The following is a 570,972-nucleotide window of genomic DNA, read 5'->3' on the forward strand; positions in this document are numbered from 1 at the left end:
ACCCACCCACAGGATTTGGCACGGGTGTTGACCTCTGGAGGTGAGATTTTGCAAGCACCAGAGCCCCGGAAGCCTGCAGGAATAAAACAGGGTAAATCCCACATTCAAACAGCACGAGGAAAGCGATGAGCCCGAGGACTTGGGAGACCATATGGGTTGTTTGTTTGTTGTTTGGTTTATTTCTTCCTAGCTGGTTTATTAACTCGGAGCACTCTGGGGCTTGCTGAGGTCTGAGCCAAAGTGCTGGGCTTGCCCATGGCTCATTGCACACTGGCTTGCTCTTCAATCAGTATTTTATTTGCAGGAGGACAGCATCCCTGCCTCCACCAGCAGTGCTGGGATGGCTGATGAGGGTTTGAGGCTTTTGAGCTTTCCACTTGAGCCTTTTCCCACAGCAACAATATTAATTGCAAATGCTGGTGTGCTTTCCCCCATTAATTCTTCTCAGGAGCAGCTTTCCAATATCCAGCCTGCTGTAATTATAAGCACCAGGAGAAAGCCTCATCAACAACATTATTTTATTTAGGTTTTCCAAGAGTGAAAGATGCTTCTAGCAGGGTGCTACCTAAAAAGATGGGATTTCATTTTGGTGGCAATATCCTCCTCCCCACCTTTTGCCCCCTGCCCTCTTGAGAAGCTGTTCCCTGCTAGCTGAGTATTGACCTTGGGGCTCAGGTTTAATTCCCATTTTTCTGCACTGTAATGAGTGCCCACATGCTCAGCATGGGTTTGCTAATGAATTATTGGCCTCCCTGCTGCCCTGGGCCTTTGCTCACAGCCTGTCTTGCCCCACCTCTGCCAAACACTCCCTGGAAACCTTTAAACTCTGCCTAGAAAGCATGACTTGAGGTGAGCACTTCCAGCTCCTCTTGAAATAGAAGTAAATATCTAGGTGTGTAATCCAAAGGGCTGGAGGAGAAGGGAATAGGAGAGAGAGGTTGGGGCAGGTCTGGCAGCCCAGGGTCTGCTGGATGTGTCCATCCATGGTCCCTGTCCTCTCCTGGAGCTGCCAGCACCAACCTGCTGTAGCAGCCCCCGTGGGAAGGACACCACAGGCTCATCCTAAACACCTCTCTGCTCACCCAGCCAAAACAAAAAAAACCCCGGCTTGGATGTTTTGTGGCATGAAGAGGTGGTGCTGCCCCAAAGCCCTGCCGGGGCTGCTCCTCTGCCCTCCCTGGGGACCTACCCCACCCTGGGGACTTCCTTCCTCCCGCTTTCCTGCCTTCCTAAGCTCCCTTTTCCAGCTCCTCCGGGCTGCATTAACCCCAGTTTTGCCATTTGAAGGCTTTTAAGCCCATGTGGGGATGCTGCAAATGGTCCTGGGAAGAGGCTGGTGAACCCAGAGAGGGATGCCCTGGCTGTGGTCCACGAGGTGACTCTTCCACCAAGACCTGCTGGTGCTCCCAAGGGGCTGGGCTGCACAAGGTCCTTATTTTAAAGCCTTCTTTCCCCTTTTTTCCCCCTCTCCTGCTGTCTCTTTTCAGTGTGGAAGGAGAGGGAAACACAAGGAGCAGGGGCTGAGAGCAGAGGTTCGGCCCGATCTGAGCAGTGGAGCTCAGAGGAGCTGCTGCAGCAGGTGTCTTTGATCTTGCAAGGAAAAGCAAATCATGACTGAAGTGTGAAACGTGCTGAGCTTTGGCGGGGGGGGGGGGAACATGGTGGGTAAATCCTTCTGGAAGGGCAGCGTTGAAGAGAAGGAAGGGAAAGCCCATCCCTGCAGGGAAAACCCAGCCAGAAGTGAGGGCTGAGGTGGAGGGTTGCTCAGGGACGTGGCTCCACAAACGACGTTGCTGGGGGAGAAGCTGCCAACAAGGCTTCAGCATCCGAGGGAAGGTGAAGCAGGGCTTGGGGAAGGCAGCTGGGGATGGAAGGAGGGTCCTGCTGTGGTGTGGGGGGTGCCCGAATCACCCCCATCCCCCTCCCCACCCCGTCACCTGCCTGTGCTTCCCTCTGTATTTTGAGGTGGCCACCAAGGGTGGTAAAAAAGCAGCTGGGTCTCTCAGCCCACCTTCTTCCTGGTGATGCTGGTGACTCCTCAGCCTCACCACGGCTGTCTCACCACTGGTGACCCTCCTGAGCACCCTCCTCTCCTCAGCACCCAGGAGGAGGTGCGTCCCCACTCCTCCACCGCAGCCAGGGCTCGGGCTCCTCAACTCCATCAAAAACCAACCCAAACCCCAAAATCACCCCCCAAGCCCCCCCCTCTGCAGCTGCTGTATGCCCAGGGACTCCGTTGCAGTCCCAGCCATCGCAGCCGTTTGGGAGCCGCTGGTGCCTTCACATTTTTTCCTAAAGCTCCGTTTCCTCATCCAGCAACCCCGGGGCCACTTCCAGGCGGTTTCCCTTCCAGGATCTTCCTTCCCAGGAATTAGAAAGGAGCAGCGGGCACTGTTGTAACAGACCCCGGGATGAAGGGAAAAGACTTTTTTTTTTTTAAGAAAAAAAAAAAACAACAATCATGCAATCCCATCTCCCCTCACCCCCTCCCCTATCTCCCCCCTCCCCCATCTCACCCCTCCCCTATCTCACCCCCCCGTTTACCCCCTCTCCTATTTCCCCCCTCCCCTATCTCCCCCTCTCCCCCATTTCACCCCCTCCCCTATCTCCCCCTCCCCTTTTCCTCTTCTCCCCCTTTCCCCCTCTCCCCCATCTCCCCCCTCCCCATCTCACCCCCCCCTTTTACCCCCTCCCCCTTTCCCCCACTCCCCCATCTCCCCCCTCCCCCATCTCCCCCCTCCCCTATCTCCCCCCTCCCCTATCTCACCCCCTCCCCTATCTCACCGCCCCTTTTACCCCCTCCCGTATCTCCCCCCTCCCCTATCTTCCCCGTCCCCCATTTCACCCCCTCCCCTATCTCCCCCCCCTCCCCTTTCACCCCCTCCCTTGTCTCCCCCCCCTCCCTTGTCTATCTCCCCCTTCCCCTATCTCCCCCTATCCCCTATTTCACCCCCCACCCCATCTCCCCCCTCCTCTATCTCCCCTCCTCCCCCATCTCCCCCCTTCCCTATATCCCCCCTCCCCCATCTCCCCCCTCCCCCATTTCACCCCCTCCCCCATCTCCTCCCTCCTCTATCTCCCCTCCTCCCCCATCTCCCCCCTCCCCTATATCCCCCCTCCCCCATTTCACCCCCTCCCCTTTCACCCCCTCCCCCATCCCTCCCCCCATCTCCCCCCTCCCCCATCTCACCCCCCCATTTACCCCCTCCCCCCCCCTCGCCGCCCCCTCCCTGGCCCCACCCCCCTGCCCGCAGGCCCCGCCCCCTGCCCACAGGCCCCGCCCCCATCATCAGGCCCCGCCCCCGCCCTCAGGCCCCGCCCCCAGCCCCGCCCCCCGGCGCCCCCGCTGAGGAGTTTCCCTGCCCTCTAGGCCGAGCGTAGCCCCGCCCACCGCCGGCAGGGGCGGGCAGGCAGCGACCAATCCCCTCTCGGGACAAGGCACATCCTCGTGTCTGATTGGTCATTTCCCCCTCTTTGTCCCTCCCCGTTCCGGGAAAGCCGCGCTGCCATTGGCCGGCTGCTCCGGGCGGGCCCCGCCCCGCGCCGCTCCCCGTCGCTCCTCACCTCAGCGCTCCGGGCGGCAGCGGCGGCCGCAGCAGCAGCAGCGTCAGCGGCCCCGGCGGTGCGATGGCGGGCAGAGCCCTGCCGCTCCTCCTCTGCCGCCGCCCCGCCTGCTTCCCGCCGCTGGCCCGGCGCCGCCAGCACCAGCACCGGACGGTGAGAGATGTGCGGCGGGAGCCCTGCCCTTCAGGCGGGCGGGGAAGGCGGGGTGGTGGTTGGGCTGAGCGGGGGGGGGAACAGCCCGTTCTCTCTTTCTCTCCTTCTTCTCTCTCCCCCCCACCCCGGGATCCGGCGGCTCGGCCCCGGCAGCAGCAGCTGCGCGTTATTCTTAGCGCCGCCGCCGAGCGAAACTTGAGCGGGGCGGAGCGGCGGTGGCAGCAGCAGCAGCAGCAGCAGCCGCCGAGCCCGGGGGCTCCTCGGCCCTCCCGCCCCGGGGGAACGACCGGCCCTTCAGGGCCTCCAGGGCCGGGCTGGCTCCTTCCTTCTTCCCCCCCCACCCCCCAACCCCGCGGTCCCGGGGCGGGGGTCCTGCCCGCTTCCCGTGTGGCCACCAGGTGGCGCCACCGGAGCCGGTTGTTAGCGGAGGGGGGGGGGGTCCGGTAGGGCCGGTTGTTGGGGGGGGGGGGCCCGGGACCCCCGCCCTGGGGGGGTATAGGGGGGTCTGGGGGGGAGGGGGGGCAGCGCCGTCCCGAGGGGATGACCTCGATTCTGGTTTCTTTCTCCTCCTCGTGGCGCCCCCTCCTCAAGGTCAGGGAGGGTTGGGGGGGTGGGGATGGGTGTGGGGGGGTCCCCAGATCGGCTCCCCGTTGTGTGGGGAGGTTGGGGGGGGGGAAAGGGGTCAGAAGCAGCCGGGTTGTGTTCGCTTCCCCCCCGGGCAGAAGCGGGGAGAGCGGCTCTCGCTCCGCCTCTCCGGGCTGGGAAGTCCCTGCCAAAGGTTTGTGTGTGTCCTGGGGCTGGAGAGGGGTTTCCTAAAGATACCGGCAGCTGTTCGGGTTTTTCCCCCCTTTTTTTTCCAACTCGGGAGGAGCAGTTTGCCACCGTGGGGTGTTTTTTTTTTCTTGGAGCGTCTTGCCACAAGCTGCTTCATTGCTGCCTGTGTGTATATATATATACATATATATACACATATATACGTGTGTGTATAAAAGCAAAGCAGGTGCGCACCTGTCGCTCCTTTCCCTTGTTGAAGCAACTAAATGCAAAGCTCCCTGAAGCCACCAAAACTGGGTGTCCACCGGGGGATGGAGCAGCTGCATCAGTCCCGTGTTTGTAGTTGATCGCTCGTGTAGTTGTGACTTCTGCAGACTTGGTAAAAAGCAGCCTGAGCAGGGAGGCCACCAGCGCCCTGCAGGGGTGGGACAGCTTTTTCAGCTTTCCTTACTGTCACTGGAGTTGTCTCTTCGAGAGCAGAAAATAGTCAGTTACTTATCTGAATGTGAGTTGACCTTTTTGTGATTCGTTTAACTGAGGTGCAGGTTGGTGCTTGGTTCAGCTGATTGTTGTGGCAGTAAAAGTGCAAGAAGGTGAAAAACAACCATGAAAAATACCCCAAATCTCTTCTGTTTGACTGGAATACTTGGCTGCAGATACAGCTGAAGTGGGGGGCATACTCAGGAGCACCCTAAAATCCTACTCTCCAAGATATCCTCTTCAGGTGCCCAGGGAAGAAGGATTTTTATTTTTTGTCCCGTGGGCTGATGATGAGAAAGTTCTTCTGCCTTTAGGGCCGTTTGGGTTATGCTGTTTGGTTTTCTTGGGCAGCTTTGGCTGTGCTGTTGCAGTGATGAGTTTGGGGAGGTTTTCTTCTTTCTCCTCGGGGAGGTTGTGCCCAGGTCAGCAGGTGTCAAATGGTGAAGTGTCCCTGTGAAGCTGGTGATGAAGTGCAAGTTTGCTGTGAGCAGGTGGGCACCCAGCATCCTAACTCTTCCTTCTGACAGCACCTGGGATGTGCCTCTTCATCTCCTCACAGGAAAAATGAGTTATCCTTTCCACCATGCTGCAGGTGAGAAGCAATGTGGAACAGCAGGGCAGAGCAGAGACCCAAAAATCCTAGAATAAATGATCTGCAAGGAGAAATTACAGGAACTGAAGCTCTTAATACTAAAAAGAAAATGGGAAGCAGGAAAGCACAAAATCTCTCTTGGGTAGGAGAAGGAGTAATTGGCTTACAGTGGGAGAAGAGGGGCTTGGTGTGGGGCTGTCAATCTTTTTATTGACAGTCATGAAATGCTGAGTGATTTCTTGGGAAAACTCTTCCATCTTCATTATTGGAGATTGTTAGGACAGGTGAGACTCACATCCATCAGTTATGGCTGATGAAGAATTGATCCTGCTCTGTGATAGAACTGGACAGCATGAGCTTCCTGAGTCAATAGATGGTATGAGAAAATAGGAAGTGTTTGTGTAATGTAGGTGCAATTAATAGAGTGATTATGTTAGGTATGTCTGTGTGGTGGTGTTTTTAGTACAACAAATTCTGTTTTGTTACTTCTCAGGATGGCTGGTTTCTAGCAGAGGTGATAAATTAAATGGGCTTTCTTGAAGAAGACTGGAAATGCTAAATGGTCTTATGGATGAGGTCTTTCCAAAGGATATAAAATACACTGGAAGAGCCTGGACCGATTGACCAGACTGCTTTAAAACAAACAAAAAGGCCATTCCAGATGGGTGAAGGGTAAAGAATGAGGTAGCATCAAACAACGGAGAGGGCAAGAAGGTCTGAACTCCTGAATAAATACTTGGCTTATCAAGGTTGAGGTGGAAATAAAGTAACACTGGGAGGTGTTGGGGCTCGAATGAAGCGTTTGTAGCTTTCTACAGAGTTTTGAAGCTGAGAGAGCTGGGAAATGTCAGTGGGTTCTACATGTAGAGGTGGAGCTATGGAGGACCCAGCAGGCCTTTGTGTTCTGTCCTAGCTGCACTGTAGTGAGAGGTCTTGGGAGGAGGATGCAGAACAGTCCATAGGATCACAGAATGCCATGTTGGAAGGGACCTCAAGTACCATCTGGTCCAACCTCTCTAGGTACTACTACAGTTGATATGAGGTGGCTCAGCACCCTGTCAAGCTGACACTTAAAACTGTCCAATGTGGGGTGAATCCACCACTTCCCTTGGGAGACTATTCTAATGTTGGACTGTCCTCATGGGGAAAAACATACCTCTTGTGTCCAATTGGAATCACCACAGGAGCAACTTGTGCCCATCACCCCATGTCTTTTCCATGTGACTCCTTGTAAACAGGGAGTCTCCAGCTTCTTGGTAGCCACCCTTGAAGTACTGGAACACAGTGATAAGGTCTCCCCGAAGCCTTCTCTTCTCAAGGCTGAACAAACCCAGTTTTGAAAGAGAAATTCACTTACTGGACTTGGAACAGGCAGAAGCAGGCAAGAGGAAGTGTTTACTTGTCCATTTCCCCTATGCAAGTGATGGTATTGTGCCTCTCAGGGTGATGGTGAGGGGCTAGGAGACAGATGCCTGGCATAAACCATGTAGACAGTGGGGCTGGAGCATCCATGGCATGGGAGGAATGTGACAACTGAATAAATAGCCCAGTGCAGAAGCACCTGAGGTTGCATCTCTCTCCACTCTCAAAGTCTTGTTTAAACATACGTGAGAGGAGAAACCTTGTGGAAGAAGAGAGTGTCAACAAGGACCTCTGCAGTGGAGGGACTGCAGGAGCTGCTGAAGGGATGTGATGTCAGGGGGGTGGCTACAGCTTTGGAGAGGAGTGTGGCTGAACAGCTCGTAGAGCAAAACACACCAATCTTTTATTCTGGTGTTGGGAGTGCTCTCCCGTTGGGAGGGAGCTGTGGAGATCTGGTGCATTGCTGGGAGCCCAGGGCTTGGAGGGTGATGAGGTGGCATTTCTCACTTCTGTGGTGTTTGCTGGGTTATAAACTGATGGGAAGCACAGCAGCCATAAATCATTACACTACCTGCTAATGAAGGCCCTTGCTCTGCAGTAATTTTGTTGCTTAATACCAAATTTGCTGCTCTTTTCCCATTAAATGGCTTCACCTCAGACGAGTGTGGAGGGAGATACAAAAGTGGATTTTCCTGAGAGGAAAACTTCCTTATGAAGAAAGGGAAAAACCCCCTCCTTTGACTCCTGCTTTTCTGAGTGTTGAGGGTGAGCTGCTCACAACACGAGCTCTGCACTGCTGAGGTGTGGTGGGGTTTGGAAGCAGTCCTTTGTGAAACAGGTTCACAAGGAAGTAAAGCTATCAACATGTTTCAGATACATGGTGGTAGACAAAAGACTTAAATAAAACCCTCTGCTTTTGCACCTTGAATGTCCCATGTCTGTGGCTTTCTTCCTGCAAAGATGACAGTCTCTTGTTGCTGTGTTTCTTGGTGCATGTGGCAGGTGGTTGTGTTGGACCTGTGTGTCATGAGCTGGTTCAGATCTGGAAAAAGTCCCTGTAGGAATTGGAGGGCTCAGCTGTGTGTGGTGTCCTTGTGGTAGTTAATCCTGGCAGTTCTGGGCAGGTCAGGAGTAATGACTCCTAGTGACATCTTCTAAGCATAGAGAGCAAAGACTGAACCTAAGGGAACTGCAGCCAAATTTAAAGTAGGTACTGGGCAACGTGTAGGTTTTTTGCTCTCCTCCAGGTGAGGACCAGGATTACTTGTGTCCAGCCCTCCAAGCAAGGCAGGATTTTGGTGTGGGTAGCTCCCTAATGAGGATGCAGTAGGCAGCATATCCCACCAAGACAAGAGGGCTCTGTGCCAAGGAAAAGTGTCCTGGGATGTGAGAAGCCTCGGGAGTAAGTTTGAATGGACATTGTATGGAGCCTGCCCTTTACTCAGCAGAGATAATATGTCTCTTTGGTGATTATTTGTTTAATTCTTTCCCCCCCGCCACACTATGGCTGAAACTGTTGCAGCATCAACTTCCAGAGAAGCTGTTGCTCAGCAGTGTGGTAGCACTTTCCCTGGTGGGTGCCTGTAGCTGCCTCAGGCACTTGCTGTCACTAGCAGCAGTTTATTGTCCTGCTGTTGCCCATCTCTTGGAAGGAATGTGTTTAACAGGTGAAGCCTGGGTCACAGAACTCACAGTGACTGGCTGCAAGGATGGTGAGATGTGGGAGAAGATTTTGGTGTGAGGTCTGTATTTTTGCTCAGGATGGAAACTGCCAGGCTGCTTTACTGAACTGGACTCCTGTTTGCCTGACCTTGCAAACTGCTGCTTGTAATTTTCAGATGAATGAAAAGCCAAAGAACTGGTGGCTGTCCAGTGGTTTGAAGGGACAAAACCCAGTTATTCTCACTGAGTCTTTGGTTGGACTTGTTGCCTACCCTGATCTCAAATGTCTCTCATGCTGGGAGATCCATAGAAGCAGTGACATGTGTCCTGCAGACCAGGAAAAGATGCATCTGGTGTCTCTTTGGAAGTCAAGATGAGATGTGGCTTGAACTGCCAACCCAGCAGAACATTTATAGTGTCACAGAAACCCTAGAAAGAGTTGGTTTGACTGCCAAGATGGGTCACTCCACCAAACCTCCTTTATCTCCTGCTGCTTCCCACGCCACATGCCTGCTGTCCCACCTCACCCTGGCAGAGGGTGGTGACAACATAACCATATTTTTGTAGCTGTCATTGCCATTTGCCCAATGCAGTGCTGCCTAAATAGATCAAAATGCAGGGCAAAACGGGGTCTATTCCTAACTTACTGCCAGGGGGAAGGCTGTAGTTTCATGCTATTTGGAAAAGTTCAGAAGGAAACCAAATTCTTTCCATGTTTTTCCTTCAAATGAGAGGAGGGAATCTGCCCTTAGCTAATACAGAGCAATGGAATACCAGTACTAAGCTGAAAATGTGCTTTTTAGGTTTGTTTGGGTCTTGTTGTTGTTGTTGTTGGATTGTGTTGGGATTTTTTTTTTCTTTGCACAAATTAAAATGTGAAAATGACTAGCAAGTAATTTTTGGCGTGTGGAAGTAGCTGAAACATTCTCTTGATTGTGTTCATTCTTAAAAGAGCAAAATAGGTTTTGAAGGGAGGCTGATTTGAAGGAAGAACAACTTTTCATAGTTTTTGATATGCCTGTTCATTCAGTGAATGAAAAGCTTTACTTGGCATGGGCTTTTTTATGAGAAAGAGGAGAGCTATAGAGCAGTATATCTTGGGTTTTATTGGCCATTACTTGATAATACTACTTTTTATTTATTTATAACTCATCTTGTGGGAATAATCAAGACTTTCTGTGTAGAGTCTGGGATGGGAAAGGAAGTTATGGTCATGGTAAAGCTGATCCAGTCATTAGTACAAACATTTCAGGGAGTCTTTCTCAGCTGTGTTCTCACAGGATGGGTCGAGCTCTCCTTACCAGAGTCAAACCTGAAAAAGAAAAAAAACCCAACAAATTAAAATAGGTCATTGTTGTTCATTTTTTGAAGCTGTTTTTTAGACAAACCTTCAAGATGAAATTTTCTGTGTGATTAGGTCGTGAGGGTGAAACCTACCTTCTATGATTTCATTTCAGATTTGTGCTATGAGTCACTTGTTTTCTGTTCTAGAAAATAGCATACAGATGACACAAATCTGTAATTTAAATTATTTGTAGGTCCGTGGAAGTGTAGAACTGGTTCTAAGAGTTTGGCTGGCTTTATCATTTCATTTCCTTATTGATTGTAGTGTCAGCAGGTGGTGGCCCTTCCTGAGATCCCAACTGCTGCTTTCTGCTCCCGTGGCCCCTGGTAGCCTTGTGTGGGCTGAGGGATTGTCCTTGACAATTTTGCTAGATGCTGCTGACCCTGGAGAAATAATTTCTAATCTCTGAAGTGCTCTCTGGGTGAGAGACCACCTGTGATGTTGCTGATGTGCTGTTGGTCATATTGCAGTACTTGCTTTTTGAGGCTGAACTAGAGGGATCTGGATTTCAGGAAAGTTTTGTCCTTGAGTATTTAATGATGAAAAGAAAACACCTTGTCCCTTTTCTATTAAAGTTTTGGCAAAGGGTTTTCTTCCTGTTATTAAAGTCTCAATAGGTCATCAAAATGAGCTGTCAATTTAATGAAGATGAAAGTGTGCTGCACTTGAATGTGACATGGAATTATTTTCCAGGAGGGGAAGCCTATGGGGTATTGCTTTATGTCTCACGTCCAATCTGAAGCACGTCTGCTATCTTGTTCTGCATTCTTGGCAGCTCTTAAGGAATTGGGAAATTTAGAACAACTTGCATAAGCAGGAGAGGAAAAATGAAGGGGCAATCAAGCTTGTTTCAGCAGTTTGCTTTTGTTGGCTTCCCCAGGAGGAAGGGACTGCTGTGTGGTGAGGAAACTCAAATCTCTGGAACTGCTTATTAGAATAATTTAAAACTATTTTCACTTGGATAGATAACTTAGGAAGGATCTACCAGGGGACAACCACCAGAAAATACACTCTAGATGATTGTCAGTCCTGTGTTCTGTCCTGCAGCTTGGAATAAAACAGTTCACTCTGAGGTCACAGCCTAAAAAGTTTTATAGGGTTTAAGAAAAGCGTTGTGAAATCTATTTCTGTTTTGAGAGGGTTTTGGAATAACGATATGGTAACAAATTTCACTTGTTTACATCGTGCGGGTCCCGAGATGTGTATATAGCATGTGGCTCCTTCTGTTATCCAAAGACTCAAAGTGGAGTGAGGTTGTAGACATGGATTGAGGGAGAATGGATGGTGGATACAAGTTGTAAGCCTTGGCTTTGCACTGTGCCTTGGAGCAGCATCTGTTCCTCTCTCTGTGTGGAGTTGGGTGAGGGCACCTTTGCTAGTGGTTTTAGCTTTACCTAGTCAACATAGATGGTTTGGAAGGAGAAATGCAAAGAGGCTGGATTTCCTGGCTCAATGTGCATGCCATTTCAGGTGGTAGTTCCTGAGTGAGGTGACCACAGGGTTGGTGGCTGGCAAACAGCTTCCTGCCCTTCCCCACTGTGAGGGCACTTTCCAGCTCAACCTCTGCTTTCCTAGGCCAGTTGCTGAAAAAGTGTCTGCTTCATATTCTGCATCACTGTTTAACCTTGAGGAGCACCAGGCTAGGCCAAGCTTTCCTTGTTTTATTTTCTTAGGAAGAATGTCAGGTTTTCCTAAGCTGCACAGTGAGCTCATTTGGATGAGCTCACGCCAATTATTACCATACCTTGGAGCTGCTAAGGAAAAATGTGTTCTCTCCATTTATTAGTGGAGCTGGCTCATTTCTGCATTTGAAACTTGGATGTTTTGGAAATGGCTGGAAGAGCAGCTTTAAGTACCATTCAGTTAGAACCTGACATGTGGTCCTTGTAAATCTGTGGCTTTGTCAATGATATGTTTAAAGGTGCAGCTCCCCAGGAGCAGGAGGTGCTCCCTTGGCATATGGGCTTGCTCACTCTCAGCTGAACCATGACTTTTTATTCCTCACTGGCTGCTTTTCTACGTGCTACCCCTCGTCCCTGTGCCTACATGGCACTTGACAGCACTGTAGACCCCCTCTTTAAGGGAAGGTGATGATTGTCTGAAGCCCTCATCTGCCTGCTGCTGTGCTCTGTGTGATTTGCAGCTGAAAGCTGTCGGATCGATAGCCCGTGGATTCTCCTCAGCCAGAAGGCAGGGTGTGAAATGTCATCAGAATCGTGGGCTCTGAGATAGGTCTTGAAATTAAATAAATGAGTTGGGACAGATTATTGTAAAAGCAGATGGAGCTACTCTCTCCACTTCAACCATTTGTTAAAAATACAGCTTCTTAATTTACCCATGTCATTTTTCTGAGATGTTTGGACTCCAGTGACAGTGGGTATTCTGCCTGTCAAAGTAACTCCAACAGTGCCAATTTTAAATACCCCTCTGACAAATGAAGATTTTAGGAGATAATGAGCTGTCCAAGATAGCTCAGTAGTGACAGAGGAATTACTCAAGTTGGGTGTGAGAAAGCAATAGCTGGGGTCTGGGTGGCAGTTTTTGTGTCCAGCTTTTCCTATAGGATTACTCTATTGGCTCTATGTATGGAATGCTCACCACTGAAAGCAGTGGGATGCACCACATCCCGTTCATGTTTTCTGGTTCTAGACAAAGCTCAGACACAATCGATAGGCGAAGCAGCAACAACCTTTTAAAAGTAATTTAAATTAATTGGGAACCTGTCTGAAACGTGGCAGAGATTGTTGTGTGGGGGATAAGTAGGGAGGGAAAGCTGGCAGAGCAAGTAATTCCTCCCTGAAATAACAAGGCACTGAAGAAAAAAAAAAAATGTGCAGAGATTTCCTGGGGAGGAGTGGGGAGGGAATGTGATTCCTTTTTTGGAATGAAAATGCTGTAATTTATCGTGTGACTTGGGAAATCCTCTTGGCTTCCTGCAGAGGGGGAGAGGAGGAGTTGAATCTTGGATGATGGAGCCTGTGTGATGCAGAGCACGGCCTGCTGCACCAAGGGCTCCCTGGGGAGGCTGCTCCTTGCTGCAAGGCTCCTCCCGTTATCAAGGGACCTGTTTCTCGGGCAGTGATAACAGAAATGCCATTGTCTCAATATTTAGTAGGTTTGATAATGACACTGTTACGGCGCTGTGTGGCTTCCTGTGAGTTTGGGGATGTTGTGTTTAAGAGGAGAGTAGGGTTCTTCACTTGGGTGTAGGGTTCTTTACTTGGGTGTAGGGCATTCAAGAGAACCCACTCTCGCCTCTGTCTTAAGAAAGAAGAGTTGTATGACGAGCAATCTGTGTTGCCAGGAACGAAACGAGTTCCAAATACTCCCCTCTGAATCGCAGGAATATATTAAACAGTGTTCCCTTCCTGTTACAAGTTCCAGATAAACTACTTTAGTACTTTATGAACTACCTGGAAAGCTTACCACCCAGTGCTCTTTGGCTTTCACTCAGCCTGTGGTCAGTGCCACGCAGGAGGACAGGGGAAGCAGAGGGCACATTGCTTAAGACTATTTTCAGGCAAGTGAAGGCAGTGGGAGGAAGTGTCAGGTGAATATCCAGGCTCCATTTTGGCTGCAGAATCACATGAGATTGAACATATTGGCTGACTTGCAGCCTGCCTGCTGCAAAGCACCAGGTTGCTTAATCTGAGGTGTCTTTGCTGCTTGGAGGCAGCAATTTTTTTTTTTTCCTGAAAAGCTTTTTTTTCATGATTTTAAAGGATTGTTGCTAGAATTTCTTGTGCTGTTCAGAAGAGTGTTACAATGTCATATTATTCACAGAATTTCCTGGCTGGATAGGTGAGGTGAGGCTCTGAAAGAGCCTTGGAAACTTTTCCAGTCAGAGTCTCACTGTAAACCTGTTCCAGGGGTTTTTGGGGATTTGTTTTGGTGTGGGGTTTTTTTGTGACACCTGGTAAAAGTGCTGTTGAAAGGAGAAACCATCACAGGTGTTGAAAAGTCCATTCCTGGTTGCTTGGCAGGGTGATGGAAGTCTGATTGCTAAGTAACAAGAAGCTGATGGTCCAAAGCAGAGTTTTGGTTTGAAGCCAAAAAAACCATGGATTTGTCTGACCACCAAGTTGAACAGAAGGATAAAATTAATCTTAAGAATGATTTTGTCCAAAGATAAAGAACATGACTCAGATTTGCACACGCACTCATTAAAAACAAATGACAATTTTGCATCATCTAGTCACTCGTGTGTGGGGGAGTGACCCTTTCCATATTTCCTTTTGGCATTTAATGCTCAAGAGGGTAGTTTTAAACAGCTTTACAAAGTACTCACCTTCATTATTTAGCTAGGTGGAGTGGGGCAGGATGTGAGACTATGCAGAGAGAGCCTTCTGAGCTGGCAAGGATGCTGTAAGGAAGGATTTGGAGAGAAGCATTAACACCACGCTTGGGAAATGAATTGTTTTGTAAACAGCATTTTGAGCAGATGTTGTTTTTTATCTTTCTCCAAAGGTGGGTTGTTTCTGTTGACTGATCCTGTAAGCCATTCAGTCTCTCTATACATAGCAGCTCCATTTCTTGTGCTGAATGTCTGCTTGTAATTATAGCAACCTTCTTTTTTCCTGCTTATAGTCAATGATACATGAATTCTCTCTGTTGCAGAACATCCTTCTCTCTCCTGTCCCAGGCAGGCTGGTGACACACAGCTCCAGTTAGAGTACAGCACTGGTGGGGTATGGATCTAGGGCAGTGAGTTTGGTGGAGATGCTGTTTTCATGACCCGTTTCTCGGGCTGGCACAGAAGCAAAAACTGCTTTTGGTGGCTCAGACAAGAGATTTGCTGTTTTTTTGTCTTGGGCTGAAAAAGACTCCAGCTTGATGCAGTCTCACTCCTCAAGGTTAACACCTGGGTGTTCCCTGATTTACTCAAGTGTCAATGAAGAGGAAAAGAATACACAAGAGCACCTAAGCATAGAACAGGGTTGTCTTCAGGATTTATCACAAACTCCCAAGGAATTGTTGGTGATTGTGGTCAGTCAGATGTAATTAATTCCTTAGTTTGCCCTTCAAAGAGAGGTAGGTGTGTAATTGACTCATCTTAAACACTTCTATCCCCATCTTTACTTTCATTGAGGAGGCTGGGCAACACTCAAAGCCAAATTGCTATGATTAGCCTGACATTTTATACAACAGAGTGCACCACAGAGGGCTGTATGTTCTTGGAATGATGATGGCAAAGCACAGTTAGGGCAGTATTGACATAATTGGTGTGGATTTCTGCGTTGCTGTGTAACAAACAAATCATAGGTGTATCCTCAGGTTCACTGTGTGCCCAAACTAGTCAGCAGAGAGGTTTGGTGGCACCACAAAGCTCTGTTTGCCTCCTTTGGGATGGGATTTTTCACATTAGAGCTGCTGATGCTTGAAGAAGGGTTCTGACTCAGGAAAACTTCCAAGTTTTCTTGGGAATGTGGAAATAGAAGGTTTGCAGGCACACAAAGAAAGCTGAATTGCTGTCCTTGTGCTGTGAGACACCCTGGGGTACGTGGGGACCCTGCTAAATGGGTGTCCAAGCAAGCTGATGGTGGAAACCCACCCCTCACTAGGGATGGGTCTTGTTCCTCACATCTATCATTACTGAGTTATCTTGGCTGAGGAGTAAAATAAGTCCTTGTCACCTTTCCACTGAAAACGCACACACAAAAAGCTCTGATTGTTGTCTGCTCATTTGTTTTGATGCACCCCAGCTCTGTCACTCTGCATCCTTCAAGCTTTTCTAAGGAAAACAAAGCAAAACTAATAAATAAGACTTTCAGTCTTTTATTGGTGTACTTTCCAAGTTCAGGATGCTTTCAGTTTTGATAGTACTAACTAGTATCCTGTGAATCTTGTTTTTAGGTTAGGATTATTTAGTTCTCGAAAGTATTTCACCTTATTTCCATTTGTGAGCGTGAGGTAGGTTTAAACACTTGTGAGTTATTTTGGCTGCAATTTGCCTTGATGAAAGCTCCAAAACACTTCATTTGAGGACAGTTAAACATACCTGCTAGTCATCAGCTTGCTTTGCCAGCACTGGAAATAAGATGAATAAAACTTTAGATGAAATAAGTTATTCGAATTTGCATTTTACGAGTTGTGTTTACAGCTTCAGCTCTCCAGCTCTGGTTTTATCTCTGCTGGGATGGAGCTTGCACCTTAATATTAATTGCCAGTCATGCCTATCACTGAGTGATGAGTCTTTCCTCATCCTCCTTGGCAGTCTCTGCAAGCTTTCCTGCCTGATGGCTGCACCAGTGAACAGCTCTAGCTTGTCTGTTGTCTGAAGAAACAGAACTAGTCAAAATAGAAGCAAAGCTGTATTTTTGTTGTTGTTACTGTTTCTTCTCTTCTCCTGCAATGTTTTGCTGAGTCCCTCCGCTTCTATGCAGGCTGGTTGAGGTGTGTGAAGAGCTGGTACCTAAACATGAGAGAAGCAGAGGAAATCTGTGTGACTTGTTGGTGGAGGAATTCTGATTTATTGCATGCTACCTGAATGTAAAATCCTTCCAGCTCTCACCCTGAAAAATATCAACATAATTCATTGCAGAACTGAAAAAAATATTACACGTGTTGAAAGGACATCAGAAGTATAATAACTGCATCCTTTTGAAACCCATTAATGAAGCTCAAGTTGAACAATATTGAAAGGCAACTTGGTAACTTGCTGATCTGTGTAATAAATCTGACTCACTGGGAAGCCTGTTTTCCAAGCTAGAGGAGAAAGAGAGTTCCAGGCAGAACATAAAAAAATGATGGAGGGAAAAAAGTAGATGAAAAATAGGATGCAGTTGAACTGTTATCATCTCTTCAGATTCCCCTTTGCCATCTATCATTATTACTGTGATAAGTGCAGGAACTTGATGGCACATCAAAATACTTTCTGACTTCTTTTATACTCCTGATTTATATTCAGGGAACCCTGGTGCAAAGATGCTGTTCTTACCCACCACTTGGTCTTTCTGGTGCTCTTGCTGCAATATAACCCTTTCCTCCTTGCTTAATAGTGTACTTATATTTATAAATATTTCTTTTTTCCTGTTCTAAGGCTTTTATCTAGCAACAGGGGTTTTTTTTCCCCTCATCCTTGCTGTGAGAATAAGACTACCAAGGTATTGTGGGGTTATTACTTGCACTTAAAAAAAAAATCCTGAAGGAGCACAACCCTACAATTGACTCAATATAAAATGCCTTAAGTTTTAACAGCAGTAATTGCTATTTGCAGGCTTGATTATGAAGTGGCTTTTGCAGGTAAAGCATCTAAGATGAGAAAAAGAATCAGTCTCTGACTAGACACTTGCTTTTTTTCTACTCAGAGCTCTGATCAGCTATTATCTCTCCCCCTACACAGTAATTAGGATTGAGCCATGAAGCACCAAGGTTGAAGATGGGATCTTAACCTTTGTGTTCTGAAGAGAGAGATGAGAAGGTTACACCTTCATGAAGCCTTCCTGTGACCTGAGTGACAGAGCAAACAATCTGCTTTTTTTGTCAGCTTCAGCTGGTGTTTATCACAATATTTGCTTTGTAGAAGAGCTTTGAGGTAATAGGTGGAATTTAGGATAATAACCTTGAATAAAACGTGTGACAAGGTGATGTGAAGCTTTCCTTCCCTACTGAAAGCTGATTGTTTCTTTTTATTAGCTGCACAGGAAACATCATGAGTTATTCAGCTATAAATATTGGTAGTAGGGCAAGAGTTTTTATTGCTTCTAGACTGCAGTGTGGTTTCTATGAGTGTTAGCATTAATTTTTGTAGTGATAATCTACCGTGCAGTGCTTTCTGTGGAGTGCAGGACCTCCTCCCTTTGGAGTAACTTCCTCTCTCAGCAGACAGGGAATCTCCCTGGATCCTGTGGAACAAAATGAACTATTGCACATGTTTTTTTTTGTCTTCTTATGACAATGAAAATTGCTTCTGGATCTCTAAAAGAGGCCCCTCAAGGCTTCTTGTGACCTATTCAGTTGACTGAGCAGCATTTATTTGGATTGCTAGGAGCTCCTTCCTGCCCCTGGGATGCTGGAGGTACCTTTGCTGCTGCCCTTTTGGGTGTGCCCTCTATTGTATCTTCAAATGGGTGCACATCTAATGAAGTACCATCTCATTTTGTACATCAGACCTCCTTCCTAGCACTGCTTCTGGTGTTTCTGGGATTCTGAGCTGCTCTGTAGAGCTCCTGGCTGTGACAAACACCTCCCTTGCAGGCATGATCATTTTATAGTATGTGTTGACTGGCTCCAGAGCCTCTGCCCCATCTCTGTTTGTACAGGAGGGAGTTTAGGTGCAAGGTTCTTTACCCTTTGCCGATTCCACAATCAAGCAAGTGGGAAACTACTTTTATTTTTGGAGTTTTAGGGGCCACCGGGAATTTTTTGGGCCTTCTCTTGGTTTCTTGGAAAGCATTTTTTGGCAGAGGACTGCTTCAAAAGGCATCCCTCATGAAGCTGGAGCTGTTGGACTGCACACAACCTCACCAGCTTTGTGGTTACAGTTATGGCATGCTCTGATTTGTATGGCTGTACTGTGGGAAAAGCTAATATTGGGGTTGGAGGACAGCTCTGATGGCTCTTCAGAGGTTTGGAGAGGCTGCTGTGACTCATTTCATGCTGGCTCCATGGCCTCTGCCAGCAGAGAGGCCTCCAAGGAAGCAATGCCTGCAGTTCCTCTGCTAGCAGATGATTTACCTTTATGAATCCTTCCTTGTCTGGATGCAAAAAGAGCTTTTCAGAGGCAGCTGTGGGGGTTCTCTTAGGGTTTTCTGGAGGTAAATATTTAGTTTCTAAGAATCTCTGCCCTTTGAATGGTGACCTTTGAGTCATTACTGAAGTAAATGGCACGCTGCTTGGACCTCTGGAAGGATATTTGGCCTGTGATGTTGAACTGGCTATTTGTTCTGAGTTTAAAACTGCCTCTGGGATTGTGGTGTAGTTGGTGTTGCAGATGTGAGCTGGAGAGAAGGAAGTTGGGCATGAATCGGGCTGGTGTCACTGAGCATCCATGGTGATGGGAGCATGGACACAGGCTGACACCAGAGTGCTTGGGTACAGGGTTTCTTCACACTGTTCTTGGGGCTTGCCAGGGAGCAGTAGAAAGAGGTGGTTACTTCGTGCCACTAAATGAGACAAATGTGATAAGCATTAGGTTTAGTAAGATGTAGATTTACACTACATAATACACAACTGTTATTTCAGAGTTGGTATCAGCAGTTGATTTTCCTTGAACTGATGACACGTCTTCTGATGCAGCAATAAGAAAAAGAGTCACCTCTCCAAATACAGTCTTGGCATCGTTGGGCTTTAGGAGGTAACTTTGGGGGGTGGAATCTGTCCACCTGGCTGTGATAGCACAGGGGTTGGAGCTGTATGCAGCAGGGTTCTTCTGGGGTGAGTGCTGTTGCAGGAAGTGCTTCCTCAGGGAACTGTCTGAAGCTTGAAGGGCAGAGCTGCTTATCAGCTGAGGAAGCTATCCCTCTTTTCCAGCACCTACAATGGAGGGAGTTTATAGTGCTTCCAGAATTCATAAGATCACAGAATGCCAAGTTGGAAGGGATCTCAAGAGTGGTCTGGTCCAGCCTTTTAAGGTAGGAACATGGTTCAGATGTGATGGCCCAGCACCTTGTCAAGCTGAGTCTTAGCAGTGTCTACTGTTGGGGAATCCACCACTTCCCTGAGGAGATGATTCCAAAGTCCAGCTGTTCTCACAGTGAGTTTGTATGTGTCTTGGCATTATTTAACTGAGGGTTTTCTCCATGCCATTTCTAGTCAACCTTTTCTTGCTAAGTTTCGGTGTTTTACAGCAAAAATCTGCAAGCTGTGAGGACAGATTAAACCAGTTAAGAACCTTGCTAATACATTGAGGGAATTAGTTTTAAAAAAGAAATAAAAATATCACGGGATTTTTCTGTCCTCCTAGCAGCTGTGCTCAGAGCAAAACCAGCTGGGCAGGGAGTGGCAGTTTGACCTTAGTGGGTTTGGAGCAACAAGTCCCACCTGGCCTGGAGGGCTCCTGTGGGGGCAGAGGGTCTTGGTGCTCATTAGGTACATGTGGAACAGCTGTGTGGGCACCAGGAGAGGAGGAGCAACCCTGGAAAGGGTCCTGGCTCTCAGATGAGGCTGGGGGGTGGCTGAGCAAAGAGGCTGCAAGAACATCCTCACCTTCCTTGGTGCTGTGTTGGCTTTTCCCTTCCTTGGTATGGAGTGTGCAGTGAGTAATACCTGTTATTTCTGCCTGGAGGGTTTTGGGCTTTTGCTTGAATTAGCCTTCCATGTTACTTAATGTGGTGTGTTGTAATTATCTGGCATTGTACATCCTCTCATCTTCTGGGAGTGTTGGGCCAGTGCTCGGGGTGCTATGAATGCTTGGGGAGAAGGAAAGAAATCTTTGTGGAGAAAGAAAGTGCTATTTACCATCAGGACACTTGCCTGGAGGAAACAATGTTTTTGCCTTTCCAGCCTTGTTTTCTTTTCCAGCCTTCCCTAGAGCTCAAAAGCAGTACCTAACAGACTTAAACTATGGCATAGGTATTTTCATTGCTGCTTATCCATGTTTATACTTCAGTAGAAACTTCATAAAAATCTTTAATTCAGGGGAAAACATTTGCAGTCTTCACAGCTGACACTTGATGGCTTGGTGGTTATGAGTGCACTTAGATCAGAATAAGCCTTTAGATATTTGCAGGGTGCAAAGAACAGGTTTTTCAAGCATGCAAGTGGTTTGGTAAATGAAGGAGATGGTCCACAGGTTTCTATCTGCCAGTTGGATTGTGTGTGATAGTGTCCTGGGTATGGTGTTAAAAAAATTAAAAGGTAAAGCCTGTCTGTATCGTGAAAGAGAGAATTATATTTAACTTTTAGTCAAGAGAAGCTGATTGTTAAGACTATGTGGAGTGTGAGAAGGCAGAGGGCTCTTGGGCAGGTGCTGTGGGGCTGCTCTCTGATGTGTCTGCTCTCTGATGTTTGTCTACTGAGCAGTTCTGGGTTCAGGTTTGAGTCAAAGCTGGTGTCTTCTTCTGTTACTTACCTTGGGAATGGTACTTCCTAGTGAAAGGACAAGGAGTTGAATATACATATACTTGAGTCCACAGAGATGGAAAGTTTTGGGTTTTGTTCTGCTGGAGCTTGCCATGGCTGAAGTTGTGTCTCATCCCCCAGAGGCAGCTGCTCTGTGGCTTACTGACATGGTGGTCACATTTTCATTCTTGTTTACCAGCTGGGTGAATCCTCTGCTTCTGTTGCTCCTCTATAAGGAGCATATATCTAGTAATTCTGGCTAAAGAACCTTGTCCAGGTTGAGCCTATGTGTGTGGAGGGGCTGTGGGAAGAAGAATTTTCCCTCTTTCCCTTTTTTCTTCCTGCATTTGATGAATGCTTCGTGAATGTGTCGTAGGAAATATCATCTATACTCTTGAGAAGTACAAAGCCCTCCACTTAGAAACAGGTAAACACTTGTTGTTCGGTATTCTTGTTCCAAAACACTCAGTATCTGATCTAAAATCATAAATTCCCTCTTCTTGTTTACCAAGTCAGTTTTATTTTTGGGTTTAAAGTTAACAAAGAGGTCTGTGTTAGAAATTCTGCAGTCACCTCTTCAACACGATTGTCTAGGCACGATTAGCTGGGTTTTCCTAGAGACAGATGTCTAAACAAACATTGCTGGAGAATGTTTTCAGTAAGTCTATTAAAAGTTTCTAGGAGTTTTTCTCATGCCAAAATTCAGCTAAATAACCTGAAGTTGTGTCTTGTTTTTTCCAAAGGGAACGAGTCTGTGCTGGGCCTTAAAGTATACACCATCCAGACATTAACAGGAGTGCAAAGGAATGCTTCTGCTGCAGGAATAGGTACTAGTAGAACACTTAAATCCAGTTCCTCCATGAACTTGCCTTATACTGAACATTAATTTTGTGTAGAGTCAAGGAATTCACACACAGACTTAATTTGCATAACAAGACCTAACGAGGAGCCCTCCCTATTGTTGGAAGTAGTGGCAGTGTTGCCTGTTGTAGAATTACTTTGTAAAATTAAGTCCTTTACCAGGTGTCTGTGTGGGGGGATTTCTTGCAAGTTTCTAAGCAGGTAATTCCAACCAAAGTCTAGAGTTTAAGAGCTGCAGGAGTGAACCCTTGGGGCTGAGTTGGCAAGAGATAGTGTTGATGGCTTATTGCAGCTGTACTTCTGAAGTGATTTAAGTTAGTATTAAGTAGGAACTCCCTCTTCAAAATGGGCTTATGAAGTTGGGTTTAGTTTTTCTTCTTTTTCTGCCCAGCAGAGCATGGAAGCTGTGGCTGTTGAGCACAGCATCTGATGTTGGGACAGTTGGGTAGCAGTGTGGCTGTTTGGATGTTGGGAGGAGATGAATACTGATGTAAAATGAACAGGCAGGTTATTAAAAGTTGAGAAGGTGCTGGGATAAATGCCAGTATCAGTGGGGTGGTGATAAGAAGTGTGGTTTTAAAAGTTACCACAGGCAATTTCTTAGCTGAAATGGCATCCAGGCAGGACCATCAGGTGGGGCTAATTTTCCTCCTAGGCCAAGAAATGATTAACCACACCTGTTAGGTAAAAAGGATTGTTTATAGATGGTGCTGATTTTGCTTGCCATGTGTAGGTGTCTGAGTGCAAAGGTGTAGGGTTTTTTTACATTAGGAACTCTTAGAATGGAGAATTTTATCATCTTGAAAGATGTGAAGGTTATTTAAATGATACTTATCGTAGCTTTAGCAGTGTTCAAGTTGGAAGAAGGTCAGATTTTGCAAGGTTCCCCTCAATGTTAATCAGCAGTAACCCTAAACACCTGTTGAAACTGATGGGGTAGTTTTGTTTGCAAACCTCTTCAGATGGTAGGAGACTCACTGGATCATGTAGTAGTCTCTTCTCCAAGCTGTGCAGCTTCTAGTGTCTCTCTATGTATTTCTACTGTAATGTCTTGTATATTCAATACTATATACAGACCCTTGGCCATCTGGTGGGCCTTCTCCTGGACTCTTTCTGGTTTGACTTCTCTGTTGTGCCATGGATTTGCCCAGATGAGCTATGCCAGGTGTGGCCTCATGAGGCAATTAACCTGCAGGCAGAGAGAAGCAGTTTTGCTTTTATTACTGCAGCATTTGTGATTATAACCCCCTTTGGATTTCAACCTCCTGAGCTGTTGCTTGCCCATTAGTCTGACATACTGAGATGCCCAAGGTGATAGCCCTGCTCTTGAATGTACCAGCCTTTCTCCCCATCTCGTGTGGTTTTAAAATGTGCTCAGGGTGAATTCTCTGCCCTTTGCCCAGGAGGGTGAGGAAGGCACTGGTGTTGCCCTGATATTACCTGTCTTTGGCCTCACAACTTCAACCAAAACAAATTCCCATGTACAGCTCTGCTTCTTCTTTCCTATTTTAATGCCACTGAACTGAATCTTCAGTTGTCCTGGGCTGCCTGTGTTCTGGGGCTGTGTAATTCCAGTTAAAAAATCATTTAGTTTTGGGATTTGGCAGTACTGTTCTTTCCACATTTTAATTAAAAACTCTTGCCTGACTAAATGAGGTTCTTCACCACTTCCCTTCTGCCCCCACCATGTTACTTGTTCTCTGCTGCTCTTTCGGTTCATCTCTTCAGCTTTTTTTACCATTTTGATCTCCACCCTCTTGTCTACCAGCAAGAAAGTAAAAACCTGAAAGTCTTGAATACTAAAAGTTCTTAGAGGTATGTTAAGAGGTGTTGAATATCATAACTGATTCAAGTTTGTGTCAATGGCAGTGAACTTCTGAGGCTTATTAGATAACGTATAAAAGGCAAAAAGAGAATCTTTGTTCTCTGTGCTAGTCTTAAACTTTCATCTAAGATGTGAACTTTTAATATGCTTTGAGAATAACTTGAAAAATTGCATTGCATATTTGGAATCCCAGCAGGGTTTTGACTCTCCTCCTGTTTATTGGGAAGACTGAGAAATAATTAGGAAGGAACTGGATGGGGTTTGTTCAGAAAGTGATGTTGGTTTGTGTTTAAGGTTGGCAATGACTGATGAATTTCTGAGTAGTAATACAGAATGGTTATGAATTATTATGGGTAGGATGTGATTTCATAGGATTTCAATATCTGGAAGTGTTTCTGAATGATGTTGATCTGATGACCAGTCTATTCATTTCATCTAATGCCTCTGAGTTTTCCGGGGAGAGTTTAACTGTATATGAAAGTGTCTAATACAGCCTCTTTAGCATTGAAATGTGTCCTAGAGCTCTGAGAGGGCAGTCAAGTCAGTCAAAAGTGTAGCATGAGAGAGTTTCTGTATGGTGCAGTATTTTGAGACCCACTGAAGTCAGTTATTAATAGGATGATGAATAACTAAGTCAACACTTATTAATTCAGTGACTGAATCGATAATCCCATTTTCTTGTGAATGTAGCTGTGCAGAAGTTCACTGGCAGCTTCAAGCTACGAGTGAGATGGTGAATGCTTCTGACTCAGGAACTGGTGGGTGCAGCGGTCGGAGCTGTCATTCTTGGTGGTTACTGTATTGCCAGGCTGTCGTTGCAGAAATGAGCTTACAGTGAATAACTGCATCCATTTAGAAACCACTCACTGCATCTTGAGTTGGGGAACTGAATGGATGTTGGACCAATTGCAAGCTTTTACTTAGAGCCTTCACTTTTACCTCTTTTCCTATTTTTACAGGTATTTAGCCATGTTTAAGGGAATTGTTGTTATCAGAATTGTCTTTCTCCAGGCTGTAATACTGCCTTAGATGGCTGTTAAGCTTCTGAATGCTGAAAGGATGCAGTTGGCTGTTCCTCTTGAGGACTGTCAAAAACACCACGTTTTTTCCAGTACAGGCAACCAAACAGAATTCTTCAGGTTTCTTCTGAGTGAGGATTGCTTGCTGAGGACAACAATGCCTTGGGTTACAGTGTGGTGGGACTTGACAATTGTCTATCAAGTCAAGTCCCACCACAGTGTAACCCAAGGCATCTCAGCAAGCAATCCTCACTCAGAAGAAACTTGAATGTCCATGTTTTTCAATGAAGAATAATGAATGGCAGATAAAAGTGGGTTTTCTATTTGAGCTGGAGCTGTGCCTGACTTGCTTCCTTCCTCTGGCTTGAGTTGGGGCACAGTTGCATGCTGTGGGGCAAGAAGCTGGTTAGATGAATGTCACACACATCAGTGAGAGCCCATTTGGCAACGTGCGCTTCCTTGGGGGGTGGTTTTTTTCCTCTTTTGAAAATAGGCACTGCACTGAAGACTGAGCTTGTGGGAACGAGAGAGTTTTTATAGCTTCATCACTTCTGCTGGAGTCTATAAACAGCAAGAACAGGAGGACCAATGCTGGAGGATGAATTTATATTCTTGGCGTTATTTGATGTCTATTTATCTGGCAGACTTGTAGAACTTTTGAATATTGTGAAGATAAACTCAGTATCCCCTACATACACCCTCCAGCACTGCCTTACAGCAGCCCTTGTGTTGGGACATCTGTTCCTTGCTTATCACAAATGATTAAAGCACAAGGAGTGTGTGGATGCTGTGTTGATAGCCTGAAATGGTGGGTTGAGCCTGTATTTGTAGACCAGTTGTGTATTTTGGATCATGCTTTTTCTCCTGCTGTGTTCCATGCTATGTGGCTGAGCAGAAACATGCAAAATCATTTGTGTGTTAGGGGAAACACACAAAATCTTTAATGTGAACCAGCAACCTCTCTTCTCTCTAACTGGTTCAAATGTTAGGGATGGAATTAATGAATGAGCCTTTCAGGTGACTGTGTCTCTGGTTTATGTCCATTCCTGTCTTAGATTTCAAGAAATATTCTCAAATATCTGGGGAACTTCATGCTTTTGTCTCATACAAAGTAGGCTTATTTTTTGCAGGCTTCTTCTGCTCCCAGGTTGGATGAGGCTTGTGCAGCCTGGTCTAGTGGGAGGTGACCCTGCTCATAGCAGGGAGGTTGGATCCTGATGATCTTGTAGGTCCCTTCCAACCTTCACCATTCTATGATGGGGTTAGCAGGCTGTAACTGTTAACAAGTGTGTTGGCTGATACTCTGCAGCAGGACAAGTATCTGGGGCAACTGTTCACTGAACTTGTTTCCAATGATCTTTCAAAAAAAACCCAAGCAAACATGTTTTAAGAGAACAGTCTGTTCTCTACCTTGTTTTTGTGGTAGATTTTGGCAGTAGATGGGAATATGAAAGCATGAGTTTGATCAAAAGTAATGCTCTTGATACCAAACTGGAAGGTGCCTGTACTAGTGCTAGACTGGATTTTGGTGTTATAGGTGTGTTAAAACCTGACAAATGAAAAAGAAAATGGTCTTACAAGTAACACGTCTGTATTTCACATGGATAATGCTTAGTGGACAGATATCCCAGGTTTTCTTTCAAAGCAAATCCCCACTTTTGTGTTACCTTTCCTTAGAGAGGTGCTTTAGAATCCACAATACAGTTGGTGGGGCTGGGGGAGGCAGTGGGATAAGTGCAGGCAAGAAACTTTTGCTTTTTCAGCTGGAATTCATTTGTGCTTTATTCAAGCACCATGCTCAGTTTGACAGTTTCTATTGGGTGGTTTGTTTTTTGGTCCCCAGTTGTACCAGTCCTATTGAAAACTGAAGCAAAACTTGCTGTGACTTCTGAGGTGATAAACGTGGTTCACATACCAGTGGCTTGGGAGGGACATTTTTGGAGCAGGAAGCAGATGGAGTGTTTTTTGAGTAAGTTCACTTAGTTCTTCTAGGCTCCACTAAATTAATTTCCTCCAAGGCTTATCTTGCAAGAACCTGATCTATAACTTCCTGTGCAAAGGGCCAGTTTAGCATTGCTGTGAGATTTTAATGCTAAATACATTCATGAACTTGGCAGCTGTGCTCTGGAAAACAGATTCTAAATACCTGTTGTGTAGCTGATGTAACTAACCTCCCTCCATCCTTTTCCTCCAGGCCAAACTAAACGTAAGGAGGAAGGTGGTGGTAAACACTTGTGGTTGTGCACTCATTATGACTACACCAGAGTCAATTATTCTTTGGGAGGGGAGAACTGGTAGTATCTGTAAATCTTGCAAACCTTGGTCAGGATGTTAGTTCCTGGAAGGCATTGTCTGGTTGTCTCTTTTTTTTCCTGCCCCTGGAAGTGTGTGTGAAAATAAGTGTAATAGGAATTGATTTCTTAGTAGTTTTTTAATGAGGATCAAGATGAGACATGTAGTAGCAGCAGCAGTTGTCTCCTTGGGGCTGCTGGCTGGGGTAGGATAAGCAGGCAGTTTGAATCCTGCCTTACCCCACCACAGCTCTATTCTACTGCTGATTCACCAAAAGCAAACAGACCTTTCTCAGTGGGTGGAGACGTGTCTGTGTGTAAATGGTGAGGCTGTTTAGACTGGGTGGGTTTGGTTTTTCCTTTTCCCAGATTGGTGTTAGCTCCTGGTGCTTTCCCCTCTGTGCTTGAGACAGATGATGGGATTGTAGGTGTTGAGAATGTCAGTGGAGAGAAGCTTTTCATAGGCTCTTGTCCCCAGCTTCTGTTGGCCATTCTAGCAGAGTCTGAGAGCTACAGTAGATGGGCTCCTGAAATATAAGACAAGACCAAAAACGTACTTGTGGAATTGTCCTCCTCAGGTAAGAGTGATAACTTGACCAGAGCCATCTTGAACTCCTAGTGCACAGCTTAGTTGGCAGGCTGTGAGAGAAGCATTAGGCATCTGGCTCTGCTCATACAAATCTGTCTGTCAACAATGCAAAGCCAGATGATGTTTGACACAGGATTGTACATGGAATATGAATTCTGCAGCTTTATGCTTTATTGAGGAACTAGAGGTTATTTAGAGCTTAAAAAAGCCATGAAGAATCAGAGTCAGCAGAGCTATGGATGCCCTGGCTGTGATAGGTTATGACCAGCTAAGCTGGTGCTTCTGGGTGGGTTACTTGCCTGCTTATGTTTTCTGTACCAAGGAGACCTGTCCTCTCCCAGATGTTTGTTTTCCTTCCCTCTTCAGATGTCTTCAGGTTTATGGAAGTGGCTAGTAGCAGGGTAGGATGTCTGAGGTTGTTGTGATGGGAGGTAGGAATGGGAAGTCATGGAGTTGTTGGGCAGAGTGGAGGCAAGCTGTCAGTCTGGTGGATGCTCTGAGAGGGGTTCAGGAAGTAGACAGACCTGCTTGCTGGAGAGCACTTGGAGAGCTGATGCAGCAGCCTGGGAGCAGCACAGGACTTGTCAGTGCTCCACAGCTGCCTGCACTTTGCAGCCTCATTCAAGTTTAGCATGATTCTGCAGTAGCCAGAAGAAGTGCATGGGAGAGGGATGTTGTAATGTATTTATTTATTTTTGCAGCACTTAAAATCCAAAAGCTGTTTCCCACACTTATGCTTTCTGTAATTTTCCTAGATTTTCATGTGGACTAAGTGGGAAGGCTAGAGCTGCCAGCTGGGAAGTGCTTTTCTTTGTGTCTATCTATATTATTGCTGGTGTTGCAGGGGCACATTGCTGTGCTGGGGCAATGAGGGGAGCTGAGCAGAGGAAGAACAGATGTGCATTGCAATAAAGGACTGTAGGGGGGTCACACCAAGCCATTTTCCACTCCAAAAGGAACAGATGGATCCAGATTTGAGTAGTGATCTATGGGACAGTAAAGTTCCACTGCCATGGTAGTACTCCATAATACCTGAACCATGCCTGCTTACACCCCCTCCCTTTTGTTCCCAGATTATTGATGGAACAGGCTCCTCACAACGTTAGCTGCCTTTTGGTGTTTCTGAAGTAGAAATGTTGGTATTTCTGTTGTCTCTGTCCAGACTCCCTGCAGTGGTTGTAAATAAAAGGTCTGGCACATTCAAGAACATTGCAGATGCTTGCAGCCTTGAGGATCCTGGTGACATTAACCTTGTAGATCAGCTCCTCTCCCTCCTCCTCCTTCTCCACTGTTCCTAAAAGCTCCTCAACTGATGTGGTGTTCAGGTTTGGGGATAGCAAAAGGCAAGTGTTCTTCTTCAAGATACTTTTGGGGAGAGAATGAAGTCTTTTGCAGCATTAGGTTGCCATATGTTAAAAAATACTCTCCTAAAGCACAGGATTTTTTCAGATGTTATTCCTCACCTGGTACTCAGACAACTTGAGGCAAAACATCTACCTATTGGAGATAGTTTTGAAATGTTTAACATTTTCACAGAAAATCCTGTGAAGATTGGTTTTCTCTGTGAAACCCCGTGGCTATAATCATGATGTTACTTTTGGCAAAAGTGACATAATTTAATCCTGCTTAATGCTTCCTCTCTAAAATAACAGGTAACAAAGGAAATGAAAATGGCAACATTTCTCATTTTAGCAAGATAGGAGATGTCGAAATGTAATTGTTGACAAATAAAATGAACTTTTACATGCCTTGCTCTAGCACTGAATGGAGTGTTGCACAGAAATGTAATGGAAATCTAGAAAAGCTTGTCAGTCTGAGTACAGGTTTTTTGATATCTAGTTTTGACCGTTTCATGATTTGTGTCCTTAAGTGCTTAAAATCATTATGAAAGCTTATTCTTGGTTTAAAATAAAAACTGCAGCTTTTTATTTCTAAGCCAGTTTGAGGCCCTTCTCAGGAGTCTGTCCAAGTATTTCACAAGTGCCTCTCCTACTCTCCCTTGCTGTTTCTAGCCCAGCGTTTGGTAGCAAACCTTAGTGACATCTGGACACTAGTGTCTCCTACAAGCAAGCTGTGGTGACTGTGTCTGCATCCCATGCCACCTTGTTTAGTGATGGTTTAGTTTGTGATTGCTTCTTCAGTGTTGTCTTTTCTTAGCCTTCCACTGAAAGTTCAGGTAATGTCCTTTTTGAGGAAAGGAGCAGGTGAGATGTGTGGGTAGTCTTGTTTATTCGTAAGAATACCTCAAAGTTGACCACCTCAACTGCATTTTTCAAGCAACGAAGTGTCACTCTAGTGAAACTAGACTTTTTTTGGTGGGCTTCAGCTATTCCTGCTGGGCTGTGATGACTTCATGGGGAAACTCTGGTGGTGATGGTCTATAGCCCTGTAGTGGGCCACCCTTCTCCCCTCCCAGATCAGCAGTGCCCCAATGATTATAGAGTAACAGTGCTCTAATATCACAGAATCATTCTGGCTGGAAAAGATCTTTAAAATCACCAAGTCCAGCCATTACTTTAACTCTACCAGGTCCAGTGCTTAAACTACATCTCTCTGCACCACATCTGCACATCTTTTAAACACCTCTAGGGATGGGGGCACAACCACCTCCCTGGGCAGCCTGGGCCAGTGTTTAATTAGCCTTTCAGTCAAGAAGTTTCTTCTAATATCTAATCTAAACCTCCCCTGGTGCAACTTGAGACCATGTATTCCTGCTAGCTTGTCTTAAGAGCCTGCCAAAACATACACTGAGATTTCATTTTCCCTTGGTATTCCTCACAGGAACCCTTTGCTGGATAGTTGGATCACAGGATGCCTGACATGGGAGCTGTTTTATTTCCCTTCACAAGGCCTGTCAGGGGTGCACAAGTGGCAGCAGTACGTAACAGTCTAGGCACATTGGATGTTTTCAGTCCCTCTGCTCTTCCCTTCTCCAGCCAATTTTCTCCTTAGAGGTTTGGGAAGCACAACTGTTAAGCAATAAATACACCAAGTCTTGGGTTGATGTTTCCCTTATAAAGCTGCAGAGAAATGGAAATGTTAGGGATGCTAGGGTTTGTTGCCAGAAGCATGATTCTCCTTAGCACTCTACACAGCATGTGTGTGCTGGTTTAGCCACACAGAGGGATGGGGAGGACACATCTTGCCTGGGGTGGGTGTGAGGCTTCAGCAGAAAGGAAGGGTTAGGTGCAGATGGACATGCTGAGTGGCTCTGAGAGGTGAAGAGTTGGAGCTCCCTGTCAATCTGTCAGGGAACAGTGCAGTCTGGTTGACTCTGTGCTAAGTGTTCCTGTTGATGTAGTGCTCTGTTCACATTAATGTCACTTCTTGGAAATGATACTTCTTTATCTTGTGTCCATTACAAATACTTGGGAAACATGCAGTCTACGTCTCTGGAGGTTGGTGTCTTGCTTTTGAAAAACAGCAGAGGCTTTTCATCTTGGTCCCTCCTTGCTGGTCTCCCAGGCTCTGGGTGCATCCCCAGTGGGAGTTCCTTTGGCATGGAGCTCATTCTTGTGAAAACTGTCTGTGTTTTAAATAAAAACAAAAGCTCTGCTGAGTTCCCTTGGTATCTCTGGTACGAAGCTTGAAAGTCAGCACTCCCAAGGCTCCCTGAATCTTTTAGTTCTGTCCTCCATTTGTTGATCATGATCTCAGTGACTGGTGTTACAATTACTACTCTAGGAAGTGTTTTGTGTGGTTTGAATCCATATAAGGATCTTGCTGTCAAAACCACAGTCATCACTGGAGGCTTTTTTCTGAAGGAGAGCTTCCATAAGAATGCTTTGGAGTTTATGCAAGTTGGTTATTTTTGAAATATTGGCTCCAGAGCTACTTGCTCTGAATGCCTTTTTCCCCTTCACAGTGGGGCTGTAATTAGCTCTGATTCTAAAACCAAAAGAAAAGCTGCCTCCCCCTCAAATTACTCACTAGGGACAGCTTGGAAAAACAATGACATCTCTAAACATCTTGGACGGGGAACCTTATTTGAATTATGGAATCATCCTGGTTGGAAGGGACCATAACCTGATCTACCTGTGCAGAGCATAAATGATGTCCCTAAACACTATATCTATATTTCTTAACACTTCCAGGGATGGTGACTCCACCACCTTTCCGGGCAGCCTGTTCCAGTGTCCAGCCACTCCTTTGGAAAAGAAATTCTTCCTAATATCTGACCTAAACCTCCCCTGGTGCAGCTTCAGGCCATTTCCTCAGGTCCTGTCAGTATTTACTTGAGAGAAGAGGCCAACTCTCACCTGCCTACACCTTCCTTTCAGGTACCTGTAGAGAGCAATGAGGTCTCCCCTCAGCCTCCTCCTGTTCAAACTAAACAATCCCAGTTCCCTCAGCCTCTTCTCATAGGGCTTATTCTCCAGACCTTTCACCAGCTTGGTAGCTCCTCTGGACATGCTGCAGCAACTCGACATCCTTCTTGTAGTGAGGGGCAAATATATATTTTGAGTCCCCATCTTGAAAAAAAAACAAAAAATGTGTAGTGTCAGAATTTTGCTTGAAGTTTGTCCCAGCGATGGTATCAAATGTGGACTAACAAGATGTTGTTGGCCATGCTGGGTCTAGCAGTTGAGTCAGCTGGAGTAGTTTGGATAGCCCAAACTACTGGGGGGCTTTGAGTTTTGAACTTGGTCACACTGCTCTGGGGAGATAAAAGCTGTGGTCAACATCAGCTTTTCACATCCTCAGATAAGGACAACTGTTTTTCCTTTGTCTGCTTTATGTACTTGGAGATGTTATGCTCTATGTTCGTGCTGGAGTAAGACAATAAAACAACCTTTGGGGGCTCGGAGGTCCCCTCTGCCCTGGGCTGTGCTGTGGTTCTTGCCCTGCCATGTCCTTGGTGGCCCTTGCCTAGCCAAACTGTAGTTGGTGCATTGCAAAATTGTTGGTACAGAAGAGAAGGTCACATTGCTCATTGTGGCCCCAAATCCTCCCGGCAGCTTCTATTTTTCCAAGCAGTTGGTAGGATTGGAAAACCAATAGAGTTGAGAGAAGGGCAACATAGACTTATCCTACTGAAATGGACTGTTCAGCTGCTCTTGTAGCTTTTGAGATGTAGCCAGTTGATGCCAAATAATTATATGCTCTCAGCTGGAAAGAAGCTGCTTCATTCCCTCTAGCAGAATATAACATTAATTTCCTGTGATTGGCTGCTCAGCCCTACTTGAATATCCTGTTTGGGAGGTTTTTTTGATCTGTCAAAAAGTTGAAGTCAAGGCCAGTGATGAGGTTCTCTGCTTTGAGAGCAAGTCGAGTTGGGAATTTTCTGGCTGAGTCATGATGGGAGTCTGCAGTCCTGGAGCTTGCTTGGCAAAAACAGGCTGCCCAGGGAGGTGGTTGAGTCACCATCCCTGGGTGTCTTTAAAAGGTGTCTAGATGTGGTGCTGGGAGACATGGCTCAGTGCTGGACTTGGGATTGTATGGTTAATGGTTGGTTGATGATCTTGAAGGTCTTTTCCAACCAAAGTGATTCTGTGATTCTATAAAAGGGGACTGCTGTGGGTGTCTTGTGTCCTGGATTTCTGCTGTGCATCTCTTGTTCTCTTGCTATGTCTGAGCTGGCCCTTGTGCCCCATTCTCTTGCTGTTAGGCCAGAAACCCCTCTCCAAGCATTTGACAAGCTCCAAAATATAATGGTGACTCATGTGCATCTCTGAAACCAGTGCTGAAGTTCTTAGGAAATTGAGCCTTTCTTTTGGGAAGCTAACTTAAGGAAGCTAACTTAAAAGTAACTGATATATTTATCTATATATATATATATATATAATGGAATCCTAGAATGGCTTAGGTTAGAAGGAACCTTAAAGCTTATCTAGTTCCAACCCCCCTGCATGGGCAGGGACACCTCCCACCAGCCCAGGTTGCTCCAAGCCCCATCCAACCTGCCCTTCAACACTGCCAGGGATGGGGCAGCCACAGCTTCCCTGGGCAGCCTGGGCCAGGGTCTCACCACCCTCACAGGGAAGAATTTCTTCCCAATATTTGAAACTCTCCCCTCTTCCAGTTTAAAGCCGTTCCCCTTTGTCCTCTCGCTCTGTGCCACTGTAAATGTCTCTCCCTGGCTTTTCTGTAGGCTCTTCAGTACTGGAAGGCTGCTATAAGATAAACATAGATATATTTTTATTCTCCCCAGAGCCTGGCAAATGTTTTGCCCAGGTCAGCCTTGCAGAAAGTACCAGCCTGGGCTGTAGGATGGAAATGTCACCAACTGGAGTTGTTGCTAGTGGCATCTCTGCTTCAGGTCACACACGATGGCTGTGTCTGAAAGGGGGTCAAAGCATTTGTCCTTTTCGAGTCAAGGTTTGTGTTCCTGGCAAAGTAAGGTAATTACTGATTGTGATAGTTCACTGGTTTTAAACCAGTGTAAACTCTGCCTCCTGTAGGGAAGGGTCTTCCCAGGGTTGACAACTGTCAGCCTGAGCTCCACCCCAACAGAAATAGCCTTGAAACTGGAATGTGAGGGCCTTGATAAGTCTCCTGTTACCCCCTGTGTTCAGAAAAGACTGTGCAGATCCCAAGCTGTAAAGACAAGACCACTGGGGTAGAAGGATGGAGCTGCCAAAATACACCTGCTGCAGGAGATCTAGAGAGATGGTGTTAGTGTTACCTGTAGGTTTAATGAATTAGGTTAATGGGAAGTGAACTACACCTACTTAGAAAAATGTGAACTGCAGATGAGCCAGCAGTGTGCCCTGGCAGCCAGGAGGGCCAACCCTGTCCTGGGGTGCATCAAGCAGAGTGTTACCAGCCAGTCCAAGGAGGTGATTGTCCCACTCTGCTCTGAACTGGTGTGGCCTCACCTTGAGTGTTGCCCGCAGGTTTGGGCACCACAAAGTAAAAAGGACACCAAGCTATTGGAGAGAATCCAAAGGAGAGCCACGGGTATGGTGAAGGGTCTGGATGCGATGTCTTGTGAGGAAAAGCTGAGGTCACTTGGATTATTCAGCTTGGAGAAGAGGAGGCTGAAGGGTGACCTCATTGCAGTCTGTGGCTTCCTCAGGAGGGGAAGAGATGGGGCAGGTCCAGATCTCTTCACTTCTGTGACCAGTGACAGGACTGGGGGAAATGGCAGGAAGCTGAATCAGGGGAGGTTTAGGTTGGATATCAGGAAAAGGTTTTTCACCCAGAGGGTGGCTGAGCACTGGAACAAACTCCCAGGGCAGTAGTCAAAGCACCAAGCCTGCCTGAGATCAAGAAATGTTTGGATGATGCTCTCAGGTACATGGTGTGATTCTTGGGGTGCCCTCCCCCCCAAGGGTGTAGGAGTTGGACTTGATGATCCTGATGGGTCCCTTCCAACTCAGCGTATTCTGTGATTCTGTTCTATGATTCCTAATATTACTTCCCCCACCTCACCTCGACTGGGAGATGACTTATCTGAGAGGATGCTGGTGTGGAAGGTATCTGAATATCGTTAGGAGCTCTGACATGTCCAGTCATCCTTGCTTTGGAGTAATTAATTTCTCTTTCCTTTGAGGTAGCAGTGAGGCAGAAGAGAAGCCAGGCAGTGGGAGAGCTGAAGCTTGATGGACTAGCAGCATAGATGTGGTCAGTGGTTGCTTGAGGTGTTGGAGCTTGAAGTAATTCTCAATTTGTTGTGCCTTCTTTCTTCCCAGTGTAGCCTGAGGGCTGCAACACTCGAATGAATGCAGTGCCTGTTCCACAAAGCCTCGGAAACACTCGGGTGATTAAGAAAGCAAATATTAGAAAACCTGCCTTAACATACTCATAGCTTCCCCTGGGACAAATTCACCTTCAAGTAAGCTCCTAGTAATGGGAGTTCTCTTTCCTGAGCTGATAACTGTGGTGACAGAGGTGCTTGCAGGCTTACAGCCTTATTTCAAAATAGGAAGCTTATGTATCTCTGCACACACAGAGAGGCCATTCTGAATGGTCATTTGCCTGGAGTTTGGGAGCTTCTTGTAGAACAGGAATGTCTGCCAAAAAAAAAAAAAAAAGATAAAAACCTGTTGATTGAAATGGTATCTGATAAGAGGAAATGACATTATGAATGGTTCAGGTGTATCCAAAGGGTTTTAAAAATCCAATTTTTACCTCTTCACTGAGCAGGAGGCTTTTTCCTCTCTAGGAGAGCCTGGTGCACTGTTCCTGTGCAGCTTGGGCTTTCCTCTTCAGCAGTGTGGATTTGTCCCTCTGCTTTTGGAGGCATGATTAGTTTTGCAGCTGGAGCCTATGTTTCCTGCTGGAAGAACTTCTTAGGGGATTCAATTCAGTTCTGCAGCATCCAGTTCCTGTGTTGTGTAGCAAGGTGGTGTTTATGTCTAGTGACAGCTGGTCATCTAAATACATGTCTCTAATGAGCTGCTTGGTGAAAGGTAACTTTGAATTAATTTTGAATGAGGATTAAACTGTGGTGTCAGAACAGGAATGTAAGCCTCTGGAATTTTCAGTGATACTAATCCTGATGTAATTCTTCAGTTAAGAAGCTCTAAACCAAAATGACCCTAATTTAGTTTAGCTTTCATGCTTGTGTCCCTGTGTAGAAAAAACTTGATTGATTTTTATTTTCCCCCCCCCCAATAATCCTAATCTGATTTTCAGGGCTTTTACCAGCTGGAATATGCTTGCTAGGGCATTGTGGAGCTAAATGCTAGCTTACTCTGCTAACTTGGAGAATGGAGATTTTACTGAGAGACTGCATTGTCTATTAGAATCTTAATTGATGGCTGAGCTTTGAATCCAAGAGACATTTGCATGTATATCTTTCTTGCTGTGGGGAGGCTTTTGCCAGATGTTATGAATAGCCTGAAATGACACAGATGTTTTAGGTAGTACTCCAGCAGATCGGGTTGGTAGGACACACCTTTGTGGGCTGCCCCCTCTGGCTTTATGCATGTTCCATCCACCTGCTTCTGAGCTTTTTATCCCTCTGCATGTCAGTGTGCCACGGAGGGAGGTGGGGAGCTCAGGAGGCTTTGTACTCCAGGAGGTTGAATGTCTGGTCTGCACTGACTTCTGGAACTACTTCTCTTTCTTTTTTTGGAGAAAAAGTCTAACTTGATGCACTTATTTCTGTTATTCCTTAGGCCCTTAATGAAGCAGCAATGAGCAAATAATAGCCACAACACCACCCTGCTGCTTTCTTTCCTTTTGGTTCTCACTATGTTTTGTGGGCTAAAGATGTGTTAGCAATGGCTTCCACTTCATTTCTTCAGAAGTAAGTTGCCCTGGGCTGGTGTTGAAGTCCTTTGAAGTGGTTTATTCCATGTAAATTATAGCAGAAGTTAGTGCTGCACATGCTTAGGTAGGAGGGCAGGAGCCAAAGCCAGTTTCATCTCAAAGTAATAGTTGTTTGGAAAATCCTGTAGGGCTATTTATATGGGAATACTTTGGCAAGTGGAACACATTGTTAGGTTATTGAAATGTGCATATTGGAGATAATTACCTCTAAATCCTTTAAATCTGTTTACCATAACAGCATGAACAGAAGCCTCTCATTGTTGGAGCTGTCCTAGTGTGACTTAGTTTTATTAGTGATCTTTGTTTCTCCAGAGCTGTGCCAAACAATAACTGCTGCATTGAAGTAAATCTTGGACTCTTTGGTCTTTGTACTGCAGCAAGGGTTGTCTTTGCTCTATGGAGAACAGGGATTAGTCATCTTCAAGGGTTGAGACTGGCTTGCTTAGCTCTTATATGGTCTCTTCATAAGGAAAATCTTGCCAAGGAATAACTCTTTCAGCTAAGTAGGATGAAGTGAAACTTGCTAGCCAGTTGCTGTGATGAGTCCCTCTGAGGAACTGCCTGTCTCTTAGGAACTGCTTGACTGGAGAAGGGTTGCAGTTCTGGGAAGAGGCTTCTGTGGGGGACACGTGCTGTTCTCCCTGTCCCAATCATTGATGTCCCTCAGCAATGCTTCCACCTGACCTGCATTCCTTTGTGTTGGATGTGACAATAGTGATGCCTTCCTTCCTTCCTCCTTCCAAGTCATTACTGCTGTTCTGATGTGATGCCTTCTGTTTTTTGTTGGCACCCTCACCTAGCCCATTCTCACTGAAAAAACTTAATGTTTCTCTGCTTCCACCTTTCTAATCAGGATAGAAATATTGTATAACCTGATGATGCCCAGATCACTTGATAATCTGTTGTTACATCAGATATAAGTCTTCGTGTATGGTCACTTGTGCAGACAGAGTTCCTGTCAGCACTGAAAACTGGAGCCATTTCTAGTTCCGTGCCAGTCCTGAACTGAAATAGGTGGTTCTGCTGAGGAAAGGTTTTAAGAAGAGAAACGGGTCAATATTTCCAGTAGAACTCTTAAGAGTTGTTGTCAATTTTGGCATCTTAAATGTTAGTGAGTCATGCAGCACTCCCCTAATTTTGAAGTGCTGAAGGATCCTTGAGTGTCATCTATCTGAGGGGAGAGTTGTCATGACCCACAAGCTTTTAGTTGGCCTTTGTCCTTCCCATCCCAGAGTGTGTGTGTGTGTGAGGAGGCTGAGTGAGCAGCCATGTGGCTGGCTCTTTGTTGTCGTGTTAGGCCCAAACCACCACAGGCCACTCTGCTATCAACAGTTAGATATCTCTGATCTTTAAAGGAGGACTCATGAGTTGAGGCTTTGAACTACCCTGAAACTGCACCTTCTGCTGGCTGCCTTGGGAGCCTTGGTGTAAGACCGCAGGGGAGGCTATTTCCAGGAGCACACAGAAATAGCTGTGTGATGACATCTCTGTGTTCTTCCTTGGGCAGATGTGAACCTGGCAGGGCACAGTGGGACATGGGAGTCAGAGGGGTGTTGGCAGCAGCAGGCAGCCTTCAGGGAGTCCCAAAGCAAGATGGCTTGGGTTGGGTATCACAGCATGGGGGCAGGTGTTGAAGGAACCTCTCATCTGGGAGTAGCCCTGACCCTTTCTCTGCCCTCTTAATCTTTGGGTGTTATACCTATTGTGCTAGGCTGTAAATTCCTGTTCAGTCAGTAACTGTTTCTGTTCTTCTGCTTCCCTGTGTGATTACTCCCTCCACTAGAGAAGAAGGATGTGTTGCTTTTTTTGGTGAAAGTGTTTATCTTTGCAAGAGATAACACTACTGTTTCCTTCCTCTGTGTAATTGCTGGTGTGTCGTGTTGGTCAGAAGCAGCATCTTTTGAAAAAGATGCTCTGTGTTGCTTTTGTCCTTCATTCCTCCCCTCATATCATAATAAGCCCCAGCGCAGACTTAAATAATTTCCAAGCTTGGCACACTGAGGTAGGTGATGAAGAGTTGGACAGGATCTCCCAAAAAGTAGAGTGTTCTTCTGTGTTGTGAGTGAATTGAGTAACTTTGTTCTAAAGAGAGGGAGGAATTTTGTTCAGCTGATAAGATATTTTTCTTAATAGAATGTATATAATCCATACTCAAGGAGATGTCTTCATTTTTTAGTTTTGTGACCTAACAGGATTCTGAAGTCATTTTGGTCTTCCATGAACAGAGGAGAAGGGTGGACAAGACACTTCTGCATTCCTTGAGCTTTGCCCAGTGGTTCTGCTGTGTAGTGTCTTTGCTCAGTGGACTGATGAGCTGTACTTCAGAGATCCTTCAGTCTCTAGACTTTGCTTCTGGCTGGGGCAGGAGGCCTCTGAACCTTCGGAAGCTTGTCTTTGTGCTGCAGGAAAAGGGTGAGGATGAGAAGCAGTATTGCCAAGATCTTGTTTATTACTGGGTTATCAGTGGAATGACAGAGGTTCTGCAGAGGACTTGAGTCAGCAAGCCTCTATATTTTAAAAAAGCATGCAGAACTTACTGGAATAGCAGTGGGGACCTGTTTCTTCACCTGTGCATCTTTGGTGTACATCTAGAGAATGTTTCTGTTTCATCTCTTCAGCTACTGTTTTTTTGTGAATGCTGCACTTGAAGTTCTTAGATAAAACTGCATTTTTTAATCAAGCTTCATGATTGTGTAAGTCTTGGCTTGAGGTCATGTAGCAAATGATGGAGGCAGAAGAGTTGAGTGCAAGGAGTTTTGTTGTTCAGATAATATAATCTCTAAAAATATGTCTTGGTGAGGAACCGTGCACTGTGCTGCCAGGAGTTTTAGAGGCTTATCATGGCTTTGGGAGGGACATGGATTGTCTTAGGACTAGTAGATGGTATTGCTGGGGCCCCTCACCTGTTGCTGCATCAGCAGATGTGAACAAAAATGAAGATATTGTGGCTCTGCTGAGTGTGCAGTGGCTAATTTTGAGCACTGCTTTCTGAAATAAAGCCTGCAACAATCTAACTCTGTGAAAAAATGTCTGCAGCTGTTGAAACATAAGAAGTGTCCTTCCAAAAATGAGGCAAAATACTGGAGGAAACAAATGTTTCACTGGCATCAAGCAGGTTGTCTACAAACTTACTCCCCATTTGCCTAAAAAAAAAAAAAGGTAGTCCAGGTTTGCAACAAACCATGAGGCTTTGATTGCTTTGGATAACTACTAATAAATTCTACTCTGAAAGCCATAGTTGTGAAGGAGAATGCTGAGGAGCAAATAGTAGTATACTGCTAGTTAATATTGTGCTAAAGGTCTGTTATGACATGGAGCTGGGTAGCAAATTAAGGCCTCAGTGCATGTGGTTCCTTTGCAGGGCTCTGCATGCTATGAGATAATGGTCAGGCTGCAGAAAAGCTTTCAGCATATCAGCTTTTTTCTCTAATGCTTTCAGAGTTGCTTATTAAGAAGCCAGTTGACAAACCAGAGTGGAAAAGGTATAAAAACATTTCAGCTTCAGGCACTGCATCCAAACTTCAAATCCAGGTTAGCAGCTCTTGGCATTTTCTCCAAGCTGCAGTTTTGGTTGTCTTGAGCTCCTGAACTGTGATGTACCAGGTGAGAAATGCAGGAGAGGTTAATCTTTGGTGTCCAGTTGTGATAGCACTTGGGTTTTCTGTCACACCTCTTGCTATTTCATCATCTCTGCTGCTTTCAAACAAGCGTGTCCTGGAAGAAGACTCCTGGGGACAAATCTAAATGTGATCTGTTATTCCTGAGAGATAAGAAAAGCCTTTTTCTGTGTAAGGGAAGGAAAAAAAAAATCAATCTCATTAGCTGGGATCTGGGATGCCTGAATTGTTTTGGAATAAATTTGTTGCACTTGAAAATGCAGGTCAGTTGAGGTACAAAGACTGCCTGAAACTGAGATCTAAAACTGCTAGAATTTGAGTGGAAAAGGGAGGTGACTTGTTTCTCATGGTGTCATCCTGAAAATTCAGTGTTAGCAAATTTTATCTTTGCCATGATCCTGTTTTTCTTTAACATTTTAGTCTATATGCTGCTACTCAGAACAGCTGAGGCTGCAAAGAACCATTTAAAAGACAGAGGGAAGACTTGGGGATTCAACTGTGAAATGAGGAGGAAAACAAGTACCTTGAGCATTACAAAAGCTTGAGTTAAAACAAGGCATCACTGAATTTCTTAAGTTTGCACAGTATTAGATGATGGTTAACCAAAATGAAAACTGCTTTCTTGCCTTCTCCTTGCCATGGTGGTAGGACCTGATGTCTTGTTTCCCTCTTCAACTATTGCACGCAGCGTGCTGGGGGGAGCTTTTTAGCTGTGAGCCATAGATGCTGCTGAGATGGCTTCATGCATCATGTTCTTGGCTCCGTGTGACTTGAGGATCCCTAGCAAGAAGTCTCTGGTCACTGACGTGGAGCTGCTGGTATCCTGCCCACTCTCAGTGTTGGCCTTTTTCTTCTAGATGGCAGAGTAGGAAAGTGCTGTGTTGCACGTGGAGTTCATAAAGGAGAGGTTGAGAATAGAAATGGAAGCCTTGCTGTAGTGATCTAGTATTTTGGTTGTCATGCCCATCAGCACAGCAGTGACAAGATGTCCCTCTTCCCCTGAAAAAACCTTTTGCTTTCTCTTCCTACAGCCAAAATTTAGAATTTTCTGCAGCTTGTTGAGTGGGCCAAGATTTATTTTCACTTAACTACCTAAAACTGTGCATAGTAAAAAGCAAGATGTGAGCAGTTCTGCTAACAGTGGAACTGATGTGCTCTGCTTTCCAAGTTGTTTGGTTTTTTTCCATAATGACTTGCATAGTAAGTTCTTTGTGCATGTCATTAATTATAAATGCTGCTGGTAATGAGGATAAGGTCAAGTTAAGATGTATTGGGTCATGCTTCTGCAGAGCAGGTATGGCTGTTGGTTGGAAGAGCTGCTTTACAGTGTGATGTGTAGTAAGTGGGATACTTACCCAAGTGCCCTGGGTTGGACCCTCCCTTCACAGAGCTGTGTAGGCATTTTGCATTATTTATTGATAAAAAGAAGCATCAGGCCTGTGGTTTTTTTTGTTTCTGTCTTAAAGCAACAAAACCACCCCAGCAAGGGTCACCTTTCCAAGCTCCAACTGCAAATTAAATGTTAGCACTGTTTCCAAATCTATTTCTTCTAAGTTTTGTTACATGCAGCTTATTTCTCCAAATGCCAGAGTTCACAAATCACATGGGGAAAATTGTCTCTTAAGAATATAGTTTGCTACTGCAGTGAAAATGGTTAAAGCAGGGCAGGACTTGAAGCCATACCAAGTGAGGAAGGCACTGACGCTGCTTGTCATCTGATGGACAGATTCCTTAATTGATGGGGTTAACAGGAACAGCTTACCTGAAGGGAGCTCCATCAAGTGTATTTAGAATAAATAACCCTGGTCCATATTTTAGAAGCTCTGTTGGAATTGTGACTATAGCTATAACCTGTAGGCTCTTCAGGGCAGGGCTTTTTTGATCTTGTACAGCCCAGAATGCAGTGGATCTCATCACCTGTCCTAGTTGCTGCGTGAGAGGAGATGAAAAGACTGGCTTCTTTATTAAGCTGCTTAGGTAAAAGACAAAGCTGATGGTCTAATTGCCTTCTTTATGTTTTGCCATAAGCTGCTAGTGCTATTAGCTATTGGCACTGATCATATAGGACTTGAAAAAGACTTGCTTGACAAGACTCTCTGGGGAAGCATCTTCATCCTCAGGAGGAGGTGGCTAGCTGAGACAAACAGCTTCATATGAAGCCTTGCAGAGAGAGAAGGGGACTGTAATAGAAGCTGGTGCACAGGATGGTAAAAGAAAAACCATTATTTGACTGGGCAGGCAGCTGCCCAGCATAGGAATTTGGCTTCTGGTGTCTTTGACCCAACAGGAGTTTGTCTTGGACCATGGCCGGTGTTCCGTGCTTGGAGAGTGATGGGTGAGTCATTCTGGAAACTGGGAATGCCTTCTGATGGGAGCTTCTAAATGGCACTAGAGAGTTTTCAGCTTGGCTCTGCATTCAGATGAGCCAGCAGGGAGCCAAAGAGTATCACGTGGGCAGGACTTGGATGGCTTTCTAAGCTTTGAAGAGAAAACTAAAATGGCAGTTTTGCTGACTCTGCCTCATAACATGAGACCATCAGAGTGATCAATCCAAGAAAACAAGCTGGAGAAAGAGCCACTGCTCCCACAATGACACATCTTGTCCAGGGGCACACTGTGGTGTAGGGTGTGTGATGTACAGGTGTACATGTTGCTGTGCATGTCAAGGCATGGATCCCAGCTCCCGTGGCTGGTGTGAAGAAGGGGAGGGTGCAGCCAAAGCAGGGAGTAACCTTTGCCTGGCCTAATGCAAGATAGCAGGACCTGCACACACAGCCTGCATCTCCTCTCCTGGCTATCTTAGGTACTATGGAAACAGGGAAACAAGTTCACAAAAGATGATTTTTAACCTGCTTGTGCCATCTTGGACAGAGACTGGAGACACACAATGCTTGGAGTGATTGAAAATGCAGTCAAGCTCTCTTGAGATGCATCAGTTCAAAAGCTGGCATCAGGGTGGTGGTGTTTTTTTCAACATCTAGAGAGTCCTTCAGTTATTGAACTGGGGAAGAGTGAGGCTGGTCACCCTGGCTATAGTCATGCAAATGGAGAACAAAACTTCAGAGGAGAGTGTGACCTCTGCTCCATTTGCTTAACAAAACAGTCCTGGCCCAAGATATTGCTTCTCAATTGTTTATCTTAGCAACTTAATGCTGTAAATGAGTTTTCCCTGTCCTTTCAGAGGTTTTTGTCCATGGCAGTTGGAAATCAGATAGTGACTAGATGCTTCCTGGCAGGTTTAACTGCTCAAATAGACATTACCTCCCCCCAAAATAATATCCAAGTAAGATGAGCAATCTAAAAATCTCTTGGCTTTAGGGCACATCAAGCAACGTGTGGGTGTTATTTTCCATGTATTGAAATAAGCATTGAGAAAACTGTTCTCCAGGGTTGAAATTTATCTCCACCAAAGTCAAGACCATCTTTTTAAGCTTTCCAGAAGTCGTTTGGCTCTGGACATTTGTCCTCTTGGTTGGACAGCCTCAAAAAGGGATAGCTTTCTCTTGAAAGGAAGCGATAGCTGCTGATGGCCCAGGATATAACTACCTAATTTGTGAGAGCTGTAGTAATAAGGAACAAGTAGATGGCATGAGAATTACTGGCCTGGTTGAGTTTTTTCTTTGTGCTAGGATGAAAACAGAAAACTGTTGCTTTAGGATTTGATCTGAAAGCAAACGTTCCTGTACAAATTAGAGAAAATTACCTGGAGATCTTGGTCTTGGTAGAAGAACTGAAGGTGCTGACTTCTCTGTTGCCAGCATATCAGGATTATTTTCACGTATTGTGAATTGACTCTCTAAATGCTTGAAAAGAGAATTTTAATTCCTGGAAGTCATCCCTTGGGTGTCAAAAAAAAATGGCAGAAATAAGTGGAGATGGTTTGAAGCTGAGCGTACCATGTTAGTCAAGCATGCTGCTGAAAATGGCCTGCAGACCCACACCAGGTTGATTCACGGTACATTCTTCTTCCCCATTCTATGGAGCTCATTTTATTATCTCAAAAGCAGTTGTTGGGTGTTGCTGTGTGGGGTGTGTGTCTGTCCCTGGGGTTGATGGGCAGAGGAGCAGGTCCTGGGGCAGTTGCCAGCGGGGTGGTGGGAAGCATGTTGGCACGGTCTGCAGCTTGCACAGAGCAGGGCTGATGGAAACCACTGCTGGTGCCTGTGAAAGTCACTTGGAGCATGTCAACGGGGTGGGCTGTCTCTTATAGAAGGATCAAGGCAGTATGGTGTGAACCAACTGCAAGAGGAAAGCTGTTGAACAGTGTTTTTTTTTCCTTCCCTGGAGCCATTTCTTCAAACTTTTTTTCTTATTGATTATATCATCATCTTTTAGCTGCATTTCTGTGAGGCCATCTTGAAGTGAAAGCAGGATCTTGCGTGTGTGGGTCTGGTTACTTATTCCAAGTCACTAGCATGAAACTTAACCCTTTCTGTAGAGGGCTAGAAATATCTATAAGGTGATGTGTAAGGCCTTGGAAATGAATTATAGAATCATTAAAGTCGGAAAAGACCTTCAAGATCATCAAGTCCAACCATCAGCCCTATACCCCCATGACCACTAAACCATCTCCTGAAACACCACACCTACCTGTTTTTTGGACATCTCCATGGGTGGTGCAGGCATCACCTCCCTGGGCACCCTGTTCTGATGCCTCCCCACGCTTCCTATGACTAAATTGTTCCTAATACCCCACCTGAACCTCCCCTGGTGCAACTTGACCCCATTTCCTCTTGTCTTTTTGCTAGTCACCTGGGAGAAGAGGCCAACACCCACCTCACTACAACCTCCTTTCAAGTATTTGTAGAGAGCAATGAGGTGTCCCTGTAGCCTCCTCCTCCAGGGAGAACTGCCCTGGCTCCCCTAACCAGCTTCGTTGCCCTTCTCTGCACCCTCTCCAGCACCTCAGTGTCCTTCCTATCCTGTGGTGCCCAATCCTGCACACACTGCTCGAGGTACAGCCTCACCAAGGATGAGTAGAGAGGTAGGACCACCTCCCTGGTCCTACCTGTCACACTATTCCTGATGCAGGCCAGGATGCCATTGGCCTTGGCCACCTGGGCACACTGCTGGCTTGTGTTCATCTGGCTGTCAGTCAGCACCCCAAGGTCCCTCTCCAGCCACTCCTCCCCAGGCCTGTAGCACTGCTGGGGGTTGTGGCTGAAGTGCAGGGCCTGACATTTGGCCTTCTTGAAACTCCTTTTGGGCTTGGCCAATCAGTCAAGCCTGTCCAGATCCCTCTGCAGAGCCTCCTGCCCTCAAGCAGATGGACACTTCCACCCAACTCAGTGTCATCTGCAAGTTTACCGAGGGTGCACTCTCTTCCCTCATCCAGGTCACCCATAAAGATGTTAAACAGGAGCAGCCCCAGCACAGAGCCCTGGGGAACACCATTTGTGACTGGCCACCAAGTGGATTTAATTCCATTGAACACAGCTCTTTGGACCTGGCTGTCCAACCAGTTTTTTTTTTTATCCAGCAAAGTGTGTGCACATCCAAGCCATGAGCAGCCAGTTCTCTAGGAGAATGCTGGGGGCAACTTTGTCAAAGGCTTTGCTAAAGTCAAGGTAGACAACATCCACAGCCCTTCCCTCATCCCATAAGCATGTCACCCTGTCATAGAAGATGGGGTTAGCCAAACAGGACCTGCCCTTCGTGAACCCCTGCTAACTGGGCCTGATCACCTGGTTGTCCTGAATGTACTGCATGATGGTACTCAGGATGATCTGTTCCATCAGCTTCCCCAGTACCCAAGTTGGACTAACAGGCTTGTAATTTCCTAAGTCATCCTTCTGTCCCTGGTTTAATTTCTAAGGTCTGGCATTAATTCCTGTGAAATGCCTCTGGTTTGACTTGGCTGCTCATTGGGAAGTCAAAGGGAAGAGCTTCCTGCAGAAGACACTTCAGGTTTAGATGGCTTTTCTGTTATGATGGATACAAAAGCAGTTCAGCTGAGCATTGTAGCAGTGTTGTCCAGGTTAACTTAGCTTCTGATTTGGTTAACAAGAAGGTTTAATTGCCTGGAATGCTTGCCCATTTGAACACATTTCTCTTGTAAATAATTTCCAAGAAATGAATGCTTTTGTTCCTCCCTTCCAGCTGTGTTGCAGAATGTTGTTCTTTTTCACAGCTATTGATTGAAATATTTTGGTATCTTCGATATTCCATTTAAAGCAGTAGTAAAAAGATGCTAGAAATCATGCCAGAAAAAGGTAGCTTGTTCCTTGGTTTTTTTTTTCTCAGCTGCCAACCCAAGAAGATTTGACATCAGGGCTTTAGCTGGCTTGGGTTTGATTGAAAGAACAGTGGCAGCTCCAGGTGACAGTCACTGTCTAAGGAGTTATGAAAAACCTGTCACTTGATCATCCTCAGAGGTAGCCCCTAGTCATCTTGTTCCTGTTACCCTGCTTGCCTGACCTGTGACCCAATGGTTCTTTTGGGGTTATTTTAAAGACAGGAAAAAAATTGCCTTTTTTTTTTTCAGTGTGACTGAGTTGTGAATTTTGTTGGTATGGAGCTAAAAAACATTGTGGTTGAGATGGCAGTGGTTGCACAGGGAGGTGATGAAACTGCTGCTGTGTATGGGAGGGTGCTGGGGGGAGTCCCTAATGACAACCCCAATCTCCTTGTGAGCAGCAAAGCTGTATAAACACTACAGGGTGACCAGGTGGCATTTAAATATACTGCCTGGGGTAAATGAAGCCCCCTAAGGTGGCTCTGAGTGTTCTGAAAATCAATACCTGCCTTCCCCCATCCCTCCCCATGAAGGTGTTTGTGTTGCATTTTAGATGTGTTCCTGGTGAAGATGAAACAACTTTCCATTAGTGAAATGGCTCAAGAAGCTTTTGTAAGTCTAATACCTGACAGCTCAGTTGGCTTCATTAGAGATCAGCCCTGGCTGACATGATAGTAGGGCTGTCCCTGTTCATTGGTAGGGACAGATGATGTCTAGGATCTCAAGCATCCTGGAAAGGAACTGGTGAGAATTCACTGGGACTTTCTCTTTAGAACCTTTGTTGTCAAAGCAGGTGCCTGTTGCAATGGAAGGCATCACTTAAAGTGAAAAAAGTGCCTACCCCTCACTTCCTTACAGAAAAAAATAGCTTTAATATTAGAAGTGATGCTTTCATGCATCTTCTGTCTGACGTTAGGGAACTGAGGTTGTTTAAGTCTCACAACAAGGAATGAGATAAATTCAGCAACTGCTTTTGTCTGAAATACAGATGCCCTGATGGGATAATAAAACAGTGCAAGCTTCTGGCACAGCAAAGCTGGGAAGTCATGTAAGATAAAAATAGTCACAGGAGATGGGAACAAAGAGGAGATGTCTTCCTGCCTGTTATCAGAGTTGGGAGTCAAGCAAAAAAACCCGGAACAGCTCACAGAAAACAGCATGGTCACTAATAAATATGTTGGCTGGGCTTTTGGGATATTTTTAGCCCTTTGGTGTGTTCAAAATCTTCCTCCAATGACACTCTCAGTTGAGCTCTGCTCTGTAAGGGAAAATGCTTTTCCTCTAATGCTGGTGGAGCCCACTGATCTCCTCTTGGTATGTCTGTGGGAGAAGGAGCAGTGTAGCCTAGAAGTATGTTACCAAGTGCATGAGAGTCCCTGCTCAGGTAGGGTAGGTGTCATGGGCTCTCTTTACCTTTTTCTCCATTATACTTCTGTCTCCCTGAAAATCTAACCTGAGGATAAAAAGCAGTTCACCACAGTGACATGTCAGCTTCAGAGGCAATTAAAGCAAGAGTGGTATAGACCTGGAGTAAAGAATGTTGTTTTCTTCTCTCTGAGATTGGATGGGTGGCTTCTGCCTGGTGGATTGTTGAAGCACGTCTGGGGGTGGAAGAGAAGTGTCTCAGGGTGGGCTCTGCTAAGGTAAGAAAGAGCATGGTGTGTCAGGTTGTGCTGAGCAAAAGGCTGGTGGTGGTTGAGGTTTGTCCAGCACTGGCATGGGTTTGCTCCATGCACATCAGGATTGGTAGGTGAGGAGCAAGTGATTCTTTCCATCCGCTTCTGCTTCATGAATGGTTTTGAAGAAAACCCTAGATGCCATGAGAGGCTGTAGCTTGTGTTTCCCACTGTTCCACATCTGCAAACTGAAATGTCATGCCCCGAGGCTCAGGAATCTCAGGTTCCTTACTATTGCCATTCTTTAGCAGGGAAGAGAAGGGCCCTGTTTTCATTCATAGCCCGTGTGGGCCTGAATGTTTTGAAAGCAGCTTCAATAAGACTTTTGCATTGCTGGTTGCTATGAGCTCGTGAATAGGAGTTTATTTCTGTCTGTGCTTAGGAGCCCTGCCACCTCCATAAACGAAAAACATCCAAAATGGGAGTGAACTAGTGGAGGCAGGGAGAGCAGCAGGACTATGCTCTCCATGAGTGGTGGGAACAGCTTGTGAGCAAGGCTGCAGAGCTGGGGGATGTCACAGAGTCCCTCAGATGTTTGCTGCATGTCATGCAGCCTGCAGACCAGACTAGATGAGGTTTTCCCTCGACTTGCATGACATGAATAGCACTCTGACATACATGTTTTGTCACAAATGTGCTCCCACGGCTATGTACTAGCCTGCAAGGTGCTGTCTTGAGGGAAATCACATAGCAGGGCCTTGGAGAAGGACTGAACTGAAGGCATGAATGTTTATTTTAACTCTAGTTTATAATATAGACAAACTCTCTTATATGCATTTTCCTTACTCATAGATACTCTGAATATAAATCTTCCACTCTTCATGGTGGTACCACAGCTAAATTAAGTGACATTCTTTTTCCTGAAGAATGTTTAGAAGTATTTTACTTTTTTCTTGCCTCCCAAGCTGTTTGTTGCACATGTGGTATCCAAGCTCTGGCTGATGTTCACCCATTCATCAGTGTCAGGCTGCCATTCTCCCTGGGTATTCATAAAGCCAAGCATATAACAGGATATTGGATAAATGCACCAAGCAGAATGTGCCTGAATCCAATCAACAGCCAAGTTTAAGTTGTAAAATGGAGTTTTGTGTTTGGTCTGCAGCTTTGTCTTGTGTTCTAATGCTCTCCTTATCTCTGGCTGTGCATCCCTGTAGAGAGATGCTGCTTAATGCTTGACAGGTAGAAGCTTTGTGCATCACAACACACTGTTTTATTGCTTACTTTTTTTCTTGGTTTGTACAGGGAGAGGTGTGTTAACTGTAGTAAATGGTTTAAATCTTGGCATCAGTGCTTGTTGTTCAGGAAATTGTACTCGAGTTAAATGAGTGGAGGATTTGAGAGGAGAACAAATATTAGATCTACAGAATTTAATGGTCCATGAATTATATTTGGTTTTCCAGGTAAGTTGATTGAAATAAGGCAGTCCAAATGGCTGATGTTGCATCTTCATTTAAGATCTGCTCTCCCCTCTGCCCTTGCTCTTAGTGCTCTGCTGTGGCTGGAATATGGGTGAGAGGTTGCTCTCTAAGTTTCCTTCCCTTTAACCACTCAAGTTCCCCATCACAGAACAGAGAGAAGTACTGAACTATGTGGTTTGGGTGTGAACACCCTTGGGTATGTCTGCAACAAGTGCTTAATCACTGTGAAATGAAGTGAGCAAGCTCAGGTTCCAGGTGGGATGTTGCTGCTTGATGGGGCAGGACATGAAGTTCCTCTGAGCTGGAGAAGTGGAAACAAACTCCTTATATTAAGAATATCCATCTGCTTTCTAAAGAAATTTACAGAAGCAGGTAGCGTGCAGGGGTGGGAAATCATCTCAGTTTGTGTTTCCTGTATAAGTTATCCTGGAAACTGAAGCCCTTACCTACTGTGTATGTTGAGCATCTTCACTAAGTTGAAACAGATACCTATCTCAAATACAGCATGATTAACAGTAGTAATGTAGTAATGTAATTAATTGCAGAGTGCAGTAAGGTACTGCACAGGAAACCAGCCATTGCTGCCATCCCATGGACTTCTGTTGCCATGTCTTACCTGGTGCTGAGCACACTGTCTGGGGCAGGACTCCTTCCCTGGCCAGGGAATGCTGCTGTAGGTGTCAGGCACTTCTGTGGCTGCTGGAACAGCAACTGTAGAAAAAGTCCTGTTTGCTCAGCTCTGAGAAATGGGCTTCCAAGGGGAATGTGAATGTTCAGGAGAAGGTTAAATCTCCAGGAACTTTTAGTGTAAAGACTGGGGTGTCTAAGTTGATTTTTTTTTTTTTTTTTTAGTTAAAATCCCTGATGGCATCTCAGAACTGAAGAGTTCTTCCCACCAATCCCCACTTCTAGATGTACTTAAAAGCATTCTCATCTCTCAAGGTGGATAATTTCCTTTTTTTGAAGGAAAAAGACATCTTGGAAGAGGGGGAAAAAAAACACCTTGTGTTGGTTCTTTCACAGTCTCTGTAACAAGTTCTGCTGTTTAGTGTTACGTGTGGATAGAAGATGTTACACTGAAAAGAATTAGTTGTTTCAGAAAATACTGTAGCATATAAGATAGACTTGGTTCTGCAGCAATAGCTACAGTAGAATCATTTGCCTGCAGTAGAAGAGCAAAATGACTTCTGCAGGAGTAATTGGTAGTTTGAATGCAGCTCAGGAGTGTGCTTGTACCCGGGTAAACGCGTGTCCTTCACAGGGAGAAATCATTCTGTGTTTACTGAGATGGGTGAATGCCAAGAGCATCGAATGGTTAATATTTTTTAGGCTGATTTTACCAAGTCTATTTATTCCCCATAAATACACAAACTACTCCCATGTGAAGAATTTCTGGATGGTTTTGGGTGGGGAATGTGTTGGCAGTCTCGAGCCACGCGGCTGCTTTTTCAGCACAATCTCTTCTGCTGGTGCCCTGACATTCTCTGGGTTTCCTTACTCTTCTTTTTTTGCTCTTGGAGCCATGTAATTATTTGTGGGAGCGAATTTCCAAACAGAAACTGGATGAGATGGGAGTGAAAAAAAAAAAAAAAAAAAAAACCACCACAACCAAACCCACCATAAACACAAGGAAACGTTTGAATATGAGCTGCTGGTGTTTTGTGCTGGGAGCTGCTGGCACCGGTGTTCTGCTCTGCTGTGGTAGAACCGTCCCCAGGTCGCTTCGGGCTGTGGATGCGATGCAGGGATAAAGGCTCTGATTTCCCAGCTCCAGGGGAAGCCCCGACACCACCGGGAAGAGCCTCGGAAAGGAGGCTGCGGAACTTGCTTCCCTGCTTCCTGGGGGAGTTCCCTGCAGCCAGGGTAATTCCCCAAAGCTGCAAGCGTCGGGAGGGAGGGAGAGAGAAGAGGGTGGAGTTGAACTGAATTTCAAAGCCGCCTTCTATTACGCCTGGTTGCAATCCGTTCAGGAAAAGCCTCTCGTTGCCAGGGGAGCCGGGATTCCTCGTACCACATGGCTCTTCCCCCACCTTCTTTCTTAGTATGCAGCGAGAACTGCAATCCTCCGGGGAGGGTATCGCTGCATCCTCCGGGAAGGGCACCTCCCGTCTCCCACCTCCCTCTGGAGCTGCAGGGGACACGGGCAGCCCTGCTGTTGGGGCTCAGCTCGTCACCTTCAAGCTCCTGCAGCCAGGTTGTTGGCTCTGTCAGCTCACAGCTACCTCTTCATTTCCCATGTCGGGTTCTCTGGGGTGCCCTTTGTCTGTAAAGCAACTTCCCTTCTCAATAAAAAAGGATTACACTTAGCTTTTCGAGCACTCTATTGAAAGTGTAGCTGCTGGAGTGGCAAAATGGATACCAGAAAACCTGCTGCTAACAAGTAGCTTTCCCTTCCTAAAAGGGGGAAATCCATTCCTGAGAAGGAGGCTGGAACATGGGGCTGGGGCTGTTTTGATCAGGGAATGGAGGAGCAGTGTGATTGGAGTGCTCTTGTCCCAGGGCATTCATCCTCCTGCGGGTCTGTGGAGCAGGGAGGAATTTATTTGATCATGAAGACTCTTCTGTGCAGTGCAGGTTAAATGGAAACCCTTTTATATTCATTGCGCCACTGAAGTATTCTTCATTTTGACATGTGAACCTTGCAGTGTGCCTGGGCTGGTTAAAGCAATTATTCTATGTGGGGATTTCCCAGAGCAGTTGCTTTTTTTGCTATGATTTCACTTTTCAAGGCCACTCAAGTATTTTGACCTGTAGGCAGTACAAGAAGGGGGGGGGGGGAAGGTCCCTGTTAATTAGATTATTGCCCATCTGCATGTTGACATCCCTGTCCTGCTGTTGTCCTGTTTGTTACTGATGACGTGTAGCAAAGATTTGATCATCTTTCAGTAGCCCTCTGCTTAGCTAGACTGCAGTTCTATTCTCTGCAGACAAAATGTGGTTGTATATGACTTCAAACTACCCGAAACACACAAATCAAAGTGTCAAAAAAGTTGCAGGAATGAACCAGTATCACTTGATGCAGCTACTAAACGACAGCATCTGCACTGAAAATTTACTCTAGAAATCTCAGAATGAGTGGGAGGCTGTTTTCAAACCAGCCTTATGGTATAGAATATATTGAAATCTGAGTGCATTTTTTTTTGCATGTGGATTTTCATATGTTCTCAATATCAGCCCAGGTCATGGTGGCTCTGCCAAGCCTTGCTGCATTCAGATTTGGCCCTTGATGGTTCCTGTGTAAACCAGCAATACCTCTGTGGTTTCACACAGCCTTTGAAGGCATTGGTGTACCAAAAAAAAAAAATAAATGTGTATTTTTACCTAGTTGAGAGTGAGTTCAGTATGAAAAGCAAGCTCAGTGTACTTGTCAGGCCCTGAAATAAAATGAGGAGAATTGATTTTTAAAGAAAAAAATGCTCAGCTTGTGTAGGAAAGGATCTAGTTGTGTTTTCAGATGGACCATGTATAAAAATTATGTTGGAAGTTTGTGTGTTTGGGGATTTGAAATATGAATTTGTTGCAAGTCCTGTGCACTTGGGGGTATTAGCTTCTCTGAAATGTGCTCTATATTTTTCTACACCATGGCCACATGTTCTTGGATAAGAGATGTGGGTTAATAAGTAAAGTTCCTGTTATGTTTCTCCTTGCCTCTTTTTCCAAGTCTTTTGTGTTTATTCCTTCAAACTCAAGGCTGTGTGGAGGTTGTTTATGTACCAAAGTTGGGACTAGTCCCCTGGGCTGTGAGATATCAAGCCAAGTGACTGTGGCATGGATCATCTCCCAAGCATCCTCCCAGAGCCCAGGAGCGCAAACTGCAAAGGAATGATGCCCTGGGACAGGAGTCAAGTTGATTCCCCTTCCCAAGGAAGAAGGGAGCCCTGGCTGCTGTGGTCAAGCAAAGCTACTGGCAGCCAAGGGACAGTCCTGGGCAGGAGGGGATCCTCTGGAGATCCTGGAGGTGGGATCTCCATGTGTCAGCTGTGTTGGGATTGCTGTGCTGAGCGGAGGAACAGCTATTGGAGGTAGGGGGATGTTGGTTGAACGTGGTAAGGATGGTGTAGAAGAAAAGATTGGTTTGTGTGTTCTTAAAGCCTGTGAAATTGTCTGGTAAAATAAGCCAGCAGTGTGGTTGCACAGCAGGCACACCAAGTGAGCTCGTGTGGCATTGGTCCTCTGTTAGGTACTGGTGGGAGTGAGAGACTCAACACCAGTTTGAACTTCAGTTCTCTGCAGCCAGAAATCTCAGAAAGGCCCTGCCAAGGGACTTGGAGCTTTATTTTCCAAACAAGGCACTATTTTTGAGATAAATGCTGCCTAAAACATGTTCCAAAAAACAAGGGTCCTTGCTGCTGCTGGATGGGATCAGGTAAACAGGGAGGCAGAATGGTTTGCTGCTCTTTTGCCCTTAGGACTGCAACTTTAGCTATATGGTCTGTTCCTTCAGCCCATGCAGACTGAAGAGAAACTTTCATGTTTTGCCAGAAGTTGCACTGCTCTGCCTCCTGCCTCCAGCAGGTCCTTAGAGTCTGTGTGGCACCGAAGTTGGGCAAGTGGGCGTGGGGCTTGGGTGGCTTATTGCATGGCCTAAGTACAAGCTGCACTTAACATTTTCCTTTGTGTATACCAGAAGAAGCATTATTTGTCTTCACCAAACCTGCCTTTTGAAAGCAATATACTCCATTTTTATAAAAAGAGACTTTGGCCTTACTTCTCAAATGGCTGATGGAGGTTTGGGTTACATGTTCTACGTGGTTCCCTAGCCAGAAGGAAATGGAGGTCAGGTGTCCTACACCTCTCCTCAGGTCTTACTGGGCAAAACCCATCCAATCTACCAAATGATTGCAAGTGAAAGGAGGTCTGCTCTTAGCCTGAGGATCCCAAGGCCAAGCTGTTGCTTTACTGTGGGGCACAGTGTAATAGTTGTTGGACTTGATTCTTTTCTCAGGGTTACTTCTCAAAAAGCTGTGAACAGATGAGGAGAGGAAAGGCTGCTAGCCAGAGGTTTGCCTCTCTTTGCAGTGATGTTTCAGATGTCTATCAGCATTTCTTGACTTGTTTGCCTTTAATGGTGTTTCTCAGCTTGTGGCCTGCTTGAGGAAATGAGGCAGAAGAAACCTGCCCTTGGCTCATCCTACAAGCAAGCCACTTGGAGGCCTCCTGAAAGTGTTCTTTAAGTACAACAAGAATTTGAGTCCTTCAAACATGGCTCCTCTAGAGATCTGGCTTCCAAAAGCACAAGCCTGTTCCCTGGGGGCACCTGGCATGCTGCCATGCTCTTTTTCCCCACAGTAAGTCCCTCCATGTGTGAGTTGAAGGGCTGGTTGGGTGATGGGTGTGCTGGCTGGAGCAGCCCTGCTTGGGTGGAAGGAAGGGCAGAGCCACAGCCTGGAGCTTAAAGCCAGGGTGACGTGCAAATGGCTTTCTGCTCTGTAAGCTGAGAAGGATGAAAAGGTGTGATATGTGTGCCCTGGTCCTTGCTCTCCTTCCTCTGTACCAGAGGGTTTCAAGAAAACACGTGCTTTAGAGAGGAATGTTTGCTATGAAGCAGGAGGACTTGAGTAAATCTTGCAGCTGTTGGTGTGAAATAGCTGTAACTATTAGGCATGGGTTGGCAGCACGGAGACATGTGCCTGGTGCTGAAAGACAAGCTGTCAGGGAAGAAGAATGGCCTGGCTGATTAGAAGGATTTGGCTGGAGCTCAGGGAGAAAAGGGGAGTTTATGGCCTTCTGGAAGAGAGGGGGACAGGCCTTCTGGAAGAGAGTGCAGACCAAGTGCAGGGTCCTGCACTGGGGCCACAACAACCCCAGGTAATGGTACAGGCTTGGGGAAAGGTGGCTGGAGAGTTGCCCAGGGAGGGACTTGGGGGCCCTGATTGATAGGCTGCTGAACATGAGCCAGCAGTGTGCCCGGGTGGCCAAGGAGGCCAATGGCATTCTGGCCTGTATCAGGAATAGTGTGGCCAGCAGGAGCAGGGAGGTGAGCATCCCTCTGTACTCAGCACTGGTGAGGCCCCACCTTGAATACTGTGTCCAGTTCTGGGCACCTCAATACAAGGAGGACATGGAGGTGCTGAAGCATGTCCAGAGAAGGCCAGCAAAGCTGGTGAAGGGCCTGGAGAACAAGACTTATGAGGAGGGGCTGAGGGAACTGGGGCTGTTTAGTCTGAAGAAAAGGAGGCAACCCAAAGCAGAATTGGGTGTGATTGCACAATCCGAGGTTATGGGCTCTCCTGTTTGGAAGGTACATAAAACCTCACCATGCAAGGTGACTGCTGCTGGCCTTAACTGCCCCCCACCAGCAGGCTCAGGAAAGCTTTGTCATTTCTCCTGAAAAATCCAAGTTGCCAGCCTGCCGACAGAGGTGGCTTGGTTCAGGAAACACTGGCAAGGAATGCTTCACTGCAGCACTTGCCATGCAGCACTTTGAGCCTTTTGCAGGCAATGAGGCAATCTTGCCCCTTGGATTTTTCCAGCAGAGCAGTTGGATTAATTTTCCAGAATGTAAGACTCCTGTGTTTCAAAACAAACAAAACCCTGAGGACTGTCTGCTTGTTCGTAGGTGGGATCCAAATACATTTGAGTTCAGGTGAATGTCTGAACTGTCACTGTGCAGGGTTTGTTCTGTCTCTGCTGTCAGATACAGCTGTACTCAAGTGTGATGCTCACTGGACTGGGCAGGAACATGTTTCTCCTTGTTACTGGGGTCCTTGCTATTCTGGTGTAAGGACTGGGTAGTTAATTTTTGCGTGGTGCTGCTGCTGTTTAAGCTTGCTCTTTTAGAAATGTTAGTATCTCTGAGATTTTTTGATATTGAGACAAAAATGTCTCTATTAGATAATGAGTATTTAAAAAACCCAAAGCCTAAGCCTAGCTTGTTCAAAAGCTTGTGTTTCTCAGCCCATTTCCCAAGATCTCTATACCCACTGAGCACTCCACAGTCATGCTTTTCAAGTGGCATCTCCTGCCAGCATCCAAAGCTATGCTGATAGATTTGTCTTTTCAGTGCCAAGGTTGTGGGGAGAGCAGGTTATGTGAGCAGCTTTAGCCTCGGGTCAGGGTTGCCTGGGTGAGCAGGGCTGCTGGGCTGGCTCCTTGTGCTTCCCTCGATGCTGCTGGCACAGGCAGAAGCTTTCCCTGAGCAATTTGGACAACATCTCCCCAGGGTACAGCTCAGGATGAGGGAAGCCTCTGCTTTGTGTGTGCCCTGCTTGTCCTCTACGAAATACAATCAGTGGAGGGGCGTTGAGTATGAATGAAATCTGAGCAGTGAGTTATTTCTCTGAGTAAAACCTTGCTCAAAACCTTCATGCAGCAATGAAGTGTCTTCCTTTGGGCCTGCTCCTGCTTGCACCCCACCGTGTGCTGGTGGCAGGGAGGAGGTAGCCTGGAGTCTCAAAGGTTTGTTTTGCTTAGCAGCCTCGCTGGCAGAAAAGGCAATCACAGCCTGAAGGGTTTCTGGGATTCCCTGCTCTTCGTTTATTTATTAGAGGTCTCCAGCACTGCTGAAAGCAACCAAAGGGAGATGGAGCTCAGCAGGGATGGGGAGTGCTTGGCTTTGAGGTCATTCTTGATGCTGGTGCAGTGAGCATAACACCCTCTAAATCGTTCCTTTTTTGCATAGGAATTATGGACAGATGAAATTTCAAGTCTTATTTAGTACATCTCTTAGGTTGAATTGTATCTGAAAGCATAGGAAGCTGCTTCCGTGCAGTGTGTTTCTTGAAATTACTTGCTTAGTGCTAAACTGGGAGCAATGATGACACCATGATAGATGCACCTGAGTGTAGGTAAACCTCATCTCACTGGATGTGAGTGGCTTTTCAGGAAAAGAAAGTAGAAATGGTGAATATATTTAGGGTTTGACTATTTTAAGTTACTTTCACTGCTTGTGACTTGATTGATTGAAGCTAGAGATTCTTGAAATTGTGTGGTTTTACAGCCATGTATCCCAAAACTCATTGTTGTGTTGCACTATCATTAAAGAATAGGCTTGATCAAATCCTGTAGCACTTTTTCCTTAGTTAAAAATCAATATAATTCACATTTCTGCCCTAGTGTGCTTGTTCTTTAAGAACTCCAGCTAAACTTTGACCCAAGCATCAATTGCTGCTTCCAGGCTCCTAGATTGAAGCTTTATCCCTTTTCTGTGCTTTTCACACTTCAACATGTCTTTCCTTTTGTCATGGTGGTGCCTTTGAAGGTAACTGGGGTCCTGTAGATTGGAGGTTTTTTCCATTTCCATAAGTATCTTTGCTGCTCTTAAGTATCAGGGGCTGGGAGGAAAGATTGAGGCTAAGAAGTCATGATTTGAAAGTTTAATTTTTGTTAGAGCAAAGATGACCTTTGGGGAACGTGTTTCTCTTCCCTTCCCTAATACAGGTTGAGAGTTGCTGGAAAGCTCCTCACAGGTTTAGATCTTTCAGGAAAAATACCTGAAGCCTTGATGGTACCATCATGACATCCTGGGCAGTGCATAGAGGCACTGGCAGGGATCTCCTGAGGATCCAGGCTAGGTTCAGTCTCTGCACAAGTTCTCTTTTTCTGCTGTGGGTGCTGAGAAAAACCTCCCTCGTACTCCAAGTGGCAGTTAGGAGCGTTTTTCCAGATGTTTACATGGCTTGGCTAATGACATGCCCTCCTCTGAAACTAGTTGCATGGAAATAACACAGATCATAACTGGTTTAAGTGATTTACCTTGGCATTATCAGGTTGCAATTCTGTTGAGGTGCTCCCTGTAGCACCTGGATGGTGCTGTGAGGAGGTTCAACGAGGAGGGCACATGCAGGGATCTGTGATCTCTGTTCTCTGGGCCCTAATTTTCTTCAGCAGCTAAAAAAGGGTGGGGGAGAGGAGAGTGATGCTTTCCCAAAGCAGAACCTGAAATCATACTTTACGAGCAGAATTATTTAGGTTTTAAGGAGAAGAACAGCAAGAACATGCTTCTCCAACCCCCAAGAAATCACCTTGCGTTCTGATTGTAACAAGGCTCTTTGTAAGGCTGTGTTGGTGGACACAGCAAGATGAGCTGACACCACAGTTGAAGGCCAGGCCACAGGGTGGCAGTTGCTGGGGACGGTTCTGGCCTCAGCAAAGAGCAAACTCACCAGGGGAAGAGAGCAGAAAATTCCCCGGAGTTGTGAGGACGTGTCTCTCAGCTCTGACTGTGGGGAAGAGGGGGCTGTGGGCACAGCAGTGAAATGCAGCCTGTGGCTCCCAGGGGCAGCAAAATAGCTGCTGGAGTCGCTGCTCTGCAAAAACCTGAACTCTTGTTGTGTTGGGTTTTTTCGTGGGGTGGGACTGGGGGTTGCTCTTGCTTTTTCTCAAACCAGTAGCCTCCCAGCAGCTGTTAGAAGCGTGACCAGCAGCCAGGCCGGTATGTCCTGTAAGATGCTCATCCCTCTTCTTGTGCACCCTCTGCTGCTTCTGAAAAGACATCTCTTCTTCTACAGGTCTCTGCTCAAAACATCCGGGGAGCCTGAGCCTTTCTCTAATGCCAGCACAGGCTTCCAGCCTGCTGCCCTCCCCTGCTGTCCTTGAGTGAAATGCAGCTTAGTAGAAGAATTCCCAGTGTTTAACAGAAAAAATTGCTTTAAAATATTTATTCAGTAATTGGGTTGAACAGCTTTTGCTCTCCAATTTAATCAACTATTTTATACCCACTTCAGGCTGTAGGTAATAGGCTGAACTGAATGTTTTGTGTCTTGCCTCTTTTGCATTATTCATAGCCTATTGTCTCTCATTTTGTGAGATGAATGACCTCTGGTTTCAATAGTTAAGCTTGATTTATTCTTTCTTCAGCCTGTGTAATATTTCAGTGATTCCCAGGCAGACTTGGAAGATCACTTTTCAAAGATACCAAGTTTAGAATTGCATCGATCCAGCATCAGCAGACCAAGAACAACTTTTCTTTGAAGATTGTAAGTTGCCTTTTCCAGAAACTGGTTTATTTTTGAATGGCAGTATTAGAAAACCAGTTCCTTTTAATCTGATGCTGATGACTCATCTGATCTCTGATACTCCAAGGCTGTCTGATGGCAGAACTTACATGCTCTGCTGAAAGCTGTTCTGTTGCCAGAAAGAAGTTTACCTGTGGGGCTTATCCTGCTTGGCACAGTGCTTGGACTCCTGTGCGATGGCCTGAGGGGCTGTGCTCTGAGGAGTGCTTTTGGATAGAGGTTAAACTGAAATCATATAGAACTGTACACACAAATATTGGAGGGTTTAATTTAAGTACTAGTGGTGTCCTGGCAGCATATCCTCATCCAGGGGGTAGTAGAGAGGTTAAGTGTGAATTGAGGAGCTTGGGGAATAAAACAAGAGCTGGTTAGCACTGAGGGTTCCCCTGCAGTGTAAAATGGAAGTTTATTTTACAAGGAATGAGGCAAAACTAAAAACGGTGATTAGGAGTGTTACAGGGTATTATGACCTTTCTACTTCCCACTTAAAGAGTTGGACAATCTGTGCTTTGATGTGTGTTAAATCCTCCCTAAGGAGGAGTAAAGTTTATTGCAGGGAGGAAGAACACTTCAGTGTGCAAGTACCCCGATAAATCACATGCTGAATCACCTCTTTTGGTGCTTTCCTACATGAAATCTTTCATTTGCAAGAACCTGATGAGTGGTTGAAGTGCTGTACAAACAGAAGGCTGTAGAAAGTGAGGCCATGACCCCCTGAGAAGTGCCACGGCTTGTTTACCCTCCTATTTACATGAAATAGGAAGAAAACACTTCGAATTCAGAGATGACTCTAGAATGGCTCCTTGTGCAGGAGGATGGGGAGAGTGTGTTCACATGTGTGCATGGTTTAGAGAACTGTTCTGCAGTGTCTGTTCTATCATTTCTCCATTTCTGGGAAGTCCTTGAGAATAGTTTGGTGAAGAATACAACTGTTAATGTACCTCACAGAACAGTCATCCCATGGATTAAGTTGCTTAGGAAGTACTTTTTCAACTCTTGTAGCAAATCTAGCCAAGCATTGGAACACTTCAATTTTTTTTTTCTTGTTGCTGTGCCAGAGATTTTACAGCATGAAATATCCTTGAGTATCTTTGTACAAGCCAGTGATAACTTTTCTGAAGCCCATGAGCCAAGAAGCTAATGAAAGTTGCACAGTTCAGTACAATATTTTCCTTGGCCTTGCTGCTGTCAGGAAATAGTTGTGGAAGTTTCCCTGGATTGTCATGAAGAGCAGTGGGTGGTAGAACAAGGAGAGGCAAGGACACCTGAAGAAGGTGGATGGCAGGAAAGCCTGTCAAGGGCATTGCCCTGTGCATAATTCTGGGGCTTGGTGATTTGCTGAGGAATGTACAGGGCTGGGAATGACAGTGGACAGTCCAAAAGGCTGGGAATTTGTGATAGTGGAAGGAAAGTATTGGTTTCCTTCCTCGGGTAAATTTGACTTGCAGTTTGAAGATGGTAAAGTACTGTGTGGCTGGTATCTGGGAAGAGGAGAAGCTTGACATGAATACTTGAACTGGGCAGGCTGTCAGAAGGCAGCCTGCTGGAGGGGCTCAGCACGTGTGAATGTGCTAGTGGAAAAGAAATGCTGAAGCTGCTTGTTCATGATCTGTTTTCTGCTCCCAAAGGGTGGGTGCCAGCTTCAGCTGCTGCACTCTTTCAGGCCTTCAAACACTGTGCTCTGTGCAAGAGGACGGGTGTGACATTGGCATTTCTTTCTGTGACCTGTTGAGAAGCCCTGAAATGAGATGTGCTAAGGGTCAAACGAATAGTTTCAGCTGAGAAACAGGCTTCAGGTTTGTACTTGACATTCAGGAACTGATGCAATTTTTAGTGCAGTTTTGATCCTTGTCTCTCCCCCTCACTTCATACTCAGGTCTGGTGATGTGGATCTGCTTCCCACCAGCACGCTTCACCACCACGAGTGTGCTCCTGGAGAACTGCTGCTGAGCTAGCATTTCTGATGTAGCACTAGGGAATTTTTTCCCCCTACTGTTTTATTTCTCCCAACAGCTTAAAAACAGCAAACCCCGACAAATTCCCCCAAGCCCAAAATGAAGCACCTGAGCCTTTTGCTCCAAGGCAGCTTGAGTATTTCTGCATATAAATAACCCTCCTTCCTTTTATGTCTTTTTCCTCTTCCACAAATGCAGGGTTTGTTTTCTATCTGCAGTGTGACTTGAGCTCTTAAATATGTTATTCTGTAGACTGTTGACTAGCAGAGTCATGTCCCACAGAAATTTGAAGCCAAAACTTGTAGCCTTTAACAAAATGAGATAGATTTTCACTTTAGACACTAACCTTGTGACCAGTCACGCAGCTATGAAGAGCAAGCTTTAGATTGTTTAGATTGCCTCTCTGTGCATAAAGTGTTGGTCAGTAGGGTCTGTAGATGGTGTCATGAAGTGTGTTTAGAAGATGCTTGGGTCAGAAGTGTGGGGGGGGAGCTGGTAAACAGGGCAAGGGCAGCTTCTCTTGTGAGTGAGCAGTGCTGGATGACTGACAGCTGGTGAAACAGCTTTAAGTGTCATGTATGAGGTTGCCTGATATGTGGCCTAGTCCCACCATGTATCACTTCTTGCCTTTTAGGTTTGCTCTGGAAAGATATCATGAATCAATTCAGACCACTGTGCTCTACTATTCACATTCAAGAGGTGCTCTCTCACAGCCTTTTGAAGATGATGTCTTTAGGTTTAAGGGCTTGGTGGGGGGTTTGTGATGCCATGGAAATGCTCTGGAAAAGTCTTGTGCTTTCAGCTGCCTTGGGCTATGGAGAGCTTGTGAAATGTTCAGGGTGACAACAGAGCTGGCACTTATAGTAGCCAACCCTCTTCCACTCTGCTGCCTGTACCTGACAGACATGTCTGGGTGCTTCAAAGGTGCCTGTCCCAGTTTTATTTTGCACAGAAATGTGTTACTGCTCTGGAAGTCTGGTTATTCCCACTTGATGTTGGTCATTAGTGTGCCTGTTTTTCAGAAGTGCAGCATGACTACAGCTTCAGCTGCCTTTGTGTCAGGTGTGGATGCCACGTGGACTGTAAAGAGTTGTTTCTTTGTACTGAAGCCCTTGCTGCTTGTTTGCAAGTTGTGTTTTAAAAAAAAGTCTGGCTGTGTTTTTGGGTTGGTTTTCTTTAAAAAAGTAGTGGAAAATATATGAACTGGTTGCATAAAATCACCCTTGTCCTGTACAGGTGCTTGCCTTGGGTCAGTTGCTTGCTAAGTATATTAAACTGAATGGTGGTGGTCTTAAAGGAAAAAAAATGCTGATAGAAATACAAATTTACAGTAAAATAGCCCTCTTGCTCACCTTTGGATTTTTTTATTTGATGTCTTAATGTTTATAATGCTTTGGGGTTACCCGAGACCCCTAACTACTACTTGATAAACAAGAACAACCACCTTCTCTGCTCTTTGATCCTTGTGTAGGGTTCTACAAAACTGTTCCTGTGTTACAGTGGCAGGGGTGCCTGTGAGCTGCCCTCGTGGTTCTGTGTGTGTGTTAGTTCATGCATTTGCTACTCATCTGGTTCCTGCTGATAGCCTTTGGAGCTGCTACCAGATAATGGCTGCAGAAATGATGGTGGCAGGAGCTTGAAATGCTGCCACTCTGCTGCAAAATATTGTTGGAGCTACCCATGTCACGTGCTGTCAGCAACAGCTTCAAGAGAAGCCAGTTGACTTGCTGGGCTTTCTCCTCTTCCTGCAGTTTGGTCCATGGCTGTAGTGGTCACTTCTCAGATGGCAGTGGTGGCTTCTAACTCCCTGCCCTGAGAAGCACCAGCAAACTGTACTTGGAAAAGAGCTGCTGCCATGATCAGCAAAGCACTGAGGGTCTGAGGTGTATTTTAAAGTCAGGTCAGGAAAGGAGACCTTCCAAAGCCCATCTGGAATTTGATTTGGTTCCCCAGCTGTGCCAGGTTAGCTGCTTCTCCATGTCTTGGGACTGTGAACTCTGCTATTGGGGGAAAAACTGGGAGGGGGGGAGGGAAGGATTCCCAGGATTGATTTGCAAGAGGTGTTTTCTGTTCTTGCATGTGGTAAAATAGTATGAGAAGCGTTAATTGTGCTTAATACTGGAGTGATTATTGTCATGAGATGCCTTTGAAGGGCTATGCAATATCTTGGCTTGGTGTCTGTGTCAGACTCCTCTTGTTCCCAGGTGCTGGAGCACATAGGAGAGGAAAAGAGAAAAGGTGCCAGTCACCCAAATGGTTGTTGTGAAATCTGCTTTCTGTGAAGAGCAAACGCTGTCACTAGTTGAAAGCCTCCATTATTATCTCAGCCTTCACTACCAACAAGCTCTTTGCTTTTCCTTACAGTACCCGAAGACCTGGCAAAGCCAGTTAGTGCACAGAAGGCAGCTACTCAGGGGCACTTGTCTGCTGGAGTCAACTGATGATTCCCTTCTTCTCGTGGTTAAAGAGAAACTTCATGTCACTCTGGCAGTTGGTAAAGTCAGGAAGCTGGTCAGCCCTGCTGCTGTACAGACCCCATGCAGCTGTACATGTTCAGGTGTATGTGTTTGTGAAACTTTGTTTTCCACTATCAGCCAAGAACTTCACAGGTCCATCTTTCTTTGAAATGAAGGCTTGCACATCTGCTCCTCCTGTATAGCATGATGGAGTTAGAGAATTGCCAGAGTTGCAAGGGACCTCTAGAGACCATCTAGTCCAACTCCCCTGCTAAAGCAGGATTGCCTGCAGCACATTGCCCAAGACTGCATCCAGGGGGGGTTTGAATATCTCTGAAGGAGACTCCACAGCCTCTCTGGGCAGCCTGTCCCAGGGCTCTGTCACCCTCAACATAAAGCAGTTCTTCCTCATATTTAAATGGAATTTCCCAGGTTCCAGCTTGTGCCTGTTGCTCCTCATCCTGTCACTGGCAACTACTGAAAAGTGTCTGGCTCCACTCTCCTTGCACCCACCCTTTAGATACTTGCAGGCATTAACAAGGTCTCCTCTCAGCCTTCTCCAGGCTGAAGAGTCCCACCTCTCTCAGCCTTTCCTCATCAGGGAGATGCTCCAGTTCCAGTGAGAATCAAACCAAGTAACTAGGTGAACTTTTTTACAGAGCAAAGTAGACGTGAGTTTTAAGGAAGCTCAGCTGAGGGAGCAAGATCTGAATGAAAGAAGATACAGCTCAGAAATAACATTGTCCGGTGCTTTTTGGTCATGGGCTGGACTGCAAAGTGTCTGCTGTTGTCAAAATGTCTGCTGTTGTGGTTATAAATCCACTGCTACAAAATCTGGACCTTGTAACTGCCTTTGATTCTTGCAGCAGCAAGGAAGAAAGACTTAGTGGTGAAGAGGCAAGGTGGGGGGAATGGGTTGTGGAAGCAGCTGGCAAGCAGGTAGCTGGGCAGAGCCATTAGTTGTGGCTCCTGCAGCAGTAGGCCTTGGTGTCACAGATGCAGGATGGTTCCTCAGTGCAAGTTAGTATTTGGACAGAAGGTTTTCCTAGAATGAGAAAACAGCTGTTCCAAACTCATTTGTTTATGACTCCTTGGCAGTTGATTTGGGCAAATTGACTTGTTGAAGAATTTCTTACTGTTTACTTAATTTACTTAATTCCTCCTGCTTGGAGGAATCAGCAGGTGGAACAGGTGGAAAAACCCTCCCTTTGTAGAACTTAGCCAGCTGTCATGTGATTCCTGGAATAAGCTTCTCACTAAACACTGTGCTGTCAAACTTGGTCTTCATTTGAATTAGTTTGCTTCCAGAGAGATGTGAGGCACAGGAGCCTTTCCAGGTAGCTGCAAATGACCGAACATGTGCTCTATTTTCTCCTAATGCCATCATCACCTAGAGCAGCATTTCAAAAGTTGGAACTGATGGGCTCTAAGAGCCTTTGGTAGAACATGCCATAGATAAGTCTCAGACTTCAGGGCTGTAAAAGTGAGGTAGGAAAGGTCTGTGTACAGTTGCTGCTCAAGTCCAGAAAACTGATGGTGGTTGTTTTGACTGTTACAACAGGTGTGTGTAGCAGTGCTGCTGCTACCCAGTGATGGTTCCAACATCTAGCTGTTGTGCTGTCCTTCACAGGTTACCTTGGATGCACGATGCCAAGTAGGTTGGACTGAAGTCATGGCCTCTTGTCTTGCCTCTGTTAATGATCGTGTGTCTATGGCTCCCCAAGCAGCTCTTTACCAGCTGTAGCCAAGTGCCTGTGCAGCCTAAGGATCAGAGGAGGTTGTTTCTCTGGGGTCCTCCCTGCCCTCCCCACTAAAACGGAGCACAGCTGTGTCAGCTGGAAAAGATAATGTCAGCTAATTATTTGCTTAATAGTGCAGTTAAGCACCAGTGCAATCAATCTAGTGGCAGAGTTGAAATTATCTCCTAATTACATTGAGAATCAAAGAAATCTTGGCTGGTGGAAGAAGGAGGGAAGCAGGGAAAGAAATTGCATTTAAATGCTCTTCTGGTAAGGTTTGGGACCTGTAAGAAGTTTCATGTCACCCCATTAAGCCTGACAGTTGCATGAGTTACCTCTAGCCAGATCAGAGTGAGCATTGTAAAGCCTCTTGCTGGGCTGAAAATGGGGTGGCAAAATCTATGAAGGCTTTATTTCTGTTCATCTTGGTGCCTGCCTTTTACTTCAAGTCCGTGAGTATTTGTTTTTCTCGCTCAGGAATAAGCCAGGAATAGTGAGGGTAATTCAGAGGTGTTGGTTCTCCTGCTCAGTCCTTTGAAGTGGGGATGCTGGGGGGACAGTCAGTCCTACAGCACCTCACTGTCAGTCTGCCAGTACCCAAAAAGGGTACCAGGTGGACCTCTACAAAGCTGCAGGGGGCTTGTTTGTGACTTGGCAGCGTGAAGGTGGTTGGGAAAGAAACATCCACAGGGGCTTCTGCAGCTCATACCAACTTCCTGGTACGGGGCAAGGGAGGGTGATGACAAGGACATCAGGAATGCAGATGGGTGAAGGAGCAGCACCACGGTGGGTGAAGGAGCAGCACCACAGTGTGAGGCTGGCTTGGCTTTGCATGCTTCTGGCTGTCAGCCAGCAGGGGCCAGTTGTGATTCCTGCTGTGATTTCTTGGCTGGGGGGGAGTGGAGTGTGTGTTAAACATTATCGGAGCTGCCTCTGATCAGGGAAATTACATATAGATCTAAGAGGTGGGTAAAAGGACTGATTTGGACAGGGATCTTTGCTTCTTTGGTGAAACCAAGTATTTCATCTGGTTCTGTCTGGAAGATGCAGAATTGCAAAACAGGAGTTTCGCATTGGCTGAGGTAAGAATGGGCACAGAATCACAATGTTTGGGGTTGGAAGTAACCTCTAGAGATCATGGAATCCAAACACCCTGCCACAGCAGGGTAGTAAATGTCTGTAGAAAAACTCCTTCTCCCAGAACTCCCTTCCACTGCCCACATGCTTTCCTACTAATTTGTTTCTAAAGGACAGGAGTAGCCCTTCAGTTTCACACAAACTATTTTTGTCTTAACAGGTTAAAAAAAAACCCAGACTAAGTTACATAGAACAAAGAAACAACCCCTGCCTGGAGAACATTACAGATAAGATACTGGTAGTTCTTAGAACCATTCCACTCAATCTGCCTTCCAAAAGGCTTTTCATTAAGTAACATGGAATTTACAAATAACTTAGAAGAGGAAAAAACCAAACAGTGCTAAGAAGAGCAGACTAAGGCTGCTTAATAAATAGAACCCAAAATGCTGATGTCTAACTGCAAACAGGTTTGGACCAGACTTTAGGCCATTAAGCAGCCACTATGAGCCTAAATGCTTTCTGTATTTACACAGGGATTTGAGAAACACACAACGTTAAAAAGGCTTCTTAAGATCCGACTTCACTATGTTTTGTGAAGTCAGTGATAGTCACAGCCCCCCCAGTGTGTGTGTGACAGCTTGTACCTGGTGGTGGCCTCATTCAAAAAGGCAAGAGTCAGGCTAGTGTTTTCCTGATCTTTCCAGTGCAGCTTAACTTCATAAGTATCCTCTTAGCTGTTGCATGCTGTGAACCTCTTGGTGCTACCAAAAAATCTGGTGAATTTAAATTAATTCAGTTGCTCTTGTCTGTAGGCATAGTGGGGTGAATGTTCCTTGGTTTCTGATGGGGAAAAGAACTTTGTCCTGAGAGGAGCAGGGTGTGCCTGTCACCCACCACCCAAGTGTGATTTCACAGGCTGTATTCAAACTCTTGCAGCCCTGCCTTGGTCTTTGATCCTTCCCATGCATTTTTTTTTTTCCCCTCAAGATAATAGTTATGTTGTTGAATTACAGGAGTGCAATGTAGGCATGACTGTTTTGCCTTTTTAAATTGAACTACACTTTGATGTAGGAGGGGAGAGGGCAAGATGTGAAAGGGTTTTGGTTTGCTTTACAACCTCGTTGATACAGCACAAAGTTATTCCAGAGGCGACCACACAAATCATGCTTGTCTGTGGACTAAACCATCTCCTCTTGACATCCATGCAAGATGTACACTGCCCAAGTGGACTTGCTGTGCTTCAATACTCCTGAAACAATGGTGTGTGTTGGTGCAGTGTCCTGCTCTGCCATGCAGCATCATGGCAAGGCCATGACTTGTGTTGTTTGGCTACTGCTTTTCAATTCATGTTCTCTGCATGTTTTTGGTTTCCATCATGACTGTTTTCCCTCAGAAATCAGTCATCTTGGGTATTTCATCTGGACTTGATGTCATACTGATGTACGTGTATAAAACAGTGGTCTGCTTCCCACTTTGGTTTTTTTGGCATCTAAGAGCTCTTTTATGGAACTGCCTGGTATTCAGCTGGACAGCCACTTACCCTGCTCCCAGCCAGCTATTTTAGTACTTCTCTTCATGCTTTCTCAATGGCTAATGTGTTTTCACTGCTGTGCTGGGGAAGCTGACACTGTGTGTGCTATCTCAGTCAGTTGGAGAGTGCTGTCAGGGGACTTGGTCTCTCCAAATATTAACAGTTTGGCTGGAAATGTCTGGGCCGTGTACCTGAACTCTTCACTAGTAATGCCTTGCTGCTTTCTGTCTTGGTTTGGTACTAAGCTTTGTCTATACTGAAGTAAAGATGTCATAAGAGGAATCTGCTTTCAATATTTCATGAGAGTATTTCTGGACATGAAAGGTTTTGGCAGATAAGGGGTGGAAATCATCATGACTAGCAGCTGTGGCAGCTACTTGTGGTTCACTTACAAGTTCTTTTGACCCAGTTCACACATTAGCTAAGCAGCAGAAGCAGGCAGGGGTGAAAGAAACTGGTTGTAATAGGCTGATAAAGCTAACTCATTCTCCATTCTAAGTTTGTGGGGAGGCATTCTGGAGATGACTGCAAGCTGTGCTTCAGTGCCAGTATGAGACTGCAGGAATGTCAACCCAGCCAACTTGACAAGCTTTGAAGGCAAAGCAGTGCTGTCAGTACACCAGCTGTGGAAACTTGCTTTGCATCACTTGTTCTTGCCAAAATAAGGCTGCAGCAGGACTCAAATGGAAACTCCAACCTGCTGACTGATGGCATCTTCAAGTGGGAAGTGGCTTTGGTTTATAGGACTTCATCTTCTCTCATTAAGGAATGACCCAAACTGACTTGACTGGTCCTGGTGAAGGTCTTGATAAATCTTCTGGTCTGTTGAGTCTGTTCTCACTTGGACACGTGAAGCTCCTGTGACACAGACAGCACAACCAAGTGCAAGTGTAACTTGCGTCCAGGGCTCTGGCTGTTCTGTAATAAGTTGCTTTCAAGGCCCAGGTGGTTTCAGGGGGAAGGTTTCAGCTCCTTGCTCACCTTCTGATGCTGAGGCAGGGGGTGAAGCTGTCAGAAGGAGGTGTATGTGTCTGGGAAGTTCAGGGGGCTGCATTAGCAGAGGCTGCAAGTGTGTGTGTGGTTGGGTGGACAGGTGTGTAGTGGTGGGTGTGTGTGGTTGGGTGGACAGGTGTGTAGTGGTGGGTGTGTGTGGTTGGGTGGACAGGTGTGTAGTGGCAGGCACTGCTTTCTGGCTTTGTAAGGCTGTCCCTGTACAGAAGAAACCTGGGATTCAAGGTTAGAAGAACTTTGATAATTAGCATTGGATAGAAGGGAAAGTCCTGGCTCCCAGGTCTGTTTCCTGTAGTGAAAAATGATTAACAAGGTTTCTGGGAAGAGAAGTGTGGAGAGCATACTAATCTGCCCAAGCAAGGCCAGCCTGCTTGCTTGGATGAAAAGCATATGTTTTGAAGTCCTTACATGGATGCCTGTCTCTTGGGTTTTTTTTCCACAGAGGCTTTTTCGCTCTGTTTCATGTGTATGTTTAATTTTCCTGAGAAGAAAGATTCAGTTTTCAATTAACTGGCTGAGACTGTCAATGAAAATACAAACTGTAGAGGTGTGTCTGACAGCTTGTATAATTCAGAGCCAAATTGTAAATTGCCTTCTTCTAGGCCACTGAACACCTATCATAAGATATTAAACCCAGTTTAATTGATTTGGAAAAGCTTTAAGGAAGTGATCTAGCCAAAGATCTCCCATTACTTTCCGTTCCAAACCCCCCTCTACCAGAATAATCTCTTTTCCCAGGGCCCTTGGTTCTTAAATGGTCTTAATGACTTGAAAAATGGTCGTTTTTCTGGTGTATTGTTTCTAAATCTTCTCAATCTCTTAATACGAATTAAGCCTCAGTGTTTAAACTGCAAAGAAATGTGAACTGCAAACCCTTGGTAGCAGGAATATCTCTGTGGTTTACAGGCTGTAATTTGGCAAGAAGTTCAAATTGGCTTTTCAGGACTGGCTGAAAACCGACTTGTGTTGGATCTTCCTTGTCTTAATCTTTGGATGAAACTGCAACAGTTTCTGTGGAGAAATACTTTAAATGATTACAGGGATAAAGACAGTAAATGTTCTGGATTTTTAAAACAAAGAAAAAATGCTTGAGCTGAAACAATCCCAATAATGAAAATTAAAATCCTCCTTAAGCAATCCTTTTGATTTGGATGATACTGAATTAGTAGAAAACTGTATTTTTAAACCAAAAACCAGAATGGAGGCAGAAACTCCATTTGTCATCCTCTTCTGTAATCCTAGTTTATCCAGTGTGCTGGTAGTGGGTAGCTTGATAACCACTGAAAACGTGTGGGAAAGTTTTGGGTCTGTTTTTCTTTAAAATTCTTTAATGATTTAACTTGAATGCACTGACTTAATCATTACATAAACCAAAAGTGTGGTTGTGCATACTGCAGATGTCCAGAAACCCAGTTTCAACTAGTTTCCCTAAGATAGAGGAGGGAGGTCCAGGAAGTGGCAGAATTGGTGCTGACAAGGGCAGTGGCACCTGATGGGGAGAAGCAGCCCTTCCTTGGGGCTTTCAGCCCCTTGTCCCACCACGCTCAGCTTGAAGAATGTGCCTGAGCTTGCTCTGAGGACAGCAGTGGCTGTCAGATGAGATGATTCACTCCAGTCATTAGCTGCCCTGAAACTTGGTTTAGCTGTTAGTGCCTCTGTCGTGCTTTCATGCATTGAAGTGTAATTAGGTTGTTCAGATTTGTTGCACAGCGATTCCGTGCAGGAGCTGCTGAAATGAATAGCTTGGAGCTAGTGAGTGCTGTTGAGAGATGTTGTTACAGTCATTTCCTTTATCAATGGTCAATTAAATACAAACCTTTTGATCTCTGGGTCCCCTCCTTATCTTCCTGGACTGATGATGAAGGGGTCAGTGCAGGCGTTACAGTTCCAGTCAGACACATTTGCTGCCAGGGTGGGGAATAGGAGACTTTGGGGAGCAGTCCCAGGGATGAGAACTGTTTGCCTTTTCCCAGAGGAGCAGTTCCCAAGTTGCTCTCCTGTGCATTGCCCAGCCAAGCTGGAGCTGTAACACCACAGTGCTGAGGTGTGCATTTCTGAAGCCATCCACAGGGTGCCACAGGGGACTGTGTGGCTGCCTCTTCTGCTGGACACGAGGAGGGTTCAACCCCAGTTCCCTATTTAAACGTCAGGTTCAAAATAAGCATGTTTGTGTTCTTACCAAGCTTCATTCCAAGATGTGCCTCAGCAGAGCACTGCCTTTTACTTAGGTTGGACTTCTGTTGGCACATCCCTGGGGCACGTGGTGGATGAGCATTGTGCCATTTCCTCTCTTGGGGTGGAGGTGGGAGCCCATCCTGTAAGACAATCAAGGTACAAGGTGCATCCTTAACTGCAGCATATTAAACATGACCATGTAGGGATATTAAGTTGGTAGGTAAGTTTCCTTGATCTGTGGTCTGGTAGCACAAAGAAACAATGGTCTTTAATGGCTTTAAAACATGACCAGATCTTAGTTGGAATTGTTTCTGTTGTTTTGTTTTTCTTCTGTTGTTATATGATAACTTACCAGGGAGAAGAAGTGATTTAGAACTCAGAGCTGTGCAGAACAATCCTTATGGCAGACAGTTCATCTAGAGGAAAAATGTCAGGCATCCATCCTTGAGGCATATGGAAGATTTTGCCAGGGCTTCATGAAAAGACGTGTGTGGCATTAGTAAGAGGCTTCATTTTTTTACTGTCCTATCAAACCTAGTAGTGAGCCAGTGCAGACTGACAGTAGAAAGTAAAGAAGCACACCGAGATGAGTGTCCTAAGCTTTGGTGTTCCTTGCAGAAGAAAACTGACCAGTGTTAATTGGCCACATGTAATTGTAGCTGTTGATCACATTTATGCTTTGTGTCTTAGGACCTGAACTGAAGGTGAGAGCATCTGTGAAAATTTGTCTGGCACTTTTAGGTGTTGAAATACTATAAAACTCTAAGTGCCTCATGATGGATTCAGTCCTAAAGCTAATTCAGTCTCCATGCTTACCCTCTAAGGGTTATCATTTGGGAGAAGGAACTACTTTGTCTTGAAAGCATGGCATAAGTTGATGTGACTTTGGTATGAAGGACCTGGCACTTACTGTCTGAGGCATTCCTCTGCAAAGCTTACTTAGCTTTCTGCTCCATCAGTTCCTTTTTTGGACCAAACCTCAGGTAAGATAGAGGAATGAGATTCTTTTTTTTGGTGTGGTGTTCTTTCCTGCTGGAGAACAAGCAGGGAATTGATGATGCAGGACTTCCCCAATACTGGAAGGTACTGGAGTGCTGTGACTTGCAGAATATTGTACTTGTCTGTATTTCAGGGTGTGCAGCTTCCCTGATGCTGGCACTGGCTCCAAAGATGACTGGGGCCTGCTGTTTCTTTTCAAGAGCTAAAAGCAAGGCTCCCTGGTTCCTGAGTTTATTTCCTTGGAAAACCAGTGTGAGTTGGCTGCTCCCCAGCACACAGCGAGGCAGAAGGAATTTCCTTGCATTTGTGGAAACCTCACTTCATAACTTGGCTTGTTGTTTCATTCTTGATGCTGTGAGCACCAGCCATGTGTCAGCTGCTGTTTCCTCAGCAGGAAGCTCTTGCCATTCATGGTGCAGTGTGGGAGAAGAGGGGTATGACCTCCTCTTTTAAATTGGCTGTAACAAAGACAAAAGGAATTGCCTCATGGGGTCAGTAAGTGCTAGAGGCAGAAAAACAAACACAACAAAATAACAGTAAGTTGCCCTGGAGAAATAGCTGAGGAGAAGAAAGTCAGGAGAAGGCCACAAAGATGGTCTGAGGAGGCCTTAGGGCACCTTCCAGTGCCTGAAGGGGCTCCAGGAAAGCTGGGGAGGGGCTTGGGGTAAGGGCAGGGAGTGAGAGGACAAGGGGAAATGGATTAAACCTGGAGGATGGGAGATTTAGGTTAGACTTGAAGAGGAAATTCTTCAGTGTGAGGGTTGTGAGACCCTGGAACAGGTTTCCCAGAGCAGCTGTGGCTGCCCCATCCCTGCAGTTGTTCGAGGCCAGGTTGGATGGGGCTTGGAGCAACCTGGGCTGGTGGGAGGTGTCCCTGCCCACAGAAGGGGGTTGGAACTAGGTGATCTTTAACCCAAACGTGTCTGTTTCCTTCTCTCTAGTTATTAGATATTCAGCTGATTGTAGCTGGTAGAGACAAAACCATACACCCTGAAATCAGTGAGATCAAAACTCCCTAAATTCTTCAAACTCCTTTTTAAACCAGGGGTTGGAAGCCCTTTCTATTTGAGAAGAGAGGTACTGTCCTTTTCAATACAGAAAGATTCAAATAATGAATCTGAAAATCAGGGAAAGGAATTCAGCTCTGCCTTGCCTTTGTGCTCAGGTTTCAAAGCTGAGACAGGCTAAAAAGTGTCACAGTATTTTGTTTGGTTTCTGTGTTTCAAACCTTTGGGATGCAAGGGAATGAAAATTTCCAGCTTTTTTCCAGTGAGTGTGAGAGCTGTATTAAAAGAAAGGGAATTCAAACCATCCCACTCCAGTAAAGCAGAAAGTATTTTAATAGTGAAAACGTGGTCTGGCATCAGAAACTGCAAGGGGAACATTCTCTGCTAGAGACAGGAAAGACTGTTCAAGTCTGTATCAAAGAGGGAGTGTGGTGGTCTGGTGTAGCATGGCTATCATCTGTTTCAAGTAAATTAGAAAGGGTGTAATCTTCTACAAGTTGTTGATCCTTGCAATAAAAGTAAGAATATAGGCTTAGAAAAGGTTTTGGGTTGGTTTTTGTTCAATTTTGGGGTTTTTTGGGTGGGTGAAAGTGCTGTTGGAGGGTGGCCAAGGAAGCACCTGCTACAAGCAGTATAGGCTGTTTGATTGATGTGCTTAATGCATCTGTTAAACTTTTTTTCCTTTAATCACCTCCTTTTCCCTCTCTTACTCCCAAGGGTCTCTATCAAAGTCATCAAAAGCAGCAGTGTTCTTGTGTTCAAGACAGGCTGTTGCAACATCTCCACAGCATCAATAACACATGAGAGAAACATACAGTGAAGAACAAGAGGCTTCAACCTTTTTTTTTTCCCTTTTCTGCAGAGAATGAACCTCCTACCTCTACCTCTTCCTGGACACTGTGAATTACCTGTTTCTTTTTAGGCAGATGGGCAAAGGAAGCAGGATGGGAAGGGAATATTTATAGCTCACCTCCTGTTTGTTCCTTTCCTAGCAGATGTGATGGAGCTCTGTGCTTATGTTGAAAGAAGAGAAAATTCAGGCAGGAATGAGAAGTGAGGCAAATGAAGACCATTTGCTGAAGTGTAGGTCATATGAAGTGCTTCCAAATGTAAAGATTAACACTTCCCACATCTTGCTGGCATTGCCTTTTTTGTCCATCTTCTCAGCCTGATTTTAAAAAAACAACAAACAAACAACAACAAAAAACAACCCTACAAGAAAAAAGCCACTGCAATTCTGATGGGTTCTTGTTTGCTTGACCTTCATCTGTAGAAACGTTGCCCTATGGAAGCAGTGGGTGCAAAATGTTCTTTTCAGGGCAAAATTTGACCCTTTGAGTGGGATGTGGGCAAAGAGAACAAGAAATTAGTTCAAGCCAGTGAATTGTAATCAGGCAAGAGCTTCAGTCCTGGGAGACAATCTGTATGGTTTAAAAAGGCAGCAGTTTGGACTTGTTGGAAGCTGAGGGTAAAATTGTGCTCAAGGGTGAGGGGTTCTGTGCTGCCTGAGCATGGATCCCAGGTACAAGGGCTTTCTCTGCCATCTTCCCCTCTCGGGCCAGATGTTTGGGGTTTTTGCTTGCCAGCTTGCTGCAGGACAGCAGAGCAATGTAGCTTCAGTGTTACCCTTGCAAGAGCAAGTGCTGTTTTGTGGCAGACCAGGCTCTTCAAGAGAAGCACGGGGTGTGTGCCGTGAAGGAAAGGCTTTGTGTAATATTACTTATGGAAATGTTCCCAGAGACAGCAGCAAAAAGTTGGAGAAGGTCTTCCATAGAGCAGCAGGGATTTGTTGAACAAATCCTTGGTCGAGTTGGGGTCAGTTTCAGAGGGGAATTGAGGTGGGTTAGTTTGTTGTGTTGTTTGTTTTTTTCCAAGGGAGATCCTGGAAGGTGGCTGAGATATCCAAAGGAGCAGAGGTGGCAAATAAGGGGAGGAGAGATGCAGACAGGGATCTCTGATGCCAGACTGGCCTGTCCTTTTATCTCTTTGGAGGTGAAGAAGCCACCTAAACTTCTCAGGGCTGCACCTGAGTGCAGACAGCAGCAAGATTTCCCTTTGCTGCTATTGCAGGAGTTAGGGCCGCCATCAGGTCTTCTCCCTGCCCCTGGCTGTCCTCAGCCCCGTGTGAGGGGCTGCTGCAGGAGCCTTCCTTGTCTGAGGACCAGAAAGGTCTCTTCTGTGCTCAGAGCCTTGCATTGGTTCAGACGTGAAGGTCTTTATTTGCAGGCTTTGGCGGCTGAGGGGTCTCTGTGAGGAGAGGCCAGTCCCGCCCTGAGCTGCTTCCCGCTAATTCCGGCAGCGCCTGGTGAGGCCCAGCCCAGCTGGTGGCACCTCAGGGAAACTGAGGTAACAAAGGGGGAAAACGCTGGGGAAAAAGTAGGGGAATGAGGGCAAAAATTGTGAGGAATAGCTCCGCAAGCACTGAGGTAGGAGGGGGGCAGGCAGGGAGTCTCCTTCCACCTGTGGGGAGGCCACGGTTGGGCAGGGATCCAGATGGGTCTCTTTGTGAGGTGTTTCCAGATGGAATTCCTGTCTCTCCTGTGCCTCTTGAGGGGGTGAAGAAGTGGGAATGAAGGGCTAAGAGATGGGTTGCGGAAAAAGCTGTGAGGTGAAGTTGGAATGAAGGGCTAAAGTGGACTGTGGAAAAAGCTGCGAGGTGAAGTTGGAATGAAGGGCTGAGGTGGATTGTGGAGGAAGGTGTGAGGGGGTGAGAAGGTGTGTTAGTCTGTCTGTTTCTTGCTGTTATCTACTTCAATTGGCAATAAATTAAGTTTCCTCGCGTCCAGTCTGTTATGTGTATGACAGTGATTGAGTGATCTCCCTGCCTTTACCCTGCCTCCTGAGGTTTTTCTTGTTGTTTCTCCTGCCTGGACATGTTGTTGAGGAGGAGGATGAGGGGAGCGGCTAGGGGGGGCAGCTGGCCGTGGTCAACCCACCACAGTGTTCTATGGACTTAAATCCAGTAGTAGTTTATATACCAGCATAAAAAAATATTATCCATTTTTATAAGTTATTAGCTGTTGAGTTTGGACAGCAGGTTTCTGGTCAGAACATGCTTTTTTCTCTGCGTCTCCTCTGCTTTGCACACACAGCTGGTGTGTGAGGGGTAAAGGAAACGAGGTAGCAAAAGGGAACCCTGTGTCTCAGAGTGAAAGTACTGTTTTAGAGAGACCAAAATGTAACAGAGTATAAGAGTAGAAATGCTTGGAGCTTGGAAGTGAAGGAAAGATCAATAAATGGAGGTCTTCGGCATTTCTGAGGTGGATGGCTTGTATTTCTGTGCTTGCTTGGGGAAGCTCACAGCGTATTTGGTCACTGAGATGCTAGCCAAGAAGTCTTAAGAGACAGCCATTCTTAGGGCCAGGGAAGAGAGATTCAGTTTTTCATGCTGTGAAAGTGGGGATAGAGAGGAAAATAGCTGTTGATTGTTGAAAAAGGTGAGCTGCTTCATGTCTGACTGAAGGCAGCCTCATTTAAGTGAGGCCCTTCACAAATTGTGAAGATGTTGCAACTGGCACTTTGCAAATGTAACTCTTAAAGATTTCACTCATGGTAAGACATTTTTACACAGAATGTGCTGTCTTTCACAGAAGCTCTACAGCATGTCTGCAACTGGTACTCCAGGTAATGAGTTAGCATGTTTTACTTGTGTTCTAGATTAAGGTATTCATGTTTCTCATGCTTGCTTGTGTTTTTCTGGACAGTTTTCCCTGATTTTTAATTAGGGTTTGGAAACATGGTACCCCCAAGTTATCATTTGGTAATTACATAAAATACAAAAGGTGAGCTCTGCCAGATTGCTCCCTCTTTTTGCATCAGAGAACACTTGCTGGTAGCTAAGAGGCTGTTTTTTCTAGCAGGGCTTTGATTAACCTTGTCACCTGTGTAGAATCAAGGACTCTTGAGTTGGTGTTATTTTACCTTTATATGTTGTCTACATAGATCTTGACAAAGCTGAAGGAAGTTTTAGTTTTAGACCAAGGACTGGGATTTTTACTCTTGCTCCCTTAATTATTCTGGGAGCAAAGCTGCTGTGTAACCCAGAGCCTCTTAACATGCATCTTACTGCAGATCAGAAAGGAAACAAAGGATCAAGTGGATGTGAAAAGTGAATTCCTGCAGCTGTTCTCTTGAGACCCAGAAAGTTATTCTGGTGCTTAAAGCTTATTTCAGTGGTCTGGCTTTGGTGCTTTTCACACTCCAAATCTCACCGACTTCAGAAGTGATGGAAAAGTCTGTCTCACCTGCAACCTTTGTGTAGTTATTCAGCACTTCTTTGCTGAGGCGGTGAGTTGTTGACTGTCTGCAGGCAAACGACCATCATGAATCTGGTGAACAAACCTAGAAACAAGTTCCTCTCCTCCAATCCACAATGCTTTAGTCCCATGTTTCAGCTCTTCTGGTTCATTTCTGCACGAAGCTGTTGAATTGCAGACATGGGATAAAGGATACAGGCACTTCTCTCCACTTCAGTTTTAAAACAACAGCCACCCTTCAAGACTAAAAATGATGGATGATTTCTTAAGCTCTCAGTAACCTTTGATGACAGGAGATGGCATTCAGGTCTCTGCTGACTTTGAGTTCATTTGTTCCTTTTTTTTTTTCCTGTACCTAACCAGTGGAGACTGTTTTCTTAAATAAAATTCCTAACAGCAGCAAGGTGCAGTTCAGAACTGCAGGAGTAAAAGATAGGTATAGTTTCACCAGCATCTCATTCTGTAAAAAATCATGGCAGCGTCTTGCTCTGGGGTTAATGAAATATAAGAGTTGGTTCAGACCTGGACCAAGGTGAAAGAATTGTCAGAGGTTAAATCTGGAGGCACCTCAGCTTTTTGAGTCACCCAATGTGTTCTGGTTTTCGACCCGTTTTTGCTTTTCATGTGTCCCTGCCTGTATTGTGTGAGGGCAGGAGAATTCTGGAGCTAGCTTGTACCTGTCAAATGCTCATGGCTTTAAGGTGAAGTCTTTGCAGATGCTGGCTGATAATCTTTCATTTATATATAACTGGTCTGTAATGGCATAAGGCTGGGTTTTTAGTGGCTTTTAGGATTTTCTGAAAAACTGCTACTGTATTTTCAGGCAAATCTTGTAGCAAGGCAGGCTCGTGGTGTGCAGTATTTCAAAATTAGGTGATAATGCCATGTAAAAGGGAAGATTAAAGCAGTGAAAAGCACATGTCTGAAAGTGCCAGCTCTGCCACAGGATTGGATAAAATGAGTATGTAAACAGTGCTTTGTGGTAGTGCTCCCTGACAGGAGGCTTTGTGTCTCACTGTATAAATTCTGACCACTTGCTATTGTATCTGCTCTGACACTATTTTTAGAAGGATTAAAATTGAAATTGCTTCAAATAGGAAAAGGTCTTTTTTTAAGCTTCCTCTAGAGGCTTCTCTTCCTTAAGTGCAATTTGGTTTTGAAAACTAGCTTGCATGCTTCTGATCACTGAACCTTCTGACTGTTTCCATTGTATTATAGTGATGCCAAGAGAGTGGAGCCTGATTTGTCCAGGGAGTGAGGCTCTCTGTGGTGTTCTTGGGGTGTTTTTTTGGGTTTTAAACCTGTGTTTCTTTAGGTGGAGGGGGTGGGGGGAGGCATTTCTGGTTGTTCAGTAGTAGAACATGCATGTTTGTCCATCCAGAAGACTTGCTGTTTTTCAAAAGTAAAAAGACAAATTTGCCCTTTGGCTCCCAACACTGAAGGGTTTTCTTTTTTTTTTAAAGAACGTTACTTTTCCCAAGCCATGCAACTTCCCAAGGAAGTTGAGTTAGAGCTGTTTTAATGTCCAGTTCTTTCTTTTTTTTACTGTAAGCTGCTATGTGACTCAACTCTGGGAACCTGAAAATGCAGGTGCAAGGAAGAAAATTGTAAGTGACATGACTGATTTTTTCATTGTCAAGGCTGAGAGAAATGGAGTGTAAATACAGCACAAATGAGGGTGATTTCCAGAGCTGTCAGTGCACTGACCACATGGGCCATAGGTCCTGCTTTCAATAAAGACTAGTGTAGTTGAAACCATCATCTCCTTGCATAGCAGGCTTCAGAAGTAGCAGATAAAGCTATTTTAAGTAGCTTATTGAAAACAAAACACGGAGGTCTGGACAATTTGGCAGAGAAATAATCAACAGCCTGGGTTTTGTTTGCAAACTTCCACTAGAAATTTAAAAAAAGCCCTACCTGTGAGATACCTTTACAGAAATGCAGGGTTGGCAGTTGTCTTTTGGAAACCAACAAAATCCCAGACCACAGGGATGCCCATATTGGTTTGCAGCTGCTGAAAAATCTGAGTGCTGGTGGCTCAAATACATACACCATAGACAGATGAGACCTGGTTTTGTGCCTTAGACTTTTTTTTAAATCGGGCTTTTCTCTGCCAAGATTGTCATCTCAGTATTGAAGGAGGGTTAGTATGTAACTGGTGTGACTTAGCCTGGAAGACAGACTTTAAATCAGCCTCATTTTAGGTTTTCATAACGAATTAGTCCCTTGCCAAGGTTGCAGAACATTCAAACCTTCTGTGTGTTTTCTTATTGGGCATTTTTTTTAATGGGTCAGTATCACTATTTTTATATTGCTGTATATATTTTTCTATCACCTGGCATGTTTACTACTTGTATCACCAAGTTTGACTTCTCTCTCTGCAAGGATAAGACGAAGAAAACATGTCAGCACAGGAAAGGGAATGAACCTCTTAATCTCCACTTAACCCTCCCTTGCTGTCATGCTCAAATGTTGTTATTTAACCCCAAAAGACTGATGATGTGTGATTTTTACTTTGCATGTCTGAGTAGCAAGCTGAATTGATTTCTTAGAACTGATCGACTACAACGTGGCTTTTAAAAATGCGTTTTATATTAAAAAAAGACAGCTGTTCTGTTATACATTCTCCCTTTAAACCGTGTGCGTTGAGGTGTGGAGAGGTGAACTTGGCTGAGGGGGGGAACCCTCCTGGGTGACAGATGGTCAGAGAAGAGGGTTCTCAGCAGGGGCTCCTGATTTGTGGCTGCCCCTGCGGTGGATGGGAGGAAATGCCTCGCACAGGCATTTGGGGCAGGGGATGGCGGGAGGGGGGCAGGAGGTGGCACCGGGCTGTGATTCTGCCAGACGAGCGGCACTGAATATTTGTCCTTTTTGCTGCGCTTGTGTTTTCTTAGGTGCACCAGAGGCTTTCTCCTTGGCAGAGCGTGAGGGTGGTCTATTGCAGTACAGTAGTGCCCTCTGATGGTGAGTACTGACGTGGAGAAACTCTTGGCTCACTTCTGACTTCCTTAACCCCCTGTTCCCTGTCCCCCTTTTTCTGGTGGAGGCTTTTGGGGCGAGTAGCTAATCCAGTTTTGAGCTAAGGAAGTGACAGAGAACAAAGTCAAGAAGAATTCAGGAAATGTTCAACTTTTCTGGTGGCTGTCCTTACAAAACCCAGCTGGCTTTGTAAGGAAAGATGTAACTGCGTGCAACTGTCCACATTTTTTTGCCAGATTTGTTCCTGATGTGGCTGTGAGGTCTGTGTGATGCCTGCTTTTCAGGGCACTCTGTGTGCCCTGTCAACTTCCTGGATGTCATGGAAGTGCAACTACTTGCACTGTTTTGCTGAAGTGATGAAGTTGTAAAGCAACTTTCCCCCCTTGATTTCGATTCTGGGGCAGCTCAGACATTAAGCTTTTTTGATAAGGTGGTCATAACATCAAGGCAAAAGAATGTGCTGGTGGAACTTGAACAACCTCTGTCTGCCAGAATGCAAAGAGGAAACAGCCAGCTTTGAGATCTCTGCCTGCTTAATGTCTGCATGCTGTGGGCAAGGACTAGAGCACTTATGCTGACTGACACAAGTGGTTAGTGGAGCCTCTCCCCATTAAGGCTTGTTAATAAAGCCTGAAGGCCAATAAAAGGCTCTGTCAGCATTGCTTCCCTTGCCAGGCTAGTGACTGCATGTAAACACAAAGAGAACATGACTGCTGTGGGGAGCTCAAAATAAAAACCTGAAGGCTTAAGTAGGTACAAGTATAGAGGATGAATGAAAGGGTGAGAGGATAATGTGTGTAGCTACTTGCCTGCTTTGATTGTACTTCTCATATTGTGCTTGAATATTTCTCCTGTTATTCTTCCAATAACTTCACCTTTACCAGTAGTAAATGTTCAACACTGACTTCTTTGGCCACGTTATAGTTTTTTACTGTACCTTGTTTTGGCCAAATGTGTTGCTTAAAGCTGTTCTTACATCAGAACAGAAATCTTTAACAAATATTAATGACCTGTTACTGCTGCACATACTGGTTGAGTGAAAACCTTGTGGTGCTTTGATCAATTCATATCTCAATTCATATCATATAGCATGTAAAGCTTTTAAAATCCTCTCTGGTGTTATTTAGCAGCATTCCTGGCCAGGTTGTAGGTTTCTGTACATGTAAGTGAACTATACTTCTATCCAGTTACTTTCTTTCACTTGTCCTGTATGTTTAAATTCTGTCTTAAAATTTAATTGGTTAAGATTGGCCAAAATGTTAGCTCTATAATTAGTGAAATGCCAGAATGCTTTGTCCACTTAGTAACTTGTAGTTGCCCTCATGCAGGCAATCCACAGGGCTGTCAGAGCAGTGGAGAGCAAGGCAGCCAGCCATATCACAGTGTCTTGTTAATAACTTTTACTGGAGCTGTCTGTTGCTGTCTGTTAGGTTTGTGTTATTGACATGTCCTTTGGATTTTTTCCTCTTTTTTTTTTTTATTTGCCTCTGAGCTCTTTCCTCTCTGATGCAGTAAAAATATGACCAGACATCACTTGTGTGGGAGGTGATGAGAAGATCAAACTGGAATTATGGACTTTCTTCTCCAGTGAATTGGGCTAGAAAATTACAAGTTTTTTGTAAGGAAAGCTTAAGCCAGTTGTAATTCCAGACCTACTGAGACAGTCCTCTGAGGGGAAAGAATTTGGTCTTTAACACTTGGCCTAGGCTGGAAATCCCGTGGAGTGCTTTTGTGTGTGTTACCTGCTGACTGCAGTGGGTCAGACTGCACCAAAGTTGATCACTGTGGTCTCCATCAGGTCTGGGGAGGGTTAAAATACAACAGGGCTGGTGCTGGCAGTCCTGGAGCTGCCCTTGTTGTGCTGTGCCAACGGGGATACCCCGAACAGTGCTGGTGCAAATGCTGTTCTCTCTTCTGCTGCACAATAAGCTGGCTCAGTGCCTCTATCATCAAGGTAGCATTTTAAATAATGTTTTTCATGTCTTGTGGTTATGTAAGCAGTGCATAAGTTAATGTTGTATATGCTGCTCACAGCACCAGTTCATTCCATACTTAAGTGGTTGTTTTAAGCTCCTAACATATTGATCATTTCTTTGGAGACTGGTATCACAAGTGTAGTTAATGTTGGTCTATTTCTTACCAGATTCTTGATGAAATACTTGAGTGAAAGAATGAAAAATCTAATAGCTGGTGTCCTCATAGCTGCTGATAAGGAGCTTGAAAACCCGTCTAACTGTCCAAACTGACAGTTGGTTCAATTTTTTTTTTTCCCAGTAAATATCTGACTGTCTCTCTGAGTTTGAGGCTTCAAAACACTAAACCTACCAAAATCTTGTCATGTGTCTGAGTCTCGAGAACAGGCATTTCTAGGCTTCCAAACCCTGGGGCCTCTTGAGATGCTTTAGTCATTTTTTAGATGTTGATACTTGGTCACTTTCACCTGGTCTTTAAAGATGACATAAGGATGAAGAGGACATAAGAAAAAGCCTTGGGATGCTTGGTTCAGTTCATGAACTGAACATGTATGTTTTAGTACATTTTACTAAATACTGCTAAATAGAGTATATTTTGCTGCATGTGACAGTCAACTCAGAAGCTCAAGAGAACTCTTCTGGCATTATAGAAGGGCACTGGGTGCCACCTTTCTCAGCATCCCTGAGCCTCACTTTTCAGAAAGGCTTGTTGCCCCAAGACTCACCCTAATAAGCAAATGATCCTGAGATAAAGAAGTTCATCATCTGGCAGCAGATCACTGACAGGGCAACTATAAAGACTATTGGTGACCAAACTTCCTGAGCAGTAGCATGCTGAGAAACAACTCCCTTTGGTAGCTAAAGTTATATTATTTGCTTCCATTTCTACTTGCGTTGACTGCTTTGACCAACTAATTTTTGATGTGAGCTGCTTAAACTGACTTGGCATGTCAATGCAGGAGTTGGATGAATTTTAAGCATGGTTCGTGTAGCTGGCCAAAGCTACAAGACGTGGGAATACAAAGCCAGGTGTAGTGTGGGTGGCTTGAGACATGGCAAATGCTCTCTGCAATAAAAAAGACCTGGAACTTTTACGTAAGAAAAATAGGCAGCAATCTAAAGTGAATAATTTTTAGGTGTGCTGCTATATCTTAGCAACTACTGCACTGGGAGAAAATTTCAACTGTTTGTGACTCAGTAGAGGGCTTAGGGAATGTGAACTCTTCAATCCTGTTTTCTATGTATGGATGTCCTGAAGCACACAGTGGGTTGTCTCCCTGGCAGTGAAATAATAAATAGCTTACAGTTCATACAGGTCACTACCAAGAATTTTAGAAAGGTGCACTGAAATCCTGAGGAACACTCTTGACAAAGCACAAAAGAAAGAGAAAATGTTTTATCTACACCTGAGAAGTGCTGTCTGACTTCTGAAGTACACACTATATCGATCCCATGAATTTTAGATGAAGTGACCTTGGAGCTTAAACTCTGAGCCTTTTTCCTACAACCTCCTGCTCCTGACAGTTCTCTTAAATATTTTTTGCCTTAGGACAAAGAGGAGGAAACCAGAACTAAGCAAGAATAAAAAAAGTTTGAAGTAGCTTTTCCCTTGAAGTTTCCTAATATACAGTCTGCCTTTATCTTCTGGGCTATACATCCTGATAAATTGCAGTGTTTTGTCTTCCATAGTCTAAAAAACTCATCAAAACATACTGTGCTGCCATGTTGTGGCTTTTAGATATCGTGCTGCCTTTAGTGTAAATGTTTTTGTGATGAGGGTCAATGTCTTCTGCTTTTCCACAAAGCACAGGAGGTTTAACAGACATTGCCACGTTAATGAGAGTGAAAATCTCTGACATCCTGTATTTTCTCCCTGATGGACACGTCTCTTCATAACAGATGAACCAAAAATTTAAACTCTTTCACGTTCATCTTGTCATCGTGGGACCGATACAGCCCCGTTCTGAGAAGGTCTGTTATTTGAACTTGTATTTGTCTCTTCTTTGTAGAAGTGACAGTGGTTTACCACAATGGGTTACCTGTGATTTCTGTGAGCCTTCCATCCCGGCGTGAACGTTGCCAGTTCACACTTAAGCCCATCTCAGACTCTGTTGGTGTGTTCTTACAACAGCTGCGAGCAGAGGACCGAGGCATCGATCGGGTGGCAATCTACTCAGCAGGTACTGTTGTTCACAAGCTAATTGATTTACATGCTTGCCAGCTATTTACACCCAGCCTTTTGCTTTGTAAGTGAAAGCTGGTGAGGGTGCAAGTTGAAAAAGCAGAAGGTAGAAATGCCATTCCTGGAGTAAGACTATTGTTAGCTATCCTTGCGTGGTTAGGTCTGCCAAGGAGATCAGACTGTAGAGTGGAGGAGGAGAAAAACATTCCTAATGCTTAGCTGATAGACATCAGTCTTAATGGAGGTGGTTTTCATTGAGTTTCCTACTATTCAGTAGGAAAGATGTAACCCGTGTAGAAGTTCTCATCAATTTGTCAGGAATTGAGTATAAAGGTGTAAAAGGCAAACAGTATCTTGCTTAGCTATGAAAACTCGGTCGTGTTTCACTCAATGTAATTTTTTTTTTGCTCAATTGCTGTGTGTCTGCTGGCCACCAAAGCTCTGAAACATCATGAAGGTGTCTTACAAGTGTCATCAAAGCAGATATTTCCTTAAAAGTCTTGGCTGGGAGGGAGGTGGCTGCTAGGTGAGTGATGTCAAAGCTGCCTGACATCAGAGGTAGAAATTACTATTTAAATGCTGGTGTGGAGAGGTGAAGGTCCCTTAAGTGGATTGTGTTGCAAAACATAGTAAAACACTCAAAGAATATGGGATGAAGGGAACTGCTTTTTACAAGATGACCCAAAATATCACAAGTTTAGAAAAGCATAGGTAGCTCAGCTAGTATTTGCCACCTAAGGCCTCCCAGTCTGTGTATCTGTCTGGACAAAGAGTATTGTGTGTGGGAACGTGTGGAAGTCCAACGACTGGATTTGGGATGGCATTGGAACTTGCTTAGCCACATTTGGGTGGTTTTTCTGCTGCTGAATGAGTTGTCTGTTTGCCTTGCAGATGGCACACGTGTCGCCTCCTCCACAGGCATAGATTTGCTCCTGCTGGATGACTTCAAACTGAGCATTAATGATGTCACATACCATGTTAGACCACCAAAGAGAGGTAAACCAGCCACCTTCTGGTAAACATCAGCAATACCTTTCAATGTTCAGTTCCCTGGGTGATTGCAGCATGCTTTATTAACTTGTTTGAGAACATCAAATGTTCTTTCTAAAGGAAGCCTTGCAGTTTCTAATCATGCTCTTGTGGTCTAATTTAGTGATATCCAAGTAATCAGAGCAGTCAGTGAGGGAAGACAAATATTCATTCTGCTCAAAGCCAGTCCTCCCCCTCAAAAGTGTTAAATTAAAAAAATGTGATTTCTTGCAACTTGTGATTTTTCTTTCTGAATTTTCTTCTAATTACTGAGAAGTAATTTAATTTAACTCATTCTGAATTGGTACAATGCAAAATGGGAATTAGATTGAGAATTACATTATCTGATTTGGAAGAATAAATCGTTCCCTTACCTGACAACATGGTTTCCTTATAAGTGTGGCACTTTGAATATTGCAATTAAACATTGAAACCTAATTAGGTAACAAACAATGAAATAGATGGCAGTGGTTTTGCAAGGTTACATTACAAAGAATTAAACAGGAAGGGAAACCAAACTATTTTGCATCAATAAGAAAATCCTTTCAAGTAATAGGCTTTGGATGTGAGAACTTGAAAGGAGATTTTAACACTCTCCAAGGTTCCTGATGGAGGCAGGAACTGGGCATTTTCAACTACCATCTAGTCATTCTCCACTTGTCCTTAGTATGTGGGAGACTCTGGAATTGGGAGTGCAGCATTGGTGAGATGTTGTGTTTGTTTTTTTTCTCCCCTATCAGTGGGTTAGACTGACCTCCACTAGAGGGGTCTTTTTCCAGACTTCTTAAAAGAACCTTAACAGAGAATTGTCCATTAAGGCTGGAAATCTAAATTGCTGGGTATCACACAAGTTACTCTCTGCTCTCACCCCTGTGCTCTAGGTCATGAATGTGGTGTGTTCACACACTTAAAAGACACTGTAAGCCAGAGAAGATTTTAAAAAGGTGTCTTTCCCAGCTCTTAGTCCCTGAGAGCAGGTGATTGTGTCAAGCCTAGCTGGTCTAGTCTCTGATTTTTAATACAGCTAAATGAGAATGCAAACATGGTGTCTGTTTCTGCACTGGAGAAACTGCTTGGTAAGGCAATTCATACATCCCCTTGTTGAGAGAGGCAAGTCTTTGTCAGTGGGTCAGTGTGGTTAGCTCTTTGGTTAGCTCTCTTGCATGATACCTCTGCTGTGCACTGGTAGGTGAGCTCTGGGATCACCTAGGTTACATGAAATTGCTGCCTCTGATTCATTTGCCAAAGACATTTCTATAGTTAGCTTGTATTAAAATGAATGTGCCCATAAATAGGCACTGAGATTAGTGCTGTTAAATTTTTCAGCTCTTGTGTTTCCATTTTTACCACGTTGCCCTGTTTATTTTGAAATGAAAATGCCACAACACTAATGCTAAATACAAATGTACTTTTGGCTGGTCAGTTCAGGAGGAACACTTGGGTGTTTTTTTTTCTCTTCCTGGGGGAACAGGAGCCCTTTGTGGGGGGGGGGTGTTGTGCTTTCTGCGTGCCTTGGCACAGGAAACTGAGTCACTTCTTTCCCTCCAGCTGCTCGTGTTAAAACTGAAGCAGTCCATAGCTTTTTGTGCACTGGTAACATTATATTTTGAGAAGATCACCTAAGGCACAAGACTGAGCATGCTAGGAAAGTGATTTTTAAAAGTATTACTTTATTTGGCTAATGTCAAGGTTTTTTTTCCTGTAATTTGAGACTTGTTTTTATTTCTGTATGGAGTGTGTAATATAATGCCACTAGTCACAAGTCTTTTACAGATTGATTTCCTTTAGGAATCCTCTTTGTGTTGAAATGCAGGGATAGAGGCATTTTGGTTAGTGGCCCTATTACTGTCTCTATTTCAATATATACTTTGAGAGAGAATTTCATTGCCCTGTAGGCAGCACAGCAGGGGGCTGCTCACAGAGTGTTAGGAAACAATTCCTACTTGATGAAATTCAACCAGGGCAAGTGTAGAGTCTTGCATCTGGGGAAGAACAACCCCAGGTACCAGTACAGGTTGGGAGCTGAGCTGCTGGAGAGCAGGGCAGGAGAAAAGGACCTGGGGGTCCTGGTGGACAGGAGGGTGACCATGAGCCAGCAATGTGCCCTGGTGGCCAAGAAGGCCAGTGGCATCCTGGGGTGTGCTAGAAAGGGGGTGGTTAGTAGGTCAAGGGAGGTTCTTCTCCCTCTCTATTCTGCCTTGGGGAGGCCACATCTGGAATATTGTGTCCAGTTCTGGGCCCCTCAGTTCCAGAAGGACAGGGAACTGCTGGAAAGAGTCCAGGGCAGAGCCAGAGAGATGCTGAAGGGAGTGGAACATCTCCCTGATGAGGAAAGGCTGAGGGAGCTGGGTCTCTTGAGCTTGGAGAAGAGGAGGCTGAGGGGCGACCTCATCAGTGTTTACAAATATGTTCAGGGTGAGTGTCAGGAGGACAGAGCCAGGCTTTGTTCAGTGATGTCCAGGGACAGGACAAGGGGCAGTGGGTGCAACCTGGAGCAGAGGAGGTTCCATGTGAATATCAGGAAGAACTTCTTTCCTGTGAGAGTGCCAGAGCCCTGGGACAGGCTGCCCAGAGAGGCTGTGGAGTCTCCTTCTCTGGAGACATTCAAACCCCCCTGGACACGTTCCTGTGTGATGTGCTCTGTGTGCCCCTGCTCTGGCAGGGGGGTTGGACTAGATGATCTTTCCAGGTCCCTTCCAACCCCTAAGGTTCTGTGATTCTGTGATTGGTCCTCAAAATAATGATCAGAAGACTGCATGTTCTGGGGCCACTAACCCCAAATCTTCAGTTGCTGTTACCAATATTTATGGTTGCTGATGGTCTGTAGTCTGTGACAGCTGGTGTGATGGATCCATACTAGGTTAGTTGCTCATTTGTCTTTGAGGCTTGTATATAAATCTGCATCAGAAGTAGCTGTTGGTATCAGGCAAGTTAATAGCATGTATCTCTTTTCCTTATTCTTATTAAATTTTAGGAATATCCAGTGATAGAGCCTTGCCTTTTTTCTTTAAGAAATTGCCTTGTCTTAAATGTGTTGGAGCTCTTCCAAAGGCTGCTTTGCTGAGAAGATAATTTCATGTGTTTCCTGTGCAGATTAATAGCAGGTTTTGAAGAGTACATCAGAAGTTCTGTGGATAAATGCATATAAAGCAGTGTCTTTGTTGTTGTTGGTTTTTTTTCCTAGAGCTCTTAAGCCATGAAAATGCAACGACGCTGAATGATGTCAAGACATTGGTTCAGCAGTTGTATACTGCCCTGTGCATTGAGGAGCACCAGCTGAACAAAGAGAAGGAGCTGATAGGGAGACTAGAGGAGCTGAAGGAGCAGCTAGCACCACTAGAAAAAGTGAGAAGTTTCTGATTGTATTTTACTTAACCTCCAAATGCAGCCTGAATTTATTTCAAGGTTTTCATTAGCTCCCTGGCATGTTTCAAATAGTTTTAAGATCACTGAAGCAGAAGGTTCCCTAGGTGTGCACCAAGCCATGTTTGTTTCTGTAGAAGTATTTTGTTTCTTTGCTTCATATAATTGGACATGAGCTTGGTAGTAAAGAAAGACTGGGGCTGATCCAACAGAGCATCTCTGAACACAGAAAGAAGCAGCTTTGCAAGCTATCCAGAGCATGCTGTGAAATATGGAGACAGCAGGATATGGATGGAAAAGTCTGGATTTGTCTGCATGACCTAGACTCACATCATATGTCTCAAACCACTTAGATTTTAATATAAATGCAAGATGTTGTTTTTACTTTCTCTCTTGATTATATTAACATCATTGAGAATACAAGGCATGTGCTTCTCTCTCCTGCAGGTAAGGATGGAGCTCAGCAGGAAAGCAGAGAAAAGGACAACCTTGGTGTTGTGGGGAGGCTTGGCCTACATGGCCACTCAGTTTGGGATTCTGGCCCGCCTGACCTGGTGGGAATACTCTTGGGACATTATGGAACCAGTCACCTATTTCATCACCTATGGTAGTGCCATGGCCATGTATGCTTATTTCGTAATGACTCGCCAGGTAGGACCCGTTGTGCTGCCCTTGATGCTTCCATAGAAGAATTGCTTGGAGCTCTGCTCCCTTGATAAGCAGCACCATTCTGCCTGATAAAAGTTCCTTTGCCCCTTCTTCATTCTGTCACAACCTAGATGCCACTTGATTTAATACTTGTGGTCCAGGATGGTGGTGTGTGGTGGTGGGGTTTTCTGGTGGCCAGTGCTGATTTCCTGCTTGTCTAACCATAAATTCTTCTTTATCTTCTGTGATTGACTGCTTGAGCTCTACAGGTTCATCTGTTGCCAGGTAATGGTTTCTGCACATACATGTAGCCTCACACACATGGACTTGCACCCAAAGCCTCCAAGTGCTGTGACTTAGCAGCCCAAACAAACTATGTGTATGTGAGGTACCTATTGAGTTCCAGGGAAGCACACCTCTCTGACATGAGATGCTGGCCTTTTTAAAGAGACAAGAAAGGTTCAGGGATCATATTGGAAAGAGTTTTGTTTAGGTGTTTTGTAGGTCTGGACTCTGTTCCAGATCTATTTGCATCCTTGCCCCATGGTGCAGTTCCAGGTCTGTTTGCTCCCAGTCTTTTAAAAACTAGACCTGTTCCAGTGTTGGAACATCTTTGCACAAAGTGGAGCTGTGCTTCCCTGGGTTCTTGTAGTTGTGGTAGAGTCTGTGTGGATTTCTAGTATGTGGTTTGTCTCTGCATTCCTGTTCAGACATCAGAATCCCATCTAATTAATGAGGGAGGGAGGACTCGGAGCTTGTGCTGTGACAAGCTCTCCAGAAGAGATGATGTGGGTATCCCAGTGCTCTGGCAGCTGCAGCATTTCAGGGGCTTGAGGACACACGTGCCCCTGTCAGGGCTCCTGCTGTATTTCTTGCCAAGTGCAGTTGGAACTTCTGCCATGTCTCAACTCTGATTTGATATTTTATTCTAGTCACCCATAGCAACTAGTCCTTCTTCCAGACTTAAAATCCATGTTTCAGGCATGGCTTGACTCTGGATACAGCTTTTCTCCTCCTGACAGCCCTGATCATTGGGTGCACACCAGCCACAAAGGCTGTGTGATGTTCCAGGGCAAGGGAGAGTTAATTTCAGCAGGCAGACCTGTGCTTTGTACAAGCCATGTGGGATCTGGTGTGAACAGCTCAGCTGCTCCAAGTTATCTGCAGGCTCCAAAAAGCTGTGACATTTTGCAGCAGAGTATCCCTGGCAAAAGCTCTGTGATTGGATTCTTGTTCTTGCCTGTGCAGCTTGATTGAGAGGTGAACTCATAAGCAACTATTGTTGCTTTAATTAGCCACTGCATGTTTATGACCTTAAGAAAAAAGAGTAAGGGCCATCTTACTAAGGTTTTCTTCCCGTATTCATAGTTTTTTTTCCTTTTCCCTTTCACCCCTCAAACTTCTCAGTATTAAAAACCTGAAATGTGTTACTTTATTTTCTTTCTGTAAGGAAGGATTCACACATTTGGGGACAGGAGGGAGGGGATGGGAACTTGCTGCTGGGCTGTAACATACCAGTAGGGAAGCAAATGTCTGACTGTACTGGTTCTGGCTGGGATGGAGTTCATGTTCTTCACAGCAGCTGGTATGGTGCTGTGTTTTGGATTTGTGACCAAAACAGTTCTGATAACACACCAGTGTTTTTGCTGTTTCTAAACAGTGCTTGTACATCATCGAGGTTGGTTTTGTCTCTACTCCCCTCCCCAGGAATACACTGGGGGTGGGTGAGGTGTTGTGAGGGGACACAGCCAGGACAGCTGACCTGAACTGGGGTATTCCATTCCATATCACCATGTTCAGCAATAAACTGGGGGGGGGAGGTTCTCCACAATAGCTGTTGCCCAGAGACTGGCTGGGCATTGGTCTGCTGGTGGGAGGTGGTGAGTGATTGCTTTTGTCATCACTCTTACGGGCTTTTTTTCCTTCACTGATTAAACTGTCTTTCCTCTTGTTCTTGGTTTTTGCCCTTTTGATCATCATCTTCCATCTGGCTGTGGGGGAGTGGGTGAGTGACTGGGTGGAGGCTTAGCTGCTGGCTGGGGTCAGCCCACCAACCACATGGGCTGAGCTTAGACAGTGCTGCCTGGTCTTGTGGTTTCACTGACAGAAACTACTCATCCTCCCAAAACACACCTGCTACAGACTGTGCTGATGGTGTTCTGTGTTGTCCTGTTCATGCTTTATTCCTGTCTTCTCTCCTGTTTTAGGAATATGTTTATCCAGATGCCAGAGACAGACAGTACTTATTATTTTTCCATAAAGGAGCCAAAAAGACACGATTTGATCTAGAGAAATACAATCAACTCAAGGATGCAATTGCTCAGGTAACAAGAATTTTTCCAGAAATAATACAAAGAAATCACTGCTCACTAGTTCTTAGCTGCTATTGTTAGATGCACCTCAAACAAGAATGGATGTATCTTAAGCTTTCAGCCCATTTTCTTGTCACAGCCCTGGTGCAGTCACTGAATTGACTTTAATGTGCCCAGGAATAGAACTGTTGAATGTATAAATCAACATGAAATGGTTGCCTGTATCTATCTGTAAGGGCCTTTTAGAAACTGCTGGCAAACCTTGAGTTGCTTCAGGCACTTCATGCCTCAGAGGAGCCTAATTCAAGATTTCCTTTCTTCTCAGCTCCTACACACCAGATGGGTTTAGTGAGGAATGAAGACTTGCATCCATTCAGTTTGTGTCTTCCTGACATAGTACTTCAGTGGACTGGGTTTCAGTCCTGGAAAATAATGTTCAAAAAATTGACTTGTGTTGTTAGAAGCAGCAGGGACACATTTCTCATGTTCTAGAGACAGACCCTTTTGGCAGACTGCCTGCACTGTAGGATCTGTTCAGTAAAGGAGTCTGGTAGAGAGATCTTTCCTTGTCTTTCTGAGAGCCCTTCTGCAGAAGGTTGGCATGAGCAGAAAAAGCAGAGTTACCATGTTATTTTTCACTGCTCCCTATCATTCTGTTTATTTCTAGGCTCTGGAAGTGACTGTGTTAGGATCTCAAGGGCAAGATGTCTTCTCCCTCTGCCTTGGAGAAGGAGCTGCACAAGCAGTAGAGGGGAGCTCAGGGCTAGGCTCTCCTGGTGGCATGAAAAAAACCCAGGAAGACCTCTGGGTTTTCCCATGCTGTGTTGATATAGATACCCTTGGGTGGCTGTGTTTTCAAGGAGCTTTTCTTCTAGTATCAACCATTCCCATTCATCTACGTGGTTTGTTGTTTGTTTGTTTTTAAAAAAAGTTCCATTGAGTTTAAGAGGATCACATCTTCCCTACCATGTTCCTGCATGTAGACAGGTTTAGAGAAGTAGAGAGCAAAGGTCTTTCAGTAAGTGCTGAGAATCATTTTCCCAACTATGAGCCTGTGACAGTTGCACTTAATTCAACTCTTCCCTTCTGGACAGGAAAAACAAGGAAAGATGGAAAAGCTCTCCATTCTGTAAAGGTGAATGGTATTGGGGAAAGGTGTGTTTGAGAGCTTGTTCTTTATCATGTGTCTTTTACTTTTAGGCAGAATTGGACCTTAAGAGGCTTCGAGACCCACTGCAGGTTCACCTGCCCATCCAGCAAATTGATGAGAAGGACTGATCAGCAAAGAAGCTCTGAACCCCGGCAACAAACCTGTTCATAGCTCTTGCCTTTTTAATTAAAGCATTGCAGGTGGAAGCTGGGAGGTGGTGTGGGGGTGGAGGGTTTTTACCTTTAATCAAGACAAAAGGACTGGAGGGGGGGGGATCTCTTAAATCTGAAGATGGGACATTGTGGATTGTTAGTTCTGAAAAGGGCTTAGCCTAAACGGTCGTATTTAAAGATGAATGGCAACTGTGTACAAATACAGGATTGGGGGGGGTTAAGGAAGAGAATTGTAATGCTGGGATGTAGGGGTTGTCTTCTTCCAGCTTTGCAGGGTCTGCCTCTTGATAAGACACCAGCAGCCTGCTCAGCTTTTTAAATTTTCCTTTACCTGATTCAGATTTCTCTTTTTCTCTCTCAAAACGAAACGCGAGAGGGGGGGGGAAAAAAACCCACCACAAAAACAGAACAAAGAATCCAAGCCACCTGGAGCTATGCCTGGTGACCAGAACCTGTGCTCCACGGCCACTAACACGCACACTTCTGATCAGACCTGGTCTCTTTTATAAAGTTCCTACAAGACTGCTTTCTACTGGAAAACCGTGAGCTTCCCCTTCCCAGCCCACCCCGTGTGCTCCACTGACTTCCTCCTTTGCTTATTTGTAGCACAGATGGGTTGTAGCCCAGTGAGAGAAGGAATGAGTTGTCTTCTGGACATCTGATAATTGATCTTTTGGATTATTCCATAATAACTATATAAACTCTGCGTCCCAATGCCCTTGAGCTCCTTCTAGAAATCAATGGCAGCATTGCATGAGAAGTTTTTTAATATTCAGTCTTAAGAGAGGGAGATTCCCCTCTTCCTACCCCAAGTCTGATAGCCACCTGGACTATGAAATTATGAAGGCTTCAAGGATTTTGAAACTGTTGCAGAATCATGTTTTCCTGCTTTTAAATGAACAGTTTTGGAACAAGGAGTAATTAAATGTGATCGTTGGCTGCTTGTGTCACGAGATGAAAGGTCTCAGATATGGTCAAAGCATTTTCTTTGCCCAGAGGCTTTATGAAAGCCTGAGGCTCTCACAGTGCAAGACACAGAACTACTTCAGTTCTCCAGCACTTACTTACCCCCTACTTAAGTAGCTTTAAGTGAACTTTGTGCCCACAGGTCAGAATTTCTTGGGAGTGGCTAATGACATCTTTTAATCTTAGCTAAAAGAAATAGAGGAAGGAAAGTCAACCCATTGCCCTCTCTTCTAGCCGAGGCTGGCTGATTTCTAAGCAGATAAAACATCTCTTCATGCAGAGCAGGTCAGTCTGTTTTAGCATCCTGCTGATAAATACTGTGGAGACAGGATGAAGGTGGGAGAAGGGCACAGCTTTATATATGGAAAATCTGGCTGCTTTTTTCATGTTTCACTACTGCTCCTGTGTCATGGAAAGAGGCTTCTCTTTTTTTTTTCCTTTGGAGAACCATGTTTTAAAAAAATAGGAAAGAAATAAAACAAATCAGTGTTAACTAGATGCCAGGTGCCTTGCAGATGTGGAAACACAGCTGGAATTGCTGCCTCTTCTCACTCAATGGCATGTTGGACCGACTGGGTGCATGTTTCTAGGTTGTTTTTTTTCCCTTCCCCTTTTCCTCTGTCTTTCAATTACCTTGTGTGATTTTTTTTTTTAAATCTGTTTTATCCTGTTTGTGTGGTGAGTTTTAAAGGGAAAAAAAATGAACACGATCCTGTAGCTGAATCCTTGGTGTGTGTTTGGGATGAGGGAGGGAGCATGGAGAAAAGTCCTTCTTTAAAAAAAAAACAAACAAAACCAAACACAAAAAAAAACCCTGAACATGTGTAAAATCCTGTATCATTTATGAAATATGTATAAAAGAGCAATGTACTTCTGGAACAATAAATAACTATTCAATTTTTGAATCGGTGCTCTTGAATAACATTATTTTCCCCAGCTGAAGTAAGAAGATTGTCCATGTGGCTACTCTGTCCTGAGTTTCCTCCATTTCTTTTTGTTTAGGTGGTTTCTTCTTGACCTTACCTCACTGAGGCCGTGGTGATGCAGATAATAGCTTTCCTGAAGAAGCTTGGATGGAGATCCTGCTGCCATGCCTAGCTGCCTAACACAGGGATCTCAGGAGCAGTTGAGGTGGTGAGGTAGAGGTAGAGATGTTTGGTCTAACAAAGATCTGCCTTTGTTTGACCAGCATAGTAGCCCCATGTGGATGCTGACAAAATCTAGATAAGAATATATATTGTAGGATAAGAATATATATGGGCACGTAATGCCCAGCCACCTGAAATGTGCCAAGTGGTGTCAGTGTATTTCTACATGACATTCAAGTGCTGTTTTGGAGGAAAACTGAAGTTTTGAAAAAGCTTCTGTTACTTCCTTTCTGAGCCCTTGAATGGTAGTGGTCTGATGTGTCTTGGTGACCTGTTGTGTGTTCATGAACTTTGGGAACCAGCAGGCTGGACTTTGCCCTACCTTTGGGATGTTAGGGTGAGACACTTGGTGCCAGAAGATTTTTATCATGTCTATTGACTGTTTAAAAAAAAAATAATAATACTCCATGATTTACCAGTTCTTAAAACAGTCACCACTGCCCTGTGTTTTTTGAAGTCAGGAGGGGCTGGAAGTTGCTGTGGTCTGCCTTTAATCACTGTTAAAACTGAGTTCAGCAGTGCTGACAAACCCTCTTTCTCCAAGCACCCTGTGCTCTGCTGCTGTGTACAGGTGCTGCCCTCTCTCTAGACAAATTGCTTGGAACAGTTGCATAAGGATCTCATCCTTTTTAGCACCCAGAAGAACAGAAGACATTGACATCCAGCACCTCACTCCCTATTTTCAAAGCAAGAAAATGCTGTGACAAAATTGTTCCTGCACATGCTTTTATGTTCTAGAGATGATGTGGGAAAAGGAGTAAAATAAAAGCCTACCATGGTACCCTGAGGTACAGGCTGTCTGGTGGGTCTTGTTAGTCTGTACCCCAGAATATTGCTCCCTCCCTCCTCTCTGCACCACCAGTGCATGTGTGGTCTCTGCTGGGGGTGGGTGCCATGCCACAAACCTCAAACCTTGGTGCTTCTCCTTGTGCTGCCCTTGAATGCTGACAGTGAAGGGGAGGCTGATGCTTGTTGGCTCTCCTGATGGGCACTCTTGTACATGGGCACTGACAAACTCTGGCAGTAGGGTTTTTCCTGCTGAGGAGCCAGGCAGGTACCAGGGTCCTGTCCCACTGGCAGCACTTGAAGAGCCAGCAGTGCTGCCTGAATCTTCATGTGCCACTGTGTGCTGTGGATCCTGTGAAGAGTGAGCAGCTGTGTGCACTGCAGTGTTCTGATGCAGCTTTTTCTACCCATGTTGTTATTCATTTGCTGAACCTCTCTTCCCTCTCTTTCTGGGAGGAAGCTTCCAAATAAGCACGCTCCAATTCCAAAATTGCCTGGAGAAATGCATTAGGTTCTCTCTTTGCCCTACCTGCAAGGCTCTATCTCTGGAGAGGTGTTTGTGGCTCCTCTTTCCTGAAAAGCAAAGGAGAGACCTTTTTTCTTTTCCCCTGTAACCCTTCTGACCTGGCAGGCACTGCTGATGATCACCTTTCTGCAAGTTCTTATGCTTTACTGTTGGTTCGAGGAGGATTTGCATGATGCTCTGAAGCTGCTGTTGGCTACCAGACCTTGGCACTCTCAGTCAAGTGAAGCTGGCCAAGTTACCCTGTCTTGGAGCCAGTGAAGCAATTTTCATCTCAGCTGTGTTTTTTGTGGGGAGCTGTATCTCTGCAAACTGCATTCCTCTGTGCCACGTTGTATGACTTCATTTTCACACAGGAAGGTTTGTGTCTGAACTATTTTTCTACCTCTTGCAAGAGATTTCAATTATTCCCTTTAAAAAATAAATTAATTATATACTGACATCAAAGGGACAAAAAGCAAAGTACAGGAATGGAAATAAAACTTTCAGTGTATCTAAGCCCTGAAGTATGTGAGAAGCTGGTCTTATGCTGTACCCTTGTGGCTCTGTGGACTTGGAAAAGCTGGGTCCTACTCCCTGCCTCATTTTGCAACTGAGTCTGTGCCCTAGATCCTCCATCTGCAAGTGGAGGATCATGGAAAATACACTGGGTTCTGTGGAGAAACACTCTCAAAACACCAACTTCTGCATCGCAGGGCTCCACTGAGGGAAAGGAAGTAACTGCTGCTCTTCACTAGGAGTTCTGTACTTGTCTGATTTTAATGGGGTCTTGGTATGGCACGTTCTTGTGTCGAGTTTGCTCGTGCTTCATCAACCTTGTGTTCACTCCCTGATCTCAACAGCCTTACCCATTGGCCCTGGGACACCTTGTTTACAGCAGCAAGGCCTATCTTAAGTCCTTGACATCCGTGTAATCCATCTCTGCAGCCTGTCAGGGCTTATTGTGAACGTACATCCTCAAAGCAATTGCAGACAGGGATCCTGTCCTGCAGGTCGAGTTGTCCTCTCTCTCAGGGGCAGGAAGTGCTGATTAGCTCTTCCGCATGCTCCTTCCAGGCTGCAGGAGCTACTTCTGCCCCAAGAGCTGTTCTTCATACACCCTGCTTCCATTAAGCACTGATGTGTCTTGAGAGCTGGCTCTGACAGAGACAAGGCTAGCTTCAGCCAACACCAAAGTGTCTTTATTCCTAAGTCCAGTACAAACTGTGTGTGGCTTTCCAGCCTAGACAATGTTTGGAGGATTTTAATTCCTTGAGTAAGGATGGTAAAGCCCTCTAAATCTTTGGGAGGGGCAAGAAGCATGATTTCCCCCTGCAAAACTTACCATCCTTCCTTGAATTGACAGTAAACATAACCAGGCTGGCACAGCAGAATGTTTGGCAGAGCCCAGCTCTTGGTTACCAAAATGAAATTCCGGCCCTCTGTTTAAATATTGCCTTCCCTCTTCATCTATTTGAACACATCCCAATGGTTACTTTTAAGAAATACTAGCTTGATCACGTTTCTTTTTGCTTCTTGGGACGTCAGGCTCACTCATCTTTGGGGTAGGGAAGTGGAGGTCAGGAACAACAGTTTTACCAGATCTGCCTTGAGAGTGCAGGCCCCGCAGCATAGAGTACTCAATTGGGTTTGTGTCCTCTCTCCTGTTTGCAGGAGGGATTTTTGTTTGGGTTTTTTCCCCCTCCTTCCCCTCTCAGGAATAATTCCTGAGAGGAATAGTTGTTCCAGCTCCCTGAGGCATATATTTGCAGTACCCTATTCAAATGCAGGCTGCTGCTGCTGGGGGGGGGGGGGCGGGAGTGGAGCTGGAGCTGTGTACATCTCCTGAAATAACTTGCCAAGCAAAGAGACAGGGCTGATAGAAGAGTTGCTTCTGCTGGTGTTTCTTCCAGAAGACTGAGGTGGTCTTGGTCTTTCCTGTGGGTCCCAAAAGCATTCAGAGGCTGTACACTGAATCTTCTCCAGTCTTAGACTAGTTTTCTTGAGCTAGATGTTATGGTGATTTAGGATAGTGTCATCTCTGGGAATGCTGAGGCACGTCCTGCCTCAATCCATTTTGGAGAACTTGATAAGGGTCTCTTTGTGACACTCTTGAGGCTCAAAACTGCTAAGATGTAGTTAATTTCCTGATTTTAATTGTCAGCTGCCAGTCACATAAAACTGTCAAAACCTTGCTAGTGGCAGACCTAATCTACCACCTACAAAGATAAAAGCAACTGGTAATGAAATGGTTCAGAGAAATACACACGTCTCTATAACACAAATTCAATTCAACGTTGTCAGTTTTATTTACCCAGGATCTTAAGTATGAATCAACCCCTGAATGAAAATGGCAAAATATAACTTCCTGTGGCTGGTTGGATTATTCTCTGTTCAATTTTAGTTTCTCTTCTGGGAATTCACATAATCACCTTCTGAGGGTTATCTGCCTTGCTAGCTGTGCTCTGTGAATTTGTTCTCCTTTCTTGTTGTTGAAAAAAAACAACACCCCACTTCTGGGATGGCAGAGCTGTCAGCACAATCTAGCCACAGAAGTGATGAGGTTTTAGTGATGGTGGGAGCAATGATAGTCATTTATAAAGCCTCTAGAGTCATTCACTCTGGAAGAGGCTCCTCTGCTGGGGTGGAGCAGAGCAGCATCTTGCACTTCACTGCCAGGGAAACAGGCAGACAGAGAAGGGCCACTGGGAACAATCTCTACAAAGCAGGGAGTTGGCCAACCCCCTGTCTCATACAGGCTCAGTATGAAAATAACTGTGGGTTTTCTTCCTTCTGGGATTGGACTGTTATTCCTGATACCAGCCTGCTGTAGAAATGCAGGGTGTGAGAGAAATGCCTATGCTTGCATGGTGGTGCAGTTACTATGAGCTTAGCTGGACTCTCTGCTGATGGAGAGCTTTCTGCCTGGGGTGATTTCCTGGAGGAGAACTCCATGACCAAAACTGTCCCACAGCTGATGAGGATGAGAGGGAAGATCCCTTTTTGCTTCTCCGTGTTGGCCTGGGTACCTTTTGCTGCCAGCCACAGTTTGCCTTGGTAGATCACAGATTTTGGTGTGCTACATCTCTTCTATAGCCAGAACACGTGGTTAGGACCTGCAACTCACTCCAGTTTGTTTTGGACTGGTAAGGCAGAAGTTCTCCATGACTCAATTTTGCATGGGAGTTAAGCCAACAATGTTGGGTTTATTGGTTGTTGATTTGTTTCTTAATGCTACAGCAGAAAAATGTCGCGATTTGCCTTGTTTGATAATCTTAATGCAACCACCAGGTTGTGTGACCAGGAGTGGAAAGGGTCTTTGTGCAGCATAGGAACAGCTTATTTCCCTGCAGGACACCAGTCCTTCACTTTGACTGATGTTCCCATTGTAGCTCTGCTCTGAGCACTCGGCTGCAATCGCTGCTCGGAAGGATCAGTTCTCCTCCTTTGGCCACTGTTTCCTGCAGTGAAGGCCCTTTAGCCAGTTTTCTGCCTGTGGGGAGCCATGAAGTCATATGACTTGTGGAAAGAGCAGAGATAACAACAAGCACCCATCTGTTCTTCTTTTCCATCCCTTCGGGATGTCCTGGTTAGAGTTCTTCTCCGGATAAGATAGTGAAGGTGTCACCGTGGGGCAGTCAGGCCAGAAAACAATAGCGGGCTGAGGCCAAAAAACAAGATTGATCAGTGAGTACATCTCTGTTGTCAATAAGGGGCAGAGCTGCTCTGTGGAGGTCAAGGCTGGAGCTGTACCCCACATCCCTTCAGCTTCTTCCTCTGATAAACTTCCAGGAGAGCTATCACACTTGCTCTTCGGAAAGCTTGAGGACAGAAGCTCCACTGAGAGGAAGGCTGCAAGAACCACAGTGTGTGCAAGGGCTCTGAGGCCTCTGTCACTTCAGTGGTAACTGTTCCTTGGCTGAGTGGGATGTTCCAGTACTTGTTTTTCTGTATCTGCTTCATCATCCAGTTGCAGCCAGTGTCTTCGATGGGTGAGTGAAGAGGCTTTGCCTTCAAGCTTATTTCTCTTTGCCATCGTTATGCTATTCCCCCCCCTGCTTCCTTGACAAATCTTAGCTGAATTTAGTGTCATAATGCAGTGTTGCTCATTTGGCTGCTTAGTCCTGCTGGAGCAGAGACCTCCAGTTCCACCATGCACACAGGGTTAATCCCTGCAGAGTGATGGGCTTATGAATGCTTGTTGGAGCCTGATTTGTCATCCCCTAGATATGCTAGCGTGTCATCTACAGAACTAATGATATCATCAAGATTACAAATCAAAAAGCTTTGCTTCACAGCTAATGCTCAGGCCACACAAGAAGCGTTGGGGAGGAAAAAACTGAGCCAAGAAAAATGAGAATCAGAGGGAGCTGGAGTAAGTTACATTTTCTGCAAAAACCTCCATGCTTTTGTTGCCTGGGGAGATGAGAGGTTGATTGGTTGCTTCTATATTTTTGTGAAGTTTTTTTCTTAAAAACTCAAATTAGTTTTTAGCAAACTGTGCTGCCAAAGTCTGGTTGGTGTCTAGGTTGGCATGGGGCAGCCCTGGCAGTCCAAGGGTGGCCCTTCAGGGTCTGCAGTGTTTGAAAGAGCACTGTCTGCTTTTGGGGCCTGTCTGCCTCCCCTTGGCTCCTGCCTGAAGCTCTCAGAGGAACGAGAGGTGTCCTGCCCTGTTCCTCTGAAACACCTTCTTCCAGCTGTTTCTGAGAATGCTGCACCTTCATCTCTGTAAGTGGTGTCTTTAAATTGTCTTCTGGGTGTCTAGGAGACAATGTGATCTCTCTAGACAAGTGTTTTCAGAGTCTGAGTGTAAAGAATATCTCATAAAGTTAATTATGCTATATGGAAGCTAATGAGAGTGTATTTTTGGTGCTGCCCAGCTGGAAGACTGACAGGGCATTCCTCCCTTTGCCTCCTTTGGCTTTGAACAACACAACAACCTTTTAATCTTAGTCAGTGACTCACCCTGAGGCAATACCAAATAATCTTGTAGAAACCAAGTGAGTTGAACTGAGGGAAGCCCTGAGGAGGCTCTTTGCAGCTGTGTGCAAAGGCAGGACCCATTTTTCCTGTCACAAGAAGCCAAGCAAGCTTTTGGAGGATGGGATTTAACAGTGCTGCTGTGGGTAAGGAGAGGCAGGTGAAACTGAGGGCTCACAAGGGGTGACCTGGTGAGTCTCATCAGAGATTCCTGCTGCCATTCCCTCTCTGTTGCTCAGGACCAAGGGCTGCTTGTGCTGGGAGTGAGTCTGCTCCTCTGTGTGCCTCATGAATGGTGGCACTAGAGATTTCCTTTGTAAGCCACAGTTCTGCTTCCCCTGCCAGCTTGCAGCTCTGCAGCACTCTTGTGACTGCAGCAGCAGCTCCTGCCTTTTGTGCTGGATTTGAGGCCAAACAAAATCTATCTGTGGCTGGGGAAGGCGTAAGGATCTTCCTCAAGAGAGTGATAACATTTGTGAGAAGGTACAAGTTAGCATGTCAGTGAGACAGATGCTTGAGAGGTTGCAGCTAAATAAGGGTGAGTGGAAGTCCATTCCCTGGAGCACTTGTAGTTCCCACAATCAAGTCAGTGAAGCAAGTCAAAATAATGAACCAAGGTTTGTCTGTGTCTGGAGCAATCTAATAGAAACAACATAATGTCTCCCCCCACCCTGAAATTGCAACACCCCATCGTTTAAACAAAACAGCAATTCTAGAAGTTAAAAAGAAAAAAAGATCCTGTGTGGAAAGTCGAGAGTATTCCAGTCTGAGATGTATTTAATAGAATGATCTGTTTTATTAGCCTAATTCTAGCAAGTGGTATCAATTTTCCTTACTCAAGACAGTATTAGCATTAATTTTGCTTAATAGGGACTAGGTAAGCGTGGATAAGTGGTGCTTAATCAGGAGTTAAATGTAAGTGAAAATGAAAACTCTGGACTTTTAGTGAGGAAGCTGCCAAATCACAGCTAATTAGGAGAAAACTGAAAATGGAATGAACCCTTCCATTCTTTGTACTTTTTTCTCCCTATGGTATTCTTATGTTTTAATTGCTTGCAGAAGGTTCAGAAAGGCCTCTGATGAGGGACAGGCTCCTTGAGCACTGCAGGAACCGACATGCACAAACCAGGAGGTCCATGTGTTTGGATCTTGCCCTCACACTCACTTCCCTCACTCACATCTGATCTCCTGAGATCAGGAGGGCTTGTGGGCTTGCAAGGAACATGGTTGTGTAAAGAACTGAACATTTTCCTCCCCAGAAGGTCCTGATTCAGACCTTAAGGCTCTCTGGGTTTAAAGTTAATAAATAAAAAGTTTTCAGGAAGCCATTTCAGGTGCAACATCACGTGTGGACTGTAGAGGTGGTTAGCATTTGGCAGAGAGGAAACTGGGGTCTGTGAAGGATGCCAAGGAGAGACAGAGGAGAACAAAATCCCAGGTAAATGAGAGGTTTTGTTGAAAACAAAAAGAGGTCTCCTCTCTTAAAAAGAGGTCTCCTACCTCACCTCTCTAAGCACACGCTCCTGGTTAGAGACAGCCTGCTGGGCTGTATATATCAACTTCTTGTATTTAGCTGTTTAAAATTGTACCCTGAAGCGAGTGGGAACTGATACATTATGCTTAGAGATCTCTTACAATTATATAGAGGCCTAATAATTGAAAGGGAACATTTTCTTTCTGTGCACCTTAACCATGGCATTCCTGTTGCATATCTTGCAGCTGGTGTTTTAACTGGTTCCCTGCAGCTTGTGGTTCTGGCAACCCAGGTGTGAGGGCTGACATGGGCTGGTGATGGATCTTTAGAGAGGCTGCATAACTTGCTTGAAGTCTGGTCCTCTTCTCCAAAGCTTGTGGGAGAGTTACCAGTGACCTCAGGAGGGGCCTGCAGGTGCTCAGGTAGCACTTGCTGAAAAGGTTGGATGTCCTTGGCTTGATCCAGTGCTCCCAGGACATATTTCCTAGGGCAAAATGATTCCCTGAACCTGAGGTTTGCTTATGATTTATTAATTTTTTTTAACCCTGTCAATACAGGAGTTAAACAGCAAGTCAGACTGTTGCCTAACATAAAGAGCTCTGCTAATTTCCTTTTTCTTCCAAGACATTGAAGCCAAGCTGTCAGAATTTTCCATAAGGCAATTATGCAGCTGGTGTCACTGCTGCTCCCTGAGGGGTCTCCATCTATCCCAGTGATTCCCTTCAGCCAGGAACGGGAACATTCGTTCTTTTGCCTTCCTTGCAATTCTCCACCAACAACTCGATACCTACCAGATGTTCTCTCCTGTCTCTCACTGCATCATGTCTCAGCCCTGGACCCCTGCTCTGCCTACATCAGCCTGAACGAGCCCTGGAGGAACACGGATCACCAGATCAACGGATCCCACGGCCAGCCCACCTGCGACAGCCACATCGACGGCGAGTGGTACCGCTTCACCGGCATGGCTGGAGATGCCATGCCCACCTTCTGCATCCCAGAGAACCACTGTGGCACCCATGCTCCCATCTGGATGAATGGCAGCCACCCACGCGAGTCGGATGGCATCGTCCCACGCCAAGCCTGTGCCAGCTTCAATGGGAACTGCTGCCTTTGGAATACCACGATTGACGTCAAGGCGTGTCCGGGCGGGTACTACGTGTACCACTTAAGCAAGCCCAGTGTTTGTTTCCATGCATACTGTGGGCGTAAGTGACTGCTGAGATGGCTTTTCTGAAAACCCTGTGGGACAGGAGAGATGTAGTGAGGCTCCAGGGACACCTTATGACAGCCTTCCAGTATCTGAAGGGCATACAAGAAAGCTGGAAAGGGAGTTTTTGCAAGGGCATGGAGTGATAGGACAAGTGGTGATGGCTTTAAACTGGAAGAGAGGAGAGCTTTAGGTTAGACATCAGGAAGCAATTCTTTAGTGTGAGGTGGTGGGACACTGCAACGGGTTTCCCTGAGAAGCTGTGGCTGCCCCATCCCTGGAAGTGTTCAATGCCAGGTTGGATGGGGCTCAGAGCAACCCAGTCTGGTGGGAGGTGTCCCTGCCCATGGCAGGGGGTGGGACTAGATGATCTTGGAGGTCCCTTCCAACCCAAACCATTCCATGATTCTATGATATGATGTACCTGAGAGAGCTGGTGACTGCTTTCTGGCTTTCTCACCCAGAACCATGTCAGGTGATGTGGTGCAGATGGTGGCCTCTCTGTCAGAGATTGCTTAGACTGTTTCATAGAATCATAGAACTATCCTGGTTGGAAGGGACCTTCATCTCCATGAATTCTAGCCTTTGTTCAGCTAGTGGAACAAAGCTTCCATAGCTTACCTGGCCACAGTGATTTATTGCTCCCTGTGGGTCCTGTGGTTTGTCCTGGCATGCTCCCAAAGCCAAAATTTGCAGCTCTGACTTAAAGGAGTTAAACTGGATTGTTTGTCATCAGCTTCAGTGGTTCAGCTTTCCTAATGTGGACTAGGTCTGTAACTGAGGGACCAGGCACACGGTGTGAACTGACAGTACAAATACAGTATTTTTGGTGGATGCTCAGGGGTTTGTGCTCACACCATTCTTTTCATGCCCTAGATTTTTATGACATCTGTGATGTGGTGGATTGCCAGGGCTCCTGCATGGACACCAGTGACTGCACATGTTCCTTAGGGACAACTCTGGGACCTGATGGACAAACATGTCTCGGTAAGGTTGGAAATAACTTGTGTCAGTTACTGATGCTTTCTTTCCCCTTTGTTTCTCAATCCATTGTCTTACAAAGCAGTAAAAAAAAAAAAGGAAAAGCCCTCTGAGAGGAGTTTTTCCCCCTTGCTGCCTAGAATAGATCTTTGATTCTGTAAATGGTTCCTGATCTCTCCCTGCAGGGAGGGATACAACATCCCATGACTGACTACGTTGTGGTGCCACCAGAGCCACACAGGCACAGAGGTCACCTTTGCTTCCTGCACGGTCCAGTTGCTGAAGGCAGCAGCTTCACTGCCAGCAGCAGAGTGTCATTGCAAGCTCACAGTGCAGCCTCATTGGTATTCACTGCAGTCTGTCATTGGAGATTTCCTCTCCCTCACTCTGTTGAACGCCTCTTTCCTCCAAGAAAAGTTTTGCTGGCTGGTGTAGGGTTATGCACTCATCTTCACTATACTTACTGCCCTTGTAGGGCATTGTCCAGGGCCTGGGGTTTGAGGGAAGGCAAAGGATTGTGAGTGACAGTGCAGCCTCAGTGGTTCTAGGCAGCATGACAAGGTGATGTTCAGGGGGCTGGCACCTGGTGACTCCACTGGCAGAGACCAGGAAGGAGGTGGAGGGCAGGGGATGTGGGCTTCAGGGACTTATGAAGGGATCTCCGTGAGCCCCTGAGGAGAGGATGGCTGTGGTTGTGTGTGGTGTTGGGAAGTGAGCACCTGGGCTTATGAGGTCTTAAGAAGATGGTCTCTGGGGCAGTGCAAGGGGCTGGGAAGGGGTGGCTGTTGGGGAGCTGCAAAACCTCACTGATGAATAGCAAGAGGTGACATGGAGGGAGGAAGAGGTGCTAGTGTTCAGGGAAGTGGGATCTCACCTTTGTCCTTGAGGCTTGATTTGGTGGAGAAGTTGAGATCAGAGTAGGACCAGCAGGCTGTGTGGCGGAGGAGTTTCTTCCATAAGGACTCTAGCTGACAAAGCAACCCTGGAAGGTTTCTTTCTTCACACTCCTCATGTCTGTGGGTATCGGGGTAGGGGTTGTATCTGTGGAGGGAGCAACCCTGCCCCGCTGCTGATTTACACTTCCTCACGCTGATTCTACAGAACCATTCTGCTTAATCCACTGCACAAGTGGCTGCCTTAGCCCTTTCTGCTAATTTTAAGCATCTATTGGCTGCTTCTCTGCAAAACTTCCAGGCACAGAAGTGCCCTTGACAAGCTCCAGCACTCATAAATGTGTGGCAGGAAAGGATTCCCTGCAGCCAGGAGGCACGTGGGAGTCCCGAGCCTGTCTTTGTGTGCCAGAGCTGCCTTCACCCCCCCCCACCACAGCCAGGCTGGGCAGGAATTGAGCACTGCTGCTTCTCTTCAGGATAACCAGATGGCACAACACCTCAGCTGTAATCATTGCACTGCTTTAGCTACCTGTGGCCTCTCTTGGGTGGCTCACTCATCCTTCTGAGGACTTTCTGTTGTGCTGAGTAATTGTGCAGTCACTTACCTGACAGCAACTGTGCCGGCCTTCCAGAGAAACCAAACATCTGTATGGGCCTCCACTATGCCTTTCCTACATGGAGAGTATTCTTCCTTTCCCAGCTCAGCCTAAGAGGGGGGCTGAAGAAGCTGTAGTTGTCTGTGAACCTCCCTGTGCTAGGTTGACTTCTCCCCAGTACATGACATGCTTTGAACGCCAGAGCAGAACTGCTGATCCGAACTTTTTATTCTGATTTGCAGACTTACTTAGGGGTTAGATTAGGTCTTTGACCTAATTGCTTTTGACCTGTTGAATAAATGGATCCATGTTGGACTAAGCCATGGTTAAATCAGTTTAGCACTCTCCCAACCAAGGCTCAGGAGGTCTTCCCTGTGTCCCAGAAGTGCTGGTTGTCACTGGTGCGGAAGAGCAGGGACAGATCTGCTGTGTGTTGCACAGCAGCTGGTTCCTCTTTGCCCAGCTCTCCAGCCTGTCCAAATCTCCCTGAATGGCTGCACAGCCTTCAGGTGGATCAGCCAGTCCTCTGAAGGGCTGAATAACTTAAAACTGCTGTAGGATACTTGGCCACACACGCAGCAGTAGCAAGTGGGATGTAAAAATAAATAGCGTTTAATTTTGACCAATTCGGGTATTTACCCAGTTTTACCATTGCAGTGGAGTCATGTTAACTCCCTTTTCATGTCCTTGTGAGTAGATAGTGGCCTTCAGCATTTTGGGGGGGTTACTCATCTCTCTTTCTCATGAGGCCAAGAAAGCCAGTCCCCAGCACTCCCAGGTAGCAGCCCCTTTTTGCCAGCCAGGGACTGACCAAAGTGCACGATCTGACCGTGAGTTTTGGGGTGGGCTTGGGGTTTTTAGTTGCTTTTTTTTTCTTTTTTTGGGGGCAGATGAAAATGAATGTGAGCAGAACAACGGAGGCTGCAGTGAGTTTTGTGTCAACCTGAAGAACTCCTTCCGCTGCGAGTGCGGGGTCGGGCGCACGCTGGGGAGCGACGGAAAGACCTGTGAAGGTGAGAATTCAGCTGTCACAGTCTGCTGGAAGGGAGAGAAGTCATTCCTCTTCCCTTGCAGAACTAGTTCTCTCTTGGCTCCTTGCAGCTGGGATTAAATGTCACTCCTATCACTTCTGTGCTTGACAGTGGGGTTGGTACTGAAATACCCTTCTAATCAAGCGGAGAGGAGGCTCGTTGGTATTCTCCCTCACTTCTTTTTCAGTCTCCAACTTGGGGGAGAGGAAGCAGCAGATCTGGAAGACTGGTTGTCCAGACAGAGCTAATTATTGCTGGAGATGCTGGGAATTGGCTCTGGAGATTTGCACACTAGTTGTGAGGGGGCGGATTTGGCAGTGTTGTTTTTTGACAGCTAGAATTAGGGATGGGGTGATGTGAGGATGGCTTAGCCTTCTGGGACAGAGCTTGAGGAGAGGGGGTGCCAGTCTACAAACAGAAGCTAGGTTTGAGATGAAGGCTGCATCTTGACTGTTTTTTATAAGTAGGTAGTTGTGGGCTCTGCTGTGTGCAGCTGCTGCAGTGACTTCCCAGTGGTGGCACAGCCAGGCTGAAAGCCCTTGGTGAGTTTAGACCGATAACTTAGCAGGGGCTTAAAGACAAATTGTAGGTTTGATCTGTGGTCACAAACAACGCACAAACATCTTTGAGCAGAAATTTGAAAACCCAGCAAAAATGGACTTGTGCCTGAAGTTTTCTCTGGTCAGCTTTGAAGAGCACTGTGGCCCCTCACAGGCAAAGCTGCTGTGTGGTGTGTTCACAAGATACTGTGAGGCCTCAGACAAGAATAAGAGCTACAGTTGTGCCTCACTTCTGAGCTACCCCACTGTCAGAACTGAACATGTTCTGCAGCCTGTGTGCAACTTTATATGAGCTGCTATGTGGTAGCCATCTGTGGTGCAGGGAGAGAAGAGAGGTTGCCATTGTACTTTTGGGCTGCACTCCACCCTTCTTTTATGGTTCCCTGACAGATGGCTCCAAGCTGCAGTTTTTGTCCCTGCTTTCCCCCTCTATGAAACCAAAGCACATTTCATCTCACCTCTCTGAGAATCTCCCCTCTGAGCTCTGTTAATAACCAGAGAACACTTCCCTGGGGAAAGCTGCTGTGCTCCCTAAGTCCTTGTTAAGATGTGTGGGGGCAAAAGTGATCTGCAGGCTTTGCCCTTTCAACATCCAGCACTGAGCTGGTGGGGTGTCACCACCTGTGCTGCAGGACACTCTTTATCCCTGAGCACTGCACTGTCTGACAGGCTGGGATAGTCTGTGCTGGGAAACCCCTTTGTTTCTGCTGCTCCCAAGGTTGGATTTTGGGACCTTTTAGGACCCAAGGCCATTTAACATCCTCTGCTGTAAGAAGGATGGTGTTTTTCACCAGTCTAACACTGCTGCTGGGGATTTTTACAACCTTGTTAGTGAGTTTTATTTCTAAAGATGTGCCCTCAGCTTTGTGAGCCATTAGAGTACGTGATTTACTTGTGAACCACCTCACAGCTGTTGCTAAAAAGAACAAATGCAGGAGATTTAGTGTGGTTACATGAGGCTGAGAGGGGCTAAGATTATCTCAGCACTTCCCTTGTCACACTTTACCCATTTTATTGAGTCGTGTTCAGGCTGTTATTTTCCAAGCAATGTGTAGGATTGAGTACAGGATTTCCATTCTTCTCTTTACATTTCAGTGAAAACTACACAGTCATTTCTGATGGCAGAATTTGTATTTATGATTTCTTGATGTTATATGTACCATTGTTTTACTCAGAACATCTAGCTGTATTCATCCTAAAGGAAAAACAAAACAAAACAAATAGTTAGGCTGTTATTTTTTTTTAATCATTATACTATTCTGTTCTGGGTAACAGAAAGCCCACAACAACTGGAAATGGCCTTCCTTGCCTTAGATTTTCAAATCCTCAGAATGTATTTGGATGATCTTTCAGGCTCTTTCCTGCAGCTGTGGTCACTAGGAATTTGTTTTACACAAAACCTTGGCTCCTCAGAGAACTGGCTCACCTGAACAGAAAAGATGTAAGAAAAGAGATGACAAATCCCCCAGTTAGCTGGGCTGCCCCTTCTCCTCTGCAGTTTAAAATGGGGGGGAAATTAGGAGGGGAATCAGCCTTACACTGTGAACTTGTGTTGGTGATAATGCATGTCAGGGTAGCCAATCTCTAAGCCTAAAACTCACAAACTAGCAAAATTGCTGCTGAGCAAACTCCAGGAGCAGAGTTTCATCTTCAGCCTACAAAGGGGATGTAGGAATCCTCTACCCCACCTCCAGCACAGCTGGGAAACCCACAGGCACAGAGCTCACCATCTTCTCTGGTGTTCCCTGGTGGGAAGAGGGGGCTGGCATCTTCCCTGCCCATCTCAGGCTTTAATTCTGGTGATGCCTCAAGGAGTGAGTATGGGTCCACATGGTAGAATTTCCCCCACCTTTTTGAAGTCAGAAACATAATAAAAATTTACTTGATGAGGACATCTCAGAAGTTAGAAGGGGCCAAGCTGGAGATGACCTCTTCAGCCTTCTTGGCATGCCAGTTCTAGCATGTGATTTAACTTGGTAAGCTTTTTCACTGAATTCCTAGTTAACTTTATGGTGAAATGACAAACACAGGAAGTTGTACAATTAAAAACAGGTTTGCACCTCATGTTCTTGGAAGCAAGCTCTCACCATGCAGTTGCCTTCAAGCTCTGTGTTGGTCATACTGTTTGTTTGTCAGCCAGAAGTATATGTTGGGGCCTGTGTAGCTGCCACCCAATTGCCTGAGGTGCAGGGTGTGCTGATTTTCCTTTCTTTTGCAGAAATTGAAGGCTGTCACAACAACAATGGAGGCTGCAGCCATACCTGTATTGAAGTGGAAGATTCCTACCAATGTGAATGTCCAAGAGGACTTGTTCTCTCAGAAGACAGCCACACTTGCCAAGGTAGGTCAACAAAATCTCCTTGACAGCCTCTGTCCCCTGGAAGTCAAAAAGTATGTCTGAAGAAGCTTTTCTTCTTGTTTTTGTTGTCTTCTCTTAAGTCTGTCCTTTCCACTTTGTTTAATGGAGCTTAGTCATTAATGACAGATCATCCAAAACTGAGAGCCTGGAGACATTGCTCTTTTTACCAGGCAGGAGAACAGAGACACAGGACCCAGCTGGGTGCATCTTGCATCACAGGTGGTTTTGGCAGTGTTCACTTACAATTAAGATTGCTTAATGTCTCCCATTCTACTGCTCTGCTTCAGCTCTGTATGCCTTGAGCAAATTTCTGATCTTAGAACTGAAATTTTCCATGCTTCAAACTGGGCTTTTAAAGTTTCAGCTGAAGTGGTTCACTCCCTTCCAAGAAGGGGTTTAAACAGAAAAGCCTTTTTTTTTTGCCCAAGAATCTTGGTAGCCATCCCAGTAATCATTCCTATGGCTTGAAGCAGGGCACTAGTTCTGATCTGAGGTGTTTCTGCTGCCTCTTGGAGAAGTGCCCAAGATAGCATCTGAAAATTGACTGCTCCTTCTGCTGCATAAAGGCAAGGGCAGTGTTATCCTTGGAAGACGTCCCAGCTGAACTTTGCTCCAAACCTTTATGCAGGGAGCCCTTCTTCTTGACTCACCTGCCCCTGTTGTATGGAATAAACATGTTCCCTGTTTTGGGTTGAAAGAGCTGAGTGAGTTTAGTTTGGAAATACATCCCATACGAGGTCAAATTAACTCTATAGCAGCTGGTGGAGGGAGCAGAGGATCAGGGAGAAGTTCCTGAGGGCACTGAGAGTTAAGTAGAGGGTCTGTAGCTTCTTGATTTCATAAGTTCAGGGACCCACCCAGGATTCTTGTGGGTCTCATAATCCCACAGCTGGCTGAGCTCACGAGGTCCTGAAAGCAACATGCAGCCTGTGTCTTACAGAGATGCCTACTAAGATCAGCTGCTGAAGGGACATTCAGTCAAAGCTGCATGTTGAGGAGAGCTGTGTGGGCATGGGAAAGGCAGAGGTAAAGTTCTCTGGTGGGCCTCATCTGATGTGCCTGGCCAAGGCTCAGCTCTGTCAGGCTCAGCACAAATCTGCAGAAGGCACAGTACTGCCCTGGTGGAGACAGACCTCAGCTTTCTGCTTGTGTTCTGCCTTAGTGGGCCCATGAGGAGCCCGTCTGGTTGCTTTGGGATATTTCCATAGGAATTTGCTAATGGTCTGGACTCAGGCCATAGCTAAAATGCAATAAAAAGGAGTCTCTCACAGGGTAATTCACTTGGGCTCTAGATAATACCCCTGAGCTGGTGTTACCAGGTGTGCTCAGAATCTCCTGTAGTCTGATGTGTTTCCCAGTGCCCAGACCTCAATGAGAGGAACAGACCCAGACGTTGTGGTGGCCAACAGGGCAGGTATGCCTCAGAGAGGAAGTTGGAATGGTTCTACTTGATGAATTTTTTGCCTTTGCAGCTTTTTAGAAAGGCAGGGCACTGTTTCCAGGGGCGAGCGCTGCATGCTTGGGATTCAGCAGTCCTCACTGCTCCAGCAGAGCCAGGTGGAGAGGAGGGGAAAGCTTCCAAGATATGGTACTTACTGATTAAAGGTCTGATTGATGGATACAGGCCAGAAAAAAGCAGTGTTCTTCATCCCTGGCCCCCTCAGGCAATCCCAGCAGGGTTAGGAGGCCATGCATTTCCCAGACAGTGTTTCTCCTTCTGAGGCTGCTAATGAGAGCAGCAGCACTGCCAGGTGCCAGGCTGGGGCTCAGGGTGCAGCAGCTCATAAAAGCAGGATTGCTTGTGCTTTTGCATTTCATGAATTTATGTCCCCAAGCAGTGGTCTGCAGTTTTGAGCAGACATGACAGAATCTATCTGGAACTGCACCATACAGGTTTTATGGCATCTAGTCAGGCTCATAGTGGTGCAATTAATGGTTCAGGGCAGACACTGTTGTCTGAAACAATTGGTTCTGCAGCCTGTCAACCCTCCTCTGCACTGTCTCTACATTCAGAACATTAATAATCTTCCACAGAAGTCACAGCCTTGGCTACAATTGCCCCACAAAGATACCAGCCAACAAAATGCCTGGAATTTTGCAGACCATCCTGGTACCTCACCTCTTTCCAAAATGTGATGAGGAAATACTTTTGTCCCCTCTCCCACGCTCAAGCCTTGTGTGCAGTTGAGCAGAGTACAGTGGTGTTCTCTGTGTTTGCAGCAGTGGTTCAGAGCTCTAGAAACCCTGTTCTGCTGAGCAGTCTGTGCAAAAAGATAACCCTTGCTCCAGGCAGGGTACTTGGAAAAGCTGGGGAAGGAATCACAGAACCCTTCTGGTTAGAAAAGACCTGCAAAATCATCAAGTCCAACCATAACATAACTCTACCCATTCCAGTGCTTAAACCATATCCCTCAGCTACACAGCTTTTCAACACCTCCAGGGATGGTGGTTTAACCACCTCCCTGGGCAGCCTGTTCCAGTGTTTAATTACCCTTTCAGTGAAGAAGCTGCTTCTAATGTCAAATCTAAACCTCCCTGGCACAACTTAAGACAATTTCCTCTTATCCTGTTGCTTGTTACTAGGAAGAAGAGACCAGCCCCCACCTCACTACAACGTCCTTTCAGGTAGTTGTTGAGAGTGATATGGTCTCCCTTCAGCTAAACAGCTTTTCTCCAGGCTAAAAAGCCCCAGTTCCCTCATGTGCTCCTCACAAGGCTTGTTCTCCAGACCCTTCACCAGCCTTGTTGCCCTGAACAAGGGCTCACAAGGAACATGGTGCCAACAGTTCTTCCCCTGTACACAGCACTGGGGAGGCCTCGCCTCGAGTCCTGGGTGCAGTTCTGGGCCCCTCACTTCAAGAAGTGCTGGAGCAGGTCCAGAGGAGAGCAACAAGGCTGGTGAAGGGACTAGAGGGAAAGTCTTATAGGGATGGGCTGAGGGAGCTGGGGTTGTTTGGCCTGGAGAAGAGAAGGCTCAGGGGGGACCTTCTCACTCTCTTCAACCACCTGAAGGGAGGTTTAGTCAAGTAGGGGCTGGGCTCTTTCTCCAGGCAACCAGCAACAAGACAAGAGGGCCTGGCCTGAAGCTGCTCCAGGGGAGGTTTAGGTTGGATATCAGGAAGCACTTCCCATGGAAAGGGTGATCAGACATTGGAATGGACTTCCTAGGGAATTGGTGGAGGCACCATCCCTGGAGGTGTTCAAGGAAAGGCTGGATGTGGCACTTGGTGCCATGGTCTGGAGATGTGGTGGTGTTGGTCATGGGTTGGATTTGATGATCTCAGAGGTCTTTTCCAGCCTTGGTGGTTCTGTGGTTCTGTAATGCAGGCAGCACAGGGAGTGTTGGATTTGCCACAGAAGCTTCCTACTTGCAGGTGTTGGTGCAAAGGAGAGTTTAAAACAGTAATGAGAAGGCTTCCCCAGTACTTAGAGATGCTCTGAGGTGTAGGAGGGTGGAGAACTGAAATGTTTGACAGGCAAAGGCTGGGGTGAGCCCAGGGCAGGGGTGCAAGAGGTGGATGCTGAGAGCAAGTCAGGAGACTGCAGCTCTCTGAACACATGGGAGAAGTTGTGAATAAAAGAGGATTCAGTGGCACCCAGGATATCTCATTTCTGCTGGGCATCTCAGTCCTGGCAGTCAGGACCTTGGTTAACATGTCTACAGAGAGTCACAGCTACCTTGCCAGCTCCTGTTCAGCTCCCCCTGCCATGCTGTGCTGGCAGGCAGAGTCAGGCCTGCTCAGAGCTGATGCACACAGTGTCTCTGCTTGCAGCACTGCTGCTGAGTTGGTAGAACTGAAACCCTGGCCTCTCTATTGATTACTCTACCGTGTATACATGTCTAGGGTGGTTTGAATTACCAGTTACTAGGAGGTGGTTAGTGTAAGGAGAGTCCCAGGGTGCTTTCCTAAATAGTGATGAGTTGGCTGGAATCAAAAGTGGATCTGCTCACAGGTTTCATTCACTTGTTTCTGTGCCCAGCTGGTGGAGTGCTTGCAGGTAGCTCCTGCAGTGCCAGAGCAGAGGTTAAATGGGGTCTCCTCTTTCTTCCCCTTTGTGTCCATCAAAGACGTTTAGAAACAGAGATAACCTGAACCAAATTGGTGAGACCCTGGCCCAGGTTGCCCAGAGAAGCTGTGGCTGCCCCATCCCTGGAAGTGTTGAAGGGCAGGTTGGATGGGGCTGGGAGCAACCTGGGCTGGTGGGAGGTGTCCCTGCCCATGGCAGGACTGTTGGAGCTAGATGATCTTTAAGGTCCCTTCCAACCCAAACCATTCTATGATTCTGTGATTCTATGAAATGGGTCCTGAACTTTGGAGAACTGTAGCTGGGATTCAAACTCTCTTGCCCTGAATTACACCTTTATAAAAGCATTACATTTTCTTATTCATCAAGGAGTCACTGAAACAATGAAGCTTTAAATCCAAATCTAGCCAATCAATCCTCCAAAGGATACTAATCTCAGCATTGCCCCATGTTCTCCAAGTCCCTTTATCTCCTTGGGAGCTTTGCCATTTGACATGCTCAGTTATTCCCCCTTGTCTTCTGCTGCAGATGGAGGAAGAGTTAAGGTAATTCTTAGTTCTTTAATTCTGTATTCTAACCCACCAAAGTCATTATGAGAGCACATTGCTTTGGGCAGACTGCATACATTTTAGCATATCACCTTGAAAAGATCAACTTTTAATAAAAAATCCTCCCTGCAGGTGCACAGGAGCTGTTACAAATACCTTAGCTGGGATATGAGAATTTTTTAAAGGGGGTAAAAGGCACGTTTAGCAGTGTGCCTTGTATCCAAGATCCAGAACCCTGGTTTATGTGATTTACTTGACTGAATGATCCTATGAATGTCAAAGATTGGGACTGTAATTAATTTCAGGAAATAGCTTGGGGAACTAGTATATTTGCAAAATGTTTTGTTGTGTGGTTTTAAAACATGAGAAATGGAAGTTCTGGAGAGGGTTTGTTTTTCTGGCTGAGAAGAGACCAGAACATATGCACCAGTATTCCTGCTCTGTATCTAACCAGATAGGAATACACCCAAGGAATATATATACCAATTACTTCTTCTATTGAAGACTATTCCCTCTCCTTTCCTTTTTCCTTTTTGTCCAATCTCTGTTTTCTCCCACTTCTTAGATAATGGAATAACATTTTTAAGTTCACAAGGAGATCTGTATTAAACTTCAAAGGTTGGATGGAGGTCGAATGAGTGAGCTAATCAGGTTTGTTTGTCAGAGCTGGGTTTATTGCTTATAAAAATGTTATGATGGCATGTTGAGGTGCTTCCATTTTAGCTCAGTATCTATATGGAATTACTCTGCTTTGTTTTGACACATTCTGGGTTTGATGTAAAACCTGATTAAAGGTCTTAAATAATGGCTTTGCCTGGGGTGTTGTGAATTTAGTATCCAAAGGCACTTCCCAGAGAATCTCTCTCAGACCTGTGCTGAGTAGAAAGTATAACTGGGAATACTGCACAGCTGAGTTTCTGCTGCAAGTGTCCCTGTCATCCTTGTCCTGTGTGGCATTGCTGGGCAGGGAAGAGTTTGGGGCAGCGGTGGCTCGGGAGGTTCTCCTTGCAGAGATGAAGTTTGAGACAGGTGGTTACATTACTATGGTTAGATAGTGTCATCAATGTAGCATAAGATTCCCCTTTTTTTTCCCCCAGTAATAACTGATGTAGCCCTTCCCCACCTCCCTGACACTGATACTCCCTAGTAGCTTTGTGGTGCAGCCTGTTATTCTGGGGACTTTTCTTCTAGTTCCAGTGCTGTGCAAGTCCAGCTCGATTGAGGTGAGCATCCCGAAGGACCTGGTTGGAGGCCTGGACCTTTCCCTCATCAACAACTCCTGCAAAGGAGTGTCCAATGGCACTCATGTCAACATCCATTTCTCCCTCAAGTCCTGTGGCACTGTTGTAGACGTACGTACACCCACTGCTCTCCTAAGGTCTCTCAGATCTGGGGGCTTGACTGTGGCTTAGTTGGGAAATAAAGCTGGTGTAGATGTCCCATCAGAGCAGCTCCCTGTGTTGCCGTGCAGCTGGCCCCAGACTAGACCCGAGGTAGAATCCCAAAATAGGAGAGCTTGTTCCTCTCCAGTGGTGTGTGTCCACCAGCATGGACACTGCTTCTGCTCCCCTAGTGTTTCAGCAGCTTCGCCATCATTCCGGTGCGGAAAGCGGTGCCGCTCTTCACCCTCCTGCTGGGACAGAATCTGGTCCCCTGGTAATGTTTCAAAGGTTATACTGGCAACTGGTCAGGAACCAGAGAGCTCACCTTGGCAGACGAGTACACTTGGAAGCAAATTCCCCTGCTTCATGCAGGAGTAGAGCACATCAGAGCTTAGTTCCTAGGCAAGGATGAACATCCTGCTGGTTGCAACACCAAGATCCACGAGCTGCACTTGCAGTGGCTAATCTGACACTCCTGAACAAGGTAAACTTGGGCAGAGTCTGAACTCAGAGAGGTCTCCCCTTTCCCTGAAACTCCTCTCTTTGCTGCAGGTAATAAATGATAAGATCATTGCCACCAACCTGGTGACTGGCTTGCCAAAGCAGACTCCGGGGAGCAACGGGGACATCATTGTCCGCACCAGCAAGTTGCTGATCCCGGTCACCTGCGAGTTCCCACGTCGCTACACCATCTCTGAGGGCTACGTGCCCAACCTCAAGAACTCCCCCTTGGAGATCATGAGCCGCAGCCAGGGCGTCTTTCCCTTCACTCTGGAGATCTTCAAAGACAAAGACTTTGATGAACCCTACAGGGGTGCTCTTCCCACCCTCAAGCTTCGGGACTCTCTGTATTTTGGGATTGAACCTGTGGTACATGTCAATGGACTAGAGACACTGGTAGAGAGCTGCTTTGCCACTCCCACCTCAAAAATCGACGAGATCCTGAAGTACTACCTGATTCAAGATGGGTGAGTTCACTGTTCCTTCCTTGGCTGGCTAGTCCATGGGTATTGGCAGGGGGGCTGAGATGCATTGCCTGTGTGACATGGGAAACACTGTGACTTCTCCACAGCAGCCTGCCTGCTGTGTTCCTTACAATCACCAGCAACCAGGCCTGAAACCACATGTCCCATCAGAAACATCTGGGAGCAACAGTGGGAGGCAGTGGAAGAGGTTGCTCCAAGCCTTTACAGGACATATTTCTCTGTCACTAGCCTTGTAGGTAATTGAGCTAGCTCCTGTAGAAAAGATAATCCTTCCTGATAACCTCTCTGCCTGCCTGCAGAGTGCCAAACCAATCAGCACAGCCCCCCGATGGCTTGCGTGCCATAGCCTTGCAGCAACTGGAGAAAGTGTCTTCATTTTCCCACAGTGACCTTCTTATAGCATGGTTGGTCCTTGCTGGAGCTCCAGGAGCTCCCCTTGCTTTGCTGTCTCTCTGAAGCTTCTCAGTGCAGTGGGCTTTAGGGTCCCTCAGTTTGGCTGTAGTTTTCTGGGGTGTTTGGTGTACTAGTTCAGAGCTTGGTGTGGATCTGTGGGTTCACTGTCAGGCCTCCTTGTGATGGGTTTGGTGGCAGGGGTTTGGGGAGCATTGCTGTGGGCTCTGCTGTGGCTCCTAAGATGACCCCTGTTTTCAGACACTTGCTTAGGTGCTAGCATGACAAAGTGCAATGTTTGCTGTGGAGTGTTTGCATCCAGCAGTGCCTGGCAACTTCACCAGACAATGCTGTGGAAATGTCACAGTTGGGAACCAGTCTGCTGTCCTCTAGGGAGGGAAGTCCAGCCAAAGTGGTATCTAAGACATACCCAAGTGTCACAGCCCAACAGTTAAGGGTCTGTGCTCATGTAGCTCCTGTGTTCTGTCTGCCAAACCATCTAATGAGGACAACAATTATTTCCTCATCTGCCAGGCTAAATCATCTACTGTTACAGCTGGTGATGACAAGTCCTGTGTGATTGTCTTGTAACAAAAAGGGTCCTCCAGAATACAGTGCACACAGAGGCTGCTCTCATTTCCCTCTGACAAAGGTTACAGCATTAGCTTGCTCTACCTCCATTCTGGGCTGCAGTCCTTCTGTGCCTGACATTTCTGGGGTTTACAAGCAGATTTGTGATGGAAGGATTGATCTATTGACTCCCTGGCTTGGCTGTTACTGTGGACCCTTCACAGAGTCTCCAAACATGCATTCCAGTCTCACCATGAGTGAAAATGATGGAGTTCAAAACAGTGGCCAAAACCTGAGGTGAAGGGAGAAGGCAGAAAATGTCACCTCTTGAATTCACCACAGGACTAGTTGGAGGATTTACACCACCAGCAGCCCCTTTGGTATTGTTATCCTGCAGAGGGCATTAAAACTTCACCAAAGGGAAAAGTGGGCTGGAGCTGGCTGGCTGGAGCCTCATCCAGCTCTGTCCTCCAGCCACCACTGCAGGCCCCACTGTCCCCAGCCATGCCAGCCCTGTGTGCTGTGCTACACTGAAATGGCACAGCTCACTTAAACCAAAAGCTAATGGTGCACACTGGAACCAGCTGGAGTTCTGTGGCTCTAGCTTTGCTCGCAGCAATTAAAAAGCAAAATTAGCTGAATACACTGCTGATTTGTCCCTGCTCCAAACAGGTCTGCAATAACCCAGTTTCCTTCTCTCAACCCAGCCCCAAAAGCCCAAGGCAATAAAGATGGGATTTTTAAATCAGTTTGATTATGTAGGATCAGACCTGCAGGAGTTAGCTGCACCTTCCAGAGGGAAACACTGTTTAAATTTGAGGGGATATACCTTAGACTGAGGGTTGGGAAAATTCCCTCTTCTGCTCTCTTCCCTGCTAATTCCCTGCCATCCCCAGTTGCAAGAGGTGGGAGCTGCCTTCTGTGGGACATCTCAGCAGCTTGCCTGTTTCTGATCTTGTTCTTTCTCAAAACAGAAATAAATTCCAGGCATTGACCAACTGCAGAGGCGATAAACGTCGCAGCTCTGTGGGGCATCTGGAGCAAGGTCATGTCACTGAGGGCAAACCCTTGTTATCTGATGTGCTCAGGAGCTGCCACTTACCTGAGCATGCTGTGGTTAAGGTGGTTTCATTGCAAGGCTCATCTGGTTACACCGTGGGCTGCCCCTTGTTTGTAGGCTGAGGTGGTTATTTTATTCTCCAAGCCCTCCTCTCTACCTTGCAGCCCCACAAAGAGAGGGGCAGAGCACAGCTCCCATGGCACAGCCACTCTCTGCTCCCCTAACCTGAGCACACTATGCACAGGAAAGGGTCCTTTTCCCCATATCCTGACTAGGGCCATTCATTTTACTTCCATCCCTGGGCTTCCTGCCCCTTCTCACCTCTCTCCACCTTTCCTGGGGGTTTCCTAGGAGGGTGGGGCATGGTACAACCCCCATGTCACTTGGGAGGTTCCTGAGCCCTTTTTGTCATGCTGCAGTGCAGGTTTGTGAAACCTTCTCTAAGACATACTCAGGGGCATGGTAGGGGCTCCATGTATCCCTGGTTCCTCCTTGTTGTTTCTCCATTTTCCCCCTCCCTGGCCTCAAACCAGGAAGTTTCCTGCCACCAGTGGGGAGAACCTTCACAGAACCTGGGATTTAGGAGTCAGTTTGAGTCGGTGTCCAAGAAGCATCACAGTTTAAATGTTCACAAATGAAGACATGCCTATGAGTTGACTTTATGGGCCCAAAACTTGGCCAGTCACTTACAAAAAGTCTTTAAGTGTCATTCTTTAAAAGCAGGTGCCTTCAGGAATGCTGCTTTTAAAGGCAATTTTTTCCTAAACAGCTTAGTAACATCTAGGGTTTGGCCTCAGGGGAGAGGAATCAATGTCAGTTTTTCTAGATGCACCATGTTAATTTATTAGCTCCCCTCAGGTGACATTTTATGTTTGCATCCCCAGCAAGTTCACCAGACAAGCAATGCTGGCAGGGGTATCCCTTCAGATTGTGGCCTCCACTGGCTGGGAAAAGCTACAGAAATAGATGGTGGTGAAAATGACCAATCCTTAGTGCTCCCATGGGCACCCACAGCTCTGCTGCATGTAGCAGAAGGGTGATCCTGGGAGGGATTGCAGCCCAGTCAGCTGAGCAGTGCAGAGATTTCCAAATACCTCCTCTCATCAAGCAGAGCTACACACAGATGGAGGTTTTGCTGCTGTTTGAGAAGTGAACATCTCAAATGTCAACATTTCTGACAATGCCTTACCTATTTCTGGTGTAAAGGTGGAAGCAAAGGGTTGCTGCAAGAGTAGGACTTTCAGCTGTCACACCATTACCTCTTGTCTCTTCCACCATCATTCGTTTTTTAATATCCTACAAAGTCCACATTTCTGGAATTAACTTGCTAGAAAGGACTAGCTGCATTATGATGGAATATAAAAGCACCATCTGGGCCTCTCAGAATGCCTAAGGCTTTGCAGCAGGCAGCAGGCAATATCAAGTCACCATAACTTTTTGTCTTGCTGTCAAACCCTAAAAGGGCTGTAATAGTTTCTGAACAGACTGCACCTGACACATAACTTCTAGAAAAGCAGCTTATTTAATAGAACTGTAGAATCATGGGATGGTTTGGGTTGGAAGGGACCTAGAAAATCATCTAGTTCCAACTCCCCTGCATGGGCAGGGACACCTCCCACCAGCCCAGGTTGCTCCAAGCCCCATCCAACCTGGCCTTGAACACCTCCAGGAAGGGGGCTTCCACAAGCTCCCTGGGCAACCTGGGCCAGTGTCTCTCCACCCTAACAGAAATATCTAACCTAAATCCTCCCCTCTTCCAGCTTAAAACCATTACCCCTTGTCCTATCACCCTGGTAACAAGTCCCTCCCCAGCTTTCCTGTAGGCCCCCTTCAGATACTGGAAGGGCACTATAAGGTCTCCCTGGAGCCTTCTCTTCTCCAGGCTGAACAGCCCCAACTCTCTCAGCCTCTCTTCACAGGAGAGGTGCTCCAGGCCTTGGATCATCTTGGTGGCCCTTCTCTGGACTTGCTCCAAGAGCTCTTTCCTTGCAGTTCTGTGACCTCTCACATGACCGATAGTGCTAGTGATGGAGAAACTGGAATTACAAATTTTAGTGTGATGAATTTGAGCTGTCTGACCATGCCCAGCAGGAAGAAGAATGTGTATGATGTAAAGCAAAGTAGATCTGCATGTGTGTGTTCTTCATAGTCTGTGATATTTTAGCAGTGTGAGCTAGGGCTTCTCCATTTCCAGCAGGACTGCTGTGCCTATGTGTGTGGATACAAAAAGCACCTAACACAGCCATAGTGTGCAATAGTCCTGTTGATCACTGCAGGCTGCTGCACGGGGAGGTGAGATGAGGACACACTTGCCTGCAGCTCTCTGGCAGTCCCTCTGCTGAGGGGACTGGACCACGTCCTGCCAGCTCTCTGCTGCTGAGCTGTTCTTTGTCTGGAGATGCCATTATCATCACTGTTGTTTTTTCCCCACCGTTCCCGAATTTTCTCCTGTGGCCAAAGAGGAAGTAACATGGATGGTAGCTTAGCCTGAGAGAGCCAAGCCCTCCTTTCCTTTCTTAAATAGGCTGGGGTGTGTTTTTTCTCTTTCTTTTTCCATTTCTGGGAAACCCATTAAAGCCAATCCCTCTGCTTTCCTCAGCTGTGTTTCTGATGACTCGGTGAAGCAGTACACGTCAAAGGACCATCTTGCCAAGCATTTCCAGGTTCCTGTGTTCAAGTTTGTGGGCAAAGACAACAAGGTAAGCTCCAAACCCACCTCTTAGGTATTTCATCAGCCCAGAGTTGACTGGAAAGTCTCAGCACAGGGGTTAGAGTGCAAAGGGGGGGAATGGCTGGCTCGAAGCAGATGCTGCTGTGCCTATTCCAGCAGTTGTGTCTTTCAGGAGCCTGACACAGGTACTTTAGGAGACAGTGATGAAAACAACTAAAATTAAATAAATTATGAAGGGAAGTTCTGGAACATCAGCATCGTAGTAAGTTAAAAATTGTTGTTTCCAAGGTAGTCTTAGTGGACCCCTAGATGCTGGGCAAGAACAGAGTTACCAGTCACCAGACAGAAACTTGAGGAGTTAGGTCCATTGCACAGTGTCCTGTCTTTAAAACAAGATGTTCTGCAGTGTTGAATCACATCAACATTCTCTAGCTCCTGTCAGTTCAGATGCCAGGTTTCCAGATACAAGGCCACCACATTGTTTAACTCGATGTGAAAGCAGCTCGTCCAGGCTGGTGGCACTCTGGGACAGAAGCTTTGTAGTGGAAGGACAGTTGAAGGATAAAGCCATTCTCAAACAGCTTTCCTTTTCTATGCTAGAAGAAACCAGGTCTTTCAGTTGCTGTTGTTATGCTCAGCCAATGCTTCCTGCTCCAAAAGGCATAAAGCTGCCACACCAGCTCTTGGAGAGCTTCACTAGGGTTACAATGGATGAGATCTTTCAAAATTCAGAAATTGTGCTTGGCTGCCTTGATTGCCACTGCTGCCTCCAACCTGCACCCTCCCAGCCTGTGTGATGGATTTTGCTTCAAGCCTCACCATTGACTAAACAATCACAAATATCTGCTTCCCTAATTGCTGCTTGCAGGGATCTTGCTTCTTCTCCTTGTCATTGAGACAATCCTGTCACTGCCTTTACTGTGCAGAAAGAAAAGGCAGCTGTCTCCCTGCCCGTTGTGTTCTCCTTCTCCCCTCAACTACCAGTCTCAGTTCCTCATCGACCTGCATTTTCCTCTTTGGCCCCTTGGTCTCCTCTCTTTATGTTTGCTCAGCTCACATCAACTTCTCTTGCATGTTTTTATCAGCCCATCTCCTTGTGAGGCCTCATGTGTTCTTGGCCTGCTTTCTACCACGCAGCTTCTACCGCTTCCAGGCTTATTCCTGGTGTGTTTCCATCCCTTCGTGCCTTCATATTCCCTGCCTAGCCCTTGGCTAAGAAGCAGACACCATGCTCTGAGATCTCAGAAGGGCACTCTGGAAAACATGCCCTCTCTTGGGCACCTCAGCAAACAGCTGGAGCGGCTGGTTCAGCTGCGGGTGGCGATGGTGGGCGAGGACCTTGTCGCTGTGGGGACGGAGATGGTCGCGCGGCGGGAATCGCGTCGCTGGTGCTCTCGGAGAGCTGGCACCACCTGCCAGCCCAGTTCCCAGAGCTGCCTGTTGACTTGGCCTGCCATCTCACCCCTCCAGGAGGTGTTCCTGCACTGCCGTGTCCTGGTGTGCGGGGCACTGGACGAGAGCTCTCGCTGCGCCCAGGGCTGCCGGAGGCGGGCGCGCAGGTCAGCCCAGAGGGGGCAGGAGGAGGAACCCAGTCACGTCCTGACAGGAGGCCCCATCAGAATCGACTTGGATGACTAACACCCACCCTGCGGAACAGCATCTCTGCCTGGGGCCAGCCTTTCTTACCAATGCCTTCTTTCATGGCTGGTTGAGAAGAGGTATTTGGTAACGCCCCACTTGAAGCTCAGGACTCGTTTCCCTCGCTGCACAATGATGATTTGTGAGGTGCAACCTGGACTGCAGAACAGCTTGGTCTTACCTGCATTTCTTCCCAACAGCCCTTCTGTTGGAGGGACCCTGTTGCTTTGCAGGCCTGAAGCATTACCCAACTTAGCCTTTCCCTACACCCAGCTGCAGGTTCCACAGGACTGTTTGTCCTGGACTAAACAAATGTTACTCAAGCCCTTCTTTCATCAGGCAGTACAAATAGCTGAACGTGTTTGCTGTGCAGCTCCGTGAATAATTTTGGATGACTGGTAATGAAAACTTGTATAAAAATACATATCTCGTAATGTCTAAGTTCCTTGGAGCTATAAAACAGTTGTCATTACAAGCAGCTAAAGCTCAGATCTATCACTGCCACTTTTAAATGTTATTTGTAAGCAGTAAAAGGTATTTAATAAAAGTAGTGTTTCTTTAGTGCCTTTTGACAATTGCATGCGTTGCATTTTAGTGGCTCATTAGTTTTCTCCCTCTTCTCCCCCCACCAAAAACCTGGTGCCTTTTGTTAAGTGCATGTTGACTGTAAGGAAAAGACCATTAAACACCTATAAACATCCCCAGACGGCAAGCATGCCACTACCCAGGCTTTGTTTGAAGCTGTGGTGCATGACTCAGGTCTAGAGAGGCCATGGCTCTGACAAAGGGGTTAGAGGAACGTGTGTTAAGTGTTTATAGCAGCCATCTGTAACGTGGGTAGTTCCTGGGACAGGGTTGTCCCCAGTGAGTGTAGTGACAGCAGCCACAGCAGCATTGTTTGAGTGCCTGTGTGCAATGGCAGGGCTCCTGGTGGGTGGCTCCTGGTGAGCCAAGAGAGCTGGCCAGGGACACAGTTACTGGTGACGGTGGTGGCATCGTGATTGTCAGCAATCCCTTTGGGCCATCAAGCTTCTTCCACAGAAGCTATCACAGCTGAGCAGCTTGGGCTCCTCTGGGCTTCATTCAGGAGTGGGAGCACCGTGTGGTGAAGGACTGGGAATGTGGGGAGAAGGGGAGGAGGCACAGCCAAGCAGAGAAGGATGCAGGATGAGAGGCAGGGCTGGAGGGTGAAGGGGAAGGAGCCGACTGCACCCTTGGCTGTGGCACTGCAGTGTCTTCATGAGGTTTTCTGTGCGAAGCTTCGCAGTGTGTGGCTCTGTCCTGTGTGTGCTGGGAGGTGTGTGGGGAGCCCCCCCTGCCCCCCAGCCTGCATTACCCATTTTCTGCTTCACTTGGAAGCAACCAAAGAGCTGCCAAGGCCAAAATTTGTTGCTGCTCTCAAATGGGTGGGGAGTGCGTTTGAAGGGACCGTTTGTAGAAGGCAGTCACAAATCACCTCAGCAAGATTCCATTTCATGGATTCCTCTTTTTCTGGTGACTGAGATTCCAGTGAGGAATGGGCACTTGATGGGCTGGGAATTTCATGACTTTTCCAAATGGCTTCATGGCTGCTTTTCCAAGTTGGGAATATGGGTGTGCATGTGTGTGCGTTAGAATAAACAAAACTGTTTCTGTGACAGAAAGTAGGTCTAAGTGGAAAGAAACTTTTAATGTATTATCTAACCATACATGAAAGATAGATAAGAGAAAAAGCCTCCCACTAGCATTGCTGTTTGTCTCCTGGTTCTGCTGATTCACGTCTGCATCAGGACCACAGGCAATTTCCTGCTGTCGCTCCTCTGTTCAGGCAACCCCTGCTAAATATACTTGTTTTGATAAAACAAAAGCTGGAAAATGAAATTAATTAGCTGATGCCTTCTGGAGAGGCAGCTGGGGTTTTTCTGTCCGTGTGAAAGGGATGTGGGGGAGTGGTGGAGGGAGAGATGCATTTCCTGGCTTGTGTCAGTTATCATTTGGTTCTTCCTGACAGATTCACATGAAGCAGCCTTTCTGCTCTGCAGCTTTTTAGTGAAATGATCTGTAAGAGTAATGAGGAGGAGATGCCATGTGAATGGAGCAGCCTGGGAAGGTGTTCAGTTTGCCGTGCAAACAGGTCTGCTATCTCTCACTGCCCTGTGGCCATTCCTCCTCTCATGTGCAGGGGCTGCCTCCTAGGCACCAAACAGAACCATTTTTCAAAGTCTTTTGTCTCTCCCAGGTTTACCTCTTGCTTCCATCTGTCTCCTCTGTCAGCATTACAGCCTGGACATGAAATCAAAGGCCAAACTCATCTGAGAGCCAAGGGGTTGCTTTTGGCTGTTTAACCTGCCACCCACAGAGCAGATGCAAAATGTGCTGCAGGAGCTAGCAGGGTGTGGGTGAGAGGACACCCTGCTGCCCCCCCCCAGTGCTCCCCAGGGTTCCACTAGCACTGCCAACCAGTGCTCAGAGCCCACGCTGCATCAGGGCTGCAGGGGTGTTCTGGCTGGTGCCACCTCCTTCTCTCTCAGGATGTAAAGCCAAACATCTGAATGCTGGATGTCCCAAGGGTAAACGCCTGTGACCTGCTCTTCTAGTCCCTGCTTTTCCATCCTCAGTGAAAACACAGGGATTGCTGCTTGGAGAACCATTACTTGGGCACACTGGCCAAATGGGTTGAGCATCAGCAAGAGCTGCAAATAATCCTGCCAAAACCACAAAGGCCACAGGAAGCCATCAGGTGAGCACAGTGTCTTCTTGCTGCCTGTTCAGAGCAGGGTGGAGATGAAGCTGCCCCAGGGTTTGTGCATTGACCTGGAGAGCCCCGTGGTCAGCTGCCCCTCCTGCTGGGTAGCAGGAGCAGCACAGAGGGGAAGTGATTTTCAGTTGGATGCTGAAGTTTTGCTGTAGTTCATCTGCTGCTTCTCTCCTACCCAGGATCATCCGGTGGATTTCTTGAGTCACCGCCACCAGTTGAAGGTTCCAGAGTTTCCTTGAAGAGCTGCTCATGGAGTTTTTCAGATTTATCACAGCTAAACCTTGTAGTGAAAATTGCCCTTATTCAGTAGCTGCCCTGCGTGCAGTGGTTTGTAGTGTTTTGGGATGAGTGGTGGCCTGAAAGTGTGAGGAAATTGGGATTTATATTAATGATGTCTTCAGTGTGTGGAATAGATTTTGTTCAGATACCTCTTATTTCTCCAGTGTGTGTCATCATCTGTCACCAGTTGCTTGGCCTGGCTTTCATCTGGTGTCACCTCAACTGTAAAAGGCTTTAAGATGTTCTCCAGCCAGTCAGCTATTGAGTGTAGACAAGAGAGCTTTTTTTTAAATGGTGTCATTTAATCACAAGAGTGTGCTCACGTTTAAAACTGGCAACAGGAACCAATTTCATTTCACCAACGAAATGCAAAGTCTGGGGAGGTGTCTGGAAGGAGGAAGGTCTCCTTCCAATCCCTAACCCAAACAAGATGTGTTTCTGACATGGATACTCAGATGGTCTGTCCAGCCTCGTGCTCTGATAGGCACACGCTGCAGTGAACCTTGGCAATGTGCTGTTCACCCTCCAGTGGCAGGAGCACAGCTAGGAAAGGATGTCATTGCACCTGAGCAGTGTAAATTAAGATCCTCTTCAGTGAAAAACATCCCAGTCCACCTCATGCAGTCACTTCCATTTTCCTGGTCTCAACACCTGTGGGCTCTTGTTTCAGCCTGTCTGGGGCCAGACGAAGGTCTCGTTGCTGTTTGCTCTAAAGCAAAGATGACTGGCAAGAGCAGGAATGCAGGGCTTAAATCATTTATAGCTCCATGCATGCATTTCAACACAAACTAGAAGAAAAGCAACAAAGACAGACTCTTTCCATTCCTGTTAAGTCATCTGTAGCCTGAGCTTTGCTGTGGCAAGTGGGAGAAGACAAGCATCACTGTGTTTGCAGAAGATGCTGCAGTTATTTACGTGGCATGGCACGTGCTCCCAGTAGCAGCTTCTTTTCAACCAGAAGCAGGGGTGAAAGCTGCCTGCAAATGTTATTTCTAGATGAAATTCCAGATACTGCTTTAAATCCCACTTTTGCATGCCATGAAAGCTCCTGAGAGCAGATGGAAGCATTAACCACCTTCTAGAAAGGATGTTGGCTGAGGCTGCTGATGGCTCCGCAGCTGGTGGTATCTCTGCCCCACAGGGGTGGCATGTAAGCCCTGCCACCTGAGGGATAAGCCTCCAGGATTTTGAATCTCTCATCCAAGGTGGCCATGAACCTCCTGTTTCCCTCATGCAAAAAAAGATGGAGAGGGATACCCAGCCAGTTTGTGTGAAAAGGGATCCTGAGGGAAACACTTGGTTAAACAATATAGGAGGGAACTAATTAAATAGATGCAGCCTGGATGACACTGCAGAAGCTTCCTTCACTGCAGCTTTCTCTCCTGAGACTGTGGGAGAGCACTGTGGGTTATTGCATTTCACATCTCAGGACCTCAGTTGCTTTCTGCCCAGATGCTAATCGTGCCTGTATCACAAACACTTCAAGTCCCTCTCGTGCTTCCCAAATCCCAAATGGTTTTAGGATCCTCCAAGTGTTTAAATAAGCAGGGTTGTCAGGGTGTGTAATGATAGGATGGAAAATGTCAGGGATGGGTGTGAGCAACGTGCTGAAAGGAAATTTCCCCCTCTTCTGTCACTGGTGGTGGAAAAATGTAAATACTGCCCATGGGCTGGGACCTCCAGGGGCTGGAGGAACCCAATGCCTTGCACTGCAAATTGGAGAGGGAAGGGGCAGGGGGAACTGAGATACGTGTGTCTGAGGCAGACAGACAAGCGAAGCCCCTTGTTGATGAGCAGTGCTGCATCCTGCTTCCCTTTCCTGATCAGTCTGCAGAGAAAACTGGCATCTGATGGTTCAGGCTGATGGACTTGGAAAGGGGTGAGGCTGTTGAACTGCAGCTGTGGCAGGCAGCGCTGCCCTGCGGCCACCGCCCGTCTCCCTCTGCCCAAAAGCTGTAGTTGATGTGTGTTGCTTGGCCCAGGTCCCCCCATCCCATGCCAGAAATCACTGTGCTGAAGTGTCTGAGGGGGGATGCTGGGCAGCAGGCCTCCTGGAGGCCGGGCACCTGCTCTTCCATCACAGTTCATCTCGCTCTTCCTCGCTGCAGATGCAGGCGCTTCTCTGGCTGTTCATGAAGGGCCGGCAGCCCAGGGTCCAGACGGCGTTGAACACTGTGTCTGCCACGGATTCACAAGCTGCCAGGAGGGGAGAGATCAGGCAGGTGAGCAATCGGGCACCCTGGGAGGTGGGGGAGCACCCTGAGTCCTGCACTGAGTTGTGTGGTATTTGCAGCAGGAAGCATGAGCTGTCTTCTCCTCTCTGGCTATTGCACCGTGATTGATCCAGAGGTTCCCTTCTGCTGAGCTTGGGGGCTCTTTTCTCCCTGGGGTGGCAGCAATCTGGCACTAACTTCTCTGCCCCCTACGTCTCCTTTCTTGCCTCTCCCAGGCTTTTCTGGGATGGTGCATCATTTGGGGCACTGCAGGTAGTACTGTTTACCAAGTGGATTTCCCAGAAGACCTCCACAGTACTCTCTTTCCTGGCTCCCTCTCCCCTCAGCTGCCTGTAGCCACAACTCGCCAACCTTTTCTGCTTTTTTTGGGGAGTTACAATGCCAGCCAGCCTGGAAAATCCTACTGCAGTTGCAGCAGCAGAGCTGTTGATACAGTCTGCCTGATTGCTAGCCCCTCCCAAAAAAACAAGCCCAAACCTGCTTGCCAATAAATAAATAGGTTAATATCAGGTCTTTGAGGGTTTCCTCACTGGCACTAACGTTGTGTGTGCCTTATAGATTTGGGAAAGCCCTGCCTTTGGGCCTGTCTCCTCCCATCTCACAGAGCACCTTGTTCTGGTCCGTGCTGCTTTAGGAGTTTTCTGGGTTGGAGAGGCTGCAGTGAGTGGGAAAACCCAGGCTTGGCTGAACTGGCACTGCTGCAGCTGGGGTGTTTGTGCCCACATGAGGGGAGTGCAACTGCTCTTCCCATGTCTGCTATCTCTGATTCCCAGTAACTCAGTGGAAAGGATCCCAGATAAGAGTGGAGGAGGAGGACTGAGTGACAGGAGCTGCTCAGAGCAGCCCTGAGGACAGGGAGTGGCAGGCACTGAGCAGAAGGCAAGGGGAGGGAGGAGAGGATGACTTGGAGGTTTTTTTTCATGTTAGCCAGGCTTTGACTTCCTTCACCATACAGAACAGAGATGCTGGAGGAACCTAGTTGTAGGTGACAAAAGGCAGAGCTAGCTGTGTGGGTGCTGCTCCACCTTAACTCCTTAGGGCCAGTCTTGTTGGCTTCACTGCTGCAGGCAGGAAGGAGAAAGGAGGGGTCTGAAAAATTGGCAGGGGAAAATCTGAAGAGATAGGATTTGGGTATCTATCCTATCTGTAGATAAGGGTGACCATGACAGACTGGCTGTACTTGGCCTGTAGCACTTATATCTCAGTCCACATCTTTGTTTTCTCTTGCTGGCCTGGACACTCTTTCCAAACATTTATCTGTGACCAGGTAGAAAGGCCTCTGCACTAGTACCAGTGTCACACAGACGTGCCCCTGTGTCCTGATCAGGCTGCACCTTTGGAAAACTAATGAAGATCTGCCTGTACCTTACAGCAGGACACCAGCAGTGGGGGTGAACCCAGAGGGGCTGGCTGTGATGTGCTGTGAGACACTCAGCAAGTGTTACTTGGCTTTGGGAACAGGCTCTGAGCTCTGCCAGTTCTCAGGCCAGAGCTCCTGCAAATATCTGTGAAAACTGTTTCAACTGACCCATCACTAGAACTCTGCTAGCATGAGGGGCTTCTGAGGAACCCAGGTCTCCCTGCAGTGGTTCAGCCACCCCCCAGGCTGTGGTCTGTCCTTGGTGCCATCATGATCTGTGAACCAGATCCCAGAGAGCCCCTGACCCTGGCTCCCCCAGTTTGTTGGCCCGTGGCCACATACAGGTTTCAGTGGGGGACTTACTGGTTCTGGAAGGCTTTTTGGTCTCCTGTGAAGGTGTTTGAAGTCTCAGGGAGGGCATCCAAGGGTTGAAGGAATTGCTTCTAGGCTGTGGGGTTTTTGTTGTTGTTTGTGGGGTTTTTTTTCCCTTTCCCACGTGTGTTTTGGAATGTTTTCCAAATGTAAGTCATTTTATGTCTCCAGGCTTGGGACAGAAGTGTGTGTGGAGGGGGCAGGTCTCGATGTTCCCTCTCATCTTTGACCCGCCTGTGACGAGGGCAGGACAGATCTGCTCCTCCCTGCTGCAGGAGTGTGCTGCTTTGGGCCAGAAAGGTCTCCTGCCCACAACCTCCCCCCTTCCCTGCCATCACGAGTTCCCACCAGAGGGGGTGTGAGCTGGGCAGCCCTACCTTCCACCTTGGAGACAAAGCCCAGGCTGCGCTTCAGGTCGGAGCAGATGGAGTGGAGGCACCAGCGGAACTTGGCGTCGCAGCGGTATTTGTTGGCCCCGCAGGTGTCGTAACAGATATCCAGCTGGTTACAGCACTTGGTCATGGCAGGGATGCCCAAATCCAGCTGGGGAAAGAGAGGAAAGGCGTGTCCCCTTGGCTGCAACTGGGTGAGGTGTTGCAGGGCCCAGCTGGCTCCTTTTTCCAGAAGCTACTCCCGATAGCCGGGGCAGGAGAGGGCACACGCGCTTCTCCCTCACCACCTAAAGAAAGTGGTGACAGGTCCAATGCAGGGTAGAGCACATCCCCTTCTCTCTGTCGTGGGGGTTAAACTCGGGTAGAGAGGTGGGAGATGGCCCTTCCAGGACCATTTGCTACTGCTCATTTGCCAGAGCTCACGGGGGAGCTTCCTGTCCTTGCCAGGCCCCTTTTCTCTTTCCTCCTTTTCCCACAACCTGGCGAGTCTGGTTGCTTGGCCTAATGATTCTGCTGTAAATATCTTTAAGGCTTTATTTCTCAGACATGCACTTGTGAGGCCAAGGACAAATGCAGCTTGGGTCAGGGGAGTTCTGCTTGCTTGGAGGTAACCAGCAAGCTTAGCTAATTAACCACGGTGGTGATGGGGCAGAAGGGCTTGACTCCTGGAGAGACTGGACTCGTTAGCTTGTTACAGATTCTTCATGTTTTTGGCTTAGGAGATTACTTGTTTCATCATTGTGCTCAGAACTCACAACCACCTGCACGAAGAGGAGGCACTGCAGAAATGCCCACAAGCTTTGCAATGGAACATAGTTTAAGGAACTAATCTAACATGAAAAATGGGCTGTTTTTTCAGAGCAGGAATCTGCCTAATCACTGCAGCAATAATGCATGAGCTAAACAGCAATTCCTGCTGTTAGAGCCTGCTGGGAGTGCTTTCCCTGGTGATTCCACTATGATTTCATTAATTGCCTTTACAATAACAAATGGGTGCAGTACTAAAGCCTGCAGGTTTGTTTCAGTGCTTGGCAAAGGCAGAAAAAAGCATGGGAGGGGTAGAAGGGCCAGGTGTGGAGAATGCATCCAGGTGTTACTGTTTGCAGGTCTTGCTGTGTCACTGAGCTGCCCAGCACTGAACCTGTGCCCTGTCCTGTCACAAGGGGACAGGATTGTTCAGGACCTTGATAAAAAAAGTCTCCACTCTGGTGTTTTGCTTGGCCAGGCAACCCCTTTTCTTCTGCTAGTGCCCACCTGCTCAGGAAGCTTTCTCTTTTGGTACCTACTGAGACAACCAAGAGCAACAGGCAGTCCTTGGTAAATGTGACTCCTGTCTACATGATTCCTGTTTCACTGCCACCAGCAGTTGATGTCTTAATGTCTCCCTGACAGTCACTCAGCCTGACATGTTCCCCTTGCTTGCCATCACCAGGCAGACATGTCTTCTGGCAGCCCCAGGAGCAGAGAGCTTGTCCCCTAACACCCCAGAAGTGATTTTTTTTTCCCTCCCCAATATTTTTAGTGGGTTACTGTGATTAAGGAATCGCATCATTTGGGAATGGTGAGTGTGGTAGTACATACACTTTCGGGTACCTTGAGCCCCAGAAAATAGGAGCTACAGCCGTTGGGTTCTTGGGGTTTGTAGTGAGGTCGGGGCATTGGAGCCTTCCCTGAGGAAGAAAGGAAAAATGTTAGGAAAGCTGGTCTTCCCAAGAGCAGCACCAAAAGGCAAGGAGTGACAGGCTGCAGCCCCAAACTCTCCACTCTCCTCCAGGAGCTGCAAAGACTGAAGGGTAGATCCCAGAGCTGGCTGAGCCACTGCTCCTGGCAAGGCTCTCCAGCCTGGCTTAGCCTGCACCTCCTCTGGCACCACTACTGGAGCTGCGTGTGTGTGTGTGTGAACTGGGTCCCTCCAGTGCCTCTCAAACATTGAATCTGGTCTGAGTCCAGTCCCTAGGTCTGAGCTTTTGCAGTTGAGCAGCCCTCTGTCCTGGAGCTAGTGCCTCAGACCTCCCAAATATCCTAGAAGCTTTTTCACATGCTTCTTGTGACCTCTGCATAGCTGGGATCACCCAGCTGGGTTTTTATCTCCTTCAAGAAGCTACCAGCTAAACTACTAGCTTAGCAAGGGCATTTCTTCCTATCCTCAGTTCATCCTCAGAGTGTTGCTGTGCTGTGGATCTCTGCAAAATTGAGCTAGCATGTCTGATCTTGCTCGGAGCAGGAGCTCTTCCTGGTCCCTGTGTTCCACATTTGGCAAATGATTCTGTCCCTTGATTTCAGCCCTTCCTTAGCAGGCTTCTTAATGTGCATAGAGAGCAAGAACTTCCTCCTTCAATCATTATTTATCCAATGTAAAGAGAGTCCAGCAGACAATCAGCCAACAGCAGCTTCAGCAGCAATTTAGTCTCGTTTACTTTGCTTTGAAGGTGTGTGCAGACCCTCCTGCCTGCCCACCAGGCCTTGTGGTTGGCTGACAGAGTGCTCTGGGTGAGGAGCTGGCACCCAGTTGTGGGGTGGTAATTGCCCACGTGGAAAGGAGATGTGTCTGTTCCCTGTCTGATTCTCTTTCTCTCATCCCTACCTCAGCCCCCATCTCCATCTAACGTAAACATCTCCAGTTTGAGGAGGACAAGCCACCTGGCTGCTTGTGTGCCTTGACCCCACTGTGCCAGCAGCTTCTCTAAAGGTGGGAAGAGGATTCTCCCCTGGAGAAGTCATGGAGACCACCCCTCGTGGAGTCAGATTTCTCTGTCCTGTCCCTTGATATGTGTGTTCAGTGCTTGTTCTGTCTCTGTCCCAGCTGGATTTATCAAAGGGAGATCTCAAATGCAGAGCGAGGTGTTAAAACAAGACATTTGAACCCTGCTCTGGGAAAACTGCATAAACTGTGTGAATGCTCCAACAAAAAACATGTCAGTTGAGCCTTCTTTAAGTCCATCACCTCCAGGGTTAAGTTTCTGCTTCCCTGAGCATCACTAGAGAATGTATCCAGACACAAAATAGATGTAATTTAGCCCTTCAGGCAGGGTTGGGTTCTTTTAAACTCCATTTCCACTGTTTTCTTCTTGTCAGCACTGATAATCATTTAAGATGCTTTTCCCCTTACTTTCTGTCAGGGTACCTCCAGTACCAGTGGTGAATAGAGCCATAAATCTGCTGTGTTCTTGAGAAGACCTCACAGCCAAACGCCTCCAAAGGTCTTAGGTAGGAGTGTTCTCAGCACCTTCTCAATTAAAAACTGCCAGAGTGATTCTGTTGAAACAACAGCTTTGCACCAAATGAACAACCAGCTGAAATCCTGTCCAGCTGTGAGAAACCAACAGCCAGTTTGCTGCAGCCCTACAGAAATGCAGCCTGCACCAAGGAGTTCGCTCTCTGGAGGCCAAGACAAAGCTCTCCCCCTGACATTACCACCAGGTGGTGGCATTTGTGTGGGAAGGCATTTCTCAGGACAGCAGTTCCTGCTGTGTTTCTACCTTTTTTGGCTCCTTTTGAGTTGGTCAGATCTGCTTCGTGCTCCAGAGGTAATTTTCTAGTGCAGAGAGCATTGTTATTTTGAGCAGGTGGTGCTGAGTTGCCAGCAGCCAAGGAGCAGAAATCAGTTGGTTGCAGCACACCATCATTAGAGGATTATCTATCTTCACACCCAAAGATAACTTCAGTCCATTCAGGTGTGCCAGCACCAGGTCATTTCTGAGTTCCTGACACATGATACTGGTTTGGTGGTGATAGAAGGAATTATATCTAGATTGGGCCTGAATCTATAACCCAAAGCTCCCAAGCAAAGTAATGAGAGGAGAGTTGCACCCAGGTCTCCATGCAATTCACAGCCTGGTTGCTCTTTTGGAAGGGGATGAGACTTGGGATTCAGAATTCAAATGTCCCTGAGCTGAGGTAGGAGGCAGAGGAATGTTCCAAATCCAAGGTGGGTATTGCAGGATGGGGTGAAATGTTAATGACTTGCTTGGAATTCTGACAGCACGTTGTCAATTAATGGGAGAAGATGGCATGTCAGAGTAGGAGTGAGACTGGGGATATGGGTGTAACTGAGTTTTCAGAGCAAACCCTTCCATTAAGCTGGAATTTTAGCTTGTCTTAATGTCTTAGAAAGTTGTCCTGAGGAGAAAAAAAAGTCTCGGGTGAGAATTGTGGTGATCAACAAAACATGGAACTGCCTTCATGTAGGAAACCTGCCCCCCTTCTCTCTGAAAACCAAAGCTTAAGAATTTGTGAAGTGCATCTTTGTGAACCCTTTTCTTGCCCAGATAAAGTCCAAGACACCACAGCTGACCTCTCTCCCCCATCTTGTTTTCTAGCTGGCAGGAAAACAAAAGCAAAGCAGAAGTAACAGATGCCCCTGCCTCTGGATGAGCATCCACTCAGGGTTCAGCTCATCACTTATTGCTTGCTCATCCTTACAGGCCTGTCTGTGGTGGGGAGGGGACTTGGTGGGTCACACTGGCTGTTCCACCAGGGGCCAGTTGTTGTCACTCTGCTGGCTCTGACAGCTGCAGGCACAGCAGCACCCTGGAGAGCCCTGCTGACCTGCAGAAGCACAGCATTGCTGAGGAAGCCTGTTCTTCAGAAGAAGACACACTTCAGGGCACTGCCTGCTTGGCACGGCCTTGGAGGAGAACTGAAGCTGAGTTTCTAGTGGGAAGTGAGTTTCCCTGATGCATTTTCATATCTCCAGGTTGTTGTAGCTGTGCCAAGAGGCTGGAAAAGAGCCAGCTGGCTCTAGAAGAGTTGCTGGTGATGCAGGAGGTCTCAGACACTGCAGTACTGGTACACTGGCAGGGGGGAGGGAATGTATTTCTTGGTGAATTGATGTTCTCAGGGCTCCTTGCTGTTCTGAGTGGTCCATTGTTACTTCTCTGCCCCAGGGAAGCAGGCTTTGGGCAGATTGTCCCATCCTTGCCACAGCCTTTTAGCCTGACTTTGAAGGCTCTATATTCCCACAACCTGGATGTGCCTCCTCATCTTAAGCCCCTGGGGCCCAAATGCTGGGCAAAACATTGAGGTCTTGCCTGGCCAGGCAGCTGGAGGGATTTACTCCCAGTTCAGGCTGTTTACTCCCCCCCTGAGATGTCCACAGAGATTTTGTAAGGAGGAGATACTTGCCAGTAAATGCTGGTGTAACCCTAATGTCCTGATTTGAGGGACTAATCCATCAAATTGTGTCCAGACCTCACTAGCTGCTGACAAATCAGGAGGGTCTCACAGCCGGGACAGCCAAGTGCTTCGTGCTCAGCTGAAGATGGATGTGGCAATCACAGGTGAGTCCTGACCTTTATCTCAGCAAAATAAGCTATTTTCAATGTTTCTGGGCTGAAATTATAGGAAGTAGAAAGCATAATTTTTGCTTCATGCCCAGGGGAAAAAGCAGTTGGGTCCTGATTCAGCAGCAAGGCAGTTAAGATGGTTTGTGTTCATTCTTCTGGGCACAGACACCTGGTCCCACTGGTTTGGGATCCTCCCCTCATCCCCTCCACTTGCAGTGTCTGTGCTAGAGACCAACATAGACAAATGGTCCTGGAAAGGTCCAGCCAGGCCCTGGGAGGTGCGTGGGCAGTGTTTCAATAGTGTCCTCCTTCAGCCAGTGATGAATGGGTTGTTCAGCAGAGGATGAGAGCAGGGCTAACAACGTGCTTGTCTCTTTTCTTTCCTAGGTAAAGCATTTCTCAGTGAGAGGCAGGATGCTCTCAAGGAGCTTATGCCACTCTGTGGAGACACTCTGCCCCCTGCCTGGAGCACAGGGACAGAGAGAGAGGCAAGGAGAGCCTCAGGATGTGCCCCAGAGGGGCAACTTCTCCAAGACTTGGTGAGTCCTGAGACTGCCTGAAATGAGCTCTCAGTACCAGCCTTCCCAGCCCTGCCTGGGGCACTCTGCAGTCCCAGCCACCTTGTGCCCCCTACCAGGGTTTTCAGTCCCTGTGTTCAGAATGGCAAGTCCCTTTCTGCTCTGAATTTGGAGTGTGGTGTGGGCTTCAAGGGAGGTTGTCACACACCGTGTGGGGCTGCCACGCTGTGGGCTTGGGGACAGGCTGCCTTGATGGGCAAAATGGCCTCATCCTGTGTGCTGGGGCCATGCTGTGGTGTGCATGGGGGTCTCCTCCCCCTGGCACCCACACTGAGCCCCACAGAGCAGGGGTGGCCCTCCCAGGCTGCTGCAGGGAGGCAGCCTCGGCCAGGGACTGCCATGGGGCCTTGGGCTGAGGGACCAGAGCCCCTGTGGGGCTGAGGTGATGGCCTGAGATTCCTGGCTCCCCCCATAGGTCAGCGGGGCTGAGGTGCCTGTGCACAGGGCCTGGGGAGCAGAGCAGAAGTGGCAGGAGCAGAAGGACAGACACACACACACATCTTCCTGAGATGTCACCCCCTTCCATCTGTCCCCCTGAACAAGCCAAACTCTTCCTTTTTGGTAAATCCCTCTGAAGTCCCAGGCGAGCAGCAGCTGCCCCGTTCCACCTGAAGGACAAGAGGTTCCTCCATGGTGAGAGCAGCTCTCATTTACCTTCCTGTTATCTCCCCTCCTCCAGCCCATGTCATTAGCCAACTCCCAACTGCTGAATAATGAGACTCCGAAGGTTGCTGAGATTAGAGCCCCTTGGGACTCAGGTCTGCACAGGCTGCTTGTCCTCCCCTCTGGGGCCTCCCTGCCTACCCTCCTCCTTCTCTCCAGGGGTCCAGGCTGTTGGGCAACCTGCTGAACTGTCTGCCCTTCCTGTCCAACCTGTGTCCCCTCCTCCTGTCCCCTTGCACACAGCACAGCGGCTTCAGGATCAGGCTGCTCTCGGTGAGAGGGAAAGCGGAGGGTTCACTGTCCCTTTGCTGGCACTAGCAGGGACTCTGTGACTCCCTGCAGGGACTTCTCTGTGCCGAGCAGTGCAGGGGGCCAGGGCAGGGATGGTTGTGGTCTCGGGGACAGCGTGTGCTGCGAGTTTCCATGAAAGAGGGGAAAGGGCAAGGAGAGAGGAGCCAGCAGGGTGAGGTTCACTTACCGTATCGACATCGGTACTGGCAAACGCCGTTTTTTTCCCCCAAACAGTTCCAAGACAGAGTCAAAGTAGCTGTTAACTGTCTCAAAGCTGTCCCGGATGGCCCCGATGCCCCAGTCTGAAGAGGGTGACTCTGCCTGGGGAGCTGGGTGGACGGGGTTCTCCTTGGCCTCCTGGGTGCAGTGCCCTAAGCCCAGCACCAGGCACAGAACCGCTGCCCGGAGAAGCAGCCGCATCCTGCGGGGCAGGGGCGGGCGCTGGAGCCCTGCTCCAGGCAGATGAGCAGGAGTGGGAAGGAGCTGTCGTGCCTAGGAGGCAGGTGAGCACCCCCCCCCCCCTCCCCTGGACTTTAAACACTGGCCAGGGAGCCAGCATGAGGTCACCACCAGCAGAGAGCAAAGTGCACCCCGGAGGTTTGGGCCAGGTTGGTCTCGCGGAGAGGCGCCGGGGCTTGGGTTTGCACAATCCCGCTGGAACAGGCCCAGGGCCTCAGCTTCCCCAGAAAAGGGGCTGTGGGGCAGGGTTCTGCCCGCCCAGGTTGGGTGGCACACGGGAGACCCACCCAGGCACCCCAGGGGCTGCCCCACTCCCTCCCCAGCCTGGTGGGAGATGAAGAGTAGCTCCTTGTCCGACACTTCTGCGGAGAGCGCCGGGTCCTGCTCTGCTGTGGGGCCTCCCAGGGATGGATCCAGCAGCCACGAGTAGTTTGGGTTTAGAAACGCTGCGTTTGGGGCAAGCCCTTGGCATGTCCCCTCCTGTTTATAGGGCCAGTGAGGTAGGGGGGTGTTTTTCTCGTGATGGGACTGCTGAAGGCTGATGGTGGTTGTCTGGTTGTTCTGGCTTTCCCGAATTGGAGGGAGCAGGGAGGGGCTGGCACTGACACCTGAGCAGGTGAGGGGCACGAGGGGGAGCTGGAGGTGCTGGCTGTGGGGTGGGACTGGCCCGAGGGCCAGCACAGCTGGTGGAGGCTTCAAAGAAGTTACTCATTAAAAGAAAACAACCAAATGAACACCAACAGCAAAGACAACGCAAACCATTGATAAAAGAACGTGGAAGGGGGGAAGGCTCTGGCTGCTCTGGGAAGGGATTTTTTGGATGTGCCCCAGCACTGCTGTGTCTCTTGGGAACAGCCACTCTGCAGCTGATGGGCTGATCTCGGTGGGCTCAAGGGCCAACCTCACAGTCAGGTGTGTTGGAGCGGCCAGGCTGCTGAGTGGAGACTCTCCAGAGGGCAAGGGGGAGCCAGGCAGTGAGTGGGGTCTTTCAAATACAGGGCAAACACCAGTGCAAATTCTGACACTTTGTTGTTTTTCTGCAGGAGACTCAGCCCCCCTGCTCTGTTACTCCTGAGGTGCCGGAGCCCCACGGCACCTTTCTGCCTGTGGCTGTGCAGTGTGTGTGCTGCAGATGGGGGATGACCACAGCCAGGCCTTGGTTTCTCAGCCAGAGAAGAAGTGAGGAAGAGGAGCAGACAAGCTGGTTAGTCCCATTCCTGTTGTGTGTTTGTGCTCTGGGCCTCTCAGAGGGGGTGTGAGGGTTCCCCAGGTCAGCAGCTGGGGGTGTTTGGGGGGCACAGCCACAGCTGATACCTGTGTGGTGTTCCTCCCTGAATGCTATTCCATAGCCAGAGCTGCCCGCCACTGTCCCAGCCTGTGGGAGGAAGCTTGGCCAAGTTACTGGATGAGGGGACATAAAGGTGTGCAGAGGGTCCCAAGGGAACCTCAAACCAGCTTTGTCTTTTGGGAGGTGAACCCGAGGAGAGGGATGGAGAGCATCAGGAAGGGAGGTTGGCAGTGTCCAAGCTGCAGACAAGGATGGGGAGCCTGGTGAGAAATTAGGGTGTTAATTTGGGTTGAGCTAGAGGTGCCAGGTTGCTACTAGGTGGTCCATTCCATGGAATCAGCAAATCCCTGCCTCTGGTGAACCTTTCTTGGACAGGGTGTCAGCACTGGCACGAAGCAGTGGGGACCCTTGTGAAGTGAGGACTCCTCTGCAGGGGCTCTTTGCAGGGCAGGACCAGAGAGCTTGGGCCTGTCCTGCTGTTCAGCAGAGCTGCTCTCTCTGGGATTTGTGGTCAAGGAGCCTCAGTGAGAGAAAAACTGGGTTTGCCAGTCCCACACTGTGTCTTGTGCTGAGTGGAGCTGCTTATATCCCTGGTGTCTGAACCGCTGCCCCGCGTGACGCGCGGGTTTGCAGTCCTGGTGCTCCCTAGGAGCAGCCTGACAGAAGTGAATGTAAAAAAAAAAGAGCTTAAAGAGCTGCTCAGAAATAGCCTGGAAACATTGTGTAGAGCCCCTGGGTGGCTTGTGCTTGGTGCTGTGCTCTTCTGCAGAGCCTTTTAGGGTTGCTCTGGAGGCAATTCCAGAAGAAGGCTTTCTTCGTCATCCCGTAGTCCCTGGCGGCTGATCCGTGGGCTGCTGGATGTGAGCAGAGAGGGGGGAAAAATGCCAGTGGGACTGCAGAGGATGCAAACCACAGTGACTGCTGCAGGCTGGAGGGGGGGGTGGCTCTGGCCAGAGCCCGGGCAGTTTGCAAAATCCATTGGAATGAGTTAGGAAGGCTGGACAGGGTGGAGAGGAGCAGCTGGGGAAGCGCAGAGCCTGGGAAAAGACAAGTCAGAAACTTTTCCTGCTAGTTCGTCACTTGTTGTCCCCAAGCAAAAGCTGGTGAATGAAGAGGCAGGCTGGCTGACTGACTGCCTTCCCAAAACGTGGCAGCCCCTTGGCCCTGCCCTGGGGATGAGCCACCCCTTCTCCTTCCTCCTGCTTCCTTCCACCCCCTTCCCCCACCAGTCTCCCGAGACTTTTTCAGTCCAGCTGCAGATAGCTTGGTTGCACCCGAGCGTCAAGATCTGAAGACCAGGAAAAATGTAGGATTGAGTAAAACTAACAAACCCTCCACAGCACCTCCCCACAGGCAGTTCTCTCTGGGGAGCTGCTGCTCAGGCTCCCCAGCTGCAGAGCTGAGGACTGGCTGGAGCTGGATGTGCCCGTGAGGTACCTGCAGGTTGTCCGGCCTTGCTCCCACCCGCTGCAGTTGCAAATACCCCTCCCTGTGCCAATTTTTCTCCCTCTAAAGCTTTGAGAGATACAGATGTTGTTTTCCATGACGGTGAACTCTGGCAACTGGTGTCTGACCTGTGTCTTGACCTCAGGATAAGCAGCTCCTGACTCCACACATTCATTTCTGACTCTGTAATGCTTCAACCTAGCACAGCCCCAGGCTGGGGTGAGTCACCCTCTCCCAGTGACTCTCTGGGACTGCTGGCATTGTCCTGCTGCTGTCCTGTGGGGAGGCAGAGCTGACTCCACAGGGCAGCCCCCCTGTCCCAGTGCAGCTGGGCCTGTGTGCCCTTGTCCCCCCATGCTGGAAGTAGTGAACCCCATCCCGGATGGAGCTGGAAATCCTCTTGGCTTTGCCTTATCAGCCACACCAAAGCAAACGCTGACCCTTGCATCCTGGGCTCGGCTCCTGGGAGGGGAGAGCAGGGGCTGGTCCAGCTCATGTGTGCCCTGCTGGTTTTTCCTCTCACAGGCAGAGACGTTTTGCTCGGATCCTTCCCCTCCTGTGCTGCTGGGGAGGTGGGGGAGGGCAGAGTTTGGGGGCACTGAGCTCAGTTCCTGTGGGTTCTGGCCGGCTCAGTGAGTTGCCTGTCGAAGTCAAAGCGCTGCCTGAGCAGGGGGAACAGGCAGCCTGTGGTGAAGGTTAGTGGGTTAGTCTGGGGCTGGTTCAGGGCTGGGTTGGGGAGCCAGATGAGTCACTGGTGCTGGGAAGGAGCGTTGGAACTCGGTGATGAAATATCCCAGTGCCTCACAGCCAGGTCAGAGTCCGGCAGCGGGAGGATGGGCAGGTGGGTACAGACCCTCTCCCTCAGGGAGGGCTGCGCTGAAGTCTGGGGTCTGCTCCAGTCTCAGGTGTCACTGGACAGATCACTTCAGCCTTGTCCTGCCTTCCCCCATCTGTAGGTGCTGGTGCTCCCACACCCTTTCCTTTCTTCCCGTCTCCTCCTGCCCTGTGGCAATTCCCAGACCTTTTTCCTTACCCCTGCCTTGTTTACCTGCAGCTGCTGCAGTTCTTACCCGGGTAGGGTTCCTCCACAATCCCCCATGGCCGTGCTCTAGGTGCAGCTGTGCTGGGAGAGCCTTGGATACTCAGGTAGGATGGTGGGAAGCCACAGCAAGGTTGACCCACAGTTCTCCCCTTCCTCCACCGCAGGGGGCAAAGGCCACGTAGGCCCCCCCAGGTCCTGGAAGGTGTTGAGCTGCATCTCACCCTGTGAGGCCCCTGTGCTCAAGCCCCAACGCTTGGTAAAGCAGCCTGGTGGCCAGGCTGACAGCACCAGCTGCTGACCTACCCTCAAAGGGGCAGCCTGGGGCAAGCAAGCGGTGTCCCCCAGCCCTGTGGCTGGAAGGCAGCCCACAAACACCCCAACAAGCTCGGGTGTGTGTGTGTGTGTGTGGGGTGGGGGGGGGGGGGGGGGGGGGGGGGGGGGGGGGGGGGGGGGGGGGGGGGAGGGGTTGGAGTAAACCCTGTCCTGCAAAAGGACAGAGCCATCTGGCCACTCCTGCTCTCCTGGGGGTGGGTGGCCCCCCTTGCCAAGAGGGGCAGGGCAGCAGGTGAGCAGCATGCAGAGAGCAGCTGGGGATGGAATCCATTCACGTTTCCAGACTAACAGACACAGAACCATAAAATCAGTCATTGAGATTGGAAGGGACCTTAAAGGTCACTAAGATCCAACCCCCCCTGCTTTACATTTATTTCCTGCCCCGTGGCTGCCAAACCAGAGGCACATTCGGTGTCCCTGGGCCGCGTGGGGCAGGGATGGGGTTCTCCAAGGGCCAGCCCAGTGCTCCACCAGCAGCACGTGGCTCCTGTCCTCAGGCAGAAAGACCAAGGCTTCTCAGCAGCCCTTGCTATGCTTCCCTGCAGGGTCCTGATGAGCACAAATGACGTGGGAGTTTTGCAGGAGTGAAGCCCAGGAGCAGCGTGTGAAGGAGCCGCCCAAGTCGTGACTCTGGGAGACACGAGCCTTGGCCTTCCTGCATGTGAGTGTGCTCTGTCCCCTCCTGCTTGGTGTCTGTCACAGGGTAGGCTCTTTCTTCCCCCTCCTTACAGCTATTTAGAATTATCCCAGATTGTTTGACCTCCTGGCTCCAGGGAATGGAAGCATTTGTCATCCCTGACAAAGGGGACCCTTTGCTGTCTCTTGTCTGGAGTTCTGAGCCACAAGCTCGTGTGGTTCCCAGGTCACTGGTGAACCCCACACCAGCTACTGCCATAAATCAGTGCATCAGGGAGACAAGGGGGCTGAGCCACACGCCAGCCTCACAGCACTTCAGCTCCTGCTCCTACATGTGTGAGCACAACATCCCTTCAGCCCAGCATGAGCTTCTCCCCCATCTTTGCAGTCCTTTAGTGCTGTGTTTAGTGGGTGAGCAATTGTGACACAAAGTTTTGGGTCTGAGAACCTGTTTCATAGTGATTTATGGTATAAGGATCTTCTGCACCTGCCTGCCCAGATTATGAAGGGAAACAAGGGACCAGTTTCCTGGGACCACATACCATAGAATCACAGAACACCAGGTTGGAAGGGCCCTCAAGGATCATCTGGCCCAACCTCTCTAGGTACTACTCTAGCTTATATGAGATGGCTCAACACCCTGTCAAGCTGAGACTTAAAAATGTCCAATCCACCACTCCCCTTGGGAGACTATTCCAATGTTTCACTGTCTCCATGGAGAAAAATTTACATGTTCAAAAAGAAACTGCCCAGGAGGGACTTGTGCCCATGACCCCTTGTCTTTTCCAAGTGACACCTGCTGACAAAAATCTGTGTGATCAGATTGACAACAGGAGAGTTTGATGTGGAGGATTTTTTTTCACTGCTACTGGCAGTGACTTTTATTTTAAGCCCTTTTTTTTTTTTTTACATTAAAAAATGTATTACCAAAAAAAAAAAAAAAGATGAACAGTAAGGCAGTTTGTCAGTCACTGTGAGCCAAAGTTTCCAACCCTCTAATATGAAACTAGACTGACACAGGAGCCACACTCTGGATCCAAAAGCCCTTGGAGAAATGAAGGTCTGAGGTGGGAAGCAGCAGCGGAACCTTGGGCACCTCTGGTGAGGGGAACAGATGCTGCTGCCATGGAGAAAGGAAAGAGGGATTCTCTGCACTGTAAAAAACAAATGAGCTTGCCTTTTATTTCTTCCAGTAACCTGGGAGGGTTTGCTCTGGTCTGGTCTCAGTTTCGAGGTTGTTTTGAGTATTTTTATTTTTTTTTTAAACCAAGTGAAATTTTCCCGTGTCAAAAGACAAAACTGGTTTTTCTTCCCCAAAGAATTCCAGATCACGGAGTTGACTGTTTTGTAAAGTCATGCATTAAAACAGCTTTACTCCCCCAGCAATGACTCCAAGAGCCTGTTCTGAACTTGCTGCTGAACACCAGCAGGGCTCGATGGTAGGAGGGGAGAGGGGATTCACTGTTCAGCAAACTTCCTTCCCAGACATCCCTCAACTTCTCTCGAGCTTGTCCTTCACCTTCTGCTGTTGGTTGAACAGAGATGGGGGAAAACCCCACCCCATTCCTTAACAGAACAGCACTGGTTTTGCTTTGCTTCAACCCTTCCTTTCTTCATTCCACACGTGGTATTTGTCCTCCCCCGTGGCAGTACCTAGAGCAGTCACTGACACTTTTTATCCAGCACTTCTCTTTTACCTTATGTCAATGATGCAATTTTTAGCTTTTAATTACTGGAGTGTGTCAAGCAAATCCAGATGCTTCCTAAATGTGGTGGGAAAACGTTGGATTCTTTTTTCTCATGCTTGTTGACAATGCAGGTTTGGCTTGTCCTAAGAGCTGCCTCAGACTCAGAGGGAGACAATTAGTGCCCCAGAGGGAAGACTGGCAACACCAATTGCTGGGTGAATTCTTGCACTTGCAGGGAGGTGGCAGGACATGGTTACCTTTCTGGGGAGCTTAAGAAAGTAAAAGAAGACGGGAGCAGGAGACCCGTGGACAGGAATGGAAATGAATGACACTGTGTGAAAGGGAGAACACTCAGGTAAGTAGAAACATCATGGTTTTTCTTTAATTATTAAGATTTAGCGACCAAAAAATACGCTCTGATAACCCGTTTCTGCGGTGAATCTATAAATAGATACCAGGTGCTGCTCTTGTGGATAAAGGAGCAGTACAGATGTGAGATGGTTTCTGGTTGCTCTTTTTGAAGTGTCAGATGGACTTGGTTTCCCACCTGCCAAAAGCACAGGCAAAACCTGAGAAGGTGCAGGGCTCAGGAGAGACAGACAGTTCTGTAGGTCCCATCGCCAACAGGCTCAGTAATGATTGAACAACCTTTTCCAGCAAAGATTTTTTTTAAAGTGTCTTTTGAAAAGTTTGCAGTTTGTCAAACTTGAGTACCTTTAAACTGCATTCTCAGTATTCCAGAGGTATTTCTAACATGTCATCAGTTGGTTTCATCTACATTTTGGCCTCAATTTTCAAGACTTTATTGAGGCAGAAAAATCCAATTAACTAAAACTGGAATTTTTTCCTTGGTAAAGACTTCAGGCTTGACCCCTAAAATCAGTAAAAACCCTCATCAGCCAGAAACTCAGACTGTTTGGGTAGAGCTCAGTGCAGCTCACTTTGATTCTTGCCCTGGTGCTAGTGGGATATTTAGACATTTTGCTACAAATCCTGCAGTTGGGTGAGAGTTGCCCTGGGAAGGTGAACCTCCCTGCTGCGTCTCCTGGGCTGGGGGCAGTGGGATGGAGATCATTCCTCCCACAGGAACCTGAGGAGCAGAACAAAAAAGTTCAGCAGCTGCAGCAGCCACAGTCTCATCTCCCTCTGAGGTTTCATCTGTGTGTAGGAGTGACTCATCACTAACTAAGGTCCCCAAGTCCCCGGGAGGGAGCTCTCCTGGCGCCTCTGGGACGGTTTTGCTGCGTGGGTGACGGGAACCAGAAGGGCTGCAGCCCTGGCTGGTGGGAAGAGCAGCACCAGAGCCTCTGGGAGGCCCCTTCCCAGTGCCCAGCTCAGGAGCAGGGAGGTGGAGGCAGCTCTGCAAGGGGAGCAGCAGCAGAGCAGCCACCTGCTCTGGCATCCTCTGCAAACAGTGGCCCCCGGGGTGAAGGCACAGCCCTGCTGCAGCATCTGCAGCAGGAAAAAGAAAACCACTTCCAAAATCCAAAGCATCTAACGACAACAAAAAAAAGGTTTAGGATCATGGACAGGCCACCCTGTTCCTCACAGAGCCTCGAGACCCGGGAGGATGAGAGTGGCAAGGGTTCTGTGGAAGCTGTTACCTCATCACCTGAAGTCTCACAACCAATTTGAAATTCCAGCGTCCTAAGGCACTTGGATTAATGAAGATGGTGACCTTCCCATCCCCACTGCCCAAGGAACAGATGTAAGAGCTGACGACTAAGACAGGAGAAAAAAAGCAGCATTTGTTTATGTGGACAAACATGAAAAAAGAAAACCCCAAAAAACAAAGAGGGGGCAGCTAGGCTGTCCCTGTGGTGCAGGCTGGGGGTGAGGGGACACTGCAGGAGCAGCTCAGGGCTGCAGATGGAACTGCTGGCTCTCAGTGTCACGGGTAGGAGCCAGATTCCCTGCAGAGGCTGAGAGGGAGGACTGGTGAAAAACTAGGCCTTTTGTGGAAGTGGGAAAAAAAAACCCAGGCAAAAACATGGAAATAGCCTGTTCCCTGGAGACAGGGAAACCAGGCCTGCAGTGCTCAAGCACTCTGGAAAAGCAAGGAGTCGATTGTCTGGGAATTAAGGAGTATGAAGGGGTTGGATCCAGCCTTCCTGAGCAGGGAGCCCTCCCTCCCGTGCAGTCATCCTGCCCTCAGCAGAGGAGCTCTCCACATTGCCCAGAGGGGGATGGTGAAGGAACACCACACACAACACCACTCTCAGCTGTGGCCCTGATGTGTATTTTGTCCTTTTCTGTAACACTCATAGACCATTAAAAAAAAAAAAAAAAAAAAAAAATCGATATAGTCTGATCATAAAAACCTCAGGGGGATATTTTAGAGGGAACTCATTTTTTTTTGTCCACAGATGAAAACACCGGTGTGGTGGGAGACTGAACCTGCGGTGGAGTGTTAGTCACTTGTAAACTGTAGGAGATGTGTGCACTTTACACCAACTGAAGAGAGAAGGGACAGGGGAAGGAATCTGCATCATTCCAGCTCCGATAACGTGCACGGCCTCCGGAATTCCTGTCCCCGTTCATGGAGCCATTTGTTGGATACTGCAAAGACATAAGGGTATTGGATCACCCGCTGGCTCCTGGTTCTGCCTCAGCTAAGCAGCTGGGAACGGCCAATTGTGAGTTAAGCACAGGATTAACTCATTTTTCTGAAGCAGAGTCATATAGAAATGGGCTAATAAATCCAAGAGGGGGTGGAAAAACCCCTTCCATTAGCTGCAAAACTATTAAAGAAGAGATAGGATGATATGTGTTTTATATATATATATAATAAAACACGCTCCTATATTTAATAGAGAAGTAGATGCAGCTGTAAAGTAGATTTCTTTATAAAGGACCTAATTTCTGGCTGCTTTTTATTCCACCACAAAGACCAGTGATCAGACAAACCACCAGCAGGGCCCCAGCCCTCCCAGGCACAGAGCCCCCCGGGGGGGCAGGGACACACACACTTACCCCATTTGTTCCCCACCAGCACGGGGCAGGCCGCGTGGCGGGTGCTGTAGTCGCCCTCTCCGCTGGGAAACAGGTTGTACCAGAACACAGCCGTGCCCTGGAAAGTGCAGTGGAAGCCTCAGCATTTTGCTGTGTGTGTGTGAAACACACCTTCACACCAGCTTTGTTAGGCAAAAAGCACGTGGGGGTTGTATTTCTGAAGGCTCCTTTCCATGTTCTAACATTTGCTTCCTTAAGGAATGAGCCTCGTCCTGCACTTGGCAGTTCATTTTTTCTGAGGAGCTAAGACAGTTTCAACTCTGGTTTCAGAAAGTAAGATAAATTTTAATGAAGTCCCCCTAGCAGGGCAGCAAAAAAACCTCCAGAGGGCAAAAACCCTAATGGGAACACCCTATTTCTGGGAGAATTCCCTAGGGATGCCTCAAGACTAAACCTACTGCTGGATCTGAGTATTTCCAGAGTGTTTGGAAGGGCTGTAAGGTTGTGCAAGGTCTGCCAGAGAAGCAGGGAAGTCCACAGGGTGACTGTGTGAACAGGCAGAGGAGCAGAGGCTCCTGGAATCACGGCTGCTGCTCCCTCATCCACATGGGAAGTAGCTGGAGAGCTGCTGGGAGCCAGCTCTGCCTGTTGTGTCGGGGAGCAGGGGGAGGGAGGGGCGGCTGCTCTGGGTCAGACTTACCTTTTTAGGCCAAACACTGGCTCCTACTTCAGGAAAGACGGTGGCTCCCCCTGCTGACACGTCGCTCATCTGGAAGGTGGGAAAAGGCCCAGGTGAGGTGCAAGCAGAGAGATTTCCCAGGCCTCACGTTTTGGTCCAAGAGAGGTTTCGCATGAGCAACGTCAGCGCTGGGCTGGTAAAAGCAGGTTCTTGAAGAACCCGGTGCCTCCCGAATGCAGAGCAGAGGCTGCAGCAGCAAGAGCCTTACCCAAGGGTGGAGCCCCCCCCTGAGTGTGACCCCTGCGAGGCTGGGGCAGGGAGGGGCTGTGGCTGGAGGCACCAGTGAGCCCAGCCCCCGGGGAACAGTGTGTCGGCGCTGCTGGGCAGGGAGGGACCTGGCAGCAGCACCGGGCAGGGAGCACTTACATAGAACAACCACGTCGCTATTCTGTTCCCGGTGCCCAGCTCCTTGAAAGCATCTGGCTCATCTTTCTGTGAAGCAAAGGGAAGAGCTGGTGAGTGTTTTGGGTGGTAACAGAACCACAGAGACAGGGACATGCAGGACAAGGCAGGTAAGGAGAGGAACCCATCTCCTCTGAGACCTCATCAGCTCCAGGAATGTGGATCCTTCCTTCTCCTCCCACTCACACACCCCATTCACTCACCTTCCCCTCACTCTGACCACTCACTTCCCACTCACGTCACGTCCAAACCACTCACTCACCCTCACCTCACATCACCCTCACCTCACCCACTCACCTCTCACCCTCACTTCACACTCACCCTCACCTCTCACACTCACCTCACACCAACTCTCACCTCACCCTCACCTCACTCATCCTCACCCTCAACTCACCCTTACCTCTCACATCTCACACATCACACTCACCCTCACATCTCACACTCACACTCATCCTCGCCTTTAACTGACCCTCACCTAACACTCACCCTCCCCTCACACTCACTCTCACCATTCCCTCACCTCACCCCAACTCTCACCTCACACTCACCCTTCACCTCTCACACTCACCCTCAACTCACCCTCCCCTCACTCTCACCATCACCTCACCCCAACTCTCACCTCACATCTCACCCTCACATCTCACCCTCACCCCAACTCCCACCTCGCACTCACCTCACACCCTCACTTCACACTCACCCTTCACCTCTCACATCTCACCCTCACCTCTCACTCACCCTCACCTCACCCCAACTCTCACCTCACATTCACACCACACACACTCACTCTCACCCTCACCTCACACACACCATCCACCCAGTCACTCTCAAGTTCCACTCGTACCCTCTACTCAAACATCCAGTGCCATCTACTCACTCGTGTCACCCTCACACTCTCCACTCACTGTCCCACTCTCACCATCCACTCCTCATCACACCCACTGACCCCAGTCACTGAGCATCCACTCACTCGTGTGCCCCTCATGCCTTCCACTCACCCTCACATCCCATTCATGCCATCCCCACAGTCCCAGTCACACCATCACTCCCAGAACATGCAGACACCACCACGCAGGAAGGACGGTGCATCCAGCCACTCGTGCCTCACTCCTTGCATCCTCCAGCTCCCATTTCCACCTTCCCCTCACTTACCACGTCACACCACCCACTCACAGTCCTGCACACGCATCAACTCACACCCACTCAAACCATCCCTGTCCTCTCCCATCACACTGCAACCATCCACTCCCTCACAGTTCCACTCAGGCCATCCACTCACCCTCAAGTCACACACCATCCCCTCCCTCTCTGTCCCACTCACTCCATCCTCTTGTGTGCACTCACTGTCAGACCCCACTCATACCATCCACTCACACTCCACTCAATCCCACCCTTCACTCACTCACAGCACACACTCCTTAACACCATCCACTCAGTCTCCATGTCCCACCCAGTCACACATCCCCTCACTCACAGTCCCACTCACACCCACCACTCACTCTTTTCTCACTCACACCATTCACTCACTCTCACCTCCCACTCAAACTGTGCACTCATGGTCCCACTCACACTCTCCATTCACACCCTCCACTCACTCTTTTCTCACTCACACCCTCCACTCACTCTCCTGTCCCACTCACGCCCTCCACTCACTCTCCTGTCCCACTCACTCTCCTGTCCCACTCACGCCCTCCACTCACTCTCCTGTCCCACTCACGCCCTCCACTCACTCTCCTGTCCCACTCACTCTCCTGTCCCACTCTCCTGTCCCGCTCACGCCCTCCACTCACTCTCCTGTCCCACTCACACCCTCCACTCACTCTCCTGTCCCACTCACGCCCTCCACTCACTCTCCTGTCCCACTCATGCCCTCCACTCACTCTCCTGTCCCACTCACTCTCCTGTCCCACTCACTCTCCTGTCCCACTCATGCCCTCCACTCACTCTCCTGTCCCACTCACTCTCCTGTCCCACTCACACCCTCCACTCACTCTCCTGTCCCACTCACGCCCTCCACTCACTCTCCTGTCCCACTCACGCCCTCCACTCACTCTCCTGTCCCACTCACTCTCCTGTCCCACTCATGCCCTCCACTCACTCTCCTGTCCCACTCACTCTCCTGTCCCACTCACTCTCCTGTCCCACTCACACCCTCCACTCACTCTCCTGTCCCACTCACACCCTCCACTCACACCCTCCACTCACTCTCCTGTCCCACTCCCACCCCTCATTCCCACCCCCCCTTCCTGTGCCTCATGCCAAGGCCACACGCTCGTGCTTACGGAGCAGCCCTCCCGGCTGCTGGAGGGGGCTGGGTTCCCAGCAGCAGGGTGATCTGGAGGTGGTAAGTCACACACAGCTATGCCCAGTAACTAACCAGCTGAGGCAGAGGCATTATTGCCAGAGTCTGCAACTTGGGCTGGACCAGAAATACACTGGGAATCTCCAGCAGCACCCTGGCCTGTTCGTGTCCCTCCAGCTTTAGACTGAAGTTGAGCCCTTTGCTCAGGTAAGAACTCTCAGTCATCTCAGTGGAATCATTTTTAATTCAGTTTTTCAAGACAAGCCTTGTTGCTCTGCAATGCCTGAGGAGTTTATCCCTTCAGCTGGTGGTTTAGAGGGCTTGTTCCACTACCATGGATTAGAGATGCTGAAGAGCTACGTAATTTAATACACATTAAAGAATGCAAATTGTGCCACAGCCAAGAGGCCAGGTGACTCTCTCTCTCTCTCTCTCTCCTCCATCTCTTTACTTGCCCGTGCAAAGTCAAAGTGGGGTTCATACTGTCCTCCCACTCCATAATTTGCCACCTGAAAAAGAAAACACAGCGCTGGTGAAGAAGAAAGAGGTGAAGACAGGAACCAGGACTTACCCTTCCAAAATCAAAATGAGGCTCATACTGGCCTCCTACTCCATAGTTGGCTACCTACAGTGAAAGGAGAAGCAGAAAAGCTAGTAAAGCAGTAGTTTATCCAGACAAGAACTTGACACTGTTCTACAAGCTTTCCACAGGTGAAGGTTAAAATTCAAGGCCCAGGAAATGACCAGTCTCTGGCAGAACTGAGCTGCACCCACACAGCCAGTGCCACCCACAGCTCTGACCTCACCCAGGGGAGGAGCTGAGCTTTAGGGGCTTAGCCCTTCCCTCTGCCTGGACACCAGCTCCCAGCAAAGCCCCAGCTGAGCATTCCCAGGGCTGGCTTTCCCTAAGAGCTCTTCTTCCACCCCAGCTGAGCAGCAGGGACACTCTCTGGTACCTCCCTGGGGCAGAACAATCTTTTCCTTCTGTAACAACATTACAAGCTACATGCTCTTCAAAATGGGCCGTGAAGCTTTGACATCATCCAAGTTTAAATCACTTTTTGATCTCTATGTCAATAAAAAAGGAGCCACTGTCTTTAGTTGACTGGTGTTTTTTTTTAATTTTATTTTTTTTCCATCTCTGTGTATCCATAACCTCAATTTTTTTCAAGCAGACACCTGGGCAAGTTTCCCATCAGGAGCTGAGATGCAGTTAGCACAGTAGTGCAACAGCTTTCAGGCCCCACCTTCTAGGTGTCCCACTTTCTAGGGATTCACATTGTTCACAAGCAGAGAAGCAGCTGTTCAGGGAGGCTGTTAAGAGCCTCAAGCAAATTAATATAATTAAGTACTTCTCAACACAATTCCCTCCAGCTGCAGGGACAGCCAGGCTTTCCCACATCACAGACTGGCCTCCTAGGACCAAGGACAGGATGGCAAATCTAAACACCTCTTCAGTCCTCAAGTGTCAGTCAGGCTGAACCTTTTACTCTCCCTAGAGCAGCAAATCTGACCCTGCAGCAATGAAACTGATTTTATTAGTGCAAATCAAAAGGAACCACACCCATCTGGAGCTGGAGCTGTCACTGTCTCTCCTATCTCACTGAAGGAAGCCACCTCACACTGAAGGAAGTGCTGCTCTGCAAAGACCACTTCCTTTCTTCCTCCCTCCAGAAAACCCTGTCACTCTTTCCTGGGCCTGGAATCAAATCCCCCATCAAAACCTCAGTGCTGGGGCTGAAGGAGCTTTAGGAGCCACCTCCCCAGCAGCACCCCAGAGTGCTGCACACAAAGCCACCCAAGCCTGAGCTGCCATTCCCCCCCCCCTTGTTCCAAGAGCCTACCTGTAGTTCTTCTGCTGTGGAGACATCCAGGCCTGTCAGGTCCTGTATCCTGGTGTTAATGCGAGACACCACGGGGCTCTCATAGCCAGACAGCCAAGCACTAAGGAGGGGGGGAAATTATTCAGGTGTGGTGGTCACAGGTAGCAAGCCAGCAATACAAAAGCAGCATCAGGAAGTACTTAGAATTTAAGACGATTTTTTAAAATATATATACATGTCAAGAATTTGGTAGGATGAGCAGAAATATTTCCAGGGCATGAGAAAGGCCTGCATGTCATTCATAATTGTGTTGTCTAGACAGAACACTTGCAGCACTGGTTTAAGAAAGCTCTAAAACTAAGGGCCTCAATTCCCACCCTGGACTACTAAATGACTGAAGAAAATGCTCCAATCAGGGAAATCTGTTCTAAAACAGATACAAAACAGTTTTGTCCTTACCTACTTAGAAGAGCTCATTTAAACCCCGTATCTGATGCTTTTTGAAGCTTGGGCCAGGAATAGGTGAGACACCTGATTTAGCACACGTGGAGTCTGGGTGGTTGCATCGTGCACTTACAGATAAGCACCCATCATCTGTCCTTCCACCTTACTTACCTGTGCAAAGGTACTAGAAACCATATAAAACCATCAATGCATAAAATTATCTACCATTTTCCCTGCTGAACATTTTCTACCAGAGCAGCCTACTACAAATTTGGTATTTGGCATATTTCAGGTACACCATGATTTTTAAAGGGAAAAAAAAAACAAACCCAAACACAACCCAACTTTTATATTAAACAAGCCCACTCTTTTAAATTTAAATATTAATATGAAACATCAGCCTCACTGTCCCAAAGCCATCTGCAACGTTTGCCTCCTGCTGTAAATTTTTTCAGCTAGAAATACTGCATCTAAGCTAGCTGGCAAACTAGTCAGCAGAGAAAAGTACAAGGAGGTGGAGCAGCAGCTCTCCAGGAGAACAGCTGGAATGACCACAACTCTGTGCATCCCTGCTGGATCCTTCCCAGCTGTGATCACACCCAGGTGCTTACCTGGAAACATGCATATTTTCCCCTGGGTTTACAAGATAAATATTTTGTTTTCTTTGGAAAAAAACCACCCATTTCATCCGCTTACTGCTTGCTGTTTTTTTTTGAAAAACAAAACACTCACCTGCTCACATTTATTTTTCTTTTTTTCCTTGTTTTTCTTGCTGCTTTACTCACCCACTGTAGCCCGTGCACCTTCATTTTACTGCTCCTCTTTTCCCTCTCTCTACCCTCCCTGGTTCTCTTTACTTCCCTTGGCAGTCCCTACTAGAACAACATGAATGATTCAGGCCCCCTGTTTTCCCTCTTTTTCCAGGAGAATGACGATAGCCAGCAGTTCTACCTTTTCTCTAGCCTTCTGGGCTCATCAGTGGCTCCTGCTTGTACCAGGACAGAAATACCTGTGCTCGCAGCTGAGCTGGCAAGTACACCCCAGTGTCTCTACTCAAATGACCTTTCAGATCTCTACTGAATGAAGGTTGTTTTCTTGCAATAAATAAGAAATAAATAAATCACATCCAAAAAAAGATCAACACCAGACCACTTGGCATGGGAGGAACAGCAGCATGACACGTGACACGAGGCACTGACACAGGTTACAGAATCTCTACGAGCGTTTGGTTTTCAAGTGACAAATGAACTACAGATGATGAAGATGTCTCAAGACAGACTTGCACAAACACATCCACAGATCCATCCACTTTTAAACATGGTTAGTGTAAGGAAGTGTTACAGTGCAACCTTCTTGAAGGTGGCAGAACCTCAAGCCTGCATTTACAAAGCGTTCCCCCCTCAAAAACACCCAAACCAACCAGGCAGCTGTGCAGCCACATGCTCTGCAGCCATGTTGAACAGATCATGCTCACAAGCACTTTTACCCCCACACTTACTACACAAGAAAAGCCCCAACACAGCCACAAGCAAGCCCATCAATGTGTAGGGTCTCACTGCCTCTGGCCAGGCTACCATAAGGACTTCAAGGAGAAATTTTTTTTTAAAAAAGGCCAAAAAAAAGCAAGCATTTTTACTCCATTGGTTATTTAGAACTGAAGGGAATGCTTTGAGTATTCCAACAGGGAGAATGCTACAGCCTTTCATGAAGTCAAAGTACTATATATATGTCTTTTAGAAATAAAATTAATTGCCCCAGGATACAAAGACAGTCTGTGAAAGGTGGAAGAAACACAAACTGAAACTGTATTTCCAGTGCCAGCCTGTCTGCTGAGCAAAACTCAGAGGGAGGCATCTACTGCTGAACAGCTTCATGTGAAGAGCCAGAGTGTGATTTACCCCTGGGAGTGTCACAGAGGGTGCAGGGCCTGCAGGGCCCCCATCAGCATCAGGAGGTCTCTGTGCCTCCTGCTGCATTTAGGATGCACCACAAGGGCCTTCTGTTCCTGCAGGCTTTGCCTAGTGACCGTCACATGAGGTAGCAACCTGTCCCACATTGTCCTCTTCTGCTGCTAGTCCCAGCCCTGGCCCTCTGCTGACATCCAGGTAAGTGTGTGCCTGGTTGAAAACCACTTATAGTCAGTAATGGGTACTCCTTCACACAAAGGACTCTCCTTTCCTGTTCTTCTCTATGAAAAGGAAAAAGAGGAAAGAGAGGGGCAAGGGGAAAAGAGAGGGGCAAAAAAAAGAGGAGAGGGGCAAAAAAAGAGGAGAGGGGAAAAAAAAAAGAGGAAAGAAGGGGGAAAAAAAAGAGGAAAGAAGGGGGGAAAAAAGAGGAAAGAAGGGGGGAAAAAAAGAGGAAAGAAGGGGGGAAAAAAAGAGGGGAAAAAAAAAAAAGAAAAAAACCAAGGATTCTATGTATGTGATGCAGAATAACAACCTTAAATTGTGCTCAGAGGACTTTTTTCTTTCAGTGTACACACAGCCCAGGGTCCAGCATGACTCAGTAAGTGCACATAGCTGTTCTGCAGTGAGAACAGCTTTGTGAAGTTGCTCCTCTGACAAGGTAACTGGCATGAGCAGCTCTGTCACATTTCTGAGCAGCTGACACCTGAGGGCAGAAAGCTTTGCAACAAAAAGGGACAATCCTATTTCTTGGGAAGTCCTAGCATGGCAGTCTAGGATGTGACTTTACTCACTGGGGGATTTGGTATTTCCATCAGCCAAAATTCCCAGACTACAAAGCAATAGTATTTTGGTGTCCCACTTGGCTTTGTAAAATGACACCCACAAACCAAGCTAATACATTACAGCAACTGAAAGGATTTAATTAGAGGGCTGAATATTTCTTCTTTCTCACACTGAGATCTGGCTTTTAACAACTTTTATATTCATTACCTACAGCCAGCAGCAATTACATGCACTCCTCCCTCTTAGGTGTCTTATTAGAAATTGTATTAGCACAAAATTTATATTCAGAAATAATTTTAGATTAAGCAGGAAGGAACAGACAATTGTTCTGACCTACATGACATACAAGGGCTTATACACCCAAACAAAAGCTCATCTCCTCCAACTGCACCAGTCAGTCTGGTGTCAGACATTACAAAGCCCACCTCCTCAGTCACACAAATACTGCCAATGTATCTTTTAAAACTTCCTAAAGTGTACTTAGTATGTGAAAAGTACTAGGAGAGACGCAACAGGGAGTGAAGAAAAGCACAGACTGGGTATTTCTGAAAGTGGAAACTTTCACATCATATGCTACCAGCTCCAACTGGCTGCTGGGAAGAGAGATTTTAAAAAGCAGCTTCTCTAAAAGCCATGTCAGAGGGGGCTGAGTTTATTCTGGTCCTGCACACAGCACGGCTTGATGGTTCTCCTCCAGCTGCTGGCAGCCTGCCCCCTTTTATACAGCCTGCCACGTACTGCACAGCAAACAGTAGTCCTCTCAAAGAGAGGAATGCTGTAATTTAGAAGTGCATTTGCTAGGAAAGAATGTTTGAAGGGGGAAAGCAGTCATCTATTAAAAAAATAAAGCAAGCATTTTTTTTGGTTTTCAGGAGCAATGATTCATCTGGAATCCAAAGCAGCTCCAACACAAAAGGCATTTCTACCAGAGGTTCTGCAGGAGAAGCTCAGGGATCCAGAATTAGTAGCAGGACCCTTCTGAAGCAGTCTGGCTTGGGGATGGCTGTCACCTCCTGCTGTACATTCAGGTGTCAAGTTCTGTTTTAAAGTATATATATCTTAAACAATCTGCATATAGAAGAATGCAAGGGGAAGCATGAGAAGGGAAGTCCCCCTCCACCCTCAAAAAACTGTCTTCACTAACTTGGCAACATGCTGTGCCCCATTTTCTTGTATGTTTCTTTGCAATCCTAATTCCAGTTTCCAGTGAGATACTGAATTATAAATAGTAGCTCAGTAATATTGGATTAAATTCTCTGAGTTCCTTTGGTCTGCTAGAAGGAAGGCCCAGAGCACCCAGCCTTAAAGGTGTCAGGGCGTCATTCACCAGGCAGTGGGCACCAGGTGGCTCTGCTCTGGGCTTGCAGCTCACACACCAGGGAGGCAGCAGCACCTCACAGCCAAGGGCTGTTGATCAGAGTCCCCAGGCAAGGGACAGCACACACTTAATGCCTGATTCAAACCCAAAGAGAAACAGTCATTTTGTCATGTTGCAAAGCCAATAAAGGAGGTGATGGCAAGTGGGATGTGGCTGCCCCATCAGCTGCTGGCAGCCACGAGGGAATCAGCTTTTCCTGATGGGTGTTGTCTAGTACTGCTTCTTCTGACTGAGGCATCTGCACTAGTCTCAAGGCATTAACACTTCCCACTAGGGAAAAGTCAAAACTCTGTACATTTAAACAGGTCATCTGTTTCAATAGGGACCAATTATACATCTCAATTTCAATCCTGGTCACCTTCTCTAATTCCTAATTCTAATTCCTAGCACATCAAGTTTGACAGAAACACTGAGGATGTGTTCAAATAGCTTAACAAGCTCCTTCAGTAAATGCCCCAGAGTGTTCTGCATCAGGACAAAGCCCAAGGACCTGAATACAAGCTTTCTTTAAAATACAGTCACAGACAACCAAGACAGGACAGACTTAGAAATTAAATTCAAAAAAATAACAATTAATGCAACACTTGTCAAAAAGGAAGACCTATGTTCCTAAAGTCGTTCTGGAGAGGGTCTGTGAAGGTGGTTTTAAGAAACAAGCATGGAAGAGCTCACCAGTTTCCAAAGGACTCCCACTCCCTGCTCTGATGATTAGCAGACCCACAGACTGCTGAAGCTGCAAGGCAGTTCTCAAGTGTCTAAAAATACAAGTTTTCAACTTGCCACTACTTGTAACAGGTGTGGCTTTATGGATCAGACTTCAGCTACAATGGTTTTCAAGTTGCCATGAGAGTTAAAATCATTCCCCAATCCATCAACTTCTTGAGATCAAGTACTGTGAAGCACTTTTCATCTTTTTACAGAAATTCACAGCCAAGTAAAAACCCTTTAGCTACCAGCCATTCTTATGCCAGGGTTCTTGCTCAAAGATGTTGAAAGAACACTAGTTCTCTATTAAAGCAGCAACTACTCTCCCTCATTTAAAGAAGGAAATGGTGAAAGGTTGCCAGCTAGCTTTCATGTGCTATTGCCATGAACTGCAGCAGCTCCCCAGTGAGAAGCAGCAAGCACCAGCAGGGAAGCTCAGAGGCAGAGGGGAGCCACAGGCAGCTGTTAGTGAGAGCGGAGCCCCGTGCTGTGCTCAAGGTTTAGTAGGTTAGTTGCACCAGACCAGCCATGCACAGCAGAAGAGGGCACTTCCATCATGGCCACCACTAACATTTTAGAACCATTTTCTATTTCAGCAGCCTGCTCTCATGTTAAAAGGCAGCCCTGCTTGCTCTAGGCCATTCTCTTTCTTCTAAAGCAAGACGAAGTGATGCACAATCCTCATTTGCCCCACGTTTAGAGATGAAGCAGCACCAACCCAGAACAGACTTCCTCAGACTACGTACACTTTTTGGAAGACGCTCCCCTTACCTCTTAGAGACTCTGTAATGTGCTGTGGTCAGTTTCCCAGTCTCAGGGTCATGAACAGTAGCACGGCTCAGCTACAAAAAGAGAAAGGACAAGGGCTTACCCACCTCATAGGCTGCTTTTTTGCCAAGCCACAGGTGTTTGAAAGGGTTCCGATTGGTCTGGATGGTATGCAATGCTCTTAGGTTGGCAATGTTAGAAGGGCAACAGAAGCTGTAGCTGCCACGTCCAAATCAAATCAAATTGGTTGGAAAAATTTGGTTAGATTGTCCTTTCACTTTTTTCCTCCTTTTTTTTCCTTTTTTTTTTTCTTCTTTTTTCCTTTTTTTTTTCTTTTGAACGAGAGACTTTCTGCAAATAATTTGTGATGCTGAGTTTCACAGACAATTCCTCTTCACCCAGAAGTGTAGCCCCTGTCAGAATTCTGGCTTAATTCTGGTGGAACGCACGGCCAATCTTTAACCACCACTGCTAGAACTAGGGGAGGTGGTTTCTTTTAGAACCAGCCAATTTTGGAAAACACAGACTGATGTCAAGACTCGTAGTACTTAACAGACAAGCTGGAAAGAACCAGGAGCCTTGTGAAAAGGAGGCTGGATTCTGCCAGGTCTGCATCAGGAGGAGGTAGAAGAGCCCAGACAGGAGAGCAGGATTATCTGGGACAATGAAACGCCGTGTGAGTAACGAACATGTGTTGTGTGTGTCCCTCCAGCACAGTGCACAGTAAGGAGCTGAAGCATCTCTCAAAGGCACTTCAAGTGGTCTGCTAGATCTCACAAGGAAAGGGAGGACAATTTTCATTTGGTGAGAAGAGCAAGGGGAAGGAAATAGTGAAAAAATACAGACTCTACTGAAGGTTCTGTAGCATCACATTTTTTTTTTTTACACTGAATGTAGACTTGCAAGAATCTTGCACAGATCATCTTTTGAGAGCACATGCTGAGGAGGTGATCAAAAAAAGAAAGAGGAGCAATCCAAATACACCCCCAGAACTTCTAGCTGAAGGAAAAGACTAAGAAACTCAGCAGTAACAGCCTGTTACAGATCTGCACGTAACAAAGCGGTGGACTCCAAAGTTGTCTTTTTAGCCCACCTCTTCTCTTCCCATAATGAGCAGGCTCTCCACACTCATTGCAGGCCCACAACATCTGGCACGGAGCTCTCTTACCTTTTGCTAATTCTGTAATGTGCCGTCTCCAAGGCTCCTGTTATGGGGTTTGAAATGGTGGCTCGCCTCAGCTGTGAAGCGAACCATCAGAACAGTTGCATTACAAGCACATACTGCATCCCAGCAATCCGACCATTCAGAAGCCTACGGGGAAACGCCACGCGAGCCGCCGCGCCAGCCACCCCGACACCTCCTGCCGTGGTGCTTCTTGTATGGAGGGGTGGAAAGTCATAAAGCACCGAAGGGGAAGGAGGGGAAGTCTCCCATTTTACTAAAACCAAGCTTTTTTGGGTTTGTGTTTTGGTTTGGTTTTGGTTTTTTTTAAAAAACGTAGTGTTTGAGGAGATCAAGTTTTCCAGGAGGCGACGTTTCCATTTCTGTAGCAAGAAGAACAGTCGCCTCAATCAAGCAATCTAGAAGCTTTCATTTCCTTCCCAGTGCAACAGCTGCTGGAAGCAGTACAGGATTATGGCATGTGCACAATTGGTCCTTTGTTAGCACTCTGTCCTGTGCCTGTAAGAGGGGCTTTACAGTTAAACTGAATTCAGGCAGCACTGTGATCTTGTACAAGCACATGATGAATAGAAACCCTACCTACCTTTTTGGTTCTTTCTATACCAAAAGCAGCACTGGACTCCCTTACCACTGACTGCTAAACACACATGCAAGTCCACAGGCACATTTCCATTCCTAAATTACACAGTGAGAACTCCTGGCTCAAGGCTTTCCTTTCCCTCTCTTGCACTCAGCTTACTCAAAGCCATTACATCCCTATAAATACTCTGATTCAGAACCTCAGGAGTGCCCACTAACATCCTTCATGCACTGCCAGACACACTCCAGCATTTCTAACTGGGAAGGGTGAGTTGCAGAGCCCAGATTTTGGAAAAGGCACAAGATGGCACCCCAAGTCCCATACAACTACAAGACGTCCTTTTCTGTTGTTCAGTTAAGTAAAATGAGGCCTCTCCATGCCCACTAACTCAAAAAGGTACTAGGGAACTCTTCCTGTGCTGCCTCTCCTCTCCAGCCATGCAGACACCTGTCAGAATTGAGGCACAACCTATGACTCCAGCAAGACTCCCAGAGCCAGCCAGGCTGCCAGCACAGCAGAGGGCTGGGCACAGAGCAGACAGCATTGCCTTCCAAGAGGCAGCAATGGTGACAACCCAAGAGCACTGGGAAGAAGGAGATGACCTTTCAAGTCTCAAAAACACAATCCTCTTGCTACACTCGCTCCTGAGCCCTGCAAGGCCTCAGCCATAGGAAATACGTGGAACATGTGCCTACAGATGCTTCTGCATTGATGAACTACCCATCTCCAAGTCCTCCCCACAAGCCAAGCATTTGATGGGAAGACAATGATCTCCGCAAGTGCAGAAGATAAAATCACCACATTCACAAGTTCTTATTTTCAGTGCTGAGACTTCTTTCTACTCCATAAAGAAGGGATTCTGTCTTGTACCACGGATGTAATGCCAGACCTTGCACAGCAGCAAAGGGGCTTAGGGACCCAGAGAGAAACAACTGAGGCTCTGATTTTTAGACCTGCAGCCTGACAGAACAAGAAGTGATGTTTTACAGACAAGTGAAGAGAATTGTTTGCACTTCTTGCTTACAGGTTGTCACCTTAGAAACGTAACACATCAGTCTTTAGGAAGCTTTAAAATCACCTTCAGGCTACCTAGCACTTAGTGCAGTGGCCAAGGACAGGCTCTTCCCGTATCCAGGTATAACCCACTGCTGGTTTGCTTTGATGGAATAATGTACCAATTTAACTAACTACATATTCAAAGCACATCTGGAGATGCAGTCGCACCAACTGGATACAGAAGGCAACTCTGTCAGTTTGCTGGTTTTGTCCTGGACACTCCTGTTGACTCTGACAGTTGAGCTGCCCTGGATTACTCCACATTCAGAATCAAAGAACCTCAGGATCCAGTTTCTGAAACAGGATTTGATGTGAAAAAGAAGCAGAGTACCACTAAGTACTACCCTCTTAAAGCTCATTCATCTGCAAGCAACTTCCAAGCCTGGGAGACCGAAGTCAGTTTTATACTGAAAGGAGAATACAACACTCACTCTTGCCTACACAACATGGCATTCCAGGGCCAGAGGAACTTCTGGCTTTCCTTCTGACTTTCCTTTCTCTGTGTCACCACTCTGGCAAACACAGACTTGGAGAAGAAAAAACAAAAAGCAGAAAACCAAACAGAACCCAGATGACAGATATACTTCAAGGCAACCCCGCTGCAGTCCCTTTGTTCTCTGTTGCAGAACATTCTCCTCCTTATCTGAAGCAGCCTGCACTGAACTCGTGTCTGCTGGAAGAGTCTGACAACCCTGCCCTGCCGTTACCTGGCTCTCTCAACTACACAGATTTCCAGCTCCCCCACTGTCTCCTTCAAAGAGCATGTCACCAAGTGCTACCAGGTGAGAAAAGCAACGTGTGAGCGCACACATCTGCATTCCAGAGGAGGCAGAACCACAGGCACTCAGACAGAAAACGACACGAGGAAGGCCCAGCAGTGTAAGGCATTTACCCTCGGCTTGGCGAGCTCTTTCACCGTTTCGATCTCTTCGTCGGAGATGATGTCCAGGAAGCGAACGATCCGAGGTTTGTCCCACTCATCTTCCTGTTTGACAGGGCCCAGGATGTATCTAGGATTCCTGTTGCCGTCGTAGTAGCGGCAGAAGAGTCTTTTTTGTCTCCGAGGAGTCTGCAAACAAGGAGGAGCAAGAGATCATCAGACACCTTCCATATGACATCAATGCCTCTGTGAAACAAGAGGTCCTCAAAACAAGAGCTGGGAATAATTCACCTTCCCTACCCTAGTGGCATGTTAAAGAGACTGTTTGAGTTGGAGAAAGCAGTACTTTCAGCACTTTAAGATTACTCTGTAATACTGCAACATGCAATACTTTACCACAGTCCTATTAAAAATGATTTTACCACTAAAAACACACCCTCGTGCAATTGCATGTAAATCTAGACCTTCCAGCATCCTTATTCCATTCATGACAATTATGCAGCACATCCAAGTGAGCCAGCAGCGCCTGCGGCAGCAATACTTGTCTGCTGGACAGAATGAAGCAGGGAAGAAATCCAACAGACACTAATCCTCACTGCTACCCACCCAGACAACTGCTCTAAAAACTTCCTTGCTTTCACAACACAAACAAATTCTTGGCATTGCTTTGTTACACTTGGTTTCATACATTTGAAAACAGTCTACTCCACTTTACCATTTTGAGACCCTCCCCACGGCACAGCATTTCGTACTTCCTTCTCTCAGGCAGGTAATCCTTTTTCTTAACCTCAGTTTCCTTCTCTGTCTGCTCTTCTGAATCTGTGCTGGACTTATTTGCTTCTTTTTCTTTAGCCATGATATATTCGAAGTATTTCATGTTTCCGTTTGCTCTTTGATGCTCAGGATCTATAGACAAAGAAACAGACAAGTATCACTGGCGAGCTCCCAACTTGTGAAGAAGTATCCAGAAAAGGCCATTCAGAGAAAGAAAAAGAAAACAGATGCACCCTACTGCTCCTCAGACAGAAATTAGAAACATTGACTCTGGTCTGAGAGCACTCAGAGGATAGCTAAAACTGTGAGCTAAGCTGGAAGTGATGCTGGCCTGCAGCATGCTCATATCCTCACTCAGCTGCAGGAAAACACACACAGAGCTTTCAGGCCTAAGCTCAACATACTCACAGGTAAGTGCTTGCCAGGATCCTCCGCAGGCACAGAGGCTCAAGCACAAAGAAAAAGGGTTTGGCCCTTCCAGCCAGTCTTACCAGAGAGGGACAGACAAAGGAAAGGGGACAGGAAGAGAGCTGAGATGGCATGACTGGCTTCAAAGCTATAAAGTTCCCCGGTGGGAATTAACATTTCTGGTGACAAAGCTTTTAACAACCACTAAACTTACAGAATCAGATTCGGTTCATTATTAAATGGTTCTCACTGGTCTTTGCTGTATTAGGTTTAGTTCTGAGCTTCCCATGGCATCAGCCACACAGTGCAACACTCACAGAAGCATCAATTTCCTATTTCATAAACCAGACAGAATCTTAGCTTGCAGTATTGCATTCTGAGTATCTTGTTTTTCCAAGCTTTTTGTCTCAAAGTGTGCTTAATCTGCATTTAAATAAGCTGCAGAGATTTTGGTATCACCAGTTTAGCTTCAATTTAATTACTTTTGTTCCTGCCTGTACCCCAAAGAGAAGTACTCTCCATACAGGAAAATAAAGACACAGGAAGAGAACCACATTTCAGGCAGCAATGGCTAAGGCAGGTAAGGGGTTAGAGGCCAGCAGTGACAGCAGGTAAGAAACACTCCAATGGGAAGAAGCAAAGCAATTCTTAACCACGACACTTTCTCACATGGTATCTGAGACTCTAACTGCCTATCTAAACTGATAGCAAAACATGATTTATGGTAACATAAGCCTTATTTTACTGCAAACTACACCTCAAGATGTTAATGGGAGTAGCAGTAAAAATCCATTTCAAAACCCATTTATAAGTCAGAACACAGGCCAGACTACACTCCTCAGTGTCTATGCACAGCTAGGAGCTGCTCACAGAGCTGGACCTCGGGGAGCTGCAGCTCCCTCTCTCACATACCCAGCTCCAGGAGGCGTCTGGTGAGCATCATGGCTTTGCCCAGGTCCCCCTGCTGGTACACGGCGTAACTCAAGTAGTCCAGAATGTAGACTTTGTCTGCAGAAGACACTTCTCCCTCATCCAGCTGTTTCAGAGCTTGTTCCATCCAGAGCTCAGTGTGGTAGTAGTCAGCTTCAGTGTAGGCAATCTTTCCCAGCTCAAAGCAATCTTCGGCTGTTAAAAAGGATTTGTGCTTCACACCTGTATTTAAAACAAACCAAAGAAAATAGAACTTATACAGAATTCCAGACCAGTCTTCCGAGCAACATTTGGTTATTTCTTATTCTTCACAGCACAGTTTATTTCTATTCTCCAACAGTTCCCTTCTGTGGGGGCTATTTCCTAAATCCTTGGCAGAACACAGAAGCAGTTAGATGCAGTTTTCCATTGCCAGAACACCAGTAACTAGCTTAATGTCTTTACCTTTAGTGGAAAATAAAATAAGCCCTCCTTATTCAAAACCCCCAACACTGAGCAAGCGCAATAGTAAGTTGCAAATATGAAGTTTCAGCAATCTGTTTTCAAAGACATCACACCATCACTTGCAAAATGTTAATGAAGCTCATCTCATTAGCGACAAATTAGAGGGGGAGGAAAAAGAAACCAGCAGTCAGTAAATTCCCAGTTGCTCATGATTTTTTGAAGTCAATCATTTTTAGAAACATTTGAAGAGATCTCTGGAAGATCAAAGCGCTCCTAAGCAAATTACAGACTCCTATTTTTGCCACTGTAAATTGAGGCCCAATGAAAAACCAAATTTAATCTTGTAAAAAGGAAACGGGACCTGCCAGTCCTACAGCTAAAATTACACTCCTGATTACATCTTAATACATCCTGAATTTCTAACAGCATCCCAGTTTCTCCCACAGCGGTGTTCCAACAGGGAAATTCTTCTGCCAAAGACATGCCTTAAGAGATGAAACAGTGCAGAGACAGTCCATGAAATGCAGTGGCCCATGGAACAACTTGGGTTCTGCTCACTCATTTAACACCTTGTGGTCCAGGTGTCCACAGCCAGCAATTTCAGGTTTCTGTGCCTGAAGCAGCAAACTCTAAAATAACACACAGATTGGGGAACTGGGGGTGGTGGTGGAGGAGTGCTCTCAGGCAGAGAGATCCTCTGGAACTGGCCACAGCTTGCAGGGCCACAGCCTGGTTAGAAGCAGCACAACACCCACATGTCAAAAGGAACTCTTACAAGGGTGCCTGGGAGAGCAATCATCAAACAGGGCTGTTAGTTAATATAAAGCAACAGCACGGCCTGTAATAGAGGAAGGAGAGTTAATGAGCAATCTGACAGCAGGTTAGATTCTGATCAGAACTCAGCAACCTGGCAAAACAAACTCCCTGGGATGGAAGACAAAGAGCACAAACAAGCAACCACACGAGATGTTCCTCTCTGGAGCTCTGAAGAGACCAAGTCTAGGACTTCCAGATCCTGCAATTACACTTCCTTACACACAGCCTGCACAGCTGATTGCTTCAAAAGAAGCAATAAATTGCAGCCCACACGAAGCACTTGGTCTTGGATTTTTGTGTTGCTTTAAGAAAATAGTAACAAACTCCTTATTGTATTAGAATAAATCTGTAGGTCTTTGAGACAGTCTTGAACTAAACCCAAAAGCAAGGTTATACATCATAACATATAAAGCCAATTACGCTTAATTTTATTAGGCATCTGACCACAATAAGTGCTTGCAAAAACACAGATGGATTGTACAGAGTTGATTTTTTGCCAGTTGGCACAGAGCTATTTTTGAGCAGAGGAAACAAGGAAAACTCAGCAGAAAAAGTGTCTTCTAAGAAGAAAGAAGTGTGTCTTCTCCTGCATATAAACCTATTAAAGATTACCTCATGTAATGCCACCTAAGCTCCTATCTGTGTACGTGCTGTCTTTTGGTTTTCAGTTTACATGCTCCATGAAGTTTAAGCTCAAAGAAACTTCAGTGACTCCTAAGCTGAAAGGTCCATCTGACCCGTGAGTGGGAAAGGGTCAATAAATAGAACTTTGTTAAAATGCATTACACTGAGTAATAAAACCAGGTATCTACCAGTGCACAACTATTTCAATACATGGAAAATCCTCACCCAGGCAAGACTTGATTGCCATTGATTTTTTAATAAAAACTATTAACACTGAATCATAACTAGAAGAAAGATGCAGACTTCAACTAAAAAGAAATATTCAAGTTCTAGTACAGCAAAAAATGAGCACAAGAGCAGAGCAAGGAGTATGACAGGATGAAGGACAGTCTCCATTCAGAAAGAGCAGTGTGTTACCCACGTGCACTCGGGCACTGTGCTGGCAGAAGAAAGCCCACCAGGGCAGGGAAGCCAAGTGAATGCAGTTTCCAACAGAACCACCACAGCAACAGACCTGAGAGTATGCCAGAGCAGGTCAGCTCTTCCCAGGTCTCCTCTTCCCCAGCATAGCCTGAAGGTTCCTCTCTCTTGAGGTGTGGCAGAATTAAAACTGACACCTACAACAATCTGTGTTCAACAACCCACACCTCACTAATTATTAGCTAACTCCAGCCTCTTGTTACCCTCGCACCACACAGCTGAAGATGGAAGAGTCCAAAGATTTGTTACCAGGAAATTGAGTAAAAGTTCACGGGGTCTTCTGAAAATAACATCAGTGACTCTTACCTGGCAGATTCCCTCTTGAGAGGGTGTCTGTGTCCAAATTATACGTGTCTTGAAGCCGCAAGAGGGCTTTTGCTGCACCAGTCTGATCTTCGTCATTTGGGAAAAACTGCCGCTGGATGGTCATGTTGGAGATAAAGCCTGGAAAGACAGGGAAATGCTTGGTCTCCTTTGTCCCAGGGATTCTATAAACTCCATGCATGAAATGACTCCCTACTCTGGGGAAAGCTAACACTTCAAGAAAGGCCATTAATAAGTCAGGAAGAGCCATGAGCCCTGCAGAGCACTGACAAACAATGAAGGTTTGTTTCTAAAGGACAGGAGTAGCCCTTCAGTTTCACATAGAAACTATTTTTGTCTTAACAGGTTAAAAAAAACCCAAACAAAATAGAACAAAGAAACAACCCCTGCCTGGAGAACATTAGAGATAAGATACTGGTAGTTTTTAGAACCATTCCACTCAATCTGCCTTCCAAAAGGCTTTTCATTAAGTAACATGGAATTTACAAATAACTTAGAAGAGGAAAAAACCAAACAGTGCTAAGAAGAGCAGACTAAGATTAAGGCTGCTTAATAAATAGAACCCAAAATGCTGATGTCTAACTGCAAACAGCTTTGGATCAGACTTTAGGCCCATTAAGCAGCCACTATGAACCTAAATGCTTTCTGTATTTACACAGGGATTTGAGAAACACACAACGTTAAAAAGGCTTCTCAAGATCCAACTTCACACATCTCTGAACTGAACTCAGGACGCATGTTGAAAAGTTAGCATCTCAACTTTTTTTGTGAAAAGAAAGGAAAGGAACAACAGGAAAACGTGGGGGCTTTTAAAAGAAGCACCAGGGTGACATTTATGGAACAGAAAACAAGCAGGCTCTATAAAGTAAAAAAATATTCACTCTAGGAACTGTCCCCTGGTCATCAGAGTCACATGTGACCATCTCCCCTTTGTGAAAGGTTCCTGCTGCTCTGGTGAAGACACACACAACCACTGCTACTGCTGTTACTGCAAGGGCCTTTCTGCAGAGCTAGTGCACCATCCTCTCTCTAGTGGGAGAACAGACATGGTTCTTTCCCTTCTGCTTCTGCACAGCGAAGAGGCTGGTGGGCTGTTAGCACTGAGGAGGGAAACAGAACTCCAGCAAGCAGGAAGGCAGCACCAGCATCCTGGAACACGCAGGCACCAAAAGGAATGGCATCAACAAGGCCCAGCGTGAGGACTTCAGTTTGAACAATCTGACAGTCAACTCTGGCATTTTCAGAAAAGTAACCTTTCTACTCAGCAAACTAGTCCCAAGATCCAGAAGGACAACAAGCTTTAGAGTGTTAACTAAGGACACTGTCAGGAGGATGTTTGCTAAGTTCATCTAATATCCACCAGTAGAAAACCTAGCAGCCTGACCAACACCAGACAAAGTGTAGTATGCAACACTTGGCTGCAAAACCACCCAAAAAATAATGAACTGGCCAAATCTGTGATTTTTGCCACACTTCAGTAGTCCTTTTTAACTACTCAGACCTGATAACACTATCAGCTTTCAGAAAGGTGGTCATGTTTAAAAAATAGACCATATCCTTTCAGTCCTGTTCATCCTTTCTTTTACTGCACTGTGCTTATCTCAGTATTGTTCCTTTTTCCTAACAATTTTCTTAAAATGAAACAGTCCAGGTTTTTTGTCCTGTCTTTCCCTTTTTCATTCAGAAGGGCTGAATGAATGAAGATGCCCTGGGGTCCAGATTTCTGGCAGGCAGGTGCAGCCAGGATATTCAGTTCCCCACAGCAACAAGCAAGAGCTGACTGTGCTGAACCCTTATCAGAAACTAACCCTAGGTCTTTTTTGAAATCATTTTTTAAATCATTTTTTACTACAAACCTACACCTGGTATCTGTTAGCTGTTGAGACGGCTTCTTAGAGGTCAAATATCACCATCCCAGCTTCCTTGTTGCTGAGCAGCTTTCACAGTTAACAATTTCATGTCCTATTCCCCACTGAAGGGCTTCTACTCTTGCAGAAGAAAAGAGGCAGCAAAGTGTTCACTGCACTAGTTCAGACCAGCTCCACAAATGCTCAGTCTCACCCAACAATCAGGTTTTGAGCCATCACACCTCAACAACTCTTGGAACAGCAACAGCACTTGACCACACTCAAGGACAGTCCCACATGTTTTAGGCTCAAAAGAGTTTAATTCCCTTTTTCCTGTTTAATGGAGTTACCACACTTAAGAGATGAAATCCCATTTTTGCAAGAAGCAGGAGGGTATGTGAAGCAAGCCCTGACCCTCTGGAAAATGTAAAGCATCCAAGGAGATTACTCAGTTTAAACTGCAGTTCTCCTAGATTTTGGTAAAGCTCACATTATAGCAACACTGACAGCAAAATGGCAGATCTTCTAGGATTATTTTTTATTATTTTTTTATTAAGGCACCTCAAAAGCAGACTTACAAGTCTAATTGAAACCACCACAGATCAAAGACATAGTCATGCAAATGAATTGTAACATGATCTTGTTCTTACTACAGGCACACTTACCATCTGACATGTCCTTCAGAACCAGGTTCTCCAGCTCACCCCACTCTGTGTTAAGCCGTTTCATCAACTTGAATGCATTTACAGGATGTCCCAGAAACCCCTCCGGGTCTTTTGTAGCAGTATCTGTCAGCTGATCCAACTTCTCTGCCCATCTACAGTGAAAATATACACTCATTCAAGTCTCTGGTAAAGGTCTGCCACACTGATTTTGAGTTACTCAGCAGCCTTGGCTGATAAAACTCATCAAGCCAAACTGCAAACTTTTACATTAGCTATGTATAAAGCTCTCCCAGAAGGAAAAAAAAGGGCTTTTTTTCTCCTTTTAAATCTTCTTCCTCAGCTGCAGCCTAGATCTTATGTTGCTCTTGTGGTCTTTGTTGGCTGCTGAATTAACTCCTTCTTACAAATACCAAATGCAGTATGCCAGCAGATCCATTATGAGTTTTCATGCAGGACTTAATAAAAACCAAAGCTTTACCCACATTTTTTATCTCGTTTTTAAATGCACTTTTTTCTAACATTTACAGAAAAGGCAGTTCAAAGACAGAACACTCGTCTCAGATTATTTTCCTTTTAGACACACACTTTCATATCTATGCTAAGCCCTTTGCCTCCACCACAGAACTGCCTTCCATACTGTAGCCTTGCACTGAGAAACATGTTGTTATGCTTCCAAATGAGGAGCCCAGATCAACGTCCTGGTTCTACAGTTTGGACTCCACAAACCTCTCTAGCTCAGTCAGGGGCAGAAGTCATTCACAACTCTGATGCACCCTGACACAAGCACACCTTTCAACAGCTACTGCTGTTCATCTACCATTTTAATGGAACAATCCAGGGAGTGTGCTCCAGTCCCAAGCCAGCAGACTCATCCCTCACCCCACAGGCCCCAGCTATGCTACTACATGCCTGCAAACAAGCAAACCTCCCTTCTCTCTCAAGCAATGCAGAGGTAGAATGTCCAGACATGTAACTACCCTGAAAACCGGGAAAATTAACGTTTAAAAAGCCACACCCCACAGTGAATGCCAAACATCAACACCAATATAAAGCACACACAAAATCTGTAGCCTGGAGGGAACTCTCTACACAAACTGGTATTCAGCTTGTTCCATAATTTGGGATGCCTGACTTAAATTTGCAGATGTTTACAACTGTTAAAGGTGCTGCTGTTTACATTCCCTCTTCCCACACTGTCTTAAGCTGTTTTCCTACACTCTGAAAGCTCCTGCTTTGGCAGCAGCAACCCGAGTGATGGGGTTTCCTCCAAAATGGGATGTCCAAAGTGCTCCCATGGACCCACTCCAGCTGAAGCAAGCTGAAGCCTCAAAAAACCAATTCCAACAAAACACTGCACATGGTCAGGTCCAGACTCCGTTTCCAGACTGCATGACTACAAAACCTAAAGAGCAGCTCAAAGTCACTGCAGCCGTGAGTGGCAACCACAAGGCAAGGGCTTCTTTCAAGTAGTTTCTGTTTCATACAAGCCTCCACCACAAGCCACCCACGAGGTGTGAGCCACCCTCCACGTTTCAGTGAATTACCCACTTTCACTGAGTTTAAGCCAACACAAGCTACCAATACCCTTCAGCAAAAGCACAGAGCCCAACAAACTCAAACAATCCTGGCCTTTTTTTCCAGGTTCTTCTACCTGTGGCAGTATTTTAACTTCCCTGACTTGACAGCAGGGACCTCTAATATCATAAAAACAGAGCTGTGAGGCTTATATGATAAACTGTATTTAGACACTTTGGGGTGTCCAGTCAGCATGCTCCCATCTTAATTTGTAGCTGAAAAGAATATACTTATGAGGTTCCAAACCTATGAGCAACTCCAACTACGTATTTGAAGTGATAAAAATAAAGTCCAAAAGAAGGATCTTTCTGGACAGCAGAATGTAATGCACAAAGGCCAAAATAAAATTAATGCATCTCTAACGTTCTTTAAACATCCTCATGACAGATTTATACACATTTTTGAAAGCCAGGAAACCACCCTGTTCAGTGATAGCAAATTTTTATTTCTAGCTCTGATAAAATCTGAGATATTTGGCTCTGGTCCTCACACCTACAGAGTCAAGCAACACAGTAATAGCAATGGTCACGTTTCATTTTTAAAAGCAGTAAGGAAGTTTTATGTTGCTTATACTTTTAAATGTAAACATATGATGTAGAAAAAGACTCTGTTCTTGCAGGCTGCTCTTACTGTTCACTGGCAACACCAACACTTTTTAAAGCTTTTATGTCTAGTGGATCATTGCAGTCCTTCCAACACTCATTTGGAGACCCCTTGGGTTTCAGTTTCCAACAAGCTAATTGTCATTCAAGTAACTACATTCCCTTGGGAATTATGGAGACCTAAAGTGAAGGCATCATAAAGAAGATGGATTGGGTTCCACCATTAGAAAGTTCCATAAAACAAACTGATGGCTTGGAGACAAAGGCCCAGCAAAAACTGATGGTTTAAGCTTTGCCTCAGAGGAAAAATTCCACACATTTAATCAGCCTTGGGAAGCACTTTTTACATAAGGGTGGACTCAAATTGTTAACTATTAGCATTATAAAACAAGCTGCTTACTTTTTGATCTGTTCCAGCTTGCTTTCTTCTGCTTTGATGTAATCTTTCAGTGACACCACCAGATCTTTTTCTGTATTAATTAAGTCTGTCATATGACCTAGAAAACAAATGAGTTAGATTAGTCCTGGAGAAATGAAAACCCAAGAACTGAGAATAAGAGGAGTTCTTCCTCTCTTCTACTTTCTTCCTCTTCTCAAATCTTGCTTCCCCAAATTCCTTCTGCATTTGTTTAAATAATCCTGAAGGAGTATTTGAATTTTGCATTTATTTTTTTTGTAAGGAAAAAATCTCATGTTGGACCAAGCTTGTTGCCATGGAAATTAACATAGTGTCTCATATTTATTATTAGAACTCATTTAGGATTCATCTGGAAAAGGAAGTAGGTTGCAATACAGTAATTTTTCATCCAAGCATACATAAGGCAGAGCAAATAAAGATAAATCTACAGAAATATACAAAGCCTTCATGTTTGATACACAATACTATACCAGCATTTTATTCCTAAGATTACTCACCTGACTTCACTGGGTCCCCTAACAGACTCTGTTATTAATTCATAATTGCTTCATTTCCTGCAAGCAGGCAACTGAACTGGTTCATCACCAAGTGATGGCAGTCCACATTTTCAGCTGTGTCACAGGCCATCAGAACCTGAGAGACAGCATGCTGACATGCTGGCATCATTACATACCCTCAGCCACTGTTTTGCTTGCTTCTATATATGTGCAACAGTCCACATCACAATTTTGTTTAAAATCCACAAGTCACACACTGAATACAAACCTGAGTCTGGGTCATTAGACTAACTGGGCTGGGCTTAACTCAAAGCACATTTCTTCCAAAATAAAGAAGTCAGTGAGAACTAGCAAGTGGATTTAATCCTCTACCAATTAAAGCCTTGCACAGCATTAACACACCACTGCAGAATCAGTTTTGAGAGTCATCAAGAAATTCTTTCAGCTCTGCAGCACCAAAGCATGTCTCACCAATGGAAGTGAAGAAGTCCGTATGGGCATAAGAAAAAGGCAGCAGAAGTCCAAGGGCTACAGTGTACCAAATCTTGTTGAATGCCATAGCTGTGTCACCTCACCATGTACCTATGGAAGAAACATAAAGGAGGTAAAAAAAATCCCTACTCACCAGAGAGGTCAATCTGCCTTCAAAAGCTTATTCTTCTGGGGCTGCCACTAGCTCTTCAGGCAGCAGAATTTCTCAAACAGTTCTAGTCTCAATAAGCTTGAGCAGCTTTCACAGAGGACTGATGCCTTTCTGCAAACTTCCTTACACTTTACCACTTGTGTGGCAAAAGAAGAAAGAATAGCTTGGAGACAGGGTCTTCACAAGCACTCTTCATCCTTTTGACATCTAAGACACACTGCAGCTAGAGCTGCTTCTCAACAAACCATGAGATCAAACACTGGAAAATAACACCTAGTTAAAACACGTGTCATCAAGTTCATCTGTTCAAGGAGAAAAATGTCTCCATTTGATCAGTCAGAAAGGAACAGGTCTGCATGAAAATGCTAAACAACCAGTCCACAAAGTTATGTGCATGTCCCTGCTCCTCAGCTGCCACCACCATGAAGCCAGGCTCTGTACCTGACACAAAAGGCTCCTCTCTTGCTGGTTCAGTTAGTCCCTGGGTAAGGCCACAGCCGGCTCAGAGGCAGCACTGCCTCCCAGAAGCAGCTGCCAAGCTCTCAGCCAATCTTTGAAATCTTTTAACAGCCTAGGATTTCCTCACTGCTGTATGCTTTATAAGTAATTCTGCTGTCTTGGAATTCACAAGATTTACTTTTTTCCCCAAACAGGAAACCTTAAACTCTCATGTGCTGCATCTGCTCAGAAAAATTAAAACCCACTGCATGTACTAAAGAAACTGTTTTACTGTTCTTCCAATGGCAAGGCAACTAATGAAAAAAAAAAAAAGAAGAAAAAAAGAATACCAAAAAAAAGGCAACATCACAAAGCAAGTCCAGTGGTACAGCCTACTTAGGGAAGAAAGCAATGTGCTTTTCATTGAGCTGACAGTACTGGTAGTGAACAACATAAAACCAGGTGTGTCACTCACACAAGGAAGGAGTAATCCAAATCACAGAAGTGCAAAAGTCACACTCAAAAGAAAAATCGTCCCACACACAAGCGGAGAACAAGAGAGCACAGGATCTCTTCTCACATTGCACCTGAAGGGTCAGGAAGCAGTCCCCTCACTTTCTTTCCACCTCTAGCACTACAGAAAGAGCGGTACTTCAATTAACACCTACTGACTCTGTGGACTGCCTCTTGGCAAGCAGTCTCACTGCCACTAACAGGAACAGCAGGAAACTCCTAGAAGCCTAGAAAAGCAGCACAACCTCCAATTCTTGTAAATCATCTGGAATGTGCATGACAACAATCGAAGGGCTGAAGCATCCTGACACATTCACCAGCAGAAAGCAAGACGTACAGTAAAAACCTGGAGAGAGAAGCCTGGAGTTCTGCTTTTCCCTCCATCAAGTCAAGCACCCTCAGCCCCCCAGTGCTCTAAACCAGCCCTGCTGCCAGCCAGGCAACAAGCTAAATCAGACTATTTCAAACTTAACTAATGAAAAAAAAATTCCCTCCCCACATGCTCCTTTTACTCTGGTTCAGCTCTGATACAGTTCACTACATAGCCCTCTAACATCCATGTCAGCACAGGAGGGCAATTTGGAGGCAGGAACCAGCAGCAAGACAGGAAAGGAAGGCTAAATGGTTGTTTCTGGCTGCAGCACAGGTTTAATCCATCTGTGAAACTCCAGCCCCAAACACAATGGACAAACATAAAACTCTGCAGCCAGCCTCTAACACCTGGCTTTCAGCACAAACCAGGGGACCTTGGCAAGGTCTACACAGCTGTACCTACTTCTGCCTCTAATGGCAATCTCATTAGACAACAGCTCCAGTAGAGCAACTGCTGTAAGCTAGGCGGTCGCATCTGGACTCAAGTTTTCTTGCAGGCAAATTTCCTTTCACTCTTTACTTAAAAAGAAGCCCTACCCACATGCACAAGGCCACTCATGTGTACCTGCATTATAAACACTGCTCAATTTGTATTTTGCTCAGCAGAAAGCAGAATGAGCCTCCTGCCCATTCAGCACTTAAGCTAATCTATCTGTGAACCAATTACAAAGCACAAACAGTTCTACTACAGGATAAATATTTGCCAACATTATCAGTACTCAGAATTTATTGAGCTATTTGTTTACTGCACTCAGTGAAACCCAAGGAAAGCCTCAGAAAGTTTACTTTTTCCTATTAATCAACATAAAACTTTTCTAAAAAACAAACAAAAAAAAACTACCAAAAAGGTGATGAAAACAACGTAACCTTTCCACCTACGACTCTTGGTGACAGTCTTCCACCTTGCATGATAAAAGGATGCCATAAGGCCTGTCTGAGCAGCACACCTTGGAAACATCCCTCTTCTCTCCTGCCTTCACAGCCTGCTCCAATGCTGGGCTGGCCCCAAACACGGTTGCAAGCTTGCTCCCTCTCACACCTTCACAGGCACACAGCAGCATGAGTGAGTGGTGATGGTCACACTGTACAACAAGGGGAGTTCTAAGTAGGTACAAAGGCAGTTTCTCAGGGTGACAGCAGTCAGGCACTAGAAGAGGTTGCCCAGAGAAACTGGCTCTCCCACTCTTGAAAGAATTTCAAAACTAAATGGGACAAGCCCACGTGCAGCTTAACCTAACCTCCAAGCTCAGCCAGCTTCAAACAGGAGGTTAAGGCTAGCCAACATCCAGAGGTCACTTCCAACTTCATTTTTCTTTCCCTTCACAGTCTCCAGCTCTTCTGTCACTTGCAAGGACTCAGACTCCCATAATAGCTTTCAGCCACCCAAGATTACTTCCCTCCCAGCCAGAATTTAGAGCTGGAAAGTGCACCCAAGGCAGCAGCCAGCCAAGCTTTCACTGCCCTAACACCAGTTGCTAAGCAGCATGGCTTTCAAAACTACTGCAGAAGGATCAGCTACAGGTTCCCAAGTCAAAGAAAATAAAACTCAGTTAAGACAGATGCTGAGAATTTCTTAGAGGCACAAGCTGCCAAATAAGTAGGCTTAATTTCTTCCTGTCAGTGACATGAAGTAAAACAAGATGCAAATCCTCTCTATGTTATTCCTATCAGTCTGACTCTCCTCCTCAGCCGTGTCCCTCAGGCAGACACAGAGACAGCAGCTGAGCATCTAGGAGAGGTGGGGATTCACTACCCACATACAGAAGTGGGAGTCCAGCTGACAGCTTTAACACAGGAGCTTCCAGGCTTGCTGTGAGAAGTGCATTTGCAAAGCTTTGAAACAATAAAACATGGCACAGCTGAGAAGAAAAAAACAATTTAAAAAAAAGAATGGAAAAAAAAACAGTAAAGAACAAACAAACACAAAGATCCAAGTAAAACACAGCAGCAATTAGACAAATGATACTGCCAGCTGCAGCCCATGACTCCCCAAACGGCAGGGATGCACAACAAATGCCATTTCAAACGATGAAACTTAAACCCAGGTGTTCAGAGGGCTTACAGAGCTCAGCTCTGCTCTACAGGTAGAAACAACCAGCAAGAGTCACAGGTGCATGGACACGCATGTAGCTTCCATGCAAGAAAAGTGAAGTTATTATAAACCACAGAGAGTGACATAACCCCACAATGAAGTCATGTTAATTGATAATCGAAGACTGAAGCGTTTAACTGAAAATGCTTTTTATAAAAATCTCCTCACTGCCAATTCCAAGCTCCCAAGTGCTTACCAGGATCCAGAAAACAAGACCTAAAGTGGAGACGGAGGGTGTATTTCGACATGGAATTATTCTGGAATAGCTCTAACCTAATACCAAAACAGCTTCTTTGTTTAGGTAAGAAATAAGTGACCTACTCAAAGTTAAGGCTGCTGCAAGGCCAGGAGTCAAAACTGTATCACCAAGATCCTCACCTTTTGATTTAAGGGCTGGTTCACTCTCACAATCCTTACACTGTATCCTGCTGTGTGTAAAAAAACAAAACAAAAAAACAACAACAAAACAAAAAAAAAATCACTTAAACTGAGCCAAGTTTAGGGGGTGGAGGAGAGAACACAAACCATAGCTGCTCACTGCACTAAACCTCTCCTGTCTCACAGACAACTCTGTCTTATGACATGATGTGACTGGAAATACTACTCAAAACGAAAGAACTTTCCCAAAATAAGCACTAAGTACCGAGAACATTTAGCTGCTGTCATTGCTTAACAGTTTCACAGGACAAAAACATCAGAACCCAGTTCCCTAAGTTCTCTAGCACATTATAATAAAAGACTGTTTTAAAATTAAGATCCTACCACTGATAAATATTTCCTAGAACTGCTACTAACAAAAGGACATGGAAAGCTCCAGGCTTCTTCTTAATGGCAAAGCTGTAGTATAAGTAATCATATATTAATATAATATGAGATGTAAGTATCATTTATTGACAACTTGAAGGCAACATTCAGGAGTGTGACTGTGGAGCAGGTGTGTTTGTACACAGACTGGTACCAAGGAACTGAAGCAAGTATTTATTTGGTTTCTTCCACAGTGAGACGGAATGGACACAGCCCTCCCAGAGCCCACTTGTTTTAACTTTCTAAGCCAAGACAAAAAACCCTGGCGATGGAGTGGAGCAGTTATTAGACACAACAAGCAGGAGGCTACCCTTCTATTTATCCTTCTGCTCGAGGATTAGCAGAGTATCTACAGAGATACACAGAATGTTTTCAGATATTAAGAGCAATTATAAAGAGTGCAGGACAACCCCAATGACCAAGAGCTGACAAATAGCAACGGGTAAGAGCTCTTCAGGCTGAAGCTATAGCCCTGCAGGTGGTTCTGCAGTAGCAGAAAGCCTGAGCAGCAAATCATTCTGAAGCTATTGCAATAATGCTGCCTAGAAACACGCAGCCCAAGTGACAGCAGAGATGCTGTTTCAGCAAAGACTTTATTTACAGTCTTTCCTTGATTAAACAGACACAATTTATCAAGTAAGGTCGGGTTGTTTTTATTCTAACACGTATTTTCTTTTGGACCACTTTCTTCAAAATAGAAGTGTCCTTATCTATATCAACTTCAACGTGGAGACAAAGCTTTCTCTCCCATAAACCCCTATTTATCCTCACTTCTTCCACAGTGTTACTCATTATCAATCAATCATATTTTGCAAACCACACTGGATATATTCCAATCCATGTGCACACCACAAAACCACAGCTTTAAAGGTTAGATTTTAAAACCATTCAGTGTACAACAATTTTGGAACCTCTAAATGTCAGAGAGACCACCCCCCCCTCTCCTCAGGCTCAATGCATAGCTCTTAATACAGACATAAATCCTGTTCAACCAAAGTTTCTGCAGCAGCTCCTGTCTCACCACCACCACCTCAGCTGTGCCAGTGGACAACCCATCACATGGAGGGCTAGTGCATGAGCAACGAGAACTAATCCACATCAGCTGTTTTTTGCTGGGAAGCAGGTAGTGATCTCCCCCTGCCCATACTCTCACTTCTGATTTGGTTTATTAGATGTACCAGCCTGTGTGAAGAGCACAGATCAGGAATGGCTTAGGACAGCACTGCTGCTGGACAGCAGTTCACAAAATGGTGCTGCTTCTTCAGCTTCTACATGGGTCAACAGCTAGAAGAGATGTGCCTAGAATCACTGCTTCGATGGCAGAATTAATACTCTCAGCAAAGCAAGATTTAGGCACATTCCTGTTACTTCGAGTCCCAGGAGGGGGGGAAAAAAATAAATCAGAACTGGTTCTCTCAGCACATAATGAAGCAGTGTAGAGTACTCGAGGTCAAATTAAATGCTTCACAGTATGGTTCAAGACATTAAAAATGTACCCAGCAATGATCCAAAAGTAGTAATGGGTGCAGAACAATATGAAGAACATTTCTAGTCCCAAAAACTGCTTCCCAAACTGGGAACTCATCACACCTTTACTTTCCACCCCTGCCAGAGTACTGTCTGCACGCTTAGCTGGGTAGTTTTTTGCATTGTTAAGAAGCTGCATTTATCTACTTGTTGTAACCAACAACTCCTATCTCTTAACAAAACCTTGAGCACTGAATCTTCATGTATCCAAAGGAGGTGAACACTTAAGCACTCAACCCCTCTTACTGAAGTCAGCAGAGGAAAAACCTGTGAAACTGAATGTTGGGCAACCAGGTTCTCCTCCCCCTCTATTCTGCCTTGGTGAGGCCACATCTGGAATATTGTGTCCAGGTCTGGGCCCCTCAGCTCCAGAAGGACAGGGAACTGCTGTAAAGAGTCCAGGGCAGAGCCACAGAGATGCTGAAGGGAGTGGAACATCTCCCTGATGAGGAAAGGCTGAGGGAGCTGGGTCTCTTCAGCTTGGAGAAGAGGAGACTGAGGGGCAACCTCATCAGTGTTTACAAATATGTTCAGGGTGAGTGTCAGGAGGACAGAGCCAGGCTTTGTTCAGTGATGTCCAGTGACAGGACAAGGGGCAGTGGGTGCAAACTGGAGCAGAGGAGGTTCCATGTGAATATCAGGAAGAACTTCTTTGCTGTGAGAGTGCCAGAGCCCTGGGACAGGCTGCCCAGAGAGGCTGTGGAGTCTCCTTCTCTGGAGACATTCAAACCCCCCTGGACACGTTCCTGTGTGATGTGCTCTGGGTGCCCCTGCTCTGGCAGGGGGGTTGGGCTGGGTGATCTTTCCAGGTCCCTTCCAACCCCCTAAGGCTCTGCGAACCCTTTGGTACCTTCTCTCTGTACCCCTGAAGTATCTTTCCTCTAAGAGCACCCAGCTTTCCAGGTAAACTGGAAGTTACTCTAAGCACACACAACGTTTTCACTTTCCCTTTGCTCCACAGCATCCTCACGTCCTTCCTTCTGGCCAGGTGAGATCACGGTGCCTGCTCAAGGGTCTACCGCCCGACCGCCGAGTCGGATGCCAAGTGCCGAGGGGCTGGACTCCAACCCAGAGCAGCGGAAAGTGCGGGAACCAAGGCTCAGCCTCCCTCAAAGCGCAGCCACCGGCGTGACACCCAGGCACAGCAACCTCCCCCTCCACCCGCGCACGAAACCGCCCCAACCCCGCGGCCGGCGCAGCCCCCTTTTCCCGCCGCAGGGATGGCGGGGATGCCGCGTCCCCGACCGGCGGAGGGGACCCCGGGGGCGGCGGCGGGGCAGGCTGGAGGCCGGGGAGCGGGAGGAGGAGGCCGGCAGCGCTCAGCCCGCCGCCGCGGCCCTGCCCTCCCGCCCCCCTCCGGAGGCCGCCGGCTGCCGTTACGCAACGCCGGGGCCGGCACCCCGGGCGCTGCCCCGGGAGGGTCTCCCGGCGGGGCCCTGACACGCGTCGCGCCCCCCGGCGCCCCTCACCCTCCCTCCCTCCCGGCCCACCCCCCACCCCCCTCCCCCCAACGCCTCCCCCGGGCCCACCCACGCCCCCTGGCCCCGGCGGCGGGGCCGGTGCTGGCGGCGCTCACCGGGACGCGGGGCGGTGCGGGGCGGTGCGGGGCTGTGCGGGGCTGTGCGGGGCGGTGCGGGGCTGACAGAAGCGGCGGGAACTGCCCGCCGAGCTCACCCTCCGCGCGCGCGCCCGGCCCCGCGCCGCCTCTTATAGCCCGCGGGCCACGCCCCCTTCCCTAGGCCCGCGCGAGGCGGGGGGGGGGGGGGGGCGGGGGCGGGGCGGGCGGCGCGCGCGCTACGTGAGCTGGGTCACAGCGGCGGGGGCCCCCGGCTGCGCGTGCGCGGCCCCGCGCGCCACGTGGGGGGGGGGACTGGGGGGGGGGGGGCGTTAGTGAAAGGGGGGGGGGTCATTAGTGAGGGGGGGGGGGGTCATTAGTGAGGGGGGAATCACTGGGAGGGGAATCATCAGTGGGGGGGGGTCATCAGTGGGGGGGGAAATAATTAGTGGGGGGCAGAATCATTAGTGAGGGGAAGATCAGTAGTGGGGGGGGGGTCATCAGTGGGGGGCGGAATCACTGGGAGGGGAATCATTAGTGGGGGGGGGTCATCAGTGGGGAGAATCATTAGTGGGGGGGGGGGGTCCTCAGCGGGGGGAGTCATTAGTGAGGGGGGGGGGAATAATTAGTGGGGGGCGGAATCATTAGTGAGGGGGGAATCACTGGGAGGGGAATCATTAGTGGGGGGGTCATCAGTGGGGGGAGTCATTAGTGTGGGGGGGAATAATTAGTGGGGGGTGGAATCATTAGTGAGGGGGTCATTAGTGAGAGGGGGGGATCATGAGTAAGGGGGGGAAATCACTGGAGAGGGGGTTGGGAATCATTGGGGGGGGAGGATCACTAGTGGGAGGGGAATCATTAGTGGGGGGGGTTGTCAGTGAGGGGGAGTCATTAGTGGGGGGGAATCACTGGGGGGTGTGGATCACTAGTGGGAGGGGAATCATTGGGGGGGTCATCAGTGGGGGGGGAATCATTAGTGGGGGGGATCATTAGTGGGGGGTGGAAGAGCACGAGTGGTGGGGGTGGGGGTCAGTGAGAGGGGATCACTAGTGGGGGGGGTTATTAGTGAGGGGCATCATCATTGGGGGGGGTCATTAGTGAGGGGGGGGATCATTAGTGCAGGGGGGGAATCACTGGGGGGAGGTGGGAATCTTTGGGGGGGGAGATCACTAGTGGGGGCACAAACCAGGCTTACTAACCAGGCTTACTAACCAGGCTTACTAACCAAGGCCTTGGCAGGACAGCGCCAGCTGCGAGAAGCGCTGAGCCAGACCTGGCATTCCTTGGAGCCCAAGAGGCCAGGAAAGGCCCCAGGGGCCCCGGGGCTTTGGGGGGCTTTGGGGGACGGGAGCCCCTCGGCTCCTCCGGGAGCGGGCAGAGCCCGGAGCAGGGTGAGGAGAGGATGGCTTCCAGCCTGGCACCTCCTGCTGCCCAGCCCGTGTTCCTGGGACATGTCACCCCACCTTCTGTCCCATGGCCCAGGTCCTTGCTGGTAGCTCCTCCTCTCGTAGGTCTTAGCCCAGGAGAAGATGGCTCCAGGTTGATGTTCCTGAAGGAGGATACTCTCCTTCCAGGGCTTTCTGGCTCACGAAGCACAGCACCTCCATCACCCTCCCCATCCCACACGGGCTCTCGGCCACCCTACCATGACAGATCAACGCTGACTGGTCCCCACCAGCCAGCCTGTCACCCTCCTTCTCTTCAGACAGACGTTTCTGGCCACCCTGAGCTGGAAAGCTCTCACCACAGAGTCCAGGCAAAGACCTCAGAGGGGTCAGAACCCCCTTCCAACAGCGGTTCTTCAGCAGGGTTCCTGACAACTGGCTTAAAAACCGTCTCAGCCACCAGAGGAGACGTGACCCACCACTAAGGCTTCCTTCCCTGCTCTCAGCTGTTCCTCAGCTTCCCCACCCTCAGCACAGCCTGTTTGAGGAGCTCACCTCCCAACACTGGGGGGCCCTGTCCCACGCGGGGGGGCAGAGAAGTGACAGATCCTGCCCCAGAGACAAACAACAGCCCAGCCAGTCCAGTCATCTCTTCTCCAGATGTGGACACAGATGTGTCCACGCAGCCAGCTCCCTCACCCAGCACTGCCAGGGCAGGAAGGAGGCCAGTTTTCAGTGGAACTATCCTTAAAAAAAATAATAATAATAAAAAAATAATACACATAAGCCTTCCTTTCCTCTCGTTTGGGACGTCTTCCAACAGAAACACAACTCCTGCAACTAGCAGGAAACACTGGAATGATCTCCAAGCTTCTAGCCGAGGCATCTTAGCTAAAGCCTGAGTATTCAAAAAGAGTCCAGCAGATCCAGCCAGAGATTTAACAGCAGCTTCTAGAGATTTGGCAAAAAAAAAACCAAACCAACAAACCCACACCCCAGGCCCTAGAGGCATTCAGCCTCCTCCTAGCAAGATTTGCTGCCTTCTCGTCATCTTCTGCACTGCTCAGGTATTTTTAGAAAGAGCCATGACAAGAAGCTTGTTAGCACGTTTAGTGGTGGGCTCATTTGTCTTGGTCTGGCTGAAGACAAATCAGTCCCTGCTGGAAGGAGCCCACCATTTCTGGCACCTACCGAGCAGTCAAATCAAGGAGTTGTTCCCAACTCCAGCTGCTGCAAAAAGCCCTTTAGGGATGGTGTCAGCCTGATGTGGCCCAGCTGTTTAGTCACCCCCAGGTCAGGTCTCTGTTCATTATTTCTCTTCTCTTGAGCTAAGAACTGTTTTTGCATCCACAACACCCTCTACCCAGCAGTAACACCATCCCTCAAGCCAGGGCATGGAAGCCACCTCTGTTTGCTCACTAGGAAGGTGACACCAGCTAGTTAGATGTGATCAACCATGTTCCTGCATGGGAAGAAGCACAAACCAGTTGGTGCTTCTCCCTCAGGCAGAGTGAAGCATCAGAGCCTACCTAGTTCCTTGTGGTGGCCGTACTCTGGTCTTTGTCCTCTTGGAACCTTGTCCAGTTCTTGGGTATCCTTTTGGAGGTGACAGGCTGCGACCTGCATGCAGTTTTAAGACACAGGTGAGTCATTTTTGTATCCTACTGAGCTGGCTCACAGTCCTGCTTAGCTTGTTGAAGCCTATTAACAGATGAAGCCTCCCTGCAGCTCCACACAGGTTCACCAAAGGGTGCCAGCATGCTCCCAAAATGAAGCCCTTACCTGCACTCAAGAGGCTGGATCAGGCATCACCAGTTATTTGGCACAAACCAGGGCCAGAGGTTGAGGATCTTCCCTAACCAACAGCAGCAGGGAGGGGAAAAGACAAAACACTCACCTCTCAGTAAGCTGAAGTGAGCAAATCCCACTGAAACGTCCTTCAGATGCCAAGGTGTCTCCTCTGCACCTGTGCCAGCTTTAGGAGCACAGCAGATAAACCAGCAGCACCAAATCAGACACTTCTGGTCTCTCAAGGTCCCCAGACTGAGCTGTGAGAAACTGCAGGAGTCCTTCAAACACAGAATATCCACTGGGAGTCAGACTTCAGAGCAAAGCCAGATTTGCTTCATTTGCTTCTACAATTTAATGATAGAGGGAATAGACCACTCATTAACTTTCTCTTTAAAGCAGTGGTTTCTCTTTCCCTGGTCTGTTCCTAAAAAAGAAATCTTTCCTTTTTTTCTTTCTTTCTTTTTTTTTTTGTTTTACCAGGAGGTTTCTTGTGGCTTGACCATAAGTTTTCAATGCCAGTTTGCTAGTTTTATGTATTTACAGCAATTAGCAGTTGTTTTGCCAGGGCCAGCTGCTAGCAATTCTAATGCTTGTTTCTGCTTATTGGGGGCAGCTGGAAAGACACAGACCAGCAAGCAAAAGATGAGTAGGGTAACCATTGTTAGCCTGGAATTACATTTTCCAGCCCCTTTATTTGGCTTGGAAAATCTTTTACCAACTTGCTGATACCAGTAGGACCATTTTACAAACCCAGATTGAAAAAGAAATCTTAGCAACTCAGGACCAGAGCTCTGCCTGTTTCACAGTACTCTCCATGGAAGAGATCATAGTATCTCAGAACCATTCAGGTTGGGAAAGCCCCTTGGGATCACTGAGTCCAACCATCATCCCTACTCTACAAAGTTCTCCCCTAAACCAGATCCACCAACACCACATCCAAACCACCCTTCAACACATCCAGGGATGGTGACTCCACCACCTCCCTGGGCAGCCTGTTCCAGGGTCTGGCCACTCTTTCTGTGAAATAATTGTTCCTCATGTCCAGTCTAAACCTGCCCTGGTGCAGCTTGAAGTCCTTCCCTCTTGTTCTGTCACTAACTACACGTGAGAAGGGACCAGCACCAACCTCTCTACAATGACCTTTCAGGTAGTTGTAGAGACTGATGAGGTCTCCCCTCAGCCTCCTCTTCCTCACACTAAACATTCCCAGCTCCTTCAAGTGTTCTTCATCAGATTTACTCTCCAGGCCTTCACCAGCTTCATTGCCCTCCTCTGTCCTCACTCCAGCACCTCAAGATCTCTCTGGAATGGAGGTGCCCAAAACTGGACCCCACACTCCAGGTGTGGCCTCACCAGTGCTGAGCGAGATCACCAATGTTTGTTCCCACTGCTTGTGGACTCCTCATCTGCTCCTCTTTGCTTTTTCTTGCATGGAACAAGTCTCAGGGATTCCCTTCCCCTGGTGGCCTGCCAAAGCTCCAATTGGGAAGCCTCAGGAATCTGTCAGAGCTGCATCTGTAGGGCCAGGCCTTCAGCTCCCTCCCAGGACTGCACCTCTCACAGAGCACATGATCTGCAGGGGGCAAAAAAACAAGGGCATAGACACAATTCACACAGCCCAGAGCCCGGCTCAAAAATGCTTACAAAGAAACAGCTCAGTGCTAAAGGGACCTCTGGGGTTTATGCTCCTTACATTAAATGAAAAGATGTGCATCAACCATGAGAAAGCCTCTGCTGTTTCCAAAACTGTCTCCCCTGCTTACGTGCTGCAGAAGTATTTAAGTGGGCAATGTGCAATCCCAAGCAGGGGTATGGACCCTTGGAGAAGGCACAGGGAATGCCTGGTGGCCTGCATGGCTTCCCAGCAGGCAGGTCAGTCACAGAAGTGGCTCTAAGCTCATCTTCTCTGCATGACTTTGCACAGCACAGAAGCCGAGATGGCAGCACCTAATTTAAGGTTGGACCAGATGATCCTGGAGGTCCCTTCTGACCTGACATTCTAGGATTCTAGTCCGTGCTTTTTTTTCCAGCTGCATACAGTCAGCACTGCCCTGCCCTCCAAGGAGTCTACACTGCAGCATAAATGCTCTGGCTTTTAATCCTGCAGGTGGATAGGGGTGCACTTACCAAATGATGACATTGCTTTGGGCTGAAGAAGGTGGAGAGGCTGTTCCCAAGATCTGAGGTCCAAAGTATCCTGCTTCCCTCTAAATCCAGCTCTTCTTGCAAGATCCATGTCTGGGGGCTGTTCTGGATAAATCTGTTAGTTTGTTTTAACAGCAGGGTGGATACTTCCCTTAGAGACTGTATTTCAATCCTCTATCTTATTAAGGGAAGATGTGTTTTGTCCATTAATCCAATTAACCTAGTTGATTAATAAGGTTGGGCTTGCTCTGCTTCAGGAAGCACACAAATAGCAGCCAAGCATCGTTAAACCTAAATATGTAAGTGACACTGGCTGTTCCCCTGCATATTCTGTTTATTATTTTTCCAAGCTCTGCTCTCAAATTATGTGACGTGAATCCTTGATTAGAGTGGCTTCAATCCACGACCAAAAAGGCTGCCCTGAAAACACTGGCTTTCATGTGTTTATAAAATTCTCTTCGTGCTAAATATAGGCAGGTAGGTTCCAGCCCAGAATAATGTTTTCAAGCACTTGAGAGGAATCTGTTTGTTCAGCTACAAAGGCATGAAAATAATCTGTCATTATTCTGACATCTGTCTTGGCAAAGCCTGCTTTTTCTAATCAGGGCTATTCACTTGCAAATTCAGCTGTGGTTTGGGTGCAGGACTGAGCAGCTCTGTCCTTGAGGTACAGACAGCTCTTGGCACGCTCTCCTCTTTGAGGACATACCTTCCTTTGCTCCAAACAAACCCTCTTGTGCTGCTGATGCAAAAAGCCCGGAGAAGCTTGGGAGAACAAAGCAGGCGAGAAGGAACTAAGAGGAGCAGGCTCCCCTGAAGAAGAGCTCAAATGCCTGCAGCAGGATGGTTCTCCCCACAACTTTTTTTTTTTTTTGCTGGGGAAAAAAAAACACACCACAGCGCGGGGGCTTCTGAGAGAAGGAGGCAGGGGTGGAGAGAAAGAGACCCCCCAAAAAAAGAAAGAAAGGAAAGAAGAAGAGCTGACTCTCAGGCAGCCTGACCTGCTGCAGAAGCTGATGAAAGCCCAGGGCAGAGCCGAGCATCCCGCTGCTGAACTACAGTTCCCAGCGCTCCCAGCCGGGGCAGCGCGGCTCAGCCCAGCCCAGCCCGGGCGCGACGGGCAATTCCTGCTGCCGGGGACGTTATTCCTGCTGCCGGGGACGTTATTCCTGCCGGAGGGAGCGCAGTGAGTGGGGAGAACCCGCGGGGAAGGCTGGACCCACCCTCCCGCTCCGGCAGCCTCGGTGGGACGGGCAGGGAGGCCTCTCCAGGCCCTTTTCTGCCGCTTCCCGAGCTTTCAGGGATCCTAACGGGAATCTGGCGTTCCTAGGGAGGAAGGGGTTAACGCGCCTGCCTTCCTGCATCTCGGCATCCCAGGTAGCAGCGAGCCCAGCTGCCGGTTCCCCGAGCAAAAGGGGCAGAGCCGTTGGTAAAACCCCTTCGGGAATCTGCGCTGGGAAGTTTGTTTGGGGGGGGACACGGGGGTGAATTCGTGAGGGACACGAAGTTGTGACACCAGCACGTGTCTGTGGGACCGGGGCTGTTCCCCCCCCCTCCCCTCCCGAGCCACCTTCCTGCTGCTGCAGGGGAGCCAACACGCCCTTCCCAGCAGGATCAGTTCCCCCCCCCCCCCCCCCCCCCAGGCAAAGCCCACCCGCAGATGAGACAGTGGGAAAGCGGGACCTGGGGTGGGGGTGTGAGGAGGAGAAGCCCGCAGGTCGCCACCCGCAGCTCGGGAGCCACCCCCGACCTGCTGCTCGCCAGCAGGAAGGGCTGGCAGGCTCCTCGTTGGCACCGCTTTTGGGGCCGCCAGGTGGAAGCCAGCGGAACCGCCTCCTGGAAGGGCTTGGAGTTGTGCTGGCCGAAGGGCCAGACCTATCCAAACCTGGTCGCCCAGGGGTGAGGAGTCCCCGTCCGTCCCTGCTGGAAGGGGCCGCGCTCCCGGCCGCGGCCAAACAAACGTGGCAGGATCCTTCGTTCCGAGCTGGAGATGGTCCAAGCCAGCTGCAGCTGCTCCCTCTCGTCCAACTCGGGGATAAATCTCTTCCCCCAGCTGACATTTTTGTCCTTCTGGCACGGGTGCCTTTCCCACAGACCTGCTGTGCGAGTGGGACGCCGGGTTGGACCCGGGCCGTCGCAACTGTGGAGGAAACAAACAAGAGAGCAGCCACCCTTCCCTGCTCTTTCCCCCCCGCCCAGGGATACAGGAATTTAGGACAGGAACGTTTCACCTCGGTCATACAGCGATTTCTGTTAGACCTCACAGATGGAAAACCACCCGAGGTATCTTTCAAGAGGCTTAAAAATGGCCTGAAATTGGGTTTGATGAGCAACTGGAGACGCAGACCAAAGCAGTAATAGTAGAAAGCAGATGCCAGCATTCTGCAGCCTCTGTAAGAGGGAGTATCTGGAAGCAGTGGGTTATTGCACCTTTTAGATCAAACTTAAACTTTGCAGGGCTGCTGCATTGTATGGATTTTCCTTTTTTTTGTTTGTTTTTTTAGGCAGAGACTGTAGGTGTTAGTGATGGCTGCCATTTATCAAGCACTGCACAGAAGAGCTTCCTCCCTCTTCTGCAGGTTACACTCCACCTACGTTAGAAAAATGAGGTGAGTTCTCATCTCATTCTTGTGGACAGGGAGGCAACCAGAGTTTTGGCACCCCCGTGTCCACAGTCACAAGCAGCCCTAACTAAATCTAACCTGGGGGGGGTTAATCTTTTAGCAGTTGGGCAATAATATTGGTCATGCTGTGTGAGCCCTGTAAATGGTAACAGTCCAAATCTCTCCACTCCCTTCACCACTGATAAAAAGCTGGTTCTCTCAGGCTGAAGCTGTTAATGAATGCCTGTGCCTGCTGTGCCAGCTAAAGGTCTCTTAAAATACAAGGAAGTGATGCTGCCCAGCTCATTTTATACTACTCCAAACAGTCTGAAAGAAGCACACATCCTCACACCCTGATTCCAATTATTGCTTCTCAGAACTCAGGCTCTGCTCTGTACAAAACACATGCATCCAAATACAACACAGGTAAGCTCAACATGACCTTGAATTCACCTTCCCAGTTCTTTTCTCACTGCAGGTACCTAAATGAGCTAAAGGAAGATGACAGCCTTTGTAGACAAGCCCAGACCTCAGGAACTTTCTACCTCTTTCACAATCTCTGCCCCTTCCTGCAGAAAGTTGGAAAGAAATATCTGGTACCACAGCTCAGTGCAGCAGGTAGGAAACACCTCCTGGATCACACAGCTGGAATGATACCAGAGTCATTTGCAATAAGCAACCCCTTACACAGGAGCTGGAAAAATAAATACATAAATAGAGAAATCTATCAAGCTGTGCAGGAACATCCTCCTGTATGAATTCACTTTTTTCTTCCCCTTTCCTCTGCTGTTTTAGAGATGAAAAGGATCCTGGAGAAATGCAAAGGGACTGAACAGTGGATGGAGCAGTCGGTGCTGACGGGCTGTTCGGATGAGCATGTACCTCACTTTGCCCTGGATTTAGGTTGGGATGACTCCTTCCCTGTCAGCAGCACATCCTGATGTTCTGCCTGGGTGAACATTTCTGGCCAAAGAGGGGCCAGAAGGAGCTGGGGCTCTGCAGGAGCTGTCAAGGGTGGGGAGGGGTTTCAGAGCCACAGGACTGCTCTGCTGTTCCTGCGGTCATAAAGGTGGGTCACTTCACTTTGGGGAATGTCACCACTGATGTGGTGTCACTTCCTGAAATTGTAGACTTGGAACAACGAAGGGCATACAGTTGGGATCCTATCTGCAGTTTATGAGATCAAAGAGTGTCTTGTTGTTGTTTGATTGTTTTGTTTTGTTTGTTTTTTTTAAACAGGAGCCTTGGAGAAGTCAGTCATTGAGTCTGAACTCAAGGGGTCATTTACTGACCTACGAAAGGCTCTGTTTGTAGTGGATAGGAAGGACTCTCCTTTGCTGGCTTCGGTACTGTACAGGACTATTTTATGCTTTAAAATGTTAATTTCTACCATTAACACTTCTCCTTGTCTCCTATATGTTGTTTTATGATTTACCACATCCTGTGGAAGTACCTACTGTACCACTTTCAGCAAAACTAGGTACAAACATACTGTAAATTGCAGCAGTTTTCCTGCATTTGTGATTCCAAAAGCGAGCTGTGACAGAAAGAAACAAACCAGTGGCTTTAAAATGACTGGACTAATTAGCCATTTAGCATCAACCTGCTGTATGTCCAGTATGAAACCTACTGGTCTTAACCAGGAACCACAGCAATCCCAGCTTCACAACTATCAGGCACTAATTTTCTGTAGTCTTCTAGGTAAACTGAATTTCACAAACTTCTAGATCTTATCTCAGAGCTGCTCTTTTAAAGCCACTCACTTACAAGCTGCTACTCTGCAGATGCCCCATGTTTGGAAGCCCTAAGAGAAGACCTGTGCGTGAAACTCAGCTGTCCTGACCCATTAGGATAAACAGCTGGTGTTTCTTTTCCTGCTCTTATCATGTCTGTGGTGTTGGCCTGTTTCTCAAGAAGATATTCAGAGCTGGGGACTCCTTAGAATAGCTCAGTTCCCATTGCTACTCCCATTATACCCCAGTAAAGAACAGCTCTTCCCCACCTTCCCCAGACATGAATTTGGATGCTAAAACAAGAATCTGCCATTTTTCAAAGCAGTGCTTGTACTTCCATTTACCTGTCTGAGGCTTCCAACCATCCTCAGGGTTTAGCCACACCACTGGGGAGTGCCTGTACTTCCATTTACCTGTCTGAGGCTTCCAAGCATCCTCATCCTTAGGGTTTTGCTGGGGAGAAGACAGCAAAGTGCCATTCAGGGAGTGAATCACCTTTCTGCCCCAGATGCCAAGTAAGGTTTGTGTTTCTCTCTTGCTGTTTTTGCAGGCCCAGTCCCTTCTCCGGTGGCACGATTCCCACCAGTTCTGCAGCAAGACTGGGCACCCCACCCAGAAGAATGCAGCTGGCAGCAAGCGTGTCTGCCAGGCCAGTGGGATAACTTACTACCCCCAGGTGAGCCCCCTGGACAGCAGCAGAGCCACATGGGGGGGGTGTCTCTCTGGTGACAAGCTGGGTCACACGGAGGGCAACCTGTGGAGGGCAGCAGGAGCGCCCTGCAGGTTGGCTGGGGGGCTTGTTCTTTAGTGTTCACCCAGTGACCCCCCCACCCACAACCAGCTGGGAAGACAACAGTTGGCACTTACCTGTTTGCTCTGAACTCCTGGCTTTGCTTTCTATGCACCTGCTAGATGTCTCCAGTGGTCATCACCCTGGTGTCCGACGGGAGCCGATGCCTCCTGGCACGACAGCCCTCCTTTCCCCAGGGGATGTACACTGCTCTCTCTGGCTTCTGTGACATGGGTAAGGCAATCCCTGATCCAGCACGGTGGCCTTGGGACATGCAGGGTGTGGGGGCAGAAGGGTGGGACACCAAGCAGACACCTGTTGACGGAGGAGGAGGGAAACGTAGGGGGAAAACCTGATGGATCTGGACAGACCCGGGTTGCTATTCAGAGCGAATTCATAATAGCTTTGAGTATCTGGAGAGAATGGGAGTTCTGGGTGTGTATCAGTTGCTGTAGCCCCTGGTGGGAAATACAAGACTCCCCAGATGACATCCCCAGGTACTTTTTTTAGTCCATTTTGTGTCTAGCGGAGCCTGGCTCAGAAGAAAAAACTACAGACCTCTTGTTAAGGGAGGCAAAATGGCTTAAAAAGGGAAATGACAGAGAGGCAGCATTGTTCTGTCCACCAGCTGTGTAGAGACAAAGCCAAAAATGTCTCTGTTTAAGAGAGGTAAGCACTGCTGCTTAACTTAATTGAGCATCCTGCTGACAAGTGCTTCCAGGTCAGCACAGCCAGAGCTCCCGTGGGTGGTCAGGGCTGGAACACCTCAGGGATGAGTGTGCCTACATGTTCTTTGCCACGGTTGGCTGCCCTGAGGCCAGGCTGTCCCTACCTAACCTGGCTTGCTCCTAGGTGAAAACGTGGAGGAGACAGTCCGGCGAGAGGTGGCAGAAGAGGTGGGCCTGGAGGTGGAGTCACTCCAGTACTCAGCTTCTCAGCACTGGCCCTTCCCCAGCAGCTCCTTAATGATCGCTTGTCATGCCTTGGTGAGGGCAGACCAGGCTGAGGTGAGCAGAGGCAGGTTCCCCTGGGGCATTTCACTGCCCACCTGAGCTAGAAAAGTCTCTTCCAGTCCACAGATTTCACTCTGGAGAGCATCAGACCCTCTCTACATGCAGCTTTCCCTTGGCTTTCTCTAGAAGTGAAGAACAAACTTCAAAATAATTGCACCTTCTATTGCAAAGTGCCAGGTTTTGCAAGGGTCACTGTGTCAATACACCCCCTGTGTTTTCTCCTCTGAACCTTGCAGAGCAGGTGCTGTGTAGCATTAATATCAAATTTGCCACAGAACATGCAGATTCTGCCACCCACTGGTACTTTGCAGGCCAACGTCATGATGGAATAGGGCTGCCTGACTGGTGGCTTCCCAAGGGAAACCAGGACAACAAAGCCCTGGTGGGCAGGAATGTCCTTTCCTGTGTTGGCATCAGCACTTAATCCAGGAATGGACAAAGCACTCCAGGCATTCTAGCATAGGATCATGGTGGGTGCAAGAACAAGCCCACATTGAGATCTGATTCCAGGAACTGGTGCTCTCCCAATTCCTTGCAGATCAGTATGGACAGCCTGGAACTAGAGGAAGCCCGTTGGTTTAGCCTGGGGGAAGTCGTTGAGGGTCTCAAGAGGGAGCCCAGACCTTCCAAGCAAGATGATGGTCGTTTTTTACCCTGGTTCCCTCCCAGACAGGCCATTGCTCACCAGCTGATCTGCGAGTGGGTTAAGCAGCAGACCTCCCAGCCAGCTTAGGCATGACTCCACAACCTCTGGGGTTCTACCAGAACCATGAAAACTCAACCAAAAAAGCTGCCAAAGTCACTGAAGGCAAAGCCTGTGTCACAGTGAGGACAGCACTCAGACACATAGACTTACAAAGCCATTTCTAAACTGATCATCCTCAGACAATTCCACGTGCAGCAGGTTAATTCTGGGAGCCCAAGACCTGCACTACATGTACAAGAAAATTCTTGGTCCCAAAGCATCAGACTTACTGTGACCAGCTGCTGCCCCGCAAGCAACAGAACAATGAGCCTCTGGCACCTGTGGCCTGTTTTCCTCCAATTTTACCCACCTTGGCTGGATATTAAGTGCACGATTTTTCCAGAATAAAATAAAGAGATAGTGGCACTTTTCAGTGTTCACATTTCTATGGATCTGGAAGAACTCTCAAAACCACAGAAAAATGCACTGCCTGCACATGCTCTTCCCTTCTGTTTCCCTTCCCATTCAATTTTCCAGTTTCATATAAAACATCTTATGTTTTGTTGGTTGTTTTTTTTTTCCTTTTTACAAATCTTAAGTGGGCTCCTACTTCACGGAGATACCTGAGCAACTAAAAATACCTCTAGAGGCACCATTTTCCCCCACCGGTAAGCGTTACTTCTATTCCAAGGAAGAGAGAACAGAGCAACCTGGTGGTAGAAGAGTGGAAGAGCAAAACCTCCATAAAAGCCTCTGAAGGACCCAGACAACGTAAAAAGGTGAGAGGAACAAGAAAGGACTCTGCTTCCAACAGAGAAGAATCCTGAAAGGCACAATGCCTCCTTCCCTGTGCCCAAAGTCTGTGGCTTGCCTGGACAGCTGGTCTTGTTTTACTGATTAAATGGTACCACTTTTCTGGAGGGAGAGAGACAAAGAGACAGTCTGGGCAAGGAAAGCTTAGTAGAAGAGACAGATGGAAGGATGTTGGATCTGCTGCTGCTTCAGGCTGACAGTCCTTTCTGCCTGCTTGGTGAGTTGGAATGCCAGGATTGGAATGCCAGCAGTACAGATGCCTGAATGGGGAACAGGAACGTGGCACTGGCTGCCACCACTGGGCCTCACTGCAGGTGAAAGACCTTTTGAGGAGTGGTAAAGCTCAGACAATAAAACCCTTGTGCCAGAGCACATGTTTGTGAACTCCATCTGCCAGTCATTCTGCTAAGGATGCCCAAAGGCCCAGCCAAGGCATTGCTCCCTCCCCTCCAGCCCAGCCAGGCACCACAGGAGGCCACACACCCCCCAGCTGAACTGCAGCACTCCTGCATCCAGCTTCCCTCCAAGCACTGCCTCTCTCTGCAGCAGTTCCTCCTGCTTTCTCTCCATCGGGCATTTACCTCTTCCTCTCTCTGCTCTGGAATCTGCCGTTTGCATCTTCAGCCTCACTCATTTGTTCCTCTTCTCTGCAGAGGATATTGAAGAGTTTGAAACCTGCCAGCGAGATATTCCCTCTTCTCGTCTCTCTCCTCCTTCTCCTTAATGCTTCCCAACTCATTCTTGTGCTCCAAGCTTCTTTCCAGTGTACAACACCCAGCTCCACGTGCTTAGTGCTTTTTCATATCCACACACGACCTGTTCTCCCAGTGGCAGAAGGAGTGAGAAATAAAAGCAGCCAAAAAGTGGTACCCAGGAGTGCAAGGGGGGGGTGGCTGTGTGACCTGCAGTGATCCCAGCTCTGTGTGCTCTCATTTTGTGCTTCTACAAGCTGCTGGATCTCCGTGGGCTTCAGGACAACTCTTAAGGGCTGCAGTCTCTCTAACACACTGACTAGACCAGGCTGCTGCAGATTTCATCAGTTAATGCCCATTTTCTACAATAAGAAAAAGAAAAAGCAAAGCTTTTTTCTCATCTTGTTGCTTCTGTGACTCACCTTTTAAGACAAAACGTCTGCATATTCCTTTTAATTATAAGAAAAAAAAGTTCAATTTACTCAACCTTTTTTGGTAGAGCAAGAACAATATTCTCATCCCATCTTTTGAAAAGCCTTACGTTTAAAACTATTTTATATCATATCCTTAATCCATACCCCTGTGACTTAGGTATGAAACCTGAGTAATAATCATTGCAGTCAAGATGGAACATGCTCCTTGAAGGCAGCTGACCTGGAGAAAGAAGCAGGCAGCTCCTGACAGATGCTGCTTCAACAAAACACAGCAGGGCTTTCTCATGTAAAAGATACCAGGCAGGCAAGAGGGATGGAGCAACATGCTCCTCACGAGCACACATGGGTTAAATGACTCCTCTTGGGGGACACTTGGCTTGTATAAATCAGGGAGACTCCACTGCTTTCAGAGCCTGCAAGGGCTTGGGACTTGCAGGAAGACCCACCACTGAAAAGCAGTCAGCCTGTGGGGTTACAGCCCAGTTGTTTCCAGGTGTCAGTCAGCAGGATGCATGGGCAGCTATAAAAGAATAAGTCACCTGACTCATTTGAAATAGCTTTTTGGAGAGCAAGGCAGGCAGGTTCAGAGCAGCTTTCCACCTTCCTACCAAACACAGCAGGGCACAGAAGTCACGTTTAGCTCCCTCAGGTGCCAGCAGAGGATTAAAGTAGCCAAACCCCTTGGCATAACTTGTCTTATCTCTGAACAAGGGAGCTCAGAAAAATCTTACCTGGAAATGGTGTGGATTGAGAATTCACTTCCCACACACTCCCCCCATCACCTTGGGCTGCTCTGCTCCTGCACAGAAAGGTCACATTTCCCTACCCAGAGGGGTCCTCACCCATTGTGAAGAGGAGAAAGTCTGAGTTCAGTATTACAGCTCAAGGAGGGAGCTCTTACATCAAGAAATTACTTCAGCTTAAAACACACTCTGAGGCACAGTGGACACGTGCTGAATCTGATGTTTAGCCTGAGAGGACATGGGCACTTCATGGAACACCCTAACAATGTGACTGTGTTGAAGTAATTTCTCAGGTAATCATTTCTCAGGTAACCACCAGCAGTTCAACCCTGGCAGCTGCAAGACTTTTAAGTACACAAACACAATTCCAGCAGCCCAGAGCACTGCTGAGATTAATTCAGCAGCCCCAGCCTCCAGCTCCCATTTCAAACTTGTTCATTGTTCCACTTGGCAAGGGATGGAAAGCAGCTGTGCAAGGGGAAAAATACTGCAGATGTGACTCATGCAACCATGCACACACCTGGGAACAACTGAGCACCACCAGAACTATTTTTGTTAAAAAAAACCCAACAAAACACCAAAAAAGAGGCCAGGTTGCCAATCTGGGAGTGGTGTGTCTTGCACTTTCTTTAAGAGCCATCAATGGTATTTTATAGACTAGCACGTGCACTCAGTGATGTCCAGAATCATCATTACATGGAAAAACTGAAGCTGGCATCAGCTGTCACAAACATGAGGAAGATCACAGGAGCAGAAACACAAAGCTCCCCCAGGCCCCTCACAGGGAGAGCAGTTTTGGCACAGGAACAGAAAATGCTGATACAACCTCCTTCTCCCCTGGTCCTCGTGCTCAACTGCACGTAGCAGCTTTGTTAGGTAGCATCCTCCACAAAGCTTCCCATCTAAACAAAACACAGCTACAGAGAAATAACAGGAGGAATAACAGACAGGGGGCAGGGCAAGGAAGGCTTTTCAGGGAGATCTGAAATGATTGGGGAAAAGAGTGATGCACAATAAGGTTGTTCCAATGGCAGGAAAGGCAAAGAAGGCCCTATTGCTACGAGTGGAAACATTGCAAAGGGACCCAGAAGATTATTAGTAGAAGCAGAAAAGTAGATATTCTATTAATAGAAGCAGAAAAAGAAGAAAGATGAGGTTTGGGGCAGGGACAGAAGCAAATTACACATCCCTTTTATTGATAAAAAGCCTAAGGATCTCAACAAGATTCCTCTTTCAAGGAATAGGAAGCTGAACATTCATAAATGGCAAGGTGGACACTGAAGGCAGGGTCCTGGACAAAGGAAAGGACAGGGTGCTAGACTAGGACAGAAGCAGCTCTGCAGCTTTTCCTACAAAACAGTTGACTAATTTAACAGGAACCCAGCAAAGGCAAAAAGATACTGCACACATGTCTGAACAAGAGAAAAAATGGGAAGCTTTTATTAGTGAAAGAAAATACAAGGGGCATGCAGTAATAACCTTGAGTCTTTTTTTTCCTGAATAAACTGAGCTTTACCTTCACATCAGCTTTGCTCCTCACTTCCTATCCTCGTATGCTTCCAAAATGGTGAATATCCATCTGGGATTGCTGACCCACTTTTTAAAGATAGGCTCTATTCCAAACAACAACAATCCACACTTCACACAGGGGACACACACAATGTGGTATTCTTCTGCCTCTGTCAGTTATCTCACTTCTTAGCTACAGTTCCACACCAGATACCTCTTGAGTTGTTTGTGACTCCCTTTTCCATGCTGCTGCACTCCACAAGAGAGTTTCCTAGCCTGGAAGGACCATATTCCTACATCTCCCTGTTATTTCAATCCTGTTCCCACAGAACAGGCTGTCACTGTATGGTACTGTAAGAATTCCAGCACAGGACAAACTGAATCATAACAGCAGATCCCAGTCATTTGCCCTGAAAGCACAATTTTGCCGCTGAATTAATTATCCCCTCTTGGCAGCTGGAATTTGTAATAGGAAACCTCTGATATCCTCAGGAGGTGGCAACCAGTTTCCTCACCTGGTGGCTGAGGAACACGCTTAAATCACATGAAATAAAGAGGTATTTGAGGCTTCACACCCCTGACTTCATATTCTTAAGCAATTCCCTTTTTTCAATAGCTCTGGATTCTGCTGTTCAAGCTGAGAAGCCCAACTGCCCTCCACAGTGGTATTTTCTTAGGGGAATAAGCAAAGTTGGAAAAAGAAATAATTTTCCATCTCAGACCTGCCAGAACAGATGCTCTTGTGTTCCATTCCAAAGATGTAAATGGCAAGAGGGAGGGCAGCTGCTGCTGCAGCTCTTGCTGCATCTCAAGGGATGCCAAGGTGGTACAAAGGGCCTGCCCTGACTCCTGCTGCTTCTAAAAACAAAACCCAGTTTCTCATGGGAGTCAGATCTCCACTTCCATGGAGAAAATAAAGGCTCCCAGTACTCCATAAGGCTTAACAGTGCAGAGTAGCAACAGCCAACCTGCCCAGGTGTTTAAAAGAGGTACAACAAGTTAAGGTCTCTGCTGTCCCCTGGGATAAGTTTGGAGCTCATGTCTGGAAGATCCATTCTTTGTTTTCTTGCTTGAAACACACCAGTAAACAACCAGGCCATTCAGAACTGGTCCAGCCACAAACAAGAAGACCACACTTCTGGGAAGGGTCAAAAGTTCTAGGATGAACAAGGCTGTACAAAAGGCAGATGCTCAAGTGAGCAAAGTGAATAAATTGTGTTGGAATGCAGTTCCACTTAAATTAATTGAGAATACAATGGACACTTTGATAGCAATTCATTGAAAGGGAACCACGCTGCACTTGTCTCCCCTAATTAATTCCATCAGGCTCCCTTCACTAAAAACACTCTTTCAAAATTAGAAGCAGAAAGGCCTCATATGTTACTTCAAAGCAGTCGAAGATGCAACATGGAAATGCTTATTCTTCCATGGCAAATTCTCTTGTGAGCAACTCTAGAGCCCTGAAGGTCTGCACTGGGAAGCTGCTAACCAAATGTAAATTGTTGGAGTCACAGAAATAAGACTCCCATTGATGGAAAAGTCAGATTATCCAAGAAGCAAGATCAGCTGAAGAGCTTCCAAAAAAGGAGCTTAGTTCTGCACGTGAGCTGAGATGTTTTCTTCAGCTACTACATTAGAAGAGTTCTTTGGTCTATTTTCACCTTTTGTGTAGGACAGGCCACAGGAGAGCTTGGCTGTGATCATGTCCTTGAAAAGGAATTATTTTTTAAAGTACCTAAACTTGATATAATTACTCATAAGTGGAGAATTTTACATAGTATCAGTGTTAATTATCTTCCTTGTTAAAACATGAACCTTTTTTAAAGATTCACTTGCATCTGCTTTCTACCACCACTAACTGCTGATTGTTCTTGTCTGCTGGATTCAACCACTTCTGTTACCCCAATTTTTCCAGTGTAGATTTGTCTAACTCAATCTCATTCCACCTCACCCCTCAGTAGTCCAAGCTCCCTGAGCAAAGAATTCAATTAAATGGACTCCCAACCTTAAGACTAATAACAACAACATCATCATCATCATCAACACCACCAGTCCTTTGAAAGCACTTAGGTCTTGTGCCTTCAGGATCAATCAGGCTTTCCTATAATTGAATACTATTTTTCTAAGTATGTTTTTTTAAAAAAAAAAAAAAAAGCAAAACAAACACAAACTAAAAACTCAACCAATGAGCTTCTCCTCTACCAGTTAAGACACTTGATTAATTGTGTGGAACATAAAAAAATAAAGACTTGCAGGAACTGATTCAGATCTGGCAGGACTGCCTTCTTGCTCTCTGTGAAGGAAGGATTTCTACATACTCTATTTCAAATTTATCTTGTTGAAACTAAGTCTTCACATCTAGATTCTTCATCCCAAGTGAAAGCAACAAGCTGAACACCTTGTAGCTATGTTTTCCCTGAGAAACCAAGCACAACTCTCCAGGCTGGGCTCCTGCAGAGCCACTGCTGGCACAACACCAACATCCAGCAATAACGGAATTCAAAAAATGCCCCATTATGAAAATACTTTAACTCCAAGAACTTCCTCTCCTGCACTGAGCAAGTTATGCATACAAACCTCCAAGGAAAAAAAAAAAAACACCACCAAATGCATCCAGTAATCAAGCTGCATTTCTGCTTTTATTTAAATAAATCCCAGAAAATACTTAGAGCCAGTATTTAAATACTCAAACCAACTACTTTTCAAACCTCCTGGTTAATAAAGAACAGATTTTTCCAGTAATTACCAGAAGTTCTCACAATGCAGTTACTGTACTTGTAAGTGTTTGCTGGACACTTACTTAACCAGCATTCCCAAATCCACAGGAGAACACAGCTCCTGTAATACAGGATTCCTCCATCTGCCCCTGAAGGCAGGAGCATTTTCAGAACAAGAACTGCTTTCCAGACAGGGAAACCACCTTGCAATGGGTAAAAAGGACATTTCAGAAATGTGATTGGATTGTTGATTTCTAAAACTGAAGACCAGTTTCAGAAGAAAAAGTTTCATTTCAGCCACAACATCATTTTTCAGTTTTCTGAAAACATGTTAGCACTGGAAGAATCCAATTTTCACCCAAGATAGTATCCAAACAGACACCTTTTCCAGGTAAATTCACTATGCATCTTGAAAGTCACACATAACTTATTGCATACAGTGCTTTAAATTCAAACCTTTTCATCTCTTCTTCCAAATACTGCATGTTTTTCCTGTACTTTGCTTCTCAATCAGCCATTTCTTCTGCATGAAGGCAGCCTTTTATTCTGTTCCTCCCTTACCAGAGGCAGCACGATCTGCATTTTCAGGCAAAAACACTCCCATGCTCTGTAAAATGTTAGAGGTGGGTCCTGCCAGCCCAGACTGAGCACTGTAGGATTCAAGTAGGTTAGTTACTAGGTTCACATCCACATCAACTGGTGTCAACTCAGTCTCTTCAGATCCAGAATCAGGGCCAGCACTCTGAGATGTAGCTGCGTTAACAGAGCTTGCCTGTAGTTAAGCATAAAGAGAAAGTGTTACCAAATTACAAAAACAAGGTTTTTCAAATAGAAAAAGATGCCAAATCACTAGAGAAAAGAAACAAGGCACCAGGTCTGCAGCCAACAAAGCAGTATTTTCCACACTGTCTTGGCAGGAATTTAGTCACCAAATGCTTATACCAGTTAAAAATCATCACTTTCCATTATACAGATGAAGTTCCTAGAGGAGGACAGAGAGGGTGACTGGGGCCTGGCTCATCTACCACAGGAACTCTCAAGAAGTCAAGCTGCAGCTGCTTGCCTCCCTGCTGAAGCAGGGTGAAAAAAAATAGGAAATGAAACCAAGTCTTGGGAAAAGATGTGCAAGTTAAAAGCCTTAGCTAAGTTTTGGGTTTGTTTTTTTAAGTTGTTTTGTTTTTCCAAAGGAATACACCATGATGCAACTGCAGCACATTTTGCTTGCACAAGGGATTTTTTTAAAAATTTAAATAATTACTTAACACAGGGTTAGAAGACAGAAGTTTTTGATCACATTACTCAGAATGACCCATTTTTGCACAGTTCCTCTTGCCTGCCAACACTCTCAAGGCTGTTCTGCTCCCAAGTAGAACTCAAGGCCTTACTTACCCCTTTCTTTTGGGTGGTGAAACTTTTACCAACATGGGTTTGTGCCAGTTCCTGGTCCATCTCATCCATGTACGACTTGAGACTGCCTATCAGCTCATTAGGGTCTTGCCTTTGGTTTTCAGCATCTAAGTCTTCATCATCTTCCTCTGAGGAGACAAACTCCTGCTCTTCATCCAGATCATCAGAATCCAGCTCTTCTGAGTCTGAGTCTGCCCCTGTGTATTATTTTGTGTCAGTTTGTAGTAAACAAACCAGCACAGCACCCATGGGTGGTCAGAAAACCCAGGGAAGACAAATAACCATGAGAGACTCTGACAGAAAACACAAAGAAAAATCTCACCTAAAATTCTGTCCAAAGCTTTTGTGAAAGAATCTACGTCAAAGGTAACATGGGATTCATCAACTGACCTGAAATATAAACATATTTTTAAAGAAATAAAGCTTTTATGCTTGCATAAATCTGACACAGGCAAAACCCACATGGGACACTGGTTTCTCTCAAGCCAAAATACAAGCTGGGACATTTAAACTGATGGTGTTGAAAGTCTGGGGCTTGTATGAATTAGGAATGAGACAGCAAGGAGAGTAACTCCTGGTGTGGAGAAAAGAAAACCAACAACTCTAATTCTTTGTCATAGTCAAACAAAAATTGTTCTGAGGGCAATCAAAGTAAACCCACCTGAATCCTTCTGGAACAAAGTGGGGGTGTTAAACACAGATTTAAAAAGCTGAGAATCTCTGATACCCCCTGCTTAGAAAGAACACTACAGGTTTCATTCTGGTCTCATAAGGCTCAGTTTTGATTTTAGGGTTTGTTTGCTTTTTTAAAACCTGAAATAAAGGTACATTATAACTCAGACATTGACACCAACACCAATTAAAAAGGATCAAACACTTCAGAGCATAAACTGAGTAGACCCTTAAATGCTTGCTACAGAGTGCACAGCACTATTTTCTCAATATTAAAGCTGTGAAAAAGAACCTGGGCAACATGCTACTACCTGTTTTTTTAAAAATTAAAGGCCTGTCCACGCAACATTCATACACACACTTCCTGAACTCCAACAACTGATCTAGTGACATTCTGCTGTTGTCTGCATAGTTAAGTGCCTTCAGTTCTTCATGGTAGAAAAATTTCAGCACAAATGAACTTGAGCCTTCAACTTAAAAGGGTGGACAAAACGTTAAAAGCCCACAAAACCCAACCAAACCCACAAAACCCCACGTGCTGGAAAAGAGCACAACTGCCAGCAATTTACCTGCAGCAGTGTCAGGTTTTGTCTCAGGCCCCCGCTAAGCAGACTTTTAAACTTTGCTCCTCTGCATCACAGAACCAACCAAAGGGCTGCAGCAGAACACAACCACATTCTACACCAGCCACCCAACTTAAAAACCACTACCCACCATGGCATTTCTGCTCCTTCATGCGTCGAGACTTTGGACACAAAAGCTTTCATGCTTTCAGCAACTGCTTCCAAGTCATATTTCTGCTCTTCCTCGTGTGAGGAAGGAGGGGAGTCACTTCTTGCCTCCTTCAGCATCTGATCCAGATCATCTGGTGTGATCTCCAGCCAACTGTCATCTGAGAGAACACAGCAAATACTTGTGATGCTGCACAAGTCTGTCAGCCCACGAGACCCAGGCCAGATGGCTGGGGGTACTGCCAAGCATTCTGCAGCTCATTTTTGCACTATTACATTTTATTGGTGATACTGGCAAACACAGGGTAGAAGGCAGTGGGAGGCTGAGAAGAAGAGTTCAGATTTCATTTTACTGCTTTAAAACTCAGCTTTACACGCAGCTTCAAACTAGCAGATATGGGTCTAGACACAGATCATCCCTCTGCCACTAAATGAAGGAAGAAAAGGGAGAGCAAATCCAACCCTCAGCTATGATCATGAACAGTGAGTGTTGGATTGTGTGCTTCTGCATCCTGCAGAGATACAGATGGGACCTGTGCTGCACACCTGCAATAACTACATCTGTTGTTCACTCATTCTGTCAAATGAGTGGAAAAACACCTATTATATAAAGTTTATGATGGTCTTATATTGGCCACCAGAGTAGATCAGACAGTAATTAACTTGGTATTGTCAGTACTGGAATGGGTTTATTTTTATAAAATGTTTAAATACCTTCTGTCTGGTAGATAGTTGACACAAAGCACTAGTGTAAGAGCACGTGGTGTTACTGATCCAGAGGTATCAAACCAGAAACTGGATTGCAAATCTTGCCAATTCACAGCCACAACCTTTGTGGCTTATCCAAACGACCTGGTCCCCTGAATCCTAAATAACAGCCCCCCTCCAGCATTCCCAGGATAGCTGACAAGCTAAGTAGATACAAACATTCCCCCCTCTCCCACCACAAATGATCATTTGTGATAGGAAGAGTCCACCCCCAGACCCTGCTCACCATCCTCTGGAGGAAGGCAAGCTGCTTCTCTCTCAAACTCCTCCAAGTCAATGGTTGTTGTCTGTAGCAACCTCAAGATTTCATCACCTGGGCTCACTTCAGAGCTAGAAGGAAAACATGCAATGGACTAAAATGGATTTTTCCTGGCATTACCATGCCAATAGTATGGCTCCCTCTCCAGGCAGGTTTTCACTCAAATTCCTCATTATCCCTTCCGTGCAAATACATCAAAAAGATAATTGAACCTGGGGAAAGTACAAGAATACTACACAGATAATATGATCCAAAACAAGACTTGGTCAATTATTGTAATTCCTTGTTGAGAAACAGGCTTTGGGTCCATCCATTTCCCTTTACTCTTGATATTTTGATTTGGTAAACATGAGGATTTCCAGATCCCAAACAGCACAGCCTGGAAATTCAAGCAACTCTCTGTCAAGATATTATGAGCTGGCAAACCCTCAGATATTTTGGTAATGACTTATTTTTTGGATTTGATCTCTTTTGGATTTGATTTCTCTGGAGAAATCTACAGCCAGCTGCCTGTCTTGAGTAAAGGAGACACATTACTCTGTATTTATTATTCACTGGGATTGCTTTTCAATGAAACCTTTAAACACTTCCTATAGCCAGCCAACCAAATAATGCTTTTCAGTCACCTCTTAACCCACTTGGAATAGCTTAGCATTTTACAAAACCAAGATAAATAGTTACTCAAGCAATAACTTATACAAGCAAAGAGTATCTAGAGGCATTAATACCCGCATGGCCCAGCCACAGCACCTGTGCTAAGTACACAACTTAGAGAAAAGGGTTCAGGTTCTTTGTAACAAGTACTAAAAAAGGTAAATTAAAGGACTTGTAGGTACTGTGTAAGATTACTCATTAATTTAAAGCAGCTGTTACCTTTCTGGCTGGGCAACAGATTGCTGGAAGTAATCTTCTGCCATATGCAGCCGTTCCAAGTACTTAGCAGATCCTTTCATTTCTCCCTATTTAATAAAGCAATATTAATAAAGCAATTTAATACATCAACAAACCATTCTCCCTCCCTTTTCACAGTCAGACTATTTGTCACACAGAAACTGAGTGCTGAGAAAAAGAAAAACAAGACTGCTTTGCCACCTATACTTGGAACAGAAGAATGCAGGAAAGGTGTTTTGCAAGTCAAATACAAACTGGAGCCTCCTGCTGCAGTTTCACAAGGTGCACTCTAAACACAATCACAGATCATGTTACTATTCCCACAACAGGATGGATTTATCAAGCCCAGGTTACAATTCTTCAAGAACTGTGAATGAACCTTCTGGTGTTTGGGAATTCTCTACAGAAGTGGCATTGTAGTACTGTAAGAATATTCCCTTATTCCCTTTTTTCTGTATTTAAAAGACAGGAACCTAAGCATTCCAATAAAGTTGTCCAGTTTTAGAACCTTGAAATAAGTTTATGTCCAATCCAAGAGCTTGAAATAAGTAGTCAAAGGCATCTTTGAAAAACAAACAAAAAAGAAACCCCACACAAACAAAAAAGACATTTACATGGGCCCAAATGGGTGTGAAGTACAGATCTTAAAGAATATTTAACTCTAGAGGCATGCAAATGAAATGCAGAGCAGTGAAAACAGTTACACTGGCACACAACCACACTGTGCTGTCCTTCATTCAAGTGCATTTCCCCTTTCTTTAGATGAATGAAGTCATCCTGATACCCCTGCTTTTTACTTTCCATTTTCCAAAATAAATACATTCATTTCAAAGGGGAACCAACTGCATGTACCTCCTTTAAAGACATTCCTTCATTTTCCACAGACAGAAGCAGTGGATTTCTTGGCCTGGTGTAACTACTTACACAAGTTCAAAATCTAAAATGTGTTTCTGAATCATTCAGAGGATGCAGGCACATACACACACACAGCTTCACCTTGAAATACTGTTTTTCCTCCAGGCTGCTGAGGAATCTCTCCCACAGGGGACCACTTAACACATTTCTCTTGGCACCAGGAGACACTTCACTGCACTTGGAGCACAACATTTCAAAGCCATGAGCCTGTGTGAGAGATGCAACAACAACAGGTCCTCAGGATGTGCCACATTCCAGAGCACCTTGAAATGCCTGCAGAAAGAACCCTTGCACTCCTGATGCTGCCATCTGAGAAGCAGCTGCCAAAGTTGGAATCTGTCTTTCTGCAGCAATAATGGATCATCTTGACAAAGTTTCTCTACATGGGCAAAGCAACCCAAAAGACAGATCTACAGTGCACGAGCTACTCCTCACAAAAGCATGAAGACTTTGCCTGTGGACTTTGATCTGTGGAAGCACAGGAGTGCTCTGCTCTCTGAGAGAAAACTCCCATCATACTGGGAGTGTCATTCCAGGAAAACAGCTGGGAATTTGCTCAGATTTTTCTGCACAAGCAAGCAACTCAGAAGCAAAGAGCCATCTCTTGGACACACGTAAGCAAGCAAGAAACTGAAGGCATAAAAAAGAATTACCAGTTTCATGCCCAGCTCGTGGGCTTTGTACTGAGGGTGAGATGGGAGGGGCAGGGTGTACCCACTGCGTCTGTCTGGAACAAACTTCTGCTGCACCAGCTGAGCATATAAACACTTTGTGAAAGTCACCTGAAAAAGCCAGAGCAGAAGGAAAACACTCACTGCAGAGTAACTGTGTTGTGTACAGGCATCAACTTTCCACCAGCCTCCTCTAAATTTTGCTCTAAAACACCCGTATTACAGACACCACCCGAGCCTGTATTCAAAATGTATCTTAGGTGTGTTGCTCTTCAGATCTTACAAAGTATATTCCAAGTTGACATCTCTAAATAAACATGAACTTCATTCAGTCTAAGTACATTAGAAAAAAAATCTTCAGTATTCATGCCAACAAGATGTATTTTGAAAAAGTTAAGGGTTCTTTTCAGCTAACAAAACCAAAGCTGACTTTTCAGGAGCAGTCTAGAAATCTAAAATTTGCCTCCAAAGCCTCTTTTCAGGAGTCTAAGGGTATAACTCTGTAATGCAAACATGTCAGCTACAACACTGCTTGGACAATGCTCATTAAACACTTCATAAAAGAGCTTTCACAGAGCTGTGTAAGCACAGCTGAGAAGGTGAAAAGCCTTGGAATGAACAGGTAGGAGTAGTTAGGAGCAACTCCTCATGTTGGCTGGCAAACTGCTCTGATCACAGAACTAGACCAGCAAGGATGTCAGCAGAGGAACTACGAGCAGGAACCTCTGATTTCAGAAACACTTATCTCAAGGGGTAGTGGTTTCAAGATAGAGAAGGGCAGATTTATGTTGGACATGAGGAAAAAGCTCTTTAATATGAAGGGGGTGGGTCACTGGAACAAGTTGCCTAGAGAGGTGGTGGAGGCCCCATCCCTGGAGACATTCAAGGTCGGGCTTGAAGAAGGGGCTCTGAGCAATCTGTAGTTCTCGAGTGAGATGTCCCTGCTTATTGTAGGGAGGGTTGGACTAGATGACCTTTAGAGGTCCCTTCCAACCCAAGACACTCTGTGATTAGCCATCTGAAAGCCCAGCCACGTCAATCTGAAGGCAGAAAAGCTATAAAGGCAACGGAATGGAAATTAACATCTAGCCTTAAAAGAAAACAACAACTCAGAAAACAGGCTATTTCAAAAAGGAAATCCAGGTATTTGTATCGACTGACCACAGAGCCCACATCAGCAACCACGACCTGGGTGACAAGCTGCACCAGAAGGGACACTTACAAGAGTCATGACGCGCTGGTCTGGAGGGAAAGTTCGAAAGCAACGACAGGCTCTTAAATCCCCTGGATCCCGCAGGTAAAAGGCCTGGACTGCCGGGGCCACCAGCGAGGGGCGCTGCCTCAGCACTGCTGCGATGCCTGCTGGAAGGTAGCAGTGGGCCCGGTGGAATGAGGCCTGGATTTTCTCGGGATACCTGTAGCGTGCAACAGCAACGTAGCGCGTCAGGTGTATTGCAAGCCTGAACCACTGGGTCCAGTTCTGGAGCCCCCAATGTAAGGAGGACAGGGAGCTCATGGAGAGAGTCCACAGGAGGGTCATGGAGATGCTCAGTAGGCTAGAGGAGCTCTGCTCTGGAGACAGGCTGAGAGAGTTGGGGTGTTCAGCCTGGAGAAGAGAAGGCTCCAGGGAGACCTTAGAGCACCTTCCAGTGCCTGAAGGGGCTCCAGGAAAGCTGGGGAGGGGCTTGGGACAAGGGCAGGGAGGGAGAGGACAAGGGGGAACGGATTAAAACTGGATGAGGGGAGATTTAGGTTGGACATTAGGAAGAAATCTTTCCCTGTGAGGGTGGGGAGACACTGGAACAGGTTGCCCAGAGAAGCTGTGGCTGCCCCATCCATGGAAGTGTTGAAGGGCAGGTTGGATGGGGCTTGGAGCAGCCTGGGCTGGTGGGAGGTGTCCCTGCCCATGCAGGGGGGTCGGAACTAGATGGTCTTTAAGATCCCCCTGAATCCAAACCATTCTGTGATTTTTGTTTTAATATTAATCTGTATTATAGGTCAAGTGCCAGGAGATTATTCTAAACTGAAGTTAAAACCCAGCTAACCTAACACCTGCAATGTTGGTTTACATACATACACAGATATTAATATACCCAGCTAATAAAAACTTAATCCCCACAATGGCAAACTGAATCCCTCTGAACATGACCAACACATCCAGCTATCCAGCATCCTTCACTGCAGAAGCCATGTGGCTTCCACTGTCAAATCCTTGCAAAAAAACCCCAGAACACAGCTGAACACTCAGGTGGACCAGCTGATGCTCTGAGAAGCGTGCTGGTTCTACACTTGAGCTTGCAGCTCTCTTTCTCCCCCCCGCCCCCAGCTCCTAAAGGCCCACAGAACCTTCAGATTTTTCAGTAGAAGAAGGATTGTGAAGGAAGAGTCACTCTTGTCATTGTCAGGTGAGGCATCACAACAGGGAACCACTGCCAGAGCCCCCAGGTGACACCACAGCCTACACTGGTCCCCCTCTTGAAAGGAAGGCAACAAAGAACATCTGGCCGGTGGTTTCTGATCAGGAAGCAACTTCATCACATCTACCAGGAAAACAGACTACAAGAAAGTAGCCCTGACAGCTCAGAATCACAAGGGACTTCTGCAGGAAAGGAGAACACCCACATACCCACTGATGCGTTTGTCGATGGCTGCTCTGATGGGCTCTGCAGCCAGGAACTCCTCGGAGCGGCGGGATAACAGCGTCAGTGCCTGTGAGATTGTTGGGCTGACAGCAGGCAGGTCACATCCCTGCTCCTCAGTCTCTGCCAGGGGAATGATGTGCAGTTCTCCTTTGTAAAAGAACACCTGGCAGACAGGGATTTTCTCGTCAGAACAGGGTAAGAACCACCACAGACCAGGCAATGTAACATGCCATTTCTTGCATTTGTGTCAACAGGGAAAAACACTGAAGTACAAAGAGAAGAACAATGCAGAGAGTAGCTACCTTTTGTTGCTGATGTTGCTTTTAAAATGGGAGATAAGGTAAATACAAATGCCAGAGATCATGATCCAACCAGTAAATAAACCCCGTCCAATTTTAGCTGCAACAATTTTTGGTCAAATACATCTTGTCTCCTGAATACCAACACTTGCTCTTCAGCTAGAGGTTTACCTCAGGAGAATCAGACAGCACGAGCCAACTGCTCAAGTGCAGGGACTGAAAAGCATTATTTCAGGGGCTAGATGTGACCCCTGCTGGCTCCTGATCCTTTGTCAGAAGAAAACTGAATCATCAACTCACTCATTCCATCTATTTCCTCAAACAGAAGGGAAAAAAAAAAAAAATCACAGAATCTTAGGGGTTGGAAGAGACCTTGAAAGATCATCTAGTCCAACCCCCCCCATAATACAGCACTGATAGGACAGACACAGGTTTGCAGTTAACTTTTCTGTTGTGTCCCAACCCTTTTATTTTTAAGAGCCTTGTGGTAGGAAAAAAAAACACACCACAAAACAACAGCAAAAAAACAAATATTTGCTAATGAAAAAATAAGTTGAGGAGGGCAATATGGTATGTTTGCATTACAGTGCCAAACACATTCCACAGCTCCCAGGTTATCCAAGCTTTCTCTGCCCTCCAGTAGCCTAGAAAACAGAAAGCTGACCCAACTCACTGACTTGACAGATGAATCAAGAGCACAACAGCTTCACTGCCTTCACATTTGCCACCATGAGTAGTAACAAGGTTTAAAAACTCAAGTCAGCCCTGCATTATGGAACAGCTCTCAAAGACTGATTTCTGTGCCAGTGATCCAGCTGAACAAGACTCACAGCCTTATACTCATCAGTGTAAGAATACATGAGCATAACAGTGTTCCCTTTCTTCCTCCCGCCAAAAAAGCCACTCTAGAAGAATCACTTGATATCTGTAACTATTTCTAGACAGCCCTACAGCAGTTTCTCAGGACACACTCAGTCTACATAGCACTCTGCAGGAGCATGCAGAGCAGAACGGAGTACCAGAGGTTTCCACTGATTAAGTCTCTCATTCAACGTCCACAGCAAGCATAAAGAGCCTCATTAGAACCAGAAAGAAAGCAGACTGTGCCAGAAAAAGAACATGCTGCTAATTAAAACAAGTCGTGAGACCTGACCAGAAGTCTCCTCACAGAGAGCACTCTGGCTTCTCAGTGGCAGTCAGACAGCTTGGCTAGATCCAGACGTAAAGGAAAACTCCAAGTGGGAACTAAAAGGCCACTGTGAGCCCCTTGCCAACTGGTAGAGAAGTTTTACTCACCCTGTTCTCGCTGTTCTCAGGATTCAGCCACTTGGGGAGAAAATCAGCTGCTTCTATCAAGAGGAACTCCCCATCGTTGTCATCGATCCTGGCCAAGGACAAACGGGTTTCTCAGCAGGGGAAGCCTGGCACAGCACAACCACCACGCGCTTCTGAAGGCACCTCGATGCCTTCTCTCTCATACCGGGACACGACCTCCCCCAGCCCTCTCCGTCAGGAAAGGTGCTGCCCCCGCTCACCCCCGGGCAGCCTTACCTGGCCGCCAGCCCCGGGAACTCCCTGGTGATCTCCCGCACCAGGTAGACGATGAACCACTCGTCCTCCACGTTATCCCCGAACAGCGTCGTCCCGCCAATGTGCGCCGGGGTCTCGCCTGGACACGGGCAGAGAGAGACAAGTCGGCTCAGGGGCTGGATGGGTCCCCGCACCCCCAGCCCCGCTCCCCTCACCCCCGGCCCCTCACCCCCCCGGCCCCGCTCCCTTCACCCCCAGTCCCTCACCCCCAGCTCCTCACCCCCCAAACCCTCACCCCCCAGCCCCGCTCCCCTCACCCCCAGCCCCTCTCCCCCAAACCCTCTCCCCTCACCCCCCAGCCCCCAACCCCTCACCCCCCAGCCCCTCACCCCCCAGCCCCTCACCCCTAGCCCCTCACTCCCCAACCCCTCACTCCCCAACCCCTCACTCCCCAACCCCTCTCCCCTCACCCCCCATCCCCTCTCCCCCAGCCCCTCACCCCCAGCCCCCAACCCCTCACCCCCCAGCCCCTCACCCCCCAGCCCCTCACCCCTAGCCCCTCACTCCCCAACCCCTCACTCCCCAACCCCTCTCCCCTCACCCCCCATCCCCTCTCCCCCAGCCCCTCACCCCCAGCCCCTCTCCCCTCACCCCCAGCCCCTCATCCCTCACCCCCCAGCCCCTCACCCCCCAACCCCTCTCCCCTCACCCCCCAACCCCTCTCCCCCAGCCCCTCACCCCCCAACCCCTCATCCCTCACCCCCAGCCCCTCATCCCCCAGCCCCTCACCCCCCAGCCCCTCATCTCTCACCCCCAGCCCCTCATCTCTCACCCCCAGCCCCTCATCTCTCACCCCCAGCCCCTCATCCCTCACCCCCAGCCCCTCATCTCTCACCCCCAGCCCCTCATCTCTCACCCCCAGCCCCTCATCCCTCACCCCCAGCCCCTCACCCCCCAGCCCCTCACTCCCCAGCCCCTCATCCCTCACCCGCAGCCCCTCATCCCTCACCCGCAGCCCCTCACCCCCCAACCCCTCACCCCCCAGCCCCTCACCCCCAGCCCCTCACCCCCCAACCCCCAGCCCCTCACCCCCCAACCCCCAGCCCCTCTCCCCCAGCCCCTCACCCCTCACCCCCCAACCCCTCACCCCTCACCCCCCAACCCCTCTCCCCTCACCCCCCAGCCCCTTTACCCCAGCCCCTCACCCCTCACCCCCCAACCCCTCACCCCTCACCCCCAGCCCCTCACCCCCAGCCCCTTTACCCCAGCCCCTCTCCCCTCACCCCCAGCCCCGCACCCCCAGCCCCTCACCCCCCAGCCCCGCTCACCGCAGCCCGGCACGCAGCGCAGACGGAAGGGCTGCCGCTGCCAGATGTAGGAGGCCAGGAGCGGCGCCAAGCGCAGCAGGGCGGCCCGAGCGCAGCGCGGCAGCAGGGCCTGCCCGCCCGGCCCGCCCGCCGCGAACAGCCGGTAGCGCACGGCGTCCGCGGGCAGCGCGGGGCCGGGACAGGGGCCGGGGCAGGGGCCGCCCGCCATGGCGGGGCTGGGGCTGCCGGGGCTGTCGGGCCCGGGGCTGGCGGGGCCCGGGCGGCTCCTCCCGCGCGGGGGCGGGGCGGTGTCATGGCGGGGCGGCGGGAAGCAGCCCCCGCAGCCCCCGCAGCAGGAGGAGGAGGAGGAGGATGATCTCTCGGTACGCACGGAAGCCGGTGCCGCACGGAGCCGCGGAGATGTGAGTGGCCGCAGCCCCCCCCTCCCCGCCTCCTGCCCCGCACCCAGCTGAGGCCCCGCAGCTCCATCCCGCCCCGCCGGGCCCTGCTCGGGGGGCTGCGGGCCCGGCCTGCCCGCCGCTTGGCAGCAGAACGTATCAAACCCCTCCTCTGGCCTGCGTTTTTCCGCCAGACCCAAGCGGCAACTTGACCCGGAGGCGGTTTGTGGGGTGGCAGGAGGTTTAAACAGGCCTGGGCTGGGTGTTTTTAGCTCCTCTTCGTGCCAGCGCGTGTTCCAGCTCGCTCCGTTTGCAGCTGCTGTGACTTGAGTGGTCCCTCTTGTCCTAGACATCTAAACACTGAAAAAACAAAACCCAAACAAACCCGCAGGAAATGCTGTTTCTCCTGACCTGCCACCGCAGGGTTTGCTGGGCACCCCAGCATTGAGAAGGGTAGGAGAAAGGGACCTGGGGGTCCTGGTGGACAGGAGGGTGACCATGAGCCAGCAATGTGCCCTTGTGGCCAAGAAGGCCAGTGGCATCCTGGGGTGGGCTAGAAAGGGGGTGGTTAGTAGGTCAAGGGAGGTTCTCCTCCCCCTCTATTCAGCCTTGCTGAGGCCGCATCTGGAGTGTTGTGTCCAGTTCTGGGCCCCTCAGTTCAGGAAGGACAGGGAACTGCTGGAAAGAGTCCAGGGCAGAGCCAGAGAGATGCTGAAGGGAGTGGAACATCTCCCTGATGAGGAAAGGCTGAGGGAGCTGGGTCTCTTGAGCTTGGAGAAGAGGAGGCTGAGGGGCGACCTCATCAGTGTTTACAAATATGTTCAGGGTGAGTGTCAGGAGGACAGAGCCAGGCTTTGTTCAGTGATGACCAGTGATAGGACAAGGAGTAATGGGTACAAACTGGAGCAGAGGAGGTTCCATGTGAATATCAGGAAGAAGTTCTTTCCTGTGAGAGTGCCAGAGCCCTGGGACAGGCTGCCCAGAGAGGCTGTGGAGTCTCCTTCTCTGGAGACATTCAAACCCCCCTGGACACGTTCCTGTGTGATGTGCTCTGGGTGACCCTGCTCTGGCAGGGGGGTTGGGCTGGGTGATCTTTCCAGGTCCCTTCCAACCCCTAGGATTCTATGATTCTATGATTCTATGGTTTGATGATAACTCCCCAGCAGGGCCAGGGACCTTGTATCTGCTCGTGGAGCTGCAGCTCAGCGCACGACACGTGGAGTCCAAAGGAAGACGCTGATTTCTAAGCCAAGACCTTTTACCTCCACCTTTAGCCTGGACTCAGCTCCGTAGGTGTTGATTCTTAGAAGTAACGCCACGTTCTGCTTCTCGTTCTAGACAAGGGCTTCCCAAACACGCCCTGCGGCATCACCCGCTGCCGGAACCCCCAGCTGAGCTGTGCCCAGCTGCCCCCGGGCTGGGAAAACGTGGAGAGAGCTCCAGGTACTTGTCAGAACAGAGCAGGAATCTTTGGAGACGATGGCAAGACGGGCACCTCTCTGCAGAGCTACCTGTACAGAAGGGCTGCAGTTGGCTGGGTGCTGCCTCAGGGCTGTATCACTGCAGAACACGTCCCTCCTGTCCTGGAAATAACAAAGAGTGTGTCCGTGTTCCCAGGTAACCTGGGTCATCTAATTTTGTGGCAGAAACGAGAGAAGAAAAGGTAAAAGTAATTCCTGAGGGGTGCAGAACCAGGGCTATGGAATAGTCTGAGAGATAATGTTTGGGAAACCCATCTTGTCCGTGACCTCCAGGCTTCCTGTGTCACTCAGGTGATTAGGAGTTAGTTAGAATTATTATGACTTCTGCTGAAATGCCTCTGAACTAAATATTTACCCTCTGAAATCCATCGCTGCTGGGACCTGCTCTGGTCTATCTATGCCTCTATGTACAGAAAGGAAAGTTTATTACCCACTTTATTTGTCTCAGGGATTATTTGTCTCGGGGATTATTTGTCTCTGGGGGGTGGGGTATGTGTTTCTTCCTTTTGTTGGTTTTTTTTTTCCTCTCAACCTGTGCATTTCAGGGAGCCTGAAGCCTGGAAGGAATCTGGTAGCCCTCCTGTCACCCCAGCTGATGGTGGGAGTTCCTGGTGTGCTAGAGGGAGCTGTGCTGACACCCCCACTGAAGGCAGCTCTGTCTTCTCCTGGGGCTACGATGTGAGTGGAGCAGACCCACCCAAGCCACCTGTAGCACAGTGGGTAGAAAGGCATTTGGCAATTGCCACTGCAGATTCATTTCGGGAGAAAATTCAGGAGCCAGGACAGTGGTTATAGAAAACACATCCTTTTTTTTACCTCTTTCCCCATCTTTCCTTTCTGGCAGATCGAATTGTGTGAGGCTCATATTATTAGCCAGTTAATTTTCTGCATTTCCACCCAAAACTTTGGAATTGCAAATAATTTAATGCACGGGTCTGTCTACACAAGATAAGAAGTGCTGTTGTTGTGGAATCCCAAAGATGAGGGGATGCCTCTCAGACACTTGGTGTGACTTCAGCAAACCTCTTCATGCTTGTAATTTTCTCAAAACACAGTCAGCCCCATAAACATTATTTCCATTTAGCAATAGATGGTTTATTCCCCATCTACCAAGACAAAATATGTTCCTGCTTTCTGTGAGGTGAGATGGAGCTGTTCAGATTTAAATTACCCACGAGCTGACCCTGTTTCCTTGCTACCAGGGAACAAAGATCCTGAACATTTCAGTCTGCATTGCTTCTTGTTTTGCTGTTTTCTGTGGACATGGCAAGCAACACACTTTCCATCTCACTCAAATGTTGCCGAATTTTATCCCTCCTGTTCTGATTTATATAAATCACTGGTTTTAACTCGATATAATATGACAGATATTTCTAAATGTTTTAGTAATTTTTATGTTGTGTCAGTGTGAGCTTTTCTTTGTAGCTGCCATCAGTCCAAACAGAGCCCTGCATCATCTCTTTGGGGGGGGAAATTCCTTGAAGTTAAATGTCTTCCTATGCAAAATAAAGAAACTTTAAACCAGTTCCACTAAGCTTAAAACAAACAATTGTCTTTTTCAATTATAAAAAAGAATCAGTTAAAAAAAAAAACAAAACAACCCCTCTGCATGCTACTCACTGGTAGCACTCATACTGGATGACTTTCCTTTCCAGGAATTTGATAAAGCTGCCACACAACAAGTTGAGCAAATGTTCAGAGACATTGATGAGTTTCTCTACGAGCAGAAGGACAATGTGCATGTTGAGGGACTGCGGGAGGAATGCCAGCAGTGGACATCCTACTTCCCTCACCTCAGGTATTTGGTTAACAGAGTAATGCCAGAGCCATCACAGGGTGATGAAAGGGCAGGGATGCAAACCTTTGCTTTTAAAATGTCAGTTTTATGCAGTTAAATGGCAGAGATAAAGAGATGACTCTGGTGTTCTGCCTGTTGCTGTCACTAATAAGCCTTCTCCTGTCTCACATGTTTCCTTGCCAGAGGGTTGTTGCTGTTTGCAACTGACTTGGCCTTAACATAGCAAAATTCTCTTAGAAAAAGTGTATGGTAGAGCTAAAAGCCAGATGATTCAGGTAAATGAAAAATCCTCCTACCCCAGCTCAGCAGTACCAGTGGCTGTCTGGAATCTTACATTTTAATCTTCATTGCGTGTACTTCAACAGTTTTGTCCATATGCAAAAGTCTTAGGAAGGAGGAAATTCTTCCCTGTGAGGGTGGTGAGACCCTGGCCCAGGTTGCCCAGGGAAGCTGTGGCTGCCCCATCCCTGGCAGTGTTGAAGGGCAGGTTGGATGGGGCTTGGAGCAGCCTGGGCTGGTGGGAGGTGTCCCTGCCCATGCAGGGGGGTTGGAACTAAATGTTCTTTAAGATCCTTCCAATCCGAACCAGTTTATGGTTCTAGGATATGGTTCTAGGAAGTCTTACAATGAGCAGAGCCTAAAGAACCAAGATTTTCTTGCTGTATTTCCCTGACTGGCAGCAATCTGTGAGGGGAAACAACTGAACCCACCCTGACCATCGCCCAGGGAGCTGCAGAGCTTCCCTACAGAACTTTTAGGATGTGCTGCTGTGTGTTTGTAATCTCACAGAGTTCAGTCATCTGACTTCCAGCATGTCCTGATTCAGTGACCCTTTGCCTTGGCAGGGTTGTGGGGAGGCAGATTGTGATCCCCACGGATGAAGGGTATGGCTGGTATTCGAGTTCACCTTCGGGCAGTTCGGTGTCCGCAGACGTAAGTTCACCTCGAGAAAAAGATTCCAGTGAGTAAGTACCAGTGGTTCATCCAGACCCTACCAAGGTGGGAAGGTAAATGTGTTCCCAGTGGACTGCAGGGACAGGGCTCCTGAAATAGGAAGCCTGTGCTGCTGCTGCTGACTTCTGAAGATCGATTTGTTGTAGCTGCTCTTATTGCTAATCATCTGGTCGGTTTCTACAGGAGTTCAAAAAGCACAAAGCACTACATTAGTACTGCTTTTGCTATTGAATGTCTTAGAATGTGTTTTAATTAGCTTTGAATCTTTTTTTTTTTTCCCCTGAAGTTTCAAGTTTCTTAGCAAGAATGAAAAATAGCCAAACCAAAAGAGCTTTGGCTGTAATACAGAATGAACTGCCCTCCCTTGCTTGGCCTCAGCTCCCCTGTTGCCTCTCAGCTCCCCCAAGTGCTGCTGTTTGAAGTGGAATAACAACTTCTTTTCCTTTCTGCTTTCTGGAAACTCTTCACCTGTTCAGAATGAGTGTTTTTGGCAAGAAGGTCCCTCTTGCTGTTACCCCCCTTCACAAAAGGGCAACCCGCTCCACGTCTCCGACCTCGTGCTCTCCAGAGAGTGAGGAAGGTGAAGATGGAGTGATTGTCTCTGAAGGCATCGTGGAGGAATATTTTGCATTTGACCACAGAGATGTGTAGGTATTGAATATTAAGACAGCAGCTAGTACCAGTGTCCTGGGATTTCTGCTGTTAGGTACACATCTATCTATCTATCTGTCTATCTATTTGGTTTCGATGTTGGTTGATAAGGTCTGTGATGACTTTATCCCTTTTTGTGTTTCCTCTAGAGAACTTCCAAAAGCCTCAGGTTGCTGGGACTTCTCCCAGTCCATTTCCTAGAACAATTTTATTTTGCTCAATCATTTTCCTGAATTTCCTATGGTCATCTGTCTTACTAGTCATTTTTGTGCCCAGTTTAAATAGTTTTTTCCATTATAACTAAGAGCCTGCTAAATATTGACATATTTAATAAAAGCATTTATTTTTTATACTAAGTCAGATTAATCCTTTTTTCTTATGCACTAGCAGTGTGCTGCTGTGATTATCTACTAGCATTTAGGCTGAAATGGTACCTTTCGAGGTTTTCAGTGGTAATTTAAAAATTAGAGTGGATTGGATGCCTAACAGGAAAAAAATGCCACTATTTCCATCTTAAGAAGAAAGGATTAAGGGTGGTATAAAGAGGATTTTTTTTCCCCTTTACTTTATTCAACCCAACAATATGAACATATGGCCTGGGTAATGATGGTTGAAGAATTAAGAGCTTTTTCTAGTGGCATCTCTTTTTTTCAAGGTCTGTAGCTTTTTGATGTTCAGTACTAATTCAGGAGCAGATATGAAAGCCAGAATAACTGTGCTTGCATCTGTATTGTTTCCTCCCTTCTGTAGAGTTTCTTTTGGCAGATGAACATACATTTTTTTGAGCAGTGGCCTTCCAGATTTCACACTTCAGAATACCTCTTGCATGGTGGAAGAGTCCAGAGGCCACTTGCTGCTGTGATTTGTGGTTTTTCTCCCCTCTGATTTGATTTCTTTTAATTGTCTAAAACTGAATCAAGCCCTGAACACCTCCTGGCTGGGAGAGCAGCAGGCTGAGCATGGCATTAAACAGGCAGGAGTGGTAACATTCCTCTCTCTTTTCTCCAGAGTTCTGTAGTGATGTTAGATATGGAGCCTAACAGTGTGATGAACAAATCCCACTGTAACCACTGCTGTTTGTTTTAAAATGGAACTTTGATCTCCTTGGTCAATTATGTCTCATTCATGAAGTTATCACTCAGTATGTGGAAACCAAGGTGTGCAGTGATAAGGTGATTGTCTCAGTCCTCTCTCATTTAGGTCAGGGGTAGATTCTGGAGGAGACAAAAGTTCAGGTGCCCAAGGGGCAGAAACTTGCTTCTTTAGACTGTTACTTGAAGCTGCTGCCTATTAAACTATCAGCTCTCAGAAGATAATACTGTGTGGTAAATACAAAACTCCTGAACTAAGGTCTGAAGTTTTGGCAGCTGCCTTGACCTTCTTCAGTTTAAGAGAAAGCAGAACAGAAATGCAGCCTCAGCTGATGTCTGACTCCTATTCATTAAATGCAACAATACACAGGAGACAAAGAAAATGTGTTCATGGTCATGCTCATGTTTTTACAGGGAGGAGGAGCTGCATGAGAGGAAAATGGGGCTCTCCTCTGGTAGACGGAAATTGGGGTTTCCTCCTGTCTCTCCATATTCCTGCATGAAGGATTCTGTGCTCACGTTCGTGTTTGATGATGTGTGGAGTGAAGTCCTAGGCTGCATGGAAGAGTTAATCTGCAGACACTGGGAAGGGTCAGCCTCTGGTAAGGATCACAGATCCACTGAAGACGTGAAACAGAATTTCAGTGACTTAACTTGGCAGGGGTGCAGTAAGAGAGAGGGAGATGTATTTGGGAATAATCTCTCTGGGGAGAGAAAAGGTGGTTTTGATGACAGACATGCCTTCAAAAGATTTAATAGAGCTTAGCACTTAAGAGGGCTCTCCTTAAAAAAAATGTGGATTTGTAGCACTGTCCGCAACCAGCCATGCCAACAGTCTGTATTTACAGGAATTTTCTCTTGCTTTGCATAGATGACGAGAAAAATATTTTAACAGTAGAAACCATCAGAGCAGATGGTGGAAGGCCTCTGCAGCTTGATCCTCTGCCAGCTTTGTTGCCTCGTGTGCCACACACGAAAATGCCCCCAGTGGCAGCAGATGTGGTAAGTATTTTTAGCCAGCTGGTTTGTGTGGGGACAGATCGATACAGCGTTACCTAAGCAAGCAGCCTGGAGTGCAGCAGGGGACTGTGCAGACACGTAACTAGCTTGGATGCTGTGTCAGTGCTGACTGTCCTTTCTGACACTTTTTAAGTTCTGTTATTCCTCAGTGGCAAGTTTTAAGTCTTACTTTCCTCTTTAAGACTTAATATTCTAGACACGCGCTCGATAACCACGTGGTGGCTGTTCAGTCGTGACCTTGTGCTTTCTGCATTTCAATATTGTTTGACCCAAATAGTGAGATGGAGCACTGTGTGGGGCTGAGATCCTGTTCTCACCAGTGTATCCATAGCTAACTCATCAGACAACAGAGGACAAATACCTCAGGGCAGTTGCAAAACAGGGTTGTGTTTTTTTTTCTCAGACACGGAATTTTACTGTTTAAATCTGCTTTAGATGATCTGCTCCTAAAGTGGTGAGCACCACAGCAGTATCTGTTTGTTCTGTTTTAATTCAGCTCTTCCCTTCTCATTTCTTTCTTTCTTTCTCCTTTATTTCCACCCCTGCCTCCTCCTCGTGTTCCCCTTCACTGTGTGTGTAGTGCCCAAAAACCAGATGTGGCCGCAAAAGCAAAAAGAGGAGAAAAGCACCTCAAGTATGTACATTGGAGAGATGGAAGCTGGTATTTTCTGTTTGCTGTCCTTAAGGAGGGTGGAATTTGGTGTTTTGCCAGATCAGTCTGTATTCCAGGGAAGGAGCTGGCAGTTCTGGTCTTGACATAAAATGTCAGCCTACGTGGAAAATGAGTTTTGAAAAGCTTCTGATTATAGCCATGGCTGGAAGGTGCTGTCATGCCAAATGGGAAGCTCAGTTGGAAAACATCAAGTATGGCACAGCATGGTGGGGTACAGTTTGTAAGCACCACCTTTTGCAGGGAAAATGGAGTGCTAAAGATGCTGGTCTTAAATGGGGAAATAATCCGAGTGTGGATCTGGGTGTCACGGAAGAAATTAATTTCTTTCCTCCAAAATTATTTACAAGGGCAAAATCTGTACGTATGTGTGCATGTCTCTGCCAAACAGTAATTCACTTGGTTATTTTTGAAACTTTCAGGTGAATGTCTCCCAAGGGTCAAGTAGTGGCTCTCAACACAATCTAAATGGCTTGATGGTGATTCATGGGATCCAGTTACAGCAAAGGAATCTGCCTGCAGTGGAGAAAACACTGTAAGAATGACACATTGTTGTAAAGTAGAGCACGCTCACAGTGAAAGGGATTCAACCCAAACCATTGTGAGGTCACTTCCTACACTGGAAAAAGCAACTCTCCATTCTTTTCCTGCTTGTTTCTGTGTTTATTTGTCCTCTATGGAACAAGTAGGCTCCTAGTGCAGGTTTGCTGTTTGCTGCTGGTTTAGCACTCAGGGAGGAGCTGTGGCGTTACTGTTGGCACTCACTGGTGTCATGAAAAGAGATGAAGCTCAGAACAGGGCAGAGAAACTGACTTGCTCAGTTCCTAGAAGGGTATTTGGGTTAGATCTGGGCTATGGGTGTGAAAACTGGTGTTGAGAGGGTTTTTTAATCTGTATTGCGATGATTTATTTTTACTTTTATACTGCAGCCTTCATAGTTTAGTAAAAAAAAGAAAGGCTTCTTTTTTTCTTTTCCATTCCCTACTGGTTCCTAATGTGGCTGTAAATGAGTTAACATAATTATGTTAAAAAATTAGAACCCATCATCTCTCTGCACACTGTCCCTGTCACCTGTAGATGAGTGCTTTGATGGCAGGGTAGCTACCAGTCATGTTGACTCTATCTCTTCTGGTGTTGTAATTCCTGTCTTAGGGAGCTGGATGACAGACGGCCAGGCTCCAGTGCCACCCTCTCCACCAGGGTGTGGCCAAATCGTCCCCTGGAGCTCAGCACATCATCCCTGTCACGACCCACCAGGAGGTGGAACCCACCACCACGGACCCTGCACCCCATCCACATGAGCCCCTCTCGCACCGGGACCCCGGGGTCCGTGGACGAGCTCTTCAGAGGAACCCGACTGTATGTTCTCCAGGCAGTTCCTCACTGCAAGTTACATAGGTTATATTGTGTAAGAACATGATTTGATGAAGGAAATGAGCTGCCCCTTCAAGCACAATCTCCCCCGAGAAAGCAGAGCTGCTGGAGCTGATGTTTCCTCTGCCACAAGCTGCAATTCCATGACTCACACGCACGTCCAGGGAGTTTTGCACACAGACTATAGACCTCAGCCTGTCCAGCACCAACAAAGCAAATGCCACCAGCTCCTTCTTGCCACCAGCTTGCTTTTTCTATCACCTGTTTTCAGGGTTAATTTCAAAGCCTGCTGGTTTTGGAGGTCAAAGGGCCTGTTGCTGTCCCAGCCCAGACTGGGCACTAAGGAAGGTGCTCATCTGAGATAGATTAGGACTGACCAAAGGACTCTTCATGAACTCAGTGAACCCACAGTCACATCTAGAATATCTTACTGTTGTTTGGCTTAAGGGATCTGACTAAATAAAGTGATTTCCAGGGGCTACAGGCTATTGGGAAACAATGCAGGGTTTAATATACTTTTATATTCCACATGTGTTGTAAATTGACAGTTTAGTTTTGCAGTTTTCCTGTAAACTCATCCAGCCTGTTATTTTTTTGTCATGCCCTGTTTGGAAACTTGTTCCTTGTCCCCTCACAACTGATGTTTCTACTTGCAATATTTTATGTTCCTTTTCAAGTTGCAATTTACACAGTTATCAACATCTACCCTTTATTACCATATATGTCTGAATGTATGTAGAGAGCACAAGGAAAGTCTTTTTTAAGATGCTGAGTATAGTTTGAAGCTTTTCTCATGTATTCTTACAGAATTCAGTCAGCTCCAGAACATGTACAGAGCTAAGGCCTCTTGACCATTTGTAGCACTTCTCAAACACACAGTAATATACAGACACCTTCCACCTGAAAAGGCTTTAATATGAAAAGCCTGGATCTAGAAAATAGAACTCAAGCCTTTTACATTCCTCCTGTGACCAACACTGAATTTTATATTTTGTGCACTTGAAATTGGTTTAGCTCCTTGAGGCTTCTAAAAGCCTCTTGCACCTGTTCCTTCAAATGCTCAAAATATGGAGAAGACAGAAGCCTTGTTTTTATTTGATGCCTGTAATAAGAGAGAGCCACAAGGTGCATTTGCATGATGTAGCTTTTTTACTTGCTCTGCTTAACATATGGCCCTGCTGCTCTTAGCCTAGAGGGGCTCACTCTCTGCTCTCTTCAGTTGCTAGGCTGAAGTTAGGACTGAGGAGTCCTTCATCCTAAAGGATGTGAGCAAAGAGCAGACCATAATTCCATGTCTGGGAATAGGCAGACAAGACTTTACCATTTCTACACACACACCTTCATTTTGCGGTGCCCTCTGCTCAGCACCCTCCTTCAAAATGCACTGGACAAGGTGCGTTTGAGCCCAAGTAGCTCCCACATACCCCCATTACCAGGACTTCTGCTGGGGAGCTCCTCCTCACTTTGCCTATATGCTTCATATGAAACACTATGAGAACTAGACATTTGTGTTCATAGATGGAAAAAGATTCCTGCCAACCTTCACCCCTCTGCAGAGCTCTTTTAAACCTGCTCTCAACCTAACACCGGCACCTTGCAGCCAACTTCTGCAACTTATTTTTGACCTGTTTTTTCTACAAACAAACTGATAATATCTAGGTGCCTTTACAGGATGCCAAACACAGAAACTGAATGTTTGTTTTTTTTTCCTGTTCTTATTGCTGCATTTCAGTCTGACTGCACAGGAGCAGCTCACCTCACCCTCGCCACTGCTGCTGAACAGAAATACTCTGCTGCCACCCATCCCCACCAGCTCTGGGGCAGAGCACGCGAGCGCTGCAGGATCCCAGAGGCAAATGGTAACAGGGACAAGAATTTCATTTCATTATTGAACAGTCTAAAGCTGTTATCACTGTTGATCACGTTGCCAAACCCAGGCGTTCAGACTTGTTACCTTGTCAGTGGCAGCAGCTGAAATACGCGCACGAAACCTGTGGTATCAATTTTGACTCGCAGCATCACCCAGAGTTGAATACTTGCATTCCAGTCAGTGCCAGAATGTTTTCCTCCCCATAAGCAGAGCCAGAGGGATGAACTTGGGCAATTAATTTTCATTCCTAAGCTCATTATTTTAAATGTCCTGCTGCAGTAAGAAAAAGTCCTGTGTTTTGCTCTGATGCAGAAATCTCGAAGGAGCTCCAGTCGGGCTCAGAGTGTGACAACCCAAGAAGATCCCCACCAGCAGCTGCTCATCTTGCCTGATCACCTCTCCAGGCCCAACACAACCACTGCCTTCTTGGTAAAGCATGGCTAATTATTCCCAGTCATCCTTAGCTACTGAAGAGGGTGCCCTGACAATTAAGACCTGCAAGTGTGAGACACTTGTGGAATAAGTATTATTATAGGTATGACATTCAGTCTTGTCATCTGCACTGGTAATCTAGCATCTTCTGTGAAGGCTGAAGAAGACCTGAGAAGACTTAAAAGTTCTGCACAGATTAAGGGGTCACTCCTACAGCTAAATTCAGAAACACAAAGGCAGCAGAGGCTTCATGGCTTTCTTTGCTGCACTGTTAACATCCAGCCTGTTTCAGTATCAAATGCTCTTGGTTTAATTTACTGGAACATCTACTGAACTGGTATCTAGTCCTATCTAACAAAGGCTTTTTATCTGAGCTTCAAAAGCTGTCATTTCAACTGTAGCTTTTGAATAGCTGCCGATTTGGTTTGTGTATCATGTCAACATCCTTGCCAGTTCAGTGTACAAACTTTCTAAAAGCTATTTTGAAACAGCCATTTCCAGAAGTGGTGAGAATACCTTTAAGTGGCCCAGTTAATTGCTTTTCACAATCCAAGAGTGTTACAAAAGTGTATTTTTTAGTCTGTAGGAGATGAACTTGAGGTTGATTTAACCTAAAGTTAAACTTGTAAAAGCTCTGCTTGGACTTTTGGAACATCTTACGAATGAGGAAATGTGTATGTGTTGACGTAGTTTGTATTATAATCTTGATGCTCAGCATTTTTCATGCAAAGATAAATAACCTGAACTGTCTTTTCAGCCAGACCCACAGCACCGCCGTTCTTGCACGGTTATTGATTATAGCAATCAGTCCTGGACAAGGAGAGGATCAGCAGGTTCAGGTATGTTCATCAGCCACAGAATTTAATAAGGTCAAGCAAGAAATAGGCTTCTGGGACAGGGATGTGTTTCCTACACATTGAGGAGGTTTTTCAGACTTCTCTGTTATGCTTTCAGTTTTCCACGATAAGTTTAATACTTGCCTATAAAGTATTTTTGGGTAGGGGTAGGTTTTGTGTTACCACCTAAGATTTAAAATCATTTAAGCAGGCTTAATAAAACAAGCACCACAACTTCCATGCCAGAGTTCAGAGCAGGAGTTGCCAATTTAAACAGAAAGTAGGAGAAACTCTGCTCCTCAGCTGTACAGCTAGAAGGAATTGCATTATGCCCCAAAACCTCTTACTTGCTCTATCTGGAAGGGCCTGTACTAGATCTTAGAATTGCACTAGATCAACTCCAAGTATATGTTAAAGCCAGTAACTGTACCAGTACAATTCACATGTATGCTCTGAAATCATAAATGTGGTTGTACTGTTTAATTTGTAACAAATGCATGAACTTTGTGGAGTTACTTAGCATAACCTAAAGTGAAGGTCATCTAAAATGACTTGTTTTTAATTGATCAAGGTACCTAGGCAGCATTTTTGTTGCAAATGTAATACATACTCTTCCCTCCAGTTTCCTTTCCCTTCCTTGGCTGCAAAGTCATCTCCTGAAATTGTTAAGGGTTAATAGACAAAAACCACAAAACAAGCCTGGTTGTGACTGCAGAGCTATTCTGAAGTGAATATGAAGATTATTTTCAAAGTATTTTGACTCTTACCTTCAGAAATCTAGGTTTTGACCTCCTGGCACACACAAGGGCTAGTTTAGTCAGGTACAAAGGTAGTTTGTTCAGAGATCATGGTAGAGCAGTGTGCCCTGAACAGCTTTTCTGAATGCCCTCTGTGCAGCTGGCAACTGAGTTCACCTTCAGCACCCCCTCTTAGCTTCAGCATCAAGCCAAGTGTCACCTCCACCTGGAAAGGGGGGCAGAGAGCAGGGCATTCAAGGCACTGCCTGAAAACTGGATCTGTCAAGTCAAGTTGCACTGGATTCCTTTCATGGCAGTGTTCTGGGATTCCTTATGGAGTTGTCAGAATTTCCCACATGAAAATATACTAACAAGAGAGGACTGAAGCGGCAAAGGTTAAGGTAACAAGTACAAGGTGAATTATTAGAGAACAGAAAGGGACAGACTGGCCTACCACCACTAATATAAGTGGTACCAGAGGCAACTCCAGTTTAATAAAGGCACTAAACTGAAGTAACATGTTTTTAAACAAGGAGTGGTTCCTACTGAAATAAAAGTACCTCCTTCCCCTCCTGCAAAAATCACCTCAGTATCTTTAAATGCAAGATGAGTTTTATGACTTAAAAGTAAAATTGAAATCAGCAGAAGAACTCTGTAGACTGAAGAGTTCATGCGAGATGAAGGAATACACTAGTTCCCTGCAATGTAGAAACTAGGAAAGCACACACTTTGCCCCTTTTGGAAGGGCCAGTCACTCTCTTCCAAGCTGCCAAGTTACACATGATGCAGCTGATAACCATGCATTGGAATAAAAGCCCAAAACAAGCCTTTTAGGTTTAAGCTAAAGGATATGTGTTTGATACTTCAAGTTTTAATACTGTCCAGAAGTCTTAAAAGTTGTACATGATCTGTGTTTATTAGGTCTTCAGCTGCACAGTTCTGTGAAAGGCCACAGACGAAGTGGGTCAGTGACAAAAAGCAAACAGGGATTCTGACATGCCCAGAAGAAGTGTCCGTCCATCTCCAGAGAGTCATGGACCACCTCTCATTCTCAGCAATGTCAACACTGTTTACAGAGAGTTCTCAAACACCCTGCCCCGTGGATAGTTATTTTTATATAAACCTAAGCAGCAGCTGCCAAAGATTAGAAGGGGTATAGTTAAACGTTCCGTTTCCTGCCAGTAGAAGAAGTTATACTCCAGTGGAAGGGTCAGTATAATCCAGTGAAGAGTGAAGCCTAACTCCTAAAAAAATATCTAGCAAACCCTCTCAGACCTTGCTGGTTTTCCCACCACTGGCTTGTGACTGGTTCATGTTGTTACAGGCAGGTACTGCAGGACCTGCTGGTTTCACCCTTAGCTCTACAGAAGATGAACCCCACCTTCCTTAGCAGTAGTAATTTAAATATGTAAAGGATATTTATATGTTCAAAGCAATATTGTACTTCAAAAGCAAGCACTGCACCTGATACTGCTTCTACAGCTCAGACAAGCTATGAATCCTGTAGTAATTTGCAGCAGGTATTAATACAGTTGTGTAAAAATATGGTAGCAAACCAGAAGAACAGAACTGAGCATAGGTAGCACACCCCTGACTTGTCCACCCCTTCCTCAGTGACTGACAGGTTTAAGAGGCAAAAAGGAGTCCTTGAATGCAAGTAGTTCCACACAGTATTCAGAGAAAGTACATTGTCTTCCTGGGGAGCTATGCTATGGTTGTTTCACAGAAGAGGTCAGTCTCCCTCCCTAGAAACACCTGCAACTAACTCTACATGATTCCTGCACCTTGCCATGAAGGTCCACAACCCACAGATGCAACGTGTTCTGCACTGTGTGAACACCAGGGATACTCCCTGCACTTGCCCTTGTGGCTCCAAAGAAGGCAAAAACATAAAATACAGGCTTCTCAAAATAAATGATTAGTTGAAGGTCTTACTCCCAAGCAGTAAGCACCAGGCTACAAGTGTAAAGAACAAGGTGAGGATAAGAACTTACTGTACTTCAACAAAGTTAGGGCACAGCACAAAAACAGTTGTTCCTTTATACTCCAGTTAAAGAGTTTTGCTACATTTCCTTATTAATAGCTTCCAAATGGAAGAAACTTGTCAGTATTCTTTATGGAGGCTGCTCTATTTCCCCTTTCTAAGTTATGCAGTCTATCAAATGTTAGTGGCATGCACAGAACAGCTCATCATTTTTCATCAATATTGAAGGCCCTGGGTCCAGTTGATCCAAACATCCTTTCACCAAGGAGGGAAAAGAAAGCAAAGCTGTGCAAATGGAACTGGGTTAACTTTCCTTTGCATTTCTAGAGGGAATAAAGAACTCTGGGCTCAAGTTAAGCCTCTTAAGTTTGCACACAGACAAACTGATGCTAAAGAGAGGTATCTATTCACTAAATCCTTTCAAAATACAATTTATTTTAACAGCAGTAAAGCCTACTGGCACATTGTACAGTGTGTCATTTAGTTATCTCAAGCTAACTGGAGGTAAGCACCCTGTTTGTATCAGTGCCATTCCTCAGGGACCAAGTTAGTTTTCTGTACCCCTGGTGCATGAGTTGCAACAATATGCAAATAAACTGGAACAGGTTTCTGGTAACATCAGGTAGTAGTTTGTAGAGTTGGTCTGTTTAAAAAGTGAAAACAGTCTCATGGAAAGGTAATTTTTCATTTCTGTACAAATGGTTACACCAGAGGCTTCTCCTGGGCTGTCAGGGATCTATTTTGTGTAGCAAAAGTCACGTTCAAGCCTGGTGTTAATGCAACATAACAATACAATATGCTGTACTCTCTCAAAAGCAGGGTAACTTTTGCAAGCAGCCAAGTAAATGGCAACAGTTACCATCTACCTCCAGCTTCCTCCCAGGAAGCCCTTAAAACTAGTCAGTTCCTGATGCAATGATTCACCCCAACAGTCACTCTTCACCTCATGGCTCATTAGCCTTTGAAAAACGAGCCACAAAATAAAGCCAACCTCATGCCTTTGAGCTACAGAGTCAGCTGAGAACTCCTTGCCGTTCAAATTCATACCCATGCACATCAAGTTTAAACCCCTTTAACACCTGCTGAAGTAAAAACCTTCAAAGTATTTGTGGATCTTCCTGATTTAATTAACTGCTGAAATCACAGAAGAGTTGACAAACACAAGGAAGCAGCTCATCACTGCTGTCCTGCAGCAGGCTTGGCTGAGATGCTACTGACATAACAACACATTTGAATTCCTTGTCATGGGACATCACAAACCCTAGAAATGAACAGAACAGACTCTGTTCTGTGGATTTTCAAGTTGATTAAGCTCACCTCTGTACTAGAGCATTTCTGCAGAGGCATGTGCTGCAGGCTCATGTTTTTTCCACAGGCAGTTGGAGACCAAACTAGGTGGCCCTTTCTTCTCACACAGCATCACCAGCACTGACACCACAGTTAACAGAGTGGCAGTTTCATTGCAGCTGCTACTGAAGTTATGTAGTATTTACTTAATTCCATCAGGAGGGTCAACTTGTTTTAAACAGCAACTTGGGAAAGGTAGAGAGGACTGGAGAAACAACATGGCACAGAATTGTATGAAAAAACCCAAACATTTCCTTTATTAAATCTGCAGTTTTCCAAAGTATCTTTATAAAAGCACTAGAATATCTGAGAAACGCCTGTTCCAGCTGAAGTGCAAAGACCTTTAAAAACAGCAGGTGTTTTTTACAAGAGAAACGTGTGAACAGCCCAAAAGATAAGGTTTCCAACTCAGAAACCAGCACTGGAGACTCTCAAAGGTGGGGGGTTATGTTGTTTTACCATCAGCTGTACCAACATCCATGAGGCGTCTGGAAAGAATATGCTTCAACACAAGTTTAATAAACACACCACCCTCCCAAACATCCTTACTGTTAACAAAGCTTTTAGTCAGGAATCTGTTGGATCTCACCTAAAGAGCACCCAAGAGGATTCTGAACAGCAGCACCAAAATGCTCTGCCTTGTTCACACCATGCTTTCATAACTCCCTGTCACAGCAGGGCGAGACGCACACGCTTCGAAACGGTAGTCCAGAAAAACTCTGAAATTCCCCCCAAAATCTACATCTTCCCAACCAAAATGATACCTACACCGCTCTTTATTTCTTTCCTCTCTTGCCTGCAGTCTTCTTTCCTCCTTTTTTAGCACTGTTCCCATATTTTGCTTCCATTTGGGCCAAAAAGTCATCCATTTGCTTTTTGCGATCTTGATTTCGGCTCTAGGGGAGGGAGAAAAACCCCACAAAACCAAAGGTTTTACTAATTCCCAGTAAGTTATGATAGCTGCAAAAAACCTTGGCATATATTAAGCAGGGAATACAAGCTACAGGAAGCATAACACCATTGAGCAAAAGCCTACTTGTACACTCAGCTCTATACAAAACTTCCTGAAGCATCCAATGGCTATAAAAATTGGCAACCTAAGGCTGGGAAAAGCAAAGCAATTTCTAGTTTAGACCCAAAAATCTTATTACAATTTGAGGAATGATTAAGCACGAGCATGCATGAACATTTGAGGAAGCCCAGTGGGCAGCAAGAAAGAAATAAACAGGAAAAGCTCTGAAAAAAAAAATAATGTAAACAGTTTGGGTTACTCTCCTTGATTCCCAAGACCTGATGTGGGAAACGGTTCTTCTTCTTCCCCACATAAGTCTAAACAAAATGCCTTTTAACTTCTAAATTCTCATAGAATCCCTCAGAAAGAGTCATTAATGCTCCCTAACTGCCTCAAACTGGAAGTTAAATATTTTGTGTGTTTGCAGTGAGCTTAAGCATTTCTTAATGACTTCATCCGTTTTTAAAAAGACACAGGTAATAAAACCCATTCCCTGGCTATTTATCAACATACATAGATAAGCAATATTAAGGTCACATTTAAACCTCAGGAAGCTTTTATGGTCAGAAGAGTTGCAAGGATCCCAAACACAAAGATGCTCAGGGAAACACAATTAGAAGCCAGGAACACAATTATGTTCAACAGAGACAAAAAGCGTTACCTGAATCAGTGCTTTCAAGTCATCTTCATCACCAAGGCCCAGTTCTTCTTTAGTCTTTTCTGCTTCCTTAGCTTCTCTTTCTGCCTAAAAGAGGCAACTGTATTTTAGAAAAGTATTCTGCATAGCATTTGACAAAGTCTTAGAACAGTTGCCCAACACTTTTTTTACACACAAATAGCTGCAGGTGGAGCAGGGCAGCTTTTTGCTGCTGCACATGCTGAACATCTCGAGAGGCTCATCCCCATCCTTTCTCCCCCCCACACACGTTTTTTTGTCCCAGCAACTATTACATTTGCTTGGAGAAAGGTGACTGTGAAGTGCACGGAACATACTCTGCAGTGTCTAAAAATAAAAGCCTGCATTGGAGAAGAGGTCCATTTAGTCCAGAATGTTACTTCACACTAGCCAAAAGGCAAGCACAATGTATTTCCACCCCGTGTACACTTGTGAACTCCAGCAACTCACAGCTTTGCAAACAGATGCAGGGATGTACACTAAACTGGAATAAGCCATTCCGTATAATAATGAAATGAAGAAGTAATAGGCTAAACAGTGTTTTACAACTCAGAAGACTTCCACAGCAGCCCGGGGGGGTGGAGAATGATCAAATGTGAAAGTCAAAAGATACTGAGCAAAGCCTGCAAACCCAGACAAGCGTTTGTCTTAACAAGAGTTTCAGTTATTTCTACCGGGGGAGATTAAAAAGCTTATTATAAACAATGCTCCTGTTTGGCCAGTGATTGATGAAACCTACCCGCCTTTTCCTTGCCATCTTTTTCTGCTTAGACTCCTTTACAAAAGCTTTGTAGGAGGGGACTTCTCCAGACTCGATGGCTTTTTCTATGACCTCCCGTATTCTGGGTTCATCCGTATAGTCCACACACAACAGGGAGTCCATTATCCTGTCCATGTCCCCCTCAAAATCCACGTAGGCAGCTTTAATATCAGCCAGCTCTTCTTCTGAATTTTTGTAGTTCTCCTCGAAGTCTTCAATGTCCTTTGTTGTGATCTGAGGCAAGGAGGTGACATTTTGTGAGCCACTGGATTCATTCAACAGAAGGGCTTAAGAGGCAGCATTAAAAAAGCCCGCATTTTACACAAAACTCCTCAGGGAGACACGGTTACAACTCCAGAGGAGGTGATGGGCTTTCCCCCCTCCCCAAAAAAAGGGCCCCGCCGGCGTTTCCCAGCCCCAGCCCGGCCCTCACCTTCTTGAAGAGCAGCCTCCAGTACTCCAGCCAGTCCCGCTCGCCCCTCAGCGCCTCGCCCTCCTCGTCCACCGTGCCCTGCTCATCGTAGAGGGCCCGCTGCTCCGCGTCGCTCAGGACGGCGTACGCCTTGCCCAGGATCTGCGGGGACACGGGGACCGGCCGGGTGGTCGGTCAGGGGCCTGGCGGTCGGTCAGGGAACCCGCCGCTTGGTCGGTCGGGCAGACAGGGCCCGGGCAGCCGGTCGGTCAGGGCCGGGGAGACAGGGCCCGGGCAGCCGGTCGGTCAGTCAGTCAGTCAGTCAGTCAGAGGCCGCCACCATCTTCCCGCCCTCCCTCCCTCCCGCGCTCACCTGGAACCTCCGCGTCGCCTCCTCCCTGTGGCGGGGCTCGGCGCGGTCGGGGTGCAGGCGGAGCGAGGCGCGGTGGTAGCCGCGGCGCAGCTGGCGGGGCGAGGCCTCCCGGGGCACCCCCAGCAGCGCGTACAGGTCGGCGGAGCCGAAGGCGGCCGCGCACTCCTGCAGCAGCCCCATGGCGGCCCGCTCTCGCGAGACTTGCGGCGGGAGGCGGGAAGGGCGGGAAGGCGGGAAGGGTTCCCCCCCCCCCCTCACAGTCACCCTCTGTAAAGTGGGATTAAAAAACCAACCCAAAAACCCTCCCCTCAGAGCCCTCCCGCTTCAATTCCCTGCGGTAAAGAAGCTCTGCCGGTTCTTCGTGCGCCTGGATGCAAGCAGCAGCTCCCGGGAAAGCTGGCCTGGCTTCTAAAAATACACATTCCCCACCACACGCACCCCCCCCCCCGCCTCCAGGGGACAAAATAAATATAAAACCCACGCAGCTCTTCAAAACACCTCTATTTACTGCATCAAAAGCCGCTGTTCTCCCAGTTCAGACGTCGTCTTTTCCTTCCCGAGTGCGAAAGGCAAAACGGTTTGCACGCATCCAAACAAAAACCCACCGGATAAAAAGGTCCCAATGAAGAGATGTTCATACAAAACTCGTGTGGTCTTTTAATTAAATGCAGCACAAGTGGAATACACAGGTGGGTAGGTACAAAAAAGATGCGTAAAGTACAAGTTGGTATCTGACATCTCGCCTGTGCCTCCTGCTGAAATGTAGAACGTGTCACTGCCAACACCGTGGAGGGAATAAAACGCAGCAGCACCCGCCCAGATTTCAGCTCTTGCTTACAGAATTTAGATGGCAACAGCAGAATATTCTTGCTTTCATCAAAAAAAAAACACCTTAGACAAGCCAGCTGTTACCTACCATGATTGCAGAGCTCTGCTGATGTCAGTGTCATTATTCACAGCTTGATTAACCAGTTATTAGACAGTTCAGGCTACACCTGCAATGATTATTTCAGTCCGCTCCGAGAGGCACCAAACCCTCTCTTACCTCATTCACCTCCTTCTACACCTCCAAAGGGCCCTCACAGGGCTCTCCAAATTTCAGTGCCGACGCTGACTGCAGCATCAGCACAGCAGGACCAAGACATGACCACCAAAGGGCAGGAAAGGTAAAAATACTTCACCGTTTTATTCCTCTGGTTTTTTCGCTTTTGGTTTTGCCTTGCTTTCTCGGGAGGAACCTTTGGCTGTTCCAGCTTTCTTGGCAGTGCCATCTCTCTTTGCAGTTCCAGCTTTCTTGGCAGGTTCAGCAGGTTGCTTTTTGGGCTTCTGCTCTTTCGAACGTACCAGGTCTTCACGTCCCAGTTCAACCATTTTTGCTTCCCACGACTTGATTTCGTTTTCATACCGAACCTTATCGTCTTCAGCCAGCTGCAGGTAGGGCTGGAAGAGAAGGAGGGATCAACAGGTGTTTTATTCCCTGTTCCTACCAACTGCCAAGGCTTTTTGTTGGAGCACTAGTCTGAGAGCTGGCTGGAACAGGAGTAAGTATGTCACAGAATCCCAGGGGTTGGGAGGGACCTGGAAAGATCACCCAGCCCAACCCCCCTGCCAGAGCAGGGGCACCCAGAGCACATCACACAGGAATGTGTCCAGGGGGGTTTGAATGTCTCCAGAGAAGGAGACTCCACAGCCTCTCTGGGCAGCCTGTTCCAGGGCTCTGGCACTCTCACAGGAAAGAAGTTTCTCCTCATCTTGAGGTGGAACTTCCTGTGTTGTCACTTGGTGCAGTTTCCCCTCGTCCTATCACAGGCACCACTGAAAACAGACTGGCCCATTCTTGACATCCAGCCTTCAGATATTTGTAGACATTAATAAGGCCCCTTCTCAGTCTTCTCAAGACTAACCAGACCCAGGTCTCTCAGCCTTTCCTCCTCAGGCAGGTGTTCCAGTCACTTCATCATCCTCATAGCCTCTGTTGGACTCTCTCCAGTAGATCCCTGTCCCTCCTGAACTGGGGAGCCCAGAACTGGGCACAACAATGAGATGTGGTCTCATTGGGGCAGAGCAGAGAGGAAGGAGAACCTCCCTTGACCTGCTGGACACACTGTTCTTAATACATCCCAAGATACTGTTGGCTCTTTTGGCCACAAGGGCACATTGCTGCCCACCAGGACCCCTTCTCTGTGGGGCTGCCTTCTAGCAGGCCAACCCCCAGTCTATACTGGTGCATGGTGATTTTTCTCCCCAGGTGCAGGACACTGCACTTATTCTTGTGGAACCTCATGAGGCTCCTCTTTGCTCAGCTCTCCAGACCTCACTGAATGACTGCACAACCTTCAGGTGGATCAGCCAGTCCTCCCAGCTTCATGTCATCAGCAAACTTGCTGAGGACACACTCCATCCCCTCAACCAGGTGACTGATGAAGATGTTGAATAAGACTGGGCCCAGCACTGACCCTGCAGAACTATTTCCAATTCTTTTCCTCCAGAAAAAAAACTTGAACTTGGTGTGTGTTCTGAGCACAGATTCAAAACAGCCTGGAAAAAGGGCCTTCAGGAGGAAGGACAGTGATGTTAATAAATGACTGCCTGCACATCACGTGTGCATTCCTGTCAAAAACCTTTCCACAGGCAGCAAACTACTGTGCTGGCATTTAAAAATACTATACCTGATCAGAAAAAAATAATAATTAAATCAAAAGGTTGCAAATTATTCCTCCTTTGTCTCCAGAGAACTGGGACTCCCATCCTACCCCACTCACACTTCTTCAACACCAGGAAAGGCAATGGCCACCTTTTTTCAAGACACACAAATGAGATCTCAGACTGTTTTTGCTCAGTGTTCTACTTTCAACAACCCAGTTCAGAATTTGGCATGAATTTACTAATTTTCACCCCAAGTTTGTAATTTTCTGATTAGATCAGAGCATCAAATGCCACTGACATACCTGCTTTTGAGGACTGGACATTTTTTGCCACGCACCAAATAACTGCTTCAGCTTTGCCTACAGGATACAGAAGATATAATTGTTAGGCTTATTTTTAAGAGCAGACTGACCACAAAGATGAATGCCACGCTAGTAAAACCCAAATATAAATCAAAGAAATAGCACAAATATTCAGGCCTGTTTACCCCCCTCAGCAGTTTCTACAGGACATGCCACCAGGCAGCTGTGGACCACAGCCTAAAAAAATAGCCTCAGCCATGCAAAACCCAGAGACTGAACTGCTGAACAGTTGCTTTGAAACTCACAGAACCCAGCAGAGACTCCCTGAACACAAGCCCTCTATTTCAGAGAGCAATCTGTCCTGGCTTACCACAGGGGATATCCCCTCACTTGCTTGAAAGTTTTCTGACACAAAAATGTTAAAGCCGCTCCGAGGTCTTTTTGGCTTCCCAAGCACAGTCAATTCCTTTGAAGACAAGAAGAAAAGTTATTCAATCTGCCAAGGAGGCACTTTTCCAACACTAAATTTACTACTTGTCTTTGTATTTTATGCAAGCATCAGGCTAAAATTCATACTTTGGTGTTTCAAGATGCTTTGGTTACTCTCACCACTTGCCACAACTCACGCTAAACCCAAGTAAGAAAAGGTAGAAACTTGAATTTCCAGACATGAAAAAAGGCTTTTAAAACTGATTCTTACTTTAGCTAAGTCATCCAGAAACCAAAGACTTGCTAAATTCCACTCAGTAAGAAAGCCATAAAACTAGGTTTCCTATTCTCTTCGTAAGGATTTAAAAAAAGCAAAGGAAGGAAAACAAAGCTACTTCAAGCAGCTACTACCTTGTAGGGATGAGTAAAGTAACAGGCAAGAGGCCTTTATGAAAAGCTATTTCCAGATGTCTTCCCAACCAAATAAAGTGTTGGTGCTTCAAATGTCTTCTACTACCTATCACTCCTTGGGCAGCTTTAGGAACAGAAAAAAAAGCCAGCAGAGAGGAGCTACCTGTAATCACAAAGACATGCACTAGTTCTGGTCTTCAACCCCAGGAAAGCCACCTAATTAACTGCCAACACCAGCAATTATCTTAGTCAATGGGTTTGGTTCTGGTTGGTTTTTTTGTTTGTTTGGGTTTGGTTTGTTTGGGTTTTTCTATTCTGAAAGTTGCCTGAGCTCTGCTCTGCTCCCCACACAGACTCTAGGTTCCTGGAGAGAAAAGAAACTTGAAGTTCAAAATACTTACTCTTTTTGCCCTGAATGATCTTCTTTTTGCCAGCCTTTTTCTCCTTTCTTCTCTCAAAGCTGCAGCCTGGGCTGGGGTCAGCTGTGCTTTGTATGCAGCCAACTGCTGCTCATATCTTTGCCAGTCTGTCTTCCTGGCTTCCTCATAAACCTACAAGGCCAACAAATCCCCAGCCTTAAGCAGTTCAGAAGCACCTGACCATTAAACAAGCTCACATTTCTAACCTGTTTATAGTAAAAATCGTATCACAGACAACCCTGAAACCTGAGATTTGCAGATAAAACAGGAATTTCAGTAGCAGAATGGGTTCAGAACTCAAGATTCAAAACCTGGGCTCTTCCCATAAATTATCTCATGTCATCCAGTAACATCAGAGGAATCTTCAGACTGAAGCTGAAAGCAACAACAATCTCCATCTAAGAAGGAAAAGCTGAAGCTTGACTTAAATGATGCCTCTTAAAAAAGTGTGTGTACCCCCTGCAGCACACAAGGCTCCATGAACACACTCCCACACCAGGTAGAGGAGCATCCCAAAACCATGGCCTTGGCACCAGGAGGAGCTGAGCCAGGCTGCCAAGCATCTGGGTAGACCTGGAAAATCCCCATCCTGATCTCCACTGCAGACACAGAAATGGAAAGGCATTTTGTACTAGGGCACATGGAGCCAGAAAGGATTTAAGAACACTTGAATTCTGTTGAACCAAGACACCACTTCAGCTAGAAAACTCCAGTTAGTGCCTAGCTAACTAGTTCCTAAGCACTAACTGCACTCAGGGAAGAGCAATCATTGCTTTGCTATAAACATCACTTATATTCAGCAAAGATCAGCCATTTATAGAACTGTTTCACAACCCTACAGAAACTTCACCACAAAAAGTAAGTTGGTTGGATGAAAGTTGAAGGAAGTTACCTGCAAGTTATGTCTCTGGTGACTATCTAATCTGCAGGGCAAAAAACACCAGCTGGTCCTTTCATCAGAATTAACTGAGGTCTTGCCTTGCTTGTGCAAATGAAAGCAGGACAACTTCACAACAGTTACGGTGTCAGACGTGTCATGCACACTCACACACAATGACTGTTCAAAAATAAATGAGATTTTGGCTCCCAGCCAGATCTGTCTCACTCTTCAGCTTCTGTGGCAACAGATTAAAACCACTTAAACCCAAGGTCTTGTGTAAAAGTATCACAAGTATCTTCCCCTGGGTCCTGCCAACCTCTCAGCTCTCTTGTTTTTATGTCTGAACTTCAGCACCCAAATGCTTTTTCTGTTGCTGCTTCAAAAAACACCACCACCAACACAAAAAGCCCAGAGAGGACACAAACTAAGCAAAACAACCACAAAGACTCTTACAGAGAGTTCAAAGACACAAACTTACCTGCTTCTGTGAGGCTGGCAACTCCTTCCAAGCACCTGCTATTTTTTTCACCAGCTCCGTGTTGCTCATTTCTGGATGGAAGCAAAAAAAATAAAGATCAAAGCTGCACCTTCAGGAAGCTTCTCCAGTTTTCCCCAGGAAAGCTGCCACTATATTCTTTCCCTCTACAAACACATTGTTCTCCTTTCAGAAAACTACTACCAGCCTTCCTGGGGCAGTAGAAGGGAACTGCACCATTTGCAGGGCTGCTGTGGTTCACACTCAGTGCAATGTGTCACAGGCAGACATTTCCAGACAGAAGGAGGGTAATTAATCCAATTAAACACTGTTTAATTTCTTGTCAGCTGGATCATTTTCCATACAACCCAAGAAGCACTGAACCTGGAGGCAAACCAGCCTGCTGGATTCTTCAAGGCAAGTACAACGTGACCTTTACCCACCTGCTGCAGCAGGCAGGTCTGATCTTAATTGAAATTAAAACACCCACAATAGTACCCAACAGATGGTTATCAAGAAAAAGGAACTTCCTCCTCCCCAAAACAAAATTTCAGGGGATTGAACCTGTTCAAGTTTTTTCAGCTGAATGCCTTCCCCTCTGGCCCTGGCCCTGTGATCTTGGAGATTTCCAGTGAGACCTCAATTTGTGAAGAGGGGGAAAAAAAAAAACCAAAAAAAACCCCTAAAAAAACCCCAAATAACAACGTGAGGGTGGTGAAAAGAGGACCTAAGCTTTCTTTCCTTGAGAAATTCTTTACAGGTTTTCCCCCTTCCACTTAAAGAAGAAAATGGAACAATTTCTCTCCCAGCTCCAATGTAAAGTTCAGCCACCTCAACAGTGGAAAAGCAGAACTAAGCTCTTATCAATAACCTACATTCCAGAAAAACAAGACAGATGGGGAGTTGTCTTTGAGTCAAAAGACAGGAGTATTAACACCTCTGAGAAACTGATGCATTGCCAATGAGAAAGGAAAAAAAATATTAGGTTATTTTAAATACTCTTTCTATTGGGACAAGAAAGCCCCAAAATCTCAGTTTGTATGTCAGAGCGAGCACAGTGGTTTGCAGACTGTTCACACTTTGGAAACACAAGTGCAGCACATCAGTAAAATGAACTCCAGGTCAGTGTCTCCACCTTTCAGCCTGTTGAACTCTTGAGGTACCAAGCAAAACAGGCTCTGAAAGGGTTTTGCTTATTGTATTTTCCTCACGACCTACCCAGCAGGGCCACAGGTCCATTTTAACGTTGATTACAGCAGCATTTGCAAGATCAGGTTCTTTAAAAATGGGATTCTTGGGTAACAAATTAAGCACATCCACTGTGAGGGTGGTGAGAGCCTGGCCCAGGTTGCCCAGGGAAGCTGTGGCTGCCCCATCCCTGGCAGTGTTGAAGGGCAGGTTGGATGGGGCTTGGAGCAACCTGGGCTGGTGGGAGGTGTCCCTGCCCGTGCAGGGGGGCTGGGACTGGATGGTTTTTCAAGCCCCTTCCAACCCAAACCCGCCTGGGATCGTGTGAAAGCACAGCCAAGGCAGCCCTAAGCCCCGCAGCCCACGTACCTGGATGGTTTTGCCTGAAGGCGGAATGCTTTTCCTTCAGGAACCGGAAATAGGCGGTCAGAGGCCTCTTGGGACGCTGCTCCGCGCTGACCCCGCTGCACGCGCACCGCTCCACCGACCCGCCGACCCTGCACGAACGGGACCCCCAGTTACCGCCACAGCGCCCCCCCCGGGGCCCCCAGCCGGCTGGGAAAAGCCCCCGCCCCCTCCCAGCCCCGCTCCCGCGGCTCCCGCACCTGAGGAGCCGCTGGGCCCCGCCGAGCAGCGCCGCGGCCCGGCCCAGCAGCGCCGCCATGGCTGCCGCGCGGCACCCTGGGAGCGGGGCGGGGCGGCGGGGGGGGAACGCACCGCCGGGACACGCGATTGGCTGCTCGCCAGAAAGGGGCGGGGACAGGCGGGGCGCGGGAGCCACGCCCCCCCGCCTCGGGGGAGGGCAGGGAGAAGGTGACCCCCCCCCCCGGGTTAACCCATCCCTGGTTAACCCATCCCCAGGTTAACCCATCCTCCGGGTTAACCCGCCCCCGGTTTAACCCACTCCCCGGTTTAACCCACCCCCCCGGTTAACCCGCTCCTGAGTTTACCCACCCGCCGGATTTACTCACCCCCCGGTTAACCCGCTCCCGGGTTTACCCACCCCCCGGTTAACCCGCTCCCGAGTTTACCCACCAGCCGGGTTTACCCACCCCCCGGTTAACCCGCTCCCGGGTTTACCCACCCCCCGGTTAACCCAACCCCCGGTTAACCCGCTCCCGAGTTTACCCACCAGCCGGGTTTACCCACCCCCCGGTTAACCCGCTCCCGGGTTTACCCACCCCCCGGTTAACCCACCCCCCCGGTTAACCCGCTCCTGAGTTTACCCACCCGCCGGGTTTACCCACCCCCCGGGTTAACCCATCCCCGGTTAACCCACCCCCCGGTTAACCTGCCCCCGGGTTAACCCACCCCCCGGCTAACCCACCCAGCCGGGTTAACCCATCCCCGGGTTAACGCACCCCGGGTTAACCCGGCCCCCCAGCTCCCACCGCCCAGCAGGTTTCTGGGGGGTTTCCTTCCCAGGCCGCAGGGAGGAGAGGCTGGGAGAAAGGGGCACGGATTGGGAACTAATGAAAGGGGAAGTTGATGAGTTCTGGCTAAGAATTGAGAGGCCGGGGAAGCGGGAAGGGCAGCCCGGAGCAGGAGAAAGGGCACAAAGGTGAGAAGGGCTTTTTCCATCACAGCAACCAGCACAGGATGGCATCACCTTTCCTTGACACTTTTTCCCCCCCTCAAAAAGCACAAAGAGAGGAACTCTGGAGGAGTACTAGTGTAGATGACCATCTCCACAGGTGAAATCTGACCAACTCTTCAAAAAACTTCGAGTAACAGTGTATTTATCTCAGCTAGATACAGTTTCAGAAGGAGAAAGGCTGAAGTGGCAGGAGGATGACAGGAATCACAGACTCGCTTCACACAGGGTATTTATAAGACAAACATTTGTCACAAGGATCTAAGAACACTGCAGGCAGAACACCTTACTGGGTGTTGGGCTTTGTTCTGTGGTCATCCCGCTGTGGTGGGAAGTCATTCCTGCACCTATGGCACACAGCAAAAAAAATAACAGCTAAAGTACAAATATTTTAGAACCTTCCTTGGTACAACTCAAGGAACCACGAGCACTCTGAGCTGCAAGCCAAGCTTCCAGTTTCACACAGTGCAGTACAGATGTTGCAAAGGTTTAAGTAACTTCTAGTACAAACGTGTTACTACCAATCCAGAAAAAATAAAAGCTCTGGCAACACCACATTCTGATGGTCAAACTGTCCTGCCACCACTTGAGCAGTAAGTATAAACAACAGCATTGCCTTCCAAACCACAGTGTCCTGGTTCAAGTATAACGAAGCACTCGTTTTAATAACAAAAACCCCACGTTTATTCAGCTTACAAGCTAGAGGGAACAAGGATATTTTAACATCAACAGTCACTCTCCATCAAGCTTTTGTTTCAGAAGTTGCTGTTACATCATGGAGGAAACCACAGCACAGAAGGGACCTTCTCCCCCTTCAGGACCAACTTCACACCACTGGGATCAGCAAGCACGAAGGCAACAAGGTTCCCTTGGGAGGAATAAAAGCTCCTACTGTACACAGTTCCTGTCCACACCCCAAATTCCAGTTTGGTACTCCTGGCAGTAAAAAACCCAGACCTTTTTGTGGTCTTAAAAAAACAGAGTTTCATGCTGATGAATTTCCCAGCTGCTCAGCTCTGGCCTGGGTGAGGTACATAGAGAAATATTCATCACACATTTTTATTTTCAGATAGGCAAGAAGAATGTAGAGCATGAAATGACAATAACTCTGGTTTGAATAGAAAAGACCTCCGGGTTTTCCACAGGTGTAGCCTGAAGCTTCAAGTGCTCTTAAGTTTATTGCAACAATCTGATACTGCAGAGAGACCAGCCTGGCTGAAGGGACTGATGTTCAAACACTGTGTTACTTCCTCCATGGATTAACAGAGATGTAATTCGACTAGTTGAAACCCTATGTAAAACAATGGGCACAGCATGCTAAACCAATTAGCTAAAGCTAGCATAAAAATTAATTGCAATGCCATTCTAAGTAGTAGATGATGCATGGCTTTCTTTTCCTTTTTGTCTACAAGACACATGCAGACTGACTGTGATTCTCTCATGTTAGAGCAAGCACTTTAAGGATATGCCTTCTTTTAAAAAAGCCAAGACAAGTAGTAGAAAATGCATTTTATTTCTATGGAAAAGGCTACATTTAGATTTGTAAAGGTCTGTAATAGTGTTATGTTGCCCACATGTCAAAAAATCAGGTGTGAATAGCAACAAAACGGTTACATATTTTTTCTACAAAGCAGTGCAATTAGTTCACATTGCAATAAAATTAAGTCAAGTATGCAACAGAATCCAAACCAAGTGTTTCACCATCATCAGCATACAAAGAAATACAGTGCAAAGATTATTTTAGGTTTTAAGAAATCTGCAGTCAGTCTTTAGAATATCCTGTTGGGTGGGATACTCCAATTATTTTCATCACTAGCAGTTGTATCTTGTCAATACTGTGCACAAGGAAGTCAGTCTAACATGAAATGACTTATGTGGTAAATAAAATATTTAGTCTATACCATAAAATAAAAAACAACAACCAAACAAATTAGGTAAGTGAACTAACAAAATGAAATCTGAACACACTTATGAAACAGACAACATACTTCAAAGGACACACATACAGTATTCATCACATAAAAACAAACTACTTTTTTCCAGCAAAAAATATTTTGGTTGCTTTACAACTGCATTATGGGTCTTGTAGTCTGAAGATGCATGTGTCCAACTCCTAAAAACCATAATAAATGTCTTCTGCAAAGCACAGAAAGAGAATCAATATTCTCATCACAGTCAAAAGGTTATTTTTCAGAAGTTTATTCGCCCTTGCTCCAGAAACACACTTACATGGGTGAAAACAATTTCAAGGGACATTATGACACACTGGAACAGGAACTGTGCTCTGGCTGCTTTTGAGTTTACAGTACTTGTGGTATTTGAGGAAGTCTTCACAAGTCTACATTGCATATTTCTGAGTCCATTCTCTTGCTTGTCTGTTGTACCTGTGTGTCAAGAGAGAAGGCACCAGAGTGAAGAGCTGTTAGTGAGTCTGTGACAACGGCCACACAGTCACTTTGTACAGATGTCATGAGTTTTTCACCTCTTAGCATTGACTCAAACAACCTTAGAATAGTCTAAAAGCCAAGAAACACATGCCCACTGAACGTTCAGTTTCTAAAGTTACTCATCAAAACAGTCTCACAGGATTGGATTAAAATGCATATCATGGTGCATATTTAACTAACATTTCACAACTGGTTCCTTTATTAGTACCTAGTTATTCCTGCATGTGTGTGCTGTAACAATCTGACAAAATCCACACATTTTAGTTGCAGTAGCATCAACTAGCTATGGAAAGGGTGAGGACAGAAGGCACAGTGATTTTTTTTAACTCTCCATTCTGCATTTCAGAACCTGAAAGGAAAACTTCCTGAAAAACATTTTTTACTAGATTTTAAGTTTTGTGTCTTTTTCCTTCCAGTATGAAGCTGACCAGCACTCCCACATGTCAATGTCTTTAGAGAACCAGTAACTGTCCCTCTGGCCCTCACATTGGTTATATTCCACTCTTCCAGCCACATTCACTTTCTTCTGAGTCCTCCAGAGAAAATGGTGGCAAGTTTTTGACAAGTTTTTTTCTTAAGATCAGTATAGCAACTCATGTAGTCACTGTTTTTCTGCTCAAAAATAATGTTACAAGTTTTGGAGTTTTACTGAAGAGTAAAATACTTATAGATAAATGTTCAGGAGCAACCAGATATATTTTTAATTTCCTAAATCCAAGGTGAGATTCAAGTACATAGTAGGAAATCAGTGTAAGATGGTAAAGCTACAGTCAAGACTACACGTTCTCTCACTTTCTCCAGTAATTACTACATGTCAAGTTTTAGAAACAGGAAAACATCCCTTGCTCACTTCCTTCAGAGGTCACTTCCAACCTCTAACCTTCTGTGATTCACAAGCAGGAGGCACAACAGCTGAAATGGCTATTAACTGGATAGACAAAAGCTGAGATGCCAATGGGCAGAAGCTGAGGCACCACATCTTCAACTGAACACTATCTGCTTGGGAGCAGAAGCCACAGAGCTCCAGCACTTCAGAAGTGAGTTACATGATTTGCTTCTATCAAACTGGCAGAAAAAAAGCCATTCTAGTAATCTAGGGAGAGAAATACTAGACCACAGGCTTCCATGTAACTTCTGCATTCCTCCTCTACCCAGCCCTCCAGGTAAAAGCAATACTGGAATCCTCCTGGAGCTGTGGTTGGTAGGTGATGAACCACAGGCCATTAGCATGCACTGCAACCAGTCCTCAGTGGCTCAGTACTCAAAAAAAAGGTACCAAGCAGTTTGCTCAGTTAACCAGAGTCACAAATTCTCCTGGATATCACAAACACCCCACAGAATCTGAAGCAGACTGTCTAACAATTAAAATAGTTAGTAGTAAGGTTAACAAAAAGCAGCTTAAGTACCAAGGATAAAAAGCCTGCCTCAAACCAAACCCATAACCTCTTCCACAGCTTGAAGAAGTCACCAGACAAAGTCAGGCTGGCTATGAATGTGCTGCATGGCTCTGACCATTTCACTGGATTGTCAAAGCCACCAGAAAATCTCTGACAGATTCATTTGAGGGAAGATTATTCCCTTCTTGGCAAATTAGGATGGGATGTCATTGGAAAACCTTAGAGACTCCCATTCCTTGTTTAACATCCTAAACCGACCTTGTGTTTCAGCCTTTCTTCATCCCACACACACCTAGGAAATCCACAGGAGCCTTAATTAACCCTGTTAGAGAAGACAGCTCAGGCCATGCTGATAAGACTGTAGGCTGGTTGTGCTCAAAAAACCCACAGCCTCCAGTTTCTTGCTTGCCAGGCCACTGGTGGGTGCTCTCAGGATTTAAAAATCTAATCCTGTAGAAATCTATGAAAAGACTATCTTTAAAAGTTAAGATAGAAGGTGACATAGCAGGTAACCATCTGCAAGTACCACACACAAAGAATATATGTTATACTCACTTTTCCTTGTCTGACTTGTAGATCTGTGCAATATCTGGTACTAAAGGATCATCAGGATTAGGATCGCAGAGTAAGGAGCATATGGACAATAAAACTAAACAAAAGAGACACAAGATTAAACAAGTCAGTTTGCTCTATTTATACAACCCTTTAACATAGTCCAGTACCCTGAAGGAGAGTGGTAGAAGAGAGACTGGAAAGAGAATGTGTATTAGTTTCAGCTTTTGCACAGCAGTTCTGCTCAGAAATGCCTATATAGCACCATTTTTCTAGGTCCTGAGTAAACAACACCTAATGCTAGACCAGAGAACTCACAACCCATGGACCTCTTAACAACCCTAAACATCTTGTGAAAGGGAATTTGAGGCTCCAGCAAGAATCTGCTGTAGAACAGAATTTTCCCCTTGCTTTGTCGTGTTACAGATGAGCCCACACTTACACCTCTTTTCAGCTGCATCAAGTTCAACCACTTCATAATGACATGTTCCATTTTATTAAGTGCCAAATACACCAGCAATATTAGGAACTCGGGTTAGAATACTTGGTCACACCAACCAGAGGTGCTATCAGCCTGCTGTACTCCTGAATCAGTGGAACAAGAGCAATCAAGCAGAAACATCCATGAGCCACCGAGCTGATTTCCAGTTTAAAAAACCTATCATGTGCAAGCACAACAAATCAGAACACGTAAGACCAGCTCCTCTTTATAACTAAAGGAACACTCAACAAGCAAAGAGACTTACAGAAAAGTGCTGAAAACCTGAAAACTTAAAGAGTTTTCAGTTGTAAATGCCAACTGTTAAACACAAGTGCCAACTCCTGTTAGCTAAATACCTTCTAGAAGGTATTTAGAAACAAGACAAATTTTGCTCAGCAATAAACCAACCAGTTTCTGTGTGAAGGTGACACCAACTACACCCAAGAGTAACCCAGGTCTTCAGCAACACCACCAGGAAACAGCATGAAGCTTGGACTGTAACCAGCTTGTGCAACTCCTGCAGAGGTTGTTATGCACTTGGACAGAGTCACTTCCACTAGACAAAAACTAACATGTGATGACAACGTTCTAAAAACAGACACGTAGCTTATGGAGCTCTCAAGGAATAAGCAAGATGTGATCCATAAGAACTGTCTGTACTATGTCTAAGAGTGTGGCCAAGCATCTTGAAGATGGGTGAGGAAAACCAGTGACAGCACCCTCCATTTTAAGCAGCTTCTGAAGTGACACAAACTGCCTGCAACAAATGAATCACTTAGCTGGGACTTCAAGGTTCCAAAAATCAATTGTCTAACTTGAGAAACTTTACCTACAGGAGCAGAATATTTTAGCAAATACTTTACTGATTACTTTGGAAGCAGCTGCATTTCAAAGGAATCATCTTAGAGGAATGCAAAGCAGAAGAAAACTCATTTTAAATTAGAGTGTATCTAAAACCTTAGCCCACACAAGGATGCTCAGACACCCCAAAGAGCCAGCAGGTAAGTCCACACACCTCAGTTATCAGGGTTTTCCATTTACATCCCAATTAATTTGTTTTTTAAACTCTACTCACCAGTTTCTCCTCAGTTCTGCATGCACAGTCTACTATAATACAGAAGTTGTATTTCAGGCTAATTGGACACTTATTAATTTCCCCAACTTGTTTTATTACATTTCTTCGCTGTGCACATAATATTTTATGCAACCTGGCACTGAATAAACTGTGCAAGATCTTGGATCATGACACCAATTCCAGTGGAATTTGCCACTTCTGTAACATGCAAGATGACTTCCCACTCCCACCCCCAGGGAAAAGGGAAGTGCCAGGACAGTGTAAGCAATTCCACACATTGATGAGCAAATCTGTGAGTTTACCTTTAGATACAGTCAGAGCTGGTGACCACTGTGACCTCAGGATATCAAGACAAATACTCCCATTACTGTTTATATTTGGGTGGTATATTTTTGTTGTAAAAGCAATCTGGAACCAAAAATAAAGAAAGAAATAAACCTCAAGTATCATAAAATGCTGTCTCTTGCATCTGGAATCCTTAATGCTGTCCCTTCATTTCCAGTCATACTCCATCTGCCAACAACTTATCGTAGTCTTCTCTCTTCACCTACTATGAACATGGACCCTATTGCTGGCTTTTCTGCTTTTAGCTTCCAAAATTAAGAAACAACATATGGCATAACTTTTGGGGGAAAAGACTTACCTTTGGTGGCTTGAAAGGATAGTCTGTTGGGAAGTGTACTGTGAGGAAAAAAACTCCCCCTTGATATGCACTATCAGGCTAGGGAAAAAACAAAACAAAACATTAATATTTATTTAAGTCACTTTGGAGCTTCCCTTCTGAACACAGGTAACCTCCTAAAGCTGTGTGTATCCTTAAACATCCCTTTTCCCCCAGTACACAGCCCGTGCTATGGGCCACAGTCCAGTGTGGACTGTGTACTGGGAAGGCACAGGGGGAACTGAAGCTTCCCACTGGCCTGTGGAGATCCAGTAGAACCAACCCTGGCTGCTTCTGCAGGAGCCCAACATGGCTCTGGAGTGCTGCCCTTCTGTGAGAGAGAAGAGAGAGAGCAGTGCTGGACTGGTGGAGTGTCCTGGTTTGAGCCAGCTAGTTGAAGAAAGCTCACTGAAAAGAAAAAAAAAGGAATCAGCAAAAGAAAAACTGGCTTTATCCTGGCTCAAACCAGGACACGGAGCTACAAAACTGCTGATCTATCAGCTCCAAACTTGCTCCCTTCCTCACTATCTGGGCTGCAAGGCACTCCTGGAGCTCGGCTCCACCTCACCAAGGGGAACACAAAACCCAGAGCAGATCTTCCAAATCCTGTCTCCCTGCAAAACCACAGCTGCTCTGATCCTCCTCCATCCCTAAGCTACAAATATACTTACCTTAAGAAGGTAAGAGTAGGAAGAGTAAGAAGTAGGAAGAGTGGGATTTTCCAACATAATTCAGTTCATCATGATGACATCAGGGAAGCTTTAAAACACACAACATCTTTGTGACCTGTATAAACCTGTGAACATGCATTTTGTTAGAGAACATGTGCACAGGTTTATGTCCAGGCTGCACACAGGTAACAGAAATAACCTTCTTGCAGCCCTCTGTAGAGGAAAGCTTTCCTTTTTATTAGCTAGAGAAGTGAGAGGCAAAGTCTCACTGTTAGATGATAGGGAGCAGTGCTGCCACTTCTGATTAAGGGAAGAAGAAGAAGAAAACCTCTCTCATTACTTGGTGAATTTAAAACAGCAACACAGAAATCCAATCTCAGCAAAGCTGCAAAATACCAAGTTTTTGGGTTTTCTTAGGGAAGCAAAGGTGGACTGTTTTCAAATAAAATATTCACCTTGGAAATGAGCAAAAATTACAGCTTTAAAGATGAATACAAGAGGTAAAGTCACAAGGAGTCCACTAAGTCATGTCATCTTACTCCAAATGAAGTGTTGCAGTGTGAGGCAGGTTGTATATAGTACTGCTAGGGAGTCAGCACTAGGTAACACCAGCAAAGATGGCCACAGAACTTCCCAGGAGGTTTGAAAGGACTGCTTGGATTTGCCAAAGTTAAAATAAACTGAAGATGAGACATGTCCCATGTCAGACAGAAGGCAAAGTGAGGTCACAGTATGTTTTGTAAGGTATATAAAGCAAAGTGATGATGTCCACAAAGAGGAGAAGAGGTTACTCTACTTCCACACCTAGGGAGTGAATTCTGAAGATAAACTTTAGTCCTATGCTTCTCTCAGGCCATCAGGAAACGTACAGGATGGGTATCCCTATTTCCTTGTGTTATCAAGATAAAAGACTAATATCCTGACAGTGTTCTCAGCAGATACGGCTGAGAAAGGTTAGCAAGAGATGCTCATCCTTAACTAGAGAAAACTGAGGAACCCGAAGCAAAGAGAAGAGTATTTTACAGTGCAGAATATGACAGGTGAACTGCAAGCTGGAAGAAACAATGGAATTCAAGTTGGGATTTAGATGCTAGTTCTTCCCTTACTCAGGTGATTAGAGTCACTGGGAACAAAGACATTATTGGTGGCAATCTGCATGGAAGCTTCTGTTAACTGTGAACTTTGCTGTTTTGCCATTCAGCTTCAAGCAGTGCAAAAGGGCAAGGGTCAGAGCAACTTTGTATGTGTTTTTAAAGAAAAATGGCAAAAGGATTAGTATCCTAGAGAAAAATCCCACTGGTGCTGGGCCATGGACAAGCTGGACAACAGACTCCAGCATGCCGCTGGAAGATCAGGAACTGATTCTCACTGCTTCACAGTTCCACCTTTCTCCACCATGTGATGCTGCATCCTAATGCACTGTCTCAAAACTTCAACTCTCACAGTGATTCAGCTCACCATTTGAACCACAGACTCTTCAGTCCAAAAGAAAAACACTAGGGATACAAACTTCTTACCATGATTATCAATCAACACCCCTTGCTTCAGGGCATGTTGTTCTTGCTTCTTTTTGCTAAAACCCTTTTCAGTTTTCCTTTAAACTCTTCTGTTCTTAAGCTTTATTGTCCTCTTTTATATCCGTATTTATTATTGTCCTTTCTTATGTTCTTTGCTAGACAGGAGTCATAAATGGGGTCTTACAGAGATCCCCCCCAAGCCAAGGAAAGCAGGCCTTCTTCACACAGAAACTGTAAGTGCCCACAATTGCTCCTCTACAGTTTGCAAAACCCTTCTGCTTTTGTCAGAGCTACATCACAGCCATCAAATCAGCTCCAAAAGCCCCCAATTCAGGCTGTGCAACTCCTTGCTCACAGTTACCAAATCCCACATTGCATTACACCCACTCTTCCTCCTTTCAGAGGGAAGAATCTTCCAGAACTGAAATCACCATCTATGAAAAGCAAGCTTTTCACCTTGCAGCCCACATCACCAGTTCAGACACTGCAGCTGACTAAGCACCTCTAGCTTCAGGGAGACAGACACTTGAATCATTACAGAGAGAAACTAGTCTCGGACTACTAAGTAGAACAGCACCACACTAAACAGTTAATCTGTACCCACCACAGCTGAATTTGACTGCCATGTTTACAGCAACCCAAATATATCCTTCTGAAGCCAGGTGTATTTTCTAAGGGGCACGAGTTATATACTTACAGGTCCCATAATTGTCGCTTGCCAGTGAAACACTGAAAGTCAAAAAGATACAACAATTAAGAGATTTTTCTCAGCTTTTTTATAACCAGAAAGGGTCACTTGTGACAATGTACAATGACAAGCTTACAGTCATCTCCAACAGGTCCAGCAGAGCAGTGGGCTGGGGGGTCTCGCTGCAGATCACTTAGCTCCTGTAAGAAACACACAAATATTTGAAAGGCATCTACATGAAAACAGACACCACTCAGCAGCATCACTTCAAAAGGGAGAACACAGATTTGATTAAACAGACTTGTGGCATTTTTAAAGAAAGCACCACTTGGGATGCCCACTGATACTGCAAGGGGATTTTTTGCCAGTGAGCTCTGCAGCTTAAAGACAACACTGCTACAAATTAGTATCTGAGAGCATTTAGGAGTTATAGCCAAGTTCATAATAAGCTGGATATACCAAAGTAGACATAGAAAAAAAAGAAGAAAATGAAAGGTTTCTTAATCTGCCTGCAAATTCACTGCTTAATTTAGAAATGTATGTGCTGTTCTGCTCCTTTAGTTTTGATTTCACAAAAGCTTCTTGTGTTGGCCTAGCCTATGTACACTAGCTGAGTTAAACTAAGTCATAACATGCTTGCAATCTGCCTAGAGATGACAGATGAACATAACAAAGGTCCCTAAGAAAGGCAGAAAATAAAGGAAAATATTCTCTCCACACCTTATTTCACATATCTTGATTTCATTTCCTCCAGGCTTTTTAAACATGCTTTCCCTAGAAAGCTGAAATTTAAGAGCAGCATTCAGAGAAGCTTCTGCAGGTCAACTGGTTTATTTCTCTTACAGAAGCCCACACAGCCACAAATAATTTGAAGTTATTATTTAATTACACAAAACCAGCTCAACCTTCCATCTGATTTATCATCACTGTGTCAAGTGCAAAACAAGCCAGGCATTAATGTTGGTTCATTCAATATGCTACTCTCCGTGCCTGAAATTTCACTCCACTAATAACAACCAAGTTTTTCCAACTCTAAGCTGATAGGAACTGTGCTAAGTTTACGATTATGTGTTAATACTTCTATTGAAACAAGCCAGAAGATGTGTGCTAAGCCACTGTTCCTAAGCCAGGCAACTAATTACTCAAAATGTACACATTTAAGTTAACAATAGACATAAGCAGCTCTGCAAATACCTCCTTGAATTTAGCTGATGGAATAAAAATGGAAACATTTCGACCAAAAAATCCTTAGTCAAGACAAATTCCAAAATCAAGCTTTAAATTGCAACTAAGTTTAACTCCAGTGTAGAAGTTGTGTATGTAGTGTGATCCAAAAGGGTTAAAACTCTGCACTTCTCAACTGCTGCGATATATTTACTCCTTGACAACACCCAGCAAACATTTCATCTCACACAGTTCTGTCTTGTGGAGGGACCCAGCTGACCATGGACCTGGCAGGTCAAGTCAGGCACACTTCTTAGAGGTGCAGTCCTGGACCTGAGTTCAAAGAAAGGCACTGCAATGTACCTTCAGTCAGGTAACAGAGAAGTAATAGTACTGCTTGCTCTGAAGTTACTCCTCACAACCTTTGTGATTTAAAATGAGACAGTTCTTGATAGATATGGCAATATTCCAGGTTGCCAACTATAGTGTTGCCCACCCTCAAAGGTTATTCTGTTGGTGAAATTGTATCTTGGTCCAGAAACAACATTCTGGCCTGGACTTCGAGTAATAAAGGCAACAGCAAAACCCTTTAGAAGTGCAGTTCCCTTTATAATAGGAGGATTCCAATTTCAGTGAGGGAGTGATACAGAGAACTAGCACCCTATGCAAAGCCAAGCCCCTGCCAGTACCCAAAGGGAGTCAACAAGTCTCAAGTTTCCAGGAGTCATGAGAGTTGTAAACAAGACTTGCCAGCAGCAGAGCAGCTACAGCCACTGTCTACTCTAATTTGCAACTCAAGATCTAATCTAACAAGAGATTAAGTCTTAAGACATACAGTAAAAAAAGGCAGCTACACAAGACTGTTAGCCAAAACAGAGAGCTGAAAATCATGTGTTTTATAGCAATCATGGCAGACTAAAAAGCGATGATGGGAAAACTATGCAGCTTAGGCTCTTCAGAAGGTCTCTAAAAATGTGCAAACATTCCGTAATGCATATACAAAGTGCTAGGCAAGCATGTATTCTGCAGTTGCAAGTCTGTACCAGCACTCTCATTTGCTAGATGCTCTCCTTGAGAGCTCAGCACACCCACAACTCACACAAATTGGTTTTCATTCCTATGTACATATGTACTTCAGAATGGGTAGGAATTGGAACAGGCTTCTCGGGGACCCACTTTCAATTTGTTCAGGCCAAAGGCACTGAAATTTGTCCATGATAAAACAATTGTTTTTAATCAGACCAAAACTATCAACTTCTGTTATTAATATTTCCCTAATAATGATTAAAATGCTCTCTTCAACCAACTCCAAGAGGCGAGAGTGAAACTGATTCAATTCAGAGAGATTTTGCAGCTAGGGAACATAAAACCAGACTTCAAAATCCTGATAGAGCAAATTCAAGTCATGTTTTCCAAACATAAGAAATAATGTACTAAAGCTAATGTGGTTTAACTACACAAATGGTAAAATGATCAAACTTTGTAAATTGCATTTGACAGTGTTAACAGTTTGAGCCTTTACAGGCAAGCTCAGATCAAGCTGTGATCAACAAAGAACTATTCAGTTTTATACTGTTAGTTGTGCTATTTAAGCTTCATATTAAAAGCAAGATTATCTGGAGAGCTATTAAGATTTAGGCTTCAAGCTTTCCTACAACTTCTGAAATGGTGCAAGGACAGTCAGATTGTCCTCCATAAGTCAGAATCACTTGCCAGTGTCCAGAGATGAACACTGCAGAACAGCTGCGATGATTCCCTAGAGTAAGTGTAGAAGTTCTTCATTGCTTGATGTATTTGCAAAAGAACAAGATGTTGAATATAAGAATTCTCTATTCAAAGCAGTAAAGATGCTCTTCACAAGAAGCCCCAAACCTTGTTGTGTCAAGAAACAAGGCTGCAGAGTGACAAAGCACCATGTTCTGAAGCCTCACCAAGAAGTGCAAGAGAACTGCAGCTAAGGCATTACAGGGTCAACACTAAAACTTTTAAGTGAACTGTTTCCAGGAGTTTTGTCCACGTTTTACGGATTATCATTACGTGGCTGCACGATGCAGGTCTGGTTACTTCAAGGCCTTGTCTACATCAATATTGTTAGAAAATGTTGGTGCAAGACTTTGATGACTGCAGGCTAACAACAGGACTAGAGCTCAGAGCACCGCAGGTTTGGTTTCAGAAGAGAAAGTCAACGCTCCAAGCTGCAGTGTCCATCAGTGCAAGGACTTGAAAACACCCAAGGACTATGAGAATACACAAGCCCACAATTTTGCCTGCAAGAGGTGAAAACAAAAGTATCAGTTACTTCAAGGCCTGCTGAATGTCAAAGCATAAAGGCATCTATGAAGAGCTCCAACATATGGCACACTATCCCAGTGCAGCCAGGATAAACCTGTGCAGAGAAAACAGCAAAGCTGAGGGCAGTAGTAGGAATACACCTTCTAATATTCTCCAGCACAGGAAATATTACAGAGTAGAATAGAATACTGTTAATTCTACACCCCTCAGTGGTTGTAATGAACGGGTGCTCCAGCCCCTGTTTGTAACTCCAGGCCAGCAGCAGAGCACAGAGGTCTGCAGGATCCGTGAGGAGGTACAGCTAATAAAGCCACTATTAGTGTCACCTACAAATGCCTCCAAATCACCACCTTTCATTGCACCTCACACTGTAGAATAGCTCTGGGCACAGCTTGAGGCAAAAATACCAAAACCAAGTTTAACAGATGTAAAACACTTTACAAATGCTGGAAATGTGCAAACTCACTGTCAAAGTGTAATACAGGATATCTTTCATAAAAGTATAGAGTTGGTGAAGACTGCAAGGTCAGTTTAACACTTACATGCTTCATGAGAAGACAGGTTTCTCTCCTAAAAAAGCTACTGGAACAAGACTGTAAAGGATACTTGGATAACAAGGAGATAAATATTCTTGGCATAGTGCTCAGGGACACCCCATGGCTATGAGCATGAGGACTAGCAAAAAAAAAAAAAACCCACCCTGAAAATGTCTCCTTTCCCTCAGTTTAAAAAAGGAAACACTCAGAAAAAAGACTGCAGACTATTAGAAGACCAAAATAAACTGCAGGCAGCATCACTAAAAGCTATCTGAATTCTCTAAAAGACACAAAGCCACAACTGGAGCTCTTTTCCACACCATAATTTAAAATACAGGGTTTTCTGTTTGCCAGCTAAATTCTTAATTTCTTGCTGTTCTGGTTTGGTTTGGTGGGGTTTTGGTATCGGGGGAAGGGCCCCAGGGGTGGCTCTGGTAAGAAGCTGAGAAGCTGCCCCTGCTCCAAACCAGCCCAGGAGCCATGAGAAGGACAAGAGATGCTCTTCTGCCATGAACATACAAAAGGACTGATGTGAGACCTGAGCAGAGGAGCACTTAAGAAAAAGAAGAGCTGAGCTAAGAAGTGAAAGGCAGTGCTGGGATGAAGATCCTGGTGGTTGGTGAAGAAGGGGAAGAAGGTGCCCAAGCAGAAGTTTCCCTGCAGTCTATGGTGAGATGGCAGCTGTGCCCCTGCACTCATGGAGGAATGTGGTGGAACAATCCCTGAAGGTGCCAGGAGGGGTGAACTTGGCCAGTGGACTTGGATGTTGTGGCCAGAGGACTCGGAACAAAGTGACTTGGGCCCGGGAAGAAGGGAGGGGTGGGGTAACCTATGCAAGCCCTGCTCTGTGTGTGTCTGTGTCCTGTGTGTGTTTGATTGGTGTGAAATTAAATTATTATTTTTTTCCCAAGCTGAGTCTGTTTTGCCTGGAACCCTCCTTGTCCTTTGTCTCATGAGCTTTGTCCTCCCCATCCCAGAGTGTGTGTGTGAGGGAGGAGTTGCCTGAATGAGCAGCCACGGGGCTGGTTCTTTGTCCTCGTGTTGGGCCCAAACCAGGGCACTTGCCCAAAAAGAACTGCAGACCAGATTCACTTCCTATCAACTCCATGAATACACTGCTGCTATTATAGTAAGGTTTGGAAGCATCTGTCAAAAGAAAACATCAGTGACTATACTTAGACTAGTTAAAGGATTGTCTGCTCTTTCTAAATTTGGAAAATGTGGAGCAAGCATTCATTATTACATTTCTTCATATAAAATTAACTCTTAGTAATAAAGAATATATTCTATTTATTTTTATACATTGTTTGAATGAAAAAAAAATAAATATATTGCTGTGATAACACAGCTAGTATTTTGAAAGCAAACAAACAATTCAATTCATGGATCCAAAAACTAAGTTTCCTAATCATCTTTACTGCCATCCAAATACAGCACGTGACTCGATGGTTTAAAGTCAAAACCTGAATGACAAATATTGATAAAATCTTACCTCCTGACTCAATTTACAATCACAAAAGTTATTTTCAACATGAATATTCAAGTCTCTATGTCCTTTTGGTCGATGCATACAGAACAGACATAGCTCACTGAGGTATCTAAATGTTTGAATACTTCTATTCTCTCTGAGTTGTGAGAGAAAAACAATCAAGCCTTATGCACCACCAAGATAAAACACCAACAGCTATTTTTAAACCAGTCTTCAAATGTGCCAGAAAATAGTTTGTCACTGGTTTCAAAATCTCTTCTAAATCCATTTTTCATGCCTGTAACAAAAGTAAATACTGGGTTTGTAGGGATTTCCAAATAACCTGAGCCTTTAACAAGCATAACATTAACCCCTCCTTACACTGAAGTATAGGATTTATGATGGAAGCAATTACCTCAGCTGTGATGCTGAGCTGGCAGGACAGCAGACTTGCAATTTGCTATGTAAACACAGGATTTGGACCAGGAATCTCAGAAAATGGTTCTGCACCAGGCCAATGGGCAGAACTGACTTACACACAAACTTATATAACCTGACAGCCTGCATTATTTCCTATTTTTCACAAAAGCCATGCTGTCTCCTCCATTTCCAGTCATGGTAACACTGAAGGCTTCTTTGCAGAATATCCCTTCCCAACTGAAGCTGCCACTAGATGTTTTGTTCCCATAATTTGCAACATTTGGAATTCACAACACCCACGGAAACATGGGTTATTTCACTGGTGCATCACAGACTAGAGAGAATCAACTGCTGCCCCAAGGAACATAGGTGCTACCTCAAACAGAGAGCAGCCTTAAGTTTTTGACAGTGCAGAGATACTGTCCCTCTTTCATGGTACAGCAGAGTAAAGCACCGACAAGGTAAATTAATACAGGCTGGAGATGAGCAGGAGTCCCTCATCATTCCAAGAACTCCAAGGTGAACTTGTCATGGAGGTGGCACTGACAGCTGTGCTTACATCACAGGGCTTCCTGTCCTCACTGCACTTCCACCCTCCCACCAATGAAGCCGATACACTTATGTGCAACGATCAGCTTGTTTGTTTGTTATTCAGTTGCTCATATTTTCAGGAAGCTCCCAAGGACAAGACATCCTTCCCCTATTAGTGTACACTCTTGAAGTCTGCAGGCTGTCCTCCTCTGAGGAGTGCCTCCAGACAGATCCATGGAAGGTGGGCTGAAACCACATAGAGCACAATGGCAATACTGTCTAGGAACTGAAGTCTCAAATGGTATGAGCCAAAAAATGCTCACTAACATGTCCATGTATCTCAGTTTTGCTTCCTCTGTAGGCAGGGCCATCCTGAACACATGTACCACCAAAATGATTGTGAGCACTCAAACTTGCCATCAGAATCCCTCAGCTGTGTTAAAAGTACAAATTCTGAACCACCCTAAAACCACCCAAGCTTAACTTGAGACAGTATGTCTAGACTGACAAGCTCCCAGAAATACCACTGTGTTTTCTGACAGCACTTTCTTCTCCGAAGAGTCCCTCTGGGCACTTTGTGAAACTCTGAGCTCCTTCCAGCATTCTCTCTCCTCCAGATCTTATCCCTTCCTCCCCTCCAGATACAACAGAGCTATCAACCTTTGTAGCCATACATTTCATAACCCTCAGCTCCACACATTACATTGACATCAAGACAGTTTGATTTTTCAAACTTTCTCCTTCATTTTCACTTTCCAAACTACCACCCCACCTCAGAAATACTAAGAAGACTACCAGGCTTTCCACTTGCTCTTTGTCTGTTTACTTCAGCAGAATGAAACTAAACAAGAGGAAAGAAAAGGTATTCAGGACAATCCTCTTTATAGGAACTCAAGGGTAAGGAGACACCCAAAAGCAGGAATTAAAAAAGCCAAGAAAACACAGAACATGTCCATGATACGTGGAAGTGTGACACAACTCACTGCTAGAGCAAAATCACTGTAGTTCATTTATTAATATTTGATATATTAAGTGTACTAAGCTTTGTATTGCGAGTCCTAAACACCAACTTGTGGTAGAAAAGTATAAATAGCTTCATATCTATGGCAGGGCATCCCAAATCAGCTTGCTGAGGGGTTAACTGGTCGCTACAGAATTCTCCTTCTGTAACACCAATATCATAAAGTCATAGAATCACAGGGGTTGGAAGGGACCTCTGAAGATCATCACGTTCAACCCTCCTGCTGCAGCAGGAGGGTTGAACAATAGCAAAAGGGAATTCAGAACAAGAAGTTACAGCACGGTCACCAGACTAGGAGAGCACAAACATCGACTCGAGGCAACGTGTCAGCAGCGACAAAACACCACGTTATTCACGCTATCACACAGCCAGGGCACCAACGTTATCTGGTGTGCTTACCACCCATAAACGCTATTTTTGTCTGCCCCGTGCAGCGACCAGCTGGGTCCTGCCAAACAGCAGCCCCCTAGAAACTCAGCCCACAATTAAAACCCGGCCACGTACAAGCGTTACCCCAAAAAACTCCACTAGAAACTCAGCCCATAATTAAAACCCGGCCACGCACAAGCGTTACCCCAAAAAACTCCACTAGAAACTCAGCCCACAATTAAAATCCAGCCACGCACAAGCGTTACCCCAAAAAACTCCACTAGAAACTCAGCCCACAATTAAAACCCGGCCACGCACAAGCGTTACCCACAACTGGGCTACACACTCCGAGGTCACCTCGAGTACCGAGCTGGCAGCACCGCCTAACGCGGAGAGGAATAAAACTCACCCGCCGAGCTAACCAAGCCCCGCGCAGCCGGAGCACGGCACTCGGGCGAGAATTCACCTCCTCCCCCCTCTGCTCAAGAGAACGCCTTGACGCCCGGTCGCCTTTTCCCGGGCCCGCCCGGGGGACAAGGCCTCGGACGGTTTATTAACGGCTCTTTAAAGCACTGACCGGCAACGGGGCAGGGGGGGGAGGCCTTCCAGAAGGCGAAGAGCCCCGAAACCGTGAGGAAACCGGCAGCACCCTCCTTTTATCCCCCCCTCCCGGCGCTGTGAGGAGGGCAGCAGCACCTGACGAGGCCGCTGTGGCCCGTGAGGGGAGCCGGGCAGGCGGCGGGGGGAAGGCCAGGCCTCGGAGGGGCACAGCGGCTGCCGCTGAGCCGCGGCCCAGCCCCGGGGGCAGCAGGCAGGCGGGGAAGGGCCCCCCGGGGAGGCGCTGCCACTCACTTTCTGTATCCGCTTCAGTGCCATGGGAGCGAGGGGCGAGCAGGCAACGGCATCGGGCTCGCATGGGAGGGGGGGGGGCGGAGGACGGGCGGCCGCGGCTGCGACGGCGCATGCGCGGTGCGGGGTGCCGGGCTGCGGGTGCGTGCGCCTGCGCAGCCGCCGCGCCGGGCGGTGGCCGTGCCGTGCCGTGCCGTGCCCGGGGGGAGCCGCGGCGCTGCTGCCCCCTGGCCGCCCGGAGGAGGCAGCGTCCCCGCCCAGCCGCGCCGGGAGCGGCCCCCGCCGTCACAGAGCCCAGCGGGGCGGGCTGGGAGGGACCTGCCGGGCGTCATCCCGTTCCAAACGCTTCCCGGCCGGTTGTCCCGGCACGGGCAGGGACACCTCCCACCAGCCCAGGCTGCTCCAAGCCCCATCCAGCCTGCCCTTCAACACTGCCAGGGATGGGGCAGCCACAGCTTCTCTGGGCAACCTGGTCCAGTTCCTCACCACCCTCACAGGGAAGAATTTCCTCCTCATGTCTCACCTAAATTAGAATCACAGGATCAATCCCAGGGGTTGGAAGGGACCTGGAAAGATCACCCAGCCCAACCCCCCTGCCAGAGCAGGGGCACCCAGAGCACATCACACAGGAACGTGTCCAGGGGGGTTTGAATGTCTCCAGAGAAGGAGACTCCACAGCCTCTCTGGGCAGCCTGTCCCAGGGCTCTGTCACTCTCACAGGAAAGAAGTTCTTCCTGATATTCACATGGAACCTCCTCTGCTCCAGTTTGCACCCACTGCCCCTTGTCCTGTCCCTGGACATCACTGAACAAAGCCTGGCTCTGTCCTCCTGACACTCACCCTGAACATATTTGTAAACACTGATGAGGTCGCCCCTCAGCCTCCTCTTCTCCAAGCTCAAGAGACCCAGCTCCCTCAGCCTTTCCTCATCAGGGAGATCATAGAATCATAGAATCCTAGGGGTTGGAAGGCACCTCAAAAGACCATCCAGTCCAACCCCCCTGCCAGAGCAGGGTCACCCAGAGCACATCACACAGGAACGTGTCCAGGGGGGGTTGAATGTCTCCAGAGAAGGAGACTCCACAGCCTCTCTGGGCAGCCTGGCCCAGGGCTCTGTCACAGAAAGAAGTTCTTTCTGATATTCACCTTGAACCTCCTATGCTCCAATTTGATCCCATTGCCCCTTGTCCTATCTCTGGTCATCACTGAACAAAGCCTGGCTCTGTCCTCCTGACACTCACCCTGAACATATTTGTAAACACTGATGAGGTCGCCCCTCAGTCTCCTCTTCTCCCAGCTCAAGAGACCCAGCTCCCTCAGCCTTTCCTCATCAGGGAGATGTTCCACTCCCTCCATCATCCCTGTGGCTCTGCCCTGGACTCTCTCCAGCAGTTCCCTGTCCTTCTGGAGCTGAGGGGCCCAGAGCAGGACACACCACTCCAGACGCGGCCTCCCCCCAGGCCGTGCCCTCGGGAGGCGGGCGGGAGGCGGGCCCCGCCGCCATTTTGTGGGCGGCGCGGGCGGCAGGCGGGGCTTGCGGGTGCCCTCTGCGGCGTCGGAGCGGGAGCCATGGGGCTGGGGCAGAACGGCGCCGTGCGGGGTAGGGGCGGGACCGGGTGCGGACGCGGGAGGGTTTGGCGGTGCCCGCCGCGCAGCCCGCACACGCCGGCGGGGGCGGAGGTGGCGGGGGCGGTGTGGGAGGTCGCGCGGCCCTGTTGCCCCCCACACACACACACACAAAATGGCCGCCCCCCTTGGGGGAGACGCAGGCGCTTCTGAGGCCGGGGGGAGGCCGGTGTCGGTGAAATCTCGCCTGGGTAGCTGGGCAGGGCGAGGGGCTGCGGCCCCCAGGGACTCCCCCCCGGCCCCCAGGGACTCCCCCCCGGCCCCCCGCGACAGGCTCTGGCCTCCCGACCCTTCCCCTCAGGAGCCGCAGCCCTGTGTGGTGGGAACGGCCCCTTCCCGGCCCCGCCGTTGGCTTTGCCTCCCTTTCCCACCTGCCGCTTAACTTCGTAGGAACCCGTGCGTCTCTATTTTATTTATTTATTATTATTATTAACTTCTCCTCCAGGCCCTGGTGACACTCGTGCACTGAGTGACCTCAACCGCCAGCTGTGTTGCTTTAAGTTGCTGTTGGGCAGGATTGATGGGGGGGGGGGGGGTCGGGGGGGCTGGGTTGGATGGAGTAGAGATCCGAATTGTTGGGATTTCCTCTCAAAAAAAAACAAACCCGAGCTTCCTCCTGCGCGGCTCTGGGTTCCAGTTGCAAAGCTGCTCGTGGTTTATGCCCTTAAATCGGTGAGCTCCATCCAGATAAGTTGGTTTGTTGTTTTTTTTTTTGGGTACGCTGCTGGTGCAGAGGGTGTTAGCTGTAGTCTGAAATGGGTTCTAGTGGTGGAAGGCTGTGCTTATTAAAATAATCCCACCAAAGCCCCGAGGGTGACTTGCTAATAGCTTACAGCCAGGTTGCATTCCCAAAGGCAGCTTGCTGTCACTTAGAAGAACTGGAGCAGTTCCTATGTGCTTGGAATCGAGAGGAGAACTCAGTTCGTGGGGGAGGGAGAGGAACATGCTCCTAATCTAACTGAAAATATCCTCTTTATCCTGGGAAAGCAGGGAGGCAGCTGATCAGAGCAGTCTGGAGAGTGCTTTGTTTAGGAGGAGGTGGCACAGGGTTAATGTGATCTCTGTCAAGATTAGCCTTGATCACTGCCTGGCTGGTCACAGATCTGTCTTCAGGGCTTGGGGGTGGATTAATTTTGGAAATCATACTAATGCCAGTTTCCTTAGAGAAGAAGGGACACCAGAAACTTCCTGTATTTTCCTGGGATTTAATTCCTGGCAGGAAGTGGAGAGTTAATTGCTTCTGCATACCCTTTAGAGGGCAGTGAATAGCACAGCTAGTGCTTTTTGTTTTGAGTGGTGTGGTTGTTTGCAGGTGTGACCCCACACTGACCCCAGACCTGGTCACAGTGACTTGTCTTCTGCTGCTTAGTGGCCAGGTCCAACAATCCTCTTCCCTCAGGTGACCTCTTCACCTTGTGGTTTCAGTTAAGTTAAGCCTGTCAGTCATGATCCCATTTCTTGTGGATGCTGCTAAGTGATAGGTGTGACTTTATCTGCTGGACTGGCTTTTACTATTAGGCTTTGGGTGCAGCCAGTTGTGCTGGATGACTCCTCAGTGCCCAAGCAAGGCCTGCAGAAAGGTGGCCTTTCCTTGTGGGCAGTGACTGGACTGTCATAAACAACTCTTGGACAATAGTAGCCTCTACATTGGCAGCAAAAGGAGGAGAACAATGGTTGAAAGTTAAAAGTGCTTCTGAAGACAAAACAATACAGATTTTTATGTCTGGAGTTACTACTCCTCTGTAGCTGACTTTCAAATAACATTAACGTTTTTTTAAGCAGCAGAGGTAACTTGAAAATGGCCTTAGGACTGTCTTGGACTGATGTAAATTGATATGTGTGGTAAGGAGGACCGTGTGCTTCAGGGAGAGCCAAGACCATCTTGATTTCTTCATGCACTTGGCAGTGCAGAGGGTACATGTGTGTTCTTCCTGCAGTGAAAATCAGTCTGAGCTCTCTGGTAGATCCCAAAAGTACCTTTGTAGCCTAGATCTGGAAACATCCAGACCAATTTTGTAGCTGTTCAAGGAAGAGAGAGGAAGAGAAACTTTGTGGTCCAAAACTGTTGTTTGTTAGGATCTGTCCAAAGAATATAAAAGAAAATTAGTTCCTCCCAACAGCTTGTTGCTGTTTTCATCTTCTGATTTTTGTTTTTGTTTACTTCTGTGCCCTGCCTCCTCTCCTGGGATTGCATTCCTTGGACTTCTGTTTCCATCTCTTTTCCCTTCTCTCCTTTGTGTGTTCATTTTTCTGGAGTTTTAGCCAGACCTTTTCCGTTGTTCAGTCATTAGGACATCAAAACCATTTTTCTGCTGTGTTACACAGGCCTGTAGAGTCTTGCCCTGTAACTTTGTGTTTTGGTATTGTACCAAAACTGAGGCTTATTTAATAATCACACAGAAGTCACTTTTAGTGTTTTTATCATAAAAAGAAATAACCCCTTGACATTCCACATCAGTGTCACACTATTTACAGACGTGCATGACCTTAAGAGTTTGGCAGGACACTGCTGAACTGGCACCAGAGGCTGCTGGAAACAGGGTGTAAAGTATTCAGAAAAAAACTTATGAAAGGTGTTTTCCCTCCAGCTACAGTTTTATGGTTAACTTAGTTTGAAAGATGAAATGGGCATTGCACCTTTTCCACACCTGTGTGTGAAACAAAGCAGTTGCCATCAAAACTTTTAGTACCTCTGAAGCCTTGCAGGAGGGTATGTCATCGAGAGAGAGCCCGTTTGTCAAATCCAAAGAGCTGTCACAAATTTACATGATGTCCATTAAGGCAATGCCGAAATTTAACCAACAACCTGCTTTAAATGCTTGGATTTCTTGTATTATTGATTGATACAATTTTCCACCCTGATACGGCTCCAGGGAAGTGCTGGAAAAAAGCTAATACAGTAAAAAAGACACTGATCTAGTGTAAGAAAAAAAAATGTGTTGACCTGTTTTTATGTACACAGTCTGCCTGTGTGTGTATTGGATGGATCTGACCCTTGGGAGAAGAAGCAGAGGGTCACTGAAACAGGAGATGACAATTATTTGGATGGGCTGTGTGTGATTCTGTGGCAGGTGGCCTGAGGGATGCTCAGGGGGATCTGGGTTAGCTGCAGATGTCTAGAGCAGCTCTTCCAAATGTGCTGCAAGAACTTGAGTACAGACTTCCCTGCCAGTGCTGTGAGTTGTTGTGTTGGGTTTTTTTTATCCTCAGAATCTTTTTCTCTGCTGGTTTGTTAAGCTGACCTGGACTTTTGGATAGGTACAGTAGAAGATCAGCTTCCTCAAGGTGCAGCACTTTAAAGGGTGGTTCAGTGCCTGTGATTTAAGCTGTGGTTGTTCTTTGGGTTGCTTTGGGCTGTTGTGCTAAATCAAAGCAGATTTTCATAGAATCCCTTAAATTCATCTCCTTTTTTGACCTATTAATGTATTACTCTGGCTAGTTTGTAATGGGGAGATAAAGAGGTGAGAACTTGCTGGATTCACATAAAACACTGAGTTCACAACAGGTTCTCTGGGGTTTTTATTGTTGTAAGGAGCTTGGGGTCAGGAAAATTGTTTGATGCTAAAGATGGTTTTCTGTATCCTAGTATTACCCTGTTGTAACAAGGAGGCTTTGTCCCTCTTTTGCAGAGGAGGTCTCAGTGTATATTGGTCTCTTCTGCTTAATTTCCTAAGAAAATGAACTCTGAAGGCTTTTTGCATCTTTTAACCCTTTAATAAGACCCTAAAGGTCTAAACCCTAAAGACCCTAAAGCCCTACAGGGCTGCAGACATGGAATAAATATTTGTCTAATTCCACATAATGCTACATCCAGGCCCTGGTGGATCACATAGGGCTTGTGAGCTAACACAATGTTTTAACTGAGGAAAGGCCTTAGTATGGATTTCAGAAAAGGCTGTGGGACAGGGCAGAAAGCTTGGATCCTTTCAGAGCAAGCTCATGGTGGCAGTGCAGGCAGGCAGCTGTGGAAAGCAGCAAGAATTGATAAAGGCTTTTTGTTTCTTCTTGTCCTTGAATGTAGTAGTGTCTCTTGCCCCAGAGATGCCATGTGGCTTGGGGGTCTTTCAAATCCAATGCAGAGATCAAAGGGCAAGACAGAAATAGCCAACTGGAGACTGGTTTAGTTTTCTTAAATTGTGTAAATGTGCTAAAACTTACATTCCTGTTTGATTTGTCTCTAGAGTCAGCCAAGCTCAGTATGTACACGTTAGGAGTACATGTGTGAGTTGAAGTACTGGGTTAAAAACAAAAAAGCAGCAGCTGCCTCCAGCTCTGAGAGAAGCAGCCAGGGCTGTTGCTGCAACCAGAACCTTTGGGCCAAAGTCCAGCATATTTTCATGAGGCAGAGAAGAAACAATAGAGCCACAAAAAAGTAGGAAGACTCCTTGCAGAAAAGGAAATTATATCAACTGTGTGAGACAGATGTGAGAAGATTTTAAAGGTATCCGAGGTGTGGGAAAGTGAGGATGGGAGGTGGGGGAGAGAGGATTTTTCTAGTGGAAGCTCTTTCAGAGGGTCAAGACCTAGTCCAGTTAAACTTGTGCTGTTATTCTTAAATATAATATTTTACTTCCATACTCTTCCCAGTAGCCCAGGTGTTTAATCTAAGCTGGCTTTTGTTATTCCCTGAAGTGGTGGTATGTTCAATATTTTCCTCGTTGCCAAACCACCTGTTACCATTCTTAGTTGTAAGATGCATTATATTAAAAGCTACTTGTCCCCATACCTTGGAGGGGTCCTGCTTGGGTTGTTGATGCTAACTGTTCTTCAGTGACCTTCCTGCAGCTGAAACAAAAGAACAAGGTTGAGGTATTTTGCTGCTACGGGGTGTACTTACAGCTGGTTTAATGTGCTGAACTTGGAAGTGCTGCCCATGTTGATATCACAGGTTCCCAAATAAAGGGTTAAAAAAAGCCCCCAAACCCTGCCAAGTTAACCCACAGCCATGTGTTAGAAGGGGTTAGGGTGAGGGAGAACTCTGACCAGTAGAAAGGAGCTAGTTAACTGGATGAGTGCCAAAAGAAAATGTTCCTAAGTACTGTTCTTCCTCCACAGAACAAAAAGGGCTGTTGGGAAGTAGAGGTGTTGCCACCAGCATGAAGACATTTTTGCTAGGGAGTAGTTTTAATAGAATGTTTTGGTCAAAACCTGACAGTCTGTTTTTTCTTTTTCTTTTATTCCAGTTGAATGGATTGCTGCAGTCTCCTTAGCTGCTGGAGCAGCTGCTGTTGGGTACCTAGCTTACAAAAAATTTCTCTCGAAAGACAAGTGCTGCAAGGCAGTGGTGAATCCCCATATCCAGAAGGATAACCCCAAGGTAGTCCATGCATTTGATATGGAAGACCTGGGAGACAAGGCTGTCTACTGTCGTTGTTGGAGATCTAAGAAGGTAAGATGGTCCAGTTTCATTCATCTGCATGCATCTTTCAACTCAAACTCCTTCATTTAGAGTAATCTGACTTGATGTAAACTATTCTGCAGAGGGATGTAGCAGTGTTGGAATCCATAAAACTGTAGATTTATGCTGCCATTCAGAGTAAAGCCTGCAGATCAGGGCTAATACTGAACAGCAGGTTTCTGTAGCTGTGAAGAAGCAGATCCCTTGAAAGGAGAGCTGCTGGTATGGAGCAATCACAGTCATGAATGACAGGTACTGTGTTGTGTGCTGCCTTGGCTAATACTGAGGCTTAGCCACAATTACTGGTCTGTTGGCAAGTAAAGGAGAGCTTGGGAACCACAGTTTGAGATGAGCTTCAATGCATTTTACTGGAGGAAGTTGGAAACTTAAGTCAGAAACTCTCTTGCTAACTAGTTCATGGTGTTAGTAACACAAATTGATTGAGGAGCCTCTTGGTACACCAGAGGTGGTGTCAAATTGTCACTGGCTATGTCTGAGCCCATCATTAAATCTTGTGGACAGGGTGAATGCAGAATTGTTTTGGGAAGAGCCTGACTAGTGCACAGGGTTTTAGGGTGGTGCTGCTGTTCTGTCCTGAATTTATGGCTGTAGTACTGCTGTGTACTGTAAATAGTTGCCTTTTGCCACATAAATGAGTACAGCAGTGAATAGTTTCCCATGGTGATGGAGGTCATCTCAAAAGAAGCCCTTGTGCTTAAAAGCTTTTGAAGAATCTAGACAAATGGACTTAATGCATTAGTGCCTTAGCAACTCAGAATAGTTATATGGGTGATCCTAAAGTAAAGCCAGTGAAATCATGATGGGATGCTTTAGGCCTCTGTTTTTGAACAGTTAAAGAGTCTGACGTAGACACTGGTCCAAATTCCTTGAGCATGAAGTGGGGTTGCCTCAGTTGCCTAAATTGAGTGGTAAGCATGATGCCTAGCCTTTCAGTAACCCCAAGTACAGATTTAAATCTGAGGTAGAGATGTATGACATCTGATGTAGCCCAGTTCCATAGAATTTATCTGTAGTGATAGTTCTGGGATCTGTAGTTAAGAGAGAGTGCGTTGCACTGGTAGCCCTTTCCATTTACTACTGGCACACATTTAGAAGCCTTTTCAGAAGTCAGGGTGCTAACATGTGGGGACTGGAATAATACAAACCTTCAGAGCCAGGTAAGTGAGGCCAACGGCCTTGAGATCTAGTTATCCCTCCATCAGTGACCTGAACACTGGACTTCTCCAGCCTCAGGCACAGGGCTAATTGGGCCACACTCTGCACTTTTCCTGGTGCTGTAACTTCTGGTTCTTGCGCTTGTCAGATCTGACATTATTACCTTGCAGGTGAAAATAACTCAGGAAGTTACATATTTGTAGCTGTATTAGGCTTAACACTAGAACTACTGAGGATTAAACAGCATCAGGACTTGATTCTGCAATAGTCCCATGGAGGTGGGCTTGTCTTCTCTGCTCTGTTCGGAGTCTGAACTGAAAAGCAGGATTCCCTGCTCCCCCCACCATTGCCAGGGTGTGTTCCCTGGGCTCAGTTACACATGGAGTGGTCATACAGCAGGGCAGTGTGTACCTTGGCATGCAGTGCTGGTGGCTGGGCAGCATGCAGGTATCCTGCACGTGTAGCACCACTGCCTCCAACTCTTTGTGCTAAGTCTCAACTGACAGCCAGAATCCAGCCTTGGAAGCTGCTGCAAGGGCCACAGCTTCAGAAAAGAAGAGGGAGGAGGAAGGCAGCTCTAAGAATCTGAACTTTGTCTTAATATTTGAATTTGGTTTTGCCTCAGGTTGCAAAAGTGTAGGCATCTCCTTCAGTGCTTCTGCCAAAAAACCCCAAACTGAAATCCTAACTTGAACCCTAGTGTGTATTTGTACTTTCTGCTTCCTACTCTGTATTCCAAGCAGAAATGGAAGAGAGTGGCTAATTTCAGTGGCTTCATTGCAGTTCCTGCCAACATTGTAGCTATTGTTTGATACTGTCTTTTTTGTGTGAAATAAAAATCTTAAGAAGTGGGTTTTGGCAGATACCAGAGCAGTGTTGTCAGTTCAGGCACGTGCTCTCCTACCAAGTTAGAGCTCTGGAATCACACACTAAAAGGAAGTGGATGAGGCTACTTTATAGTGAGTCCCTTATTAGAGCTCCGATCTGGAACGTCTTGTAAAGGCATGAATGAGGCCAGTGGAAAATGTTGAAAGCATTTATTTTCTTTTACTGATGCTTAATCATGAGTATTTTAATCAGCATGTTTAAGAGATGTGAGTTTCCAATTTTGCTGCCTTCCTCTTGCCTTGACTGATCTTGGATGGTGGGTAGTATGATCTTTAAGATGGTTGGTGTGCTTCTCCTCGTGTTCAGTTATTGCCAAGCAGCAATAAAATACAGACATTCTTCATCATTCTCACATGCTTGTCCTCTTTGGAAGTGGTTAGCTAGCATTATCTGTTTCTTACAGTTCTCAAACTAAGATGCTGTTAACGTTCTTGTGATGGCAAGATGGTAGAATGGGTGTGCTTCCAATGCAGGGAATTACAATAACTTCAAAAGCAGTAACCACCTGCTGTGTTTTTTAAAGTGGTGTATGAGCATCTTAATTCCAGGTTAGAAGAAGTGTCCTCTTGTGTGACTGCGTGGGCATTTCCCATCAGGTTTAGGCAAGATGCTGTTGATAGCATCAGTAACATTATGGACCATAGGATTCTGCTGTGTGCACTGCCAGTGTGCATGCTCTGCAGCTGGTGTTCCTCCTGTGCAGGGAATAACAAAACAGCTGGACTATACCAAGGTGTTTTGGGGTCACTCTTGATGAGCAGCATTAGATTCAGTTGTTTTTTTTCTGAAACGGGATACTTCAGAGGCTTGTGCTGGCCAAAGTCTTGGTGGAATACACCTGTTTAGAAAAAAGTGGCATCTTCAAATAAGTCTGCCTTGGGATGTAATGATCTGTCACAGTAGGTGGTAGGTGGTTCTTTAAATGGCCCTTTCCTATTGTGCTCTGCAGGCACTTCTTAGCACTGCTTGTCAAGTTCTGTGGAAAAAGCCAGTGTTCAAATTTACCAGTATAGAGGCAAGATTTTTGTCTTAAAACCAAAGCTGTAATTAAGCTAATGTTAGAACATTTGTGTTTCTTAATTTTCTGCATTTTTACATGTGTGAGCTGGGGGTAAAAAATAATTCCCTCTCTTCCACAATGACCTGCAACCTCTGTGTCTTGCAGAGAAGTATTAGGCTTAGACCCAGGCTGTGGGTCAAGGAGTACTGCTGCAGAACGTCAGGAGAAACAGTGGTAGAGAAGCTAAACCTGTTCACTGTCAAGGGAAATAAGCTGAGCTGTCCAGATCACTGCACAGTTCCCTCAGGGTGTGAGCTTTGGTTGCTATTGCTAGCCTGCTTTAACTTAATCAAGGATGAACATGTTGTATCCGGCCCAGGATCCATCTATTCAGAGTCTAGCCTTCAAGGTGACCAGGTGGGTGCTCTGGAAAAGTGGTAGTGGTTTGGTCTTCTGTTGTTTTGGGTTTTTTCTCTGAGAAGCTCAGTCTAGTGTCCCAGCCTCTGTAAGCTGGTGGTTTTGAGACCACCTGACCCAGAGGATTAATTCAGAACAGTAAGAGTTGATAGCTTTGAAAGATGTCTTGATCTGAAGCCTATGAATCCCACTAATTCTGTCACTTGCAAACTTGAAGTAATGATGTTTCTGTAGCTGGACTCTGGGCTTGCCTCCTTGGGGCTTGTGAGATGCTAATGCCTGATGGAAGCTGGATCAGTGTTCCTGTGAAGACCAGTGGACTGTGGTGTTGCCTGGAAAAACAGCTGTCCTAGGAACAGTCTGGGTTGAAAGCTGGTCCGTGTCCCACAAACATATGTGCTTGTTTGCTCAGATTTTTCCCAAGTATCTGCCAGTGCCTGAGGCACAACTGACTGCTGTGATGATGAAGTTCCTGCATGAATCACCTTCTGTGACTACTCTCTGAATTCAGGGTTTCTTTATTTGGAAACATCACCTGCCCTTTATAGTGAGGGGGGGTTTGACATTTTGTGACAATGAAATAAAAAAAAATCCCCACCTCACCTCTCTGCCCTCCCCAACACTTTACCCTATAGGGCAGGTGACTTGATTTTTAGAACTCTAGGAATGTGTTTCACATGTATATTGTCTGCATGATATTGTTTTCCTACGGTACTTAGACATTTTTTATTCTAACTAAGCGTGGGTGATACAGTGTTCATTTTTTTCAAGGTCTGTGAGTGAGGAGGCACGAACACTGGGATCAGTGGAGTGTGGAAGACTTGGATTGTGACTGTATTGCCAGGGAATATTGCTGTTGCAAAGGCAAAAGCTGACTAATGCCCACCTTTGGTTCCCATTGCTTCTAAGCAACAAAATAGTGGTTGAATGCAAAGGACAGGTGTGTGATTTCTGTGATCATTTCCAGAGGTTCCTCTGCAGAGGAGGCATCTAGTCCTGAAAATGCATCCTGGAGGAGTGATGGGATCTAACTTCTTGTTGCTTCACAGAATGTCCTTTGGCTCTTGCATGTGAAAAGAGCTGCCCAGGAGCAGAGTGGTTGTGGCTGCTCTGGGACCTGGGCAGTTAGAGCTGCCTGAAGGAGTCCCCGTGGGTCTTGTTCTGACCAGGCTGTTCTAGGAGGTTTTTATGGAACAAACATTTCTTCAGATTCTTTCCTCAGTGGAACCTTTAAAACCCCATGATGAATGGGAAGTGGAAGTCAGCTGGAAGTGCCGTTCATTTCCGTTAGCAGGTCAAAACCCTCCTGAGGAAGCCAGCTTGTGCAAAGGGACCTTTGTGCTGAGGAGAAGCTGTGTCAGGGATGAAGGAAAAGCAGCTTCCCACTCTAGCTGTCTGGGGGCAGGACTCGTGTAGGTGCCTCTCCTAAATTAGAGTTGACTAGGGAAACTTCTTCCTCAGCACGTGCTATAGAAAACCAGGAAAAAAAAATCAGCTTTGGTTCTCCTCCTGTTTTTCTTCCTTACCCCTCCTATCTTCTGTCACTGCACTCAACCCTGGCCCAGGAAAACAGTGTGTGGCGAGGTTGAAAGCAGGACACCCCAGGTAGGCTGCAGCTAAAGGTCAGCTCAAGGCTGCATTTTCCTCATGCTGGCTTGAGGCAGGAACACCAAACAGAATGGACTGGAGTTGCTTCTTTTTCTTAACAAGCCTCTTGTCCACTCTGTGCTCATGTGGACAAAACTAGTGTTCAGCTAAAACTTGGAAAGACCTGAGATGCCAGCACAGAAGTTGTGGTATGTGGGCGCAGTGGATTTAAGGAGAGGACGTTCTAGTGACCTCCCAGCCTAGGTTCCCAGTTCTGACTCTGCATGTACTTCAGACCTGTTTATTCTTTCTCTTTCCAGTTCCCACTGTGTGATGGCTCTCACACAAAGCACAACGAGGAGACTGGTGACAACGTTGGGCCTCTGATCATCAAGAGGAAGGAGGCGTAGAGTGGACAGTAGAAGCTACAAAACCAATGTCTGACAAATCCTCTGCTCACTTGTAATTGGGGGGGAAAAAACCACAAATTCTTTGTCATGTCACTGAAGACTTTCCAGTGTAGTATATACATCAGGCTTCAGCATGTGTATTTTCTCTGGTGCTTGTCTGGTTTTAATCACTACAATGCATAATGTACTAAATAGTCATGGTTTAAATTTCTTGTCCTGTGAAGTGTGTGTACCCTGTCACTGAGTATGAAACTGAAATGACGCTCAGAATGTACTTAATCAGAAAATAGGTATTAAATTATTTTCAAATACGTATGTGCTGCTCTGAGGCTGTTCAGCAGCATGTGTGTTGGAAAGGTAGATCCTAAAATCCTGGAGAGGTTTTGAAGTCCTAAAGTCACAGGTCTGGATAGATTTCTAGGTAAAAGGCAGTGGCAGGAAAGAAATAAGGGTGCCAAAATGCAGCTTAACCTCTGATGATGCTGCATTTTCTGCAGACACCATGTTTGGCCTGCCAGACTACTGTTCTGGCTGGCTTCTGTAGGAGAACAACTTTAAAATTGCTAACTACAAACAGACAACATAAAAAGACTGAGACCAAGATGGGGCTAAAGGGTATCTTTACGTTTGATTTTACAGCAGTGTTGAAACTTGACCCTACTACTCTATGGTATCAAGAGCATCCTACCAGAACTGCAGACCTGTTTCTAGAGTAGGATTAGGAAGATGGTCTCTGTGAGAGTTTTCTTAATAGAGAAGTGGAATGGTAGAAAGTGCTCAAAGAATGATGGGCAGGGGATGGCAGGGTTGTCTTTGCTGCTAGAAAGCCTTAGTTTCACTTGCAGTCTCTAGCAGTGAAGCTAACTTCCGCAGACCACAGGACGCTTCTGTGGGGGAGGCAATGCTGATTTATTCCAGAAGCTAAAATAAAAACTAAAACCCACCCATCATGACTGTCTGCTTCATCATTGCTCTGGCTGGTTCCGGAGGACTCTTCCCGCTGTGGAGGGAGGAGACACACCTTTCTAAGTGGCCTTAGGCTCAATGTGTCTTAAAAAAACCCTCCTGCCTCCCTGGGCTAACCTGTTAGTGTGGTTGAGCTGATTTTACCAAAAGAACTGACATGGGCAAGGAAAGGCTCTGGCAATGGCTAGAAACAAGGGAGAAAGGAAGGATGAGAGAAGAGAGCTCTTGTCCTCCTTCTGTATGGCACTCGTCTGACACAGCTGCATTAATAGCCATCATGTTGGTTTCCTTAAAATAGCTTTGATTTATTAGCATGCAAATTACTACAAACCAAAGCCCAAAGAGGGGTGTGGCAGAGGGCAGTTGGGAATTCAGCCTGGTCCATCAGCACAATTGCAGCCTGCATGAGAGTGAGCTCTCGGTGTCCTGGCACAGGGAGACTACCTCACAGCTAGGGGAAAGGCCTTCTCAAGAAGCTGACATTTTAACCAGGACCCTTAAGGACTGGGGGACTAGAGGTTTTATTTAATATTTTTGTTTTTAAGGGTTTGACTGGCACAAGTCATAAAGATTGAAGAAAATGTTTTGCATATTCTTGAGACCTGCAGGGGCTGAGTTCTTAGGTGACTGATGTGAATTTTGGCAGAGGGCATGAAAAGCAGGGAAGGTGGCTCAGAGGCAGAGAAAGGGTTTGCAGGTTTGCTACAGTAGGGGCAACTACTGGCTGTAAGAGGCCTCTACTTGTAAGAAGTTGCAGTCAAACACATTTCATTTCTACCTTTTCTTCCTGTCTTGACTGTAAAGGAACTTGATATTTTTTACTTGGCCAAGCACTGATGCCTGTGGAAAGTTGTTTTAAATGATCAAATACATTGCTTTTATCTGAAAAACGAAGTTGTTTCTGTATTATTAGAATATGGCACTGGATATTTCTGTATTTCTGTCAAATACACATTTGAGCTCATCTTCATCTCAAGGCTGTAATGTCTGTGTTATCTCCTGGGTGTCCTGTTTCTTTCAAGGGGGAGTTACCCTGAGTCGTGCTGTACACCAATGCTGCTGTAATCATAAACCTGGGCCTGGGTTGGGTTTTCCTTCTGAGACTTCTTTTCCTGTTAGCAGCAAAGCCTGGCTCCTCTTGAAGGAATAAAAATGTACTGAAAGCTGCATTTATGTTCTCAGAAATGAAGTCCTGAAGTTTCAGATGAGTCTCTTGAGTCTTAAAGTTATTTCCTGGAGTTTGCCAGTAAAACATTTCCTGGAGTTTGGGCGCCAGGGAAGTGGGCTCTGTGAAAATTGTTTCTTGGAAGCAAAGATGAAGGAGCTGAGTCTTTGCTGATTTACACTGGCAAGTTTGTTTTGGAGAAGTGTCACACTTCGGAATGTTGACACCAAGTGGTTAAACTGTGTTCTGATGCACATACAATTTGCTGTACTGTCCCTGTAAGCTCCAGTTACTTCTGTGAGCTGTTTAAACTTGGTAATGAAAAGTTACTTGAAACTGAGTGAACAAACTTGCCAGCAGTCATGAGCATCAACAGAGAACACATCATTTTTCTTGTTTAGTACCATAACAGGTTACCCTGTTCTGATAGTCTGAGTGCTTTCCTGCTCCAGTGTCTTCTGCAATCTCTGTTCTTTAGTGTTTCCTCCAATAATCTCTGGACTATTAAGTGAATTGGTTAGATCTTTGCCAAGTATTAACCATAAAGATATTTTTCTGGAAATGTGCAGTTTTCACATCACATTGAAACTCTATGTGAAAATGTGGTAAAATCCTTCATATTAAAGAAGGATCCTGTCCCAGGGTAAAACTATTTCTGTCCTATGTTACTTCTCAATGTGTAAGTGTTCATGAGGAAGGTGACCAAATTAAAGTCTTGATTCTGCAGCGATTGAGTGTGACTGATCAAAACAGCCTGAAACTCGGGTATCCCAAGTGCTTCTGGAATGGGTATTCTTGAAGAGGAGACAGCTGGAAGTTACTGGTATTTTCAAGCAGGTTTAATTCAAGCACCGTTAATCTAAATGGGTCATTTCACATGGTGGAGGCCAACGTTGCAGTCTCACCCTGGTCCACTAGGAGGAAACAAACCCTGTGCCGTGGGCACTTCTTGATAAAGGCAATGCTGGTTTTAAGGGGGGGGGTTATACATCCATATATTTGTGTGTGTGTATATATATATATATAATTTTTTTTCAGTAGCATTGCTGTCTGACTTGAGCCCAGGCACCTGGAAGTGCATAAACATGTTTGGGACAGAGCACCTTTTCATGCACCTTCCCCACCCACCAGAGCTGCAGAGCTGACCACACGCCCTACCAAAGTTTCCACTGTATTTATTGCAGTTTGGACCTTGCTCAGGGGGTCTGTAAAATGGATTTTGCACAGCTGCACAGCAACTGGAGTGGGCTTTTTCCTCTCAGTGCAGTACAGCTAAAGACATGGAAACGTGAGTCACTGCTGAGGCAGAGTCGCTCACACCAGTAACGGAAGAACATTTTATAATAGCAGGAAGGATAAGGACGTAGGCGTGAAGCCAGACATTGGTGTTGCAAAGAAACCTCCTCAGCTGGCTTCTCTTTACTCATCCTGAGCGTGGAACTTAGTGGTTTTGGCTTTAGTTTCAACTCCTGCAGCTTCGAACCTCACCCTGAGCCCTGGTGGGATTAGGCAGAAGAGCATGAGGCCCCTGTGGAGTGTGGGCATGGAGGGAATGCCCCAAACCCTGACTGGGTTTGTCAGTGCTCAGCATCTCTACCTCAGCCTGCTCAGTACATTTCACGTGGACCTGCTGCTGAGAAGATCAGATGCCTTTTCTACTGCCACTGGTCCACATTCAGCCCAGTGGTGTCTGGCTACTAGTTCCTGCAACAGCTTTCTGCCCCCAGCCTTGTTCTGCCCTGGTTTTCCTGAGCTGATGAGTGGCTTCTCTGCACCAGCAGAAGAAGGATCATTTTCCTGGAGCCATCATTAGTTTAGGATGGGCACCAGGGGCTGCTGCTTGGAACACTCTGCTGCTTGCTTTCCCCTGCAGCAGTGTTGTTGTAGCTGTGCTGCCTGGGGTGGGTAGTACCTTTTTGTTGGGCAGGATGATTTCCAGGCTGCCTAATGCTGAGGCTAATGCAGAGAGGAGCTGAGTAAAAACTGAACAGCAGATAAGATAAATGTGTGGAGAGAATCAGGAAGGGTTAAAATAAATAAATAAATAAATAAGAAATAAAATAAAGAAAACAGCAGATGGGTGAAGAGTATAAGCTAGAAGATTTAATCCTGTAGCAAACAGGGATAAATCAAAGAACAGAAAGTGAGGTGTTGCATTTCATTATACCTCTTCATAGAGCAAAGCATAAGTTGTACAGAGTGGCTGTTCATCAGCTTCTGGCACTAAGCAGTTCTGTCAGCCAGAAACTTCCCCTTCGAGCCAAAGGGGTTATGTGCCTGGAGCAGACATCTGGTCCTGTATTTTCTTTTCTTCCTGAACTGTTTGTGAGATCCCACAGTACTGGACAGAAAGCAATGTACGCTCATGCTCTGGGTGCCCTCTTAGCACGCGAGTGTTCCTGCATGCCCACTTCTGTGAGCTGCTCAATTAGATGTGTGGTGATAATAAATAGAAGGAATGTTTCCCTGAAGTCAGTAAAACCACAGTAGGTTTATTTGATTGTAGCAAAGTAGAATTCAGTCCACCTTTCTCATGTGTAGTTTGGACTGGTAAGAAAGGATTTATCAGGCTTCTCAAGCAACTTCTGTTGCATACATCTCACATAAGCATGGAGAGATAACTCCTCTTGTTATTTTTTTTCTAGCTGAAGACCCAACCATCCCCCCCTCTCTGACCTGACATTGCTCTGCCCTTAATCCGCATCCTTTTCATCATGTGGACTGCAGTTTTCTCCTGGTGTTTTTGAATGCAGGGCACAACAAAAAGTGCCTTCTGGTCTCCCAGAGAAGCCTGTGCAAAAAAAACCAACAACCCAGAGCTTCCTGAGCGTGCCAGAAATTACAGCTTTAATGTGTGAAGCATTCAAAATTCAGCCCGCTGCGAGGATCTGCTCAGTAGCTAGAATGTTTGTGCCGTTCAGTCAAGTCAGCTGGCAACAGAAAGGCAGCAAAATGAATGATAAGGTCACTGGCTGCATAACTTTTCTGAAATACTTCACTGCAGCTGGCAAATATCACCATACATGGATAAGATGTGGTCAAGATGCACTGTCTGTTCTCCGCCAGGACTCTTGCTCAAAACTTGGGTACCAAGACAAGGGCCAGAAGAGATTTTCACTTCAGTAATTATTAAATTGTTGCTTTTTTAAAGAGTGTGATCTTGCTCTTTCAATCTCATTCTTGGCTGTGACATTGGTGTGGGTTGAATTACTTTTTAAGGGCTGAAATTCTGTTGCTTTGCAGACAAAGTCCAGGAGTAGAGCAGCTTAACAGAAGAGACTTTTCTTAATGTGAGTTGGCAGTGGGTTTAGTCAATAAATAGGTGTGTAATTTCACTGCAGGTGGAGGCAGTGCAAGTAGCCTCAAGGGAAAGACAAAGTGGCATTTGAAATAAACCTCTTGGCATATTAATAATTTTAAATCAACTACCAGGGTTATCCTATAGCATGATGTGACTGGGAAAATTCCATCGTGCATTCATGAACCCTGAGCAGCCCCTTGATAGAGATACAAAGCTGTACTTGGAAAATCTTTGATTAGAAAGACAAGGGAGGAATCTTTATCTACCTGTAAGCCCTGAGACCACGAGATGGTACTAAAGTCTTTGCTCTAATGCCCGTTTCACAACTTCTTGCCCAAGGATGTCAAAGCACACACGTCCCATTGCCCTTTCCCTAGGGCTGGAGGCAGCTAAAACATCTTCCACCGATTTCAGCTCTCCACAAATCATGGTTTAATTCCATCTTCTGCACCAGTTAATGAATGGTATGTTCCTATTCTCCATGAGAGACCAGGCGTGGAAGCCGGGCTCAGTACGTGGCAGGCTGAGGTTACACATGGCAGCAAAGTGACGCCTTTTGTCTTTCAGTGCTCTTCCTGGTGTTGCCCAACACTTTGTGGGCTTTTTCTGGCTGCAGACATGCATCGGGCTGGCGATCCCAGACAACTGTCAACAGTGAATTCAGGATGTGTTTTCTGGGCTGTGACAGCCAGTTATAGGATGAGCACCAAGGAGCTTTGCTTTGGGTTATCCCCCCTGCGTGCGTTACCCTACGCTTCCCCACGCTGAAGCTCCTGTGCCAAAGTGGTGCCTTTTGTTCAGTTTTGGGAGATTCTGCAGGGCTTCTTTGCCATCACTGTGGCATTTGACTGGGGCTCAGGAGCATCCACAGACCTGGTGACTTTGTGCACACTCCCTTCTGCAGGTTGTGAACTAAGATGTTGAATAAAACCGGTCTCGGCAAGCACCCATGGCTGCCTCCTCTCCACCCTGAAAGCCCTTCCCTTTTCTCCCCTTTCTCTTAATCTCTTCAGCTAAAAAATGAACCTTTCCTCCAAATTCTGTGCTTAGTTTGTTTACTGATCACCACCAAAAAAATACAATCCAAGGACACTGAGGAAGAAAGAAATTACTGCAATGAGCTTCTCACCTTTATAGTCCTTGTGGCTTTCTAATACAGACCAGACCTCCCAAAATTTACAGCTGTGGTTCTATTTGTAGAAAAGATGATCCACAAAATACAAAACTGCTGTGAATTAACCTCATGGTTCTTTTCAAAGCTGTATTTTCTCCAGAGAGTGTAGGCTGGCTTTTGGCTCTGTCCCTTCGTTTTCATCCTGGAGAACCCCGGAGGTACGAGGTTGCCTGGGAAGAGAGTGGTGTCAAAGAGTTTGCAACAGTCAGAGCCAAGTAAAATCTTGATCACGGTGGGACCTGATGCCTGAGTGACAAGGCAGTGCCTTGGAAAGAAAGAGGGATCACACCTTTGAGTTTTACAGCTACAACAGACCAAGAGTAGTTCAGTTTTCCCTTTATTTAACATGAACAAGAGCGATTTAAAGGCCCCTTCCAACCCAAGCCTTTCTAAGATCTAGGAACAAAAAAAAGATGGGACAGAACTTCTGTGAGTGTATCGAAGGATGAAAAGCCCTGAGCTATTTTAAGAGGGTGTGATAACAGCAGCACTTCTGCTGTGAAACGGTGAGAAAGAAGAACAGGAACCCTGCTACAACTGTCAGGCTGCTGCGACGGCATCAGCCGGCCCGGCCCTCCTGCAGCAGAAGCACCCACTGCAGGTGCTCTCACCCTTCCAGCAAATTCCTGGCTCCTCCCGTTTGTTATCAGGGCCACAGGGAGGGTCCAGGTCGGCTCTGTTGCAACCTGCTGGGCCGGCAGAAGCTGCGGAAGCGAGGGGCCTGCTGCAGGAAGCGGCTCTGCGGGCAGCAGGGTCCTGGTCTCTGGCACAGACCCCGCGGCACAGGAGAGGTGTTTTTTTTGGCAAGGTGGGGACAGAAGTGGCTGTGAACCAACCAAAGGGACAGTCAAAAAGCCAGCAGAGCTTGTTGTCATACCCCAATGCTTCGCCCAGCTGCTAGCCCCACAAAGCCATTTACCTAATGCCCCCCCCTGCACTTCCACTCGCGTATGAGCTTATTTCCTGCACTAAACTACCCAGCGCCTTGTGGTTAGTTATTAACTAGCTGTTGTGTTTGAAAAAAAAGGGCTTTATTTCAGCAGAAAGTAATGCTTTTGTAATCCTGCTCAGTTCAGGGGAGCTTTGAAATCTGCTGGTGAGGCATCCTCTGGCAGCACAAAGGGAGTCTGTGCAAAATGAATGCGTGTGGAAGATGAACTGTGATTATATTGTTAGTATTTACATCTAGAGCACAGGAAGTTCCACCTCAACATGAGGAAGAACTTCTTTCCTGTGAGGGTGACATAGCCCTGGGACAGGCTGCCCAGAGAGATGGTGGAGCCTCCTTCTCTGGAGACTTTCAAGTATGTGTTCCCTTGTGGCCTGCCCTAGGTGGTCCTGCTGTGCCAGGGGGATTGGACTAGATGATCTCCAGAGCTCCTTTCCCAACCCCTGACATTCTGTGGTTCCATGATCAGACTGAGCATGCTAAGTTTGTTTTCCAGCAACAAAGAGTACTCCAGAATGAAGTGTTATTTTGCCAAATGCATTTTGTTGGGGGTGGGATTCCACCTGCCCTCTGCAGCCTCTTTTGCTTTCTCTTCAAGTGCAACTGGAGGAGTTTCCTTGGGAACCCTGCTGATGGGTACAGCTTTTAGCACAAACTCTTACAGCACCACCCTCTGTGGAGACATTAATCTTTTGTAGTTTCTGTTATTCTCTTGGTTTTGCTTTGTTTTGTTTTAGAAGTTCCCAGATAAGATTAGCGAACTTGTTGTGCTGAAGCGTGAGGGTGGAAGGAGAAGACAGTCTTCACCTCACTTGATTGTCATATGCCTACATCTGACCAAAGCAAGTATCAGGGAAAAGGCAACAGTCAGTGTTTACTAATTCCAGTTTCTCATGCTTTTGTGTTTCTTTTAATCCCCTCCAGGTCCACTTGTGTTAGCCCTAAGGATATCTAGGAGCTATCAGTTCAGGACTAGGTACTTGAACAGCCTTTAAATTCCATTTTTTTGGCCTTTTAATTTCTTTTTTTTTTTCCCCATTAAGATTTTGAGCTCAGGTAGAGCGCAGCGTTAGGTGGGCACTGACACAAGTCTGAAAGAGCATCTATGATTTTCTCTCTGCATTCAGACCCAGAGTCAGGCAAAGTGTCTCACATCTCTGCAGGGGAAAAGATCTTCCTGCAAGGCTCAGGTTGGCATCAGAGCCCTTTGGCAGCTGCTGCTGCTGAGACCAGGTGCCTTCTCTCTGCCAGAAATGTACCACTTGTCCTTTCATTTAATTTTTTTTTCACTGCACTCAGTACAATTTTTTTTTGTGCAAGGGTTGACAAATCTGTGGTTATTTCTCTCCTGCGTCAGCACCCTCCTGGGAAAATTCAGCACTGGGTAACTGAAGACAGGAGCTTATGCTTGCAACCATCTGACTCCTCATCTTTAGGGCTCGACAGCAACAAATACGAGGATATTGAGGAGGCAGAAAAAGAACCTTTCTGACCAGCCCTCTTGCTTCAGAAAGGATCTTGCAGAATTGTTACCGCTGTCTTCCCCGTTTTACCAGATTAAGAAACAAATTATTTCATCAACAATGAACTAATGAAACGTAGATTTGAAATATTTATATGCCATGCTCTTTCCTCTCTTCAATACTCTCGTTTTCCTTGTGACCTTCCTCTTCCTCTGGTCCTTTAGCTTTCCTGCTACCCCCCCCAGCTGCCACCCAGCCACCCTGCCACGTCTCCCAGCTCTGGGATGGGAAGCAGTGGCACGTAATGGCTCAGCTCCCCACACTGCTGTTCCTCTGACATCAATGCAAGATTCCTGATACACATCAGCCAGCTTTTATCAAACCTGAAGGAACATCACACATCTGCTGAAGCTACTTTCCCTACCTCCATGCTCGTTTTCCCATTCCCGTGTCCTCCTAATGCCAAACACGACTTGATCCCGGCGGATACTGCCAGCTCAGGGCAAATATTCACCGAGTTCAGCTGATTTTATAAAAGGAATGAAACAGCAGGAAGGAAAAGGCAGTAATTACAGGCTGACAAACAGAGCTGATAGATGCCCTAGAGAAAAGAAATGCTTTGTAAAATCAGCCCAGGCAGCGAGCTCGGGGGTCCTGCGAGGGAAGGCAGGGCTTGTGCACTGCTTCCTCTGCCCACGGCGGGTTAACCTCCGGATTAATCCCCCACTGCATGTCGACCCGGTGCCAGGCCAGGTGTCCCCACCTCCAAGCCAAGCCCAGCACCTCACAGGGTTTCAGGAAAGGTCCTTGACCCGCCTCAACCGTCAGACACTAGCGACATCCTTCAGCTTGCCCCCGCTCGTTAGCGCCTCTGACCTCCTGCCGTAAAACAACACCGAAGCCAACCGACCTGGGGGGATCGGTAAATCGAGACACAAGCGGGGAGCACCGGGGGCGTCACCGGGACCCGGGAGCGGGGACCTGCCCCTGCCCGCCACCCAAGCGCCTTGTCCCGGCAGGGCCGAGCGAGACAGCGGCTTCGCGGCGGGACGCGGGGACACGCACCCGCGGGGACCCCCACGGGGACCCCCACCCGCGGGGACACCCACGGGAACACACATGGGGACACACACGGGGACACCCACCCACAGGGACACCCACCTGCAGGGACACCCACGGGGACACCCACGGGGACACCCACCCACAGGGACACCCACCCGCGGGGACACCCACGGGGACACACATGGGGACACAAACCCGCGGGGACACCCGCGGGGACACACGTGGGGACACGCACCCACGGGGACACGCACCCGCGGGGGTCGGTGCCACCGGCGGCCCCGCCCCGCCCCGCCCCCCGCAGCCCCCGCCGACCCCCTCCCCGCGGCGGGCCGGGCCGGAGCGGGAGGCGGAGCGGCGTGCGGGGCGGGGCGGGCGGCGGGGCAGTGGCTGCCGGAGCGGCGGGGTGCGGAGCGGCGCGGCGGGGATGGAGCCGCGGGCCCTCGCCGCCCGCGCCCCGGCACGCAGCGCCCGCTGAGGCCGGCCCGCCTGCCCCTCGCCTCCTCCCCGTCCCCCCCGCAGCCCCCCGGGACATGGCCACCGAGCCCCCGCTGCCCGCGGCGGGGCGGCCCGAGGGCGGGCGCGGGCGCTGCGCGGGCGGCGGGCGCGGCGAAGCGGAGGAGGCCGCGGCCCAGCCGGCGCTCGGCGCCTCCCCGGGCCCCGCGGCGGGGGCTGCGGGCCGGCGGCGGGGGCTGAACGGCTGCGTGCCGCTGTCGCACCAGGTGGCCGGGCACATGTACGGCAAGGATAAAGGCGGTGAGCGGCGGCGGGGAAGCGGGGGCGAAGGGCTGGGGCCGCCCGGGAGATGGGGGGGGGGGTTCCCCGCCACCCCGGTGCTGCCGGGGGCCGGCCGGCCTGGCTGCGGCGGGGCGGCTCTCGCTGCCCTTCGCCTCCCGTCCCGCGCTGCTGGCGGCGGGGAGCGGGGCCGGGGCCGGGATGGGGCCCCGCGGGAGCGGCGGGAGGGGGACGCGGTACCGGGGGGTTTGGTACCGCAGGGCGGGCAGGCAGGGTTCAGTACCGCAGGGCTTGGTACCTCAGGGTTGGCGGGCAGGGTTGGTGCCTCAGGGTTGGCGGGCAGAGTTGGTACCGCGGGGTTTGGTACCTCCGGGTTTGTTACCTCAGGGTTGGCGGGCAGAGTTGGTGCCTCAGGGTTTGGTACCTCAGGGTTTGTTACCTCAGGGCGGGCGGGCAGGGTTGGTACCTCAGGGTTTGGTACCTCAGGGTTTGGTACCTCAGGGCGGGCGGGCAGGCAGGATGTGCCGCCTCAGGGCTGAGCTCCCGCGCCGGGCTCTGCCCGTCCCCGTTGGGCTGCGAGCAGCCGCTGGGCCCGGGGTGCGGGTGTGGGCGCCGTGGCCGGGGGGTCCGGCTGCCTCCTCCGGGCTCTGCCTCCTCCAGGGCCGTGTCTCTGCGGCCCAGGGCCTTCTTGCAGGTGGTTTTCAGACACAGTAATGGCCTGTCAGGACCGGGGTGTTAACAGGCACCCTCAGCTTCATTTTAACAGGAACCTTTTAAAAAAAGTGTTGATTCAGGTGATGGCGTGCTGGTCCCCTCAGAATGCGTCTTGAAGCTGTGCTTCATGTGAACCCACAAACCTGTGGCCACCAGGAACTCCAGCAGAATGTTTGTTAGTGATTTACCCACCGGAGGTGGCTCCTCAGTTGCTTGTTTATTTGATGGTAAGAGTAAGTCTGCACCAGAGGCTAGTAAAGCAGTCTAATAATACAGGTATCATGAGGATACAGCATTTCTGAAGCGTGCTTCCACTAGCTTTAATTCTTTATTTCAATTCTAGATTTTGAGGAGCGAGGTGTTGGCCCTTCTGATGTAGGTGCCTTTTAACATAGAGGTGGTGAGTGCCAGAGCAAGCGGCCAAGTTCATGTTGCCATATGGCATTTCTCACCCTTCCAGGATGTCACGTTTGGTATAACCCCTGCCCCTGAGCCAAAGGGAAGGTGCATGTCCGCTCAGCTCTCGTGGTGCCCTTTGAGAGTGGCTGTACTGAGTACCTGCTGTCCTGTTATTGCCTTTGAACCCCGAAGGTGGGAACTGCCTCTGCTGAAAAGGCCGTGGGCTGAACTTCAGAACCTCTTCAGCGAGTGGAATTACAGCAGTAATGACACTCACTGTCAGTTTGTCTTATCTACAGCCTGCCTCCCTGGCATGTCGTGCTGCTGATAATCTTCACAGCAAGATGTCCCCTTGCCCCTGCTGTGCAATGAGATGAGGAGGGAGGTGTGTTGGGTCCTCGGGGCTGCGCGTCTTCCTCGTTGATCACGTATCGTAACGGGGTGGGACCAGGCAAAAAAAGGCCTCACCTCAGTTTTATTGTAGTTGGATCGAGATGAGATGGGTGATACACCATCTATATTGCAGGTGCAGCTCAAAGGGATTAGGTAAAGCTGGCAGCACTACATCTAATGAACAAGGCCAAGATTTTCCTGCAGAGATACCACCACGGTTGATGAACTCATCTTAGAAAATGAGTTTTACATTTAAGTGAAGATGAAAGCTGCTCTGGCACTTGCAGCTCTCTCATTTTTGTAACTGTATCTTCACATTTCGTTCCTTTACAGATGTTGTATGTAGGCGTGCAGGCAGTTGGAGGTGCTAAAGACACAGGGACATGTATCATTCTGCAGTGCTGCTCCCCGTTGTGTCTTTGTTGGGAAGCCAGTTGTTTGGATGTGTGTAGTTGCTAATAGCACTGGTAGGGAATGTCACAGACGATCTGCATGCCAGAAGCTGGGAGCACTTAAAGCATATGTGAGGAGACCAGTGTGTCTTCCACCTTCTCCGTTCCTTCTCTGCTTTTTCCTTCAGTAGTCACCCTTCCTGCTGTTTTCAGTTTTTGCCCTTTCCTACCCAATTGAACCTTTGGCATTTTGGAAGCCTAAAGCTATAAAAAAACCCAATATCATAAAGCTATAAAACCATATAGAACAAACAGAAAATTATGCCTTTTTGTTGGGGCACCTCTACTGCAAGGCGTACGACATGGCAAGTGTGCCCTGAAGGTTGTTCCTGGCTGGTGTTAGGATCCGAGCTGTTTACTGATTCAAGCTTGGAGCCTTCCTTGTTCTGCCCAGCTTCCTTCTGCATGTCACTGCTGTCCTCTGTGCTCAACTTCCCTCCTGTCCCCACGTACAAACACACAGAGGGCTTGAAGGTATCTGAAGTCATTTTGGTTTTTTGTTACTATTTTTTTGGTTGAAGTGTGCCTTACATTGTTTCTTGCTGTAGGGTTCCCTCCCTCCTGGGTTTTCCCTCCATTTTCCCTTTTCTCCCTCAGATTGTTGCCACTTGGCAGAGGAGGGGCTCTGGCAGTCTCCCTGCATGCACACATGGACCCTTGGCTTCTGGGCATTACTGTTGACATTTGCACTGAGTAAATAATGTGTAGTAAGTAAGTAAGGTAGCCACCTCAGGCTGTGGCTGAATTCCAGAGGCAGGTGGAGGGAGACACATGATAGAGCCTTCCACTCCTGGGCTGTGGTTTGGTGCCAGTACCTGCAATGTGCTGGAGGTCCCCAAGCCATTAGTGGGATTGTGTAGCTAAAGGAGCTATTCTCTTTTGGTCTGGCTTGCTTGGTGTCATGGAAATCACAAAACTTGTTTCTCTGGCTGCTGTTTTCCTGATGAGAAGGTTAAGGTGGCACATCTATGCTGGTCAGTCCTTGTAAGATACCCTCAGAGGACAGAAGTTCTTTTCTAAAATAAATGTTCAGTGTGTTTGTGCAGAACAGGTTTTGCCTGTTGTTCAGTGAAGCATGTGGATGAGATGTGATTTTTTGTTTTGTTTAGAAGAGTGTGTACATCTGTATTCATCATTTTTGTCGTGGATTTGAGTTTCAGAATGCTAGCAGGCTTTGTGTGCAGAGCCACAGAGATATTTCAGAATTTTATTTGTGGTATAGGTCTGCTTGCTTCTTGAGAAATGTTAAATTGCATATTCATATACTAAAACAATATTTATCCCTATCTCTGCTGAAAAAACCCAGGTGCCTTAGGACAAAACCATGACCAAGGTACATATGTTAGCATCATCTGCAGGTGATGATATCTCTGGTTGTTGCTGTAGATCAGAGGGAAGGTGGTGGAGTTTTTATCTTTGTGGTGAGTGTTGAAACACAAGTCTTTCGTTTCCAGTCCTGTCTCAGTCACAGCTAGAGTAGGTGCTCTAGTCTGTGAAGAAATCCAGAGGATGAGGCAACTTCAGCCCACATCAGGTTACATTAAACCCTTCAAGTAGTATGTATCAATCCAATAGTGTGTGGTTTCTACTCCCAGGAGTATCTTCCTGATCTTTCTGCCTTGTAGATTGTCTTTTCTTACCAGCAAAGCCAACATGCAGATTTTGAGGAGTATGGATTATGAAACCTTCTTTTAATGTTGTAACTGTTAGTAGTTCACATTCAAAACACTTTCTGTGCAGATACTTTGTTCACTCAGTGGTTTCTAGCACGAGTAAAAGGGAATGGCAGCAGGGGCAAGAAGTTGTTGTGTCTCAGGGATGTTGTGCTAGTCTGCACATTTTTGTGTGGCAGTGTTTTTCTACTTCTAGTAAGTACAGAAAATCCAGCTTTTAGCAAGCAACTTGACTTGAGATCTATTTTATGCACACTTTTTAAACCCCTCTTTGTTCATTGGCACAGCCAACTATTGAAACAACTTTTCCAAGTCTGGTGGTTGTTTTAAAGTAAATATCTTGAGCTCTGAAGATTTTGTTTCGTTTCCAAGACTGCACAACAGAGCCCATTCAGAGATAGTACTTTCTAAAAGGTGAAAACACAATTGCTGTTACAACTGCAAACTCTTCTTGGGACACAAAGCTCCTGGCTCATTTTACTGTGTTTCCTCAAGTGGTAAGCTGGAAATGGAACCCATTTTAGGTACAGTTGACATTTTTGTTTTCCTTCTAAGCAAAATAAATTACTATCTGAAAAGCTCTGAATAAGTCCTAGGGGAAAATTTCTTTACCAGAAGTGAGTTTTCTAGTTCCCTTGCAGATGATGATCTTGAAATTTAGAGCTCGTTTCATAGAGATGCTGTTAATTTTCTCCAGTTTTGCCCATACCCATGTCTTCAATACCCTCAGTTGCATTTCTTGTGCAGCTACTTGGCAATATTGCTGGCTGGAGAGTCATTAAGGCTGTTTCAAGAGGATATTTTGGGTTGTTGGTTTTTGTTTTGGTGCAGACATGATGAAGATGGTAGCGCGGCTGAGGTGAAATTCTGCGTTGTGATTATTGGGTAATACAAATAGTAGCATCTGATTAGCATGGAGTGCCACATGTCCAGTGATTCAGAAGTGCTCCTTCTATGCCACTAGTATAGAAATCCATTCACAGAACATGTTTTTGCATTTTAGCTGATGAGGAATGCCTTGAACTTGGTACTAACTAACCCCTTCAACTCCTGGCATTGTTGAAAGAACAACTTACCAGCTACTTAAAAAAGGAGTGTCTGTGTAATCTTCCGTAGTTGAATGACTGTGGGTTTTTTGGGTGGAACTTTTAATGTCAAATCCCAGTACTACTGTGTTGGCCTTGAGCAGAGTTAGACCCGGGAAATAATAATGATGGCTAGAGAAAAAGGAAGTGCAAGCAAACTTCTGCTAAGGGTTTTGGGTAGGAGCTGCCAGGTTTGACTCACTGTGCACCACTCAGCAAACAGCCTGTCCCTGGTGGTGCATTTGCTCTTTCTGAAGAACAACAAAACAAGCATAATAAAAGCTGTTTCTCTTCAAGCTAAGCCCTGAAGGAAGTGTTTCTCTTCTAGGTATACTGCAGCATCCCGACGGGACTGTCCTGAAGCAGTTGCAGCCACCACCTCGTGGCCCCAGGGAGCAGGAGTTCTACAACAAGGTGAGGGCCCTGGGCGTGGAGGGCACTGGCTGGCAGCAGGGAAATGCTGGTGGGGCTTCCAGCAGAAGTACTTCTTCAGTGTTGCAGCTGGGAAAGTGCAACCGAAATATCTGAATGGTAGGTCACTGACAGCCCTGTTGTGCTATCTCTGCTCTCCAGCACTTTCTCCTCTTTGAATGTTTGTCCCTGTGCCAGACCTACTTCACTCACAGAGCTGGAGCTTGCTTATTTGCTCGTGGGACAGCAGGGTTTTCACAGCATCTAAGGTTTGATTGAAGAGCTTTGTGTTCTCTCCAACTACGATGAAAGGGTGGTATGTTTGATCCCACCTTTCTCATCTTGCCAAGTGTCTCAGAATTGGTTGCATCTAAATTTAGCATGTCTTACACTTCCATCTAGTCTGGTTTATGGCTGGAACTCTTCGCTGTATTCAAGCTGTTCACTGCATTAAAACTCAGCTCCTTTAAAAAGTCCATAAAAAGTGAAACTCTCCAGTTGTTTTAACTTTTGTTGGCTGCATTTTTCCTGTTGCTCATCTGCAGTTTGCTTTATCAGCAACTTTAATAATGCAAACCAGGAAAGCTGTTGCTTTTTGTCTTAGGAGGGCAAACTGTTTTTAAGAGTCTTTGAGAGCCTGTGGTTGTCCATCAAGTGTTTTCCTATATCAGCTTGATATGTCTTCCTTTTCCATGGCTTATTAAGTACAAAGTACTGTAGAAATCTCCATGCAGGATGAGGGAGGAATCTTGAGACCCTCTTTATTGTGTTATTTGATTTGTGGTGTGTTGTTGTTTTTTTTTTTACGAGAAGGGTATTAATTAAAGTTACCAAAGGACCTTAGGTATTTTGTGGAAATGTCTCAAATTAAAACAGACTGAGCAACGTGCTCCAAGCAAACAGTGTGTTTGCACACTAGTATTACTTGACAGTTCTCATGATGGGACTGCTAGACAAAACAGCAGCTCTTGAGTTAGTAGGAGCCCATTAAATCTAGATGTAAATATTTTTCTGAGGTTTCTCAGTGACTGTCATTTAGATGAGGTTAAGAAAGATGCAATCCAGCCTGAGGGGTAGCTATTCTATTCAGTAGAAGGAGAAAGCTTGAAGATAGTCCCCTTTGAGTGCCAGGCTACTTATTCTTCTGTGGAATCCTGAGGTTTTGCTGTCTAAAACCAGAAGGTGAGAGGAGGAAGCTTAAGCATTGCTTAGACATTAACCATTTGCAGCACAGGCTTCAGCACTTTGCCTGTTGCTTAGATTCACATGACAAGCCCTGAGCGAGACCCTGGGCAAAACCTTGGCAAAAAGAGGTTTGTATCAGTCCCGTTTTTACTGTGCCCTGTCGTAATGGAAGGAGTCAGGTCTCAGTGCTGGTAACTTGATTCAATTATGTCTTCCAGGGCCTTGGTGGGTTTCTTCCAACACTGATTTTTGTGGTTTAAAGCCATGTGGGAAAGAGTTTGGGCAATTACTGAAAAATAATGGAGGAAGGGAAAGGTACATACACAGTTACTGGTGCATGGGCTAGAATCCCCCTTCGTGGGAGAAGGGAGGGAGAGCAAATGCAGGTATGTTACACAGGTGAAAGTACAGGAGAAAGGTCTTGGGGATTTGTGGCTTCTCAATGATTAACTCCTATCATGTTTGCTCTCAGGCAAGAACCACATGATGTGGGATACAGACACCTAAGCTCTGGTGTGGTTGTTGCAAGGTGAGGATTACTGTGGATTGTGAGGTTCAGTGTAAGGTCTAGTTCCATGTACAGCTTGAGCTGATACAATAAATAGCTCATTGCTGCCAAGAGAGAAGGGCCTTTCTTCCATTTCCTGCCATTCCCAGTGCTGTACTGGTGCTTTTTGGGCAGCAATGAACTGATTTGAAAAGGCAGCAGAACTTCCCTGTGTTGGTAGTCTTCTGTCAACCTTGGTGATTAAATGGCTAAGGAGTGGGAACAACAGCAGTACTGTACTGCCCTGTTCTAGTGACTTGAGCTCAACGCTTCTTCTGGTCTATAATCAACATTATCACCTTGGAGCTGGCTAATGAGCCTCCAGAGAATGGAGGAAGGAGAATTTTACTACTTCTTAAGGCAAGGGGTTTCTCCCAAGGCAGCTGGGTACTGGAGATGGTGAGAAACAGTGGAGAAATGAAACAAGGGAAGCAAGATTGATGTATCCCAAGCTGTCACTTTGTCAGCTAGACAGCAGATCCATTGATAAGGTCAAACCAGAAGGTTACCCATTAGCATATGTGGATTAATCATGACTTTTTTTTTTTAAATTTCTGCACCTGTTTTCTTTCATATGCACTTAAAACTGCTTTGTCTGTAGTGACAGATTAGTCACTGCTTCCTTTGCATGCCACCTTCCCCTGGCCTGAATTAAGAGCAGTACCCCAGTACCTGGGCCAGGAGCTGGTTGGGGCTTTTACATATGTGTAAAGCAAACTTCCTCAGCTGAAGCAATTGAGAACCCCTGTAGCTGATGGTAGCAAGAGGATGAGCAGGTCTCAGTTTGAGCTGGACTGCAGGTACTGCAGGTCTGAGGTAGAGGTGTCTCCCAATAACCACCAGTGACCAGGGAGTAATATTCCACCATGTAGTCCAAGTGCTCGTGAGATGAAGGTTGCAGGGGATGTGTCATGATGGAAGATAATGGGACACTAGCAGGTAAATTGGAATATAACCCTGATATATTTAACCTGATAGCAGGTAGATGCTATCTTCTTTCTGGACAAGTCTGGCTTCTCCTCTGAACAGGCTGCTTCAGTGAATCACCAGGAGTTTTATCTCCAGTGCAAACGATGGTTGTTTTCTGTTGAGCAGAAAGCTGAGTGCTGACCAGGAGAGCCCAAGCAACAGGGGCTTCTGTTTTGGAATGGAAGCTTGAGCAAGACACTGATCTGAAACTGGGATCTGTAGATCAGCCTGCTCAGAAGTGGGTGGCAAATGGAAGTTTTGAGGTATTTCACAGGTCTTTGTCAAAGTGGAAAACTGGAAAATCTCTCTACTAGTTCCTACTCAGCCTACCACTAGGTTGCCTTTCTCTTTTCCTGAGAATGTAGTTTGAGCTCAGCAGTTTAAAAAATAAACACCCTCTAGAGACCAGTGGTCAGTCTTAAGAAATTATTTCACCAAGTGAACCCAAGTTTTATCTCTTCTGGAATAGTATGTGTCATTCTCTACAGCTGGGGAAATGGCTTGCCAGGATTCTGTGTCATGAGGGAGGGGAAAAGCAGAGTATGACAAGATTATTGTGAATATCTTCCATGATAAAATGTAGTAGAATTAATTGTTTGTAGTCATTGTTAATCACTTACTGTGTGTTGCTTAACTTACCACTGCAGTTTGACTTTCCAGTGGTAATGTCCACTTGCTGTTGAGCTCTGTAAATATGAGGAATTATCAAATCAAAATAATATTTCAGTTTTGTTCTTGCCAACTCCCTTCCTGTAGCAAAGGGCATGAACTTTTACAAACACAGGCTGCATAACCATGGAGTGTTATACCAGGTTTTCTGATACCCTTATCTGGTTAAATGCTGAGGGTTTTTTTAACCCTGAAGAGCTACAAAATACTTTGTTTTCAGTAGATAGGAGCAGCAAGAGAAGGAAAAAAAAATGAAAGTTGAAAGATTGTGTTTTTTTCAGGACTATCTGCACTGATGATCAGTCATTTCCATTTAATGGGAGTAATTGGTGAGTGTGTAGGCAGAGACACTCTGGAGGACTGTTTTTAAAGGAGTTTGAGGAGGAAATAGTAAGCAGAAATGTGGAAAGAGGAAAATAGTGTTGTTTGAAAGGAAAGTATATATATTGTGTACCAGTGACCTGTTTCCATTGAAGAAATCAAACTGGTAGAAGGGAGAGTGTGTTTCTGGTAGGCTGCCTACACATGCATGCTGAGGGATCCACAACAATGTCCCAGCAGTTGGCTTCATCTGCTTTATGCCAGGGCACACTGATACATGCTGAAACTGCTTGATTTAATTCAGCAGTGTTGGGAGAGCCTGTGAGCCCTCCTACAGGGACCTTTTCTGGCAGATGGGTTGGGAACTGTCAGAAAAGGACCCTTTGAAAAGGTTAGTGCAGCTGCTGTAGGAGGTAAAACCTCCCTGCTTAGCTCTTGACTCAGACATGCCGGGCTGTACCCCAGAGCACTGTGTGCCAGCATAACTCTCCTGATTTAAGATCTGTCCTCTTCAGCACAGGGTTTTCCTTCATTTGTCATGTCAAGAATGCAGCATTGCAGAAACTACTGTCCTGTTGGTGCCCCAAAGAGGGGGAGGAGGCTGGAATGTCAGGCTGTAAATAGGGCAGCTGCTTTTGTGGGCACAAAAAGATAGAGCTTGGGCTGCAAATACCTGAAACTGAGGAAGAGAGAACTTGCAGTTGCAGGCGTGTTTTTAGCAGTAAGAGATTGAGTGTTTCTTACATTCAGCAGGGCAAAAGAAGGTGGTTGGGCTATGTTGAAGTGGCAGCTCTTTGATTTCTGGTTCCTGACATAGACTCTGTGGGGCTATAAACCTGTTACAGTGTGTACCTGTGCTGAGCACAGCGTACTGAAGGTTTTAAGGCTACTAATGCAGTAGCTAATAAACTGAGTTTTATGCTTAACAGATCAATAAATGTTCCTGTAAACTTTTATTTGAGTAGCCCTTCTACTCTTCTACATTGACAGCATGGTGCTTGGAGCAGTACAGCTTCCCCCCTCATCCTGCCTGCTGAAAACTGTCCTGAGGAGGAAGCTCTTGCAGCATGGACAACTTCCAGGATTTACCTTTTTTTAACCTCCCCCATTTTCTAGTGGCTGCATGTCAGAATTGTCATAGCTGGTTCTTATGATACAGCCAGGTAATGGCTCCAAATAATAAACCTGCAATATCACAAGGTTTCCAAGCCTGTTGTAAAGCAAGTCTTACTCTTCTTCTTGGATACCCTTATCCCAGAGAGCAAGGGTAATTTTGGGAGGTTGGAATGAAAAGGATTTCAGGGTTCTTCCAGTCACAGCTCAGGTTACTTTCTACCTCTACCCTAGTGCTTGGGAACAGAGGGAGCTGATTGACCCCACGTAGCACTGGGGAAAGATAACTGGGCTTGTCCTCTGGCCCTTCTGGATAACAGCTCTTCCACCCTTTGGCAGGTAATGACAGCTCTGTTAACTGCTGTAGCAGTAGTCTGAAAGTTCAGGGTTCGAGCCCTGCTGACATAAGATATGAATGCAAGGAAGCTGTTACCACTGCAGATAATAGAAATTGTTTGTCACTCTTGTTACATGTCCTGAAAACAAAGCCAGGATGTAAGACATACAAATAGCTCCAGCATGTAAAAGAGATTTACATTGGTTAGGTGAGAGTCAGGCACTTGAAAGCTGGGAAGTCATGGTTTCGTGGTTGCCTGCACAGTTGTTGTCCTGAGCTCTTGTTGCATGCATTATAGTGCAGCTTTCACTAGGGCAATGACCTGTCTTTCTGTTTTGCTTCCTCTAAAGAACTCACTAACTCATTTTACAACCTGACAGAAGGCAGAATTAATATCGTTTGTGCAATTCCTGCTGTCTCTTGTGTAACAGTTCATCTTTGTCTCTGTGGCCAGAGGATAACGAGTTAGTGAAGACTCAATTACATTAATATTCTTGAAGCCAGAGTTCCTTGTGCTGCTGTGGTTATAGAGAAGAAATGTGCAGGAAATTTCTTCCCTTTACTCTTTTATTTTATTCTCAATAACCTGCTGCTACTCCTATGCCATGGCTTTTCATTGCTGCTTGAGGCTTGCTTCTCTTTTGCATTGTCTCCTTTTAATTAGCATTCAAGCAGCTTGAGGCAGTGCAGGATACTTCTGGTGATATCCCTCCCCCTCCATGGCATAAAATCAAGCCAGCAGCCTGAAAGATGTGTTTTGGCCTGAAAGCTTTTGCATAGAGTTGCAAGAACTGACTCAGAAGGCTCAGCCCCCTTTCAGCCTATACAGCACAAATCAGGGTAAGGCAGCTTGTGTTCTGTAAACTGTTCTGTGCTGGTGACGGAGAAGGAAAGGGAGTGGGGAGGCAGAGCATGTCTTGCTTCAGGATGGATTACCCTGTTTTGTAAACTCAGTTAACTGGTTTTATAGTCTTGATTTAGATTGTTGTCCTTGACTGAGAAAGGAGTGGATGATGGCCATCGTGCTGCTATTGTGTACTAAAATATTCTTATCCTGTGATCAAGTCTCCAGCTAAGGTTCTGATTTTCAGTCCCGTGTGGATGAAGCTTGGAGAAATAGGATGTACCTCTTATTTTGGGGATGCAGTGCCTTGCCCAGGGCTTTCCTTACGACCACATTGGGAGCTGTAGCTCAATATCCCATAAGGTTACCTTTGGCCGTGGCTCATTCAGCTACATCCAGATCTGCTGCATCTCCAGAAGAGGTACTGAAGTATACAGATTAGCCATTTGCAAGCACAGCACATTCTGGTACAGTTCTGCCCTTGGCATCCTTCCTCCTGCTGAGGAACTGCCAGGGAGGGACTCTGTTTTGCTGGGGGAACAAGCAAATTGAAGTTCTCAAACCAGTGTGTGAAATTGCCTCACACTCTATACTTCAAACCACAAGCCTGGACAGAAGTATTGTAGTAAAAGGGAGGACATGCAGTACTCCTCAGCTAATGAGGAAAAAAAACAACATGGCTTTTTGACCAAACTGTGAAATACTGGCAGCTTGTAGTCAGGACTTGTCATATCTGGAGTTGTCTGAGAGAGATGGAGGATGAAATGTAGGTCTACGAATGTGCTGAGTTCCTACTACTGTCCTATAAACACATTTTTTTTGTACTTCAGATGACTGCTGACTGACTGACTGTACCAGGACAGTAGGGCTTACAAAGCATGGCAGATGTTTGTGATTCTTTGCACTCTGTAGCTATGGAAGGGACACACCACGTGGTGGAAGGTCAACCTAGAAGGTTCTGCTGAGCATCAGTTAGTTACCCATTGCTCCTTGTGTATCACAGAATAAATTGCAACCTGCTTTAATAAATCTAAGAAAACCTCATAAAAGGAGGCAGTAAAAGGCCATTATTGCAATTTGATGCTATCGGGGAGCTGCTGGGTGGGGTTGGTGACAGTCTATAGTCCATGCTGTGTCAGTAAGCAGGAAAAAATAGCCAGTTCCCTTTACCAACCTGATTTTGAGGAAGATTCCTTCCCAAGAGTAGATCTGGCTGAAAATAAAGGAAAAATGCATAGTTTTTTAAATGGGGTTCAGCTAAAGCACAGAGCTCCTGCTGTCCCATGCAAGTGCTATTTTTTTTTTCAGACTGGATCCAGTGTTGTGTGAACTTCAGTTATGGATGTTTCAGAATGTAGATAAATTTAGTAAAGGTCTGTTGGCATTACACAGAAAACACAGCACACTTGGTGCTGTAAGTTAATTTAGAAGGAAGAGATGGTTGGTGGGCAGCCAGTGTGGGCTTGAGGAAGGTGTAGGTTGCCTCCTGGAAAGAAATGGAGAAACCAAGTCTCTGAAAATGAAAATTCCAGTTTCCAGATTAAAAAAAAAAAAAAAGAAAAAAAGAAAAAAATATTGTCATATGAGCATATTGCATAAAACCAGGTCTGTGTATGTGTGGAAAGAGGTGTGACTCCCCAGTTGCATATGGTGGAAAAGAATGTTGTGGTGTTTTCTTGGTCATCCAGGTACTGGATTTTAACCATAAGAAAATTTAAAAGTCCATTAAGTATCATGTTAAATTTCCTGCTGTGTAAGCAACATGCTTGTTAAAATTCCTGTGACACCTGATACTTAGGGAGCAATTCAGTGGTGATTATTTTTCAATCTCGGAGTATTTATTTTTCTGAGAGTGTCTGTGTGCCTATTTTATATACACACACACATATATATTTATATAAATAAATCTTCCTGAAGACAAAGCAAAACAAATGACTTGGTTCACCTTGCCTGAGTGTATGAGAATCCACTTACCAGATAATTAGCCTGACTGGAACAGTCTATGATCAAAGGCTTCCTAAGACTTCTTAGTGTTGCTGTTACTGTTCTTCTTTTTTGTTTTATTCCTCCTGTGTTTCTAGCACAAATTAGTGCTGTGTTTGTCCCTTCTTGCCAGTGCTGAGCAAGGGGGTTGCTGACAAGTTTGGGAAGCAGCAGCTGATATGCTTGTCCAGCAATGGGTGAGGGACTGTAGCTGACTCTGTAATCTCCAGTTTCTGCACAGGCCACATGTAGGTGGGATTCCAAAGACTTAGTTATTGAAAGCTAATGAAAAAATACCTCTACCTATTACAAACCAGCTGTTTTGATATTAGTATATCTTCTCTAACAACTGAAAACCCCTGTACTTGGGCAGAAGGTATCAGAATAGCTCTTGGGCTGTTGTTTTTAGTTCTTGTGGAAGGGGTTGTTGCAGACTTTCCCAGAGTTCTAAGCCATCGACTAAAATTCCTCTTAGTAGGTGCCATTCTTCACTGGCCATTAAAGAGGTTAATAAAAATAATAAAATAAAAATACTATTACCAGCAGCCTCTGTCTTGGCAAGTATTCTTACCACCCAGTAGAGCCTGTTGCTGTCAGAGGAGCTTTTGCTGTAGAAACTGATTGGATAACACTTGCAGGGTAGCCCTTGAAATGATCATCTGGGATCATTTGAGTTGGGTATTCTGGGAGTTGGGTATTCTGGAATAAGAGGTAGGGTATACTAAGAGATGATAAAATAGACAGTTGCTGGAAAAATACAAATCGTTTAGATGAATAAAGTTTTTGAAATTAAGGGGAGCACAAGCAGGTGTTTTTAAAGGAAGGTAAAGACCTGGTTATAAGCATTTTGGAGGTATTAATGGTAGATGAACCAGAGTGCCTAGGCCTGGCACCTTGGCTGAGCCACCTCCAGGTGCCTCTCAAGCTGTGGCACCAGCTGGATGCTCACATTGCAGCAGGGGAAGGGGTGAAAATGTTTGTTAACTGTGGTTGCCCCAACTCAGGTTTACTTAGGCTGCCACAAGGCTGCACCTTTAAGTGATGCTGCAGTGAGTTCTTGGAAGGGGCTGCCTCTTCCAGTGTCAGGGGAAAAAACCAACCCAGCTTATGTCTGTCGGGACTTGGTTCCCCTTTCTGTCTCTTTGAAATGTAAAATTTAATTTTGCCTATTTAAGTATGAGTGCTTCAGGGTTCCTCCCACCCCTCCTTCTCTCTCACTCCCTAGCTGGAATCTTTGGGATCAGATAGCTTTCCAGAAACAAAGGGTAATGCTTATTCACGTTCTCAGAAAGTAGGACAGTCACATTGGCTTATTTTCCCTTTTGCCCTATTGTTCTATCATTTCACTTCTGTTTCAGTAATTTCAGTGATCATTTAAGCTTGGACTCTTGAATAGTTGGAGTTGCTCAAAAAATTCTTGGAGCAGAAAGTTGGTACAAAAGCACTTTGGCTGCTCTCTTCGTTCGACTTGCTTCTGCATCTGTGAGGATTTGGATGTGTCAAGGTGGTGGTTTCTGACCAGGTCTGTGTCTTCCAGAAAATGCTGGGCAGTATTAATGTGCATTGCAGGAACAGAGCAGTCTTTTGGCACAGGAGCTGTAAAGAGAGCTGAGGGAACTGGTTGTACCATACTTCCTGGAGGGAGGGATGAGTTGGCAAAATGACTTGACTTACTGCCTTGAAATTTGCTGGGTCTCTGGCTGCTAGAGAACAGAGTCACTGCAGCTCTACTGGGTGCCTGGTAGGTGTTGTCAAAGAAGGAAGAGTAAGAAAGAAGGGGAGAAGGAGCATTTAATGACTTAAAACTGAGACTTCCTTAGCAAATGATGAGCCTTATCAGATTATTTTAGGTATTTTCTCTTTATTTTGGTTCCTGGCAGAGAGTACCTCATGTGAGCTGTACTCTGGTCGGTTCTATATGCACCTTGGTAGAACTGAACCAAAGGAGTGTAGATTCTGGAGCAGAGACCTTGATGAGCAATTTGCCGTGTAATTTTGGACTCTGTTCACCTAAAAGTCTTGTAACCTGCTTAGGAGGCTACTTAAGAGCTGTTAATATAAATACAGCCACCTACGCTTAGATACCTATGTGGGTCCACCTCACTGGGTATCTTAAAGAGCTTGTATTTTATTTTTTTTTAAGAAAAAGATGAATCAGATTATGGTGCCTGAGGGATCAGGCTTTGTTGCACATCCTGAAAGTTATCTTTGATTTCAAAGGGCTCTCAAGTTCATTGAAGACTCCAGCTCCTGCGCAGCTGAAGTTGAACCGAACATCTGATTGTGCTAGCGAGTTGTGAGCCCAGGAGAGACTGAAGGGCAAGAGGAAGCTCAGTTCTGTGGCGAGAGATTCATGATGAAACACAATTTTGCATTTTTTTTTGTCCAGGGAAGCCCCTGATGCCCACTACCCTGCTCTGTGCCCAGCTGGGTGGCTTGCAGCAATGGCAGCAGCGTGTGGGTGAAGTAAATAATTAAATAATTAAAATTTGCTTTGTTACTAATCTTCAGTTGCCCAAGAATATTGTGGGATGAAAGATGAGATGGGAGATTGCTGTCTTGTGAAGAGGGAAACAACTCTTGTCTTCTTGTCATGGGATAAGGTGAGGTGTCTGCTTGTGTCCCTCAACGTATTTTACTGCCTTGCCTCTGTAGTGAGTGGTTATTGGAAAGAAAGAGGGCCTGGGTGATCTGTCTCCACCCAGCTTAACCTCTGATGGTTTCAGAGCAAGGTGGTGCTTGTGGTGTCTGCAGCTCTTCACTTAAAGCTCCAACATGGAATTTTTTCCACTCTTGCTGCTGGTGGCTGTTCCTGACTGCTGCCTTTTGGTGTCTTCATCTGACTGCTGAAGTTATGAAGCTCTGCCACATCCTCAGAAATGGGTCAGGGTTTGATTTACCTCTTGTAAAGATGTTTCCATGCCTGGGGCTGCAAATCCTGCCAGGGTCAGTCTAAATTTGACTAGATGAAACATGTGGAAGTGGATAAAATAAGACTTGATGTTTTTCTGGCATTGTTAGAAAATGACTGGTTGATAAACATGACCAAGTAAGTATCTCTTTGGGGAATTTTTGAAGCTGATTTTTCACAGCCTTTATTTTTTTGGAAGGCAAGATGGCTAACTCCTTGCTATCATTTTTTTTTTTCCCCTGACTCCTGGAGGAAGGATACGATTGTCACAAGTGTGTGCCACTCTTATCTGAAAATCAATTCATGTGATAAGATGGTGGGAATATATCCTGATTTATGCTTTGTTTTTCTGTAGGTATCTTCAGTGAGAATAATGGTGTAGTACGACTTAGAGATTGGGTAGTAAAATAAGCAACTCAGCCTTTAGTGTAACAGCATTCACAAATATTTAACTTTTGGAATTACTCTGGTATCAAGATATTTTGAATATAAGCACTGCTGGCTCAATGCCAGTCCTGTTTGTGGAAGCAAACACTGCAGATGCTTGCAAGTCAAAACACGATGGTACTATCTGGAAAAGGCTGCAGGGGTTATTTGAGTTGTAAAGCCAAGCAGTTAGGAATTGCTAAAATCACAGCTGCTGTTCCAACCTCACTTTTTTTGGCCCTTGTACTTTGCCTGGTGTAACTGGGTGATGTAGGAATCCAGAGGGAAATGCAGTGTGAGCTCAGGTAATTAAAAGTCTGTAATAAAATGCACACAGACTGGGAGACAGAATTAAGGTTGCACTATCATCTGTAAATCTTGCACTTGCTAATTTGAGTGCATGGCTTATTAACTGCTCCTCACCCCCCAAAAAAACACATTGGAAACTGAAAACTCTGCCTGATGTTGGCAGCTGGTTGTGTGTCCTGAGGCTCTGGAAGCTCTAGTTCTGCTGCCTTTAGGGAATATTCATGATAGCCAACAACAAGAGAGGGTGATGCCTCAGACTGATGTGCCTCAGTTCCTACTCGAATAGCTTTAAAATAAATGCAAATTTAAAAGATGTCTTCTTCTAAATCAACTCTTTCATGTGCTTGAGAAGATTCTCTTCAGACTACATTTCTGTCAAAGTGGTATTTTTTCATCAGGGCAACTGAAGGCTGGTCTGTGCTGCCAGAACTAGTTTCCTGTTGAAATTTCAACATTTGTTTTACCCTCCCTCTGTCGTTTATGTGATTAGTTAGTCTTTAGAAAACAAAAAAAACTCGAATGTCATGCTGCTTTAAATAAGCAAAAGAACATTGCCATTCTCTCAGGCAGCCCCTGTTTGCATTCAAAACCAGATGAATCTGTTTGGATCAGACTTACCAAAACAAACAGAGTGTACTTTGGATTTAAAACTAAGGGATGGCAAAATTGCCTCGGAATTAAAGTCCTGAGTAACTGGAAATTATGACTTCATGGTGTCTATTAGACTATCTGAGCTGCTACAGGACATATCTGGGGCATATTCTTCCTATGAGTTGGTTGCTGTAATTTGTAATGGTTGTTTTGTGAGCCCTCCAAATGTCAGCATCCTGTTTACTTGCTTTTAAACCCATTAGTTATTAGATTTTATGTTTCTAGTTTGTGCTGTTGGAAGAATGTATCTTGTGATAAGTAGAATGGATGTCTCCCTTGACTGAGCTGACACCAAAGTATTTTGCAGTTGTTGATTTGTTGGATGAAGACATTATGGACAGCTAAAGCAGAAATAACTTAGATTTGTCAGTGTTTGCTGGAGAAACGGACCTTTTGTTACTGATAATAAGAAAAAAAGCACAGCTGCTTGAACTGAAATTGGAATATGGCTGATACAAGTAAAATGGAATGTTTTCTTTCTCAAGGTTGTTCTGGGGTGAGAACGTGTCTTTCCCCTGAGTTTACCAGCAATGTTGGAGCAATACCTTTTGGGGCACGAGGTGTACAGTTTATTACCATTATATTTAATTACATATTATTTATTATCTATAGAGCTTTAGGGGTGGTTTTGTCACATGTGCATTGAGATTTGGCATTCTGAAGGACATCTAAACGTGTAGCTTGGGTATGAAATGAGAAGAAATGCCCATGCCATGGGTGCTTGGTCTGTGGGGCCTCTCTTCAAGGAGCAGAAGAGCTTCTCTCCTGCATAGGAATGAGCACAATTCCTGAAATGTCTGGATTTGCTGCTTTGCCCACACCAAACGACTTCCTCTGATCTTTATTAACTGAGTGCTTAGTCTTGTTTGACGTGCAGATTTACTGCAGGCTGAGGCTGAGGTCTGTATTAAGGTCAAATGAGTGCTTTGTAAATGTTAGGTCAGACTTCTGAGGGGACTTTATTACTGTTCCTGGGGGCAAGATAACTTCTAGGGAGACAGAAATAATGTACTTAGTTCTCTTATGCTGAAGTTATGGTACTGAACAAGGTATGACTGGGAGTTTTGTCTCCATATAAAATATCTGATACCAGTGTATTAAAGGATAGACTGCTTGGAAGATACCACTCCTGGGGCTCTTTTCCCTGTTTGGCCTTGACTTGGAGCTCTGAAACAGTATTAGATGCTACCTGAGTGTCTTTATTGTTCCTATTATTTGAAATACATAGGAGCATACTTGTAGTTACTTGCTAAGTTTAATCACCTCATGTTGGTGATAAAAAAGGAAGTCAAAGCAAGTGTACTATCTCTCTTTAAAAAACTTAAGTGGTCTCCTAACATGTCACTTTCTCAGGGTCTCTTTTTGCCAGTAAATTAAGCAAATGAGCTCTTACTATGTTGGCCTGGTATTTCAGTTGTGTTCAGAGCTTTTCCTTCTTTGTATGCTGCACTTTTTGCTTCCATCTCTCCCTCTCTGCTTTGTCCTGAACATACACTCTTGCTCTCCTGTAAAGACAGTGATACTGCCTCTCAGATCTCCTTAGATTTGCCTGGGAAAAGAGTGCTTGTGCTGGGTGCTGTGGCATTCCCTGCCTTGGCTGTGAGGTGCCATGTTAATAAACTGCCACAGTAAGCAAAAATTGTCTTTCTACTACTTGTCTGAAAATACCCACAGCTTGCAGTAATGTCACCAGTCGGTGCTTCGAGTCCTGGCCCAGACTCTCCCACCCTGAGTTTTTCTTTCTTCCTTAAGGTAGTAAAATCAAGCTACATTGCAGTCCTGTGGGGAAAGCTCTTGTCTTCTGCTGGCAACATCTGAGGCTCAGCAAAAGAATATTGCGTAAATAAAAATTAACAGCAGCCACTGATCCCAGAGACAAGCAAGGTTGTTTTGTCCTAGAGCACAAGAATATTGGCACAGCAGCTTGTGGCAGCATGGAGGAGAAATAAGCTGAGATGTATGACTACCTGCAGTCCTCTGAGGTGATGCTAGGTTGTCAAACCAGGGGGTGTGGAAAGACACCAGTGCCCTGTGACGTGACACTGACACACCCAGCAGCTTCAGTATGCTCAAGATAGCAGCAGCAGTGCTGAGGGTGTGGTTGTAGTTGAACCTCAGGGGTTTGCACCGTGCTCCACACGTATTGGTGTGGTTTGAGCCTTGAGGGTTCAATCCCCTCCTTAGGATCTTTAAATGGGGGCTTATGCCATAAGCTGGTTAAATGCATGGGTCAAATTAAATGTTCTGGCATGAAGTCTCTGAGTAACCTGATCTAGTGGGAGGTGTTCCTGCCAATGCAGGGAGGTTGGATCTAGAAGATCTTTAAGGTCCCTTCCAAACCGATCTATGAAGTTGGTGTGGATTTGGTTGAATTGCCTTCTTGGTCACTGCCCTGTGTGAGAAGCCCAGGAGAGCCCCGTTTCAGCTGTGCCTAAAGGGCTGTGGACCAAGGCCGTACATGTGGAGCACACTGGTGGTTTGAGTCTGCCCAGTTTGAGGTCTCTGCCACAAAACCTGAATTTTAGCACAGACCCATATTCAGTAACGATAACCTGCTGCTGCTGCTCGAGGCTCTGCCTGGAGCTGCACAGCATCCAAGGCTTGCTTTGGTGCTCCAATGTAGTAGCTGGACTTCAGGGCTGGGGATTTTTGGTCCCTAGAGGTATCAGTATGCTCAAGGCATGTATTTTGTGATACCTACCCTGCAGAGTTTCCATCTCAAGATCCTCTCCCACCATGGTTGACTGTAGACTTGGAAGCAATGAGCTGAGCCAACTCTGCAGAGCTCTGTTAAGACCTTCAGTGGTTTTGTGCATTGCTTCTGATTTGGCAGTGAGCTCTGGGCATGGAGTCCTGCAGGGAAAGGAGACTCCTGAGCTTGTCCCCAGCACTTGTCACAGCGTCTGAGGATATTGCTGGGCAGCTGCTGCAGGGCTGAGGGACAGGACATGGGTCTGATAGCATTAGAACTGGGATAGCTGCAAGGGTGTTAGGATGAGATGGTTCCTAAATGCAGGAATAGTGATTATAACCTGCACTTGATTTAGGTTGGATATTAGGAGGAAATTCCTCACTGTGAGGGTGGTGAGACCCTGGCCCAGGTTGCCCAGGGAAGCTGTGGCTGCCCCATCCCTGGCAGTGTTGAAGGGCAGGTTGGATGGGGCTTGGAGCAGCCTGGGCTGGTGGGAGGTGTCCCTGCCCATGCAGGGGTTGGAACTGGGTGATCTGTGAGGTCTCTTCCAACCCAAGCCAGTCTGTCATTCTGTGATTCTAGCCTGCCAACTGCTTTGAACAGTGCCATAGGCTGTCCCCCATGGTTGCAACTTCAGGTGAGGTGGGGGGGAATCTGGTCAAGGGGCTGGTTTTGAAACTCTCATAGCAGCAGCTCTGCAGAGGGGTGAGAGCCCCACCATTCCAGAGCAGACAGGATCGCAGCCTGGTTAGAAGTCGGCACAGAATGACTCCTTCAGGAATATAAGCCAGGTGCTGTTCCCCCATTCTTCTTGCTTTTCTTACAGAAGTTGAAAACAATGTTGAAAGCAAATGAAAAGACTTAGAAATTGTGCATTGTCTGTGTGATGCATTTACAGGATGAATTGTTTTGGAGGAAACAAGGCAACACTGTCCAGTCTGAGCTCATGTGCTTGACCTGATATAACTTAAAAACTTGGGCTGTACGATACAACGTAATAATCCTTTTCCGTCTTGGGTCCAGGATGGGAGAACACTGATTTCTCTACATAAACTTTGATGCTAACAATTATAATTTAGTTTTTCATTCAAGTTTAGCCATACTTTGTTCTTAGTTAGACTTGATTCATCTTTTCCACTTTAAGATTTGAAACAAAAGGGTGCCCTTCGTTTATGTGAGAGCATGGTAATGATCATCCTCACCTTGTGTGTTTCTGAAAAATGTGAAGTAGAAAACTTAAATATAGAAAACAAAGAAATTGTAATTATGGGATGATCGGGAGTATAAGATGAATGTTTTAATCTGATGATCTCCCCCCCCAATTTATTTCAGGTTTATGACTCGGAGTGTTGCGACAGCGTTCTTCTGGAGCTGCGGGAATATCTGCCAAAATACTTTGGTGTCTGGTCACCACCTACTGCACCAAATGGTACTGTTCTAATTTTATCTGTTAATCCAAACCTCCTGGAAAAATCTAGAGCCTGGTTTTGGGCAGTTGTGAGCTCTGCAGGGTTTTTTGTTTTGGTCTGTAACCCACTGATGCTGCCTTGAAAAAAAACGTTCCAGTTTGCTCTCCTCTGGCTAGGTTAGGTCTTGGAGGTGTGATTCCCATGGGACATGTGGAATGGTGGTTTGTATGGCAGATGCTTCTTGAGTAGCTGGACCTGATGTGTATTGCCCTGAGCTGCTGCTCTGGTCTGGGTCTTGGTGGACTGGGCTGGTTGCATGTTTATGTCTGGTCAGGCCCCTGGAGCAAGAGACAGGAGCTGTGTGGGTGCATAAGAAGAAAAAAATGGATGGGTTAGGGCCTAAGGGGAGGCTTTCAAAGTGGAATCTGCTGCTGGATCTCCAGAGCCTGGATCCCATTGCCATGCTAGATTCATACAAGGGAGTTATTTCAGCAGGTACCTTGGGAGTTCTGCTCGTAATCCTGTGTTCCTGGATTGAATGGAGCAAAGCTCTGGTATCTGAACTTTGCATAATACCTTAGGAGTCAGGAAGAAAAAGTTATTTTGGGAGGACAACTGGAAGACTTCTCTGAGACAAAATAGGTATTATTGATGTATTTTTAAAAAGAGAACTTTTCTTCTGGGGACTTTCCTTACTCCTGCTGGGGAAATGGAGTTTCTGGAACACACAGAAACAAAAGGATGCCATCTAGTCTATTTAAATACATGGGCACCAAAATGAGGTGCTGTGCTCCTTTAATAGCACTAAGTCTTCTTGTGCTGTCATTTGATAGACTTGTTTTCCAAAGAGAGTAGTAAGACTGTCCAAAGACACTGTCTAACCTCTGGGAAAAGAAAGGCAGGGAGCATTGTGGTAGTACCCAGCACTTCCTTGGCTCAGACTTGCCTTCACACTCTCATGTTTGGCACTGACTCAAACAGCTCTACTGGAACTATCTTTGTCCTTCCCTTGGAATTTTATGTGTCATGGAGCTCACTTAATGTCCCCTCCAAATTGCTAATCAATTCTATTCTATTCTCAGTAGGAGCTTAAGATGTAAAATTATGTGGTCTAGCCAAGATGCAGTAATTTGACACGTCCCTGGTTCACTTTGGGAGTTCACTAGCAATGTGCACCATGGGGCTGAATTTTGGCAGGTCTCCACCAGTAGTCCAGGCATAGCCAGTAGGAATAACTGTTTTAAGGAAGAAGAACTTCTGATTTTGTTTGTTTTGCTTCTTGAAAAGACTGTGCACTACCAGGAGCCCCTCTTCATAGAAAGCTGTGGCAGGGGTTCAACCAAAAAGCTCCATTGCCAGCTGTTTCCTGTAGCATTAATGAGTTTTGGGTAGTTTTGGTAAAAAAAAACAAGTACATTGGAGATGGTGGAGCTGAATAGAAGGCAGGTGGCCATCCATGTTGGAAGTCACCTCTTGTTTAGCAGGTGTTTGCAGATACATTTTGGCTAATGCCAGATAGTGTGAAGGAAAATCCCTGTGATGTGGATTCTTGGCACCAGAGGTGAAAAGAATCAGCAGTGTTGCATTTTGACTGCATAGTAAGTAGGAAAACAAGGTTGAAAGATTGGAAGAGGGGAAGTAACCACACAGAGGAGGGACATGGAGAGGCTATTTTTGGGAAGTCAGAGATGGCTTTGTTAGCTGTCCCCCCAGATAATTTGAGGGTTAAACTCTGGCTCAAAAGGTGGAACAATATGCTGAGCTGCTGTGGTGTGTCCTCGTGACATTAGATGAGGGAATCTAGCTGCTAGAAAGGTATCTAGTTCTTTGGTGTAGTTGGAGGATGTATTTGTAGATTTCTGCAGCCTTTTGGAAGCCTGACCTGTCCTTTGGCAGTCACTGCTCCCCAGACTCTGGGGACACAGCTCCAGACAGCCTAGTGAACCCAGTAATTCCTTGTTGTTGCTGAATTTGGCATAGCCAAATGAAAACCCCAAAATTAAATTAAACAATATATCAGTTACTAAGCTGTGCTTGCTGCATGTTCTGGAATATAAATATTCCAGAACCACTCTGCCCTTGGTTTGTGACTGTCTCTGGGTTTCCATGTGACAGGTAAGCAGGAGCTGCACTGGGTAAGGTGGAGTTGAGTTTCTTAGAGAAATATTGAGGGAGGAGCATCAGTCTTTGCTGGAAATGTAGCTGAATGGATGACATTGCTTGCTAAAAGGGGTAAAATGTATGAAGTGTGACTGAGAATACAGGAAGTGTGACAGAAGGATGGACTGATATGCAATAGAATTTGTCAAGGAACTGTTCTGAGATGCTGAAGTCACGTACTTAGAACTGCTGCACAGGAGCTGGAGTCAGAGGTGGGTGACACAGCACCTCCCTAAGCTGAAACTGGAATGAGACAGTTTGATTTGAGCTTCAGCTTCACTGCCATTGTGGGCATTTGGAGTTTGTTAATAAAGAAGTGAAAAAGTTGTTATAAAGAGGTAGGAGCCCCGTGAAGCTTTTTGTCTCCTGCTGTGAGTTCTGGGGTTTGCCGTCTACTTGTTGACCCAGCATATTTTTTGTTCAGTAACTTTACTGCTGCTCATTTCATGATGTGCTCTAATTTTTATTGCCTTAACTGAGAACAGGGTTGATAAATATAAGCCAGCTTCAAACCTTCCTTTCCTCCCCTTGTTGCTGGGAGCAGCTGAAGCTTTTCCCTGCTTATTCATATGTTTTGGGAGATGTCTGGTAAGTTATGAGAAGAAGTCAAATGCCTCAAGTTACTGTGTCACTTCTGATTCCAGTGAGGACTGGATGCATCAGCATGTACGTGCTGCAGTCTGCAGTGGTTCATGCCATGCATACTTGCTGAGCTATGGTGGTCTTTTGGTTTGTCTCCTTTGGGACTGTAATAAAATATGTAAATAATACATCAAACCACATCTTCCTGCCACTGAAAAGTAGAGAGGGGGAGGGCAAGCCTCTGAGGAACCATGTGTTTAAATCCTTGAAATATATAGTCAGGATTATCTACCAAAGCTAAGAAATCCTTACAAATTCTTTTCTCTGCAAGGTTTTTTAATTTAAGCTGGTTTTAGATGGTGAATGCATGATTCTCAGAAGCCAGCTGGGTTAGCAGTGTACTACATAATAATTCAGAACATCTGAAACTGCTTCAAAAATGTGCATTTTTTGTTTTGTTTCACACAAGGAGAGGAAGGAGGGTGCTCTAGTTATCTAGGCTCTGCTGCAAGCTTGTTGATGACTTTGAGAAAAGGACACTTGGGGTCAGATGCTCAAAGGCTGTGAGAGCACCTGACTTGAGAAGGTGGAGCAAGGATACCCACTGAGGTCTGAAGCTGGAGCTTGCTTGGTTCGTCTTGGTCTAAACGCTTTGAGATGCCATAGGGGCAACCACTGAAAGTTGTGGGGTGTTTGATACTGTGGGTTTGGGCTCTGGTTCAGCAGACCAGAGATGTCAAACACAATGCAGGTAAGAGCCAAACAATGCCAGGAAAAAGGAAGTGTAAGCACCTGGTGTGTTTTTCTGAGGCTGTAGTGAGAAAAAATAACTTGGTACAATACTTTGTCTGGGCTGGTGTTGCTCTCCCCAAAAGGACAAGAAGCTCTTTTGAGAGTGGGGATGTGCATTGGACAGTTGTAACAGAGTCTTATTTCTGAGCTAGCAGCTAGCTAACCATGGAGACTTCAACAGTGACTCCAGAAAGTGTGAGGGAGATGAGTAATTCCTGGGTAATTCACAGGCTTTGCCAAGTAATTAGTATTTCCCAGGCTTAGTGTTAGCTGCTAAGTTATTTTAATGCACTTTTTTTTTTAATAGGAATGGTTACATTTTTAGGAGGTCAATAAGGGAGAGAGTCTAGCTGAACAGATCTGAAATGAATGGGGAACTAAAAAGTGAGAGGTACTTGAAATTTGTAAAGATTTTGGAGGTGCTGAATGCTTAAAAAGCTGGATTTGGACTGGTGGGGTAAAGGAGAGCAGGTACCTGTGGGTGCTCTACAAATGCCTTTGATGGAAGGAGCACAATTGTCTTGCTTCCATGTTGCCTGAAGGGAAGTGTGCTGGGTTATGGGAGGTGTAAACTCTGCTTTTTAAGGCAGTTATAGAGGGTGAGTGTGAAGAGTGATGCTTAGATTGTTACAGTTCTTATTTTAATACCAGACAGGTAATAGCTTATATGGACTCCCCTGGATTCAGCAGTGGTTCATCAAAGCCCTGCAGAAGCAGTGCTAAAATCTGACTGAATTAGACCAGGTGATACAGAATCCACCTCCTGGCAGGAGAGGATTTGTCCTGCTTCTCCTTATCTAGTGAGCAAATACCAAGTATGTTTGCTGCCTGTGGCTTCTCAGAGTTAAGCATAAGTTATTTTAGCTTGGATATCCCTGCACTTGTAGTTAACAAACCCAGTTTATGGGCGAGTTGGACTGTAACAAGACTCTTGGCTGTAGCTGGGTGGATTTTGTAGCCCAAAGGACATGGAAAAGTACTGTGAGCTGCTGCAGTGAGTTATTAGAAGACTGGATTTTTGTCAATACTGTGTTGGTGTGACATGCTTTCCTGCCAGTGACTTTACATTAACAATGTGGTTAGTCCCATTTATAGATAAAGCAGGCACCTGAGGATTAAATCAAACCTATTTCAGATTGATACGTACGTACATTTGATCATGCTGGTGTAGAAATGGAAGCTTTAAGCAGGATTTATTAAAGTAGCTGAAGTCCCTTTCTTATCCCGAATAAAGTGTTTCTACTTATGAAGTGGAAATGGAGCATTGCTTGTTTGCTTGACTCTAAGTGCTTTTGCTACCTGGCTGTACAGCTGTGGAAACAAGGCACTTTGTCCCTCTTCTCTCTTTAAACTTGAACTGGTTTTGCTTTCCTTTGCAATCCTGTTTTAGGTGATGCTGTAGGAATGGGGAAAAACACTCTGTGTGTTTGTGTGCGTGTGTGTGTTCAGACGGCATTAAAGCCAAAGAAATCCACTCACTAAATAGGCTGTACTTGACAGGAAAATGAACTTCAGTGTGTAGTTGGTGACTGGTAAGAGATGGATTTGCAGAAGCTGGTGTGAAGAACGAGATGTGTGTTAATGCTGCATGTTGTCTTGGTGCACATTGTGGCCTGGCAAAGGCTGGGGATCTGTGCAAGCTTCCTCCAAGCAGGGTTGTCTGCAAGTAAAGCAGTTAATGAAGTTTATTTTAATGTTGTGGTCTGACCATGGGTGCTGTAGATCATGCTGGAAAACAGTCTCTTACCTGCCTTGGAGAAAAGCATCAACCAGTTTGGCCAGGTTTAAGTTACTCCTTTAAACCTTCAGGCATTCCATGGGCTTGGGGGGGGGTTTGGTCCACTCACCAACCCAAAGGGCCTTTTGGAAATGGATGAAAGGCAGCCTAGGATTTCAAGTGTTTTCCCCAAAAAGTGTGCTGTGAAAAATGAGTACAGCTGGGGTTGGGTTAAAAAGAAGGAAAATGAGGTGCACTTTGGCCCCTCTAGTGTAAGACTGTGAAATGTTCATTTAGTTTTTAAAATGACACAAAGGAAAATTGCCAGTTCAATTCTAACCCTTTCACATAGAGAAGGAAAACACCATCTCCACTGCAAAAACAGCCATATAGTAACCTGCATTTGTATGTGCTTAGTAATGCTATTCAGAGTATGTTAATGGCTTAATAAAAGTTACTCATTGAAGTTCATCTGGGCAATCATTTGGATTTGAGTGCTTAGGTTAGCACACTTAATTGTATATAATTTTCTAAACAATAAGGCATTTCAAATTTAATGCCAGCAGAATTTGTGGGTGTCAATGATCATGATTTAGTTTGTGTTCAGAGACACATTTGTCTCTTAAGGGGCTCACATGTTGTTAAACCTTAAGCTATTCTCCTTCCTCCAGAGGAGCTCAGCAGAAACGACATAATTATTTTGCTTCCACCCCCTGTTGACAAAAGTTTTGTCTTTTTAACAGATACGTATCTAAAACTGGAAGATGTGACCCGTAAGTTTAATAAGCCTTGCATAATGGATGTAAAAATAGGTCAGAAAAGTTACGATCCCTATGCTTCAGCTGAGAAGATACAGCAGCAGGTCAGCAAGTACCCGCTGATGGAAGAGATTGGCTTTTTGGTACTTGGCATGAGGGTAAGAACTTGTTTTGTTTTCAAATTCAGTTTGTGCTCTGGCCTGGTGTCCCACAGCAGGTACAGCAGCTTGTTTTTCTGGAGTTGTACATGACTAGAAGCGTTACCTGCATACACTGGTAGTACTGGGATCCACTGTTATGTGCAATGTGTGCCAAAACACTGCTCTCCTTCACAGCAAGTGTTTAACTTGGCTGTGTTCCTCCTGGGAATCAGTTTGCAGCCTGGGCTCTGGTTGTGTATACAAGAGAGGGGTTGGGACAGACTATAGTTCTGTAAAACTGAGGGTAGTTTGCAATTAATTCTTCTTGCAGAGCAGATATTGTAAATTATCCAAGTAGTTTTTTGACTTTTAGGCTTGTATCAGAGATAAACATACTAAGCCACTCTCTGTAATCATTTAATAATGGGCTGTGTCATCTCCAAATTTTTAATCTTGATTTTTTTTTAAATGAAAATGATTTTTATGTACTCTCTCTGTCCAGGGAAGAGTACCTTATCTCTTGGAGGTGATGTGTGTAGTTGACAGTAGCTGCTTACGTTGTGTATTTAAAAAAGCTTTTCACCAGAAGAAGACCTCTGGGATGGTTGCATGCTGGAGAAGCAGCTGTCAGCTGAAGGTTGGTTAGAGGTGGACTTGGCCCTGCAGATGTCCATACCAACTCCTTCACGTTTCCTTCTCTTAGGGGAGGCAAGAGAAGATTCAATATTTGTGCACTGGCTTCTCTAAAACTTCAGTGTAAAGAAAAGCTGTAGAGAATGTGAACCAGTAGCAGAAATGTGTGGATGCCAGTTATGAGTACCTGACGCAGTGCATTGGAAGAACTTTGTCTGCTCTGATTGGCACAGGAATAATTGTCATTTTGAGACAAGATTTTTGTTTTCCTTCTCCTGCACACACAGCCAGGGCTTCTCCAGCCCTGCATCCACAAGCACAAATGGCTGATGACTTGGACAAACTTCCCCTTTGCTGTGAGGCAGCGACAGCACCCAGATTGCACCATTGTTTGAAATCATTCTAATATCTCCCTAATGTTTTGTACTTAATTGCCTGACCTCTCAGCCTGAACGCTGTCCCGAGATAAGCTTTTCCAGCTATAAATTCTAGCAGTCATGACTAGTAATTATGTAAGCCTCTGAGAACGTGGGAGTCAAAAAAAACCAACAACAGTGGAACAGTTTAGATGGAGAGGGAAGGCTGGAGATAATGGCTTTGGATTTGGCTGCTGTCGTCATGTAACCTTTCTTATCTCCTGTGTCAAACAATGGACTTCCCAGCCTTTGTTTCATGACGGTGCAGAAGGAACAAGCCAGATGCTTCCACAGGGGTTTTGCTGGTGGCTGTTGTTTCTAGCATTGTCTTTTCTTAGTATCTGTATCCCGTGGCAGGAGTTGCTTCCATTCCCTGATTCCAACTGTACGTGTCCTGATGGTTCCCCCACGTGTTGCTGTTGTCCACCCACTGCTGAACTGGATGAAATTTATCTTGTGCCTTTGGTACCAAACTGCACCTTGGAAATGATTTTCCCAAAACAATTCAGAAGGTTCCTCCTCCCCTCACACAACACATAGCAAAGTCTAAATTCAGAAGGAATTTTCTCTGCCCACCTTCCCATCTCTTGATCCCAGGGTGTTCTCTGCAAGCCTCCTATCTGGCAGAGCTTTGATTTGTCATTTGGCATGTGCCAAACTATAGTCACCTTAATGCATGGAACAGACAGAATAAATGCATGGAAACACACTTAGAAACTAAAGTTATTTCAGTAACATGGGTTAAAAACCCAATTTCCTATTTAGTGGAGAGATTCTTTTCTTTACCAGGTGAGGACATGGATTTGTTGGAAAGTAGTGAGACTTGAAATATAAGTTGGAAAACTAAGGTATGGTTCCAAAAATAGAAAAACTGTACTACTGAAACCATATTGCAACTCTTATTTTTGCTAGACATGGAAGTAGATGAGAAACCTTTTCACAGTGCTTGCAGTGTTAAAATTAGAGTATTTCATATGCTGCTGCATCCAAGCAGAATGTGTGGGTTGGGACATCATCTGGGATTTGCAATTCATTCAGAAGCCACAATTCCCCATTTCTGCAGGATTTGATTTTTTTTTTCCTTCCAGAACATCTCAATTGCAATCTCACAGAGTCCCATCATCTTTCTGAAATGTGTTTTTAAAGCACAAGCTGGTGGTGATGTAACGTTACATGTATAATCCATCATTTGCTTTTATTGCCTGTAACCTATTGCATGCAGCAATGCAGATGCCTCATCAAAGCTGTTTTTACAAGTGAATTTCCTAATCTACAGCACATGTTCCTACAAGATATTTTAAAGCTGGCTGTAGCTGAGTCTGTTTTAAGAGGTTTTTTTATGAACTCTTTTTAGTATCTTTGCAATTTCCATAAGCTCTGATGTGTCCATAAAAAGATTTAGTCAGGGAGGAATAATAAAGCTACTAAATCCTGAATGTTCATATTCTTCCACAGCTAAAAATGGCCAGAACAGGTTTTTTTTTTTGTTTGTTTGTTGGTTTTTTTTTTATGTTTATAAGTCTAATTCAAACTTTGATCTGTAAGAAAGCAGGAACACAAAACAAAAATGGAAAAAAACCCTGAACTCCATGAAACTAAAAAAACCCCCACAACCCCACAGCAAACCCAAGAAACCAACCAAAAGCCCTGGAAAAAAACAACCAAAACCCAACCCTCCAAAGAAGGAAGTCCCCCAGAAGTCTAGATTGTCTGCAGTGGTTGAAACGAGCAGCAGTCCAAGGCTGGGGCTGGTTTCTCTGTGCTGGCTCCATTATCTCCCTGCTCCACCACTGCCTCCTTTATTTCTCTCCTCTCTCTTCCCTGGCTTTTTACCCCCTCCCCCAGCAAATTTTCCTTTCACAACAGACTCATCATGTGTAGGACAGCTGGTCCACTTGTGTCCTGAAAAGATTTGCTGTGTGTCAGGAAGAAGCTGATGATGGATGAGATGAGAGATGGCCTCTTTCCCCACTCCCCTATATTATATAAAAAAGAGGCATAAAAGAAATCTATTCTCATGAGGAGCTCAGTGGAAGTTCTGGGAGTCCAAAGTTATGTATTAAACTGTTCTTTAAATGGTTCATGATTTACCAGCAGGGTCATTGTTTCTTTTATTAGGAGATTATTATTGTACTTCTTCACTGAATTAGTTTCAGTGCACTTTTGTTGTACAATTTATTTATGTAAGGACCTTCCTAAAGCTTTGTATTGCTTGTCAAAGCAGCTGGTGGTAACACTGCATCGTATAAAGCACTTTGTCAAATACCAGAAGAGCAAAGAAGCAAAATAGATAGAATCATAGAATCCCAGTCTGGTTTGGGTTGGAAGGGACAGAAGGCTCATCCAGTCCCAACCCCCTGCATGGGCAGGGACACCTCCCACCAGCCCAGGTTGCTCCAAGCCCCATCCAACCTGCCCTTCAACACTCCCAGGGATGGGGCAGCCACAGCTTCCCTGGGCAACCTGGGCCAGGGTCTCACCACCCTCACAGCAAAGAATTTCTTCCTAATATATATATGAAATATCTAAGTGTAGTCTTAGAAACAGGGGAGCAGGGATGCATCCCTCCTGTGCTGAGTTTTCAAGCCAGCAGCGAGCAGGGCTGTGTGTACTTTGATCACTTGTGGTCCAGCAACAGCATCATAAGGTTTTTTTTAAAAAATAAAATAAAAGAGGAGTGGGGAGGTCTTTAGATACATGTATTTAGATAAATGAACCCCCTCTCAGCAGCAGTGGTAGTGTTAAAGCATTCATATAAAGCAGCAGTGTCAAATAAGACAATGTATTTTAAAGTATGTCTCCTTTTATAATTTTTTCTTCAAGTCCTAGTTTTACTTTCTTTCAGAAAAGGAATGAATAAGTCTTGTTAAAGCCCAGTGTTTCAGTCTTCTGCTGGGGCAGAATGAGTCCCTGAGAGGTCACAGGACTGCAGAGTAACCTGGGTTCATCAGGCATGAAGGGAACCTGTATATTTATATAGGGGCAATGGTGGGGTCTGGGCAGCAGGTGCCCAGTAATGGCACGGGGCTCAGCCTGGCACTGGAGTTGTCCCCTCCAGGTGGTGGCCTGATGCTGGGTGTCCTCAGGCTGGCTGGGCACTGCCTTCCCAGCCCTGCTCTTGCTTGGCTCGTGTTGGGCAGCAGGCTGGGACTGACCTTCAGGTGCCAGTGAGGAGCACAGAGGTGCCTTGCTGTAAACAGGAAGCTGTCTGGTACTTAAACACTCGCTCTCTCTTACCTGCATAAGTGGAAGGTAGGGGTGACTTGAGTATGTTTATGGAAAGAAGCCGAGGGGGGGGTGGGCAGCCCAGCCCTTTGGAGCCTGGATGTCTGGGCGTCAGAGCGTGTGTCTCTAATCTCCCTGTCTTTGCTCACAAGAGCAGGTCCTGGGCTGCCCTTGCAGGGGAGCAGGGACAGGCACTGGGAGCTCAGTGGGAAGCTGCTTCCCAGGCACCAGCCAGTGCACGGGAATGCCAGCAGCAGGGGATCCACATCATGCGTGCCGTGGAGTTGGCATTGGCTCTTCAGACTCTGTCGTGCTGCCCCAGCCTGCTCACAAGAGGTGTTTTCCAGTTTCCATGATGAGGATTCGTGAATCTTTTCTGCAGATGTGGAGGAGGCCTGCGAGCTATTTCATGGAGATTTTTGTTTCTGATAGCAGTATCTCCACCAAACAGCCCAGTCTTAATTAATACATATTTAAATTACACTTTCTGGAAGTTAGGGAGTTGCTGCAGATAAGGTATTTGAACAGTGTGTGTACTTTTCTGGAAGTCAGCACTGAATGACCATAAATAACATTACATAACATCTCATATTTGTTTTTCTGCATCCAGGCTTCAGCTTAACTCCTAAAGCTGCAGGTGCCAGGTTTCCAAACTCTGTATCTTGCTGTTGAGATCTTCACAGAATCACAGGGTATTAGGGGTTGGAAGTGACCTCTGAAGTTCATTGAGTCCTACCCCCATCTCTTAGGAGAGTTAGGCTTTTTTTTTTTTTTTTTTTTTCCAAAAGCCAAGAGCACGTTGAGAAAGTCCAAAGAGAATTTCCCTCAGCAGTTAATGATCTGGATTTTGGTGATGTACAGAGTCCCTGTTACTACTCATGGCAAACCTGTGAGCACCCTGGGTTCCAGTTTTGTTTGTGCTGAAACCTCACCAAGTGGGAGCTGCTTTGTAGGCACAAGGAGGATCCTCTGCATTGTCAGCCCAACAGCTCTGAGCTTGTGTAGTGAGAACGTATACAAATCTCTGCTGAAGCAGGAGCTTTCCTAAGACAATGTTTTGCAGGTCATCTGGGGAGTTTTCCTTGCAGTGAAACTCCTTCTGAATCCAAAGCAAACACAGATTTGACATGTTTGACTTGTCCTTATTTTGACAGCAGTGGGCTAGTGCAGGCACTGTAGGGACAAGGATACACAAAAAGGTTGCTTTAAAGGCAGGTGTCCTTTTGGGAAGGGGTAGTAGCAGAGTAGTAGCAGTGATGGTGTGAACAAATGCTCAAGGAAGCAAGAGGTGAGGACTAGGAAATTGATTTTAGTCTTCTGCTACTACAGCAGAGCCTCTCCTTCTGTTTTGAGGGGGCTGGAGAGGGTGAGGCAAGAGCTGGTGAAAGATGATTTCTCTTTGAACTTGGGTTTCTGCTCCTCTGCTTTCAGTAGGGTGCTTAATGAATTTGGATCTGGTTGAGGTTTTCCAGGAATGTTTGAAATAGTTCCTGGAAGTTGAGAGAAGGTTTGAAGCAGTATTCAGAGAGCTCTTTGGCTAACGTGGAGGAGAATTTCATGTTCACCTGGATATGTTGCCCTTAGTGCTATTGTCTGCAGCCAAGCCCATCAGTCACCAAGGGTGTTCTGTGTCTTTGCTAGTTCACAGGGCAGGTAAATATAGACATTACACTGTTGGAACCTCTGGGGGACTTGGTAGTTTGTCATCAACCTTTCTGTGTAGTTAAAAACGCTCAGTCTGGGTATTTTGGAACTACGTGGAAAGGCTTTGGTGGGGAAGAATAGTGTTGGGCAAATGAAAACAGGTAGAGTGGCTTCATGGGAAACCCAGCTCAGAGGCACTGGGGGCTTATGTGCTGCTCCAGCGTTTCTTTGGAAAACAAAATGAGCTTGCAGATCTTAATCAGCACTTTTGAGCAAGTGCCCATGTCACAAAAACTGTTGGTTCCTAGGAGGAACAGATAAGGTTCTGGTAAACAAGATGATTCCTCCAGCAGTGTGCTGCAGTGCTGGTGTATGGAGGAAACTGCTCCTAGGCTGATGAAATGAGAACATTTAGAATTAAAACAAAGCCACAGCTAGTGAAAACTTAGATGTAATTATCAGACTCCTGATCCTCTTCCTATGCATGTGGGGTTTTTTTCATTCTTCCTTTATTGTTTTTTGCTTGTTGCTCTTCAAAAAGGTTTTGAAACTTTTTGTATGGTTTTGAAAGTAAGTTTGGTAATGAAAGTATTTACTAAGTAACCTCTGGATTTACCTGTTGTGTGCCTGCCTCTTCTGTGTGCTTTGGGGGGGAAAAAATAGGGGTGAAAAATGGTTGCTTTTATGAAACCAACATCACAGTTGTCAGGTGATGTTTTAGACATCAGGGCCTCAGTTTCTGTAAGTGTTACAACAGAGGAAATAGGAATCCTAAAAGTGGGAATTGTCTCTACTACCAACTGCTTTGAAACATTCAGGCTTACAGCTGCTGTTTCTTTAGACTAACGAGAATTATTTACTGCCCCTTCAGTTCACGGTTGATGCCTTAAATCCATTCCCACACACTAGGATTTAATATCCTTGAGGACCCTGAATTTATTTTTTGTCAAAACAAGAGCTGTTTGAGACTTTTCTTCCCTGCTACTTTGCATAGCAGGAGTTACAAATCCTTGTGCTTGTTGTGGTTTGGGTGGGGGAGAGAGGTTTTGGGGTGGGGGGCTGCCATAGCAGCAGAATGCTAATTTTTTGTTATAGCTCAGGTTACCACTTCCTTTTTGTGTGCTGCTGTTTCACTGTCCTGGACTGTCTCTGGAGGCTACAGCACAAAAAAGACCCCACAGAAGGGGCCAGGGGCAGGTGCCTCATGGGTGCTCCCTGACTTGCTCTCCATGGGATCCTCTCTTTTCCCGGGGGGCAAAGGGAGGGCAGAGCACTGCAGCTGGGATGGGTGCTGCAGGGCTGGGTGGTCTGAACGAGTGCCAAGCACAGAGTTTCTGCCAGAGACAGCTGCCTGCTTGGTAACACCAGTATTTCTGCAAGTAAGAGTTGTCTACACTCTCATAAACAAATTATGCTTGGGCCTGGCTGGCTGGCGTGTTTCTGCTATGGAAATTATTTCAGTCAGAGAGAAACTGTGTCTCTATGTAAAACTTTTTTTTTTTTTTTAATTAAGTTGTGAAGCTTGTACAATTCCTGATATGGACAAAACTGGACCCGTGTAAGTTGCCTCCCTTTCAGGCAAGAGCTGATGTGCCACTGTCAGGGCTGGAACTGAGCTTTCACTCCACTGCTTTCATGTCTTTAGTCTAACCTCACTCGTGTCAATGAGTATAGTTTCAGATGGGTCTCCTGGAGCTGGGCCTTCCTGGTCACATCGTAGTATTTCTTATGTTTTTGCTGCTGTGCTAAATATTCTTGGAGTTTCAAGAGCTGCAAAATGATTGGCATGGAATTTTTGAGCTTGCTAAGTCTAACTGATTTGATATTGAGGGTAACACGGGTAGTTGCGTGACAGTTCCAAGGGGCCTGCAGGAAAGCTGGGGAGGGACTTTTTTCAGGGGCTTGTAGTGAGAGGACAAGAGGTAATGAATCAAAACTGGAAGAGGGTAGACATTAGGAAGAAATTCTTTGCTGTGAGGGTGGTGAGAGCCTGGCCCAGGTTACCCAGGGAAGCTGTGGCTGCCCCATCCCTGGCAGTGTTGAAGGGCAGGTTGGATGGGGCTTGGAGCAGCCTCGGCTGGTGGGAGGTGTCCCTGCCCATGCAGGGGGTTGGAACTGGATGATCTTTAAGGTCCCTTCCAACTCAAACCATTCTATGATGATTCTATGATTTGCAAGGCAGGTGCCATATAAAATGTTTTTCCATAGGGGCTTAGTTTCTTTTTGCCAACAAAATTATGTCTTTCAAATGCAGGAAAGCTGGAGGTTAGGCCCCAAGATGGGACAGGAGAGGGTTTTGCAGCTGGGAGCAGTAGAGGTCACACAAGTCCCCTAAAGCTGGGCAAGGGCTAAATGGTCCCAAAGATTCTGTAGCCTGTCTGAAAGGTGTCTGGTTGTTCAAAGTGAGGAGAGTTGCCTCCTTGTTTCTTGCAGGTTTACCACGTCACCTCTGACAGCTACGAGACACAAAACCAGCACTATGGAAGGAGCTTGACAAAGGAAACAGTGAAGGACGGTGAGGAAATTCCTGTGTCAGATTTTGGTGCTCTTGGATATTCTTTATTTATTTATCTTTGCTTTTAATCGACCTTCTCAGTTGAAGTAAATCCTTTTGTTGCTCTGTACTAACAGGAAATGAAAATGCTGCCATCAAACGGCTGTCTGGTGGTGATAAGTATTTTAAATTAATTCTTAAGTGACGTCTGGTTGTCTGTCCTGCACCAAGGGACGGAAGGACACACACACATGGACACACCCCTCTCCACAGCTGGCACTGACTTGTCAGCTCTGGCACTCACGAGAAAGAGCTGCTCGGGCCTGTTTATCCCTGGAGAGTTTAATGTGTCCCTGCCCAAAACTGTCCAGATACTTACTAAAATTACCTGGGGAGCAAGAACCACGTTCCTCTACTGTTGGAACAATACGTTAGTTAAGTTAATTTGATTGCTATTCCAAGCCAAATCTGTGGAACTGTACAGCTGCCCTTACCCAGGCGAGGTGACTGCAGGTATTAGAGTTTCTCAGTTCACTTCTGCTAGAGTTAACAACTGCCTGGAAGGAAACTAAGTGAATCCTGCCTGTTTCTTCAAAGCAAGAACTATTCTCATAAAAAATGTTTGAAAAGAATCCCCAAATTGTGTCTTATTTCTTGCAGGCATCTCCAAGTTTTTCCACAACGGGTACTGCTTGAGAAAAGATGCCATAGCTGCCAGCATCCAGAGGATTGGAAAGATTTTGGAGTGGTTTGAGGGCCAGAAGCAACTCAACTTTTATGCAAGCTCCTTACTCTTTGTTTATGAGGGTTCCTGCCAGGCAACAACTGTGCGGCTGAGCGATGTCACCTTGGCAGAGAAGAGAGGAGTGCCCAAAGGACTGTTGTCAGGTGGAGACATACTGGAGTATAATAATAATATTCACCTCATAAATGCGACCGAGAACGGAAAAATCGAGGCCTCTGTAAGTAAAGGCTTGTCCAAATTTTATGCACTTCACAAAAAGGCATACTCTAAGAGGCACCCCAGTCAGCTCTCTCTAAAAGTTGAAAACTTGGAGCAGGACAACGTGTGGAAAAGCAGCACTTGCATCGCCCAGGAGCACCTGAATGGGAACGTTATACCCCAACTGGAAAAAGTTTTCTGTCACATGCCAGCAGAGATCAAGGAAAGCGCAAACGTGGAAGTCCGGATGATAGATTTTGCTCATGTGTTCCCTAGCAACACGAAGGATGAGGGCTACGTTTATGGTCTGAAGAATTTAATCACTGTACTTCAAAATATTTTGGATAACTAAATTCTTTGCTATGGTTTTTACTGGGGGGCCAATGATAAAGAAGAGCAGCAACATGAAGAATTTCTGCACTTATAATGCTGTATAACTGGGTTTGTATTGTTCTATATTTTGTCTTTGTACTTTTGGTAGAAGGGTTTAACTTTTTATAATCTCACTCAGGAAAATAATTGATAGTTAATTAGGGAGTGTGAAAGGATGGAGATACTGGAGATGAAGCAGGATAGGTGAATTAGTAGGATGAAATGTATATGGTTGGCTTATGTCCAAGGAGTACAGTTGTACAGTAAGCAAGGGTGATGTTAGTTCCCGTGACGACTTTAGCCTAGATCCCGTTTGCCCACCTGGCCTTGACACTGAGCCCTCTCTCCATCAACAGGGTTTTTAGAAAATGGACTGAAAACTCTGCCGTGCAGGATTGATGTCCTCAGTACTGCCCTCTTGTGTTTACTGCATACAAATAACTGGAGTTAACCCTCTTTGGAGAGAAATCCCGTGTTGAGTCAGTAGTCTAACCTGGAAGCCAGTGAATGAAAAGTGCTTTTCAGCATCACGGGACGATGTTGTTTCAGCCCTGGGGTGGCTGTCCCTAGCCCATGTTCACCCCTGACAAGCTACAACCTTTTTTTGTGTTGAGGTGCTAAGAAAATGCTGGAGTAAAATATTGTGACAGGCTTAAACTGCACGACTGCTAGAGAAACTGTTTTTTCCTAAGAAAGAGTAAAAAAATGCCAACGCGAGATATTCCAGGAACTCGTTTGGTTTAGGAGATTAAGTCAGTCTGTTAATGGAGTGTCTGACGTTGTGACTAAGGGAGATGCCTCACTCCTTTGTTCTGATGGCCCTTCTCCAAAAATGTGGCTTTTACAAGCAAACCAATTGAATGGGGAAACAAAGCATTTTGAGTAAGCATACAGAGATTTCTTCTGGCTGTCTGCTGCTTGTATCCACACTTCCACTGCTGGGGAGCACCGACTGGAACCAACGAGCCCTACAGGTGAAGAACTCTCTCCTGCCAAGAGAAGTTTCTTTCCAGCCCTGGAGCAACCAGATGTCCCTCTGTTTGTCACAGTGGAGTTGTGGCTCTCATACCCTGGCCTTGAAGTCCTGCATTCAGCTCTTTTGTTTTTTTTTTTTAATGACACACAGGCAAGCTGTGTAATTGGAAGATTGTCCCAATTCCTTCTTTTTCATGGGAAAATGTCAAGCTTTCCTATGGAATATTTGAGATCAGGATGGTGTATCCAAAGCATTTTTGGTGTGTCTCTTCTGTATGCCCTGTCTGTGGCTGTCCTGCCATGTCTGTATAGTCAGCTATAGGAAAAGTCAGGACAGATTTTCCTGCTTGAAGCAAGCCCCAGAAATACAACTTTTTAGAGTGGACTTGGTCATTGGAAACAGACATCTTTGACATGTGGACTTATTGTGGCACTGTGGCCTTTTGCTGCTCTCTCTGTATGATGTTCTGCACTATGCACTCACTCGTGTACACATCTTTGCAGGTTCTCAATTTGACATCAGTTTTCTACATCAGAAAGAGATCAATGCTTTTCCAAACACAGGCTGTTTTAAACAAAGCTGAAATTTTAGCTCTTTGAGAACCTGGGTTAATTGGAAGAAACAGGGTATTATGTGTAGAACAACATTGTTTAACCTTTAGAGCTAATATTGGCCAATACAATCAAGAATAACACCCATCTCTCAGAGACAGAATGTCTTTGAAGTGTGGGAAAGGACTCTGGCAGGAGGGGCAGTATCATTTTGTTGAGCATTTTATGCAAATGGTGGTGAAGGTTGAGGGGAAAATGTCAGGAGGGGAAAGCAGTTTATTTTTTGTTCTACCTGGTATTTCTGTTGCACCATATAGTTAATATATTCCCGACTCTGTGAACTAATTTAAGCCATATTCTGGGAAGAGTTTGTGCTTTTGTTTGCTTTGATGCTGGTTTCTCTGTTATGATTTTGTTGTTTTATCCCATAAATAGCCAACACCAGAGCAGTTCAGGCTGGCAGTGGCCTTGTAGGATAAATTCACAATGTTTTATAGAAAACATGAGGGGAAACATTTATAAATCAGAGTTGTTTTGTCCTCTGTAATTCATCTCTTCTGGATTTTAATCCATTTTGTGCTGGAGAAATCAGACCAGCTGCCTCAAAGAAGTCAGTGATTGGAAAATGATCAGTTTGCTCTCAGCATAAGTGTGTTCTCCTGTCTCTGCTTTAAGATACACGTCTGCAGTGTTTGAATGCTCTTGAAGTATTGGTCGTTGTGCTGACTATGGTAGTGTTTGTAATGCACCTGGAATATTGTTAAACTGTCAGAATATTTTGAATAAAAAAAAAGAGTGAAAGAATTTTATCATGGTTTTTTTACCAGTAGTTACTAATGGATGTATTTCTGTTTTAATTTAAAATGTAGCTTGAGAGATTAACAGTATTTTTAATTGGAAGTAGTGTAAATAAAGATTGCTGTGGAGGTGTTTTGGCACAGTAGCAGCTGTGAATTTATGCCTGCCAAGGTGTTATATTCACATTGTTCTTGCACATTTTAGATTTGGTGTTTGTAGTGTCTTGTACCTGCTCAGTTTGTTTTCAGTTCTAGTTGGAGATGCATTCACAGCAATCATTAAACAGATTGCAGAGTTAATTGCAAAGTGAAGAGGGAGACACTGGACACTAAACCCATGCATTGCCATCCATCTCCCTCCTTCCCAGTGATGCCTCTTTTGTTCTGTGAGCAGCCTCCAGGACAGGTGACAGTTACCTGGAAACCTTTATGGACATGGTAACCAGGCTTATAGGTGTTTCTGTCCCATAAAATGAAACCTGGAAGCAGGTGCCTTCCCCAGACTGCTGTGGTGTATCCGAGTCGTTGATGAAGCCCCTCTGTTTTGATTTTAAGCAATAAGAACTTGGTTTAGCAGAACTGATGGTCAAAAGGGAAGGTGTTGTCATTCCTGCACTCTGAAAATACACTTTGCTGAAGACTTTCTACCTGGGTGATGGTGAGAGTTGTGTGTAGCCTTACCTACTAACGAGAGCTCGAGTTGTATAAAGTTTTATAAAAAAGCATTTACATAGATGGTATTTTTGGATATGGGTGGAATTTGTTGCATAAATTACAGTGGAAATTATTATACCATTATGAGATGTTACGAATATTTTAATCAAATCATTTTATGAATTTAACTAGAGACTTAACATATAGTTTTGGTTCACAAAAAGCCTGTACTATTTTCCATTTCTTTCTTGCTGTAATGCATGGTCACACCCTTCTTGTCTATAACCCTACAGTTTCATGGAGATCTTTTAAAGTACCCAGTAGGTCAGGAAATCACCAATTCCCTTTAGTTTAAGCAAGTGGATAAGTTCTTGAAATACTTCAGTGCACTTCAGCATGGGTGTACTATACAGCTAGAGCCCCAGGAAACTTCCTTACCTGCAGAGAGCTCCTGCTGAGCTGAGTCTGGATTAGGCAGTATTTAAACTGGGCCTTTTCACATCTAACAGCAGCGAAGGGAAGGCATCTCCTGTGCTGGCTGTGTCAGTGAAAGGATGGTTTCCTCATTTTATTTTTCTTCTCCAAGTAAGCTTTCCTCCTGAGTGCCTTCTTTGGCCCTTGCCACTGGTAACCTTCTGTAGTCTAGAATGAATTAAAGGGAAATTTTTTATAACTGATAAATGCTCTTAAAGTGCAGGTATTGAAAAAACTGTCAAAATGCCTCAAATACTGTGGGAAATGCAATATCCCTTTTGCAGTCTTTCTGTTAAAGAGTAGTAGAATGATAGAATCACAGAATCACTTAGACCTTCAAGATCATTGAGTCCAACCATTACCCCTGCTCTCTCAAGTCCAGCACTGAGCCATGTCCCCCAGCACCACATCTAGGCACCTTTTAAGCACATCCAGGGATGGTGACTCAACCACCTCCCTGGGCAGCCTGTTCCAATGTCTGACAACCCTTTCAGTGAAAAAGTTCTTCTTCATGTCTAGTCTAAACCTCCCCTGGTGCAGCCTGAGGCCATTGTTCTATCACCAGTTACTTGTGAGAAGAGACCAGCACCCACCCCTTTACAACCTCCTTTCGGGCAGTGGTGATGAGGTCTCCCCTCAACCTCCTTTTCTTCAGACTAAACAGCCCCAGTTCCCTCAGCCCCTCCTCATAAGTCTTGTTCTCAAGGCCCTTCACCAGCTTTGTTGGCCTTCTCTGGACATGCTTCAGCATCTCCATGTCCTCCTTGTATTGAGGTGCCCAGAACTGGACACAGTATTCAAGGTGGGGCCTCACCAGTGCCGAGTACAGAGGGATGCTCACCTCCCTACTCCTGCTGGCCACACTATTCCTGATGCAGGCCAGGATGCCATTGGCCTCCTTGGCCACCTGGGCACACTGCTGGGTTATGCTCAACAGCATCAATCAGGACCCCCAAGTCCCTCTCTGCTGGGCAACTCTCTGAGCCCAGCCCTCCAGCCAGTGTTTAACCCAGCAGAGCCTGTGCCCATCCAAGCCAAGAACAGCCAGCTTTTCATCAGGATGCTGTGGGAGACAGTGTCAAAGGCCTTATAGAAGTCCAGGTAGACCTTATGGAAGTCCAGGTAGTGTGTTTTTAATTAAAAAAATTACTCCACAGTCAAAAATCAGTCTTTTTTACCTTTTTGCTCATATAGACTTAGCAAAAACTGTGGGGTTTAATATATATCTTTTTACAGATGGTCACAGAATTCCTGTCTATCAGTCAGAATGGTACCAGGGCAGGCCTACCCCACAGGTTGATTTTTTTTTTACACCAGCAAAAGAACAAAGACATCATTTTATGGTAACAAAAAATTAACAATAACAGTACTAAATGTATGAGAAAAAACAATAATTGGCTAAAACCCAATACAAAAACATTTGGAAGCAGAAGACCCTGAGGACTTGCAGCATTACACATCAATTTCCCTCTGTGTTCCTAGGAAACTGCACAAAATGTGCAGTGAGTATTAAAAGGTTAGGATGTGCATGACATGTGTAATAGCTTTCTACTTTCCAAGCCCAGCTTCGTTTTTCTAAATCTGAGGAACAGGAAAACAGCCAAATTCCCCCAAAGAAAACAACCTGACAGCTATACAGAGTGCTGCTGATATGCTGAAGAAAAGAGCAATGGGCACTATTTGGCTGCTTGTGCCCCATACATTAATTACCATCTATTTAATTTCCTAGCATTACAATGCTAGGAAAAAGCAGCTAAAAAAATTTCCACAGAATTATGATCAATGACATGTTTTAATGTTTAATACACAGAAGGCAAGGACCTGACTACCTTCAGGGAACTCACAAAACACAGAGGGCAGAATCTTCTCCTTCAGAGGCTGGGTCTATCAACTGCAGCCGTTCATAATCAAATCAGTTGATTAATCAATTACTTCTTCATGGCAAGTGCAGATTTCTTCTGATGAGGGAGAAGGGAGTTGACAGTTCATCATGAACCAAGAAACCTCAAGTTTGTGTCTCAAACCTAGTCCAAATATCTATCCAGGCCTCTCAAATACACAGCTCTGTCATGTAGGCTTCAGGCACCAAGCCAACAGTTCAGTTCTCCTGCCCATCAGCCAAGTCCATCGTGCTCCTCTCTGAGAATGCAGATCATGTCTCCACCTTTAAATGTCAGCTCATCAGCTGCATCTGTGTAGTCCCACAAACCTTGATGGGTATAATAGCTTTTTTTCTTTTGTTCTATCTGAAACAGTGCAATGGTAGCAGAGGGCATGCCTTGAGACTGGGTGTTAGGTTGTATGGAACATCTTTATCTGTGTTGTGAAGAGGCCATTTTGGGGGCAAGGTGAGTGACAACCAAATGGCATGAAGTTTTCTTACTGCAATGAAAGGTGGAGGTTTTGGGTTTAAGAAGGTAGGCTAGTGGGAAGCAGTGGAAGTTGGTAAGGAGCCCTGAGGAGGGCAGGGAATGGCTACGGATAAGATCCAAAGGCTGCAAGTCTTCAGGTGTCTTGCAGGGATGGATGTCTCCTGAGAAGTACCTTCCTCTCCATAGCCCCAGGCCAAATCCTGACTAATTCCCATGTTCACTGAAATCCGTAAGGGAGAGCTACAGGGAAGTTTGTCATCCTAAGGACAGATGGAACTGTTGGAGCAGTGTTTGAAAGGGGATAAAGGGATAAAAGCTCAGGACTGCACAGCAGAAAACACACATCAATAAGTATCTTTCACTGTAGTCTTGTCTAGTGGAGATGGGCCCTGTGTATTTGGAGTTGAGCTGGTTTGTTATGTGACATTCGACAGCAAACAGAGCAAAGGTACCTTCAGAAACACCTTAGTTTGAATTGTGTGCATAAAATAGTTATTTTTTTTAAAAAGTGACCTATGAAGTAACTTCCAAATACGATGCGTGTTGCACCTGACTATAGATGAAATTAGAGTGCACAAAGGCACTTTAATACTCTGGGAACTTTACTGGAAGACAAAGCATGTGAAATTGCACCTGATGTTGTGTTGCTAATTGTTTTTTTAAATTCTCCGTTACTTATGCTTGATGGATGAATGTATCTAATCTAGTCTGGTCTCAGTTTCTTTGATCCAAGTGTCTAAAGCTGTCACTCAGTCTCCTAATTTGTATGTGTTTGTAGTTTAATTTGCTATTTTATTTTTTTTTGCCATTACTGGACTGCAGGGGTTATTGTTGATATTACATGTGTTTATTTTATAGAACATTGTACTATGCTATCTACCAACTTTTGTAACTTAATGATAAGTGATATTTAGGGTAATTCTAATAGCTGTATATTTGGCAAATTATTAAAATTTTCTGCAAGTGACTTGCAAGTATAACTGGTTTCTTTTTAACACAGGAAGATTGCTGGAAAAAAGTTCTCTTGAAAATACCTGCAGAGATGAATCCTTCTTTCTTCCCTCTCTTTTCCCTGCATTCCATAACAGATGTTTACTTTGCATTTACCAGTTTTGCTTTACCACCATCTTTTTTTCATGGCATCCATGGGAATACCTGCCTTGGTATGCAAGAGTCACCTCCATAAAACGAAGGAAAATCCAACTCCACACACACAAACCCCCCCCAAAACAGAACTTGTTTTTTTTGAACACAAATCCATGCTCTGCTGCCTTGCATGTGAATTGTTGGTCAGTGTTATATTCAATTTCCATAGAAGTCCCTCAACTCCTTTCCCTAAAACCTTCTCCCATGCTAGGCAGTGCTTCTCTGAATGGAAATGGGATTGAAAAAGACAAAGCCATTCCCTTAATTGAGACACAGCAAAAGAAAAGGGGGATTTTTTCATAAATTTGGGACAGTTCTGACCTTGATGAAGAACTGGGAAATGGCTGATTTACTCCAGAAGATTCGAACCATAAGGTTATCTGGTATGTTTGATTAATGATGTTAAAGCTGGCTTGATTTTTCTCCTTGCCCTTTCAGAAGAGGGTGAGTAGTTGGGCAGTAACAGATGAAAATACGGAAAAGCTGCACTTCCCCTTTGTGCTCTGGGCTGCAAAGCAGGATCCTGCAAGTTGTCCTCAAAAAGAACATAATCTGAGCTGTGGATGGAAGAACTCAGCTGCCTGTGTTAAGGTGGGCAACAGGGTTACTGCAGGTGCAAAAACTAAACTAAACTAGGTCACCTGATGGACATCATGGTTGTAATGATACTGGAACAGTTGCTGCCAATTGATAGCAGTTTCCAGCTAAGGGATGCTTGTGGACAATGCCTGCAGTTATTTTGGAATATTAGACCATAGCATAAATTAATTAAATGGTTTACGCAGGACACCTGTATCTAAGATTTACCTAATCCTTTAAACTCATGCTGGAAAACACTCAACAGGCCCATGAGAGACTGTATCTTGTTGAATACAAGCCCTTTTGCATCCACCATCAGGTCCCTCATTCTGAAAGTCTGCAGGAGCAGCTTCCCATTTCACAGTTATCTGTGTTGTTTTGGAGTTCAGGGGTTTTATTTGTTGTTTTTTGTTGTTGTGGTGTGTTGTTGTTTTTTTTTTTTTAAATATGCTGTCGTGCTTGTATACCAAAAGTTTTCTAAATATGCTCAGTAGTCTTGGTATTGTCCTGTGGGTCTGTCTATGCAGCCTTCCTGCCCATGCTCCAGAACTGAAGAAAAACTTAAAACTGGGGTGAGGCTACAGCTGTAACAAGAAGTTTTGTATGGATCTAGTTTTTAGTGGGTTTTAAATTTAAAAACCCTGAATGGTGGCCATGTCTTGATGAAACCCCTAAAGAAAACCCCATTTCCTGGTTTTGGAGTGAAGGAGGAGCCATGCTCCTTCCTTGCCTGCTCAAATCACTTGTCAGAGGAGTTTCTTGCACTTGGGGGTCCACCCTGTTCCTCTGCTGCCTCCTTCCTTGCTCTGAGGTGAGGGTTTGGCAGCACAGTGGAAACATGTTGGGAAGCTGAGGTGGCTGAAAACTGACTCAGAATGAACGTGACATCTTGGGGGGTTCAGAGGGGGGAGCTGGGGGACTGCATAGAGCCCCCCCCCCCCCTCCACAAGGAAATCCCACCCAAGATGGATGTGGAGTTCAGGCTGTTTGGGTACAGCCCCTTGTGAAGAGTGAACCCACTGCTGTTCATCACAAAGCCCTGCTTGGGGTCTTTGCTAGCACAGCCACTGGGTGTATTTTCCCCCCTCTCTGTTGCAGCAGGTGTGATTCACAGGTACTAAACGTGACAGTCCTGCCCTCATCTTGCCCTGGGACATCTGTTCCTGTGCCCTCTCCAGGCCAGCTGAGGCTTTCTGCAGTGGGTGAGTTTCCCAGGAAACCAATCTGAAACACAAATTATTCATTTTCTGCTGTCTCAGTTTTGAATCATAGAATCATAGAATCCTAGGGGTTGGAAGGGACCTCAAAAGATCATCTAGTCCAACCCCCCTGCCAGAGCAGGGTCACCTAGAGTGCATCACACAGGAAGGCGTCCAGGCGGGTTTTGAATGTCTCCAGTGAAGAAGACTCCACAACCTCTCTGGGCAGCCTGTTCCAGTGCTCTGTCACTCTCACAGTAAAAAAAAATTTTCTGATATTCACCTTAAACCTCCTATGCTCCAATTTGTATCCATTACTCCTTGTCCTATCACTGGTCATCACTGAAAAAAGCTTAACTCCATCTTCCTGACACTCCCCCTTTACGTATTTGTAAACATTGATGAGGTCACCCCTCAGTCTCCTTTTCTCCAAGCTCAAGAGACCCAGCTCTCTCAGCCTTTCCTCATAAGGGAGATGTTCCACTCCCTTAATCATCTTTGTGGCTCTGCGCTGGACTCTTTCCAGCAGTTCCCTGTCCTTCTGGAGCTGAGGGGCCCAGAACTGGACACAATACTCCAGATGCGGCCTCACCAATGCAGAATAGAGGGGGAGGAGAACCTCTCTTGACCTACTAACCACACCCTTTCGGGGAGACAAGTGACTCTTCTGGGCACAGGGGAAGCTATGGAAGGTTGTGGCTGTGGAAGGGGAATGGGATGGCTAGAGAGCCATTAGGTGGGTTCATCTTTAATATCAGACATTTCATCTCTTATTGCTGCTCTGCTATCTCTGCTTCTCCTTTTCATCCTTCTTGCCATCCCCACACTTAGGCTTCCACTAAATGTAACTTAACATGAGTTTGTGGACTAGGTCATCATAAGATTTGATGATAAATGTAATCTAGAATAGAAACTGTAAAATACCTGCAGCCAGTACATGTTTTCCTCATCTCTTCTCTTCCTTTGACCCTCAGCAAACACGTCTACCTATGTATTTATTGTGCAGCACATCTGTAGGGCAGCCTTTGGCCTGCTGCACTGTCTCCCCACAGCTGGCAGTAAAGAACCAGTGTCAGCACACACTGGGGTTGGTGAAGCATGAGGAGAAGCTGAGTGCAGCCCATTCCCCACAGCTCTCTAACAATAAAAACTTGGCTTTGCTAGCAAATTCAGTGGATATAAATGAGGTAAGCAGATGGGAAGAAACCAAATTGTTCTGTACCAAAGCACCAGGTTTGCAAAATTACTTTTAAAAAGAAAAGCCGGAAACCAGGAACAGCTACAAAGAAAATAAGGACTTCTTGGGCTCTGGTCAACAGAAACCCTTGGTTCTCAAATACTACAAGTCTGCAAGTGGAGTAGTGTTGCTTCTTGTATCTCGTCACCTGGGGCATTTCTCCTCTCCCACTCTGACACTCAGAGCAGCTTCCTCCTTCCTCCTCTGCTTACGCCTTGCTGAGCTCAGGGACTCCCTATCCTCTTTATAGGTTTCATTCCAAGTTCTTTACTGTTCCTGTTTTTTTTTCCTGCTAAAATCCATCTGGGGAAAAAACAAGCAGTATTTTTAGCCTGTAAAGTGCCATGTGATGCTCTGGATCATAGGCAGCTGGGTTGGTTATCAGAGCCCTCCTTAGCATGTAGCAAAAGTCCAGAATAACCCATTAAATTACAGTAGCAGCCCAGAGTTATGTAATAATTATAAACACTGTGTCGTGCAGCCTTCTTTGAAAAGAGAAAGAATATTTGTGTGAACAGTGGTCTCAGCCTGCCTGCTTTCTTGTCTTTTAAATCTTATTTTTACTAAATTTGAGTATTAAGCCTGTAGTTTACAAATTAACTGAGAGACATATCACAGCTGCTTTTATCACCTAAACTGTTTTGGTTTTTTTTCATCAGTTTGAGGAAAATGGAAGCAATAACATGGAAAAAGAGTAATCCAAGTATCAAGGCAACAGTTACCACCTGTCTGGGTCAACAGATGTGTTTTGATGAGTTTATAGTTATCATTGTAAATTAGAAAAATGTACTGCATTGTAAAGAGACTTGAGAGCTGAGCAGTTTGCACATGTCCTCTTTGCTTTTGAGTTGCTAAACAAATTAAACCAAAATCATGGCCCATACACATCCTTTTTGTTAAATTACAGTTATCCTTAAAGCTAATAAAAATTTATGTAACTGGATGTTTTGGTCTACTTAAAGCCCAGCAGCTCACACAGGTTTGTAGGAGGTGCTTCTGAAACAACCAGAAGCATTTTTGCAGATTTTATTGAGCTCTCTCTGAAATCTTGGGCCTGACCTAAGTAATTTTATGCTAAAGGCAGTTCTTAAGTTTAATCTGAGTTTAGCATTTGCTTACTCATAGCTGAGAGTAATGCCACTGCAAAGCCTTTATGTGTGTTAGACCTTTGTGCAGCTGCTGAAGGAGAGGTATCTTTGGGGAATGTAAAACACACTCCTTTCCAGAGCTGGCAACTTTTTGTTCAGTGGCCTTACTCAAGAAAAGAAAAAGAATATTCGTGTGAACAGACAGCATGACCTCAGCCTGTTTTCTTCTCGTTTCAATCTGATTTTTCCTAAACTTGACTATTAAACCCATAGTTTAAAACTGAACTGAGAGACACATCATAACTGTTTTTTTATCAGCTAAACTGGTAAATGGAAACTGGCAATAAAATGGAAATAACATTGTGAATAAAGGAAAAGAGTAGAAGAAGGCAGCAAGCCCCCAGTGCTACACTTCCCCTGCATCCCTCCTCAGTCAGGGCTTGTACAGATTTCAGCCCCCTGACTGGAACCACATGTTGGCATTTAATCAGCCTGGATCCACTACTTTTTCTTCCCGTGCCTGGTAGCTTTTTGGGTCCATTTTCAGTGTCAGTACCCAAATATCTGGAGCAAGATGGCTCCAGGTCTCTGCCTCACCATGCTTGTGTCTTAGAGTGAGCTGGTAAGCAGCCAGGCTCTGTCATGCTTCAGCTTTCACATCCAGTTGGAGCAAGACTAGAAGCACTAGTGTTTTAATGCTGTTAAAACTGTCCAGAGACATAAAATAATAAATGACTTGACCTGTAAAAGATGATTGGTCTCTGGGAGAGTAGTAAAGACACAGGAGTCCTGAGTGTTCCTTTGATTGATGCTTCTTCGTTGACATTTTTTCATTTTCAGAGCTTCCATCTCACTTGGTACAAAAGCAGCTGCAGAGTGTGTTGGAGCAGTCGGCAGGACAGCCAGGGTGGGAAGTCTGAGAAGTGAGTCAGATCTTTACAATGCACAACTTTTTCTGCCAGCAGGAAAGGAAGGTGCCACTTTTAGTCCTCATTTTCGTTAGCTTTGTCTAAAGGAAAGTAGCTCCCAGGGTATAGAAATCAAGATTAAATGGACAATCAAAGAAAGGAAAGAACCAGGCAGAGGAGGAACACCTTTGGAGGGAACTGGAAGTTCTCCCTTTAAAAAATGTGCATTTAAATAAAAAAAATTAACAACAATAAAGGCTTGTTGATTGTGAAGCATACCCATGTAATGGGCTAGTGAGATAAATGACTGATTTATTCACACCAAAAATCGAGCCTGGGAGTTGCAGGAGGGCTCCACTCACCTCATCTGTGTTGCCCTGAAATCCTAATGCTGACTCTCCCTATGGGAGCCATTGCATGTATTCCAGGGGACTCTTGATAACATGGAAAACTGAGTCCAGTTTTTTGCCTTCAAGTGTCTCTGTCATTTGGTAAAGAAAACTCAAGCTGTTGCATTTTGGTTGGTGTTACTAAACAAAGGATGTTTGGGTCTGCTTTTCTCAGGAATGTCAGCAGGACCTTCCCTCTTGGAGTATGTTTGGGAAAGACCCTTTTATTTCTTCAGTGCCTCAAGGGGAGGATACTGTTTGTGGAAAGTGTCCTGAATTCTGGTCCTGTTTTGTCACCAAGACCCTCAACACCCAGTCTGGTTCCAGAGTGACCCCCCTAAGACTCTTCCATTGCTTCCAGTGTTTTTGTTTTTCACTTTCCCTGCCTTTCCTTTAGCAGGAGATAAACCCACCACCAACTGACAGTGCTTAGTTCCACCATTAGCACTTTTTTTTCAAAATGTGTTACCATAATTCCAGCATGTGCATCACTGTCTATCTTATACCTATATATATATATATATCTGATACCTATATATATCTAACAAATACCCACACAGCTTTCTTACACATGGAGAATGATGGGTTTTTTTTTTGCAGATTGCACCTTTTGCATTGTCCCTGGCTGCAGGTCCCTGTCACAGTGGGGAGGCCCTGGAGCCTGCCAGGCCCCTCAGCACCTTCTGGCACCACTGTTCTTACTGAGGGTGTGAATATCTCACTAGCACAAGAAGATAAACCCTGGGATGGTTCTGGATAAATACCTGTGAAACTCATGGCAGAGGTGGCTACTTGCCATGGGGCTTTTAACTTGTAACCTGCAATTATTTTAATTAAAAATAATGCTAAGGCATTTTTTATCACCAAAGGCTGATCAGACTTGATTTCTGTTCCACACCAGGATCATCTGTTGATGATGATTGCTTTTTGGTTTTGTTTGTTTGTTTGTTTGTTTTTCACTCAGATGCAGACAGCACGAGCCCTGCACACTTTAGGAGCCTTTGGAAACTGCTATGCATTTATGTTTCAGCCATGTGATATATTCAGATGCCAAGTGAGGAGCCCCAAAAATCAGTGTTCCAGTTACCTGGGAAGGGAGTGACAACACTTCTCAGTCCTGCACACAGCATTTCAGTTAGAGCGAAGACTTCGTTCAATAAGCACAAAATTTTGGACTCTCAGTTGTGAGAGTATTTTGTGGAGGTCCAGAGCTCCCGTGGTGCTAGAGGTGCTCTGTGCCTTGTGCCAGAGATGGATCAGGATCAGGGGGGATAAAAGGGAAGGGAGCTGCTGAAAACATCCCTGAATTTCCCTCCCCTGCTTGGAGACCTGCAGCTGTTTTCTTTGGTGGTAGCAGCTGAGATACTGCCAAGAATCAAGAGAGCTGCTCTGCCCCAATGAAAGGCTAGAGATAATGCATTAAACCTGGCCAAGAGAGGTTTCCTACTGCATATCTCTTGGCTTTATAAATGTATATTAGATAAATGATTCGATACGTTAATGGGATTGTTTCACAAGACTCAGAGTAGTAATAGAGCTCTTGTCTCACTTGAGTTGTGGTAAATAGTCCTAGGATTAATTATTAATTGCTGATAATAAACAGGAGCACTTTCCCAAGGGAAACTGTTGCACATGCTTAGTGCAAGTGACAAATATTGATGTGTTTGTTTAAAAATATGTGGGTTTAAGGACATCATCAGTCTGTGATCCCCTCAGTTGCAGGGCTGTAATACATGTTTTTAAGTGACTATCTGAGAGGGGTTATGCTACCTTGCAAAACAGCTAAAAAAGAGAGCCTCAGGAAAATCAAGGTATGTAAAATAATGACAGCCTTTCCTGAAGGAAAGGCTGCTGGCTTTGGATGAGAAAAGGGTGGGAATGAAACTCCAAACTCAACTGTACAACCTGAGGAGGTGTCAGACAATGAGAGGACAGCACCGAGGAAGGGGGATAGGGCTGGCAGCTGGGATGTGGCAGAGATCCCAGGTTTTGCCTCTGGTTGAGCTTTCATCCTCTCCCCCCTCCAGTTAAAGCTCCTTAATCACAGTTTTCTCAACAAATTGGCCCTCAAAAGTAGGTTAGAACGAGAAGCTTATAACCAGCAGCCCTGCCAGGATAAAGAGAGAGGGGGTTTTGAGCAAGAAGGCACCAGCTGCTCCGTGTCATGGTTTCTTTTGTCCCCAAGGATGGTGACAATGACCAGCCTGGCCTTGCAGAGTGGCTTCAACCAGAAACCTCACCACAGTTTACTTTTGGAAACAGCTTTGGAATAGTTTTCCTCCTTGTTCTAGGACAGTTAATTCAGGGAGTTGCTCTGGGTTTTACACAAGAGCTGCTTTTGTAGCTCTTTGCATGTTCTCAGCTGAAGATGCTGCCCTGAAGCTGGTGCATGTCTATGTAGCAGTATGGATGTTGGAGGCTCCAGCATGCAGCTCTTGCCTTGTATACAAGCCCCCATCTTGTGTGGGGGCTACAATATACTACAGGTTTGCACCCCCAAAGACCCAGTTTTGGCTACAAGAGAGCTCTTGAGCAAGGGTGGAAAGACAGTCAGGGTTAGGGGAGCTTTCTGCCTTTTCCTCCTTTACTGGACACCCCATCTCCTTCACCTGCAGTGGAAGGGCTTGCAGGGAGCTTCCCACCCCTACCACCACTTGGGGAGAAGGCATTTTCCTCCCCAAGGCACCTTCAAATGATTAATCACAGCAACAAGGTGCTGTACAGGTAGAGGTAAGGTGGCCAGAGGAGACCACCCTCATCACCTCTGGGCTGGGCAGAATCTACTTTGAGCCACTTCACCTACAGGTGCAGGGAGCTTAAAATGAAGCTGCTTGAGTTCTTCAAATCTCTTCAGATGGGTCCTGACTCTGGTGGATACAACATGTCCACTCCCACCACCAAGCAGGTGCCTGGAAGGTTTCAGTGGCTGGACAATCCCTGCTCATGTCTGCTCACTTGGGCACAAGGCTGCTGAAAGACCAGATTATGGAAGAAAAGCAGCTTGTATTTTTAGGGAAATCCAAAAGTTGTAAAAGGAAGAAAAACAGTAACACAACTGCAGGCCTTCTGGGTGTCTGGCAGCACTTAGGGTCATTAGGAAAAGTGCAAAATAAAACAACTCTTGTGGAAAAAAATGAGGCTGTTGAAAGTTATTCTAATTTTCTCTCTTTCTCTGATCTTCTCTTATTTTCCCTCCCTTTCTGGTTGCTCCTGAAATAGCCACAGCACCTATTTTTGTTAAATAGAGAAGGGCAAAAGCTCTTCAGAGCACCCTTCTGCATCAGTGCAGCTCCCCATGACAGGCAGGCCTCCTCCCACTCTGTGTGCAATAATGCACTGATGTCTGGGATCATTCTGGAAGCAGCTGAATAACCTGTTAGGCAATAACTACCCTCATTGAGCATGCAGGGCCAGCTGCTCTCCCAGCTAGGATGAGGAGGCAGCTCCTTTTGGGTTGAGTGAATTGCAGATTGGTTTTGGCAAGAAATACTGGCTACATCTGCTTCAGGTCCAGCTGCAAATGGCCTATCCAGCAAGGAGCAGCACTCCCCCTTCTTTAAAAGCCCTCAAGTGAGCAGGTATCACAGTTTGGCTCCTCAGTGTTTATTAGTCTGCTGGGAAGAAGCTGCTGGAAGTCTGTGGAAAATGTGAAATAAGTTCCTCTTTCTGCTTTGGTCCCTTACATTGGTTTACAGGAGGCCTGAGCATGCCCTGCTGCTGGTCAGCCTTCCTCTCTGCCCAAATCCTCTGTAGGAGACACATTGCAGTGGAGGGTCCAAGTTCATTGGGAAAGCAGCTCCATGATGCACAAAATGCAACACTGAAATAAGAAATTGCCCTGGCACAGATGTGTGCTGTCTGACACAGCTGAGATCTTCCCACATCCTGCCCATCTCCCCTTCACACACCAGCTGCCTCATCAAGGTCTTCCTTGTGGTTTTTATTTTTTTATTTTTTTATATATATTTTTTTTTAATGTGTGTTGGGAAACAGAAAAACACAAAAGGAAATCTCTAAAGCAAAAAAAACACATCCTATTCTATTTCATGTTGTTCATGTTTGCACCTTGTGACAAATACAGTTTTCTATTGGGTTTCCTGATTGGAAACATCAGGGTGATTAATGCCTACAAGATGTTTATTAAGTATTTAGCGTGAGGATTTCTCTTTAAAACCCACCCAGGGGAAGTCTGTGGGGACTGGATGGTTCACAGGTGAAAAGCTGAGGTGGATCCTCCCTTGTAAAATGCACTTCCTTGCTCTGCTGCTTGTGTCAGGGAGGTTGAAGGAGTCACTGTCAGCCTTGAGGATTAAATAGGTGTATAAATCGAGTGGGTGAAAAGTAAAACTGGAAAAAGCTTTTGGGAAAAAAAGCTGAAAGAGCTACAGCTCTGCCGGTGCTTGCAGCAGGATTTCCAAGTCGACTTCAGCAACAGAAACTCTGGAGGGAGCTGTAAGCTCAGTGTTTCAGCACAGGGTTTTGGTTTATTTTCCTCCTCTCAGCCAAAATTGGCTTTAAAGAGGCGGTGTGTTGAGCACTTGAAGTGGGATGTATTTTTGAGTGATAAGAGCATAAATTGTTCTCTTTACTCCTGCTTCTGTAAGCTGAAACTGTAGTTACTGAAGACTTTGCAGGCAACAGTCACCCCTGCCTTTGCTGGTTAAATTTAAGTGTTTTTCACCAGTGCATGAGGCCAGCTCTGCTTTCTGTGCTGGGTATCTGTTTTTCTCTTGAACAGAGGGGGTTTAAAAAAAAAAAAAGGTAGGTGCAACTATAAAACACAGCTAGGTGTGGACTTTTTTTTTTTTATATAAAGGATTTTCATAGCTGTTTTTGAGAGGGTGATTTTAGAAGACCACGGGTAAACTTAGACCCAACCCCCCCCCCCCCTCACCCTGAGATATGTGTGTGTGTTTAAATCTGACAGAAGTCGGCAAAGAGCTACTGGGGTGACTTTTTTTGTTGGTAAACGGCTGCTGAGAAGCTACGTGGAGCGTGAAACGTTAAAGAAGCGACGAAAATGAGGTGTTTTTTTTTTCAGAGACTGACCTGAAGCTGGGGTGTCTTCCCTCCTTTGTGGGCCCTGGAGGCTACCGGTGAGGAGAGCCTGATCCCCCCCCAGCTCCTTTTGCTTGTTCTGGGACAGCCCTTGCCTCTCCCCGGGCGTCCTGCGCGCTGAGGAAGACTCTTCTTCCCTCACGAGAGAGGAAGAACACCAACCCTTCGGGCTGTCGGTCTGGCGGGTGCCTGCGAGAGGAGCCGGGCCGGCCTTGGCGGTCCCGCCGCAGCTGAGGAAACGTCTCACGGCGAGGGAAAAGGCGCCGTTTCTTCTGGTGAAGTCGCCTCCTTTTTTCACCAAAAAACCTTTTTCGGGACCAGTCGCCACCGGTTTCTTCGGAGGGGAAGGTTTTTTCCCCGCGGGCGGCCTTGAGCGGCCCAGCCACCCGCTTCCCGCCTCTTGGGCCCTGGGCTGACCTCGACAACAAACCGTTCGGCTTCCTCGGTGCAAACCCGGCCTGGGGGCTTGCGGGCCCCCCCCCCCCCCCAGGTCGGGATGAGGGGGGAGAGAAGCTCTGGCTGGGGATCGAGCCGAACCTTCGCGGCTTTCACCCCGCTTTCTGGCCTGCGAGCTGGGGAGGCCTGAGGTGAATCCCCTCAGGGGGTCGGCGGTGCTGCCTGAGGGGGAAGCCTCCCTCCTGGGCGGGTTTCTCGGTGCCCCCCTGAGGCAAACCCGAAGCTCGGGCACACGGCTGCACCAGGAAGGCTCGCGGGGAGTTATTTTCCCCACCACCACCCCGCTCCTGTGTTTGAGGGGAGCGGCGGGATGGGGCGAAGGAGGAGGGGGGAGATGGCCGCCTGCAGCCGGTGGGGGTTTCGGGGGGCAAAACCGCCCTTGGCATCCCGAGGGGGTCCCGCTCTGGCAGCAGCAGCAGCAGTGGGGACGATTTTCTGGATGGAACAGGACCTCGCGGGCTGTGAGCACGGGTTGCCTCGGCCTGTGAGGCCCAGCGCTGGTCCCCGTGAGGAACGAGCAGGCCCACGCGGATCCTTCAGCCAAGCACAGTTTATTTACATCCTTGCCAGAACGGGTGACCTGAGCAAGCAGGCACACCCATAGCAAGGTGAGTAACGGTTTATATTCCCTATTCCAAAGTTCCCTCCTCTGTTTCCCCACCGGCTGGGCACTCCAGGCTTTACAGCCCATCCCACGCTTCAAATTATCCTATAAGTTTCCCGCCCCTGTTTACACATTCCATTCTAGCAGGTTACTTTTTACCTTTTAAGGTAAAATTTTGACCTTTCTTGCCCCCTTGGTTGTCTTCCCAGTTAACAATCTGCTGGTGTCATCCTGCCCTGAGGAGCAACATAGAAGTAGCTTTGTTCGGCCTTATCTTGGGCCATAAATCCTTCTCCATGTTCAGATCCCCCAGATGGAGCCCAATTTAGTCCCTCAGTTTCTTGGGCCGTAAACCACTCAGTGTAATTGGAATGTGCAGATATCTCACTTATCTCAAGCAAACTATTATATTCCTAACACTAAAGTATATATATATGTGCTCAAACAAACTATATATTCCTAACACTTATATATATATATATATGTGAACCAAACCCAACACTATGTTTCTAACACTAGAATGCAAAATCAACACTGCATTTCATTTCTAACAGTCCCCAACTGGAAACGACTGGGAGGGGAAGGGGCACCGTGAGACCTGTCGCCTTTGGGGTATCTGCTGCCTTCACAACCTAAGGATGTGCCCTGGAACCACACACCAGAAGCCATCCCGAGGCCTGCGTACGAGGTAAGCACCAGCTGCTGCTGGTTTTAACACCTAATTTTTTCCTAAAAAAGGAGCTGAAGTTCCCCAGAGAGTGGTCTGCTCTACGTTCCTGGCGTGAAAGCTGTAGGAAGGAGTGTGAGTTGCTGTGGGCAAAGTGAGACACCTGTTCAAAGAAACAGAATTGTCCTGGTTTGAGCCAGGATAAAGCCTAATGAAAATTAATAATCTTGTCAAAAAAAAAAAAGATGAAAAAGGATTTGGTGGCATGTGGGGGGGGGGCGTCAAGCCTGGCCCAGCTTAACTCCAAGAGCAAACAGGTTTTCCAGGCTTTGTTCAGGTGTTTTGGGGGATGGCAACCTCGTTGGCAGGAGTGAGACAGCTCTAATTTGGAGTTTCTGAGTTGCCTCTTGTTGCCTGGCTGGAGAGCAGGCAGGGGCAGGGCAGCAGCAAGATGCTGGTGATGTACTGTAACTGCAAAAAAATAAACTGTGTCCAGGAGGTAACTTTTTTTCTACACACAAACGTTTCTTTCTTTTTTTTTTTTTTTTTTTTTGTGGTATGAGGGCGCGTGTGTTACTTTGTTTGCTGTTGAAAGTGCAGTTGCCAAAAAGGCTGGAGCTCAGCACTTCAGTGTCCTATCAGCAAAACCAGCCTTGGTTCAAGCTCAGATCTACTTTGAAGTCCTGGAGTGAAATCCTGCCCCGCTGCCACTAGTGGGAGTTACGCTGTTGACTTTAGGGCTCTGTTCCTGGTGTTGATCTTGTTTTGTCTGCACTTTGTCACCTTTTTCCTGGCTATCACCTCTTGCTGGAGACTGAGGCAGGTCAAGGACAGGTAAATTCGGGGCTCACAACTGTGAGCAAGCTGCTGCCTGCTGTTGTCCTGATCTCCTATGCTGAAATAATGTCAGGTGAGACAACATCTTACAGAAGATTTTCAAATATCAGTGGGTACTGCAACTCCTTTGTAGCACGTGAATATCAAATAGTGCTTCAGATCTGTACCAAGATGGGATAGGAAGTGAATTTTATTTTAGGGTTGTCTCAAATCTAGTTTTGAGGGGATTGTTTTGTTTTTTTTTTTTTTATAAGAAAGAGAGAGGTGCTTCTGCAGTGCATCAGTTTAATGGTAAGACACAGTGGTGTAGCACTAGATGTCAGTAGTGCTTCACCAGTTTCTGTGTCAGATCTTCAAGGCTTTATTTGTTGCCGGCTTCTGGCACACGGGTGCCCTCTCCTTTTTCCATATTTTCCAGAAGGAACACATACAAATATACTGTCCTTCAAAAATACGTTTTCACTCACTTTGCTGCCCTTGGTAAATAACCATCTTAGGTGACCAATTTCCAAAAATTACATCCTTTCTGATACTTCAATAGATCATGCACAGGCTTGTTTTGCTTTTGATGGTCAGTCTATAGAAGTTGCAGCTGGGCTAGCAACTTGGCAAATAACACTCTTGTTGCAGCTGTTGAATAAAATTCAGGTGTTAAAGCCTAAAAAGTGGTTCAAACACTACTAAATAACTTCTTGTTTGTAATAAGGTACCCTAAGTCTGAAAGCCCTGGTGTTTCTGCATGCCTTTATTAACTAGACCACTATCAGCCAGATGCTTTAATGAAGTGTCCTTTATCACACTTTACAAAAGTGAATGTAGAAAGGAGGTAACATAATTGCCTGAGGGACTTGGAGTTCTCTTCTTAAAATGCTATAAAGCAGAAGACACATTTTAATGGTGATCCTAGGCTGTTTCCTGGCTCATAAAGCTTAATAAAAAAATGCCACAGCTAGTGTTGTGATAGAAGCCAGATAGTACAGCCATTTCTTGCTTCTGCTTCCGAAGAAATATGTAACATGTTAATTTAAAACTTCTCAAATGTAGTATTTACTGGAAGAGTTTCTGGAGATAGTAGTTATTTTTCAAGGGTATACTAATGTACAAATTCAACATGCATCAATTAGTTATGCTGTTTTGGCTTCAGGGTGGAGTTGAAAAATTAAATATTTATTTTGTTGACTCCTGTTACTTTCAAGTCCCTGCAGCTTCTTAGGGCAGGTGCTGTCCTTGTGTGGCTAGATGCTGGGCAGTGTGTGTGGTTCAGATCTCAGCTGTGCCTCTCGGATGCAGCATCTACTTACACAGTGTGGGGAGGAGAGGTGTAAGCTTAGCGAAGAAGGAAGCTGTGCAGAGAGAGAGTGTAAGCTCATGAAATATCCAGAAGAATCTCAATCACAGAATGAAAACTTTAAAAATTGCCACTCTTCCCAAGATACCAAGAGGAGCAATCTTCTCAATAATCCACACTTCTTATTGGATTTAGTGACATGGAAGATGGAAGGATCTTCCTCACTTCTCCTAACAGAAGAGCTGGGAACTTTGCATGAAAGTGTTCAGGGCATTTCTTTTACACAAAGTTCAGTGTAATTGGAGAATATATTCCAACAGGAGGTTGCAAACAGCAAAAGCTGAAGTGTGTTGAAAAGGGGAATAAAAATTGATGGCAATTTAACAGCTGAGAACTGTTAAATAGAGGCAGATCAGGGACATGGAGTCCAGGTATTGCTGATCCATGGAACAAGGTGCAAAGGCCTTGGCAGAGACTGTATGGCTATAAGCAGATATCCTGGCTGATACATATGTGGGTGTCAAGCCTGGGAGGTGAGGCAGCAGATCCCTCTGTCCCTTCCACTAGTCCTGCTTTCTGTCACTGTGCAATGTAAAATAGGAATTTTGTGAGAATAAGCATTTGGGAAGAGACTTTTGCTGGGAAAAACAAGATATTCCTGTTCTTACTGGAGATGAGAAAACCAGCACCCCTGGATACAACTCTAGGGGAAGCTGGTCTACATGAAGAACCTCTCATTTTTAATAGTAAATCCTTGCTGTTAAAATAAAACAGGAAGAAAATGAAGGTTCTGTGTAAGGGAATGCTGCATTTCAAAGAAGTGTTACCCTTCCTTACCTGTGTAGTGCAGGTATGTACATCTTATTTATGTTCCTTGTGTTATCAGTTTTGAGACAGAATAATCCACTGGAGACAAGAGCTGAGACATTTGCTTTTATGGCATCTCTTTGCCTTCCCTTTGGGAGCTGTGTTATTGTGGTCAACTATAGCTGTTGCTCCAAGTCAGCTAGCCTTCTGCTGAAATGTGTGATAAATATATGACCGTTTAATTCCTTTATGTATGTTTCTGAGATCTTTTGTGTGTGTGTACCAGGCTTACTTTGGTCTTCCAGCTGTGTATGCTAATTTCTTGGTGTTTATTCTGGGTTGGCATCTGTTCTGGGCTGTACACAGTAAGAATTGTGGGAAACCACAAGGATGTTTGTGGTGTTGTGGAACATCATCATGCTCTCTACTGCAGCCTCAGGTTAAAGAGTAATTAATCTGGAGATGGATGTTTCTCCTTCATCAAGCAGCTTAAGGACTCCTCAGGAAATACTCCTTTAAGAGCAAAAATAATTCATGTGAACGTGATGCAGAATGTCTGCAGAAGCTCCTTAACAACAGGCTAACTCACTGTCTTAGCACTTCAATGCATGAAATGTTTCGGGTTTTTTCAGTATGTGATCATAGGGTATGAGGCAACTTCTGGGGGAAAAATTCAGCTGTTCCAGTTGCTCTGAGTCAAAATAAGTAAAACCAAGCAGAAGTGGTTTTTTTATTTACTTTTATGCAGCTCTATTGGTTCATGACTGTGGCTGTATCAAGTAAAACTACAAACTTGTGCTTAGCTGGTGGTGTTTTGCAGGAGACAGTGTCACACTGACTTCTGCAAGCATGGGGCTTCCCTCTGCTATGCAGGCTATTCTGGAAGAAGTAAAGCAGGGGTTTAGAATGCAGATGTTTGTTTAGAAAGTAAAGGTGGAGAGGAACTAGAAGTAGAGGTCTTTTCTGGGGAATTCTGGAGTGGGCTAGAGAAGCTTGGCAAAGGCTGTGTTGTATGGCAGGAAGCATTCCAAGGAAGATAACAGAGCAGAGGCTTTTTGAAATGTTCCTGCCCTCTCTATTCATCAGGGGTTTAAGGACTGTCCTATGTGTGGTGTTGGGGGTATAGGATCATCCTCCTTTTTGCCTGGATCCCTGAGGGTGGGGTGGTGGCTCCCCAGACTGTCCCCATGTGTGCCCATCAGGTGGGGGTGCAATTTGGGAATTCCAGCTTTTCCTTTTTTCTCTTCTTTTTCCCCCGAAGACTCTGTGGGGCTCAAATATGCAGATTCCCATCAGAGCTATGTCACTGTTGAGGGACTTAAAGGGCTTAGACAAAATTAAGCTTTAAAACTTGAAAGTCTTGCTGCTGCCTGCTTGCAATGCAGTTGTACAGCAGCTCTGCTGGGCTTTACGCCAACCAGTAACAGAAGGGTGACTCTGACTCTGTCCCTTGCACCTCCCAGTCTAAACTGCAGGCCAAGTTTTGTGTCCCTTGGCAAAGTCAGATGAGTGAGCTGTCTGTAGCTGCTGCTGATTTGAAGACCAGCAAACACTGATCTAGGAGAGAAGCTTTTAACTTGTGGCTACTTGTAATATTGCTGGGTGCAGTCCTTATGAAACTGGACACTTGGGTTTATAGCAGTCTATAAACAGACAAACTGATTGTGCAGACAATACAGGAAGGATTTTTTGTAGTGCAGAAGAACTGAGAAACAAATGACTAAGAATGAAGTTGAAATTTGGTTAAGTACCTGGAATAAACAAGTCATAAAATAACCTTTAATGAAATACAAGGCCTGTTGTCCAGTACAGACAGGTGTGTGTAACACAGATGCTTGTGACATACTGAATGCATGTGTGTATTTGTTGCAGTTGCTTCAGAAGACAGTTGTATTTGGTTGATGGGAAAACTTGTGCAATCTCATTGTCCATGAGGCAGTGAAAATTGTTGTCTAGCCCCTGCAAACTGCTGCCAAAGACTAACCAAAACTGAAGAAATTAGTTAGAAAAACCTTCCCAAATGGGAATCCGTGCAAAGGAGTGTCTGCTTTGGCACTCCAGTGTTTTAATATAATGTTGCTCTGTTTAAGGTGCTGACATGAAAAACTGAATGTACTCTGTGGTTCTAGTTCATGGTATCAGTTGAACTGAGCTTTACTGCTCAAGGAGAGGAAAATAATGTAAAAAAAGCTCCAAGCTTCTAAAACCTGCAGATACTCTGTGTACACTGAATTTCTCTAAAACAAGTAAAATTTGCTTTTCCTGCACGATTACTTTTAGTATTGGGAATTCAGTCAGGTCAGCTTTGCTTTCCTTCTAAGGAAATGAAGACAGATAAAGGTGATGACTGGCTCTATCCTTCCCAAAAATAATTAGTAGCATTTGTAGTTAATAACTGTAGAACATTTTGTGAAATGATAATGTGGACCATATTGGTGTTAAAAGCTTATGAAGACAGACAAGCATTGCAGATATGAAGGAGATACCATATGCTTGAATTAGTCTGCACAAACAGCTTTGTAATTGAGTCATGCAAAATTATAATTTACAGTAAAAAAACCTGTTAGCTGTATGGGTTGCTGGCATGAGTATCTGGTTGCTTGATGCCAGCAAAGTAGATTCCATAACTGTAGCTATGTAAGTAAGGATTTAATGTACTTGAAAGTGATTTTGGTGAGATTATTCCCTTATTCTTCTCACTTATGTGGGGATACATTCAGGGGAAAAAATTAAACAGCAAACCTGACTTGAAGCAGCCAGACAGCTGAATTCTTAAAGCAGGAACTTAAGGTAGAGGTCCTGTACAATTTATTAAATTGTTTATTAAATTGTTCCCTGAAAGATGAGCTTCATCCTGTCCTCCAAAATAGGATTATGAATCTTAAAGGATTAAGTTCTTCCATTTCAAATCTCTAAATAATTGTGATTAGTTCTAGTTTATTTTTTTTTCCCCTCAACTACTGTTTTGCAGAAAAATAACTGCAAAGTAAGAACCCTTTAAGATCTGTGGTGGTAGAACTTAACCCTGTGATGAGTGGGTCTGGCCACTGTGGGTGGACCATCATGGTCTAGGCAGGTGCAGTCAGTACCACTGAGGTGTCCCTGATGCTGGCATATTTTGAGATCCTGTCTCACCTGTTCTCATGGTGGATTATTTACCATTGCTAAGTGGAGCTTTTTTTGTCATATTGGGAAAATGAGATGTGTTGTGGTGATGAATGGTGGTCAAAATGAAATAAGAGAAACTTGTTAAGAAACCTGTTGCCTTTCGTGAAAGGTGTGACGACCTGGTTCAAGAATGGCACGGCGGCCAACCCCAGGCCGCTCGGTCCATCAGCTCACAGACACCAATGTGGTGGATGGCAAATGGCATTTATTAGTGTTTACCGTGGTGTTTATATGAGTTAGGTCTGTGGTGTCACTTCCGTCTGCTTACATGGTGAACTAAGTGCTATTGGCTATTAGGAGAGGGGTCTTATCTTTCCATACAGCGCAAAATCTTCCGGCCGCCAGACCCTAACTACCCACAGAAACCCTTGTGTTGCTGCTGGAACCTGGAATAAGGCTGACTCCAGCTTTATGATGATATAGAAAATAGGGCTGGTGAAGTTAAATGATAGCTCACTGTGTTTGAGCTTGTTCTGGCACAGCAGGCAGTAATTTCTAAGGTCATTCCTAGGGTTTCCTGGCATTTCTGGGCACAGCTCCCCTGCCTCTACCCCATTCTTCCTGCTTTGTTATACATCAGCTTGTCCTCTCCTTGTAGAGTTTGTGGTGGGATTTCCCATAGCCACACCAGAAATAAGAACAGGTCCTCAAGTAATAGGACCTTCTCCTTGCTCTGCTTGGGACTAGTCTCAGAAAGAGTCACAAAATATCCATCATTACTTCAGCTTGCACAAGAGTGTGTGGGATTTCCGTCCCTGGAGGAGCACATTTTTCACCAGAGGTGGTGAGTTTGCCAGTGACCTCCTGCTTGTAGTTTGAGATGAGTTTCCAATGGTGTCCCAGAAATAACCCATCAACGTACACAACCTCCCCCAAGAGACTCTGCAGTACCCCAGGAGGCAGGGGATAGGTTCACACAAAGCAGTAAATTGTTGTCTGGTCAAACCTAATGCTGTTGAAAACTTAAGCATGGTGTCAGCCATGGTGTGCTCCTCAAACCTGGAAGTGTTTTGTGTAAGGGGCTGAGAGTTTCAGAGACCTTCTCCTGGGACTCATTTTGGGTAGGAGTGTTTATAAATGATGATTCTCAAATCTATAGAAGTCCATAAGGAATCTGAAACCTCCTATTAACCTTCAGTTAGTATTTACAAATTCTATTGTGAATATTCATTTTATTAACTCTGTCATAAAGTTTTCCAATATTCAATATGGAGTTAAATAAACGTGGAAGTAAAATTGCCGGAATAGAAACCAAGTAGATGTAAGTCCTCCTGAAGGAGGATGATCTAGCAGTAGTGACAGACAAGAGGCCTCTGTCCTTGCAGGAAGAAACTGGGTTGGTGGAGGAGGAGATTGCTGTACCAGGAGAGTTGTGCTTGTTTTGAAGTGAAGGGTAGGAAGAGGTTAGTGACACACAAATTGTGGCAGAACGGAATATAGAGGCTAGTGAGTAAATTCCCTGAGTAAGAAACGTGCAGTCCAGAGAGGCCCTTGATTCATGAGGCAAAGAAATGTTGAGCTGTGTGACTCGGGAGAGATGGTTTTGTCCCTGGTTTTGCTGTTGACCTTGCACCTCTGTGTTTCTTTTTCCTTTTATCCTCTGCCTTGTGTATTTAGACCACGTTTCTTTGTATTTGGGCCAGCCAGCTAGAGAGTGTGTTTTCATTCAAGACCTTGGCCAGGGACTGCAGATGTTCTTGTTATAGAAATAAATAATCTTTAAAACACACAGGGAAGCTATAGAGGATAAGATGGAGGTGCCATTTTTGATAAGTTGGCACCAGCCTTCTGCATATAAGGAATTATTTTTTTATAAGCAGCCATTTCAAGGGCAAAAGCAGTAGAAATTGGAAGAGGTTTGATGGTGTGGTGTCTAGCAAAAGTGTTTGGAACAAGCCTGGGTGTTCCTGCAGCCAGGGTTAACCAGGTAGTAGCCAGGAGAGCTATGGGATGTGTTGAAGCAGAATTTAATAGTTATTAAACTCAGCTATTCTGCAGCATCCTGCAGATGAATGCGGGTGCGGAAAGGCTCATGCACTAAATATTCTGTTTTTAACAGTTTTAGATCTGCTAATGGGTAGAGATGAGTGAAGAAGATGGGAGACTTTGTTAGATTCAAGCCTGTATCTCCATAGTGATGTACTGACAACTACATTTGGAGACTTCTGTGTTCAAGGCAAGAGATTACTAGCTACCTCATCTGCGGTGGTTTTTTAAAATAAAAGTTTTAAAAGCTGGTTTATTGTGACTTAAATAGCAGAAAATGTATGTGGGTAAGGAACCAAGCAAGCTTATGTGCTGTTGCAAAAATAAAATTGAAATATGAGTTTCTTGAAACAAAGACGCTTAACTTGACCAGAATGCTTGATTTGGAACAGGACAGGGGAAAACAGGGCCAGAACAGTGTTGGCATCTCCTGCAGGCAGATGTACATCTGTGTCCTGATGATGAGGTGGGCCAGATGAAACTTCCTTGCCTGGGACCAGCACATGCAGAGGTTTTACCAACAGCTGTGCAACAGCCTCTGAAATACCATGGTGTTGTATAGCCTTGCCTCCAACTCGGAGGAGAGAAAACGGGCCTGGAAAACTAATGTAACTTCTTGTAGTAAGAGGGAAGATGCTCACTCAGCACCTAGCTGTCTTTTGCTCTTTGCTGCCAGCCCTTTCCTGCTGTGAAAGCCTGAGATTTTAAAGCCATTTTATTTCTGGGGTCTTTCTGTGGAGCAGAACAGGCTACCCATAAAGCACAGAGGAGCCTTTCTGACAGCTGCTGTAGGAAATATCACTAGGAAATGTAGCCTGAGGGTCAGAGTTCTCGGGGAGTTTTTTTGTAACAGTGTTATTTCCAGAACAAAGCTACTAATTTTGGCTCTTGACTCTACTGATGTTCATTAGGCAGATTTCATACCCTGAAATGTGTGCTGTTGAATAAGAGAAGGGTAAGAAATGTCAGTGAGGAAAACCTGAAAAGACTGAGCAAAAGGTAAAACAGCAGAGAGGTAGTGGTGAGGTGGTGGTGCTGCCTGCTGCTTTCAGGCTGGGAAGTGAGGAGCAACTGAGAAATAAGCATGGGCAGTGAAGCTGCAGAGTATGGCAGTGAGGAGATCCCACTGTGAAGTTCCTGGTGAAGGATGTGTAGGGGGTTCTGGTGGGTGAACATGTACCCCTGCCTGGGAGGAAGGAATAAAGGAATAAAAGGCATTTATTCTGTGAGCAGGAAAGACTAGTTTGTTCCTGCCCCCCTGACCCCCACCCCAACAAAACCCCACCCAAACCAAAAGAAAAGCAAACAACTTCTATAATTGCTTATTGTGCAAAGTTTTTCTTTTCTAGCTTTCCACGAGTGGCCTGACAGAGGTGAAAGGACTGTGCTGAAGCTGTCAAGGCTCCTGGAGCTGGTTAGTAAAAAAGTGCAGCTCTGTGCCTGCCCTTGTGGGCTTCACCTACTGGTTTTGAGTCAGTCTGCATGACTGTGTGTTACAGAAAGGCCACGTGTAGTGTCCTTTAGTGGATTTGCCTTTTTTTTTTTCTGTTGTCCTTTTGCCTTTTTAATCTGTGAGTGCGAGTAAGGATGTCACTGGTACTGCTCTACAGACCTGTGGAGACTTGTGGAAAGTTCTCTGGGTGGGTACTTTGTTGCACACACTGCTGAATGTGCTGTGGATTATTTCTAAAGGATGTTCATGTTGTTCACTTAAATATGCTATGATTTCAGCATAGAATAAATGTTTAGTGAGAACCCCTTTTATGGAGGGGTACATGCATAGGGGTTTAGCAACAGCAGTCACATCTGTCCTTGAAGTTGAGTCCAAACACAAGTTGTTGGACATAATGTGTACTGGATCACAGGAAACTGCTTTTTGCTCTCTGTATTCCTATGTGTCCCTGCAGCTCCTGCTGCCTTTGGCTGGTCCTGTTGAGTTGGTGGAGGAGCTGTTGCCTTTTTCTGATGATCCAAATTAAGTGAAACTGCTTTGTGGTGGCAGAAGGATCAGAGAGGTGCTTTTCTTGCTGCAAAAATGCTGCTCTTGAGCCTCTTCTGATGCACCTCTGGGTCCTTTTCTATCTGGAGGAAGAATTTAGGATAAGCTGGTCTGCTGTGTTGTGTGTGGTTTTTTTTTTTTTTTCCTTTTGGTGCAGGCTGTTTTCATGCATAACTGCTCTGAATCAAAGGGTTGCTGACAGCCTGCACAAGGTTGAAGAGCTGCAGCCAAAGCAAAGTGTCGCTGGAGAGGTCTCTAGCTGGCACAGGAGCATGTGGCCTTGCAATGTCAATTCTAACTCTGCCTTGTATCCATTTATTGCAACATGTCTTACAGGAAATAGTTTTCATCATTTTATTGGTAAAAAGTAAGCATTCAGGCTTTGAAAAAAATAAATCTTCAAGTCTTGAAGAGCTCTCTAGAATATTTGGTACAAAGAAGATAACATTCTGAATTGGTGCATATTGGACACAATGTTGTGGATGGGTAATAAGATCTCTCTGTTGCTCACAAAGAATGTCTTGAAGGCATATTTACACCAAGCATTCACCAGGTAGCTTCACAGAGTTATCTAGTCAAGTACAAACTAGTCAAGTATTAATGACACTCAGTCTAGAATGCATTTGTCAGAAGCTCCTGCCTTAGTGAAAGTATTTTCCAACCTATCATGCTAGTAGATTACTCACCTTCAGATCCATTTAAACTGGTATTCTAACTCTTCCTGAGTGAGCCATTACACATGATCACTGTTGCTCTGGGTAGTAATGTGGGACCCGTTTTGCAAATAAAATACAGAGAAATTATTCACTCAAAAAATTGTGTGGCCCTGTAGAGAAAAGCAAAATTGGTGTTCCCTCTAACCAGTGTTTATTATAAATCTGGGTCTCTCAGCGGCAGTAGAAAAGTACTGAACAGCATTGTGTTGGCTGTAAGTCTTGATGGAAGATGCTATATCACATTTGAGTCCCAGCACTCAGGATAGTTAATCAGTTGGTGTGATTGCCTGAATGAATCTCTATCCGATTCTGAAACTGGGAGCACAATCGAGTCCTCCCTTTGTCACTAGTGAAGATGATGGCAGTAAGTCAGAGGGGTGTTTTCTGGGGTGAGTTAAAGTTTGTCAAATATTCAAGTGTAGCTCAGTGAGACTATTTCTATAAAACTGCATGTCTACTTCAGATTTATTTTTTTTTTTCCACTAAGATTTATACTCCCCTAGAAGTTGCTTAGGTACTGAAAATCCCAAAACCCCACAGGTAAATCCTAGTGACTTTCAGTGTTGCTGCTGCTGGATATATAAAAAAATGAGAATATCTCTTCCACAAACTGTCCCAGCAAATGTTACAGTGAAAAACATTGCTGGAACGAACTAGGGATGATGAATATTAGTTTCAGATTAATAGTGTCTTGGGGCTGTACCATCTGCTGCCTTTACCAGGTAAAAAGGATGACTAGGTGGCAGATGCACCCTGTGCCCTTCCATGTAAAGGGAGGATGTTACAGAGCAATGTTTTCATTCTCTTGGTACTACAGGCCAGATGAATTTCTTCTCAGCCATTTTTGTATAATGAATGAGCACACCCAGCATCAGATTAATTTTGAGGGCATTGGAGAACTCTGTGGGCTTGAGTCCCCTGAGCTACCTCTGATCTTGTGAAGAACAACTCCCTTATGTTGGGGAAAACCAGAGTCTACAACCTGGTGTGCTCAGCATTCGCCTGCCTCTGGGGACTTGAAGGTTTAGTAGGTTTGTTATCCTGGGAGTGTTGCAGTGTGGGTCTTATCTTTGGTGACATTTGGTTCTTAAGGCAGGTGGTAATGAAAGTGAAGTCGGTGCTATTATTGGCTGCTGTGACTTCAGGTGTTTAAAGGAAAATTGCTTGTTGGAAGATGAAGAATTACAAGTCTGTACCTTGTAGACAATCTAATATTGTTCCTTAAAACTTGGATACATATTACAGCTGCTTCAGTACTATATTTCTACTGCTGTCTTTATCTTGGTACATCTCAGGCTAGCTAATGGAAAGAAAGATGACAGAGAATTTGTAGCTGTATTTGTTATTATCACAGAACTTTTTGTTGAAAGAAGATAACTATAATGAAGTATTTAAGGGTAGGAATAAGTGTGATTATTTAGGTAGATAAAGAATCTAGGTAACTTTGTAACGAATAATACTACTGTAATATTGAATAATCTTGAGTACTACTCCTCTAACAACTTAGTAGGGAGTTAAAAGAACTACTGAAATGAAGAATGAAAACACAGTGGAAAAGGAATAACATTGTTCTGGATATTCAGCAGTTGATGAATGCAGTTCCATAAGCAACATGTTTGTCTCTCTTACTCTGAGCTCTAGTGGGTTTTATTCCCCAAATGAGGGCTAGATTTGCTTTGCATTATTGTTTCATTATTTGCACATGTCCTGAAGTCTCACTGAGTTGAAGTTAGGGAGCCTCCTTCCAATGTGTGGAGGCTGGGAGTAGGTGAAGAAACCACTACATTCATCAGGGGATATACTTTGTACCGAAAAGCATAATTTTAATTCTAATAGGAGGATTTTTGGTTCTGTGTAGATGTAGGCAACCTCAGAATAACTAGTGTCAGAAGCATCTGACCTGACTTGTACTTTACTTCACAAAAAAATGACAAAAGAAATTGAGGGTGCTCAAAGAAGTCTTGAAGACCTTTTCTGCAGTATGTTAATCATTTTAGTTGCTAGGAAGCTAGATAATACTAGGGTCATGAAATGCTTGAAATGGCTATTCCTCCAGCCTGACCACTGAGTTTTATTTTTAGAAATCTATTACATATCAGTGGTAGGATTGCAGACAAAACAGGGTGTTTATTTTCCTTTCTGCTCTGCCCTGCAATAACAAGCAGACATTGATTATCCTGCTATGCAGCTGAAGTGGAGAGACCATTTTATGCTTTTACATTTTATGTTGGTAAAGCAAAAAAAAAAAACAAACGTGCAAGTCCAGGTTAGTTATTTGAAGATGCTGGTATTCATGCTGGCATCACTTTGAGGTATTTAAATTGTTAATCTGTCAGCTAAGCCTTGCCTCTGTGTGGAAATCCCAAGGAAAATGAAATGATCTTAATTAACCTTTACTTGGACTGTGCTACAGCACATCACAGAAGAGCCATGTGCCAGCTCTTTGTGTTTTCAGCTGAGGATTAAAGGCTGAATAAGTCAGTAGCCAACATGCTCTTGCCACATCACCTCCTGGGAACTGGCTTTTATTCCAGAAGGGAGCTATAGCTATAGTGGTCTCCCTGTGAAGGCTTGTGCTCACAGCTGTGCTCTGCAGCTGGGCATGCAGAAGGAGCTGCTTAGAGACCCAAATTGGCAACGATCTTCTGTGAGGCATCTGTGGAAGAGACCTCAAAACACTTTCCACATCATGTTTCAGGAAAGATTTCTAAGCCAGAGAATCTCTAGTTGCTTTAAAGTGTGTTGCCTCAGTGTGAATTTGCCTTCAACTTCCATGTGCTGGTCCTTAGCAATCAGTATCTTACAGAAGTACATATATGTAGTATTTTCATTCACTAAGATACTTTCGAGGAAGACATTTGTTACGTGTTGGCCAAATACCCCAAATGATCATGTTACTGTCTGGCTTCTAGGCTGCTTCTATGATACAAATAGATGAGAACAGAAATATTCCTACAGAGAGGCACAGAGATGAGAGGTAGAGGGGTTCTGTGTAACACTAGGCAGTGCTCCTCATCTTCCTGGACATTACAGCATGGTTGTGCCTCTCTTGCTAATTCCTGTGACAGTGTTTAAGGCTTTTTAATCTGCATGAGGTGAAGTCATGATCAGGTAGGACAGTTTACTCTGAAAAGTATAATTGGTAGAACTCTGGTTTAAATACACAAATGAGAACACTTCAAGTAATCCTGTTATCTGTGAATCTTAAATACTTTTTTGACTATTAACTGATTTCACTGGGTGACAGTAAAGCTAAGTGAGCAACACATTCACTTTATAGATATTAAATTAAAACAAAGATTTATTGACTGCTGGAAGGGATGTAGTGAGGCAGTGACAGGGTTGTGATTAAAATCCAGGAGAGCTGGCTTGTAGGTCTCTCTTCTGTTGTTTAGATAATGAATAATTTGACCACAGTTTTTGTAAATAAAATTAGAACTGGGAAGCTTGTTTTGGTCCCTCCCTTCTTTCCCCCCCTCCCCTCCCCCCGGTTTGGAATGGAACATGCTGTTTAGGACTTGCAATCCCAGCCTTCTTTCACAGGGAGGTGATACCTCGCTTGGCTAGGAACAGTGCTTCACTTCTGAGTATATGGTCACTAGGAAATAATGGTTTATCAGACACCTAAGCTCACTGTTGGAGGTTGTTACCTGCCCCATCTTATAGCAGAGTAAGCTGTGAGAGGCAATGGAGGATTTCTAGGTCCTCCCTGGGTCCCTCAGTGTTTGGTTGTGCCACCTCCTGTGGTCTTCAAAGGTGCCAGAGCTTACTCTCAAATCTGCAGAAGAATTTCCAGATCTGATCTGTCAGAAGTATAAGGATGCCATACCTTTGGAAAAGTGGATGGTGATGGGTAGCAAATGGCACATAGTTGGGAGATTGTGTGGGGAAGGCTGGTTTGATGGCATTGATCTTCCCAGGTTCTCGTGGTTTGCAGTTTAGGGGTCAAAATGCAGAGGCTGATAAACAAATGCTATTGCAAGTCAAATAGGGGGACGGAGGCTGGTTACCATCTGCCTCTGTGCAGTGAAATCAGACCTTTCTTTGCTCTGTGTCAGTTATTACACTGGGTACGAGGAAGAATTTGGATATAATTCTCCCAAGTGAAAACTAAATTACTGGCCCATGTTCAACCTAAACTACATATTTTGAATTTTCATTGTGTGCTTTTGCATGTGACTGTGTGATGCTAACCAAATAATATCTGGTTTGGGCTAATGGTGCATTTAAACAGTCCCATCAGTGCAGTTAGCTGAAGCCATTAAGGGATGGAGCAAACCTTGCTGCCATTCCGCAGCAGTGTCTCAGGATGGTTATTTTTACCAATCCCTCTGAAAAGTGGCTATGTCCAGCTCCACTGCCTCACAGCCATCTAGGCCCTGGGACTTCATCTGGGACCCACCAAGCCCCAGCTGTAGCTGCATAACTGGAAATTCCTCAATCAAATGTGCTTAACCTTTTACTAAGTTATTTTTTGACAGTTTGAAGCAAAGATTTGTTTGGTTGTGTTTGCTTAAATTGCTGCCCTTAAGACTCTTTCCATCTGCTAGGGGCTTCTTGGAGGTTAATGCACTTGCTCTTAACACATTTTTATTGTGAAATAATGCAGTGATCGATGCAGTTTGCAGCAGATATAGCTTAGAATTTCTTTGATTATGTAGTATTTTTAGAGAAGTAAACAGTACAGGTTATTAAACTAACTGTATCATAATGTTTCTATAGATCTAATCTTTAACTTCTTGATAAAAATTGACCTAAATAATAGGTTTCTTGAAGAGGGTAATAGGATACAGAAGGAACTTGGTGGTGTTGAATGACATATAGAAGGTGAAATTATGATGAGTGGGTGATAAACATAGTGGCTTTATTGTGATGACTTTGCAGGATGTATTTCCTTGCCACTGAAATTAGAAACATAACTTCTGTCTTGAACAGTCTTACCCAGATTTCCATCTGGATTATGAGGAAGGAATAAATACAGGTTTAAAAAGGAATCCAGAAGGAAAAATAGTGTTAGAAGCTGTATGGTGCTGGAGTCCAATGGCAAAAATTTTCTGTGCAAGTCTGTAGAGACTTGGAGTAAATGGCTTGATGAATGGTGATTATTATATCAGTCCAATTTCAATGCAAATATATGGATGGCCTATTCCAACATCATTACAATTCTGTTACAATTTGAAATTACACTGAAGTATTGGAATGATTCTTTGGGGGGTGTGCTAATGAAGCTATTACAATGCAAAATCACTATTGCAGGATAGTAGTTTCAGTGTGAATCTGTAGATAAACTGTGATTTTACACCACTAGACAGGCTATGCCATCATGTAAAGGAAAAAAAAGAAACACCTGGCTGAGAAATTTTCTTAATAGAATGTTGCATCTAGGACAGAAATTTATACAGTGAAAAGAAGTTGAAGGCTGTGAGGTGCTGTGAGGTTGCTAGGGCTGCATCAGCCTTGTTGTGTGTAGCAGCTGTAAATTCCTAATGAATTTTTGAAACAGAACATTTTTATATAAAAAGTACAAATGCAAAACTGCAGTTGAAATGCAAGGCTTCTACTTGGTGACATGCTTTGTAGGTATTAGAAAAAAAAGTACGGGTGCCTGTGCTCTCTGGCAGAGCTGGCCAGCTTGCCCTTGGCATGTGAAAAGACAGGAGCATGGGGATGAGGCAAGGTAACTGGCTTTAAAAAAGAAAAAAAGTGATGGGTTTGGGCAACAGATAGAACTGCTATGGGTAGGTGTTGGGGACGTGTTCCTGAAGATAAGGATGGTGGAACAGATATGGTGTGGCTTCAGCTGATCTCCAGGTAAAGTTGATTTGTACTTTGCTGTATTACTTTTACTCCAGTTCATCCATCTCTGCCACTTCTCCTTGGGTATTTCTCTGTCAGATAAAATTTAATACAGATAAGGCTGACCATCCAAACCTTCCTCCTGTCCTCTGGCATAGGTGACATCACTGCTATCTTACCTGTCATCGGGCTTGCAAACCACAGGTCACTTGTGTTCCTCCCTATTGTCCTCTCTGGATACACGAGCTGCTGCTTAATCCCATTTTTCTTCTATAACCCTTCTGCAATCTGCCCTTTTTAATTCTTCCCATGTGGCTAAAAGGTCTTATTTGTGTAAGACAAGCAGCAGCAGGGAACTTGCTTGAGACCTGCTGCCTCCCATCCCCTAACTCTTGCCTCTCTCCTCATACTTCTCCACTTTATTTCCTTTTCCCTTGTGTTTGTCTTTTGTGACTTCTTGCAAAAACCTTCAGGCAGCTGCTTTTAATACTGCAAACAAGCAGCTAAAAACAGTGCCTCAAAATGTTCTTGTTTGGTACAAGCTCTCTAGGTTTCAGAGATGGTTTAAGCCCAGGCACTGTACCTGCTCTCTGGAAAGGGAGACTGTGTGTAAGAAAGCAGCTTGCCTCAAGCAGAAACTCAATTTCCTTTTGCTTTTCCTTTTGATATTTTTTTTTCATTTGTCGTGTCTTTCAAGAAGCAGGGATGAACTGTCACAACAGCAGATTCATTCCACCTCCACTGCATTTTTGCCTTAAAAAAGGAAAAAGACAGCTGCTGCTGTCTCTTTCTGTCTCTAAGATTGAGTGGGTTTGTTGCCTGCTTCATAAAATAAAAAGAAAGATATCTGCAAAACAACATCATTTACTGCTAAAGGAAAAAGAATGTTTGCATGGGAAATTATTTCACTTTTCTTGCTCTTTTTGCATCTTTCTAGTGTTGCCTTTTTCTTTTTTTCCCTGAGGTCTCTGTCTGTAGTGGAACATAGTGGTCTTGACATTTTTTTAATCCTTGAAAGCTCAGACATTGTGTAACAACTTAAAGCTACAAAATATCTGGGTCATTCTGAGATATCTGACTTTCTAAGCTCTTTTTTTTCATTGGAGTTAAGGCAACACTTTATATACTTTAGTGTTAACTCTGCTTTCTAGATGATACTGTGGAGCCATTGAACCTCATGGTAGGTAACCACTGGCACTACATGTTAGTCTTTCTGCTGCCAGCTCTTCTAACACTTGTTTGTGCTATTGAGTTAATCAAGATTATCACTTATTTGGAAGAGGGGCTGTGTTTCCATGCTGAGGTTTCTGTGCAGCAATTAGCACAGTGTGACCTGATCTTCTTTAGAGACTTGGGAAAGTAAACTTACAGAACAACCTTATAATGAGAAAATGGCTCATGTTTTTGACACCTGGGGGCCATTTCTGATTGATACTCTTCTCACTCCCCTAGCAAACACTTTGTGTTTTGTGGGTGATTTCAGCAGCTTTCTGCTAAGTTCCATTTTCTGGGCTCGTCTAATCATACTGCATAGGCTTGATGTAGCTGATGTTCTGTGCAGTACTGCTGAAACCAAACAAAAAACAGTGGTCTATAGTCCTACCTAAGCATATGCTTCTTTATACTAACAGCACTGTTCTGGCTCAGCTCCTCACATGGAGGTACTAGACACACAAGGCTGCAGAAAAGCAAATTCCACAGCAGCTGCTCAGCAGGGAAAATCCAATTGCTTTGCACTGGGCAACTATAACTAGTGTGGTATTTTTGTTTGCTGTGGAGACACTGATTTAATTTACTCCAAGGCAGCCTCAGTCACTCTGGTCCCTTTGCAAAATATTTCTTTTCCCCTAGCATTAGATCTTTTTTGGAGTTGAGACAGGTATAGTGGAGAACATGAATGCATAATAAAGGAAAAAAAGTAACAATGCTGCAAATGTACTAAACCACTGCAAATAAAAAAGTATTTTTAAGAGTCTGATATGTAGGAAGTTAATAAAACATCAAATGATAGTAAGAGTACTTGGAGGAAATTAAGTTGTTTCCTTGGCTTCTATTTGCTAGAGAAAATGCTGAGTTATGACCCTTGGAAATGGCAACTAATTTTTCTGAGGAGCACAGTGATAAAAACAAGGTGGCCACTAATGGCTTTTTTAATGAAGAATTTCATTATTGGTCAGTTTAGAGTACTGGGTCATGAAGGGTAAACTGAGTTTGTGTCCCCTTAATTTTATTTTTCTCTCTGAATAACTTAAGTAGAAAATGGTTAGTTTGTGATGAACTACTCTGAATATGTTAGGTAAAATACACCATTATTAGACCTGTCTCAATAATTAACATCAGACAACAGCTTGATTGTGGGTGTTATCTCTTCTGTCTGTCTATTGACAAGTTGTCTCATAGTATTAGGGCAAGCACAGCTCAGCCTGGCTATAAAGGTATGAGGGGGGAGGACGGGCTGGAAATACTAGTTTCCTTTTCTGGCATTAAAATGTTAGTGATCTGTCTACTGGTTTTCCAGAGCACTTAGTCTTTTCTGAGGAGGTGACAGTCAAGGGGGTCAGGTTGACACTGGGTAGGGTGGCTCTCTAGCAAGACCACACCACAACTGACTGTCCCCTGTGTTGTGGCATCAGCCTGCAGTGGTGCAGTGCTGTGAATCTGGCCTGCCTTTTCAGCCTCTGTCAGACCAAGAATCCCTGCAATGCTATAGTCTGTGTTGTATTATGGAGGTTATTTCTGTTTTTCCCTTGCCAAGTGATGTTCTGGCAGCTCTTGTCTATCTTGGTAAAACCTCTGTTACCTGTACAGAATTTGCTATCTCGGTGGAGGTCCATTACCTTTCAGTGTTGTACAAAAATGTTTCCTGTAAAGCCTCTATTAGCTGTGATTGAATGGTTATTCAGTGCTGCTGTTTTAAAAGAACCTCTGCAATGCAGGAACTGTTTTCTTCTCAGTTTGACACATGAAATAAAAAGAACCTCTTTGTGCTGAATGCTTGGACTTTGCCACATTAATGAATAGTTAATCCAGGTCCAAAAAGTAAAGCCTTGGAGCTGCTGCCTGATACAAATAGAAAAGGGTTGCCAGGTACTGAAAGAAGAGCTTGGCTCACAACCTGTGTACAGGAGGGCCAGTTTGTACCCCTGTGCTCATATGAAGGAGCTTTGGGCTGATTTCTGTGATACTTAGTGCTTCCCACTTGTGGCCTTAAAAAAGAGGATTCAAAACTTAGCGTGTGAGACTGCATGAAAGATGAATCAGCCTCCTGGACAAAGAGCAAATAACAAACATAGCATGCTGTCAGATGCAGCAGGTAAATAAACTCAGGCTACGTGTGATGGAAATAATTCAGTAAGCCAGATCCCAAAATAAGGAATGGCTGCTTGTGCTCCAAATGAGGTTGAAAAATTGTCACAAGTGTGAAGCCCAGATAATGTGGGAATGGGGCCAGCAGAAATATGAGCACTGAATCCAGTGCTCCCTTTGCAAAGCAACCTAGAGAGAATGCACCATATTAGCAAATGTGCTACTAATGGTCTTGAAAGGGAAATTGGAGATGAATGTGGTTTAGAAGATAACAGGAAGATGGCTGTTAAGCTATTGATGGGAGATGCCAGAGTAGAAAAAGAGCATCCCCAAATGTCTGCTTTTTCTTGAAGCAGAGTCTTGGTAGTGAGAGGTGGCTGTGGGGTGAGAGGAAGGCTTCAGGCTCTTCCACTGCAGCACACCCACAGCTACCTGCAGCCATCCAAGAGGATGGAATTCAGAGCCTGTTGTGCAGGGACTGCAGCATGTCTATTCCTTCTTCACGGGCAGGCTTGATAAAAGGAGAAGGTTTCCTGTTATCCAAACTTAGTCTTAAAAACTGCAGGACGTGAAATTTTGACTCCTTTTTAATTTTATATTCTCTGCAGAAAAGATACTTTGTCAATATTTTCTTTTCCAGTACTTTTTCCAGAGAAGTACTTGAGGGAACACTGGCGAAGAGGATGCCATATGGTCACCTTAGGGGTGTATTTCAGATAAAAGATGCTTTAAGTTTAATCCTCAAAATGTGCTGCATATGTTGTTGATGTTGAAGTTATCTTCTATACAGTGGGGGAATTCACACAGTGCTTTTCTGCAGGATGTCAAGGTAATGCATGGGATGTGAGAGACCAAAGAGGGACCTGTGGGCACGACTGCTGCTGGTGCAGGCTGCCCTGGCTAGGAGCTGGGATGTCTTTGCTTCTTCTGTCCCTGCTGGCCTAACACATTTTCTTCTATACCTGTGGTGCCACAAGCCCCAAGCATGAGCAATTCTATGTCCAATGCATCCTCTGAGCTTCTCTGCCCTGCCTCCTTCTTTTTCTGTAAAATATCCCTGAAGGAGAATCGAGTTCTGAAATCAGGATTGCTTTTTTTTTTCCCTGTTAAGTTTTTTCTTTGAAAAAGAGAGAACTGCAATTTTTGCCTGTTTCCTTGGATCATTTTCCTTGCTTTAGTTTGGGTGATTGACTGTCAGAGATGGGTTGTAGTGGTGGAGTTGTTTTTCCTCCCCTCCAAGCCTTTCATGTTTTAATAAACAGGTTTTTTTTCCATGTGGGATAACACAAATGCTATTTTTGACTGTATCTGAATGTATTAAAAAATGATTTTATGCTCCAAGGGATGACAGGCAAATAAAACCCTGCTATGTCAGAAGTTGTCTCCTTTCCATACTGTGTCAGGAAAGGATGTCCTTGGAGCCTTTTCCTAGGTTGCAGCAGCTGGAGAAGCCCTTCCTTGTGCTGAAGGAGAAGAGACTGTTGGTACCAAGTTAAGACATTGCCCACTGTATTGCTGATCCCTCATCAGACAACCTGTTTTGAACATGGAGTGGTTTCAAGTTGGTATTTCAAAAAGCAGATGCTGCTGCAATTTTCTAGTGGTTATAGGTAGAGAATTCACAGTAGAAATCAAGTGTTTACTGCATTGCTGTGTATCTGCTTTCACTTGTGCAAGATGCGGTAGACTTGCCTGAAAAGGTGGAGAGATGGTTTAAATGAATTGGGTTTGAGAGGAGGTGGCAGTTCTCTGAAAAAGCCTTCCAGATATTCAGCAACAAGTAAATTGTCAAACTATTTTCACAAAGTTTCAATGTTTCATCCTTGATAAGGCAGAAGTGGCAAAATACACGTCCTTGGTATAGAGCCTGTTCATCTGCAGGATCTACTATATTCCAATTAAAGGCTCAGTGAGGAACCTGACCCACAGTTCAGAGGTGCTTATTAAATTCCTTTGGTTTCAGCCACTTGCTGTGATAATATGGGATACAGATTTTACTTAGAGGCTAATAAGAAACCATTTTTGTTGGAGACTTTGATGCGATAGCTTCAGAGCAGATAAGAAATTTCTAATTTAATGCATAATAAATGATTTAGTTTCCTGTTTGAAACTTCAGACTTTCTCTCAGTACTGTTTCATCCACTAGCTGCCTGTGATGTCTTTCTTGTGGCATAGAAAAAACCCCAACTCAGTAGTTGAGGAAAGTTAAGAAGTGCCAAGGAGAAGGTCAAGGAACTGCTGACATGGGTAATGAATAAAATCAGGTAGGTCAGAGAGTAGACAGAATGCTGAATGTCTTGCTGAAGTGCAAATTTAATTGTTGCAATGAGCTGGGATAAGACCAGGGACTCTGAAGATGGCTGGTGGAGGTTGGTACCTCCATCAGGGATGCAGGGAATGGTGGACATGGCTGTAGGGCAAGGTGAGAAATCCCAACATGCAGAGTTGCAAGGACTGTCTGTCAGTAAGATGTGGTGGATAAACTGATATGTTGAGTTTGGCAAAATGGGAGGAAACAATCCATAGGCTGAGGTAAGACTGAAGTGAAAAGGAATAAAAAAATGGCTACTTGAAAAGTGCTAGCGTTGTGAATTCTGAGATGAGATGCAATTTGAAATGAACTCTGAGGGTTTTGCTTAGGCTTTTGTTATGCATAGATATTGGATATTTGTAGAAATGAGAGAACATTTTATTTTTGATTCTCAAGTCTTAAAATGCCCAATGTGATCTCTCTTAAATAATTTGATAAATGTAAAAGAATACAATTGTTCTGCAAATAATTGCAGTTGACCTGATTTCTTCAGTAACAACTTGATCAAAATGTTTTGCTCATCTGTTTCAGTGAGTCAGACAGTCAAATACCTTCCTGTGCCTAAGTGTGGACTTCAGACGGTGTTTTGCTGCTCAGTTATTGATGAAATTATTTAAATCTTTTTCTTGATATTGTGTGCAACTCAGCTTCTCCCACCTTGACAGGAGAGCTCCTGACTATGTTGACTGAATTAATTGGTGCATTAGTGATGATTATTTCTACCACCTCTGTAAAGCACCAAGTTTATTTTTCACGTAGACAGGAAAAAAACAGAAGTCACTGGAAAATAATTTCTGAAATGAGTGTGATAAGGAATCATCAACAGCCCAAATAGCAGTGTCAGGGATACTTGTTTCAATGGGCATGTAGTAAAATAAACTCTACATTTAAGAGAAGAATGAATCGTGTAAACTGCTGTTATAATGGTGTTTTAATGGCTGAAACAAACTTCTTAGGAAACAATTATTTCACCAATGTGGTCCAAACCCAGTAGGAGATTGAATACAGCCCTTAAGATTAAATGTGTTACCCACAGCTGTGGCATTCAGCTTTTACCATTTATAAAGAAACTGCTGAACAAGCACAGGAACTACTTGCTGCAAAGCTTCTTACTGCTACTATTGTTAATCTATAATGTGCAACCTAATGGTGTAGGTCCACAACAGCAAATTTACAGGTGAGGGATACATGGTGTGGCGTGCACAGTACTACAGACTTGATATCTATTTAATCCTTCCTGTCACTGAAGCCTTCAGCTGGGGGCTGGGAGGAAGTATGAACCAAATGCTTAATTCTCATTAATGTGTGAGTAAACAAAATCATCCCTAGAATTCATTTGATAAGCTGCTTAAGCTCTGCCTCAAATTCACATGGAAAGCAGTTGATAAAATGAGTCTGATTCAGTGTCCTGCCGACAACAGGTGTTGTGGTGAGGAGGATGACCACATCTGGGGGCTGTTCTGCCTCACTCCAGGTGTATTGATATAGTCTGTGAGTGTGTGAAACTGTCAAATCCTATCGCAGAACAGTGCCAATCTGTGTAAGATAAAGGTGTCTAACTTGTGGTAATATATCAGGTGCTGCTTCTTTGTTTTGTGTGATGTGTTGAAATAGAATAAAGAGAAAGTATGCTACCCTTGTATTTTAGGGGTGGTAATAGTTAGGGCTATGAAGTGTGGTCTCATATAATCTTCATTGCACTTACTGAACTTGACCTGCTTTTTAATACTAACATGGAAATAGAAAGAACAAGAAAAATCTGAAGTTGGAGCCTGGCTCTTGGTTTTTGTTTAAATGATGGGAGGTGGTTGAGAATATATACACAGTAAACTATGAGATAATTTTAAGCACTTTTCAGTGGCTTACAGTTAGGGTTTTATTACTCTATATTTAGAAGAGAGAGGGAAAGGGAGTTTAACAACCCCCAAAAGGATTGCTGCTATGAAGTGGTTAAATATAGTGTCCAGTTCCATATTGATGCCAGTTCTTTGCCAAACACATCTATCCTGTTCAGATACCCACATGCAGTGAGTTTACTAATGCGTGAACTGATGCAGAGCATCAAGTTTTAGCAAAGAGACTTCAGCTTGAATCAGGGGCAGAGAGGTACCCTTGCTGTCTCCTGGGCAGTCCAGCACTGGGGGTGGCACCTGGTTTAATGATGAGGCTAGTGATGAAGCTGGGTGCTCTTCTGGATATGAGGAAATAAAATGCATGTCAATAGAAGGCGTATAATCTTTTGAGACCCTCAGGGTGGGCAAGTTTGGATCCAGAATTGTGTGGCCAAGAAAGTGTTAAGAGCTTCAGCGTGCGGCCTGAGGTATGAAAGAGTTGAGACCTGAATGTGCCCCAAGGAAGAGCTTGCAGAAAACAAGTCTAGGTAAATAACATGAGAGAAGTGTCTGATTCGACCCTAAATTTGGTTTATTTCACATTTAACACATCTGTATCTTCTGCATTTATAATGACATAATCAGTTTTGAAGGTTTTGAGTGAAGTTTTACTGTTTGTGTGTAACTCTAACCCAAGGAGATGACTAAATTTAAAGTGATTTTTAAGCAAACTCAGTATCAAGGAGGCTTTTTTTTCATCCCATGTGATTATAAATCTGGAAACAGGGTGTCTGTGCTCCTCTTGGCCCACAGCCAAGGTAGCAGGGACAGGTCATGCAGGCTGGAAGCATCTGCTGTGGTTGGGGTTTTGTTGTCTTATTGTGCTATGGAGTTTGATGTGTTTGAGATGTGACCTTTACCAAGAGGAATCTCTTTTTTTTTTTTTTTTTATCAGTGGTAAAGCACTGCAGAAAAGCACCCCTCTTCTTCTGCACCCCTTGTCAGGAAGGCTGCCTGGGCTGGGGAAGGAATTTTTAGATGGATAGAAAAGGAGTAAATTGAGGTGCAAATTAATCTCTCTGTAGCTTACTGAGGTAGTGACTGTTTTAAAGGCATGATGTAAAAAAGTTGCTCAGAGAGAATTATTTGAAATGAGAAGGAAAGAAGAGGTTGATTAGTGAAGATATTCCAGGGGTAGCAGAGGCCTCAGATAAAAGGAAAACTTAAGAGTAGGTGTAACCATAGACCCTAGAGTAGAGGTACCCATTGTTCAGTCAATAAGAAAAGAGATAAATGCATCATGATGATTTTAATCTAGCATAAATACTCAAGTTTATCAAGATATAGTTTAGCAAAAAAATGTTTCAGGAAAGCAGAAAAACAATGGAGTGATGGTTATGCACAAGTGGTCATCAGTGAGTTACTAGCAGTAAATTCCACTCTTTTGTGAGTAATGAGAAAGAAGAGATGGTTATTACTATTACCAGGCAAAAGAGAAACCTTTGTGGCTTCAGTGAAAGCCTGAAAAAGAAATAAAGAAATTATAGACTCATACTGGAATGGTTGGTTGGAAGGAACCTTAAAGATCATCTAGTTCCAAGCCCCTGCCATGTGCAGAGACACCTTCCGCTAGCCCAGGTTGCTCCAAACCCCATCCAACCTGACCTTGAACATTTCTGGAGATGATGGGGCATCTCTGCAGCTCTTCTGGGCAATCTGTACCATTGTTTCACCACCTTCATAGTGAAGAATTTCTTCCTCAGAACTCATCTAAATCTCCTCTCTTTCAGTTTGAAACTGTTCCCCCTTGTCCCATTACTCCAAGCTCTTCTAAAAAGTCCCTCCCCAGGTTTCCTGGAGCCCCGTTAGGTACTGGATGGGGGTCTAAGGTCTCCCCAGAGCCTTCTCTAGGCTGAACAACACCAACTTTCAGCCTGTCTCCACAGCAGAGCTGCTCCAGCCCTTGGATCATCTTTGTGACTTCTTCTGGGCTTGCTCCAGCAGCTCTGTATCCTTCTTATGTTTGAGACTCAGCACTGCAGTGAGGGTTTCACCACAGCAGAGTAGAAGTAGAGAATCATCTCCCTAGACTGGCTGGTCACTTTATAATAAGCACACATGTAGATGGTGCCAGAGAATGAATCATTAGCTGGTGGTGATAAATATAGTGAGAGGCATTAGTGCATAAATAGCAACATAGCAATTTGTGTGCTTTAAGTTTTGTATGAGGCCTATTGTAGTTCAGAGAAAAAGAAAAATGATGTTGTTGGGATTAAAAAGGTGTGCAAACAAAGAAGGAAACAGACTTGCATGCAAATAATGTCAAATAAGTTCCTCCATACATGTACATAGATAATGCTGTTGGCAGATGAGATTTTGTCTTCTCTAGTTGCCTTTATTCTGAGTGGGTCCTAGATGGACAATTCCTTTTAAGGAACCCAGTCAAGGAAGGAGGTTTGCATTCTTTCGGGGTTGGAAGTGTTAAAGAAAATATCCCCAATTTATACTATTATCTGCATTTTATTAGCTACGTATGAGATATCAAGGTTGTTTTTTTTACTAAATAGTTATATTAATACTTAGCAACTCTGCACTGCTAAGCAGTGGTGGTAAAATCTCACCTGGAGTTTTCTTAGCTGGGACATGGACTTTGGACTCTCTTTTCTTTGCAAATGTCTCTTCCCCTCAATACAGAGGGGGCAAGATTTGTTGTTTGGAAAGCAGAATGTGAAGGTAAATGCAAACCTGGGGAGGTTCTCCCACAGACACTTGAAGCTAAGGATGCTTCTCAGAGGTGTGTTGAAATTGCTGCCAACTGTTGCCGAGTTGGAGTCTGCAGCTGCTTGGTGGTTAGTTTTAGCCCTGCTGTTTCTGGTCTGTCCTGTCTTAGTCGCCAGCTTTAGATGGAGTTACTGAGCCTGTGAGTTAGGAGGCAGCAGCAGGAAACCAACCTCTTGCTTATGCAGCTCAGATTCTTTAGTTCTATAATGAAGTTATTCAAGTTAAATTATGAAGTCTGCTTCGGTATGGCTAAATACGAATCTTGAAATTACAGAAGCCACATAAACGTCTGATTTTATCCTTAGAAGCACTGTGACTGTGTTAAAGTTCAGTGTGAGATAATGTGCTTAATAACATTCATAGATGGAAGATAACAATTTCTTCTGTCTTGCTTCCTTCTTTGAAAAATGTCCTTTGTTTCTCAGGAATTCAGCATTCTCCTATAAATCAAATATCCATGAGTGAGTTTTGCAACAAAGCTGCAATCAGAATCACATTCTATTTCATGCTGGAAAGATGAGAGATTATTATTCTTTTACCATTATTTTTACAGTAACAAGGATAAGAAATATAAGTTGTAGCATGAATTTACAGGGACAGTATATTTTACACAGCCCATTTTACACTTTTATTACAGATTTTAACATTCGCATATTTTTTGAGACATTTGGAAGGAGCACATGCCTTGCATTCAAGTTGCTGGGTATATTCATTTAGACCTGAAATTTTGGCATGATACCTGGGTTATATTTTGTAAATCAAGAATATTTATGGTGTAAGGTAAGTCATGACTCAGTTGAAACGTTTTGCTTGCTGTGAGAAGAAAATGTCCATCCAGATAAGATGTGATTTAGTGTTCTGGAGTTCCTGAGGTCAGTGGAAGCAGAAGAGAGGAGGAAGTAGAAATTTTGTTTCTCAAACCATTAAATGTAGGTTTTAGAGATTTAAGGTTTCAGTTTTTTCTTAAATTCCACTCTGGAAATGAATCTGACTTTCAAAGTCTTTTCTAAGAAAGAAAGTTCTAAAGCACCAGATGTGAAAGGCAGACTTTTGGGTCAGGCAAAACAGGTTTTTTTATTATTATTTTTTAGTTTTAACTCTGTGCATGACAAATGGTGTGATACTAAGCTTTAAAACTTGAACAGAGCCATTTTGGAAGGAAAAAAATACTGGATTCTCTCTGGTCAGCCCTGCCCTGTTACTGCTGTTAGAGTGCAGGATATCAATGTGAATTGTACCACTGAGAAGGGACTCATGGTAGATATGGTGAAAAGAAATAATATCTGGAGCTTCCTCTGGGAAGTGTCAGGTATCACAGAAGCTGTTGCCATCTCAAGTACGAAAGTGCACAGCAAAAGGCAAAGGGTGTGCCCCACACTCCCTAGAAGCAGGGCTGTCCCTTGAGTTGGGTGTCTCTAGGTACTGTACCTGTGTGCTGCAATTGCTGGAAACCTGCACCCTCTATTAAAAATCCAGCTTTGGGGGCAGAATGCTGTCGTTGCCAAATGGGAGTGGCAGCTGGTGGAGGGATCCATTCCAAAGGGAGAGCTGGATGGGTGTAAACATGCTTGGTGGTTTTCTCGGGGTACTTGAGCAACACAAAAATGTGGAAACCATCTAGCAGCAGCTGTTCTATGCAGTTTCATCCTCTATGTGATTTTTGGAAAATCCCCCTGTTTTTACCTTCATTTGACAGTCAGCTTTGCTGAGGGTGGTGCTTCTCCTGATTGATCAGTGAGTCTGCTTGCATTGTTGGCTTGTACTCGTCACTTCCCGATTCCCCATGAAACCGGTGTTCTCCAGCCTCTCTTCTGGCTGCTGCTGGAGGAAGCATGGACATGAGTCTTGGAAGGGCTGGGATATCTGTTTTACCTGTTCCCTTTCCCCTGCAAGATGTTTCTAAGTGCTATCTTAGCTGCTTTGTAGTCTCTTGTTTCTTTAAAAAGTGTATGAAATTAAGCTAGTGATTTCTGACATAACCAAACTGCATATCTCTGGAGCTGAACTGTGGACTCCAGGCTGTTCATAGAATCAGTGTGTCTTGGGCTGGAAGAGACCTCTAGAGGTCATCTAGTCCAGCCCCTCTGCAACAAGCAGGGATATATCACACCAGAACTGTTTGCTCAGAGCCCCACCAAACCTGACCTTGAATGTCTCCAGGGATGGGGCCCCTATCACCTCTCTGGGCAACCTGTTCTAGTTGCCTACTTAGATCCTACTGCTTAGTGACTTTCCTTTTATTGCCAGGCACAGTGACTAGCAACCCACTGCCTTTTGCATCCCACTTCAAGGTAATTAGTGTCCAATTTGCTCTGATGGATAATCCCTTCATCAGGTCCTGCAGAGCTGACTGTGTGGTGCTCCAGCCTCTCTGTGCTGTGATTGTGCAGGCTGGGGATGGAGAACGCTTTGTTGTGCCTGAACACCCCTTCACGTTGTGTGCTCTGTTACATTTTTCTGTCTCTATTGCAGGCAGTGTACTGCCAGGGGTGACTGACATATTGTGTCAAGCTCCAGATGTTGGTCTTAACTGATTCTGAGCTGTGCAAGTCTTTCTGCCTCGGGTGTTTCTTTAAAAGTGTTCATTTTTCAGCCATGTCTCTATTACTGTGATGCTGCACATCTTTGATTAGCATCCTCTGGTTGGATGGGCTTCGACTGCTCGCCAAGCTCTAAATCCCTTGTCAGTGGTAATTTGGGTGCTCTTTTGTACTGTCTTCTGCTTCAGTTATTCTCTTTGCCTTTTTTCCTTTGCCTTATCAGAGAGGAGAATAGGTAAGAGATGTGCAATTTGGGTTCAACTTTACATTTCTAATAGCTATTTTTCATATAATATAAGACTTAAAGATACAGTACTGCTGTTACTGACTTTCAAGTAGTGTGGGAGACAAAAAAATTCCCAGGGGTGTAGCTTATAGCTATTTAGCTCCTGGAGACCTGATTTTATCTGTAAAAACTTTATTTGACAAAAAAAACCAAACAAAAAATTGCAGCACCATCACTACTGTGAGTCTAATCAGACTTTCCTGTCCTTGCTAAAAGAGCTGTTTGTGCTGCTATACTGAGAGGCAGCAGTGGGGGACAGTGAGTTCACTTCCTAAACTGAACACAAGCATTTTATGTTAATGGTAAATAGGCTAGTGGCCCTAATTAAGGCATCTTGTGCTGTGAAGGTGTCAAGTCACCGTGTTCCTCTTCAGCAGCAAGAAGTACTTGGAGATAGCAGGAAACTACTTAAAAAGAAGTAGTGCACCAGAAAGTATCGACAGCTAAAAATGTCTTTAGGATATAGCTTCATACTTTTATTTTTAGAACTGAGTAAAAGGGGAAATAGTTTAATTATGTTCCGGACCAAATACAAAGAAGATAAAAGTTCTGTTATGTTGGAAAAATTCTGATAGGGAACTTGAATGATTTTGCTCCCTCCCTGGAGGAGTTGAAGGGCAGGTTGGATGGGGCTCTGAGCAACTTGGTCTAGTGGGAGGGGTGTCCCTGCCCATGGCAAGGGGTTGGGACTGGATGATCTTCAAGATCCCTTCCAATCCAAATCATTCTATGATTCTATTGTCACAGGTACTGAATGGTCAGGAAAGACCCATCCCTGCTGGGGGTTAATCTGTACATTGGGGGGATGGAAGGGCTGTGCCTTTTGTCTGTTCCTCTTTTCTTTGCTCTTTGTTCCACCACCCCTCCTGCCCCGCCCCCCCCCCCCCTTTTTTTTTTTAAATGTATAAGTTTTGAAAAGCACATGGGGAGAAAATCTTGTGATTTCAAACTGTAGGTCCCACTGAAACAGCTGCAAAGCTCATACAGTTTCTGTTATCCTTATGTGTAAGGAGCAACCCTGCCCTGGTCACATACCTTGACATCCCCAGTAAATACCAGCAGGGGAATTTCTGGCTGACTTTTGTCCTGTGTGACTTCTGTCTCCCAACACATGTGAGTGCTGTGGCTGTTACAGCTGCCAAAATGGATATTTTGGAGCTTATGCCCTCTTGTCCAGCCTGGGGAATGCTGTTAGTGGGGGCTTTTGCTGGCAAGTCAGGGAATACTTGGGTTTTCAGCCTGTGCATGTGCTGGAACTCGTGTTTCTCTGCTTCTCAGTCTCAAGCACATCTTGAGGGTACATCTGCTGATGCTGTTACAGAATCACAGAATCCTGGAGTTTGGAAGGGACCTGGAAAGATCACCTAGCCCAACCCCCCTGCCAGAGCAGGGTCACCCAGAGCACATCACACAGGAATGTGTCCAGGGGGGTTTGAATGTCTCCAGAGAAGGAGACTCCAAAGCCGCTCTGGGCAGCCTGTCCCAGGGCTCTGTCACTCTCACAGGAAAGAAGTTCTTCCTGATATTCACATGGAACCTCCTCTGCTCCAGGTTGCACCCACTGCCCCTTGTCCTGTCCCTGGACATCACTGAACAAAGCCTGGCTCTGTCCTCCTGACACTCACCCTGAACATATTTGTAAACACTGATGAGGTCGCCCCTCAGCCTCCTCTTCTCCAAGCTCAAGAGACCCAGCTCCCTCAGCCTTTCCTCATCAGGGAGATGTTCCACTCCCTTCAGCATCTCTGTGGCTCTGCCCTGGACTCTTTCCAGCAGTTCCCTGTCCTTCTGGAGCTGAGGGGCCCAGAACTGGACACAATACTCCAGATGTGGCCTCACCAAGGCAGAACAGAGGGGGAGAAGAACCTCTCTTGACCTACTAAGCACCCCCTTTCTAATACACCCCAGGATGCCACTGGCCTTCTTGGCCACAGGGGCACATTGCTGGCTCATGGTCACCCTCCTGTCCACCAGGACCCCCAGGTCCCTTTCTCATACCCTGCTCTGCAGCAGCTCAGCCCCCAACTTGTACTGGCCCATGGGGTTATTCTTCCCCAGATGCAAGACTCTGCACTTGTCCTTGTTGAATTTCATCAAGTTTCTCCCCACCCAACTCTCCAGCCTGTCCAGGTCTCCCTGAGTGGCAGCACAGCCTCCTGGTGTGTCAGCCACTCCTTCCAGTTTAGTGTCATCAGCAAACTTGCCGAGAGTACATTCTGTACCCTCATCCAGGTCCTTGATGAAGATACCACACCTCTGAACTGCAGTGTGAAACCCCTGCTGCAGTACTTTTGGAAACTGGATAAGGTGTAAAAACCCATCATGTGCTGCTTCAGTAGCTGCTGCTTTTCAGGAGAGGCTTCAACTGATGATTTTCCTCCCTAACAGTCTTTGTGTTATGTGCTGGGATTTTTCTTAGGGGCGTGATAAGAGATGTTGAAGGACTGCTGCTTCATGGTGCTTGTATGGCTGGTTTTGAAGACAACTGTAGAAATCCATTGTGCCAAAACCACAGATGTCAGCTTTAGTCTCCTTTCCAGGATCAGCTGCACCTGTGTTCCTCCATGATAAATGTTTCCCCTGCTGCTTCTTCAGGGTCTCCAGTGTCAGAGATTTCAAGGCTTGCTCAGGGAGTCTCATACTGCCCTGTCCTTTTTACGTGTTTCACTTCTTACATGACTTAAATTTCCTTTGCCCCAGTTGAAGTGGGTTATCTCTGCCCTATCCACAAGGACATAGAACAGATTATTCCTTGCCTTTGTGTAACAGCCTTTTTCTGTAGTTTGTCCTTTTGTTCCTCTTTGATCTCCTTTTCTTGGGGCTAAGCAATGCCAAATTATTCAATCTCTTCTTCTATGCTATTTTTAAGCATGTCCAAAGGGAAAAAGTACATTTCAGTTGCAATATTTCCAATGATACTCCATGTATAGCTTATCTTAAAAAAAAAAAATGTCCTGTATAAACTTACCTCTGCATAGTGGCATTTTGTCAATTATACCTGCAGTGAAGATTTATCTACAGTATTTTTGGGTGTGTTTTTATTTAGAATCACATTGGAATGTGATTTGGAGCTTCATGGGCAGGTTATGCTTTGAAAATCCATTATGGAAACTTATAACTCAGGTGGTATTATTAGATCCACTTATGCACCAGGTAGCCCAAAGAACTGGGACAATCATCAGCTACTTCTGCAGTGCTGGCTTTATCCTGCACTTCAAATTGCTTTTAAAAAGCTAGGTTATTAAAACAACCCAAGAAACTCCTTGCTGTTCCAGGGATAATGATCTTCCTAAAAGTATTTTTGCCTTGTTGTGCTGCAGGATTAAGAACTCGCCACAAAGTTTAGAGCAGTTTGGATTAATTATCTGGAGGGTGGGGAGAAAGCTTGAATTTCTCTCAGAGAAACAACCCAAATCCATGCAGGAAAAGTGTTTAAGGAGATGCTTTTATAGCTCTCAGTCCCTCTGGTCCTCCATCCCTGTGTCACAAGGGGCTCCCATTCCTCCTGCTACCTGTGACTGGCTGCACAAGTGGCTCCTTCCCAGTGCTGCTTCCATAAGTAATCCATCATAAGGTGCATGCTGCTTTTGGTATCTTTCTGATAATAAAACATTTCACTCTACTTTCCTAAAGGGAATTGTCTCTTGCAGTTTCATGATAGGGTTTTATCCAAATAGCTTGCAGTAAGTGAAAGCCCAGAAGTTATTTTTTTCTGCCTCATTTTTCAAAACTTTTATTACCAATGAATGCCTTCACTTTCAGCCTACTCCAATGCTGCTTATAAATGCATTTAGGAAGGTTAATGTTTAAAAGTAAATGAGACTTTGTTCATTTATAATGGTGACTGGGATATTGTGTAGTAGTAATGTCTCCTGCTGCAATAAAACATATTTTGAATGTTTTGAGGGCCTTTTAAATTCAAGGTTAAAGATACTGAGATAAGTCAAACTAGATTTTGTATTTTATAGCTATTCAGAAGAGGTCCTTGCAGTTTATTAAAGTAGTTGTTTTGAAGTGATGTCTCTTTTTATTGTCAAATGCTCAACTTGTTAGATGAACTGTTTAGAGAACATGAGAGTTTCTGGAGATTTCTGTAATTTTTGATTGGTGGGAGTAATATCTACTCTCTAGGGTTAAATGATTAACATGACCTGTAGTCTGGTCCAAATTCATAATTATATTAACCCATTAGAGGAAGTAATGTGTTGCTGGGATTTGCAGATGACTTCTTAAACTGTATTGAGCTTGTGAGCTAGTTTTCTTCAGCTATTTGTTAAAATGGGAATTCTGTCCTGACAGCTGTTCTCCTTCTATATTTTTGGTAATGTTCCTGTGACATCTTCAGTGGTTTAGAAGGCAACTTCAGAATATTAATCCATTTTTGATGTCTTTAAATACCATAGCAAGGGTAAATGAAGGAAAATCTTGCATTGGGTAACAGTTCTCTGGAGAGTGTTAGCAAGAAGACTGGGTACCACTGCAGATATTAAGGTGCATGCATGTGTCTTGGTCTAATTGTTTATGGGATTTCCTGCATAAGAAGTGGGTTTTAACATCCTCCAGAAGAGAAGTCTGCACTGCAGTATAGGAAAAGTTCACTAGTACAAACTATTCCGAATGCACGTTTGCTGGCTTAGGTCAAAGATTTGAGCTAGGTCCTAGAATTTCTTCCGTGACAAGTTTATCAGCAAACAAAAAATGAGTTTCTCAAAGCAGTAAAAAAATCACTCCAAAATAGTCTTCTGTTTTCTTCAGCTACACGTAAAGAAGCCACAACTAATTGTATGTTTCTGTACACTATGAAAAGGCTGACAAAAGGGTTTCTCTGGCCTTTTCTATACTTCCCCTAGTTTGTAGGGAAGATGTTACCTCTGGCTTTCTGCATGTCATCTGCATGGTACTGCTGTACCCTTAGGCAGAGTTCATGGATTTAAAGAGCTACAGCAGATATTTTTAAATCTTCTGTATTTACCAAAGCTCAGAGTTCCTTACACTTGTGGCTCTATCTGCTGAAATGGGAAATATTGCTGTATATTATCTGACCACAGCCTTCAAGGGATAATTTATAGCAAAACTAAAATGATAACTGGATAAAAAATAGTTGTAAAAAACCAAACAAACAAAGACAAGAACCAAACCAAAACCTCATCCTCCAAAAAACACAGCCCTTGAGCACAACTCCCAAAAGGTGTAAGAAATTATCAAGGAAAAAGAAATCTCAACTCTTAAAATTTTCTTAACCTAATATCCTACAAGTTCTGATTCTTAGAGCTGCTGTGGCTTCTCTTCCTGAATTAGTTCAGCTTTTTCTGTAAGATTCCAAGGATGTTGTGGAAAATAAATCAAGTAGCTTTTAAATAATGCCTCACCATGGTTCTGTTTAAGAAATAATTACATTAAATAGTCTTATCATAATAAAATTTTCTTTTTTTCATAAATCAAAAGGTGTGTTTGGGGGGGTGGTGGTGAGGCACTGCAGTTAAGTTGTTGCTTTTTATTGCCCTAATTTCTTATTTTCCCAGTTTTTATGGTGCATTTTAATGATGGTGTCCAAGTTGACACCATCAAATAATGATGGCTTGATGTCAGATGGAAAATGATGACAAGTGGTGTCACCCTCAGGGGTCTGTACTGGGACCAGAGTTGTTTAATATCTCCATTAATTATATTGGCAGTGGCACCCAGAGCCCCCTCAGCAGGTTTGCTGATGGCACCAAGCTGGGTGGTGCAGCTGATGTGCCAGAGGGACTGGATGCCATCCAGAGGGACCTGGACAGGCTGGAGGAGTGGGCCCAGGGGAACCTCATGAGGTTCAACAAGGCCAAGTGCAGGGTCCTGCACCTGGGCAGGGGCAACCAGAGGTATGAACACAGGCTGGGGAAAGACCTGCTAGAGAGAGCAGCCCTGTGGAAAAAGACCTGGGGGTACCAGTGGATCAAAAGCTGGACATGAGCCACCAATGTGTAACTGCAGCCCAGAAGGCAAAGAACATGCTGGGCTGCATCAAAAGAAGTGTGGCCAGCAGATGGAGAGAGGTGATTCTGCCCCTCTACTCTGCCCTGGTGAGACCTCAGCTGGAGTTCTGTGTCCAGCTCTGGAGTCCCCAACACAAGAAGGATGTGGACCTGTTGGAATGTATCCAGGGGAGGGCAACAAAAACAATCTGGGAGCTGGAGCACCTCTCTTATGAAGACAGGCTGAGGGAGTTGGGGTTGCTCAGGCTGGAGAAGAGAAGACTCCAGGGGGACCTTACAGTGACCTTCTGGTACCTGAAGGGGGCCTATAAGAAGGCTGGAGAAGACCTGTTCACTAGGGCATGTAACAAGAAGACAAAGGGGAATGGTTTTAAGATAGAAAGGGGTAGACTTAGGTTGGACATGAGGGAAAATTTCTTTAATATGAGGAGGGGTGGATCACTGGAACAGGTTGTCTGGAGAGGTGGTGGGGACCCCATCCCTGGAGACATTCAAGGTCAGGCTTGATGGGGCTCTGAGCAATCTGGAGTGAGATGTCCCGCTTATTGTAGGGGGGTTGGACTAGATGACCTTTAGAGGTCCCTTCCAACCCGAGACATTTTATGATTTGTAAGTTGCAATTAAATTGTGGGCAGTAATTTGACCCATAGTATGGGAAGCTCTGCATATACTCCTAATTTCCAAAAGGGAGAAGAAACACCTACCAAATAACTAGCAAGCAGTCTTCTGAAAAAGGTAACACTTGCCATTTTTGAAGGACACTTGTACTTATTTTGCATTTCTACTTTGCCTCATGGTTACAAACTGTTCCTTGGAAGTATTAATTTCTTCCAGGTATAGTATATTTTTTCAAACAGCCAAATTTGGAATGGTTGCATGATCAGAAGACTGGATTTAATACTTCAGAAAGACATATAATGGGGACAGGGCTCTCTTTTTTTTTTTCTCCCTCCCCCACGCCCAAAATCTGTCTTGTGCATTTTACTGCCAACTTTACCATATGTCATTTCACTGTTAAAAGGTGAGTACAGGTTCAAACTGGCGTGTTGGTGTGTTAGGCTTTGCATTCTGATTTTATTTGTACTTATGTCATAAATATTTTGTCTGTCTCTTGCTGTCCTCGAGGCTTTTGAAATGGATGCCTTTGTGGGTGAATATTTAAGGGAGGGTGGGGATTCCTGTGAAGTGCTGAACTGGCAGCTTTTTTTTTCTGTAGATTTAAAGAGAGGTTAGGGACCTTCTGAGAAAAATTTCCTCACTCTACTTCAGTACTCCAGATTTTCTCTGGGAATAAGTGGGCTGGGAAATGGCATTTGTTCCCTGGGCTGTCTCTGGGGTGCAGGTGCACCACTGACCCTGTCCTCAGCTGGCTCAGCTGTGGTGCTCCATGCCAACCCCTTGACATTGCACCAGGACTTGCACCACATTTTTTACTCTCTTTCCTCTAACTCCTTTTGAGTGGGAGCAGTTCTGTTCTCTTTATGTTGTTGCTAATCTGTCTTTTGAAACTTTTCAACACTCTCCCTTATTAATGCATTATGTAGCTCCTACACTTATACATCCTCTTCTTTGAGCCCTTCTCTCTATGCAGGGTTTGGGTATGTGCCTTAGCATTCATGTTTCCTCTCTCCTTTACCGTCTTACCCTCCTGCCCATTTGTCCATTCCCATCTTCTTTATCTGATTTTCATTGTCTTTAATAAGTTTGGAAACTGCATCACTCTTCTGACCTGTCAGGCACCCCAGGACACCCTCTCTATCTGCTGCCTCTCTTGTTCTTGTTCCTGTTCCCTGCTCTTCAGGTATTGCTAGAAAAATAATAGAAAGTAATTAGAAAGTAATACAAACCTATTACTTCTGTTTGAAAACACAAAGTGCTGTTTCTTGCCTCTATCCTTTTTTAAGCCACCTTCATGATCTCTTTAAACCCTGTGTACTGTGTTGTTCTAGAGCCAAGATTAAATCCCCAAAACCAACATCTTAAAGGCCCCAGCATAGTCTCCTCATCTCACTACATCTTCTGGCCAGCTCTGTGGACTTATAAAGCTTTTGGCTGAGGTTGGGCTTATGTTGAGACTTGGCAGTTGGCTGTCATCTGGCAGCTATTAAAAGCAAAAGCTTCTGTCACAGACAGCTAAAAAGACTTGCCCTCTTCTTCATGCTTGGACCCTGAGAAGACCCCCCTGCTAATTAAAACACTGCTATCAAGTCAGCAATCAACTAAAAAAAGTTATGAATCAGAAGTATCTTGTTTCTTTGTCAGCAAGAACATGCCTCTCACATTCCCTTTAGCTGCTGCCCTACTGTCTTCTCTGCTTCTTTAGCCAAATGTTATTTATTTCCAGGCAAGATGTAGTGAAAAACAGTGGGTTTAAAAAAAGTAAAATAAGTCTGATCTTGTTTCATGAGTCATAACAGCATAAATTTTTGGAAGAGGTTTGTTGTGATGGACTTGCTCAGGTATTAATTGGGGTACAGAAGTAGGTCGCACAGGCACCAATGTGTTAAACAGTGGGGAAGGAGGAATTTGGTGTAATTATCAGCTTTAATTGCTGTGAAACTGATAAAAAGTTTTCCACAGCTTGAGTTATACTCTAAACCCAATCCACTTTTTCTACAAGCAAGGCAAATGGAGATGGGTGTCTCCTGCTTCAGAGAGGTGGACTAGGCCCTTTCCTAAAGCACAGGGAGGTACAGAAGAGTTGCCTCCCACCAGCTCAGTAAGAACCTGGTACCCAGCATGACTGACTAGCTAAGGGCCATTTTAGAATGCAAAAAAGGCTTGAAAAATAATTATAACACCCTTTTTTTCCTTTGTTCTAAGAAAACAAGCCCAGTGTATGAAATGGCACACTGAAAGTGCTGCATGTAATGGGAGCAAATTAATGAGCCTAAAGCAGTCTTCAAAAATGTGAGTAGTGCATCTACTTATACATCAAGAAAGCTCAAGGAAATCAGCAGTCATCACCTGGTGGGAGGTAGTACCCACATCCTAATTTTGGGCTGACTTCAGTTAAGGCTGTTGATTGTCGAAGTAAGTATTTGACTTCATTTGAAAAAAATGTTCTATTAGTTTCACATTTTACCCATGGCAATAAAGTTGAGCACATCTGTAAGTTTGTGGCACTTTGGGGCCTTGATTGAACTGTTAATCTGTCCAGAAATTGTATAAATGATAATTTAAGCTGCATTTCATTCAGCCGCTGTGAGTAGGGAATTGTCTTCTAATAGCTTTTTAGGATGTTTCTGGTAATTAGGCCTTTGCCTGCTTAGCTTTCCCTGGGTTCATGAGCATCTTAAGTTTTTTTTGTCTGCCCTGTATTTTTGTCTCACTTGTTTCTTTTTCTCTAAAAAAACAAAATATTTTTTTTAAGTTTAGACTGGAAAAATGTTTGAAGCTTCTGTCTGTTCTCTACAGTAATGGAAACTTTTGAAAGCCATGCTCAACAAAAGTAAGGGGGTTAGTTCAGTATATCACAATTAATTGAAATTATGAGGGATGCTCAGCTTAATGCAGTGATCTAAAGTGTTCAGCTTGATGAATCATGCACCATCAACACTAAAACTGCAAAAAAGTACTTTAATATCCTTGTCCCTCTCTACTTTTTCTCACATGTGTAAGAAAGAAAAGAAACAATAGAGGGAAAAAAAGGGTAGGAGGTGCCAAATTTCACCTAAACCTTTAACTTACTTCAAATGAAGAACAGTTGTGATAACACCTCGAAGGGGATCATTTGCCTCCATCTCAAAAGCAAGTCAACTTGTTTATAGACTTAAAAAGTTTGCAAAATGTTATTCTAGATAATACAAGTGGTAGGGGTTAACAGATTCCTGAAATATGTTTATTTAAACCAGTAAAAAAAAATTAATTTTTATCGGAAATATTTTATGCTGCAAGTGTTGGGGAGTTAGTGTCCTCACCTTGAAACTGAATTTTAGAAGAGAGTCAGTCTGCATGGAGCAAAGCTTGGTGTGAGGATTGGGCCCTAAGTCTGTAATGCTGTAAATAGGATCTGAAATCCATGTGGGATTTCGATACACTCCGAGGATACAAATTCAGTCTGTTCCAACATGGCTCATGCACAGAGACTAAAATAAATGTTGCTCTTCTGCTGAACAATATGCTAGCTTTCTTCCTGATAAAAATGGATGTTCCCTTACAATGGCAATAATGAAGTTCAGCACAAAATAAATGAATGCTCTGAATCTATTACTAGCAACACACTGGCAGCTTAATGCAATAAGAAATCATGAAGCCTGATTTAAATATACATTACTAATTCATACTGGTAGAAAGTTTTAACACAAAGTAAAGAAAAAAATAACTTCATTTTCCCTCTTCCCTCGTTCTTTTCTTATATGAAGACCTCTTCCTCCACAGCCTCAGACAGCAGTGTAATGTAAAAGCAATTTAATTTTTATTGTGCTTTCTAATTAGCATAGTGGGATACTTCAGTGAGCAAGACTTTGTCCTCCTGCTCTGCATGGAACACAGCAGCTTGTGAGAGACAGCACAGCAAGCCCAGTGTCTCCAGCTGCTCCTGTTTTAAGCTCAGCAACTCAAGAAGTAATCTGTCAGTCTCAGTGGCAGCTACTAATAATGTTCAAGCTTTTCAAGAAATCTACTTTTGATTCCTGGAGGTGGGGGAGCCTGCAAGTCTCTGGTGGCTCAGAGGGAACTGGAGCATGGAAGGAGAGGAACTTAACTTCAGTGGTTGGGTTAATTTTTTTTTTCATCTGCATATCCCTATACATTTTGTGCAGTGGCACCTGCTATCAGTGCCTAAAGACAGCTTTTTTTCCTTAAAAACAAAAGAAAGCCAAACCTATGCATGTTACTAATTTTGACTTTCTCTGTTCGTGATCTCTGTCATCTTTGCTGAAATGATTAATCTTTTATTGCAGTCTCAGTGACATCAGAATTGTGTCTGTATCCCTTCATCTGTAGTTTATCTTCCTCCTTCAGTGCCCTGGTATATTGCAGTAAAGAAATAACAGTGTAGTTCTTCATATGCTGGAAACCTTTTCTTTCTCTCCCATATCTTCCTTTCTCAGCTATAGATTGCCATTTTTAGCAGAGCCCTTTAACTCATTTTCAGTCTATATATGTTCAGTTCTGAGACAAGATTGCAGTTGTATTTCTGTATTGTTACTGCTTATGGTTTAACTCTCTTTCTAGGCTTCATTAGCTTTTCATTCTCTGAAATCTGTATGTTCAAGAGAAACAAGGTCACCTGAAATATGAATGCAGAATGTAAATGTGGGCAGGTTTAGACATCAAAGGTGCATTCTCAGAGTTTACAGTATATATTTAGTCAGGATGCTAGCTGTATTTTATTTTTTTCCTCTTGCTGTGACATCAGGGCTACCCTTTTATTTCTGTGTTAAGATGTGAATGCCTTCAACAGGTCTTCTACTGGAAGAGCATTAAATCAAACTTCAAGGAAGAGGTCAGAGTTTTCAATTTTTTTCAGTTTGCACAAGGCCCTCTTGGACAGTAAATCTCTTTGAACAGAGCAGGAAAGCTGCTAGCAGCATGGGGGATTTATAGCCCTTGTCTGATACAAGGCAAGAGAGGTGGCTGGGGGTCCCTGTTCTCTCTTCGGGGTTGGTGAAAGCTGTCAGGCTGTCTCAGGGCACCTTGAGACATTTGTACATCCCCAGTTCAAATCCAATTCTGTATTTTTCGTGTGCAATTTCCCCATCATCTGGTGAGACACATTTGAAATTGAAGCCCCCAGATATGCTCACGAGGTTGTTAGTGCATGAATAACAGTGTGGCCCCATGTGCTGCCCCATCTTGGCTTGAACCTATGGCAGATAGGCCTTACTGGTTTTGTCTTCTGATTCAACATTCATTATCAGAGTTAATTATTTGCTTTTCTAAGCAATGCAGGTCAAGAATAACTCAGCTACATAAAAACACTTTAAAATGTGCTTTGCAGAAACACTTCAGTGACCTTTCCCCAGCTGTGTTATGGCTTAATCCTCCAGATCTGAAAGTAAATGCTAATGAAGATGCAGCTTCATACAGAAGCTTCATCCAGTGCCTGACAGAGGCACTGGAAGATCTCTGAACGTCTGAGATGCATCAGCAATATAGGTAAGAAATACAAGGAGCATGTGAGTCTTCAGTGGGCATTTTATGGTTGCTGGTTGCCCCAGGGAAGACAATGGTGAGTTTGGTCTCTGGCTCATGTCACAGAGCAGATTTTTGCAGCTGAGGAAGGGAACAGACAGAAGAGTGTTAAACTTGCAGAGAAAGAAAAGATGTAAGAGGGACCAAATGAGTGTTCATTTAGTGCAAAATTAAGATGTTATTAACAAAATTAGTTGAGAAACAAAAGGGTACGAAGAGAAGAAAATTAGTAATTATCTCCATGTCAGTGCTAGGAATGTCGAAAACCAGACAGGAGGGCCTAGAATAGCTTGTCTGGGCATAGCTGAGACTGCACTGCATTGCTGACACCTGATGGCAACATTTCCATGGTCAGAATATTAAAACTTCTGGGTCTGACCTGCTTTGCAAAGTAAGGATGAGAGAGAAATGCAAGTTCCACTGTCAGGCAAGGCACTACTGCTTCAGAGGGCCTCATCAGAAATAAATTATTGACATCAGAAATAAATTATTGGCTTGACTAACTATAGAGGGGCCAGCATCCTTCCAGTAGTGGATTTGAGACTGTCTGTCTTCATTTTTTCTCCTTGTGGCAAGACCCCAGAAAAAGCTAGGAGACTGTTCCTCAAGGCAGAGGCTGAGCTACTTTGGTGTAAGGATCCCTGGGTGGGAAGTCAGGAGCTGCAGTGCCTGGCTCTCCCAAAGAAAGTCCTTGGAGATGGTTCTCTTTGTAGAAGCAAGGTAGGAACCTTCTTAAAATAAAAAAACTTACAGCGTGTTTTCAGTTGCAACATCTCCTATTCCATACAAGGGCAAAACCTACATTAGACTTTACTCTGGCAGGTTAAAAATGAAACATGGAATTGAAAATTGAGGCTTGATTGTATGTGTGATGTGCATAGAATAAAATCCAACCAATTACATTTTTAGTGCTTCAAAAGACCCATTCTAAAAGCTGCAAAGATTATTAGCCAAGCAGGTAGGAAGATGATGTCTAAATGGAAAAAATAAATGATATTTTGGAACTGCCAGGAATATCTCACTGTATACCCTGGGGCCTAGAGTCAAGAGCAAAAGGATCTACTCGTAAAAGAAATGTATTGCTATGTCTGCATCTAAAATAAAGCACACAGTGACAATAACATTCCTAAATATCCAAACCAGCAAGGGGAAATGGATACTAGGAGGTCTTGCTTAGAGACCAGGAGCAGAAGCTGGTCGAGAATGAAACAGGATACAAGAAGTAACTATAGTTGTCAGCACTGAATATAATAACCATTTGTTGAAGTTTTTCTATAAGCTACCACCAACAAAACTGATTGTATTATTAGATGGCAATGGTGGGTTTTGCCAGGTAATGAAGCACATGTTTCTGCATATAAGTCTTAACTGTATCTGGGAGACAGCCAGGGCATGTAGTCATGTCAAAGGAAAGTGGTGATGAACTCCTATCCAGTCTGGTTGTACCAATACTATAGACTCATAGATGAGTTACTGTGAGCTGACCTTGGCTGAGCCTGGATGGTGTGAGCTACTCAGCTGTGATTTTCTGCATTTGACTAGTCTTTTGTTTAGGTGCAAATCATCTCACATGCATCAGAGAGGCTGAGATGTTTGTGCACTTAATGCAGATGAGCTGATTACTGAAACTTCACACAGTAGTCCATCTCTGTCAGTCATGGTACAGCCAGGTACCAGAAGGACATTAAGTAACAGGTAGCCATTTGTAACCTGATGACTTGCATTATATGTGTGGGTGAAGACACTTTTGGCTTGAATTGACTTTAGTTTTGTTTGTTCAGAGTATATTGAAATGTGGGGAAGATACAAAAGGCTGAATGTTACGGTGAATAGAGGTGAACAGAGAGAGAAGGTGATTTAAGTTGCTGTAGGTGTGATTTACCCTGATCCTGGTTATGACTGAAATTTTGGTACATGTTTTGATTGACAAATACATGAGCAGAAAGTAATTGATCTTGTACAAAACAAAGGTGTAGAAAATACAGCTTGTAAACCTGATGATATCACAGATGTTAAAACAAGTCATGCTGATACAATATACTTTTTTATGGGATGCAAGCTTGGCAGTCTTATTTTGATTAAGAAACTAACCATCCAACACAAAAGGCATTAAAACCCAGCTAACCAGTGGGCTGCAGAGGTTGTGATTAAATACAAACATCATCTGCTTGTATGTTTGCAGTGATTTTCCTGGCAGGGTTGCACATGTTGCCTTGTGTCTCCATGCTATTTTGCATTTCAGTCAGTGATTTGAGGGAGGGGAAGAAATCCTGGTAGGATCACTAGCAACAGAAATTTTCAGATGGCACAAGTAAGTGTTGCCTGTGAAATTTTAATTTGAGGGTAAGTGGTAGTGGTAAATAGTCAGAAGACAATGTCATTGCTTCAGTGTAATCTGGATTGTTGAAATGGGTATAATATGCCTTGTAATAGGACTACATGTGAACTGAAGAAAAGCTGAGGTGATGTGCTCCATTGCTGCCTGCACTGTGTGTGGGATGGGAATGGGAAGGCTTTGCTGCCCTGCCTGGCACCCAGCACAGTGCCTGCCAGCCCACCCTCAGCCCTGCTGATCTGGGCAGGAGGAAAAGCTGAAAACTGGGGGGAGTTCTGAGAGGAGTCCAGAGGGTTGTCTGGAGAGCTGTCAAGGATTGCCTTCAAAGGCTTAAGCAGCTCAATCTTTTTTTAATAAGGAAGAATTTGAAGGGTGACTTGGTGATAGTTTATAGCTGTCTCTAAGGGAACAGGTATTTGACAGTTCAGCAGATAAGTGTCGGCTGTTTTCCTGATGAGTGAATAATTCAGATTTGGGACAACTTGCTCTTCACTGTAGAGGACTTTCTGATATGGCTATTTTAGAATTTAATTGCCCTGTTTTCCTACAAGTTACAATTCTAATGCGATCACAATTTAACCCTGGGAAATCCAGCATGCAGCATGTCAGATGGAAAGATCAGGCTGATTCCTTTCAGCTTCGTAACTTGATATTTGTTAGATGGGAAAGCTCAGCTGGAGAGGTGTCTCACCCAAGAAGTGTATTTTAAGTTTGATAGGAGCTTAACACTTTGCCTTTGGGGAGGCATACATGGCTGGCAGTGTGCATTCGTTCATTTGGCTCATCAGTGCTTTCTCCAGCACAAAAATTTGGAGATGGATCCTGTTCTGCACACTTGTCTATATGAGCTGAGTAGCCTTCCAGTTCCACAGGCTTTAAAGGGGACTCTAGCAATGGAACAAGTAGTGGCAAAGAACACTTAATTTTCTTTCTGCTACTAGGAAGCACATCTTTCTGTTAAAATTAGTTAGGTTTTATAAATACCTGTGACATTTCCCTGCACGTTTCTATGCAAGCTCCTTTATTCTGAGGTGCTCAAGACAGGGAGAAAAGGAATTGCTCTTGGCATCACTGCAGTTCTAAAAAATGTGGCAGTTCAGATTTTGTTTGTTTCTGTGAAGTTTTATCTGCAGGTCTGAACATGGTCCCATAAATTAGAAACTCTCTTTATCTCTGGGAAAAACAGATCTGCCTTGTGACATTGAGTTAAGTCCCCTTTCTGTCCCCTAGCTTTCATCTTACAGATTCAGACAAACTGCATCATAAATTCTCAAGGTAAATCTCAAAAATGCTTCAAAAACGTGGCTGTTGGTGCAGACAAGGTCTGTAAATTTTAAGCACCAAGCAACACAGTTGTGCTGTGAATGACAGTGTAGTGGTGTAGTATAGATAGAGGTCTGAATTTAAACAAGTCTTTCTATTTTCTTTTTCCTTTTAAATTTAGTTGTTTCTTTCTTATTCTTGCTCCACATTTCCTTTTGTCCTGTGGTGTCTCCCAGCTGTCTTCTCCTTGTGGCTCACTCCTCCTCATCTTGAAGAATTGTGCAAATTAAAGATATAGCAGGACACTGGAGTATACTTAGGCCAACAAGCCTCTAAGAAAAGTGAGGACATATTGCCCTCTCTTGCAGCATTTGAGACAATTGGGACAGAAAACGTAAGTGCTGGGATTTCAACAGCTTTTTCTCATGAGACTTTCCCAGTGCCTGATGGATGATACAATCATAAAGCTTTCCCCTGGAGTCCCAAATGTTTCCTGTTGTCTCCATTTGATGGCCCCTAAAATGATGTTAGTACACCAAGAAGCAACAAAATTTTTCAAGTGTTAGTGGATGCTACAGTCTCTGTTGTGTGATTGTTGCCTTGCAGAGCAGTGTCAGATGGAAGGGAGCTCTCTGAAGTGTTCCCAGCAACAAGCTCTGCTACTGTAGTGATCCTGGGAACAGTGCTGAGAATTACAAGGTAGTTTTGGTTTGGCTGTACCGGGGCAGTGGGACAGTCTATCTCTTTCCAGTGTTCTTCCATGTGTGTGCAGACACAGCCTGAATACGATGAGCTAATTTTAATCTCTTGAAACAAAAAAATTCGGAGCTTCCAAACCCCCTTGCTTTCTAACACTCCTCACCGCAGTGGGAGGCTAGGTGCGGCTGGGTAAGGATTCCGAGATCAAGACCCAGTAACAACAAACAAGCTGTTATTGAGCAGGCATTCTTTATTGCAGCGCTGGGAAGCACTGGGGAATTATCCACCATGAGTGCTCCAACGAGTCAGTGAAACACCCCTACTAATATACACCAAAAACATGCATATTCAGTTCCATGTCAATGAGTTCCCAGAATTCTTCTACATAGTAATTTTATTTCCTGGAATTGGCTATCTTTAATTATGCGTGCTCGAGGGTCTCCTGTGGGGTTCTTTGTTGATTCTAGTCCTTTGTCGTCTTTGTCCTGTCTCTGTCCTGGTCCTGTCTCCAGTCTCCCGCTGGTAGATTGCCCAGGTGGGTCAGAATCCACATCAGTGTGTCTGTAGGCGCCCAGGGTCTTAGAAGACTTGATGTTATCACAACCTACAGGATGCTTGGCATAGTTGACTGATAGTTTCACAAAGCACCTTGTTTTAAAAGCAACCCTTAGTATAGAAATTCATTATTTTAGTAAACTTTTATTAGGCTATATTTCTATTGAATTTACTAACAAATATTCTATGATGTATCACTCTAAAGTAAGTGACACTGCAAAATCACAATGAATTATTGTCTGCTCTGTACTGATGCAATCTTGATTCTGACAAAATTCATGTTGATTTCAGAGAAGCAGCATTTCTACATCTTTACAATGATGATTTAATTTCATTTCAGGCTATATTTTTATTACTAGGTCTCCTCTTTTTGACTAAGCTTGCAGTGTCTTCTAATTTTGCATCAAGTTCCATTACTTCTCTTTTGGGTGAGTAATTAGGATTGTAAAAAACTCTAGTTTTATTTTTTCCCTTTTTCTGCACTTTATTTATAGTTTTCCATGTAGCCTTTAGACTACAAAGTCTGTGTTTCGATCCCATCAACTTAATTTTCAAGTGTGACTATTTGTGACTACCCAATGTAGCTAAATGAGGGAGGGCGTTCTTTCCCTTCAGCTTTCCCTTTTATAACTCTACTAAAGAATATGTTACCTGGCAGAGTTAATTCTTTATGAATCTGTGCTGCTTCTTGTTGGTTCTATTACCTTTCAAATGTTGACAGATGTTTTTTGCTTTGGTTTTCTTTTTTCTGTCCAAATATGCTTGCATTTTTCAGGTGCTTAGTTCCATTGTTTTGTGGTTTGTTGTGTTTTTTTTTTTAGTAGTTTTGCAGAATGGGCCTTTGTTACTAACTTTTCAAATCTCTTTGTCTTGGTGTTTGCACATGGAGAATCCAAAGCATTAGCAGAATTCAGTCCTTAGTGAAATTCAAGGCATGATTCTCACATAATCCATGTGTTGTTTATACTGGTGTACCCACAATTCTCCTGGCAGGCATCTGCACCAGGCTGCAGGTCCCCCAGAGCTGAATGGGACTCCAGGGGTGGATTGTACCTGCAAAAGCGGCTGGTTTGATCCTTTTCTCTCTAGCCTATTGTGCTTTTTTCTCGGTGCTTCTCTCCCTTTTTACATATTTACAAGCAACATGTCTCAATCTTTCCAAGCTTCTTTATCTTGTGCAAGCTCCTCTGTTCCAGGATCTGGCTTGTCGTGGTGGCCCTCTCTCTGCTTGCTTTGCTCCTGCCCTCTCACTGCTATCCGAGCAGTCTTTTCTCCAGCACTTGGCTACAAAGCCAGATTTCACTTGAGTCTGTTCTAATTAAGTATCTTTTAGAGCCTAAAGTAAAGCTTGGCCATAGCAGCATGACACCTTACGTTGCTGTTCCAAGGTTGTTCTTTCTAACTAAACTTGTACCTTCAAATTAAACACCAAGCACAGTTTGCTCAAATCTAGTTTGGTCAGGAACCACTGACTTGGTCAACTCCAGTAAGTTTTCCTGAGTCTGCTGAGGAAGTAACACACTTCACCTCTTCAGCCTGCTTGACCTTTGCTATATCTTGTGACTGCTTTCCCTCCATGTAAGCCTCGAGAGCCTCCTTCCCTTTGGTGGCCTTCTGATAATGGTAAAGTGACTGAGACTTCAGGATCTTTGCTGTGATGCAACAGTGTCAGATATGAACTTGCAATTTTGCTATTTTCACACTGGAAACATGAATGATTGTAGGATGAGGCTTATTTCCACCCTCTTTCCAGCTCCTTGCCCAGTTTGAGCAGGTCCCCTGGCACTTGTTCTGTTCCTGTAGAGAAGCAACAGACCATACTGGGGATGTTGCTGAGCTGATTTGGGTGTTGCATTTGGAAACTTCTTCCTTATAGCTTTCAGCTCTTCCAGCATATCAGAAAATTCTCTTCCCTTTGAGCTGTTTCTTACCTTATGCCTAATTAGGAAGGGATTGTTGTTTCCAGCTTCTGGAAGAGTGAAAATGTGAGTGGCATCCTGGATAACATGCTAGCAGAAAATGCTCATGATTTCTTAAGCTCAGCATTAAGACAGATGAAACTGCCACAACTGTTCACAGCATTTTTTGTGTTGATGGCCATGACATTTCGGAACTTCAAATTCTTCTGCATAACCAGGGTTTTCCAGCAATACAACTGTTCTCATGATGCTGAAAAGCATTTTTTAGCCTCAGCTGCAGCCCTGACTCATTTTTTGCCTACTGGCTTCTAAAGGAAAAAAAAAACAACCAAAAAATAACAGTTGAACTTCCGTGCTTCTGGAGACTTGAATTACCTTTTGTGGAAAATGCCATGCAGCTTAGGAGCCCCAAAAAGCAGGTGTTAGCTGGGCAGGTGGGACAGGAAAGTAATCAAAGATAAGAGTAAACCCAAAAGGATTTGTGGGATAAAGGTGCTGGGAGGTGGCATGCCAAACCTCAAAGCCCTAATTGTATGAGTTCTGCACCAAGCAGGATTTTAGAAGTGTTATAAATATGATCATTTTGGGGTTAAAAGTGAACAAAAATGAAAGCTTTGGAGCAATGATGTGTTTTGTCAAAATTAAATGTATTAGGGCTTCAAGCCTAGAAGTTGACATCCTTGCTTAAGCTAGCAAGAAAAAAGAATCAAGAGTCTGAGTTAATGAATGTAATTGAAAAGATTAGTTTGTTTCCAATTCCTGCATAATTAGTGACAGAACTTGTCTTAACATCAGTGAAGGGGTATGTTGATAATGAGCTTATTAATTGTGGAAGATGGAAATGCATGTGTTTCCCACTGAGTTTTCTGCTGTGTGATTTGGAAACAGTTTTATTTAGGATGTTAGGAGAGAGGGATACTCAACTGTTGAGATGAGTAAGTGGTATTTGCTTGATCTGTGGAGGACTTTTACTCTTTGATGTTAACCTGTGCATACCCCCAAAATGTTAACTTTGACACTGAAGTCTTCCTGCTTGTTCTCTTTTAGTTTTCTTCTGGCTTTCATTAATATGAAACTACTTATCCCCTGTGCTGACAGGATGCAGGCTAGATCACTGCTGTGGAGGTAGGGAAATTCCAACTGCATGGAAATCGTGCAGCTCCCCTGCTTTAGCAGTATCTTGAGGCACATAAGTTAAGTACCTGGAAGGACCCTACTAAGCATTTGTCCAAAGCAGAAAGAAAATGGAAACAAACAAGAAGAAAACCTGCACCCAAAACACCCCTGTAAGCACGTGCTCATTCCTATGGGTCCTTTCTGCTCTCATGTGAGTAAGAATCTGTAGGAGCACATTTGGACAAATTGTAGCATTTTTGACTTGGTCTGTGCCAGATTAGTATTACAAAGAAGAGATGCAAACCAGAAGTATGTGGTGCCTGCCTGTAATCTATTGCTTTTTTGGGGTATGAATATTTAAATGTCTCCTGCAGCTGATCTTTGTAAAAGAAACTACAACAGCTGCTGGGATGAAAGCTGGGTTGTTGCCCCATCCTAGATAAGCACTTAGTGAAGGGACTTTTGAATCTCTCCTCCCAACAAACAGGTATCAGCCCAGGCATCATAAATACCTGCAATGAGTGTGCCTTGGTGCTGGTCTGTTTTGAGGGGAATGTAGAGAAGGAAAGGCTGGGTGCATTGGTGACTATGCTGGTAAGCCTTGGAGACAGCTACCTGGGGAGTTCCTTGGTGAGGGATCCTCAAATCCGTCTTGAAAAGCAAGCCAGGAAAGAGGAGGGGACCTTAGAGCTGCTCCTTGGAGTTTCACTGCCTGTGTTGTTGTATCCCTGCAGTGTTTCTGGGAGAGCTGTGCATTTAATACCCCTGTAATGCCTAGTAGAGTGTTTCTGAAAAGCTAGTGAGGACCAGAGGCACCTTAAGCCTGACAGTTAGAGTGCAGTTCTAAGAGGTTACCGGACGAGGCTGCAGCCTCCAAACAGGAGGAGGAGATGTAGCTTCTTTTCATTACTTCCCCTTTAGCTTCTTGGATAGCAGATGGAGAATGTAGGGCACTTCTAACAGAAGCAAGAAAGTTAAGGAGATCTTATGGTAAAAGATTAATGTGGTTCAGTTTAATCACTGGGTGTCTTTCCTTCAATATTGTGTTTTTAGGAAAATAGCATCTTTTGTCTTCAACTCATGCTGGTGCCAACTAAACTAAAATACTCTTCTGTGGGAATGGCTGCTGCAAAGTTTAGTAATTTCCTATTTTCCTAATTTCCTTTTTGCCAAGTCCAAAATAATTAAACCAGTAGCTAACATGGTAATGTTTTCATATTATTTCTTCCTACCATAAGTAGGAGTCCACACTGTGCAGGGGATTAACAATATGCACTGTGGGGGAATAATTATGTCATGGGCTACATAAAAAGGCTCCAGGCTGAATGGTTTAGTTCTGATGGACACAGAATAAACAGAAGCTTTGCCAAAGTAAAACACATTTAATGTGTTGAGTAGTTACTGAACATCTTCTCCCAGGCTCTCTGGAGTTTGCATTGAGAACACTCTATTGGATGGCAGGTCTGTGTGGTGAAGTAGTTGTACATGGTTGAGGACAGCAACTGCAGACTCACATTTATAGAGATGAAAATCCTATGATTTGCTAATAAGAGCCCCCTGGAAGTTTGAGTGGGATGCTGTGTGCTCTCTAGGTATCATAAAGCAACCATGGGGATTATTTGACAGCACAGAACTTGTCAGTTGGGGTAGTGACTTTCATAGCCAATACAAAGCATACTTTGGGGACTGGATATTGTGTGATATCTGGGTGCTCTGGCTGGCCTCTCTTTTGGCTTTGGTATTAGAACCAGCTTGAAACTTAAATGAGATGAACAAAAAGAGCATGACCTGCTTTCATGGACTTCAGTGGGGGGTAAAAATGCATTTAAGTGTAATATTAGCTACAGCAAGTAACTGCTTTGAAGTGGGCTACCTTGAGCAGAGGTGCAAGTCTCTGTTGAGGGCAGAAACTGGTAGATCAGCAATAAATCTTCAGTTCAACAGGGGAGTGTGTATGTATTAAACTTGTTAAATAAGGCAAAAGTTATAAAAATAAATTGATAAAATAATTTTAAGAAATCTGAATCTGATTGGGTCTTTCAGAAGCCACCAAGTAATTGTGAGTAAATAATAGAATTATATGCATGTACTGAGACCAAATAGAATTTCAAATGCCTCTTAGGTGTAATAAAGGCACCATAAACTTTTTCTTCATTATGTCATCCCTAATGTGTTGTTTTCAGGTTCCTAAGTGGGAGGAAGAGGAGTGCGACTTCTAGTGCATTTTAATGACTGTTTTGTCTGCAAGTACTGTAGCTAATGTGACTTACTTTGATTGTCACAAAACCAGTTAAATTGTAATTAGACCTCTATTATTTTTGATTACATGGCAAAAGGTTCAAATGCACTTTTCATCCTGATCACCACCTTGTTTGTACTGGCATTCAGTGCTCCAAGGCTAAAAAAGAAAATATTATGCAGATGAAACCCTCTACCCACCCAGAACAGTATTAAATCCATCTGAAAGCATCTGGTATTAATTTTGTTTATATGCATGTTGCTGATCCTGCAAGGGCTGCTGTGGATTTTGACTAGTGCAGAAGGAGGCAATAGCCCAAGATTTAAAGCTTGCTTTTGATTCTTTTTCTTCTCACAGTGACCAAACGCCACTGTGAAATCAAGGGAACACAGAGTAAACAGACAAGGTTTGAACAATTCTTTGTTTTTGTGATTATTAAAAAGTCAAGTTGCTTATTAAAAATCTCTTTTGACTCTAATCTGGAACAAGTGGCTTTTGAAATTATTCCTACAGAACAGCCTCTCGGAACCTATCTCTTCCTTTTTGCAATTTATGTGCCAATAGAACCAAATGAGCTCCTCCAAAGCCCACAGCTTCTTAGAAGCTCTCTGACAAAGAATATTAAGCCTTTTAAGTTGTGTTATTTTATTTTTTTTTGGCCCAATTCCTTCTGGTTTTGTATGATAAGGGCCTGGCATAAACTGCATAAAACAGCAGTTAAAATTGTCACAGCTTTGGAAGTTAATTTCTGACTTTCTGCACTGAAGAAAACCTCTGTCTTATCCTAGGAGAAGCTGTTAATGAAACACCTTGTGTAGTTAAATCCTGTTATTCTTTATTCACCTTGAAATCTGATGAAAGAAGAAAAAGTGTGTAGTCATAAGATGAATATCAGTTCATGTTTGGAGTTTCTAATCATTGCCTCTGCTTGATAACAGCTCATAGAGACCATAGGCAAAATTAACTTGCTTTGAAAACTGGCACCCAAGACATGACAAAATTACCACTTACCAGGATGCTTGTGTCTGAAAAAACATGATATGGCAAATAACAGAGGTCTAGGGGCTTCCTGGTTTCAATTTGGAATATGTAGTCCCTATCATTATAGGAACATGTATATAATTCTTTCAAAAAGACCCCTTGAAGTCTGACATGCCATGTAACTGCCTGATTTTATTCTAAGAGCCTTGTGGGTTTATTTTCTTGCCAACTTACAAATACTCTTACGGATCTGTGTTCTCAAACTTTTCCAGAGGCACCAGCTTTGGGAATGGTGTAATTTTTCATTTTTTAATGAAGTATTCAGTTTGCAATTTATTAAACTGTCGGTCGTTGGTTATTCGAGCTGAACTGTTGTACAAATCTTGGCAAAAGTCAAGATACAGATCTGAGGGAAGTGGAGTGTCTTGTCAGTACTTAACCCCTAATTATTTTCTGCACACTGCAGGTAAACAATGGAGGCTCTTACTTCCCTGTTTTCACAGACAGGACAATTATGTACAGTGAGCAGCTCCACAGAGCATATTGCTGCTAAATAACACTTTTTTGGACCCCCTTGTAGGTCTTTTATAGGATTTTCCAGTTTGCTAAAAATGTTTTTATCCTCTAGTGTCTTCTCTTCCAACAACCCTTAGTTATGTTGGGGATTTTTACCACTGAGTGGTTTTGAAATGCTTTATGCATTTTTATGTCAGTGCTGGGACTCAGCTGTCCTCCTGCTACAGAGCTCACTAAAATAGTTTTAGCCATATGTGGAAGGTGAAAGATTTTATTGCATTCATCAAATCTCATTTGTTCTAGAGCCACTGGGACGTGAGCTGAAAGGTCACAGGTTCTGTAATAACCCTGCATCCAGCAGCAGGTAGGATATGAACTCGATTGTACACACAATATTAGTTAACAGGAGTTGTGGTCTTCTGTACTTTTTCATACATAATGTAAACACTTGATCATAGGAAATGGAAGTGAATTTACTTCAACTGGTAGGAGAAAAAGAAACATTATTTCAAGGTAAATTTGATAACCTGAAGGGTCTGTGTGAAAATTGATGTGCATTTTTCCTAACATAAGTTGTATTTGGGAATATGTGACCTACAGATTTCATAAGAAGTTTCTGAAACTAAATCTTTGGTCGATTCTTGTGTTAAGATCTGGTATTTCTAATGCTTCTTAACTTCTAAAAACCCCCTACTTTCCTTCTAGAACAGTTTAAAATTTGGAAAGAAGTTTTAGAAAAATTTACTTCTCAGTGAAAATTCTTGCTTTTCTTGTATGGGTTTTTTTTTTTCCCCTTCCCCCACCCCTGACTTCCAACAGTTTTGAGGATGGAACGACTTGATAATTCCTTGTCAAGTTTACAAAAGCAGGGAATGAGCACCTTGCAGACATGCACAGAAATTAGTATTTCTGCCTGTGACAACTTGCTCGGTTGGATTGCAATGGAAATTTTATTAACTGCGGTGATTAGTGTTTGAATGCATGTCATTATTACCTAATGGCTGCTTGGAGACCTGTGTAGAAATGAGCTTTTGTGCTTAGTAATTATTTTAATGTGACTGAATGGATCACAAAAAACATTCCTTGGAAGTGTCAGGGGCTTTCTACCATCTCCCAGCTGTCTTGTGCAGCTGAGCTGGAGCAAGGAAGAGCAACCCATTGACACTTAAGAATACCTTGTATTTCTATATGTACCTTATAGGTACCTACTATCAGTTTAGTGCCTGTCAAGCACAGAAATATGAAGTTCTTTCTTTGAATCTAAGTCAGCCTTTTTAGACCTGAAGAAATCTGTATATCCTTGGTGCTCCCACAGAATATCAACCACTTCCAGTCTAAATCTATCACTGATGTAATTGATTCATCCACTAAATTAATTAGGAAGATGGTGCAGCTTTGAATGACATTTTGCTGGGAAGTAGCAGTTTTATTAACAGGGCCTTCCAATGAATTAGAAACAAACATTGAAATGACAATTATTTTTTGTGTGCTCAATTTATATGCATAAAGCTTTTTGAAGTGCAAGGTAAGAGTAGAATTTGGGAAAGGTCACTTGCCCTCCATTCTTCTTGCTGGTAAATGTGCATTTTGGTATTACCCTGTGTTTCATTCTCCTCCTTCCTCTTCTCCCCCAGTGCATAGCATGTAGATTATTTTTTCTTATTTCAGAGGCTAACTTTTTTTCTCTCTTGTTTATTTGATGATTACTCTTTAGAGGTCTGAAGATAGGTTCAACATTATCAGCAATTTTCTGTTTCCCACTGTTGATTTAGGCAGTGTGATGAATATTTGGCACTTTGTAACATTCACAGTGATGCTATTTTACCCTCCTAATGTGATTTTTATCCAAATATTGCCTAAAGATTGTATTTATCTTTCATATTGATGCACTTGAAGGAAGGGAAAAGAGTGAACAATTTTGACTATTAGATTTCCAGCTCTTTCTCTGGGAGCAGGCTTTATGGCCCACATTAGAAATAATGTGGGTGTTGACCTTTGTGTAATGCTAATGTTTGTAAATTTTACATTATTTGTTTTTTTAAACATCAATATTGTTTGGGAACATCTTAGACTGTTTCTTGAGATGTGAGAGAGCATCATCTCAGCACAGTTTTCAGTAGCTTTCAGCTACTTTCTATGAACTGAAGTGTGCTGACTCTTCCTCCTTTGCCTCTTCTGAAGTGTGTAGGACATTTGGGCTCCCACTGCTGTCCTGTGAATCACACCCAGTGAATTCCTGCAAGAGGCAGTTCAAACCCCTCCTGAGTGGATGCCTCCAACTTGGTTTAGACCTTCAGTTTCTTAAGTGGGGTTGTGGCAAGGCTGATGTGCACGGATTTCAGACACTTCTACCTTTCATGGATGTTCAGAACCAAAGGAGAATCTCATGCCTCGCTTTGATATATATGATGTGTTCTTTTGCAAGCAGTTGGGAGGGAAAGATAAAAACTGAACATGAAATATGAGTCAGTCGAATAAGGGTGGTCAAGTTTGCCTTTGATTGTCTCAGTGCTGTGTAGATGGAAGAGGACCTTTGTGTGAAGCTGCCTGGCCACGTTTCAGTAGTGAGGCTTGCTTGTGTAATGCATGCAGATCTTCCAGGGGGTTACTGACATCACCTAGTCATGTGTCTAACACTGCCCAAGTTTATAAAGTGCTTTTTAATATAGTATCAGTTGAATGATTAACCCCTGACCTGGTAACAGGGGTCTCTGAGAGGGTGTGATGGAGAACTGAGCAGTAGTACAGCCTTGGACTTAACATCTGAGGGATGGTGCTGCTTGAACTTACCATTCCAGTATGCCCTGGTAAAGAGTGTGTCCATCAACACAGCCTGTGAGAGATATTCTTGGCAGAGGAATTTCAAGAGAATTAATTTCTGTTCACTTATCTGAACCAGGGACCTACCTTTGCAACATTTCTTTCTGTAGCTTGAGTGTAACCAAGTCACTTCCTCAATTAAGCAAAGTAAATCTATGTAGTTCCCTGAAAATGTGGTTGAACTCTCATTTTATAGTTTGTGGCTCTTTTTCTCTCCTGTGTACACTCCTAAGTAATGGCTGCAGCTGGGTCTTAATTAACAATTGTCTTAATGTTATGGGAAATGATTCCACTTCGCTCTTCCAAACATGTGATGCCTCTGTGATAGATAAGACAATGTGGGACTGTTGACTAGTACCAGACCACATCCAGTCTAAGATTCTTTCTCTAACAGTGATGAAAAGTGAACACTCAGGAAGAGGGTAAGAAAAAGCCTAAAGATATTCTCCCTCCTCTCTCCTGTCCTGTCCCCCACACACCTTTCCCCACAAGTCCAGCCATTTTTTTTGCTTTCTAACTCTTGAGTAAACTTTTGCCAAGCCTGAAGAAGCTTTTCTGTGTTTTGTAACCCTCTCCTACAAGTCTTGGCTGCTTCGTCTCAAATCCCTTTAAACAGCATCCACAACATCCTGGAGCGAATGGTGCTTTTAAGTAACAGAAGCTAAAGCAGCATGACAGTTAAGAGGATTTCTGGAAGGTAATTTGCTGAAAATAGAATAGCGTTATGTCACAACTTCTCTTCCAAGGTGATAATAAAAATTAATTCAGTTCTCTAATCTCAAGTACAGTTTGGCCTTAAGAAGTTCAAGTGAGAATAAAAATAATGATGCAAAGCTCCTTCTGCAGTCCACTTGGGTTATTTCTTAAGAGTTACTGGAAGCAGTAGCTGAGAGTTGACACAGCTTCAATGGCATACCATTAAAAAGCAGTACAGGTGAACATATGTGTTAAGATAGGTACATACAACCAATAAAATTGCTGAAAAATAATTCTGAATGCCAGAAAGTATTCATGGGCACGTAACCCACCTGCTGTAACCCAAATGTAGTGTAATACCCAAATAATGTAACACAGTCCTAAATTGGCTGTACTGAATGCTGCCAGTGTTTGGGATGAGAGCCCTTGGATGACCTGAAAGTGCCTTTTCCTCACTCAAGCCCATGGCTCATCTGCTTCCATCATGAAAGCTGCCATTCTAGTCCCAGCTCTGGACCCTGTGATGATTTTCAGCTTGTTGTGTTCTGATGAATGGAAATCACATCCTCATGTGCTAAGCTGAAAACTGCTATGTATGAGCTGCTTTGTTTGTAGTTGTAGTTGTGAGTCAGGTCCTTTGGACTCTGTGGGCAGATGGGGATTCATGTAGTGCTTATGTCAGGGGGACAGACAGACAGTGAACCCCAACATGGGTGTACCTAAGGCAAGTTTGAAAGCTTGGTATGACTGCCAACTAGCAGACAAACACCTGCTTAAAAAAGTTCGGATGTATTTGTCTTATAAATGTGGATTTGTGCCCTTTTCCCTGGCACCAGTAATACCTACATCTGCACTGCTTCAACAGTTGTGCTCAGCATATAAGTTTGCTGCATGGGGAACAAAAGGGAAAGGAATATCTAGTGATGAAGGAAAGAATGACAATGCACAAAGCACCGATTGTCTCTTCCAAGTAGGTATCTCCTTTGCTTTGGGCTTTTCATTGTATTCTGGACAAATATTTCTCTGGTGTTAAAAGGACTTATTTTAACATTGACCAGATGTTTAACAGAAATAAGCACACATCCTTCTTCACTTTGCTACAGCTTAAGCAGATGAAAAATAACTTATTTCCTGCTTTGTTACAATACAGATAGGCAGATTAATAACTTGATCTCTATACCTCTGCAAAAGACTTTTTTTTCTTGCTTGGCTTTCAGCATTTGATTAGAATGCTGAGGACCACAATACCATCTTATTTTTCAAGGAGCTTTTTTGAGTTTTTCAAACCCATTAAGTACCTATCACATGTTTCTATAATGAAAGAAAAATGCAATACCATCTTCAGCACAAAATGCTATTATGTGGTGTAATGTTGGGATTCTTTCCACTGAAGGGTGTTTTTGTGTAATTGACTTCAGGGTCTGTAATTTTGTTTTCCATCACTTCCCCTGATGTGATTAATCAGGAGCTCTTGCCTGTGCTAGTTTCCTCCCAGGTGGCTGTATGGGACACGATCAGCCTTCTCCTTCAACCACATGGTGTGGGCAAATCCAGCTTAGGTGATAAGCACTGATTTAATATGGAAAAGTTGTGGTTAAACCCGTGAAAGGTGAAGATGTGTGCAATGGTTTGAAATAGGCAAGACGTTGTATTTTTCTCCTTCCTCTCTTTTTTTCTCTTATCAGAGTATTTTTACCTTTACTTGTCTGGTTATCCAGCTTTGTACTTCAGTAACTGAATATTGTATGTTCAAAGTTTTTCTCTCTAAAGCTCATTGAATGTAATTACAAACAGAACAGATTTTTCTCAGTCTGTATCTCCACATATAGAAATTCTGCAGAAACTGAACCAAGGAATACTTTGTTCTGTCAGTGCAGGCATAGGCAAGAGTCTCATCTTGGCAGATTGCCAGCCACCCATGTGAGTTTAAATAAGCTGTTTTAAGAGTAGCTGCTGATATCCCAGCAAAGGAGGAATTGTGCTGTGGAATTCCCTGATGAAGTAAAAAAAAAATTAAAAAAAATTGATGTGACAAAGTTTTTGGGGGAACTTGTGATGTTTTTCATTAAGGAAAAGTCCCTCTTCTCCCCTTTTCATGCATTGATTGCTGCTTGGCTAATACCCAAGAAAATTGAACTGGGAATTATAGAAAGGACTTAAAAATTTCAGCTACATTTCTCTAGATGTTTATGTACTTTGATAATAAGGAAGGGCTCATTAGGCATGCTAATCCATAGGCTGCATGATGCTTCTGCCAGAGATAACACGAGTTGGGAACACAAAAACTTCAGGGAAGGATCTATGCCTGAGATATTAGACTCCCATACTGGAGGCATAGGAAGAAATTTTAAAAAACCTAGACATGGTACAATCTGCAGATGAAGAGCATAGTATAGGTAAGAAAAGGGTTCATAAGGAAGAGACTTTTGTCCATCTCTGGCAGGGATTTGGACCCTAACTTCAGAGGAGGTCCTGGATGATGTGTTGGTGGGAACATCAGCATGAAAATCAAGTCAGGGTGAGGGGGAGTCATGCATCAGAAAACTTCTATCTTGCATCTATATTGGACAAGTATGTCTTTGACTAACTTCTGCTAGTAAAAGTCCTCGTTTGTCTGTGGAACTACTCATGTTTGCAACTTTTATTTCTGCTGCTTTCTGTTGATTCTCTTTCATATTAATCTTATTTAGTAGGTCTGAAATCAAGTTGGACATGTGCTGTTTGTAACTCTTTTAGTCAGGCTCTTCTAAGCCTTTCTCCACATTGATTTAAATAATTTAAAATGTTATCTTTCTCACAGGTCTCTAGCCCTGAGCAACTGAGCCTCATCGTGTTTAGACTCACATACAAATGGACCTGTTAGCTGAGCTGGGTTTTTGATAACCTGAAAAATGACAGGCTGCTGTTGGAGCTTGCACTGCAGAGCCCACACCCTGTAGCCAAGGGCTAATTCACAGCACGAGGGGATTGGCACAGCACAGAATTTCAACAGGCATCCACACTTGAGCGAGTTATATTGGCATTAGCTTCTTGCCTTGAGCCATGCTGTCTTTTCTGTACAATGCCCTCTGCTTGGAATACAGAAATAACTTAGGGATGACTGTGCTGGCTCAGACCAAAAGTCTGTCTAACCTTGTGTCTAACCTCTGGTGGTAGCCAAGAGCAACTGAGAGCTTGTGGACTTGCAGGATTATGTGAATTTGTGTGTTTCTGCTGGCCAGATGCTTCTCTCCTTTGGTGCAAGGACACTATTTTGCTTTTGAGGGGACTGAGTTATTCCATGTATTTATCTTTGGATTTCAAAAGAGTTGAGAAGTGTACAAAACTAGGAGAGCAGAGAGTTGCTCTTGCATACAAAATCCAGTTCAGCTGTGTTGTGAGAATACTTCCTTTAGTTCCGTGAATCTCATCTTTGCACATAAACCTTGCTCTGTATCACAGCCATATGTCTTGGACTTGACATTTTTAAAAGACATAAGTTGTACTGGATATAAGTCAGAGTAAAAACTGACACAATCTCCTGTACTCTCTGGGATAAAAATAACGTGTCTTCCCCTTCCCGAAGAGCCCCCTCAGCAACTCCATGCCTTTCTCAGCAGAATGACCCTTGTCACAAACCCTGCTTTGATGGTAGGAAGGACACTTTCTCCCATCCTTTATGTAGGAGATTGGTGTTACTGCTGGTTCAATACTTTGAGGAATGGTCCCTGAGTGCTTTCACAATGATGGTTTCTGCACCCATTCAGTATCTCATCCTTTAGGAGTGAGCAGTGTAGCAGCCTATTTATATTCACTTTACACATTCCCAGTTTGAGGATAATCTGATAGAATATTACTGCTGAATGTCATACTCATCAGTGCATCTGGTACGTGGGAGGTGCTTTATACCTATGGATTCTTTTTGTCTAAATTTTTAACTTCTAAGTATTGCAGTCATTATAAATGAGTATGTTTGGATCAAAGTTGAATCTGTGGCTGAAATTTATTAGTGGAGCTGTGATGGCATGAATAAATCTACCAAACTTTTTCTCTTGGAGTGTTTTAGAAGTCTATGATTGAATTACAGCTTTTTAATGGCCATCAGTAAAAATACTATTTTAAATAATAGTACAATGCAGTGTAACACTGCAAGTGTAGCAAGAATGATCATCTTTGTGCTTGTAATGGTAAAACATTGTGTTACAAACACTTCATCCAGAATTTACCAGCATGGTTATATACTATCCCTCATGTTCCTTGGGAGTTTGCAGTTTGATCTTTCTGGTCTCCTTTCTTTCAAGTGATAATTATTTCTTGGTGTCCATTTCTTCAGGATTTTTTTATTATTGCTTTTATTATGGAGTAATAAAATAATAACAATGGGCTTAGTCTGTTGCTTGGGGAATGCAGAAGCCCCAGGTACCTTCTCACCCTCCGTGAATGTGAGAGGGCCTGATGGTCTTTGGAAGTTATTTTATCAAGTTGATCCAAGTGACTGGCCCCAGGGTAACCCTGCTGAGAGGAGCTGTGAAGTTTCATTTCAATTGAATGCTTCAGGGAAGACAGCATTCCAAATGATGCTGAGAAGGTTGAATGTGCCCACAGACAAGTATTACGTTATGCTTCTCCCTTTCTTTGCAGCTCATGAAATTCCTTAGTGTGGACTTTCTCATGCTGAGATCTGTGTTTTCATGTGCTGGGAAAGAGGATGTGTGTAATGCTACATGAAATTGAATAATTCTGTAAGCAACTCTTCATAAATAGAATTTTGGCAGATGTTGACCTCCTGTATCAACTTCTAGAGTTCTTGATTCAGATCACTTTGGTTGAACATTGTACTGCACTCCTAATGAAGGTGAAATCTAGTGTTTAAGAAGAAAGCTGCATAAAAGACTAGTTAGCAGAGCCTGTGGCAAAAAGGCTACTGGGTTACTTAAAAAAAAATAAATTCCAGTATGAGTGAAGTGCATTTAGTTGATATTTTTGTTTCCTACTTTACATTGTAACCTGAGCGGAATGTAATGAATAATGTTTCCTAAGATGCTGCCTGAGGTATTCCTCCTCTTCTCTTAATGTCACTACTGTTAGCTATCAGAAAGGAAACATTTGTTTCCTTTGTGCATCCTAGTTTCCTCTGCATCCTTTTTACAGAGGTTATCTCGGGTTGTATTCTGAGAGAACCAGAGTAGTCGTGGCTTGACATCTTTACCAATGGGTACATGCTCCCTGAGCTTCCATTATTTTAAAGAATAGTTTGTCTTGAAATGAGCCCTTCTGGGGAAAGATATTGTTTGGATGGGGTCCTTGATGTGGTCTAAAAACAAAATTCTGGATTCCTTCCACTGTCTCATATGCAGACTTGTGATGCCCAAATCTTGGGCTTCTTTTGCTATACAAGATGCTGACCCAGTAAAGCAGGGCAGCTCCTCTCTGGCAAGGGATGATTTGTCTAACTAGGAATGTATTAAAAATACATATAGATTTATTTGATTTCTTTAACAAATATGTACTTTCCTCAGCCTATAAATATTTTCAAGTTTTAATCTGTCCATTAACACTATTTTTTTTACTGTGGTGTGTTTTTTTTAATTTTTCCATTTTCTGTTTTTCCTTTAGGGCTAGTAATAAAACCAAGTTAATGTCACAGTAGAAGGTTAGAAGGTTTTGTTCTTATCCTGGTTTCATATCACGTAGCTCTAATCCATCCTGTTGATAAAAGTAACTACCTTTAGCCACAGCAAACTGCAGTATTGCTTTGAAGCAGGTCAACTATTGAAGTGATAATCCCATGGCAGAAGAGGAAGTATGAGGCAATAAATTTCTCCCTGTTTTATAAACACAGAGACCTCTAACCCATCTGTTTGTGCCTTGTGGAGAAGTTTACTCATCTGTGCAAAAAAGCTTCTTTGGTGGTACTCCTATTCTATGAATAAAGGAAATAATTTGCCACAAAATTTTCAGGCTTTTTATTTGATTCTGACACAGTGAGAAAACTGCAGGCAGCACAGCAAAAAGGCTTGAACTGCAGTTGCCCTCCAAAAATCTGGCTGCAGGATTGGAAAACTTCTTTGGGGGAGAGGGAGAGAAGCCTGGCAGAGCACTCGGCATCCCTCCTGGCTAAGAAACTCTTGGAGTGTTAGATACATCTGTCAGGAGCTGCTCCATTTGAGTTGGATTGTAAAGAAGTGGCAATTCGTAAAAATAAAAATACAGAACAGTAAAAATGCAGCATAGAGTAATTATTATTCCTAAATCATTTATATTTCGGTGTGTTATTTCTCTATTTTTTTTTTAAAGCAGCCAGCTGAAATACAGACTTTTTTTAGCTTAAAAAGCTCAGCTTTTATATTGTAGCTGCAAATTCCTTGTGCCTCAGCCACAAGTCTGCCAGGGTTTAGTGTTCTCCCAATCAATATGAGATGTGTAGCAACTTGCATTTTATTAAATTCAATGGGTCAGCAGGATGGGTCTTTGTGATTTCATATTGGAATTTTGCAGAGTAGGATAAATTAAAAGGAGGAATTAGTATTTTACAGGAGTGGATTGGAGGGGGCAGGATGTCTGGCCAGCTAGTAGAGAAAGAGGCTGTGTGCCTGGTGGGGACCAGCAGCCTTTCCTGGGCTCCTATCTGTTTGGGAGGCAATTGCAGAATGAAAAAACACTTTAAAAAATATGCGCTGCCGTCCTGGTCTTAGTCACCAGGTATAGTAGCACTGCTGCCCCATTCCCAGACTGGCCTAAACGGGAATTTGGAAACGATGCAGCAGAACTTGGCAAAGACTGCAAATGTAATGGAAGAGGAATAATTTGAACCATGCACTTATTGAGCACTGACATTAAATTTCATCTTTTAGAGGCTATTCTTGTGAGCAGTGTTTAATGCTATTTTAGCACTTGGTTTTGCAAGTTTTCTTCTACACCTGCAGCTTCCTCAGGTGTCCAAATTGAGGATTGGTATTTTGAGTTCAAGTATCTGTGTCTGAGTCTCCGAAGTTATTCCTAGCAATCTGATTTCTGAAGCCAGCAGGCATATTGGTAGCAGGCACTATAACAGCTTTATACCATCTAAAGGCTTTGAAGCTTCCAATAATTTCTAAATGTTGAAGATATGTATAAAAATTGGCTCACTGTGATAGTGCAAACTGAAGTCCCCTGGTGCAGTGCTGGTGATTTCAGAGAGTATGATCCTATTAGAAGTGGGAGGTTTGGCTGATGGTCTGTCAGATCTCCCTTTGTGGGTGTCTGCCCTTTGCAGGTAGGGTTAAAGGCACATTCTAATGAGACTCCATTATCCTGTGCTCTGGACAGGCTGTTAATAACATAATCATGCAATTGGATTTCCTGTGGATCATGCAAAGAGATAAATGGTGTACAATCCACATCATTATTGATTCATGCACCATTTGTCTCTTAGCTCACTCAGAGAAACACAATTATTGCTGTTACACTTCATTGAAAAGAATTGCAACTTTTCAGCAGTACCAACAGCTATTGTGTCTGAATTGATATTCTTCCTGGGCCAAACCTTAATGTGTTGGTTTATGTTTTCTTGATTGCTACCAAACAAATCTTAAAAGGGTTATAAAGCTCTCTCTTTCCCATTACTGTTCTCCCTGTGCTGCCCTACAAAACTGGTGTACATTTTCAAAACTCAAAGCGTATCATAATGCGTTTCCATAGTTTATAATAGACATGTTTTTTTATAGTTGTATAAATGATTGTATTAAATGTGTTGTTTTGCTGATTAAAGACTAAGGCTGGGGTTTAGGCTCCATGCAGAAATTTGCATTTTCTACTACTTTAAAACAACATAACAAGCAGGTAGTAATCTTTAGTTCCCAAGTCTGGAAGTATAAATTTAGTCCTCTCAAACTTTATTGGGGCAGAAGAGTTTGATTAAAAATACCAGCTATCTTACATTTTCGTGAACTTAAATGGCTGTAATTGTTTAAAATGAGGAAGCACAGATGAATGTTGTGCAGTTCTCTGTACATTCAAGGAGGAACAGTAATGGTATGGCCAGGAGAGTGCCATAATAGTGTGAGCACACAGTGTGTGTGCTGGACTGCCAAGTGCTTTCAGCCCTGATTTTGCTGGAGCTGACAGAATTTACATAATTGCCTTAAAATGCAGGAAGAGAGATGCTAGTAAAGATCCTGTTTAACTCTGTTTCTCAAGTTCATTAAATAATTCTCTTTTCTGGAGTAATTTACATGATATCTGAAGTGCCACAATATTATTCTTTGTAATATGAATGCAGCAAGAATAGATTTGCTCTAGTCTGTTTTTTTCCAGTAGTTTTCACTGGTAAAGAAATAATCTGATTCAAGGGTTATCTGTAACTTACGTTGGATGTATCAAGTGTGTGTCTGTGGTGGCTTATCCTGAAACAACTGGTGTCACTGGAAAAATGTGCCCATCTCTTGGAGCAAGATGGGTCTGGGCAGCAAGAGCTGCAAGTGCTCTGTCATTAACAACATTAACAGAGGCTGCAACATTAACAGAGGCTGTCCTCAGAGGTATCTTTTGGCATTAATTGCAGACTCAATCCTTGAGGAATACCTGGGTTGCAGTTCATAATGCACTAGATTTTGAAAACAAGTTTTCCTCTCCAAATTCGAGTCATACTTGGAAATGTTTTGCAATCAGGGAGAGAAGCAGTTTTGTTCAGAAATGTTGCTCCTTACAAATAGAAGACACCAGGGAGAGTTTGTTTTCTGCAACACTAATTTCTCTTCTGTATTTTGTTCTGTTTCATTTACCCTCTTGAAAGAAACTTAAAAAATGACTCATCACAGTAATAAGGATTATGCAGGCAGGAGCTTTCCCTTCCCTGCAGCTGGGCAAACCTGACATCTTTAGTGGAGTTTCTCTGATATAAATAAGGAAAGTTTCTTTGGGAAATTTCTGGCTGAGCAGGGATAGGGAGCACTGCTGCTAGAGGAACCAGAACAGGATCAGTGGAATTTTGTCTCCTGAAGCTGTTTGGTCCTTGTATCATTGGGAGGAAAAGGTATTGAATGGCTTTTTGGTTCGTTTATTTTATTTTAGAGAAATGAAGCAGGTGAAATGCTAAAACTAACTTGGTAAAGAATTTGTTTCAGCCTAGATTACTTCTCAATAAAATTGTGCTCTGTACTGAGAGAGGGCAGTGGGGCTTCACCAGTGAAGTAGAGCTGGGGCTAGGGCTAATTGTTTGGCTCTGTTTTGACATGCCTAGATGCCTCATTTTTATTATTTATGTTGAAGGAAAAAGCCATCTACCAAGATGTTTTCTGAAAATACTTCTACTTGACAAGACAATATTTTATGGGAAGAAAACTGTAAAACTCATGAAAGTTCTACAGTCTGCCAAACTTGCAGCCTCATTCTTGGCTTTGTTTTACCCTTGCTGATATTTTAAGACCTGGAACACAGTTACAAATCTGTATATCTTCATAGATTGGAAAAGAAGGTAAGTCCAGGCTGAACTAACTTGAGCTGCTTTGCCACTCACTGCTTGTGCTTGTCCTGTCAGGTCAATCTTCTCCATCTCACCTTTTCCTAGAGAGCTAAAGTGATATAAATCAGTTTACTGGTTTAGCTAGGGAGTCACCAAAGGAACTTAATTCCTGAGTCTATTGGAACACAGCTAGTGTATATATATAGTCTAGATTTTTCCAGATACTGTAGGAGATTTCACCTAACCTCACAAATCTGTAGTTCGGGTTGTTCCAGTAAAATCTACAACATGCAGTTCAGTTTCTGAATGAAATAAACTATTCTTACTGGTAAAAGGTTAGTAAAATGCAGTATGAGCCCCCTCTCCACTGAAGGGGTACTGAGACATAGAAACACTAACTTCAGGTGATGGGGCAAACTAATGCAGCAACAGATGCAAGAAGGGTGTGTTAGCTTCTGGGGATGGTTTTGGGAGAGGAGCAAGTGCAAGGAGACTGAAAGCTTGTGGTTGTGTTCTTTTGATTTTGGGTACGGGGCTAAGTCCTCTGAAGCAGAGTGAAGGTTCCTACGAACACTGCCAAAAAAGTAATCCTGTGATTTGGTTCTAAAGGAGAAATTAAGCTCTGCTCTTGCTGGAGTGCAGCTCCCTGTGTTAGTTGTCAAGAAGAACAAGTATGTGTGCTGGGAAGGATAAAGCTCATCTTGGCTTGTGCAAAACCGCCTTCCAGTGCTGCGTGTCAGTGTTGAAAGCTAGAGGCTTGCAATGCCAACAGAGATGTTGGAAAACCCAGGAGGTGGTGCCTCAGAGAGGCACACGATGTGCCCACCACCTACCTGAGAGTTCAAGGCTGGGCAGAGCCAGGTGTGTGACACACCAGTCCTTGCCCTCCTGTGCTACCCATTTTAATAGAGCAACTTTTATACAGCTGGGAGTTTTGTTCTGTATCAGTGTACTCCCTGCTTGCCTGCCGGGTCCTGCTCTCCTCCCAGTACTTAGGGGCAGCAGCTGTCTGAGATGTAGCACCGTGGTGTCTGCTCTCCTTTCTGGCCCATGCATGGCCACAATGAATGTGCTGATTAGTCGAACAATAATGAACATGCTGATCAGTGAACAGCAAGTGAATTTGTCACAGACACTTCTGTCCAAGTGGCATCTGCTTTTCCTCTGAGCAGTGGGGCACTGCTGTGCTCACAGCAATTTCTGTGAGCATTTCTACTTGTGTGAGGAGTCATGACTATCCACAAATGTTATACTTTCCATGTACAAACAGACCCTCAGGGAAAACTGCAAACAGCACCCAGAGGAATCAAGCAGGTGAGTACATGAGCTTTTGTGCTTTATTTTCAAGCTCTGGTGCCTGTTAGGAAAGACTTTTTGACTGCTCTGGAGCATTGATGTGCCTGGTGACTGACAGCATTAGTTCTTTCTCCCATTTTTCCCTTATATTCATAACCGAGTCCCATTCCTCTGTGTTTGGGGAAGTCTGGGAGGCAGCAGGATGTGATGAGCAGACCATTGCAGCCACGAGCTGGAAGCAGCCAGCCTGGCTTCCAAGCTGGCAAGAGGGGCCTGCAAGGACTGAGCAGATGTTGTGCTGCTCTGCAGCTAATTGAACCCCAAGGAGGGAAGCACAGACCCATCTGCAAGGATACACTGGTCAAGGGCTGAGTATACACCTTATTTCTCTTTTGTCTTGCCTATTGCTTTGAGTTTTCTCTGCTTAAACAAAAACTAATCTGTTTTGTTTTTTTTTTCATTCAAAATAAATCATGATAGGGAGATCACTGTAGGGAGATGGTTTAGAGAAATTAATCTCAACGCCTGGAACAAGTCAGGATCCTGCCATGCTATTTTATTTTTTCCCTCTTGTATTTGCTGTGATAGCTCTTGGGATATACTAATTTCAAAAGAATCTCAGTCTCCTGGGTAGACCTTTTATTGGCTCAGGGAGAGAATGATGATCTGTATGCAATTGGTAGCATGGTATTACAAACTCCAGTGATTGCACCCAAGCGATATCTTAGAATGATATAAAAAGGATGTGAAAGTACCAGGCTGGTACAGCATTGCAGCGTGACTGGAAGCAGATGCTTAATGAGATGTGTGCTCTGAGGGCTAAAAGTTGTGTAGATAATATAAAAAATATATTCTCTTGCTCATTTATGTTTTGCAAAAGTATGCTTTCCATATAATCTTGCATAATTGATCAGGAAAAATCACTGCAAAGGTTCTGTTTTAAAGCTGTGAAGATAAGAGCATTTTCTTTGTTGAGAGGCAGCCAAATATCTGTTAACCATAGTTTCTGTTAACGTGCAAAGTTAACAAATACCATTAAGTTGCATTCCCACGGAGTTGGGGTTAGGATGAAGACTGATATCCTCCTGGCCTAGTAGTTAGTGATTACCATTTAGATCGGTTCAGGATGATGGACTAGATGAGCTCCTTTGATCTCTTCCAGTCCCATCTGTGATTCTGTGATATGCATTCTCCTCTTAGGGTTCAGATTGTATCTCAAAATTGCCTGTGCTGTCGGTGGGGTCACATTTTGGAGTGAAAGCCCATGAGATGAGTTACTTTCTGCAAAAGATTTCACATTTGAGAGAATCTCCCTTACATCTTACCAGAGTGGGAATGAGGCACGATGCTGGTGTTCACGCTTGCACCTGAGCTTCTTCCTTGGCAGCAAATGAAAATGCAAACCTTGTTCTGCCAAGAAATGGCCTTTAGCTGTTTCTCATTGTAGCTGATTTTAATGTGTGCATCCTGCAGATAAGTGAACCAGAAAGAGTAAAAAGTAGAAAAATATTTATTTGCAACCCCTTGAGTTTATGCAAGTTCTTGTTTGTAGAAATCAACAAAAATTAACATGGGATCTATAGTTAATTTAGAACTGCTATCCAGTCCAATAACTATTTTCAGGTGACTCAGAAATAACATGTGCTTTGTCCATGCCTCCAGCAGCCTGGGCTGTCTTCCAATGCATGAGGCACTTGCCAGGTGTATGCACCAGGGCTGATGTGCTTTATTTCATTTGCCTGACTGATTCAATACTTTTCATTGAAATTCGTGAAGGCATAGTTCATTTGCATGATGTATATTGTCTGTAGGCATGCCCACCCTAAAAGCACAAATTGGACATTCGTGATGGGCAAAAGAGTTTTGGAGATGGAAGCAGGGACTTTGGTTATCCAGCTGGCAGAGGGAGGGGGGTGCTGAGCACCAGCAGGGTTTGCTGGGCACCAAGGGCCCAATTTCTATCAAATTGCCAGAGTGGTAAATGCAACCTCATGGCTCTCCTACCAAATTTGTGGGCCTACCTGGTTCTTTCCTCTTCTCCTCCCTCCTCTCTGGTGTAGGTTTTGCTGTTGTGAGCAGCTCATGTTGGCTCCAAGGTCTCTGTGCACTGATGGCCATTACCAGAGACAGCTCACAGTGTGCTTGCCAAGCATCCTCACCATACTGTTAGGCAAATAGTATATGCAAATGTGTGCATCATTTATGTGCCTTGCCTAAATTAGTGCAAAATTCCCCCAAATAGGTGTTGATCTTTGATTTACTGTGTATGCTTGGTATTTTTGTTATGTTTCTTGGAATGGCTGCAGTGCCTGCTTGGGAATTGCCTTTGGGCAGTCCCTGGAGTATGTTTTTTTTTGTGGGGAGGACACTTTCTAAAGTGGATGCTCTCTAGGAAGTGCTGATCCTGTGGCTGTGCCAGCTCCATCTGGCTGATGTCAGTGCTGTCCTCTCCATGGAAAGGGCTTGACAAAAGAGCTGCTACCAATTCCAGTGCTTTACAACTGTGCAATCTTGCTGTTGTAAGCTGTCTATTTCTAGCACTGAGGAGGAGGCAGCTTGTTTTTTCATGGGCTTTGGCAGCTTTTTTTCCAGAGTCCTCGTGGTGCTCTGGGGTTCCAGTCTTCTCCCCTTGTCATGGGACTCTCTAACTTGCAGGATTGCAACTTCCAGCAAATTGTCACTGTACTAACATCTTGCATTTAAACTCAAGTCACACGTGTGGTTGTAGTGTAAGGATTTTCTTTTTCACCGTTTCCCTGTGAGATGCTTTGTCCTAAAATGCAACACAGGCTGTTTATACTTCTGAAACTAGGGAGGAATCAACAAATTTACCTGAGAGAGATTTGGTCAGGATGTAGCTTTTAAAAGATTTCCATTCTTCTCTTGGTATTTGTTGTGATGTCTGCTCTTCAGTAATGAAGGTGATAACTTTCTCATAAATTGGTACAAAATAGGACAGAAAGGGTAAAATTTGATGCCTTACATCCAAAATCAAGATCAGAAAACTTCCACTTATGTCCTTCCTTCTTTGATTCCCAGCTTGCCAGTGGATATTTGTCATAACTGGCAGTTTATGCAAAATTAAGATCCATATGGTGAATACTTATTTTAGTATCCTCAACCCTTCTTCCTCTTGGTCTTTCTTATAATGAAAGGACCTACATAACTGGATGGCTTTTTGGATCCAGTAGATTGGGATGGGGGGAAGGAATGGGACAGTGTCTTCATTAGCATGGTGGGGTCTGATAGCTTTTAGACCATCAAACATCTGGGAAACAGTGTGCTTTCTGGGGGCACTAAAAAGCTCTATCTGGAGCTTTTGAAGTTCCTGGGTAGTTCTAAGCCTCTGTTTACTGTATAGGTTCCCTTAAAAGAAGTTTAGTTTAAAGAGCAAGCAGCTATGACAGCTGTCATAAAAGTTTTCCTGTGCAGAAACAGAGATTTCTACATAGAACTCTCAGAAGCCATAGAAGCTGACAAGGAAGCATGTTCCTGGAAGCAAATTTCTATGTATGCAGAGAATCTCAGGACAACGTTGGAGTCTTTATCATATTGTATGAATACTAGGATTGTTTGTGATCATAGTGAATTCTTTCAGCCCAGGGGTGAAAAACACTGTCTGAGGTAAAGGTAAATGAGCAGTGACCTCTACTAAAAGCAGTACATGAAGTCCTGGGGGTACAAACTGCACTGGGATGGAATGAGAACCAGTGTACAGCGACCCTATCTCTTGCAAGTGGAGATCAGCACCCACCATGGGCCATTCAGGTCTGCAGCACAGGGAGGTGGCTGGTGGCAGCTCACTGAGCAGGGCACTGTTCTATGATCTGTATCAAACAGGGGCTCTGTCCATGTCTTCCAAACCTTGCTCCTGTTTTATACTTTTTCTTTCAGACCACACTGCGTGCAGGATGAATCTTTCATTTGGATAATGCTGTGAGTATGAAGGGTGCTCTCAGCTCAATCTGCTCGGAAATTCCCTTTAGCCAAGTTATTTAAAGCTGTCTGTGGTTCTTGCATATCCTTGGCTTTTTCATCAATCCATGCAAATAACTGATGGGTCACCAAGTAAGGTGTTGTGTAAGTCTGGACCTCTATAAATGTATGAAAACTTGTAATCACAGACCATCTGTGCATTTTGGGTGTTATATGTACATATATATCCATACTCACATAAAGACATATATTAAAAACCCCCACAACTTATGTGTTACATTATGCTTTTCAAACTCTCCATTACTATTCAGCTGGAAATGCCTGTGAACACATATTGAATGTCTGCCCAGCTTATCGATGCTGACTATAGCATGGTTACATCCTTTTAAAAATTGTAACTATTTTCCTACTAATTTTGACATGTTTTCTAGTTTATTGTTTTGGGAATAAACCAAAATCCCACTAAACTCCAAAGAAGGAAAAAACCTCAGACTTTTCCAGGCTCATCCAAAGAGGGCAAAAACACCTATAAAAACAACTATATGCATTAACAAGAGAAGAAGCCAGGATATAATTGTGCTTCTAACAATATCAATCCTGCAGTCATAGACGACTCATAGAATGGTTTGGGTTGGAAGAAACCTTTAAGATTATCTAGTTCCAATCCCCCTGGCATGGGCAGAGACACCTTCCACCAGACCAGGTTGCTTCAAGCCCCCATCCAACCTGCCCTTGAACACTTCCAGGGATGGGGCAGCCACAGCTTCCCTGGGCAACGTGTTCCAGAGTTTCACAACTCTCACACTAAAGTATTTCTTCCTAATGTCTAAGCTAAATCTACCCTCTTCCAGTTTTAATCCATTAATTCCCCTTGTCCTCTCACTACAAGCCCAAACAGTCCCTCCCCAGCTTTCCTGGAGCCCCTTCAGGAACTGGAAAGTGCTATGAGGTCTCCTTGGAGCCTTCTCTTCTCCAGGCTGAGCACCCCAACTCTCTCAGCCTGTCCTCATATTTCCTACAATACACTCTTTAAAGCTGTGTGTCCTCTTACAGCTTGTTTGCAAGAGCTGGTGTGAAGTACCTGAGTTCTGAAGTCTGCCTTGATGCTTGGTACCAAGCTGGGGAGGGAGGGGAATTAAAACCAGAGCCCGTGGTACTGAGGGTAGGCACATGGACATGGAAATCCATCAGCAGTGTGTGAGCTTCCCACCAGTGCCAGAAATGGGTGCCAGGATGTTGTCTCTGGCTCAGGCTTTTCTTGGCTCTTCCTCCTTCCCCTGCTGTGCCAGCAGCGTTTATTTAGCTCAGGCCAACGTTGGCAACTCCCTTCCAAGAAGAGAGCAGGATTTTTGTGGTCACCTAAGAACTTTCTTTTACTAAAAGCCTCCAAATGTGTAAAGAACCAAATTGATTTTTTGGAGGAATCTCTGAATAAATAATCCAGGGCTGGCATGTGGAGTTAGAGGTTTGCCATCTGGTAGCACAGCCTCTGGCAAATTGTAGCACATTGTTGTTCTGGTGAGTAAAAGCTTATTTGCTGAAATGAGCTGTTATTTCTTTGCTTTAGCACTGAGCAGAAGCGTGGAAAATGATGAGCAATCGACTGGAGAGTTTTTGATGTGAGTATCTCTAGTGAGGAGAAGAGGCCTAAAGGAAGCAATGGGTTCTTTGAAGTAAAAATTAGTGGGCCCCCATAAAAAAGAGTTTAAATTCTCTGCTGGTTGAAGTTAGTCTTACTGAAGTGAATTCTTTTCTATTCAGGTTATGCATTCCTGCAAGATGTTTGGTTTTTTTTATTCCATAGGGATCTGCCCAGGATATTGTATAGGTATGGTACAATGTGCTGTTTGTAAGCTCTCTGAGGGTGCTTGTTGAAGGTTTGTTTCTCTAGGAAAAGAAACCTACTTACCACAGCTAGAATAGTTGTATACATTATTTTTATTTTGTTGAGTTAAGAGACTTTTCAGTCCTGCCTGACAGTTCCAGCAGACAGCAGCTGGGGAGATGATGTGGCAGCTGTCTCTGCACCAGGACTGACAATGTGAGGCAAGTATGATGAATTAGGCATATGGAAGAAGAGGGAAGATTAGAGGCAGAGAAAGGTCTGGTTAAAAAAAGACAGGGATGGGAGTGAAAATAAGACGAGTACTGGGTGAATCATTTGTTGGGGAGCAGAAATGATAAGAGAGGTTGAGGAAACAAGATGTTGATACTTTAAAGGATTGCTGAGAGGAACCCTGGGAGCAGCAAATTGTGTCTAACCTGTATTGGTGACTGCTCTCTCCAAACAGAGCAGTGGAAAAATGTTTCTTTTTTAGTTGTTTGGTCCTGGCAAGACCCAGTCTGCAATAAATAAAGCATGTAGATGTACGTGGTGAGATCAAATCTGGAGAATGCAAATTTTACAGGACAGAGAATTAAATACATTTTAAATGTGGCAGCATTTAAAGGAAGGAGGAACTACTAATGACAGGGAAGGAAAGAGACAGAGGAGGGAGAATTTTGATTTTTTGGAAGCAGGATCTTGCTCCATAAAGTAACCATTATTGATTCATAAAGCAGAATTTTCATAATTTTTTTTTTCTCTCCCTGAACAAAGACAAAGCAAAAGCATGAATGAGCTCTCCAATGGCATTGTTAACCTTGTTCTTGGGTTGGTTTCTTTATTCCCTGAGTGCAGATGAGAGAGCTGAATTGCTGGCAGCCTGTTTGCTGCAGTGGAGTCAACTTTGACATTAGGACACCCTCAGGCCACCTTCAGCACATGCCTAACAGGCCAGCTGCAGCCTTGGACTATTACAACTTCACACCTATTTGGTATTTACCTTCTCTGAGAAATCTTTTACCAGAAGTATCTGTCAATGAGAAGTGTCTGAGCTCTTGGCTGCTGTACTGCTGGTAATTAATCTTGTAGAGGTTATCTCACCACTACCAGTGCTAGTTAGTGACAGATTTTCAGCTTTAAGTGGAAAATTGACTGAAACTTTTCAAACAACTATTTCTGTTTGAATGTCAGTCATGTTATTTACAGGAAGGAAATGTAATAAAAAAAATACTGTTTAGCTTTTGCTGTAGGTAGCATCTGATAAGACTATTTCTTACTTTCTGATGGACCACCATGTATTTTTGGCACCTTTTGCTACTAACATAAATAATGCTTTGAAGTCTGAAGTGGTCATTAAGAGGTGTTTCCTATATGGCTGCTACACTGAGGACTTTTCTTTCAAAAGAAGCTTTACCCTTTCATCTATCAGTTTGGTGTCTTGAAAAGGAAAGACTAAGAATGAGCAGGTCCCTTTATGTGGAGGGGAGCAGAGACACAGGAAGGGTAAATGGCTTGTTCAGTGTCAAGCAAAATGTCTTAGGCAGCAACAACGGGAACCAAACTCCCTATTTCTAGAGTCCAAGTCCAATTTCCTTAAATTTGTCCCATTTTTGGTTTTATCCTCCCTTTCAGGTTTCTCATGGCTGTCGTCGAGAGTTTAGGTGGCTTCTTTGCTCTGATAAAATGGGAAGTGATGCTGAAAGTCAGACACTGTCTGTTCCAAAAGAGAAAATTGAGTGTCTTTCTAGCAAATCCAATTTTTCTTGAATGTGTCATTTTGGAGAATCTCCGCAGTGAGCCAGTGCTTCATAACATACTATTGATTTATTGTTCAAATGCCACAACTCCTCCTCAAGGAGGTCAAAGGATAAAATTTATCGAGAACTTATGTCTTAGAATGAGGGAAGAAGATAGATATCTCTCTAAAAGCATTGACAGTTAAATTATAGATTTTAAAAATTTTATTATTGAAGGTGGAAAAGTGATATTTCATCAGGTACACTTGGGCTTCCATCTGCACACTGGTCTGTTGTTTTCCCAGTTAAAAATCTGAAAATGCATTAAAGGGAGACATGAAATACCCTATGGAGTGCAGAGATGCTTCTGATCAGTGTGTGGTATTTCACTTGCACAACAGCAAGAAAAAACCAGTGGTGAGTTTGGACTGAAGAAATTATTTCTGTAGTAAGAAAGGTGTTAAATTGCCCATTCCTTAAGTTTAGCCTTTTGAACTCTGTCATCATTAATTGAGCTCTTGGACTCAGGCATTGTAAATATGCAAGGACAGGCAAGCTTTTGGCAGTCACTTTCGTGGAGGTATTGTATTTGTGAGCTGATATAATAAGGACTAGGTCATTAGATGGCAATTTTCATAGGGAGATGGTTCAGTAAGAATACCTACCAACTTCATTTTCTGGGGGCTTACACAAGGTACAGTTTAAGAAAATAAATTCTACTCTCTGGTAGTTAGGACAGAGATGATAAAATACAGGTCAAAGCCCTGCAAAAGGCTAAAATGTAAAGAGATACTACTTGGGTTCAGTGGTATCACATATACCTTTGAGATGCCTGCATGTTGGGTGTCTTCATCACTGCCCTGGAGAGCTTTCTTGGTTTTCTCTGGTCACCAGAAGCCAAGATCTCCTGCTGTCACCCCTTCTACCTAAGCTAATGCCTACAGAGACACAGTCCTGTGGAGCAACATGGGGAGCTGGGGGCTCGTTCGTGTGCCCTGGGAGCACAGGTTTGAAGGCTGCTTCCCTGAATTGACCAGCTGTGTGTTGTCTCTATTTACAGTTGGACTTATCACTAAGTAAGATTTAAGGGTAAAGTTTTGCTTAAGGTGCAGCCTGCAGCACTGGCAGGAAGAACACTGTTAAAAGAAAACCCAACAATGGAGACCGTCTTTGGGGCTGTCAGCACCTTAGCGGGCTTTGACCTCTCCTTCACCCCAGTTTAACTGGAATTTTCTACTTTGAACTTGAAATGAGTTGCTTGCTTTGCTTACACAAGCTGTTGCCTTCGAGCCTTACATTGTCCCTTCTGCTTCTCAAGAGAAAGGATACAAAGTGAGCTATGTCTCATTTTCTGGGACGTGGTAAACCAGGGTGTCATAGCCCAATGCCCTGCCAGTAATGCCTTGGAAGAACTTGCCTCCTTCTTTCTTGACATGAAGACCTGAGACGTTGTGACGTATTGCTCTATGGCCTCTTGTCCCCTTTTCTGCTTCAGGTTCTGTGTTTACAACACATGCTAGAAAGTAGGATACAACATCTTAGGAGAAATACAAACCACAGGTTTTTTGGTACTACATTTGTAACTTTTCTTGTGAGCATCATAGAAGATCTTCCGTTCCCTGACCTATGGTACCATGTTGAAGGGAGGCTTGGGTGGTTTCCCACCTTACACACATACACTTTTGACTTTAAACAGTCTCTTTCTGGCAACCATATCACAAATAGATACCTTTATGTATTTAATTCTACAGGCATTAACATTGTCTGGTTCTTCACACCTTTAGAGGCTTAGCTGGATGTTCCTTGTGTTTTAAAGGACTAAACAGAGCTGTAGGCATCTCAGTGGACAGCAGCAATTTCATTCTATCAGCTGAGGTGGATTTCTTGATGCTGAGCAATGAGCACATATGGGCTACTTTTTTAAAGCACTTTTGAGCTCTGAATTGATTGATTGTTATTTCAGAGTTTGACACCTTAGCTTAGTTCACTCTTTTATGAAGCAATTGATTAAAGGTAAAGCACAATCCAAATAACAGTGTGATATTTCTTTGAATGAAAAAGTAACAAGTGGGAAATAGAAGATGCAGATGTATTTCTTGCCTTATTTTCTGGCTTTGACTGCCTTGCAGGCAAGTTCTTATGTACCCAGCAGCTGAATGTAAAAAAATGAAGCCAAAACATTTATTGCAAGGTTGTGTATGCAACGTCCTAATCATCCAGTATTAAAAATATCAGAAATCCCTTGTTTTGCAGCTGGACCATAAAGCTTTATCCCTGACTGGCCAAAGAGACTTAGCTGGAATAGTGCTAAAACCAAACCAGTATTTCTCATTGTGCCAGCAGTGAATGATGGTATTTCCTTCTGGCAGAGATGGTAGATGTACAACTCGGGTAATACTTGGTAAGTCATCACTTGAAACAAGGCAAGACAGACCTGGAGAACAAATCCTCTGAATGATGTGGGAAAATGCTGGTTGTCCTGGCTGTTATAGTGCATCTGTCAGTTCTGCTTGCTGTTACTTGGGGTTGATTAACGGGGGTTGATTGTCTTGTTTTTTTTCTCAAATTTACTGTCACAGTTCATTTATTACATCTTCCCAGGATTACTTTAGATTTTTTCTGTGGTCTCTGGCAGCTGGGTTCAGTGGTTGAAGCTGACCAGAGGGATGGGACTTCAAATCCTGTGGTTCCTTCACAGTCCTTGTAGGAGTTTGCAGGAGAGGGGCTGCTGTATGAGCTCACTTCCTAGCACCTGAAGTTTCAGAGGCAAGGGAGAAAGGCTGCCTGATGTCCTTGAGCTCCTTGCAGGCTTCACTGCCGATGCTTCTCTTCACACACAGTCAATTTTGAAATGGGAATTGTTAGCAAAACCTCTTGGTAGTTTTCAGTGCACAGTGAAGCTTGCACTAAATGTTTCAACCCACCTGTTGGGCATTGCCTGGATTCTGCAGCAGACAGGTGCACAAATGGGAGATCTGACATCATTGAGACCTGTGCAGTCAGCTATGTTAAGTAGGCAGAAAAAGAGAAAGATGAGAGAATCTGGTATCACGGCCTTGGGTTTTATTTGGAAACCCAAAAAGTATTTGTTAGATGCAGAGAACAGAGACTGGGTTTTATGTAGGTTGGTTCTTCCTGATTATATTGGCTTTGGCTTGTTACAGACTTGTTGCTGCAGCAGTGCTGACTGCCACCAAAAACTGAAGAGTACCTTTGCAACAGCTTCTTGGCAATAAGTCGTGAAAGAAGTTTCTGGACTACTCTGTGTCCATTGGCACCATTAGGGCAGCACTGTGGGGAGGAGGAGGAGGACTCTCCAAGGAAGAGGTCTAAGGTTATACAAGTTGTTGCCACCATACCACAAGTGACTTTCGCTGAAAAGCAGCCAGAGTGGACTGGGAGGGGAGCTGGTATTCAAGGTCTGGGTTGAGGTTAAAGGCTTGTTTGCAGTCTTAAGGACTGAATGTCCTCAGAGCCTGTTGTATAAACATGCTGGCAGAAAGGTGGAGTGTTATGTGTATTCCATGTGGGTATTTTTGGTTCTTGTTTTCCCTAGTATTACCAGGGATCTTACATTCTTTTTGCCCCAAAGCCCTCTCCCCCCCCCAGCCCCGCCTCTCCCTTTGATGATAAACTTATCTCTCTTAGTGCTATGATATGATAGTTCCACTTTTGGTTTTACTGCTGCATTTTAAAGGACCCAAAGGAGCCCCTGAAGGCTCCCTAGAGATCTGCTGCTATCATCAGAAGTGGCAGAGCCCATTATCCACCTGTGTCTCCACAGGTAACCTGTAAGTCAGCATTAATATTCAAACTTGGTGTTCTCTGATAACTTTTAAAAGGGCTGGGTTCTGTTGCCCCTAAGGAGCAGCATATCACCCAACCTTGATGTAAGATCTTGGATGTTCAGGTCTCGTATCATTAAAAATTACAGAAAGTTTCCTGGGAACATTAAGTTATTTCTGGGTGAGGAAAAGCCAGTCTGGCAGAAGAGTCGACCAAGCTGCTCTTTGTAATGAGTCCCACAGGAAAATGCTCAGATTGTGCTGGGAGAGGCTTTTCTGATCTTGTGCACCACTAGTTAGGAGTCAAAATTCAAATACTAAAGTGCTGATGAGCCATTCCTTTCATCTAAATAACCTCATCATTTGAGGAGGACACACATAGAACTAATAGCTCTAGAGAGGTGCTGCCCACCCATCTTTTGAGAAGAAATCAGTAATAATGTTCTGGTTGGTGAAAATGAGTCTTGAAATCTGATACCAAAACACAACAGATTAACACATTTTAATGAAACACTCGTAGTAAATTCACAGAGCATTTTATAACATAAAAAGGCAGGGAATTAGTGCTGCAGTATATATATATATATTTTTTTTTTTTTTTCCCAGTGGCAATAATGGGAAATTCATATTCAACATAACTGATGAGTGAAGAGCAGAACAAGCTGAAATGTGATGAGTGGGGTGTTAGATGAGAAAAATTACAGGAAAAGAAACTTACTCCTGCTGACAAGCGAATGTTCTGCTTTGGAAGTGGAGCAACTTGATGCTGAGAGGCTCAGTACAGATCACTTGAAATGATCCTCTCCTTTGTAATAATGGTTGGTGTAGATAAGGAAAAGAGTTGAAGTGCCTCTGGGGATGCCCATTCCAGGGCATCTTGCTGCCTTCAACTGAGCAAGAGCAATGCAGTCTATAAATGGGGAAAGATGATGGGTTTGCTTCAACCATTCTGCCTGGAAAAGTTTTCAAGCTCAGTGACAGTGATGTAGCCTGAATGAGTTGGTGACTTGTCTCCTTCCTCTTGAAAGCAAGCAGAAAATAGATTTGTCAAATTTCATAATTAAAAGAAAAAAGCAAGTTAATGACCTGTTTCTGGTGCTGGAGAGATGTGTAAGTGATGTGGTATATTCAGTATGTAAATCTACACGATATGAGTCAAACTTCAAGGGGAAGAACAAAAATATTTTTGATTTTTTTAAAAAAGGACTATTAGAGATTTATATGCCTCCTGCAATTTTATAAAATTTTATTAATAATATATGGGTTTAGGAAGTACTTTTTAACAATTTGCCCACGTAGAAAGGGACAAATAGGTCAAAGTTTTGGCTAAAAATTTTCTAGCTTTACACTGCTGTCAACTTCAAAGTGTGTCTTAGAATAAGCTTCCAAATATAAAATATGTTGAGTATGCCTGAGACTAAATATGGACAGAATTCAGGTATGTTATCAGACTGTAGCAAGTTCACTGTTTAAAATCTACAGACAGCCAAGCTCCACTAGTGGAAGATGGGCAGTCAGGTAATGACAAAGTTTAAAATGTTGTGTGATAGTTGAATTAATCCATGGAAGAAAAGCAAATCAGAGTCAAGTCCTTTCACTGTGGTATATGCTCTAGCACATCTTTATTTTAAAATGATATTTTCAATTTCAGATTAGTGTGTGTGTTGTGTTACATGTTTGGATTGTACCCGGGATTATTCAAAAGCAAACAAAGTGTAATGCTCAAGGTAACCAAGTAATTACTTTGGAAGTAAACTGAGGGCCATCTTTGGCATATCTTCTCAGAAGAGTAATTTCCTAATGAATTTCTCATGAGAGCAGATGCAAGACAGTGAAAAAGATGTAGAAAATACTGGCAAATTAACAAACATTATATTTTTTTGGCTATTGAACATTGGGGAACCCAATGTTTTTTGCTCTCTCAGACAAGACACTGGGTTGAATCTTGGTATTTCCTGCTTTGTCTTGGGGGTAGGAGAGGAGAATGTTGCTGTAGTCTTTTTTTAGTTTAAATCCTTGTATATAGTTTAAAATTAACCTCTCCTTATGGTCCAAAAGCCATGGCAAAGTAGATGAAGTTAAAGTCAGCATTAAGCACCAAATGATACCCTTGGTCAGTTTAGCTTCCTGCTCTTGGCATATTTTAGACCTGTTGGACCTGTGGAGAATTTGACCTCTCTGGGTGGCAGTGGGCATCCAGCTCTCTCCTATTTCACTGTAACTGCAGTATATATTTATATACATAGAGTATTTGTAGAGTAGTTTAAACTGAGTGGCACCTCAGCCTGTCTCCGTATACCATGTTTGGATCAGAGGAAGTTTTAATCCAGGGAGTGGGAAATGAAGATGGGTAGAAGTTTGGATACTAAGTAAAAATTTAGGTTTTTGTCCTTTGTAACAGGGAAGAACTTTTACAGAAGAGTGGCCACAGAGCCAATAGTGCTGAGTTTCAGTAGTGCCTTAATGCATCACCATCTTTGGAAGCCCCCAAAGCCCCGAATTGCTTGGTTGGATAGGAATGTGTCCAAGAGCATCTGACCTACAGTGATTGGCATCTTCTCTCACCTTGGGCCTCTAATTGCTGGCATTTTGGTGCAAGAGAGTTTGGAGTGTGTTCAGTCTCTATTTGCTATGTTTGTTTAGTGAAATCTGCTTCTCTGATGTTCAGTTGACCTTTCTTCTGGGAGTACCTGTGAACCAAAATCATAGGGTTTTACTCCCTGAATGGCTTCTAGTTACTTCTCCTAGCTCCTAGGCAATTCTGTGGATAAAATACAGCTTTTAACCATAGTTAATGTGCTTGACTACTATATGTTTTTCAAAGGTTTTTCTGTGAATTGATAAGGACAGGTGTTTTTAATCTGTGTATTCCAGAGCATTACACGTGGAGTTGCTGTGCAGAAGGGAGTTTCACTCATTGACCTATGGAGAAATTAAAAATTCTGCTGGTGAAACGGAATTCGTTTGTAGGAGGGGATGTGCTGCAGCTGAGCCTTGTCCAGTGCTCACCCATCTCCTTATTATACATGCTTCAGAGCTCTGTTAGCACCTGAAAGTGGGCTAGGCATGGCAAAATGGAGCTTCCCAAGGTCTTCCAGTACAGGTTGGGGGCTGACCTGCTGGAGAGTAGGATAGGAGAAAGGGACCTGGGGGTCCTGGTGGACAGGAGGATGACCATGAGCCAGCAATGTGCCCTTGTAGCCAAGAAGGCCAATGGCATCCTGGGGTGCCTTAGAAAGGGGGTGGTTAGTAGGTCAAGGGAGGTTCTTCTCCCCCTCTATTCTGCCTTGGTGAGGCCGCATCTGGAATATTGTGTCCAGCTCTGGGCCCCTCAGTTCCAGAAGGACAGGGAACTGCTGGAAAGAGTCCAGGGCAGAGCCAGAGAGATGCTGAAGGGAGTGGAACATCTCCCTGGTGAGGAAAGGCTGAGGGAGCTGGGTCTCTTGAGCTAGGAGAAGAGGAGGCTGAGGGGCGACCTCATCAGTGTTTACAAATATGTTCAGGGTGAGTGTCAGGAGGACAGAGCCAGGCTTTGTTCAGTGATGTCCAGGGACAGGACAAGGGGCAGTGGGTGCAACCTGGAGCAGAGGAGGTTCCATGTGAATATCAGGAAGAACTTCTTTCCTGTGAGAGTGACAGAGAAAGGGACAGGCTGCCCAGAGAGGCTGTGGAGTCTCCTTCTCTGGAGACATTCAAACCCCCCTGGACACGTTCCTGTGTGATGTGCTCTGGGTGCCCCTGCTCTAGCAGGGGGGTTGGGCTGGGTGATCTTTCCAGGTCCCTTCCAACCCCTAGGATTCTGTGATTCCTCACAGCTAGTTTTTCCACAGAGATTCCATTTATTCATGACTCAGGAATGGAGCTGAACATGGAGCTAAAGGAGGTTTATTTGGCTCTCGTCTCTCCTGTTCTTTTTCCCTTCTTCTGTGTTTGCCTCTGAAGGAATGTCACTGTTAAACTTTGCTTGTGGCCGTGGTATGAGGGATGCTTAAAGAGTTTACTTTCTCCCCAAAATGATGAATGGAAATTAGAGTAAGATCTGCAAGAGGAGGGATATTTAAATAATTCTGCATGTCAGCAATTACTCACTTTGTCATGAGGAAAAAAAAAAGAGTTTCTGGCCTAAATTATTTAATTGCTCTCTCTATTTAAACAAGAACCTGCTAATGTCTTCAACTGACTACAGTGCAAGAGAAGTAATTTCACACTCTAGGCACAACAAAGGGGGCATAAATTAGCTTGTCCCAGTGTCCTGCTTTACACTGGAAAGAATATGAACACACCTTATTTAGTCTAAATAAGAAGTTTTGTTGAACTTCATTGAAAATCAGTTTAAAACATTCCTGTGTGTCAGTGAATCATAAATATGGTTCTCAGAAATGCTGGGAGCTGCCTGGAAAGAGCATGGTGTGTTGGTCAGCCTCTTCCACTGCTCTCCTTGCTTCAGCTGCTGTGAGCAATGGGACATTGAGTCACTGGAATATGTCTTATAACCTTAAGCCAGGCTGTGAAGCTCTGAGGCTGAAATGGTGGGAATGGCAGCAGCTTCAGAACTGTTCACTGGAAGGTTTTGCACAGAAGAGAGAAGCTTTTCACAAGCTTGGGTAATCTGAAATTAGCCACTGCAATATCTGGTGGGTCTCTAATTTCTAGAATGTAATCAATGTGCCATGAAGCAGAATGGGAGTCAGCCACTTGGATGCACAACTGAGTCAGCTGCAGGATGTGTGGAAGACTGGAAGTGTAAGGATTTAGATAGTATAACAAGATGTAAGTCCAGAAGAGGAGCTGAGCTCAGTTGATCTTAACACAGCTGGCACTACTTGGCATTTTTGGCATGCTGGGGAATTGCTAAGAACAAAACCAGTAAGATAAAAGCCTGCTTAAGTGCCAGGAGAGATTAATCCCTCTTTTGGTAATTATAATAACAAATATAAAATATTAAGTAAATAAATATCAATCAATAATTGTTAATTAAATTAAATATTAAAAGGTCATAAATATCAATGTGCTCTTGTAAGTTAAGGTGGAAGCAGAAGGAGAAAAAGGGCTTTTAAACTGCAGTGAGGGAAGTTCTGGTTAGGTCTTTGCCAAGTTATTTTGACTGTATGGGAGATTAGGCAGTAGAATAGACTAATATGGAAAACAGTGGCATTTCTATCACTCTCTGGAGTTCTTTGAGGATGAGGTATATGAACATCTTTCATGGATAACAAATGCTGTCAGTCCTGCATTGCTAGGAGGTCATGGCAGATTTGATGATCACCTGTGATCCTTTTCAGTCTTATGTTTGTACGATGCTGCCTTAAACATAAGTCCTTCTAGTCTGAGAACAAGCTCAAAGTGGCCAGATTTAACTCATCTCAGATAATTGGGAAAAGGTATATTGCTGTTGCTTTGGCAAAGTTTGGTCCAGAAATTGCTATCTGATATGTAAGTGACAAATCAGGGGGTGCACTTGAGAGCTGAATGATTTAGTGGTTTGGATGTTGACTCTGCTCCTGAATGCTTCCACTCCTCCCTGGGAGGTGGACCATGTGCTGATCCCTCACCCCTCTTGCAGATCTTCTGCTCATCTGTTTCTACTTTTCTGTGGTATGAAAACAGCTCATTGCATACTTTGCTGATGCATACGCTGATGAGAACTTTGACTTGGTCTAGGAAATGGGTTGTTGTGCCTTACAGGAAAACCAGTGTGACCACAGTTTTGACTTGTGTAACACTAGGAGTGTATATTTATAACTTCATATATATGAAATTATTAGTCTCTGACAATATCTGTTTTTCTGTGAAGCTCCTCAGTAAAGAATTTAAATAAGAATATAAAAATATGGGCTTCTATGGGTAATTTGTCTGTCTTTAATGGTAAGTTCATCCTTGTAGGTTGATGACCTGTTAAAGGCAGGTCCTTTGCACTTGGAAACTCACATTTTGCTGAGAGAAAGGAGAAATCTTTGAAGTGCTTTCTGCAGCTTCAGGTACTTATTTCTGTTTTCTTGCTTCTTTATGTGATAAAACAACAGAGCATCTTCAGTTTTCCCCAGAATATTGCCTTGCTATTCCTGCTTCAATACGGCTGTGAATTACAGAGCAGCCTATTAACATGGTAGTATAGTAATACAGTAATTTTTTTGATGAAAGAAGACATTTCCTGGAAATTAGATCCCTTCAACTGGCAGCTTTTTGTCCCCTGTAATATTTATTTTATCTTCCTGTGTGTTATAATTTATTTAACAGTGAATAAACCCAAATACTAATTATTAGCATTTCTAATGGTTCTTCAATATTACTGCCATGACAAGGTCACTGTTGTTTTATGTGAAGTGTTCTTGAAGGCTTTCTGCTGGCAGTTTCTGTAGAGTATCTGTCCTGTAGCCTTGTAGCACTAACCACAAAGGCTTAAAGGTATTCCTGGAAGATTAATAAAATCTTCTGTACTTTTTTTCCTTGAGTTTGGCTTTCTCTGGATTTCCTTCTCTTGTAGAAATGAGTATGTTTCCACATCTTTTTGGACATAGCTTTACTGAAACAAGTGCCCAAATGCTTTGCTGATTTAGGGCTTCAGCACAATACTGATGTTTTTGGCTTGTTGCTCCTTCCATTAATAACTCACAGGAAAACTGCACATTTCCCACCATGGCAAGCTCTGTTCCCCCATGGAAAACATGATGGAAGAAGTAACAAACTGGCTATTTCTGTTATCCACAAAGCAAATACACTGGAAAAATGTATTGAGCTATTTTATGCCAGCACAGAGAAGCTGGAAGAGGAGTGGATTGTCCCTCTGCAGTGTGAGTGCCGTGGGGATGGCAGTGCTCAGAGGGCAGCAGAGAGTCCATCCACCCTAGTAGATTCAGCCCCCTTAGTGTCAGCTGCTGGAAGGGGGATGATGTTTCCCTCTAAAATAACTGGGTAAGGATAAGCAGCACCCAAAGGAGCTGGTTTCATCTTAAACACCTGTGCTGATGGGTGGTAGTTTGCATTTGAATTCTGCTTAGCGACATGATTTAGGCACTGAACAGGTTGAATAGGTCATAGAATCACTAAGGTTGGAAGGGACCTTAAAGGTCATCAAGCTCCAACCCCTCTGCCATGAGCAGGAATCCCCACCACTAGACCAGGCTGCACAAAACCTCGTCCAGCCTGGCCTTAAAAACCTCCAGGGATGGGGCATCAACAACCCGTTCCAGTTCCTCACCACCCTGAGAGTGAAGAATTTCTTCCTAATATCTCACCTCAATTTCCCCTCTCAGTTTAAAACCATCACCCGTTGTCCTACCACCATCTTCTCTGATGAAAAGTCCCTCCTCAGCTTTCCTGGAGCCCCTTCAGGCACTGGAAGGTGCTATATGGTAGGGGTTGGACTTGATGATCTTCAAGGTCCCTTCCAACCTGGATGATTCTACAATTAACTTCATGTAATACCTTGGATCTTTATTGAATAGTGCAATTATTTCACAAGGTTCCCTAGAAGTTTTAAGATGAGTTGTGACAGTCACTGACTCTCTCCACTGACATCACAGTGGGCAAAGGAACCAAAATCAATGGAAAATGAACAGTTACAGGAAAGATGCACTTATAGAAGAAGGTTTCATAGAGAAATAAATTACAGCCTTACTTTTAAAAATATTAAAGGCCACTATAACAAAAACGAGACACCACATTGGGAGTTTTGTGGGTTGTGAGGGAAGCAGTGGGCCTGATGCTCTGGGCTAGGGGTGTCTCCTGCTCCTTCTCCATCCCTGAGGGGAACCCCTGCCCTTGCAGCATGGTGACAGAAAATGCTGAAAGGATGCTAAGGACTTGTGGAAAGAGGTGAAGTCACAGATTAAATTAAACAGGTATTAATAATGTATTGTGCTCTTTCAGCATTTTTTGGTCCTCTGTGGAAAATGGAGCTGCTGACAAATTACTTTGTGGTTTTTTTATCATTGCTTTTTGTTACATGTTTCAGGTGGTGAATTCAAAGCCAACTCTTAAAAAGGCAAAATGCTGTGGAATATATGACAGGAATAGCAAAGCTGGAAAGTGCATCAAAATGCATGTAATTTAAACCTCTGTTCATAGCCCAGAAGGGCAAAGTGCACCAAAGAGAAATGGTTTAATTTGTCATAGGAAAAATTATGTATTATAGGTGCTTTATTTAAGAGATCAGCTCAGTACTGTGTAACAAAGTGTTTCACAGGCTGTCAATAAGATGCTGCCTTGCAGACTTGCTTAGGATTCAAAAGAGAGCAGTATTTTTAGTAAGACAATTATCCTGTTGTAAAAAGGTGGTTTCATTCTGTGTCTTTGAGGAGCTGCCAGTATCTTGCTTTTTGTATTTGTCTTACATTTGGACAGATCATATTATTTTTTTATTAGAATTGGTGGGAGGAAAGAAACGATGGAAATGAAATCCCTTGTGAAATGGCTTGAAATTGCCTTTCACTTGCCTGAATAAATTTGTTATTGATTTTTTGCCCTTTTGGAGGAATGAAAGGTTAATGAAAACAATCGCATCACTTTCATCCCAAGGGAGAGATTATGTAATACATACAGGGCTCAGTCTTTTTCTTTTACCTAACAAAAACGTTAGTGTTTAGGTATCAGCCTCGTGGAAGATTAGCTGCTGTGATGGGAAATGAGTTATGCTACAATATCTTCAAGAGCTGTCATACAGCCTTGGACAGATTAATAACTCCAACCTTTTTATCTTTTACTCCTTGGTTATTCAAGATGGACCTCATCATATCTGGGATCTGTACTCCCCAGATATGCAGAGAACGTTTTATTTCTTATGACTTTCCATAGAATAAGGAAAGTACACTGTTGTTTTTGTACAGGAGGTCAGAGCTTTTTCTGTGGTAACTGAATTAATGTACTTTTAGTAGGTCCAGCCCTGCACAGCTGCATCTCAGGTCACCTGGGTCATTCCCAATGAGTGTGCCTCTCCTGTGTTGGCACAGGACATATTTTCATACCTAAAATGGGGATTGTTTGTCAAAAAGCAGTTGCTCAGTAGCCGTTCTCTCTGTTGTGTGCAGGACAAGTGTCTTTCTCGTGTCCCAGCCTCCTTGCCTCTGTTCTCCTTTCTTGCTCCTTCTCCAGAGCTAGCTGAGGGCAAAGGCTGCCTCTGAAGAATCGGTATTCAGGCAAATCCTTAATCCACAGCCATTACTCTGCCTTTCTCTGCTAGGGTGAGACCTACTCAGACCCTGGTTTCTCCACTGGATGCCTCTTGCTAACATTTGTTTTGTTTCTGCATCTCTGTGGCCTTCCGTATACATTGCAAACTTCTTATACCTCATAAAAATGCAAAGCAAGAGGCTCAATTCCTTTGATGTTCACCAGCCATGTACTCCTTTTAAGGCTTGAGTGAGACAAAGATTCATCATAACACAGTTTCATGCAGAAGTGAATTTTTATTCAAAACATGCAATCAGATTTGATTTTTTTTATAAGCAATTGCTACACCCACGTTTCACTTTAAGGTATTGTATAACCTATAGTCTGTGAATAAACCTTTGGGCTGGAAAGCAATGAAATGGAAGGAGGAATGTCATTTCTACACCAATGGGTAAGGTCTAATCACACCTCCCAAAGCAGACAATTTCTGACAGAATGGCAAGTTCATTTTCCTGAAGACACCCAGTTGATAAATGTAACATGCTGTTGGCAGGTTTAGTAATTTTTCAACTCCTGAAAACCTTCAAAATTCAATACAGTCAAGAAGACTGTGTGTCAGATGCAAGACTGGGCTTCTTTATCAGTCTCTGACTGTACCAAAAAACCCCATTCCGTGCAAGAACTTGGGTTGTCAACATGCCAGGATAGCAACATTGAAAAAAATGTTGCAAACTGCTGTTTCTGTTCATATTCTTGTGCTGTTTTGCTGGCACACGTGCCACCACGCAGGTTCAAATGCTAAATGTCGGCTGACAAATTTTTGCAATATCTTACCGATATTTGTCCTACAGTTGTAATTCCATTTGCAGTTTGTTTATTTTCCACTTGAAATCAAGGCTTGTCTTTAAAGTTCCTTAACTTGTGAACTGCAGCTGAAGGTTCCTGGGCTCTTATGCTCACTCGTTTTTGAAGTCTCCTCCCAGTGTGGGGTTTCCTCTCTAAACAGCTCTTTGCTTGGAGAGGGAAGGCACTAGAGGGACTCATCATGTGCTCCTAGTTTGCTGAGTTTGGGGTGACATGATTCAAACAAAGATAAGGAGCTTTTAGAAAGCAATTTAGGGAATTAATTGAACCTTCTGGTTTTGCTTTTTTCCATGTGTGTGCCTTTGGCACTTGGGAGGTCCATCTCTGATGTGAGGCAATTGAGGATTTTATTGCTTTAAACTAATATTTAATTTTTAATTTTTGTGTGTGTTTTATTAGATGAAGGACTTTGAATAGTCAAAATTGAATGTATTTGATACATAAAAGCTACTCTTTGGCCACTTGCTGTCAGCTTGTATTTGCATCCTACCTGCTGACCTGGGATTCCATTAAGCACCCAGGGCACAGAAATGGCTCTGTACTGAGATCCTTCTCAGTTCGTTTTTATAAGGTCTCAATCAATAGAGGATGTTTATAAAATTGTTCTGGAGTCATACAGGCTGACTTTGTTTCTTTTAATTTTTCCTTTCACAATTTGACCTTGCTGTTGGCTTCATCTCTTTGAATTTTAAGAGGAGGTTTTTAATTATTCTCCTATTGTATTTTAAATAGATTAATTACTAGGTAGCATACAGAATACCTTCTCGGTGTGAGAAGCTATTTCCACTTGTCCAATCCATATTGGAGTTTGCACTCCTGGGTCAGGAATTGCCTATCTAGTGCATTCATTCTATCAGTGAATACTTAGACCTTCTCAGCTTTTCAATACAGCTTTAGGGCCAGGTGGCTTCTGCAGTATTTGTTGGATGAGTTCATCTGGACGTATGGTTACACTCATTAAAGGGAGCGTACTGGGGACAGAGAACAAATTAAAAATGAGAGGTGATCAGTGAGATCCTAATATTGCCCCTGACTATCATCTGCAGGCATTAGGGAAGAAGGCTGATAAGTTTTGCTACTCTAGTGCCACATCTTAATGGCAAATTTCTTAGTGCAGAGCAGTGTCTTCCTACTGCTCATCGCAGCAGAAACCACTGCTGGACCTGTGAAGGGAGCTGCAGAGGTCTCCTGCTTGCAGGTTTCTTCTGGGGAGTGGATTGAGGAGGATGTGAGTGCTTTGGCCTTACCACTCCCCTGCTTGGAAATGTCACCTCTGCTGTCTAAGGCTGGAACCACTCCCCCATGAAGAAGTTCCTCTCTTCCTTTAACTTACAATTCAGACACAGTTTGCATCGAAAAGAATTTGGTACTTTGCTAAGCCTTTTAGCTAATATTGAAACCAAAATGCTTAAAAAATGAGGATATACTTGCTCAGAGACAATGTGTGCCAGTAGTTGGTGCAGGCAAACTAAGGGCCAGTATTTTAGGTGGAGGGTGATGGTTTTGTGCTATCTTCTTTCAGCATGAAAATGTGAAGGGATTGCTCTGTTTTGCACCTTGATGAGGAGGACCTGTAACACTGGAATAGGCCCTTATGATCAGGTTTTACCCAGCACAATATGCAGCAGTTCTCCCATGAGTGTAAGGGAGGTCAACAAGCTGTTCCCTGCAGTTCCTGTGGTGCCTGGTAACAGTCTGTGCAACAGAGCTAAAGAGGGAACATCATATTGATTGCAGGTGTACCACAAAGCTTGTTTGTAGGCCAAAATAGACAGGCCTTAAAGGTTGACTCAGCTGCCTTGGATTGGGCTTTTAATCAAGGCACTTTTAATTACAACCATGTCACTCTTGCAGAAGTAGGTTACTTTTTCTGGGCCAGGTGCTGGTAAAGACTAGAGAGTCAAGCAATCAAATACCAATGGAAATACCAGTAAATATAAAACTGGTAATACCCAAGAGTTTATGAGAGTATTGTTAATGTAACAGGAGTTCATATAGTCAGTGAAAAAAAAAATAAATATATTAACTAGTAGGAATTTAGGAATGAATAGGAAGTATGAACAGGTATTTCTCCATTAACCTGAAATGTGATGAAGTACATGTCTTTTAAAAAACAAATAACCAAATGGGTTAAACTGTCTAATTCAGATAACTTTTCCATATCATCATGGTGTCAGTAATTTTTGTTGTCCTGTTCTTGACAAGGATAGCTTGTAAATTCAGGAAATATAAAGGAGTAGCTAGGCACAAATGTGCTGAAGTACAAAAAATACTATTCTTGAGCCTGTTAAAATAGAACCCTTCTTGATGATCACAACAGGGCCATTGTTTTTAAATATTTTCCCCTAATGCTGTTTTTCTCTTTGCAGTCATTGTTTTACAGCAGTTGTTTAAAAAAATAAAGTCAAGTCAAAGTGCTGATGCAGTACTACTTGCAGGGAGATTAGGCTGGGGTATTCAATTAACCCTGCAGCTATAATTTCAACCTGGATATAGAGGAGGAGATGTACTTTATGCTTCTTCTTACCTAATGCAAAACTCATGTACCTATTCATTAGCAGAAATGGAAAGCAGCAAGTCCTCTTGATTAATACTGTTAATTAGTTATTCAGTATTTTTGAAGTGCAAAGTTGTGTGAATGATTACCCAGGCTGTCAGTTTAATACAAACCCAGAAGCAGAGTCTCAGACTTGCACAGAGAACAATGAGTAGCTGCTCCTAAATTATGGATAACAGGGAGAAAAACAATCCATGAACCATTTCTGTGCTCAGAGGGGGTGTGTGTTGTGCACTCTGGATCTGGGGTCTGTGAGATGGGTGCAAAGTCTCTTTTTTGAGTCTGTGAAGGCCTTTGTGGCTGCTGGTCTCTCTGGTTGGTGGTGGGGTTGCTTGGACAAGCTGTTCTCACCTGGTCCCGTCTGTGGAAGCTGCTGTAGGTGGCAGGGAAGCAGGGACTGCAGAGCTGCAGCAGTGCTGTGCAGCGTGCTTCGACTGGTGCAGGTGGTGTATTTTAAGGCAGACCTGGGAGAGGATGGCTGCAGGAAATTCTGTGGAAAACGTGCCCCCAAAAGACCATAAAAGGCCCCCCCCTCCCCCTCCTGAGGTTATCATTGTGGTGGGCATCTCCTGTGGGGAGACCCCTGCTGATCCCAACACCTGGAAGGCAGCAGAATTCCTTTGTCTCTGCAGATATGGAGAGACTTGCTTATTTTCACCTGCTGTCCTGTCCCCAGATGCTGAAGAACACATATCCAAGTGCAGTCAGGCCAGGGGGTTTTCCTCTGCCTCTCGTGGGAGATTTCATATTAATTGCTTTAACCCAAAGGAAGAAAACGAAAGGAAGAAATTCAGCAATGTGTTAGTGTATTACAGGAATGAAAAAGAAAAGCATTCACAGGAGGGGAAGTGAAGTACTGAAGAAAGTAATAAAAGGCAAGTCATATTTTTTTTTTCTCCCAGGTGTCTTAAAAAAGCAAATAACCAAACACAATGCTGTCTTGAGAGTGTGGTCTGTAAATTTAAAATTGAAAATCTGAGCTGCATTTCAGGCAGCAAGGAACAAGATTTTTACTGCTTGTGACACCAAAACCCAGGTGATGGCATCTCACCCAGGATGCCTCAGCAATTTCATCCCAATTTGACTTCTACTTAACCTACTCCCAGAGGAGTTCTTATATCAAAGTTGGTGTGAAATTTCCTATTTGGAGAAATGGACACATTTGTAGCACAATTCAGCCAGGAGGTGTAGGGTTATCCCCATGGATCTCTGGGGTGCAAGAGAGGTGTGAAAGAAGTATTTGGATTCTGTTTTATTTTGCATCATCATTTCCTGGCTCTGCAGTGTCACTGCCTCATGATTCATTCAATGCACATCTTCTCTGCTTTTTATTTTTATTTTTGATTTTTGATAGGGTTAAATGCGTTGGAGAAAGTGTGTAAATCCAGAAATAATCATTCAAGCTACAGAAATGAACCCTGTTTTGTTGAGAGTTCTCAGTGTCTTCACTTGCTTGCAATTCATCTGTAATGTTTTCTGCTTATGACTAAAGACCTAAGGATAAAAAAAATAATAAAATTACCCTCAAGCACTATTTGATATTAATGCCATAGGGATCTCTGTGATCATCTACTCTATAATTTCTGGTGTCTTCTGAGTCTTGGAAATCAGGGATACGTGGTAGCAACAGTTATTGCCCTTGTGAGCCTGGTTAGTCATGTGTAGAAGTATCACCTCATATGCATAGGAACAGTCATGGTAATAACATCCCTGCACCTTTTTCTGATTCTATTTGCTTTATTGAAACACTCTGAAATACTGAAATATGTGCAGAGTTCAATAGAAATAAGTTTCAAATCCACTTCATTTTATTCTGTGTTGGAACAAGACTGCTAACAAAGCTGCCTGAGTGTCACAAATCATTACTGCTTCAGCTCAAACTTGTTTTGCTTTTGCTGCTCCTGCAGTGATTCATACTCTTGTTTCAAAGGTTTAAATCTAGTGATACAGATTATCTTGTTATCTGTACCTTCAAAAATGGAGGCCTTGCCTTTATCAGATTTTGCAGGAAAAGTGTCTCCAGTATTTCAATGAGTTGGGATGATTTTTGTGGTGCTTTGTACCCTCTGTATGTTTGAGTGATATGCATCTAAGTTCTGTTTTTTAGTTAACTTTAGCTGGAATCAGGTTTTTTCTTTAAGATAGATTGTAATCTCCTCAGGCAACTGATACACAGGCTTTGAGTAGGAGAAACCTTGTTTTACTTTTTCTTTTGATTTATTAAAGTATGGCCTAAATACTCTTTTGCCTTCACAACTTCTGCCCATGTCCCTTGTTTTTGAAGTTGCATCGAGCATCAGAGACCAGGCTTCACATTCACAGCTGAGTTCCAAGCACTAATATACATCAGGGTTAGGAAGATACTGATATTCCTAACATCTTCCAGGAAGTAGAGTTGTGCTGTACCCATCTGTCCAAGGGCAAACCCAGAGATAGAGGTGTGAGGCAGCATTTGTAGGCTAGGACAAGGAATCTACTGAAGAGGAGACATTTGAATCCCATACCAGGGCTTAGCCTTGATCATTGGTCCCCTCCAAGACCTCTGTCATCTTGGAATCTGCCTGCCCACAGTGGTGTGAAGCCTCGTGTAGCTGACTCATGGGCTGCATTTCAGCTTAGTCCCATTGGCTTCACCAGGCTCATTCTGGAGTGTTGAGAGGGAGAAAAAGAAGGTGGTGTCTGTGAGGAGGAATATAATTAGCCTGTGAGTTGAGTGCTTTTCCTGCAACGTCAAGGCCAAGTAAGGCAGTTTTAAATGTTTAATTAGCTTGGAACCAACAGCAATTTTTTATTTATTTCTTTTAAAATTTCCTTTGAAAATCCCTTTACTTTGAGAGGAGGGAAAGGTAATTATTCTTTTTTTTTTTTCTAATGCAGGCTTGACATCTTGTAAGGTAGAGGAGGGAGAAGGCAAAACAACTTGTGATCCTCCTGCTAGCTAGGTCCTCTAGTTTTTGGAAACTTACTTAACTTGGGGCTGCTCAGAGGCATTAAAATGTTATTTGACAATCATGATTTGTATATCACATCACTTCATTTGCATACCAGTAGCAGAAAACCTATCATTAAACCCAAATGTAATTTGGAGCCTTTCCATATTCATGACGTTGTATGAGTTTGGAAAACAAATGCTACATCAATACAGTACAATTACTGATCACACGGAGTGACTGATCTCTAATTGAATTTAAATTAGAATCTTCTCTATTTCACTGCCCTGTAGAGTGCTGCTGAAGCTTCAGGTAAGAAAAGAAAGTATCAGATTTTGTAAGAAACCATTAAAACACCACTTCTGGTATTAGCTGAAAGGGAATTTGGGTCCAGTTTTTGTAGACCAAGATGAAGATTTTGTACAAGATCACTGCTAATTAAGGCAGGTCCTTGGTACTTCATGATCCCTGACACGTTATTTTTGGTTAAAATAAAGTCAAGTTTTCTCATTAACATTTAAACAGTGATTTTCTTTTGGAACTCCTAGTGGCACTTTAAGTCCTTCATAATTTAACTTCTGCTGAGGTTAAAAAAATATTGTCACAATTTCTGTTTAAACTTACATGTCTGAAAGATAAACAGTTGTGAAATTTTTCTTTCACTTGCTCCATAGCATACAAATAACTTTGGGGATGAGCCAAACATTATTTTACCAGTTTTGGAGCCTATTCTGATACACAAAAAAAATTATGTACAAGAGATTTCCAGCATCTTTCTTCATATAACGAGAACACAATCTTTTATTTTTTGGAGTGCAATTGTTTAACTGCTTTTGAATGCTTTTGAATCAGAAATACAGTTCAGCAGTCCCCTTGATTGACAATAAATTTAGATCTAATTACTTCTCTGAAGGAGCTTGCTTTGGAGAAGGGGAAATAGTCAAACTAACCTTAAACTTTTAAATCTTCCTCAACCAGAGTCTGGCAGCTGTTGGAATTCTGCTTCTTTTTTTTTTTTTTTTTTTTTGTATTTAATGCAGAACATACAGGACATACTGATTTTTGTTTTGCCTTAGGGAAATGAAAAGATCTGAAATGGGGAGATTTTGTCTGATAAAAGCAATGGGAGCAGCTAGGCCAGGCTGTAACCCTCTTGGAGAAAAGGAAAACTGCAACTTAATTTAGTGCTGATCTGTTTCCACTTTACACGGGTGAGAAAGGCTGTAGGGTTCCTTTTCAAAGGCCCAACCTGGTGCTTCAACTAGGGAAGGGAACTGGGGAAACAGGAGCCTTTTAGACTTTTTAGATGCCACAATGGCTTTTGTTTTTACAACAGTGTTTCTTGGCTCCAGGTTCCCTGAGAGAGAAAGCTGCAGATGGAGGAGGTGGGGATGGAAGCTGCCTAGTTACACTTACAAGGCAGGGTGTGAAGAGGCTTTCCAGTGTCATAGAATCAGAAATTGGTTTGGATTGGAAGGGACCTCAAAGACCATCTAGTTCCAACCCCCTGCATGGGCAGGGACACCTCCCACCAGCCCAGGTTGCTCCAAGCCCCATTCAACCTGCCCTTCAACACTTCCAGGGAAGGGGCAGCCACATTCTCCTTGGGCAAGCTGTTCCAGTGTCTCACCACCCTTGTAGTGAAGAATTTCTTTCTCATGTCTAAGCTAAATCTACCCTCTTCCTGTTGAATACCTCCTCCCTCCTCCCATCCACACCTGGTAAAAAGTTCCTCTCCCGCTTTCCTGTAGGCCCCAATAGTGTCTGCAGAGTTACTGTTCGTAAGTGTCTGTGACCATTTTCTGATGCAAACGTAAAAGAAGCAGCCTGGGCTAATGCTCTGCTGGACCCACTGCTGGTCACAAGCAGAAGACCATACCTAGTGTAAGAATGTGGCTCTAGACAGTAGTTTGAGCTGCAATAGCCAGAAGGTGATGACTGGATTGAGGATTTGGATGAGGGCGAGAAGTTGAGCAGCAGAGTTAAGACCCTGGCTTTCAAGAAAGAAAACTTGAGCTTTTTCAAGGAAATTGCTGAGCAAAATGAAGTGAAATGGCACCCAGGAGGAATGGGTGAGTTTTAAAGAAAAGTGGTTGAGAGCTGCAGGGTTACTGGGAAATTCCAGCAGGTTTGGCCAGGCAAGGAACTTCCCTACCAACTAAAACACAAAAAGAGATCATACAAGAAATGGAAACAATAACAGGCAATAGAGGAGTTGGAAAGCATCACTTAGGCACTAAGGGAGCAACTCAGGCCAGAGAGCAGCAGGACCTCTAAACTACAAAGAAAATCCCAAAACTAACAGCACAAGAGGGATTTTGCAAGCAAGAGGGGAAGTTCAAGGAAACTATCGATAATGGAGAGGGAGCTGTGGCATTCCGAGACTTTTTGTACCTCAGTTTTCATGGGGAAAGCCTATTCCCAGGCTGCTGTGTCCATCAGTAAGCTTCTGCAAGGAGAGAGGCTGCTGGCAGTGAGGGAGCAGCAGGTTAGGGCCTACAGAAAGAAGCTGGTCATCTCTTCAGTTCTGGGGGAATAGGGCATATTCCCAAGGATGCTAGAAGAGCAGGCTGATGTGATTGCAAGGTAGTTGTCAGCTGCAAAATGAAGTGATGGGTGTGATCCCTGGTGCCTGGAAAAAAGTGGATGTTAAGTCTGTCTTTAAGGAAGGCAGCTGAGGCCCCTCTGAGCTGTCCAGCGGGTGATGAGATGGCAACCTGTGACTAGGGATTTTGGGGGTAGCTTCAAACAGAATGGAGCCAGACTCTTTTCAGTGGTGCTAGAAGACACAGTGAGGAGCAAGGGCTAAAAACTGCCTAGAAAGGGTTGTCTTGGGCATTAGAAAATCTTTTTCATCAGGCAGCTCTGGGACAGGTCACCTAGAGAAGCAGTAGCTTTCCATCTTTGGATGTTTTCAGAGAGACAGGGCCAACCTGACACAAAAAATAAGATCTTTTTTTCTTTATTTTCCCACATCTCAAAGAAGCCAAGGCAAAAGCTTTTACTTGGGAGTGATAGATGCTCATAAACACTTTTTTTTAAACCAGAAAGATATGACTTACAAGCTCTGAAAGAAGGGTAGTAACCAGGTGCTTGTATTCAGGCACTGAGAACAGCATTAACACCTTGACTGGTATAAGCAGTTTCTCCAATACCATTTTTTTTCTCAACTATTTGAACATTCCCATGCTTTCTTTGAACCATCCATTTTCAAAGAGTCCCAAGGAGAAAGATCTGATAAGGGCTGCCTTAAAATTTTGTTGCAGTGCTGTGAAAGCCTTGGATCAAGTCTAATTTGTTAATCTTTCCAATTCCTCTAGCAATTTTCTTCAGTACGTAGGAAGAGCTAATAAATCCAAAAGGCAGTTTTTAGAATATCTTTTAAAAAAATGGTAACTCTTGGCTCACACACTTTTGCCTCCAGTTCAAGCTAGATTTTTCAGCTAAGCATGTCAGGATTCCTCTGGCAGACTTAACAAGTTTTTCTCTTTGTGAAGAGGAGCAGGTGCTGGGCTTCCTGTAGCCAGTATTTTGTACTGTCTCATAGAAACTGGGGCTTGTTCTTTGGTCTTGAGTCTCAGTGATCCAAACACAATGGGATGTCTTTTTTAGTATCTGAACCAGAAGTGCAAATGTTAGTTGTCTTTGGTGGGAATGAAGTCTGTGTGGTTGCGAGCCTCTTAGTGCTAAAGGGAAATGTCTCAGGCCCTGTTGGTGCCATTAATAAGGGAGTACTAACAAATTATTCCTATTCTAGACATTTAATACACAAATATCTGTCAAAAAGAGGATCTGGGCTAAGGGAAGAAATCTTATTCAGCTAGCAAAGAATGCCAGGGCATTATATATTCTTCTGGCACATCTGTCTTGGCAGTGATAGAAGTGAAGGAAGTTCAGAAAACAGTGCTAAAGAGTGTACTGAACTGTGTGGCAAAAATTATTAAAAGCCATATGCCATTTTTTAAGTGAGGGTCTGCTTACTTATTCAGTGCATTTAAAAGCAGAGCTGGTAGTTGAGTGTCACAGAGGAGTAAAACCCAGCCTTGTGTTATTTGAGACACTGGATGTGAAGAATTAAAAAATTAAATGTGAAAGGTCATTTTGTTAATGGAAACCAAACTTGTGTTCTGTGTCTTGGGCTAGTGAGAGGGGAAGATAAGGGAGTTGTAATAAGTTGTTTTAGTAAGGTTTGCAGGCTTCAAGTTTTAAAATAACTCATTTTAATACAGTCAGAAGGGAATATATGTTCACTTTGAGATGTGGAGTGTCAGTATTGGGCTGGGAATCTGCATAATAAAAAAAAATACTTGCTATGAAGAAGGAAGGTCATTCCTCTTACAGAAACTCTTTTTTTTTTTTTCCAATCCACTCTGGATGCATTTCTTCACAAGTTTTTACCAAGAAGTTTTCTGGTTGAAGCTCTCTTTGGAGTAAGTAAGTGTTACAGTAGGGAATTGTGGATGGTATAGCTATCACTTGTAATTTATTAAATTAATGGAAAAATGGATGATTTTGAGATTAAACTGCAAGTGTGCTTTGATTTCCCTTGTCTGGTATTTTCTACATATATAGTGCTACGTGCCTGTATATAAAGCAGCACAATATAGAAAGGGAGGTGATCTGATTGTGTTGAAAGTTTGTCCAGTCTGAGTCCTGATAAAGAGGTGTTAGTAGTTTGAATTATTAGGGTGAGGGTGAGTTGCACTTGCATAGTTTGTCAACTGTAGCATAATAACATATTGCTGTATTTTCTCACAAATGCTGATGTGCAGATTCCTGTATTAGCAAATAATGTATTTTATTGGTCATAATCACAAGAAAAAACAAGTTTTGTACTCTGATAAAAGGCATTTACTGCTTTCCTGGAAGATTGCATTTACTCTGCTTATTATACAATTTTCAGTTTTGTTTGTTATGCAAAACTTTAAATACTTTCACAGTTTCAGTGCAATTAAATAGGACATTTGTTATACTGGGAACACAAGAGAACATTTTTATTCTGCTGAATAGACTTCCTATGTGTAACTAAGCCATTATTTACATTACCAATTGCATGGTGAACAGTACTCAGCATTAAAGAGGTAGCACAAGTACCAAAGACATGGGAGTAACTGCAGTGTTCAAGCATTTTGTCTCTGGAGCGTGAAACTGTTCATGGTAATCACAAAGCTGTTGGTAAATTCTGCTTTCTAAGAGCAGGCCATATGTTTCTGTGGCCCCAGCCATTAATTGTGACTTTTGCAGTCCCTGAAACAGTCTTTGATGTTAATCCCTTTGCAATAATAAACTCAGCATGGCCCAGGTGATACAAGTAGTGGAGAACAAGAATTTGCCAGCTGAACTTGGTGTGAAAACTAAAATAAAGGCCAGGCACCTCCTACAGAAGATCACCTTGAAAACCTCTGAAATAAGAGAAAATTTGAGCTCTGGGGAAAATGCAGTAATTGCAGCTGGAGCCTGACCAGGAGTCCCACAGCTGGAGGGTGGTGAGAAAATTGGGAAGTGGGGAACTCAAAAGGAGCTGCATCTGGCTTTGCAGCAGTTACATGTGCCTGGTTTATATTAATCCCTTTTGTCACTATGCACAGGAGATAGTGCCAGAGACCAATTTGTCTCACTGTGGATTCTGTATAAATGTGTTGTTGATGTAGCTCCGAGGCACGTTAGCATATTTTATCTATAGCTTCAGTGTAAGCACAGAGAAAAAAGGGAGTTAAAACACCCCTGAAAGCCAGATTAAATACCAATGCAACTCAGATTTGGGAGGACCATATTTTCAGCATAATACATTTCCTTCTGCTTTAGCTGAGTGTTTCTTCCTCACCTTGGAGAGTCTGATGATCTGTAATCATGGTTTCCATACATTACCTAGAGTAGCATATTTTCAGATTGCTGGTTTATTTATTCATTAGGCTATTTTACTTTTCTGTAGGTAAACACCTGCAGTGACAATGTAGTAGAAAGTGTTAAATTATCACCACAATTAATTTGTGTCTCAGAGAACAGAATCACAGAATTTTGACATAGCAATCCAGATTTGGCCTCACTTGCTGGAAAATAGAGGGGAGCAGAATCCCTTTCTGACACAAGATGAGGGAGATGATGGTCTAAGGTGTTAATGATGCTGGGAGTCAAGGCTATCTTTCCATCCTATCTTGTAGCCCAGTTACTGTGTGTCTATATGCAGAGAGGTGTATATTTGTGTACAAGGATATGTATGGGCTGAAATAAGTTGTTGGTGCATGCAGAAGAGACACAGAGTTTGTATTTTTAAATACATATTTGAGTTTTGAATTCCTTTCACAATTATGGAGTATTTTAATCTCGACTGTCAGCTCCAGTTTACATATTAAAGGACACTCTTCTACTGCATATTTGGCAGGTGCTTAGGAGACTTTATTTATAGTTTTGTCAAGTAATTAAGAGCCTCATGAATGTCACCCATTCAGGACCTATGGTGTAAATTGAAATGTGCTGGAAAAGCTATTATTTCGTGGAAGCTTTCACTTTGATCTGCTCCTAAATCTCTGCTATGCCTAGTTTGAGTCAGATTGATTAGCCATTCTCATGTCTAATTAATGCTCTGTGTTGTTGATGATCAGAGCCAATCATTATTATCTCAGTGAGCAAAATGCACATTATCCATTACTCCAGTGGTGGTTGTGAGTTATGACAGGCAACTGTCATACAGATGAGGACGTTTCTTCTGACAAACGCATAAAGGAACCCTTTGATTTTGATTTTTCCCTTGATTAGAGCAAACTGTGGAGCTTTCAGCTGAGGAGCGCTGGGTGAAGTACTCCTTAAATGGCCATTACCTTCAGAGACTTGAGGAGAGATGGCACAAACTGCAAGCTGCTCTTTCCACCCCAGGGAAACCCTACAGAGAATAGGGAAGGGAGAATCATTCCACCACTTGATGTCAGTATATGCTCACTGTTAAAACAAGACAGAATTCTTTGCCAGGGAGGCTTCTGGGTAAAGGCAATTTGTTCACCTTCCCGACTGCTCCTTGCTGTCAAGATTTTATTCATGGTTCCAATTGACTGAAGAAGTAGGGCAACACCAGTGAGGACAATTCTCAGATTTCCTTGAAAGTGATGCATGCTTTCCATTGCAGGAGAGAGAAACGGTTTTCTAGACTTGGGGTATTTTTGGAGGGCTTTACAGATGGGAGCTCATTAGTTTTCAAGGCACTTAGCTGCATTCTTAATGTGGCTAGCTGAAATCCATCCTCACAGAGGTCTGGAGTGATCTCAGGCATTCATAATTTGACACACACTCCGTGTTGAGAAAACTGCTTCCTAGTTAAACAACGTATTTTTTTTCAGGGCATCTTCTCCCACTCCTTTCCCTGCATTGAACTGCGGTGGAGGTATCAGAAAACTCGACTTTGGCTGAATTTCCCACCTTTGAATTGCTTTCCTTTGAAGGAATTGCAGTGCAGAAGTAAACAGTGAGCTGACTTTGGGGCTTCTCTGGATTGACAGCAGCAGAGGAGGCAGCTGTATCAAATATTTTGTGTCTAACCCAGGCGTCCTCAGGCAAAATTCCCTCTTTTGCTGTCTACAAGGCTGAGTCTATCATTACATTTACTAATTGTCCTAGGAGTACTCCTTGGCTCTAAATACTTCCTTTATTGTTAATGTGAACAATTTCTTTGATAATATAGTCCATCAGAAACTGAAATTGAGATTTAAATAGAAATCTGTTTCAGTTTGAGAAAAATTAAACTATTTAAAACTAAAAGGCTGCTCTTGAATATCATTAAGTACTTGGTTGTATCTGGAAGATGATTTTCAATTTCCTGAATCTATGTGTTCACGAACTTTTATTTGCATGTCAAAATAATTAGATTGTCTTCAAAGAATTAGTACATTTGACTTAATGTAGACACTGAATAGTCTTTTAAATCTGCTTTAAGCCATTTGCATTAATTGTCATAAATTGCTTATTGAAATTGGACATAGTTTTAGATAGAAAACAGAGTTACTTCTGGGGTTTTGAAAGCTGCTGGAAGGAAAAAAACTGCTCATGTTGCTGAAACTGAACTAAATTTCATAGCTAGTCATAGGAATGTGTTACTGGCTTCCCTGTAACTGTAGAAAAACCAGATAATCATTGGCACTGCAGCCAGTCAGAGGACTTGCAGAGGTTAGAAAAAAGTTCTAACCCTCACAATGCACCTGCTTCTGTAGGATATGTTATTTAAAGCTTTTAATTTTAAAGAAGATATTTATCAGAAAGCCCAACAAAGTAAAAATAGGATTAGGTTATGACCGAGGTCACCCAGCAAAAACTTCTGATTACAACTTTCCATGTGTTTGAATGAAATGGACCCTGCAGAAGATGACTGGCAGGAAACTGTATTTTAGTTCTGTTTACAAGCCAGTAGCAAATCCCAAGCTGCACTTGGAAGTGAAACCTGTGAAAATGCCCATGGGAGTGAAATCTGATTTTAAAAAATAGTTTTAAAAAGCACAATAATATTTTGGATACACCAGCACTTGAGGCTGCTAAATTTGAGCACAATGTGAGCCTCTGTGGCTGTGATGGAGGCAGTAAGAGACCTGCCCTACCACAGATACAGCAAAATACCCCAAAATGCCACATGGCCCCAATCCAGACCTCCCTGCGTTTGTGGCCTGTGCTGGAGGGAGGGTGAATGTTCCTCCCTCTCACATCTGTTGTGCAAAATATTCCTTTGACAAAAAAGCACAAAACATTGGGTGGACATGAGGCATTTCTCTGCTACTCAGCTACGTGCCAAGTGCTTCCTTTACTTGATGGGTATTGTGGGATATTTACTGGAAGACAGTGGCGCTCTGGGATTTAGAGTCAAGCAAAATTATTAGCAGCCTAGTATCTCATTATTCCTCCTCCTTCTGCGAGTCAGCACCATTTCCAAAGCACCATCTGGCACTGTGGTATCTACACCCCTGCATGCTACAGTCATTAATAACAATTTGCTGATTCTCATGTATTGGCAATCGTTTGGCCCTGGGTGAGCTGAGAAACGGTGCCCTGGAAGTCAAGGCAAAGATGCAGAGGCTGTTGCCATAGCTGCTCCTGCAGATGATGGTAGTGTTGGAGATTTACTTTGTGGCCATTGCTGCAGCTTGTTGTCCAGGCAGGTGGTGTAGGGATACCCTGAGCAGGCTGCCTGTGCTGTCCTCGCTTCCATCTGCTAGCCAGGAGAAAAATTCCCTGTGGGATCTGTACCTAAGTGACATGGCAGAGCTCTTCCAGCCTGCAGGCTCCTATTCTGCATGTGGTCTTCCACCTACTGAGTAGGTTTGAGTCCCTGGTGCCTCTTCTTCTCTCAAAGGGACCCTGCACTCACTGCAACAGCCTCTTCCATAGACCACAGCTCAAATGCTTGTGGAAGGGAGTTGTGCACAGACTGCGAGATAAGAGCAAAACTTGTTCTTGAATCAGGCCTGTGCTTTGAATTAAGCTTGTGAAGCAACTGTAGGAAATATTTCATGTTTTTGTGGTGGAGGCAGCAGAGCGAATGCTTGATGGTTTTTACAGCTGAGGCTAGACAGGCACCTAACAAGTGATCCTTGGCAGTTTATTATCACAGTGAGAATCCTCATGGCTTAACAGACACGAGGCAATAACAGCAGAAATCTCACAAAAGACCTGCTTCTCTAACTGAACAAATCCATCATACTTAAAACTTTAGAGGTAAAAACTATCCAATCCATGTGTTTATTTTGTACCCTTTACCTTGGTAGTGGCCCTTGTACCTTACTCTGCTGGTCAACATTAGAGTTACACATATATTAATTTGAACAATAGAGTTGCAGTGCTACTTAAGAATTAACTTTTCAAGTTATTTAGTGGCTTATCTTGACTTCACAGATGTGACCTTAAGACACTTGATGTCTTAGGCACTTAAAGCTATGTTATTCAGCAATTAAAGTTAACATTAATGTATTCATGATCTTAATTGTTACTATTCTGTTCAACTGTTCCTGTACTAAAGTGAATGTTTGGATACTTGCTTGCATTTTGTGTATAGAGAAATTAGCACATTTTTTGATGAAACTCTGAAAGGATAGAAATGGTTTCCACACGAGCACGACTGTTACTCTAAAATGCCTTCATATAAATACCAGGTAGCTTCATGTAGTCAGTGCAGGCTGGATGTACTTGATGTCTTCAGAGATGAGCCAAATCCTGTCCCCATTAGTAAAGAGTGATCAGTTTTGGGCAGGAGATATTGAAGGAGGAAGGACAATTTGCCCTTTAATGTGCAACTTTGTGCATTCTTATGTGGTACTTAGAGCTTTGTAAGGCAAAACTTTTACTTGTATGGAAAACAGTTCCTAGGGTATGAGGCTGTTCATCAGGTTTCTAGTTTATGTATAAGAGAGTAGGAAAGAGTAACTTTGATGAATGTGTCTTCAGAGAGCTATCACACCATCATCAGCTTTCACTGGAAGACAATTACAAGGCTTCAAAAATGATTAACATGCAAGACGTTTTTCTTTGTGACTTCACTTAGAAGAGTGACAGAAATTTCAAGACATGATGTTCCCTCATGTATTCTTCACCATTCAGTAAAAGCAGGAGTGGGAGAGGTAGATCATACGATGCAGAAATCAAGCAGGGAAAAGCATTTGCATTAGTGAGAAACAATGCAAGTACCTCATCTTAGTGGATGTTACCACTTCTCTGCAAATCTGGGGACCTTCTGTTAGGAGTCAGTACTCTCTGGTTTCTCCTGCTGTGTCTTCCTCTTGGTAACTCTGTAGTTGCTGTTGTCTCCAAAGGAATCTCTACAGTCTTTAGTATCCTTGGAGGCTGATTTGTCTCTGGAGACGTGGTTTTGGGTCTTCTTGTTCTTTCTAGCAGCTCTTATTGTTGCAGAACTGTAAGATGCTAAGCGGACGTTTAGCGACCCGTTTGTGCCAGCCCTTGTATCACTTAAGCTTTTCTGCATTAAACACTACTGAATAAGACCAGTGTATTTCTCCCGTGGTCTGCCCAGCATTTGTAGATTCAAGTATTTCATCTAGTTGCCAAAAAATGGTAACAAAAAAGAGCAAATATATTGTCAGTTGTCAAGTGCATTAAGTGGCCTATAGGGATGTTTGCATCTTCTCTGGAAGGTTTTTGGCCATAAATTGAAAAAGTTTGTAAGTCCCTGACAGACAGCACTTCTTTTTCAGAGACCATGCCAGTTGTAGAGAATCCACCTACCCCCATGGCATCCAATTCTAGCTGGTGATTGCCCTGCTTTTTAAAAGCTGGCCTTTATTTCTGGTTTTTGTTTTTTTGAGCTGCCCTAAATCTCATGTACTTTTGAATACTGGATTAAAGGATTGACAATTTTTTTGCAGACAATGAGAAGCTGTGATCAAGCCACCACTTAACCATTCATGTGATAAACTAAAAGGATTGATCTCCTCAAATCTTTTCCTCTAAGGCATATTTTCCAGCCTTTTACTTGTCAGTCTGCTTTGACAGGTTGCAGAGATTTGATGCTTTGGAGAGAATACTCTGTTTATTTAGTTTGGAGGGAAAAGGTCCTGCTCGTTCTTTTGGGGCTTTTCAAGCATCCACTTGTGCACAGAACAATTTTTTCTTGTTGGGTGTTTCGGGTTGTTCTGGCAGACTGTAAAATGTTTGATTTTAAATGATGGCCAGGCTTGACTTAAATCAATATGAGGGAGATGGAAATGTATTTCAGGATGTGTCTTTGTTGGTCAATAAAATGTTATACACTGTGCCATCAAAAAATGCTGAAATCAGCTTTGAAGAAGCAGAAAAATGCAACAGTAGCAGATGCAATTAAAGTGATTTGTTGTTCTAAATTATCTCCTCTGTAAGGGGGTAAAATGGAAGTTGAAATAACAGCAAAGAGGTGTTAGTTTTCCTCAAAGTCTGGGTTTTAGGTTTGAGGTAAAAGAGATAATGGGTGCCAACAAGAAGCTTATGTGACCTCTTAATAAGCAAGAAATGGGAAGGACGTCAGATGCTTCATCACAGAAATGAGTGGCATTTCATGTTAATTGAATTGAAGGAAAAGTATTTGTCCTACACATTGCCAATTGAAATGTCTTTCTTAAGGGGTTCGTCCCCATCATGACACAGGGATTGAAACCAAACAATTTTGTTTGTTTTTTTACTATTCTGCTTGGCTGGAAACTGTCATCCGATTGCCTGAAAAGCATTCCTTTCCCATCTGATTATTCCCCTATAAACACACAAATACAGATATTGAGGCTTGTAACCAGTGACCCTTCTGGGAGAGGATGACCTGGGCCACCTTCTGACTGCAAAACTAGGAGGAAAATTAATTTCCTGAATTTTGGTTATCTGCCACCACAGCTTTAGCTGGTTGAAGTGGAAGTGGCAGGCTGACTTCATCTGTCTGTCAGTGGAGGATGAGTGTGCATACAGCTGGTATAAATCTTTCCAGTTCCCTTCAAGAGATTGTACAAGTTCACCTCATGGGATTTTTTTTTGTGTGTGCCTATTTGTCTGGGGATTAGAGAATTAGTATCAGATTCAAATGAACAAAGAGGCTGCTGCAGAATTTGGGAATGACAGCTTGTGCACGGTAAAGCCTGAAAGTTTGCGGATGCCTCCCAAGGTGTTTGAGGTGAGGCTGCTGCTGCAGTGGCTCTGGCACAAGGTGGCATCCCCTAATTCTGTGCATTCACTCTCTGGAAAATGTAAAATGCATGTTAGTTTTCACAAGACTCTTGTGAACCTGTAAGTTTTCTTTTGCTGCAACTAGATCTGTTCCTAAGCCTCTGCCCGTGCAGCAGTGAGTTTAAAAGGGAAGAGTTTGTTATTCTGTGTTAGCTCCAAAGTTTTTAATCTTTAGCACCACTCAACCCTTCAGGCAAGTCAGATGGGCGTAATGGAGCTGAATTTACCTTCTTCTGCAAACAATATATCAAATCCTATAAATTATAAGAAACTGGTGCATGTGGCTTGTGTAAACAAGACATCACACTTGAAGCATTGAGATCACACAGGTAGCAATGATTCACATGCAATTAGTATTTTTAAAGAAGGAAAAAAATGCCAGCAACACTTCATATACCGTGTTTTACAGTATGGGTACAAGTTCCTTGAGGTTGCTAGAAGCTGTTGGCATTCACTTATTAAGACAAAACTGCCCATTTTCTACCTTTCACTATCCAGTTGCGTGTGTTGGTTGGCACTGGAGCCTCATGTGCCCTGCTGCATTCCCAGGACAGGGTTGTTTCTACACCACTGGTTGGATAGCGGAAGGTCCAAAAAGTCTTGACTGGTTTTGGGAAGAGTCTGCTCTTTGTGGAAGGAGCAGAGTGATGCTGGGAGCTGCTCTGGCCTCAGTGCAGACTGAGGGGAAAGAAAACTGATGCTGCTGATGAATCATCAGCAGGGCTGATCACTTGCAATAAAATAATGGTACTAGATAGACCATAATACTTCTGCTTTTGCATGCCCCTTCATTTGCCTGCTGAAAAACATACATCTTCATTTCTTGTCAATTCTCAAATTACCTACTATTCTCTACATCTTTTCCAAAGCTACATAATACAGTTCTGCAGCTGAGATACGCGTTACAGAAGCACCTTGGTGACTTCAGGGAAACTACCTGAAAGTAGAGAGGATTTTAAAAAAATCAATTATTTTTGTTAAGGAAAACAAAATGAAGAGAGCAAATCAAGTGTCAGAGATGGCCATCTTCTAAAATTTATCATGCTTTTTGTGAAAAAGCAGTTTTCCAGAGCACCCAGAAATCCCCTGGGCAGGGTTTTGCTGTCAGTTTGAGGTCAGCGTGTAGGACTTGTTTTGAACTGATCTGATTTTAGGTATCTGATTACACACATGGTAATGAACAAATTGATCCTTGAAGAGCAGAGCTGCTGCCTGAATTGAGAACAAACCAGGTGAGGAATGAGCAACCTCATCTTAGCCTCTTGATGGTGGGTTTGAAGAAGAACATGAGGCAGACTGACTCTGCAAAGAAAGGGTGCTCGTAGGTTAGGGAAGAAAGGCACCAGCAGCCTCAGGTGTCCTCAAGTCTGGTCAGAGTTGCCCAATATCATTGGAAACTTTCAAAATCTGTCTTATTCTCTATAGAAAGTTTTGAAGTAATTTTTTTTTTTTCCATGCAGTGTCCTCAAAACAAGACAATACAGACAGATCATTAGAAACAGAGTATTGGGTTTTGAATAAAGGTTACTGAATCTTAACTACTTAAATCCTCCCTGGACTTACAAAACAGTTTCTTTTCTTCTTTCAGAATTTTCTGTCCAATTTCTGCCCTCATCTTCTGTCCCTCCACTTCCCCTGCTGTGTTATTTGAGCATCAGATATTCCAATTACTGTAGTCATCTTTGTTTTGTAGCAGTAGTATTGGATTAATACATTTCTTCCATTTACCAGACAGCAAATTGGCAATTACTGAGGTCCACACCAATTACTGCAGAGCATTGACAGGAGAAGGCCCTATGATACCCACTGCAGTGTCATGTAACAAATTCTACCAAGTCTTTGTGTCACTGTTTGGCTCAGGTCCGACAGCAGTGCTCTCGATCCCCTCCCACCCAGCTAAGGAAGGAGAGAGAAAAAAAGAGAGACTTTACTGGATTGAAAACTAAACGACACAGCTTTAATTAAACATGAATGATATAAGAAAATATATACAATTATATGCAAATGTGTTCAGGTATGTGCAGAAGCCTCTTGCCTCCCCCCACACCCAGCAACTCCCACAGCATCTCCTGAGTTGGGAACAGTCCCAAAAAATCCTGGAGAGAGAGAGAGGGATGGATGGATGGATGGAGTCCTCTCCAGACACCAGACATGGACAGGAGAGAAGTGAAGAAGAAGAAGCAGGAAGGAAGTTGTCTTCTGTGATCTCTGAGCTTACGTAGCTCTATGGAGTGGAATATCTCTGGCCAGTTTTGCTGTCTGTCTAACTCAGCCTCCTATGGGGGGGTCATAGATTTCCCTGTAGTGTCTGAGCTGGCAGAGCAAAGATGTGACCTTGAAGACCCAGCAGTTAGAGAAACATTCCCGTGTTGTGAGTCTTAGTTGGAACACACTGGTGCTAGTTAAAAGAAAGCTTACTGAAGGAAAAAAAAATCAGTAAAAGGAAAATTGGCTTCATCCTGGCTCGAACCAGGACATTGCTGCTCAGTGTCCTCAGTCTTTACAGCTGCTCTACCAAAGGCCCACCGGTGCCCTGTTGGGTCAGGGAAGTGTCCTGTCCTGAGGTAGACTATGCCAAGGATGCACGGAGCATCTGGGCCAGTCACTATAGGGTGCATTTGCCACTCCTTACCAGGGAGGCTCACATCAGCCTCCACAACAGTCAGTTGTTGAGAACCTCCTGTCACTCCGGAAATAGTGACTGAGTCTGTCCCTTTATGATTAGATGGCTTTAGTGTGCACTGTGCACCAGTGTCCACCAAAGCTTTATACCTTTGTGGTTCTAATGTGCCAGGCCATTGGATCCATACATTCCAGTAAACTTGCTTGTCCCTCTCCTCCCCCTGGCTGGAGGCAGGGCACGTCTAATTTTGAGCGTTAGAGTTTGATGCACCATCTTGGGTGCAAGTGGAAGACTTTGTGTTTTAAATGAGGCACTGATCTGAATTACAGCTGCCTGTGGAAATGCAGCAACTCGTGTAATAGAGTTACATAAAAGCATGTAGTGGTACCAGTAGGACTTTGTTAATCTGATGTGATGTCATAACCCTTATATTGGCCCGAGATTGATGATATGTGATGAGATTTTCACAGGGCCATACTGGTATTTTGTGTAACTTTCAAACTGATGGTATCTTGTGAGAGACTTTGCCTCTTCAGAGGGTAGGGTTTGTAAAAATTCACATTTGAAAGGTTCACGGTGATAAAAAGGACAGATGTTTGGTCCCTATGCCATTAATAGAAATGAGATGGTCTGAGCTGAATTCTTTCTGGGTGCACTGAAGCTTTTTGCACTATGAGCTGTGAATTTTAAGTGTGTGAGCAGAGCCACAGAGCAGATAAAGGGAGCAGGCAAAGGGTGATACATACATGGCTTTGAGTGGGGAATGTGATTGTAGCAGTGTAGCTACCATTTACATTGTACCAAGTACTTAGAGGAAAAAAATCTCTTAAAATATAGTTTGTTTTTTCTGGTTTATAAATACAAGGCATAGATTTTAGGCTGAGGGAAGCTTACATGCCATATGGCATGAAGATGCATAGACATGAATTCACTAACAAGACAGGAGTTACTTATTTCTGAGAAAAGGCTCAGAGGTGATGGGACCAATATGTTTGAGCTGCATCAAGGATCTTAGAAAATCAGTGCTGATTAGGTAGCTGAGGCTGCTGGGCAGAACAGAAATAAAGCTTAAGCTGATTGAACAGCCTGCAGGAACATTTGGGAAGGTGTGATTGTACACAGAGAACTGATTATAATCTCTGAATAGTTCTTCTAAAAAACAGCATAAAGTATAGGACAAGGTAAAGCAAGGAAAACAATCAGCTTGATCACTTTATGCTTCACTGTGTGTGATAATAGGAGGGTACAAAGCCCATTAGAGAGGTGTGTGATAGCATTTGACTTTAAACACATTCCTTGTGCCGGAATGTTATTGCAAGTCCTTTCTCTTGCTAAAATTATTCCTCAGCTGGTTGAAGACAGGTTAGAGTCTTCTCTCATATTCTATAGCTGGCTCAGCAGGATCTGCACTGAATTCACCTAGCTGATGTCTCCAAAAATAATGCCAGTCCCTGGATATTTAAATACGTTCTCTGTCAATTACAATACTCCTACTGAATGCAACTGCCAAGTGCCAAAGTGAAGACAAAGCCTTTTATTTCCTCCAGAAAATCTGTATTTTGATGCATAAAGTAATAAAACAAAACTTTGCTTTTAGACTAATATGGTGGCTGATCTATATCTAGAAGCTATATGTGTAAGGGTATGTTATGTGTAAATATTTATTCTGGCTGGGATAGGAGTTACTGAGGATGTTATGCAAATGATCCAGAGCAAGCCCTAACCAAATGTGATATGTTGTTGTACTCATACAGTTAAGGCAGATCCAGAAGAGTCATGATCCTTTTCTTTCCATTTGTTTTTAATTTTTCTTAAGAAGTAGCAAAAGCGAAGAGTTTTCATTGCAATAAATCTCATTTTTCTTCTGTACAGATGCTGACTTGTTTTAGACCATCTATTCATCACTCTAAGGCACTTTTTTAATTGGAGAGCTCATTATTTAATGACCTGACCTGGAGGAAGCTGCATTCTCTGACTCACAGGGCAGCAGAGCTGGTAAGAAGATCTATTCAGAGGTTTTTTGGGTGGCTAGGAAGGGGAAGGTGTTAAATGAAAACAAGTGTTTTGGAACACATATCGGGTGGTTAAAATCCAGTGCAAATGCTCCAGATGTAACAGTATTAAACCAAGCACTGTGCATTGTCACTCTGTTAAAACAACGTATCAGGAAGTAGTAAACAAAACCAGTGGAATGCTTCTTCAGTGCTATTATTAATAGTGACCTGCTTCTCTAGGTGAGGAGGCGATGGGCAGAGGAGGAGTGAGCATTCCTCCTCGGAGTGCTGCTGTGGCTGCAAGGCTGTGCACAGCTCATTTCATTCCAGGGCAAGCAACTCCCTGGGTTATCTCTTCCAGACAGGTGTCTGATTGGTTTGGGAGCAAGATGTCATACTCCCAAATATTTCTGTAATGACCTTTAAAGCAGATCAAGCTTTTGCAAGCCTTCTCCATTTATCACGTGGACCTGGTGTCTATAATTCTCCTAAGTCTTGACAACCTTCTTATTTCTCATAACATGTGCTGTGCTTGAAGAAAAAAAAATAATAATAAAAAGAGATAAAAATGAGTTGAGAGCTTTGCTATTCATGCTCTGGGAAGTGAGCCTTTTCAAGGACTGCTACTCTAGATCGTGAGACCCCTCTGCCATTCAGCTCACCTTAATCTTTTCCACAGCAGCCTCTATATTTCTTCATCTGCATGTGTAAGCAAAAAGGTTGTTGACACTGTCATAAGAATCCTCCTCTCTTGTGGCCAGGAAGCTTTTTATTAGAGTGTAAGTGTTTTGTTTCTCCTGAGTTATTGTTCCAATCCCCACCTGTAAACTGCTGAGGATAAACATCGTATCTCAGTGCCAATTCTTACCTTTATTTTTAATGTTGAGTATAAAGCAGGAGAGGCTGGTGACATTTTAATTTCTTAGCTGGACTCTAGGTGGTGTAAATATTTTATAAGAGCTAGAAGTTGACCAGGGCTGGGCAGCTGCATCTCAGTACTGAAATGAGTTGAAGTAGTAGTTAAATTTTATAAAAAAGCACTGAAGTGGCGTTACTGAAAATGCTTCACACCTTAAACATGAAATATTAGTGTCTAGAGAAGGCTAGTAGCATGTGGCAGCCCTCAAAGCTTTGGCAACTCTTTCTTGGCCTGCTGTACTTTTCTACTTGAAGATAGTTGATCTTCACAGGGCATAGTAGAAAGATTTATTGAATGAAAACTATCTATTAAAAGACCCTTAAGAGAGACTAATCTACCAAAAATGGATTTGAAATAACACAGAAGCAATATGTATTAACACTGCAGTATAAACATTTTGTCTGCTGGTGGGGTGTGCTCCAAAATCAATCACATCATCTTGGCCAATGCTAAAGCCTCATCAGCTTTGTATTGATCTAACTGCAAGGGGAGTTCTCATACTTGTCTCTTGTGGCATTGTGCCTTTGAGGACCTGTGGAAACACTCCGGGACGTGGACATGCTACACCACTGCTAGATTTATGCAGTGCTCAGCAAGGTTTTAAATTCTCTGCACCCTAAGGGCATGTGTACAAGGAATTGGTTTGTAGAGGAGAAAGGGAAAAATAGCATGGGATATTCCCCTCCTTAGTACTGAAGAATTTATAAAATTCTGGTTTCAGCTGGACTGAACAATTACAAAGATTGAATTTCAAGTAAAATATTTTAACTGAAGGTGCACTTCAGCTTTAGCAGTTCTTATTTGTTTCTCTCTGAAAAAGCAAGTTGCCCCTGAGGTAGTTTTGCTCAGAACAGTAATACAATTGTGATAATTTAAAGAGCTGCCAGGTGGTACACCAGGGCATTTCACTGAATGCACACAGCCATGGATTCGTCAGTTCACAAATATTATTTGTCATAAACTGGAAGATTTCTAGAAGAAGCAAAAATGAGACAAAAGATTTCACTTGTCTGATGAGCAAAATGTTGCCCAGAGAACATAAAGGCAGCCTGAGAGAGAAGAGTGATGGCAGAAACACAACATAGTGTGTAAGCAGACCATCTTAGGTGTGCATACTGCTTTTATGGGAAGCACAAAGCCAGGCTCACTAGTAGGCTCCAGATGCTTTCCCATGCTCTGGAGATTCCAAGATGCAGTAATTCCTACGTTGTTGAGCTGCTGAGCAAGCTTTATGGTTGCTTGGAGTCACTAGAGTGGAGGAAAGCAACCAGACCTTATGCATGAATGCAATCTGTAAACACCATAGGAATTAAAGGTAGGGAATAATGGGGTGTCACTGCATCCTTTGCACAATTCCCATGTATCTGAGGCTGCAGGTGTGTGTGGGTGAAGTTGCATGTCCAAATGGATAAGCGTGCAACAGCGTGTGCTGAATACACATTTACATGTGTATTTTGTGAGAGTTTTCTGCTTTTTGGTTTTCTCACCACATCACTGAAGGAACTACAACCTTTTATTAAAACAATGAAAAGCTGCAGATGGTTTTTTCTCATAGTGCCATAAGGCACTGTAAGTAAAGAGCACGTGAAACAACCTCATCACTCTGTTTGTCCCCGTTGTTCCTAACAAAGTGATTTGCAGGTTTTCCCTCCTGCTTCCCCTTTATTCTCTTCTGCAGTATTTTCAAAATAATGACTCCCTCTTGAGCGTAGGGTTTTTTCCTCTGATGTAATTCAGATGTTATGGCTATTAGTTACTGTATCAAACTGGCTAAGGGCTATTAGGCAATATCACAGACTATAACAGCAGTAAATCTGTAACTCCACTTATAATATGCAGAAAACTACAACTCATAAACTTTTTACATGTTCGAGGTAAAAGAAGAGCTGATGTTGCTGACAGTTTTATAATGTTTATGTAAATGTTTCCTTACTCGTGGTGGAATAAAGCCACTGAGTTAGAGACTTTAAATGGAGCATATTAAGACTGCTTATTAAGGGAAATGTCCTGAAGCTGTTGTAGCTGAGGATAAGTGTTATTTCTCTCCCAAATTTTGTTTTGGATTAGACTTTAGAATTTGTGACTGGTGCCATAATGTCCAAGTTTCCATTTCCTGTTTTCAAGAATAGAATAGTAGATTGTTCCCCTCCATACAGAGTTAAACACCTCTTTACTGTAACAGGACAGGTAGCAAACCAGTTTTCTGCTTCTGTGACATTTAAAGGTCTCTCTTGCCGCTTTGCTGGCTGCAGGGCATCCTTCAGCAGGGGCTGGGCTCTGCAGTGGACTTTACCTTTGCTACTAATGTGTTTGTTATAACTTTAGATGAATCCAACGTCTAAACCATCTAATTGGACATACATAGCTTTGCTTCTGCAACAAGACTAAACATGTTGCCCTGCATGACTGGCTTGGGATGTTTGGGAAGCTTAGTTCTCAAAGACTTTTATTCTGTAACATGGTATCTGGATTCTACAAGGATAGTCGGGTGCATCATCAGCTTAGCACTGACAGCATTTTACCAATGCCACGTCTCATCCCTGAAGTGTTCAAGGCCAGGTTGGATGGGGCTTGGAGCAACCTGGTCTAGTGGAAGTTGTCTCTTTCCATGAAGGGGAGGTGAAACTAGATGGTCTTTAAGGTCCCTCCCAACCCAAACCAGTCTACGATTCTATAACTGTTATTGCTTCATTTATCTAAACCTCTTCTTGGGGTAAGTGAAGCTGAGTGTTTTGCATGTGCTGCAGACTAGGGACATGTCCATCTGCAAATACTGCAGAACAGCTTCTGCAAACCCACGGTGCCAAGAATAACTTGCTTAGATTCATCAAACTGCTCTCTACAGTTTGAGAAAAAGGTTTCTTCCCATCACTGCAGGTTTTTCCTGAAACTAAAACCACCTTTTTACAAGGGCCTAGAGATGCTGTTTCCTGAATAATTTAATAACTTCACTTGCTTTCTGGAAAAACTGTGAATCATTTGCCAGGGAACATATGACCATGCCAAGGTTTGGTGTCTTCTTCTGTTTGGTGTCTCATACTGCAGTATGGGAGCCGGGAGCCAAGTTTATTAGTGTTGTACTGATATGTAAATAAGAGCATCTGTAATGTGCTTAGTTATAATAGCTGCAAGTTGGGTAGTGCTTTGGTTTCCTGGTTACTAATCAGGCTATCTGTATTTAATTGGGTACGTTTTGTGCTATCCATAGGTTTCATTCTCCAGCTAGTCTACAGACGTATGTTTATGATGGAAAGTGCTTCTGATTTTGTAGTTAATTCAGCAGAAATAGACAAGCGAATCTATTTTAAAATCTTAGTAACCACACTGATCTCTTCTTCTGGATTGAAACTAACACATCAAACTCCTTAATTTTTCAGTTGTTTATGTGAAATGTCATTCTACTGAATTGTGTTGTGAATGGTGTGCAACAAGCTCATGATGGTCATCAGAGCCCAAACTTAAACCTGCTCTTTAAAATTGCTTCCTGTCAAAGAATGATTTATTATTTTAATTTTCACTACAGCAGTTAAGGTGGTAGAAAAGATGGTTTTGAATGACTTTTTTCATCTGACATAACCTCATTATAGCTTTAAAAGATTTACTTTGCCACAGCTATAACCAGTATCCACACTTTTACCTGCCCCAGAGCTCTCCAGAGATCTGTAACACATGTCATTGTAACCTCCGGCTTTCACTGGTTTTATACACTTTTGAAAGTCTAAAACCTCCTCTAGGAGGAAGGTGTCAGCTTAAACTATGGTTAATTCAGCTTGAAAGAGGGAGCAGTGGGAAAACGGCAACAAACCTACACTATAACACTGCTGCCTTTCATCCTGGCTGGTCCTAAAATGAATCCAGAACCTCCTGAAGGCCGCGGGGGGAAGGCAATGACTAGATACTGCTAAATGTGCCTGGGTCAAGGGGGTCTGATACACTGAATTTTGGTTGAAGCTTCACTGCTGATTTAATGTTATCGTGTGTGTGTTCCTCCTGTCAAGAGTGGGTCACGTGCTTTCTCATCATAGTAACTATTTCTCACAAGTAACTATTGCTGATCTCAGCTGGCCGTGCCGGTCACCCATCTGATCTCTTCAGTCCTCCTGTCCTTGCTGCCACCTTTCTGGTTGATCTGCAGGGAGGCTTCACTTGCCTCCCTCAATGGCAGGGCTGGAGGCTTCATTTGGCCCTCATCATGCCCCATTACTCTGATTCTTTTTCTACTGCAAAGTCCCTTCACTTAGCCCATCACCTGCTCCCAGTTGGCTCTGTCTTGCCTTGTCTTTTCTTTGATGCTTAGCCCAGCATTGTCAGCAAGTTCCTACCTCCTGCCTGTCTAATCTTGGGAAAACCTCATTTTTTTTCCTAACGATCTTCTTTACTGCCCCTCCCCACCCCCCCAACTTGGCTGGCCTTCTCTAGTGTCCAGTCTATAGTCTCACATACCAGCAAAGCCTAGATGGAAATCTTGTGGCCACACAAGTGATTGTTTTTCCTGTCTAATTTTACATGTTAAGTGCTCAAACCAACCCCAGAGTAGATATTGTGTCTGCCCTGGCCCCAGTTTTGACCTTCAGCTTATTCTCAGTAAGAAAGAGTTTTTGTAGGATCTTGAACCACCATTATTAATTTCAGCATAGAGAAATAATATGAACATCAGAGGAAACCCAGGACTCTGAAAATAAATTGTTGCCTCTTATAGTGTTTATTCCAGGTGTTTGCAGTATGAAGGAAAAGGATAGGGATGAGGTGTAATCAAAGGGGTTTAGATGTCAAATATTCAAGGGACAGCAGCTTATAAAAAAGAAAAAATGAAGTTGAGGACTCTATATTAAATATTTTTCAAAAATGAATACTGAAACTGGAAGATTTTAAAGGCAACTAGGAGAATAAACTAGATTAGTGTATTTTAAAGTGCAAAATTACTGGGTTTTTCTTTCTGTATTGAGAGTGATTGTGTGGAATTTAAAAGATGAGATCTGAGGATTTAAAAATGGTGTAACAAAATGTTTTGGCCCAGTATGTGAACATGTGCTAGCTTAGATGTTACTGTTGTTTGTTTTTAACTTGTGGATTCTTGGAAACTCTTGTACTGCTGTAATGCTTGTTCTAAATTTTTGCCTTGATGCTTCTCACAACAAAGACATCTGGCTGTTCATCACCAATGGTTTCAGGTACAGAGAAAGGGTAGTTGGTGTAAAGCAAACAACTAGACTGAAAGCACAGGCAGTCACAAAAAGAACTTAATGTTAGTGGCAAAGCAAGCAGTATGTTGTTAAAAAACCCAACAACAAACAACAAGCCAAAACAAATTGTACAAAACCAAGTCAATTTTCAAGCACCTAGTGAGGTAACTGCACTGTACTCAACTGCAGGCATGATACACAGAGAGCAAAAAGCACTTGCAAAGTTGTGATTCATAATAAATAGGTCAAGAAATTGTTGTTTGAAGGGGAAGATTCACAGGAAAAAAACTGAAAAATTTACCTACTCATACCTATGCTAGAAGCCCATCCCACTCTATGGTGTGAAATAGAAATAGGAGTGAAAAAACCAAGCAAAACCTTCCACTGTAATTAAAATATAGAAAGTTAGAGATAATGTGGCTTGAAATTACTTGGAAAACTTCTGAGATTAAAGTCCTTCTAAACAGAAATCCTTAAACCTTCAGGGATCTTATGATGCTAAGGCTCAGGAGAAAAATGCCTTGTCTAAGATAGAAATAAATGGACAGTCTCTGAATTTTAATATAATATCCATAGGTAAAGAGAAAGTTAAAATGAATTTTACCATTACAACCCTGCCTGTTTGTATGTTCTCTGAAAGAATGAGAATGCATTTTCAACAAATATTGAAAAAAACATTTGTAATATAGCTCTATAATATAACTTAGAGGTGAGCCAGTGCAGGATGTTAAGAAGAGCAGCCTGTACTCAGCAGTGAACAACTGAGGAAAATGGAATTTTATTGCCTTGATTGGACTGTGAATTTTCAGAAGTTTTGGAAATACCATTTGGATAACAATTGCACCTATCTAGGGGGTGATTCAAAGTGATAGAGGTGGTGAGATCTATGAGTGTATGACCTTAATTGTCAGTATGTAGGTTCACACTTCAGTCATAGTAAAGTGGTCTTGAGAAGACCACTGGATTCAAGCTGGATTAACCCCCTGTGTACATTGCTGACCCACGTGTAGTTCCTGGTTATTCTTTTAATTATAGTGCCAGTTTTTCTTCACTAGATACTAAAGTGTTTTTAATAGTTGCCTGTTGAGTTTAATTTGTAAGAATTTTACTTCTATTACCTTTTTATCAAGGCACCCTATTACTATTACTTAAAACTACTGAAGAGAGATGAGGCTTATGTTTGGTATTTCCAGGAGGTCATTCTCACTTAGTAAAAAATTATGAAAGAAAAATTTTTTAACACAATTGGTCAAATCCTGTAGCAGCTCTGGAACTGATTTGTCTCTAAAGCATTAATCCACTTGTAATAAAAAAAGCTCAGAAACTGATGTCACATCTCACAGCAGAAAATTCCAGCAGAGTAATGTGAATGGAATCAAGAAATGTTGAATTGCACTAATTTGAAAATTGTGCAGATGACATGTTAATTTAGGAATATCATTTAGAGGAACATGGCTGAGAAACACTGTAATCTATTTAAAGGTAGAATTGGAGGAAAGTTGAGTAAGAAAATGATGTTTGGTTTTAAAAATAGTACAATGAAGATGTTGGGAGCTTGCAGGTAACCTCTCTGAAGCTCAAATCTCTCCTGGTCTTGGAACCATCTTCCCCAATGGAGGCAGAGGAAGAGCAATGCATCCTGCTGGAGAACATGCAGGCAAATAGGAAAGGAAATGTTTGGTGCGCTGGCTTTCCTCCATGAGCCAGGCGTGCTGCTGGAGGAACCAGTACAGATTGGGGGCTGACCTGCTGGAGAGCAGGGTAGAAGAAAGGGACCTGGGGGTCCTGGTGGACAGGAGGATGACCATGAGCCAGCAATGTGCCCTTGTGGCCAAGAAGGCCAATGGCATCCTGGGGTGGATTAGAAAGGGGGTGGTTAGTAGGTCAAGAGAGGTTCTTCTCCCCCTCTATTCTGCCTTGGTGAGGCCACATCTGGAGTGTTGTGTCCAGCTCTGGGCCCCTCAGCTCCAGAAGGACAGAGAACTGCTGGAAAGAGTCCAGGACAGAGCCACTGGACTGAAGGGAGTGGAACATCTCCCTGATGAGGAAAGGCTGAGGGAGCTGGGTCTCTTGAGCTTGGAGAAGAGGAGGCTGAGGGGCGACCTCATCAATGTTTACAAATACGTAAAGGGTGAGTGTCAGGAGGACAGAGCCAGGCTTTGTTCAGGGATGTCCAGTGACAGGACAAGGGGCAGTGGGTGCAACCTGGAGCAGAGGAGGTTCCATGTGAATATCAGGAAGAACTTCTTTGCTGTGAGAGTGCCAGAGCCCTGGGACAGGCTGCCCAGAGAGGCTGTGGAGTCTCCTTCTCTGGAGACGTTCAAACCCCCCTGGGCACGTTCCTGTGTGATGTGCTCTGGGTGACCCTGCTCTGGCAGGGGGGTTGGGCTGGATGATCTTTCCAGGTCCCTTCCAACCCCTAGGATTCTGTGATTCTGTGAACTGGGTTTCCCACCAGCTCCCTGTGATCTTGCTCCCAACACTCCTGTGTTTGCAGCTTGCACTAAGCTGGAGCTCTGGCTCCTGGGGTTTCTGGCTCTGGCACAAGCTGCTGATGTGATAGTGATTCCATTTTGCAGGGAACTAGGAAATACGGGGCTTTTGTTCCAAATAAAAGTGAAGCCAACTATCTGTTTGGCCTTTGAAATACAATAGCTCTGCCCTGGAAATTGCAGGTGAGTGCAATTTTTTTTTTGCCCTGTGCCATTCAGATTCAGGGTTGTGGCAGCTCTGTGAATAACCCAAGTCTTCAGCTCTTCTCTGGCATGGACACAGTTTCAAGCTGGCACGAGTAGTTTAAAGTAATTAAAAGGTCCATAGCAGACATCTGCTCTCCATGCCCCTTTTGTAGAGGTCAAGGGAAGCAAAAAGCACCTGCTGTTTGGGGAGCCTCAGGAAGAGGAGGTGGAGTGACTCCGGTAGGGCTGGTGACCCAAAATGGGAAAGCAGAAATTTCAGGGATTAGCAGTTTGTTAGTGGAAGGTCTGGTCTTGGTGACCGTACAGGGAGTCAGGCCAACAAAGTCTTGTCATACAGGAGCTGCACAGAGCAGGACAGCATGGGAGGAGTTGTTCAGGGAAAAGTTAGCAGCAGAGAAGGACCAAACATGCTTGTCCCCCTTCCTTTGCACCTCCAGTGACCTTAACAGTGTCCATCCATCTTAATCCTGCCAAAACTAACCCCAAGATATTTGAGTGACTTCAGAAGATTCAGATATCTACAGGGCTACTCAGAGTAGTATCTGAAGAGCTTCTTTGGGCAAGATGTTTTAGAAATTCCTTTTTGAAGAGTCCAAAGCTTTTGCCAACACAAACTGTTACGGGAAGAAAACTTAAGACAATAGTGCTTTTCTTCAGATCAAGTACCCCAAGACTTGACAAGATGGAAGAAACAGATGTTGAAGTGAAATCAGCAGCTGCAAAACCCTTGCTTAAACTGAGTAGCAAGGTGTTGAAGTTGGTGAAGACCAGGAAGCATTTACCCAGTAGGGAGATGACAGGGCCCAGCTGTAATCATAAAGATGGCAAAAGAACAAAGATTTAGCACTGTGGATAGTGCTAGAAAGGGGGTGATGAAGATAAAGGAGCTGGTATACTGGTCCAGAAAGGGAGAAAAAGCCTGTTGCTCTGCAAGGTGTAACAAATGCAGCTTCACCAGCAAAAGAGGCTGCAAATTAACCTAAGGTAGTGAAGAATAGTCTCAGAAGTTAACAGGTCACTGCTCAATTAGAGGAAACAACTTCATAATCATTAAAATTGCATGTTGGAGGACTATGAACAAAGGAGCAAAATGTGGGAATGGATGAAGGGTATTTGAGAGCAAGTAACAGGGAAGTTCTGGTGGTTCTCAGTTGGAATGAAAGTAATGACCTCAACCAACACAAAGTGCTCAGCAGAGGGTAAATGCGTGGCTGCATTAAAAGCTGGAAGTGGATTGAAGTGACATCTCATAGGGAATAGAAACAGCCCAATGGCTGTAATGCCAGCATTTCTTTTTGTGCCAGAGGCCTAATGGCTGCAACGTTTTTAAGAGGAAACTTCAGAAGTCTGATGACAATGAGAGGCCCCAGGTTATGCTCCCGTGTGTGATCTTGGCATCGCTGCTGCCCTGTCATGTCTCAGGGTCTCACTTCTGCAGAGCAGAAGGTCTTCACCAGCTGGGTCAGGCTGCTGATGGGCTGGCTAATTACTCTGGAGTAGCCACATTAGATGCTTGCAGCTGGTGGTCTGCTGGTGGGGGATACAGTGACCTTTGGTGGAGAGCAGTAGCTTTGGGGTCACTAATTGATCCTGAAAGAAACAAGCACCACAATAGTTTAGTTTTCAAAGCAACAATGATAAAGGAAAACTATTCTGCTGCAGTTATGCAGCTGGAAATATATTGAATTTGTGTGGCCACATTTTGGTAGCGAGAGGGCTACAGGTGGGCTTCTGTGAGAAGCTGCAAGAAACTGTCTGAAAGAGCCAGTGCCACCAGTGCCAGGATGGACCTGCTGCTGGTCAAAGCTGAGCCCATCAGTGAGGGTGGTAGCACCTCTGGGATAACATATTTAAGAAGAGGAAAACTTTGTTGTGCAACAGTAGTCTTAGCTGGAGAGAGGAGTGAAAATATGTGAAAGAAATAACTTACCAGACCCCAAGTCCATTGAAGAAGAATGGGGAGGAGGTGTTTCAGGTGCCCAAGCAGAGATCCCCCTGCAGCCTGTGGTGAAGACCATGGTGAGGCGGGCTGGACCCTGCCGCCCTTGGAGGTCCATGTGGAGTAGAAAGCCACCTGCAGCCTGTAGAAGAGCCCATGTCAGAGCAGGTGGATACCTGAAGGAGGATGTGTCTCCTTTGGAAACCTATGCTGAAGCAGGATCCTGGAAGGACCTGTGGACCCACAGAGTGAGGAGCCCATGCTGGAGCAGATTTGATGGCAGGACCTCGTGCAGGACCCACACTGAAGCAGTCTGTTCCTGAAGGACTGCACCTTGTGTAAGGGAAAAAAGGGTTAAAAAAAAAAAAGGTCCACATCTCCTTGGGAGTATTTACCCACTGAATGTGAATGAGCAAAATACTTGAAAAATATTCTCTAATTTTAAAGTTTGGATTAATGAAAATTGAAAGCAGGAGCTCCTTATAATTAAGAGAGAATGAAAATAAACCAACTAAAACGGGGTGTATTCAAAACTTCATGGAAATACCCATTTTCTTTTTTGTGTTTCCACGTCTGTGTTGGAATAGTGTTTGGTGGTCTCATGCTTCTGTGGCAAAGAGGCTTTGTCATGTTAGTGGAACCTCCTTCTTTTCTTGATTTTTTTTTTTTTTTAATAACTCGGGTTAGCTCTTACCTGAACTCTGAGATATGACTCAGTCTGAAAAAAAACAGAAAACAAAAGCCAACCAACCAAAAACCCAGCAAAACAAAACCCCTCAAACCTAAACAAAAATCAAACGGGCAGGAAATCACAACAAGATGGGAGAGGAACAGGTTCAGTTGGGGGTGTTTTAAAAGTTTTATTTTATTTTTTAATTATAAGCCTGTTGTCTAGATAGAGATGTTGACTCCTGCAGGAGGGGTTGAATCTATCTGGCAGATGGTCCTCTGCACCTCTAATAAAAGACAAAATCACAACCAATCAAAAATAATTGGAAGAGAAAATCCTGAGATTGAAATGTCAAATAGCAGTGGAAATGCTCACACGGGAGAGAAAATGATTAGTAATATATAGGTGAGACTGAAATCTCTCCATTTATGAGTGGGAAAAGGCAATTATATGTTAAGGACAAATATCCTGATATTAAGTATCTAATTGGGATTATTGCTGCTTTATTAGGAGCAGGCATCTCAATCCTATATTAAAATTAGAAGCCCAGAGAGCAAGGATTCTGCAGAAGGGGATCCTGCAGTACAGACAGTAGCTGAGTGGTTGGTGAGAGCTTTAAAAGCAGTAGGACATAAAAAGCAGCAAAACTTGCTTTTGATGGGGAAATCGTTAAGAAAAACAACAATGATGGGCCAGCCCATGGCTCATGTTTGTGTCCCAAATAATTAAATTCCAGCAGTGTTTTCCCAGCAGTGTTTTCCCATGCAGAAGACTCACTGTGGGATAATTCTTCAGGTGGCTGAAGCACATGATTCCAGTCGCTCTTGGTTCCAGTTGAGTGGGGACACTGGAGGAGCAGGTGGGGAGCAGCTGTATAATATGTCCCTGTCTGGCTGCAGCATCCACAGGTTTGTGTTCTCCAGGTGCCTGTTTGCACCAAAAAATTAAAAAGTTTGCTATGGGTTTGCAATACTCATTTTGGGTAAAATAAGCTGAGTTGGCTGTGGCTTGTTTGTAGAAATCTGGTGGTGGTTTAGAGAAGCTCATTGTGGTGGTGATGGGTTAGGACTTCTGCATGGCAAGGCTGAGTTGTGGTTTGGTGGTTGCTGCTATTTCCATGATGATTAGCAGCAACTGCTGTACAAATCTAGTACCCAGTTGTTGGTTTTCATAGCCTGGTTATACAATGCAGGGGCAGGCAGAGATTTGCAGTTTATGTAGGAGACCAGATCTAAGGAAAACCAGTTGTGAACAGGTGCTTGGAGCCAGGCCTTGTTGATGGGTAAGCAAAGGGAGGGTGGCAGCAACAGCCCAGATTCAAAATTGCTCATAAAAATTTAACTTTTTGCGTTTACTTGTTAATGTATGAAATCATTCTCTATTATCTTGGCACATCTTGACTGTGCTAACCTCTCTTCCATTACCGTGCAAGATGTAAACACCTGCTCAGACATTCCCTGTCCTGTAGGCAGTTCAACAGCTTAAATTCAGGTTCAGAAATTGGCTCCATTATTGTGGAGGTAAGCACACCACGCAGCTGTCACTGCAAGGTGGTTATTTAAATATTTAGAAATGACATAACTATGGAAATCTGTAGTCTGAGCACGACTGAGCAACCTTTATGGCTTTTTAATGAGCCAGCCCAAACAGGATGCAATGGCAGGCTGAAGCAGAGCAAACAAATGGCCTCTTTTGAGCTGCTGCTGACTGTGTTACATCTGCACTTAGGTGGTTGTGTCCCACCTCACATCCATGTCAGCAGTTTGTCACCCAGGGCAGAAAGGTTTAAAAGGAGTGCCAGAGTTTGCAGAGGGAGGTGTGATAGTGAAATTCACTTGGCTATTTGAAGTCTCTGGCCATGACATCTACTACCTGGTGTTTTCCTGGAAGCAGCAGGGCTGCTAGAAACCAAGAGGCAGATACCAGAGAATTTCTTCATTAAATACATTTCCATGTCCAGCTGGCTTCTGTGTGCTGGAGGAGCAAAGTGAATTAAGCAGGTATAAACAGAAAATAGTGCAGCAGTGAATGGGAGTTGAAGCTATCAACTGTAAAAGAATAAAAAGTTTAGATTAGAATATATTTCTTGTCACTGCTTTTTAAAAGAAGCTTCCAAGCAGACTGATGGCTCTGGGGGTGGGAAAGAACTTGAGGAATATTTCATCTTTAGGAGCAATTCTGGATTGTGTGTGTGTGTGTGTGGGGTGTTTCTTGGCTTTTGTGCATGCAGAACTGTGTTAGCCAGGGGCTGTTTTAGCTGTGCCTGTGGCTACTAGTGAATCCATGCCTATCAGCAGCTCACAGAGGGGTTGGCCTCTGTGAGTTTGGCATGTTTTGGGAAATCTTCCCTGTCTGCTTGGAAACAGATTCAGCCTGCTAGCACCAGTGGCAAAGACTTGATGTGTCCTTCCACTCTGTTCCTATGAGGGGAGAGGAAATGTTTCCACCCAACAAGCTGTTCCTGCTCCCAACGTGACAGTTTGTTTCTGGGTTATTAATAGCCAGTGTCATGGTGGAAACTTGCTTTTGCCCACCACAAATCATGACAGAATGTACATGCTCCTCAAGGGCAAAGCTTGAAAGTTTGATGCTGAAACAGGGCTCATGGAGGAGGAATGTTACACAGGCTTCTTTTTGCTGTCTGTCACATCACTGTAGTGGTTCAGCACAGGAAAAGGTTGCCAGCTCTCTGCTTGGGATAGATGTTTTGTGCTTGTGACACCTTGATCCCTCTAATTAGCAAATGCTTGTAACTCAGTCTCATGGATCTTCCTGCTTTTGGCAGGCATCTGCACACAACCCAAATGATTTATTAACAAAACTGAAAGGATGAACAGGGCCCATTTAGAAATGTGTAATGCAGGAATAGATAAATCGAGTGTAATTGGCTGTGCCTGTTTAAGTGTGCAAAATGTTAGGAAAAAACCCATATTGCAAAACACAGAAAATAGCCCCAGAGCCCAGGGAAAGAAGAGTCATGGAATGAGGTCCCTTCTTCAGCAGGAGTATTCAGGGAGCACATAGGAGAGGGGATTTGCATGGCAGTAGTGAGGTGGACACATGGTGATTAGAGCCCTGCAAGGACACTGGCCCAAACCAACAACAGAAAGATGCCTGTTTTCACAGGCTTAACTTGCAATAGGTTTGTACCTTCTTATTTACATCTAGAAAACACATAAAAAGCTGCACATAATTACTTCGCATATAGGATGTGAAGACTTAAATCTGTTGCTCAAATGATAAAATGCAGGGTCTTACTTTGAGCCGTAGAGTTCTAGGATTTAATTCCCTGTGGGATATTGTGTGTCATTTTCTATGTTTCTAGGAAAGCAATTGACAAACATTAGGCAAAAAGAAAAACACAGGATTATGTAAAGATTATTCTTTATGGGGCTTGGGAGAAGAGTCTTTTGCAGGTAATATTCAGAATAAAGAGGTGAGGAATTAACCCTTTACAATGTATTACTTTTGTCTCTAATGGTGTTGGCCTTTCTGTGTTCAGCAGTAATTTTTGCTATGGAAAAAGCAGTGTAAACACATGAAACTATCCATCTGGATTCACTTACTGAACATGATTTTATTTCTGTACTAAAATTACCTAAGTAAGAAGATAATCATGTAACATGTAAGTATTACACATAGTGAATTAGAAATGAGTGATGTGAAGGACATGGATTAGTTGTCTAAGTATGCATCTTGGTGGCTGGGGCTGACCTGCCTGGCCTCCTGCTGCTGCCTGCAGGGAGTCCAGGTCTCCTGGAAGGTTCCTTGAGGTCCCACCAGCAATTCTCTCCTATTGTGCTGAAGCCTCTGTTAGCCTAGAGTGTAAGAAATTGGTGTTAAGTGCTATTTTAAGTGTTGGCTACATCAAAGTAATCCGTGAGGGGATTTTAAGGGAAGATGTGAGAATGACAGTAGTTGGTGTTTTGAAATGAGCAGCCTTCAAATAACATCCTTTTTAAAAATGATGAATGTGTGGCATTGGGATGGAGGCAGAAGTTCCAGTTGACATAATTTTGAAGCATTTCAGCAAATAAATCTGGTCATGAAGCACTGCGCAAGATTTTAAATAATATTTTGCATTTGATTACTTGCTGGTTTATGTACAATTCATCTCAAGATTCTTGGGTTGACTGTTTGGGGATTTTTTTTTTAATTATTTGTCATTCAGGGTGCAAAACATGGGCATTTCAGAGGCTTTGCAATCAAAGCTACACTTCAGCCTTGTCATAGAGCTATTTTCTTTCACCAGAAATATACTCATAGTGAATTGCTTCCATATATATTTGCAAATATTAAATATTTAAAAGGTAGTCTTCCTTTTCTCTGAGTGTATTTAGAAACATCTATTATACAGGCTAAAAATACCCATCCATTGCACAGTGGCTGTTTGGGGTTTGAAATATCTGAACTCATGTAGTTCACTGTTCATTTCTTTGCTTTAGAGGGTAAATAAAAAGAACTCTTTCTTTGTTCTTATACAAACATTAATAAAACAAAAATCTTCACTTCAGCATGAGGTTTGCTTGAACAAAAAGCTAATATTAGTCCTTGGAATCATATTTCTGCAGCATTTATGTGGATAATGAACTTCATCTCTGTTACTACACAAAACCCAGAAGGAGATCCTGGGCTGGTAGAGAACATCACTCAGTTTGGTTTACGTCAGACTAATGTTTTCATGTGTACACAGCTCAGGGAGAAAGATGGGGGATAACCTGAGCAGGCAGAGAACTGCTTTGTTCAAGGCTGTAGTCCAGGAATATTTGTAGCTCTGCAGAACTGGCCAGGTCCAGCAGGAGCAGGTAGAGGCAGGAGTTTCCCAGCAGAGGATTCACTTGTGGGACCCCACCAAAACTTCAGGCACAGGCTGGCTGGATGAATTTGATCTTGTGTTTGTGGATGGTTTCTTCTTTCTTCCTTCTCAGTAACAGGATGTTTGCTTAAATGGGAGAACTAACATTTAATACGGGCACGAGGACAGAGCTTCATCTTTGGAAACAATACTGGTTAATTTTCTGATAATTCATATGTAAATATATTTGCTGTTCAAGGACATTGGATACTGTGAAACAATCAGCCCTTTTCCACAAACTTTTTGTAAGACAATATATGCAAATCTTAGCACCACTTTATTTGAAGATATAATACTACTAGTCCTTTTTTAATTCTCTCTCACTCTGTGTTTTCCCCACCTTGGCAGCTGCACTGTTATTTTTATATAGAAGTAAAGCATAGCTCATGTTTTAAAGGACAATATAGCCATTGAAAACCAGTCAGTGATACTTTGGCTGAGTGCTGCTTCAGCTTTGACAGCCAGATGGAAAACATTTGATTTGCAATCACAGGACAAATGCTATGATTGAGTATTTCTGGACTGGAGCTGAAGGCTGGATGCTCTCTGCTCTCCCAGGGGGAGCAGCAGCTTCTACTCGTGGCTCGATGCTCACTGGTGAGAGGATGGAAGTGTGCCACCACCTTCCCATATTTCAGTCTCTCAGCTTGTCTCTGGCACCTCTAGGGTAACTTCATTTGTTATTGCAAATCCTGAATATGTATAAAAGGAGATAAGTGTGGGATGAGCTCACTGATGCAGGGGGTTGATTTGGCGGGCTGCTGATGGGCCTGGCCCTCCTGAGCACACGCTTCAAGTGCTAATGGACTTGAAGCACATCAGTGATCCAAAGAACTTGTTCTCCATTGCTCGGTGGATTTAAAGGAAATAAATGTTTATTTTTCCTACTTGCTGGTGTGTAGGAGGGTGGGATTAAGTTGCATAAAAAGTAAGAAGCAGCATTTCTGATTTTTATTTTTTTATTCTGGTGCCGATTTGCGACTGGAGATTTGAAAAGTGTCTCTCTTGGCTGGTGAACTTCAACCACAAATTAAGTTTTCAGTGAGAGCTGAGGCACTTTCATGTGCTTGAAGAAAGAGGTTTTTCAGGTAATACTGTTCCATCAGACAAGTACACAATGCTGCATTTCTTTCAACTGCCTTCCACCAACACGGAACATAGGCCAAATTTGGTTCCCGTTGGAGTCAAAGGATGATGATTTTGGAACAAGCAAGATTTGGCATGGAGGCTGCAGCCTGAAACAAGTGTGCTTTAAGAAAACCTCCTGACACAATTTTGTCCAAGGCTGTAGAATTTTAGTAATTGTATTTTCATTGTTGAAGTCACAGCTTCTAAATGTAAACGTGCACAGTTTTAATTTGGTCTTGCTCTGATTTTTGCCAGCAGGAACTTGCCACTGGCTTTCTGGCACTCATAAAAGCCTACTTGAATGTTCAGTGTCTATAAAACAAGGCATTTGAAATGGATCTTATGTAAAATATAACTGAAAGACAGGTTTATATTAATTTAAAGAATATTAACATTAAAGTATTGCCTTGTAAAGCAGTTTAATTCAATGACCTGGAGACAATTGTTAGCTAAATTAGTGTAACTCCTGAGAAAACACAAGAACAATTGAGTTACTCTGGATTTATGCTTATCTATCTGAGACCAGGATCTGTCTGAAGGCAGATAAAACGTTCCACATTACTGTAGTTTAGTAACACTGCAGAAATATTCAAGTATAAAAATGAATGCCATGTAATTCAGCAATTCAGAATACAAGAGGGGTGACATATGATTTCTAGAACAAATCTACTTCAGAATTTCCCAGGTTTTGGGCACAGGAATCGTCAGTCGTACACTTTCAGTGTGTATTTGTAAGTTGGTTTCTAGTCCTGTTTGTCAGGTCTTATTCAGGACTGTTATGATCACAAAAGGTTAAATATGCATAGGTCAGCATCTCAATATAACATCACCAGTACGTACTTCAATATTTTAATTTACATTTTCTTTTTGGGTATTTTTACTTCAGTTGTAAGAACTTGTAAGCAAGGTGCCAGCAGCTGAAGGGTCTTTTTTTTTTTTCCTTCTTCACAGCTGCAGCATTATAAGGCTGCACAGTTGCCAGCAGACACAAAATACCAGGTGTTATTGGGAAGGAACTGCTCTCAGATGAGGACACTGCCACCTTTGCACCTAGACCCTGAAGTCTTCATCAAAGCTATCAAGAGAAGGGTCAACCCCAGCATGACATGACCGTGGTGTCTGCAACATGTTTGGTTCACATCATGGCCTGTGTGCATGTCTTGCTTTCTAGAGAGGCATTAAAGAACTCTTTTTTCCAGCTCTCAGAACTGGGAGAAGCTGGAGGTGGAAGCTGTGCAATTTTCCTGGCCCTTTGCTTCTCTCTTACCTGACAGTTGTCGTCCAAGATGGATCAGGAGGGATAAAGAAATGTTTAAAGCGTGACATCCTTCACTTTTGGTTTGAACCCTACAGCTACTGGCAGGGCTAAAACAGGGTCAGTGCCCCCTGCTGTGAGCTTCAGCTAAATACAAATAATCCCTGCCATCTTTTACTCCTTGTCTTTCGAGTATTCCAACACCACTGTGACACAAACTGTACTTAAGCCTTTATAGAAACATTTTAATGGTGGTTAGGATATCAAAGCATGTTTCTAGGGGAAATGTGCCTTGTCAGCAGAACCAGTCATGCCAATGGATGACTTGGTACTGCAGGGGTGGGATTTGAGAAGGGCTCTGGTAAGATTTGGTAGAAGTTTGTTGTGGGGCAGTCCTTGTGCAGGGCTGAGCAAATAGCTGCTGAGTGAAAGTCTGTCTGCTTGTCTTGTTTCATTTCAGGGTGAAAGAAAACATTCTGAAAACTGGAAAAACAGAGCAGTTCAAAGCTCCACCAGATCAGAATCCCTTTGGAAGCTGTGCTTCATTTTCTGTCTGTAAGTGCTGCGTGCCAGGAGGGAGGTGGTTGGAAGTGGCCTTGTATCTCACAGCTGCTGATTATTTTAACTTTTTCTGTTAAATCAGGGGCAATAATTATGAAAGTACAGACATCGGAGGGGAGCTAAGGTCTAAATAAAAATAAAAAATACAAGGGAAATGTTTTTATTTGCCAAGTACGAAAAGTGGATCTTGGGAGCCTTTGCAACTCATATAATACTGAAAACTCAATCCTTGCAATGTGAGGAGGTCTGAGTATTTGTAAAAGGCTGTGAGATGCTCAGAGAGGGACTTATGGGAAATGAAAAATTAACCCTCACCAGACCAATGAAAGTTTACCAAGAAGTTACTCAGCAAGGAAGCCAATAGTGGGCAGGGATTTAAATTTGTGAAGGTGACAGCAAATTAAAAAACAACAACAAACAACCCAGGAAGGCCCGTGAGGTAGGATGCTAGGTGAAGCTCAAAAGTTTTCAAAACCTAGAAGGTAATTCCAAAGGTGAATGGATTAAAAATACCCCATAATGAGTGTTAGTGAAAAACCAGAGACTTCAGTTTGAATAAAGGAAATGATGGGAGGTCCATTGGCTTGGAGGAATTCTTCGTAGCAGTAGGAGACAATGGTACCACAGAAGATGAATAGACTGGTTTTTGTCTGAAAGCTAATGTTTTTGGTTGGCTGGTAGAGCACAAATCAAAGTATTGCCAGCAAGAGGGCTATTATCACTGTGAGAAAAGCTAGAAGCAGGAGAAAGTAAAGAGATGAGATTCAAGGCTTTCAGCAATGAGCTTATCTCCACTTCACAGGTATCTCTGCAAGAGACTTGAGAATGGAGTATTTGGAAAAGGTGCAATATTTGATTGTAATTGGATGAGGGAACGGGGAACCAGCCCAAGATTTGGTTAGAGAAGTGCTAAAGCCCTGGGTTTTTATCCCAAATCCCATTCACTGGGGAAGCAGGGAAGGAATGCAGAGGTGGCACAGCTTGCACCATGCTGCAAACCACAGAGGTGGTCCCAGGAAAAGAGAAGCTGGAGGTAGTGAGACTTTGCAGGTTAACTGTTCTGACACAGCAGAGTTAGTCCTGCCCAGTATGTTTGTGTAGTGCACTGAGACAGGTAATGTAACTGTACTGGTCTCTGGTCATGTCTAGGCCACAGACTGCCTTACAGAGGGTGACTTAGGGGAAGAGTGTATTTGTATTGCAGTACCAGAAAGATGTATTTCTCCCCAGAGTTGCAATTGGTGTTGCATATGAACTTTTGCTAGGAAAAAATACTTGAGCTTAACACTGGCCTTTTTTTTTTTTTAAAAAAAATATTTAAAAAAATCCTTTTCCTGGCTTGGCAGTTATTGGATCTTCAAGTATGAGATCTGTCTGTTGTGTTGATTTTTTTATGATAACAATATCTTTGGTATTAAATTTTAAGGGGAGGGTTATGACAAGCTAAAGATATGTTAACTTCTCACTGTTAATGAGGTGGATTTTGATATCTCATTTGCTATTTTCCTTCATCTTCCAAGTCTGTCCTAAAATGGAGAGAAGATAAACTTCATGAAATAAGTCAATAGAAGAGCATCTTCCTCTAAGGACCAGCAGGAGAACCAAGCTTTGCAGTCTCCTAGCAGGTTAAAGGTCAGTTTTCCTCTGAAACAAACCACTTGTTCTAAGGGGAACAAGAGGGCTGTAAAAACTCTCAATGTAGACAAGAGTAGAATTCTTTTGTAGGGACAGTACATACACAAACATTTTCAGTAACAGAAATTTTGTATGGAATTTATCATGCCACAAAAGTTTCTCTCTTAAATTTCATGTTTCAGAATTGGTGAGAAACCTAATGCAGGCTGCGTGACCTTTGATCACATTAGCATTTCTTATTAGGGTCCTGATAGGAAGTTTTGAAAACTGAAATGAAAAGTAACTACATTGTGATCTGAAATCTGCTGGCAGAAGGAGAGGTAATAATAGCATATCACACCTTTCAGGCTTGCTCTGTGTCAGTAGCAGGACTTAAATTATTAGTATAGGAAGAAGTTGTCATGTTCTGCCAGATGACTGAATACAGCTTAATGTTTGTGAACTGAAAACAAAACAGCTGCTTAAATGCAGCATGATTTTCTTGACTACACATTTCAGAGGATAAAACTAAGAAAGAGCCTAGGTGGGTGCATCTTGCATTTATTCCAGTCCTGTGAGTGTGAGGGATGCATTCCCGTGCTCCACAGCCAGGGTGCACAGCTGGGGAGCAAGGGCGAGGAAGAGTGCAGGTTGTGTCTTTAAACTGGAAGAGGGGAGATTTAGATTATGCATTAGTAAGAAACTCTTCAGGGTGAGGGTGGTGACACACAGGTTGCCCAGAGAAGCTGTGGCTGCCCCACCCCTGGCAGTGTTGAAGGGCAGGTTGGATGGGGCTTGGAGCAACCTGGGCTGCTGGGAGGTGTCCCTGCTCATGCAGGGGGTTGGGAATAGATGATCTTTCAGGTCCCTTCCAACCCAAACCAGTCTGGGGCTCTGTGAAGCTAAGGCTATCTTCTGCACTGTACCAAATTTGTTCTGCACCAGCAAGTGAAAACAGAACATGATCACTTGACCAATGTGAGGCGAAAAGAAGAATGGAAAAATGTGTGGAGAGGAGAGAAATGGTAACAGCAATTCTTGCTTGCCAGACGTGCCTGTTTTGCCTGTTTTGCCTCTGCCGTATCACCCAACACAGCATTTCTGGGGAGAGGCTGATGAGGCTTCTTCCATCTGGAAGCACAGATTGGGTTGCCAGAAGGGTGGTGAAAAATTGCTAGACAGGGCAAAAGGCCTGATGAACCAATTCAGCAACAGACTGAATCTCTCAGAGATTTGTGTTGCTTTTCTCTGCAGCTGTGTCGCGAGCCGGTCCCGGGGGGGCTCCCGGCTTCAGGTGCTTTTGTGACTCCCCCTCCCGATGTGGAGGGGTTTGTGAATGAGCCCGAGGGTCACACATGGTGCTGCCTCTCACGGAGGAATGGCCACCGTGGGACCGTATTTCAGGGTGGCCACCCCACCACGCTCAGAAATTGCCTCTAAAGCCAAGGTTTGCTCCACCAACTAATCGATTTATTAAGGGTTAACACAAACCGAGGGATGGTGTTTAGGGACAATGCAAATGTGAATGGCTGCCAGGGATATATATATACAGTAAGGAAGTGTCCTTTAGGGAGGCAATGCAAAAGGTCTTGTGCTTTTGAGGGAGAGGGTTAAGGACCAAAGGGAGGAGGGAAGGAAACCCCACCGGCAGCAACACAGGGAGGGGGCTCCGGCCCCGACCCCAGGGCTCGGGACCCCGGCACGCTCGGCGCTGAGGCTCAGGCTGGACCCGGGGCAGGCAGGCAGGCAGGGTCCCAGCACCAGTGTCCGCAGCAGGGGGGTGTCCCACCCAGAAAGCATCCGAACGGGCCTCAGGGAGGAGGGAAGGGCCCACCTGCTGCCCTCGCCCCTTTGATACCCCCTGACCCACCTGTCCAGTCAGTGTCACTGTCCAGAGCCAACGAGCGTCCATGAGCCCCAAGTTAGGGCGGTGACACCAGGGGCACAGGATGGCTTGTCGTCCATCCTTTCTGTCCCGGGCCACATCTGTTGTTTTGGGTTCAGTTGTCCTTGAGAAGCAAGTCTGTTTTAGTCCGTCAGCTGGGAATAATCAGGAGAGGCCTTCGCTGGCTGAAAAGGCATTTTGTTTAGACTGATGTGAAAGAATAGTTTCCCACAAGCTGCGTTTAGGGTTTGCTGGGATTTGTGAGCTATTCACCTTCTCCTCAGTGCTTTTAAGTACATTTTAAGTGTTCTGCTGCTGAGGAGACACTTCCCTGCAGGCCCATCCAAACCAGACAAGGATCTCTGATATTTAAAGCATGGGCCTGAGAGATGATGTACACCAGAGTCTGCACCTTGCGTCTTGCAGAGCTAATGACAAAGAGATGGAATTCCCTTTATTTAGATAACATGAGGATCATCTAGTCTGGGGACTCCTCCTCCAAATGATACCAAACTGTTGCTGAGGTATAATGGTAAATTATTCTTTTTGCTCTCTCTTTGGGCAATAAAATATTGCATGATAGATTAAGAAGACTCACTAAATTTGCAGAAGGTTAAAAGAAATTACATAAATCATGTATTTTACTTTTTCAAGTTATATTGTCCATCTCAATTCATATGCGGCAAGCAGCAATGATATATGAGGAAGGACAGCTTTGTAGCCTCCCCTTCCTGCACTACATTTATAAATTAGTTGGCTGTCAATTCCCCCATATATTCTTTTCATAACTAAGGAAAATGTAAGAAGCCAAAGGAGCAGCATCATTGAAAGTGAAATCAGGACACCTATGTACAAATACAAATAAACCAGATAAATATAGAGCAGTGAGAAAAATAGTTAAAAGATTAATTTTGTCATTAGCTGAATTTTTAGGGCAATTTTGCTGTCACCAAAGCAGCATTAATAAGCGAGTCTGCAGTAAGACACAGAGAGCTGTGATTAAAGAGGGGTGATGTTTAACCAAGAGGCTTTGAAAAGCATTTCCCCTCTGCATGCTGCTGGGAACCCACATGAGAGGGCTTTGCCTGCTAAGGGGCAAGAAAAGAGGTTTCTAAAAGCACTAAACTTACAAAGACAGAACTGGCGTGCAGTGGCAAGATGAAATTACTACCTATTCTGCCAGGAGTCCTCCCTCAGATGTCAGGACTGTAATTTAAGGAGACTGGAAAAAAAAAAAAGTGTACAATTTCCCATCTCCTCCCTTTTTTTTTTTTTTTTTTTTTACACATATTAAAGGTGTGAGGGGGGAAAGATGGCATAATTAAATAACAAAAGTGCTTCTCATTCCAGCCCTGTGAGGAAGCAGGAGTGCTAGAAATCTATTGCAGTTGCTTATATAAAAGGGAGTGAGGTATTTTTTTACCAGGTCACAGATGAGCATGAGTATCTTTGGTGCTTTGCTTTGAACTTTGAAGGTTTAGCTGGCAGTGTTGATGGAAGCCACAGAACAGCATATGAAGACCTCTAACCTTTAATAAAGACATGGATCTCTATGATATGAAATACCACACGCAGATCTGCAGGGATGCACTTCCTTGTCCCATGTGTGTTATCCTCCAATTTAAAAATCAGTTCCTTACTTATGCAAGGCCAAGTCTTGGAGTTCGTGTGTAAATTTGGATTTAAAAAAATAACTCAAGTCAGCCTTTCCCAAATGACTCCAGCATGAGCTTCTTAATTATTATTCTTTATTTATTTAGGAAAATTTTGTACATACCATGCTAGTTTACCTGTGTAAGTTCTGAATAAGATCTGATGAGACTATTAGTTGTATCATTAGTATGAGGCACAGATTTCTGTGCTCTTTTCTTGCTGAACTCAATTTTTACAGGCTGTTGAGGATGTTTGTAGGATGCTTGATAGATCCCATTTTAGTTCTGAATTTGCAATGAAATTTCAAATTGTGATGAATTTTATGTGCCTTAAAGTTTTGAAGTGAATATTTTAAAACCCATATAATTATTCCTTAAATGAGCAGTTACATTTTTGCCAGATACATTCCCAATTTGAAATAATTAGCTCAGACTGCAGAAATCTGGGTGACAACTGACGATGAATTGCTCCTCAATTCTCTATAATTACGGGCTCTGTTTGAGTTTGGTTTATAATTACTTATAGATTCACTTTCAAATGTAGAACTTTCTGCTAATCCTTCTGATTTAATCAGTGTAGTAATAATCCAGTAAAGGAAGCTAATAAATCAGAAATAATTAGTAGTGATAGTAGAAGGGAGATGGTACATCAGGTTTCTGGGGACACTGCCTGAAAAATCCAATGGAATTTACCTAGTGCAAACAGCTAAAGCTACCAGGTACCATGATAACCTCAATAACTACATGTTCTAGTGAAACTTCAAAGATTTTATAATGAACAGTAGGGATGGGCTGAAGTCCTTACCTCATTGCCAAGCAGCAAGGGATGACCTGCCTTTTTGGGAGGACCTTTATGGCAACTCATGACGATTTTTCTGTTCTTACTCATGGGGGAGAAGGAAGCAAGGGCAGGAAGCAGCTTGTGGAGCTAAGAGAAATGCAGCCTCCTGCTCACATGTGCTTACTTTAGATGGAGTTTGTTAGGAAGGAGGCCAAAGCTGGGTGCTGCAATCCTTGCACAAAACAGTATACACCTGACTTACAGGCTCTGGCTTTGCTATCCATGGATAAAAGCCAAGCTGCCTTGGCTTTTATTCCATGTCATTCTGTTCCTGAGTTTACAAATTCATCCCATTCAGTATTTGTCTTCTCAAGTCCCACCAGCTCACTGTCCAGACTTCCACTGCAATCCTAGCAAAGTGGTAGATGCCTCTACCAAATACTGAGTCCCTCCCCAGCAAGCTGTTGGAGAGGGCTTCGATGGTGCTGTAGGCCTCAGGAAAATGTCTGCTCAAAGAACTCACACTTGAAAGCTCTTGAAAGAGAGAGCAACAAGCTAATCCACGTATTGACTCAAATCTTTCTCTCCAAGCTCATAAGCCAGGTAAAGAGTTAACTAGTTGTATCTAGGTGCAAGCACGTTCATGTATTCATGGCTTATTGGTAACTTCTACACTAGTCCTGGTCCCTTGAAGATGGGATGGCAGTAGTACACCAGGGCACAGGGCATCTTATACATGGCACAAAGGTTCTCTCTGAGAAACATGCTTAAAATCCTACTCCAGACAGAGGTGAGGGGACTAGGCTGTGGTTTTTATATTCACTGTGTCTGGCACTTGGGATTTCTAGTTGGTGGCTTGTTTTGTGAGGTACCCAAGAGCTCTGGGTGGAGGGGGCATGCAAGCTACTGTCACACCCAGGGCAAAAAGCTGTTCTGTGCCCATGGGCACCTGAAGTCTGGAGCAAGGAGCAAACAGCTCAATGGAGAAAAGGATGAAAAACTCCCAGTACTGGTTACTGGGCTTTGCATGTGGATGGGTGGCAGAACAGGAGGGAGAGGGTTTGTGTTCAGTGCTGGAAGACACCCCCTTATGGTTATGGCAGTGATGGAGCTGTTCGGTTAAGCCAGGTCACTGAACCCACCGTGTTTATGTGTGTGAAGGCTTCAAGCAGGGGAAGAAGAGAGGGAAGAAGTAGAAGAGTCTGTCTGTCTTGCAGGATTATCTACAGGAGCAGAAAGAAATGAGAGATTATTCATCTCTCAGCTGTGAGGGGTCTGTATGATCTCCTGAGCTGGCATTAGGTCGGGTGGGTGTGATAAAATGCAAGTCCTCTCACTCCTTATCCTTCAGCTGCAGGAAGGAAGAAGAAATAGTATTCTGCTTCTCATCCTCATTTCCCACTCCTCTCTCCTGAGGAGGACTGGACATTGCTTCCCAAGTTGCTGGCCTCTAAAAGGGCTGTATTTAAGAAGCTTTCTTTTCTGCACAGGGTGTCAAGGAGGGAATCCTAACTGCAGCAATGCACCTGGCTATTTTTTTCTGTTTTCTGGAGCTTCTTCCATTTGTTTTTCAGCCAATGCAGATACTGATTCTATTCCCTGTAGAAATGCCTTTTAAATACAATTGCCAGTCTCCAGAAAATATAATAAAACTACAACATAATGAAGTGTATAAACCCAATGCTGAAATAACTTTTGGCCTTCAACAGGGGAGGCTCACCTGTATTAATACTGATGACCTAATAGCACATTTTAACATGGGAGTTCTAAAAGGTTTAAGATCTTCCCAGCCAGTTTTGTATTACACATTTCAATTAATTAAGGAATATCACTAGAAAGGGAGGGATGGATTTGTCTGACAAATGATGATAATTTAAGTAATGATTTAGGTGCTGTGCACTGAAATACTAATTCTGTTATGGCTTGGAACATGAGACATGATTAATTTAGGCAGTTTTCACATGACTAAAAGGATCCAGACATCAGCCCACAGCAGTTCCCTGTTTGTAAAGTAGCTCATATTTTTTCAAGATGTGATAGAGTGTCAATTTTAAAGACACTTGTTCTCTGCTGCTCTCAGACAGGAGCTTCAGGAAATGCCCATCAGCTTCCCAGAGGGTGGTGGTGTGTTTGGGAGTGGAAGGGGAAGCACTTTATGGGGCCAAAGTGAGAGATGAAGAAATGCCAGTACACATTTTTCCTCCATCTGGTTTGTATCCCCTTTTGGAGGCTGCAGGTAGTGCCCTCAAGAGAGCAAAGCCCATAAAACCAATCCTGCTGGAACCTGAAGTGGGCCTGTGTATCAACTGGCCCCAAAAGACATTTTGATGAAAGCAAATGGTGACTAAAAAGCAATAGACAGAATTGGCCAAATTATGTCTGAGATGGGACTGGAGCTCCTTACATTATTCAGAGTCCTTGGAGATGCCTTAATTTTGCATTTCCTGATGTGTGTGCATGGGTAGAGCTCAGCTGTGAAGTGGCTTTGCACTGTCATGTTCCTCCTCCTGCATAACATTCTGTGATTTCATAAATTATGTCAACTTTAATGATTTAACAAGAAATATAATTATGGTTTCTAGAGCAACCGTGACTTTGAATATCCTGAATTATGTACCTGTATAATCTCAAATGTAATGAAAGGCTAATGCAGCTCATTGCATGTAAATGACATTGAAAGTTAAAACTTCTAAGAGAAAACTGCTTTTGAATGACCAGGATGGGAAAATATGCATGAGAAACTCCTCCTTGATATCAGGATTTCTGCTGGTTCATGATCAGATAGTTAAAAATAAAACGAAGTATATTTATTTTGAATTTCCCAAGCCAATTCATTTTGTGGCTGAAAATAAGCATGCAAGTATGGTTTGTGAGCAGTGTTTGATGTTAGCATCAGATGTAAGTGTGAGTGTGCCTTGCCATGCAGAGTTGTTGTGTTGCTCCCAGGAAAAGCTGACACAACTTGTTATTTGGGAAGGGAGGGCTGTCAGCTAAATGATGATTGTTCCTTGCTTTGCTCCTCTGGGGTCGTGCATTTGGAGTTGGTTCTGGCTGAGGACGTGTTCAACAAAAAACTGCTTGAGAAACACTTGCCTGTGAGAGCAAGTATGTTTCTGTGAGGCCAATTCCAGCTCTTAGAGGAATGTGCTGTGATGCACATAACCCAGGAAAGGAAGAGAGTGTGAAAAAGGGTGACAGCACTGCTATGAGCAGGGAAGCAGCTCTGAGTGAAGGGGTGCAGCACTTGGGCTGATAGAACAGATGCTCCTAGAAGTAGTCAGGAAAATTGCCAGCGGGCTGGAAACACCAAGGTGTTGGGAGCAAGTGGCCTCCCTACCCACCTACCCACCCTACCCACCAAAAGGAGCAATCTGCCCTCCAGAAAGCAAAGCTGTGAATATTCAGTCTTTCTTTTGCTTTAAAATACCTTGAATCCATAATACAGCTTGGGCTTGGAAGGCATTTTTTGTTCTTTTACAATCACGACTCTCTCATTTGAGGTACAGAAGGTGAAGCAAATTTAGGTTTTTTGCTTAAATCTGAAGTGATGTCTTTTTCTACTGAAGTGGAGATTTTTTTCCTTTTGGATTTAGGTTAGTGAGAGCAGGATTTGATCTGATGCCCCCATATCAGTAATTCTGTGCTTCAGTTGTGAGTAGAAGATCTGTGGGATTATGGAGAAGGTTTAAATGTGGCACCAAATATACCCAAAGTCTTAATAAGGACTCAAATAGTAAATCCTTATAAATCAGTCTGATAATAATTAATGAATGTTATTAATCTGTATAAATAACTATGATTTTTAAATGAGAGTACCTGTACTTGTACTTTGAGCTTCACAAGGATGCTATTTTGTTTCTGAGCTGTTCAAGCTGTAGGCCAGCATTTCATTGAAAAGTATATTGGGAAGCTGGTGAACTCTTTAACAAGCAAACAAAACCACACCAGAAGTTAGAACAAAAGACAAGTTAGCAAGATGCAGGCAGGATTTTTGTTCAGCAGTAGGATTTTAAATACTTGCTATCTCCGGTCTCTTGCCCCTGTCACACTTTGACTATGGTGTGATAAGTTTGAATACTGCTGAAAGAAACAGACATTAATTTCTCTTGAAAAACCTTTTCCTTCTTTTCTCCTCATGTGAGCAAAGCTACTAAGTTGCCATAAACAAGGCTGCCTCTTGTGGCAGATGATCTGCCTCGGAGTGCAGAGAGACAGTGAAGAAGCTAATCTCATTTTCTCTGCACAGGATACTTTTGTTGAAAAAGTGGAATTTATGTGTGATACTTTCATTGCTGATTTCTCTCCTTAGGATTATATAACCACCAGATGTCTCTAAAACCATATTATCTCATAAACATTTCATAGTCTTTGAAGACATTGAAAATCTGGGATTTATAGGACTATTACATCCATCTACCCAGGGATCAAAAACTCTGTTACAATTACCCCAAGTGCAAAGCCAGAAGAATTATTTAGCTGAGCAGATAAGTTTGAGAATTTTCAAAAGTCCTCGTTTAATCTGTGTACAGTAAAATCTAATGTATTCCCCTCCTTTTGAGACACAAAATTAAAATCCCTGTAGGATACAATACTTTTATCAAAAATGTAAGGAAAGGAACCTCATGAATCTGAATATGCCAGATGGTATTTTATTTCCATGTGCTTATTTGAAGTTCACTCTGTTTCAAGCAAATAGACTTTTTAGCCTCAAGTGAAGAAGTCCCCCAATGCAGCAGGATTTTGGATGAACTGGAGGAAAACATCAATCTTGTGTTATGAAGGACCCCTATTGCAAATATGCTGTCCTTCATCTTCCTGTATTAAATCTTGAGGCTGGTAATTCAGGCAGATGAACTGACAGCCAAGATGTGATCTTGGAAGTATTCAGAACAGGAATACAGAAGTTTGGAAAACATCTACACATCTGGCAGCAAAAAGCACATTGGCTTGGAAAACATAAACTTGACCCTTACAAATTCAAAATCGTGAGGAGGAAGAGAAAGGTGAAGCTCAAGGGTCTCCAGCATGGATATTACTTGTAGCTGGGAGGTGGAGCAGTTCTTTCCCAGAGACTGGGAATGTCTACATCTGGTGCTTCCTAAGGGGAATGATTTAGCACTACCTTTGCATTTGCGCTTTTGCTCTACCTGTGCCTGGGAACATTCAGAGCTGTGGTCTAAGGTTCATTTACATGTAGTACTTGAACAGTTGGCTTAGCTGGCGGGTTGGCAGATCCGTAAGAAGCCACTGGATGGGGCAGAGGCCGAGGTGTAAGCACAGACCCTGAGGCAATGTCTTGGCCATGTGTCTGAAGCATCATGGAAAGGTGCCCAGCACCATTGGGGTCTGGCATTCCTGCCTGTGCCTCTTGCCTTTCTCTGCTTGCTGTGTTGCTTCAGCTCCAACTGCCCTCGAATCCAGATGGCTGAGCTCTTCCAGGGTTAACCAGCCCTGGAAAGGAAGCTTTCTTTAAGAGAATTTCAAGCATGGCCACACAGTAAAACCCCACCTCTGGTAGAACTGCAGCTGTGGTTTGGTGTTTCAAAGCTTTTGGGAGCTTTTCCTCTTGTCCCCCAGGAGCTGGAGCTACAAGTTCATTTAATGCAGGCTACTGAACAGCTGTTAAGTGATAATAACTTTCATTGCCAGCTTATGCCAAAACGGTTCTGCTTTAGTATAATGTTTTATCTATTTCATATCTGTATGAGTGGTAGGTAACAGCTCTGCACCTGAAACATAATTCCTGAAACAAAGCCTCAGGCAGAGAAACCTCACTTGGGGGTAGTCTGAGCTCCTTACAGCTAGAGCTGCACCTCTGTTAACTACAAGCAAGCAGTTTTCCAAGGTCAAGGACTTTATGATCCAGTCTTAGTGATTATGTTTACTGTGTGAATGTCACTACTGACATTTATTTAGAGCAGGATAAACATAAAAAGGTGTGTATCTTCTTAGGAGTCCAAACTTTGTATTAGCATTTTTTGCAGTTAAAAGAGGTGAGTGCTTGTGTTTACAACAACAGCAATGAGACCTCAATTCATAAAGGTTTGTAGCTTTTGTCTACTCCTATAATCCCTTTCTTGAGCATCTCCAGTATCCCCACCGTATCCTGAATTCCCTCCTGTGTCTCCAGTTGACTTCTGCAGCAGAGAAGTGTTGTGGCTGGGTTTGAGGGATGTGTGTGCAGAATGGCTGGCAGCACACCTGTACCACTTTGCAGCAGCATGTAATTACTGAACTTAATCTGCAGCCTTTTGTAAGTGGAGACTTTGTTTTGCACTTGTGGAAAGGCTGCAAACAGAGAGGTGGACTGAGAAGCATGCTTTTATCCCACTAGCACCATTCAAAAACTTGCAGGAACTTAAAAACTTCTGAGATCTCTGTGCTGTATCAAATAAGTTCATAATTGCCCGATATGCTCAGGGGTTCTTGGAGGAAAAGCAATTTTAGGTTGCATGGAGTAAAACGTGGTAAGAAGACTGGTCTATCTTGTTCTGTCCTTCACTTTCCCTCCCCTTATTTCAGTAGCAGTACTCAGTAATAAGCTGCAAAAAGCGATTTCCTTTCAAGTTAGACCCAAAGCTATTTTTCTGGTGACCATGCTGCTTTATTTTGCTAACTGTGAGACAGGACCTAATGCAAAAGGCCAGTTAAGTAAAATATGTAGGCCTAGATTCAGGGCTATTCAGATCAAATCTAGAAAAAAGGGGGATGGCAGTTTTTCCATTCAGACATCTAAAAAAACCTAACAGAAGCCTTTGTATTTATTTTAATAATCTGTATTTTTTATACTAGGAGCTGATTTGGAAGTAAGTGTTTACTACTGTCAGAGTCCCTTTGCACAGCATTAGTAATGTAAGAACAAGCCTGGCACAGAAATCAAAGTTAAACATAGGGAATGAGGTTCAGGTCAACCAGGTTCAACCCTCTACAGGTCAGGGAGCTGGTTTAATCCATTTTTCCAGTCTCTCCCATTGTCACATCCCATCCAAGAAAATGCAATAGGTAGGAAGAATTGTCTTAAAATGCCATTTCCCCCCCCCTTGACCACAAAGGAATCCTCTCAACACACTCATGGAGTGAGAAACTCATAAGTTTCATGAAGATGGCAATGATATGAAATGTTCACCATAATCAAAGCAGACTCGTGAGCCTTTCAAGATCTTTTTGCCTGATTAAGCTGTTTATTCCCTTATTCTGTAAAGAACACAATAGATTAATTAGCACAGAGAACTATATTTATGTGTGGTCCCCTGTACAGTGTCAGGCAGAACAAGGTTAAGAGCTGCATGTGCAAATTTTGCAGCAGTTGGAATGATTTATCATATTGGTATCTGTCTTTTGTAGGATTCATTGATGAGTTAATGTAGTGTGTGAATCTGAGGTGAGGGTTTTAAAGAGTGTGTGTGCTAATCAATAGTTTGTGAGCACTTGAAAAACAGGTTATTGAAATCAGTCATAATTAGCTATAGATAAAATCCTAATAAATCACTGGTAATGCAGTAGTTCTCCTCAAATGGATAAAAATGGAAAGACTAGGAGAGGGTCAGAGCAGTGAGCTATGAAATTATTCAGGAAATGAAATGATGACAGGAAAAACTGATAGTGATACAAAGATACCTGTATGGGAACATTTCAGTGAAGAAAATCCCCATTTCTTTGAGGGATGAAGAGAAATTGAGAGGAAAAAATGAGTATATATTCCCAGAAAGCACCATCCTCTCTATAACTGAAACTGTGTGTTACCACCATTTGAGGCAGCTGAAATGTGTGCTGTAATTTCTCCTTGCTGCATTATGAATGTTTTTAATGGGAGCAGTTAATTTCAATCAGAAAGCTTCATCTTTCAGATAAGATGAAATGCTGTGATCTTGCTGTCCTCCAGATGGATTTTAAAGCAGGGCCCTGAATTCTTTGAGAAGTAAATTCACTTTCTGAAGGGGACAACCCTTCCAGAGGATCCTACCTGAGCTGTCTCAAGCACTTCCTGCCTTCTTGCTCTTACCTGGCATTGCAGTTCCAAACTTCAATAACAGAACTAACTTTTTACATGGAAACCTACACACTGCAAATGTTTCTCTTAACACCAATATAAAATATTCACAGCCATTCACATAAATCCCCTGCTTTTTAAGCTCATGCTCTAAATTAACATAGGTAATACTTGCAGGCACGGGGATACCTAGAAAGCTTAAAAGTCAAATCCTGTCTGTGGCAAGGAAATCAAACTAGGTATGTCACATTTAAATCCCCAGTCTAATGCATAAGCAGCAGCAGCAGCAAAAGTTATTAAATAAGATGTTGGTTTGGGTCAAGCGAGGAAAACTGTTGTCTCCAAAGTCCTGAGTTAACACTATACAAAGTACTTTGTAGATTGTGTTTGGAGCATAGGATTTTTGGTCATTGAATTACAAAAAAAGGAAAGAAAAAAAAGGTAAGCTGGTAAAAAAGAAAATAAATTATGGAGCAGAATAGCCAAGATAACAGATGGAATTTCTATCCAGGGAAAGACTGGAAAATTGATTTTTTTTTTGCCTGAAGCATAATTAAGAAGTGAAACTGTTCAAGTGCTCGAACTAGCTAAGGACATTTATGATATTAAATCTTCTGATACACTTCAGGATGTTGGGAGAAAATGGGTTAGAGAACACAGGACAAGAGAAGACAGGTACCCTCTGTCTGCCAAGCACTGTGCACTCTGTTGCTGTCACGGAGACTTTGGGACAGGGACTTGTCTGTGTTTAACTGGTCAGATCCCTTCCTCCTCTTTTTGATCCTATATATAAAGACTTACTTATGCAGGTGAGTTTATCTTTCCCTGCACATAAATATTTTAAGACCAAAGGAACAACAAGGTCATAAGAAGGTGACACCACAGCAGCAGCCACAGACGTTGAAGGGCTCTTGCAGGAGGAGACCAGGCACTCTTCCATGACATTTTTGGCAAAAAAGGGCTTTTTAGCTGCTCCCCATCCAACTGTCCTGTGAGTGGCACCAGAAAAATGTTATGTGGGAGCTGGGACCTGGCTGAGTTTAGCAGCCTTGTCTCAAAGCCACTGGAGAAGCAGTGCCTTTGAGAGTAGAATAAATTAACTTATTTTAAGTTTGGTAGTGGAGCATTTGACTTGTCCCTGCCCAGCCTGCAGCCCAAGCAGTTTCACCTGCTTCTTAAATTTCCAGTTGCGAAGCCCTCCTTGCATCAGTAGCATGACAGGCCTGTCTCTGGAGACGTAACTCACTTGGGCTGCCAGTTTGATTTCCAGTATCTTCATCCATCAGCACAAGGGCAAGCTCTCCCTCTCGGGCTGTGTCCCAAAATGACTCTTGTCAATTCCGTTGCAGGTTGACACTGAAACAAGGGTCTAATTGCACACCCTTGATCGAGATCACCTGTGCAGCTTCCAACCCTTCAGGGAAAGCTGTACCCCACACAGGAGGGGGTAGGAATGAGCCTTGTGCTCAGTCACTGCATGGGTGTGAAAATTTGACAGCTGTGCCTGGAAATCATTTTGCTAAACCAATTCCCACCTGAAAACCTTGTGACAAAAACCTCCGCGCAAGTCGCATTCAAATTGTTTTCCCATCACACTGCAAAAGGCTCTTAATTAAATTGTCATGGCTCTTTCATGCACTTCCCAAACGAGTTCTTGTCATGTTCTTGCCTCACTGTGACCCCGTCGTGGGCTCTCTGCAGGTTTGCACTGCTGTCCTGCTCACACCCGTGGACAACATAATGATGCTGTCATGGTTTATTTCTATCCACAGCAAAATTGCAGGGAGGGAGTTAGATGAAGTGATTTTCTTCTCTGTAAAAGAGGGGTTAGTCACAAGGTTTTAGTCTTTCATACATGGAAAGGCTTGGTTTTGCAAGCTGTCAAATGCCCTCCATTTCCATGGAGAGGGTTCAAATGTGAAAACATGCACCTTTTTAAAATCCTGCATTTTCAATGTCTTGAGAGCTGTTCCATTTAGACCTCTAGAGCCAGAGGCAAGCAAAGAGAAAAGCTTTGTTTTTCAGTATCTCCTATTTGCCTAAGCTAGTGTGAATCATTAAAAACGGCATATCTCTATTTTGCTTTGGTTTCAGGACATGTAGTTTTCCATCATATAATATTTATATTTGTTACAGGGATGATCAAGCCTAGATGCTATGCCACTGTTCTCACAAAGTGCTGAATAGTCCAGCACTTGGGTGCAAATTATAATAAAATAATTCTCTGGAGAACTGTTTTTCAAGGCTTGTACCAGACAGAGCTGTTGTGGTTGAATGTATTATAGAATTCTTCCTTTCACTGCATCAGGCTTTGGATAATTTGTTGCTAAACTACTTCTTATCTATCTGTCACCACTATTAAACCATTCTAAGTAGTACATCATTTAAATATATTGGGCTACAATAAGAGATTGTGGACCAAATAATGTAAACTGTCAGGATTTTCTCTGCAAGAGTAAAGGTGATATACAAGCCCTGTCAGCTAAGTAATTTGCATGTTAGAATTCCAAAAATGTCCTGTTTGTTTATTCTAAAATTAAGCAATTTCACATTTGCTGCTCTGGTGGTGCAGATTTTTCATTGTTACCATGTTTCTGTTTTATTCTGTGCTGTCGTTCCTGTTCACTGAATCAAATCCATCTGGCTTTCCAAAGCTAAACTTTTACAGGACCAATAATAATCTCATTGCCATAATATTATCCTTTTACTTAGGCTTGAAGGCCAGTTTATGACTGAAAGGGAGTATCTGCAAGTAGTAGGTCCCTGAATCTAATTTGCATGTAAATTAAACATTTCAGAATATGATTGTGATTTCTGAACACACACCAAGTGTGCTGTTTTGATTCCTGGAAAATAAAAATGCATGACATTAACAAGAAGAATATGATTTATATGGTGGCTTTTTTTATCTTACTGATTTCTGTTCATTTGAGTCTTTCTTTTATTTGAAAGCTTCTGTGGCAACGCCTGATTATTTCTGCTGGGGTGTGGATCAGGATGTGACAAAATCTTCCTTATTTCCATTTGCATTGATAGAGGACCCTCAGGTTGAATGCTGGCTCAAGCCTAATGCTATAGGACTGTTAGTATCTACTGTTGTTTTATTATAGATGGATGGTGAAGGCATGACAGCAAATGGAGGGGAGGAAACTAACTTACGGATTTGTCCTTTGGCTTGTTGTGGCTCTTTCTGATCTATCAGATTATATTAAACACCTTCTTCTCATTCTTTGCTTGAGATAGGGCAGAAGATGAAATCAAGATAGCTGAGAGAAGCTAAAAATAGTAAAAAAAACCCACACCAACAACAAACCAACAGAGAGGAATAAATGGAAAGGGGAAAAAAGTGAAGAGAAGAAAAAGGTGTCTACCTGCTTCTAGCTTGTATTTAGAAAGTGCTTATGGATTCTGCAAGAGTCACTGAACCTGCTGAAATTTGGGCTGACCCTTTGAAACAGAGCTACTTGTATTTACTGCTGAGTTACTAGTGAGTTTGTTACAGTTACTCAAATTGCTTGGTTATTGGAAATAGTCAGGCTTACCGGAACAGTCAAAAGGAAACAAAGCATGAGAAAAAGTTGGGGAAAATAGATTTATTTAATTTGATTTTTGAATGACAATGTTGTTTTTCATGATCACAGACATTCCCTCTGCTGGAGCAGCTTCCCCTCATGCTTCCAATGGAGATGTGATGCAGGACCACAGGACACTTGCATCTTGAAGGCAAACATCCTCCTGTGTTGTGTGCAAGCTACCAACTACCAGAAAGAGCTTGGAGGTAAGAAGTTTTGGTGCAGGAAGAAGTTTCCAAACAGCATGTTTGCAGCAGTGTGGGCTCAGCCTTCCTGTGCTTCTGCTCTGGGAATTGAAGATGCTTGGTGTTTCTCAGGTGAGCAGCCAGTTTAGTTTTCCCAGTAGGATTGGTCAGTGGCCTTTGAGCTGCTTGTGTGGGAGACAAAACTCCCCACTCCTCATAGCTCTGCTATGGATGTGTTAATTGCCCCTGTGGTCGGGAGGCACTGTCTGGGAACAGCTGCCATTCTGCTCTGCCAGTTGTCCCCTGTGGCAGCCAGGGAGAGCTGCTGCTTGGAGCTTGTGGATCTCTGCCACTGCCATAAGTGCCTGGTAAAACTTGTCTTTTGCTGGGCGGTGGCTTCTTTGTTCAGGGTCATGGCTTTACTTTGAAATAGAAACACACTGGCTCTTTAGGAACAAAGTTGCTGTGGATGTGCTGAGTGGCTCACTAGTGTAACAAAGAAAAATACTGAGGTGCCTTTGGTGGAGGCCGTTATGAAGAAATCTATATGTCAATAGCTGCCCTTTATTTTGAGGCCATTCTGAACACTCCAGGAGAAGAGGGAAATCCACCCACATTTGCTCAGCTGCACTAATAAGAAGGGATTTTATACAGAAGAACAGGGAAGCAGCAGATATTTGGTCTGTGGTTTAAGCCTCAGATCACTTTCTGCAGCCCTCCCTGTGATTCTCTCTCTACCTCCTACATCTGTCAACTTATTTCCCACTTGTCTTCGTTGTGCCCAAAGGGCAGACTTTGGAGCCTGTCTGGATGGATTGATCCAGCTGTGATGGGCTGCTGGCTTGCAGTGATAGTACATGGGATTTAGACTGATATGTCATGAACGTTTTGAAGAACATGGTTTCACTGGGGAATAGGAAGCATTTGGACAGCAGGCTGGTGGTGATGGAGTGATGGAACCCCACAGGGGTCCGCAAACAGTTGTAAACACCAGTCATGGGTGCAGGTGCCAGATGTGAGCCCTAAACATGCTGCTTCTCTGTACAGGGGTGGAACTACCCTCATCCAAGGTGAAGCCAATCAGCATCTATTGGGATTCTCTTCAGCCCTTGAGTGTCAGGCAAGATGCTGTGGACTATGAGTGATGAGTCACACAGGCAACATTTCCTCCGGGTATGGAAACTGTGACACTGGGTGTCTGGGTGTGTTATTTTCTCTTCCATCCTTGTTTAAATTGTTTCTGCTCACCAGTATTTGCCTTTCCTCAGCCTGGGTACATACCCATTTCTGGGTTTTGTGGCAAGGAAGTGATTTTATCCAAGGTTGCTAAGTGTTGGGCCCCTTTTCCTATTGATTATTGCAGTTAAAACAGCTCCAAGGCCACTATTTCCAGTACCAAACTGATCTGCAACAGTCTGGCACAGTTTGGGGCTGCCAGCTTCTAGATGGCAATTGCAGCTTCATCTGCTTTGGCACAGCATCCACCAAATGGCTGCTGCCCTGGCTGAGCAGCTCAGCCTCCTCTGATGGATGGTTACTCCCTGCTTCATGCAGGTGGAAGTTCAAGTCACTGCAAAATGCTGCAGTGAGGAAGATAAGAAACCAGAGGTACTTCTACTAAGCTGGGCTGGAAGGTAAAAAAGTTCTTTGCATGGGAACCAAATGGGAATCAACTTGTTCTTGTTTATACTTCTGTTCTACTCAAAAGGAAAAGGGCTTGTTAATGCACTCACTGGCACTTGCAGGGATGCCTTCTGCAGTCATGCCAATAAAGGCCTGAAAAATACAGCAGTCAATCATCACTAGAATGCAGACGAGGTAATGGAGCGTTTGAGGGGAGGAGCAGAGGGGCCATAATTTGTCTGAGAGCTAATGACAGTCTGTGCAGGATGGAGAGAGCTGGACATGACATAAAGCCTCTTTATGATGCAGAGCATGAAGTGCAGTGGTAGTGCTAGTGTGAGCGGTACTTTTGCAAGTGCTTCATCTGCAGATCAAGCAGCTGATGGTGAAAAAGCAGGATAATATGATATAGAATATATGTAACATGGTAACTTATGGAAAAAAGCATGAGTGAGTCTGTAAGGAGCTGGTTAAGTACACCTAAAGCAGCATCAGAGCTATGATTTGGGCTGATACAGTCATTGACTAGTGACAGTTGCTACCAGAGTTACCATCACCTCATTGCAATAACTGCGTGGTTGGGCAAAGCAGTTTCTTAGTTTCTTTGAGAACTCTTGTACACTTGAAGTCACAAGTTATTAAAACATATGGAGTAGGTGTCAGTACTCTACCCTGTTCTTCCTTTTTTCTTCCCAGAAAAAAATGCCAGCTGCCTGGCATGTGTTAGAGTTGGGGCCATTTTAATCAGCCTCTGAAAACTCATGAAATTAAGGAGCTCAGATACACTTTGATTAAAAAAAAAACAAATAAACAACAAAATAAAACACCCCACCCCCTGTCACCTAACAACTGTTATTTACACTTTTAATGTGACAAGGGCAAAGGAGGTCCCCTCTGCTGGCAATTGGTGTAACAGTTTTCAGACCAAAAGAAATTTTTATATATATATATATATATACACACTTAAGAATTCTCTGAAGGAATTTCTGAGAACTCTGAAGCTTTGTCTCTGCTACCCACTGCTCTGGTGTTTTTTCAGGCCCTACCAAAGCACAGAGGGTATTATAAAGCAAAGCCTTGCTATCAAAAGAAAGGTGATATTGAAGTTAGGAGTGCAATGAAATACCTGGAGAGATGGAAAGCTCTAGTTGAAAGGATCCTATTATAGTCCTTTCTGAAAGGTATCAGTACAGAAGGGCTGTTTTAATATAGAGCACTAGTCTTGAAGAGCATCAGATTCCTGACACTGTCATTAGTCACACCGCGCTCTCGTTCAGTGCAGCGATACATCTAGTGCTTACTGCACACTAGCAGACTTTTTTATTTTTAATAATTTTATAGCTCAGTATCGGTGATGCGAACTGTGCTGATCAAACACTGAGATCTCAAAGCACCTTAGGAAATTAAGGAGTAAATCCTCACAAATGGCATGTGGTGTGTGTGTGTGTGTTTATGTGAGAGGAAGAAAACAGGTGCCTGTTACAGAGAGCTGTCTTCATGGAGGTCACCGAGAACCCTCCACCACACTCCATCCTTTCTCCAAGTCTCCTTTTGCTTAACTCTGCAGTGTCTTTTCCTGGGACCAGGTGATTTGTGGTAATTGCTACAGCAGATACACAAACCAGTTGTATCTGGTTTGTAAATGTGACCTGTAAGGAAAACCAGTTCCTTAATGAAAAGCCAAGGAAACTCAGGGAAGCACCATGTTATCCTGTTTGCTGAAAGTCTGGTGGGCCTTTTGGCTGATTGCTGCTTACATCTCCTGTTATTACTTATTCCCACTTAACACAAACCTTGTCAACACTGGGGAGAAGGGACAGGTAATTGTTGCCAGCCCAGCTTCCTGGAGATAACACCCTATTTCCAAGTGAGGACAAAGTAGAAAAAACTGCCTTAAAACCTGTCTGTGTGGAGCTTTCATTCCCACTAAAATCACAGATGTGCTGGTATAAAATTATTCTTATTAACAATGGACATTGACCCAGGAATGAACTGTGGCCCAGTTTTCAGCAGACATGTAGCTACCCAGAGACCTTCTGGACAACCAAAAGGGCTGTCACTATTTAAAATTTGTGTTTAGGAACATCAAACTGAAAGAATAAATAAAATGTGGTTATCAGTCAGGACTAAGAATGTATTGTAGACAATTATGCTTTTTCTATGGTGATTGCATAGTATGTTGTGCAGCTGATAATAGATTTGTAAAAGTTTGTGTTGTGGGTGATGAAATGTTCCTTCTTCTTCACTCCCGTGGCAACCTCAAGTGTGCACTGCAGCACAGGAATATCTGGTATGTCCTCAAAGGGAACCCAAGCTCAGGGGAAGCTGCAAGATGATTGCAGGGCAGAGCTCTGCAGATACAAAACCTTGCTGTGGTGCAGGATGATAAGAGTTGTTAGGGTTAAATAACCAGAAAAAAACCACATCAGTAAAGAGAGATAGAGGTTCACTCTTTGCATCAGTTCTTTGGAGCAGAGATGCAGAGTAGACAAGGGGCTGAGATACCCACTACAGCGAGTTTTGTCAGAACAAGCTGCCCCCAGGATGTGTTTTGACAATGCTGGTGGGCATCTGGGCATGGAACAGCCTGAATTTGCATCAGGGATCTTGGACTGTGCTGCCAGAACATCTTGTTGTGCATTGGTCTTCCCTCGGTGTGTTGGGAGCTGTTTCTCCTACACTGGCTTTGACTTCCCTGGAAATCAAATTTGTATCATGCTGTAAATGAGGTAACTGAGGGGAACCTGCTACTAGCAATTTGCGTGCCAGTTTGTATCCAATTACTGGAATGTCATTACTGAGGCTAGAAGCACAAGATGATAATACAAAAAATATATACACAAAACCTATTGGGCTAAAGGGCAGTAACTATTTCTGAGTAAGCAACTTTGGCTTTTAGCAGGGAAGAAGAAAACCCATTTTGTTGCTAATGGTAGCATAACCGCAAACTAAAGCAATTTTTAGTGTTCAATTAGGAAGGGAAATCTGAGATTTAAAGGTCGTACGTTGTATCGTTTGTTGAAATACCTGACAGAAGTACAAAGAGACACAGAAAGCAGGTTAGACCTGAGTCTTCCTGCCTTCAAGAGACTGAAGGAGGCTGAGGGGTTTGTGTGAGGAGAGGCCGGGGCTGCCCCAGGGCGGGAAGAGCCGGTTCCAGCCGCCCCGTCCAGTCACTGCCCAGCCCCTCAGCCCCGCTGGCGGTGCCACAGGGAAACGGTGTCAGAGCAGGGAAAAGCTCTGGAAAGGTGAGGAGAAAAGGGTGAGGAAAAACCCTGTCAGCACCGAGTTGGGGAAGAGGAGGGTGAGGAGGAGGCGCCCGTGGGGAGAGCTGGGTCTGGCAGGAAAGGTGTGGGGAGGCAGGAAGGAGGGAGAGGGGCTGTTCTGTGCTGACTGCAACCCCCGCTCCCCACCTTCAGCTCCACCTGCAGGCTTCTCCTTCTGGTTTTCTCTCCCATCTTTTTGAGGAGAGGGAGGGAGGAAGTGGCTGGGTGGGCATCTGGCAGCCAGCCATGGTCAATCCGCTGCACGGGCAAGCTTAGAAGAAAGAGGAAACGCTCTTGCGTGCGGTTCACCCAGATTGGTTGTTTTGTTTTTTTTTTCCCCACAGGAGGACGTTTGTGGCAAAGTAGTGTCTTCCAAGGCTTTGGAGCTCAAGGTCTGCATCTACAGGAAAAACAAACCAACAAACATGCTGGCTCATGAAATACGGATTGACCCACAGGTATCGTCCCGCTCGTGCTGTTGCTAACAATCACTTCACAGCTCCTGGTGCCAGCGTGGGAGCAGATGGCCCTGGCTGCAGAGATGAGGGCTCCATCCTGGTCTTGTCTGCGGGGACTGCAGGCAGGAAATCTCACTGCCCTCCTCTCTGCCACCTCAGGCTCACCCCTTGGCACTGCCAGAGGTGCTCTGCCTCATCCTGGAGCCCTCAAAGCCTTCCCACTCGCTTCCCATCTCTCTGCCTGCCCCTCCCCAAACTCCCCAAGCAGTTTTCATGGAAGGTCCATGCAAAAAGCTTTCTGAAAGCTGAGAGTGGACTGCCTTTCCCATAATTTCTGCCTGGAAGGTTTTTCTGCATGTTTCTTTGTACACGTAGGGATACTTTTTAGCCGTAGAATCGACATAGGCCATTTTGTATCACTTTGGCTCCTGGTATTCCTCATCTAGTGCTTGTGTGATTTCAGTGTATCTCTGAGAAGGTGGTTACACACATTTCCAGGCTTCTTTTTACTTTTCAAAAGCATAAAGAAGTTAGTTTAATGGGTAAATTAATTAAAGATCTTGGAAAGGTCTGTTTCCTGAGCTAATAAACTATTGAGATAAGAGACACATAATTGAGCTGACATTCCACAGTTTCAATGAAACAAGTGAGAATGTCTTAAAAATAAAACTGGTGGATCTCAGTCCTGTATTCACTGCAAAAGCACAGTGCTTTGTATCCGTAAAGTTACTGCTAATGTCACTGAATGAGTAAAATATATCTGGGACATCCAAGTAACAAGGTAGAGAACACAATCAGGAGAGAAATGACACTGCATAAGGAGTTCTGCTTTATTAGAGTTATATGGAGGGATCAATACACATCGGTTTGGCTTTGTTGTATGACAAAAATGAACTGGTTTCTGTGCTACAAGTGTATGATTCCAATTATATCTTTTTGTGAAAATAGAAAGCACAGGGCTTTGGACAGCAATAAGAAGTCCCCTTTGCAATCCAGAAAAATAACAGGCTAATGTTACAGAAATTCCTACAGAACTGCTTATGCTGTTATCTGAATCCTTTGTTAATCTTAATCTGCTTTTCTTTCTAAGCAGAGCTTAACTGTAACACTCAGCCTTGAGTGTTACTAAGGGCTGTGCTCACAGCCTTAGCTTTTTTTTTATTTGGTGGGAAGTGGTGTGTTTCAATCCAGTAATCAATCACAAGTTATTTAAAGACGTCTACAGCCAGCATGTGTGCAGCACAGGAGCTGGTTTGTTTTTATCAGGAGGTTAGTATTTTGCAGAGAAATTTGGTAAAAGCAAAGGTTACCCACACGCTGAAAACTTTGTCCATTGTGTTGTCAGTAGAGAATGCAGGTACTAAAGAAGCAGGTATGCTTTGGTGGAGCACTATTTCTGTATTCTCACCTTTCTAAGTACCCAACAGCATTGTGTCTGTGAGTGTTTATGGGATAAGAGGTACTGGGGAAACGTTTCCAGGGAGAAAGTCTGATGGAAGAGAGGGGGAAGGAGTTTAACTCATCTGAGCTGCAAATTGTTTCCCCAAAAAGGGACAAACATAAGCTGAGTGAAGCCTTAAAAAAATTGTGCTGCCCTGCTGTCAAAGTCTTGTGCTTGCGCAGTATGGATGCACATTGTTTTCATCTCCATCCCTTCTCCCCTTTCCTTGATTTCTAAGTTGCTACCAGAAGGAAGGATTCACTCCTGCTTTCCCCTTTTCTTACTGCTTTACCCGTTATTGAAGTTGCTTCTGTAGCAAAATACATAAAATTGGTGAGACTGTGTCACATGGGGTTGATAGAGTGAAGTGACTTTGTATTGTCCTCTTTCCTACTTGTTTGTGGGTACCTCAGAGTCAACTACCTGATAACACCTTAAATAGCTCCTGGAACCAACCTTACAAAGTGTGATGGGTCAGTCTGAGAGGGAAAAAGCTTGAAAATTCAGTCGGGGCACACAGAGCAGTGTCAGCAACCCTCACTTCTGCAGTGAGGAAGGGAACTGCAGCTGAGTCATCAACCACTGGAGCTTAGTGAAAGAAAACTATGGGCTTTGCAACACACTCAGAAACAAACGTGCAAATGACTTTGGTGTTTTTTTTTACATTTGTTTTGATGTGGGTAACCCAAGGTGAGGGATCTGGCTGCATTATCACCCAATAAAGGTGGAATTAATGCTTCTGCATTAATATGTAAGAAGTATAAGATGTATTCAAACTGTATTCAGCAGCAGAACCCCTTGCTTTGTGGAAGGAAAAGCTGAAAAAAAATCATACTGCATAGATGTGCTTTTTGCAATAAGACTTTCCTAAGGTGATTAAAGCACATGCTGGGTGAGCTCTAGGGGCATTATGTACAAACAGCTCTTAAAAACCTATTAATTGGCAGAAACATATTGCCTGGTAGTCTTTTATTCAGTTGAGCTATTGACCATGGGACTGCAGAATTTATTGCTGCTTGCCTGAATCTTGCAAACCTGCCTTTTAATGCAGAGATGGAAAACAGCTAGGCAGAGCTCTTCCTGAGCTGCTAGCTGTTAAGGAGCAGGCTTAAGTCACCTCTGAGTAAAGACCACCTTTTGTTTGTTTGTTTGTTTGTTTCTTTGTTTTTTGCTTTAGTATCACTTGTGTTCTTTTTCAAAACCTTACTGTTCCTTTCAAAATGTGTGAATTTGCATATTATTGTGTAGGTAAAGTTGAAGACATCTGGGAGGAGAAATGGAGGCAAATGTTCTAATTCCAACAATACCCAGGATTAGGGATGTTTCTGTAAGGGCAGGCTGAAAACATGATACTGATTTAACCCGTGCATAAGCACAGTCAGGTATGGCAGCAAACTGCACATTCCTGCTTGTTTTTGTTTTTAAAATCTCATTTAGAACTAAGCTTTTAAAGGGAAAAGTACCTCCTTTCTCCTTGATTTAGTAATGATAAACACCTCTTCCTTTTTAATACATGATCAGTAGTGGTTAATACTGTCCAAAATGATGTAGAATCCATCTGGGCACAATTAAGTTTATAAACTGTATGTAGTGTTTTTAAAGGCTTTTCTTAAGCCAAATTCAGTTGTGTGTTGTGGTTTTTTTTTCCATTGGTCCCTAGGAAACAAAGAACTGAAGGTATTTTATGCTAGATGCAGGAATGTGTTATTAACTACCATCGTTAATATGCATATATGCCTGAATTGCAAATTAAGTAGTTTGATGAGACCTTTTCAGAGGCACCTGTATTGATTGGTCCTTATTTTTCTCTCCCCTGGTAAAAATTAAATCTTTTTTTTATACTGAGGGTGACCCTTTAACAGATTCATCTAAGTTTTAGCATGACATCCTTTCCAAAGTCTCTACTAATCTTTGAAATTAAGGCATCATTGATGTGAGCAGAGGGAAGGAATGGTATCCCTTTTTTTTTTTTTTTTCTTCTACTCCGGATGGGTATCTATGACTAAGTTAAGAAAAAAAGCAATGCTTTTATACTCTGAAGGGTCTTTGTAATGTAAATGCAGATAAACACAAGGATTTTTTATTTTTTCTTATCAAATCCTGGATCTTAAAGGAAACAGAAAAAAGTACAAAAAATGCAAAGTTTGCAGAATTCACCTATTTCTGTGTCTGTTACTTGGTGATGCCATTGAAACAGTGAAATATGAAGAATACTTGATGTCAAGCCTGCAGAAGTACTAGTCCACTGTTCATAGAAACTGTGCAGTGTTTTCTTGCTTTGAAGAAAACGTTTCTAACAGCTACAGGAGTTTTCATCCAGTTTTGAGGACATAATTATTAATATCAGACAAGATAAGATCAGACTTGGTTGAGTCTTAGCCCCTAATGTTCCAAATTTTATGATGGAAGGAGGCTGAAGGACGATTAGACAAGCCCTTAATTTGGGCTGTGTTCCTATATATTTACTATTTTTTTCAAGTTTGCTGTTCTTGCAGCAGCGTTCATGATCTCTCTGCTCAAGCTCTATTACATCCTTGTCCATCATAAAATCATCTCAATCTGCAGTGTTTTCTCCCTTTTTCACATCTGGGTCATGCAGGAAAATTAACAGTGCCAGGCCTCAAGATTGTCTGTACTATAAAAATGTTAGCAGGAGTCCTCCCTTAGTTTTGGTCTCTGGAGCTCTGGTCCCAGCCAATGGACTGGATGTGACTATGCTGTTTGGGATATTAAGAGTTCAGCTGTTTGGATAAAAGCCATGCAGTGACAGGTAGTGGAAGTGAGCTTTTTTCTGTTTACCAGTACAGGATGTAATATGCACTCCAAACTGTCACAACATGCTGAATAACATTTCTAAATTTACATTCTCTCTCTTCAACCAAGTTTCTTAACTGAGATCCAAACATTTCCTGTCCCTGCTATTCCATCTCTCTTTTTCCATGTTATTAACCCAGCTGAGCTATGCTCTAGCCAAAACACTGGCATCAACATTTCCATACTTGCCCTTCATTTTGATCACAGCTTTTTCCATTTGCCCATGTAATTTCCTATGTCTTGTGCCAGTAGTGATGGTCTCCACTCCTCCTTTAGTCTTTTCCCCATATCCTGCCTTGCCAGGAACTACCTTCTGAGCTGGAACACTTTTCCAAAACCTTGTAGTCAATCACCTTCCTTCATTCAAATCCCTTCTGAAAACATCCCTCTGCTCAAAAAAGCAGTAAATGGGAGGGAAGAGGGGACAAAAGAAGGCAAAGTGTTGGCCAGGTCCAGGGGATGGGCCACAAAGTCCTTCCTGAACAGCGCTAACATTCATGCATCCTTCTTTCCTTGGTTCCTTGTTTTTTTGTGAAGGATACTTGTTGCCATGTCCAAATCACACTGAGGCTAATCTGGGACAAGATGACTGCGTTTTATACACAACTGCAGTTCCTTCACTAATGCATTAATGGGCTGTTTCAGGAGGACCAAGGAAACTAAGCAGTCCTAAGCCTTCCCCGGAACCCCATGACTGGGAAGCAAAGTTTATTTTTTCCCCATAATAGTAGCCCCCTCTCAAATGACCATGTAACAGAGGGTTACCTGGAAATGAAAACACCAGGAAAAAGCAGCAAAGACCATTTACAGTGGACTTGGTGATAATTACTGACTGTTGGAGTCTTCTTTTCACAAAAGGTGTTTCTTACCTTACCCATGCTTGTTATGCCTTGTCATTCATTGCCAAATTATTTCTTTATACACTGCTAGAGAAGAGCTCCCCTGATTGTTTTTGTAGTCCCCTAGAAAGCAGAATGACACTGCAGAGGGGAATAACATGCTTGCTATGTCTCACTGCCCTGGTTTTGCCTGCCAAAAACCCAGCGTGCTGTGAAGTTGAAGCTGTGCTGGCATGTCTGTGGGGATGCTCTGAGCTGCTTTGGTAAATGACAGATTACTAATGACTTTCTCTGGATGCTCCAAAGCCATCAATGCAGGACATGGAGCTTGGGCAGTAGTAGGATATAGAGCAGTGTTGAAGGGATGTTATTGGAGTGACCCACCACACTGAGTGACCAATTGTTTTGGTGGAAAACAGCTATTCCTAATCTCTGCCACCATTTTAGAGATGCATGGCATAAAATTTGAGAAAGGCCTGGCTGCTCCCTCATACAGATCCTGTTGCACTATGATTGGACATGAGGAAGCAACATAAGAGGCTTTTGCTGTCTTTGCTTGGAGAATCATGATGTCACCCCAAAACAGAGGCTGTGACCTGCCAAGAAGGTAACCTCCAAAGCCCACCAGGAGAAACAGTGCATCTCTGTGCTGAGTCCTGCAGTTTGAACAGCACCAGATCACTCGTGTAACTAAAAGTGTACATGTTTGCCTGAGATCCCATCAGCCCCCTGAGTCAGAAGGAAGTTGTACAGTTATCCTTGTTTTAAAACCTTTGTTGTGATTTAGCCATTCAGCTCTATCTAGAAACTGTCTGAAAGCTTATGTAGCAGAAAGGCATGTCTGAGAGGAGCACAATAAAAGCCGAGGTGTGAGAAGCTATTGTTCAGCCACTGATAAAGAGACCTGATATCCTGTGAAGCTGTGAGGAGAGATGTTAACAGACTCTTTGTAATGCTGTGTCTGGCTGCTGATATGCCTGGCACTTTTCCTGCTTGTCAGGCCACTTTTGTGGATCCAAGGGTATGTATTTGTGCTCCGAGGTTTTTATTTCATTAAATGGTGGATTTTGCAGCAGTGGTCAGGCAGGAGTTTGTACTTTGCATTTGCAAGGAACAAGTTAAATTGATCTGTCTGGGATTCATATCTGAAAGGAGGTTTTTTGGGATTTCTTCTACAAAATTGCTTCGATCTTTTCCCACTACCTCACAAACAGCAGATTTAATTTGCACCAGAGCTCTGGCGGGAAGAAGTGTGAAACAGAGTAAATCCATTTCTTTTTCAACTTGCTGAGGCTCAAGCCTTCTCCCAGGATTGCTTTGCCCTGCTCCCTCCCTCAGCTTGGGCTCTCCCTGGTGTAAGCTGTGCTGCCTTCCAGGGAAGTTAGCTGTGCTCTGGTGGCACCCATATTGATTTGTTTCTGTTTATTTTGAGCTCACTTGGTATCTGAGATTTAGAATTTTAGCTAGGGAAGAGAAAGAATCCAGCTTTATTGATCTTATTTTTAAAAATGTCTGTATGTTTGTGGTGGAAAAAAGGTCATATTCATTCAGAATGACACGTTTTATTTTACCTATTTATAGTGGCTGTACAACAGGCTAAATGTTAATATGTTTCCAGCAATATATGCCAGCAATGTTGAAGCAAGAAGCAGAGCTGTCAGTGTATTGTTCAGCTATTTTTGGTGAATATAGCTCCTGATTAATTTCTAGTCTATGATTTTCTGAAAAGTAGGAATAAAAGGCAGTTTTCTGAGCTTTCAAATGCAAACTAATTTTTAGAATGATGCTGAAATTATTTTACAGCTACTGGATTTATACACTCTGATATATTTGTGATGATATTTGTGTCAAGACATATTTGTGTCTCATTAATATAAGAAAAATATCCTAATTTGCACAAGTGATTGAGGTGGAGATTTCTAAGTAAGTATAAACCCTAATGAAATTCCATGTTTGCTCTTTCCATTACAAATAGAAAATGAAATTTTTTTTCCCCAGTATTTTAGGGTTCCTGAATTTTTGAGTAGCAGTTCATAAATGAATGTAGCTTTGTGGCTTTGACAGTAACTGCAGAAATATGCCTTTATTAATGTTTTTTAAATTATATATATATATACAGAATTAAAAAAAATTGATTTATTTGAAATAATGAAGTTAATTAATAAACTAACAGTGGAAAAGTAGGGTTTTTTAACAGTATGTGTTAGCTATTCTTGTTAGATTTTGCAAAAACCTTTGAGCCCAGCATATTTAAGTGGAGCCTTTTTAGAGTATTGACTGATTTTTCCCATTAGTGGCATTCCTCTGAGCTTCCATAATAAGATCCAACATGTGGGATATCACATTTCAACATGGTGACTGTAGCATAAGCCAAAGGTCATGTTCAAAATTAGTGCAGATTAAAAAGCTTTGCACAATCTAAGATAATTCACCATCTTGAACAAATATAGCTTGTTCAAATACAGCAGTTTCCTCACAAAGACTTCTTAAAGTTTCTCAGACAATTATAAAATTAGAAATAAACTTTGCAACAACATGTGAATAAAATTGTTTCAAGTGGGGAAGCTGGTATGCAGTAGGAAGCAAGCCAAGTTACCAACTGGAATAAATTGCCCTCTAATAAATTGAGGAGGATATTGACTGATAAGCTCTAGGTGATTTTTATCATTTCGGCAGCATAAAGCAGCCATTGCTGCTTAAGTTGGTTTTATGACTGTTGTGCTTTGCCAGCATGGAACAAAGAAGCCCAAATAATGGGCCTGCTGGCCTCATCTATTTGTGGAGTCGATTGTTCAAGATAAAGGGCTGCAAATTAGGCATAACAAATTTAATCTCTTTAATGTAGGAAAAAAAGATAAGATGACTGCAACAAAGTCAGTCTCCTTTTCCTTGCAGTGATGTTTCATATCAGATGCTTCCTGGTTAACAAATACCTACTGCTCCTTGGAGAAGCTAATGTGGGCAATTCTTTTCATAGTGAGTTGCTGCAGCTCCAAATAAATGTGAGTTCCTCCACCAGCTTTACAGGAAGATGAGTCACTCTTAATTCTCTTTCTACCAGCAGCATATACCTAGGGTTCACCTAAAATAAATCACCAACATTGTGCTGCCCAGTGCTACAAAATCATGAGTAGTGCTGAAGTGGTTGCTTTCATGGCTGGGAAAATTTTCCATCTTTGAGCACAAAATAAAATCAACTATGATATATGTTCATGTTTCACTGCCATGATTAATAAGTCAACTCTGCACCTGTTAGATGGGGAAACACAGAACAGTTCTTCAGTGTATGCTGTGGGATAGCACAGAGGCTTTCCTGAAGGAATATTAACTGAAGGCTCATCTGACTCTGACAAACACAAAACCATTTGAAAGCAGGGATCTCGTATACTCTGAGGCTAAATTTTGCCCTGCAGGAGTTTGTTTTGATGCTTGTGAAGTGATAACAGCCTTTTGCTTTACAATATACCACTTAATTAAAAAATACGTGTTGTTGCTTCAGTTGATGTTTGTTAGAGGCTGTCTGCCATTTTGTTAATGAACTTAGGAGGAAGTTGATGTACGTACTGCAATTAGAAGATTTCCACTGAAGGGAGATAGATAGAGAATGGCTGAAGGTGGTAAATTTGCTTGCAATTTATCTGGATTTTTTAAAAGCATGAAAACAGATTATTTTGTCATCATTTTTAAATTGTATTTATTGCTGCACATTCTTGTTTCCGTGTGGGAGAGTACACTTAGGGGTACTAGGCATAGCATAATGAAGCATTTTGTAGACAGAGTTTATTTTGTGTTTTTTCAAGGTCTCTCTCCACCGTTGAGTTTACAGAGCTGTGGCACCTCATTGGAGACTCTGGCTTCAGCTGTGTGTAGGATCTGGAGCCCGATTATGAAATATTTGTTGCAGAGATCAGTAAGATGATAGTTGCATCCAGCTGTTGGCTTATTTAGGAGGAATGGGACTTGCTACCAGGAATTTGTGGACATCAAATCTACCAGGATGTAATTTATTCACTCTTGCTATCTCTGCGCATTCCATTATGGTTTATAAAAGTCAGAAACATCCTCCACAGACTTTGAAAATCTGAAACGTTACCATATTGTGTAATAGCTCCTAATGCTATAAATGGTGACATAGCTGAGTATTGAAACAATATATACTTAATTCAAGGGAGGATTTTTGGTTCATATCCAGAAGTATCTTAGCACAGGAATATTTTTCAATTTTGTTTACTTTTATGTTCTGCTGCTATGAAATCTTGTATGTTTCCAAGGAAGTGGCTGTTACCTTCCAGTCCTTCTTATTCAAACAGGGCAGAAGATTCTTGTCCCTGTGTAGGGCAGAGCTAATATACTATAATCTGATGTTTGTCACCTATCTAAGCAATTAAGCTGGACAACAAGGAGTTGTAGCAAGAATCTTCTGGAATGCAGACTCCACATAGTTTTGCTTTACTTTGTGAATATTTCAGCCCTTAAAGTCATCAGGAATATCATCATTGACTCCTGTTGGACTAAAAAAGTCAAGCAGTTGTCATTCTTTGAGAACACAAACACATTTGACACAAATGTTGGAAATCATGAGCTTATGTTAGGTTTTGGATGTGAGTTTCATAACATGAGCTTATGTTAGGATATCAGGGGGAGTGTCTGGGTTGGATTTCAGACTTACAGCTTCCCACCCTGAGCCATGCAGCCTAGGAAAGCGTGCCCAGGCACCCAACAGTTGGGCCAGTGCATTGAGTTTGCCCACTCCCAGCTGCACACTGGTTTCTCGTTCTGCCCATTGCCCTGCTCGTGTCCGTGTTGAGGAACGCACGTGCTCTGCTTCAGTGCTGTCCTCGGAAGAGGTTTGAGGCAGAGACTGACAAGATTGTCTGTTGTGCATCCATATAGTTTATGGGATATTAGCACAAAGTGAAAAGGCCCCAAAGTCTCTAGAAAGTGGGCAGCATGTGCCTACTAGCCCCAATCCTCCCCATTCTCCTTGTCACTACTGTTGTACCCAGAGAGATGAAGATGAACAAGCTGCACTGGTCCTGCTGCCATAGCAAGGGGCAATGATATGACCCCAAACTGCTGAAGGATTCCCCAGTAAGGAGAGTTCCACCAGGTCAAGATCTACCCTGTGGTTTTGCAGTCCATAGAGGTGGTTTGGATTTTTTTTTAGAGGAGGAGGGTGACCTCTGTGATGCTTATGGAATAAGTTAAATGATGTTATGCATGTGAAAGCTACGTCCACTCAAAAAGGCTTGCAGGAATGTGTCCAAAAAAGACTGTATTCAGAGGTAAATCATAAGCTTCATCTGGTGCAGTCTCCATATGCTTTCACATTCATACCATTATAAACAGCCATTAATTTTTTCAACCAACCATTGTAATTTTTTCAGAGGCATGTTGTCTTTATGCTGCTCTATCCTTTTCTATTAAAGACTAGGCTATAAAAATGCTAATAAAATGTGGGGTTTTAAATTTAATTTTTTTAATGAATCCATAACTTCTCAGAACCTATGCAGGATATCATTAAATTAAAACCTCGTATGTGAAATACTGGGTGAGAATGTCTGCTCATGTACACTGAGAAATTATCCCTCTAGAAGGAGATAAGCAGTGACTATTTGCTGCCTTTGGTTTCCTGAGATGGAGTTCTGGCCATTTCAGAAGAGGACACAGAATGTCTGAGAATCTAGTAGCAGGTTTCTCTTTGTCACAGTAAAATACAGGTGTCTGTACCTTTTCTCCAGAGAAGAAGTTATTGTTTGTCTGGGGGATTGGTAAACACTTAGGCTCAAATTAATTCTGGAATGATTCCATTGACTTCAACTAGATGACTCAAGGATGAATGTCAGTGCTGCTCACTTATTCCTTTTTACCCTTTCCTCCATCCCATCTGTCCTGCTCCCTTGTGTATAGCAATGTACAGCACTAATTCAGCATGGCTGGGCTGTTGGCTTTGGGATGCTTGTCAGTAGACTGCAAAACTTTTTCCCCTGTTGTGGTATGCAGCTACATATAAACACATGGTCCTCTGGTTTGGGATAAAATTATATCATGAGAATGTCTGTGAAATCAGGAGAAATAGACTTTTCAGTCTTTTTCATCCAGTGAATCAAGTAATTGGGAAAACACAGAGAATTAGATTGTTACAAGTCAGAATATATACATATTTTTTTTTTAATTTTATTTTTTTTTTCCCCCCATAATGTGTCTTGAGTCAAAAAAACTTTAGAAAACTTGAAATCACATGATAGGAGAGGGAGGGAAAATGGACTGGACTTTTCTGACTTGACCAGATTTTGGAGATCTAGTAACACATAGGATCTTCACGTGGCTTCTGAGTTTCTTCTTCATCTGCTTCTGAAGTTCTGGGGTTTTTATACCTTGAAAGTGCTGTCACGAAGAGTAACAGTGTGTAACAGATTGGGAGAATAATAAACAGATCAAAAAACAGGCAATGAATTATTTAAACTGTGTAGATTTGCAAAAGATTATACTGTCTTAAAGAAGGATCACAGAAAAACTCTTCTTTCCAGGCAAATGCAGGTATAATTTTCTGCATTCATTAGGCAGAGTCAAGTTTTGTGACAGGGAATTAGGAGAAACAAAAGGCTTCCTGTAATGTTATGTCAAAAGGCTTATTGTGATTCAGAAGGAAAGCTTTAGATGTCACTCTGGCTTATGGCAGGTTATTGTCTTTTCCTTTTGGTGAAGAACAACTCTGGGATGTAATTATTGTATTAGTAATGTACCTTGTCCTGTAGTCATCTTTTTCTCCTGAAATATCTTGTGAGGTAAAATGTCCTGTTGTAATAATGACCCATTGCAGTAACAAAACTGTCAGGCCATGTACGTGATTGACCGCTTTGTATTGTTGTAGCTGTCCTTTTCACATCATATTAGTCTGACTTTATTACTGTTGTGCATCATGTTTATAGGGACACCATAAAATTTGGAGGCAGTTGCAGTGTATTTACCTTCCCCCACTCAGGCGTGGGGGCTGTTTTTCCTTACTCTTCCAATGCTGTAATTTGTTGAACAAGATGTTCTTGTATTATTATTTGAATATTATTTGAACAGAGATAGGATTTATAAAAAAAAAATACAGACCTCCTCTTTATGCCATCAAATTTTAGACTAGGGCCCAACTTTTTTCTAAGGGATATTTGTCTGCTTGGTAGAAAGCAAAGTAGTTTCATCCAGAGATCCTGTCTCTTTCATGAGTGACTGACTGATCCACTGGAGGAAAAAGTTTTCCAACGGCCATACTTCAGGCAGAGATGTGAATCAGTGTCTACTTTTCAGCTCAGCTTCCTTGTCACCACACGTGTCCCTCAGTCCACGTTGCTGGTGTGGTCTGTGTGGCATGGCTTGCTTATGTATACAAACAGTAAGAAGGATGCTGCAGCCTAGTCACTGGGGTGTGTGGGCTTCCCTCCCAGTGCTACCAACTGTTAAATTATGCAGTGCTTAATTATGCATCAACAGAAGTGTTGATCTTCCTGGCTGGAAAACCCTGTAGGCACGTAGCTAAGCCATTCTTCTGCTGTTTTGGTCAGAAAAAAAAATCACTTGAATTTAATTTTTAGGATTAAAGTCCATGCAGAATAGCCTGTATGCAACAAAAGGCTCAGGGTCAGGAAATCCATGGTTAAGGTTGGTAATGAAAATGCCATCTCTGATGTTGTTTTCTTATAGCTTTGCAAGTTAGTGAATCAGTTAGTTATTAGCAACTGCATTGCATTATAAAAATATATTGCATCTGTCATTTTACAGTCATAGAGCTAGAGAACAGCTTCATCTTGAGCTCTGTTCTTGTTTCCAGTTTCCTTGAAGTACCTGAAAACTGCTTGGTTGCCCTTTGGGGACTGGTTACACTCCTCTATTACATGGGGAAGTTCAAAATAACTGTTAATAAATAAAACCTGGATAGTGTGAAGCTCAGTAACAGCATGAAGAGCAAGCCACAGTGTCTGCACTGTCCTTCTCAGTACTCTGGGTTTCTGGTGGGCTCATTTTCTCAACCACAGTGTCACCCTTTGCCAGCCTAGTAAAAAATGTTTGTGCTCATGACTAAAATTCACTGTCCAAGGGGATATGGTCATTTGTTTTCATGTATGGCCATGTACTTTCTGTTTCTCAAAACATTCCCAAATGTTTCAGGGGTTTGTAGTGGAACTGCATACCTTCTTTTTTCTTCTCAAATGTCTGGTAGCTTTATGATATGTTAAAAAATAAATTATTTTGGATAATTTCAGTAACTTATTAGACTTGTGATTAATGGTAAATTGAGATGAAAGAAAAGTGTATCTGAAAACAAGAAAGTAGGAGATGGTGCACCTTAGGAGAAGAAATTGTTTAATTAAAATTGTACCTTAAATCTAAGGAGCTCTATAGAGCTTGTCAAGAGCCAGAAGATGAATGTAGGTCTGGAAGACACAGCTGGTTTTCAGCTGGTAGCTTAGTTTGGCATTCATAAATCTGCTGCTTCTATACTGGAAATATTTACTTCCAAAAATTAAAGGGTTTTGGTTCCTATGTCAGATTTTAATAGGCATAGCAACTTTCTGGAGTTTTCTAAGTAGAGTTTTGATGAAGACAACTGTTATTTTCCTTCTTCCTTCTGTAGATCTTTTGTTAGTCTTTTGTGCTGTTGTTTTGACATAAATGGAAAGCTGTGCCTTAGTACAGCTTCCTGTATATTGTATTCTTTTTATTCTGTGCTCTAAATGTTCCCTAAGGTTTTAGTTATATGCACAACTGGAATGCTTTTTGAAAAGCTACAGGTCCTCATTTATGTCAGTGCCAGCTTTAAAGAACTTTGCAAGTTTAAAAAAACCCTACTACTTGAAAATACTTTTCTCTTTAGTTTATTTTTGTGTTTCTCCAGTTGTCACCAGCTGAGTAAGTGTATGTGACGGTGGGGTGAAAACACCTTCTCCTTACTGTACCTGAAGCTGCACTGCCAAGTGGCCCTTTCTTCCCATCACAGCTACTTCCCAGTGCAGTTAGTTTGTAACCTTCAACCTTGAATGGCAAAGGGGTGTGTTAAAGGGATTGGGAAAGGAATATTTTCAACACTCTAAAGAGATGGTACAAACTAAGTCCTGGAGGAAAGGTTTCACTTTGGTTTCTCTCTCCAAGGAAGGTATCCCTTGGATTTGCATCTGCTGCCTACATATGTGGAGTTTTGGTAACACTGCTGGAGAAGAAGTCACTGTGGCGACCTGACTGATGGTGACTCCCCTGGGAGGTGCAGGATTGTCTTAGCAGAACGCCTCCTTTCCCTGGAAATGAAAAAAACCAAACTATTATTAGAGACTTATAGGATTTCTTTGGTTGTGGAAGGTAACTCAAGCTCAGGAAGGGAAATATCTTCTGGTCTTATAGAATCATAGAATGTTAGGGGTTGGAAGGGACATCTAGAGATCATTGAGTTCAACCCCCTGCCAGAGCAAGATCACCTAGGGCAGGCCACACAGGAGCATCCAGGTGTGTCTTGAAAGTCTCTGGAGAAGGAAACTTCACAACTTCTTTGGGCAGCCTGTTTCAGTGTTCTGTGACCCTCACAGTAAAGAACTTTCTCCACATGGTGAGGTGGAACTTCCTGTGTTCTAGCTTACATCCATCGTTGCTTGTCCTATCACAGAGCACCACTGAAAAGAGACTGGGCCCTTCCTCTTGACACCCACCTCTCAACTGTTTAAAGACATTAATAAGATCCTCTCTCAGCCTTCTCTTCTCAAGACTAAATAGCCCCAAGTCTCTGTGCCTTTCTTCATAGGAGTGGTGTTCAAGTCCTTTAATCGTCCTCGTAGCCTATTGTTGGACTCTCTCCAGTAGGTCTCTGTCTCTCTTGAACTGGGGAGTTGAGAACTGGATGCAGTATTCCAGGTGTGGTCTCACCAGGGCAGAGTAGAGGGGGAAGAGAATCTCCCTAGACCTGCTGGTTTCTTTTCTGCTTTTTTTGGTCCCAAAGGCAGTGAAGCCCCCTGCCCTGAATGCACCAGTAAGGAGGAAGGAAGGGGCAAGTCCATCAAATAAATGATGCGTGTCTGTATCACTTCTGGTAAGCTTTAACAAGAGAAATGGTGGCCAATTTTGAACATAGATTTGTTAGCCTTCGGAAGTTGTCTCATAATGAGAGAAATTTGCTGACGTAAGTTTCTCAAGGGAGTGAATGAAACAGAATTGTTGACTATTATCAGTAACACTTTTGGAGAAACTATGCATACACTGAAATCTCTGACCATTAAGCCATCTTTTTTTAAAATTCCTTTGAGTTGTTCAGAAGACATCTTCTTGGTTAATCAGAGTCTGATGAGGCAAGTTTAGGTAAGTCAGAGCTTGGGCTTTTAGAATAGTAACAACACAGGTTTCTTAAATGACCTCTGCCTTGTTGAAGGGAAAAGATAAAAAAAAGACAGACTGTTGGGAGGGCTGACAGAAGATAAATGAATAATTTAGATTGAGTTTAGTTGAAAACATTCCTGCATCGTGTTATCTCTACACAATTAGTTTGTTGCCAGTTCATTGTATTTTTGTAGTGAGGCATGTAGTTGCAGCTCTGCAGATAAACTTGGAGTGACTTTAAGGAAGTGGATTTCCTTTGGTAGAACTGCAGAATCATAGAGTAATTGAGCTTGGGAGGGACCATCAGTAATTAGCTCATCTTAGCTTATGTTAAAGCAGAGCTAACTTCAATGTTAGATTAGGTAGTTCACAGTTATGTCCAGCTGAGTTTTGAGCATATCCAGGTATGGAGATCCCACAGCCTCTCGGGGCACCTTTCACACTGTTTGAGCAATTCACAGAGAAACAGATTTCTTGATATTGAATCAGATTTTTCCTGGCTTCAGCCCATGCCTGTTGTCTTCTGTCCTTTCTGAAGGAAGTGTTCTTCCTCCCTCCCTGGTGCAGGATTCTACTTGCCCCTTAGGAGTCAATGACCAGTGGTTAGTGCTTCTCAGCTCCAGAACTGTGCCAGTATCCACAGCTTTGTGTCACATGTCTTGCTCCACCTGAACTGGCCCATTTTAATGAGGATTAAACTCCTTCAACTTCCAAATGGATAAAAAATTTAAAACTTCAAGAGAATATTGGTTCTCTCTGATTCAACAATACTACTTTTTTGCATGCTTGCAAAATAGAAAGGAAGGGAAACCTCAGATCACCTTTGTTCATCCCTTCTGTGGCAGGGATTGCATTCTATCTCTGATCCTCAGAGCAGGGCTGCTGGCTAGATGTGAGCTAGCCTTGCCTCTTGCTCTCCTGGATGCTACAGGTACAGGGAGAAGAGTAAAATTCTTCTCTGGTACCTGCAAAGGAACTTCCAGGTCTGTGGTCAAGGTGCCTTTGAGTCTTTTTCTCCCCACATCTGAAAAACCAGATGCAAACCCCTCAAGTTTCTTTATTAAAAATAAAAATGTACAAAGGAGGACATGAGGGTAATGCGACGATAATGAACTCCCCCTTGCTAAGCCTAACCACCCTGACATGGAAGGAACCACACAAAGCTGTTGTAACATCAGGGACCAACCCGTTTTGATGTCCAGGGTGGCCAGGACAAAAAAGATAATTGGAGAAAAATATTAGGAAGAATTTTAGAGAAATAATAAGGTGATCAAGCTGATGTGTTTACTTGAAGAGACCATCTGAACCACAGGATCTGTCAAGAATAGTGTAGAAATGGTGACTTTTGCCTTGTGGAGCACAGAAATGAGTAAGATAGTGTGCTGAGGTCAACAGCACCTGTAACTGGAATTGTAAAGGTGCTTCCTCCCTTTTTTTTTTTCTTTTAATTTCTTTTGTTCAGCTGAAACTGAACAACTGTAGCAGTTTGCATAACTGGATGACTTATTTAGACTTGACTAAGGAGTTCAAAGCATCTGTGATCCTATCAGGGGAGTAATGGGCAGAAGGAGTACTATCTTATTTTGTATATACAACTTTAATAGTTCAACAGAGAAATATGTATTTTCTTACAGTTCCTTCTCAGCAGAAGCAGACTATTATTTTTGCAGATTTTTTTTTTTTTAGAAAAATATACCTAGGAGAGAAGAACTCTCTTTAAAACTTGTTTGGCAGACATCCTTTCTCATCTAAATGAGTAGAAATCGCTCACAGTCCTGGGTATGTAGAATAATAAAGTGATACAGCACGTTTTGAAACAGGGATGGGAAGTTATGAAGAAAAAGAGAACACTTCTGATCTCAGGGACAATGCAAATATACTGGCAGCTGAAGAGAAAGCTTTGCAAAGTCGTGTAGCTGCTTCTCTGAGTCCTGGCTGTACTGGCAGCTTTAGAAATGGAGGGATGTGTTGAGAAGATGACTTCTCTGTATTCATATAGTGGAGAGCAATTCAATTTGGAAAAGCTTAACTTTGGTGCATGGAAATACAAATTATATCTGTGGTATGCATTAGAGGACTGATAATTGCTGTGTCTTTCCATGCTCTGCCTGTTTATCTAAACACTGAAATCCAGGAAAGAACTTTTCTCATCAGCTTTGTCATAACACAGGCTGCAGAAGCCTTCTAGGCTGCTTTATATTGGAAATCATTTTTGCATGTGACCTTGTGAATCACTAAATTCTAATATCTTTTTTAAACATAGCCACAGGCCCTGATTAGAAACTAGCTGTCCTCTCTGCAGGAGCTAAAGCTGTGGAAATAAGAAAGAGAGAGCTGTTAGTTTCTAAAGTCTGGCAGTGTTTGAGGGCTGGGTTTTGTCTTTTTCTTGGAGGGGTTGTTGTGACACTACCAAAGGCACAGTGCAAAGGTTTTCTGTACTTGGTATACCTCGATCAAGACTTGCAACCTTATTCTTTAGAACTTAGATTAAGGAATTTAAAGCTGAAAATATTATTTTTTATTTTCTTTTCCTAAATAGGTCATATTGGTTTTGAGTGCCCAGTCTGAAATCTGTGCCTGTGTGATGTTTGTGTTCATGGAAGCTTTACTAAATGGGAATGTACTGCAAGTATTGCCTGTGTGGCTTATGCTGTCAGAGCATGAGTCCAAAAGCAGGTAGTAAATAAATAAAATTATGGGCACAGAGAGGAGTTTTGGATGCAGCCTCTTTCTTGGATGAAGAAATGACTTGAAGTAAATTCAGTTTTTTTAAGGGTGAGGTTTGTGGAGAAAAAGTAGGTGTAACTTAGGACAACATTATTCCCAGCTTTCCTAGTATTTGCTAAGAAGCTGTGTATGTGAGCTGCTCTCAGCTCTCCAGCTTTGAGCAGAGGCATTGTGCTTTTCAGTGTTCAGAGTGTTGCCTTGGATTCTAATCAAAGTTTTAATGGTGATTTTTTTTTGATGGTTGCATTTCAAGGAAGGATAAATGAACCTAGACTCTGTGAAAACATGTTGTTGTTCCACTGAAAGCAAGATAAAGGCCTCCTGACTAGTTTGGTCTAAAATAAATGTTCTCCCCTGTCTCCTTGTAACAGGTTTTGGGCTAAAACCTTCCCTTGCTCAAGCATCACTAATCCCATTTTATGTTTAATAAGAGTACTGTTTCTTATTTGTAGCCTGGCATTTTTTACATTAACTTTTTTTTTTTTTTTTTGTGCAAAGCCCTCTCATGATTTTGTTTTTTACTTATATTGGCTTGTATTAGTAATAACTGACTTGTCACAACTATGTGTGCCAAACACTTCATTCTACTTTGACTAGCTACTCTTAATCTTCAAGAATTTGTTGCACAGAGTATGTTGTGCTGACTTCAATTAGATATTAGTTTAATATGGTGGTGAAGGACTTAAATTTATGCAGAATCCTATAGTTGACCTGGACAGAAATGGTGATTTGATGCTGCTCCCCCTCCCCATACATACAGCTCCTAATCACTGAATAGCTGAATCTGGGAAAACCAGTTTTGTTCCATGTTTTCCAGAATGGCCTGTGTACAACAGCAACTGCAGAAGTGTGACTGTAAAAAACCATCTCCTTTCTGCCTGTAACTACTGATTCAGTATTCATGGACAAACACTTATTTAGACATGGAGATACTGTGTTACATATCTTTTTATGGCTTAAAGAGGTGAACACTATTACCCATATGCTACAGAAGACAGCCTGTGGATTTAAGTGGACACTCTAGATGGAAGGCTTCTCTTTGGCAGATTGTCAGTCTGTCTTCCCAGGTGAGTCTGTCTGTGGAAGAGAGAAGAGTTTGTTTTGCTCTTTCTGCTTCTCTCATCTTGCCTGTGTCTATTTTTAGACAGATGGAGTTGCACATTCTGACTGCATCACACAGTCTCCAGTGACTCCTCATTCCTGCCAAATGGCTAATTAAGTGAGAGACAACTTGGGCAGGAATGATTTCAGCCATGTGAACACGGCTCAGACTTCAGAAAATACTGGCAGATTCTGCCAACCTGTCAAGTTATCAAGTTGTTTGCTTTTTGCCAAGCTTCATCAGTGATCATTAGCTTCATAGTCTGGCTGATATTCTTTCATTTTGGCAGAGTGTGACATCAGTTTCTGCTTCTCATTTTCTCTCTGACTTGTGCAGTTGGCATTATCCTGACCCAACACAGGCTGATGATGGACAACAGCAGAGAAGGGGTGCTCAAGCGCTGAATACACAGCCCTGGGCTGCAGAAGGTGCTTTGTTCTGCCCTAAACGTTTCCAGTCTCAACATTTAGAAAGCAGTGGGGCAACTGGGGAAGCCCTGTTTGTGTTCTTAGTCTCTAGGAGCTTCCTGTGGTCAAGTCCCATTGCATCTGTTGAGCTGCTTTCCAAGTTAAGTGACTTAAGGAAAAATGTCTGCCTCTTTAAACTCTGTTGTACCATGGGGAGAGGTAAACTTGTTTGGTGGATTTACCTACATGTAAGACAAGATGTTTGTACAAGCTCCCTTGTGAAATGTCTGAGTGTTTTCTGGAGGTACAGACAGATGCTTTCCTTGCTGTCTTCTGCCTCTTCACCCTTTTGATGAAAGGCCTGTTTCTCTGTTTCCTTTAACCAATACAATTTATCTTACTAAGGAGAAAAAGGCAGCCAGCCAAAAGGGCAGGTGAAGACAAATGTGGAAGTCGAGGTGTGATTGGATTTGTGGTGCACTGCTCACTGTGAGGTGTGCACAGGGGAAGGGCAATGCCAGGTTGTCAAGCATATATCTAAAGCACAACCCAGTAGCCTCCTGTACTCACTAAAGCAAGGCTGTACAGGCCTGAAAACGATACAATCTAATTAGGTAGTTGTTTGTGTGAAATACTGGTGAGTTTGAGGGCGTTTCTGGTGAACTAGAGTACAGAGTGCTCGCAGCCCATCAAAGATCTACACAAGACACCCACAACATTCTACAAGAAAAGGTGCAGGTGAAGAAATTTCCCAGAGAAGTAATGTGAAGAGCTTACATGGTACGGCTTGAGTATATACCTAGGATGTGGAAAAAGTGATTAACCAATTAAAAATGTTGATGGGAGATTTTTAATAAAGACACCATTTTGATACTGGTTATGGCTCTTGGAGCACTGTCAGTATGGTAGCCACCATCTCCATTTGCAACCTGCAAGTTTACTTTTATTTCCCAACTTAAATATTTTTATATGTTTAATGACAGCTTTTTTCAAGCTGCAGGTAGTGACTAGACACAGGATTCTGGCTTGGATGCTCACTTAATTCTTGAAGTGCTTGTTCTTTTTAGCTATTTTTGGCCATGTGCACATGCCTGACAGATAGAATATGTACTTCCAGCAGTTGCTGGGGCTTTGCATAAGCAGCTTCTGGGACAAGTGAGTGTGCAGTGCTGCTGTGCTAAGCTACATGCATTCCTGAAGCTCTCCCACCAATAATAAACAATGCAACCAATGTTCTCACGATTTATGGAGTAAGCCAGAAACCCTTATGTGAGTTACAGCCTTGATGGCTCTAGAGCCAACACAGTTATTCTGCTGTACATAAATACACAGTGCTGTCCCAATCAGTTATGCTACTTTCAAAGCCTTGGGAATAAAGAAGCATCTTGCTGCTGAATAACATATACATGAAACCTTGGATATCTCAGCTGATATGGTAAAAGAAATGTCATGCCAGTAGTCCCTAGAAATGAGTGAGATGGATTTCTGCTTTGGGTATTCTCCTGCGTGCTCTCAAACAGGAAGCAGATGGATAATGTGGTGGGTGAAGTGACAGCACTAAGCACCTATATTTCAGACAGTAAGAGATCCTTCCCTCCCCCCCCCCCCTCTTTACAGACAGCTATTGTGTGCTTCTCTTTTCATTATTCATATCAGCCTTCCTGAACAAGATATTTCTGCATGAAGTGGTGTTTTTTTTTTAAAGGTGTCATTATGAATTTCTTAAGAAAACTTTGGACCACACATTTTTTATGAAGGAGAGCCTTTATTGAATTGTAGGCTACATGCTAGAGCATTATCAATGGTTATAATTCCCAGTGGATTTTAATTTCAAAGCCTTACACTTACTATAAAATCTTGAGAAATGCAAAGGGTTATAATGAACTGCTACCCACTCGAACTTGCTTTAGGTCTGCAAGGTTTCTCACTTTTCTGTCTTCTGCTGCAGAAGTAGTTTCTGACATCCCAAGAATGAATTATTCAGCTTTCAAGCAGCAGCATTGCCAGTCCCCTTGCTGCTTTATGTCCATTTCATAAGCCTCCCTCAAATTTATCTGGCATTTCCTTAGCTTTAATATGGGACCACCGAGACATTTAAGTCTTCATCTATCATAGTAGACAGCTGTCTTAATTGAATCACCTAGTGGTAGCATGAAAAATTTGGCATTTTCCTTTGCTCTTTCTGTGACTCTTTTTCTGCTGCTCGTTTGTGATGGCTGAATCTCTTCCAAAGTTTCAGTATGAGCAAGCTCTACTCTGCTGCGGCAGGTTATCAAGGCTCAGAAGACAGACTGTTGTCTTATTTTAATCTGCATAAACCAGCAGAATAATTTAAAACAAAACAGAGGAAATATTTGAGACTTCTTAAAGCTAAAGGAGGCAGGCAAGTCTGCCAGAATGGGGAGCAGCTCCAGCTCCTTGCCCAAGTTCTGCCTCTTACGACTTGGTTTAATGTCTGGTGGCATAGATGGTGTCTCTGAAACTTGGAGTCATGCTTATCCCAAGGAATTTCATGCATTTCACTGAGACATCTAATCACCACAGTAGTTAAGGGAGGGGCTGGGGGTGTGTCTGTGTACATTTCTAGGAGCAATTCAGCCACTTCAGATCTGAAATGATCTGTCCCTCTAAAAAGTCAAAGTGAACGTAAGACAGTAGCAAATTCCAACTATTCAGGTAAGTCTCCAAAGGCAGGAGCCAGGCATGATCCACCTAACTTGTCAAAACTCTGGTGATTGCACTGCTTTTAACAGAAAATATGCCTATCCTTAATCTTATACATATGGTTCACCATACATTTTCTTAAGATTGTTTGATGTTAAAGATATATCACCAATTACATCTGCTTCACAAACGTCTTGTAGCATCAGTTTGGGTTTTTTCTAACCTTCCTCCTCTTCCAAGTAAACAAACTATCTTATTGCTGCTTCTGTGAATTGTTTTACCTCTGCTGCTGTTGCGTGGTGAGTCTATCCTGTCTCATCCGTTTCCTTTAGGCACCAACCTCTCTTCTTCCCTCTTCTGTCACCCAGCTTATCCATTCTCATTTTCTTGGCTGCTGCTTCACTCCTGGTTGTTGGCATGGGTTGTAGAGCTGTGCTCCTGCTCCCCTGTGCTCACTGGACCTTGCAGCATTCTGACCCACAGTGCTTCTTCTCTTCTCCAGAGGTGTTACACAGCCTCTTGCTGTGTCTCTGATTATTCAGACCCAGGTGAGGTCCTGATTCAAAGCCTGTGAACTGAGTGGCACTGCCCCTGTTAACTGCCAGTGATCCAGAATTACAGGCCAACCACCCATAAATGCCAGCATGGCCAAAATGTCATGCTCTTTCCCTCCATCCTAGCCTATGAATGTGCTGATGTGTTTCAGGCTACCAATCATCTGTAATCAAGAAAATGGAAGCAACTGACTCCCCAAGTGCAGCTTTGGAAAAATATTACTAGAGACCTGTCCCAGATGAGCTGTCCCTCAAAAGGCAATGAATTATTTTAATTTCTGCTGCAACAAGATGTAGCAGAAGTATCCCCCTTCTTTTCAGGCAAAAAAGGTTTTTGCTTTGTGGTAGCTAAATTGTGTGTATATGTGGTTTATGGCAATTTTGTCATAGCAGTAGCTAGGAAACAGCATTTCACCAACTGAAAAACTGGATTTTGAAAGCTGCACATATTTGTGACATCCTGATGTTGGGTAGCTTCTTGTTGTCTAGTCAGTCTGTAGAGCCATTTGCATTTGTAGGAATTGTGTCCTTGCAGATCGGAATGACGTAGTTCAGTAGTTTGGCTGCTAAAGGGCCTACAGCAGGAATTTTACCTTCTGCACTTCAAAAAAGATTTGGTTTGTATTTACTTTCAAACTCCATCCTCCTTCTCTCCTTGCCAACCTTGCTCTTCCCCAGTGGAACTGGTGGGGCAGTAAAATTGTGGGGGAGCTCATTAAACCTGCACATTTAATGTGTCAGTTTAAACCTTAGATAATAAAGGACCATCTTTTAATTTAAGCTGCAGATTTGCCATCTGTGCAAATTGGCTTTTTTTTTGTCCTTGCTGTATTACCTAAAAAACACCATTACTATGGGTAATTTGTGGAGCATCAGTTTCTACATGAACACCTACATTCATAAGACAATGTGCACAGGAGTTCAGAAAGACAGACATCTGGATATGCCCTCTCCTTAAGGGTTTCACTCAGGTAAGCACTCCTTAAGCCATATTTTATTTCTTTTTCTCAATTTCTCCTGCTTAACTTTGTTCTGATACCTGACCCCTGCTTTCTTCCAGCATGGAAAGCAGTAACATAGCACCTGGAGTTCTTTGCTAGGGCAGTGGTTGCATCTTTGAAAGCAGGTTATCAGCTGTAACCAAACCTATGGCTGGTGCTGTTGTTCCTTGCTTGCCTGCTTTACAGGTGGGTGGATCAGAGAGGGGAGCTGTGCCAAAGTGCAGCTTCCCAGAACACAGATTTGGTCCTTGTGGCCTGTCCTTCTGGTAATTTTAAGATGCTTTGTGACTATCTCCTGAAACTTGGTGCTACCTATTACTATGAAATCCTATTAAAATTAAACAAAAACTGATCAGTCTAGTGAGTGAATTCCCATTGCAAAGATTCCAGTTAGCCAGGTTTATTTGTGATATGCCATTCCTATGGAGAAAATTTTTAGGGGCTCTCTTATGTGGTATTAATTGTCTTGGAAATGGAAGAGAATTGTTATCAGGAAACCAAATAACATGTTTTGTCTGGGTAGTAAGATAAGAAGAGCTGCACGGCCAATGTTAAAGAATTTTGGGAAAACCAAAACTAAACCTCTTTTCATTGGAACAATGAACCGATCTCAGATGACAATTCCTAAAGGAAAATTGCCAACAGGAGTCCCACACCCCAGCCACTCATTCCCACCTGATCTTGAGCATCTTTTGCTCCTAGGTCAGGGTAGGGGTTGAGGACAACTCACGGCAGAGGCTGGGGCTTCATTTTTGGGTGTGGAGAGAAAGGGAAGATCATGGGACTGCCAATTGTGCTGAGCAGCTCAGCCATGCCAGGGAGCTTGTTTTCCAGAGAGCTAAACAGTGCACTTAGATGATTAAAGTGTATCTTTTTCATCTCCTCTCTTACTTTGTGCATGTGCCAATGCAGTGCAAACATTTTCCCTCTGCCTGCCTTGCAGTAGGGATGTTCAGGCTAAAAGTAATTCAAATGTTTAACTTACCATTAAGAAAAGCTGATAGGTTTAATGCTTTGAATAAGAAATATAAACTGCCCAAACTCACCCTGTTGGGTAGCCTTGCATCGTGAACAAAGGAGAGAAGTTAATTGCTGTCACTTTTTTGGCAATTTTTTTACCTCTTCTCTCTCTTTTTCTTCCTTTCTTGAAGGAAATAGTTCCATTTCTTACCCTAATAATTTCTGTGCAGGAAAAAGGTCTAATTTATAGTCCTAGGACCTCTTCCCACTGCTTCATTTCCCAATAATCCTTGAAGCATTCAGCTAATTGAGAGGTGCTGAGATCAGTGCTGCTGCAAATAAGTGGTTAAAGCTTGGCTGGTGTGAACCAAACAGCTGCTACTGGCTGGTACTTAATGGCAGAGCTGGGCAAGCTCCTCTTGGGGGGGCACTAGCCCTTTAGCCTTAGACCAGTGAGACCAATGTTCTCAATTGCTGTCCTGTTTACCTCAGATTTGAAGTTTTGTCCACAGGGCTGAGCTGAAAGAGGTGATCCTGGGATACCCCTGAGCTTAAATGTTGGGGTTTTTTAATGTAAATTGGATAGCCTCAAAGTTGGTCTAACGTATGTTCTTGGAAGTCTTTAGAATACAGGAGGTTCCCTGAGGAGCACAAAGTTGTAAATCTGGTCCCTGCACCAAGCAAAGATAAAACTGTTAGAGCCCAGCTGGATCTGGGGGAGATGGGGGAGGATAATTGTGGCTTCTGATTTGTCAGCTCTGACTGTAATTTCTGTAAATCTAATGCTGTAGCCTGTCTTATCTGTGGTAAAAGCAATCACACTTAATCATACCGGTTGTATGTAAAGACGAAGAATTGCAAGGAAGGACATATTTCATTTTGATGTTTGCTTAAATCCTTAGAAAATTACCTGATGTAGTGTCCAGCAACGTTTGAAGGTTGCTGCAGATTAAAGCTACTAAGGGCTGATTTTAATCCTCAGCACAGCTGAGCATGGAGTCCATTAATTTCTGTTACTGTGTCAATAGAAACAACAAACTCCAATGAACTTTTCGCTTCCCGAGAAAAATCAAGTGAATGTGCACCTTTTATTAGGAAGTGGGAGTCCAGGGCCAGTGGTTCAGACAGCTGATGACCTTTGTGTGTGTCTGCTACCTCATTATCTTCGACAAGGAATAAATGCAATCTTCAGAGCTGCTCAGTGCCTTCTGTCTCTCTGAGGAGACTTGATTTAATTTACTGTGTTATAGCCTCTCTTTAACTGGAAACATCTCTATCTGTTCTAATTATCATTATACTGTGTGTGCATATAAACACAGACAAACTCAGGTGGCTTTAGTTTCTCTTTGCAAAGGTGTTAGAAAACACATCTCTAAACTTGTTTAATGATATCTAAAACTAAAATTGCTAATATCTAAATATCCAACATTTGAAAAGAGCTAGTCTTAAATGGGCAGCATACTTTATTCTTAAATGCAGTTTTTGTTGTAACTAATCAAAAGGATGAGTTTGAGTTCCTGAGAATTTCCTGTGAAACGATAATTGTTGTCATTTAAGTTTGATCTTGACTGCCTGCCAGCACAGGGCTGAGCACTCTTTCAGGAGCCTCTTAATGGCTGAGCTTGGACATTTCAGGAGACCTCTGACACCAGCTGTAAAGGAAACACGAGCTTGTCTGACACTTTGATGGCAATGACTGCAGTTCTCACATCAAATACACTGTGTGCCAGAGCCCCAAACTGAAGAGATGCCTGAACACCACGACACAATTATTTGCCCCTAATTGCCTCCTCAACTCACCCCTCGGAGGGGATGTAGATGCAGATGTAGACCCTAATCCCCTGCACAGATGCAGCTTCCTACTTAGTCTTAAGTAAAGGAGTATTAAGTAATTGCTGAAGTGGCCTGGCCTCTTTACAGTGGGAATTTATACACAAGACCTACGCTGTAGTTCAGGCCTGATGGATAATTAATGCACCCATCTGCACATAGAGAGGAACAGTTGGCCCCACACTTGCCACCCAGCCAGATCTCAGGGCAAGATACTAATTTCTCTTTCAGGGGAATAAGAAGGAATATGTGGAAGAGTTGGGCAGAACTCCTACAGATGGAGTATTTGTTATGGGCTGAAGTAGGTAGTTATACAGTGAGAAGGGAATATAGAATTAAATATAAGTAATCATAAACTGTAAATGTATCAAAGTGTTTGTGGCTATGGTGCTCTGATGTGAGAGGCCGAAGATGGCTGAAAAGACACAGCCAAGAAGAAATTAATGATGTGCCTTTCCCAAGGTAGTTTGGATTTTTTCCCTTAGGCTTCCCACCCAGCAGCTTGCAAGCCTGTGATGTGTGGTGGGACTAAGACAGGCTATGGTGACAGGCTGGGAAGCAAAGGTGACCCTTGTGTGATACAAGATATCTTCTTGGCAGCATTTTTTTTTAACTACTATTATTTTTTTTCTTCTTTCCTAATGTGCTTAGAAAGTTGTTCTGTGCAACTTCTCATTTTCCATCTTTGATCTTCCAACTTTCAATGTTTTATGTGAAGGGTCCTATATTATATGATATTTGTAATCTTCCTTTTTAAATGATGTTGGAGGAAAGCAAAATTATGTTAGCAACACAACAGAACAAAGTTTTTTGCTTTCCTGTGCAGACGCTGACAAACAAAAGCAGAGATTCAGTAGATTTCCAGCAATAGCATGTTGCAAGCATGTTTCCAAGAAGGAAAGCACAGTATGTCATGATGGAAGCTGTGTGTAAAGGAAATACCTTCCTCAATTCTGTACATTACACATCAAAAACTGGGAAATTAATAGCATCCCCTTACACATGGTTTGAGGAACCAAGGCCTTGCATGAAGGAAACTTGCCCAAATACTTAATTTGAGTACAGCCTAAAGCTAGTTATCCATGGATGTGTCTAAACCAATGCTTTGGTTCAGAGTGGTGGTGTGGTTTTGAGGACAATCCCCTTATTTGTCCATAGACTGAGTGCTGGCTTGGTTCAGGGAGGATTTTTTTGGGCATGGGCTGAATTTCTTTTGGAGAAAACATACAGCAGGGTGCTGCAACCCTGGGTTGATGTGAGGGTTTGAACAAGGGAGGTGGCCTGAAGGACAGATGTAAGGATGTGACATTCAGTCCAGAGGATAAGATTAACTAGGGGCTGAAATAACAAGACTGAAGCAGAGCTTTGGGCCTTTTTGGATTCCCAGATCTCACCCATCTTTTGGATATCTCCCAATCAGTTTGAGTGTTTGTAATGTTAAAGGGGCAAGATGGTAGCTTGAGAGTATTATTAGGCACCTTGGGTGCCAACTGCCTTCCTAGCTGGGAAGTGAAGTAAATAACTCACGTCACTCTGCTGTTCAGCAGAATAAGTTTGCTTATCTTAACAGAATCAGTTGTGGTGGGATATGTAGTTCATGAGTAGCAAATGAATTGAGAAGCTTCCTTCTTGCAATTTGAAATATTGCATCCAAAATCTACAAAGTTCACTAGGAGGCAATGGCTATTAAGTGGGAAAGTATGGAATGTTTAGCTCTCCAGAAACTTTTTGTACCTCAGCTGGATCAAAGTCTTTCTCTTGAGTTGTAGATTCATCTCGGTGCAGATGGACTACCCTTAGTCAAAAATGTATGAGTGGTAGCTGTGGTGCCCTGAAGTTAAGTGAGACAAAACTTGTGAGAAGACGTCATGCAAGTGTATCCAGCAAACTGGTATCTGCTTCAAGGAAAAGACAGCCAGATGGTTTTTCATTCAGAAATAAAAACAATGCTCTTCAAAACTCAATACCAAGTTTTTTACATCTGCTGGTATGTTAAACCATCTGGGAAGAAAATTACTACCTACAGAGTCTGGTTAGGACTCAGGTTGTCTGATTACTTAACCTAGTCCCTCAGATTACATTACAGGTGCAGGACACCATGGCAAGAGCTGAGGGCACTTCAGAGGTTGAAGGACAGAGTTTGGGAGGGCATCAAACCCTAAAATGACTCCAATGCCCTTAGACTGACCCCCACAAATATCCTTAACACAGCAGTGTTATGGAGAAGAAGCACAAAAGAGGACGCAACAAATGGGTGCTCAGCTGCAGTGCTGTCCTGGCATTACCAGCCTGCTTTGACTGCAGAGCTCAGTGGCTCTGTGCCCCCTGATGGGCACAATGTGGCTTGCAAGTACCAAAGACACTTCAGGAAATGAGATTTGCACCCAAGAGGTACACAGGGCACTGAGTGTTCTTCCATGTCCACAAATGTGCAATTCCTGTATTTTCACAGAATGCCAATATCTTGCCGGGAAGCCCTCTCTGCCTCCTCTCAAACTGAAATCAGGATGTGTAAACATTGCAAACAACAGGGGCTGTATTCGTTGTTTTAATTTAGCATCTTTCATTAGATAGTGCTTCTGGATGCCAAAACTTCAAAGAAGTGTTGCAGTATTGCTCTGTTTGCTCCATCCTTTGACAACTAGCAGAGACAGCAATATTACTTTGGGGTTTGTGTTCCTGTTAATTTAATTAATTTATTTATTTTTAAACATGTTCACATTGGTATTTCTTATTTTTCAGTTGTGTGCACTCCCAGGGATAATCAGTCTGAAAATCCAAATCTGCCAAGTTAACTGTTCCTGCATTTTCCCCCATCTCTTTAGATGTTTTCCTCTGGAGCAATTCAACCTAAGAAGTCACAGTGCTTCTGCATGGGAACTTGTTTGTCTGGCACCAGCTGGAAAACAGGACAAATCTTGCCTGGATCCTGGACACTGCTTTTAAACAGCATTTACCACTTTTTTTTTGTTGCTCCCATGCTTCATTTTACCCCTGGTTATGTTGAGGAACTGCAGTCAGCCACAAAAAGCAAACTGCTATTCATGGCTTGATGGCTTATAGTGTGCAGCTAGCAGAGGAGAGCTGATCCTTCAATGTTCAAATGAGAACTGAGGCGACAAGGCCTCTGGAAGACTAATTAACCTGTCTCTGTCACTAGACAGCTCTGAAAGTCTTTTCTCCCTTTGTCTAGACTGCTACCTCCAACAAACATGTCTCAGCTCTCCCCTTCTCAGTGTGTGAAGCCTGCCCTGAAAGTCCTCTGAACATTGCTCAGCAGCTCTCTGTTGCTTCAGAAGGCTGCAGTGCTAACTTTCAAGTTTTCTGTTAAGGAAATAACATAACAACAACAACAAAGTTAAAAATTTAAGGTGGCTGTTTTCAAAGCACAGGACTGGTCTTAACAGAGGGTGGGAAGGCAGCTCTTCTCCTGCAGCATGTGGCCTTCTGAAGAGCAGCACTGAAAAAGTAAGCAGACTGACACAAAAATAGTCAAGTGCTGTTGCTACTTGCTCTTAATGAAACTTGTGGATGGGTGCTCTATTTGCAGCCTGTGGGTTCAAGTCAGCCAGTTGCTGTTCACAGCAAATGGCTGCATGGTCTGATTGCTGCTAATAGGGAATTTTGGAACCTTTCTCAGTTCTTGGAGCACTCTGTAGCCATGTTTGAAAGAGTAATTCTGAGCAAACTGCCCCACAGACAGTGTTCAGCACTGCAATGTTTCTCTCTGACTCAAGGCCATGTGTGAGTAACTGCTAATTCCTTAAATACATTTAAAATCAGTGAAGCTGTCAAATATGCATCAAGATAGGCATCATGCCCTTCCACTAGATTGCTTATGTTCTCGGGCTGCTGGCTCTTCAGCAGCTGTATGTGCATACTTATAGATGCACAATAATTCTGAATAAAGCTTGAGGTTTGTTTAGATGGATGAAAAATTCATTCAGAAGGATGAAAATTTGGCTGTTCCACCCATTTATTTAAAGGTTTATCCTACTTACTGAAGCAGTTAGGAATCTGCACATGCTTTGTTCTGCAGCAGCGATTTAGGTCTATGCAGTCTCAGTAGGATGGTTATTGGATATATGGCTATAATCCATATGTGCTGTTGACTGAATAAGATTACCCATGAAGCTCTTGCTTATGTACTGTGCTTTTGGCAAGTTTTGCCAAAACACGCATTTTTAAAAACTGAAGCCCCCAAATAGCTGCTGAGATTGAAGGCTTGGGTACTGCTGACTTCAAATTAGGCATGCCTGAGTTTCCATGCTTGAGTTGTGATGCTTGATAGTTCCTATTAAAGCAGTCAAGATATATTGCTGAATTGCAGGGAAAACACAAATATTGGGATTCTTAGGATGTATTGTTAGGGTGTAAAAACATAGTCTTCTGGACTGACCAACAGAAGTCTAAAGGCTGTGCTGACCCTGAGAGCCCAGTCTCTGTGTCACCACTGCTTGGGGTTAAAGGCAAAACTTTGCTAACTTGGCTTTCCAGAGCACTGCTCTATGGAGACAACATCTGGTCTGCTCCAGTAGTTTTATGGAGCTACAGTGGCACCTAGACAGGCTGTAACTGTTCCCTATAGAGGCGGCACAGGGATGTACAAGATTTGCACACACACACGTCTGTTGAATCCAAATAAAAATATCTCACTGTTACCTATAAACTCCACCAGAGCTGGGAAGGATGAGTAGCCTGTTAGAAAATACACTGAGTGCTATAAATCCAAGGAAGAAATGATATGACCCCTGTTCTGTTTGGAAAACTGACTGGGAACTGTTATTCTTTAGCATATTGCATAGGATATTGAGCTTTAATTCTGTAGAATGTTTCTCTTGAGAAGAAAACTCTAAGCTGTACTTCAGTCAAGGGTTAGATCAGGTGCAGAAAGAAGTGTCTAGCTATGAGTTTCTAACCTGCTGTGCTGTTGAGAAGAATTTTGGGCAGAAACAGTTTGCCTGGTTTTCTCAAGGTGTGCATACAGTGGGATTCGGTGAGTTCTGCCTCTTCAACTTCATCAGAAATGCAAAAGCCAGTACTTGTAGCTTTCATTTTGATTTCCAAGGCACCAGAAGACCTTGGGTTCATAAATGCATGTGCTCAGGTGTAGGATTTCCTGCCCAGATGGGACTAATAGGGGAAGGAAATAACATTTTTTCAGCATGATCTAGAATATTCTGTCTGTAATAGAGGTGAATACTGAATTTTCTGACAGCAGAAAAGAAAATGGAAGACTGGAAAGAGGTGTACTGCTCTGCATTGTAGCATAAACAAGCAAGAATAAAAGGACCCCTTTGGATTTATTTTCTGTGTAAGGCAGGGGGAGAAATTGCAGGTAAAGGGAACTGCAGGAGTTGAACTATGTTTGGAAAGCAGAATTTAGCTGTGCAGCATTTTGGTAATGAGCTACCTATTAAAATATTAACTTACAAGTTGTCTCATTATCCAGCTTGCAGTATGAAAAACACTTGTGTAGGAGATACTCTGCCCTTTCCATGAGGTGCTGCAAACAGTTTTGCAGTGCTGGGCACCAGATGTTTTGTGACCTGTACGTGCCTCTTGGATGTGACAGCCTGGCAAAACTGCCTTTTCTTTTGTTGTTGAATGGCAAGCATTAATCAGCTGTAATGATCACGAGTGGATATACTAACAGCTTACAAAACTTGCACTCTCCATTCTGCTGTAAATGGAGCCTCAAATAGTTGCAGTTGCCTACGGCTGTGTGATAGAAAACCTGTTCTCTTCTGTGGATCACATTCTCACCCTTTAATCAGAACTTGTTCTGAAAATGGCAATGCCATGTCTCTAAGGGTGATCTCAGTTTTGAACGCAGTAGCCAGGGGGGATGTTGTCAGCTGTTTCAACCTGTTCAGAGAATGTGACTGAGAAAAACACATTTTGAACTTCAAGAAAAAATATTATTCTGTTTTTTTTAGGCAGTTTATCTGGGAGTCTGCACAGAAAAGTTCTGGGTTTTGTTCGTGCTGTTCTGCCTCTCAGGGATGTGTCAGGATCTGTCTCCACCATGACCACAAGAGACTCACCCCAGGGAACACCATAGATGACACAGTGTCTACTTGAATGTCAAGTGTCTTAGATCCCACTGGAGAGGACAGACCTGTAAAGCAGATGGGCTCATACTAAAATAGGCACTAAAGCAGGGGATTTAGTTTTGTCAACAGAGCTTTCTGGTGCTGTTTGGGATACCCTACAGAGTCTGCAATATCTATGTGCAGCTGGCAGGTAGGTTGGGATTCAGCGAGGATCTGTGTCTTTTTGGATCTCCAGTTGGAGGCCCCGGGGCTAACCTCAGGCAATTACAATGGTACAATTTCTGCTTAAAAGTAAGACGGTTATTTATCTGTCTGGTGGAGAAAATGCCACCAAAAGTCCACTGGTAGTCTTCTAGGCTGCCAGGGCAAGTTGAAGCTTCAGTAGATGGTCAGCATAAGGGGGAATTATACCCCTGTCTGGTTGATGTTAAAGATATGAAGATAGGTGTTGTCTTGTGCTCTCCCCTTTAACCATTCAGAGCTCAGTATGTGTCTAAACCTGCAGCATAACAATTTGACATGGATTTGTAAGGGTAATGATCTGCATTCTTTCCAGATAACTGACAGGGTTTAGCTGTGTTGTGCCAAAGAAGAGGGAGTGGAACAATGTAGTGTCACTAGAGGGATACTTTAGAGAAGGGCTGCAGTTCAGTTGCTCACCTGTATTCTTCCCAAGTAAACCTGCATGAGATAGAAATGTGTATTTATGATGTTCAGAATATATTTTAGCCCTTGAATGAAGATATGATGTGCCAGTACTTATCAGAAGTAGCTATAGAACAACTCAGCTCAGTATGCTTTTCCCTATGTTTTTGATCAATGTTTACATCTATGTCAGTGTGCTCATAATATTTTTACTATCATTACACATTTTACACTAGAAATTCATTTTTTATCTAGTTTTATTGTCCTTGTTGAGTGACCCTTAACTATGTTTTCTGTAATTTTTAAGACATTTTCCTGTTACAGAGTATTTCATTTGAGCATGGAATTAGAAATGGGATAATTAAAATAGCATCAGGGAGCTTTATTGTTTCAAAATGTTTGATTTGAACACCAAGCTGCAATGATAAGTCGATTTGAATCAGTAAGATTCAAAAGATGTATTATTTGTGGTAAATGCTGCAAGTATGTTCAGTATTCAGGAGCTTTTATTAGATACAATGCATATTTGGCAGAATGCATCACTTTGGATAGGCAGCACAGAGATGCTTCCTGAAATGAGTTGAGTTTACTTTGATAAATCTTAAACAAGACATAATCTCTTTCCATTAGCATATGGATACCATTAGGTAGGGAAATGCTGTGTTGAATTTAAATGCTCCAGTTTGTGGCTGACATGAGCAACCACTTTAAATTCACAGAGAGTGTTAAGTTGCACACTTTATTATATTTTTGGCACGCAGATTTAAATCGCTTTCTAAATGCAAATGTGGCATCAGTAGAGCTGGTAAAAGGGACTTGCAGGTACCTGGAGGTTGCAAAAGAAAATGCAGCACATCCCAGCAGCACCCAAGTGGTGCAGGCCCCTCTGCTGTGCCCATCAATAATGCTGTCTGAGAGGAAACAGCAGTGAAAGAGGAATGAGGAGTTGCTGCCATTTCCCTCTCACGAATAGAATAATGTCATAAAATGACACAGACTTGACTGACAGCATCGTGGTGGAGCTAATGATGTACTGAGAGGCTTGATGGGGGGATAGAATGAGTTGTTGAGAAAGGAAGAGGAGAAGCTGTCCATCACAGTGAAGGTCAGCTGGTGATGTGAGTCAGTGTGGCTGGGGGAAGGTGGCTGCTGAACGCAGCAATTATTTTTCAGGCACAGGTCCCTGGGGCATCATCAAAGCCCTAATTAAATCAGTGGGTTTTTTGAAAATAGCTAGAATTTTTTTTGGTGTGTAAAATGGCTAATTTTTTTTGTAAAAAAGAACCCCAGGCCAGGCAGGTATGTTCTCTGTGAGAGAGGCCACTTAAAGCAAATAATATTGGGGGAAAAAACCTCGACCCAACCCCTCCCTTTGTTAGCCAAATGTGAGTAAACTACTTGTGCCCAGAAGAGCAGTGCCAGCAGAACACCTAGTTATTTGTGCCTTCAGATATTATAAACTGAATTATGAGGCATTTAGGGTTGTCTCAGCCATGGCAGAGACTCCAGAGCAGACTCCGTAAACCTTGTCTCTCTGTATTCACAATAGATTATTTTCAGATTGTTAGTGCGACAAACTGGCAAATTAAAATGCTAAATTAATCTTGTTCTTTTGGATACTGGCAAACATTTATGAACTAGTCAATTTGAAGAGGGATTTGGCACAGTAGTTTGGACAGATGATGACAACAGTGGAAAACCTGTGTGAGGAAATCTCACTGGAGTAGCCCTTCCTACATCTTCAAAGCTTCTGTTTAGAGCAAAATGTTCCACTTGAAGCTACAGGATTCTTCATTTCTTGTTCTGAGTTACTTGACACTGAAACAGCTCTATTTCTTACATTAGATCAAACTTTCAAAGAAGAATGAGAGCACCATGTCCGAAAGTACCACATTTTCTTGTAAATGCTGGGGATTTCAGTCAGTATCTTGTGCCCCTCTTGGGGCTTGGCTGGCAATTCCATCTTTCAGTTTGGTCACCAAAGCAAGCCAGCAGCTGCTGTCCTTGTATTTTCTTGTGTATATCTACCTGTGTATTGATGAACACCATCTCCATGATACACCTCTCAACCCCCCTCCAATTAGGAGCCTTTTGTTCATCCTCCTCCCTCCTGCAGGGTTTACCATGTGAGTTGGCTCTTTGCTGTCATATCTCGTTTCAGTTGAGACCTACAACTGGTCCAAGGTGCACCAGAGTATCGAGCCCTGCTTTTGGAACTTCATACATTAATATCAAACACTGCTTCAGCATTGCCCCACCATGTCTACAAGACATTACTGCTTCCAGAGCAAGTAGGAGTGGGACAGCAGCCCAATAGAAGTGGTGTTTTAAATTAATGTAATGAAGTTATGAGTCAATTAATGCAGGGAGAAGTGAAGAGAGTGAAAGGTTAGATTACAAAAAAGTCTCATGGCTGTCTCTGGGGTGACCTTGTAAAAAGACAAACCTCTGGACAACATAAGGATTTTGACTGAAGGACTGGGGTAGCTGTGTGGCTGCTGCAGCCAAATCACTCACAGAGGAGATGCCTGCTAGAGCCCAGAGAGATTAAAACCTGATTTTTATTTAATTTAGTTTGTCTTTAAACCAGCTGTAATTATCTTGTTTTTGTCTGAATGTTTCAAATAAGTGGAATTTTTTCTGTAGCCTTTCATCCAGTGTTGAGGTGGTTTGGTGTTGCTGTGAGACACTGAGGCAACACACACAGAAAGGAGTAGGAGTTCTCTCTGTACCAGGTATTGTCTTGCTGCCAACACCCCAACATGAGGTTCGTGATCACCCCAAGCCACCCAGGGGCTGGTGTGACACATGGACAAATTATGGAAAGAGTTTTCTTTGCTGATGGCTTGTATTAGAGTGTTACCAGGAGAGATCTGCTGGGTCCTGAGGGCCTTTTGCCAGCTTCCCAATAATAATTCACAGTTCTCTTGCAGAGCCTGGAGTTTAAAAATTAGGTACCTAAAAGCTATTGAAACCTTACTGTTAAATTTCTTCTTGCCTAAGCAGTGGCATTTAATACAACCATGAAATAAGTGTTCACTTCTCTTAAGAGTTTTGAAGTAGTATTTTTTCCCCTGTTCATATCTTTGTCTGCTAGAAATGAATAGTAGTTCTCACTAGAAAGTTGTAATATTCCTCTCCCCTTTGATATCAGTATCTGTTTGTATAATGGAAAATACAGAGTTTTAATTTGAGACTTTGGACTTAGCTGGCATTAAAAGGTCAGCATTATGCTTTCCAGCATCCCAGGCCAATGAAAGCACAGATAGAAGAGTGTTTGTCCATGTTACGAGGAATCAAAAGTTGTGGCATGACTAGAAGAGGTTTACACTTATATTTACATCACATCTGCTCTTCACTGTGTCCACATCATGCTGTTCTGGTGCTAGTGGGGACCTCATGCACTGCAGCATGACCTGAGCTGTGTTCCCTCCCTACCTACCTGTCACACAGATGGCTGAGGGGTTGCTTCACTCTGCTTCACAGCACCCAGAATTCCCACCCAGCCTGGGCAGGTCCTGCTCCCATTATTTACAAGAAAGAGCTATTTCTGCCTTCTGGTTCCTGCCTTTCTATGGAAAACTGCTTCTTAAACATAAAAATACTGATTCTCCTTTAGGAAATTCTTGAGCCACAGAGAGCTGGAGGCAGAAAGAGTAAGAAGGAGTTATTGCTGAAGGCACAATCACATTTTTGGTGTGCACAAGCCTTGTACCAGGCTGTTTTGGTGTGACCTGGACTGGCTAATTCAGTGTTACTCTGTTTGCACTTTTTTCTCTGAAGGCACAAAGGTGAGAAATTTATCTGGAAAAGGAGACAGCTGTAATTCTTATGATACCCAGATAAACAGAGACTTTTAAGATGATCCCCATCACACACTATAGCTTGTATCAGGAGGGATCACAGCAGCATCTCTCACTGGTGCTGTTTCTTAGAGCCAAGGAGACTGTCTTTTGTCTTAAACCAAGACAGACAGCTCCTTACCCTGGTGCCTGTGAGTGTGTGCATGTGTGTGATAACATTTTGGTATAAAAGACTGAAACAAACTAAATTCATAGGGAGCTTTTCTTCTTTTTTAAAAATGATTTTTCCTCTTCTTCAAAGTGGAACTGAAGAGGTCTTGTTTTCTGCTGTTGCTCAGGAGAAGGGCAACAATATCTTTATAGGCATTGTTTTCATATTTCCAAAATTCAAATGCTTGATCAACCTGCCAGCAGTAAATGGTGTTTCCTCATGTGACTGCTGACTTTTCATGGAGCTGCTGAATAACTCCTGGGCTTAGGAATGGGTAGACAGCACCTATCCCCATAAGCCCCCAATTGTACAGATGTGGATTTTCTTTTTCTCTAATCCCACTTTTCTTCTTTGCACACACTTGAAGACAACATGTGACTGACTTGGTATTAGTCTCAGCACTGCTGCTGGCTTTTTAGCAGTTCTCTTGTCAGGAGAAAGGATACATAAAGTCAGGAGCTGAGGGAAACCACTCTGACAAGTCCCTGACAAATGCACAAGAAGTGTGATGTCCCCCATCCATCCCCTCTTCAGTCAGTCACCTATCAGCTTCTGGGTGTCAGTGCCATGTAGCAGTGTCTACCTTTCAGAGACTTGATTTTTGTTGCTGCTGGTGGCGTCCACATTCAAGGCACTTCAGTTCTTACATTACCAGTGTCATGCCAGGGTGTATCAGCAGGTTAAAGAGCTTTAAACTACCCTCAGTCCCTCCCTGGAGGGGATCACTCTGAAGTCTTTCTCTCATCCCTGACTCCCAGGTCCTTCTCCTGCCCTTGCTTCCAGCCAGAAACATCTGCTGTGCTGCTGCTGGAGGATGTGTCTGTACCAGCACGGAGTCAGTTTTAGCCAGGTGCTCATTGCCAGCAGCCCTGAGCAAGGCTGTCAGCACGTGCAGGGTCCTTTAAAACAGCTGTTGTATTCCTGCAAGGGAGGAATGTTTCTGCAGGAAAGAAATTAAGAATGAGCGCCCAGAGGGAAGATTTAGTTAGAAATAATATTTTTTAAATGATTGCCTGGATTGCCCAACTTTCATGTTTTTAAATCTAGGGTGCACTGCTGCTCTGTTCCTTATCTTCATCCCAGTAACATAAATGATCATAGGGAGGAAAAAGAACGATCAAGATTTCTTTCCCTGGGAAGTATAAAATGGGGCTAATGTTGCTAGGAGACATACTCAATAGTTTGTACTTCACTGTTGAGCCAGAAGGACTCTGCACATGTACTAAGTACAGGAAGTCTGTGCAGAAACATAAAATCAAAAGCAGCACTGATAAAGTCAGCCAAGGCATTTTCCAACTTAGCATTTTCCTTGAGTACTTGGAAGAAGCATAGAAGAGAAATTCATGGCCTGGATGCCTTTAATTAAGCTCTATGTTTCTGGGTCTCAGGGTAGATGAGAGTGAAAAAGCATTGTGCAGAGGTGTTATTTTTTAAAAAAGTATCTTATTCAACATTATACTATTACCATTTTCTCCTGGATTGCTATTAGTTTTATCACTCGTATCTGTTGGCTGTGTCAGATATTTTTCACTTTCAAAAGCTTTTTGGTGTCCCTTGTGAAGCAGTTTAAGCAACTGTGATTCAAAATTACTATAATGCAGCAATAGCAGAAATTTTTGTGAAGTGTGCTTTTGACTTCCCCATCCAATTAGTTCTTGGCCTCGAGTTTGCTGACACATGTGCCAGGAGTAATTTGTCAGACATCAGAGAACATTTTAACCAGTTGGAACAGCACAACTGCTTGGGAAAAAGAGAGCTTCATGCCAGGGGTGGTGCCAAAGTTTATTGTGCAGATGCAGGTCTTGAGAATGGGTTGAAAAAAATCAGGTTAACTTTTTGTGCATTAAATTACGGGATTCAACTTGCACCTTTGCTGTGGGCCCTGATACAAATGGAGCTGTTGGGCTCTTGTTGGTTGACATCATGTTTGCTTCTCTTCTGACCAGTCACCAATATGATGCTCTCTAGAGAGCGATGGCTTTTGCAATTCTTGACTGTTTGCTGAGGTAGCCAATTAGTTGTGTTTCTGATGATGTCTGTCTTGAAGGCTGCACAGATTGCCCTACTCATGTGGCCACTTCCTGTATTTTCACGGGACAGAGTGCTGCCTTTCTGGCAGTACCTCAGCATTTCCTTTTGGAAGAGGCACTTAAAGGGTTTGCTGGGGCAGGAGCAGAGACCTTGGCTCCTCCCAGAGCATGAGACAGGGTCCCTCTGCCTCTGACCCACTGAATGCTTTGCATTCTAAAAACTGAAGATTAAAAGAAAACTGAAAGGCCAAGAGAGTGCCATGGCCTCATGGCTGTCACTCACAGCACTCTTCTTTCTGGGAGGTGTCACGTAAGCCAAATTAACCTTGTCATTGTCAAAACCTGCAAGTAAATTTTTGGGAGTGGACATTTTTAAACAAACAAACAAACAACTCCTTTTCAACTTCACTTCAGCTTTTCCAGTCTTCATCTGTGCCAGAGAAGCTGTGAAAGGGAGTTCATGTTTTGCCTATTTAGATTTCTGTTGGAAAATCTGAGTGGTCTGGAAATAGATCTGGTGCATATATATTTAAGCTGGCTTTATTCACCTGGCTCTCTACCACTAAAGCAGAGCAATATCTGCTTGAGGGAGAAGCAGTGGGTTATATTGTGGCTAAGCATCATATGGCATGGTCATAAACCATGCTGTAAAAAGGGTCTTTTCTTGAGAGCCCTAGAAATGAGTACACCTGGTTATGGAGTTAGTGGAATCCAACATACCAAGTCTGTCCATTCATTCTTGTTTAAATTTTATCCTGCTTGTAAAACTCTTCAAAGTGGTAAGTGACTTTTGCTGGTAAAGTGTTGTTATCTCATTTGCAAGGCTTCCCTTTGATATGAAGAGATGTACACACATGGTGTAGGCTGTTTTGAAATTCCTGTAGGCTCCAGCTCTGTATGGAGATGAAAGAGCAGTAGCCAGGTCATCAGTGATATAGAGCAAAATCAAAATTCTGTCTGTGTCCTGGGGTGCAATACCCTTAGTGTGTCTAGCTGATACATTAAGATTCTCTGCTGCTGGTGGATCAGAATTAGAAGCATCCCTAAAATACCTTAATAATGAATCATCTAAGCAAATATCCATAGTCTAACTTGGGAAATTGTGTGCAAATAGATGCTCAGGCACACATTTTACTGACTTGCTGCATCAAACACCTCTCTCTCCAGTGTGATTAAACAGGTCAGTGAATTCACCTTGAAGCAAGCGCTGGGACTTCTCCAGCTTCAATGACTTTAAAGTCTTCAGAAAAAAAGAGGAAAAAACGTGTTTCGTGTGTCTGGCTGTGCTGGGAAGTCCTCCCAGATGATGAGCAGTCTCTTTGTATGAGTGAAAGGGTGAATGATAGGCTGAGAAATAACTAACAAAAAAGTCCGGACGAAGGAGGTTGGGTTTGTTCTGGTCATGGCTTAGTGTGAGGACTCCATAGATCTCTGTTTGTAGTTCAATATGTATGTGTGTAGTTGCTGCCCCTGCAGGACACGGTCTTTATTGCTCTCTCTCCTGAGCACAGGCAAAGATGAAAGGGCAAAGCCTAGAGCCGTGCATGTGGAGTAGACTACATGGCTTCAAAAGTATGTCACTGTGTTGCTCCTTCCCCAGGGCAGCAGGCTGGCAAAATTATGCAGCCCTGTTTCAGATTTGTGGCTTTGCCCCCTTCTTTGTTGTGTGAATCTGGGCTGTTCTGACTTTAGAATGTCTGTTCCATACCTGTCTTCAGGTACGTTACAGCTCCCTGAGGGCCTCCAGCAGATGCTACAAGAAAACAGATCCAGAGGCCATTTCAGCCTTCACCAGGATACTGAATAGGCTTCCCACGGCTTCAGGGAGATGGTCTGCAAGGTAGCTCAGAAAATAGTGCTTTCCCACAACTTCATTTTTTGCTGGAAACCTGTAATAGTGCTAATATTAGTGGTGTATTGATACTACTGGCTTTGTACTGTTCTTCCAACGTGCAGCAGCATCAGGGTTTGCATGTTTCTACTCTAAGTATCTCAACATCTAAGAGTATAGGTCAGTGTCTGTTATGTACTCATAGCAGTTGTCTTGTCATGGAAGGAAAAGACAACTCCCCAGCCTGCAGCTGCACATATTGCAAGTATGTTTTACAGTGTTTTTCACTGATCATTTTACCAATTCAGTGTAAGTTGGAACGGTTGATATTTATTGGGCCATACTGAAGAAACAAAGAGCATCAGCAAACACAAACTTTTCTTTCTCTCTTTTGCAAATACTGCATCAGATTTAAAGAGGCAATAATCATAGAATGGTTTGGGTTGGAAAGGACCTTAAAGATTGTTTAGTTCCAACCCCCCCTGCATGGGCAGGGACACCTCCCACTAGATAAGGCTCAAGGCCCCATCCAGCCTGTCCTTGAACACCTCCAGGGAGGGTCCATAGGCAACCTCCCTGGACAACCTGTTCCAGCATCTCACCACCCTCACAGGAAAGAACTTTTTCCTAATAAACTCCATAAATGTACAGTATGAAGCGTTACTGTGGCTAGTTGGAGTGAACAGGGCCAGAACTCCTCCACAGCTGCAGAAGTTTAGTTAACAAAAAATTGAACAGCAACAGCCCTCACAATTTGTTAATTGATCCCTTATCAGTGAAGTGCAGCTGTTGATTCAGTCTTTGCTGCTCTGCTTTTCAGGCAGAAAATTAAGTGTGTCAAGATATGGGAAAATCCAGATAAAGAAGTAAAAGCCACTATAAACATTTTTGGAGTGCATAGTAAAACCTGTTTATGAATCAATAAAACCATGAGTTACTGTTTGGATGTTCTTCAGCTTTACAATTGTACTTTGGGAGCCAATAAGGTGATGTAACATGTACCAGAACTGGTGTAAAAAGTTCCCACTGATTTTCAGATAGGCTTTGGATCAACTCCACGTGGTTGTTGTGAACTCCCACAGGGAGGATCCTGATCCAAAATGGAAATGGGAGCAGGCATTTGTTCCAAGATCCATCCTGTCTTTCAATGACACAGAAGCAGAATGGACTTTTAAAATGGAAAAATATTTTCTTTAATGCTCTGTCACATCTAGTAGGGCTAGAATTGTTACTTCTGGGGTTCTCGTTTTCATCAGATGAAGCCTGAATTTCCACCCCTCCGTTATCCACGCACCAACATCGTTCCACGTGTCATAGAAGTTTAAGTGAAGAGGGGAGGTGATCTGCAAGTAGAAGCAAGGTCAGCAGTGAAGTCAAATGTGCATTCTTGAATCTCCCAGAGAGCAGCAGTGTTCATGGAGTGTTTGCCTGGAACAATGTTGTTTATACTCATGTTTGGTGTAAAAACCTGAACCTGCAGGTTAGTGCCATGCAGGCATTTACCAAGTGTCCCAAAAATAGTTTGGGTGCTAAGCTGTAATTTTTAAGATGACTTTTTAAGAAAGAGATCAAAATGGTGACTTCCATTCCATGCAGTCTTTGCAAACCATTTTAAGGCAGGAAGAAGGCACTTCAGAGGAATGGAACCCTATTTTTTAAATGTCTGCAACCAGTGAAGTACAGTGCCTTTCTAGGGAGGATGTCACCTCCTCATATTGTCCCCAAGGGGGTGTTCAGTGTGTCCCTACTGCCCTTAGGTGTGCTACATCCAGGAGGCTGGCTCACACCTGCACCATGGAGGGGGCCTGTTGCTACATGAGTTGGATGCAAAGCACATTTAGGCTTTGGCACGTAGCTGCCGCCAAGTGCCTGGATCAAATGGAACATGTACTGTTGGTATGGGTGGTTTAGTAGGAGAAGGTACTTCTTAAAACAACATTAAAGCATTTATATGAGTGTCATGTCTTTGTCATGCCATTTTTCATGGTTGCTGCCAAAAATAGAATTTCTCCATCTCTCTGCCTACTTCTTTGACGCTGAGAAACTGAACTGAGCACCCAGCAGGGCTGGTCAACCAGGGCAGCCCCAGAGAGGATGAGCAGGTCTTGATCTAATGGTCTGAGACTTAATTCCTGATAGCACCCAGAGCTTATCCAACAGTCCCCCTTTCCCCATTATCCCGCCAGTTCCAGGCAATGCATCTTGCACTCTGTTCTTTTTGTTCAGGCAGTTTGAATCACGGCTGCTCTTATTTCTGCTTAAAATTCTTGCAAGAAATAATCCCCACCATGAGTACGAAAGCTTTTGCTTACGGCACTGATTAGGAAGTGAGGCACAAAATGTGCATTTCAGACTACAAAACTGTAAGGCATGGAGAAATAAAGTGATTTAAGCCAGATTTAATTTTGCTGCAAGATGGAGTTTTGAGCTGTAAGTTTAATGAAGAAGTACATTCTTAGTTTATAAAGATTTGGGAAATGGGACTGTGGGCAGTTGATACCTTGCTCATAAACATTTGATGCAATAGCTTCAAGTAACTTTTGTCTAGAAAGAAGAGAATAGCTCTGTTTGATCTCTCTTTTCTAGTATCCTTAACTAGGCATTACTATAACCACTTCTTGCTTCAAGAAAGGTAGGAAGTGTGTGGTTTTTATCAGCAACTACTTGCTATTGGTAGTTGCTAGTAACTTTAAAAACAATGTATTGTTTTTTCTCCTACTAACTTCTGCTCTCTGATATAGGAGAGGCTAAAACTCACAGACAGCAGAACTATGGCAGTGACTATAAATGTGGGAATCAAAAGAAAAAATACTACAGTACAAGTATGTGAGGCAGCAACAAGGCTTTTTCTATGTTTCTGTAAAACTTAGCATGGTAAGGGCTTGCTCCTCATTGGGGTCTCTAGGCACTCCACAGACATATTAAAAATTACTTTTAATATACTCTACTCACACTGAAAGCAGCACTGACAATTTTGAATTCTTCCAGTTGTTAATTTGAAGGAGGAAAATAATTTATATGGCTGAGTTAGTGTTTATGTAGCAGAGAAAACAGAAAAACAGCCACTTGAAAATTCTGAGTAGCCTTACTTTGTGAAAAAATTATGATATTTCTTGATCTTTGGTTGCTTATTTTGAGGCAAACCTATTGGAAGGCAGGTACTGAAAATGTCCACACTAGAGCTATGCTTTAGGTGGCTTCACACAAGCTCGTTTTATCATGGATGTGAAAGCAGAAGAGAAAATAATTAATAAAGCTGTCCCTGATGGCTTGTGGCTGTTCACTTTTCTCTGAAAATGCTGCGTGGAGCTTGTGCTGGTGATGATTGATAGCTCAGACCTGGAGCTGGCTTTTGGGCTTGTTAGAAAGACACGAGTCTTTTATCATCCTGGGCAAGGGTGGAAGGGTGCCAAGAGCTAGTGCTGGGCGCTCTCACCTGCCTGCAGGTTTTTACAGGACGAGGGCAAGGGGCCAGGGTTGTTACTGGGCCTTTTCCCTTTACTTGCATGAAAGTCAGACCTCGAGATGATGCGTTTTCCTGCAGCCTTCATCTGGCAGACGGGCTGGGTTTGGGCAGGCTTCTTGATCTGAACACTCACTTAAAATCCAGGAGATTTAATTATGTCCAGGTCTGACAAAAGGGAAAGAATACAACGGTCTGAAAAGCTGTGAGCTTTTGTACCTTTCTGCCTTTGCAGCTGAGAGTGTAAAATGATAGCCTCGCATTAAGAACTAATCTGAAACCACAAACATATGTATCAAATTAACTTCCAGGTTTCTTAGTGGGCAACAAATAGGCAGAGGGGAAGCTGGTATGACATTCATAGCTGTCTGCCTGCCACCAGCAGTTCTAATGAGTCACAAGGCTCCAACAGAAAATATTAAAATGAAGGGGGAATTTTGTGCTTTTCCAAACAATGAGCAAGCAAATGAACCAAGTTCCTGTTATACTGAAGAGGTTTAATGAAGGAGCAGGAGCTCCCAATGTTCTCCCATTCATATGGTGTTATCAAAGGAACAAACTGAATCACTCTGCTCTTAATGATTAAAAGAAAGTCTTGCAAGGTGGTGTTAGAAAGAGGATGCAGTAATGGCTTTGCACCTGGGAACTAACTGGATTCACAACAGCAATAAAGCTTGATTACAGTAGTGAAACTTGATTGGATTTGCCACTGTGGGGTCCTTTGGAGTAAAAAAAAAAAAAAAAAGGGTGAAAACATGCAGTTACAGAACACAAAAACTCATTAAGTAAAGCTGTAATATGTTCTGATGTAAATTTAATGCAAAACCCTCTAAGTCTAGGAATAAAATCCAAGAGATATCAGGTTGTCCTGAGGAAGACCAAAGTGACAGTGGAAAAAAAAAAAAGCAAGGGTCTTGGGGAATCTGTCTGCAAGGCACAGCAGCAGGAACTGGCCAATAGTATTTTGTGTCTGATCTAATTTAGTGCCATAAGTGGTATGACTGCCAATTTCTGCCCCCTTTCTCAGGTATTTTTACTGTCCCTGCAGCCATCGAAGGGGAGCGTGCTGTCCTGCTCTGTGGGCAAGGCAACTGCAGTGGGACCTCTAGGGCCAGAAGAAGGGTGAAAAAGTCTGATTCATGTCTAGCTGCTGGATGCTCAGTGGATGCTCCAGTGAAAATCAGAGTCTGAATTCCCAGAGAACAGTTCTGTGTTTTGCATGGGAATCATTGTGTAAAGTGCATTCAGAAGTCCACCCTTACTCAAATCCTTGCCAGAGAAAAGCAGCAATTTACTTATTAGTTGTCAAATATGTGACTGCAGTGCAGAAGCCTTGGAGTGATCTTCAAGTGTTGGATGAAGTTTTGTAATAACATCTGTGTCAGGGCTGGAGAGACTAAGAGGAAAGGGTTAGGACTTTAGACACATCTTTTCTCCATGTTTTCTGTTGCTTGTTGTAGTTCTAAGTAATATCTGATGTGCTGGCTCTGATAATTTCATTATAAGAAGTGTAGAAGTTAGCACTCAGATCACAAGGCTTACTCCCAGAGGCTCAAAATTAGGTGATCTAAAGCTAAGGAGTCCCTCTGTAAATCTGGGCCTTCTCTTTCTGCCCCATAACTACAGCAAGGTGGTTGTTAGTTTGGAGGGGGATGACTTTTTGTTTTTCCTTGTGCAACAGAGGATGCTTTTGGTCTTCTTTGCAGGATACTTAAAATATTCAGTGAATGCAGAAGTCATCTTTTCCACTGACTGTGTGTCTCTATTACTGCCCACTCAGAAAACCTTCTGGGGATGCTCTCAGAAGTGTAGTGAATTAGAAAGTCTGTATTGATTCTCATGAAATTGATATTTTTGGGGGATCCTATTCTTCCAAAAACTAGACAAAGAGAAAAAAAAAAAACCTTTTGTCTCAGCATTGATTTGAAGTTCAACGTGCTTCAAAAATCCCTCTGTTATTTTCCCATGGACAGAGAGTTCCATTTGCTTGTCTGTCCTAGACAAAGGTATTTTCCAAAGCTTTTAGGTTTGCTGAGAAGCAGATGTACTGAAGGCTTTGAAACACTCAGATATTACAGCAACAAAGTCTTAGAAAGGACTTTCGATAGATGAATGGGCCAGTAGCTACTCTCTAGATACTAGAAAATAAAATGCAATTAATCTGGTGATAAATGTCTGTATTTGAAACAAATATTTGTGTATTCAGCTCACAGGATTGCACCAGTAGGTTTTGCTCATTCATGTGGGTACCTGAATCTGACTTACCTTTGCTAGTATATGTTCATCCCTTCAAATCAGACAGCAATTAATCTACCAAAATAGCTTAAATTTCATCTGTCTCTAATAATAAAATCTATCGAGTGAGATGAGTCTGAAGACACTATAATACACCTCTTCCCCCAAGGCAGTCTCCTCCTCTTCCTACACAAAAATGTGAAGTTTAATTCATATTCTTTTTATAAAGCTTTGGGGATAATTCTTCCTGGAACACAACACTCCTTACTACACGTTCTGTGAGACAGGAGCTTGTCTTTAATCACAAAATAAGGGATCTCATTGTATGGTGCAACTCCTACGATTTTAACACTACAAATAATTCTGTGTAATATGGCTGCAGAATTTGTAAACTTTTGGCAAGGTTTGTCTTTCTGTCAGTGTGGGAGGAATTAATTTGTTTCTCTGGTGTTTTGTTGACTTCTTGGAAACAAGCACAGAGATACCACAAAGTGCTGCTCCTCTGTGTCCTGGTGGCATTTCCTGAGTCCCACAGGATCTCATTCCTGGTCCCAGGCTGCCGTCGAGTTTCTGCCCCTGAGGTGAGCACATTGAGGCCATGGGTGAATGTCTTCATGTCACACAGTGTCCCCAGGACTCACAAAGGATGAGCAGCCATGCAAAAAACTCAGTGCTGTGGGGTATGAGAAACTAGAGCTACTGCAGCGGCAAAGTCCTAAAGCCAAGAATAGACCCTGAATCCTTGTTCTGATATTTTCTTGCTGTCTTTGTCCCTTGCCCCTCAATGAAGAATTGTGCCAGATAATTTAGGAAAGATAGTCATGCTCTACGCGTGCTGGAAGTTGCTAGAGTGACTGTGGAGCTGCCTGGAGCATGCTGTTAGAGAGAGAACAGTGCTTACATATAAAAAAAGTCATTTTAATTCCAAATGCAGATCTTCAGCCCTGAAGACCCAGCTACTTTAAAACTTGACTTACAGACTCAATTATCGGTTAAATGAAAAGCACTCATGTTCAAATGTTGAGTGCCTCTTCCTTACCCAGAAAATCAAATTTGTCTTTAAATTATGATGATCCTTCTCTTTTAAAGACAATGCAATGCTTAAAATTCTGTGTGTGACAGAAACATTTTGAGGATGAATAGAAAACTTAGAAAAAAAACATTAGTATGTTTTGCTTGCCATTTTAATTTGTTTGTTGTTCTGTGTACAGGCTTTTTCTTTTTAAAATCTTTGCAGTAAGGAAATAATTTGTTCTGCTTCTCTGAAGAGGGATCTTTATTATGTTTTTTTTTCCCCTGTAGCACTTGTCTATGTGGCAGAGAGAATAACAGTGAATGAGCAAGAAAGAGATATTACTTTCCATTTGAGGTAGATTGAAGTAGTGAAACATTTTTTACCTGAAGTGTAGATTTTTATAAGATGTTTACTAACAGCAATAGCTGTTTTGCAGAGCTCTCCAGAGATCTGGGTATCCGTAGCACTGGCAGCAGCAGCATTTCTCATTGTGGTATCTTTGTATTTCCTGGGAGATCTGAAAAAGATGAGACCCCTAAAAAGGGTGGGAGAGGAGTTGGGTTACCTTGGACATGACATTATTGCTTGAGATCTTCTCGAGGTCTGAGGGCAGAGCAAGTCTGATGCTGATGGAGCAGTTGTGGTGTGGAGATAAACAGGTGTAAAAAATTCACTACAGTTTTCCCTCTGGAGACTGACTTCTTAAGGAAATTTATTGACATAGGGAAGATTACATCAGGGGATTTTGATCTAAAAATTTCACCTGGGATTTTCCTTAGGTTGTTTGCTCTGACTGTCAGGAGTGTTAAATATGTTTATCTATGGACTCAGGAGCTAGGATGGGCACAAAAAGCATGTATAGGACTCAAAAAAAAAAATAAAAGCAAGAAGTGGCTGGAAACAGTGGCAATTTATTTATCAATACTAAACCCATTATTTACTGACTCTCATTTTGATGGGTTTTCAGTCCCAGGACAGTTGCGAGGTACAAAACTTCTCCTAGAAGAGGCTCAGCAAGTATTTTTGTCACCAGGAAGTTTTTTCACCATAATAAAAGAGCAATGACTACCACTGAAAAATTGCCCTACATGAGCTATAGTGCTAGTACAAAGATTAACTTCCTATAGATTCAGGTTCTGGCACTGAAGTCATCAATTACTATGGCTTTTGGTGGGAAAATTTGATCTTGCAAAATTTGGCTCTGCTTGATTGATTTATCCCCATAGTAGTGACCTGTATTCTCTTCCTGTGCTTTGGCATTTCTTTTCCATTCGAAGTACTTCTGCTTATGCAGCTATTTCTGCCTTGGCTATGGCCAAAATATTTGTGGTTTGTTTGTTTTTTGTTTGTTTGTTTGTTTTCTGAGAAGCCCCATCCAGGGCTTACTCCTTATTTCTTGTGATACAGTTACTCAGAAGGATTTGTTTTGTGGCTGGGACAGACAAAATGGTTTAAGTGATGCTGAGGTTGTGAGCTATTTTCCACCACCTCTGGGCTGCCTCTCAAATAGCAGGCAGCATGCATTCATCTGTATCCTTGCTACTGCTTCCTGGGGGCGGGGGGAGAGTTGGGGGTGGAATTTGACAGAGAGTAACAAGTGACAAAATTTAACAGCAGACCTTGACACATTTCCTTTAGGCTTGCCACTATGTTCTAAGACTTTGTGACAACTAAAAGCAATAAGCATGTAAAAAAAGTGCAAATCTTTTTTATACCTGTATGACTATACCTATTTGCTTTCTCTTAACATTTTTACTTTTCACTATAAGAATAGTACTAGTGAGTTACCTCTTCAACATAGCTTTTAAAAGCTGATGAAAGCCAGGACTGCATGTGTGCAGCCTAAACTCTGTGAAGTGTCTTCACTCTGTGTGTGAGATTGATGTCCCTAGGGAAGAAGGGGCAGAGGGCAAGGCCATGACTTTGTTCCCCAGCCTGCAGTGTGGGGGGAATATGCTGCATCCCTGGCAAAGGTGCTGACACCCCTGGGGTAACCCTCCCTCTGGGATTGTCTTCTGAGGGGGCCTACAGCTACTGCTGGGCCTTCAAAGCATGTCTGGGGCCACACATTGCTGCTGGTAGCTGCTTCTTGATTCAATTAGTGTCTTGCAAATAATGGGGAGTGTCTTCTCATCTGCTTCACTGTTTGCTCAGTCAGAGAATTATCAACTCTTCTAGTGGATTTTTGAAATTTCTTTCAGTGTTTGGTTATTAATTACAAATTATATTTAACACTTTGCAGCAAAGACAGGAATGCTGAATTATTCAAGATTTCATTTTGCATCCTGAACCAGTGAGTGCTCATGTATAAATAATGCGTTAAAAGTATTGTTGCATTTCCAGTCACTTTCCAGCTTGTATTTAGCCACTCAGTGAACAAGTTGGTGAGGGAGGGACAGAGCAACAGCAGCTGTGGCTGGTGGTATTGCCCTGTTAACAGGTGAGGGGTTTTTCCTTCCTCTATATTGCATATTCCCAGTGGAGACCTAGTCCATAAGCTTTTAAGAAAATACCCTGAGGAGCAGAGCCTGCCTGAGGATCACAGAACTGAGCAATGAGTTTTGCCTCTCAGTGGTGGTCGGTGCTCAGCAGAGTGTATATGGGTACCAGAGCCTCCTCCCAGGGGCTGATGCCAGGGTATGGGTTTGGAGAGAAGAGGGTGCATGACACCTCTTGATTCTTCCAAGGAGCATGTCATGGCTTTTTGGAAAAGGTCTGAGAATGACAAAAAGGCCTCACTTGGAGAAATGAATCAGAAATGTCTCATTTTTTTTTTATTTTTTTTTTTCTGGAAAAAAAAGTATTGTTAGCAGTCAAAATCTTTGTAAGGAGAAGGAGCTGATGAGGGTGATTAAAACATTAGATCTGCTGTTGGTATTTCTCTCTGGTGAGGCTCTCCAATACATAGATTATGTTAGACATTAGGAAGAAGTTCTTCACCATGAGGGTGATGAGACCCTGGCCCAGGTTGCCCAGAGAAGCTGTGGCTGCCCCATCCCTGAAAGTGTTGGAAAGGGCAGGTTGGATGGGTTTGGAGCAACCTGGTCTGGTGGGAGGTATCCCAAACCATTCTGTGATAGACAACTTCTTGTTGCATTTAAATATTGGCGCGTTTTTGGTTTTTCCTTGCATGTTCTGTCTCATGGGCAATGGATGTGAATTTGTGTTCACTCCCAAACACACCCTGTGGCCTTTCTGCAGGATGGGTCAGCAGCAACACAACATGTTGTAACTTCTTCAGCCAGCTTGAACAGGGAGACATCTCTCAATGCAATGGCAGGTTCACTGCAAGATGACTTGAGATCTCCTTTAAAAATTAAAGACCACTCTTGAAACCTTCTAGGCTGTTGTAAAACTGAGTGAACGTAGCCCTTGTGTGCTGAAATAGATCTTAGCACTGTTCTAAGTAATAGAAAGAAAAATGGAATATTGAAATACCTTTTTTACCAGATGTCCAGAGCATGTCAGTTAATTCAATACATGATATGTCAATACAACCAGTATGGTAGCAGAACACAGGAGAGAACAGATCCTGTATGCTCAGTGGTTCAGCTTGAAAAAATCCTGGATGGAAAGCACCTCCTATTTCCCTAGGAAATGATCAACAGTCCTGTACTTCCCATACAGAGAATATATGCCTTCCCACATCTCATGGAGTTTGTGGGTTGGACCTGCATCTGATTTCTTAGATGGGCTGGGGTAAGAGAGAGGACGGGCAGTAACAACCCTGGTTATATTCCAGTTCTGCACAGGACCCTCAGCCACGAGAATTTTTCATGCTTTTCTGAGGTCTGTGTTGGCCTCTGGTTTGTTTCTGTGTATGAGACTACGTAGTGATTTTGAGTTATAGTTCTCTACATGACCAGAGATTTCGTTTAAGTACTTTCCCTCCAGCCTCCTGCAATGTACCTGCCATGATTTATTGGCTGGGATCACTGAAGGCTGTTCTGCTGTCTCCTCTTGGCTGAGCACTGGCTGTTTCAGGCCTCTTTAGCAAAGGGCTGAAGGTTTTGCAAATAGACCTGGAGGTGCTCCAGCTTGTTGGTCTCTGCAACAGATTTTCTCAATGCTGAAAAACTTGAACAGCATAGATTGGAGGGGAAAAAAAAGAATCTAACCAGGATTGCAGAGGAGACACAAAATGTAGCATAGCCATGAAACTCTGTAAATGAGTTGGTGTTTAGCAGCAAGTTGAGATCTGCTTGTGTCACTTACTGCACCCTGGAAATGCTTGCAGCTCTATAAACTTCTTGGTGGTCTGTCACCTCTGTGGTCTTTTGGAGATTTAGACTGGAGATGCTGCCCTTGCCAAGGCAATTTCTTCTAAGCTTGGATGTCTGTAGCTAGTCCCCAAGTCTGTGTCTGCATGTGTGCCCACACACCCCCCCATGCACACACACATTAAACACTGGTTTTCCTTTTCTATTCAGGGGCAAATATATCCCATGAGTGGAGGCAAAATATCATGGGATAAATTGCACGACCACAACCCTTAAAGCTGCTGGTCTGCTCTTTATATGTGCATAGACATACATATATGCATCAGTACCTATACACTCATGTGCATGCACTGACTAGGAAGAAATGACTTGGGAAAGAGCAGGGTAGTTCCCCAAAAGGCCACAGAGCTGAGACATGGTGGTGCTGCTTTTAGTTAAAATAAAAGCTATGGATGTCTGTGGAAGCAAGTAATAGCTCAAGGCTGCCTAAACACCAGTGTTAGAGGGCACAGCACACAGAACAGCACCAAGAAAAAAGGCACATTTGAGAGATGATGTGTGTCTAGGAAGGAGAGAGAGAAAAAACCCTATTTCTAAGGATAGCAAACTTCATGGACAGTGATTCAAACAAAAAAGCTGACAGACTAAGTAAGTACAGGCTGGATTCTGGCACAAAAGTCACTGTCCATCATATTTATGTTACTAATGCTTCAGGGACAAACCCCTGTGCACTAGCACTGAGGAAGCTGGTGTGGTTTTGCTACTGGAGCACGTGGTTGCACTTTGCATGTGTGTTGCAGGCAATGCTGACCTCAGTGCTGCTCTGAAAAAAGCTGGTCACAGCCACACAGAGCCACAGGCACAGCAGCAATGTGCCTGGCTGCTGTGGTTACAGCCAGAGATGATTTTGCAAAAATGAAATCTTGACCTAACACCACTTTTTAGTGTCTTAGTGCACAATCCTCTAAAATTTGAGCAGGACCTCTGTGCTGCAGCGCTGGTGTCTTTTGTTGTGGTTTTTGTGGTGGTTTTTTTATAGGAGCATGATTAATTTTTCTATTATAAACAAGGATGGTCTACACTGTGGATGTGTCATGCATATTTTAGGCTGCTGAATTTACTAACCCCAAGATTCATTGTTATATACTAACTTGAAGTGTTTAGGTTGTGCTGATAACTCCATTTGGACAGAAAAAATGTCATGTATATAAGTTGTATGCTGACATTTATTTCACAAGGGTAGTTATCCATCTATTGGTAGCCTGCAGAGTGAAGACTTGTCAAAAATAATAATTTCCAGTTCTCATTTTGTTAAAGGTAATTAGTCTGAACAGGGAAAAACTTGTTAATGCTCTTTAATCCTCACATTATTGCAAAGTAAGCATATAAATATAAGTAAACTGAACTTAAATCAATAGGATAACATATTGAAAAACTGAACAGTGGTTTCTGGAGAACATGAGATAATCTTCCAATGAAATGCCACTTGTTAGCATGGGACTTTTTTTTGCATTGTACAGCTCTTCAGAGAGGGGCCCATTAACAATGAAAGAACTTTTCTCTCCAGGAAATAACTAATATAGGAAACTCTAACTTATAAATAAATAAAATCCAATCTCATGATGTGAAAGTATGCTCTGGGCATTGAGATACAACAAGACTGTGTAACTTGTCTGTTTCTCCAACTGATCTATGGGGATGAACTAAAATTTGGCATAATCAGAAACTCTTAACAAATTGGTGAGGGAAGGTGTTTGACCTTTATTGCTATTTGTATATTGGTTCACCAAGGTGATCTTGATGACTATGATACCTTTCATTTTCCTGAACCCTGTCACCACTTCCCATTTGCCTTTTCATTTATTTCACTGTGTTCATTCTTCTCCTATTTCAATATCCAACTTCTATGTATTAGACCATCATTAACATTCCTGATAAACAACCCTCACCTGGCAGTACAGACTCATTCAGAGCTGTGGTTACTGATGCAACATCAAGTGGAAGGTAAATGGAGTACACTTTATATAAAACTAATTTTCCACAGAGATGGAAAACGAATAACTTGGACTGTAAGAGGTAAAAAAGACACCATTTAAATTACAGGTAATTATTATAGCACACACTTGGGCCACCTAATCTCCCATGGGAAAAATTAAATACCATTATAGTATTCTAAGAATGATTGATAGCTTGTTCCTAGGGTAAGCTGAATGCTTCAGACACAGCATAATTGGAAAATAACAGTTTTTCCCACCCTGGCTGGCAGCAAAATCCCCACAGCCTGTTGTGCTGTGTGGTAGAGGCTTCGGGTAACACTGAAGAGTTTGTAAATTGGATTCCAGGCAGTGCTGACAAGAGATGTACCTGGTTCGTTGTTGGTTGTGTTGGGTTTTTTTTCGTTTGTTTGTTCCTGCCCCCCCCCCAAAAAAAAAAACCCACAACAACAAACCAAACCAAACAACAAATAAAAAAACCCCAAACCAACCAACCAAACACAACCAAAAAAACCCCAATCCAAAACCTGTTATTTCACTGAGTAGGGAATTCCTTTCCATGGACCATCTTTTGGACACATGATATGAGGAACTAGGACTTGCATTCAGAAACGGCAGTTTTGGTGGGAGTTCTTAGAATCATAGAACCACAGAATGCCAGGTTGGAAGGGAACCCAAGGATCATCTGGTCCAACCTCTCTAGGTACTACTATAGTTTATATGAGGTGGCTCAGCACCCTGTCAAGCTGAGACTTAAAACTGTCCAATGGGGGGGAATCCACCACTTCCCAGGGGAGACTATTCTAATGTTGGACTGTCCTCATGGGAAAAACATACCTCTTGTGTCCAATTGGAATCTCCCCAGGAGCAATTTGTGCCCATGACCCCTTGTCTTTTCCATGTGACTCCTTGTAAACAGGGAGTCTCTAGCTTCTTGGTAGCCACCCTTTGAGTACTAGAACACGGTGATAAGGTCTCCCCAAAGTCTTCTTTTCTCAAGGTTGACCAAACCCAGTTTTCTCAGCCTCATCTCATCTCGCAGGTCCTCCAGTCCTCTGATCATCCTTGTGGCCCTTCTCTGGCCCCTCTCCAGCCTGGCCCATCCTTTTTGTAGAGTGGGGAGCAGAAATGAATACAACATTCTTGAAGAAACCTGAAAGAAGAAGACGGCCACATGGCACTAAATGTTAATAAATGAATGGTCTCCTACTTGTCTTTGGCTCTATAAAAATAGATAATAATAATCCTCTCTATAGAGATTATCTCTTTATAAAAGAGATTACCTAGATAATCTCTCTGTAATCCCTTTTGCATTAAAAACACAGCACTGGTATTTAGCTTGCTATGGTCTGGGTGACCCCTAAATGCCTGGGGAAATACGTGAAATTTTTGGGTAATTTTTCTGGATTATTCAGAGTTTCATCCTTTTAAGAAGTCATTTTAATAGGTCCCTGAAATTTCACTGTATTAAAAACTATTTAAAGGTAGTATCAAACTGTATTTTTTAAACACAAGACTGTCTTACCCGTTTAAATATCAGAGATATTTTTTATAGAGCTGCAGGGTCAATTTGCCATTTGCTTTTTAGATAAACCAAAATCCTGCCAACTTGTTCATGTTCCTGTTGGGTGCTGAGACCTGCAGGTGCAGAAATGGCCCTTTGTAACATCAGCCACATGGGGATCAGGGCTTTCCATTTGATTTCCTCTCCCAAAACCCTGTGAGAGCTGAGGGACCTTTCTCACCTTCAACACACAGAGATGTCAATATTCAGGCATTTCTGAAGTATTGAAATGCTGTGCAAGTTAAGAACCAGGAGATACACCAGCAAAAGAGTGGCATAGGAGGGCAGGACAGGAATAGGCAAGGCCTTCGTATCTCCTTGCCTGCTTTTGGGCTCAGAATTCTTTTTTGAAATTTCACTCTTGATCGATATCTGCCAACTCACTCGAGATTTCACCTCTTATTCCAGAAAGCCTGGATCTTGTCCCTGAACATAGCAGTTCTCAGCTAGGGGCTTGAGTCAAAAAGTCTGAGCTTTGATCTTGGCTTGTATTCACAGGGTTACAGAAGTGGGCAGCCTCCTTCTCTAAACTGGGTTTCTGGTTTTGTGATATGTTGTCTCTCTTCTTTTTTTTTGTCTATTTCAACTTTTTTTTTCTGAACAAAGTCATCTATTTAGGCTATGAAGACAACCATAGCACCAATCCAGAAGGGGCTGCCATGGACTTTATTTATCATATACCTTGTATTCCAAACCCTACCTTAGGAATGTCATAAGAACTTTGCCAACTAGATAAAATATAAAGGTTTCCCTCTTGGGTACAGTTAAAGCAATTGTAGTTCCTTTGAAGTGTAAAAACTACAAAGGCTTTACATAAATAATAGACAACCTGTCAGACTATACGAGAGTCCTGTGGCTCTTGGTTGTGAAGTCTCCCTGAGAGTACTTCTGAACATGTCATTCTGCCTTTTGAGGCCTTCCCTCTCTCTCTCACCTAAAGGACAATCCCATTTTAGAGTAACCTTCTGTCCAGGTGGGTGGATGTTCACTACAGCTGAGTTTCAGGCTCTTCATCCTCTAATTAGAAGCTCCCAGGAGCTTTCCCAGATGTTCTGTGGCTGAAATGTGGGGTGGAAGTAGCAGGGAAGTGAAGACCCTTTTTTTTTTTTTTTTTTTTTCTGTTAAATGAAATGTTTGACACTGTCACAATCTGACATGTGCAACGATATGATTTTCAGTAGCATCCCTGTATCATTCAGATGTCTTGTCAGGTCTAGCTGACACCTCTTTAAAAAGGATGACTTTTGAGTGGAAAGCACATTCCTTTACTTTCCTGCCATTGAAGACTACCTCTGAAGCCAGAATTGAGTAGCAATCACTTCTTGGTCTATGAAGCACATGGGTTTTGTTTTATTTGTATTTTGATATCCCTACACTTTCACCCACACAAAGGACCAGCAGAGTGGTTACTTATGTTCAGAGATAAACCTGCATTAGTCAGTCATCTCCTTAAACAAAAGAAAGTAAGTTCCTCAGTCTTAAGGCTTTAAGTTTTATTTTTTTCACAAGCCTGACACTGCATGGATTAGCCATCTCAGGAGCAGCAATACTTAAATAATCTGTGAAACTGCATATATCCTGTGGCAGTCAGAGCCCCACATTGACTCCTGTGATATCAGGAAACCTGAGCAGCACTGGGGATAAAATGCAAGCTGAACTGTGCAGCTCTGCAGATCTGTTTGGTTCCTGTTCATAGTTTTGATCTAGACTTTTGTTCCTCTGTTATTTCCCTTATTTTCTGTATAAGTAACACCAAAGTTTTAACAGCCAGTATTTCATGCAGAGTAGAATGCTCTCTTCTTGGAGGTGGTAATGGATGAAGGTTCTCATCTCTCACTTTCTACCTTGGTGAGGACCACATTAACATGAAGCATCAGACCTACTTCAGTTCCCTATCTTTGGAACCCTTCCTCACTAAAGGGAATAAAACAGGAACTCTCACAGACACTCAGAAGCAATAAAGAACATACAAAAACATGTGCTAGATAAATTGTAATGCATTTATATATGTCCAGCTGAAATTGTCACTGTGGTTTGGATGATAAGAAATGTGTCTGGGTCTCACTTTATCTAGCTAAAGTGCTATGAATTAGGATGGATTTAAGTAGCTTAGCATTGCATCTTGGGAACATCTGGATTTTTTTTAAATTGGCAGATAATATAATTGAGAAGCATTTCTTCACTTTGTGTTTGTATCAGGCTTTGTAATAAAGTGAAACTATATTTCTGTTCTGAAATTTTAACTTTGCAGGGATAATGTTACTTGAGCACTGTGAGTGATAACTGCAATGTTAGTGATGTTGCCAGTAAGTCAGGAAGAAGGGTCATTTTATACGATGAGTGGCTGAAAAATGTTTTCTTTCCCCTGTTTGTTTCCCTACTGAAATCTCATGCAAGATAGTTGAAAGGAAATAAAAGGATAACTTATTTTCATATTCTTTCTAGGAAACATCTTTTAAAACACAGGAAGTAGGAAGTGTTTCCATTTTTCTCCTTCCTTCCTTCCTTCCTTCCTTCCTTCCTTCCTTCCTTCCTTCCTTCCTTCCTTCCTTCCTTCCTTCCTTCCTTCCTTCCTTCCTTCCTTCCTTCCTTCCTTCCTTCCTTCCTTCCTTCCTTCCTTCCTTCCTTCCTTCCTTCCTTCCTTCCTTCCTTCCTTCCTTCCTTCCTTCCTCCTCCCTTCCTCCCTTCCTCCCTTCCTCCCTTCCTCCCTTCCTCCCTTCCTCCCTTCCTCCCTTCCTCCCTTCCTCCCTTCCGTCCTTTCCACCAATTTTTTTACTGCAAAACCCCAGTTGTTGATTAGTATTTCTTGTAATGTCTGCAGTCCTGTAATGAAGTGATTTCCTTTGAGAGAGAAAATTTAAATGTGGAGACAAATTTAAATAATGAACATGAGGTTTTAATCTACCTGTAACTGGAATAAATCCATGGCAGATCAAGTCTGACTCAGTTTCACCTGGTCTTATCTTACAGGAAAGTTGCTTTTTTAAAAAGAAACATTATTAGAGAAAATTGTGTGCTAATGGCTTTCATCATCCTGCCACATCTCTGGATACAAGTACATTCTAGGGAATTGTTTGAGTTCTTATTTGCATGGCTGGTTTGGCAGTTTGTATTTTATACAGCAAAAGGTTGCATTAGTGTAAAGTGTTAAAGCTTTTTGGTTTTTATTTTTTACTAGCTGAAACAATTACATTTTTCCTCCTGAAAATTAATCATGGAGATGTCTATGTATTTCTACTTGTTTACTTGCTTCTTTTCTGTCATTTATTATCACTGACAAAAATAGTTTCACAATTCATACAAGGCCAGCACAGCATTTTAATTGAAACTTCAAAGGGTTGTCAGCATTATATTACGTTGGTGGAATACGTTAAACGTTTTCACAGCTGGGTTGTGTATTTGACACAGATTATCCTTAAACTTCTTGGTGTTCAGGGCTCTCAGGAAGCTAAAAAGTTCTGCAGTTAATCTACTCTGCAATGTAGAATAGTTTTACTACAAGTCTTCATTTTTTTTGGTCTCCAAATAGGAAATTGTTGTAGTTGGAGTTCTGTGTGTTACTGTGTGCCTCACTGTGGGGCTGCTGTGAACTTCTCAGGATTCAGGAGATTTCTTTTACAAACCATTCTCTGTCTTCAGTATTGCAGTGTTTATCCCATTTTTACTTGGGCCATTCAGTGTTGCACTTGGTTTATGTATATTTTTTTTTAAATGCTGGCTTTTACATAGTGATGCCAGTGAAATCTTGGAGCCAGCTGGCAGTGCATGAAAAGAGAGTTCTGTGTAGCCACTTTCACTTGCATCTATCAAAAAGCTTCTCCTGGCAGCAAGTACCCCCACTGCAGATTATCCTTGTGACCTGCAGGGAAGTGTTCCAGGTTAAAGCAATGTGGAAGCTGTGATCACACAGCAAGATCCAGTGGTGGCTGGACGGTTGTTTCAAGCTTCTTGGGAAGGGCCAGTGAAACACTCAATGTCTCTAGCTGGGCTGCTGTAGGACTGCCAACAAAGGTCTGACAGTGGAGGTGATACATGGACAGTGTATCTGCATTGTCTCTGGTCTTAAGTACAACCTTGTCCAGATCCTGCAGGTGTCTGGAAAGCTCCATAAATGCAGTGAGAGCAGTTCATTGCTTTTAGAGCAACCATAGGAGTTTATACACACACCTCCCTCCCTCCCTCCCTCGTGTATGTTTTTATATATAGCTTCATTACCACAAGTGCTACCAAAACAACTTTTCTAGAATGGTAGTTTAAATAACTGATCCCAAGATTGCTAACCTGGCAGTCACTCATTGCCAGGGATTTGTAGAATCACTTTATGCCTCACTCCCTCTAATTTTCCATAGAATTTTGCAGCTGACCACCTGGTCCTCTCCACCTCTGCTCATACTTCCTGTAAATACTGCAATTAAGGCATAGACATGTGAGTTAAATTGCCAGGAAAGTCATTACAGGGTTTTAGCAAGAGCTTACATTGCTGAGCTTCTGAAGAGGATAAGACCCTGATGTTATTTGTCCCAATGGTTTTAGACAAGGGTCAGGAATTGCCTGCAATCTCTGTCTGTGTGGAATGGGGAAGGAAGGCTTCGTATCTGGCTTCTGCCAAATTTCTGCTCTGCTTACCTGGCTGGCCCTGGGTAGTGGGCAGGCCAGATCAACACAACTTCCCCTCTGACCCAGAGCTCCAGAAAGCAACGTGGCCCAGCTGGGCACAGGGTTTTCCTATTGAACCACTCCGGTTTTAAGCCTGTAAAGTCACTGAATCTACAATAAATCTGTGCTGACATTTTACAGGGTGAACAGATGTATTTTGCAACTTACAAAACCTATTTCTGCAAACTACTGTGTTCTCAAGTCTCATTGAGCCAGGCATTAAGGGCAGAAGTAATGATTTAGAAATAATTTAGTAAATCCGAGGTGTAATTTTTACAGTCTGTTAGCAAAATTTCTACCACCCTGACTCTGCTGGAGCAGAGAGGGATACAATTCTTGCTTGTATCGAGTCTGAGAAGTTTGTGTGAATTACAAGGTTTCTGAATCTGAAAAGCTAACAGGGAGTTGTGCTTCAGACACAAAGTATCAACATCTGGGAAAAGAAGCATTGGGAGAGAAAGCAGAGGGAGCAATTACTTGCATCTACTATTTCAGATGCCTTCTCTTGTCCTTCATTTACAGCAGGGTTAGGAAAAGTTTTGTAACGGCTTGATAATACTTTGTGAGTGGGTATCAGCTGTGCAGAAGGATGCCATGGCAGGAAGAGAGAGTTAGTTTGGGGACTAAAAATGAATCTAAGCATAGAGTGACACAGGTATGAAACTGGGGCTGTCAAGTTTGGATTGGTACAATTTCAAAAGGGGACAAGTATGAGGTGTTTCTCAGTGTGACTTCCTTCCTCATGGATATTATACCTGTGTATGGGCATTTTGCTTCCACTTTCCTTTCTCACTCAGAAGCCCCCCTGGAGATGAGATAGTTCCCAGCAGAATGAGCACAGTGAATGTACTGGGTATGTAGATGCTGCTGTACTAGCATAATACATGCTTAGTGTGGGCACTGGGATACAAAGCCACTGCTCCTCTGGCTGACAAGAAATAGTGGAAAGGGAGCAAGAATCCAGGTAAAAAGACAACTTAAAACAGGATGGGACAGTCTGCTGTCTGAATTGTTTTCACTAACAGAAGAACATATTAAATGAAAGTCACAGTAAGAGGAAAAACGTGGCTAAACTGATGAAGTGTTGAGAAAAAGGCTGTTGGACAAGTACAGAATCTTGAAGACATTTCTAGTATTGTGAATGAATATGTATTTACCATTAAGTTGTCTTGTTCACCTGAAGACGATTAAGAAATGTTTGATGCCTCCTGCTATTCTTATTATTCTATAATTAAGAGTAAATATTCTAGTTCGTTGCAATGGATTTGCTGTGAAATACCTGCTCACTTTAACAGGGGAGGGGGATGTTTCTTTTTTACATGGAGAAATCAGATTTCTTCCATGGAGAAATCTGAAAATGGACCAAAAATGGAAATTATGGGAGCGTCTCAATGGTTTCTTTGCTGTTATCCACTCCCCCAAGAAAAAAAAAAAAAAAAAAGGGAAAAAAGACACTTTCAAGTGTAGATAAAAGATTTTTTTTTTTGCAATTTTTCATTTGCATTAGAAATGGGAATTCATTTGCTCATGGATTTTCTGTGCATTTTTAAACACTGAATAATCCCACTGTGAGGAAGGACAAATATCTATGTAAAATAAGTAAATTATGCACACGTGTACACATTGCTAATGTAATAGGCAGATTTTCTCATAATCTGTACTTGCACATGTTGCACTGCCTGTACCATTTTACTTGTACAAGTGGTGGTGGTAAGCTGAAATGAAAACCTTTTCCTTCTGTGCTTTGGGATTTTACATCTTATAAGCTCATTCTTCCTGTTAAGAAAATCCTTAAAGATAGGCATGAAGAACCTTTTGTAATTTGAATATCTAATAGTTAAAGGTGAGTATCTAATAGTGAAATAGTGAATACCTAATAGTTAATAATTTGAATATCTAATAGTAAAGTGTGCAGGATATACCTTAAAAAGTCGATTGACAAAAATGTTCTTCATTGGGTTAAACACAGTTTGCAACTTTAAGTAGCTCAAACCCAAATGCTATTCTACTGTCTAAGAATATGCATTTCTTGATCTGCAGGGATAGTGTGGCTAACAAAGCCATTCAGAATCACTGAGCATTTAAAACATGTCTACAAAAGGGAGTTGCAACACTATCATCCTTCCTTCCAGGAACTAATAAAACAGACTGTGTGTTAAATCCTAACACATCTCCTGCACTCTCAGGAGAAGAACAAAACCAAGCTGCTGTCAGGATTATAAAGGCTGATGGGCTGTTTTGTGGTGGATAACTCAGGCTCTTGCTGACCTTACTTACACTGAGGGGCAATATTTTTTGCAAGGCTGAACTACTTCTAAACACTTTCTCCACTGAATTAAATATACACACGATTTCCCAGGCAGGCTTCCTACAGAAATACTTTATTACAGATACTTAATTTCTCCGTGGAAAACCCTGTGCTGCAGTCACAGCCCTGCACAACATCTTCATGTTATAAAGTGGAATTTCTGTCACATGAGACCTGGTCCCAAACCTTTGCTTAAATCCATCTGTTGGTTGGTGCTTCTCCTTCAAATCACACAGCATAAATAGGTGACCTTTTCTAGTACTGCTGCCTTGCTGGGATTATTTCCTTTTGGCTTGTGAGGCTGCAAAAATGAGCATTTATGTCACTGTAAAACACTAACTAGGTAGCAAAGGCTCCATAGATATTACAAGGGATAGTGTCAAGATTGTGGCAAGAAGAGAATATGTTGACATTGCAGGACGTTTTTTGAGAAGTTCAAACAATGAAATCCCTTAAACTGTCATTATCTTTTGCACTTGAGTAAATTGGGATATAAGTGATGTCTCCTGCCCCTATCTTTCCATTTTCCCTGAGCTCTCTTAGTATTTCCACAGACACACTGACATCTTATAACTTCTTTCCTGCCTAGATCTTTACATCCAGGGTCCACTGTCCCAGTGCATCTGCTTATTCCCTCAATTTCAACCTTCTGCATGTCCCTCTTGGCCTTCTACCTCCTGCTTGGCCTCCTACAGCCTGCTTGAGATCACACCTAATATATAAAAGACCCAGGCTATTTTGATCTTTTTTTTCCTTTGTTACTTTTATGCCTTAATTTACCTTTTTCCATCCTTGGTTCCTCCTGACTGCTTCTGGCTACTTAAATCTTGTCCTTTTTACCAATGTGAATATTTAATCCAAGTCTGTCTACACTGAAAACAAATACATTTTATGTTTATTTTATGTGCAAGGGAAGTCTGGGTGAGTGTGATTGCACAGCAGGTTACCTTGTATTTACATCAATGTAATACAGTGCACTGAAGCTCTGTACTCTCAAATCAGTTGGGGCCTAGCTCTCATAGGGTGTGGAGGCTTCTTATAGTTTCAGAAAGTGCATTTTAGCCTAGAAAAGTAAGTATCTTGCATGCTAGGGCTTCCTGTGGTCACCTGGTTCTTTATCAACTGTATCTTGGGCTGTATCAAAAGAAATGCGGCCAGCAGATCAAGAGAGGTGATTCTGCCCCTCTACTCTGCCCTGGTGAGACCTCATCTAGAATGCTGTGTCCAGCTCTGGAGGTCCCAGCACAAGAAAGATGCGGAGACCTGTTGGAAGGTGTCCAGAGGAGGGCCATGAAAATGATCCAAGGGCTGAAGCAGCTCTCTGATGAGAACAGGCTGAGGGAGCTGGGGGTGTTCATCCTGAAGACGAGAAGGCTCTGCTGAGACCTCGTAGTGATCTTCCAGTACCTGAAGGGGGCCTACAGGAAAGCTGGGGAGGGACTTTTTGCAAGGATAGTGAGAGGACAAGGAGTAATGGATATAAACTGAAAGAGGAGAGATTTAGGTTAGAACTCAGGAGGAGATTCTGGAACAGGCTGCCCAGGGAAGCTGTGGCTGCCCCATCCCTGGAAGTGTTGAAGGACAGGTTGGATGGGGCTTGGAGCAGCCTGATCTAGTGGGAAGTGTCCCTGCCCATGCAGGGTGTTGGAACTAGATGATCTTTAAGGTCCCTTCCAACTCTAACTATTCTATGATTCTTACCTGGAAAAATGAGAGGAACAAGGTCTTTACAGCCTCTTGAAATGAGTTGTTTTAGTGGTCTGACCCTTAGGATGGTCATCATGGAATAATTTTTCTTGGAAAAGACCTTTAACTTAATTGAGTCCAACTCAACCCAGCACTGCCAAGGCCACCGCTAACCCATGTCCCTCAGCACCACATCTACACGTCTTATAAAAACCCCCAGGGATGGAGACTCCACCACTGCCTTGGGCAGCCTGTGCCAGGGCCCAACAACCCTTTCAATGAAGATATTTTTCCCTATAGCTAATTTAAACCTCCCCTGGCACAACTTGAGCTTATCTATTATGCAATAGAGAAGTACACGGAAGAAAAATAAACATCTCTATGGATGTAGCACAGAAAGAAAGTTATGTTGCCCTGGCATGCCAAAAATACTGATGAACAGGCTTTAGTCATAATTAAGGGATTGTCATATTCCATAGAACTGTGAAAATGTTCTGAACAGACTCCAAGGAGAACATTGTATATTTAAAGTAGAAGTGTATGGTGGATACAAGATCTAGCAAGGTTTGACTGAAATGGAATAGGCTTAGCTGCTGAGAGCACAGAAAGTCCCTTTGGCCATCAACCCACAACTGTGCAGCTGTTTCCCAGTGTGAAATAATCACACAATATATTAAAAAAAAAAATCCTGCTCTGCTTGAATGCATAGCTTTTTAGTAAGCCAGTATGTCACCAGTCAGGAAGCACACTCTGATTTGCCATCATTCCTACCACACAACTTTTTGCCTGCCTCCAACTTAAACTGTTATGCTAAATTTATTATTGATTTCCCCTGAGACCTAATTAGAAGACAGTGAAAAGTATTCTTTTTTTCTTTTTTGCCCTCATCTGAAGGCGCTGGTTCTTTCCTCTCATCACCTTCTCTTATCTCATCTGGGAATACTTTCTTCCATTTCCTACCTATTTGCAAGAATTCAGCTGTGCAGTGAAGTGTTGGCAACCCCCAAAATATTGTGTGCATCTGTTCTTGGGAACCACTGATAACCTAAAGAGCTCATTTTTTAATACATTTTTTTTTTGCACTGATGTGTCATTTTGAAAGTTTTCTTTTTAGTTGTAAGCCCTTACATGTGCTGAAAAAAACCCCATGAAAATGCAAACTTTGTGGATTTCAAAACTGGATAGCATGAATTCAGAGAGTCTGACTGCTCTTTTGCCTGAGCGTTAGGATGATGTGGTTTCTCACCCATGAATGCTTGAAACTGTTAATGCAGAGCAAGTGAAGTACTGATAAAGTGCAGGGAATGCAAACTAAGTGAAAAGAAAGATTTTCTTCTTCTCTTGTTTGTGGAGAAGCCAGTAAAGACATAAAATCTGAGACTGTGTGGTGTGCAAGGGATGGATGGCTTTTTGTTGGAAGTAAAAGTGTTCAAAGACATATAGAATATATGATATATAATAATAATGGAATATATATAGAATATATAGAACCATAATTATGTGATGGTGTTTAACTTACAAGTCTGCTGATCCCCTTCAGTAAAGGGAAGGCTTTGACTTCATGGCTTGCTGTCAGTTTATAAACCTCGTATACCTAAATGATAACAACTAGGAAGGAAACCACTGTACACATTTGAGAGATTTAAAAGAATCCAAAACTGGTTTCTTTAAGAAGAACTGAGGGTGTATTTTGGAAGAGGGAAGAAACATAAAGAAAGACCAAGGTTTGCAATTGTTTCTCTAGCTGTGGTTTTTTTGGGGTATTTTCACTGCAGCAGTTCTTTCAATTGAGGGAGTACAAACATGTCTGTGAAGGCAAACTAAGGCGACTGAATCCCAGAGCAAGAAATCTGCTTTTTGGGATTTTTAATTAGCTACATGCATGAAATGAACTGATTTTTAACAAGTACTGTAAATTGTGAGTAAGATTCATGCTGACTTTTCAGAGCTTTGGCTCTTAATCATTCAATGAGGATACATATTATGGATAACAGTTTTTGTAAAGCTGCTGTGGGAGTTCTACTAAGAGTGCCTTGTGTCATACGTGTTCATAAATGATCATACTTGTTTTGTTTTCTTTGCACTTGACCTTGTTTCCCTTCACTTTAAGCTGATGGGAATTTTTTCAGTCGAAAGGAGGTAGATGTCAATTTAGCTTGTCTGTTTCCAGATTTAAGATGAAGTAAGTAAAAGTAGAAAGTAATCTGTTTTTGAATGGGAACAGCCTTAGTCATGTCCAATACAGAACAGAAAAAAACCCAGTGTTTTTCTCCTACTGAGCAATGAAAAACACTGACTGTCTGCAGTTATCAGCTTGGGAGGATTCAGTATTAATTAAATGCAATTAAATGATATGGCATGTTCCTTTGGCACATAAGAAATCCTTCCTCCTCTTCTGTTTCTGTGCTCTGGAAGTGTACCAGCTGATTATCTCCATCTGACGCACTAAGCTGTGATTCCTTCTCACTGCTTAAGCATGACTTACTTTGATGGAAGTGACTAGCAACTTAAGTATTAGCAACAAAAGTGAGAAAGAATGTCTGTTTTGATCAAAATGAAAGAATGATGGAGGATTATAATGATGGGATGCTTAAAATTTCCTAATTAAAAAAATTCCACTCTGAAGCAGAGTTAGAGAAGGTCCAGCCTTTCCAGGATGTGGATAAAGTGGCACATTGGATGTGTTATGGAGGAATCAGGTATACCTCCCAAAAGTGTCTCCATCATACACTTCTTTGTTGTACCCAACTGGTACAAATGGTAATGGAAGATTTAAAAGCTTAAAAAAAAAATAAAATTAAAAAGCTTTTTATCAGTTGTTTGGGGATAGCACATGTTTAGATATAATTTCTCCTTCTAGATGACAAAGATCTCTCCTCAGTCTGGGACACTTTGGCTTGTGAAGGGCAGTGTTAGGTAACTTAAAAATACCCTCACAACCATAACAAATGCAAAAGCAGAATTACATAAAGAAATAATTCTAAGACAGAGCAGTGCCATATAAGATCCTGCCAGGGATGCCATCGTGTCAGGCCTTTCAGAAGCTAAAGAATTTAATTTGACTTGCCTGGTTTCCTTTGATATTTTGATAAATATTTCAAGATAAATATTTTAAAATAAAAGACATTCAAGAGGCAACTTTCCCTGCGCACGGAGATGCCTGCTAAACCTTGTAGATTAGAGAGGTAGTTGACATTTTTTTAATCGTCTTTCCTCTTCTAAATTATTAACGTGTAATTTTATGGAGGTGAGTAACGCTGCTGGGCTGAAATGCTTTATACAGTGCTTCGCTCTCCTGGAAGCCTGGAAAGGGCAGCGCGGGCTGGGACAGGGGCTGAAGAGGAGGAGGAAAAAGGTGATCCCGGGTGCCCACTGGGCAGAACTTGTCCCGCGGGAACGAGTGGCAAAGGGGCACAATTCCCGGGTGGCACTGGCAGGGAAGCGCCTTTCCCTCAGCTGTCACACCTGAAGCTGGCACGCCTGGAGCTGGCACGCCTGGAGCTGACAGGCTTCAGCTGGCCTGGGGGGCAGGGGCAGCAGGTCGGCGCCCTTGGGGAGAGGGGCGAGGCTGTCGGTTCCTCCCGCGGCTCGTCACGGCAGGGGTCCCAGGCGGTGCCCGGAGCGCCCTTCCAGCCCCGCGGCGCCCGCTCCTCGAGGGGAGAGGGCCCAGCGTGGCCCCTCGGCTCAGGCTTCGTCTGCAGGAGGCGGCGGGCGGGAAGACGGCGTCGTTCGAGAAGATGGCGGCAGCTGAGGGGAGAGGCCTCAGAGCTGCCGGCGCTCTCCTGCTGGTAGCTTTCCCGGTGAGGTGGTTCTGAGCACTGGGAATAACCCTGAGGTATTTCTTCTTTTTGATCCATCAGCTTAGCACTGGAGGGTTTATGTTCTTTTTTTCCCCCTCGGGTGCAAACAGGAGGTACAATCACCTCAGCACATCAATACTCCCAACAGGCTACATAGCCTGGCTGGCCTTTCTGCCAGAGGCCAACCAGCAGAGCCAGGGGAGCTGGGCATTAAAGCAGGCAGCAGTCACTCTTTGCTTTAGGATGCGTTGCCCTTCTTCCACACTTGGGAAGGCCATGCTGTGTTTCAGCTGTGCTTCCACTCTGTGGGCTCAGGACCGTGGTGGTGGCTGCCTCAGCCATCCCAGTCTGGGGGCACGCTCCTCATATTTAGAGCACGTTTGGCAAAGCATCATTCAAGCTGTTGTCAGTCAAAATCTATTGCAGAATTACAACTCTAATTAACGTGATTGAGCCTCTGTTATAACAAAGGCATTGAGGAGATTTCTTGCTTTTTTCAAAGAGTCAAAAAATAACATAGGTAACAGCTCTACAAAACCTGAGGGGGTTGTGGCTCTCACAGTTCCTCAGGAAGTTCCATTCTTGGATTACTTATTGTACTATTGGCACAATAAAAGCCAGCAAAATTTAAGTTGTCAGTTAGTCACTGAATACAATAGAAAGGGAGGATGAAATTGAGTAATTGTGTAGTAATGAGATACAGCTGAAAATAATTTGTTGTAAACAAGCTTGCAGGGACCTGTGGAATGCAAAGCAGCTCTGGTAAAATAAGTGACTTTAAAAGCCTAACAACAAACAGCTGTTAACTTTTGTGCTCAATAACACACTAACAATGCACTTTTAGAAACTTTCTTATCTTGGTGATATAGTTGGTAACAGTTTGATAATAGCTGGGAGATCACAGCCAGGGAAGGGTGGCTTTCAGAACAGAGACACACAAAAGCAAAGGATCAATATGTACTTTGAGGAGCTTTACCTCAGTGTACTTTTTCTGAGCTAGGTAAACAGATGAGATCTGAGGCCAGACAGTCAGTGAATAGTCACAGAGGCAGCTAAAGAGATTTAAATATACTTTAATTTCAGCTGAAATCTTCAGGTGTGGCTCGAGCTTCAGCAAACTGAGGGTTGCGAGGTGTTCCAGTAGTTTCCTAAGGCTTGTTGTTTCCATCTGTTGCTGTACAGAGTGCTTTTGCTCCCTTTTCTTGTCCGGGTAATTTAATATAAGGAAGGTATGGGCTATTAACTGCTAAGTAGAATGTAGAAAACAACTGTAGAATGTTGGAAATGATGGTTATAGTGTACCTGCAGTAAGGAAGTAAAGAAATTTGGTGTAACTAATGCAAAATTGATGTCTTGGGGAAAACAGGCTATTGAAGCAACAGTTATTTTCCTGTTTTATTCTGGCTTTTAAAGTAACACTACTGAAAACCAAAATAGCACCTACTAAACCAAAGACTGCAGACGTGACTGACAGTTGCCAAACTAGAATTATAAGGGGAAAAAAAATCATTATCCAATGGGAGTTTGTGCGTGGATGATTAATTCAGCCTTACTTTATTTCATGTATCTGGTTAAGTTTCACTTCTATTCTTCACTGTTTTCCTGCCCCCTCCCCCCCGCATTTACATCCTCCTCCCATCATCTAAGTCCTGCTTAGCACCTGATAGGAATGACTTTTAACAGAAAATGAAGTAGCTACAAAGCAGAAACTCTCTCATGGGAAATGTTGCCACATATTTAATTTGACCGAAAAATATTTTTGCCCAATCTGAAAAACTGATGTAGAATATTTTTCTTTATTGAATTCACATGAAGTGTTTGGATGTGTTGAAGTATATGAATTGGGATAAAAGCCCCTCAAACATTAAAATGTAGTTCTGTAAATCTTAATCATGTAGGAAATGCACCTTTCCTCTCACCCTGTCTCCTGTGAACTGAAATCCTAGGTTGATTATGTTTCCTGAAATCTGGTGTGGTTCCAAAAAAAGCAATGGTAAATTTGGGAAATGGTGTTACTCTTGTATCAGGGAAGATATAGCCCAGCCAGGGAGAATGGAGCTGTTCTGCCTCCTGACTCTGGTCTTAAGAACATAATCAGATTTTTCAGATGTTACAGGCTTTTTCACCTTTACCCCACAGGAATCAAAGCTGAGAAAGCATTTAGAAGAAATCAGAAGAGGTATGTGCAATGTTCCAGACTAAAGCAGGAAGAATACCTTGCAGAAAAAATAAAGAGTTGGGGAACACCCTGAAAGCATTCTGCAGGAAGGCAAGGTAAACATGGGTCAAAAATGTAACTTTGTTAAGAAAAGAGATAGCATTGTAGTAGGATAGAATGTAACAGCAATGTATCCTGTAAGAAGCACAGAAACTATCGGTCTCCTTAGCACTTTGGAAAACTAGTAACTGCTGCATGTAGTCATAGACATACCTTGAGGAAAACACGTATCAGATGAACTTTTTCCAGAAAAGAGCAGCAGAGCTGAGCTGTGAAAAGTATGGGAAACATGAAAAGGAACTGAGTTATCCATTCTAGAGAAGAGAACCTGTGGTGTAAGAGCAACTGTAGTGGGTCACATCTGTGTCCAGTGACCTCTCTTTTCATGGTGGCCCACAGCAGAAGCCTAGGGAGGAGTAACCTGGTGGTTTTTCAGAATACTATGGAAGCTGCAATGAGTCTGGAGCCATGGCAAGTCACTTTCTTGAGCCAGTGGTGGTGGCTGACCACCACTGCTGTAGCAGTCTCCTGACACATAGTACTGCTGTGGATAGGAGAGACATATCCTGCTGTTTATATTTGCTCCGCGGATGTGAAGTTGCAGGTGTACATTTTAGCTCAGGAGGTACAGGTAGGCATAAAACTACTCAAGCTAGAGACAGTGAAGTACTACCAAGGATGGCCAGGCAGAGTGTGCAGCCTCTGTCCTCATTCCCTTTAAAAAATATTAGCCAAACCAAGACTTTTTGGTGCAGGTACCTCCTCAGATCGGGGCTGGAGTATGTTAGAATCATGGGATCATAGAATCATAGTTATCTGTCATTTTCTCTTCCCTCTTTTGACCACTCATCAACAATTCCATGTTGCTCTTCCCCAGCTCTAATTTTAGCAGACTCTTTTGTGCAGTACCAGTCTCATACTGTTCATGTGTCTGTTAATGTGCTTTTCATGAACAGGCATTGTTTGATAATACCACTTGTTCTGTCCCTTTTTCCTTTGATTGAGGAAACAAAACCGAAAAGGACATTGGTGCTTGATACACAAGTATTTTTTTGGTCAGATGCCTGAAAAGTGTTAATGAAATGTACTTTCTCCAAGTATCAAGTGTTCTTGTAAAGTGAACTGATATGAAATGCATCTTTACAGTTATTTTGTTCTTTTCAGTCAACTATGGATATATGTCTAAACCATGGAGTGTAGAACTAAGTGAGAGCTTTCATCACTGCATGTATCAGGAGAATTCAAGTGCTTGTTAACAGTTCATGTCCTGTGTGGAGTTGTAATATTTCCTATCTTCTTGGATATTTAATTGTAACCTGTGTATCTCTTGAAATCCTAGAATTGTCTCTGCCAAATTCTCATGATTTCTCTGTAAATTCAGTCACAAATGAATGCTGGAGGGACAGCTGTGTGCTGTGGCTTGGGATTCTGTAGTTAAGTGTTCTGCATTTTGTCTCATTCAAATTTTTACATGTATAGGGGGAAAAAAAAGATCAACATAGTAAGATGTATAAGGAAAAAAGAAGAAATTATGTTTTAAATCATCATAGACCCATAGGCTGGTTTGGGTTGGAAGGGACCTTGAAGATCATCTAGTTCCAATCCTTCTGCATGGTCAAGGACACCTCCTACTAGAACAGGTTGCTCTGTGGTCTGTAATCTTTTGTAGCCTGTAATCAGTTGAAATGCCTTTAAATGCAGCAGCTAAAGAGAGGTGTGAAGAGATGCTTTGCCCCCTCTGCTTTGTCAGCCTTGAGAGTAAGTGCTTTGTGCTAATGCTTGATAGTTCTGGGGGTAGGATGTTACCTAATGTATCCTCTAACTGCTGGGGTAGTGGGAAGCATGTGTTCCCTTAGCATCTGCTGCCAGATGTTGGCAAGCACTCAGGGACTGAGGCCATAACCTTGTCCCTCACTGTTTGGGCTTGCTGCCACTAGTACAACCTGCCAACTCCTACAGTTTTCAGGCCAATTGAGAATAGTACTTTGTTTTTGAATGTTTTTAGCTTGCTACTGTTTTCACTTGCCCATGGTTGCCTAACAGACCAGTGTCATCACGCCAGGATGGATTTTCCTAGGTTGATGCCACTGCTTGCATGTCGGGAATTTTACCCTCTGCCTTCTTAAACTGCTGTTTTAATAAGTTGCCTGTGTTCATCTGACAGATTCCCTGAAGAAGCAGAGGCTCTTTTTGAGATATCAGTCTACTCAGATCTTTCTGCAAGGATTTGAGGGCTACTTTGAGGAAGCTCCAGTCTGCATGTCTACTCTGTACCCTAAATGATACACTGCATCTTCAAGCCAGTACGGTGAGTTCATTCATTCCTGCTTCCTACCACCTTTGTAGGAAGGATGAAAGTTGGGCTCCTTGCATTGTTTTCCTCCCCACGGGTTGACTTTGGAGATGGAGACTTTGCACTGCCATCTCCCTTCCTCCTTTATCTCATGTCTTTTTTCATGATGGCTGAATATCCTTATTTTTTCTCTTTCACCTCCTGGAAGTTGCCTTGAAATGCTTCTTAAGTCTCATCAATGGAAAAAGTAGGGAATTCCATTGAATCTTTGTTTCCTGTGATTGGAACTAAAGAGAATTGAATATTGCAGGAGAGATGATGACAGTCTTTGTGTGCTATCAATTATAAGTTGATCTTTACTGAGGAGTTTTGTAAAGCTTAAGTTGTCTTTTGCCGTTGTGTATGATTTTGAAATGTATATAGCAACAATGGCTGTAACTGAGTAATGGAAAGGGTTAGAAAAGTATAAGCTGAAAAAAATCTCTCTCCTTCTGAGAGAAACTTCTTTATAACTCACCAGGATTTAGTTTTCCTTCTGGATAATAAGCTTTGTAACAGGTATAATAAGTTTTCAATTGTACCTCAGTCACCTCTGTTGATTTATTGGCAGGCAGTAAGGAAAACTGCTGCCTGAATTTTAGCATTCATTTCATGCAGCTAAATACTTATATTTGGGAGGTATGACTTTTCTCACAATATATTTATACTTTGATAAGATGAATGTTTCTTTAAAGGAAAATGTTTCAAATCAAACATTCCTATCTGATAATCCAGAATTGATGTCTTAATTTTACCTCTCCAAAGTCTGAAATTCAGCTTCTTGGTAGTACAGTGAAATCATAGTCATTCTAGGATTATTCCAAAGCATCCAGTTGGCTTTTTGAGAAAACAAAATACTGCTTTTATTTGCTGCTCATCAGATAAAATCTCTTGGTTTTGTCTATCATTACTAGCAAAAATTAATCGTAAGAGTTTTGTACTTTTGGGGGTAGAGGAAAGACTGCTGATAAAAATGAGTTAACTCAAAACATTTGGTTTTGTCTGTGCACGGGTGTTTTCCTTTAAACATGCACCACTTGAGAGCAGAACTATAATTTTTGTTTGTTTTGAGAAGAAATGTGAATAACAAAGGTGTATTTATCTACTGTAGAATTCTGAGATTGGTTGCTCTCTGATGACAGTGCTTATTTCTCTTTGATTTAAGAATTCTTAGGGCTACTTAGTGAGAGAAGTGAATTCCAGAGAATGTTTAAAAATATTAACAAAGTATTTGCATGTGGTAAAAATTAACTGATTCAAAATTAAGAATTCTTTCACCTTGAAGAGGAATATGAGCTTTTGAGGTAAGTATTGGAAATTAAGCAACTCCATGTGTCAAGGCTGGTTAGATGTTCATGTGGATGAACTTAAAACAGCACTTTCCACCTTAGTTTGGCTTTGAGGTCATGAATATTTTTCCTCTCAGTGCAGGAACTGCTGTCTTTACCTGTATTTTATACCCTCATAACTTGATTACTTCTTGTGTCTATATCTTAAATCAACTTAGAAACTTTGGCTGGTGCAAAAGCTTAGCAGTGTACTGAATAATGAAGCTGGAGCATGGCATAATGTGATGTTCTTGGCTCTATTTTTAAGTGAATTCCATAGCAATTCTAGAGGGTAGCAGGTGAGTGTTACTAGTGACAAATGCTTTTCTTGTCAGGCGTCATGGATAGAAACAAGGCGGGCTTCCCTACACAGCCCTGACAGTCTGACTTACAGTGATCTTATGGGATGGGGAAAATATCACTTTGCTTGTACACAAACCCCTTGTCTTTGCTAGTAAAACTTTTCAAGAGAGGCATTAGATGAGCAGAGTACGTGCATCTCATAGAAACTAAAGTCCCTTAATGTCTGTAGGGAATGAAGGAGGCTTCACTGTTTATGGTCTTGGTGGAAATTCTACATTGGCAAATGGCAGGAGATGCACTTTCTCCACTTTTAAGATGAAAGATTTGTTTGTGTCTGGCTTCAATTTGAAGTTAAAGCTCCAGGGAGACTATATATTTGAAACCTTATTCTCTTCCCTGCTAATCCATCCCCTCCAGTGGTATCTAAAAGCTCCACTTCTGCTTTATTTTTTCTCCCTTTCTATAGAAGATGTGTCTGTGCAACAGTCATTCCTTCACAACATGTGTCCTGGGAATATTGTCTTGCAAATGGAAAGCAAGAGAGTTTGCATGCAGAGAGATTTTTATCCTGTCCTTAGTAGTCTGCTGGGTAGAACTGGTCGGGAAAGTTTTGTTAAAAAAATTATCATCACATGTGCTTAGGATGGAGGAGACCAAAATTTATGCATGTGATTGGGAACAACCACCTGAATTCAGGTCTGAAACTGGGTAATGGCTAGTTTTTTTCCTACTTCTCAGCTGTTCCTGAAAGGTGACAATCTGATTTCATACTCCAGCATGTGTGCATCCTTCAAGGACAGATTTGTTTTATGTCCCTCAGCCATGAGATTCTTTCCTTTAGGGTTATTTTATTAGGATGGAAAGCATGCAAAGAATTGGAGCACGTATCTTGGACAGGGGGAAAGATCTGTGAGATCTCTGGGAACTGCAGGTGATTTGAGTCTAGATTTGACTTTTTTTTTCCTCATCACCTTTTATGTGAGCAGACTGTCTGACATTATGCTGAGAGTGCCTCTGCCCCCAGGGTTGCAGAGAAATGGTTTATTACCACCTCCTGAATGGTAGTTCTGGTTTTGTAACAACTAATTTTGGCATATTGAACTTCTGTCAAAGTCCTTATGCGAGGTTAAGACAACCAATTAATGAGGTCTAAGGAGACTGCAGTTAGGAGTTGTGCACCAGAAGGCAAAGGAGAAATTAGTTAAGAAGTACAAATTTTATGCAGGACTTGCAGTATATGGCCAAGCTTATTTCCTGACCTGGTAATTGATGGACTTGCACGTGTCATGCTGTAGCTTGCTGCTTTGAATGTTTTAGCAGGTTTTGTTTGTAAAGAAGAATCTGAGTGTCATCTGGTCTAATGGCTCTTCAGAGATTTTGCAGTGCAAGTCCCCAAGTTTTCTAAGTTTATGTCCTTTCTAGGACTGTTTGTCTTTCCATGTAATTCAGTGAAGCAGTCAGCCTCGTTTGCTGTTCCCTGCAGGAACAGCCTCTGCCTGAAGGGAGCTCATCTTGTGTGAGGAGCTGAGGGCAGTGATGGGCACTGCAGTATCTGTTGGTGCTGCTGCTATAGGCTTACAGACAAACACAACCTTACTTACATTTTAGTGTATGCTAAAACCAGAGATTCTAAAAAAAACTTAAAAAGGACGGGAAAAAAGCCAGTATTTGATGCCAAACTTCCAATGTTTTTTGAAAACTAAATCTAATGCAGGACAACTGCCTTTGCCCTGTGGTGTGGTAACAAGAAATACTGGACTGACGTTAGGTTGTCTTCTGGTTCAAAGCCAGTGCTGGCTTCCAGAAGGGTTGCTGCTCAGCCTTTTAATCTTGCTGGAGAACTATCCAGCTTGCCAGGAAGTGAGGAATATTCTTTATGTAGCAGCAGCACTGGAGCCTTCCAGGTAGAGATGAAGGTGGTGGTGTTCTGGTTGGTAACTAGGAACAAATGCCCAATGTTTCTCAGAGAATTTGTAATATAAGGCTTTCGAAAAAGTTTCAGCAGGCAGCCAAGAATTCTTTGAGCCAAATTAAATGCTAGATCCTTGTGAGTCAAAGTATGCCTTTTAGTAGAGATGTTGTGATGTGACCTTTCCTGAGGAAAATGCATTTGGAGTGGTTCTTGAAGCTGCCGAAGCAATCTCTGTGCATGTTTGGCCATGTTGAGAAAGCAAGGTGTAGCACACATCCATTCTGTGTGAGATAAAGAAGAAAAGAACACCTGAAAGAAAGGAAAATGGCAAGTGGCAAAGCAGCAAATGATAGAAAGCTGAACTAAAATGTATTCCTGAGAAGCACTGAATAGAATTTTTCACAAGCAAACAGTTCTTTTTGACAATAGGGGGCACAGTTCCAGTCTATTATTGTGTCCCCAGTCTATGATTTAATAAGCATTTTTCATCTTCTTTCTGTGCCTGATCAGAATTTAAATAAACAGGAAAACATATGAAGCAGTGGAAGGGCTGGATCTCTTAACAGAAAAAGCGATCAAGGTGGGTCACGATGGAGTGACTTCTGGTTTCCTAAGGGAAGGCAGAGATGACTTAGATCAGAAGCATTCATTATGCTTCAACAGAGCATGACAATGTTCAGTCTCAACGTGGGCAGAGTAAATGTTCAGTGTATTAAAGCTGTTGACCTTCACCTGTAGGTTTGAAGTCAACTCTAATGATTCTGTTGCATATATTTATTTTAAAAAGAAATACTGTTTACGTAGGAAATGGTTTTAAGGTCCTTTGCTACTTGAGGCCAAAATACTTGAGTTTCCACTGATACTGAAATGAAAGTCACCACAGTAACTGTATAGGCGATTCTTTGTAGAATTTATTGCAGCAAAGCAAGGAGCTTTGTGTTCTTCAGACAGGTTTTCCTCTTACTGAGACCCAGGTAGGAGCTACGACTCTGTACAAATAGTCACTACTGTGTTTCCACCTTTGCTGCTTCAGAGGGATTCCTGATCAAACACAACACTGCTTGTATGCATGAGGATTCCCAAGATAAACACTGGGTAAATATGGTTTAGCACGCAGCAAAATCCCACTGTACACTGGGACTGAGTGGGGAATGGGCTGTATTGCATTTATTTTACAGAATTCTCTAAACCAAACACAATTAATAAAAGCGTAGGTTGCTTTTTTTTTTTCTTTTTTTAGCTTCCACAGGATATTAAAAAGACTAGAGAGTAAATTAAAAACTAATCTTTTTAGTGTTAGCTTACTAGTTTTAATGGTACCCTATGGCTAGCTCTGGTCATGCTATTAGCCAATAACTCTGGAAGCTGAGTCCTATGTGCTTGTTCTGTTCCTGTAGCTGCCTTTCTGTTTTTTTTGTTTGTTTGTTTGTTTTCATCTTGCAGCCAGAAAATAAGAATTCATTAACTCTCTCTCATCTCAACATCTACCTTTCAGGCTTTGTTCTTAATAGCCTTTAATAGTTCTGGGAGCAGTTGTTCTTTTTCATTTATTTGTTTTCCCTTTTTCTAGTGCAGTAAGTATGCCAGGTCATGCTCAATTAATATTTATCAACTTCCTGAATTATGACTCATACTGTTCATTGGGAAAATCTCCCCTTGTTTTTAGTTAGGAAATGAGATCCATCAGTGGTTTAAGTACAATTCAGAAAATT

At 44.3% G+C, this 570,972-nt stretch overlaps 12 protein-coding genes across 30 annotated transcripts; 6 read left to right on the top strand and 6 right to left on the bottom strand.

Moving 5' to 3' along the window:
• The first annotated feature begins 3,570 nt into the window (after window positions 1-3,570).
• On the top strand, window positions 3,571-95,525 carry MCU (mitochondrial calcium uniporter). 2 transcript variants are annotated; one of them, XM_051618083.1, is made up of 8 exons: window positions 3,571-3,717; window positions 80,740-80,809; window positions 84,807-84,977; window positions 85,871-85,975; window positions 89,193-89,353; window positions 89,819-90,022; window positions 92,227-92,343; window positions 93,532-95,525. In XM_051618083.1, the coding sequence occupies exons 1-8, from the start codon at window positions 3,628-3,630 to the stop codon at window positions 93,607-93,609; spliced, it is 996 nt and encodes a 331-aa protein (XP_051474043.1). In that variant the 5' UTR covers window positions 3,571-3,627; the 3' UTR covers window positions 93,610-95,525. The 2 variants fall into 2 exon arrangements, with proteins under 2 accessions (XP_051474043.1, XP_051474042.1); XM_051618082.1 differs by having other exon boundaries at window positions 93,536-95,525.
• Window positions 95,526-100,634: 5,109 nt separating this feature from the next.
• OIT3 (oncoprotein induced transcript 3) lies at window positions 100,635-124,983 on the top strand. Its single transcript, XM_051618055.1, has 9 exons — window positions 100,635-101,048; window positions 104,341-104,715; window positions 105,594-105,704; window positions 108,078-108,200; window positions 110,997-111,119; window positions 116,903-117,063; window positions 117,646-118,061; window positions 122,699-122,798; window positions 124,241-124,983. The coding sequence occupies exons 1-9, from the start codon at window positions 100,985-100,987 to the stop codon at window positions 124,406-124,408; spliced, it is 1,641 nt and encodes a 546-aa protein (XP_051474015.1). The 5' UTR covers window positions 100,635-100,984; the 3' UTR covers window positions 124,409-124,983.
• A 1,069-nt stretch (window positions 124,984-126,052) lies between these two features.
• PLA2G12B (phospholipase A2 group XIIB) lies at window positions 126,053-139,111 on the bottom strand. Its single transcript, XM_051618105.1, is given in 5 exon segments — window positions 126,053-129,620; window positions 131,768-131,933; window positions 133,364-133,452; window positions 138,787-138,820; window positions 138,822-139,111. Coding segments are annotated over 5 exon segments (606 nt in total). The 5' UTR covers window positions 139,020-139,111; the 3' UTR covers window positions 126,053-129,501.
• Window positions 139,112-147,822: 8,711 nt separating this feature from the next.
• Window positions 147,823-184,679, bottom strand: P4HA1 (prolyl 4-hydroxylase subunit alpha 1). Of its 6 annotated transcripts, none has more exons than XM_051618065.1 (15): window positions 184,653-184,679; window positions 174,266-174,376; window positions 173,280-173,376; window positions 170,703-170,854; window positions 168,173-168,310; window positions 165,485-165,724; window positions 164,106-164,296; window positions 163,403-163,579; window positions 159,695-159,765; window positions 153,728-153,827; window positions 152,455-152,508; window positions 149,549-149,614; window positions 149,144-149,212; window positions 148,465-148,561; window positions 147,823-148,050 (listed from the first exon to the last, which is right to left on the bottom strand). In XM_051618065.1, the coding sequence occupies exons 2-15, from the start codon at window positions 174,351-174,353 to the stop codon at window positions 147,980-147,982; spliced, it is 1,611 nt and encodes a 536-aa protein (XP_051474025.1). In that variant the 5' UTR covers window positions 174,354-174,376; window positions 184,653-184,679; the 3' UTR covers window positions 147,823-147,979. The 6 variants fall into 6 exon arrangements, with proteins under 6 accessions (XP_051474025.1, XP_051474023.1, XP_051474021.1 ...); XM_051618063.1 differs by lacking the exons at window positions 152,455-152,508; window positions 184,653-184,679 and adding exons at window positions 152,339-152,392; window positions 181,760-181,844; XM_051618061.1 differs by lacking the exon at window positions 184,653-184,679 and adding an exon at window positions 181,760-181,844.
• A 2,900-nt stretch (window positions 184,680-187,579) lies between these two features.
• Window positions 187,580-198,086, top strand: NUDT13 (nudix hydrolase 13). 10 transcript variants are annotated; one of them, XM_051618090.1, is made up of 10 exons: window positions 187,583-188,245; window positions 188,390-188,488; window positions 189,564-189,668; window positions 190,141-190,280; window positions 190,458-190,565; window positions 190,902-191,008; window positions 191,946-192,071; window positions 192,308-192,419; window positions 193,038-193,192; window positions 193,737-198,086. In XM_051618090.1, the coding sequence occupies exons 3-10, from the start codon at window positions 189,586-189,588 to the stop codon at window positions 193,929-193,931; spliced, it is 1,026 nt and encodes a 341-aa protein (XP_051474050.1). In that variant the 5' UTR covers window positions 187,583-188,245; window positions 188,390-188,488; window positions 189,564-189,585; the 3' UTR covers window positions 193,932-198,086. The 10 variants fall into 10 exon arrangements, with proteins under 10 accessions (XP_051474054.1, XP_051474053.1, XP_051474050.1 ...); XM_051618088.1 differs by lacking the exon at window positions 188,390-188,488 and adding an exon at window positions 189,154-189,452; XM_051618092.1 differs by lacking the exon at window positions 188,390-188,488 and adding an exon at window positions 189,317-189,452.
• Window positions 198,087-200,686: 2,600 nt separating this feature from the next.
• Window positions 200,687-213,152, bottom strand: ECD (ecdysoneless cell cycle regulator). The gene is made up of 13 exons (XM_051618050.1): window positions 212,905-213,152; window positions 211,598-211,715; window positions 211,343-211,430; window positions 209,732-209,910; window positions 208,328-208,520; window positions 207,088-207,216; window positions 206,516-206,641; window positions 205,502-205,587; window positions 204,596-204,699; window positions 203,585-203,762; window positions 202,521-202,588; window positions 202,181-202,395; window positions 200,687-201,563 (listed from the first exon to the last, which is right to left on the bottom strand). The coding sequence occupies exons 1-13, from the start codon at window positions 213,110-213,112 to the stop codon at window positions 201,333-201,335; spliced, it is 1,923 nt and encodes a 640-aa protein (XP_051474010.1). The 5' UTR covers window positions 213,113-213,152; the 3' UTR covers window positions 200,687-201,332.
• On the top strand, window positions 213,150-228,994 carry FAM149B1 (family with sequence similarity 149 member B1). 2 transcript variants are annotated; one of them, XM_051618052.1, is made up of 15 exons: window positions 213,150-213,305; window positions 214,620-214,724; window positions 215,308-215,440; window positions 216,418-216,560; window positions 217,406-217,525; window positions 217,991-218,161; window positions 219,671-219,858; window positions 220,128-220,258; window positions 220,857-220,910; window positions 221,369-221,481; window positions 222,099-222,305; window positions 224,053-224,179; window positions 224,503-224,619; window positions 225,380-225,461; window positions 227,117-228,994. In XM_051618052.1, the coding sequence occupies exons 1-15, from the start codon at window positions 213,256-213,258 to the stop codon at window positions 227,188-227,190; spliced, it is 1,815 nt and encodes a 604-aa protein (XP_051474012.1). In that variant the 5' UTR covers window positions 213,150-213,255; the 3' UTR covers window positions 227,191-228,994. The 2 variants fall into 2 exon arrangements, with proteins under 2 accessions (XP_051474012.1, XP_051474013.1); XM_051618053.1 differs by lacking the exon at window positions 220,857-220,910.
• DNAJC9 (DnaJ heat shock protein family (Hsp40) member C9) lies at window positions 214,837-232,967 on the bottom strand. Of its 3 annotated transcripts, none has more exons than XM_051618103.1 (6): window positions 232,760-232,967; window positions 232,408-232,548; window positions 231,954-232,208; window positions 231,200-231,283; window positions 230,295-230,422; window positions 214,837-214,859 (listed from the first exon to the last, which is right to left on the bottom strand). In XM_051618103.1, exons 1-5 carry the CDS (start codon window positions 232,937-232,939, stop codon window positions 230,303-230,305), a joined length of 780 nt encoding a protein of 259 aa, XP_051474063.1. In that variant the 5' UTR covers window positions 232,940-232,967; the 3' UTR covers window positions 214,837-214,859; window positions 230,295-230,302. The 3 variants fall into 3 exon arrangements, with proteins under 3 accessions (XP_051474063.1, XP_051474062.1, XP_051474061.1); XM_051618102.1 differs by lacking the exon at window positions 214,837-214,859 and adding an exon at window positions 226,166-226,421; XM_051618101.1 differs by lacking the exon at window positions 214,837-214,859 and having other exon boundaries at window positions 229,756-230,422.
• A 429-nt stretch (window positions 232,968-233,396) lies between these two features.
• Window positions 233,397-240,197, bottom strand: TFAM (transcription factor A, mitochondrial). Its single transcript, XM_051618097.1, has 7 exons — window positions 240,115-240,197; window positions 239,879-240,006; window positions 238,325-238,395; window positions 236,949-237,098; window positions 236,078-236,173; window positions 235,708-235,764; window positions 233,397-234,199 (listed from the first exon to the last, which is right to left on the bottom strand). The coding sequence occupies exons 1-7, from the start codon at window positions 240,171-240,173 to the stop codon at window positions 233,945-233,947; spliced, it is 816 nt and encodes a 271-aa protein (XP_051474057.1). The 5' UTR covers window positions 240,174-240,197; the 3' UTR covers window positions 233,397-233,944.
• A 2,400-nt stretch (window positions 240,198-242,597) lies between these two features.
• On the bottom strand, window positions 242,598-259,361 carry UBE2D1 (ubiquitin conjugating enzyme E2 D1). Its single transcript, XM_051617761.1, has 7 exons — window positions 259,246-259,361; window positions 250,729-250,792; window positions 250,602-250,633; window positions 247,699-247,776; window positions 247,358-247,463; window positions 245,503-245,596; window positions 242,598-243,487 (listed from the first exon to the last, which is right to left on the bottom strand). Exons 1-7 carry the CDS (start codon window positions 259,267-259,269, stop codon window positions 243,442-243,444), a joined length of 444 nt encoding a protein of 147 aa, XP_051473721.1. The 5' UTR covers window positions 259,270-259,361; the 3' UTR covers window positions 242,598-243,441.
• A 1,395-nt stretch (window positions 259,362-260,756) lies between these two features.
• CISD1 (CDGSH iron sulfur domain 1) lies at window positions 260,757-273,680 on the top strand. Its single transcript, XM_051617858.1, has 3 exons — window positions 260,757-260,842; window positions 266,052-266,257; window positions 271,655-273,680. The coding sequence occupies exons 1-3, from the start codon at window positions 260,812-260,814 to the stop codon at window positions 271,742-271,744; spliced, it is 327 nt and encodes a 108-aa protein (XP_051473818.1). The 5' UTR covers window positions 260,757-260,811; the 3' UTR covers window positions 271,745-273,680.
• An 8,519-nt stretch (window positions 273,681-282,199) lies between these two features.
• Window positions 282,200-326,716, top strand: IPMK (inositol polyphosphate multikinase). Its single transcript, XM_051617140.1, has 6 exons — window positions 282,200-282,577; window positions 287,601-287,686; window positions 303,973-304,069; window positions 310,044-310,216; window positions 318,550-318,631; window positions 319,271-326,716. The coding sequence occupies exons 1-6, from the start codon at window positions 282,355-282,357 to the stop codon at window positions 319,903-319,905; spliced, it is 1,296 nt and encodes a 431-aa protein (XP_051473100.1). The 5' UTR covers window positions 282,200-282,354; the 3' UTR covers window positions 319,906-326,716.
• Window positions 326,717-570,972: the final 244,256 nt, after the last annotated feature.

This window comes from Apus apus, chromosome 4 (assembly GCF_020740795.1).
Source record: "Apus apus isolate bApuApu2 chromosome 4, bApuApu2.pri.cur, whole genome shotgun sequence".
Taxonomy (NCBI): domain Eukaryota; kingdom Metazoa; phylum Chordata; class Aves; order Apodiformes; family Apodidae; genus Apus; species Apus apus.

What these genes read in the sequence shown, in the direction of transcription:
- OIT3 (XM_051618055.1), top strand. Translation starts at nt 100,985, where the DNA reads ATGTTCCAGTACTTGTTTTTCTGTATCTGCTTCATCATCCAGTTGCAG. An exon ending in TTTCCATGCATACTGTGGGC is followed by an intron (nt 104,716 to 105,593) that starts GTAAGTGACTGC and finishes TTCATGCCCTAG; the next exon opens with ATTTTTATGACATCTGTGAT. An exon ending in CGACGGAAAGACCTGTGAAG is followed by an intron (nt 108,201 to 110,996) that starts GTGAGAATTCAG and finishes TTTCTTTTGCAG; the next exon opens with AAATTGAAGGCTGTCACAAC.
- DNAJC9 (XM_051618103.1), bottom strand. Translation starts at nt 232,939, where the DNA reads ATGGGGCTGCTGCAGGAGTGCGCGGCCGCCTTCGGCTCCGCCGACCTG. An exon ending in AGGCGACGCGGAGGTTCCAG is followed by an intron (nt 232,549 to 232,759) that starts GTGAGCGCGGGA and finishes GTGTCCCCGCAG; the next exon opens with ATCCTGGGCAAGGCGTACGC. An exon ending in AGATGGCAAGGAAAAGGCGG is followed by an intron (nt 231,284 to 231,953) that starts GTAGGTTTCATC and finishes TGCCTCTTTTAG; the next exon opens with GCAGAAAGAGAAGCTAAGGA.
- ECD (XM_051618050.1), bottom strand. Translation starts at nt 213,112, where the DNA reads ATGGCGGGCGGCCCCTGCCCCGGCCCCTGTCCCGGCCCCGCGCTGCCC. An exon ending in CTGAGAACAGCGAGAACAGG is followed by an intron (nt 209,911 to 211,342) that starts GTGAGTAAAACT and finishes CCTGTCTGCCAG; the next exon opens with GTGTTCTTTTACAAAGGAGA. An exon ending in AGCTTTGGACAGAATTTTAG is followed by an intron (nt 202,396 to 202,520) that starts GTGAGATTTTTC and finishes AATAATACACAG; the next exon opens with GGGCAGACTCAGACTCAGAA.
- P4HA1 (XM_051618065.1), bottom strand. Translation starts at nt 174,353, where the DNA reads ATGGCATTCAACAAGATTTGGTACACTGTAGCCCTTGGACTTCTGCTG. An exon ending in CTCAAGAGGGAATCTGCCAG is followed by an intron (nt 165,725 to 168,172) that starts GTAAGAGTCACT and finishes TTTTAAATACAG; the next exon opens with GTGTGAAGCACAAATCCTTT. An exon ending in CCACAGCAGAAGAACTACAG is followed by an intron (nt 152,509 to 153,727) that starts GTAGGCTCTTGG and finishes CTTTCACTGTAG; the next exon opens with GTAGCCAACTATGGAGTAGG.
- UBE2D1 (XM_051617761.1), bottom strand. Translation starts at nt 259,269, where the DNA reads ATGGCACTGAAGCGGATACAGAAA. An exon ending in CACTGAAGCGGATACAGAAA is followed by an intron (nt 250,793 to 259,245) that starts GTGAGTGGCAGC and finishes TGTTTCTTACAG; the next exon opens with GAGCTAAGTGATCTGCAGCG. An exon ending in AGCTCTGACTGTATCTAAAG is followed by an intron (nt 245,597 to 247,357) that starts GTAAACTCACAG and finishes TCTTTTGTTTAG; the next exon opens with TTTTATTGTCCATATGCTCC.
- CISD1 (XM_051617858.1), top strand. Translation starts at nt 260,812, where the DNA reads ATGGGGCTGGGGCAGAACGGCGCCGTGCGGG. An exon ending in GCAGAACGGCGCCGTGCGGG is followed by an intron (nt 260,843 to 266,051) that starts GTAGGGGCGGGA and finishes CTTTTATTCCAG; the next exon opens with TTGAATGGATTGCTGCAGTC. An exon ending in GTTGTTGGAGATCTAAGAAG is followed by an intron (nt 266,258 to 271,654) that starts GTAAGATGGTCC and finishes TTCTCTTTCCAG; the next exon opens with TTCCCACTGTGTGATGGCTC.
- TFAM (XM_051618097.1), bottom strand. Translation starts at nt 240,173, where the DNA reads ATGGCGGCGCTGCTGGGCCGGGCCGCGGCGCTGCTCGGCGGGGCCCAG. An exon ending in CTTCAGGCAAAACCATCCAG is followed by an intron (nt 238,396 to 239,878) that starts GTACGTGGGCTG and finishes GCTTCCATCCAG; the next exon opens with AAATGAGCAACACGGAGCTG. An exon ending in TGCCAGCCTCACAGAAGCAG is followed by an intron (nt 237,099 to 238,324) that starts GTAAGTTTGTGT and finishes TTGGCCTTGTAG; the next exon opens with GTTTATGAGGAAGCCAGGAA.
- NUDT13 (XM_051618086.1), top strand. Translation starts at nt 189,586, where the DNA reads ATGGCTGCCATTTATCAAGCACTGCACAGAAGAGCTTCCTCCCTCTTC. An exon ending in TCACTTTGCCCTGGATTTAG is followed by an intron (nt 190,566 to 190,901) that starts GTTGGGATGACT and finishes TTTTTTAAACAG; the next exon opens with GAGCCTTGGAGAAGTCAGTC. An exon ending in ACTCTCCTTTGCTGGCTTCG is followed by an intron (nt 191,009 to 191,945) that starts GTACTGTACAGG and finishes CTGTTTTTGCAG; the next exon opens with GCCCAGTCCCTTCTCCGGTG.
- FAM149B1 (XM_051618052.1), top strand. Translation starts at nt 213,256, where the DNA reads ATGATCTCTCGGTACGCACGGAAGCCGGTGCCGCACGGAGCCGCGGAG. An exon ending in AGAGGAGAAAAGCACCTCAA is followed by an intron (nt 220,911 to 221,368) that starts GTATGTACATTG and finishes TGAAACTTTCAG; the next exon opens with GTGAATGTCTCCCAAGGGTC. An exon ending in CAGGATCCCAGAGGCAAATG is followed by an intron (nt 224,180 to 224,502) that starts GTAACAGGGACA and finishes GCTCTGATGCAG; the next exon opens with AAATCTCGAAGGAGCTCCAG.
- MCU (XM_051618082.1), top strand. Translation starts at nt 3,628, where the DNA reads ATGGCGGGCAGAGCCCTGCCGCTCCTCCTCTGCCGCCGCCCCGCCTGC. An exon ending in GGTGGCAATCTACTCAGCAG is followed by an intron (nt 84,978 to 85,870) that starts GTACTGTTGTTC and finishes TTTGCCTTGCAG; the next exon opens with ATGGCACACGTGTCGCCTCC. An exon ending in AGCTAGCACCACTAGAAAAA is followed by an intron (nt 89,354 to 89,818) that starts GTGAGAAGTTTC and finishes TCTCTCCTGCAG; the next exon opens with GTAAGGATGGAGCTCAGCAG.
- IPMK (XM_051617140.1), top strand. Translation starts at nt 282,355, where the DNA reads ATGGCCACCGAGCCCCCGCTGCCCGCGGCGGGGCGGCCCGAGGGCGGG. An exon ending in GTACGGCAAGGATAAAGGCG is followed by an intron (nt 282,578 to 287,600) that starts GTGAGCGGCGGC and finishes TTTCTCTTCTAG; the next exon opens with GTATACTGCAGCATCCCGAC. An exon ending in AGCAGGAGTTCTACAACAAG is followed by an intron (nt 287,687 to 303,972) that starts GTGAGGGCCCTG and finishes AATTTATTTCAG; the next exon opens with GTTTATGACTCGGAGTGTTG.